The sequence below is a fragment of the Panthera onca genome, chromosome B4 (genome assembly GCF_046562875.1).
Source record: "Panthera onca isolate mPanOnc1 chromosome B4, mPanOnc1 haplotype 2, whole genome shotgun sequence".
Classification (NCBI taxonomy): domain Eukaryota; kingdom Metazoa; phylum Chordata; class Mammalia; order Carnivora; family Felidae; genus Panthera; species Panthera onca.
Genome location: NC_138345.1, coordinates 60,279,369 through 60,802,386, shown reverse-complemented (window position 1 = coordinate 60,802,386; position 523,018 = coordinate 60,279,369). Strand labels below are relative to the sequence as shown.

The following is a 523,018-nucleotide window of genomic DNA, read 5'->3' as shown; positions in this document are numbered from 1 at the left end:
ATTTTTTCATGTGTTGGTTGGCTATCTGGATGTCTTCTTTGGAGAAGTGTCTATTCATGTCTTTTGCCCATTTCTTCACTGGATTATTTGTTTTTTGGGTGTTGAGTTTGATAAGTTCTTTGTAGATTTTGGATACTAACCCTTTATCTGATATGTCGTTTGCAAATATTTTCTCTCATTCCATCAGTTGCCTTTTAGTTTTGCTGATTGTTTCCTTCGCTGTGTAGAAGATTTTTATTTTGATGAGGTCCCAATAGTTCATTTTTGCTTTGGTTTCCTTTGCCTCTAGAGACATGTTGAGCAAGAAGTTGCTGCGACTGAGGTCAAAGAGGTTTTTGCCTGCTTTCTCCCTCGAGGATCTTGATGGCTTCCTGTCTTAGGTATTTAGGTATTTCATCCACTTTGAGTTTATTTTGTGTATGGTGTAAGAAAGTGGTCCAGGTTCATCCTTCTGCATGTCACTGTCCAGTTTTCCCAGCACTACTTGGTGAAGAGACTTTCTTTATTCCATTGGATATTCTTTCCTGCTTTGTCAAAGATTAGTTGGCCACACTTTTGTGGGTCCATTTCTGGGTTCTCTATTCTGTTCCATCGATCTGAGTGTCTGTTTTTGTGCCAGTACCATACTGTCTTGTTGATTAGAGTTTGTAATACACCTTGAAATCCGGGATTGTGATGCCTCCTGCTTTGGTTTTTGTTTTCAAGACTGCTTTGGCTATTCAGGGTCTTTTCTGGTTCCATACAAATTTTAGGATTGTTTGTTCTAGCTCTGTGAAGAACGCAGGTGTTATTTTGATAGGGATTGCACTGAATATGTAGATTGCTTTGGGTAGTACCGACATTTTAATAATATTTGTTCTTCTAATCCAGGAGCATGGGATATTTTTCCATTTTTTTGTGTCTTCTTCAATTTCTTTTGTAAGCTTTCTACAGTTCTTAGTGTATATATTTTTCACCTCTTTGGTTAGATTTATTCCTAGGTATTTTATGCTTTTTGGTGCAATTGTAAATGGGATTGATTCCTTGATTTCTCTGTCACTTCATTGTTGGTATATAGGAATGCAACTGATTTCTGTGCATTGATTTTATATCCTGCAACTTTTTTGAATTCATGAACCAGTTCTAGCAGTTTTTTGGTGGAATCTTTTGGTTTTTCCATATAAAGTATCATGTCATCTGTGAAGAGTGAAAGTTTGACCTCCTCCTGGCCAATTTGGATGCCTTTTATTTCTTTGTGTTGTCTGATTGCAGAGGCTAAGACTTCCAATACTATGTTGAATAACAGTGGTGAGAGTGGACAGCTCTGTCTTGTTCCTGACCTTAGGGGGAAAGCTCTCAGTGTTTCCCCATTGAGGATGATATTAGTGTTGGGTCTTTCATATATGACTTTTATGATCTTGATGTATGGTTCTACTATCCCTACTTTCTTAAGGGTTTTTATCAAGAAAGGATGCTGTATTTTGTCAAATGCTTTCTCTGCGTCTATTGAGAGTATCATGTTGTTCTTGTCCTTTCTTTTATTGATGTGATGTATCTATCACATTGATTGTTTTGTGGATATTGAACCATCCCTGTATCCCAGGTAAAAATCCCACGTGGTCATGGTGAATAACTCTTTTAATGTATTGTTGGATCTGGTTGGCTAGTATCTTGTTGAGAATTTTTGCATCCATGTTCATCAGGGAAATTGGTCTGTAATTCTCCTTTTTAATGGGGTTTTTGTCTGGTTTTGGAATCAAGGTAATGCTGGCTTCATAGAATGCATTTGGAAGTTTTCCTTCCATTTCTATTTTTTGGAACAGCTTCAAAAGAATAGGTGTTAACTCTTCTTTAAATGTTTGGTAGAATTCCCCTGAAAAGCCATCCCTTTGCCCACTTTTTAATCAGATTGTTTCTCCATTGTTATTGTTGAGTTTATTGGAGTTCTTAGTATTTTCTAGATATTAATTCTTTATCAGATACATGATTTGCAAGTATTTTTTCCATTCCATAAGTTGCCTTTTCACTCTGTTGTGTACTTTGTGCACAGAATTATAATTTTTCTTTATAAAAGGAAGATACATGGTCTTCACAATTATCATTCTTTATGGCAGCCACATCATCCCAGTAAGTGGAATCATAATTTACTTAACCACTCTTCCATTATGGGACATTATTTCCTATTCTAAATAATGCCATAAAAATAGTATTAGTGATTATTTCCTTGGAATTTATGATTCCAGAAGTAACATTACTGGATCAATACGAACATTTTATTGTTTCTTATTGCTTATGGTCTTGTTACTTATTGCTAAATTTCTTTCTTATGTAACTTCGTTCTTTCTTAATTTATAAGACCAATATACTATTTACTGTTTATTGCACAGTTGCTACATGCCAAGCGCTCAGCTAGCTTATTTGCATATAATATTAGTACCTGTATCAATGCTACAAGGTAGGAATTATTTATCACCATTTCATAGATAATAATACAGATTCAAGAATGTGTTAGTTACCCACAATTGCACAGCTTATAAAGTGACAGAATTATCATTTGATGTTGATCTGCCTTACATTGATTGCCTATGCTTGAGAATATACCACTTTGATCTTTCCTTCACATCATCTTTAAGAATTATAATGTTTGCTGAGGCACCCAGGTGGCTCAGTCTGTTAAGCCTCTGACTTTGGCTCAGGTCATGATCTCACGGTTTGTGAATTCAAGCCCCTCATTGGGCTCTGTGCTGACAGCTCAGAGCCTGGAGCCTGCTTCAGATTGTGTGTCTCCCTCCCCCTCTCTCTCTCTCTCTCTCTCAAAAATAAATAAATATTAAAAGAAGTCAAAAAAAAGAATTATAATGTTTGCTAATAGATGGAGAAAGGGTAATTATTAAAATACACATCTTTGATTACATGCATGAGTGAGCATTTTTCCACGTTTCGTGTACACTGTCCCTTACTATTTCCCTCCCACAGACTGAATGGATACTTTTTCCTGCACAATAGCACGTAACCTTTTTATAACAAATGCTATTATACAACTTTTACCTTGCCTTGAATTGTATGATTTTCTCTTCAGTGAGTTAACTGTTTATATCCTCAGCTCCATTATTTATATCTTATCAAACTAAATTTTTCCACAATAAAGATATTAACTTTGTCATTCATATTTTTTCAACGTGTTCTTTGTCAATCTATTTTCCTTTTTATTAGTATTTTTTCTATTTATATCATATACTGCTTAATTTTTATATATTTGTTTTTTAAATGTTCATTTTTGGATTCTTCTATTGTTTCTAAGCATAGAAATTTATTCCATCTCCATATATAAATACCTGATATTTACTTCTACTTTGTTGTTTTGCTTTTTCCATGATTAAATTTTAATGTTTAAATCTTATTCCCTCTGAAATTTATTTTGAAGCACAGTGTAGATATAAATTCATTACATTCTCAAAATTGTAAAGTAGATAGTCCCAATACCATTTATTGAATAATCTTTCCTCACTGTTCTGTAATGTCTCAATTATATATTAAAATCATTTATATGAGCTAATTTTTAATTACAAGTTTATTGAAATATAATTCACACTAAAGTATACAACTCAGGTTCTGTATATTCAGAATTGCCCAACAAATGTCACAAATTAATTCCAGAACATTTTCATCACCCCAAAAAGAAACCACCCACTGTCAGCAGTCACTCCCCATTCTCCCTTCCCCTAGTCTCTGTCAACCAGTAATCTACTTTCTGTTTCCATGAATTTGCCTATTTTGTACATTTCATGTAAATGGAACCATACAAAACATGGCCTTTTATGACTGATTTATTTCACTTGCTTTCAATGTTCATCCATGTTGTTGCAATGTATCAAAACTTCATTCTATTTTATAGCCAAGTAATATTCTAAGATATGTATATACTACATTTTGTTTATCCATTTATTAGATGATGGACATTAGCTATTCCCACTTTCTGGCTATCATAAATAATACAACTACAAAATTTGTGTACAACTTTCTGTGTGTGTGTGTGTGTGTGTGTGTGTGTGTGTGTGTGTGTGTGTGTTTTCCCCTTGGGTATATACCTAGGAGTAGAATGCCTGAGTCATATGGTTTAACATTTCAAGGAACTGCCAAACTGTATACAAAGCAACTGTATCATTTTACATTCCCACCAGCAATGTATAAGAGTTCCAATTACTCCATATCCTCATCAATACTTGTTATTGTCTCTTTTTTATTACAGCCATGCAGGTGGTTGTATTTCATTGTAGTTTTGATTTATATTTCTATAATGGCTAATGATGTTGAACACTTTTTCATGTGTTTATTGGCCATTTGCCTATCTTCACTGGAGAAAGGACTCTGCAAACCTTCTACTCATTTTTTAAATAGACTTTGTCTTTTTGTATTTGAGTCAAAAAATTTATTTATATGTTCTGACTACAAGTACTTTATTTTCTCTCAATATGTGGGTTTTTTCACCTTCTTCATGATGTTCTTTGAAGCACAAAAGTATTTTGTTTTTTTTAATGAAGGCCAATTTATTTTTTTCTTTAGTTTCTTGTGCTTTTAGTGTCATTTCTAAAAAACTACTGTCTAATCCATGGTGACAAAGATTATGCCTATGTTTTCTTTTCAGAGTTCTATAGTTCTTTCATTTAGGTCTAAGTTCCACTTTTAGTTAATTTGTGTATATGATGTGAGGTATGGATCTAACTTTATTCCTTTGCATGTTGATACCCAGTTGTCTTAGCACCACTGGCTAAAAAGACTATTTGTTTCCTATTGAACTGCCTTTTATGAATTTCTGTGACAATTATTTGTTCCAGTTATTTCCATGTTCTTGAATATCCATCCACAATGTCTTAATTATATTTGCTTTAAAATCTGATTTTTTAAATGCGTATTTATTTTTGAGAAAGCTCAAGTGGGGAGGGGCAGAGAGTGAGGGAGAGACAAAATCTGAAGCAGGCTCCAGGCTCTGAGCTGTCAGCACAGAGCCCAACATCAGGATTGAACCCACCAACTGTGATATCATGACCTGAGTCGAAGTCGGGCACTTAACCAACTGAGGCACCCAGGTGCCCCTAAAATCTGTTTTACACCTGAAAGAGCTACCCTTCCCTTATTAGCCACCTGGCTAATCACCTGCCCTCCTTCCCACCCACACACTCAGAATATTCTTTTTGATTTTCATCCACTTATTATTCTAAATCAGTAGTTTACAAACTTGCTTTTCCAGACAACAAATTCAAAGTTTATTGGTCATTGCTTGCATTTCTACTTAGTGACAATTTCCTTCCTCTTTGAATTGCTGTTGTTAATGATTTATGTTTTTCTTAATCCATTGTTCTACTTGAACAGGTATTACCTCCATTTTAAAAAGTAAATATTTTAAAATACTTATACAACACAATTCAACCTACTAGACAGTGGCAAAGACATTTGAATATCTTAATTGCTGTAAAGTGTATTTCTGAGACTGTTTCCACTTAAGTCTTACTGCTTTTGATCTAGCAATCTGGACTTTTAAGAAAAAAATGAAATGTATGTCAGTCAATCTAACTGTATTTTTTTTCTCCATACTGGTTTATTGTTGTGTATCACTGCATAGATTTACAATGTGATACTCTGACCTGTCAAAGCAGCTATAACTTAGATAAAGCCACAGGCTATTAGCTTTGCCCAAGTATTGTTTCAGTTTTAACTTAGATGAAACATTCCCAAGGAATGGATAGGATGATACCCTAAAGTGATAGGAAGACATAAGTAGCTTAGGATAAATGGTATTTATATTGCCCTTCTAATACCACAATAAAGCTCAATAAAATCTTCAGGGCTTGGGGAGTACACCAAAGATTGAGAAACCATTGTAGTGGACATGTATTTACCTCTCTTTCAAAAAATAGAAGATAAGACACTATTTCTGAGAATAATATTGTATCTTTTTCCAGCTCCAGGTCTATATAAGCCAAAAATAAGTTATGTAAATCTATGAAATGTGCCAATTTTTGGGCAATACAACCTGTTGCCTCTCAAATATACAGATCATTCTCCTAGTACCAAAATAACTACCCACAGTCTAGTCTAGATCAGCACTTTATAATAGAAATAAAGTGTGAGCCACATATAGAAATTGGTAAGTTTTTAAATTGAATTTTTGAATTTTCTGGTAGCCACAAAACAGTAAACAGAAACAGGGAAAATTAATCTTAATATATATTATTTAACCTAATATATATAAAATATCACTTCAACACAACTATTATAAAAAGTTTTGGTGAGATATTCTCCATTCTTTATACTAAATCTTTGAAATGTAGCAGGCACTTCACACTCAAAGTTCATCTCAATTCAGACTAGCCATGTGTCCAGTGCTCCATAGCCACATGGGGCTGGTGGCTGCCATATTGCACAGAACAGGTCTAGACAGAAGACCTCAGGAGCCTCTCCAAGCCAGAACACCACCACCAGAGCACTCAGAGGTATGAGAAGAAAAGAGGAAATGATGAAAATTGGTGAAAGGAAGGAAAACAAAAGGAGAGGAGAAGTGAATGAGAAAACAAGAAAAAGATAAGTGAAAGGAGAGAAAGGGAGTGAACATTTTCTGAACATTTGTAGTGTGCCAGCAGTTATGTATTATAGGGTAAGTGCTCAGAAACTACTTGGAAACAATCTTTAGCATCCTCTGTGCCCTTAAGTAAGAAAGTCACATTTAAAGTGAACTATTATTACTGGTGATGACTCAGCAAGTTAGAAAAATACTTTAACACTCAGTCAAGGGACGATGTTATTCTGGTTCACATGCTCATAGTATGGAGACTAATCTGCCTCTGGCCTGAAACATAAACCACTGAGCAGGCTGCATTTGAGAGAAATTGTTTCTCACACTTTTTTTTCTTTCCAAGACACCAGGACACAATGCCAGATATCCCCTCATAGGAGATCCAGGCCAATGGAATTTGCAATGCAACGGGCATGGAAAGGGGAATGGAGGAGTAGAAAGAGAAGAAAACTCAAATGTGACTTTAGGGAGTAAGGATCCACCTTGTAGGTAAGGAACAGATGAAAATTGTATACTGGTACATAGGACTTTCATGTAGACTACCCGTTTTAAGCATTGTGTAACAGTGCAACTTCTTCCCCTATTTGAGTGGGAGAGACAGGTCAGGTTTCTGCTTTAGATTTGGGTCTAAGGAACTTTGTCTGATTTTGGGAGTAGGCAGAACTGACCTTCAATTGTGAGGCAAGAGCTAATGGTAACTGAAATGTATTCTCTAAGTGAAGATGGTCCAGAAAGCAAGAGAAAATATAAACCATCACACCAAGGTGGAGATCAAGACGAAAAAATCCAAAACAGAAGTGGGCAAAAGCAGAGAGGCAGGCAAGAAGGAGCAGGCTTCTTCTGCGGAGGCTGGAGGCCATTGTTATGCTTGTGGAGAGACCTCTGGCTGAGCCTGGGCGGGGAAAGAGCTTGTAAAGGGCAGAATACCATGTCTCCACTCCAGTGTAGTGGATAATATGTGAACTGCTGGCAAAAATATTAAGTATCAGTTTTTTAAAAATAGATTTTACACATTTACCAAATAACTTAATAATAGTCCCCAAACATCTGCCAGACATATACTCTAAATGTCCCCACACAGATGAGTTGCAGTGAACTGAGCAAACCAAAATTTTCCACACTGATTTAATTCAAGCCTGGCATCTGGGTAGCGGCTGTATGCAGGATTAGCGCATTGTAAATCCATGTTGTTTTTGCTCATTCCCTCAACTGGAGCCATGCTCTTTACACCCCCATCCAACTTTGAAACATGGAAGCCCTTCCCTTTCTTAGACCACCCCAATCCCAACGGAACAAGCTGAAGCAGTCCCAGTCAGTGGAACTACCGCTTTAAAAAACACTCAAGACACTATTCTTGGTAAGTATGGAGACTTTTCTTTGGGGTACTTTGTTTCTTTTTTCAGAGCCACTTATATTTGCTCTTTTGACTTTCGCAAAACCTTTCTGGAAGCATCACTCAATTCTTTGTTTCCTACTTCATTTAATCAAGTTTGAATATCTTTTTATATAAGTCTTCAGATATTTGCTGTCTTTCTTCTTGGGAGGCAACCGAGAGCCATGTCACTTTGGCTGCCATAGACCACCAATGGCCTCTAATCATCAAACAGTGCTGTTCTTGGCAAGACCAAAACCTTTAGCAAACAGCCTTTTAATAAAGTGTAAGTTCTCTTCTAGGCCTGAAATCTGCTTTGAGGATGTACAAGAAATGTTATCATTATTCAAAGCTACCCTAGTCTTAGTGCAGACTACCTGAGAGACCGGCTCTGCTCTCAGGCCATCATGAAACCAAAACATGTGTCTGCATACATAGAAGAGCAAGAAAAAATATTAATGGTCTATGTGTTTTAGATTTACTTTTTTAGATTGTTGTTTTTAGTTAGTATTACCATTTGGTTCTTTAATTATCTTTGGGAGGGAAGGGCTGCAGGTGGGGAGTGTGGTGGAAAGAAAGAAAGGAAGAAAAGTCATACAGTGCCAGGAAAGAGGCTAAAGAGAAAATTTAAGGCAAGGCAGAACAGCTGAGTGATTAACACCATGGCATTAAGTCATGGCTTCGAATCCTGGCTTTCACACTCTTCAGCTGGGTAGCTTGGACAAGCTATTCAATTCTTTAAGCTTGTTCCCTCAATTGTAAAATGGGGATAATACTCAAGTCTACCTTATGGGGTTGTTGAGTGAACTTGTAATTAAAATAAAGCATGTAAAGCAATTAACAAATGTCTGGCAAGCAGCAGTCATGAAGTGGTATGGATTATTATCACAATTAGTAATAGTAATACAGATGGGATCGAACAGAATGAAATAAAATCGATGCTATACTTCATTCTACTCATTCCATTCCTACAATTTTACACATTGATTTTCTCTCTTTGGTGTCCAGGAAGAGATGTGGTAGTGGAAATTGGATGGGTAAAAAAACACTTTCAGAGAGCAAACGTACAAGGTCATATAACAAGCACCATAGGGCTACCTTGCAACTTTCAGGAATAGAACACCACAATCACCTAAGATCTTTAACCAAACTTTCCTTCCTTCAAAATAAAAATAAAAATAACTTACAGACCTATTTTTCATTTGACAAATGTCCATCCCTGACACTATCATCTCTCCCATTCTCTGTATCATCTCTCCCAACAGCTGGGATGAGGTCCAGAGTGACTGTTCCAGGGGTTAATGAACCTCCATTGCCTCTGACCTTGGCTTCCTCCATCTTGTGGTAAACTATCTGAACAAAACTGGAATAGGAAGGGATGAGGGCAAGAAGGCTAAAAGAGAATCTTGATCCTTTTCCAGAAACCCTGCAGTTTCTGGCAAGAGCAAATCCTGAGTATATTTTATTCATGTATTAACAACTGTAGCAGTGATTTTCTCACCTTTGAGGAAGGCAATGTCCCAGCTAAACAAAAGCAGTTTAAAGAAAAAGCATCCCACTCAGTGAGTCTGAGAGCAATGAGCCTGTCTAGATATGAATGTTCTTTTGAAACTGACTGAAGCAGTTAGTATCTTGCAGTTGGGTGCCCTGCAAATGTTTCTGCTGCTCTTCCTAAGGTGTTTTTTTTTTTTTTCTGGCAGCACAGTTATATGTTGGGAAATGTAAATGAATACAAATAAGCTGGATGCAGCCAACTGTCATCACAGGTCAACCATCCACACATGCTGCTGAACTAAATTTATCATTCATATATGTATCCACAAATATGTACTATGTGATCCACAAGAAGATGCTCTTATTAACTTCTACCCCACTGAAGAGTAACACAGTAACCATCCTTACAGAATAAAGCAAAATGTTTCTGTATATTACCATACTGAATAGTGTGTATGTATGTGTGTATATACCTGTGTGTGTGTGTTTCACATATTGCAACATATACTGAAATCTATTTGGAATATACCTAGAATGTAAACTTCATGAGGCAGGAGTTTGTCCATTTTTTTTTATAGTAGATACCTGATAAATCTTACAGAATGAGAAAATATATAATGAATTATTTCATTTGGTCCTCAAGGCAACAGTAAGAATTAGGAATGAAATTTAATATTGCTGCCAACGTGTTGTGGGTGAAGGATTCCAAATGGCTTGTCCAAGGTCACCCAGCTGGAGAGCAGCAGAGTGGGACTGCAGCCCAAGTTACAGGTCTTCTCCCATAATTTACAGTCAATCAATCTAACTTCTATCACATGAAGAAACAAAAGTTGCTTGTTTTCTTCTTTTACCGAATAATGTTGCTAGGCTAAATCCCTTTCACCACCTGTACCTTATTTTCTTGGATCAGGTTTATCTGGAGCCTGGGGTTGAGAGAATTACCTGCCAGTTCTTTTTTTTTTTTTTTTTTTTTTTTAATTTTTTTTTTTAACATTTATTTATTTTTGAGACAGAGAGAGACAGAGCATGAACGGGGGAGGGTCAGAGAGAGAGGGAGACACAGAATCTGAAACGGGCTCCAGGCTCTGAGCAGTCAGCACAGAGCCCGATGCGGGGCTCGAACTCACATACCGCGAGATCGTGACCTGAGCCGAAGTCGGACGCTTAACCAACTGAGCCACCCAGGCGCCCCACCTGCCAGTTCTTTAGACAGTTTTCATTCTTCTCCACCTCTGAGCCAATCCAGAGCCTCCAGGACCCCCCAACCACGTTTCTTTTCATCCGTTCATCCTTCTACTCTCTTCTTCCTCCTTCACTTGTTTCTGTTTCTTTGTCTTCCTTTCTCCTCTGACTCAAGCAATTACCGAATGAAAGTAAACATCCTCTGTTTGTGGTAAAGAACCATGTCGAATCCTATCTGTTATTTCAAACTCTTGAGATATATTCCCCATAAGCCACAGTGGAAAAAAAAAGGAAAAAGAGACAGAGAAACTCCACTTACAGGAAAGGAGGGAATGCTTAGTTGAGACGCTAGTTGCTACACACAAACATATGTGCCCACACGTGCGCACGCATGCGTCCACAGCCCACACGCACACACGCTCATTAATCCTTGAAAAAAACCTTAATCTTGGAGAGACATGTTTGGATTTAGACCGAATCATTAGCCTCCCATTTCTTTCTTCTTTCCACCAAACACGAGGAACACTGGATAATGTGTCCAGTCAGTGGCTTTTTTATTAACCGCTGAATATTGAAAGAAAACAAAACAAAACCAAAAAAAAGCCCGTGAAGGTATATCCACATACCCACTCAGGAGATAAAGAGAGAATGGACAAGAATTAAGGATTTTCTTGAAAACATGTCTCATTTTAGGGGAATAGAATAAACGTCTCTGAAAATCCTAGTGTCCTTGGGTATGAATGCACACTTAGTATTTAGCGTGTTCAGTTTCTTGCTTCCAGACCCTCCTGGCCAAATTTATTGCCCATGGCCGAAGAAAGGATTTTTTTTTCCCCCATGAAACTTGTTTTGGCTTAAAGTAAAGTTCAAATAATATTTACCAAGATTATTAAAAAACTCTAAAACTTTTTTCTTCTTCAGCATTCAGGGATGGAATGTCAGAAAGTGTTGACATTAATTTTCAAATTAATATTTTTGGAAGAATTTTCTTTAATAAAAGATCAAATGATGACCACAATGCTGGAAATGAGCTGCTGATCAGTAACAATGCTTGTCAACAGCAAAGTTCAGAACTCTAATGCAAGTTCTCCCATGGGTTTGCACACAGTGGAAATACAAATTATCTTAAATGGAATGTTTTGCATTTTCGTTCTAGCTCATCTTTGGGGCTAAGGCTGAAATGCTGACCTCAAAAACATCTTTGCTTCCAGCAGGAGAAAGAGCATTTCTTAACTGAACCATATAGCCCACATTTGTCCCCCATTGCCATATGCTAAAGAATTCTGTCACTGCCCACCAGGCAATTAGAAAAGGCTTCTGAATAAGAAATTGTGTTGCACTTTCCAGTCTTCCTTTGTTTCAACCTGCAGCTATGGCTGGGAAGTATAAAGAAGAAAATGAGCAATAAAAAGCTAAATGTTTTAATCATTTATTTTACAGAATGATGGTGATAACAGATGGTAGGGGTTTTTTTAATGTCCTTTAAAATTAAAAGTTGGCACTTTAAAAATTAAAAAAAAAAAAAAAGAGCTTCTTTCAAATGGACCCGGTTTACAATTGAAGCTCCAATAGTCAGCTGTCTGGCCTCAAGAAATGAACTCCTCTCAGCCTCAGTTTCCTCACCCAAAAACTTAATATAGTAAGAGTACCTTTCTCTCAGGGTGATTGTATTGGCACCCCTGAGTCCCACTTTTTTTTTCCTGGAAGCCTGTACCTGTACCAATCCCTGTTTTTTAAGTTTACTTTTCTCGATGAAAGTTATCACTTATAAAATACTCTGTTATTAAGTTTGGTTAATTGTCTATGCATGCTTCCTCCCATGAGAATGTGAGACCCAGGAGGGCAGTGACTTTGATTACTCACTGCTGTATTTTATCCAGCATAGCAGTAGGTACTTGAAAGCCATTTACTGAGTGTTGAATAAATGAAAATAAAGTCCCAGCACAGGTCTGGGGTGTAACACCCCCTACGTCCAAGCATACCCACGAACCCACTCCTGTCATAGTGGGGGCCATAAAGGGAAATTAGGTGGAGACCTTCCAAGGGTACTTGTTTTTCTTCTGTCTTCCTCACCCTCCTACTTTTTGTCATGGAGCACCTGGTGAAGAACTCTGCTTTCTCTTCCTGCTTCCCCTAGCCATCATGTTGCAAACAAACATCTAGGGAAGCCCTAGAAGATTCTGAATCAGGATGGAACCATCCTGGGAATATAGTGAGCTAAAGTGGCAGCCTCCAGACCAAATGGCCCCATTTGACCTGAGTTTCTTTCTCTTTACCTTTTATTTATTTTGACTTTTTTTTCTAAAAAGCAATAGTCTCAGTTTCTCAAGATAAACTAGGAGGTTTTCTTTGCCATTCTTAAAGCTTGGTGCTGTGCCCAGATCTGGAGACCATCTGCCCTGAATGATTTGACATGTTTGCATGGTGCCCACAAACCAGGGACACTGATTCTCTAAATAACATCAGGAATGTCCACAGAGTTGAATCCCCCAGGGAGGAGACCAGCTCTTGTTTTTGCTAGAGTACATCTGGGGTGCCTGAGAATGGAAGCAAAACAAACCATCAGAGGAAGGTATGAAAAACTTGATTTCATGGTGGACAAAATCACTGCCTTAACTTCCCTTCCTCCTTTCAAGGTGAAAAGATCATTAGCTTTGGGAACAGCCAGATCTGGACTAGAATCCTGACTCTTTACATATAGGCATCGATAAATTTGCAATTTCCTCATGTAAAATGGGATAGTAACACCTGTCTTCTAGGATTATTATAATAATTCAATGAGTTAATGCTTATAATGCACCTAGTACAGTATGTGGTACTGAGTTCCATGAATGTTCATTTGCTTCTTTACTCACTTTCCATTGTCCAGTTTTCTCTTCTTAATTGTGTGAACCTGAGTAATCCATGTCATTTCCCTAAGGCTTAGGATCCTCAGTTCTAAAATGGGAGTAATTCTTACCCCGTAGGTGGCAGTAAACATTACTATACAGCTACAGTCTTGAGTATCATATGTGCTCAATACAGAGCAGCTATTCCTTTTATTACCTATCACTTAGTAAGCACCTATTTTGTGTCAAAACCACACAATTCTTCCTCTAGGCACATTATTCTTTTAATTTTTTTAAATGTTTTTATTTATCTTTGAGAGAGAGGGAAAGACAGAGTGCTAGCAGGGGAGGAGCAGAGAGAGAGGGAGACACAGAATCCAAAGCAGACTACAGGCTCTGAGCTGTCGGCCCAGAGCCTGATGCAGGGCTCGAACTTGTGAACCATGAGATCATGTCCTGAGCTGAAGTTGGACGTTTAACCGATGTTTGACCTAGGGAAGGGATCCCTTCCTCTAGGCACTTTAAATACATGGCCTTGTTAATTCAATCTTCAAAGCAACCCTCACTATGAGGTAGGTGTCCTTATTTTTATATCAGGGATGAAGAAATTAAGAGCCAAAAAGTTCAGTGAACTTGGTCAGGACGGCACATAACGTCACCACTGTTATTTGAACTTGTGTCTTCTTGACTTTAAAGTCTGTGTTCTCACCGATAACTGTGCTACAGTGACTCCCAAATTATCACCACCTTTGTTATCATCTATACCTTTATTCATCCTTTGCTAGATCAGACCTACTTGATCCAACCCATCTGTCCCCAGTGCCCAACCATGTCATCTAAGTAGTTTATGCCCTCATGGCTCACAGGGCCCGGAGAGCAGGGTACAGGCTACATTGTGACTTCTCACTTCTTGAACTTCCATCCTCCTTGTGAATGCCTTCTTGCTTTGGAATGTGTAACAGAAGAAAACATGCAGAAGGCCATCAACCATCTTGTAGATGCCTGCATAATGATTAGAAATGCAGATACCAGCAAAAACCTGCAGCAGGTAAGAGTAACATAAATGTATAGCAAATTCCAGTCAGAGAGCTAGGTGTCAGCCAAAGGGAAGCATATTGCAACAGCACAATACAAATGTCCAGCATTGTCCAGGTTAATGCTGGTAGGGAGCAGCATAGGTCTGGCATATGGTAAGTATTCAGTAAATACTAGTTGGTCGGATGGAAGAAGAAACCATGTTCATTACATCAACTGGTGAGCACAGATTCTTAAAAATCACAAATATAGAACTTAGGCCCTTTGTGTGATGGTCAGATCATTGGTGTATCCCACCCTGAACACCCCCCACTCAGAAATCACCAATCTTTCCTTGAGTCTTCAGACCGGACAGCCATGGCTTCCCTAGCCATAACCCCAATGGTGAAGGGGCCTCAGAGACTGTGCATCTTTTTTGGTTTCCTGGTATGTCTGTCTCAAAGTTTTTAAGTCAAGAGTGGGATTCAGAGAGAACAGGGTAACATGAGAGATGCCAGAGGAGGAGCCAACACAGGGCCATCTCCATTAGGGGATGGAATGCTTGAAATTAATGACTGTCCTAAAAATTCCCAACCAGTTGTCACAGTACATAAACTCTCATCTTCACATGCTGCAGAAGATCTAGAAAAAAAGAGAAAGGGAGATAATGCCTCCTCAGAGAGAGAGGCTGGATGCCAGAACCCTCCCTTGGCTATAGCCCTGTCCTGGCCATTGAGACATGTTAGCCTCTTCACCGTTCCAGGTACTGCATTTTGCCTTGGCAAGAGGTATACGTGAGGCTTCTTGGCAGAGGCAGTTGCCTTGGTTTCAAGACATCCCTGCTGCTGGTTCCTGCTGCCTTGTTCCTGACTTTCTCCCTACCCCATTTAGCCTTCACCTCATGAACCCGGAGTTTCCTGGCTTCTGCCTAATTCCTGGCTCCAAGATCTGTTGTGCTTGCCAGATTCCGGGCACTCCCAAACCCAGCCAACAGCCTTGCCTGGCCCTAAGCTTTCCTCCCAGGCTTCCCCTGGCTCTTCTGGTCTTGATTCTCAATCTCTGTGGCTCATCACCTGTCAGTCCTTTCTAGCTCTGGTTTAATAACCACTCATTCAGCAGCCAACACCTTGCATATACCCCACAGTGCTGTTTTTTAAGAAACCTAGTGCAGAAAGATCTAGTACTATGACCTTCCTCATTGTACCCAGAGTTAGGATATACCCAGAAGTGATGCTAAGAGTTTTCTTTGTGATAAACAAGGGGCCTGGGAGAATTGTTTTGCGATGCAGATTCCTATACTTTGATGTCTTTGTAAGGAAGATCTTCCATTATCCCCTTCCCCAACCCTCCCCCACCCCCACCCCACACCTCCTCTTCCCTCTTAAAGGAATTTCCACTTTAGAGCAACTAGGCATACAAATTTAGGACTAAATTCAGACCTGATTTTCTCACCACCACTCTCCACAACCACCACCAATAATTTTAACATTTTAAGTATTTCTCCCACTCAGGGTACCTGGGTGGCTCAGTCAGTTAAGCGTGTGACTCTTGATTTCCGCTCAGGCCATGATCTCACGGTTCATGAGTTTGAGCCCTGAATCGGGCTCTGCACTGACAGTGTGAAGCCTGCTTGGGATTCTCTTTCTTCCCACTTTCCCCCTCTCTCTACCCCTCCCCTCGTGCGCGCACTCTCTCTCTCTTCTTAAAATAAACTTTAATAAATATTTCTCCTACTCCTTTGTTATATATTAGTTCTTTTATTCATTCAACATATGTTATTTATGTTCTAAAATATGCAATTCACAGCATGAAATCACTTGTTTAAAAACAACACTTCAATGATCAACAACAGACATAGTTATTGAACTGATGCTTGATTGAGTTTGGAGAATACTGACCTGGAGATACAGAGGTGCTTCCAGGGAGGGACACAGGCACTCCACCTAATAGGGTGAAAGTGGACCATGTATCTGTTTTCACAAGGCAAGGCACAGCTTAGGCATTGCAGTGCTTACTGAACTTTTAAATGTCCTGGCCCACTTCAAACTGGCAATATTAGAAGGAACATTGAGGTAAATGGAGCAGACTACCTGCAATAAGATACAGCCGTCCAGGTCCTCTGCTGCCCCAGACCCTGGCCAGCTGCCTCAAGGGCTGACGGCATCACCATCTCGGCACATCCATAACCCATTGGTGGCCCAACAGAGCAATGTGACACACTGACTGGTAAGTTCTGACTTCTAGTAATGGCTACCCATTCACTCATTCAGATACTTTTGAGTTTCTACAAATATTTTCAGTGATAATGCTAGTTGACATGCATGGAACTTTACTGGCCATGCAATAAACAAAAAAGAGAAAGATCCCTACCCCCACAAACGTGGACTCTCATAGAAGGAGACATGGAAAACACGTATAAAGCACAATACATAAATAGGGGCCATAGCTGTGAGAAGGGATGAGTGCTATGGAATAAAGAAGCAGGGTGAGGAGATTGGGAATCAGGGCTGTTTGCTGAGTCAAATAGGGTGTTCTGGGGAGGCCTCACTGAGAAAGTGAGCAAAGACTTAAAGAGAGTGAGGATATTAGTGATACGGGTGGTTATCTGGGGCAATGGCACTCCAGGCAATGGGAGCAGCTAGAGCCAAGGCCCTGAGGTAGGAGAGTGCTTAGTGGGTTCTAGAAGCACCAAGAAGGCCAGCCTGGCTGGAGATAAGAAAGTGAGGGGAGGGGTGCCTGGGTGGCTCAGTTGGTTGAGCCTCAGACTTTGGCTCAGGTCATGATCTCACAGTTTGTGAGTTCGAGCCCCTCATTGGGCTCTGTGCTTCTGTGCTGACAGCTCAGAGCCTGGAGCCTGCTTCAGATTCTGTGTCTCCCTCTCTCTCTGCCCCAACCCACTTGCATTCTGTCTCTGTCTCTCTCAAAAATAAATAAACATTAAAAAATTTTTAAAAAAGAAAGTGAGGGGAGACACACAGGATCCAGGTCAGGGAGGCACGAAAGTTCTCTGCTTTTGTTTATTTATACACACACACACACACACACACACACACACACACACGTGTATGTGGGGGGGGGGGTGGGGGGAGGCAAATATCTTCCCCAGGCCATAGCTTATCTTCTCAATCAGTTTATGTATCTTTGCTTTCCCTTACAGAAATCTGAAGTTTGATATAGTCAAATTAATCAACTTTCCAATTTTGGTGTGTAGTTTTTTGTGTCCTTTTAAAAGTCTTCTGAACAGAACACTATATTTTATTTTAAAGCTTTAAAGTTTTGATTTTTCCCATTTAGGTCTTTAGTAAGCCTAGAATTGAGATTTTAATATGGTAGTAAGCAAAGATCTTACATTCTTTTTTCTACAAGGATAATCTACAGTCTTAGCCTCTTAGTCCATATCTTCCTCCATTGATTTTTAAAGCGACCCTGTCCTTTGTCTCTCCTTTTACATGAAAAGTTATTCTTGATCTTGCCCAGCATTCTTGCCCAAAAGGCAACAATACTGTTTGCCCTTGCTCTGCTGTCTTATAAGTTAGCACACTGAAATAAACTATGAAATGAGTGGGCTTTTTAATAATAAAGGGGCAGAATGAAAAGCACAAAGGGCTCAAAAACGCAACAGCTGATCCAACCAAATTCATATACTAAAGATGCTTTGTAATGGGGAGTTGCCTGACTCAAACAACAGGGAGGTGGCTAATACCCTTGCCCAGATCTGAAGGTTGACGTGTCTGCTAATGTCCCACTTAACCCCATGACTGACCTCCTCTGGGTCAAGTCCAATAGACAAGGAAGTCCTCGGACATGGCAGGAGCAGGTGACAGTTACCCTACAAATGGAAGTCAGCAGGAAGACTGAGGCACCCTGACACACTGGGAGGAAATCTCACCCAGCAAACTATGATTTCCAAGCTTCTGCTCCCCTTGCCTAAGTTCATCTTTTTTTATTTTTATTTTTTAACATTTATTTTTGACAAAGTGAGACAGTGCATGAGTGGGGGAGGGGCAGAGAGAGATGGGGGACACAGAATCTGAAGCAGGCTCCAGGTTCCAAGCTGTCAGCAAAGAGCCCAACACGGGGCTCTAACTCATGCACCACAAGATCATGACCTGAGCCAAAGTTGGCCATGCAACCAACTGAGCCACCCAGGTGCCCCTAAGCTTCTCATCTTTAAATAGAATACTGTAGACCTCAGGATTATGGCTGAGAGTCAACAGTTTAATTTAACTTTTTTTTTATTTGAGTATCATTGACACAATGTTATGTTGGTCTCAGGTGTACAATGTAGTGATCTACCATTTCTATATGTTTATGCTGTGCTCACCACAATGGTGACCACCATCTGTCACAATGCTATTGTAATGTCATTGACTATATTTAATTTCCTGAAGAGGACATGAAGTGAACTTCTGCTATCGCTCTGCTATCATTCACTCCAGTGTCCTGTCCTGAGACCCAGGGCAATTCCCTGGCTCAGTGTTCAGACTCCCCCGAGCTCGTGGTTCTCTCATCCCTCAGGAGAGTAAGGGAGTTAGAAAGGGCACAGAAGATTTTTCTCCCCAATGTGAAACCAAGTGGTAGGGTCATGAAATCTGGTCAGGTTTCTGTCACTCGCTTCAGAAAAGCCCAACAGCTCTGAGCAGAGTGATCATAAGAACGCAACGTTCATTTCTGCCCTAGGCCCGGTGTTTGCCTGTCTGCAGTGTCTGGGAAGGAAGCACGATGCTTACAACATTTATATTTTCCATGCTGTGGTGAATTTGGAGCCTTCACCCAGCTCAAGACAGAATAAATTTACTCCAGCACAAATCTCTTGATCATTTCTCCTTCAAATGTGGGAAAACAGCACTGAGAATGTGGAAAGTGTAGAGCACATCATAAATCCAGGGACACAGGAACTCAGAAAGCTGCATGAAGCACATAAAGGAAGCTCTGTGCTTTAATATTATTTTCTGTTTAAAATCGACATGTGTGGTTTCGGACAAAGGCCTTTTAGTGTGGAGGAGAGAAGGTTCAGTGTTTCTCTTTTTGAAAAGCAGAGGAGTGTCTGGGAGAGACAGTGAAGAGATGTGCTCTGGGGTATAATCTGAAGGAAACTAAAAATAAAATGACCATACTTTCGAATAACTGCCCTTAGGAAATAAAATCCTGAAGCTGGCTTCCTAGGATATGAGCATGTGTCTTGGCATGCCAGTGATTTCTGTCTTGTGTGTTACACTTCAATGGGAACAGGTGTGTATTGATAAAATCCCCAAGTTGGGTCCATATGGGAGGGATTATTAACTATCATTTAAAATGTCTGTTTCTGTTGCTCCCTCTTTCAAACATAGAAGAGATTATCAGAGCCCTACATTTTCTTCAAATATTTTGTTATAGAAGTATATTTTGTTATACAAAGATTCAGAGGTAGATAGCATGGTGGTTAAGAGCACAGCCTGAAGCACACTGCCTGGGTTTGAATCCTTACATTGTTACATATGGTACCAGTTGTGTAGTCCTGGGTAAGTTACTTAACTACTCTGGGCCTCAATTTCCTTCTCTGTAAAATGAGGAGGAATGATTGATAATGATTACCTCTTTGAGTTGTTTGGGGGATTGAATTAACATATGGAAAACACTTTGCATATACTGACTCATAGGGTTATATCATGTTTTAATCAGTGAATTCTCTTGACTGCCTGACCTTGAACACTAACCCTAGTGTCTTGGCTTTCTGCGCTTAAAAGGGTGGGGGAAGGGGCAGTACTCTCAACAAACAGAAACTGATTTTTAAGAATGAATGAATATACTTGTCCTCACTTGGGTCTAGTTATTTCTCAGCTCTGTTGGCCACTGTGGATTTTGCCCGGGGAATCGTCCAGCAGCTCTTCTTCTAATCACAGTGCTATGATCTTCATTTGGAGAACGCCCCTCTGCCTCTGGATACCTACTGCTTGGGCTTCCATTAAGAAGCCTAAACAGTTCTGTCAAGCAGCCTCACCTCCTACGGTTGAGAGAGTAGGCCTATGACCCAAGCTCATCTCATCACATTCTCTCACTTTGGCATTTGTATCTTGAGCAGAGTAAATCAGAGATGGGGGCAGGGGGTGGGGGGGATGGCGGCAGTATTTTATCAGGCTGTGGTGCCTCAAGGAGCCTGTGCCATAGTTCCTCCTGCCCAAACCTCCAGAACTCTCCTTATTCTTCACTGTTTCATGACTCAGTTGTTTAGCTTTTCCTTTTAGCTACTTCAGATCCTTTCAGTAAACTCCCTTCCCCTCTATGTTAGCCAGAACAGGTCCCTTTTTTCTTTCAACCAAAGATCCTAAGTCATGCATTTCTTGTTCCCTTTAGATCGCTGTGGCCTGTGAGTGCCTTTGCTCATGTAATTCTACTGCAAGCTCATTAGTTTGTGGTTGTTGATTTGGGGATTCTGAGTAGCTAGAAAAAAAAGTTACAAGGAAATAAATACTCCTATTCTTTCTACTGAGACAATTTTTTTTTAAAGCTGACCGGCATCAGGATGCCATGAAAGTCAACAATAGACACATTCGAGAGGTGCTGGGCTAGCCTGCAGTCTAGCACGGGGGAATTGCCAGCAGAGGAGTACTAGAAGCAAGCTGTGGGCAAAGGTGAGAAGGAAATAGTGTGGCAGGTACTTGGTAAGAAGAGTTGGGGAACCTGGTGATCCGAAAGCCATCGGAAGGGAAAAGGAAGAGAGAAAAAGTAAGAAGGATGGATAATGAAGAAGAGGGTGAAGAGTGAAAATGGGAGCAATTGGACAGTCATTGCAGTGCAGTTATCACAGAGAGAGAGCTCAGTCTTACCATTCATACCTCAGTGTTTCCCTGAGTGCCACAGCCTTCCTGTTGCCAGGAAGCTGTGACAGGGGGAAGGTAGGAAGGCACTTTTGACAGTTAGGAAGGTATGGAATAAAGGGGGAGAGAAAGGGGAACCAAGAGGAATCCTTTAACTTAACCCTCAGGCCTTGGGCAGCCTCATAGGTGAGTAAAGCATGGCGGGAAAAGAACGGTGGGACAGGAGAAAGTGAGTGAAGGAAGAACAGGGGAAACGGGGGAAATGGCAGAGAGAAGAGCAAAGAACTGAAGTAGGAAAAGATGTATCAGAGTGGCAGGATCACCACCAGGAACCAGACAATACCGCCAACTCAGTACCCCCTCCCCACTTCTGGGCGAGAAGCCTTCTTCAGGAGTATGGCATCTCTCATATCCATGCTGTGAGGAGAACAAACCTCCCATTAATGAATGACCAAGGTATTCACAATAATGGCAGTGAAATATTAGAAATGCTTGCTTCGGTGGAGATTTCTAGAGCATTAGCATTAATATTCTGCTTTTACTCTACTTAGCACTGTCTAAAACATTAATGTTTCAGAAAACCCATGAGACCTTTGGATTTTCTCCTGGCCTACCAATAGGTTCTCTCAACTTATCTTGGCATAACATCTGAGACAAGGACCCAAAGTGAAGGTTAGAAGAAAAGTAGCCATGCAAAGAGCAAGAAATACAGCAAGATTAATTAGAGGATGCAGGGCCCACATCCCATTTGGGGAGGAATCTGGTCCAAATAGAGAGGGCCAATTAGGCCCCAGGGAGGCCAAAGCTGCCAGGGAACAGATGTTCTTTTATCCTTTTAGTGTGAAGACAAGTCCCCCACATGGAATGGCATGAAGCATTGGGCAATGTGGCATATTTTCCAATTATTAATGATGTACATGGTATCCACAAATCTACCTTATCGTGCCATTGAAACAGTTATGTGGATTATAAACTTAATTTAAGTTTTCTCCCCAAATGTTTTGCAGTCTCTCTCTCTCGTCCTCGCTTTCTCTCTCTCTCTCTCTCTCTCTCTCTCTCTCTCTCTCTCTCACACACACACACACACACACACACGCACACACACAACCATCTTCCTGTTGAATCACAATATTGGAACAGAGCTCGAGGTAACATTATCTGCAGCCAGTATGACCCATTTCTCCTAACAATGAGAGCAGGAACTAAAACAGAAATTAGAAACAGCACAGTCAGGAAATAAGCTACGTGTAAGAATTTTCACTTAAAAAAAAACATTTGGACATTAATACTCTTTTATTTTTGACTTGGCTTTATTTGTCATGGGTTTTTAAACTGGATGTACAAATATTTCATTACCAAGAATAAAAATTATCTTTTGTTCATGGCACATATAAAAGCCACTTTTCCCTTTGAAGGGAAAAAATAATTACCCTGAGTTGAAAGGGTGGAGGGAACCAAAAAACAGCTACATTCTACAACATGAAAGACAATCAGAGGGCTAAAATTCCCCTGACTGACTTCCATCAGATTTCACTTGAGCCTTCTCAGAAGGATGCATGTCTGTTCCATTTTTAAGATGCCCACAATAGTCTTGTCTGATAAGCTGATATTTAATAACCTTTTATTTCTTAGGGCATTTGTCCCTCATTCAAACTTTAATTTATCCTTCTCCTATTACTTTTTCTTAACTTCTTTGTAAAATTAAAATATAATATGGACCTCTAATTATTAACATTTTATATAAAAAGGGATAATTAAATTAAGACAAGCATTATCTTTACAAATGTAAAGATACCCCATGCTTTTGAATTGAGAGAATCAATACTGTTAAAATGTCCATACTACCCAAAACAATCTACATATTTATTTATTTATTCATTTAGTTTTAGAGAGAGAGAGAGAGAGTGAGAGAGCGCACACAGAAGCAGGGAAGGGGCAGAGGGAGAGGGAGAGAATCTTAAGCAGGTTCCATACTCAGCACAGAGCCCAACAAAGGCCTCCATGCCACAACCCTGGGATTTGGGGATTTATGATCTGAGCCAAAATCAAGAGTCTAACACTCAACCAACTGACCCACCCAGGCACCCCACAATCTACAAGTTTAATGTAATCCCTGTCAAAATACCAACATTTTTCACAGAACTAGAATAAATAATCTTAAAATTTGTATGGAACCACAAAAGACCCCAAATAGCCAAAGCAGTCTTGAGAAAGAATAAAGTTAAAGATATCACAATCCCAGATTTTAAGATACACTGCAAAACTGTAATGAGCAAAACAGTATGGTACTGACACAAAAAGGGATATATAGATGAATGGAACAGAATAGTGAGCCCAGAAATAAACCCACACTTATATGAACTATTACTCTATACAAAGGAGGAAAGAATATACAATGGGGAAAAGACAGTCATTTCAATAAATGGTGCTGTAAAAACTGGATAGCTACATGGAAAATAAATGAAATGAATGAAGAAATAAATGAAACTGGACCTTTTTTTTTTGAGAGTATGTGTGTGTGTGTGTGTGTGTGTGTGCGCGCGCACGCGCGCGCGCGCGCGCTCAAGCGGGGGAGGGGCAGAGGGTGAGGGAGAGAAAGAATCTTAAGCAGCTCCACATCCAATGTGAGCCCAACACAGGGCTCCATCTCATAACCTGAGGTCATGACCTGAGCTGAAATCAAGAGTCAGATGCTTAACTGACTGAGCAACCCAGGCATTCCTGGACCACTTTTTTTTTTACATTATATACAAAAATAAACTCAAAATGTAGTATCTGAAACCATAAAACCCCTAGAAGAAAACAAAGGCAGTAATCTCTTGGGTATCAGCCTTAGCAACATTTTTCTGGATTATATCTCCCAAGGCATGGGAAAAAAAATCAGAAAGTAAACTCTTGGGAGTATACCAAAATTAAAAGCTTTTGCACTGTGAAGAAAACCATCAACAAAATGAAAAAGCAACCTACTGAGTGGGAGAAGATATTCACAAAGGATATATCCCAAAAGGGATTAATACCCAAAATATATAAAGAACTTATACAACTCAATACCAAAAAAACATTAATCCAATTAGAAAATGAGCAGAGAACCAGAATAGACATTTTCCAGAGAAAACACACAGATGGCAAACAGGCATATGAAAAGATGCTCTACATCACTAATCAGCAGGGAAATGCAAATCAAAACCACAATGAGATATCACCTTACATCTGTCAGAATGGCTAAAATCAAAAACACAAGAAACAACAAGTGTGGCAAGCATGTGGAGAAAAAAGAAACCCTGTGCATTATTGATGGGAATGCAAACTGGTACAGCCACTATGGAAAACACTATGTAGGTTCCTCAAAAAATTAAAAATAGAATTACCATACAATCCAGTAATTTCACTACTGGTTATTTACCCAGAGAAAACAAAAACTAATTTGAAAAGCTATATGCATCCCTATGTCTATGGCAGCAATTGCCAAGATATGGAAGCAACCCAAGTGCCCATTAATAGATGAACAGATAAAGATGATACACACATACACACACACACACACACACACACACACACACACACACACTAGAATGTTACTCAGCCACACACACACACAAAAGAATGAGATCTTGCCATTTGCAACAACATGGATAGATCTAGAGGGTATAGTGTGAAGTGAAATAAGTCAGAGAAGGACAAACACCCACAACTTGGCACTACTCTGAGGAGCTGTCCCAGCTCAGTGCTTCCTATGGGCTTGGCAGAGGCCTCACTGTAACTACATCTCAGCTCAGCTTCTCCCTCCATCACTTCCTGGGGATTTCCCTCCCCCTACTGATGTGATCCCAGGAGAACTCTCCAATGAATTCCCTGCGTGCTAACCTTTGTCTCAGTGTTTACTTCCCAGAAAATCAAAACCGGCATTCAAATTTCTGTCTCATAATGTCATAAAAGGCTTGTATAGTCATTTTGGTTTTAAGAGATTGTTCATTTGAGTTAGGATCTAAATAAGGTCCACAATGCAATTGTTTAGTGTGTCGTGTAGGTCTCTTTCAGTGTGTAGGTTTCTTCCTCTTTCTCTTTTCTCCCCTTGCAATTTATTTGTGGGAGAAATAGAGTCATTAATCCTACAGTTTCCCAAAGTCTGGATCTTGATGATTGCTCCTCATAGTGTAGCTTAACAAGTGTTACCTGTAATTTCTAGTTGGATCTAAAGCCTGATCAGATTCAGCTTCAATTTTGGGGGCAAGAATACTTTTTAAGTATTGTTAAGTTCTTCCATTAAGAATTGTATAATTTCTGAGTATCTCTCTTTTTGTGATGTTAGCCACCTGTGATGTGGAATGAATTAATGTGGATCCATTAATTCATTAGGAGTTATGTAGTAGGGATACTCTAATTCTATCATTACAATGCTCTATTTCATTACCTGGTAGTACAATTTACATAAGAAAGGATAAATGCTCCATTTTTTAAAACAGCTTTTAAAATAATGTGGTGGTTTTCTAGCATCCTCCAATGGTGAGGATTTTTTTTCTATGATGACTATGAGCTAAGAGTTCAGCATACTGGTGGTCATTATTCTTATTAATACTTAAATTACCACATCTAATGGCAATCTCTTCCATGTAGCCCCTAAGTCCTTTTGATATGACACTAAGGAATCTTTAATAGCTTCTCTTTGATTTTCCAAGCAACAATTCTCCAATTGTCTGACACCAACTGAGTGTCCTACAATTCTATTCAATCCTGACACTACCCACAGCTAGTGTAGACACCTCAGTTTGAGGGTTCAGTCCTAGAAGAGTGTCCACACTTCAGATGTCAGTAGCAAATGGGGTTCCCAGACTGTCAAAACTTCTGCCCAGCTGACTACATATTCAGGGGTTCCCATGACCTCCCCCTCCATACCATCAGGTTCAAAATTTTGCTAGAATGACTCAAAGAACCAGGAAATCACTGTATTTACAATGATAATTTATTATACAGGATACAAATGAAATGATTATAAAGACAGTAATAGGACACAGGGGGAGGGGCATAGAGCTTCCATGCCCTCCCCAGACATGCCATCCTCCCAACCCAAAAGCTCCCTTATCCTCATTCTTTCAGTTATCTGTGTTTCACTACATGAGCAAAATTGATTAAATCATTAGCCATTAGAGACCGAACACAATCTCCAGCCACCTTCCTCTCCCTGGAGGTCAACCACCATCCTAATTCTATCAAGGAGCCAAACAAAAGTCACCTCATTAGCATAAACTCTAGTATAGTTGAAAGAAACTTATTCTGAATAACAAAAGATACTTCCTATCAGGAAACTGCAAAGGTTTTAGATTTGTGCCAGGAACCAGCCACAATGCCATATCTTGTCTAATACGACAAGATATTCTAGGCTTGCTTTATATATTGCCTACCCCAGACCTGGATTCAGACATTTCCACAAGGGGCCAAGTTTCCTTTTAGTAGGAAATGGTATATAGAAACAACAATCCATATACCATTATATAGTAATCTGGACACTAAAGGTGTTCATTGCTAATAGGTTAGCTACTGTTTCTAGGTCTTGTAAGTGTACAAAACTGGAAAAATCCTTCAAGATAAAATTCCTCATTAATTCAACTGATACTTCTACTTTAAAACCAGAAGTATTTTTATTTAATCTCTCTTTTTTTAATTTTTTTGTAATGTTTATTTTTGAGAGAGAGAGGCAGGCTGCAAGTAGGGGAGGGGCAGAGAGACAGAGACAGAATCCAAAGCAGGCTCCAGGCTCCTGAGCTGTCAGCACAGAGCCCAACATGGGGCTTGAACCCAAGAACTGTGAGATCATGACCTGAGCCAAAGTTGGATGCTTAAGTGACTGAGCCATCCAGGCGTCCCTTATTTAATTTCTTCTATCTCTGAAGCTGAGAATCCTAGAATTTTATTTAGAATGTCACATAATTATTTACTTGCTTTGTCCCACAATACATTAACAACAGTCTCAGGTGAACAATGTAACTCTCGCAAACTATTTATTAAAAAATTTTGTTCTCTCCTGTGCTCAGGATATATCCCACTAGGGATGTATTGTCCAATTATCAGATTTAAATTCACTTATTTACTATTATAATTCAATATTATAATTCATTTTCACTATTATAATTCCTTAATTCACTATTATATTCACTATTATAATTCATTTCTGCCAACAACTGAATACACAGTAAGGTTAATTTTGTGTCATTTCCTCTTCACCATCTAGGAAGAGGAAAGAAGAAGAAGAAAACAAATGAGTAGATTCACTTAGGAAGTACAAATAGATAAACCAAACAATACCAAGCAAAGAAAATGCAAAAGGAATAAAAAATAAAATAAAACAAAACAAAAACCTCAGATAAAACTTATTTCCAGCTATAAATGACATGCTAAAAGGCTGGGATTCCATATGATTTTTAAACTTAATTTTGTTTTATAATTATATAAAGTATTTTCACAGTTTCAAAGTCAAATAAATAAAGCAAGGAATAAGAAGCCTGGTTCCAGGGGAGCCTGGGTGGCTCAGTCAGTTAGGTGTCCAACTCTGGATTTTGGCTCAGGTCATGATGTCACAGTTCATGGAATCGAGCCCCAAGTCAGGCTCTGCAGTGACAGCATGGAGGGGATTCTCTCTCTCTCCTTCTCTCTGCCCCTCCCCCACTTCCTCTCCCTCTCAAAATGAATAAATAAACCTAAAAACAACAACAACCATAACAAAAACAAAGCAGCCTGGTTTCTATCTCTTTCTTCTCCACTGTATTCTCTCCCATTCTGTATAGATAAAACATTTTAAAATCCTCCTGGTGCTTAAAATCATACATACATATATGTATATGTGTGTATACCCCTCTCTATAAAAAATTTTACTTGTCTTAATTATAAGAATTTCTAAGTTCTAGAATTTTTTGGTTTTGGACTGCTATAGCACCTTAGGAGGAAGAAGAGAGAAAGGCAGAATGGAAGGATACTGGTATTTATGGAACATTTGTCACATACCAGACACATTCCCAGTATATATAATCCTCACTGTAACTCTTAGACAGAAGCATTATAATTCCTATTTTATAAATGAAGAAACTTAGGTACAGAGAGCGTTGTCTAAGCTTACTCACCCACCCAGCTAATTACAGACAGAACTGATACTGGAACCCTAATCTTTCTCACTCTAAAGGTTTTGGCTGTCAAATACACTTTCTCTGATATTTCTGACCTAGATTTCTCCCCATAAAGCTAAAGAATATGCTTCAACATTCATTCTCTCTTCTCCTCCATTCTGAGTGTCCTATGAGATAGTGTATTTCATTTCTATTTCCATGCACATGGTTTATAGTTTCACATATTTCAAATATTTCTATTTATAAATAAAAAACAGAGATGTAATACCAAAAAGATTTGAAAAGCCCTGCTGGCAAGTATCAGGAGCACCATACACTTTAGTAGAAGCTTTCAGACTCAAGATGGAAAAGAAATTATAAGAAAAATTCTATTTTCAATTTCAACATGTGAAATCAGTATTCCACAAGATTTCACATTTTTCAGATTCCTGATAACAACATGATAATAATATCATCAGTGTCATTTTAATGTAAAAGAAAAAAGAAATGAGGATTCCTTCCTGAAGGAATTCTTGGCAGGAACAGGAGAGCATGTGCAGCAGATAGGGGTAGTCTGTTTATGAATTATATTTGCCCTACGCCAAAGAATACTGCTCCCAATTTTTCCAAATCTATCAGTTCTATGTGTTTGTCTTTGGAGATTATTAACAGGCCTTTTTAGATATATAAAGTTTGGCCCAGAACCAAGGAAGAAGGCCAGAGTTAAATATGTTCCTACTGCATGGTAATAGGGACTTAAAGTTTTCAGATGGCATTTTTTAGAGACTGGATGAGACCCAGGGACCTCAGAGCAGACAAGAAGGTTGGGGAAATTCTCTTGGTAGAGCAAGGATATCTGACTGAATGGAGGCAGTGGAGCCTAATGAAAAGCCACCCCACAGATGCCCTGTGATACCCCCTGGGTGTTCCCCAATTTTCAACAGCTTGCTGCACTGTGCTTTTGAAGTGAGAGGGGAGGGGCTGGAGGCAAAGCTGTATGGACAAAGAGAAGGAGAGTCAAAGCCAGGAGCGGGAGCTGAGTATTCACATGGTTCCAGGGACTGGGAACCACTCATTCCCTTGGATTTTGGAAACGTGCACCCCAACTCCCTCCCCGGGCATCCTCAGAAACCTTAGGAAAGGCACTGATCTTCCCACAGAACATTTTATATGGATATTATGTGAAAGTAGCTCCAGCAAAATCAGAGGGTAAAAACATTAAGATTATAATAAAAGTAGAAAGCCTCTGAAAAAGACTGTGTCATTTTTTTAAATTGAGGATTAAAGCTATAATTATCTTCAAGATTATAATACCTACGATGAAGAACATTTGTTACTTAAAAAAAAGAGAGGCCAATATTCATTTTCATAACTGGAAGGGTACAACTGAATTACCCTAAAATACTACTCTGACAAGCTGTGAACTCATTAGTCAAGAGAGACAGGGTCTGAGCACCATACAAAGTCTCAAGTGAAGTGGTGGAAAGAGGCAGAGACATGTAACAAGCAATTCAAGACAGTAAATTATATTAAGTTCAGCAACCAAACCTTTAAGTGCTGAATACCTAAAGTAAGATTGATCCATCCCTTTAGGATTTTTTTTTAATGAGGGTGACACCTCTGTCACCAAACCGGGCTCTATGTTGCCAGCGAAGAGCCCAATGCAGGACTCAAACTCCCAAACTGTGAGATCATGACCTACGCTGAAGTCCGTTGCTTAACCAACTGAGCCACCCAGGCACCTCAATCCATCCCTTTAAAAACAGAGTGGGCTGCAAAGAGCTCAAAAGAAGGTGACATTTATTAATATCCACATATACATGTCACTGGACTAGATGTTTTCTAGTTCCTGCAAGGAATAAAATAGGTACTTCTTGACCAACTAATGGAGCTATTAATATATATATCTGCAATTCTCAGAAATGTCCTATCAAGTCATATTGTTCTTTTTTTATTATTATTTTAGAGAGAGTGTGCACAAGTGGGGGAGAGGGGCTGAGGGAGAGAGAGAGAAAATCCCAAGCAGGCTCCACACTCACGACAGAGCCTGAGTGGGGCTCAGTCCTAACACTCCAGGATGATGACCTGAGCTGAAATCAAGTCCGATGCTCACCTGACTGAGCCACCCAGGCGCCTAAGACATATTATCCTAAAAATAGTTCCTCATGCCTTTAAGAAAAAAGTGGAGCTAATGGTTCATAGACAGATCCTTTCATAATTCTATGGTTTCCAACAGTGAATAAAATTTGTTGGTGGTGGCCATGGAGTAGTTGTTATGTTTTCTATTTTGTTTCATGACAGTTAAATTCATATAATACCGTGTATTTCTTATTATTAGGCCATTGCAAGTCATTGGAGCCCCCTTTTCAAAGAAACTAATGATCTATTTTTATAAACTATTCTCCTAATTTTTTTTTCTGAACATAACTTGAGGATCCTTTTTCTTTGTCTAAGTCAAATCCCATCTTTGTTTCCTAGAATTGAATAACTTATGAGTTGACACTCAAGGGCTAAAATAAATGGCACAGTCTCTTGGCACAAGAAGCCTTATTTGGTAAAAAGAAGTGATAAATAGTCTAAAAATGAATTTTCTCTCATGCAAAAAAATAGCCTAAAAGTTTGAAGGGACATTATAAATCATCTATTATTATTCCTATCTAATGAAAGAATCTTGCATATAATATGGCTGGCAATTAATAAATGCTCATTCATTTATTCAACCATTCACTTGTTAAACAAATGTTTTTTGATCACCTACCATGTACTAAGCATCATGCTAGTTGCTGGGGTAAGATAATAACAAGCAAAAATAGACATGGTCCTTCCCTCTCGAGAGAGGCAAAAGTTGCCTGTGAGAAGAGCTATAAAGGAAAAGTACTTGATGATATAAAAACCTAGAATGGGGAGATTTGACCCAATAAGAAGGCTGAAGAGGGCTTCTCTGCAAAAACAAAAAAAAAAGGTAAAGGTGAAATTTAAAAGAGCAGTTGTTTATGGTAAAGAGGGAAAGGGAAAGTGTTCCAAGTAGAGGAAATCAAATGTGCAAAGGTCCTGTGGCAAGTTTTTTTTTTTTTTAAAGACAAGTGTGGTTGGTGTGGAGAAAGCAAGGGGTTGAGTCATGACTGAGAGGCTATGCAGGACTCCCATGCTGGATTAAGGCAGTGAGAACCACTGAGAGAGTTTAGGAAAGGATATGGTGAGACCAAATTAGCATTTGAAAACTCACTTTGGCTACTGTGTGGACTATGAAAGGGAAAGAGACCAGATGATTAGAGTGAAACTAGTTAAGAGGCTAATAGAGGTCCAGGGAAAAGGTGACTATAGTTTGCACTAAGGTGGTAATAGTAAAGATGGAGAAAAGTGACCAAATTTAAGAAGTATGCAGGAGGCAAAACTCACAGGACCTACTGATGCACTGTATATAACAAGCAGTCACCTAGGTATGCTCCACAAACCTCCAAGCCCAGATCAACTGGCAATCTGCTCTCTCTAGCCATTGGCAACCACGTGTACTGGAGAAATCTGCAGAACCACATGACCATGTACTTGTGCAAAGAGATGTCTCTCTTATCTGTAAAGACTCCACCACCACTTGCTGAACCTTGTGCTGCCTAGATTTCAATTTCCTCCCTGCGCCCAATCTTCTTACTCTCTACAGGTAAACTTTCCTCTTGATTCAATAAGAAAATTAAAGTCGTCAGGTATGAATGCCCTCATTTACTCTCACCATCATCAAACTCCTCTACCATCACATCTACATCATCCTTAATTCTTCTCTTCCTTCTCCCAGAACAATGGGTTCTTCTTCTTGTTGGAAGAAAACCCTCTATGGGGCAGGGGTGGGGGGAGGGGGCAGTAAACAGGGTTACTCTGAATGCCTGAGTGAATCTTGATTCTCCCACACTAACTAGGAAACCTAAATGGATTGGTTAACATCTCTAAATCTTAATCGTCTCATGTGTAAGATGGAAACAATAAATACCACAGAGGGTTTTTGTGATGATTTAATAAATACTCCACTGGTTGGCATATAGTAAATGTTCAATAAGTGTTGACTATTATTATTAGTCTTATCTCCTCCAGGACTCTTTGCTGCTTCTGTTGTGTTAGTTATCCTTCCCTTTTTCTGTATTGGTAACTTCTCCCATTCTGAAATAAGACATATGATGGTGTTTGGAAAAAATATGGGCTTTGGATTCATTATTATTTTGATTTGCAAGTCATTTGGCTCAGGATTCAAATCTTGGGTCTAACACCTCTTCCCTGAGTGACCTCAGGACATTTTCCTTCTATTGAAAAAAGGAAATAGATATGCCCAACTCATAGCTGTGGTGAATCTTAGGGAAAGGCTTCTAGCACAAACTGTCCACAAGTGCTATAAAGACAATGTATCTTTACCTTTAGTAAGTGGAGGTGCTAACAGAGGTGGTGGTGATGGTAAGAGCAGTTTTGTTACTCCTTTTCTCTTCATTCTCTCCTAAAAAATTCTTCCCTTTATCCCTAGCCTCACTAGAAGAACCTACCCCACTTCTACTCCTATTCTCACCCCGGCCCAAAATATCAATATTAATATCAACGTATTAATACGCTCTTCTTCCCAACTCTCTGATCCTATTCACTCCTCTACCAAAAAACTAGAATGAAGTTGCTCTTGCCAAGGGAGTAGGACTCTTCTAATTTTCAATCCACTGGACAATTTACAGTTCTTACTCAGCTGCATTTGGCCCTATAGATGGTTCCTTCTTTTTTAAATTCAAGTTTAATAACCATATAGTGTTATATTGATTTCAGATGTACAATACAATGATTCAACAATTCTATACATTGCTCACTGCTCATCAAGATAAGTTAACACTTAATTACCTTTATCTATTTCACCCATACCCCATCTACCTCTCCTCTAGCAATCACTAGTTTGTTCTTTGTATTTAAGAGTCTGTTTTTTTTCTTTTTTTATTTGTTCATTTGTTTTGTTTCTTAAATTCCACATATAAGTGAAATCATATGGTATTTTTCTTTCTCTGACTGACTTCACTTGGCATTATACCCTCCAGATCCATCCATGTTGTTGCAAATGGCAAGATCTCATTCTTTTTTATGGCCAAGTATATTTCATTGTGTGTGTGTATGTATGTGTATGTGTGTGTGTGTGTATGTATATATATATATATACATATACATATACATAGACACACACCACCTTTTCTTTATCCATTCAACTGTGGATGGACTCTTAGGTTGATTCCATATCTTGGCTTCTGTAATAATACTGCAATAAACAGAGGGGTTTATTGATTTCTTCAAATTAGTGTTTTTGTTTCTTGGGATAAATACCAAGTAATGAAATTACTGGAACATATGGTAATTCTACTTTTAACATATTCAATTTTTAATATAAGCATGGGTTTATTTCTGGGCTCTCTATTCTGTTCCATTGATCAGTGTCTATTTTTTTGTGCCAGTACCTTACTCTTTTGATCACTACAGCTTGGTAGTATATCTTGAAATCTGGGACTATGATATGTCCAGCTTTTTTCTTTTTCAAGATTGCTTTGGCTATTAGGGGTCTTTTGTGATTCCAGGCAAATTTTAGGATTGCTTATTCTTGTTCTGTGAAATATGTTTTTTACGTTTTGATAAGGATTGCATTAAATATATAGATTGCTTTGGGTAATATGAATATTTTAACAATATTGATTCTTCCAGTCCATGAGCATAGAATAGATTTCCATTTGTTTGTGTCACCTTCAACTTCTTTTATCAATATTTTATAGTTTCCAGAGTATAGGTCTCTTGCCTCCATGATTAAGTTTATTCCTAGGTATTTAATTCCTTTTTTTAATTTTTTTTAAATGTTTATTTATTTTTGAGAGAGAGAGAGAGAGACAAAGTGAAAGTAGGGGAGGGGCAGAGAGAGAAGGAGACACAGAATCCGAAGCAGGCGCCAGGATGTGATCTGTCAGCACAGAGCCCAATGTGGGGCTCGAACTCATAGACTGCGAGATCATGACCCAAGCGACAGTTGGCCACCCAACCAACTGAGCCACCCAGATGCTCCACTAAGTTTTTAATTCATTTTGATGTAATTATTAATGGGATTGTTTTCTTGATTTTTCTGGAATTTCATTATTAGCATATAGAAATACAACAGATTTCTGTATATTGATTTGGCATCCTGAAATTTTATTCCATTTATCAGCTTTAGTAATTTTGGGTGGAGTTTTCTGGTTTCCTTTCTTTGTCTGATTGCTGTGGCTAGGACTTCAGTATTATGTTGAACAAAAGTGGCAAGAGTGGACAACCTTGTCTTGTTCCTGATCTTAGAGGAAATGCTCTTACTTTTTCACCAGTGAGAATGATATGGGCTGTGCATTCATCATATATGGCCTTTATTTTGTTGAGGTATGTTCTCTCTCAGTCTACTTTGTTGAGAGTTTTTATCATGAATGAATGTTGTACTTTGTCAGATGTTTTTCTGCATCTACTGAAATGATCATATAGTTTTTATCCTTTCTCTTGTTGATGTGATGTATCATGTTGATTGATTTGCAAATACTGAACCACCCATGAATCCCTGGAATAAATCCCACTTGATCATGGTGAATAATTTAAAACATATTGTTGAATTTGGTTTGCTAACATTTTGTTGAGTATTTTTACATCTGTGTTCATCAGGGATATTGGCCTATAGTTTTATTTTCTTGTAGTATCTTTATCTGGTTATGAGATCAAGGTAGTGCTGGCCTCATAGAATGACTTTAGAAGCTTTCCTTCCTTTTCTATTTTTTGGAATAATTTGAGAAGAAAAGGTATCAGCTCTTCTTTAAATGTTTGGTAGAATTCACCTGTGAAGCCATCTGATGCCAGACTTTCATTTGTTGGAATTTTTATTTTCTTATTCATTTCATTGCTAGTAATCAGTCTTTTCACATTTTCTATTTCTTCATGATTCAGTGTTGGAAGGTTAGGTTTCTAGAAATTTATCCATTTCTTCCAGGCTGTCCAATTTGTTGTCATGTAATTTTTCAGAATTCTTTTAAAATCTTTGTATTTCTGTGGTGATGGCTGTTATTCCTCCTCCATCATTTCTGATTTTATTTCATTATTTTATTAATTTTATTTATTTTATGAGTTCTTTTTTTAAATGAGTCTGGCTAAAGGTTTATCAATTTTTTTCATCTTTCCAAGGGGTTTTTAGTGTCTGTTTCATTTATTTCTGCTAAAATCTGTATTATTTTCTTCCTTCTACTAGCTTTGGGCTTTGTCCTTCTTTGTTAGGTTAAATTGTTTATTTGAGGTTTTTATTGCTTCTTGAGGTAGGCCTATATTGCTTTAATCTTCCCTCTTTGCTGCATCCCAAGGATTTTGGGCAGTTGTGGTTTTATTTTCATTTATCTCCATGTATTTTTTTTTATTTCCTCTTTGATTTCTTGATTGACCCATTCACTGATTAGTAGCATGTTTTCTAGCCTCCATGTATCTGTGTTCTCTCCAGATTTTTTCTTGTGATTAATTTCTAATTTCATACTGTTGTGGTCAGAAAAGATGCATGATATGATTTCAATCTTTTAAAAGTTATTGAGACTTGTTTTCTTATGTAACATGTGACCTACTCTGGATAATGTTCCATTACACTTGAAAAGAATGTGGGGGTGTGTGGGTGGCTCAGTCAGTTAAGCATCCAACTCTTGATTTCAGCTCAGGTCATGATCAATTCGTTAGCTGTTGCTACTTCCTGGAGTTCCTTTTGAGGAGAATTCTTCCATTTCATCATTTTGGATAGTCCCTGGGGTGGCGCAGAACTGCAGGGCACTTCCCCTGTGCTGTCTGGAGTAACTTGTGTTGGTGGGAGGGGCTGCAGTCAGACCTGATGTCTGTCCCCAGCCCACGGCTGGGGCCACAGTCAAACTGGTGTGTACCTTATCTTCCCCTCTCCCAGGGGCAGGACTCACTGTGGAGTGGTGTGGCCCCTGTCTGGGCTACTTGCACACTTCCAGGCTTGTGGTGTTGCTTTGACGGGATCTGGTGTATTAGCTGGGGTGGATCTGCAAGGTGTGCAGGGTTGGGAGGGGCAGGCTTAGCTCCCTTTGCTGTTGGTGGTCCCCTGCAGGAGGGGCCCTGCAGCACCAGGAGGGAGGCAGGCAGACCCATTGGAGGGATGGATTGATTAGTTTTGGGGTTTTTTTTTCATGTTTTCTCTTTCGCTGAGGTGCTCCACTCTTCTCAAGTCTATTACTTTGAATTCTTTATCAGGCATATTGTTTATCCATTTGGTTCTTTCACTGTGGTTTTGTCTTGTTCTTTCATTTGGGACATACTTCTCTGTCTCATTTTGTCTAACTCTCTGTGTCTGTTCCTATGTATTAGGAAAGTCAGCTATGTCTTCTGATCTTGAAATAGTGGCCTAATGAAGAGGAGGTCCTGTGGCGCAATATGCCCTACCAAAACCAGGTGATTCGGGGATATCTCTTCCACCCTATTCTTATGACTGACACATGTTTGCTTTCAGTCCAATTGGCTGCAATGGCCCACTTTTCCTGCTGTGGGCGCATGGGGCAGGGTATGGTCAATGTGCAGTAAAGACGCCAGTCTGGGGCTGCCATGGATTAATAGTTGGGCAATGCAAGCAGTCAGACCATATGCCTACCCTCAGCCCATCCTGGGGGTTATAGCCACACCCACCTGCAGAGCACTCTCCTACATTGTCCCCTAAGAGGCTTTCATTGGTAGGCAGGACTGGCAGATCAGATGCTTGCCCCTAGTCTGAACTGGGGCCGCTTGCAGGTTGTGCTGGCAACAGGAGTCACTTTGTAGGGATGCTTGCCAAGTGGGGTGATGTGTTGGATATGCAAGAGATCCAATGGGTGCAGGGCATGTGGTGTCAGCAAGATAGATGAAGAGTGTTCACACTGGTTCTCAAAGATGTCCAGCTATCTAGGCTGTGGTGGGGGTTGGGGGAACAAATGGCACCTGCCAGCTCTTTTGTTCTTGGTGACATCTTCTAAAGATCCCTGCCCCTCTAGCATACCTTTTGAGATTAGTAAATAAATTTCCTTCACATATATCCCATGCAATTTTGAAACTTTCTATGTTGTTCTATGTTGTATCTCTGTGAGGTTGTTTGTTATGCTGTCTCTTCAAGTCAGGGACTCCGTCCTATCACCCTCTGGCTCTTCCAGAGCTAGGCCTGCTGATTTTCAAAGTACCAGGAGTTAAGCACCACTGGTTATAAAAACTTGTGAAGTTAAGTCAAAGTTCTTTGCAAAGCCAGATGTTATAGTGACTTGTCTTCCCCAGTACGGGTCTCCAGTACCTGGGGTGCCTGGTGTAGGGTCCGCTCTTCTCCCTTCTCTGTGCCTGTGGTTAGTCTCACCAGGAGTTTGGTTCCCGAGAACATCTCTATCCCTCTAATCCTTTTCATTGTGATCTCCTCTCTATGATTAACTGTGGAAAGTCTGTTGTGCCAATCTTTGGTCATTTTCTGAGTTAGTCGGACTGATTTGGCTGTTATGTAGGTGTGTCCGTGGGAATGCAGTGAGCTCAGGATCTACCTACTCTGCAATCTACCTAGATTTCTCCTTCTTAAAATGTCTTTTCCTCTGGATTCTTTTCCTGTTTCCTCTATCTGTTGGTATTCCCAAACATTTATCCCCAGACCACTTTTCTTCTCACTCTACACACTAAGCCTGGACAATCTTACCCACTCTCATCTTCCTGTATGAGGACAACACCCAAATATGACATATATCTCCAGTTCTACTGGAAACACTTTAGAACATCACCTTTTCTGCCCCCAACTCCCACACACACACACACACACACACACACACACACACACACCCTCCTTGTTCCTTCCTTTATATACTCTTAGTGTGTGGAACCAATTGCAGTCATTTTGTCTGTATCTATTGAGTGTTAACAAGCACTTGCATTCATCTTACCAATAATCAAAGCTGGAAATTAGGCAGTCCAGCTCCTCTCTTCTCTCACTGCCCCATCCCAACTGTCCATCAGGCCCTGTACATTCTCCCCCAGGAACACATTTGTGACAATTGACCCCTTTCTCTCTACCCTCCTACTGCTACTGAGTTAGTTCAAAGTCTCATTGTATTGCAATCATCTCTTAAATTCCATCCTGGTTATCTGGCTCCTCCACCCCGGTCCATGTTCCACATGGCCATCAGAGTCAGTAGTGACAATAATTGGTGACAACGTAATTTAATCATGTTACTCCCTTATGGAAAAATCTCCACACACTCTCCATTGCTTACCAGAGCCTACAGTATTGCTTTAAAAGTGACTTGCAATTAGAAGCCAACCTCATTTTGTTTAATTCTCCAACTCTAGATGTCTGAGTTGCTCCTCCTCAACTCATTGAGCCTACAGTATTGCTTTAAAATTGCTTACCAGAGCCTACAGTATTGCTTTAAAAGTGACTTGCAATTAGAAGCCAACCTCATTTTGTTTAATTCTCCAACTCTAGATGTCTGAGTTGCTCCTCCTCATTTTCTAGAATGCTCCGTGTGCTCACACTACTCACATTATAAAACTTAGCTCCAGATTGCCCTCTCTGGGACACTTTCACCAAGCCTTCAGGCAAGCGGGTCCCTCTTTTCTTCCACTGTGCTAGGACCCTTTTCCAACTCACATTCTAGCACTTAATAGGATTCATTATAGTTCTTTATTTATATGTTGATCTCTCACACTAGACGACAAGCTCCTTGCATACAGGGGCCTTGTTTACTTATCTTTGTACTTCCAGTCCCTCACATAGGGCCTGGCATAGTATAGATCATTAATAAACATTTGGTGAATGAATGAACCAAAGAGTGAAAAATTGCAGGTAGAGACAGCAGCATGAACAAGGGCCAGAAAAAGCATGTCGTGCTCTGGGTATGTCTGGACGCTCAGTGTGACTGGTGCTTATGACAGTAGAGAAAGGATGTAAGAAAAGAGTTTAGAAAAGTAGGTTGGGACCAAATTGAAAAGGAACTTGTATATCAGACCAAGCTTGTACTTTATCCCATAGGTGACTGAGAGCCTGTGATGAATCAGCCTCCAATTTTTGGTTTGAAATTCCTACTGCATGATTTTTATTAGTTAGATTTTTGCAGCTGAAACAGAAACCACTCTAACTTAAGCAGAAAGGAATTTATGATACAATTTCAGGTGGCTCACAAAAGCACTGAAAGATTGGAGGAACAGACTAGACAGAGGATCTAGTTAAATACCCAGGCCCCAAATCATAAGACTTCTGCCACAGTAGGTAATTTTGCCTTCTCCTATGCAAACAATCACTGACTCAAGACGTTTCTACCATGATCAGTGCCAACAAAAATGGATGCCTTTCTCAACTCAGTTCTAAATTCAAGTTTCACACAACTTTACCGGATCGATGGAACCTAAATTATATATTTGAAACCTTAGCTGCAAGAGAATCTATAAAATGTAATTGACAGTTTTTCCAGACTCTATAATACCAAAATGAAGTTGCAATGGATGATGAGTAAGACAATCCAGTTTTTATGTTCCTAAGGATGTGTTTTACTTTGGTGTCAATGAGAGCTGTCACTCCCTATGTTAAGATAGCACATGAGTCATCCAATGCAACAGTGCTAGGTAATAAAAAACAAACATCTCAGTGGCCAATAACAAAAGACATCTCTTTTCTGATTCTCAGGTCTCCAGGTCAACTGGGTAGCTCTGAATCAGGCTATAGCTGGGGTTTGGTCTATTCCATGGGTCTTCATTTTGGGGTCTAGGCTGAAAGGGCAATAGTACAAGGAGCATGCATGTTCTTCCCATAACAGATCATAGGAGTGTGAGAAGGAAAGCCAAACCTCATGAAAAAAAATAAGAAGTTCCTGATCATAAAAGAAGCAAAAGATCTAGTAGATTCATTCCTGAATGTTACAGAAGCAAAACAGTGTTTCTCAAAAAGAAGTAAAAGAGGAACTAGAAAGCAAGCACAAACTGCGTTCAGATTCAGAAGAGCCCTTAGCGATGGAAGATGACAAACTAAGATGGGAGGCGGACTGAGTCAGAGCCTAGGACTCCGATGAGAAAAGAAGCTAGGACAGGATCCGAAACATGTCCTTTGGATAATGTTGGGCTTCTTGTATCATCTTTGTTTATTGTCCTACTGTTCTCTCCATTCTTTCATATAACAAACAATTATTAAGCACCCAGTATGTACTAGGCAGTGGGCTGAATACACAATAAGCAACACGGACGTGTTCTCTGGAGTGTGGAAACTGAGCAATTACAAGTGTGGTAAGCGCCAAGGTACAGAAAGTACCAGTTTATAGGAGGGACACTCCACCCAGACCAGATGAGTGAGAACCAGAAAAAGGGATGAGCATCCCAGGTGCAAGGAAAAGTGTGTGTGAATGCCTGGAGCCTGGGGAGAGAAGAGAGTATAATGCTTGAGACCCCACTATGAGTTCCACATAGCTAGAGAAGAGAACACAAGTGTGGAGCTTGAAAGGTAAGCCGGGGCAAGATTGCAAAAGGCCTACAAAGGGTTAATAAGTTTTAAATTTGCTTTATAGTACTTAGGAAGGTATTTTTGAAAAAGGAGATTTTTGTTTGGTGTGCTTAGAGCTTTGATGAGCCAAGTTAAGGGTCTCTCTCCTTCTGGTGCCTTAAAGCCATTGTTCCCAAAGGGAGTTGGGTGTGAGGTGTGTCCTCTCCCTCCCTCTCCATTAGAAGATATACAAAAATTACATTATGGGGATGGGGCCTCTGGGTGGCTCAGTCAGTTAAGCATCCGACTCTTGATTTTGGCTCAGGTCATGATCTCATGATTCATGAAATCGAGCCCCACGTCAGGCTCCACACTGAAAGCACATAGCCTGCTTGGGATTCTCTTTCCCTCTTTCTCTGCCCCTTCCCCACTCATTCATTTTCTTTCTCTCTAAATAAATAAATAAATAAATAAATAAATAAATAAATAAATACACATTTGTTAAAAATTACACTGTGGGTTTTTACACACCATGTCCTAGTTTTATCTCATGCTTTTCTCCCTTTTCCCCTTGCCCTTAGATCAGTACTGTGAGCATGACACTTTCCTCAAGTGTGTCTGGATAAAGAAACAGGTGAAGGAATACTTTCACAGAGGGTCTGTGCTTTATTAAAATATGGGAAGCAGGGGTGCTTGGGTAGCTCAGTCAGTTAAGCATCCAACTTCGACTCAGGTCATGATCTCATGGTTTGCGAGTTAAGCCCTGCATCAGGCTCTCTGCTGTCAGAGCAGAGCCCACTCCAGATTCTCTGTCTCCCTTTCTCTCTGCCCCCCTATTCTGTCATGCATGCTGTCTTTCTAAAATAAACAAACTTTAAAAATATATATATGGGAAGCAGTAGAAGAACTTTAAGATGTGTGTCTGTGCATACCAGCATGTGTGAAATTTTGGACAGAGTTGGATACATGGCCAGATCTGCATTTTAGAAAACATCTCTGCTCCTTGGGACAGAAAAAGGTAGGCTGATCAGCCAGGATGCAATAATTCACTCAAGTGAAAAAAAGAAGACACCTGCATTAATGGTAAAAGTAGGGATGGAAAAGGAAGCTACACTGCATAGTCATTTCAGACGTGACACTGAATCTGAGAGTAAGAGAAACAAAAAAACTAAAGGAAGATCCTGAGGCCTCTGGCTTGGGCTGGTAGAACCCAGTTCCATGTGTTCCCTTGCGTCTTCTCTGTGAATGCTGTTGCCTCACCTCTCTGAGCCCACAGAACCCCACTCCTCCTGTAACACCAGGGCCTGTAACACATGTGCAGAGAGTTAAGTAACCATCTTACAACATGAAAGAGAGATCTACTGTACAAGTTAGTGCCTAGAGTAGGTCAGTCAAGTTATTACTGGCTCTAATTATCACCCCCATAGCTGTCAAATTCTTTACCTGCAGCAGAGTAGAACTCCAGAGGTGAGAAATTCTTTGCTGCCTTTGAAAATGCCAAGGAAAAAACCCAAAGGAGTAACTTCCAATATGAACCTTAGAAATCAAACCCATGCTGTACACGGAGACAAAGCAGGCGCAGGGAAAAGCACCAGCAAACATGGAAAATAACTTACTGGAAAGTCAAAGGTCCAATGTTGATTTTATTTAGAAATTACCTCCTACTGTGACGTGGGTACACGTGTAAATGTGGAGGGTGTAGCCCTCAAAAGCAGCAAACAGTGAAAAAAAGAAAGGAAAAAAAGAGAAGAGTAAAAAGAAGTCAAGGATGGCCAGCCCCTCTAGTATTTTTCACTCATTCATGTCTAATTCAGATGTGAAGAGGGAAAGCTGAGCTATCCATCAGACACATGGAGAAACATAATGGATAGAAGTGAGAAGTAGCACATGGAGAAGATAAGGACATATGGAAGGTCTCGTAACCAGAGGGACAAAGCTGCTTTGATGATTCCCATTATCTTTGAGAGAAGAAAGATTAAGGTGGATGCTGTGAAGGGAGAAGGCTTTTCTCACCTTGTCCATGAAAGGCCCACCTTACCAAATACTTTGCCCTCTCCTACTGAACTCATTGTCTGAAATTTCCATTAGCATCAATCTCATAGGAGATACCAGTATTTCAACTACATTAAGAAAATATACAGGGTCAACAGATTCCCCAGCTAACCAGAGAGCATTCCTTTTCAATGAACATCACCCATAGTTCTATAGGTGAAATCAGTTTTTAGTGCCAGGGTTCTGACATCTTTATCCTTCTGCTTTCCAGGTCCACTTATGCCTGCGGTAGGGACTCAGAAGATGATGGGTGAATCACATTAAACATGAAGAGAACCATTTCAGAGATGTTGAAAGCCAAATCTCTGAGCTCACACTCCCAGATTCCTGAAATATGATGAAGAGATTTCCCAGGAGGATTCAGCCTGGAACTGAAGCATACACACACACACACACACACACACACACACACACAGAGAGAGAGAGAGAGAGAGAGAGAGAGAGAGAGAGAGAGAGAGGAAAAACCTTGATGGCACATTTACAAGGGTAAAAATTAGATGTGTATGTGGTTATGTGCGTCCAAACTATATTGAAGATCGGATTATTTTTTCACTGAATTTTCTAATAAGAGCCAACGCTTCACCAACATGTAGCAAATGATCCTTCTGTTCTTTCCTAGTGTACTTGTATTTCTATAAGGGGTTCATTTTTTCATCTGTCCTGTGAGTATTTACAATATCTGTCAAGAAACCAAATAGAGAATAATATTTGGTTATTATTCTGACACCCTGGATGATTCTCTACTGAGGAAAGTAACAAGGGCATATGCTATGATAGGGAACAGATTGTCCCTGGCTGCTATGCTTTCATAGTATCCCCATGCTGATCACCAAAGTCATCTGAGCCTGTGAAATGCAAGTCAGTATGTGCCAATTTACTATCTAGATTTAGTTTTAGGGTTATAGTTAGGTCATGTCTCCTAACTTTGCTGATTTTAGTACAGGGAAAAGCCCTTATGTCTATTCATTTTCCATGTAATTAGATTTATCCTAATGATCTAAGGTATGTCCTATAATTGTGTCCTAGTATTTAAAATCCAGAGGTTATAATACACAAAAGCAATTGTGTGTTCTTACTTCCGTATCTCAAGGCTGAATGGAATGTAACCGAGTTCCTGAAGCTGGGTATGAGATGTAACCAAGGATGATAAGCAGCTCTGCTCTGGCTGCATGCTAGTGATAGAACTGTAACACACGGAAAGAAGTACAAAAGAGATCTAGGACAGTTCACAGCATGAGTGTACAAGTCATAGGGCTCGATTCTGCATTTGACTCACTGCATATACTCGGGGAAATTACCAAATTTTTCCAAAGTTCAGTTTCTTTATTTGCCAATGTTAAGGTAATAACATTTACTTTATTTGGGTTTTAGAAATAATCCAATAATCTATAAGAAAGTTGTTGTTCCTGGGCCATGGTATGTGCTCAGGGAGAGTTATCATTACTATGTCAGTAATCATCATCATCATCATCAGACTCTTTCCAGGGATCTGGCAGGAAACAGAGGCACAGTTTGAGGAGAATCCAATAAAAGGACTTTTCATTAAGGTAATAGGGAAGGAGGGAGGAAAAGCATGGCAGACAGTGCGGTATCTCAGGGTTAGTAATGGCTGCATTGGTTACCCTGAAGGCAGCCCTAGTCCTGAAGGAATCCACAGAGGGAAGACTGTGTGGAAAGGGACTAACAGGAACTGTGATTTCCCCCAAGGAAGAAGCTGGGGAATAAACACTCAACCTCTCTCTCCCCTCCCTCCAATCTCCTGTTGGTTTATTTCATTGGCCAACACCACAGAAGGCCAGAGAATGAAAATACCCTTCCGTGTAGTCTACACAGTTCAGCCTCCCTGAGCTCAGACCAGGATAAAGTATCAGAACAAATACAGTATCCATGAGGCTACAATGTTAAACGACCAAACATGATCATTTACTAAGTGCCCCAGACAGTGTCTAGCACACGGCAGGCACTCAAGAAATATTTTTAGTTTAATAAATTATCCTGGGAATCATATTATGATATGTATGTATATATGTATGTGTGTGTGTATGTGTGTGTGTGTGTGTGTGTGTGTGTGTGTGTGTGTATATATATATATATATATATATATATATATATATATATATCCTTTTCCAAATGTGTGACAGGTAAATAATTTATCATTTATCTCATACTTTAAAATTAAGTATAAACTTTACTGTGAAAATAAGGTCTCTCCCAGATGGTACTGTAAGTCTGCAAGTAACGTACCTGGAATTAGAAAGCAAGGTATTTAGGGGCGCCTGGGTGGCTCAGTCGGTTAAGCATTAAACGTTGGACTTCAGCTCAGGTCATGATCTCGCGGTCTGTGAGTTTGAGTCAGGCTCTGTGCTGACAGTTCGGAGCCTGAAGCCTGCTTCGGATTCTGTGTCTCCCTCTCTCTGCCCCTCCCCCGCTCACACTCTGTCTCTCTCTCTCTCTCTGTCTCAAAAATAAACATTAAAAAAAAATAAAAAAATTTAAAAAAGCAAGGTGTTTGGATCCTGGCTGTTCAGAGAGGTGGATGATGAATCCTACACACACACATTTGGCCGACAATGTTGACAAAGCCTCGGCTGTGTTCTCAGCCTCTCAAGCCATAACATGTGTGCATGAAGAGTCATCATGGTTACAACATCTGAGCAAGCGACTGAAAATTCAAGCCTCCTCAGCTCACATTTTCCTTTGCTAGAACATGAAGGGAAAAGTTGCTGCTAACTTTGGAGTCAACGCTGACAGACAATTTCACATGAAAAACAACACCGATGTAATGCTATCGTTTGCTTCGGGGGATAAGGGAGTAAAAATATCACTCAAGAAGACAAACAAGCAGGGCTAGTTGTACGACTTGGCACAGACAGACTAGTCATACTACTTAGCAAAAACTAATACAGCCCTTCAGAAAGAAACCCATGCTTACTTTGAGATGTATTTGAATCCTACATGTATATTAATCCATGACTAAAGACGTTTTAAAAGTTGTTACACAGAAACTTTGGAAGGAGGGAGGGAGTGGAAATGAATATGAAGAACACAACAACTAATCTTATAAGTAGACTATGCTTCCTGACAACATTTGTAGCCTAAACCCCTGCAACTCAAGCAATGTCCCTGTCACTCTACTCACTTCCTCACATGGCCAGAGCCAACTGAAAGTCTCAAACTACACGAAGGATTCTTTCCAAATTTTAGAGTGAAAAAACAGGAAAGAAATATACCTTGGGATTTTGTCATCTATAAACCAAATCATAATCTATATCAGTGTACTCTCTATAAACAAATGACTGTCATAGGAGGAATCATATCTTTGAATATCCCCAACTTCTGTGCTTTAAAGATAAGAAATGATGTAATGGGGAAAAGACAGTCTCTTTTAAAAATGGTGATGGGAAAACTGGACAGCTACATGCAAAAGGATGAAACTGGATGGCTATCTGACACCATACACAAAAATTAACTCAAAATGAATTAAAGATTTGAACGTAATACCTGAAAGCATAGAACTCTGATAAGAAAACATAGGCAGTATCCTCCTTGACAGTGGTCTTGATGATATATTTTGGATTTGACACTAAAAAGAAAAAAATAAACAAGTGGGACTACATCAAACTAAAAAGCTTCTACAAAGCAAAGGAAACCATCAATAAGCTGAAAAGACAACCCAGCAAATGGGAGAAAATATCTGTAAATCATAGATCTGATAATGGTTTAACATCCAAAATCTGTTTAAAAAACTCATACAACTCAATAGCAAAACAAAACAAAGCAATTAAAAGACAGGCAGAGGATCTGAGTAGACATTCTTCCAAAGAAGACACATGGCCAATACATACATGAAGAGGTGCTCAACGTTACCAATCATCAGGGAAATGCAAATCAATACTACAATGAGATAGCACCTCACACTTGTTAGAATGACTATTATCAAAAAGAAAAGAGATAACAAATGCTAGTGAGGATGTGGAGAAAAGGGAACCCCTTGTACTGCTAGTGGAAATGTAAATTAGTGTCTCCACTATGGAAAATAATATGTAGGCTCCTTAAAAAATTAAAAATAGAAATATACGATCCAGTAATGCCAATTCTGAGTATTTATCCAAAGGAAAACACTAACTCAAAGAGACAAATGCACCGCCATGCTCACTGCAGTATTATTTACAATAGCCAAGACATGAAAGCATCCTAACTGTCCATCAATGGATACATATGGAAAATGTGATAGATAGATAGATAGATAGATAGATATAGATATCTACATAGATATCTATAGATAGTTATGTATACACACACACACACACACACACACACACACTGGAACATTATTCAGCTGTATATAAAGAAGGATAATTTGTGGGGCACCTGGGTGGCTCAGTCGGTTGAGTGTCCTACTTCAGCTCAGGTCATGATCCTATGGTTCACGGGTTCGGGCCCTGCATCAGGCTCTGTGCTGACAGCTCAGAGCCTGGAGCCTGCTTTGGATTCTGTGTCTCCCTCTCTCTCTGCCCCTCCCCCACTCACACTCAGTCTCTCTCTCTCTCTCAAAAATAAACACTAAAAAAATTTTTTTAAAGGATAATTGGCCATCTGTAACAACATAGACCTTCAGAGCACTAGGCTAAGTGAAATGAGTCAGAGAAAGACAAATACCACAAAATCTCATTTACATGTGTAATCTAAAACAAAAACTAAAACTAAACAAAACAAACACTTGAACTCCTAGATTCAGAGAAACAGATTGGTTGTAGCCAGAGGCAGCGGGTGGGGAGTGAGCAAAATGTGTGAAGAAGGTCAAAAGGTACAAACTTCTGATTAAAAAACAAATCCTAGGGATATAATGCATAGCATAATGACTATAGTTAGTAACACTGTATTATATATTTGGAAGTGGTTAATAAAATAAATTTTAAATGTTCTTATCACAAAAAAAATTATAACTGTGTGGTGGTAAATATGTACTAGATGTACCATGGTGATCATTTTGCAATATACAAATATTGTCATTATGTTGTACACCTGAAACTAGTATGTTATGTGTCAATTATGTCTCAATTTTTAAAACATAAAAAATTATCAGTGTTTTACTATCTATGGCCCAAAATTATTTGATTTAGATTTTATTTTTTTATTTTTATTTTTTAATGTTTATTTATTTTTGAGAGACAGAGACAGAGTGTGAGGGGAAGAGGGACTGAGAGAGGGAGACACAGAATCAGAAGCAGGCTCCAGGCTCCGAGCTGAGGCCGGGCTTGAACTCACAAACAGTGAGATCATGACCTGAGCTGAAGTCGGACGCTCAACCGACTGAGCCACCCAGGTGTCCCTGATTTAGATTTTAAAGGATCTCTCTTGCTCTAAAGTTTTTAAATAATTTCCAATGTTATTACCCAGATCTCTTTTCTTTTTTTTTTTTAACATTTATTCATTTTTGAGACAGAGGGTGACAGAGCATGAATGGGGGAAGGTGAGAGAGAGAGAGGGAGACACAGAATCTGAAACGGGCTCCAGGCTCTGAGCTGTCAGCACAGAGCCCGACACGGGGCTCGAACTCACGGACAGTGAGATCATGACCTGAGCCGGAGTCGGAAGCCCAACCACTGAGCCACCCAGGCGCCCCTACCCAGGTCTATTGTCACTGCATACCTTTTAAGAGGAAAATGGGGGAATGAACAGTTTCTTTTTTTTTTTTTTTTTAAGTAGGGCTTTTTTTAATGTAATTTTTAAAATGTTATTTATTTTTAAGAGAGAGAGAAAGAGAGACAGAGTTCAAGTAGGGGAGGGGCAGAGAGAGAGGGAGACACAGAATCCGAAGCAGGCACCAGACTCTGAACTGTCAGCACAGAGCCTAACGGACAGTGAGATTATGACCTAAACTGAGGCCAGGCACCGAACCGACTGGGCAACCCAGGCACCCTGGAAATGAACACTTTCAATATTTGCCTACGTAGCCTCTTTACTAGTCATCTTCACATTTATCTAAAGCACTTCCTTAGAAAACTCCTAAAGAAAAAGATTTTACACTAATATCTCAAAGTACCAAAAGGTTTTTTTTGAAATGAACTTAAAATTTTCAAATAGTTTTAAATTTACAGAAAAGTTGCAGAAAATACAGAGGGGGTTCCCTTAGATCCTATGATCAGTATCCCTGTTAAGATCTTACATATGATACATTTGTTACAACTAACAAACCAATGTTGACACATTATTTTTAACTAAAGACCATGCTTTGTTTGGATTTTAAGACTTATTTTTTAAAAGAACTTTTCCCATTGGATATATGGCATTATAATTCGGGGGGGGGGGGGATATTCCACATTTACATGAACAGATTTAGACTGCAACTGTTCATTTTTTTAAAAAAAAATTTTTAGAGATCTTATTTTTAAGTAATCTCTACACGCAAAGTGGGACTCAAATTTACAATCTCAAAATCAAGAGTTGCACCCTCCACTGACTGAGCCAGCCAGGCACCCAACTGTTCATTTTATCTGATGTATTTTTACTTCTGATTCAGAACTTCCCAGGGATGGTGGACCAGGCAACAGAAACCCCCATACAGAGAAATGTGTTCACAGACAAATGTGTTTCAGCCTTAACTTTGTTTTGCTGTAGGAAAACCACTCAAACTTTCTTTGAGCCTAAGTTCTATTTCTTACAAAATGAAGAAATTGAACTAGATGCTCTCTGAAACTCTGCAACTTGAAATTCCAGGATTCTGGAACACTTGAAAACATTTTAATGTTTTCATTAGCAAAGATTCAGCATTTATGGCTTGAGGATTGTAACTCTGGCTTTGTCATCAGCTTTTAAACCAGCTTTTATATTTCTCAATTTCCAGATTTGCCTAGAGACCAATAGTACCAAGAAGTGTATTAAGAAGCACTATGTGTATATTATAAAATTTCTCAGTGATAGCACCAAACAGCAGGGATTCTCATTCAGTACTGACTTGAGCATTGTCCCATTCTCTTAGGATGCTCTACAGAAGATTTTTCACGTTATTTCATTTATTTTCATAAAGAACCCAGAAAGAGATTTAATTTTCTATTTCTTTAAAAATTTTCTGTAGTTGTAAGTTCCAGGAAACAGGTTAGTTTAAATTATTCAATATTGATTAAATAGTGCTAAAATACAACACCAGAGTTATACTCACAATATAAAAGTTAACAATTTAATACCTGACTATGGAAAAAATATCATCTTACTGATTAAAGAGTCAAGTACTGTTATAAAGGCAAAGCACATTCAGGATGAATAAAAATTTTTTAAAAAGCCATCAGATTAAATCATCCCCAAACTAGAACACTCAAGGGCAAAAGAGGAGAAGTAACATTTCTACTAATGTGAAGAAAAGAAAGATTTTTATTTTAAAAATGAGCATATTTATGAAGTAGGATTATACAAGAAGAACGTAATTTCATTATCCAAAAAAAAGGAGTTTATGACAGTTGAAAGGGAAAATCCCTAGCTCTTTCAAGGCTTCTCCTATGCCCTTAAGGGAAATTATGCATTTGTAATTTTTTTAAGTGGTATTCACTGGCTGTGGAAATGAAAACACTTTTTCTTTGAGTGAGTTGCTGAAGCATCCCTCACGTCAAAAAAAAAAAAAAAAAAAAGGTGTGTGTATGTGTGTGTATATGTGTGTGTGTGTGTGTATGTGTGTGTGTATACACCTTGCTCATGAATACGCTCAAATGTATTCCTATTTCACAGCATAGCAGCACAGCCATATGAGGGTGCACTTCTTCATTCAGCCTCAACCACAGAAGCAAACTCAATAAACAAAATGCAGAGAACATTTTTAAGAGTCCAGTAATAACCATATAGTCTTATTTGTTCATATTTTTTTATTCAATTTTGCAGTCTTAGCCCAGCATTTGGTATCAATCCTGATACTAAAATCAGACAAAGACATTACAAAAGGAAAATGACAGGCCAATATCCCTGATGAACATTGATGCAAATTCCTCAACAAAATGTTAGCAAACTAAATTCAAAAATACATTAAAAGGATCATTTACCATGATCTAGTAGGATTGGTTCCAGGGATAGAAGGATGGTTTGATATTCACAAATTAATCAATCTGATACATCACATTAACAAGAGGAATGATGAAAGGGATATAATCATCTTAATAGATGCAGAAAAAGCATTTGACAAAATACAACACCCATTCATGATAAAAACTCTCAACAAAGTAGGCTGAGAGAGAACATACTCAACAAAACAGAGGCCATATATGAAGAACCCACAGCTCATATCATTCTCAATGGTGAAAAACTAAGAGCATTTCCTCTAAGATCAGGAACAAGACAAGGATGTCCACTCTCACCACTTTTATTCAGCATAGTACTGAAGTCCTAGCCACAAAAATCAGGCAGAAAAAGAAATTTTAAAAAAATAAACATCTAAATTGATAAGTAAAACTGACACTATTTGCAGATGATATATGATATATAGAAAACCCTAAAGACTCCACCAAAAACTTTTAAAACTAATAATTCAGTAAAGTCACAAGATATAAAATAAACATATAGAAATTGATAGTGTTTTCATATGCTAATATCAAGCTCCCAGAAAGAGAAAGTAGAAAAACAATCATTTATACAACTGCACCAAAAATAATACCTAGGAACAAATTTAACCAAGGAGGTGAGAAAAACACCTATACTGTGAAACTATAAAATATTAATGAAGAAAATTAAAAAAAACACAAATGGAAAAATACACCATACTCATGGATTGGAAAAATCTTATTAAAATGTTCACACTACTCAAAGCAATTTATAGATTCAATACAATCCCTATCAAAATACCAAGATAACTTTTCACAGAACCAGAACAAAATATCCTAAAATTTGTATGAAACTACAAAAGACCCTAAATAGCCAAAGCAATCTTGAGAAAGAAGAACAAAGATGAAGGTATCACATTCCCAGATTTTATCTATACTACAAAGCTGTAGTAATCGTAACAGCATGTTACTGACATAAATACAGGCATATAGATCAATGGGACAGAACAGAGAAACCTATACTAACCCACACTTACATGGTCAACAGATCTATGACAAAGGAGGCAATAACATACAAGAGGATAAGACAGTCTTTTCAATACATGGTGTTAGGAAAACTGGACAGCTACATACAAAAGAATGAAACTGAGCCACTTTCTTACACCATACACGAAAATAAACTCAAAATGGATTAAAGACCTAGATGTGAGACCTGAAACCATAAAGTTCCTAGAAAAGAATACAGGCAGCAATCTGACATCAGCCTAAGCAACATTTTTCTAGATCTGTTTCCTCAGGCAAGAGAAACAAAAGCAAAAAAGAAACTATTGGGACCATATACCAAAATAAAAAGCTTCTGCACAGCAAAGGAAACCATCAACAACACAAAAATATAACATACTGAATGGGAGAGGAAATTTGCAAACAATATATCCAATAAGGGATTAATACCTAAAATATATAAAGACCTCACATCACTCAGCAGCAGAAAAACAAATAATCCGATTTAAAAATGGGCACAGAACCTAAATAGACATTCTTCCTTTGAAGACATATGGATGACCAATAGACACATTAAAAGATGCTCAACATCACTGACCATCAGAGAAATGCAAATCAAAACCTCAGTGAGGTATCACCCCACTCCTGTCACAATGGCTAGTATCAACAAGACGAAATAGCACGTGTTGGTGAAGATGTGGAGAAAAAGGAACTCCTGTGCACTGTTGCTGGGAAGGCAAATTGGAGAAGCCACTGTGGAAAACAGTATGGAGGGTCTTCAAAAAATTAAAAAAAGAAATACCCAGTAATCCAGTAATCGCACTACTGGGTATTTACCCAAAGAAAATTAAAATGCTAATTTGAAAATATACGTGCAACCTCATGTTTATTGCAGCTTTATTTATAATCGCCAAGATATAAAAACAACCTAAGTGTTCACTGACAGATGAATGGATAAAGGAGAAGTGGTATTATATACAATAGAATACTACTCAGCTGAATAAAAAAATTGAAATCTTGCTATTTGTGACAACATGGATAGACCCAGAGAGTATTATGTTAAATGAAATAAATCAGAGAAAGACAAATACTATATGACTTAAAAACAAAACAAGAAAAACCGACTCTTAATACAGAGAACAAACTAGTGACTGTGAGAGGGGAGGTGGGTGGGGGAATGAGTGAAATAAATAAGGGGATAAATAAGGGGATTAAAAGGTATAAACTTCCAGTTATAAAATAAATAAATCTCAGAGATTAAAAGTACAGCATAAGGACTATAATCAATAACACTGTAATATATGGTAACAGATGGTGACTACATTTATCATGGTAAGCGTTCAGTAATGTATAAAACTGCCAAATCACTATGCTGTACACCTGAAACTAATATAATTGTATGCTAATTATACTTCAAAAATAGATGGATAGATGAATGAATGAATGAATGAATGAATGAATATTTTACAGCCTTAGCAACTGAGAGGGCCATATTTTGGAATCACATCTAGGCCATACTATTTACTAGATGTATGATATTGGATACTGGATTTCATCCAGAAAGTGGGGACAATAAATCCTTCAGAGATTTGTTGTTAAAGCTGAATACAATCATGTCAAATGCCTGGTAGCATGTCCAGCACAAAGATGGTCCTCTGTGTTTTCTTTACTTTTTTCTAGCTTTTATATTCATCATTTAATTTGTGATGCAAACGCTAGCAGAGATTGGGCTGAATATCTCTCAGGCATCATGGTATGCCTATTTACCCATCTTCACTGCTACTTATCTTCATATTTATCTATGAGGACTCCACAAAAAACTCGTAGAGGAAAAACAAAGAATTCACAACTATATGTCAATATAACACAAAGACTTATTTTTTAAAATATTCTTTCTCTACAAATATTTTATTTGTAATCATTAATCAGTATTTAGCTTGTTTAATAGAAGTGGCAAATAAACAATTGAAAAGTAGTGAGTTCCATGTGGAATTAAATTAGTTATAACTTTGAAACACTATGCCTTGGGTTTTAGAAAGAACTTTAAGAATAAGAATTCACTCCATAACCAATTTTCATAATAAAGGATGAGATAGCTTGGAAAATTGAATCTACAAGCATTTTAAAGCTTTTTCTTTTGTAAAACCTCCCCAAATAAACTTTTTAAATAAAGTAACAAAAACAGGGGTGCCTGGGTGGCTCAGTCAGCTCTGGTAGTAGTCCTGGGGTCAGGGGGTAGAACCATGCATCGATTCCATGCTTAGAGTGGAGCCTGCTTAAGATTCTCTCTCTTGCTCTCCCTCTGCCCCTCTCCCCCCATCTCACACACACACACACACACTCTCTCTCAAAAAAAAAAAATAGGAGCAAAAATAACTGATGAAAATACCACATATTTTTAAGTGATAAGGAGCTTCAAAATGGTCAAACAAAAAAGTAAACTACCTTACACAATAAATAAGAAAAGATTTTCATTTTTTTTTTTTTTTTGAGAGAGGGAGCATGAGTGAGGGAGGGGTGGGGGGGGGGCGAGAGAGAGAGAGAGAGAGAGAGAGAGAAAGAGAGAGAGAGAGAATCTTAAGCAGACTTCACGCCCAACACAGAGCCCTATGCAGGGCTCAATCTCTGAGATTGACAACCATGAGATCATAACCTGAGCTAAAACAAGTCAGACACTTAATCAACTGAGCCACCCAAGAACCTCTAAGGAAAGCTTTTTAAAAATGTTTCTCATTTAAAAACAAAATTAAACCATACAGAAAAATATGAAAAAGTATCAACAGATCTGAAATGTTAATACCCAGAGCTAACTGCTGTTAACATTTTGGTGAACATCCTTCTAGAGAAGTCTCTCTAAATATATAAATGGGATCATAGTATTTATATTATAACTTTCAATTTCCACTTAACATGTTTGGAACATTTTTCAAAGTAAATAATTATAGATTTTGAACAACTTTTTAATACTGCATAGTACTTCATTGTTAGCTATGTAGCATAATTTATATAACCAGTTCATTTTTATAGCAGAGTTTGTTTTCCATTTTTTTTGCTATTAAAATAATGCTGCAATTAACACCTTTGTGTGGACATCTTTTAGTATATCTTCCTAGAAGACAGGAGATTTTTACATTTTACATTTGCATTTTACATTTTGGTACATATTCCCAAAAGAGCCTGTTAGAAGAATTCAACCAACAGCCACATACAAGTCTTAGAAAAGAGTGCATTAGATTGTTGGGGTCTTAAGATAGAGAATGGAGTATAGGGTTTGATAGAGTAATACAAATAGTTTGACTTAGCTTTTTCTTGCTAACTTCCAAAATCAAGTTATATTAAATAGCATTAAATAGGTAATATATCAACAAAGAACCTTCAGTTTTATTCCCAGGACATACTGTGAGATACTGAATATAATGACTTGCATTTGACCACACTTGGCAATTACAAAATACTTTCACCTTTAATATGTCATCTAATATCTCAAAAATTCTGTAAGATAGGCCAGGCAGGAATCTTTATTTTGCAGGTAAAGAAACAGAGGCCAAGAGAAGTCACTTCTCAGTATCACACTGCCAGTAGGTGTTAGCTTTGGGACTGGCTGTGGTGCTCTGACTAATGGGCTGTCTTCCCATTGGGCCATGTATGCCTTTGTAACCCAACACTACTACTTCTACACTAACATGGCATGGGGGAGTAGGTCACCACCCATAGTGGAGCTGGGGCTCATATATCAGTGTCAACTTAAACTCTATATATAACCCTTGAAAGATTTGTATATTCCTTTTTCCCAGTATAGGTTGAAATTGGTGCTGTGTGTCACTGAAGCGATTGCTAGGACCTTCTTCATGATAATCCAGCTTCTCCTTTAGTCAGTGGACTTGGGGTTTGCATACTGAGTAGGTATAGAAATTGGGCAAAGAATCATGGCTTTCCATTGTAGAGGCAGACTTTAGCTTTCTGTTCATCTTTTCTTAATGTCTTTGGATTACATATATTGACCAATACCCTCCTTGGCTGTGACATAACAAATACCATATTGTAGTCCCTCTGAACACCCGATTTTATTAATCTTCTCCATAGATCAGTGAATCAGTCTTCCTGGCTCCCATTCCATCCTTGCTGCCCATTATAGTAATTGCTCCCATTTCCTTCTGAAAGCTAGGTGCAGCCCCCTGCCCTCTGTTATTTTGAGACCTATTATCCTCATTGTTACCAAGGAATGGCATCTCCTATCATCAGCCCAAGCCTATAGAGGACAGTGACCACTGAGTTTGTCAACAATGCTGGAGCCCCTTAGGTAGAGGCCAGCTTCAGCTTTGTCCCTTGGAGCATCAGTCCAAAGAGTACCACCTTTCTCCCTGCAGCCTTGAGGCAGGGGTCAAAAGCTTTATGAAACCCACTTAGGTCAGTCTTATTCTATTCAAGCTACTATAACAGAATACTACAGACTAGGTGGCTTATAAATAACAGAAATGTATTTCTCACAGTTATACAGGCTACGAAGTCCAAGATCAAGATGCCAGCATTGTCAGATTTTGATGAGAGCCCACACTCTGTGCTGTGTCCTCACATGACAGAAAGGAGTGAAGGAGCTCTCTGGAGTCTCTTTTGTAAGGGCACTAATCCCATATATGAGGACCCCACCCTCATGATCTAATCACCTCCCAAAGGCTCCATTTCCAAATCCTATCACATTGGGTTTTGGGATTTAACATGAATTTTGGGAGGATGAAAACATTTGGTCTATAACATGCATAGTCATTGTCTGATCGCTGCCTCTTATGTGGGAGGAGGATAATCTTCCAGGACAGGCAACTGTCATTTGCCTAAGAGTATTTCTCCAGAAAAAGATGTGTTCTGTTAGCACAACTCACAGCAGCTAGGACTGAGTGTGGTAGCTCAGGGAAGGGATCAACGAGACCCACTGCATTCTTATTAGTCCCCTTTGAAAAATGCTACGAAATCCACACTATAATTTTGAAAACTGGTAAATAAAGGCAAATAGCTAAGCATTTATTTTTCCTGTAAGAATTGTACCACTGGATAATCAAATCATTGATGAAAGTAAGATTCTCTTTAAAACAGTATTCTAGCTAATAAATGAAGAGAAATGAAAAAAATAGCATATCACTATTTTGTAACATCTAGTAAACTAATGTATCTAAGTATTCAGCATCAAACCTGAAAACTTCATTAAAAAGAGTGACAATCAAACATTATGTATCTCCCCATGACTGTAAGATATAATTACCTACGAAGTATTCTTGCCAATAACATTCATCCTCACTCTGATGAAGCTTCTAGATACAACTACCAACATAAAGGAAATATAGAAAACATAGGAACATGTCAAATAATATCTCCCCAGAATTCAGAATGTGGGAAAATATACTGGATCAATGAATTTTTTTTCAGAAAGTAAATTTCAAGAAAAAAAGATGGAGGGAAGATCTTTTTATTTAAAGAGACTTAAGATCATATCTACTAATTACTATGTGTGAGTCTTATTTCAATCTTGTCAATAAACTATAACAAAATTATAAAAAATTATAAACAATTATTGACAATGTTGTTTCATTTTGCTCCAACGACCCCAGGCTCTTTCTTATTCCTAAATAGGCCAAGCAGCCTCCTGATTCAGTGCCTTTACACTTAGTTGTCACCTGCCAGAAATCCTCTTGCCAGGGTACCTACATAGCTACCTCCCTCACTGCTTCAAGGACTCCTCTCAAAGTCACCATCTCAAGGAATCCTATCTTCCCACAGAAAAGTTAAACTCTCCTATTCTCAACATTTCATATCTTCTTTTTTATTTTTTCTCCTTATCATTTATCACTGTGTAATACTGTCTATACTTATTAATCTTCTTCATTGTCTATCTCTTCAACTAAAATGTAGGAAAGAAATTTTTGTCTGTTTTGATTACCTAGAAAATTCCTAGTTCATATTAGGTCTTCAATAAATACATGTTGAATATTGGATGAATATGGATGAATCATAGCAAAATAAATAAAAGCAAAGCCCAAAATATACCATTTTATAGAGTTAAAAACAACTAAAATATATGTATGTGATAAAAATATATATGCATCTGTGTGTGTGCACCTACACACACATAAAAGAAAATGAGAAAAACAAAACTCAAATGGTTACTAACGCAAGTAAAGGTAAGGCACAGGAGCAGGTAGGTTGTGACTTCATAGGAAGATGTAAATTATTCTTAATATTTTTTATTTCGTGTTGATAGCGGATTCAGATGTTTATTGTATTTTTTAAGTTTATTTGTTTTGAGAGAGAGAGAGAGCACAAGCAGATGAGAGGAAGAGAGAAGGAGATAAAGAATCCCAAGCAGGCTCCACACCATCAGAGCAGAGCCCATGTGAGGCTTGAACTCATGAACTGTGAGAACACGACCTGAACTGAGATCAAGAGTCAGATGCTTAACCAACTGAGCCAGCCACCCAGGAGCCCCTTATTGTATTTTTGATTACTTAAAAACTAAAATAAAACTAGTGTAAAATGATACTAAATCCTAACAAAATAATATTTATTCAAAATAATTTTAGGACGATATCACTTACACATATTTTTACAAATCCTAAAGTGCTATTAAAAAAGAATCTGATAGCGTTTTAGAATAATATGCTCAATCAAGAAAGCTTTACCCTAGAAATACAAAGATAGATGAGTATTAGGAAATCTACTTCTGTAATTCAACAGAGAAAAAAAAATTGTATGACACAAAGCATCTGATAAACTTCAACATTCATTACTGCTAAAAACATTTTTAACAAAATAACTTTCCCGTCAAACCTAATTTATATGCATATATATGTTTCAGAGGTTTAATTTTAAGATGGTATAATTAAATCAGCATATTTAATTTTGAGCCTTCCCAAAAGGTTTTTTGTTGTTGTTTTAGTTTTAGTTTTTTACACATAAACTACAAATAATGTGTCTGGGCCAGGGTTCCTTGGAAAAGAGAGTCCAAGGCAAAGATTACTAGCACATCACTGAAGGATTTAATCCCTAAGTCTCAAGAGTGAGAACAGGGAAGTGAGGCAGGGAAGGAGGGAAACAAATACAAGATGGTACATTGCCAAACTGGTCACAGCTTCACAAGAAAGCATAACCAACTGCTCCTCCAGAGAGGCCTTATGGCAACAGCATCCCTAGGAATACTTCCTTTATTCCATCTTACAGCTCTCACCGGGCCAAATCATCCACATAGAGATTAACACTCCCTCCTCCGCCACACATACTTTTAGGTTACATCACCCAGCCCCTCTGGAGTGGTAGCTAAGGAAGTGAGATCCTACACCCTACAGCACTGTTTCCTCTAAATCAGGAGAAGCAAAAACATCTATGGCTCAATGGCAGCAGGCACAATGGAGATTGTGCCAAAGCCTGATTTTCAACCAATGGTAGGCTTGGACAATCGGTAGTGTTAAGAGACAAAATGACAATGGCAGGCACTAGAGCTCTCCATTGAGTAAGTGGATGAGGCCCAGAGGGTAGGTACAGATGTACAATCTGGAGGGTGCATAAATTAGTACAAAGAGAGAGAATAAAAAGGAAGACCAAAATTAAATTAGAATCTGGAAACCAAATAGATTAATGGTATCTCACTTAGCAGACTAAAGATAGCCAAACTCTACGTGGGCAGTGTGGGAAGCTGAAAAAACAAACCAATAGGGCAAACTGATACCCTGGGGCACCTAAAAAAGATACCGACAGTGCCCACCTCTTTTCCAGTGTGATTTTTCTGGCCAACCCATCACCCTCCTTGCCACCATGTAGGGAGAAACCTCCTGAGAAGCAATTTTATTTATATTACAGATTTTTCAAAAATCTCATGAATTAATATCACCTGCCCCTACTGGAAGTGGGTTAAAGGTTAATGAGAAGTGGGGAAGAGCAAAAAGGATTGAGTAAAAATTTGAAAAGCAGAATTTATATTCCCTCTTCCACTCGAAGATGTTATGTGATTGTCTCATCCCCTTCTCAGAAGTTTTGAGATTTAATCTATGAAGAGGAAAAAATAAAGGTTTCTTGGCTGGGTAATACAGTTTAACAGTGGGCTACCATAGTGAAGATAGAGAACTAAATTAAGTATGTCAAATGCCAAGTGCTGAGACTGCTGCCCCCAAGGCAGCACCAGCATGGCTTCCAGAAGGCTTGCAGCCAGTCTTCTACCTCCTAAGGCAGGAGATTAAAAGATTCTTCCCTGGAAAACCTGACCAGCCCAAGACACTGACATTTAGAGTTTCTCAAAAATGGCCAGATAACCCTACAGTGAAACTCAAAGTCATAAACCCCACCTATATGTTCAGAGGTCCCAAACAACTTTTAAATCCCTTATTCATAAGTATAATCAGCTATTGAGATATCTGATTCCTATCACTGAAGATAAAAACTGAAAGAACAAGAAAATAGCAACTTGAAAAAGAGACAAAGTTTTTAAAAGAATCTTCAAAAACATCCATCATTATTATCTTCACAGAGACCAAAGACTTTGCATCCATAATGAAGAATAGGATAATCTTTTTAAAAAAATATTCTGAAGGGAAAGAAATAGAGAAGAGGCAAAGAGCAATAAAATAATTACAGAATATTTCCCCAATGAGAAGGACATGAGGTTGCAGATCAAATGGAGTCATCAAATTCCCAGCAGAGTGGGTAAAATAGATCCACACCAACGTACATCACTGAGGACAAAGAGAAGTCTCTAAGCAAGCCCAAAGACTTTAAAAAAAAAAAAAAAGACTTCCTACAGGAATCAAAATGTCTTTGAATTCTTAACAATAATACTGATACAATAAGACACTGGAGGAAGGCCTTCAAAATTCTAATAAAAAATATTTCAGCCCATACTTCTATACCCAAACAATCAAGTATAGAATAAAAAATATTTTCAAAGACAAGAACTCAAAAATTTTATATCTCATAATGTTTCTGAGGAAAATCTTAAAGTTGTATTCTACAGAAATTAAGAGAGAGGGAGGGAGGGAGAAAAGAAATACATGGGACACAGAAAACAACACCCAATACTGGAAAGGCAAGAGGAATATCTGGAATGATAGTGAAGGTAGATCCCAGAATGAGTGCTGTGTACCAGGGATAGCAAACAATCAGTACACATTACGGCAGGCTGAAAAATACGTGGCCAAGGAAAGGGCACACATGTGTGGTTGTGTTTCTGCCAAACTAAGAAAAAAAAAAAGTTTAGTGAATGTTGATGGTACTCACAATGACAACCACATGACTGAATGACTGAGACTAATTGATAAAATAAAGAAGTATGTCTTAAAAAATGGTTACAGGGAAACTTCATATCTTTCTTTTAATGCCTATGGTCTCTGTAGACTGTGATGTAGAAGAATGAACAGATATGAAAGAGTATAATTTTATTCTATTTATATACTACTTATAAATACCTAGTATGCCTTTGGGACAATGTGAAAAAGCCATCTGTCTCTAACAAGAAGACAACTAGGTAGATGAGGAAAAGAGGTAGGACAGTTACTTTTCATGATTTTCTCTTTTGTTTTTATATACCATAGGCATGTATTAAATTTTCAAAAAATGTTATAATGAACCACTTTATATATATGCTATATATATATATATATATATATATATATATATATATATATATATATATAACAAAACATAGGGGCACCTGGGTAGCTCAGTAGGTTAAGCATGTGACTTAATCTCAGCTCAGGTCTTGATCTCAAGGTCGTGAGTTCAAGCCTGTGTTGGGCTCTGCCCTGGGCATAAAGCCTACTTTAAAACAAAAGAAAACAAAACAAACATAAATAACCTAATAGAAAAAATGGGCAAAGAAAAGGCCACATAGTTCACTAAAGAAGAAATAAAAGGACCAATAAGTAAAACAAAAAAATGTCCAAACATAATGACAATTACAGGATACAAATCAAACTAAGGAAATACTATTTTTCATCCAACAGATCAGCAAAGATTACACATTTGATGACACCCTATGTTGGCAACATTTTGGAGAAACTGTCATTGTCATACTCTACTGTTTGGGTATAAATTGGAGTAATGTTTTGGAGGGTGGTTTGGCAATATAAATAAAAATTTTCTACGCATATATTCTATGACTCAGCAATCTTACTTCTAGGAATTTACCCAAAGACAGCTATCACACAAAGTCTTAAAAATATATGTGCAAAGATGTTCATAGAAAAACTGTAGGAAGAAAAACTCAAAACAATATGAATGTTACTAGTTAAATACAGTTTGCTATCTCCATTCAATGAAATATTTTATACCTTTTAAAATTGTAAGTATATCCATATATGTAGCTATGCAAAGATGTCCAAGTTACATATTAACTGAATAAAGCAAGTTATAGAACTTATGTAGGATTGTCCCCTGCACACACATGCACGCACGCGCGCGCGCACGCACACACACACACACACACACACACACACACAGTTGACCCTGAAACAACATGGTTTGAACTGAATGGGTTCATTTATACAGGGATTTCATTTTATAAATACAGTACAGAATTATAAATATATTTCCTTATAATTTTTGTAATAACATTTTCTTTTCTCTAGCTTACTTTATTGTAAGAATACAACATATAATACATATAACATAAAATATGTTAATCAACTATTATCGATAAGGCTTTTATCGATAACATTTTTTCTCTAGCTTGCTTTATTGTAAGAATACGATATATAATACACATAACGTATAAAATATGTGTTAATCAACTGTTATTGATAGGCTTCCAGTCAACAGTAGGCTATTAGTAGTTAAGTTTCAGGGGAGTTAAAAGTCGTACATGGGGGGGCACCTGGGTGGCTCAGTCGGTTAAGCGTCCAACTTCAGCTCAGGTCATGATCTCATGGTTAGTGGATTCGAACCCCACCTCAGGCTCTGTGCTGACAGCCTGGAGTCTGCTTCACATTCTGTCTCTCCCTCTCCCTCTGCCCTTACCCCACTTGCACTCTGTCTCTCTCTCAAAAATAAATAAACATTAAATTTAAAAAAAAAAAGTCGTACATGGATTTTTCAACTGCACAGAGGATCAGCATGCCTAACCCATGCTATTCAAGGGCCACCTATAGATATATTTAAAAATGTATTTATATATATATTTTTTTGTTTTGTTTTGTTTTAAATTTTTTTTTAACGTTTATTTGTTTTTGAGACAGAGAGAGACAGAGCATGAACCGGGGAGGGGCAGAGAGAGAGGGAGACACAGAATCAGAAGCAGGCTCCAGGCTCTGAGCTATCAGCCCAGAGCCCAATGCGGGGCTCGAACTCACATACTGTGAGATCGTGACCTGAGCTGAAGTCGGAGACTTAACCGATTGAACCACCCAGGCGCCCCTATATATATGTTTTAAATGCATAAAAATTTCTGGAAGGATACATCCCAAACTGTTAAGAACGGGGGCAGCTGGGTGGCTCAGTTGGTTAGACGACTGACTTTGGCTCAGGTCATGATCTCATGGTTTGTGAGTTCGAGTCCCGCATCAGGCTCTGAGCTGACCGCTCAGACCCTGGAGCCTGCTTCAGATTCTGTGTCTCCCCCTCTCTCTGCCCCTCCCCTCCTCATGCTCTGTGTCTCTCTGTCTCTCAATAATAAATAAACGTTAAAAAAAAAACCTGTTAAGAATGACTACTTCTGGAATATGAATTTGGGAATCAAAAGGGGGAGGCAAGAGATTTACTTTTCATTTTTTATCGCTCTGTACTGCTTGACTCTCTACCATTTGTCTTTTGTACATAATGTTAAATCTATGAAGAAGAAAAGGAAGGGAAGATTTTACATTTTTTTTTTCAGGATCTAGCTTTGCAACAAAAAGACAATTTCATATCGTCGGTGTCACAAATAATCATTGTTTCCAGATATATCTCAGCTACAGCTGAGAAATAAAAGATACATAATTTTTAAATTCCATTGAACAGAAAGCTTATTTAATGGTATATTTTGCCAGTAAACATCTTGGCAGATCCACTGAAACACAAAATTCCACATGAGCCATCTTATGTTAATTTATGGGAGAGGTAATGATAACTCCTATATTCACTATTTTACTGACCAACATCCAATTTTCATTGTTGTTGGCAACAGTCTGGCACTCTGAGATTTAATGTAGCACTTATCCAACTTTAGATGTATAAAATATTTCTTAATTTAAAAAACAAAAGCAACAACAAATACTTCCTTGGCCTCAAATACAAGTACTGTTTGCAAAGGTTGAGTGTTTCCAAACCTGGGCAAAAAAAATATTCTATATCTAATCAAAAATTTGATTTTTATACCTAATTGTAATTCCTTCACCTACATGCCTGATATCTAAGCATATGAGAAGCACCTTTGTATTCACAATGAGGAATATCTCCACTTTGGCACTGCACAACAAGTTCAATCTCTAATTTTTTTTGTTGTCCAGCCCCAGTCAAGAGTTTCTCTGAAAATGGTCTATATTCTAGAGGAGTAAAGGACATTTCTCTAAGCCATGTCGAATCATGTTATCTTACCTGGAAAATATGATCCCAGTACTCTAAGAGTGTGGTACAAACAGAAATGCACTACCGGATCCTCCTTCAAGAAAGATCTTGCTACCCAGTTGCTGGGAGTATCATCAGCAGATGGCCTCCAGCTGTCAACTGTTTCAGTGACTGCCTCAGTTCCAGACTGGCCCAATGTAATATCCTTTCAGGAGCAGCTGACAACCAATAACTGAGGCAGGGAGATAAAGTCCTGGGCATTCTTGACAAGCCATTTTAACTCTAAAACTTCCCAAAGGGGTGGTCTGAGGCTGAAGGGACTGTATCACAGTTTGACTTCTTCTACCCAATCCTGTTTCCAACTTCTCCTATCCACAGATGTTCATCCCAAGGACAAATTCAGTAAACATTCTTAACACTAGAGGCTGTCCTCAGCATCAGTTTCCTGGAGAACTCAAATTGTATCACCTAGAATCAATTTGGTATTATCCCCTTGGTTTTCATCAATGCCCAGTATATGAAAGGGTCAAGAATGCTCATCATTCTTAAATGCATTGATGAGCCATAGCAGTTTTCTCAAGGTAAGACAGAGAATAGACCCTGGTGAGAATGTTTCTATAAGGAGACCTGGTACCATCATGACTCAGACAAAGTTGGCATAAAGGACTAGGTATAGAAACATATCCAATAAATTATATGCCACATTGATGACAAATATGGAGCAGAAATCCATGGTGGGAGGGGGGGAGTCAACCCAACAGTAATGGTGTTAACAAAGAGCTGGAATTCTGGAACTGAGCTATGGCAAGAAAGAGCAAAAGTAAGGCAGGACCTGGTCTTAAGATAGATTTGGATTTGGAGGAATAGCTAGGGTGCCAAAAGAACACCTCAGAAAAGGGAGACAAGGCAGAAGGCCAACTATAATACTGATATATCAAATCAGGTACTGAGTGAGGCCAACACAAAGTGGATAAAAATCTGGGACTTAGAGGCCCTTTGCTTAGCACTGTGGCACCACATCCTCAGTTGGAAACATACCTAATAGGGATGCTGTTAGGAGTAAAGATCAATATGTGGGCCACGGTAAACACTGAAAAAATGTTACGTTTTAAAAAGTGATAATTAGGGGCGCCTGGGTTGCTCAGTCAGTTGAGCGTCCAACTTCAGCTCAGGTCACGATCTCACAGACTGTGAGTTCGAGCCCCACGTCGGGCTCTGGGCTGATGGCTCAGAGTCTGGAGCCTGCTTCCGGTTGTGTCTCCCTCTCTGTCTGCCCCTCCCCCGTTCATGCTCTGTCTCTCTCTGTCTCAAAAATAAACGTAAAAAAAAAAAATTTTTTTTAAGTGATAGTTATAATAGTATGGTCTGAAATTATTCAAGTGTTCCCATTCTGAAATCCTTATTGCTGTGTCAATCCTGCTGGCACTTTCTTGGCATTGATAAAAGACCCAGCCCACAGGTGAGGAGCTAAACAACCCTAGCCATCAGAGCTGGCACAGGCAGAGACAGAAGTGAAAGGCAGGCATTCACAATTTCTCTCTGATAAACAAGAGAAAGTATTTCTTATTCCAAACGGAGATGCTACATTTCCTTATGTTTTCTCTTTTGCTGAATTGCCAGGAAACTTAAAACCAAGCTCAACCAATGAACAAAATAGAGAGACTGTCCCTTCCTTCCATCTAACTTCTTATTCTCTCCTCTACCATATTTCTAATTGCTTCTATTTTATTTCTTTATCATTCATTCAGTTGTGACTTGTGTCAGATCCTTCTGAAAAAATACAAATAGGAAGACAAGTAAATTCAAACAAAATTTTACTTGTAGTGAAAAAATTATCTCTTTCATGGAGAAAGAGATTTCTCTTTAAAACATTGTTGGTATATCACCTCACACCCGTCAAAATGGTTAATATCAACAACACAAGACACCACAAGTGCTGGCAAGGATGTGGAGAAAAAGGAGTCTTCATGCACTGTTGGTGGGAAGGCAAACTGGTGCAGCCATTATGGAAAACAGTATGAAGGTTGATCAAAAAATTAAAAATAGAACTACTATATGATCCAGTAATTTCACTAGTGGATATTTACCCAAAGAATATGAAAATACTAATTCAAAAAGATATGTGCACTCCTCTATATTACAACATTATTTAAAATAGCCAAATTATGGGGATGCCTAGGTGGCACAGTCAGTTGAGTGTCTGACTTTGGCTCAGGTCACGATCTCCTGGTTCACAAGTTTGAGGCCCGAGTCGGGCTCTTTGCTGACAGCTCAGAGCCTGGAGCCTGCTTCAGATTCTGTGTCTCCCTCTCTCTCTGCCCCTCCCCTGCTCATGCTCTGTTCTCTCTCTCTCTCAAAACTAAATAAACATTTAAAAAAATTTAAATAAAGCCAAATTATGGAAGCAGCCCAAGTGTCCATTCATAGGTGAATGGATAAAGATGTCATACACATATACAGTGGAACATTACTCAGCCATAAAACTGAATGAAATCTTGCCATTTGCAACAGCATGGATGGAACTAGAGGGTATTATGCTAAGTGAAATAAGTCAGAGAAAGACAAATACCATATGATTTCACTCATATGTGAAATTTAAGAAACTAAACAAAGGAAAAAAAGACAAATCAAAAATCAGACTCAACTATAGAGAACAAACTGGTGGTTACCAGACTAGAGGTAGATGAAATAGGTAAAGGGGATTAAGAGTACCCCTACCTTGATGAACACTCAGTAATGTATAGAATTGCTGAATAACTACATTGTATACCTGAAATGAATATAACACTATATATTAGCCACAATGGAATTAAAAAAATTTTAATTGTTGCTAACATACTTTCCATAACTAGAGGCAAAAGCTAGCTTTAAAAATTCATTTATTCATTCACGTATACACTCAAAAACCATTGTTTACCCATCAAAATCTCGACATATTTTGAAGAAATGGAAAAATATATCCTAAAATTCATATGGAATCTCAAAGAACCTTGAATGCCCAAAATAATAAAGAAGAACAAAGCCAGAGTTCTATTTCCTAATTTCAAAACTTACCTCAAAGCTACAGTAATCAAAACACTGTAGTATTGGCATATAAACAAACAGAATAGAGAGCCCAAAAATAAGCTCTCACAGATATGGCTAAATTACTTTTGACAAGGGTTCAAAGACTGTTCAAAGGGGAAAGGATAGGCTTTTCAACAAATGCTGCTGGAAAAACTGGATATCCACATGCAAAAAAATGAAATTGGACCCTTACCTTATACCATACACCAAAAATTAAGTCAAAATACATACACCAAAAAATAAGTCAAAATGAATCAAAGACTTAAATGTACAACATAAAATTCTGAGAAGAAAACATAGGAGAGGGGCGCCTGGGTGGCTCAGTTGGTTGAGCATCCGACTGTGGCTCAGGCCATGATCTCACGGTCTGTGAGTTCAAGCCCCGTATGGGGCTCTGTGCTGACAGCTCAGAGCCTGGAGCCTGCTTCAGATTCTGTGTCTCCCTCTCTCTCTGCCCCTCCCCTGTTCATGCGCGCTCTCTCTCTCTCTCTCTCTCTCTCTCTCTGTCAAAAATAAATAAAAACATTAAAAATATTTAAAGAAAACATAGGAGAAAAGAATCAGGACATTGAATGATTTCTTGGATATGATACCAAATGCACAGGCAACATCAACAATAACAAAAATAGATAAATTGGACTATAACAAAATAAAAACTTTTGTGCATCAAAGGAGACTATCAACAGAATAAAAAGGCAACCTACGGAATGGGAGAATTCATTTGCAAAACACATATCTAATAAAGAGTTAATATCCAGAAAATATATATTTTTATATATAAATATAAATATAAATATAAATATATATATGTGTATATATATGTGTGTATATATATATATATATATATTCTAATCCTACATTTCAACAAAAAACAACTTGATTTAAAAAATGGGCAAAGAGGGGCGCCTGGGTGGCTCAGTCGGTTAAGCGGCCGACTTCGGCTCAGGTCATGATCTCGCGGTCCGTGAGTTCGAGCCCCGCATCAGGCTCTGTGCTGACAGCTCAGAGCCTGGAGCCTGTTTCAGATTCTGTGTCTCCCTCTCTCTGATCCTCCCCCATTCATGCTCTGTCTCTCTCTGTCTCAAAAATAAATAAATGTAAAAAAAAAAATTTATAAAAAATGGGCAAAGAATTTGAATAGACATGTCTCCAAAGAGGGAATATGAATGGCCAAGAAGCACATGAAAACATACTCAACATCGCTAATCAAAACCATAGTGAGATACCACCTCACATTCAATAGGATGGCTATTATCAAAACAAAAAAATGACAAATGTCGGCAAGGATATAGAAAAATCAGAACCTCTGTAGAAACAGAAAACTTCCAGTAGAAATGTAAAATGGTTAAGCTGCTATGGAAAACACTGTGGAGATTACCCCCAAAATTAAAATTCCCATATGACCCAGCAATTCAACTCTGAATATACACCCAAAAGCATTGAAAGAACAGACTCAAACAGATAATTATCCACTGGTTCATAGTAGCATATTCAGAATAGCCAAAAGGTGGAAGCAATCCACGTGTTCATTGACAGAAGAATGGATAAACAAAATGTGGTATATAAATACTAGGGAATACCATTCAGCCTTTAATAGGAAAGGATTTCTGATACATGCTGCAACATGGATGAATCTTGAGGACATTATGTCAAGGGACATAATGCTAGTCACATAAAAAAAGAATTACTCTATGAGTCCTCTTATAGGAAGTACCTAGAGTAGTCAAATTCATAGAGCTAGAAAGTAGAGTGGTGGTTGCCAGGGCTGGCGGAAGGAACAATGGGGAGTTGTTGTTTAGTGGGTATGAAGTTCTAGTTTTGCAGGTTGAAAAGTTCTGAGGATGGATGGTGGTGATGGTTGCAGAACAACGTAAATGCACTGAATGCCACCGAACTGTACACTGGAAAATGGTTACAATGGTCAATTTTATGCTATGCATATCTTACCATGATTTTTTTAAAATACATTTTCTTTTTTTTTAGTAATCAAACATTTCTGGCTCTGCACAAGACTCAGATAACTCACAGTATAGTAGGAAAGAAAGAGAAAAATAAACTATCTCAAAACAATAGGCACCATAATGGAGTTATTCACAAATACTTTGGTAGCCCAGGGAAGAGAAAGAGTCAAGTATGGAGTGCCATATGTTTTGTTTTACAAAACTAGCCATGGGGATGCCTGGCTGGCTCAGTCTGTTAAGTCATGGATACTATTGATTTCAGCTCAGGTCATGATCTCAGGGTCGTGAGATCGAGCCCCAAATCTGGGGCGATCTTTCTCTCAAAATAAAAAAAAAATTCTCTCTCTCCCTCTCTCTTCCTGCCTCTCTCCCACTCGCTTGCAGGAGGGATCTTTTTGAGAGATCAAAAAAGGAAAAAGAAAAATAAAACCCTAGCTATGAACTGAATATAATCAATGATTCATTCAAAAAAAACTTACTGGGGGCTCCCAGGTAGCTCAATGATTGAGCATCAGGCTCTTGATTTTGGCTCAGGTCATGATCTCACAGTTCATGAGTTTGAGCCCAAATTGGGCTCTGTGTTGATAGCATGGAGCCTGCTTGGGATTCTCTCTTTCCCTCTCTGCCCCTCCTCCACTCAAGCACGTGTGTGAATGCACTCTCAAAAATAAACATTAAAAAAAAAGACTTACTGAACAACTACTTTCAGTCAGACACTCTTGCATGGAAATTATATTTCCTGTGAGACAAATTAGAGCCACATCTGCCCTGTGGAGGAGAGATCTGAACTCCTTGTCCAATTTGGGAAACAATAAAAGATATTCCAGAATCTAACCCAAAGCCATTTCTCATGCGACCCCCTGGAGGTAGGAGCAAGCTTCGAAAAATTCTTTTGACAACATTCATTGCCTAGATTTTAAGATCCAAGAATTAAAACTGGCTGCTCTTTGACTTACAAACTTTTCCTCCCCTAGGAACAATCAACTTATTCAAAGTTCACCTTTCCACCACAAACCACTCAGCATTGTAAACCAGTGCATCTTAACATTAATGTGCATTTAAGGTATCTGGGGTTCTTAACTTGCAATTGCCGATTCAGTGGGGCTGGGGCAGGACTCTTCTGCCTTAATAAGCTCCCAGGTGAGGCAGATGCAGTTGGTCCCCTGACCACACTGTGAACAGCCAAGTCATGGGTAACAACTACAGATGACATGTACAATCACAATTCCACACGTCTGCTCTATGGTGCTGGTTAAAGTTGATGATGCTCTGCCTGACACTAAGTACAAAATCTTACAGCTTTTGTCAAAAAAATAAAGTTTCCAGGAAAAAAAAAACTTTTTAAGTTTGGATGAACCTCTATTTCTAATTACAGGGCTTTCATAAAGAAAGCCTGAAGGGTAAGATTACTTTTAAGTTCATCAACTGCTTTCACTCAAGGAAAATTAAGGGTTGCCTGAGTTTGACAGGTACTTAATTGCATCATAACAGAAAGAGGGTTTGATTCCCTCCTCGTCCACTATAATTAAATCCTTGCATATTCTCCAGCTTGTGAAAGGTCACATGAGGAAGCTGAATTTTTAAGTGTTGTAGCGTTTTTCTTCTTCTTTTGATTTAATAAAGAAAATGAATCAAACTGTTTTGTTTGCAAGCAAAGATTATAAGCCCTCCAAAGAGAAAAATCAGTGCATAAGTATAAAAGGGGACTGTTTAACTCTCATAATTTTTTATAATGAAAAGTGTGCATAATTTGCCCTTTTTTGTTTACCCAACTTGTTAAATGATCAAAAATTATTAAATCTTAACAGATTGACTTACCCTTGTCAAAACCCACATTATGCAGCACAAGACCTTCCCAGAAAGAGAGGACTCTTTCCTGGAAGGTTATTTAACAGTTTCAAGAAAATGTTATACACTCCAAGACCACATCAATACTTCTAGGAATCAAAGGCTATCTGTGATACCTACAGTTTTTATTGTTTCCTGATTATAACATTAAATCTTTGCATCAAGAATTGTAATAAGCAAAAATGTTTTCACAATTTTGCTCCCATGAGCTACAAAAAGATCATTAACTATTGTACTTAGCTTTTCCATTTTGAGGGGTGAACCAGAAATTCAGAGGCTAATTCTCCATCATTAAGTTGTACTTTTTCTTCCATTATTTCATAATATTTTGGTCAAGCTGTCATCAGAGGCACTGTCCAATCCAAGATAGGTTTAAACTCAGGCCTCTAGATGCAGCTGAGATCAAGGTATCAAGATTCCACAAATGGCATTAATTTGTCTCACATTTTGCCCTAAAACAAATCGAGTTCCAGAAAATCCCACAAGATATGTAGCAAATTCCTATGTGACCACAGATCTTCTCACTAACTCTTCTTGTTAATCCTTGAAAACTCTTTGAATGGCCAATCGAGAGAGAGAGAGAATATACTTGCCCAGCTGGCAGATAGATGACTTATAAGTGTGATAGCCTCTTATTTCTGTGACTTTAATTGAAATGGTACTTTATTGAAGTCTGCCATTTTTTTCTGACCAGCCATGCAAATAATTATACTGTCCAGGATATTAAAGGAAACAGGCCAACCCAAAAGGAAATCAGGCAGAGATTTGAAGGATTCTGACCAGGATTCTAAACACAATAACCTCTGCATCTCCCCCTGCTGTCTTTCTCTCAGGTTTCTGTGAGACTCTGTCTTCCAGGTTTATAATAACCCAAGAAATAAGCAAAACAGGCAGAATAAGTGACACTTTGAAAATAGGATGAAGCAAATTGTCTTTGGTGGCCCACAGATTGGATAGACTATGGTGTGTGACCCTGATTGGCCCTTGAGGGGACCAAAATTTTCCCATACGAAGTCCCTTAGGTCTATATCATCTTCCCACTGACTCTCTAAAGTGCCAGGAGACAGGCCAAAGGACAGTCTTCTAATTTACCTTTGTTCAGGAACACTCCAAGAACCTCTTTCCTCCTAAAGGAAAGGCAGCTGCTGACAGCCTCTTCTGCAATAGTCATGTAGCAAACTAGTACCCTACCTAAGAGCCTCAGGGTAGAACTTTATTGGAAGATCCCACTTCTTATAGATGTAGTCACTAAATCATTTCTCAAAAACAGTTGCTGCTTTCTTAATTTACTTATGAAAACTGGAAAGCATGGCCTCAATCATCACTTCCCCACCTTTCTTAATACCTTCACTTCTTTCTCTACATAGCTATAGAAATTTTCAGAAATATTTTCTTTCTGAAATTTTCAGAAATATTTTCCATCTCTCTCTTAACAGTCCAAATTTTTCAAATGATAGCCAGGATCTAGCTGTACACAGCCTCTCTCTTCCATCAATGTAATAAAAGTTATGATTCAGCAAAGGATCTCTTCCTAGTCTACCACTTAAAATTCCTTAGTTACATTAAAAAATACTACTAAATACAATAAACAGTTTTCATATTCACAAAGAAGAGCCTAAAAGATAGAGACAACCCTCCTGAGTACAAAGAGAGGGATTTTTCCATTTAAAGGTTATTTTCTTGAATAGTTTAACTAGGCATTAAACCCAGACCTTCCAGAGCCTTGGCCTCTGGAGGCTCCTTTCTTCACTCCTGCTGTCCAGAGCTTTGCGTCAGTCACTGTGGTCCTCCTGCTGGCACAGGAGACTCAGACCTTGGCTTTCTCCCAAGCCTGTCAACACTGCTCCCAATAACTGCCAGAGAAACCATATGGTCTCTCCACACCCTCCCCTTGGGGCCAAGCTTATTATCTTCCCAACCTACCCACAGCAGCATGGAGTAGGAAAGGAGAGGAAGAGCAAGCTTGGGGCCTGAACTTGGGTTGTTCCTATTTTTCTGTTATTGAATCACCATCAAGAGAGGTAGGGTGGGGCATGGGATGGAGAGAAAAAAAAAAGGAGAGAGAGAGAAAGGAAGAAAGGAAGGAAGGAAAGAAGGGAGGGAGGAAGGATGAGGGAGGGAGGAAGAGAGGGAAGAAGGATGGGAAGGGAGGAAGGAAACAGAAACATTTGAAGAACACTTGGCAAAAAAAGAGAAAAAAACACTTGTTATGAAAGAAGTTTAGCTCATTTGTAATTCAGTTATTGGTTTGGTTCTAGAAATGCCTAGGAAATGTCTTCTAATTCTAAGAGTGTTATCCTCAAAATAATTTATATACTTAGGTGTTAAACAGCCTTTTAAAGGCATTGTGTTTTCACCTCAGAGGAGAAAGACTGCATACGATCTGGAAGCATTTCTGGAAGCTGCTATTCAAAGGTAGCACAGTAAGGTAAGTTTCTAAGTTAAAGAGAAAAATGTTACCTGGACAAAATGTTGCCAGAGTTTGAAAAACCATTATGATTTTTATATTTCAAAAAAATAGTTCTGTATAATGTGTTTAACTGGATCATTAATTCCTTAAACATGACACTCAGCTGAGAATCAGAAAGTAGGTTTTCATAGGAACCAAACTCCATCTGAAAAAATACTACTATTGAATATCCAGCTACCCATCTAGTCACTTTTATTTTTATTATAATATATACTAAGCTGTGATCCCTAGCTATCAAATTTTAATTTTGAAAAGAGATATTTATACTCTGTACTAAAAAGACAAAATTGGAGATCCAAAATTATTTTATGAGAAAATAATCACATGAAAGTCTGGATGTCTGACCAGACCACTGCTTTGGGATTTGATCTGGACTAATATTTCCACCCCCTACTCCTCATCATGCATCCCACTCAACACCTCATACACTGAGAAATCCTATTTAACAAAAAAAATGCCATGTTGAAGGGACTTTTCTAAAATGCCGAGAGACCACAAACTGTATCTGGTTGGCCTGTCTGTTCCCCGTACTCGCCTGGCTTCATTATGAAAAGATGCCAGAAATAGCATTCCTACAGGATTTCCAGTACAGAAACCACAAGAATGCTCTTTCTCATGATATGGCAACTGTGCAACAATATGGCGTCATCTGGAAAATTACAGTCTTAGAGACAAATATTTTTTCCCCTCTCCAATGATTTAAAATAGACAGGGTGTCGCCCAAAATCCATGCTTTCCCTTCTCCAAGATGGAGGACTCTTCTTGCAATGTTCCTCCTGGGGACAACAACCTTTGCTGCCGGAGCCCCTGAAAGGCAAACTCTCACACACAACTCCTTGGATAGTCCTCAAAGGATTTTGGAAATGATTCAAAGTGCGTCCACTGAAAAAGAAGGCGTTCTAGAGTATATCACTAAATAAACATTTCTTTTGTGACTTAACATTTATAACAAATCACACTTACAATGAACTTTCCACAGAGCTTAAATTTGTATGAGAAGTATCAACATTATTATGGCAGTTGTTTTTGTGTGTGACATTTATTTGGATACACTCAGCATAAAAAAGAACAGTAATCTAAAAACTAGTAATCTAATTATGAGACATTATACATAGGGCACTTTTAAAAAATAAGAACATAAGAAAAAATTCCCAGAAGTGTAGATAATATGTTTCATAAAGGCATGTCTGCCTGACTCATAGCTGTATTCCCTGTATCTACTCAAGTTGAATTCACAATAGATACTCAATAAGCATTTGTGGAAATAAAGAGAAGGAGACAATGGGGCAGACGTAAGGGGGAAAAAAGAATACAGGGTGCAAGGTACCTAAGCTCAACATGGTGCAAATGAAACGTATTAATTAGAAAAACATCTCAGTCATTTGCCTTCACTTGAAGAAGGAGTTACACTCTCCTCACTGAAGTGGGAGTTGTTTTTCACCATATGGCAAATAAGCCTGTTGGCTCTCAGAACCCACCATCCAGACTCCCAGGCCATTTTCTATTTGTTTCTTCCTTCACAGCATCAAGTCACCTCACAATTATTTGCAGTTGCCTAAAGATGGCGTATGAATACGCTGGCTCTCAATTTCTGAGTTCTCACTAATTTTGATTGTGTTTACATGGGTTACAGAAAGTTGTTAATGTCATAAATAAGACATAAATAACCAAAAGTGTGTCAGTGTTGTTTTCTGTTTGGTTTTCAGGAAAGAGAGATTCTTCTCAAAAAATGAGAATTCATGAGAAAAGACTTATTTTTAGGCTCTAAGCTCCCAGTTGCTTCTATATTTCTTGAAACCCTCTAATCCCAAATCTCAATGGCTGAAAATTTATTGAGCTCATACAACAAAAGTACAGAAGCCAAAATTATTGCAACAAGTGCAATGCTAGCTTACTCAAAAGTAGAGACAAGTGATCATACAGTAAGTCATATCCCTCTGCAATGCCTCTCTCTCTCTCTCTCTCTCTCTCTCTCTCTCTCTCGCACACACACACACACTTCACAAAAGACACATGAGCTTCAGAGAGCTCCCTGTGTGGAAATAGCCTGAGATTTCAGCATTAGTACTTCCTTTTGGCAGTTTCCCCAAACACCATCTGAAGTCTCTGGGGGATGAGTAGATGGACAGCGCCAGAATGACACGATCTCAAGCTTTTACCTTGACATCGACTGAGGGGAAAAAGGAAGTCATTTAATGACTGAGAACCAAAAAAATCAAGTAACCTAAAACATATTTTCTGGCAAAATTTGCCTTCTACAAAGCAGCCGAAGGATGATAACAGGGTGTGGAGAGATGGAATCAGCAGTTAAGTGGATATCCGTCTGTCACTTAGCCTTCATTACATAGCATTAAAGACCAGCGTCTGGCCAGCTTGGCACTCTTTCTTCCCACATCATCCCATTGGCAAGATGCTTCCCCAAGGTCCATGGCCTCTGGCCACACCACTCTGGCCTGCGGTTCCATCACATCTTACAAACTGTAAAGGGGCCGGACAGTACTTGGATGAGATCAAGGGTCAATCTGGACTGGATTCAGGCCTGGTTCAACAAGGTTTTGCACGATTTGTTCCTCCATTTCCCTCTCCTCTTATTTCTTTACCTTCTGGGCTTCCTATTTCAAGTACCTCCCCCATATCCCCCCACTCTATCCAGATGATCTTCTGTTTTCCTAAATTCTTCTCACCCTTACCATATCCCAAAGTCTTCCTTCCTCTGTCTTTTCAATGTTTCCTCTTGCTGTACTTATATTTCTTTAAAACCAACATGAATTGGCTGGAAGCAAAATAAACAGATGCAACTAAAAGAATCATAAATCATGAAGTGGGACATTAAGATCCTTCCCAATACAGGAAACCACCTCTCAGTTTGTTTCAGAAAAGGAGATAAAGGAACAGAGCTTTAGTTTCACTGAAATGTCCTGTTCCCCTAACAAGTCCTCTGGGATTAAATAGGAAGTGTGCTAGACAGATCAAACATTCAGACTGAGCATATATACAGTGAATCAAAACCCTCTTCACTGTATGCACTTTACTTAACAAACATGGAAAATAAATACGGCTCTTGTACTTTCTGATGTTATAAAGAAATATTAAAAATGACCTCCATATATTTGGGTACATAACAATAGTCCCACGCCAGAGCTCACCAAAGCCATTTTACAGCATAAGTGCATTGTGACTTCTAACTTTCCTTATAAAGATGGAGGTGCCACATACACACAAACACGCACACACAGACTCACTGACACGTCACTCCAATTCCATAATATTAACCACAGAAAATGGCCTTCTCATCTACCCAGCTGTGCAACCACACCCTACCAGTCATCAGCTTCTATTGAGTATACCTGCAAAATAGTTCTCATTTCTTTAGTCTGTCTCCACCTGTCTGCCACCACCTTTGGTAGTCCAGAGGTTGTCAAACTTGTTCTGTAAAGAGCTAAATCATAAATATTTGAGGCTTCGTGGGCCAAACAGTTCTGTTGCAACTACTCAACTCCACTGTCTAGTGCAAAAGCAGCCATGGAAATATGAAAGCAAATGAACAGGCAGTGAGTGAGATCTGGCTGAAGTTTGCTGATAGCTGTTGTGGGCTATGAGCATCTCTCATCCAAATTTCTGCAACACTTCTAACTGGTCTCCTATGTCCAGGTTGACTCTTCTCTAACTCATTCTCTACTTTGCAGGCAAAGATCTTTCAAAAACACAAGTAACTCACTCCATTGATAAAAACCCTTCACTAGGATGAGCCCCTATCTACCTCTTCATACTCTATGATCCAGTAATACTATACTCTGTACTTGTTTCTATTCCTCATACATACATCAAGCTACCTGTTGCCTCTGGGCCTTCACACAGGCTATTTCCTCTCTGAGTAGAACACAGTCTTCAGTATCCCTTTCTCCATGCCCTTTATCATTTAGATTTTCTCTCACAAGTCATTTCCTTGTGGACATTCCCTGCCCACCGTACTAGACCTCCTAGATCAGACAGGGACTCCTGCTAAATGTTCTTAGCACCTTGAGCTTTTATCATATTTGAACACTGTGTTTGCTGCTAGACAATAAGCTTGGGAGGAAGGAAGCATGTCTGTCCTTTATGCCACTGTTTCTTCAGCATCTAGTAGAGTACCTGGTATGTAGTTCATGCAAAAGAATGTTTGTTGAATGAATGAACCAGAATCCAAAGTAGCATAGTAAAATGTTCCAAACTGTTTGTACTATTATACATAGTTGGTTACCTATAAGAACCATAAAAGCTTAACAGGCAACCCCCCCAAAAAAATGCTTTCCAGTAAAGATTAATAATTTAGTTTTTAAAGAGATTAGAGTTATTATATAACTCAATGAATTGCTTAAACATTCATAGTAGTTTATTAAAATTATTAAGCACTTCAATGTGTATACAGGTATAATCTTTATGAAAGTCTCTTCCTATAGGTAACACTCTTGTTGATCACTGCCCTCAAATGTAAACAGTAAGACATGGAAAACATTACAACCTCACTACAATAATGGTTACTATCTTTGACTCCTTCCCATTTGCAACGGCAAAACGATATCATTCCAAGTCTTTTTAACAGCCACAGATACAGGAGTTGCAAAACTTTTTAGGGTACTAAAACCACTCATATATGTAAAATTTGATGAGAAAAACTGAACATGTACTTAATGGTTCTTAGCACTCTAAAGCTGGATAATTTTTCATTGAAGTATAACTAAAATATAATATCTTATTAGTTTCAGGTATACATCATAATGATTTGGTATTTTAGACATTACAAAATGATTCCCATGATAAATCTAGTTACCACCTGTCACCATACAAAGTTATATTATTGACCATGTTACCTATGCTGTATGTCACATACCCATGACTTCCTTTTTAAATTTTTTAATGTTTATTTATTTTTGAGAGAGAGACAGAGTGTGAGCAGGAGAGGGGCAGAGAAAGAGGGAGACACAGAATCTGAAGCAGGCTCCAGGGTCCAAGCTGTCTGCACAGAGCCAGACATGGGGCTCAAACTCACAAACCATGAGATTATGACCTGAGCCGAAGCTGGATGCTTAACCAACTGATTAAGGCACCCCTCCCCATGACTTACTTTTTTAAAGTAGGCTTCATACCCAGTATGGAGCCCAACATGGGGCTTGAACTCATGACTCTGATATCAAGACCTGAGCTGAAATCCAGAGTCAGACGCTCAACCAACTGAGCCACACAGGCACCCCTTCATAACTTATTTTACAACTGGAAGTTTATACTTCCATGGCTTATACTTATATAAGTATACTTACTTATATACTTATATAAGTATACTTATACTAAGCCATCCACTCTACATCTCCCCTCTCTGGTAACCAACAGCTTATTTCCTATATCTATTAGTCTGTTTCTGTTTTGGTTGTTTGTTTGTTTTTTAGATTCCACATATAAGTGAAATCATACAGTTTTTGTTTCTCTGTCTGACTTATTTCACTTAGCATAACACCCTCTAGGTCCATCCATGTTGTCTCAAATGGCAAGATTTCATTCTTTTTTATGGCTCAGTAATATTCCATCTTAAGTAATTTATTAAATTACAAGAAAGTAATTTATTCTTTTTGGTGAAATTGCAAATGGGATGGAAGGAAGGATGGAAGGAAGGGAGGGAGGAGATAGATGATAGAAACAGATGACTGGTAGATACATAGATACATAGATAGATGCCACATCTTTATGCATTCATCTATCGATGGACACTTAGGTTCCTTCCATATCTCGGCTTCTGTAAATAATGCTGCAATGAGCATAGGGGTACACACATCTCTTCAAGTTGGTGTTTTTATTTTCTTCGGGTAAATTCCCAGCAATTCCATTGCTGGATTATACAGTGGTTCTATTTTTAACTTTTGAAGGAACCTCCATACTGTTTTCCACAGTACCAATTTGTATTCCTGCCAACAGTGCACAAGAGTTCTCTTTTCTCCACATCCTCACCAACACTTGTTATTTTGTGCCTTTTTGATAATAGCCAGTCTGACAAATGTGAGGTGATATCTCATCGTGGCTTTGATTTGCATTTCCCTGATGAATAGTGATGTTAAGCATCTTTTGATATGCCTGTTGGCCATCTGTATGTTTTCCTTGGAAAACATGTCTATTTAAGTCCTCTGCCCATTTTTTAATTGGGTTGTTTGGTTTTTTGAGAAGTTGTGCATGTTCCTTACATATTTTTTTTTTTCAGAGAGAGAGCATGAACATGAGCTGGAGAGAGGGGCATAGGGAGAGAGAGAAAGAGAGAAAGAAACTCAAGAAGTCTCCATGCTCAGTGTGAAGCCAATGCAGGGCTCAATCCCAAGACCCTGGGATCATGACGTGAGCAAAAGCAAGAGTTAGATGATCAACTGACTGAGCCACCCAGGTGCCTCAAAATATACATTTTGAATATTAATTCCTTATCAGATATATGAATTCCAAATATCCTCTCCCATTCAGTACGTTGGATTCGGTTTTGCTGATTTTTTTTAAATAATTTTTTTGCTGTGCAAAAGCTTTTTAGTATGATGCAATCCCATTTGCTTATTTTAGCTTTTGTTACCCTTGTCTGAGAAGACTAGTCCAAAAAAATACTGCTAAAACCAATGTCAAAGAGCTTCCTGCCTATATTTTCTTCTAGGAGTTTTATGGTTTCAAGTCTTACATTCAAGTCTAATCCATTTTGAATTTATTTTTGTATGTGGTACAAGAAAGTGTCCCAGTTTCATTCTTTTAGGTATAGCTATCCAATTTTACCAATACAATTTATTAAAGAGACTGTCTTTTCTCCACTGTAAATTCTTGCTTCCTTTGTCATAGAATAATTGACCATATATGCATGGGTTTATTTCTGGACTCTCCACTCAATCCATTGATCTATGTGCTTGTTTTTGTGCCGGCATCATACTGTTCTCATTTCTATAGCTTTGTAGTATAGTTTGAAATCAGGGAGCATAATATCTCCAGTTTTCTTCTTTCTCAAGATAAGTTTGGCTCTTTGGGGTCTTTTGTGGTTCTTATACAGATTTTAAGATCCATTGTTCTAGTTCCATGAAAAGTGCCATGGGTAATTTGATGGGGATTGAATCTGTAGATTCTTTGGGTAGTATAGACATTTTAATAATATTTATTCTTCCAATCCATGAACACAGTATGTCTTTCCATTTATTTGTGTCATCTTCATTTTCTCTCATCAATGTCTTATAGTTTTCAGAGTATAGGTCTTTTGCCTCCTTGATTAAATTAGTACTGGGTATTTTATTCTTTTTGGTGAAATTGCAAATGAGATTGTTTTGTTAACTTCACTCTCTGATAACTCAATATTAGTGTAGAGAAATACAACCAATTTCTGTGTGTTAATTTTGTATCCTGTGACTTTATTTAATGCATTTATTAATTCTAATAGTTTTTTGGTGGAGTCTTTAGGGTTTTCTCCATATAGTATCATGTCATCTGCAAATAGTGACAGGTTTTTTCTTCCTTTCCAATTTGTATGCCCTTTCTTTTTTCTTGCCTGATTACTGTGGCCAGGACTCCCAATAATATATTCTATATCTGATGTGTCCAATATCTTGAGTAAAGTTCCTACTATGTAACTTAGAGGGAAAAAAAGTGGAAAGGGTGGCATCCTTGTCATGTCCCTGCTCATGTGAAAAAGTTTTCAGTATCTCACTGTTGAGTATGATGTTAGCTATCAGTTGTCATAGATGGCCTTTCTTATGTTGAGATACATTCCTTCTATACCCACTTCATTGAGAGTTTTTATCTAAATGAATATTGGATTTTGTCAAGTGCTTTTTTTGCATCTGATATGATTACATAATTTTTATTCTTTGTGAATGTGGTGTATCATATTGATTTGCAGATATTGAGCCATTTTTCACCCCTGGAGTAAATCCCTCTTGATCATGGTATACAATCCTTTTAACATATTGTTGAATTTGGCTTGCCAATATTTTGTTGAGGATTTTTGCATCAGTGTTCATCAGACATATCAGCCAGTAATATTCCTTTTTTTTTTTTGTGGTATCTTACTCTGGTTTTGGCATCAGAGTAATTATGGCCTCATAAAATGAGTTTTGAAGTGCTCTTTCCTCTTCAATTTTTCAGAATAATTTGAGGATAGGTACTAACTTCTTTAAATGTTTGATAGAATTCACCCATGAAACCATCTAGTCCCAGACTTGTTTTTTGGGAGTTTTTAAATTACTGATTCAATTTTATTACTTGTAATTGATCTATTCAGACATTCTATCTCTTCATGATTCAGTCTTGGACAGTTGTGTGCTTCTAGGAGTTTATCTGTTTCCTCTAGGTTTGCCAATTGTTGGCATACAATTGTTTGTAGTCTCTTATGATTTTTTGTATTTCCATGGTATCAAGTATAACTTCCCTTCTTTCATTTGATTTTATTTGGGCCCTCTCTCTTCTTTTCCTGATGAGTCTGGCTAGAGGTTTATTGATTTTATCTTTTCAAAGAACCAGAGAGCTGGGTAATTTTTAACTTGGTGTGGTCATCAAGGATTGTTGTTTGTAGCTTTAGGGGGAGAACAAAACTATCTACATTTTAAAATGGACTCTAAATGACTCCAATATGAATCCTCAGTTGAAAACTTGTTCTAAATGGTGACTTACTGAGGGCAGCATCTCTTTCCTGTTGTTTTATCCCTAGACCTTGGCTGAGAGCCTAATACATAGTAGGTGCTCCATGGATATTTATTGACCTAAACCATAATAATTGTTGCCTGGGGTGATGGTAATTGGTGAAAACTTTTAAATTTGTATATCTTTGTATTATTTGGAGTTTTTAAAATGAGCATGTATATTTCTTTTCTAACCAAAAAAGAGATCTTTATTAAAATTTATATTAACACATATGGAAACAGATTAAGGTAAAAGATGTATTTTTAAGGCACAGAATTAGATTTATATTAAAAGTACTGGTGAATAGGATAATTTGAAATTAATAAACTGTTTCTATCTGAAAGAATAAAATTCTGTAACTATAACAATTTCTAATAGCAACCATGAAGGAACACATTTCTGGGCCCTGCCTTTCAAGGCATCATCACCGTAAGTTGTTAGATCAAGTGATCTTTAAGTCTATACCTGATGTGTCCAGTATCTTGAGTAGAGTTCCTACAATGTAGAGAAAAATCTCTATAAAAAATAAAAGTTGAAGTCCTTTCCCAACAGGGCAATTATTGAATAGCTTGCCTTTATGCTGCTAATAACCCATGATTATGTCTTACACTGGTCCACACTGATAGGAGAGTAGAAATTACTTACTCTAGAAACTTGATTGTACTCCTACAAAATCACTTGCATATTGTATTTTTATTCCAATGAGATGAGCCACCTTCTAACTATATACTCTTTTATTTCCCTTGCTCTTTTGATCCTTCTCATTGTTTTCATTTTCCCATAATTCTTATTTAATTGATTTTCCAATCCGTTTTTCCTAGAAACAAATTTAAGAAGCGTTCACACCAAGTTGGAGAATTAATGGCTTTCTTCCTGGGCCACACCCAAAACCACTACCACCCCATAAAAAATCCCTGCCATTACCTTCTCACTATTCAGGCTATTTCTCAACTTTGCCACTTATTCTCTGCTTTGGACTTTCATTATACTCTAATCTCCCTGGTTTTCATCTAATTAGCATGCACACAGATTTTTCCATAATCTCCCATCCCCTTCAGATGAACAACTCATTCGGAAAGTCGGCCTAAGTTCCATCTTCTACCTAAGATGCTGCATCTTGGATTAACCCCCTTGACTCCACACATACAACTTTTCCTCAAGAAATATGCTTGGCCTAGGCCAGAATCCCTAGTAGAAACCCATTCTGGGCTATAGGAAACTTGATTCCCTCTTGTCTAGGAGGAATGATGAGATCATTTGGAAAAATTAATCATCTAAAATGTCACTAGATTGTTCCATCTGGGTTCAAATTTATCACCATAAACTATATTTTCTCATTGAATTACCAGTCACTAAGGATTTTAATTTGATAAAAGAATACTTATACTTTAAAAAACTTTATTGGAACACAAAACAAGAAAGAGAATTCATTACTGTACTTCCACCCCCTAACCCCCCACAAACCCATCTTGTTCCAGGTCTACCTTGGAATTAGATTTTGATAAGGGTTAGGCCTGTGTGTCTGACCTTTGAAGGAATATTGAATGGCCCTGGGAAATAACATAAAGACTGGGTTTTTTTTTTCACTTGGGAAAACCCATTCATCATTCAAATTATTTTGTGATCCAGGATGTAAGTTGGTCAGTACTTACTAAGTGCCTGCTTTGTGTGTATTATAGTCCCAGGTTACTCCATTTACAATCCTAATGGACACAACCTATTATGATGATGATGTGCCAAGCTGTACCAAAACCATATTCTTCAGGGATGTATTCTATGAGGATGGGAGAAGACACACAAAGATAAAACTTTAGTACCCTGATAATAATGGCATGTGAGAAGAGCCTTGAGGGCAGCAGCCCAACTCCTCAAGAGATGTCACGGTCTAAATTACATGTCCCAGCTCCTCAGCCCTTTCCATCTGTCTGAGCTAGAGGTGGTCTTGGATTCTGCTCTACAAGGAGCTGTAGGGCAAATAAAATAGGGATGGTTAACAGCACTTGAATGTTCAACACATAACCCCTTTTTAAGAAATAGAAGTTCAAAATCCAAGGCCTTCCAGCTGGGCTGAGTACAGCTGTTGTACCCTGAGTCCATGCCATCCCTTTGAAACAAAAAACAAAGCAGCAGTAATAAAAATAAAATTCATACTTAAAAAAAAAATGTTGGTCCCTTCCCACTCATGTTTATGTATAAACCAAACACCAGCAAAACAAACTGGTGGTTAAACCGGCATTTTAGTTATGAGCCATTGCATTAACCAAACAAGCTATGGGACACCCACAGACATCTCTTATTTTTATGGTGCTGGATAACAAGAGGGTCCAGGTAGGTGTCCAGGTATCCTACTGCTCCCAGAGAGGCCTCCAGCCTTCACTGTTCCCACAGAAATTAATCTTTATAAAAGTTATAAGAAGGTTTGGAGTCTTCAGAAGGATAAACTTCTTCTAAGCTCAGACATCAAAACTAGGAGAGCAATAAAAACTCCAAAGCATGACTTTATGGCTGGGTTGGTGCTACTTTAAATGACTGCTTCCCACTCTGGTCCTGAACCCAATTTATTCTCATCTCCCCAAACCAACTCTTCTTACTTATGGGAGATTGAACAGGTCAATGCCTATCTGAAAATCAGTTCTTTCTAAAGCTGCACTTGTTTTTGCACAGCACTGGATAAGGGGATTTCCTAACAGACTTAGGAAAATGTAGCTCAAGCTGATGAAACCATGTTCTACTTATTATTGGGCCCAGAGGGCTGGAGAGAGAGTGTGACAACCTACAGCTGTCCACAGCTGGCCTTTGAAAAACAGCTTCTTGAAATTAAATACAGCGGCTGCAAATGCCTGGTCAGAGGCATTCTGGGAAAGCACCTGTGTCAAGGCAGAAACCAGGAAAGACGAAAAGGATGAGTGCTTGGGAGAAGTGAATCTGTGGTTTTGACTGGCGTAACAAGTCCCATTTGGGTTAAGAAGTCAATGGAAAAATGATCCTTCCTCAGTTACTTTTATTTTGTTTTTGTTAAAATTTCTTTTGGAAAAATTAAACATCTGGACCTCTTTATGGAAATAGTTGTTATGGTCGCTGGGAGAAAATTATATATTTTTTTTTCATCGAGTTTAGATCAATTTGGTCAGAGAAGGCCTAGGGGTATAGAAAACCCCAACATGGGGTGGCTGCTTCTCCAGCCTTTAAACATTTTGAAAATAAACTTTCTGCTTAGTACATTCTGGGGCATCCACAGTCTTCAGAGGAGGCAGCACTGAACAGCTGTCTGTAACAGGAAGACCTGACTATACCCAGCAAATAGGGAGCTCTTCTCCCCAAGGCAGGGAAATTCCTCTTAGGTTTGAAGTTGGTTGTTTGTGTTGCTAAGTTGCTGGCATAATATTTTTTTTCCCTGCAGTTGGTGTTTCGTATTTGGGAGAGGGAGAGGAAAACAATGGATCTGTGCTATTTTTCAATCAATATCTTTCTTTGGTGGAGCACATTTTAAGTGAGACATATTTGGGAAGAATTTTCTATCCTCTCACCACTATTATTTTTAAAATAGATTGTGGAAGGATGAGGCTTCTTTATGCTCTTTAAGCACTATACTCTTTGTTCCTGAGTGTAGGGTTAAAGGAAAAGGACATGCCTTTCTAAAACTCTTATTTGGGAATGTAGTATTTTCTTTAACTCAGGCAGACATTCTGAATGCCAGTGAGCTCTGAAGTCCCGATCTCTCTCCTGTGGGCCGATTTTGGAGCCCATTTTGATAGCTGCAGTCTTCCTTCTTCAATCTCGAGATAGAGAGAAGGTATCACAAATAAGGTCCAGTAGGACAGGGAATGTGGGCATCCTTTAGCATTCTGTCTGCCTCCCACAAGTGCCTTGCACACAGAAAATAGTCAATAAGGCTTAACCTAAAACATGCAATTTTAACTAGTTCTGGGTAATCAGATGTACAGAACTTTTTACATGGGATCTCCCCAGCATTTTTGGTTCCATTTTTGTTTTTTAAATTTGTCTCTGAAACAGAAGTTGCTGGAGCAACTTGAACCCAGGTTTTTCCTCTTGAAAGCTCCCCATCAATCAGTTTGAGATCATGTAGATTATAAGTGGCCTAATACTATTTTTGACCAAAAGTTCTTATCTGCCTATGATCCTGCTACTCAGTTTCATTTCTTTGGATTTTCAGTTTGTAAATGTGCTGTTAAAATGCAAAACCTCCTGGAGAAAATAATCCCATATTAATAATATTAATAATCATCCCTTAAACTGAGATTGGCCAAAAGATGGTTAAGAAAAGTCACTATAGGAAGGAATGGGGTAGGGCTGAAAACAGAAATGGGGCTGAAGGAAGGGTTCCAGGTCCCAGGGTGCAAGGAGCAGAGAGAAGGCCACTTGAAGGGGAAAGAGAATAGTTTCCAAAGCCCAATTTCATATAATTTGCACTTTACATAATTTACAGTTATGTTAAAAGCCAGTACTGTTCTTACCCACAGGGGATTCATAAGGAACACTTTGAACTCCTCGGAAGGAAAGATTTAGTAAATACAAAATATGATTATCATTACACCTGTTTCCTAGAATAGATGAGGGACTTTTTATCCAGGTGTATATTATCCCTTTGTGTCTTTTGGGTCAAGAAGGTTCATTTATAATTCCATGTCTGTTTTGAGAGATTATAGATGGGCAGCACTGAGAGAAAATGGCATAGGATAAGACAGAAAATATGGCAGCAGATGAGAAAGGACATAAGCAGTTTATATATTTCAAATGGTTCACCCTCTGATGACCAGGATTAATAGGAAGGCTGTCTTAGTTTGAATTCCCCCAGAAGCAGATCCTGAGAAAGAGATTTGAGTGCAAGTAGTTTATTTGGGAGATGATCCCAAGAAGTATTGGTAGGAAATGAGGAAAAGACAAGGAAGTGCCCAAAATCAATAGTGCATAATCAAGCAGTTTACCACTATGGGCAACTGAGGGTCACTCCTGCTGGGTAACTCTGGGACATCCCTCCAAGTCGTTCCATATGATGAGTGAGAAATCTGAGATATTTATCTTTTGATACTCATCCTTCATGGCTGAGGGCTGCTCCCTGCTGCTTCTGGCCTGCCTCAGTGTAGATGGAGAGGCAGAACCACAGGTGCCATGTCCTGGAATGGTGAGTGCCAGGAAGATGTGGTGGGGCAGCATGTGTATGGGCATTCAGGAGCAACTAGAGCCCGCAAAAGTCATGATAAGGCCCTGTAGGCACTTAGAGCATCATATACAAGGACATAACAAATAAGTGGTTTTATCAATTTAGGATCTTCAAATTCATAAAGAAAATTTATATTTTTTTCACTTTCCTTGAGAACCTCCTTTACTTGGCTCCAACTAACACTACAACAAACAGTGACTCCCAGCGACTCATCTCTGCTGAATCCTTGCTCTGTATTTCTAACTGCTTAAAGAGCATCTCCACCTAGAGAAGAGCCTCTCAAACTTAACACGCCTTAAATTCTCTTCTTCCAAAAATCCACTCGTTTTCCTACTATCTATCTAATTAAATCAAATTAGAAACTTTGAAATCATCTTCAATCTTCACTCTCTTTTACCCTACAAATCTAGTCAACTCCTGACAGTCCATCTCCTAAATATCTTTTAATCTACCCTACCTTCTCCTACGAAATTTTATTCATGCCCTGAGCCCATTGCTTGCTTGTTAATGCAGTGGTGAGCCAAAGTGAACATATCCTCCGAATGAGTCTCAGGTGTCACTCTTGTCAAACTCTGAACCCCAAGTTGGTTTTCTGGCTTAGGACATATTCTATAACATGGGAAATATCACCCAATCCCTGCCCAAACTGCTGTGGATCATAAAGTGAGATCCTTGGCCAAAAGCAATGTCATGTGGGATACTATGACAGTGTATAAGGCATTCAGTAAATTCAAGGATGGTACCAGAAATATAATGGGCAGTGCAAGTGAATCCAAATGCAGAAGAAAGGACCATTCCAGTGAGGACAAATCATTTGCCCTTTCTATGTTGGAATCAATCCAAGTTGAGCCAGATCAGTAGAGGTGGTCCAGGTTTGACAGTAGTAGGTAATTTGCTCTCAGTCGATGTTACTTTTGTTTTTTCTGCTAAGTCAGCAGATATTCTGCAGTGGACACAGACAATAAAGTAGGGGCTTACCCAAGTTCGGTGTATATTGGAAGTTCTCATTCAGTCCGCAAGGGCCTACCTTATTACCATGAGAGAATTTTCTTCTTGCACCACAGTGACAGAATTCTGAGTTTTTATTTCTTGCTACACCATTGGGTGTACTTGAGATTTTAGTGCAACAAGCATGGCCTTGGCCAACTGCAGAGCCCAGTGTAATTTACAGTTGGCTGCTCCTCTCAGTTTAGCAGCTCAGAGTTGGTTTTCTGCTGCAGGCAACTTCAGTGTTCAGAAGTGGCATAGCCTCATCTACCTTTAGAAAGGAAGACCATTTTATTGAACCCATGACTCACTCATAGCCTCCATCACTGTCTCTGTGACTACTTTGTTCATGAGCCCACTTAAAAAACATGGGGGAAGATGGAAAGAGAAGCCAACTGATATCCACAGCATTGATCACTTAGTTCACCTAGTTATTAAGAATTTTCTCTACAGTTGAGGTTTATTTGAAGAACATTTATATGGATCTCATCCTCTGGTCCTATTTCAAGATATCCATTCACTCAAGCTGCTACTCAACTAGTACATACTAGTAGGTCTAGATGAGTTATTAAAGTATTAAAATATTGGCATAGTGCTTCATAAATAGCAGCTGCATGAGCTACCAGCATGCTCACTCCTTGCAGCTTACCCTAATTTCTCCTGTCCTAGAGGCCCCAGATCAATACCAGGTGAGATGCTTTACCCTGACTCCTGCCAACCCACAGGCCAACTAGCCAGTTCATCATGGTTCCTCAGAGTGGCCCTCAGTTCTGCATAGAGCAGGGTCAGATCCCAGGAGCAGTGCTGCTGTTTGGGAACTACCATCTTAGCAGGTAAATACCATCTAGGCCTCCTGAGACTGTGGCTGCTTCTAGAAGTTCCCTGTGTGGCTGATCATAAGAGTGGAAGCCTCTGCCATATTCTTTATTGGTCACACATTTTTCATATCACGCCTATTTCTCAAACCTACTTATCATTAAATCTCCAATCCTGATGGATTCAAATCTCTAACTATCTGGTCAAATCAATAACCTATAATGGTAAGTCCTTCCTTCCTCCCTTACCATCAATTGGTATAGATACTTCCTTCAAGCCATCTGTCCTGACAGATAAATTGGACAATGGCATGCACTGTTCAATACTCTGCCCCCAAAGAAGATTTCAACATTTCCTTTGCCCATCATCCTTAAGAGCTATGCCTTAGTGGGATTGCAATACCTTAGCAGAATACTTCTGCCTGGTGCCAGCATATTCGGCAAAACTGTCTAAAAACTAGATGTACATTATTTCCTCTTCAGTCAACTGGTCCTAGGAGACTCCACAGAAAGTTGTTGGTGTAGATTGAGGGAGTGGTTGCCATGTGACAGAAGTAGGTACATAGCGTGAGCACCTGCAAATACTACTTACTTTTGTCTTCAGGGCTTGCCCATTCCTGCATGTATAACCTCCATTTGTAGGTGGAATTCTTCTAGATACACAAAACTGATGGTAATAGTTTATAAAGGGCAGCTCAGACTGCAAGGTAACCTACTGTCCCATGGTCAGTTACTCAGTCTCTATCAGGACCCCATAGCTACTAACCTAAAGCTATTTCTCAAAAGGAAAAAGTTACGTGAAGAAAGCATGATTTGTTCCAAGTCTCTTGGGTTCCAGCTGTAGTGACAGAGGCATCAAGTTTTCCCATTGGTTCCTTTCCAGAATCCTGGTGTTCATATGTCCACTGGAAGATGGGCCAAATGGCAGAACCACTCGTACTGAACCACAGACTAGCTGGAGAGCCTTCCTGTTCTGGGTTCCATTCAAAGTTATTAGCTTTTGGGGTCCCTTGCTAAACAGTTGTAAGCCACACATCCAAATGTGGTGCATGTTCTCTTCCAAATCCAAAGAGGCCCACCAAGTATTGGGCCTCTGATTTAATGTTTATCTACTTGGGCTTTGCTGGAAGAGCTAGTCTAACATGTCCACTGACTGTTGGACTTCAGAAATGACATTTAGTGTCAGTCTTTGTGTTTTCATGGGAGTTTCCCCTGCAATAAGAATGTATCTTGTTTCCTCCTTCCCTTCAGGACAGTCAGATAGTATAATTGATGTAGCAGACCAGTAGATGTTGAAGGATGGTGAGGCAACAAAGATCCCTGAGGACGAAATTGTGCCACAGATCCAGAGTTGTTATAATCTTGAGGCAACAAGAGGAAAGCCAGTGCTTTCTGATGTTGTCTTCTTGCTGGAATCCAGGAGTAAGCATCAGACAGCTTAATAACTGTGTAACAGATATTAAGGACTACATTACCCAGAAAAGAAGTATCAGCAGTAACAGTAACCATAGTTGAAGTCAACACCTTCATAAAGCTTAACCAACTGAGCCACTCAGGCACCCCTGATGTGTGTGTGTGTGTGAGTGATATATACATATATATATTTAATGTCTAATGAAGTCTTGATGTTTGACAAATGCCATTTGAAAAAACAATTAACTGTAAAGTTTGTGATCTTTCCAGAAGAACTAGAGATATATAATGTAAGTTAATATTTTAGAAATGTCTTACAGTCCATTCATTCATTCAATAACATCTGTTTAGTATCTCTTGTGAAGATATGAGCTAAGCACATGTATAGCACAGTGATATTCTAACTTGGTGAATTTAGTTTTTTTTTAATTGCCTACCTCTGACCTAGTAAAGAATGTCATTATAGAAGTCATCTTTACACTGCTACCTAACTTCCCTCTTTTCCTTTGTTGGCCTTTATTCTTCCCTCTGCTCCTCAAAGGTAAGCAAGCTTCTAGTTTCAGTGTGAGGTCCTCTGTTCCTCTCTCTTCTCTCTCCCTCTAATAACACAAGTATTCTTACAACTTCCACCATAACTTCTGCAAAGTCCTGTCTTCTGACCCACCTTCAGACCCATATACCTAACCGTCTCTCATTTCTACTTGGTTATCTGATTGTCATCTTAAATACAACATATTTAAAACAAATTCTTTGTCTTCTTTCCAATCAACTTCTTTGGGCAAGTTAATTTACTTTTCTGTGACTCAATTTCCTTATCTTTAAAGTGGGATAATAGGGGCACCTGGCTGGCTTAGTTGGTAGAGCATGGGACTCTTGATCTCGGGGTCATGAGTTTGAGTCCCACTTTGGGCGTAGAATTTATTTGGAAAAAAAAAAAGGTAAAATAAAGTGGGAATAATAACTACCCACCTATGGAGCCATTGTGAGCATTAAATGAGTGTATACACATAAGACACTTAGAACGGTACCTGGTATACAGGTAAGCCCTCCATGAAGGTCCACTGTTATTGTATCAGCTGTAAGAAGCTGTGATGAACTGAATGCTGAACTATACACTAAGTTAAATGACTCATTTATTATTTTTCCCCAATTAGATTATAAATTCTTTCACGACACAGGTATATTCAGCAACTTTTGCCATGTCCCTGGTACTGTCCCCAAATTCAATCTCTTGTTTCTTAACTTCAGTGTAGGTGACCTCAGAGGGAAGTCAGTTGTGTTCTGATACAAAAGGGAGGGATGTGTGTGTAGGGGAGTGTGTCCATGTGTCTGAGTGCAGAGATCTGTGTGTCCAGCTTCCTTAGTTTTCACTTCAGCTCAGCTTTCTGTTTTATTTTTTTCTTTTCTTTTTTTTACTTTTTAATCTTACTTTATTGGTATGTAACATGCTTCTCCCAAACATGAGTCTATATTTTGCCCTACTGGGATAAAGCTTTGTTCGTAGATCCAAAGAAAATAAGTGGTAAAATGAGGCAAACGTGAGAATAAATGGTTTCTCCTTGTAAATTAATCCCTTAGGTGAAAGAGTTGTGCGATTTAAGAAGGAACAGCCTTACCAGAAAATGGAGAAGGAACTTCTTTGGGTGGTATATTTTCTATTATCACTGTAACAAATTACTAAAATTTATTATCTCGCAGTTCTGTAGGATCGAAGTCCAACATGAGCTTCACGGAGCTTCAATCAAGGTGTCTGTCTCCTCTTCTGGTGGCTCTAGGGGAGAATCCATTTTCTTGCCTTTTCCAATTTCTAGAGGCTGCCCACACTTCTTAGCTTTCAGTCCCTGTCCCTGTATTCAAGTCAGCAGTGTTGCATCTTTCTCTGACACTTCTTCCATGGCCACATCTCCCTCTGGCCACAGCTGGGAAAGATTCTTGGCATTCAAGGACTAATGGGATTAGACTGGGCCTCTCTGGATAATTTCCCTATCTTAAGGTCCTTGACCTTAACCACATCTGCAAAATCCATTTTTCTAGGTAAAGTAACATATTCACAGGTCCCAGGATTATGACATGGCTGGGAGTAATTTTCTGTCTACCACAACTAGCAAATGGAACCTACTTGAGGTTGGATATTCGGTGCACCCTGAACTCTCTCTTCAATTCTCTGGATCCTATTCTTTCCCAATGTACATCCTCATTACTAAAGAAAAGATCTGGTAAGGTTGCAGATTCAAGTGATGCTGTAATTTAGCACCACCCAGATCAAATCTGTTTAGTCTTTAGTAATTTCAGCTCAGTAGCTGCAGGAGATAAGAAATTAGTTTAGCACAACCATAGAAATTCCCTAAATTTCAGGCTGCAGTTCTAAGCCAATAATTTAGGGACTTGAACTTCACGGTCTCTTTCCTGAAGCCATTTAGGTCCACTAGAAGTAATTTCTCTAACCCTTTGGCTGCTGAATTTCTCATGCCCTTCATCCTGGTCTGTGGTAGCGGCCTTCAACACACACTTTATTACACATCACTTAGTTCCTTCTTCCTTGTACTTCATGTGCTACAGTTTGCCATCCCTTAAATTTTGCTGAAATTTTCACTGCTTTCAGTCCAACAAGACTCCAATTCCCCTGCACTAATTTCCCTTACAGTTTGTGGCCATTCCTTGTATTAATAGCTGGGGTGCTTATTTGTAAGCCACAGAAAGCACCTCTTATTTAAGCCAAAAATAAAAAAGTATTGAGATAAGAAGTTGCTCCCAGAATTGTAGTCCTGAAAAACAACTCAGTAAAGTAGGATCAAAGAGTGCCAAAGCAGCCGGAATCACAGATAAAATTATCCCCATAGGACCAGTGAGGTAATGATGATATTGTACAGCAGTCGCCACCAGCTTGGCCAGCGGATGCTGCCACTGACATTCTTACCGCTGCCATGATTCTGCCTAAAATGAATGATTTCTCTCCTAGTTTCTTCACTTCCCTAAATCAAGATCTCAAGTCCTGAGGAGACATCCGACTGGCCAAACCTAGACACCACACACTGTTTTTTCTGGAAGAAAAAAAACAAGCAAGGATCTGGCCTCTTTGGATCAATACAGTGATGTATTCATACTTCTTGTTCATACTTCTAAATGGAGTTCTCATCATACGTTACTAGAATAACATATATGTTCATCTTCCCCACTATACTGACACTAAAAGACAAGTACCATGTCTTAACTTGGTGTCTCCAGAAGCTACCACAGTACCTGGAACACAATAGGTTTTCAACAAGTGAAATATTTTAAAAGGTAAATTAATTCCAGGATTTTCTTTTGACCTCTTTAAAAAAAAAAAAAAAAACGGGGGGCGCCTGGGTGGCTCAGTCGGTTAAGCAGCCGACTTCGGCTCAGGTCATGATCTCGCGGTCCATGAGTTCGAGCCCAACATCGGGCTCTGTGCTGACCACTCAGAGCCTGGAGCCTGTTTCAGATTCTGTGTCTCCCTCTCTCTGACCCTCCCCCATTCATGCTTTGTCTCTGTCTCAAAAATAAATAAACGTTAAAAAAAATTTTTTTAAATAAAAAATAAAAAAAAACTGGGGGCCCCTGGGTGGCTCAGTCGATTGAGTGTCCCACTTCGGCTCCGGTCATAATGTCACAGTTAATGGGTTCAAGCCCCGTGACTGGCTCTGTACTGACAGCGCAGAGTCTGGAGGCTGCTTCAGATTCTGTGTCTCCCTCTCTTTCTGCCCCTCACATGCTCATGATCTGTCTCTCTCCCTTTCAAAAATAAACTTTAAATTTTTTTTTTTAAAAAATAAAAGAACTGACCAAGGAAATAAGGAATCAAGAATGGAGGGTGTGGACGGTAATAAGGAAAAACAAGTCTGTTTGATGGGGGGTGGAGAGGAAAAGAAGGGGAGTGGGCTGTGTGTGTGTGTAGATATCAGATGGGTGAGTTAGAGATGGAGAGAGGCAGAGACAAATAAAGTAAGAGAAAGTAAGAAACAGAGGAGCAAATGAGCACTAGAACCAGCCAGCATACTGTGTATTAAGACAGCTCCAAAAGCCCAAGTGACCTGGAAAAAAAGTACCCCAAACCTAAAAAAAAAAAAAAAAAAAATTATTATGAAAAAAAAAAGTGACATGCTTAACTGAGCCACCCAGGTGCCATTATCTTCTCAATTTTTCTTTAAATCTGAAAGTGTTCTAAATAATAAGGCCTGTTTTGAAAAAATTACTTGAAAAAAAGTTATTATGTAGGCAATTAATACAGCCCATAGCACTAATACACTTTGGGAGACTAATGCCCAATATCCTCAGATGACTTTGCCTAAAACAATGGTTTCATCATGTAACTGCTCACTCAGAAACTTTCAACAGCTCCCCAGTGGCAGAGATTAAAATCCATATTCCTTAATGTGTACTCAAGACCCTACCTAATCAATCTTCCAAAATAGTCAAGCCTCTTCTCCAGAAATGCCTTCCTTGTGCCTACCTCTGTGATTTTTGTTAAGCTATTTTTCCATCAAAAAGAACATGTCCTCGTTTCTTCAACTATACAAATTCTAATCATCCTTTAAGACCCTAATTAAGACTTTCTTTGTCCTTCAACTCTTCCAACCCCTTCTCTTTTTAGAATTGTAGTAATAATCTCTAGTGCCGCCCGTTTTGCCCTTAATCCCATAGGCTCGCAGCACTGTAAAGTTATTCAGCTTTGGGGTTATACATGTCACCACTGCACTGAGACCAGAAAATCTACTTGCAAGACTGTGACTTCCTTTATATTCTCACCTTTTGATAATATGAAACATTATCTTTAATAATAAATGATGGTATTGACAGAATTTGTATACATGAAAAGGAGAGAAAGTAATTCCTTATGTGGGAAGATGATTTAAACCTATATGCAAAACTTCAGTAGGGATAGAGGACACTGTCTGAGAAATTATTTCTTCCAACCTAGGCTGAAATTCCAATTCTCCCAGAAACCCCAGCAAATGTCTCATCATATCATCTTTGTATCTGGACCTAGGGACGGGGTCAGTATGCAGGTGAGAGGATAAACGGACAAAATTAAGGTCTTATTAGGAAAGAGAAAGAGGACAACGGTGCAGGGGAAGTAACTAAGAATGTCTGCAGACCACCAACCCTCAACATGATTGATTCTTTGGAACACTTAAGTTTGAGTTCCCAAGGATTATATTATAAACCCTAAAGACAGACATTATTTCTAAGTACCATATGTCTTAAAATCTATTCTTGATGTTTAATATAATGTTTACTAATTTAAAAAGTCAAAATTTCAAATAAAATATCCACTCTTTGTTTTTAACCCAGTAATAAATTGTGACTCGGAGGCCACTGCCCAGCCCTGGAGTGCTCCTTTCTCTAATATGAGTGATACCCTTGAGCTTGGCATGATGTTTGACAACTTTACATCAGCAAATCTGATTCTCCCACAAGCACATTTTAGTGATAAAGACATTGATGCTCAACTATTGGGGGATTTGCCTAGCATCCCATGACTAATAACTACAGAGTCTGCCTGACCTGGGTTCAAATCCCAGTTTTGCTCTTAAATTGTACAATCTTTAGAAGTGACTCACCTCGCCAAGGCTTTTCTCCTTTGTAAAAAAGAATAAACAAGGTGTAATGGAATAAGGACAGAAAGAATATGTGAAACTGCTTGGTGCCCAGCGGGGTCTCATTAAAAGATTTTTTTTCTCCACAGCCTTGCATTTCTTACTGAAGTCACCTGCATCTCACTGCAGAAAGCTCATGTAGGTTGCTCACTTAGGCCTTTAGAATGACATTCACTCAGCCTGGTGGCTGGAAATGGCCAAAAAGCAAGACCCTTGGCCTCTCCACCTGTCCCTACTGGCATCCCTTCCAACAGCAACAAAATCAGAGGGAATTCTAGATTTTGGCTTCCTGGATGGTTTACTAGGGCTGTAGAAGGACTTCAAGATGATTCTCATAAAAGCTGTTTTCCTTGTGATTAAGTTGTATTTGCCTGTTAACTATGTGGTAAACAAACCCTCAGCTCCCACCTCATGGTTCTAGCATAGCCGCGTGTTAATTGGGACTTGGAGGGTAGCGGGTTGGCAAGGCTACCAGGGACAGGAAGCCAAGAAGTCCAATTTGGTTATCAGTTCTGTTGACATGAGCTGAGCTGTATGTGGTTGTGTGGCATGTCCAGCAGGCCTAGCAGGGGTTTTCCCGGCTATGAAAGGCCTGCTGTTTGAAATGCTTGGCCTGCAGTCAAACAAGGGCCTCGATCAGGATTCTCACTGCCTTCAGCCCCATCAGCTCCACTAGCCCCGTCTGCTACTTGGGCAGGGGGAAGGGCAGACCAAACATGTCTGGTCCTATACTTGGTTCAGAACTGAGCAGAGAAGGCAAGGAATGGAACAAGCTACACCTGGAGCTAATCTGCCCTTCTTAACACCCTACCACAACCCCAAGCCAGACAGAAAAATATCCCTCCCCCTGCAACAGGCATAAGCAGCACTGAAATCCTCTCCCTCTGTGTCACTTATCAGGACTGAACTCAGTCAGACATACTCAATCCCTGAAATAAGACTGCCAGGGGATCAAATGGGTGGGAGAGGCTTGCTGGGAAATTCCTCTCAGCCAGTGGATACATGACTTGAGAAGAAATTGGGGCAGTTCCCAATGTAACTTGCTACCCCTCCCCCAGGGGCAATCACTGTCAAAAATGATTTATTTTAAACTTTTTGTAATTATTTTAGCCAATGGTTGGGGGGGGAGGGTATATACAGAGAGAGAGAGAGAAGTGTATGTGTATTTAATCATTTGTGGTTAAGTCTGTGTTCACAAGAGTCTTTGAGTTTAGTGGAGTCCAACCGCCAAACCCACACCCAAATATTTCATAGATAACAGAGAACCATTGCTGGGTTATACTTGTATGTACACAGACGAGCATTGTGGCAGAGCACTGAGGACCCTGAAGTGGGACTTGGGATGTGAGGACTTTGCAGTAAGAGCTCCAGCAAGTCATTAAGCTGCATCACAGAGAAACAATATGTTTAGAAGTTTCCATGAAAACCATTCATTCTGCTTCTTAGTAAATGAATATAATTAAGCACCTAATGGGTACTGAGTTAAATGCTGTTGAGCAGGGTTAGCACTTATTATTAGGGTTATCATTGTTCTAATCTCCCATATTAAATACTTAGAAGACCAGAAGCAATTATGCCAAGATGTTAACTGGGCTTAACACTATGGGGTGGGACTTTGAATATTATTTTCTCCTTGTACATTCTACAGTTTAGACATTTCTATGAATAATTTTAAATGTTTACTGTATGAATGAATGAACAAACAAACCCAGGTAGGTCTACTTAAAAATGAGCCCAGTTTCTGCTTCCAAATGATTTTATTCCTTACAAACTGGTACAGCTACTCTGGAAAACAGTAGGGAAGTTCCTCAAGAAGTTAAAAATAGAATTATCCTATGATACAACAATTGCACTACTAGGTATTTACCCAAAGGATACAAAAATAGAGATTCAAACAGGTACATGCACCCCAATGTTTATGGCAGGATTATCAACAATAGCCAAACTATGGAAAGAGCCCAAATGTCCATCAACTGATGAACGGTTAAAGAAAATGTAATATGTATATATGTATGTGTGTGTACACACACACACACACACACACACACACACACACACTGGACTATTACTCAGCCATCAAAAAGAATGAAATCCTGCCATTTGCAATGATATGGATGGAGCTAAAGAGTATTATTAAGCAAAATAAGTCAGTTAGAGAAAGACAAATACCATATGATTTCACTCATATGTGAAATTTAAGAAACAAAAAAGATGACTATATGGGAGAGGGAGAAAAAAGAAAAGAGGGAAACAAACCATAAGAGATTCAACGATAGAGAGCATACTGAAGGTTGACGGAGGGAGTTGGGTGGGGGATGTGGTAGATGGGTGATGGGTGCTAAGGAGGGCACTTGTTATAATGAGCACTGGATGTTGCATGTAAGTGATGAAATCACTGAATTCTACTCCTGAAACCAATATTGCATTGTATGGTAACTAACTGGAATTTAAGTAAAAATTTAAAAACTAAACCAAAATGTTTCTATTCCTAAAGACAGAGGATGGATAGCAACATTCCCAAGCATCTTCTTCTATGGGCTTTTTGTGTTTGTTTGTCTTCTACTTTCCTTTTCCAAGGTATTTGAAGAATGAAAAATAATAGGCAATGTACACATTTGAGGTAGCTGAGGGTGGGGAAAAGAGGTTGACAAGTTGTGAAGAGAGGAGAAAGCTAGATGATAATCATTTAGTTTTAATAAGTGGCTTCCTTTGAGGAATTTAGAAGGTTGCAAATGGGCAACAGAGGCTTCTGGCTGGTCAAATTCACATAATTATACCACATAAGTGATATAATACATATAATATTTAATAATAATATATAACATGTATAATACATATTAACACATAAGTCAATATTCACCAGAATGTAAACTCTATCAGGGCAGGTACTCCATTTGTCCCCCACTTAATCTCTTCCCCCTAGAATAGTGTCTAGTGTATTAGCATACTCAGTAAATAATATTTAAGTTGTGAGTCAATGCATTTCCTTTGAAATCTAAAGAGAGGAGGAAATAGCTTTCAAACTGTAAGGTTTAGATAAGGTGAATAGAAAACATTTCTGACTATGAACACTTTGTAACATTATCAAGCGTATCAATGTAAGCTATGGGATTTCTAACCCCTAGAGTTTTATAAGAAAAGAAACTAAGATATTACTGTTAGTGATAGCAGCAGTAAAGTTAGAAAGCCCTATGTACAAATGAAAGAGACTTCTATATTCCTGTTCTTGCTCTTATTTTGGTTTAAAAGTGGTGCTAGGGCTGTCCTTGGCTATTGCCCAAATACTGGGGCAATGACTGGTTCACTGAAAATTGGTTCTTTTCTCAACCCATACTTTGCAAAAATGGTTTCCTAGACCATGGGACACATGAGGACATTCTGCAATGTCCCTCTTAAAAGATCTTGTCTGAGCCGTTCAGTTTGTGGGGATCATATACAGTGGGCATGAGCCCTGCTGTTATGTCTTTAATAAGCCCCCAGGACCTCACTTTGAAGTGATGACTCACAGAGAATATTTTGTCAGGCCAACTAGGCCATAAAAATATTAAGTGTGGTTTTAAGCGGTAAAGGTTTTTATTATCCTGTTCACTTCCTGTCATGAAACATTGCATTAAATTGTACTTTAAAGGGATTAATGACCCACCTGCTATGTTTCACAAGAAATTCATTATCATAAATATTCCAGAAGCATTGATATTAACACTAGGGTTAGTATGTGTGTGTGTGTGTGTGTGTGTGTGTGTGTGTGTACGTATAGGAGGTGCTCAAAAATATTCATTGAACTGAATTGGGACACATAACACATAAAAGCATGATAATGTTAAGGTGAAAATTCATTTAAATTTGCTTTTATCCAGAAATTGTCAACCATCACCCCGTCAACATGGAATTGTTGAGGCTAAATCAGAGAAGGACAAATTCCTTGCTTAGGACTTCTTTATAGCTCATTTGTTCCAGGTGGGTGCAACCCAAAATAATTATCCCTCCTCTTTCAGGCCACTTAGCTGACAAGAGTGACCAAACCCCATCTCAATGCCATTGTCTTTCAAAAATGCAGCAAGAAAAATCAATGATTTCCTACCTTTGGTATCATTGTGTAAGACTTCGGGATAATTGTGCTAACTTGGAAATCTCCCCAACCATTAATCTACCTTTGTTCTTTTTGAATTCAGTCTACTTCTTTCAGGTCACATTTTCTTAAGCAACTTCTGTCTTAAATGTAGGGCTCAGGGCCCACTTTCACCTGCAATAGGAACAACAAACTGAAGTCATTTGGGTACTTGCCTCATTCCTTCCTTAGATTCAATACTTGTCTCTCATATCCCCTTGCTTGTTCAGCTTCCTCTTCTAGAAAGTGGAGATTATACTGTGGATTGCTTGACCTATCTAAGATAAAGAATGTTTTACAGCAATTTGCCAATAGCCAAGTCTTTTGAAAACAGCTAAACTGGTCAGTGTGTATTACAATTCTCAAGGCCTAACTTGGGAAGCATCTCAAATGTGATATTTCTATTAGTATCACAAGTCCTAGTTGGCGGAAACATGTTCATTTGATTGGGGAGGTTTAGAAAAAATTGTACTGTATTGTATTATTATGCGTTTTTGCAGAAAAGATATTTAATAGTACTTCCAGAAGAGGGCAATATTCCTGAGGTTAACTTTGCTAATAAATTTTCCAAACACCAAAAATTCACACTAGCTCCAGATTATTTATTCAAAAGCACTTTCATGCTGAAGTCTGAGAACTGATGACTTTAGGAAAACACTGGATTTGTACAGATTCCCCTTATAAATATTACTGTAATTTTCCTTTTCTCAAGAAATCTGAAACTGTTCTATCTGTTTGACATAACTCTTCTCTGGGGCCTAAAGTTTCTGGGAAATGTCTATGGGCTATGCCAGACTTTTGGTTTAATTATGCTGACAATTCACAAACTTTTGAGACTGGGTTGCCCCTCGAGACTGAAATATTGATGTTATTTTAGATGGGTGCTTGGCTACAAAGATTACCATTTGATCTGCAAAGAGAAGGACTTAGGAAAACACACTTGATTGTTCTTTCCTCTCTCAAATGTTTGAGTCAACCTGACTCCTGAATCGATGGGTCATAAGTGGCTCCATTGACTGCCCTGCAAATTTGAAATGCATGTCCCTGAGTCCTTACGGGAACCTGGAGTAAAGAGCTAAACTCCCCGCCCCAACTGAAAACTGTACGATTACATCAGGGACTCTTCCAAGAAAGAAACTGTTCAAACCTGAGTGAAATAACTAATTAAAATGAATAAATGAATGAATGAATGAAACGCTCACTCTCTTCCTAGAAAGATTTCTTGATTCTGCTCCAAAGAATCCTAGCCCAAAACAACCAAGGGCAACCATTTCAAGAAGTCTTTCTAAGAGAATTCAGATGAGTTTTTGGTGGCAAGTGCACCGTGTCTCTCCTAAGTAGTTACAGCCTGTAACAGCCAGGCACATTGTAATAAAAGTGACCTGCCAGTAGCACCCGCACATGCCAAGGAGAATTTTGCCTGAAAGATCTCAGAAGAGCAAAGCCAGCTTCCATTAACCTTTCCAACCCTATAAAATTATCACCTGGGTGGACATCTATTTATTTATTTGCTTTGTTTTGCCTGCCAACATCCCTTCCCCTTTCTTTTGGCTAAGAATGTTCAAGAAATAGGCATGTGATCCCAGTTCGGACAATCAGATTTTTTTCTGCTGGGAATCTGACTCTTGAGTGAAGTGACAAAAGAACAGGAGTGGTTGGGTGCGATCCTCTCCAAACTACCCCATTAGTTTCTGCGACTTAGATGTTTGGAGCTTCCCTAGTCTCTGCATTTCTAATACTTGGCCGCTCAGCTTGTCCTTGGATTTTTTTAGCTTAAATTACCCGTTCTTTGCTACCAAAAAGCCCTAACCAGAACATCTCCTGAATATAAAGAAATCCTCTGGGTGAAAGACTGCTTGGACCATCACACCATAGGCTGCAGGCCAGAAAATAAAAACAAAGCCTTATAGGGAATACATAGTTGGGGCATGTGGGTGGCTCAGTCAGTTAAGACCCTGACTTTGGCTCAGGTCATGATCTCACGGTTCGTGGATTCAAGCCCCACATCAAGTTCTGTGCTGACAGGTCAGATTCTGTGTCTCCTTCTCTCTCTGCCCCTCCCCTGCTCATACTCTGTCTTCTCTCTCTCTCTCTCTCTCTCTCTCTCTCTCCCTCTCTCTCTCTCAAAAATAAACAGTAAACATTTTTAATAACAAATTTAAAAAAGAGAATATAGTCAATGGTATTAGTAACGGTATTAATGGTATTACATTACATTAATACATTAATGGTATTAAGGGTAATAGTGTTGTATGATGACAGATGAAAGCTACGCTTGTGGTGAGCCTAGCGTAGCATAAAGAAGGTGAATGACTATGCTGTGCACCTGAAACCAGTATAACATTGTGTGTCAACTATATTTAAAAAATCCTTTAAAAAAATCTATAAATAGCATCTAGTTCCAAGTTGGAAGAACAAAGCTTAATCTCTTCTCAAAAATTATCTCAAAACAAGGATTAAAAAAAAGCAAACAATACCAAATATTTTTGATGAAACTAAAATCACCTATAGCCCTGAATCAAAACAGTAATCATGAATAGGAGAACAGCAGGGGACTTAGCTGACAGGAAAAACGTCAAACTCAAAACCTGAAATGGTAAGGCAGGGCAAGTGGAGAGGAGATAGGCTTTAAGAAGTAAACCGCAGAAAACTCCAGAATTCAAGGCATCTGTTAGAGATGAGGCCAATGCGCTGAAATGAGAGGGCCTGTCTAAAAGTCTGCATAAGAAACACTTAGGCCTTGGTGTTCCTTTCCCACCCTAACGTGTCAGGCAATTCTTCCCCTTGGATCCCTGCTATTGAGGATGCGCGGGTTTCCTTTGGCAACGTTTTCCCCCCGAGAAACTGAAGTGGGCAGGCTCCAGAGACACTAGGTGCGCATGGAAAATGAGAAAGGATCCTGCAGCGTTGCTGTGCAAGAAAACTCAATGATAAGCTTCCTGTCAAACTATTGGGAGGTAGGAGGAGACTTCATTGCGCATTCTTAGAAAGCTACAGAGATGAAGAAACGACGTCACTATGATAACATCACCTCCAGGGAGAAGGAAAGGTTGTACAAACGGAAAATAACCAGAGCATGCTACTAGTCTTAGCGGATGAATACTAACACAGACATAACAATGGAAAGACTTACATTTGAGCCCAAATTGAGGAGGGTACCAAAGTCAAATAATATATGAAAGTTAATAAAACACTGAAATTCAAGATAATGCCAAAAAATACATAGAAAAGAGTACAAAATTATTGCCTCTGGGGATCAGGACAAGGGTAAGGATGGAAAAAACAAGCAACTGCTATTTTCCGTAATAAGCCATTAAATGTTATTTGATTTTCAGAACTAATTGAAGTTTTCAGAACTAATTGATTTTTCAGAACTAATGGGCGTAATAAGCCATTAAGTATTATTTGATTTTTCAGAACTAATACTTTGATTAAATTTAATTTTTTAACCCACTAGAATTAGTTGGAAGATTAATAGTATCATGAGCACTGATTTTTTATGAAATAGCAAATATAAATCGTTAAATTATACCAATGGCTACATAAACGTGACCATCAGTTTCATAGATGTATCTCACAACTCTCAGTTTACATTTTGGTAATATGGTGATAAAATTCCTTGAACAGATTGTGCTGACATACCTTTTTAAACTCTGAATGAAAATTATTTGAGTAGTGGCTTGGGCCTGAAATATTTCCGAAGTCAAAGCTCTTTTAAAAATGAAAATTAGCTTATTTCCGTGCCAACATTCATATTGATTATAAGAAGGGACAAAATGACAATACCATATTTGTACCTAAATTACCTCCTATAGAATGTCAGTAAAACTATAAAATACATTCAAATACAACAATTATAAACTAAAATCCCCTGTAAAAATTTATTTATATAAATGTAACCATTAAATACACATTATCATTTTAAAATAAAGTATAGCAAAATAATATTAATAAAAATAAATTCATGTTCAAAACAGTCACTATCATGAAAATGAAAACATGAGGAACCATAAAAAGTTAACAAGAAATTGATATTAGTTAATACTTCTAAATGCTATTTTTTAAATGCTATTTAATACTTCTATATTCTATCTTTCAATCACACATACATTTTCATGCAAATTTTTCCAGTTTCTGAAAGAAGCTTTTTCTGACCCTGATAGTCTGAGGATTAGAGAGGAGATAACTATGGACCAGCCTCAAATATTTTCCCTTGGTGTTTTACGACTTCAAATAATACTATCTCCTGTTTAATAATAATTCTACAATCTTTTTTTAACTTTTTTTAACGTTTATTTATTTTGAGAGAGAGAGAGAGTATGCACACTTGTGCAAGTGGGGAAGGGGAAGAGCGAGATGGAGAGAGAGAGAGAATCCCAAGCAGGCTCCATGCTGTGAGCATGAGCCAGACTCTGGGCTCAATCCCTCATGAACTGTGAGATCGTAACCTGAGCCAAAATCAAGAGTTGGAAGCTTAAACGACGGAGTCACCCAGGTGCTCCTTGAACTTTTCTTTTGTAAAAATTGTTTTATTGATACCAACCTATAGCCTTTGTTTCAAAGAGTGAATTTATGGCTTGTTTCATCTCCTTTGTTTCATCATGTCTAGAATTAATTACTGCTGTGTTCATATATATTTCACTGGTTTGAAAAAACTTTCAACAAGAATGAGAAATATTTTTGCAACAGAAGTTTTCAATACAACAATACAGTTGCTTATTGTATCTTGCACAAAACTTATGTGTAGACTTGTAGACTGTGCCTCAAATGGTCTTTTCATTTCAATTGAAAAACTGAGTCATTGTTCTTGATCTTGAGACAGCATTGATTCAGATTTCAGCTATTTTAAATAGCAACATAGTACACCAAGTAAAATGTGATAATTTGATACTTAGAAATAGTACAGTACAGGGGCGCATGGGTGGCTCAGTTGGTTAAGCGTCTGACTTCGGCTCAGGTCATGATCTCATGGTTTGTGAGTTCGAGCCCCGCATCGGGCTCTGTGCTGACAGCTCAGAGCCTGGAGCCTTCTTCGAATTCTGTGTCTCCTTCTCTCTCTGCCCCTCCCCCACTCATGCTCGCTCTCTCTCTCTCAAAAATAAATAAACATTTAAAAAAAATAGTACAGTACATCAGACTACTGAATACTGAAAACTGATAATATAACCCCTAGTAGAAAGAAGGTTCAAAGAATTGTATACATTGGTTTTCAGTTCATCAAAAAAAAAAACCAAAACATTTGAACCATTCACCTTCATTCATAATACAATAATTTTCAACAGCTAATTTATAAATGTGAGTTTGTATCAGATACAAATATCTGATATAGTCAGAAATTCTCAGAATATACAAATTAGAGAAAGAAATATATGTTCGCTTCCTGATTGTAATTAGAGAAAGCAGTAATTCAAAATTCTTGTAACCACAGTGGAAGTGTAGAGAGGAAATTTTTCCAGCAATCATCCAATACTAACTTCCAACACCTCACTAAAAGCCTCCATCTAAGAGAGTCTGAGGTCTAGTTCCTGGAAATTACCAACTATGTGTCGAGGTCACACAGCAGAAAGAAATCAGCTTAAAAACCAGTGATGGTGGCAGACACATGAAAAGATGCTAAACATCACTAATCATCAGGTAAGTTCAAATCAAAACCATAATGAGATATCACTTTACACCTGTCAGAATGGCTAAACTGAAAAATAACAAGTGTTGGCGAGGTTGTGTAGAAAAAGGAACACTCATGCGCTGTTGGCGGGAACACAAATTGGCGCAGCCACTGTGGAAAACAATATGGAGTTTCCTCAAAAAATTAAAATTAGAAATACCAGGTGATCCAGTAATTCCACTATGAGGTATTTACCCAAGAAAAATGAAAACACTAATTTAAAAAGATATAGGCACCCCTATGTTTATTGCAACATTATTTACAATAGCCAAGATATAGAAGCAACCCAAGTATTCATCTATAGATGAAGGGTATATATAGAAAATGGAATATAATTCTCATCCATAAAAAAGAATGAAATCTTGCCGTTTGCAGCAACATGGATAGACCTCTAGGGTATTATGCTAAATGAAATACATCACACCAAGGAAGACAAATACCATATGATTTCACATATATTTGGAATCTAAAATAGCAAATGAACAAACAAAAAGCAAAAACAGACCCATAAATACAGAGAACTGATGGTTTCCAGAGAGGATAGGGTAGGGGATGGGCAAAATGAATGAAAGAGAGTGGAGGGTACAGGCTTCCAGTTATGGAATGGATAAATCATGGGAATAAAAGGCACAGAATAAGGAATATAGTCAATGATACTGTAATATTATTGTATGGTGACCATGGTAGCTATACTTGTGATGAGCAAAGCATAATGTACAGACTTGTGGCATCACGATGTTGTACACCTGAAACTAATGTAACATTGTGTGCCAACTACACTTCAATTAAAAAAGAAAAAAAAAAGTGACGGTTTCCATCAGAAACTGGAAGAATCAAGGAAGGATCCTCCCCTAGAGCCTTCAGAAAGAACATGATCCTACCAACACCTGATTTTGGACTTCTAGTCTCCAAAACTGTGAAAGAATAAATTTCTCTTGTTTTAAACCTCTACCCTCAAAAACAAAGAAACAAACAAAAACAAAAACCAGTGATGGTTTCTAGTCTCTTCTCTTAGTCTCTAAACTCAATTCCCTCAATTTCCTATTTGTTAATTAGTGGGCAAGCTGCCAATTTATCGTCTACCTTTATGTCACACTGAGAAATAAAATATATGAAGCTCTTTAAGTAGGCTAGTATGCAAATGATCTAAGTGAATACTTTCTCTAGTGGATTTTAGAGCTCACTCTAAAATCTGCCCTTCAGACAACCTATGTTTATCAAATGCCACAAGAATCAAAGTCCATCATTAGACATTCACTGCTAGAGTTAAGCAGTGTCCTCCGCACTTGGTACCCTTTCTACATCTGAAGCCCCTGGGAAGGAAGACATATTCCATCACCATTACCTTAGTATGGACTTGTGTTTCAGATGATGGCAGGACAGAGACGGAGCACAGAACTGCACTCAATGTGAGAGGAACAGTGAAAGGTGGAGAAAGAAACCAAAGACCATCTCTCCTGGCTTTCAGGTTTTTTCCCTGGGCCCAGCTTTATCTCCAACTTTCTAGTTCTGTTCTCTACATTAAATCCAAGCCTTATTTATTTTAAGTTAATCTCCACTCTGGTTATATTTGGAAGGGTTGACTGCCCGCTTCTAACTTTGAACCAATGAAACCCTGAACAACAGGAAAGAGAAAGCAACTCTCAATACTAAAACTAACAGCTGAATACAAAAGGAAAGGACTACAAAATGAATGAATGTGCAGAGCAATGAGTTCAGGGCTTGAGACTACACACTTGAAGTTTGAGATGTTAAAAACACTTTTCATGGATGAGCCCAAGCTTCCAGTCTGTCTCAGTGCTTCCTGTTTTATACATTGAGGCTTTGGAACACAACAGCTGTACTTCTCCTTGAGGAGGTACAGAAAGTGGGAAATATTTCCTTTTAACCCTCTCCATATGAAACACCCAGTTCGGCCTGATGAGTTGTACTACTGCACAGAGTTCACTACTGTGAATTGGCCTGAAAGACAAAAGGGAGCCTCACAAACTGGTTCTAATTTCTGTAAGGTCAAAAGGGTGGCAAAATCTTGCAACGACATGGATGGATCTAGAGGATATAATGTTAAATGAAATAAGTCAGCCAAGGAAAAGACAAACACCATGTAATTTCACGCATATGTGGAATTTAAGAAAATGAACAACAACATAAAAGAGAATAAAAAACAGACTCGTACATATAGAGAACGTGTGGCTGCCAGAAGCAAGGGGGTGGGGGTAGGTAAAATAGGTGAGGAGGATTAAGGAGTACACATGTTATGATGAACACCAGGTGATGTATGGAATTGTTGAATCACTATATTGTACACCTGAAACTAAATAACATTGTGGGATACTTATGTTTGATTTTAAAAAAACCCTTAAGTTGCAAAAAAATATAATTAATTTTTGAAAAGGTAATTTTGCACAATAGACAAATCCATAAGAAACAACATTTCCATCCATGGTACATTCTGTGAAGTACCATACATAAATCTGTCTGGGTATCGTCAAGTTTGTACACAGTCACATAATCTGAGTTTGAAAGAAATACAGCTCAATGAGACATTTCATTCCATTTCATGGTGTGATTCCAATTCTAGAAATAACCATCAGAGAATCTTCCTAAGGGGCTATGTGAATAATAGGGGTGGGAGGGAGACCTCTTTTGGGGTATGGCAAGATGAAGTATCAAGGAAGACCTTTAACCAGAGGGTTGGTCAGAAAGTACTCAGAGGAACTGTAGACTCCTGATGCTGTAGAGTAATTTTATCTAAAGCTGGGTCAAGTTCAGAGTCAAAGAATTACCCTGATTTTAATTTTCTGGGAGGAAAAAGAATCCAAACACAAAGTACGAGGCAAGTGTTGAGATATCCAGTGGGTTCCAGTGGGTATATGTCACCATATACCAAAGATTTTTAGACCTCATGGATGATGGGAGGGTGGGACAATGCATTAACCAAACTCTCTTTCAGAGTAAAGACATCAGAGTTACAAGAAGACCACCTTGAGTTCCAAAGATCAAATGTGGGACATATACCCTATCCTAAATTATATTTGAACTTCTTGTCACCAGACCCAGCTACATGTGTAACTCACACAGCTGAGCGCCCTTAATGACAGAAAACCAGTCTCTACCAATTCTGGTTTTCTCTCTTTCTTTCTTTTCTTTCTTTTTTTTTTTTTTTTTTTGGTTGTTGCTAATCAGGCTTATTACTTCAAGAATAATCAAAGCCAAATGAAAACTGGGTGGTCATGAGACATTTGAACTACTTGGTCCTAGTTCTCAACTGGTGTCTTTTTGACAGCTTTCAAGGCTGTGCCCCAAATGTTGCATTTCATCAACATCACTCCTTCCAGACCAAAGCTCTGAATTTACAAACCGGGCAGAAGTGTTTCTTCGTCTGGGGATTCTCAGGATGCCAGCCTCAGCCAAATGGGAGTAGCTTTCCTTCTAGACCACAGTCTTGTGGCCCACCTTGGAGGCTGAAATAAAGTTACTGTACTCAGCCTCCCAACCTCACCCAATGCCCACTAATAACATCTGCTTTATAGCCGACGTTCCTGCAACCTGCTCTCTCCTTGGCTTTCTTGCCCTCTCAGAGAGGATGTGCTCTACTATGCGGCAGGTCTGGTGGAAAGTTGACCGTCTCCAAGCCAAAAGCAAAGCCAGCCAGCACTGGATAAATGACTTGAAGTGCTTTCTCAAGGGACCCTTTCCAGGTACAGGAGCCCTTCTTAACCAGATTTGGCCTGTGCTGGCAGACAGCCTTGTTCAGGAGCACATTAAAAATCAAAATACAGACACCGTTTGGAAAGCATAGAAAGCTTGACTCTAACATCTTATGTATTAAAACATTGTTACATAAAAATGACCGCAAAGCTCCAAATTCATACTTTCCTACCTTGTAAGACCAGTTGCCACCAGGAATATACCCGTGAAAGTGTGAGGTTGACTGCGGAGCCTCAAGAGGCCTGGGGACAAGGCTGGAGCCACATTCCAAGCCTTGGGGGCAAGATCAATGCCCTGGCCCTTGAAGGCAGCCCAGTCTGAAGCGAAGTGGGTGAGCTGGTGCCCTCATCCCACCACACGAGTCTGGGGGCAAACACCCAGCCCGAGCCAGGGTGGAACTGATAGTCTCTTCCGAGGCCCCCTTTCATCTACCTCATAAAGCCCCAGACAAATTGGCACAGCTCACAGTTTTTAATGAAGCGCAGGCTCCTGGCCGGAGCCAAAGGGGCATTACAAACTCAGAATGAGGTTCTTTCATACCCTCTGAGATGGTGATATAGAAGGCCAGACTTCTGGAATAACTTTCTGCTAAAGAACTCAATACTCATCATGTAATTCATTTCACTTTCCCTTGTCAAATCTCAGTGATGTCCAGAATGGATCATTTCCTCTTTGTCTTGATGCATATCTAAAGCAGGGCCTTGAATACTTGAGGTAACCAGCCAGTACTGGGGCTAGGATACAATTCTCCTGAGTACTGACTATATGAGGACATTTATAGAAAGCTTACAACAGGCTGAGCAATGCTAAGCTTTACATGCATTGCCTCATTCAATCATGACAATACCCTATGGGAAACCTACCATTTTCCCCTTTTTTAGAGATGAGGCACCCCAAGTACAAAGAATTTAAGGTCATATATTTAGTCTTATTTTGTCCCTCCTTAGAAAACATAATGCCTTTGACATTCATTCAAATGTGAATACATAAGGCGGGATGTGCTTGGCTGGACATTTGGAAGATGAATTATTTTGAAGTCAGTTGAACCTTGTTTAAATCCTGACTCCACTAATTCTTAGCTGTGTGATCTTGAGAAATCTGAGTTTCTTCATTCATAAAATGGGGCCATCTATAGACCGAGGGCCTCTGCACTGAACACCAAAAAACAATGGAATACAACTTAAATGGTGCTACCTAGAATTGTGTAACTTGATGTTCTTGTTGAGACTTCAGAAATTCCACCTTGGTTATGAATTATTTGCCATTTTTTGTTCCAGAGAGAGCATGGGATTATGAAAAGATGTACTTTGGAGCTGATTATTCTTAGGTTTGAGTCATGGTTCTTCCACAACCTGGCTGTGTGTGGCCTTGAACAAGGCATGACCCCTGAGCCTTCATTTCCCAATATGGAATGGGGAATAAGCATGTTCATCTGAATAACTGTTATAAAGATTTTGTTATGTGGAAGTGGAATACCAAAACAAAATCTAAAATGCGGGAATGACTTTGGGAGAGAGCAGTGGGCAGAAACTGGAAAAGCTATAAGGATTTTGAGGAAAGTGTCAGAAAAAATTAAAGTGCCTTGAATACACTGTTCATATCATTTTGTATTTTGAGGAAACAGTTCCTGAGAACTTAAAGGAAATTGAAGAAAATCTTATTAGAAACGAGATGACAGGAGATCTTTGTTAGGTAGTGGCAGGAAGTTTAGCAACACTGTCACCTGCAGCTATGGAAGGAGTAGAAATCATACACAATGAACTGGGTGGTCTAGCTGATGATAGTCCCAGCCAGAGTGTTAAAGTGATACCTGACTTCTTCTTGCTGCTTATAGAAGATAAGGCTGTCATATGAAAGACTATTAAATTCAACACACTGGGAAACCATAAAAACCATTAAAATAATGGATTTGAATATTCTCAGATCTTCCAGATGACAAAAAAATGATAAATTTGAAAAAAGGGCTTTAAAGCCAAAATCAAATACAGAATACTTCCAGGAAAACATTGTGCTTCAGAGTACTTTCCATTTAACCTAAAGGCCCCATAAAGATTTTAAGAGTTTTACTCACAGATTCATTCACACATCAGGACTTTTAAGATGCTCAGGGACACTGTCCCTCACGAGAAGCTTAAAGTGATGAAGGACTTCTCTCAAAGAGATTTATGGGGTTTTATTTAATGAAGTAAACCCGAATAGCATTCACAGGAGGCCCAGAAAATTTTTTAAAGGATGATTTCAGCTTTGACTGCAAGTCACAGAAAAGAGGAAAAACTGAGAAGAGGCTCTTGGACCCCAAAATATCTACTGACAAGAAGCATGTTGAGAAAAACACTCAGCTGCAAATACATGCTAATCTCTTGAAAGGAGGAGTATTGAGAGTACAAAACCAAGAGTCCAGAAGGCAGGGCCAAGAGTAATGTAGAGTAACTTCTAGTGAGGAGTATGACTGAATCCTAATCAAGGATCTTCCATATTCCAGTTGGATTTCGTAACTGCTAGGGACTCCTATGTGCTTCCCACTTGCCCATTTTTTGAGCAAAAATATCTAGGATGGTTATCCCACATCTATCTAAACATTGCATGTTGAGAGTGTGGGGCAGATGACTTGACTTTTAGTTCACGGGTCTTTAAAGAGAGAGTAACAGCACACTCAAGGAGCTATACAGAGGAAACTACACCTGACAAATTTCATCTGCATCCAACCTGATTTAGATGACAATATTCTAGACTTTGACCTAATGCTACAATGGGATGAGACTTTAGGAGGCCTTAAGAGCAGGATGAATATATTTTGCATGTGGAAAGGATGTGAACCTTTAGGACTCAGGATGGACTGTGATAGCCAGGCTCCAAGATGACACCGTGTCTTTCACACCCAAGCATAATCTCCTTCTACGTTGTACTGGAATTTGTTTGTGTAACCAACAGAATATAGAAGTAATGTTATATCACATCTGAGATCAGGTTATAAAAGACACTGTGGCCTCTGTCTTGTTCTCTCTCTCTTGGATCACTCACTCTGAGGAAAACCAACTGCCATGTTCTGAGCTGCCCTATGGAAAATCCCATATGGTAAAAAACTGAAGCCTCCAGCCAGCAGTCATGTGATTGAGCTTAGATGTGGATTTTTCAGCCCAGTCAAGCTTTTAGACAACTACAGCCCCAGCCGACATCATGACAAAAACCTCACAACAGGGTCTGAGTCAATATTATCTAGCTACGTTGCTCCTGGATTCCTGAACCTCACAAAGTGTATGAATAATAAATGTTTGTTGTATTCAGTTGCTAAGTTTTAAAGTAATTTGTTATGCAGCGATAACAAATACAGATAGCAAATACAGAAGAATTTTTTGAAGTGTTGAATTAATGTGGTTAAAAACAAATGTCTGTGTGGTCAAAAGGATTTATTATCTAAAGAGGCGTTTTACGAAAAGACATGGAACAGAAGTTTTAATGAAGACTCATTTGCTACATGTCACCCTATATTCATAAAGGACACGAATATACAGAGTCATGAATATCCGGAGTCAGGGCGTCACCTCTGGAGAAAGGAGCAGAGACCCATACCCCAGTAGTCTTCGGGTAGGTAAAAAATCTTTTGCTTTTACTTGTGTGGCAAAAATGTCTAATGAATAAACTCCCATTGATATACATTTGGTCCAGAACAGCTCTATAATTGGAAAACATGCTAGTGTTTATTATTTTGCATGCTCCCCACCTGGGGGTGAAGGGGAGCCTGGATTTTACTCCACTTCAAAGAGCTCAAGAAGATATAAGAGCTACTGAAAGCAGGAGGTGGGTGTTCTAATTGCCACAGCTCAAACTCTGGATCCCGGACCTCAGGAAAGGGTTTTCAAACCCAATGTGACAGACAGTCAGGGTGGAGCCTGGGAGAGGAGAGACAGGGGGCTGGAAGAGCCTAAAAAAGAGTAAATTCTGTGAGCCAAAGTTTCCATTCTGTTGAGGATAACTGAGGCATCTCCCTAGCGCCTGATGTGACAACACAAGCTGTAACCGACTGTAACTAAATAAAGCAACAGGAAAAGGAGGACATTCTTGTCAGAAATCCCCAGTTTCAGCGGGATGTTTTGGCTACAGGGCAAGCAGCACTCGTCACTGAGAATTGACAAGAACTAATCTTCTCAGTCAAAATAATTCTCCTTGCATTCTTTTATTTTAGAAAACTTCATCTCCTGCCTCATTCTGACCACACTAGAACCTGGGGTCGTGGGACCAAATTTGTTTGTGATCCTATCCATGGAACAGTTTAGAGGTCTTTCTTTTTCATGACTTTCTTTTTCTTTCTTTTTAATGTGAGTTTAGTGCCAGTGAGAGGAGCCAGATGGAAACTAAAGCTCTCTGTTTATGACTGAACAGGTACACCACAAACAGCAGTGTAAATGTTCCACCCCACTGCCTCCCACACACCCAGACTGCCCCAAACCCCACCTGGAAGGACCAGCTTCTAGCAGGGAGATGATGGTTCCATTTCTATGCTTATTGAGCCTGGTAATATTTGCTTAAGAACAACATTTAAATAGAGGCCCCTCAGAAAACTCACATTTCCATATTTACTGGGGGATTTGTTTATTACAAATGAGGTTAAGAAACCATTCTGTATACTTGCTAAGTGAAAATAAGCAGACTACAAAAGAGGATGCCATTAATCATAATATTAATAACCATTTGTTCACATTTGCTATACATCCGGACCTGTGCTGGGCATATAGGTCTATCTAGATGAGTATACAAGAGATGAGCTTATAATGCCCATTTTACAGATGAGAGACTCAAGTGCAAAAGGGTAAAGCAACCAGTCCGACTGAAGATGACTACCTCTGGGGAGTAAGGTAGAGGTGCAGTAAGAGGCATCTTGTACTCTTTCCCACTATTATAAATGACATACCATATTTTACTATTTTATGCATTTTAAGTGACAAGAAAATAATTGCATTTTTCTTAAATCTTTGCTTGGGTCGCCTGTCTGGCTCAGTTGATTGACTGACTGACTCTTGATTTCAGCTCAGGTCATGATCCCAGGGTCCTGGAATTGAGCCCTGCATTGGGATCTGCACTGAACGTGGAGCCTGCTTAAGATTCTCTCTCTCCCTCTGCCCCTCTCCCCTACTCATGCTCTCCCTCTCTAAAATTAAAAAATTTTTAAGTCTTTACTTAAACTCATAGAGCTATAAGTGGCCCAGGCAAACTCTAGAATTGCTTTATTGGGCTCCCCGGCACATGGACTGTTCATCACTCTGCTGGGACCTTTTGCTGGAAAAAGGAATCTATAGACATTGAGTGACATGTGTATGTAGTTACGGCCGGGAAGGAGGAGAGGGTAGCCACATAAGCTATTGCCCAAAAGGAACACTTTTGAGAATGAAGGAGGTGCTAAGTGGACTAGGACTGTCCTGGGCACAATACGATGTGTGCCCTAATTGTAGGCAACTGTTTTTATTATGCTATACATATATACCAAATGTTCTGCCTTGAGCATGTACAGTTTTAATAAGATGAGGGACAGCATTATGTACCATTTTTTAAAACAAAGACACTTTAGTTATAACTCTTGTGGATACGCATTCTTTTCATTCAAGTCATAAATCAAAATTCATAGAATTTAAATTATTCACCACCACAATCATAGAGTGCTGACAGCCATAAATGTGGCAATCGTTATTACTGAAATGCTAATATTTAATAAAAGTGCTTGGAAACCACTCTGTAAGTCGCCCCTCCCCAGAAGCAGGACAGCAACCCTGGAATCATGGCTTTCACTGTACAGGTGGCAAACCCAGAGGTTACAGAACGCCTCCCCAGAGGTTACTCTGCAAGTTAGTCATCTTCTACTCCACCTCTTACCAACTTCCGCCGTCCCTCCAGCTGAAAGACGGTTTCCAGTTCTCTGCGGCTATTCACAACTGTCTCCAAAAAATAAAAGCAGCTTCAGAAGAACATACGTGTTACCTTGGCCACATCATGCACCAGTACACAAACACCACTTACATCGAGGCAAGACTATCAGTAAATAATGTAACTTGACTCAAAACAGAACATGGACATTGCTCAGTAAGGGCAGGCTTGTCTGGACCAATTCAGATGACTAAGGAACCCCAGGAAGTGGAGCCATGAATCAGAAAGCGACCTCCTTTCCTCTGACTCAATGCTGAGCTCATGAACCTAGGTGGTGTCGGGGATAGTGTTCCTGTTCCTGGAGGTGTTGAACCCCTCGCAAATATACAAAAACTGATGAAAAACTTAGGACCTTTGCCACCACTCCCTAAACAAGGCTCTGTGATCACATTGTGCCAATTGTTTTACATGCTACTTAACCTCATAACTATGTGTTTTATATCATTATCCCATTTTAAAGATGGAGAAACTGAGGCCCAGGGAGCTCATCAGAGCCATCCAACCATGTTGATGCATTACTGGTGCTCTTTCTATTATATTACATACCTCCCAATAAGAAGCAATAAGGACGAATTTAAATAATATAAAACAGCCTGTGGGCCTCCTACTCCTAATTTTTACTATGATCTGTCACTGCAATTTAGATAAGCTCTATCAATAGTAATAGCTTTTAAATGCTTCTTTCATTTCTTCCATTCTATTCACAAACTTGGGAAAGTAATACATAATTTTGCGCACAGTCATGATTATTACAGTATTATCTATATTTCTCCCATACACAAAGAGGTCTAACATATATTAGGGAATTCTTAAGGGAATAAGCAGCGTACTTTTCCAGGAGGTGTATTAACTCCAGCCTCAAAGGCAGTGCGTGAGTAGCCCACATTTTTCGGGTCCACTGAACCCACGTAGGAATGACAGAACCTCAGTTGACCACACATGGCCCCTGTGGTTACATAGGCTGGGATTTGTCTGGCTAACCTGTCTAAAGCGGTTTGGAGCCTCTCAACATCAGCAGTAATGCTTGCAATCCAGATTTTTACCACTAGGTGGATGGTAGTGCTTTGTATACTAATGTTTTCGCTGAATAGCCAGTACGCTTTCCCTAGAACTGATAAACACTTAAGTTTATAAAGTCAGTTATACCAGCTTTAATTAAAGACTATGAGCTCCACTGAAAAACAAGACTTCATAATTTAAAAGGGGTGTGAGAACAATAAAACCATGTGGTATAAAAAAAAACTTCATTTATAACACCAAATCCCACTTAATTATGCTATCTTATACAAACAACCCCTTTCTTAAGTAAGCATAAGAACTAATCTGATTTTGGGCAAAGGGAAATCTTCAAATTTCTGCAGTGTGGCACCTTTATCACTAAAATTCAAAATTATTGCTGATTATTGCTGAATCTAATCTAGGCTTTACTTTTTCCGTTTTTAAGAGGGAAACTCTATCACCCCCCTCTTTTCCTTATGTGGAGTTTCATTTGTCTAGAGAGTCTCAGACTGCAACTATGACTGAGGTCAGAAGCTAGCAGAGCCTCTCAGGCTGTGGCTAATCCACATTCTGCAAACTCCTGAAAGATCCTACTTCCCAGTCCCTCCTCAGTCTTAGATGGTCACTGTGTGGCAGAAGACTGCTGTAAGGAAGACACAGGAGCTTTTTGATTTGTTCCATTTCTTGGTGACTATCCTCAGGACTGGCCTTGATCAATCATGAACAATTTCTTTCTCCAAGAAACTCTTTTCCATTCTAATTCCTAGAGCTGAATTCTGGGATCAGCATCAAACTATAATATGATAGTAGTAAACATAAGTAATGCTTACATTGGACTTAGAATAAGCCAGGCACTACACTAAGTGGTTTATAGATCTTAACGCATTTTAAGCTATGACACATCAAGTGTTAAAGGTTATCTATAAAGCATCCCTAAATAGCTTCATACCTCCTTTTCAGATGTTTTTGCAAAACACCTATTGAATGATGCCATTTTTTTAAAGTTTATTTATGTTTTGAGAAAGAGAGAGGAAGAGCAGGGGAGAGCAGGGGAGTGGGGAGGAAGCAGGAGAGCAGGAGAGTGGGGAGGGAGGAGGGGCAGAGAGAGAGGGAGACAGAATCTGAAGGTTCTAGGCTCTGAGATGTCAGCACAGAGCCTGATGCAGGGCTCAAACTCACAAACCATGAGATCATGACCTGAGCCAAAGTTAGACCCTCAACTGACTGAGCCACCCAGGCACCCCTGAATGATGCCATTTTTAAACAGAGATAGTTTACATATTCATATATATCTAATACATTCATATATATAAACACTTAATCACATATACACACCTCTTCTCACCTCTTCCTGATATCTTACTTTCCCAAGGTGGCTTGTGACTCTGAAAGGTAATCTTCCCTTTTAGCCCCATCTGTCATTCCTCCGCTATGCTTTTCCACTCAAGAGTATGGTTCTCTGACCTGCAGCGTCTGTATTAACTAGGATCTTTTGAGGAAAGTGGATTCCAAGTTCCATCTCAACATGCTAAATCAGAATCTGCATTTTAGCAACATGTTGAGGTGAATTATAGGCGCATGAAGGTTTGAGAAGGGCTACCCTTGATAACACATCTGATGAGGAAGATGATCACACAATTAAGGAGTTAGGTAACAGAAGTGACTATGGTTGCAAGGACAGAAAAAGTTGATAATTGACAATGCAGTGCCAATTTCACAGTCCAAATGGGGCCACTAATGAAATATTGCTAGTACATTAAGGGGAATCACACTTATCCATACTGGGAAGTAAGTAGCAGAGGTAGGACCAGTTTTCTGGTCTTAAGGGTAAAGCCAATCTCCTTGTCTTGATGCAAGGGCGAGCATAACACAAATAAAAGAAAACAAGAAGTATTTTCCTCAACTATCTGATTCTATGGACAAAACATTACACATCAGCAATTTACCTCTTTCCAAAGATACCTATTCACAGTGATTCAATCGTCTCTCTTTTCCATATTATACATAACTAAATGAAGCAGGAACAATTCATAAGTAGTCACCTATTATGCATGGCATTTGTTCCTGTGAACATCTCCTGTTTGTACTCGAATGCTTCAATTTGAAAACGTGAAATATAAGGGTGGCAGTTGCAGAGCTACTGAAGCATGTGGGCACTGGCGCATCAGCAGCCTCAGCAAAACTGCTTTAATATTTGAGATACTTAATTAAAACCAAGGAGCACTCAAATGCATTCTTTAGATGCCAAGAAGCAATGTGCATTCTCAGCGGCTGTGGAAGTATGTGTGTTTGTGAAATTAAGACTTAGAGAAGGAAGTGATCTGCAAGAGGTTATAGCTCTGCCACCCTAGCTCCTGCTCCCTTCTCTCCAGAGCTGCTGCTAAGTTGGGGCTGACCATTTACAACTTCAGGGGACAGAAGAGAATTCACTAATAACAAGGTGAGCAAGAAGGGGTGAAGCGAAAGGGACTCGTGCAGCTATTTCCAGTCCTTCTTTTACATTATGGATAGGAACCCAGGAGTCTCAAATCCTCATCAAGATAACATCTCTCTGGAACCCATTTGATAATCATCTTAAAAGTGAAGACAGGAGTTATAGTTGATATGTTTTTTGATGTTCTCAAATCTTGTTAAAGGAAGGAGAAGACGGGTACCTGGGTGGTACAGTTGGTTAAGCAGCCAACTCTTGGTTTCAGTTCAGGTCATGATCTCACAGTTTGTGAGTTTGAGCCCCATATCAAGCTCTGTGCTGACCGTGCGGAGCCTGCCTGGGATTTTCTCTCTCTCACTCCCTCTGCCCTTCCTCCACTCATGATCACTCTGTCTCGCTCTCACTCTCTCTCTCATAAATAAATAAACTTAAAAAAAAAAAAGGAAGGGAAAGAAACTAAGAGGATGAGAGATGTCTGCAGCAAATGCCTCTGTAAATGGTTCTGTGTGAAGGAGAAGAGGTGCATTTTAAACAGTAAGCTTGCATTGTTATTTTCTTTTTACGAATGTTTTTAAACTCGAGTCCTCAAGATCTCTACCTAAGGAATTTCACTTTTGAAGGAGCAAACTATCTTCCACCTAACGAGCCTTTGTCTATTCCTCTTGGCAGGCTGATTCTCAGACCCGCCTGCTCCCAGCTCTCCAGAGATGGGAAGTGTCTACCATGGTTAGTGCCACCTGATCTCTGCCTTTTTATCACTGAAACCACGGAGCAGGACTAGAGAACCTGGGGGGGGGGGGGCGGGGGGAGACAGCACTGCCCCACAGAGGGCATTTTGAAAACTGGCAGGGTGTTTTAGTTGTTCTATTTCCTACACTCAGTGCCCGGTAGTTCTAACATTAGATATTCTGCAGTAAACAGAATAGTCTTACACAATGAATTGTCCAGTATCCCATAACACTTTTGTGTGGTCCAAAGACATTCACAGGTGAAAAATTCTGTGTTCAATGTTCTTATTTAGAATCTAAGTTTTTCACATGTAGGCATCACTGTTTTTTGCATAGTAATTCAGTAGTACAATGAATTTTCCAGGAATAGATCCACCGTGTAAATCAAGGGAAGCTTGTCCTTTTTTCCCCCACTCAAAATTTTGTGAAGAGTTGTTTACTGTTGTGGAAATCCACGTTCCCAATTGCGGGGCCATCAAAGGTGTCTGAGTCTTTGGTACAACACACCTGTATCAAACTTCATTCGCAGCTATCACATGTGCAAGGATTATAGGTAGTTATAATTCTATTTCACTGTCTCTTTTAGTACATTTGTGCCCAAACATTTACATATTGATGAACATTAATTATAAATCACTTTCCTTTTCTCTTTCTCTTACCAATAGAGCATCATATTGATTTTTAATGAAGTGTATAGGGTGGCTATATTATTTATAAACTACATCTCAAAGTAGTAGAGGAAATATTACAAAATACAACACAAAAAAAGTGTTAAGTCTAACAGAGTTGAGACCACTGGTATAGGCAATTTCTCCAGAACCTAGAATCCAAAGGAGGGCAAACGACCAAGCAAATGTGCAGCAGAAATATTAGAATGAAGACTTGAAAAGGAGGATATGCCTCTGTTCTGCAGACACATGGCTCTTGACTTCTCAGCCTCCTTCGATGCCCTCTTCTCCTGCCTGCCCCTGAAGTGTAGGTGTTCTCTCATTCTAATCTTCATCTTTGGAAGATGTATTCATTCATAAATCTCCACCCACCACTTCTATGCAGCTGATTCCAAGTCCACACTTCAGTTCTGACAGATCTGAGCATCGAATACAGCCTTCAATTTCTTTTTTGGATGAGCCACATCTATGTTATGCTATAACCCCACATACATGCAGCAAATCACATTCATCATCTTTTTCCCCAAAACTTAGTCTCCTATTGATGTTCCCACTATTAGCTAACAACATCTTTATCCTCCTGGTAACCCAGAGTTACAACTCCAGATAAGAAATTCAGAATCATCTTTAACAACTTTTCAGCCCCACATGGACTCAACTCTCAACAGCCTGTTTTTGTGTCTCTCAGGTTAAATGCAAACAAGAATCAGATTGGTCCAGTTTTTGCCAAGAGTGCTTTCCTGGTTCAACCAGCTGTGACCAGAGCCAAGCTGGTCATTTGCATATGTCAAGATGCTCAGACAGTAAAGATCACAGGCTCAGTGGATATGCTCAAAATTGTCTACTTCGGTCAGACATATAGTTACTCAGGGCTAAAGGCAGAAAAATCATGGCCAATTGTATTAGTTAGGAATGCTTCTGGCTGCAAGTAACACAGAACATGCTAGAGTGGCTTAAACAAATGAAAATGAATTATTCTGACGTACCAAGAAGTCCAGCTATAGGTATTACCAGCGTGAGTTCAGCAGCTCATCAGTCCTAAGGCTGAAATCTCTATGATTCTCTTGGCCTCTCGCTCTTGGTCCTGTGCTGCTTTAGTTCCACTATCACATACACATTTGAGACTTAAAAAGGAGAAAAAGTGATGTCAACTGTGTCCCTTCCCATCTAGCAGGAGAACCCAAAAGATTTCCCAGAACCTCCAAAGAGACTTCCACTTAGTTGCCATTGCCAGACATGGTTCCTATGACCCCTTCTGAACAGCAAGAGAGATTGGGAAAGCAGGAAACAGTATCACAGTTAGCTGAGATCAGTCATGTTCTAGCGCTAGACACAAGAAGATCCCAAACAAACTTGAGGTCATCGAGTAGCAGACAGACTCTGAGGTAACCCCCAAAGATCTCCATCTTCTGGTTTCCACACTTTTGTGTAATTCCTTCTCCTTGAGTGTGAGTGGGATGTGTGACTTGCATCCAGCCAATAGGATATGGAAAAAGTGATGGAATGTTTGTTCTGTGATGGTGTTACATGATATACAATTCTGTCTTGCTAAGACTCATTCTAGAGTATCTCTCCCAAACTGACTTTGAAGAAATAAGTGGCCATGTTGGGCGGCCCACATGGCAAGGAGCTGAGGATGGTCTCTTGGGCTCAGCCAGCAACAAGCTGGGATTCTCAGTCCTACAATCATAGAAAATAAATTCTGCTAACAACCTGAATGACCTTAGAAGTGGATTCTTCCCCAGCCAAGTCTCCACATACGAATACAGCTCAGATAACACCTTGCCTCCAGCTCGGCGAGACCCTAAACAAAGGACCCAGCTAAGTCCTACCCAGACTTCTGATCTATAGAAACTGTGGGATAATAAATGTGGATTAAGTCACTAAGGTTTTGGCCGTTTGTCACACAGCAATAGATAATAAATCAAGGGAGAGTTGAGGAATATTTTTGATGGAGATAACCAACAGTTTCTACCATATCAGTCAAGTTATATTTGATTTCATTTCTTTTGTATATAGACCATTTTTCACCTTCTCCCATGTTTTATCTTCCTTAGGTCTAACCTCTAGGCCTGCAACTTAAATCCACAGATATCATGAATTCCATCTTGTTCAACACCATTCCCCTTGGAAATCCCTTCCCTGACTTTGAATTGCACAGTCCTTGTTTCTTTCAACCTCTCCTCTAACCATGGGTATCCCTGAGGGTCACCCCCTCAGCTCTTCTTTCTAGCTATACTCATCCAGCTCCCTGTTGATGGTCTGTTACTCTAAACTCAAAGTGGCCAAAAACCACTACTCCTTCTCTCCCTGTCCTATGAACCAGCTTCCATCCCAAACCTTCCTTCTCTGTTAGTAGCACTGCAATACTTTTTCATCTTTCTGAATCAGCATCTTGAAATAATCATTGATTCCCCTTACTGTCACCAGTCATCAAATGTTAGAGGTCATCCCTCATGATGTCTCCAAAAAGCATTAATTTCCTCTGCTACCATCCTGTTTCAGGACTTCAGAATCTCTTGTGGGTATTACCTCCATGCTTTCTTGTTGCTTTTCCTGCTTCCACTTCTCTACACTTCAATCAATTGCACACCACAGGCTCAGAGCTTGTAATTGTCCTCAGTGGCCTATAGCATTAAATCTCAATAACATGGCTTTGTTTCAAATTTTTTCTAAAATCCTACCTCCACCCATACTACTTTTATGGTCCTGTGTTTCTCTTGGACTGGAAGCTTTAGTAAGCTTCCCACCCTTGGCCCCTACAGCCTTGTTCACATCCTACACTCTCAAGGCCCGGGCCCTTTTAGCTTTGGAAAAAGCATGACCCACTGAGTAATGTGCATTTGTGGTTACCACCCACTATCTAGTTACCCCGTGTCTCTTCCCAGTGGCTCCTTCCTGCCCCAATCTCCCCCTCACTTCTCTCTCTCTCTCTCTCTCTCTCTCTCTCTCTCTCTCTCTCTCTCACACACACACACACACACACACACACACACACACACACACATTCTCTCATGTGCGGATCCAGGAAAGTTGCTTTCAGCTCTGTCCACAAGGGTAGGGCATACGACCTTTGCAAAGCAATCAGCCCATCCCACATCCCTCTACTCACCCCACATAATGTTAGCTTATTGTTACCTAAGCCAGTCCAATTAGAGAGAATCTCAGAACTTATACAGGAAATGCTATGACAAAGATGATCCATCTGGAAACCACAAAAAGTAGATGACTTCATGATGACACTGCAGAAACTTGATACCTGGTGATAGTGAAAAGCTGACCTTTACAATCTTAGACCTTTCATTTATCTTCTATCCAAGAATTCCCTTTATTGTTTATGCCAGTTAATTTTGAGTTTTCTCTTACAGTCAAAAATATCCTGGCAAATGCAGTCAGCATCTGACAATTAATATACTTTTGTAGGCTCTACTGCACTCATTTCTGGATCAGAACATAATGCAAATATACAATCTCTTTTCTCTAACTGCATTAAAGTCCATGTCTGCCCCGGAACTAGATGGCAAGCTTCTGTTAGCCATCTAGCTAACAGAAGATAAGTTTCTATTTAGTTTGTATTTCAATGGTAGCCATGATTATAATATACAGTTGACCCTTCACCAATGTGTGGGTTGGGGGCAATGACCCTCCTCCAACCTCATACGGTCAAAAATGCATGTATAACTTGATAACTTTTGATTCCTCCAAAACTCAACTACTAAGAGCCTACTGTTGACTGGAAGGCTTGCCAATAACATAAACAGTCAATTAACACATACTTTTATATGTTATATATATTATATAATGCGTTCTTTATTTTTTTTTTAAGTTTATGTATTGTTGAGAGACAGGGAGACACAGAGCGTGAGCAGGGGAGGGGTAAAGAGAGGGGGAGACACAGAATCTGAAGCAGGCCCCAGGCTCTGAGCTGTCAGCACAGAGCCAGACATGCAGACATGGGGCTCGAACTCACAAACTGCGAGATCATGACCTGAGCTGAAGTCGGTCGCCTAACCAACTGAGCCACCCAGGAGCCCCAATTATATAATGCATTCTTATGGTACAGTAAGCTAGAGGGGAAAATAAGGAAGAAAATACATTTACAGTGCTGAACTATAAAAAAAATCTATCTATAATTGGGCCCACACAGTTCAAACCCGTGTTGTTCAAGGGCCAACTGTAGCTGCCTAAAAACAAATTCCATTTGTTGATTAGGGATTTACCATATTTGAATTAGCACTAAATGTGCTGGAACTTAAGACACTGACAGCTTTGGAACAATGGAGTATCTAAGGGAAAAAAAAATCCAATTTCTTCATTACATGGTAAAATCTATTTCCTCACCAGTTGTTATAGGTTGAATTATGTCCCCCAAAAAGATATACTGAAGACTGACCCACCAGTACCTCAGGCTATGATCTTATTTAGAAATGGGGTCATTGCAGACATAATTAAAATAAGGTCATACAAGAGTAGTGCAGCCCCTTTGTCTGATATGCCTGTTGTCACGAGAGAGAGCGCCATACGAAGATGGACGCGGTTGGAGTATCGCAGCTGCAAGCTAAGGAGTGCCATGGATCTCAGACCACAGCCAGAAGCTCACAGAGGCAAAGAAGGATTCTACCCAGAGTTGCAGAGAGAGAGTATGGCCCAGCTGAGACCGTGATTTGAGACTTCTAGCCTACAGAACTAAGAAGTTTCTGTTGTTTTAAGCTATACGTTTTGTGGTACTTGGTTACAGCAGCCCCAGGAATAGGCAGATTTTTAAAAATCACACCTGAACATCAGTTTTAAAAAACTTACTCCAGCTCAGTGTGACTTAAAGCCCTGCATGTGCTGCCCGCCCCCCACACCAGCTAATTAAGCCAAGTATCCTTTGTCCTTTCCGCTCCCTTACTTCACCAAGGCCCTACCTTCCTCCAGGCCTTCAACATGCTGTTCCATCTGTCAGTAACAGAGTCTCTTTTCCTTGCTGGCTCCTTCTCAACCAGCTTCAGTGTCCCTTCATAAAAGGTTGACTTCCCTCCTGGTATTCACTTTCACAGCATGGTATCCTTTTACCTAATAGCACTTTCCACAATTTGTATCCCTATCCCACCCCACCTCCCAAGACATGCTGCTTCCTGAGGGCTGGTGCCATGTCTGTTTGGGGCACTACTGAACGACTGAAACCCAGCAGAGCACATACTAGGACACCACATGATTGAGTCTGAGATCCTGAGATATATGCCCGATGTCAGGTGCCCAGGTATCCACATACCTACACCCTGTGCACTAAGAGATGGCTGTAGCTTCCTCATGTGATGGGCACAAATATCTTGCAGTAAACCTTTCAAGGGAGTTCTTGGGCCTGGCCACTGGGTCACTTTAGTTCTGATGAGGGCAATGTGCAGAGTTATTGGAAACATTGGGGGAGGCACTAACTGAATCCTGTTAGTAAGAGTGTGGAGTTACCTGTTAAAGAAGAGGTAAGAAGGCAGGAAAGAGAAGAGAGGCTGGGAAGCAGGGAAATTAGAAGGGACAGGGAAGATCAGGACATAGGACTGCCATGTGGTACTCTGGCAGGGGCAATAATAAAGATGGCGGGCAAGGTTTCATAGTGTATTGTGTGGTATGCTCCTTCCTTTCTCACCCTGCCTCTAAGAAGATCTTTATTAAAGATTTTCATCATTATTCTTATTCATCAAGGATTTTGGTGTCCTATTTGTGATTCTTCTGGAAAGGCTACCACATACACAAGAAATGCCAGATTAAATCAAACTACTTTAAAAATCATCCTTTTTCTTGGGGTGCCTGGGTGGCTCAGTCAGTTAAGCATCTGTTCTTGATCTCGGCTCAGGTCATGATCTCACAGTTCATGGGTCGAGCTCCACAGTGGGCTTTGCACGGATAGCACAGAGCCTGCTTGGGATTCTCTCTCTCCCTCTCTCTTCATCCCTCACCTGCTTGCTCTCTCACTCTCAAAATAAATTTTTATAAATCATCTTTATTCCAATTACTACCCATATGCTCACACCTCTTTTTCTGCTGCCTGAGCATCAATCCTTTGTCATTATCAGGAAAATGCATCCCTGGCCCCTCCACTGTCTCAGATTGAGCAGTTCATCGAGAATCACAGAGTAGTTAAGACAATGGGCTTTGGAGCCAGTCAGGGATTCAAGTCCCAACTCTGTCAATTAGTAGTGGGTGGAACTGGGCAAGTTACTTGATAATATTTGGAGTATGTTTTGATAACACAGAGTGTTTAGCACTGTGCTTGGCACACAATTAGAACTCAGTGTATGACAGCTATTCTTGTGATGCTCCTTATGACTGATAAAGTGACTTGAAATATCTCAGCATCACCTTTACAATTTTCTCCAAAAAATTTCCAAAGAGCTGTAGGTCTTCAGAGCAATCATGGGATTTAGAGGGTGAGGGGAAAACACGGAAGGTAATAATCCCAGTTAAAGGAGATTTTTGTCACACAAAGAGGACCAAGGCCCCTGTGACTAAAGGAAACCCCAAATCCTGAGCTTTAAAAGATGGAAATAGAGTTCTCTTAACGATACTCTTGCTTTTCTTCACTCCAACAGGAAGGGGACACAGAGCAGACTCACTAAAGGCAGAACTCGTAGTGGGGGATCAAAAAAGTCAAATCTCCCTTCCCTACTCTGGACACACTCCATCCTCCTCTCTTGCACAACTGGATGAGGGGCTGGGTGGCTCCCCTCACACTAAAACAACCTGGACAAGCAGAAAGACAGCTTGAAGAGCTGCTCGACTACAGGCCTCCAGCTGATAGGACAAAAGCTTCCAGAGCAGGAAAGGAAGTGGGGGCTCAAGGCATATGGTCTGTCCAGAGACTCAATTGTGAGAGACACTGGTGTTCTCCATACTAAAGTTTTGTAAGAACCTAATCTTGGCCACAGATGCCTGCAGGGATCTAGGTCTTACCAGCCTCTGTTTCCATCACATTCAACACATTTTGGGGTTTTAGTGCATTGATGAGTCAAAGACTGCAAGTTGTAGACTCCCAAACCTGTTTTTTCTTTCTTCCTTAGTAATACAAATAGATCCTGTATTTGTTTTCATTTGTTGCATAACAATTTACCACAAACTTAGCAGCTTAAAACAGCCCCCATGAACCAACTCACAGCTCTTTAGGTCAAATTCCCAGCAGTGCCTGGGTTCGCTGCTCAGGAGGGTGTCACAGGGCTAAAATCAGGGTGTCAGCCACTCTGGGCAGGCTCGGGAGGCTCTGGAGAAAAACCCACTTCCAGGCTCAGCATTTTTGTTGTTGGCAGAATTCAGCACCTTGTGGTTAGAGGAAGAAGATCTCCATGTCCTTGCTGACTCTTAGTGGGGGGCCACTTCCAGGTCCCAGATTTACCTGCTTCCCTTGTCTCAGAGCCACCCCACCCCTTCTTCAAGCCAGCAATGACCCCATCTTCAAGCCAGCAAGCCAGTGAATCTTTCTCACGCTGCTAATCTCTGACTTCCTCCATGTCCGACCTCTAGACCCGATTTGAAGGTCAGGCCTACCCGGGTAATCTCCCTATCTTAAAGCTGATTAATTTGGAATATGACCCAATCACAGGAGTGGTATCATATGTGCAGGATCCACCCACACTCAAGGGGAGGAGATGATACAGGGTGAAGAGCACTGGGGTGTCTTAGAACTCGGTCTACCACAGATCCCTACCTTTATGCTTGACAGATGGACCCCCAAATAAAGACTACATCTCCCAGCCTCTCTTACAGCTAGGTACAGCCATGTGTCTAAGCACCGACCAAAGAAGTGTATAACAGCTTCCCAGAAACCTCTTTAAAAGACTGCTGTGGCCCAATATATGTTCTCTTGGGGTTTTTTTTTTTTTTGCCAGCTGGAATGTGTAATTGAATGTCTGGAACTTTTGCAGCAATTTTGGGCATGGAGGATCATAAGAACAGGAGCCACACGCAAGGACGGCGGAACAGTAGGATACAAAGAGCCGGGGTCCCTGACCCTCCACACAACTACACACAGTGATAATCTGTTAAATGTTAAACAACAAGCTCTCTGGAGAGAAAACCCCCGAGTTGTAGCATTTGCCAATTTCTGTAACATAAAGACTCCACCATGGCCAATTTGAAGTTGCCAGTGTGACATCACTGAACTTAGAGGTGGGAAGGGATGCTAACAACCGGTTCTCAGAAGCTGGAACAAGTCAGCCCCAGCACACCACTGGCTGTACCCGCTCTGGGATGCCTGCCTCCAGGCTTCTGTTTTGTCAGAGAAAAATAACGTCCATAATATTGCAGCTTCTGTTATTTTAGGGTTCCCGTTGCATGTGGACAAGCCCGGACCGAGGGTAATTGTCTCTGGCTTTGTCTGTCATCACTGAATTGTTCTTCCCGTGGGTTTTCCTAGGTGTTGGACGTGTCCGGATCTAAACAGAATCATGGGTTATGGAACCAGGGTTTACCTTGTAAAGAGTCCACAGCAGCTGCCATTTCATGCCAGCCACCCTTGGTGAGTTTACCCCAGCTTCTTGTACAGTAGAGCTTGAATACCTTTACAAACCTCAGAAGGAAACAGAAGAGGGATTGTGCCAGAGACACAATAATCACCATGTTTACAGAGACCTCTGGGAGGCACCATGATGGGAAAGCTTTGAAGCGACGCAACAAACCGAAGAGTATGTGACATTAAAACCCCACCTTACAAAGCTGCCTCTGCCAGTGAAGTTCGAGACCCACAACAGACCAGAAGAGGCTTCAGAACAAATAAACATCAGCACTACTAGAAAATACCTATTCACGCCTCTGAAAATGGAGCTGAGAAAACGCCACAGGCCAAGCCTTTCTCTTTAGATTTTAGTGGCACAGAATCACCGTGCATGAATCTGCCACAGCGAAGGGGCTGGGCATTTCCCCACCAGCCCGGACGGACCCTGGAGCTAGCCAGAAAACGACACCCCCTCTCCGTAACAGAAATGCGCACCAGCAGCACTGGCTACTCTGTTACAGGACAGCTTGATATCCCTACCTGAACCTGGAACCCAACAATGGCGCCGACAATCCTAGCAAACACGGGACAGTCTCACTGCGTCAGCTCTCTGCGTTCCGGCGTCTCTGAAATAAAACGTAGATAAAGTCCTACCTCTTTGGGGAGAGCTGTTTTTGAGTAATGGTACTACTACACGTGATCCACCTGGACTTCCTCGTCAAATCCCCTTCTGCAGGTGTATCAGGTCATGGAAGGGGTCAAGTCATTAAATAATCAACCAGATTTCCTCCAGGGGCAACTTCTGTGAGGTCATTATATTCATAGCCTAGAAACAGCAGTCACAAGAAATAAGTGTAGCTGGCATATATGGAGTATCTGCCATAGGTGAGATCCTGTGGGAAATGTTTACATTTTCTCAGGTGATCTTGATAAGAAATCACAGAGGTACCTGGTATTATCACCTGCACGCCACAAATGCAGAAACTGAGGACGGTGGAGTTGAGTCCAGGTCAGCGGCTAGTGAGAGTGGAGCTGCTGTCTGCATGCAGGCTGCCTGAGCACATATTTCTCAGAGAGGGGCCTTTGGGTGTGAGTTCTAGATCGTTCATAGAGCAGTGCTGAGGCATAGAGATGAGGTGGGCATGTGTCAAACTGAGCACAGGGCTGACTTTCCCATGAGGCACACTGGGCTCCGTGTCACAGGACTTTGAGGTGCCGGTAAAAATGTTTTACTTGGAATTTCTTTTAAAAACAGAAGAAAAACATAAATACATAATAATGACTCTATCCTGGATTCTACTTGTCTTTAGACCAGTATAATAAAAAAAATATAATTTGGGGGGGCGTCTGGGTGGTTCAGTTGGTTAAGCATCCAACTCTTGATTTTGGCTCAGGTCAAGATCTCACAGTGAGGGTGTGATAGCGCCCCATGTCGGGCTCTATGTTGATAGCGTGGAGCCTGCTTGGGATTCTCTCCATCTCTCCCTCCCTCTCTCTCTCTCTCTCTCTCTCTGCCCCTCCCCTGCTCGTTCTGTCTCTCTCTCTCTCAAAATAAATAAACATTAAAATATATAATTTTTAATATCTTTTATGGAAAAGGAGGTACATGAAGGCAAAAGTGCCAAGGACCTATGAAAGTCATAACGCAGCCCAGATTAAGGTAGTAGAAGTAGATGGCATTGCTGTGGGTACCACCAGATAACCAGATAGACCAAAGGTCTGAATGTTCTCTCACAATTGGGCACTTTTGGTTAAAGAGAGTGTGTTCCAAGTTAAAGTCTCAGAAGGATTATGGAGTTGTCATACTTTGGGCTATAGAATATTTCAGTGATGATCATAACAAACAGGGTAAATGAATGCTCCTTTTCTGTTCTTTATCCCCAGATTGGCTATTCAGATAAGAAAACTGATAAAGTCAACAGCGTTTGTTATGGTATCTAACGTGCTAAAACTCTAGCATTGGATCTGTTTTGTTTTGTTTTTTAATTTTCTTAAAGTAGTTATGGAACAGGTCTCTGGTGACTCCTCTCTACCACAAGTGCCTCCACAGAACTAGAGATTTATGATGTCTGGTACCCAGAAACCTAAAACAAACATGTCAGATGGCTCCGAGGATGGGAAGAGCATTGCCTTGACTCCATTGCTCTTGGTTTTGCTCCAGAGAATCCCCTTCCCTGCGCTGGGCACAGTCTCGGTGGGACTTTCCATCAAGGTGCCCTGCCCTGTCCCGGGGTGGGCACAGGGTTCCAGCTGGACAGTCAGGATGCTCACTCCTTGAATTTCCGTGTGGAGCTGATGACGTGGGGCCTAAGGTCAATCAGAGTTCCTTTATCTCATGGGTGGAGCCCTGAGGAGATTGTTCCTAATTGCCAGAGCTGCCACAGTTCCTGCTTCTTTGATTTTCTTTTAAATATTGAGCTGACCCATATCTTTCTAGTAATTTCTTCTTCTACTCCTCTTCCTCCTCCTTCTTCTCCTTCTTTTTCTTCTAATTAGCTAGAGTCAATATCTGGTGCTTTAAAAAGAATTCTTTTTTTTTTTTTTAATGTTTATTCATTTTTGAGAAAGAGAGAGAGAGAGTGAGCCAGGGAGGGACAGAGAGAGAGGGAGACACAGAATCTGAAGCAGGCTCCAGGCTCTGAACTGTCAGCACAGAGCCCGACGTGGGGCTCGAACCCACGAACTGTGAGATCATGACCTGAGGCTGAAGTCAGACGCCTAACCGACTGAGCCGCCCAGGCACCCCATGCTTTAAAAGGAATTCTGACTGGTGGGTACCTTCCAGGTATTCAAGGGTGGCAGAAATTAATTTGTGTGGAACAGTATACACTGAGAACACTAAATTCACAGACATAATTTATTGGCATGAAACCCTGCTAATTCATGTACTTTGCTAAGAAAGATACCTTGTTTTTAATTAAAAATAGAAATCAAAAATGAATTGAATAGACATCAAGGCATGATTAACAGTATGAGACTAATCTAGCCTATTCTTTTAGATTTATAATTACTAAAAGATACTCCCTTATGAAGAGGTGGGGTGCTGGGGGAAGTATGCAACTCAAAGCAGACCTCCTTCCATGCAGTGGGCCCCTTCTCCATGAATGGTATTATGTAGAAAAAATAGCAACATTTAAAAAGTTTTAGAAGAAGATTTAGTATTTGCTATTGGTTGAATTGTGTTCCCCTCAAAGAAAGGTATGTTGAAGTCCTACACCTAGTTCCGAGGAATTGACTTTCTTGGAAAAATAGAGTTGTTGCAGCTGTGACTAAGTTAAAATATTATCATACTCAAGGAGGGTGGGCTCCTAGTCTAACATGACCTTTTTAAGAAGATGGCCATGAAATACAAGGAGAGCATCACATGACAACGAAGGCAGAGATTGGATTAATGCAGCTACAAACCAAGGAACACCAAGTTGTCCGCAAACCACCACAAGCGTGGAAGAGGCAAGGAAGGAATCCACTACAGGTTTCAGAGGGAGCAAGGCCCTACTGAAACCTTAATTTTGGACTTCTAGCCTCAAACTGTCGGACAATAAGTTTCTGTTGTGTTAAATCACTTACCTTGTGATATTTTGCTATGGAAGCCCTAGGGAACTAATATAGTACCTGCCCCCCTCCCCTGCCCCATCCCAGACTTTCAAAAAGGCATTGCTTCAATTGCAGAAACTTTGGTAAAATAAGACCAGCCAGCAAACCTATACAAACACACCAGACTTTATGAGAAAAATCACCTCTAGGCACAAACCACTTGAATCACACTGCCTCTTATTAGATCTTTCACCTCTGTCCCTTAAGCCCAGCGTCACCTTGATATCCTCCAGGGCTGGAAGTGACGTGAGCAGTGCTTTCTCTGCTCCATGAACTTCCTCACCCTATAGGAAGCTCCTCCCAGGCTTAGGGTGGGATTAGACCACAGACAGGAAACAGGCCCTCTGTCACTGACTCAAAACACTTTTCAGCAAAAATACACATCTAGTTTTCTACTTCTCTTTCCATCTAGTATTCAAATCATGGAAACTGTATATTTGTGGCATTCAATTCAGATTATACAAAAAGACGTCACTTCTCTAAGTGACAGTACTGTCACTCAAGCCCTAATACTGATTCCATTCACAAGAAAATAACAAAGTGATGGGGCTTGATTCCCATTTTCCTGCAGTGCTTCTGAGTTCCTAAGCACTGGCATCACTACCATTTGTGGGCAAATTTCCTTTCCAGCGCCAACCAGAAGCTGAAATTTCTCCAACCTGTTTGATGGGTCATGCACACTGGTAGAAGAGAAAAGTACACTGCAGGGTTTTTCTGATAAAAGTTGCTGATCAAGAAAACACTATATTAATTCCTTTAAGGAAATTTTATGGCTGGATATACCAAAAGCTACATTTCTTTTTAGAAACCCAACAAGGCTTCAAGACCTTCCACATTCAACAAATATATTGAGAATCTGCTGTGCACAAGGCTTTGCTGTATTCCCTGACTTTGGGTGATAAAAAATAAGACACTGTATCATTAAGGAAACTGCAGTCTACAACAGGAATAAGAAACACACATAAGGACTATTACCTTGTTAACTTTCATAACACTATGAACCAACCACTTAGCTTACTTAACCAAGACTAAGAGCTTTCTCATCAAGGCTACTGCAAGATCTCACTGCAATGTGCCCACAAAGTGCTGCACCCAAAGCTTTAGCTCTCATATGATAACTCTGCCCAGTCTCAAGATATGTTTTAAGGTCATCCAGCCCAAGCCTGAAAATCTGAATTCCTCCTGCCGAGACATGGTTAAGACTTAAGGTGGTATCCCTCCCTGACTGCAGGAAGCATAACAAGCTTAGCTCTGTTCCATCAACAGGTGGCTCGGCTTGTCTTTTCAGGATACAGCAGTCGACACCCCTTTCTTCTGGCAAGAGGAACCCCTATTATCTGGTATTAATTCGTTTCCTGTGGTTGAGTCAGAGCTTCCCCTCCAACCCCCCAGCCACGGTGGTTTCCCCAGGGATGAACACATGACCTGAGCTGGTCCAATCAACGTCTTAATAAAGAGTTTGGTATTTGGGATGGGGTGTTCCAATTATCTAAGGCCAAAATATAGGACCAGCTAAAGAAAGATGAGGGGTGGAATAGGTAGGACTCCCTATCTGTGTCCTTATGTGAGAAACAAGGGAACCGATTACACTATTCTGTCTTGGGATTCAAACCCTTCAAGCCAGTTCTTTGGGAAAAATGACAGAAACACACCAGGATCTTGGAATTTGTTAGCTACCTCTTAATGGCTTCAGTAAAGTATTTTAAGAAGGGCATAAGCTGCTGGCCATGTTAGCACACTTGAAGGTGTAAGGAAAACAGCCAACATCTCTGGTAGCAGTAACAGGTCATATTCATGGCGGGCTACCTGCCAGGTACCATTCTGAGCACTTCACATGGATCTCCCCATTCAATTTTCACAATAGTTCCATAGAGTGGATACTGTTGTCACCCCTACTTTACAGTTAAAAAAACAACCCTGAGGCCCAGGGAGATATAGTAACCTGACCGAGGCTACACAGCTAGGAAGTGGCAGAACGGAGCAGCAGACTCAGCTAGTCTTGCTCTGGAACCCAAGCTTTTAGCCCTTCTGCCTGCAGCCAGGTAACTGGAAAGGGTCAGATGATGTGTGCCTTGCAGAAATGCAAGAGCCAGAGTCTGTGTTTCAATCAGAGGTGCATGAACAAACAGGAAAATAGAGCAGGACCAGGCCTTTGGAAGAAGCAGGGAAATAGAGTGGGAATTCATGCCCCAAACCCCTCCCAAACCCCTCTGGCCACAAAGAGGCAGTCATTTCTACTAAGGCAGCATATTCCTTGGGATGTACACTAGCAAGGGCAGACCCCTATTGTTTCAGGTTTTCCCAAAGCTGAAGAAGAGATTGAAGCCATTAAGCTGAGGGTAAAGAGTATGGGCAGGAATACAGATTATCACAAAGATGGGCTTCAAGTTTTAAAAACCAAGCTCTACTAGATCTGGGCCTTTAGCCCAGAGTCGCCAGAGATCAGATCTGCCAACATCTAACCGAGTTTTTAAGAGGTTTGATCTCCAAGGAGATGCTTATGGCCTGTGAAGAGTGGATCCCCCAGCCTCTACAGAAATTCTCAGGTCCCCTCCACACCCACCCCACCCCCGCCAAACCAAGAAGGGCTACCACGCGGGCAGAGTCACTTAGGCAGAGCCAGGGAACAACCTGCTGCAAAGCAAAACCAAGGGTTCCTGGGATGGCTGACCAGAAACCCATTCTGCCTGTGGGGCAAGGGGCCCTTGCTGGCCCTTACCTGCAGGAAAAAGTATACATTGTGGACCAGTGACTGCAGTGTGCTGTTTTCCCTTCTTCCTTTTCCTGAATGGTGATTTGTGACCTGCAGTGCCTCAGTTTCCCCAACTGTAATGTGGGGTAATATTTGTATTTACCACATGGGTTTGTTGTGAGGGTTAAATATGTGAAATTTTAAAAGTGCTTGGAGTTCCTCGCATAGAGTAGATGTTCCATCAGTGTTGGGTATGGCTGTTTTGGAGTGTCTTGAGTGTGTAGAAAATGACTGAATTATTTGTCATATACTGTCTGAACTGAGTGGTCACCTGTGGACGCAGAAGGGATGGGCATCCCCTGACAGCTCTGGACTTGGGGTGCAATAAGCTGCAATGTTACCTTTGGATGCACTGGCTGGATCTGATTTTTGACTGTTTCCCTTGGTGGATACATCTTAGTGTTGTTTTAAGTTGGGTCATTCTTAAAATTCTAGGTATGAGAAGGGCATGTATGTGCAGGTATGTTCCTACATGAGGGATAACCAAAGGATGGAAGGGAATGGACATCCGTGGGACATCATCTAGCAACTGAACCCCATTTTGTGATGTTGCTGCCCCAGCCCCCTCTCAGCCTCAAAAGCAAGGAGTTGTGTGGTTCTGTTTTCCTGGAGTGAGCGGTACTTAAAAGGAAACAGTGGTTGGGGTGCCTGGGTGGCTCAGTAGATTAAGTTTCTGCCTCTTGACTTCAGCTTGGGTCATGATCTCACAGCTTGTGAGTTCAAGTCCCGCATCGGGCTCTGCGCTGACAGTGCGGAGCCTGCTTGGGATTCTCTCTCCCCCTCTCTCTCTGCACCTCCCCAACTTGTGTGCTCTGTTTCTCTCTCTCAAAATAAATAAATACACTTTGAAGAAAAAAAAGGAAACCGTGGGAAACATTAGAAAACAGGGTGGGACAGGTGGGCTGTAACTGAACTGTGGGACTGAGACTTCAGAATTCTAAGGATTCAGAGTTCTTCCTCCCAGATCTCTCTTCTCCAAACACTAAAGACAAAGACTCTTGTAGCCTCTGCTGCCCCATTTGGCTCATCTTCCCATAGGACAACCACCTCTCTAGCTGGATCCTAAGTGTTAGTCTGGCTTTCCCTGCGAGTCAGGAACTCCACCTGACGGTCCTGTCTCAGGCTTCACCTGTTTCCTCTTGGCTCTGGCACAACCCTGACCACACAGCGGGTACACAGTACCTCACGGACAACAATGTGGGCCATTAAGATTTAGAACTATTTTATTTGAAGACATTTTCTTCTATAGTTCTAGTTCTAAACACAAAACGAATGCTATCTGAGTGAGTGCACCATAGGCATTGTTGTATTTAAATAAATCATATCATAATGTCTACATTTTAAGCCACACTTGTAAGACACAATACAACCTTTTTAACAAAGTATCAGTCATAACAAAACATAATTATTTATTCTACAGATTATCAATTTCCCTAAAATGACCACTAAATATGAAAACATTGTAGAGACTAGATCTAAAGAACCCCTATTAAGAATTTTTTTAGAAAAATGACACAATGCAAATTACATTTTCCTTTTCTTGACTAGTAATAAACTATGACATCCATTTGAGAAAGCCCCAGCCAACCCCACCAAAGTCATTTCAGTGCCCTTTTGCTCTGCAAAATTGACCATCTTTTACATTTAGTGTCTCCTGTAGGAATGGATAAAACTGGTTATGTCAAGTACAAAAGTCAGCATATGCCAACTGGTATGCATTTTAGATTGTGTTCCTAAATTAACACAATACAAAAAACAAATATTAAGTGAATGAAACACAAGGAGAGAAAGCCTTTGATGGTTATCACACAGGCAAAGACAACTGACTTACAGTCAGGACTAGCATCTTAATGACCATTTAGTAATACTTTTTATGGAGGCGTTTTAAAGGCATAGGTATAAACTCACACGTGAACAGCTTGCCTCTCTCCCCATACTTACTTCCCTGGCTTTGCTCCTCCTTCTCATGGGATCAAGCTGCTGAGCCCTTAGCCAGGCAGGCTGTGGTGCCTAGTAGTTACCTTTATAGCAGATCACATACAATTTTTTTTTGAAAAATGAAGTAGAGAGAAGACAATGAAATGTAGGGAGGAAAAAAAACATACCATTAAAACAAAAACATAGCTTGTGATCTTTAATTTTAGAGAAGAGCTGGTTCATTATAACTGTTAGAAGATCATGAAGCAGTGGGCAGACTGGGTCAGGACTGAAGAGGCAGCCAGGCCAAAGAGCCCCAGTGTGCCCACTGGCAAAAGTGGGCATCTTTGAGGGCACTAGTCACAATGATTACAGCAAACATTTTCACAAGAAGCTTTTCAAGGCCAGGGACGGTGGCTCATTTATGTCTGTATCCCTAATTCTTAGCATTACCTTGCACACAACAGACTTTCTGTAAATATTTCTGGGAGCCAGGGAACTGAGTTGAATCACCTGACTTCTCTCAAAGCCATTTTGGGTGGCATCTACTCACCTAATTCATTCATTCCTGTAAGGCGGGGATGACAGACTTCATTCACCTCACTCTGATGGATGGGCAACAGGTGCCTGGAAGCACTGATGACATGGATTATGAGACCAATTCCTGGCACAGAGGAAAGGAGTGCTACTCATTCATAATGCTGCCATCAGAGAATGGTGGCCCAGATGTCATATATTTCCCATCCCTGGCCTAGGAGAAAGGCATCCAACAACTCACCCATATTCCCTTTCTGTTGCTATGCTGCCTCACGAGTGCTCTGCATTAAGCCACTGCTCATTAAATGCTGGTTGACCAAGAAGGCCAAGGCCTTTCCACTTGATTTACCTGTGTGGCAAACAGGTAGGGTCATGACTTTACCTGGAAATCTAAAAACATGGCATCCAAAATTCTCATTAAGTAATTCTTTACTGAAAGAGAACAAGCATTTACTTTTAATTCCCTTTGTAGAGAAAAAGCTTTCTCCACTCTGTACAACTTTAATTGATATCTATTGGAATCACTTGGGATTTTGGTTCAAAAAACCACGGCCGAGTTAAATTCTCTTTGGTTTCCATGCTTAATCTTATTTGTTTCTTACTAGAATTCATAACCTTCTCAGTACTTCATTGTCATGACTTAACCAACACTGTTGAAATAATAAACTCATACATTTTCATCAGAAAAACTTTAAAGGATGCTAAGGGGAGAGGCCACTGAAACCAAGGGTGTGGAGAAGAAAGCCAGAAAGAATGACAGAAAGAACCAACCTCCCTCTACCAATCCACACTTAGGACTCACTCTGCCGCTCCGACCATTCTTAGTAAAACTGGTTGCTTCCAGAGGGATGGATACCACAGGGGTCCTCCCGGCAACTCCCTTCTCCACAGTGGGAGTCTGGCATCCCTCAGAAGCATTTCAGAAAAGAAGGATAAAGCATTCAGAGGAAGGAAGGAAATAGAGGGATATTAACAAAGAGCACTATATTGTACACCTGAAACTAATATAACACTGTATGTTAACTACACTGGAATTGAAATAAAAAACTTAATAAAAAAGCAATGTCCTGGGGGTGACAGGGAATTTTCAAAGCATCATTACCCTCATCACAGGTACAGTCTTCAATACAACATTGGCATCAACAAGAGAACAGAGCTAAACTAAAATTATCCTCAAAATGCCAACATAGCTGCTGTGCACAGCAGGAAGATGTCCCAAATGCACAAATGTGTTCCTACTGCACATTCTGCCTTGCCCAAGTACCCTCAGCAGCCCAGAGTAACAAAACTTTGTTAGAAGTCTGTGTATCTTAGAGCTATAATATGCCAGTGCACGTGCACACACACACACATACAGACAATATGCACATATGCACACATCAAACTTGGTTTATAAAAAGAGCTTTGTGGATCAGAGTATGCCTTCATTTGGTCCAAGAATCTAATTGTTGACATTAAGAAAACAGACCCAAAGAATGTAATCAGGAAGGGAACTGGTTGGCAGCAACAATATTACATTTTATAAGACGTGGTTATTTACAAGCTAAGGTCTAACTTGTTCAGAACTAATTCAACTGGCTAGGATCGTCTGAATATACAAGGTTAAGCTTTAAAAAATTTAAGATCTGTCACAACAAAAGTTAACACTATCTAAAATAAATTAGATTTTTAAATATATGCAATGAAATTATAGATCACTGGAAATTCAATTCTATAATGAATATAAATTAATAAAAATCTATTATTAAAGTACCATCCCCAAGATTTGAGTTTTTTTTTTAAAGGCTAAGTATTTGCGAATAAATGGATATGGCTTAGAAACCCTTAAATAGTATTAAGTAGAGTACTGATATGATTATTTGGTGACAAGATCAAAGATCTGTCTCCATGTCCACAATAAAGGCTTGCCTCATTTTACTTAATAGAAGTATTCCTGAAAAGTCGTGCAAATAAAATTTTTACAACCAGACCCTTATTTTAACTCTACTAGGAGGCCACGGTTGTAAAGAAACCCTGTAGTGACTCTTGATAAACTGAAGAACTCTGCTGAAGAAATCAAGTCCCCTGCACTATATCCTCACAGTGAATGCATACCGGAGGTGCTGGGAGTCTGGTGAACGCATGAATTTGCCATGATCATTTCTGCTTTTCTGTGGGACCTTCTTAAAAGTGAGGCACGCTGTACGGGAATGTCAGAACAGAAAGACGGAATCCAGCTCACGGTTTTCACTGATTCCATTACAAAAGACCAGAGAAATTCAGCAAGGGTTTTTCCACCAAAATCAAATTTCTAGAAGTATAAATGTTTAAAGGGATGCTGACCTATGATTGGCAGAGGCTTTTATTCATGGCAACTGACTTACTGAAAATGATTGCCTGAGCTGAGTTCCACCTGATTTAACAACCTAGGCAAGTAGAGCATGTCACCTACTTTCAGAAATACCACCAGAGGCCACTCCACTTCTGTAAGAGCTGCTTCCCCTCTCCAGCACAAACGTTTCACAGCTATCCTCACCTTACCTCATAAAAGCAAAGCATGAATTAAAAGGCTAAGATTAAATTAGAAAGATGCCTCACCTAAATATGATAAAGGCATCTGTTTTATCTTTAAAAAAAAGAACTAAGTCCAATACATTCATTACAAGCAACTCTTAAAGGCAAACTTTTTTCTTATTTGGTGTTCCCTTCCCTTCTAAGACTCGATTTCAAAAATATATATATTTATCTCCATCCTTTTAAACAATATATCTTCTCTTTTAAACAACGCAGAATGCTTAGCACTGCAACTTACCTGCCCACATAAATTCCCAATCTGCCACATACATGAAATAAGAGGTTATGTCTGCCTCTCTATTCAGTACACATAATTGCAAAAAGTTTGGAAAAATAGCTGAGAGTGTTTTTATGCAAGTTTGGGAGGACTGGATGCTTGCAAGGACTCACTGTAGGGTTCCATCATTGTAAGTTTCCTAGAAAGTAGTGTGCAAATAAAATATCTAAACCTAGAACCCTATTTTAAACCACTGGCAGTATATGTTGAGAATGAATGGGGGAGAAAACGGGTGAAGGATAGTGTTACTATGTTTGTCAAGTAAATGAATAACAGCAACAAAAACTTCTCACTTAAGGTATTAATGACATTTCAAGTGACCTAAACACCACAGATTTTAAAATGATCTTTACCATTCAATGTCAATTATTGACTTTGGCCCTTCACTAAAGCAGATACAATGAATCTTCTTTTTGATGAGCAGTTTCAGTCACTGGCCCAAGGGTATCATATTTGGATGAAAATACTATCATGGATTCGTTCCCATCATTTAACAATCAATAATTAAAAAAATAATAAAGTTGGTCTCTTTTCTCCACAAGTTTTCAAGTAATTAGTTCAAGTAAGCTTATTTACAGCTATTGTACATGTGACCAACTTTAACCCATGTTTTCCCTTTAGAAATCGTTCTCCCTTGAAATGGAACACTATGGGTTGTTTTCTTTCCTTTCTTTCTTTCTTCTTTTTTTTTTTTTTTTGTCTTGAACCAGGTTTCTTTTAAATTCTAAGTCAGTTCAGTCATGTTTCTGTTTTATTGGGCAGATAAAGAGAGGAAACCAGCAAATTATGTCCAAAGGCTGGGAAACGCCTGAATGCTTCCCAACTATCTGAAAAGATGTTGTACTTCAGGAAAACTCGATGCTCCAGGCTGGTTGACAGGGTAACGTCTCTGCTCATGATATAGATGCCATCGTTGTGAAGGGCGCAAGTCAAGTTAAGACCCGATTTGGACGTGTTCTCCTTGAGGTAGAGCCACTGCCGTGTGATCGTGTTGTAGGACTGCACGGTGAGCATGTCCTCGCTCTGGCTGCTCCTCCGGTTGGGCCCCAGTTCGTGCAGACAGCCCCCCACGATGTAGATGGTCTCCTCAACAGACACCATCTGCTGCTTGCGAATGTGGACGTCACACGTTTCAAAGAGTGTCCAGATGTCGGCAGAGGGGCAGTACTGCAAAATGTTCATGTTGCGGTCTGAAACGAAGAGAGAAGCCTCAAGATGACACAGCCACAGTAACGTCACTGCCTGCCTCGGCAGTAATAAACATCTACCCCCGCCGGAATAATTTGGCAGCACAGAGGCAAAACTATTTCAGAGAAGCAGAGGTCGGACAATGGTTTCTGAAGTGGCTGGCAGGAGATTGGTTTAGAATCATCTCCCTCACCTCTCATCAGGCATGTCCCCCTCCCTGGGAGGCTCTCTAAATCAACAGGGCCAGGACACAGATTTAGAACCTGGCACCCTTACACATTTAGAACCACCAGTCCAATGTAAACAGAATCAGGGCGTTGGAATTCTCAACTATCTACAGAATTACTGACTTCTACATCCAGATGACAGGCTGAGCCCCAAGGATCTACTCTTGACAACCGACTCTAATACACAAGACAAGTGAGCCAAGCAAGATCCTCAGGGGCTGTCGAAATGAAATAGCACATAATTGCCAAGTCAGGCGGAAGTCTCACCTGTGGCCATCAGCCACGGAATCACCTGGCAATTCTATTTCCTGGCTGCAACAGCAGAGACATACTACCAAAGGCCCTTCCCTCTCCCTGTGCCCGCTTCACAAGAGATGACCAGCTGTTGTGTGTATAAAATCAGAAAGCAGATGAAAGACTGCCCTAACATTATCTTGAATTCATGGCTACTTTAAGGAAAAATATTACCTACTCTCTTTTTGAAAAATGCTTGTGAAATTTAAAGTATCTAGTTTCGTTCTTTTTTTTAATTGTTCTTTTTTACCCACTTCTCCTCTAGGAAAGAATAAATGGAACATTTTAGCCTCAGCAGAAAAAAAAATGCTCTGAGTTATCAGAAAGAATGAACTTTCTGTTTGTTGTTGTTTAAACAAACAACAAAATCCATCCATGGAAGAGACAACTTCGCTTGGGAATGGACGTGTAACTACAGGGTAGGACACTTCCTCCTGAGACAGAAGGACCCACCCACAGTTGGCAATGATGAGAGAGCTCCATCACAGCCTCTGGTACCAAATGGAGGGGGGCGGGGGCTCATAAGAGGGCACAGAAAGAACTAAAAGGAGACCAAATCCTGTGTGTGCACATGTCTCCACGCCAGCAGAAATTTCAGAATTGTTACAGCTTTAGGGAACTTTCCTTCTGTTTTCCACCCATCCTAACACCTCCCTGTATTTCTTTTTTTTTTTTTTTTTTAATTTTTTTTCAACGTTTTTATTTTTGGGACAGAGAGAGACAGAGCATGAACGGGGGAGGGGCAGAGAGAGAGGGAGACACAGAATCAGAAACAGGCTCCAGGCTCCGAGCCATCAGCCCAGAGCCTGACGCGGGGCTCGAACTCACGGACCGCAAGATCGTGACCTGGCTGAAGCCGGACGCTTAACCGACTGCGCCACCCAGGCGCCCCTGTTTTTGTTATAGCTGTTGTGATAAAACTCATTCTAGGAGATAGTCCAAGGGAGTTTGGTTACCAGTCTATCAAAAAGTGCTCCTTACCAGTGAACCTGGCTTCTCACCACGCAAACAAAGGACTTATTCTAGTGAGGTTTCCATGCATTTCTCAGTCCCAGGTCTGAAGGTCTTCCCAGGTCTTCTGTAAATGTTTTCTCTCCTCACCCAACAAGAGCTCAGACCATATGAGGTGGTCTGAGTTGGTGGAATAATCTTTATGCTTTTATATTTAGAGGGGATTCTGAACTTTAACAAATCACCCTTCTTCCCTTGAGTGGTTACTATTGCTCTCTATTGAATTTCTTTTCATTTCCTCAATGCCTGACACAGAATTAATCTAATCATGAACTACTACAAGGGGCATCTGGGTGGCTCAGTCGGTTGGGTATATAACTGTGGCTCAGGTCATGATCTCGCGATGTGTGAGTTTGAGCCCCGCATTGGGCTCTGTGCTGACAGCTTGGAGTCTGGAGCCTGCTTTAGATTCTGTCTGTCTGTCTGTCTCTCTCTCTCTCTGCCCCTCCCCCACTCATACTGTCTCTCTCTCAAAAATAAACATTAAATAATTTTTTTAGAAAATCATGAACTATTACTTACTAAATTTTAAAAGTCTACCTAAGTCAGCAGACCAAGAATGCAACTTTGAGCCCTGCATTTTGTTTTATGACAATTATGATTTCTTATTTTAAATACAGGCAACCATTAGGGAGGCTTGGGAAGATCCCAAGCAGAAGAGGAGAGGTGTTTCAGAGTCCAAGGAACTGTCCTGCCCTCTCATCTCAGAAAACCCATTTTCAACCCTTACACAAACATCCATCCATCCACATCACCCAACCATCCCATCACAGGTATTTGGCTTGGGGAATCCAGGACAGGAACCACTGTGTGTGGCCCAAATGAAGAAAGTACATTAGTAGTGGCTTGAAAAACTAGAAAACACACAAGCAAGGGTTTTCCAGGTCAAATCTAAAGAACATTTGCTCAGCCAGGGTCATGGAAAAACTAGGAAATCTACCAGCAGAGTACTCTTTGGATTATAGGGCTGCCTGTCAATGCATCCCAGCTCTTGCTCAGAAGAGAAGCCAAGGGACATGCGTACATTATATCAGCCCACAGGGTGTATTCTGTGTCACAAAATCTATGGAGAATCAGAATTCTTAGAAATGTCCATAAGTAAATAACTGTATTTACTTTCCCAGGACAAAAGGCACACAGACACACAGAGAGGTGCATATGCACACACAGGAATTCTCTGGGGGCTTTTGACCACTATACCCTGAACACCAGTGTTGAAGATAAAGGAAATGACTGCTAGATCTCGCTCTTTTTTCTTTTTTCAATTATTTATAACAAAAAAGCTGGCGATTATCTTATCTTCAGTGGAAAGTCACTAGAGAGGGACATTGGGAATAGCTCCACAGTGATAAAAATTTGAGGGTGTTTAAAAAAAAAACCAAGAAACAAACAAAAAAACCCAACTCACTGCTTCCCATGCACTCCTCTTGGGTCACTGCCTCTCCTTAAATGTATAAACAGCACCTATAGTGAGTTCAACAGTGACCCCCAAAAAGATATGTCTACCTCCTAACCCCCAGAATCTCTGAATATAACCTTACTTGGGAAAAGGAGCTTTGCAGGTGTCATTAAGTTAAAGATCTCAAGATGAGATCAGCCTGGATTATCCAGGTGGGCCCTAAAATCCAATGAGCAGTGTGTCTTTCTTTACAAGAGACAGAAGAGGAAAAGACGTGGGTACACTCAGAAAAGAAGGTATGTGAAGATACAGGCAGAGGCTGGAGTGATGCAGTCACCAGCAAAGGAACATGTGGAGTCACCAAACCTAGAAGAGGCAAGGAAGGATTCTCCCCTAGTGCCTTCAGAGGGGACATGACCGCCCACACCTTGATTTCAGGCTTCAGGCTTCTAGAAATGTGAGAGAATGCATTTCGATTGGCTTAGGCCACTAAGTTGTAGTTGTTCGTTAAGTCGGCCACAGGACGCTAAAACACCGCTCACCATCCCCCCCACCAAATCAACCGTTTAGAGATACTCTAAGATGTGTTGTTACTCAGAATCTTTTGTGCACGTGCACACACACTCTAAACCATATGCTCATAAAACACTTTACATTTAACTTCTCCCTCTAACATAAATCCCTAAAACAAAACACATTTGGCTGTGGTAAAAATAATTTTTGGCACCTACACGACATTAGCATGTGGATTTCTGTCCTTTACAAAGTTACACATCACCATCATTTCTCCAGGCTTACTGTCAGCCAAGGCTGGAGAGCTCTGTCCTCTCATGTTGTATCATAAAAGAAAGACGGGTTATTTCACTATGTTAGATAAAATGGTAACTCTACTATTTCAATGTAGCTAAAAGTCCTAAGAGTCCAGTTATACCTTCTCTGTAAGTTCTGGGTGTTTTACAGGTAGACCAAATGAACAAATAAATTTCTTTGGCCAAGAGGTAACATTGACACAAGCGGGAGAGAGGGATAAAAGGAAAGGACACGCCTCTTCCTGGTGGCCCTGCCACTGCCTTGTCTGCCTTACCACAACCATGCTCTTTTCCATCTCTAGCATGTGAGAAGCTTCCTACCAAGAACAGTAGTATAAAACCTACTGGAGAAACTTATTTCCAAGTTCTTAACTATCAAATACCCAGCAAAAAAAGTGAAAAACACACATGTACAGTTTAATAAAGAGCATAACCACCTCTCACCTCTGGATCAGGAAAGAATTCTCTTACATTCGTGTCTCTTAAAACCCTCTTATGATATGTAAACAACAGCCTAGAGCTGAGTTTCTGGAAACTATCTGACAAATTTGTGCTCAAAAAGGGAGAAAGTGGAAACAAAGATCCTCAAGGATGTTCTGGCTCTAAATTCTGTGTTAGATGTATTCGGGAGAAGGATGGGAGTAACCCAGACAAGTCACAGGACTACTGGTCACAAGGCTGGGTTTTCAGAACAGAAAGAAAATACATATTCTCTTCATAGCTCCTTCTACCCCCATTCAATTCTCGTGCTCACACAAAGGCATCAAAGGTCCCTCCTGCCCAAACCACCCCTGTAATACACAACACTCTTCCTCCCAGATATGTAAATATGCAGTATTTAACATATAAAATCACAATGTGTACGCCAGAGTGTTTTCCTCTGGCACCCTCCTACCCTTCCCCATGCTGCAGAAGCTCACACAGAAAAGGACCACTTACTTAGCCCCTTCACTTACCTCTGGTAGTATATCCTCCAATGACATAAATTTTTCCCTTACACTCACATGCAGAGAACTCAGCCAGAGGATTTGGTAGGGGTGCCACAAAATTCCACGCATCCTGCTCAGGATTGTAACACTCAACATTAGAAACAGCCTGCCCACCAATGGCATAGAGTTTTGAATTGACGGCCACAAGTTTGAAGTTAGACCTGAAAGATAGATACAAAGGCCCAGAGAGTCAGTTCTTATTGATCATTAAGAGGTAAGACAATGGCATGAACTGCTAAAGCAGAGTGTGGAATATGCTCGATATCTGAAGAAAATTAGCTCTCCAAGTTGGGTGCCTGGGGACAGAGGAATGACCAAATGACATCTCAAATTTCACTCCTACCCCCAAAATTCACAAGAAGGATGCATTTTCCAAACTTCTGCAGTTGGAGATAAGCAATTCAATATAGCAGACTCTTGCTTAGCCTTATGCCAAGAAGCAAAGATATTCTGTATACAGTAAACTTAATACTTCTTTTAGCAGCGGGAGCAAGTACTGATGGAGAGATGCATAACCACCTCACTCCCTTGTCTCTTGACTCAGAATGTTTCCCATTCTTCCTACCTAGGGGTACAATCTCTCTTAGGTACATGCTAGCCCCTCCTACACAGCCAGGCATATGCTAAGGGTGCCCACTAAAGGGTGGACCCCTCTACCACAAGTGTACCCAGACAGATCACTTGCCTCGCCCCCCCCCCCATATGAGGGCATCCTATATATTGCTTCACAACAAATAACGTAGGGGTACATAAGCACTGAATTAATTAAACGAGTTTTGGTCCAGCACTCTTAAGAGTATTTACACATGTTAACTCAACAAATACGTAAATCAATAAATGTTCACCTATCGTAATAGAAAACACTTTAAAAAGAGAATACCCTGGTGTTAAACCCCATTATCAGTAATACAATTCAGCACTGCTCATCGGTTTCAGATGCTAGATAAAAGTCTCATGTCTTTTGTGTTGAAAAAACTAATTTGTTTCAATTTGGCACACAGAGATTAATGGACTCCTTGAAGGCCAGACAGGATAAACGCTTGGGTCAGTCTACATGACGTATACACCAGTCTCAAGTTTAGCAGAGCACGATGGAACCAAACGACCTAAAGCACAAATCCGGAGACCCTGGCCCAAACACCCCACTTCCTCATCTCCAGTATGGGGATAATACCCATCACAGGATGGGTATTACACAAACAGGGTATTACACATTACACAGGGTATTACAGTAAACAGTTTATCAGCAAGTACTACACAGATATAAGATGCTGTCATTATAATCTCTCAGTTTTCTAGTGTTTGAAATAAAAAAAGTAGACCAGGTAAATTTAGAGGTCACATCTATTGTCAACACAACAATATCTTCAAAAGTAACAATGTCCTAAGAAAGAACCAGGGTAGAGGCCACAAATAGTGAAAAACACACGTAAGAGGGTAGATGAAGAAGAAACAGTGAACAAGAAGTCCATGCCCAATCCCTGAACAGGTGTTTAATAAACACTGATGCACTATGACATAGAACATGCTAGAACGGGCCACCTACACTATGGTGTTTTCAAAGGTGCCTATAATGTGTACATGTAAGTGAGTTTGGGTTTTGTTTTGTTTTTCAAATCAGAGAGTGAACAGAGGACCCTTCAACAAGAACCTCATATTGCCCATTAAATCCAGCCAGCCATTCAGGATTTCATGCCAATAGACTTTGCTGGGGTGGCAGTTACTGGGGGGTCTCTGGTTCATGTTGCTTACTTTTCCTGCTGCCAATGGTCCTTAAAATCTGACCATTATGCCCTCTCTATGTGTGCAAATTTGGGGAACCAAAGGAAATAGAGCTTATAAATAAGCACTAAATTTTACCAGCCCAAAATTTGTTTTTGCTCACCAAAGGTACACAGATAGTAAATTTTGTAAGATCAAAACCGTTTTTAATATTCATCCAGCATAATCATTTGTCCTAAGCAAACATGTAAGGGTTGAGTGAATAGGCAGTTAAAAGTAAACAGTTTCATCTCTCCAGACCCCAGCATGCTCAAATACACTTGAAGAGAAGAAACTTTCCAAGACTGGGTTTAAGATGAAATTGCCACCCCAAAACAGGCCACTTAATGAAGAGACACTGCCGAGCATTATGAGCCCAGGCTTATACAGGGATATCTCAGCTCCATTACTCAACAGCTATGTGACCTTGGACAAGTCACTGAATCTCAGGTCATCTGAACCTCACTTTCCCCATCTGTGAAGTGGAGAAAAGCACATCATCACACACAGTAAGAGCTGGAAAGGGGAACACTTGCAGAAAGTCAGAAGAGGAAATGCTTTTCTGCTTGTCACAGTCTGTTTCTTAACTCCAAAAAGGTCTGCTTCTCATTTGTTAACTGCAACAGTCACTCCCCATCATGTACTCTGGAATTATGTACAAAGTGCTTTCTCATCCATAAATTCTCACCATGTAGCACTTCATTTGCAAGTTTCTGAACATAACTCTTCCACTCTTCACCTCCTGAATGGTAAAAGTATGAATCCAAGCTATCAATTTAAAAAATATATATATATTATCGCTACAGTATTTTCTTAATATTGATCCCTGACATACTACATGCAAGGGGTAAAAAGAAGAATTTTTAAACCAAATAACGATGTGTTGTAGCTATGTACTTGACTGACTTACAGTGAATAGAAATGAAAGTGAAAAAAATTTAGATGCTGATTTAATTTCTACTTGACTTCAAGGAAATAAAGAGCTCATTAAATCCTTAAGGACGAAGTGATATGAAGCACCCTGAACACGGGTGCACAGATTAACAGTAGCTATATACAACTGTAGGGAGGCAGGTGACACAGACGTCTGGGTGGCTTAGAGTCCTGGCCATGAAACTGTGCAAGCTAATTCAACTCACTGAGCCTCAGTTTCCCCTTTGGGGAAATGGAGCCAATAATAAGAGATGCTGTGAGCATGAAACAGGAAGTGACATCTAAAACCGACTATAACATGCAGCCCAGAGTAAGAGCTCAAGAAATGTAAACCATTGTCATGGTTTGCTACATAGAAAAGTTTGTTGCCATTAGAGTGAACATTAGAGTAAAACAGCAAGAACCTTTCTCCCATCTTTTCTCAACCACTCAGAAGAGGACTGTACAGTCTGCAGAGCACTTGGGTCCTTGTGTGTCCTCTTCCCCCTTCTGCTACTTCCCTACAGATTAACCTCCTCTGGGGACCAGGAAGGGGAGAGAGCAAAGGTTAGGAACAGAAGTGGTCGCAGTTGCTACCTACTACCCTGTCTGAGAAACTCCAGCACACAAAGCAACTTTAAATATTGGCCAAAATCGGGGGGGGGGGGGGGGGGGCAGGGAGAAATGAATAGACACATAGTTTTCTTTCCTTCACACTATTCTGGGGCTCCACTGCTATGTTAACCATAGAGCACAAAATCTCTCCAGGTTTCCATGACTCTAGAAATGTCCCCCAAATACTAAACTATGGCTCAGAGAAAAACGGGACAGCCAAAGCTGACAACTGTAATTCCACCTCTGCCAGGAGACTTCACTCTCTCCCAGCCTTTCTGTACTCACATGCAGAACTCCAATTTCAGAATAAAAGTGCAGGCAATTGAAGAGACTAGACACAATGTTAGAAATAGAGAAATTAATGAACTGATGACTGCAACAGTGGCCAGTTCCTGCAAGTTATCACCAATTAAAGTGAGGAGGGAAGGTGAGAAATTTGGGGGCACACAAGCTTTTACATTAGAAGTTATGTCCTGACAACTCCTGAGATCAAATCCATGTTTGGACCACTGGGCAATGTTGCATACCTGGACTTCAAAGCATCCTCTCAAAGACTGCTATGTACTCCTATTGCCATTTTCAAGTGTGTGGGCACAACATTAACATCCCTCCTGTCCTCCCTTCCATCCCTCCCTTCCTTCCTTCTTTCCTTCCCTCCCTCCCTTCCTTCTTCCATCTCTTCCTTCCTTCCTTCCTTCTTCCATCCCTTCCTTCCTTCCATCTCTTCCTTCCTTCCTCCCTTCCTTTTTTGGTGGGGGTGGGGGGAGGAGGTGGTCCACTACTGGTCATATAGCACCACTTTCTCCAGAGTGCAAAGGGCTTACAGAATCTCTCAGTGCTAGGGTTCCTGCCTGTCCTTTACCATTTAAGATTCTGAGACTACCACACTGTTTAGTCCCTGGGGAAAGTGGGCTGTTCAGCATTTGACCCCTTTGTCAAAGTAAAACTGTACAGATACATCACAAAGGCAGTGAATCAAGATAGATGTGAAGTGCTGTGTGACAGAGGCCAAAATATTTCACTCAAGGTTCTAGGTTTCCACCGGTGTTTCCAGAAACTGTGTTAGACACATCACACAGCAACAATTCCATTCTAGATTTCGTTTTTACTTGTCTCATCATCTAAACTCAGTTAGAAACTCCTTGAGGACAGGAGCCATGTCATCTTTGCTGTTCATCCAACAGTGACTAGAAAAATGAAGACATAAAGCTAATGAACTTTTGAAAAACAGCACAGTACCATAAAGTATCTGTGCCCCACTTCTTGGATAAAAATAATTTTTAAAAAGAAAAATTTTAAATCTGCATTAAAATGGTCACTGCCAGTCCATAAGCCAAATTGTAGATACTCTAAATGGCTATATCTCTCCAATGGATATTTACATTTGGTTACTCATTACACACCTTAGCAATTTACTTAACTTTCTATGCCTCAGTTTCTGACTCTGTAAAATGGGAACCTGCCTAATACAGCCTTTGTGAAAAATAAGTGAGATAATATGTGCAAAGCAGTAAGAACATTTCCTAGTACAGAGTAAATGTTCAATTAAATGTTACTTATTATTTTTCAGCTATGCTAAATAACTATAATGACTGCTACAAGATAAAAATACTATATAATGTTACATTTAAAAAATAAAATCATACATTCACTTTTATTTTAATAATATAACATATTCCATAGTTCAAAACAACTGTGCATTTTAAGCATCTATTATATATTGGACACCATGTTAGCAGTAGGACTATACATAAACATTGAACTGGCCCTGATTGGAAGGGAGAGAAACAAGCATAACCAGAAAATTTCATTAGGTGGAGAGTATTCTAGAGAAGCATACTTTGAATATTTAGACCAACTGAGAGTTCAGGAAGGGTTTTCCACTTGAGTTTATGTCAGGTCTGAGCCAAAGTATGAGAGAGATAAAGAAGGTTACAAATTCCAATATGGCATCCAATAAAAAAATTCGGCGGGAAAAAAATATCTGTGTAGAAAAAAACCAGAAACTAGAAAATACCGGAGAATAACTGTAATAGAAAAAATATACAGATGATACAAAGCTAATAAAAGAAACCTTTCCTGAAGGACCAAAAGACCTAAACAAATGCATGGAAAAATGAACCATTTTTCTAGCTGCAGAGTATTTTGAAACTGAATCCTCCTCCAACTTGATAAACACAAGGTAATCCCAAACAAAATTCTAACAGGACTTGACAAACTGATTCTAAAGTTTATCCGAAGGAGGGGCACCTGGGTGGCTCAGTCGGTTGAGCGTCTGACTTCAGCTCAGGTCACGAACTCACGTTCATGGGTTTAAACCCCACGTCAGGCTCTGTGCTGACAGCTAAGAGCCGGAGCCTGCTTCAGATGCTGCGTCTCCCTCTCTCTCTGCCCCTCCCCTGCTAACGCTCTATCTCTGTCTCTCAAAAAATAAAATAAAACGTTAAAAAAAATTAAAGCTTATTTGAAGAAGAAAATGTACAAAGAATAGCTAAGAGAATTAAAATAAAACAAAACAGAACAAATGGGTCTCAGTTCCATAAGACAATAAAATAGTTTACCAAGCTACAATAATTTAAAAGTGTGAAGAGGCACCTGGGTGACTCACTCAGTTAAGCATCTGACTTCTGCTCAGGTGACGATCTCATGGTTCATGAGTTCAAGCCCCACGTCAGGCTCTGTGCTGGCAGCTCAGAGCCTGGAGCCTGTTTCATATTCTGTGTCTCCCTCTCTCTCTACCCCTCCTCTCTGCCTCTCTCTCACTCTCTCAAAAATAAATAAACATTATTTTTTTTTAAGTGTGGTACTGGGGCACCAGGGTGACTCCGTCAGTTGACGGTCGGACTTGATTTCAGCTCAGGTCATGATCCCAGGGTTCTGGGATTGAGCCCTGGGTTGGGCTCCGCACTGAGTGTAGAGCCTGCTTAAGATTCTTTCTCTCTCTTTCTCTCTCTCTCTCTCTCTTTCTGCCCCTCTCTCTTGCTTGCACACACACACACTCTCTCTCTAAAAATAAAATAAACAAAATTTAAAAAAAAAAAAAAAAGGGGGGGGGCGCCTGGGTGGCTTGGTCGGTTAAGCGTCCGACTTCGGCTCAGGTCATGATCTCACGGTGCGTGAGTTCGAGCCCCGCGTTGGGCTCTGTGCTGACCGCTCAGAGCCTGGAGCCTGCTTCCGATTCTGTCTCCCTCTCTCTCTGCCCCTCCCCTGTTCACGCTCTGTCTCTCTCTATCTCAAAAATAAATAAACGTTAAAAAAAAAAAATTTTTTTTTAAATAAAAATAAAATAAACAAACAAACAAACATGTGCTATTTAAAAGGGAATGGCCAATCAGTCAATATGGAAACAGGAAATTAGCATCTGGTAACTGGCTGTGTAAATCAGTCAGTTTGAGGGACATTTAAAAAACATGTTATAGCCTTACATTATACCTTATTATATGAAATTAAGACCCAAACACATTCAGATATAAATGTAAAAAGACAAAACTATAAAAGATATATTACAAGACAATGAGTATTTGCATATTCTTAGCTTGTAGAAGGCTTTCCAATGCAAGATTAAAGGCTAATAGGATATATTTGACAAATTTGGCTACAAAAAAATTTAAAATGTCTTCATGTAAGAATACACTATGGGGGCACATGGATGGCTCAGCCTGTTAAGCAGCCAACTCTTGATTCCGGCTCAGGCCATGATCTTATGGTTCATGGGTTCAAGCCCCACATCGAGCTCTGTGCTGACAGTGCCCAGCCTGCTTGGGATTCTTCCTTTCTTCCTCTCTCTCTCTGTCCCTCCCCCACTCGCTCTCTCTCTTAAAATAAACAAACTTTATATACATATAAACAAAAATAAATACATACAAATATAAAATAAACTTATATATATATATATATATATATATATATATATATATATATATATATATATGAAATAAACCTGAAGTCCAAAACTAGAGGCTCACAAGGCCAGTGTTGGTCTGGCCTGCAAGGTTTTTGTTATTGTTGATGTTTGTTTTTTCAAAGAAGTAGCCAACACTTGAAAATCGGGGTGTCTGCCCATCTGGCAACACCGTTCCTTACTTCTAGGTGGCAGCAATGAGCTGTGGCTGAGAGGCGGAGTCCTCGTGGTGGGGTGGTAACTCTCTGGTCCCTTGTAATCCCAACCCACCCCTCTAGTCACTGACTTCACCTGCCCCGTCACTTGGAAGATTTCATTTTTGGGGCCTTACAATAAATTAAAGACAGGGGAAAACATGTGCTTCATTATCTAAGAGACAAGAGATTAATTCTACATACATACATAAACAGAACTTCTGAAATGAATATGAAAAAGATAAACCAATTTTCTTTTTAATTGGCAAAAACCATTTAAAAAATATATACACAAGGCCAATAAATATATGAAAGGAAAAATCTCTCTTCCAAGCAGAAACATTCACACCAGTGTTTTTGCCCATTGGATTGGAATAAAAAATGATGATAATATCTTGTCTTGGCAAGAGAATAGGAACTGGCAAGCTCAAACACTGTTTCAAGGAGAGGAAATATGAATTTTCTGATGGGCACTTTGGCAGGAACTACCAAAATTGAAAACATACATGCACTTTGGCCCACCTATCCAGGAATTTCAGGAATTTGCCATATAGGACTGACTGATATATGCCAGCTAAGACAGGCACACATATGCCAAAATGCTCAATATAGCATTGTTTATAATGGCAAATAGAAGCAACTTAAATGGAGCACCTGGTTGGCTCAGTTGGTAGAACATGTGGACTCTTAATCTCAGGGTCGTGAGTTCAAGCCCCAAGTTGGGCATGCAGCTCACTTTGAAAATAAACAAATAAATAAATAGAATAATCTTTTTTAAAAGGAAGCAACTTAAATGCTCGTGAAATAAGGGAAGGGCTGATTACATTATGGTACATCTACGGGCTGGAATATTACACAGCCATTAACAAGAGATGGCTCTACATTTGTTGATATAGAAAAAACTCTCAAAATGGAAATATCAGTGGCCATAATAATCAGCACAGCCTAATCAACTGTAGTGTAACAGTATGTATAAGATGCATACACACCCCTCCAGGTACATGCACATGCGTCCACATTTTTCCCTGTTAACAATCATCAATGTTCTTAATGTGTATGTGTGTGTGTGTGTGTGTGTGTGTGTGTGTGTATATATATATATATATATAAATATACATATATATAAATGTAACATAAATATATTTATAAATGCATAATATATAAAGGTATGTCAATAGATACCATTTTTTACTCTGGTTTTTCACGTCATTTGCAATTTTTCTAAGCACATATTCGTGCATTGCTTGAATACCTTTTTTTCCCCTCAGAGGATGGATATTCCTATAAAGAAAAAGACTACCAAGGACTTGTAAAGAAAGAATGCTGTGAGGTGTTGTGTTACAGTTACAGCTGGAGCTGGGTGGGGGCAGTGAGGATGCTGATCACCTCAGTTGATACAACTGGAGACAGTGTGTATAGTGGTGATGGCCAGTCCGCTGGGCCTTCCACCCCCTAATCTGAGTAATATCCACAACACTGAATGTTTCTTTGTTGCTTTAATTATAATATGCTTCAAAATAACCCATCTGATATCAAATTTTAAATATGGTATAAATAATGCACTAAAAAGGGGTTGGAAGAAAACATGCCAACCTGTAAAAGGTTATTGCCTCTGTGAAGGAGAGAATAGGAATAACGGTCTTTCTGTTTCTTGATTCTTTTCCATTTTTCCACTTTTCTAGAATAACTATATATTATTTTATCATCAGAAAAACAGAACACTTTCCAAGATGAATTTTATGTTATTGTAGAAATAAAGTCACTGATCCTCCTGGCCTGGTGTACCCTTAAGGTCAGTATGTGTAACGGTTACAACTTTCTTTGCCAGGTGGTGAGTCCCCCAATTCCTGGTTCCACACTTTAGAGTAGGGCCCATGTAGGGGTTGAGATGGGTACAAGTGGACCAGAGGAGAGGGTCCTTTCGTGGGTCACACTGATTCTTCTCCCAACTTGTGAATGGCTGTGGCTGTCTTGGATCCTACCACCTTTCCTTCCTACCACCTCTGCTCCATCCGCCCTGCTCTTTTCTTTTCCTGTTCGTTTCCTAGCTCCATTCCCTCCTCTTGCTCCTCTCCCTTCCTCCTTTTCCTATCTCCAAGTCACCCAAGTGCGTGCTGGGAGGGATTTGCAGGATGGGAAGGGAGAAGGCCAGGTGGACGGAAATGTTCTAATTCTGCAGGTGACCATTGCCAGGCTCAAGTTTTCGGTCAATGATGAATCTGTCTGGGAAAGAAGGAAGATGCAAAAGAGAGGATAAAAAATAAGAGGCACTTAAAACAATAAATCATATGTACAATTCTAATGTTTATCTCCTGAGCACAGATTGGTGCCCCAATGTAGGAAGCTTCAAAGTCAGTGACAACAACAAACTCTCCCAAAGACTGTGTTACAGGTTACTGCCCAGTGTGTCACTGTAATCAGGATTAGAGCCTAAAAAATAAAAAAAATAAAAAATTTAAAAAGGTAAAAATGAAAGCAAATTAAAGAAAGTTTTCTTTGAAAGTATCCTTCTAGGAAACAACAGATTCCTTTTTTCCACTGGGAAAGAGGCAAAAAAAAAAAAAAAAAAAGCAGTTTGCCTAAAAGTGCAATACCTGCAAGGAAACAACTCAGCTAGTTGACCTCGGGGGCGGGGCGCGGGGGGGGGGCACTTCTTCCTTGCAAGTCCTCAGTTCTTGGGGCGCTTTGCCAGAGTCAAGGCCAGCAACACTCCTGAAGATGTCATTCCCACCTCGGCGCAAGCTCCTGTGACTGCCCAGTAAACATTAGGGGAACGAGCTAACGAGCAAGTGAATGGATGGGAAAGAAGCCGCACTGCCGGGTGCTTACCTCTTCTGGTTCATGGAGGCCACCTGGAGCCACTCGTTGGTGCTGGGGTTGTAGGAGTGCGCAGCCGAGATCTCCTGGCTAGTGATCCTGTACCCGCCCACTATGAAGAGGTAGTTGTCCAGGATGGCGGACCCGTAACCCCTGACATTCACCAGGTCGGGAGGAAGGTTGTTGGCCAGCGGGAACCAACGTTCAGTCATCTCCTCATACCTCAGCATGGATGGGGGCTCCCCTTGGTAGGGGTGAGGAGCCAGGGGTCCTCCCAAGAAATCCCCCAGGGCCACGAGGACAGGAGTCCCCGTCATCCGGGCCTCTCTCAGCCTCTGCTTCAGGCTGACATCGCCGGGGGCTTGAGGGGGAGCCCCCAGAAGGTGGAACTGGGGCTTGCAAAGGACCTCGTGGAAGTGGACGACCATGAAACGCAGGCAGGCCTCCTGCAGGTCGGGCAGCCCGTACACCTGCGCCAGGCGGTACAGCTCCAGGCAGTTGGTGAGCCGCACCTGGGACAGCAGCAGCTGCAGCAGAGACGTGACCTGAAGGAAGGAGGCCGCTTCCACCAGCTCCGCCAGCAGGCTCACCTCGTCCATCTCCTCTTCCTCCTCCACCCCACCGCCCTTCTCCGCCCGCGGGCCCAGGAGCCAGCCTTCGCGGGCCCCGCCGGCGTTGATGAAGTCCAGCACCAGGCGCAGGCCCGGGGCGCTGAGGCCGCGCAGCTGCTGCACCTCGGGGCCGCCGGCCTCCTGGCTCAGGGCCTCGCGCATGCCGGAGCGGTAGAGGGCGCGGAAGTAGTCGCTCTGCTCGATGAGCTTCCTCTTGCTCACCGGGTAGCAGCGGTCCTCCAGGCGGATCTGCACCATCTCCTCGGCCGACATGGCTGGGGGCCCGGGGGCCGCGGGGGTGCCCGCCAGCTCTGCACGCTCGCCTCCCCGCCCCCACGCGCTCTCCGGGTTCCGGGTTGGGCGCGCCGAGGGATGGCGCCGCGGAGGAGGAAGGAGGCGACGGGCCGCCGCCCGCTCCCGCGCTCGCCCGGCCTATCTGGGTCGCGGCGGCGCCCCCCGAGGCAGCCCCTCCTCCTGGGCCCGGGGGCGGCGGCTCAGCCTCGCTCCCCCGAAGCGGCGGCCCTGCCGGTCTGCTCTCCCTCAGCGCCAAAAAAGGCCCGGCTGGCGCGCGCCGGGCGTCGGGAGGCGGCCGCAGTCCTCGCTCGGGTTCGCCGGACCGCGTCAGCCGCCGAGGGGATCCCAGCCCCCAGCCTGCAGCCTCCTCCCACGCCTCGCTTCTCACTTCCGCCCCGCAGGACCCCCGCCGCCCGCCGGACCTGCGGGTGGATCCGGGAGGGCTGGAGGGCTGCGGGCCCGGGCGCCGGGGCTGGGGCCGGGTCTCCGCAGCCTCCCCCGCACGCCGGGCGCAGCGGTGCGAGCCAGGCTCGGACCGGAGGCGAGATGAAGCCGGTCCGCTCTCTCTTCCGCGCTGCTTTACCAGCGGGAAGAGAGAGACAAGAAGGAGAAACAGGCGTGGAAGGAACGGGATGAAAGGAGTCTGGGGTCCCGGGCGTCAAAATGACATCACATCTGGGATCGCCCATCTAGCCCAATCCGGCATAGTGTCCCAGCGGGCTGAGGCCCATAGGCCGTTCCTGCACACGTAGGTGGCACCTAGAGCTGAGTCTTCGCAATGGTCATCGTGTAGGAGCCATCTTGCAGAAAGAAAGTCCAGGCAGATGGCAGCAGGTTCGGCAGAGCTCACTGGGGTGCACAGTGCAGCCGATGAAAAGGGTTGGCAAGCAGAGGAACTTGTATTTGCTGCTGGGGCCCGTTAATCCTCTTTATGCTATCAAAAGAAAGACAGGAGTGCAACTCAAAGGTAGAACACGTGACCTCTTAAAATATTTTCTAACAAACCTTGCTTTTCCTATTTCAGTTTGGTTGGGTCGGCCATGACAGAATGCGATCCTTTGGGCAGAAGGGGTGGCCGCTTTTGGTGGCATTGGCCTTCAGAGGTGGTTTTTCTTGCCACCCTCCTACCGTCCCCGTACCCATGCTCCTCACTGTCTGAGGACTGCTTAAGGAAGGGCCACTTCCTCCTTAAGAGAGACCTCTTCTCTCACTTAACATTGCAAAGAAATGAATAGACAGCTCACCCCAAATAATAAAGACCTCCAGTAACTCGTAAGATATGAATTAATCTTAGAAGGAGGTGAACAGGATACTGTTAGGTAAGCTTTGGGCAGATGGAGGGAAAAGGATTGGGAGGGAGCAGAGGGTGTGGCACTCTTATCCCACAAAGAAACCCTTTTTGAAAATTTTCCCAGACCAAGATTCTACTACAATAGTCCTCAACTTGGGAAGAAGATGTGTTTGGGCTTTGTTTTTATTATTGCAAGCTTCATCTGTCTTCTTGAATGACAAGTTGTTAAATAACACCTTCTTCATAAGAACATTTCTGCTTTATAAGACATAAGATATCTCCTACACCTCTCATATTGTATGTTAAGAAGGGGGAAGGGTTAAAAACCAGAAAAGAAAGTCATATTGGTAAGGCATGAAATCCTTTTGACACCTTTTGGTTACATTTTTGGTGCTTACTACCTAACTTAGCTGCCTGGGAGTGAGGTGTTTGTCCTCCATCATTCTCTTTATAAGGAACTAAAAATTTAAAAACAAAAAAGTTCTAGTACATTCTGGCTTCCCTGGGAAAAGTGAAGGAGACAAAGATGAATCTATGACTTGCCTCATTCATCTCTCTCTCTCTCGCTCTCTCTTTTTAAACTGGGAAAACCTCTAGCTTTTCACCTTGTTTCACCTGGCCTTTGAATCATTACTGATAAAACTCCATTCTCAACCAACTTCTCACACTTCTGTTTTCAATGACGGTGCAGTCAGGACATTCATTCTAAGGCTCTTAGTGGATGAATGACCATGAATTTAGCAACCTCTTTGGAAACATAAAGTGCCAACTCTGGTTTTAGGTCTTAAACTGGGGAATTTTGCTGGGAGGCACACCCTATATCAAAGAGGCTTGGACTTGGGATTTATTTGTGCCTCCATCCACGACAATGCCAGATTCATTGGGTCAGCCAAGAAGAACAGGCTCTTAGTCTCTTCTCTGTCCCTTTAGAATCTTTCACCAATGATGCTTTTGTTTCCAAACGTCATAGATATGCCTCCGACTGGTATTTTCTTGCCTTTTAAAAACAGACCAAAAAAATCACTATCAAAGAATGATGCGCATTAGAAAGGCAATTCATGCACAGTAATATTATCAGAGTAAGATCAGCTTGGACAGGGAATCTGGGGTGTGAGTCTGACAATACTGGGCACTGGACCTGTAAGCTTTTTTGGCCCTCATATGATAGTAACATCATTTAGAACTGGAAGTATCTTAAAAGATCAAATAATTTTTATAACTCACACAGTAAGCTTCCTGTTCAGCTAGAAATACCAAGTCAAAGCAATGTAAATTCACTTACAAAGTTTTAAATATTCTTTCTAAGCCTCATGAAAATATTGCTTATATATAACAGGTGGTGTAATTTTATAGATCTGTTATTGGCTGATCAATGAATAATAAAGACTGGCCTTTGTGCTACAATGACTCATTTCAAACACTTTATAACATGATCTGGTCAAATCAAGGATGGTCAAACACAGCTGTTCCTTTATGACCTAGAATGAAAAAAAGATCTAAGTGGAAGATGTTTATCAGAGTGTTGCTTTTAATAATAAAAATTGGAAAACATAATGTATAATAGTAATAGTAGCTAACATTTACTGAATGCTTATTATATGACAGACACTGTTGTCAGTACTTTTCACAGATTACAATACTATTTTTTATTCTATTATACAGCTGAGAAAGCTCAAGTGCAGAGTAAATTTCGGTACATAGGTAGAATGAAATATACCATAGAGCTGTTACAACTTTGGATGTACATGTAGAGCTTTCTTTAGAAACCCTGAAATACATAATTTTACAGTGGATTTTTTTTTTTTTTTTAAGGGGGGAAGGGGCAGACGGAGAGAGAGAATCCTAAGCAGGCTTCACACACAGCTCAGAGCCCAGCACGAGTCTTAGTCTTACAACTGTGAGATCATAACCTGAACGGAAACCAAGAGTCAGACACTTAACTGAGCCAATCAGGCACCCCTACACTGGATTTTTTTAAAAACAGTTTCTGGAACAGTTTGAATCCATTTATGTAAAATTGTATTCATGTGTCTATTTTTTTTTAATTTTTTTTTAACGTTTATTTATTATTGAGAGACAGAGAGAGACAGAGCATGAGCATGGGAGGGGCAGAGAGAGGAGGAGACACAGAATCCGAAGGAAGCTTCAGGCGCTGAGCTGTTAGCACAGAGCCCGACGTGGGGCTTGAACTCACAAACCCAGCGAGATCATGACCTGAGCTGAAGTCAGCCGCTCAACTGACTGAGCCACCCAGGCACCCCTCATGTGTCTATTTTTTATAGATGTGTCTAGAAGAATGTTAACCAAAATGTTAAGATTGTAAGACCTTGAATAGTGCTTATTTCTTTTTGTACTTTTATGTATGGTTTGGATTTTTAAAGTGAAATGTATATCAATTTAATGAAAAGTAAAATATTTTAAGAAAAATTGTGTTTTTTAACAAACAAAACTGAAATATTTTCCTTTCATTGAAGCATATGGGACAATGTAAATGAGTTTAAAGTAGCACAGGTCTTCAAAAATGTCTCTATTTAATTCAGATTGAGCATCTTTGTGTAGGCAAAACTTCCATTTTACATCAGTGTTCTCCAGACATCTTAGGAAATCACCTGGGACACTTATGAGACTTCTGGTTCTAGAGCACCTGAATCAGGCTCTTGGAAGAGATTAGTTTTCAGCGGAAGAATCCAATTTTTGAGCCCCTCAAGAGCACCGAGTTGGAAATAAGTACAGCATATCACTGCATTGCAGTAGTGTGATGGTTCTGAGTATTTCATAAAATTTGTACAAAGGCTATATAGCACTATTTTATTCAGAGTTGCAGTTGCTTTCTGGTTTCTGCAATTTCATCTCACGTGGACAAGTTTTGAGACTAGACATTTCTGGGCCATTATGGATTTCTCCCTCTGCCCTTGCAGGCCAGTTTCTAGCTCTCCATTTCAAAATACTTGGCTCCAAGAAGTTCTGGGCTTCCAGACTGAATGTTTATGCAATCACCAAAAAAATTATTTTAAAAATTCTAAAGCATGCTTCTATATTGGAACTTATAGATTCTTTCAAATACAACTTTGATCTTCACTTGAACATCATTGGACAGCAAAAGGATTAAACAATTGTGGATTGTTCTATTATCCCTGCAGGATACATGAGAACTTTAAGGAATTATATATCACACGAAGGAAGCATTTAATGTGACTGAAATCCATGGAGGTTAGAAGGTTAGAAAGCTGACTTTCTGGTTTATATCCCCAGGGCATCAACTAATTACAACAGCTATGGAATCTTGTGGGGAAATAGGGAGTGATCTTTTGCTCCTTTGCTGTCCTTTGCTTTGCCATTAAAAAATCTCTCTTCCCTCTCCCCTCGGAACAGATGGAACAGTCTGATCATCTGCATGTAAGCAATTGAAACTTGCTTTCTATGAGAAGTTCAATAGAATAAAGTATTTATCATTTTCAGTGTAGTTTATGTGGCTTATGAAAGATTAGGAGTTAATCCATGATATATAATGTTGGCTTGGGAGAAAGTGACACGTTTTGTTTTTAAAGTTATTCAGACTTATGAATATTTTCATCTTATTATTGATTCTTAAATTTTATGTTTCTAAAAATCAAAGGATATGTGAGCAGCTATAATTATGAAACAGGTGGAGAGATGGAATTCAAAGAATATTAACATTTTTTCTGTCAAGTAAGTGAATGAGTCATTGTGCAAAAGGTATGAAAGAAACCTAGACCACTGGATAGAAAAAGTTTCATCTTTTTCTTCCTCTCCTTCTCCTTCTCCTTCTCCTTCTCCTTCTCCTTCTCCTTCTCCTTCTCCTTCTCCTTCTTCTCCTCCTCCTCCTCCTTCTTCTTCTTCTTCTTCTTCTTCTTCTTCTTCTTCTTCTTCTTCAAAGAGCAGAACAGTACATTATGCCAAAAGCTGATTTTCACTTATACTTTGCATAAAAATGGATACACAAAAGCAAGAAGAGTTTTATGCTTTGAACTAATTTGTCATTTTGGACATCATCACAGGATATGGAACCCACAATCTTCACAAAAGTAAGAGGCCATTTTTGCTGCCTTTAGTATCTTTTTGAATGTTTTGGTCTTGCAATTGAAGTAATTTTATTAATATTTAGACCCGCGTTGGTCTCTGTGCTGACAGCTCAGAGCCTGGAGCCTGCTTCAGATTCTGTGTCTCCCTCTGTCTCTGCTCCTCCCCTGCTCATGCTCTGTCTCTCTCTCTCTCAAAAATAAACAGAAAGAAAGAAAGAAAGAAAGAAAGAAAGAAAGAAAGAAAGAAAGAAAGAAAGAAAAGAAAGAAAGAAAGAAAGAAAGAAAGAAAGAAAGAAAGAAAGAAAGAAAGAAAGAAATTTAAAACCATTTCATCATTTCCCGAATACACATTTCTTGGTAACTACTTCTGCTTCAAAGGTACTATGCCTTCATGTATATGCCTCACAAAAAAGTCTCCTTTATAACATGCAAACACGAATATCAGAAAACAGATTAAACAGTCTCCATTTTGAACTTCTTCACAATTTCCACTGTAATGCTTTTCATTTATGCTTTCTAAAAGAAAGCTTGTGGCTGGACTTTTTTGGTGGGGGTGGGGGGTCGGGAGGAAGCCTAGCTCCAAGAAATGACCAGGATCCACATTCAGTGTTTTCAAAATCACTGTGAAATTAAAATTGGGGTTTTTTTCTTTTTCAGTTTCATTTACTTTCACGTTTTGTTTTGTGCACAAACCAGTGCACAAACTGGTTTTCTAGTGAACCTGAATACTAGAATGTAAATTCAAAGGGAAAAAAAATGACTGAAAAAAAATCTGCAGTCACAGGTTCCTTTAAAGCAATACAGAAGTGCCCTTACAAAAACATGTCTTGTTTCTGGTGAAATGGATCCTTCTTTATCTGACGTCAAGTGACTAAATTATTGTTTTCCTGAGAAAGACTCTTGGCTAGGATTTCCATTTGTCTTTATATTTACTTAGTGAGAGGTGTCTGTGACTATTCACTTTCACAAAACGAAGAAAAGCAGAGGAGAGAATCCACGTCTTCAAGAGGCTAAAGGACAGAGTATCGAAATGGCCTGGAAAATGTTCAAAATTAACGTCAGAAAGTCGAATGTTCACCTAGGGCTCAGCCGGGGAGAAACGAAAGAAAAATCAATATGCAGCCAAAGAATGGCTTCATTTTTCTAGAAGGTGACCCTCCAAGAGAGTCCCTCAGCAACAGCCCCCGAGTTCCAGAAACTGTCCAGAAGCCTGATGGTCAGCTTCAGCATCTGTGTGGGACTCAGGCTTCTTGCCCAGTCTTTATACCAGCAAAATGCATGCGGCAGTGGTGGTAACCAGCGTGACACTGCTCCTGAGCGTGGTGCGGGCCTCTCACTCTCTCTGCTCACCCACCATTTTTTACAGAGACTGCTGGATCCGTCGCTTTCCGGGTCTTCTGATTGACCTGGAGGAGTCTCAGAAGCTGGGAGCTCAGTTCCTGAAGTATTACTCTGAAGGCACTGGCCAGAAATGCAGCAGGAGCTGCTGCCTTAGGAAGGATGGTAAGTATTAATGATACGCCTGTGCAAAAATCAGGAGAAAATTATAAAATGAAGACTAAGTAAGGGCCCCTAGGTAGAGGTTCCAGAGAAAAGATGAACAGGACTAGGGGAGATGAGGGAGAGACAGGGGATGGAAGAGTGCAGGAGAGACTCAGACTGTCTGGGTCAGTGCTGGCTCAGTTTACAAATCTGGTAATGACCCAGAATGCCATGGAAATATAGGCAACAGAGAATCTTCTTTTCCTCACGAAAGGGCTAAATGAAAATATTTCTTGAGGGTTAACTAACAATATTTCTTAGCCCCAAATATGGCATATTTGATTTCAAAAATATTTATAATTTCCCTTTCAAAGTTCTTTCAGTGATATAGGTATTTCAAGATTTCGAAATGTGCTTGCTGTGTTGACTAAATGTGGGCTGCACTGAATAGGAATTTAGATTGTGATCAATGTTTTGAAAGACATAGGCAGATATATGTCAAATAGCAAAAAGAAAGAAAAACGCATTTTCAAAATAATCTGATTTTTTTTTTCTTGGTCTGAAATCCAGAATCAGGGTTAAACATCATCCATGTAATACGATCAAGGTTTACAATTAGGAAAACATTTCATTATTACAGAATTTCAAGTTATAATTGTCTAAAGACTTCTTCCATTTGTTTTTCATTTTCCCAAGATTTTAAAGTTACTTGGAAAGAAACAGCAAAAGCAACACAACACTTGAAAATAATTCTCTTGGTTATTCCACAGTTTCTTTCCATGGTTTGACACTGACTTATTAATTGCCAATGCTTCCTATCCAAGTATGCATGTAAGATTTTTGGGATGCAGACTGAATCTACTAGAAGGGTATAAACCGACCACAGTGTGAGAAGCTGTCCCAGGCTAAGCCCTCAAAAGATAATCAGGCACAGAAGAGAACAATTAATTTATTAAAGGGAAATATTTCTGAGAAGGTTGCCATTTCAGATTTTCACCTTAGAGATGCTTCTGATCCCAAAAGGCTTGAGGGAAGGTAGGCGAGGGGGGATACGTTTCGGCATTTCCCCATGGCATCAGTTTACCTGACTGTCCACCACAGGGAAACTTTGTCTTCTGGACTTCCAGGGATACCATAAGCATCCAGTAGAATTCCATGATTTTAGAGCCTCTGTAGCTTCCAAGTTGTGGTTTTCTTCCTCCAGAAGAAAGGGCATGAACACACGTCTCTCTTTTTCGCCGGGAGCCAGAACTTTAAAAAGCCACAGTCGGGCAATAGCTAACCTGCTCGGAGATGAAACTCTGAGGTGTACACGAAGAGGAATAGAAAACATCTTTCAGAATTATTCTCTACGGCATCAGCTACTTGCTCATCAGAAATTTAGATGTCTAAATTTAAATGTATTTTAGTCCTTCCCCTTGAACTTGACAGCACAGTCTTTGGGGGATGTATTTGTCATCTGTAATGGATTAGCAAGGTATTATTAATTGAATTCTGTCCTATTCTTTTTCCTTCTGAAAAACGAAAGAGTGCAGAAACGTGAGATGTCCTGGAAGCAATGGGGGAGATACAACTGCCCACAGTTAACCTTACACAGAAGCAGCAATTCCACCACAGCCTTAGGCATAAACTGAGGTCTGATAATTGCATGCTACTCCTCTGTAATCTTCTTTTATTAAAAAAGTTGATACCGTTGGCCAATGGATGTTTCCCAGCACATGGTTCCTACTCACTGCAGCAGGAGGGAAATCTGTGTTGCCCTCTCAGGAGAACAGACTGAAGACTGGCACTCCACAAATCCAACTTAAGGTTTTCCAGAAATAGTATGATACGTTGTAAGGAGCAAACTTACTTAGTAAAGGGAAGACAGCATGAGTCAGTGATGTACCCCTACTCAGTAGAATTCCAAATCCTAACATCCCTGATGGTCGACTCTCATCCTCTTTAAATGACACTGAATAGGCTTTTCATTGGATGTGATTTGCAACATGGGATTAGTGCTCCCCTTTAATCAAGGTCAGGGTCGTGTTCACCTGACCTGCTGTCTTTCCACCATCGGGCCTCTCCCAGTAATGCTGTTTTTGCCTTCCCACTACTCCCTCTTTTGTTACAACATTTGTCACTTTATTTTCTTATTTCTTTCTCTGGTGAACTCCAGTACCTTAGCATTCTGAGACGGCAACACATCTAGAAATCTGATATGTATAAATCCCCAGAGGTTTCTGTAGCCAACTGATCTTTTCATGAACATAAAATACTGGGATTGGGAAATGATTCTGGGTGACCCTATGTGGAATGGAATGTGTGAAAGATGAGAGAAAATTAGTGTATAGTTTTTTTAAAAAGGCATTTTCTGTATTCATACAAACAGTTACTATAGTTCACAGTGTTCTATGAAATATCTGAACGTAGCCTTGCAATGTATTGCTTGCTGTTAATCCAATGTTCTTGAAAGAAATGTAAGTTACTCAGAGCTCATCAAGCTGGTAGAAACCAAGACCATCTGCAGACGCACTTGGCCTGTTTTCCTTTCAGTTTCCTGTAACGTGGCTGTCTTCTACCATGATCCTATTCACGACAATGTCAACTGCCTCCATATTCACTGCCCAACATTGGAGAGCTGTGTATTAGAGCCTGGAACCAGTGCCATTTTATACAACATAACAGAAGGTAATGATTTATGTATTTTTTTTTTTGTATTTTGAAGAATATTGACAATATTATAGTAGAGACATATAACCTAAAAGCTACTGTTAATAACAATGTGTGAATCCCTGAATTGTTATATCCCAGGGATTTCTATCTGAAAAGGCTTTGGGCATCCAGGGAAGAAAACTAGAAGGATATTCCCTTTAGTTTGGCATGTTCAGCAATGATGAGCTCATTCCAGATGATCACAAATCATACATGATTGAAGAAGAGCTTAAGCATTACATTTATTCCAGGGGCCCCTAGCAAGGGACAAAATGGGCATTTCAACTGCAGTGGCTAAGGATGATACTAGGAAATAAAGAAAATTGCTTAATGGCAATTTTGAGGTCCACTGACACCACATACAAGGATTCTACAGAAATGGATGTCAAGGACAGGGAAATGTACTTACTAACATATGTTAGCATACCAATGGTCCCAAGATAACCAGTATATTTTATTTTAGAAAAATACCCATTTAAGTGTCCCTTGCTCATGTATATAATCTCAGGGCACAAATTGGTGAAGATGAAAGGATCGATTTTTGTCATCAAAATACCAAGAAGATCAGTTTTGTCATCAATTTGTACTTAGTGAAAACCTAATGCTTCAGGCTGTGTGCAACATTGCAAAAGATTGCAGCCATATCTCTGCCCTCGAGTTCCTTACAATCTAGCTGATGTGACAAGTCTCACAATTAGTGTAAAAAGTGGAATTGCATTAAAAAACGTGTGATACTTCCCCAAGTACAAGCACCCAAAAGGAGACTAAAGGAAGCTAAATTCAGGGGCGCCTGGGTGGCTTGGTCGGTTGGGCGTCCGACTTCAGCTCAGGTCATGATCTCACAGTCTGTGAGTTCGAGCCCCGCGTCGGGTTCTGTGCTGACAGCTCAGAGCCTGGAGCCTGTTTCAGATTCTGTGTCTCCCTCTCTCTCTGCCCCTCCCCTGTTCATGCTCTGTCTCTCTCTGTCTCAAAAATAAATAAATGTTAAAAAAATTAAAAAAAAAAAAAAAAGCAAGCTAAATTCAGGGGCAACTTCATGGAAGAGGCCAGGCAGAGGCAAGATAAGGAGTTCAGCATCCCACCATGGAGAAAACAGGTCTAGCTACAAAAGGGGCACATTTGGAGTTGCAATAAAAATATGGGTAAGATAGGGTAGGCCAGGTAATAAAAAAAGGGCTTTGGACAGAGTAGAGTTTTGGTTTGACTTTGACAGCAATAGTGAACCAGCAAAGGTATTTAGTGAGCAAGTGCCATCATGAAAGTGACGAGTCTGGCTGTCTTTAGTCTCAGAAAATTACATGTAGGATGCAAGTTAGAAAATCTAGTCAGGGAGGCATGAGATCTGGAGAAGGCGATCATAACTGCGACAAAGAGGAGGGATGATTACTAGAACATTGGGAGGGAACTGGATAGGGTGTAGTTACTTTTTGGATGAAGGAAAAGAAGAGAGGAGTCAAAAATTGCTCTGCAGTACAAACAGATTCCAGCATGGGTGATGAAGATTCATGATGCCACTGAATGAGACAAAGAACCAGACGAAACGACTTTGGCTCTGGGAATGTTCAGTGATGACATGAGATGTCTAGGTGGAACCCTTCAGTAGAGCACAGGAGAAATGAGACCAGAGACCAAGAAAGAGGAAGTAACTGGTGATGTGGATTTCAGTGCCACCGATGTAGTGGTGACAGTTGATGAAGACGTGTGTGTGTGTGTGGTGAGATGAAGAGAAAATTCAAGAGAAGACAAAGGACTGAAGATTGTGGAAAGTACACAACAAGTTAGGACCAAGAAAAGAACCAGCAAAAGAAAGAAAAAATGAGAGGCGGGCAGCCTGAGGTAAAGTACCAAGAGAGTCTGTGCTCCAGGGAGTCACGGGAGGAGAATTTTAAGGAACAGATGGCCAGCAGCATCGAGGATAAGAGCCTGCCAAAGCAATGAGACTGATCAGGAAATATAGAAAGTACTGATTACCTCAGAAGCATAATTCTGACAGAATAGTGAGGAAGGAACAAGACGACAGAAGGCAAAAACCAAAGAAAGGAAATGGATGTTAGTATGTCCAGAGGGAGGGAGACAGAAACTGACTGACAGCAGGGACAACTGGAAGGCTGTTGAGAGGGGCTCCCCACCCCCCTACCCCCCGCCCCACCCCGCTTTACACATGGAGCAACGTTTGTGCATATTTGAAGTCAGAGGGAAAAGAGCTCCTTTACAAGGAGAAAATACTGAAGACAAAGTCAGGACCCTCAGGAACTGAGAAGGGATGAGACTGAGGGCTTTGCTCATGAATTCTGACACAGTTACACTTCTTAGGCCCTATTTTTTAAAACTTTATTTGGAATTTTTTTATGGTTTATTTTATATTTGAGAGAGAGAGTGAGAGAGAGCAGGGGAGGGCCAGAGAGATGGAGACAGAATCCGAAGCAGGCTCCAGGCTCTGAGCTGTCAGCACAGAGCCCAATGCGGGGCTCGAACTCACGAGCACTGAGCCAAAGTCAGATGCTTAACAGACTGAGCCACCCAGGTGCCCCTTAAAATTTTATTTTAAAATGCTATATATCTCCAATGGCTACTGTTTTTTGCCATTCTTGTACTAACACTGTCTATTGTTACCCAAATGCCCAGGCAGACGCGAAGAATCCTCCATGAGCTAACCAAACTTGTTCATAACAGAAAGTGTCCTAGAAAGTTAAGATAAATTCAGATGTGGCCAGTATGTTTCCGAGGCCTTCCGAAATATGCAAGAGTAGAACTTGAAGTTAAGCTCAGTTCACCAACTCAGTGGCAAATCCAAGACTTCTCTAAGTCTTCTTACTTATAATAAGACTTCTTATTTGTCTTTCAGGTATAGATCCAGATTTGCTGGTTTTTGAACAGTCACCTCCCGCATATCTAAATACCCGTTCTTCATCTAACACAGGGGACAGACTAAGGATTCTAAAAGCTGCAAATTTAGGTAAACAACAAAGCACCATGATAAACCCAAAGCTACCATCAGTAGAGGCACCATCATCAAGCACACATCGAGATTTGGTTGTAAACACAAACAAGACCAGGTCTTCCAGGGAATTAACCACAGATTCTTGGGCAAGCTTCATTTCCCTGAATGACTCCATTACCACAGAGGTAAATATGGTGTCACACAGTACTGATTTCATCAACAATCCAGATAACAAGACCGTTTCTCCTTTCTTTATGCCAGTAGACACAAAACTTTTTCATAGGCCTATTCCATCCAGACTCAACAGTAGCAAACAATTACTGAACAAAACCAAGGGGTACAACAGCAGAAACCACACATCTGAGAATGAAGACGTGACACCTGATGGGGCATCTGTGACTCCAAATATGTGGCTGGCTCCAGTGGCCCTCTGTACCTCTGTCATCTTTCTTTGCTGTTGTATAATCATCCTGGCATCTGGATGCTGTAGAAAGCAGAGCCAGTCTAAACCAGGACAGAGAAACGTCAGGATCCAGGCAAATTAAAAAATAATAATAATAATAACACTCTGAAGGAGAACTCTTAATAGTAAAAGTTACAGGGAGATTGTAAGCTTTCAAGAGTATCATTTTTATTTTCTGTAAGACAAGGGCAGTTTGGTTAAAAAAAAAAACAAAAAACAATTGCACAGGATGCCCACTCCTACCAATCTCTAAAAAAAGGCCAATGCTTGATAAACTTAACTGCTTTTTAAATTATTTCCATTTTTTGAAGTGTACCTTTTGCCAAAGTTCCAAAATTCTGACCCCTGCAGTTATTCAGCACTGCATGAGAGATATGGTTCTAAGTGCTATGCATGTATTCACTCATTGATTTCTTATAACTTTGTGAGTTAGGTATGCTTTTATTAACCATTATAGTATTATCGTCACATTTTACAGATGAGGAAAATGAGAAGAGAGGCTAACTATCCTGCCTAAAGTCACACACCTAGTAAGTAGTGAAGCCAGGACCTAAAAGACAATCTGATTCAAAAGTTCATGCTTGAAATCACTCTCAGACTAAAAGCCTCCATTTCCCCAAAGTGCATGGAAAAAAGATACAGAGAGGAGAATACCATATATGTCTACTGTCAGGGTCAAATTAGTGTCATCTATGTTAATAAAATCTTACAGTGGTTTGAAAAGAAGAGCATTATTATTAGTTACTAGCCCATGTGCAAATGCTTCCTATTTTTATATAGGAAGGATTTACTGTTCAATTGATTAATTCTTTTTAATCCTAATTCATCTTCATTTTCTGAAGCTGACATGCCTTTAAATAACCTTGGTACTGGAATCTTTGAGTTTTGTGTTGATCTCTGTTGAATAAAGCACGGGAGTTTTAGTTTACATCCCTCACTTGTTTCTTATACAGTGTTTCCCCAGGTACAAATATTAGCTGTAGATATTTCAGCTCTGTCCAAATTTTACACCTGATTTACCTCCCTAAATCTTACATTTAGACTCCTAAGTGCAGACACCTTTAATCCAAGTCTCCACTGATTTTAAACTTTAGGTCCTTAATCTCATTCCTGAAATTCTTCTTAAATGTGAGGACAGATATTAAGATAGCCAATAAGCATGAAGAATAGATAAGAGGAAATCCTATTATAGGATTAATAAAATAGTAGTTCTCTCTTCTGTTAAAACAAATTGTCCAGTGGCTTAAGAGGTGGTTCTGTTTCTTTTTCTTGTTGATACTGTGTGTGGTGTGGTGTGTGTGTGTGGGGGGGGGGGATGTCTATTTCTTTTTTAATGTAAAAAAAGAAATATACAAAATCTCTACCAGTGGCATATTAGCCACAAATAAAAGTCTGAAAAGAAAAAAAAAAAAACTCTGAAAAAAGTCTGGAAAAAAATTCACCAATTTATCCTTACTCGCTAGTCATGAAATTAAATATCATAACTTTCATCAATTTCATTCCTAATTCATTAGGAAAAAGTCCCATACTATGTAGGGAGGATATAAAGATTTAAATTATCCTTAAATTATATTTAAATAAATAATTCAAGATGCAGTCTTTAAATCTTATTTGTACATACAATCTTGTAAAAGGTTAGTTTTTTAAAAAATATATACAAGTTGTTTAAAGGTTTCCTGAAAAACTAGGGCTGCTAGAAAAAGTTTTTTCTTCCTAGAGATTTCTCAGAATTGGCTCATTCTCCAAAATTGATAGTTTTATAGAAATGACCATCATTTGAGAAAACATATTTACCTTTGTAAGAAAACAAACTCACACTCCTCTTCTTCAGCCACTACCTTTGACCATGAGATAAACTGAGTAAATTTAGACCACAGATGTTACCAGCACCAGAGTCAGCCAGGAAGCAAAAACTGGCAGGCCTAGAAACCATGTCCTTCCTGGAAGCCAAAAGGACCAAAGAGAACATGTGAATAGAATTTAAACCTTTCTTAAGAAACAAAGATTCTCAAGGTCCAGTTAACCACCAAGGCCAAGATTGTTACACTCAATTGCAAAGTAACCATGATACTGAAATCTTTCCAACATTGTAACGAGCCAGACCTCTTTTAAAAAAGTCTGTAATTGTCTAGGATCATGAAATACTTACCAATGTTAGGAGGAATGTATGCAAAGAAAGAACTAACACATGCTACAATTAAGAAAACAGATTTGTCCTATTTCTTAGTTGCCTATGTGTTTAAGCAACTTCTAAGTTATGTAACTTTTAAGTTTGAAGTCAGCCGTGACTATCAATGTAGCAAATATCCCCTAGACTCTTCATTATAAGGATAAATATGTTCATGTTCATTGTATATATTGGATCAATTAAAGGAACAAAGATCTGATTAATGACAAACAGTGCTGTTTAATTATTGCTAATATTACAATGACAACAACTAGTTTCCTTTTGAGGCAGCTTTGTGTTAATGTTACAGCTCCAAGATTTCGCCATTAGGCGTCAAGGCTACATTACAGCTTGTGTTCAGGTCAGTTGCCTTTAGATAGCCAAGCTGCAAAGGCTTAGAAGGTACAGTGCTCTACAAGATACCAACTTCTCTACAAGATAAGTTTGGAGGGGGGAGGTCTGTCTTAAAACCACACTCAGGTTTGATAATTCAATAGAATAATTCACAGAACTCAAGGAGAGTTGTTATACTCACGGTTATGGTTACAGGGAAAGGATATGGATTAAAATCAGCCAAGGGAAGCAACACATAGGATGAAGTCCTGGAGGGTTCCAAAGTCACAGCTTCTCTGTGTCCTCTCCCCCTAGAGGCAAGATGGCATTACTTTCCCTGTACCAGTGTGTGACACTATGCCTAGAGAGAGTATTGCCAGCCAGGGAAACCTGCGTAAGGTTCAGTGTTCAAATATTTTATAGAGGCACTATTACCGTGGGCATGACTGATTACCTGGGTGGTTGATCTCAGCTGCCAAGTGGCCTGATCCCAGGTGACTCAATGCCCCTCGCTCTAAATCGTGTGGTTTCTCTGGCATGGCTAAGACTGTCAGGTGTGGTCAGCCCCACCCTGAAATCCATTGTGACTAGCTCTCACCCAAAACAGAGATACTCCTATGAGGTGTGACCTAGATTACCTTTCAGAAGCTGTAGGCAAAGGCCAGACCTCTTAGGGCCAGGTCAAATTCTTTATTACACGTCATTACTTCCTCTCCTTTCATCTGCACCATATTATTACTACAGCACAGATGACCCTCATCTACCACCTTGTTACATGTTCCCAAATGATCATTTCTCCTCCACCTGTTTTCAAAATGTTTCCTTCTTCAATCCTGTTTCTGCATCTGAATTTTCCTAAGCTCTATGAATCTCTAAGAAAGAGAACATTTCAATACATTTAATGTATGCTTTAAACATGATCTAAAAGTTGTGTTATCTACCTTGCTTTTCATTTACTATTTCCATACAGTGGATTAGAACATCTCTCTCTTTTTTGCCCTCAATGTCACATTGTTGTCCTTAATAACCTACAGATTCTTGGCCTTCATAAGAAATCATACCTTCATTTCACAGAAATCTTTTGGGTAATTGTTTTGAAATTCTTTTTGGCTTTATTCTGTTAGGCAAAATAAGTCTTAGACAAATATCAAACCGAGTAATTCCTTTACTTTAACTTGATCACTTACTGACAACTTTGGAAGTGGTAAGAAATAATAGATATACTTAAAAATACTGAACTGACAGCCAAATTGAAAGGAATGTTTCTTAGAGCAGTTCTTATTTTGTCATTTACTCCAATTAATTTCAAGGTCCTTACACCTCATCTCTTTTCTGAGCTGTAGAAGTTCTTATTGGGGAATCTACAGAGAGATGGATACCAGTTAATCTCCATTTCTACTTTTCTGCAAGCTAGGGTGTGGAGAAATGAGCCCCAGAAAATAGAAAATTGGATGCTAAGCAGAGACGAATTAACATAAAGTGAGCCCAAAAGAGAGGAATGGAGCAAAATTTTTAGGCTAGGAAACATTTTGAAGGACGTTTCTAATCAGAATTGGCATCTGTGAAAAATGCATTGTGTAGACAGCAGTTACGTGTAAAAAAAAAAAAAAAAAAAAGCACTGCACTATATTCAAGGGACTGCGTTCTAGGCCCAGCTTCCCAAATAACCCAAATCATTACCGCTGACCCTGACTTATGACTCACCTTATGATTTCTCTACTTTACATACCATGGTGTGAAAGCAACAATGCATCCTGTAGAAACCATTCCTCAAATCTTGAATTTTCAGTTTTGTGATGCTGGGCAGTGGCGGCCACAGTGCCTCTTTAGCCACGTGACCACGAGGGAAACAACTGGTACACTGACAACCATTCTGTACCCGTACAACTAGTCTGCTTTTCACTTTCAACATACAGTATTCAATAAATTACACTAGACAGTCCACACTTCAGTATAAAATAGGCTTTGTGTTAGATGACTTTGCCCAACTGCAGGCTAATGTTAAGTGCTCTGGGCTATGATGTTTGGTAGACTGGGTATATTTACATGCATTTTCAACCTGGGGTGCTTGGGTGGCTCAGCTGGAAAAGGAAGGGTCCGACCCTTGGTTTCAGCTCAGGTCTTGATCTCGCAGTTTGTGAGGCTGAGCCCCGTGTTTGGCTCTGCGCTGACAACGTGGAGCCTGCTTAAGAGTCTCTCTCCCTCTCTCTCTGCCCCTCCCCTGCTCATGCTCTGTCTCTCTCAAAATAAAGAAATGTTTTTTAAAAATTAAAAACAATGCATTTTTAACCTCTAATATTTTCGTCTTAAAATGAACTTATTGGGACATAACCCCACTGTAAGTTGAGGAAGATCCGTATTCAAAAGCAACCAATAGGTGCTAATTTGTAGGGAAAGAAATACAGCAGGTGACAAAATAACAATATATGTATATATAGGAATATTAAAGTTGTTATGGTAGAAATAAAATGAAGACACTTCAGAAGCCAGAAGGAATCACCGAGATATTTTAATTAGTCCTTCTGCTGCACTGTACAAATAAGAACTTTTGAATAATCATTGCCATTACGGATTAGTATGAAAGGAATATTTTTAAATCTGATGTAAAACAATGGTTCTTTTTTTAACATTTTCAAATTTATGTGAAGTTAGATAATGATTACAGATAGATCATAAAATTAGCAAATCAAGCAGTTTTTTCTACATAAATCACATCAGTTTTAATAGCTTCTTCACGGATTCTTTGTACTGAGAAAGGGTCTCTTCATTGTCCCCCTCATTCTTAAGACTAACAACACACTTTTTGTAATCTTCGACTTCTTTTGTACCAAGGAGCTCTTCTTTATTTACTTCCAGATCTTTCTCAGCAGCTTTAATTTGGAAAAGTGTTTCCAGGATATTTTTTTCAGAGGGGCTATTTTTCCATATATACTCTTCCATATCTGCCTCAGTCTTCTCTTTCTCCCATTCTTCGGTTTTCTGAAAGGAAAAAATGAGTTCTGAAAACAGAAATACTATCCAAAAACTACGTTTTGTTTCGTTTTTAGGGAAAGAGAATCTGTAAAATACGGAGACTCCCTGTCAACGCTCTGTATGGAAACCCCGATTTGCCTCCCTTACGTAGCGTGGCTGTCCACCTGCACCAGCAGCTTCAGGACTGCTCACTCTGTTATGTGAATACTCCTTACCACTCACGAATTCTACCCACACAGTGCACACTTCACCTGCCTTGCAAATTTCACTTACAAAGCATGACTGTTACCCAAAAGATAGAGAAAACTCATTTTTTGCAACTTTCTAATCTCTAAACTCTAACACTTCAACATTTCACATTTCTGAGGTTAAAAATAGTTAAGAGTTGAGAAGAGACTGTATTTATCTTTGTAACATGCCTGTGGGGATGACAAGGAAGACCAATTGTTATGATAAAATAAAAAATATAAAATACACATGTAATACATGATTTTTAGTCATAATGACTTCATATAATCTGGAATTTTGTTACTAGCTTTATTTTCTGTTCCTATAAAGGAAACAATTGTTACTGCTTGTTTTTTTCTTACAAAAATTATTACCACACTATTCTAGGCAACAGTTAGGTTTTGTAGCAATATAATTCAGGTTTATGATTTAGATGAAGATGTAACATTCTGGGAAAAATCAAGAAACGCAGCTAATAAATAATATGCCTTGGTTCAAAGAAGTGCTGAAAGCCAGCCACATTCTTCCCAAATTAACACACAACATATTCTGGCTATATGCAATTATAGAATCATCCAATGTTCTTATAACTTCAGAAGGTGGTAAACCCCCCAAATTATAATATTTTTGAAGGATTAAAAGAAAGACAGATTTGTAAGGCTGTCAGAAATATTTTATCTTTGAAAACTTCTCTTGAAAAAGCCCCCAATTTGAGCAGGCAGAGCTCCAAGTCTCTCCAGAATTAAGTGGGTACCAAGGAGACTGTTTCCACTCACACCTGCCTCCCGTCCCAACCTCACTGTGAGCGTCCAGGAAAAGAGAGAAGAGCACTGGAAATTTGTCCCTCAAAGGTTGGTAAGGAGGAGCCCCGCCAAATGCAAACAGGCCACTGGGGACGCCATAGACTCAGCTAACCCCATTCGGGTCACTGAAGGCCAGGAAAAGAGTCTCCTCCGTCACAGAGAAACACAAGAAAAAGAAATACTCCTTTAATCCTTCAAAAGGGAGGGCCCTTTCGTTTAAGAGAAACCAGTCACCCTCAAATCCCTTAGCCGAAGTGGGGAATCTGTTCTGGCAGCTCCCTATACTGTTCCCCCCCCCCCCCTCCCCGCCATCCTGAATTTATGGCTGAGGGTAATGTGTCAATTGATGTTCTGATCTGGTTGAGAATCAACTCTTTATCCCTTTTTTATCTGATAGTGAGGCTGTCGGCTTGGCTGAGGGGGAGGGATGATGTGAAACAACTTCTTGTGGCCTGTGTGTACAAGCCTGTTGCAAGTAACTTCTTATAGTCAAACTCTGAATTTTACATTCATCAGAAAATTGACAAAATTATCCTACCCCACCTGATTTTTACTGTAATATTTGGGGAAGAAATATAAATGTCAGCCCCTTAAAAAAAAACAAAAACAAAAACAAATGCCCTAAATTAAATGTATCATTGGTCCTATCTACTCTTGGAAGTGCTTCAAATGCTAAGACAATGTTATAGTTTCTTCATAATTCTAGCTTACAAATGAAGTATATTTAAGATGCCAGCAAATACATTATATATAAGCATTAAATAAAAGTCAATCTACCTCATTCTTTTTTTAAATTCTCAATCTACTTCATTCTTGACTGAGAGAAGACAAGCAATTAAGAGATTAACTATTTTAGAAATTATAAATTTCACCTAGGTTTATGTGGATTTTCTTAACTGCTTTGAAATAGATGCTTAAACAGAAGAGGTACCCAATGCAAATCCACTAGTAATTTCCAACATTTCATTTCTCTTCCCCTTACATCTGGTCTATGCAATTCTACAGTGCTTTGCCAAGGAGTGTTACAGGTGTCCCAGGACGCAGATTCCTTCTGCTCTCAGGTGGCCAGGTGAGCCTGGAGTAGCAGGAGCAGTCCCAAGCGCCCTCCTCCCTCATATCTCAGGAAAGAATTTTCTAAGTGTGTAATGACACAAACGAGGTTAGGAAATCTGCACTAAGGGATAACGTACACTTACAGGAGGAAATTACTACTGTTTAAACTGGTAAGTGAAAGTAACTACATTCTGGAAAAGACATGGCTTCCTACTAATCCTGTACAGACACGATGCAGTGTCAGGCTTCAGCTGCAAGCTGAGCTCATGTTCTCGACAATTCTAACTTCAGGATCCAAACTCTGCAACAGCTGACAATAAATTCCAAGATAATGACAGTAACGATACCAATAAATTTAATTAATTTTTTTTAATGTTTATTTATTTTTGACAGAGAGAGAGAGACAGAGAGAGAGAGACAGAGCATGAACAGGGGAGGGGCAGAGAGAGAGAGGGAGACACAGAATCCGAAGCAGGTTCCAGGCTCTGAGCTACCAGCACAGAGCCCAACACAGGGCTGAAACTCACAGACTGCGAGATCATGACCTAAGCTGAAGTCGGACGCTCAACCGACTGAGCCACCCAGGTGCCCCACGATACCAATAAATTTAATACTTATTATATACCACTGAGCCTAAAGACTTACATAATTATTTCATATAATTCTTATTAAAACCTACTAGGTTAGGTGTTAACATCTCTACAGATAAGAAAACTAAATATTATGGACGTTAAATAGGGGGCCACAGCCACTTGAGAATGTTTCAGATTTCAGAATTGTTCCTACTTTAGAAAGTTAGTATGGTGCATATACCATATATTTTGTAACACTTCCAGAGAAGGTCTATGGCAACACTCCCTAAAGCAAATACATTACCATGTCTGAATATTCACAATAAATGGGATAAACAAAGGCTACAGATAGCTTTTCATCCACTGACGTCTCATTTTGCCACCAAGTAAGTTATAAAAAGATTAACAATTTCCAAAGCTTTTAGGGCTTCAGAATTAGGGGATGTATATCTGTGATTTGCTCAAGGTCACACAGGGAGGTGGTATTGATACTATATTTAATATGGGTTTTGGTGTTTTACCCAACTGAGTTTAAATCCCAGCTTCACTACTTACTATGCTGACAAGCTGGCATTTCTGTAAGAACTGACTCCAAGGGCTGTTCTGCTGATTAAAAGAGGTAAGGAATATCCATGCACTTAGAGCACCTGGCTCAGAGTAAACACTAAATAAATGCTTGCTACTAATAACACAGAAGAAGAGTGGGATTCAAACCTTATTAGACTACCTGCAAAATATGTTTCTATGTCAACAGCATCACTATTCCTATCAAACAGTAAATCGAAACTTTCAAGGTAAATATAAACACAGATGCAATTGTCCAAATGTTCTGCAGTTATCCCCACTAACAAAATCATTGATTTTTATGACATTTAGATAAAACAGTTAAACAAGAGGTCTTTACTTCTTATCACTGATATAAAGGTAATGTTCTTCCTGATGCTTGTTACTGTCTTTCTGACAAACATATCACTGATTAGATTTAAATTTCTCAGTTCACTGCCCGTTCTTAAAAATAACTGAGTTATCTCCAATTTTCCTGCAGTCTCCTTTGGGTATAGGCTTTTTATGTCTAACCAGATGTAGATTAGAAAGTATACATGCACACGTGCACAAAATAGCACTTGTGTCAAGAAAAGGACACCTAGTTCTTTGAAGTCCTACATTAAATGTAAGAAAAGATCTTTACATCTTTAGAATGTCTGTTTTTCAAGCAGGAAAAATAAAAGCTAATCATTATCAATATATTTACCTTATGAGGGAAGAAATCTTTTCTAGTCATTAATACAGAAGTTTTCACAGATGAGTGTCAACCAAATGGAGCTTGTTGGTGAAGAGAACAGAACTAACTGGAAGAGATGGTGGTCTATAAATGATATATTAAGAAGCTATTCCAGGGGCGCCTGAGTGGCTCAGTCGGTTAAGCAACTGAATTTGTCTCAGGTCATGATCTCGCGGTTTGTGGGTTCAAGCCCTGTGCTGGGTTCTGTGCTGACAGCTCAGAGCCTGGAGCCTGCTTCAGATTCTGTGTCTCCCTCTCTCTCTGTTCCTCCCCTGCTCATTCCCTGTCTCTCTGTCTCTCAAAAATAAATAAACATTAAAAAAAAAAAAAAAAAAGAACCTATTCCAATCTTCTTTTCTAATCTTGGTCAATGACATAAAAATAATAATGCTGCCCATAATGCTTATCACTTTAGAATATTTTTTCATTTCTAAGAGGCATAAACATAAAATCCTTGGGGGGGAACCCTTAAAATTATCTTTTAATCTTACATTATGATTTCCACTTTCAAACAGGATGTAAAAGATCACATAATGCTTCCAGTCTAGCTATAACTAGCTACAACTGTACTTGCCTTGAACAACATGGGTTTCAACTGCATGGGTCCACAGATTTTTTTTTTTTTTTTTTTTTTTGATACAGCACAGGACTATAAATGTATTTTCTTTTCCTTACAGTTTTCTTAACAACATTTTTTCTCCAGCTTACTTGATTATAAAAATACAGTATACAATACATATAACATACAAAATATGTGTTAATCAACCTTATTATCAGCCAGGCTTCTGACAGTAGGCTATTAGTAGTTAAGTTTTCGGTGGGTCAAACGTTACACACCTAGATTTTTAACAAATGGGGGGTTGGCATCTCTAACCCCTGCATTATTCAAGGGTCAACTGTAACTGACCACCCACCCTCCAATATCTTAAAGATATCAGAGAGTTACAGAATCAGTAATGACTAGATGAATGTGAATTCCAGGCTGCAAAGGTATGAGAAGGATCCTTCTGAAAATCCCCACTTTCTTTCCTGAAGGCATTTTCCAATTCTGTACAAGACTGGCACTTGGCTCATAGAGAAGGATTTTAGTTGGGAAATGAAACAAGTGAGGTTTGACCTGTTATCCAGGGCTCTTATAACAGACCAGAAACGAAGAGCCCCAAACATGACTGGTTTTAGTTCTGGGGCTACTTATGGGTGGGGAGTCAGAATCAGGCTTCTAAAAAGCAGTGTGAAATCCACCATTAATTTCCTAGTGTTTAAGACACAAAGTCCCACTAGAAGGAGGAAGTCCTGTTGTAAACACACAACCAATCTCCCTTTCAAAACATCTGCTAGATTTTGCTGCAAGATTAGAGGCTACCAAGCTAAGCTCAAAATTTCTGTACAGCACAAAGGACTCTTCAGTAGATTTTCAGAGATGTGGAAGCTGACTCACCAAGTTCCTAATCAAAAGCCTTGAAGGTTATGCCTAAGGAAAAGGAACAAATCAGAGCTGCACTAAATCTTACAAAACTCAAGCCCAGCCTTGGTCTACCTGAATCATGACTGGATTAAAATGATAAACCCCTGACCCTCTCTGCCTAAGAGAAAAAGGAGGGGGGCGCCTGGGTGGCTCAGTTGGTTAAGCATTCGACCTCGGCTCAGGTCATGATCTCACTGTTGGTGGGTTTGAGCCACATCGGGCTCTGTGCTGAAAGCTCAGAGCCTGGAGCCTGCTTCAGAATCTATGTCTCCCTCTGTCTCTCTGCCCCTTCCCCGCTCATGCGCACTCACTCTCTCTTTCAAAAATAAATTAAAAAAAAAAAAAAAAAAAGGAAGAAATTCTGATGGTTGACAGCAATTGGGAGCTTTTATGAGTCTTTCACACACAACATCTAGCATACAAGAAAGTTACTAGACATTTGAAACATCTGAAGAAAAAAGTAATTAATAACCAAGGGAAAACAAACAATAGCAGAAGAACTCCAGATGATCAAGATAATGAAATTAGCAGACAGGAACTTTACAATAACAAAGAATTAATGTGTTAAAGAAAAAAAGGGAGAAGATAACCAACATGAATTAAATAATGAAGAATTTTAGCATAGAATTGGTATCCATAAAAGATGAACAATTAAATGAACATTTAGAATTGAAAAACACAGTATCTAAAATTAATAAATCACTGGATGGAGTTAAAAGGAGTCTAAGATACAGCAGAAGTCAGAATTAGTGAATGCAGAAACAGAACAAAAGAAAACTATATTGTTATATATATCAGTTCTGTACTATGGAATTATAACTATGAGATTCTGAAATCTTTTTTATATTTTACTAATCAACTCCAAGATTCCCAGTGATTCTACTTAACAAGTTCCAACAAATCTAAACCTGGGAGGACAAGTCATATTTTTTTTTTTATAGACTTAATGCTTGTATCCCCGCCCCCCCAAATTCTTGTTGAAATAGTACTCCCAAAGTCCTGGTATTGGAGGTAGGGTCTTAGGGAGGTATTTAGGTCTTGAGGGTGGAGCCCTTATAAATGGGGTTTAATGTCCAGAGAAAGCCCTGCCCCTTCTGCCACAAGAGAACATAGCAAGAAAGTCGTTTAAACCTTCACTATACACCAAATCTGCCAATGCCTTGATCTTGGGCATCTCAGCCTTCACAACTGCAGAAAACACATTTCTGTTGTTTATAAGCAGACTAGTCTGTGGTATTGTTACAGGAGCCCAAATGGACTAAGACAATGTCTTATATGAATAAAATTTAAAACTTCTTTTTTTAAGTTTGTAGTAACAGACCTTGGGAAATTTAGTCTGGATCAGTGATCTGAAATAATTTATTTAAAAACCTATAGTTTTCACTATCAAAAACTTACAATTTTTCTATAAGTTTTAACTTAAAAAAGCTACATTGCTAAATTCAAAAAAAGAGAGACAATCAGATAACCATGCACTTCCTGGTGGAAGAACACAATACTAATTATACAGTAGTAAAAAAAAAAAAAAAATCAAAATAGAATTTGGTTAAGCCTCTAGATGCAACTATAAACTTAAAAAATTACACTATGGTGATACAATCAGCAGAATTCAAAGGATGGAAAAGGCTACAGAAAAAAACCACAACAAACAAACAAACACCACCCGCCCCCCCGCCCCCAAAGACTTCACCAAATAAACTGCAAGAAAAAAGCTCAACAGACAAAGCTCCCTTTTGGGTTGTGACTGCTTCTGGGCACTCTTTCAAAAAACATTTCCTAAGAACCTACTATGTGCTAGACAGTACTAGGCAGAGCTGGATGTCTCCAGGCATCTTAGCTAAAAACTAATGTTTTCATATCCAAATATTTTAGAAAAGGGGTACATATGCTTGTTCCTAATAGGCATCTACTGAAACACCCCTTCCGGTGAAATAAAAATAGGGCTGGCAAAGCCAAAAAATACCTCATTATTCAAATGCAATACTACTGATACTGAAACAAAATTCAACCTATAATCATTTTCTATGAGGCTAAATACACTTTGTTTTTGTGATTTAAAGGAGTCTATTACAGAAAATTTCTAATGCATATAAAAGTAGAGAGGACAGCACTATAAACTCTCATGTACCCATCACCCAGTTTCAACAATCAATGCATAGCAGTCCAGTTTCATATAAGCCTCTATCCACTGCCCCCTTACCACGCCCTCACTGAATTATTATGAAGGTCATTCCAGACTTTATATCATTTCATCCATAATATATTGGTATTGTTCTTTTTTTAATTTTTTTTTTAAGTTTATTTATTTTTGAGACAGAGAGAGACAGAGCATGAACAGGGGAGGGTCAGAGAGAGGGAGACACAGAATCTGAAGCAGGCTCCAGGCTCCGAGCTGTCAGCACAGAGCCTGATGCGGGGCTCGAACTCACGAACCGCGAGATCATGACCTGAGCCAAAGTCGGATGCCTAACCGACTGAGCCACCCAGGTGGCCCAAGTTCTTTTTTTTTTTTTTTTAAAAAAAGGGGTCATTTAAAAAATCATAACCACAATAACATTATTGTGGTGTTTTAATTCATGAGCACCTAATCTAGGTCAGTTCATTCATTCATTAAATTCATTCACTCTACCAAGGGGCAATTCCTTCTGTACAAATTACTGGCCCTAGACAGGTACGTTTCCCTGGTATCATCCTGCCTATCTGGCCAGTTACCGAGTAATACCTGACTGAAGCAGAGTCCCTTCTCTGCAGGATGAGTCCAAGGACATAATTTAATTTTAAGTTTAGTTGTATTAGTTTTGCTCGCTCTTCCCTTGTCTCCCCCTCTCCCCTGGGGGTGACTAGTCCTATAAATCCTGAAATAGTCAAGGTCATGTTTTCTGACATACAGACTGGAGGAGAAGAAATCAGTCTCGGGAGAGAAAAGAGTAAGGCAGTTGCCTATAAAGTAACAGAGTCCAAAGAATAAAAGCCCTCACACTCCTAGTTTCTGTTCTTGCCCATTCCTGAGATCTTGTAGCATCCTTGCCCTTCTATCTTCTGCTTAGGCTGGCCTGAGTGAGTTTCTATGACTTACAACAAGGAGGTGTCAAATAACACAGGATGCTCAGGAGAGAGGCTTGAGGATAGAGTTCAGAGTTGTCAGCATATACAAGATACTTTATAGCACCTGGGAGAATGTACAGAATGAGGTAAAAGGGGGTAAGGACAAAACTTAGGAAACAAATTTAATTGATTTGGACTGAAATATAAAGTAGACATTTCTAGAAACATGGCACATCACAGTCAGAAACTTTATACTTAAAGAGGCTCGGTATTCTTTGTAAATAAGCAGTATCTTTCCAAGATGTTATATCTAAAAATGGCAATTGTGAAATAAGGCTTTTACATTTATGTGACTTCAAATGGCCTTTTGGGAATAGTTTCCTTTAAAAAAAAAAAACACAAAACCACAAAAACAAAAGATTTTTTAACTTCACTGTCTTTATGCAAAAAGTCCAATGCTACATTAAGGTCCTCTAAAAATACAGGGTTAATCCTAGAGGGATAGTAACCAAGAAGTGAATTCTGGTGTAGTATTAAAAGGAAAAAAATCAGGGTACCTGCATGGCTCAGTCAGTAGAGCATCCAATTCTTGATTTAGGCTCAGGTCACAGGTCTTAATGGGCCTTGCATCAAGCTCTCCATCTACAGTGTGGACCCTGCATAGGATACTCTCTCCCCCTCTCTCTCCCTGAACCCCTGCCTCTCAAAATAAATAAATATTTAAAAAAATAAATAAAAGGATAAAAATCATTCATAATTCTACCACCTAAAGAAACTAATCAATACTGGTGACACTCAGTGCTTGTCCTATATCCATTTTTAAAAACACTGCTATGGTTCAATTTTATTTACAATTTTGTACCTTTGCTTATAATTCGCTGCCCAAGTTTTAGCTTCTAAAATCATACCCAAAATTGAAGTAGGCGGTTGTTTAAGAGGTTTTTTTTTTTGAGAGTTTCTTTTTTTGAAGTGTAGTTGAAGTGCATTAATTTTAAAGTAGAAACAACAGCATATTCAAGGGGCGCCTGGGTGGCTCAGTCGGTTAAGCGTTTGACTTCAGCTCAGGTCACGATCTCAAGGTTCGTGAGTTCAAGCCCCACATCGGTCTCTGTGCTGACAGCTCGGAGCCTGGAGTCTGCTTCAGAGTCTGTGTCTCCCTCTCTCTCTGTGCCTCCCCCGCTCACACTCTGTCTCTAAAATAAATAAACATTAAAAAAGAAAAGAAAAGAAAAGAAAAGAAAAGAAAAATAATAGCATATTCAAATTACTGGGCAGCAATGAAAAACACCACTAAGCTTGAACTGATCACCATTTAGGCAAAGAGTGTGATTAACCTGTAGACTCCTATTTTAATTCTTCAGCCATTAAACAGTTATAATTTTAGCAACTAATTTATAAGTGTGCATATAATACATACACATATATGTGGGCTCTCTCTTCTTCCCTTCCTACAGTGAGAGAACCCGTTCAGACTATCATCCTAGAGGAAGCAACCTTCCATTCCACACGATCTGTTCTCTTTTCCACAAGTGGCCCAATTATTCACTCACTCAATAAATATTTACTGCACAACTACTGTGCCAGGCACACACCGTGCTGTACTGGAACTGCCAGGGTAGCCAGAAGCCTGGAGTTGAGTAGGAGCCAGTCAGATAAAGACTGTCATCCCAGCAGAGAAAACAGTCTCCACAGAGGCCTGGAGGTACGAAAGAGCTCAGTGCATTCAGGGAACTGAATGAAGGCCAAGGTGAGGAAAGTAGCACGGGACGAGTCTGAATAGAACACTCAGTTTAGAATACTTACTATGTATGTCAGCACCTTCCATAGATGAATTCACTTAACTTCTACCCCAACTCTTTGTGAGGCAGTACTATTACTATCTGTTTTACAGACCAAAAACTGAAGTTCAGAGCAATTAAATAATTTGCCCAAATCTTGTTAGTGGTAGAACAACATGTTCCAAGGAACAGAGAGACATGGCAAAAAAAAATATAAAGAATAAAAGAATAATTTAATGGAACCTGTTACCTTTTCTCCCCCTTGTAAGCATAAGTTCAATACAAAGAAAAACACTGCATTCATGCAATGGTCAGTATATTCTGAGGTAATAGAAGGCAAAGAAATATCTGTTCCACTAAATACACAAATTTGTCACCTTCTACCATCTTATTTACAACTCCCTTTGCCTAGGACATGAATCATAGTAATATTCCACTTCTCATGATTACAAGTAAGGCATTGTGCAATATGAGGGAAAACAGTTTAACCATTAAAAAAAATCCAAGTTATTTGAAAATCATAAAAAATAAGAAGAGGCAAAATATCCATAATGGATAAAAAAAAAATACTGCCAATTCTTTCAGTTACCACAGCTAAATGTTTAAGTGATGAATATGTCAAGGAATTCAATTTAATTCAGATTGGTTTTTAAAAAATTTAACAAATGCTGTTTTGCCAGACATTGTACTAGAGGTTGGGAATATGAAGATGGATGAAATGTATAGTCCTTGCCCTCAGTGGTCTCACAGTCTAACGGGGTCAGCCAGACATGGATATGGACAATTACTGTAAAAGTAGTAAGAGTAATGCTAATGGGAGGAGGGAAAAAGGATGCACAGACAACTTCTAAGACAGGTTACATATGAAGTGTATTAAAAGATTCATATGGGGGCGCCTGGGTGGCTCAGTCGGTTAAGCATCCGACTTCAGCTCAGGTCACGATCTCACGGTCCGTGAGTTCGAGCCCCGCGTCGGGCTCTGGGCTGTTGGCTCAGAGCCTGGAGCCTGCTTCCGATTCTGTGTCTCCCTCTCTCTCTGCCCCTGCCCCGTTCATGCTCTGTCTCTCTCTGTCTCAAAAATAAATAAAAACGTTAAAAAAAAAATTAAAAAAAAAAAAAGATTCATATGAATTTGCAAGGTTGATCAATTTGAAAAAGGGATCATAAGCAGAGAGAACAGCATGTGCAAAGTTATAAAAGAATATATTATGTTCATTATGGCTGAGATATAGAATACATAACCTACATTTCCTGAGTAACTAGTAATGAGGTGGCCAACTGCTGTGGATAGACAGCCTAAGTAGTTTAGATTTTATCCTGGGTAATAGGGAACCACTGAAGGATTTTATTAAGGAATATGATACAACAGACTTGCTTTTTAGAGCAATTACTCGAACAGCAACCTGGAAGATGAATGAGATGGGAAAATCAATAAGGCTATTAGAGTGAAAGACCTATATAGGGTGGAAGCAGCAGGGATCAAGAGGAGAAAATAATTTTAATGGATATAATATGAAGTCTTACCTGAAGGCAAAGAGATCTGAGAAGTGTCCCCTTGATTGTATCATCATCCCACCCAAGAATCCAGAACAGCGGCCTACTGCCTACCACGTCAAGTGAAAAAAAAGGTCTGTGTTTATATCACAGACAAATCCCTCCATTTTCTTGCCCTTCTCATTCTAATTCTGATCCCCACCCTCAGCTCTGATACTCGATACATGTACAAAAATTGTCTTTAAAGAGATATGCCAGCCCTCCAATTAGTTTCTTTATTAGAAAGACTCAAAGATTGGGGAAATTATTCACAATCAGAACTTACATCAGAATCACATGTGGAGTCTTTAAAATGGAAGAAACCCTCCTGAGTCTCTGCACTAGAGATTTTAATTCCACAGAGTTCATACATCTCTAGTTTAAAAAAGCTTTGCAGGGGAGTCTCATACAACCCCCAGCTGAAAACAGGTTATGGAGATAAATTTTCAATGGTCAACTGTTCAGTTTGAGAAGACAGTAAACAAGCAGCTAAAGTTCAGGTTTGATTTCATCTCTTATTTCACAGTATTTTTAATGGAAGTCAAAGATGAACTACACTAAATAATATACCATGGGAAGAATATGAAACTTTGAAACTGCAGTTCAAATCTGAGTCCTTCAGCTAATAAACTCTGTAACCTTGAGCAAAGTACATAGCTCTCCTCTAAATCTTAATTTCTCAATTGATATAATGAAGAGGTTGTAATAGATAAATCTGGTTCCTGATCTTCAAAGTTAGTACTAATTTAAACTGGGTGGACACAGTAAACACTTTTGTGTTAAGAAAAATGACAGTATTTTAAAGCACTTTTTAAAAATGGAGCTCCTCTCCCACCGCTCACCCTCTTTTTGGTTTATTTTCATCCAAGGTGATCATGTGGAACAGCATGGAGGTAAAAAAGAAAGTCAGAGACAGAGACACAGATGACTCTCAGAGCAACACTAAAAATTTCTTTTAAAACAAAGGCCAGGGGGCACCTGGGTGGCTCAGTTGGTTAAGCGTCCAACTTCAGGTCAGGTCATGATCTTGTGGTTCATGAGTTCGAGTCCCACATCAGGCTCTGTGCTGACAGCTTGGAGCCTGGACCCTGCTTCAGATTCTGTGTCTCCCTCTCTCTCTGCCCCTACCCCACTCACATTTTGTCTCTCTGTCTCTCAAAAATAAACATTAAAAAAATAAAACAAATAAAACAAAAGCCAGATGTGCTATTTGTCTGGAATCAAGGAACAGGTAGCAAGTAAGTACTATTTATTATTACTGGTCTACGACAAGTGCTCAGACTGATCATGGGAATTCCATTAATGTGTTTATTTTTTCTTTAATAAACACTGTATTATTAGTTTATTCATAATTAGATTACATAGAAGCTTATGCATAAATACATTTCACACTAAAGAGATGCACCTTGTTAGGAGTTACCAATATTCTTCTAGAAAATGAATTATATTAACATTGTCAAATATAAATCAGCATCAGAAAATAAACTTCTGTAGAGAACAAAATTTGTAGAGAACTTCCAAAAACAGTGAAAAATAAAAACAAAATGTTTATTCATTTGAGAGAGAGATAGCGAGAGAGGGAGGGACAGAGAGGGACAGAGACAATCCCAAGCAGGCTCTGCACAGTCAGCCCAGAGTCCAACTTGGGGCTCGATCTCTTGGAGTGTGCAATCATAATCCAAGTCAAAATCAAGAGTTGGAGGCTTAACTGACTGAGCCACCCAGGTGCACCAAGAATACTTTTTAAATATCTGAATAAACATGATCAAATGGAAAACAAACTTGATCTACACATAACGCAAATCATACGACATCAAACTGTTGCAAAGATATTTCTTACAAACTGGGCACAATTATGATTGTTGATTATTAATAATTTTATTAATAGGTCATTATTAAGCTATTCCAGTAAGCTAATTATTCCTAATATCTACCAAGTATGCTACATTTTATATTACTAAAAAGGGAGTTTGCTACTTTGTCACCTCACTTTTCAAGTTGAAAACCTTCTACTTCAAAAATCTATAGAAATCCCAAATGGACAGCTGTTATTAAACATTTAGTGTTTTTATCTAGCACTGACCTAGATACTCTGAAAAACAAAATACAGTAAGATTATATATGCTAATGGGGACCTTATGATTAGTTAGAAAAACAAAACATACATGGAACAAAAACATACATGGAAAACTGTCCATGGAACAGGGACTAAGACACTGTCTATAGTCAAGGGCCTAGTAACCAATATAGAAAATAAGACAGTATAACATGCTATTTATGCAAAATAGGAGTTATACAAAGAGGCTCAAATATACCTGATGAGTTAATATCCAAAGTATATAAGGAACTCATAACTCACACAAACAAAAAAATCCCAAACAATACAATTTAAAAATGAGCAGAAGATCTGAATAGCCATTTTCCCAAAGACATACAGATGGCCAACATACACATGAAAAGACACTCCATATCAGTCATCATCAGGGAAATAGCAAATCAAAACCACAAGATATCACTTCACACCTGTTAAAATGGCTATTATCAAAAAGATAAGAAATAACATGTATTGGCAAGGATGTGGAGAAAAGGGAACCCTGGAGCACTGCTGGGAATGTAAAATGATACAGCCACTATGGAAAACAGTATGGAGGTTCCTCAAGAAATTAAAAACAGAAACACCATAAGATCCAGGAATTCCACTTCTGGGTATTTATCCAAAGAAAATGAGACATTAACCTGAAAAGATATCTGCACCCTCATGTTCACTGCAACATTATTTACAATAGCCGAGACATGGAAATAACCTAAGTGTTCACTGATGGTTAAATGGATAAAGAGGTGAGTGTGTGTGTGTGTGTGTGTGTGTGTGTGTGTGTGTGTGTGTGTGAATATACATACACACACATTATGGAATATTATTCAGTGATAAAAAAAAAGAAGGAAATCTTGGTATTTGTGACAACATGAATGGACCTTGAAGGCATTATGCTAAGTGAAGTAAGTTAGAGAAAGATAAATACCATATGATCTCACTTATATGTGGACTCTAAAACACCCGAACTCATAGAAACAGAACAGATTGGTGGTTGCCAGAGGTTGGGGTGGGCAAAATGAGTGAAGATGGTCAAAAGGTACAAACTTCCATTTATAAAGTAAATCATGGGGATGTTAACATACATCATGGTGACTACAGTCAATAATACTGTACTATTGCTAAGACAGTAAAATTCAAAAGTTCTCATCAGAAGAAAAAAATTTGTAACTATTGTGTGTAGTGATGAATGTTAACTAGACATATTGTGGTGATTGTTTCTCTCTCTCTTTCTATATATATATGTGTATGTATATATATATATATATATATATATATATATATATATGGCATATATGTGTGTGTGTGTATATACAGTATATGTATATATATACAGCATATATGTATGTAGTATATAGATGTACATACATACACATATACATGTATTAAAGCATTGTTATATACCTATTATATAACGTTTTATGTCAATAATATCTTAATTAAAAAAAAAAAAAACCAGGCTCAAAGCACATATCAATTAAAGCCTTGAAGGATATATAAGAAATAAAGAGAAACATTAATAATTAAATTGTAAACTATCCAACACTTTTGTAATATTTATTACTAAACCAACTTGTTTCTACTAATGTTCCTCAGTGGAAAAGACAGTTTCCCCCTTATATATTAACCTCCATATCCAAAAACACCGAGCAATAACAGGCAACCAGTAAACATTTGCCCATCAATCAATAACCAGTTCATTTTAATGAAAGCACACTTAACATTTGCTACATGGATGGTTTACTATTTCAAAAACAGTAAAAAAGTGAAACAGGTACTTTTTCAAACAACCAGTAAAATGCTCCATTTTGCCCTCTGGATACAAATCTATACTCTGTAAATAGACTATACAACCAGTCCACAATCTGGCTCTGACTTGGTTTTTTTCGCCTCATCCCCTACCTCTGCACTGTCAGTCTTACATCCTGGCCACACCAAACTTCTGCCTGCTCTCTACATCCACAAGGCAGTGTCCTTTGCCTACTTCTCTGCTGCACACTCCTACTCTTCTTCCAAAACCAGTCACGACTTCTTGGAAAGCTTCCAGGGAGAATTAATCCTTGTCAGTGCCTCTCACAGCACTGTGTTCCTACTTCCATTATCCAGTGAAACAGGTGACATTTCAGGCACTGGTTCTCTCCAGAAATAAAGGTACCTAGATTAGGCAGAGGCTCTTTCATTTTCATAGTCCTACCAATACCTGTCACTGTATCTTGTACACAAGAACAAGATCATTGTTGAATGCAAGAAAGAGTAAACAACATAATTAACATTCAAGCATTCTCTAATATAACCTGGAAATGTATATGTTTGTGGGCACAGGCAATCACAGTGAACTCATAAACCAAACAGACTGAATGGAGAATATGGAGTTACAAAAAGACTCTTCATTTTATCAGAAATATTTGCAGTAAGGTCCCCTTTAAACATGAACTCCTGAGGTGCCTGGGTGGCTCAGTTGCTTAAGCAACCGACTTTGGCTCAGGTCATGATCTAACCCAGTTCATGGGTTCAAGCCCCATGTTGGGCTCTGTGCTGACAGCTCAGAACCTGGAGCCTGCTTCAGATTCTCTCTCTCTGACACACCCCCCACCTCCGCTTGTGCTCTTTCTCTCTCTGTTTCAGATTCTGTGTCTCCTTCTCTCTCTGACCCTCCCCTGCTTGTGCTCTCTCTCTCTCGCTCTGAAAAATAAATAAACATTAAAAAATAATAAATACATAAAAATGAACTCTTATTGAGGCACCTGGGTGGCTCAGTCGGTTGAGTGTCTGACTTTATAACTCAGGTCATGACCTTGGCATCAGAGAGTTCAAGACCCATGTTGGGCTCTGTGCTGACAGCTCAGAGCCTGAAGCCTGCTTTGGATTCTGTCTCCCTCTCTCTCTGCTCCTCCCCCACTCATGCTCTGTTCTCTGTTTCTTAAAAATGAATAAACGTTAAAAAAAATTTTTAAAAATGAACTCTTATTGAGTGTAAAATTATCTGACTTGGAAGTTTTTGTTACACGACTTTTCAGAATCAATTTATTACAAACCTAGGTGTATTTTTGACTGGCAATAAGACTACCATGAAATCCAAGTAAGTCAAAAACTCAAAAAAAAAAAAAAAAAACCCTCTAATTTAAAAAAGGAACTATTAGTAATTAAATATCCAAACATTTAAAAACTCTTGGAATTTGATTTTAGATCTCTACATTTTCTAAAAGAAGTGCTTTTTTCTTCCCCCAATGTCTTGGTCTATCTTTTCTGCAAATCATTTTGCAAAATACTTTATTCAAGCACTTCCTAGTCAAATTACTTGCGGAAGGTTTAAAGAATATCATGCAACAAAGTTAAAATTTAGGAAGTTTTGTCATTATCAGCTACTATCAGAATGCTGAGTAGGACACTTGTTCAAAACATTCAAATACAACATGACACAGATCTGATTACCTATATGAAGTCTCTGTTAAGTTAAAGGTAAGCTATGTACAAAAATTGGGAATCAATGAATTCAAAATCCTAAGATAAGTATTTCTTCATTTTCGTATTAATATTAACAGCCACATAGCAGGTCTGCACAGTTCCAAAGGATAAAACTTAATTCACTCCTATGCCAACAATGTGTCATATGGAATTACTGAAACCAGTTTCTACAACTCTCTTTGCTTCTCTGAACTGCAGGACAGTCTCTTATCACCTCCCAGCAATGCAATAACCATCCTTTAACTCATTGCTAAGCCTCCATGCTTGAAGTCTATGGCATGGGAAGTCTACGTTTTTTGAAGTCTACTTTGATACTTCCACAGTTAAACTACTTTGAATAGCACACAACAGTAACTTCCTTATCCTGAAGTCTAGATGAACACCTTTTCAGAGAAGTTTCTGAATTGTGTGCTACATAAAACTACCAACCACTTTCCTCTCAACTCTTAGAGGTAACTTCCACACAAAAATTAAAAAGCCAGAAAGTTAAGAGAAGCTTACCTTTTTTAGGTATTAAATGCTCTGAAACTAGTTAAAAAAAACAAAGAAATGGATTAAAAGGGGGCTCTCTAAAGTATTTGATTAAACACCAGGTGGTAACATCAATTTCAAGTCTGAATTCCATGCTGGTGAAGGAAAGAAGAATTTCAATTCAGTAAAGATTCTGTTCCACCAGCTTTGCAAAATTTCACGGCTCATCTGCATTCTCTTAAAGCTTCTTCACTGATGGCACTTGTTTAGAAAGGACCAAGAGCCACGTTTAATATAGAAATTCTTTAATTCTGTCTGTTTAGGATAGATGTATGTGGCTACTTATTCTGGCATCAAAGTAATTAGCGTTAAAGATCAAAGGCTACTTGCATGAATCCAGAATACAAACTTGTTTGGATTCTATGTCATGGAACCACAGAAAGAATCCAGTAAGTCAACTTTCACTGAATTTATTTATGCCTGTCATTTCCTTTAGGGCAAATTCATTTTACAGGCTGCTGGCAAAATAAGAGATTCAAAATTGGGTGGTTTTTATTGATTAACTCTTGAAGGAGCAGCCATCGAGCTGCAGCTAATCCAACCCTGTTGCCAGTTCAAAAAAGAACTTAATTAGTTCAAGCCAAAGGCATTTATAAAATCAACTGGCAGGAAAGAGAGATTAACTGCTATTATGATGTTGTTCCTGAAGCCAGGAACTAGAAAATTCGGATGAATTATGATAATTAGAATACCTCAAAAGAAGACAAAAGCTACCAGCTTTTTGTTCTTTACTAACCTTGCAACAAAGTTTTATATTTTTTTAAATTTTCCACGTATCCTCTTGGGCTACAACTGTTTTATTGTTAATACGAAGGAAATGTTGTGGGTTTAGAGAATGGCTGCATGTGTTCACAGAATTACAATATCTCAAGGATGGCAGGAGATTCCAAAGGCCATCTAATGCAACTACCTATCCAAGGAAAGTGCTCCTTTTACCACCATATCCCTGCTAAGTAGCCAAAAGATGGAATATTTTCTACCTATTAAAGTAGCCCACTCCATCTTTCCATGACTCTCTTAGAAAGTTTGTACTCTGTGAACTAAAGTCTGTTTCACTATTACTTCTACCTTGTTGTATCTCTAAAAGTCATGAAAAACAAATCCAACTCTTCTTTCATAAGAAATCCTTTAAGTATCTAAAGAGAGTGATTCTTTCTCCAGCTATCTCCATTACTTCAAATGTTCCTAATAGAAAATGTTACTGATAGAAAAAAAAAAAAAAAAAAGAAAAGAAAGAAAATGCTATTGAGACCTATGTCTATGTTAGGCAAGCAAAAAAAAAAAAAAAAAAAAAATTACATGCATACTTAAAATTACTTTAATTTTAAAAAAATAGCATTAAGGGGCACCTGGGTGGCTCAGTCGGTTAAGCGTCCGACTTTGGCTCAGGTCACGATCTCCCGGTATGTGAGTTCAAGCCCCGCGTTGGGCTCTGTGCTGAGAGCTCAGAGCCTGGAGCCTGTTTCAGGTTCTGTGTCTCCCTCTCTCTCTGACCCTCCCCCGTTCGTGCTCTGTCTCTCTCTGTCTCAAAAATAAATAAACGTTAAAAAAAAATTAAAAAAAAAAAATAGCATTTAAAACTTAGAGTTATCTAAACATACTATATACCAACTTAAAATTAGTAAGTTGATGCTCTAGCAGAGCAAAACCTTCCTTATAAATATATGTGTATGCTTACATTAAAACTCAATAAATCCAGTCAGACACAAGACTGTTTTTACTACTATTTAAATAATTAATTGCCTCTAACTGCCCCTAATGTATGCCAGTGAAATGCATATATGAAAGGCTATGTGGTAACTAAAATTTGAAATAAATATTTAAAATACCTTTCTACAAAGTTTGGGGCTTTGTTTTGCAGTTTATGTGAAGAGCAGGATGCATTATCAATTCTTACATTATATAGATGATTACATTCCGTAACTTTGATAACTTTCAGCCAAAGTCAAACAAAAGAAAAAAAGTAAAACATTTTGAATCTTCCAACCAAAGTCCACAACTGAATTTTAAAGGTGTTTAGTCATCTGATTTCTGTAAGGTCCTGAGATGGACTGCATAATCTGCTTCAAGGTCTTCACTGTCAATGTCAGAAGTTATTTATAACATTTCATACCTCCTTAGTTTATCTAGTAGTTCATTAAACCTTCAATTGAGTACTTGCCACAGACTGTTTTGAAAGGTTAACACCATCTAAATTATAAAATAAATCACGCTGGCAAAATTATTAAACATTCACACACAATCACTTACCCAAGACTCGTGGTATAAAACTGTTAGCAGATATATTGCATAATCGTAATTCTGTCTCTTCAAAGGGCACCTTTAAGAGAAAGAGAGGGAGGAAGCAAAAGTTTTGAAAACTCAGTACATACAATAATTTGCAAGATATACAAATACTAAACACAAAGGATAACTTATATTCAGGTATTCCCTATCTTTAGGGAATATCCTACCTTTAGGAAAATTCCGTTCTTAGAACAAAAATAGTCCATGTTGGTGGTTACCTAAGGTTATTGAAAACTAGTGTTATTTTGATTTATTTTGTATGTATTTATTTTTATTTCTCTTTGCTTTCATCATTAATGGAGTTATTTGTATCTGGTAATAGTTTTACACTATTTTTACTATGATTGCGTCCAATCCAAGTGCCCTTCCTAACATCAGGGCTGAGTCTGCAGGATAGCGTGAGCACATCTACAGAGTTCATTTTAAAAACAGAGATAGATTGATGACAGATGCTAATCTAAATGTTCATCTCAATTTCTCCAGAGCCAACTTTTAAGAAAATGACCTACACTAACCGATGTCGTATTGCTAATGTTATATTTAAATTGGAATTAATAACCTAATATTAGGTAAATCTTCTACGTAAGTGTGAGAGGGCAAGTTTAGCTCTTAGATTAATAAAATAATATAGAACGGAAAATCATTACTTCTAATTTTTTTTAAATATAAAACAAAACCATCCTATGACAAGTGACTTTAATGGTATTCTCTTATTGTATACTTAAGTTTAATAATCCTCTAAACAGTTGTTACCATAAAACATATAGACACACTGACACACTTGTTAACTTAGGGGAAAAAAATTACCAGGTACTTATGGAATTTCAAAGAGTAACATTTTAAAGGTATTTTCAAGTTGCATAACCCCAAAACTCAACGTTATTTTACGTTTTCCAAAGATAGTGAAAAAAGAGTATCACTGACATTGAAATCTGTGCTTCCCCCATACAGTAACAATGTGGAACCAGGGCTCCCAAGGTCTGGCCAGCCCACACTGCTACCGTCACTTGTGCATGTCATGCTACTTCTTCCCACCACGAAGAAGCAGGATATAAAGCCTAACTGATATCGACACCTTAAAATGCTTTGAAACTGGAATAGGAAGTGAGAGAAGATATCTTTCCACTTGTTTTTCTCTAAAGGCAGGTCTTTAGATTTGGGCATACTTTAGAAACAGCCAAATATAAGACAGAAATTAAACAACCCTTTTGTGAAAACATACCAACAATCCTTTACCTCAGATGACCCTATGACCTAATTTATAAATTCATATGAGGTAAACTTAATACTGCCTTTATGAAAGCAATTCACTGAAATTCTGCTTATGTACAAGACTGCCTAGGCAAATTAAATTTCCATATTTAATAATTTAAATTTTGAACTGTAAAATCTGTGGCTTTGTAAAACCCGTTTAAGCCTAAATTAGCAAATCATACTTTTGTTTTCTTCGAACATCTCCACTGAGTCTTATACATATGGCTATATTAAAATCAAGATTGAAAAATAACAACGATAATTCAACGAGGCAGTTAGGCAAGCCGCTCCATGTACCGAAAGAGAATGGCAAGAGCAGGCTAGTGAAGACATTACACACATGAATTAGACAACTTCTCTGACCTAATACATTAATACAAGTTGACATAAAAGGCTACCTTGATTTGCAGTGTCATTTCTTAAGAAAAGGACTGCTGGGGAACTGGAAGACAATAAACCCATCTGACCAATGTGCTGAACTCTTCTTTCTGTACCTGTCTGTCCTGATGGTAAGCACATCTGTGGTCTTGCAGTACCGCTCTCCCACAAGTTTAATAAGTTTCTTCTTTGCGTGATCATCTAAATTCAGACTGGAAAGTTTAACCTTAAGAATACAAGAAAAAGTTATTTGAAAAAAGTTGTTTCATATACTTTGTTTAATGAAAAAAAAAAAAAAAACCAGCAGCAAGATTATTTATAGTAACATTAAACCAACCAAAAAGAAACATTCTCAACCCTGCACTCTTGTCTATACAGGTTAACAACTGCAGTATTAAGCATTATGCATTAAGAAGCCCAATCTTACTCATGGAAAAAAAAGAGAGGGGGAGTAAGCTGGAGTTCTTTGAAAGTTCTGGGCATTAGCACCTTTCCTGAAAGAACCCAATAACAAGACTCTTAAATAAATGAAATTACAGTTTATTACAGTTTATGATTAGCACTAACGGTATTAAACTCCATTAGTGTTAGTTAAGCTGGAATATAGGAATAAAGGGATAAAACAAAAGGGCTTTAAGATATTTCTACCATGTAATTATGAGACCTGTATCACTGCAACTAGTTTAGGGTCATCTATCTTAAAAGGTACAGACACCTCATGAAGGCTGGAATACAGCATTCAAGAGGATCAAGACATTTGAAATAATCCAGCTCAACATTTCTCAAAATGTTAATACTAGTCCCAGAAGCTGCTAAGAATTATTTCTTTAAAAAGGCTATTTCTGTTTAATACATTTGGGAAATGCTGAGTTAAATTGGGTTCTTTATAGAAGGATTTCTTAGAGGAGGTAACACACTAATGAGCATTTTGAAATTTCAAGATGAAAATTTCTCATGTAATGATTCCCAAATTTATTTGACCTCTTTTCTCATATCTCATATTCTGGTTTTCTTTTCTTTTCTTTTTTCCTTCATATTCTACTTTTCAAGGGAGGACAGACAGTTCATGGAATCAGTCTTCCTCAAAACACCTTTTGGGAAATGCTGGACTAAATGAACACACTTTTTAATTTGCAGAGAATTATGATATGGGCTGAAGATATCTAAGATATGAATAGTCTTGACACAGGAAAATAGGTTAGACACTAGAATACCGTTAAATGAGGTAAAACACAGACCGTTTTTCCATGGAGAGCATTAAGACTAAGAAAGAGCCATACTGTATGAAGAAGAAAAAAGCTAAATAAGATTTTAAAATCACACCCACTTCTCTCTGGCTTCAATAACCCTGCACTTCCCTCAAGGCATCATAGCATAAGAGCTTATTTATTTTTCCATTTTTCCCACTAGGCGACAGCCTGGCACTTAAAAAGCATATAACGTGTATTTGCTGAAACAACACATAAATGAAAAAAAGAACACTTCGAATTTTTATTTGAACTACAGAAAATATAGAAAATAAATTTAAAAAATACACTTTTAAGGAACATATGCAGGAAAAACACTGACTATTAAGTATCAACCCAAGAGAATGGTTCTCTGGGCCTAGGCTGCTCAAATTACCACAGTTCCTGGGAAACAACATGTATCAACAACCAACTTATCAGCTTGATGGATAAAATAAGAAATTTTATGATAATTCTGACTGTTAACAATAAGACTTACTTATAAGAAAATCATAAAATGAATCTACATTATAATTATGAAAATATTTGTACATACGCATGCATACAGATACAGTACAAGAAAGAAATGAATTGTCCTTGCATTAGGATAGTGAGAATGGAATCATTTTTTCCTTTTAAAAATCCCTTCAATGTTATCATGTTTACTAATAAATTTTAAAATGTACCATTTAAAAAATTTAAGTGTTCTAGCTTTTTATGTAAGAAGTAGTCAAAAACATGGCAACGCTGATTATTATAACTGCTTTAAAACGTATGTTCACATTAACATTTTAATGTTCAAAAATTATTTTAGAGTTTATGCCAGAAACTCATCAGGATTTCAGAAAGCTCTGTGGTACACTCGCGCCACCTGCTAGCACTTAAAGGGATTGCAAAACTGCAGTCTTTAACCTGGACTAATATTTTCCGACACTGCAGCTGAGTGGCACTGTCATTCTTTTCCAAAATTCAAAAGAATCCCTGGACTTTTCTTTTTCAAGTTGCTATATTTTAAACAATCAATACTGTACTATTAACATTATCCAAAAGCCATGTTGACATTTCAAATCATAGGAGATGATGGTTATATGTATTTTCAAATGCCCATATTTAAGAGCTACATAAATTGAGAAATATCTAATTGTGTAAAATACCTTCTCTATTTACATATTTACAAGTATAGTGCAGTTAAAGAACTCTGGTAATACACAGAGGACAAGAATTGGGTTTGATTTCTAGATTTGCTACTTACTTGCTAAGTGAACTTAAATCATTTGTTCTTACTATTTCTTCATTTACAAAATAGAAAGGACTCAGAATTTTGCCAGGAAATAAATGAGAATAAATAGAAAAAAAAAAGCACTTTTAAAGTTAAGTCCTACACAAATACTTTTTAAATTCTGAACTACTTTTATGACTATCAAGAAAAATGATACCATCTTTCTCTGAATTTAAAAATGTATCTCTCTCTATATAACACTTTGTGCTATTTGATCACCTTCACAATATTGCTTTACATCATGCTGGAATGCACATGCTTTAGTCCCACTGTTTTACCTGCTTTCACCCTAGACTACATGACACCGTTCAGGACATCACCACTGAGTTTCAACAGTCAGTGGGTAGACAGAAAAGAGTTCACAGGAGCAAACATTGAGTCAGGGGAAAGGAATACAAGGAAGTGACAAAGGTATCACATGGCAGCATAAGGACGAAAAGGAGACAAGAGGATGGTACCTGATATCATAAGTGGTATCCTGTGTATACTTCAAATAAAGTGATGAGAGTATGTTTATGTAAAATATATTATGCAAACTTAGAACCAGTAGGGAATTGGATGTTTATTCTGGTACGGAAGAGTAAGGCCCACAAAAGGTAAAGCAAAATATAGGTTTCCTGACAGAGTCCAACAACAGTTGGCTGTTACTGTTATCATTATTAATAAAAAGAGGCAACGTTTACTAAGTTATTAAAAATGTATCAGATATTATTACTCCCCAGGTACTTTTTTAAAAATTTTATTTTTAGGTAATCTCTACATCCAATGTGGGGCTCGAACACACAACCCCAAGATCAAGAGTCACATGCTCGACCATCTGGGCCAGCCTAGGTACTTTCTATTAACTAGCAGAATGATGTCAGCCGAGCAGAATTTTAAGTTTTTTTTTCTTCTCCCTTTTGTTTATATAGATTTTCTAAAATTTATACAGTAAACATGCTATTTTGCCCTTTGTGACTTTAAATATTTTCAATCTAAATATATAAATATATTGCTCTACATCTAAACTGTTCTATGGAATAAAAAAAGGCTGACAAGCTTCATGAATTTACTTTATAAAGATGGCACAATCCTGATACTAAAACCCAGCAAAGAAAGAAAATTATAAATCAAACACTGATGCATCCCTGAAAAATTTCTAGAAATTTGAGTTTGTCTATTTGTTACCCTATAGTGTCAAAATGGTTGCAGAGACTGTCAACATATTTTTGTAGTAAACTTGGAATATTATGATTTAAAATACAGATTACAAGGAATATAAAACTAATTTTTTGAGGTCCTGGAAGGCATCTTAAAAAAGTGGGCAGTCGTCCTCCAGAACAGATGATTCAAAAGTACGTTAGTCAGGGCTCCCCAGAAAAATAGCTGATTCAAGGACAAGGATAGGGAATACATAAGATAAGCCGGGAGCATTTTGTGGTGCCAAAAAATAAAAAGTATTCAAGAAATAAATGATGGGGCATGGCAAAGTAACAGAGCAGCCAACCGGAAGAGCTACCAATGGCCAAAGCTGGAACAATCTGAGCATCAAAATATATAATGTATTATTGGATCATAACCCAAATGCTAAAATAAGTAATCCTGATATAAATAAATGACTGAATAAATAAATAAATGAATGAGAACGGACAAATCTCCTACATAGAAGAATTACAAACAACTTATGTGCTATTTCTCCCTTGAGGTGAAGCATAAGTATCAATCCCAGAAGTGTGGGCTATGCGTAGCGACTTCCATCTGAAGAGTACAGTATGGAAAGGAGGGAAAAAGAGTACTTTTATAGTGAAGAAAACTTGCAAACAGTACCATAACCAGGTGATCAAGCCTTCATCATTAGTTAACATCATGTTGGGAGCCTCTACTCTTGCTATGATGTGATGAGAGTGGCACTTTACTTGTGAGGTTTTCTCCCCCAAATACAAACTAGTCTAAGCATAAGAAAAACACCAAACATATCTAAAGTGAAGGACATTCCACAAAAATACATAACTGGTACTTCTCAAAACTCTCAAGGTCACCAAAACAAGGAAATTCTGAGAAACCACCACAGGAAAGAGGTGCCTGAGGAAATCTGAATAAAGTATGAACTTTAATTAATAATGTATCAGTATTGACTCACTAGTTGTAATAAATGTATCACAGTAATATAAGATGTTGTAACAGGAGAAATTTGGTGTGAAATACAGGGGAATTCTGTGAACTATTTTGAAACATTTTCGTAAACCTAAAACTTTTCTAGTTCAAAACAAAACAAAACAAAACAAAACCATCAGCTAACCGCCCCATGAGAAAAAAATACCATGTGGATTAAGATTCTTTTAGCAGAGGAAACTAACAGTGGTTTCAAATACTAACTTAGAAGTTACTCCAGCAAGACACTGGAACTGCGATGGTAGGTAGAATGCTCCTGATGAGTAAGAGCAGGGATTTAAGGTTTCTCCAACATGAGATTAGGACAAAGGATCCTAAATAAAATGCTAAGAAAGCAAATCTGCAGTAAAGTAATAGAATGGTGTACTAAGCAATCATCAGGGTTCAGAAATGCTTCAGTAATTGAAAACCTAACAATTACCACGATTCAAAGATCATTCCAAAAATGCGATAGGAACAGGACACACCATTAACATAATAGAGGCTATTATCTCAAACAGAATTACAATTTATACTTAGAGGCTAAACACCAGAAGCACACCCATTGAAGTATAGAACAGGATACGGGACTACATGAACATTATTTTAGAAATTTTATCGAATGAAAAACACAAAAAGAAAAAACAAGCTATAGATATTTAGAAAGGGGAATTAAAACCACTATTGTTTATCATTTATTTCCTGAGAAATCTCTGAAAGAGTGAACTAAAAATTCATAGCATTCAGAATTTGGTCTCTTATTATATATCAATGACCACTAACAGGTATTAAGGCACCTTGGAGACACAGAGGCTGATTCCAGGTCTGGGATAAGGAAAACATAAAGTGAACCTGGGCCATCTTGCACCAGAATGCAAAGAAATTTTCTAATGCTAATAGGATTGTAACAAAAAGACATAGGAACGAATTTAAAAGAATTCCCACCAAAGTTAGGCTATACTTTGAACATCAAAAAGAACAATGATTTTACTTGATCAAAAGTTACTGAATGTACCCACCTACAGATTCCCTGTTCAAGGGAACAGCAAAACAACAACAATAAAAAAAAACTTCACAATGGGGACGGCTTGCTGGCTCAGTCAGTAGAGCATGTGACTCTCGACCTCGCGGTTGTGAGTTCAAGTCTCACATTGGATATAAAGATTACTAAAAAAAGAAAAAAGCCAAAACAAACAAACAAAAAAAGCCCCAAAAAATTTTGCAACGGAATGATCAGGTTGCTAGCCTTTAAAACAAGTGGTCAGTCTCAGCATACTGAGAATGAGGCAACCAGACTTTACATGCCTGCTCATGTAACACAGTATAAAATACATAACACCATCTATCAATTACTGTTAAAAATACTTCACTGTAATCAGTTCCTTAAATCTAACTTCCAGTTCATAAGAAATACAGAAGGTAAAGAAATAAGGTAAATGACATCAAGACACATTCAGACAAATTCAGAAAGTAGGAAAGGAAACACTATATGACAAAATATCTGTCTTTTAATTTTTTAAATAGTTGCCTTTAACTTTTTTTTTTTGTGTTTATTTTTTGAGAAAGTACAAGCAGGGGAGGGGCAGAGAGCAGGGGACAAAGGATCTGAAGCAGGTTTTGTGCTGACAACAGCGATGTGGGGCTTGAACCCACAAACTGCAAGATCATGACCAGAGCCAAAGTGGATGCTCAACTGACTAAGCCAACCAGGTGCCTTCAAAATATCTGTCTTTTTAATAAGTCATTGTCATGAGAGGGCAGGTGGGGATAGGAGTAGTGAGGTCCTAGGCTGTTCTAGATTTAAAAAGATTTAAGTGACATTATAAACAATCAAACAAGAAAAAGACAAATTACTCAATTAAAAAATGGGCAAAGGATTTGACCAGACATTTCTTCAAAAAGATATACTAACGGTCAATGTGTACATGAAAAGATGCTCCACATCATTAGTCATTAGGAAAATGTAAACCCAAACCACAATGAGCTACCGCTTCCTGCCCATTAGAAAGACCACCAATAGCAATCATTGATGAGGATGTGGAGAAACTGGAACCCTCAAACACTGCTGGTGAAACTGTAACATTGTGCAGCCACTTTGGAAAACAGCTTGGCAGTTCCTCAAAATGTTAAACATGTAATTACCATATGACCTAGCAATTCGTTCCTAGGTATATACCCAAAAGAACTGAAAACACAAGTCCATACAAAAACCTGTACATGAACATTCACAGCAGCATTATTCATAATGGCAAAAAAATGGAAACCCCAATGTTTACCAACTAATGGATGGGTAAATAAAATAGGTTATTGTCCGTAAAATATTTGACTATAAAAATGAATGAAGAACTGATACATGCTACAACAGATGAACACTGAAAAAATTATACTAAGGAAAAGAATACATGTTGTATGATTCATTCATATGAAATGTCAAAAATAGGCAAATCCAGACACAAAACACAGATTAGTAGTTCACAGGGGCTTGGGGATGGTTAAGAGAAGGAAGAAAGGGGAGTGACTGATAATGAATATGGAGTTTCTTTTTATGGTGATAAAAATTTCTGGAGTGAGGCAGTGGTGATGGCTGTATAACTCTGTGAAAATACTAAAAACCACTGAATTGTACATTTAAGAGGATGAATTTTATAGTATGTCAATTATATCTCAATAAAGCTGGTACTAAAAAGAAAAAATAAGTATACAAGTAATCAATACAACATCAAAATGGTCAAATGACCAAAAAAAAAAAAAGCAATTTGCAAAGTAATAAATTCTCACTCTCATTAGAATTCAAATACATACAAATTTTAAAAATGAGATATATATATTTACTATTAAATGGCTAGGTAATAATAATATCTAGGTTGGTGAAGGTCCAGGAAAATAGGCTTTCTCACAGTCTGCTTGTTTTTTGTGTTGTGTGTGTGTGTGTGTGTGTGTGTTTACATTTCCTGCAGGGATTTTACAATGTATAATTAAAAAAAAATTTTTACTATGTGTGTGTGTATGTGTGTGTGTGTGTGTGTGTATATATATATATATATATATATATATATATATATATAAAAACTTCAAAGGATCTACATCCTTTGACCTGACAGTTCTCCTTTCAGGAAGTTATCCCAGGAACATAGTTAGGAATATACACAAATACTAATCTCTAAGGATAGTCATTACATTGTTCTAATAAAGAATATTGTGAGAAAGTCTAAATATCCCATAATATGGATAACTTAAATATGGTAGATCTATGTTATTGAATAATTCGTTTGTACCTCCCACTTCAGTTTCAGGAAAAGGACTATGTCTGAATTGATCAACATTGTACCCCCAGCCTCAAACACTTTCTTGGCACAAAACAGATCTTGATTTACATGTTATCCTATGCAGCCATTAAAAATAAAGACAAGGGTACCTGGGTGGCTCAGTCTGTTAAGCATCACACACTCAGCTCAGATCATGAGCTGTGAGTTCAAGCCCCGTGTTGGGCTCTGTGCTGACAGCTCAGAGCCTGGAGCCTGCTTCAGATTACTGAAGCATATTATTATTATTATGATATTATGATATTAATATCATATTATTATGATAATACTTTTTATGGTGACAGATGGGAACTATACTTATCATAGTGAGTATTTTGTAATGTATATAATTGTCATTAGGCTGTATACCTAAAACTAATACAATAATGTAATGTCAAATATACTCCAATAAAAAAAATTTAAAAATGTTTAAAAACTCTGGAAAAATGTTAATCCATATTGCTAAATAAAAAAGAACAGAGGGGTGCCTGGGTGGCTCAGTTGGTTAAGCATCTGACTTCAGCTCAGGTCATGATCTCACGGTTCATGAGTTTGAGCTCCAGGTTGGGCTCTGGGCTGACAGCTGCTCAGAGCCTGGAGCATGCTTCAGATTCTGTGTCTCCCTTTCTCTCTGACCCTTCCCCACTCATGCTCTTTCTCTCAAAAATAAATAAACATTAAAAAAAAAACCAAACAGATAACTAATCAAAATAATATCATCCTATTAACACACATAAAGGTTGACTGTATATATACTAAAATGAATTCCAATAGTTAATGGTGGTTATCTGTAAGTGGTAGAATTATAGGCAATTTTATAACACTATAAAACACATGCATATTTTCCAAATCTTCTATGATAAATATGTACGAGTTTTCAATCACACATACAAAATGCTACTTTGCAATAATGTGTTATAATAATTCTTATTTTTAAAAAAATATTTCTTACCCTTAAAGTTACTACTCGTGCTTTGGGGTTTCTAACAGATGGTCCTGCCGAAACATAATCAGCTGTGTCAATTTCAATGGGAAAATGCTTCTCACATTTCTCATCACTGTCTAGTGCAGCTGGCCATTCAGTGCAGAAATCTGAGAATTAAAAAAATTATCTCAAGTAAAGTTTTGCAAGCAACTTCTCATTACAATGTATGCTACCAGACAAAATCAAATTATTGAGGGAGAGGACTCTCTGGTTACATAGAATGAAAGAACAGATTGTCTTCTGCACTGTACAAACACATCATCATTCCTCATCCCTTTTCTTCTTAGACGAACCCTAATTAGGGAATGTAATCAAAGGAATGATTTAGATAGTTCAGGTCTGGTAGGGAGCAGTAAGTTTGGTTAAAAAAGAACTATGACTTTATGTAAGTTTATTATAGCTTTGCCAATGCCTCCTATGGGACAGTTTAATTCCTCCTCACTAACTAAAAGCAAAGAGTTCATAGTGCTCAGAACATTATTGTTTTTGAGTGATTTGAGTGATTAGTAATTAGTAGTTACTAGTTAGTAATTCATTCCCAAATGAAAGTTACTAAGGGTCAACTGAAGGCAACTGAAAGAAGCTCTGAAAAAGCTCTTAGAAGAAACTGAGATATGGTCTATATTCTTTCAGAAACTGAGTTGAATAGGGCCTCAAACTGAAACAGGTACAAATGCCTAAGACATTCTTAGATAGATCCTTAACGGTAATTCATGCTTCTTCTATGTGCCTTCTGTGCCAATGGGGCTAAATGGAAAGAGGAAGAGACTTGTCCTCATATTCAGGCAAGATGGCTAGCCTAGAGGAGAGGTGGGACTGGCTCTAGAACGGGGCTACAAAATAAAGTTCCAAGCACTGTGAACAAGAACACCACACCATCTATCTCCATGGCACAGAGGCATACACTCAGGCCTCAAATGTAGGGATGGGGACTTAAAAGGAAAAGAGCTCACAGCCTCCTGCAGCTATCCGTATCAAGGGACTCTGTAAGTAGGTAGCTGATTTCATTTTGCCCTATTCCTATAAAGTTAGTGTGGTAGAGGGCTCTCAGCTTGAGATGAAAACTTCAGACACCATCAGGTTCCCTTCAATGGAAATTTCACTCATTTTTTTTTTTTTAAGTTTATTTATTCTAAGTGACAGAGTATGTAAGGGGGGAAGGGTAGAGAGAGGGAGAGAGAATCCCAAGCAGACTCTGTGCTGCCAAGCACTGAGCCCAACACGGGGCTCGATCCCACAAACTGTGAGATCATGAGCTGAGCCAAAATCAAGACTCAGATGCTTAACCAACTGAGCCACCCAGGAGCCCCAAACAACCTCATTCTAAGAATATCTCGAAGTAATCAGTTTCTGAGGTCAAACACATTAGACCTCATGGTCTGTGCTTTCTCCAAAAAGCACAACTGTAGGAAAGGCTGGTCACAATCACAGGGACACATGGGAACTCTTCCATATGATGATTTAAGGGACAGTAAAAAGTACTTTGTCAATAACATTTCCCAGAGTTAACAATTTTCTTATAGCAGGTACTATATTTAGCTCCCATTTAGGCTTTAATATCAGTCAGCAAAATGTCACTGTGGGTTACAGAGACTCTCCAAGCTCTGCAACTAAATATATGTTAGCAAATTAAGTATAGCTCACACCATTCCCTAAACACCCTACTTAAGAGAGCAATACTGAGACACTTTGAGGGGAAAGAAGTATCTCTGCAATTAAAAGCATTCTGACATTTAAATAACATGAAAAGAGCATGATTACTAAAGTTAAATTTCATTCCCATCATGGACTCCTTCCAACATTCTGCACTGTAAGATGCAACACTGCCAAGCACTTTATAAGAGACTAGTTTGGAGGATTTTATGAGTTCTTGGGTTTGTACTGAGTCCTTTATTTTTTATAACTTTGAATAAGACATTTCAATAACCAGATGATAATTACAACTTTTAAATTACCGGATTATATGTCTAAAAAACATAGCCAACTGGAAAGTACATAATAGACCCCTATTCATCTGATAGGTAGAGCAATAGACTAGACTTCGGAAGACCTTGGTTTTTACTTAGCTTCTGCCACTGATTATTAAAAGTTTTGGTAAATTACCTAAGTTTCCTGTGCTTCAGATTTTCCACTTGCAAGTTAGATATAAAATCTGAACTGACCTACTTTGAAAGAAAATTGAGAAGAAATACTTAAAAAGCCTTTGAGTTATTTGGAAGATACAATCTAAATCTAGAAGCTGGCAAAAATGTAAAGACAAAATTAAAGAAAGATTAAAGCACCTAAATACTTAAAATACAATGCTACTCTTCTGAATGTGCTTATGAAAGTCTTTAAGAATTATGAAGTATTTTAGAAATACTTCATTAAAAATCAGTTTCTAGATTAGAAATTCACATTTAAAAATGTTTAAAAAGGAGAAAAATGAGTTTTATCACAGTGTAATATATGCCTTAACTGGCCTTACAAAGGATCAAAAAGTGATATATGCCTTGTCCCAAACAGAGCACAAATTTGGAAAAGTAATCAGTATCACTCTATCACCAGGCACTAATGAAAATAGAAACATACAATCTAGGATAGAAATGTACCCTAACATCCCAAAAGAGAAGACCACATAAATGAAAGGGCACAGGAGAGATTTTTCTTCCCTCACTTCAAGAGTAAAGCCATTATTCCTACTTCTTAAGATTTCTTTATCTCTTCTTACTTTTTTGAATAAAAGGCCCTTCCAAAAGCTCCAATTTCATCATAACCATGATCATTATACTATTTCTCCTTCCAGCATTATCAGGCTGCCTGTGAGGAGTTTTTAGATTTCACTTTCGTTCCTGAAAGTCTTAACAAGTGTATTGAGTATTTATACATCTCCTTTTTAATGAACATGAATTTAAGATTCATCTGAAGGTACGAACACTTGAATTAAACTACACAACCAATCACTAACAGGTATAAACCTAAAACAATTCAAATGTGCTTATTCTGTATGTAGTCCAATGCAAACTACATCAGAAATTAAATCAGAATATGTATACATTATGAAAACATGCATAAAACTATGAAAAACAATTTTTTTTTGCCTTTACATCCATGCATGTGGGAAGGAGAGTAAGTGAAATCTATTTCAATCTAGGAATCAATAAATATCGTTCAAATTAATTGTTCAAATTATTGTTCAAATAAATTTAGAACTGGAGATATAACCATGTTCTAGTGATTACCTCTATCTTATGTATATATATACAAAATATGCATATGCTACTGTATTATATAACCATATATATGTAATAAAGAGAGAGAATATATAATGAACATTATGTAGAGAGAATATACAGAAAAATAAGTAAATACACTCTCAGCAAGTAATTACCAGATCTAAACAATGATTAAAAGAGAACACTTCTGAAATGAGGGCCCAGATGGGAAAGAAGAAATATAAGACTATTGCTCTTTATCATCAGCTTTTCTACTACTTGATGTTACCACATCTATATATCACTTACTAAGTTCTTACTCTGCAAAGTATCTGATTACTGACTCCACTGACCCAGCATCCTTCTACATTATCTTCAGTTTGGATTATACTGATTCGTATCCATTGGCAACACTGTAATATTTTCTTCAGTCTTTTCATGTATGCACTGCCTATAATGCAACAGTAAGTCCCTAACCTATTTGAGCAAGGACTATGATTTCTGGTTCTATTTATTATTTATAGACACTTGTAGAGTTGTTTAAGGAAAGGAAAGGAAAGGAGAGGAGAGGAGAGGAGAGGAGAGGAGAGGAGAGGAGAGGAGAGGAAGGAAAGGAAAGAAAAAAGAAAAGGAAGGAAGGAAGGAAGGAAATGGAAGAAGGAAGGAATTTGCAGATTTGATGTCTTCACTGAAAACAACTTGAAAATTTTTGTAAAAAAAGGAAAAATTAGCAATGACTCAGAATATGAGGCTATTTAGTATATTAAAAATGAGATTTTCTTCCATCTTTATTGAGATATAAGCGACATAAAACATTGTGTAAGATATATAATGTGATTAGATACACCTATATATATTGCAAAATAATTACAATCGTAACGCTAGCTAATACCTGTATCATGTAATTATCATTTTTGTGCTAAGAATATTTAAGATCTACTCTCCTAGCAACTTTTCATTATATAATACAGTATTAATAACTATAATCACTATTTTGTACATTAGATCCCCAGAACTTACCATAAAACCAGAAGTTTGTATTCTTTCACCAATGTCTCCCTTTTATCCCCCACCTCTCAGTCCCTACTATTTCTGAGTTCAGCTTTTTCAGATTTCACATGTAAGTAAAATCATACACTAACTGTCTTTGTCTTATTTCATTTAGCATAATGCCTTCAAGGTCCATCTATGTTGTCACAAACAGCAGAAGTCCTTCCTTCACAATTAAATACTATTACACACACACCACTTCTTTATCCAATCAACAACTTAGGGTGTTTCCATTTCTTGGCTGTTGTAAATAATGCTGCAGCAAACATGGGAGTGCGGATAGCTCTTCGACACCATGTTTTCATTTCTTTTGATATTTACCCAGAAGTGTGATTGCTGGATCACATGGTAGTTCTAATTTTAATTTTTAAAGCAAACTCCATACTGTACTCCATAGAGGCTGTACCAATTTACATTCCTAATCAACAGTACAAAAGGGTTTCCCTTTTCTCCACATCCTCACCAACACTTGTTATCTCTTGCCTTCTTGATGACAGCCATTTCTAGCAGGTGAAAGGTAGCTCCTAGTGGTTGTGATTTGCATTTCCGTGATTAGTGATGCTGAGCATCTTTTCCTGTGCCCACTGATGATGTGTAGGTCTTTCTTGGAAAGATGTCTATTCAAGTCCTCTGCCCATTTTTTAATCAAATTATTTGGGCTATTTTGGTGTTATGTAAGTTCTTCATATATTTTGGACATTAACCTTTCATCAGATATATCATTTGTAAACACCTTCTCCCATTCAGTAAGGCTGCCTTTTCAATTTGTTGATGTTTCCTTCATTGAGCAAAAGCTTTTTATTTTGGTGGTCTCAACAGTTTATTTTAACTTTATTTCCCTTCTTGAGGAGCCCTATTGAGAAACATATTGCTAAGGTCAATGTCCAAGACACAATTGCCTATGTTTTCTTTAAGGAATTTTATGGTTTCAGGTCTACATTTACATCTTTAACCCATTCTGAGTTAATTTTTGTGTATGGCATAAGAAAGTGGTCCAGTTTCATTCTTCTGCATGTAGTTGTCTAGTCTTCCCAGCACCATTTATTGAGGAGATTGTCTTTTCCCCATTGCATAATTCTTGCCTCCAGATGAACTGACCATATAATCATGGGCTTATTTCTGGGCTATCTTGTTCCATTGATCTAAGTGTCTATTTTTGTGCCAATAGCATACTGTATTGATTACTACAGCTTATAGTATATCTTGAAATCTTGAGACTGTGATACCTCCAGCTTTGGTCTTTCTCAAGATTGCTTTGGTTAGTCAGGGCCTTTTGTGGTTCCATACAAATTTTAGGATTCTTTGTTCTACCTCTTGAAAAATGTTGTTGGTATTTTGATAGGGATTATATTGAATCTGTAGTTTCTTTTGGGTAGTATGGACATTTTAACAATATTAGTTCTTCAAATCCACTGCTTACATTTTTAATTGGATTGTCTGGTTTATTTTGCTATTGAATTATAGAAGTTCTTTATTTTGGGGGGATATAAACCTCTGACCTGAGGTTTGCAAACATTTTCTCCCATTCTGTAGGTTGCCTTTATATTTTGTCAAAGGTTTTCTTCACTGTGCAGTAGCTTTTTAGTTTGATATAGTCCCACTTGTTTTTGTCTTTGCTATTGGTATCGAATCCAAAAAATTATTGAAGACCCATGTCAAGCAGCTTACTGCCTATGTTTCTTCCCATTTTGTTTTGTTAATGGGATACATATTACATTGCTTGATTTTTGAGTATGTTGAACCATCCTTGCATCCCTGAAATAAATCCCACTTGGTCAGACACAATCCTTTTAATGTACTGTTGAATTTGGTTTGGTAATATTTTGGTGAGGATTTTTCTATGTTAATCGAGGATGTTGGCCTATGATACTTTTCTTGTAGTATTCTTGTCTTCTTTTGGTTATCAGGGTAATGTTGGCCTCATAAAATGAATTTGGAAGTGTTCCCTCCTCTTCTTTTTTTTGGAAGAACTTGAGAAGTACTGGTATTACCTCTTTAAATGATTAGAATTACCAGTAAAGCCACCTAATCCTGGACTTTTTTTTGTTGATTTCTTTTTTTTTTTTTTCTCTAATGTTTTTATTTATTTGAGAGAGTGCATGAGTACAGGGAAAGGGCCACGAGAGAGGGAGAGACAGAATCCCAAGCAGGCTCCATACTGTCAGTACAGAGCCCGACGTGGGGCTCAACTTCACGAACTATGAGACCATGACCTGAGCCAAAATCAGAGTTGGACATTTAATAGACTGAGTCACCCAGGTGCCCCATGTTGGGAGGTTCTTGATCACCGATTCAATCTCCTTACTAGTAATTAGTCTGTTCACATTTCCTCTTTCTTCATGATTCAGTCTTGGTAGATTGTATGTTTCTAGAAATTTATCCATTTCTTCTAGGTTGTCAAATTAGTTGGCAAGTAATTGTTCACAGTAGTCCTTATGATCCTTTATGTTTCTGAGATATCAATTGTAATGTCTCCTTTCATTTGCAATTTATTTGAGTCCTCTTTTTTCTTGGTGTGTCTAGTTAAAGGTTTGTGTATGTTGTTTATCTCTTCAAAACACCAGCTCTTAGTTTCACTGATCTTTTTTCTTCCCTTTTTAGTCTGTACTTCGATTCTAATCTTTAGTCCCTTCTTTCTACTACCTTTGGGCTTAGATCTTTTTCTGGTTCCTTGAGGTATATATTAGGTGTGTATTTGGGATCTCTCTTTCTTTCTTAATGCATGCTATCAGCTTCTGTTTTAGAAATGCTTTTGTTACATCCCGACAGTTTGGGTATGTTCTGTTTCCATTTTCATTTGTCTCAAGATTTTTAAAATTTTTCTTTTGATTTCTTCTTTGAACCAATGGTTGTTTAGGGGCATGTTGTTCAATTTCCATATATTTGTGAATTTTCCAGTTTTCTTCTTGTTATAGATTTCCAGTTTTATTCCAGGGTAGTCAGAGAAGATGCCTAATGTGACTTCAATATTTTAAAATTTGTTACAACTTGTCTTGTGGCCTACCACGTGATCTATCCTGGAGAATGTTTCCTGTGTGCTTGAGAAGAATGTGTGTATTCTGCTTCTGTTGGATCAAATTCTGTAAACGTCTGTTAAACACATCTGGTCTAATATATAGTTTACATCCAGTGTTTCTTTACTGATTTTCTGTCTGGATGACCTATCTGTTGTTGAAATAGAGTCCTCTCTATTGGAGTCCTCTACTGTTGTACTGCTATCTGTTTCTCCCTTCAGTTCTGTTAATACTTGCTTTATATATTTAGGTGCTACTATTTTAGGTGCATAAACATTTACGGATGTTGTATTCTCTTGATAAACTGACTCTTTTATCATTAGAAATGAGATTATTTTATTCAAAGTCAGTATTAACTTCATACACTAAAACAATCACTTACCTTTAAGAGCTTCACAGTGCTTTTTAATTGCTACAGGTGTCAAATGCAAAAAATTGGGGATCTAAAAGTAGAGAAATTTAAAGGATAAATTAGCCTAATGTCTCAAAAACATAAAGACAATGTATTCCTAATACTAAATCCTAAGCCCAACAAACTTTGTAATAAATAAAACCTAGTTTTTATAATATTAATTCTATTTCACATGTGTTGTGAATTTAGGAAACAAATTCCTTGAAATATAGATTCATGATGTATCTTATGATGATGATAGTGGGAAAAAATAAATGCTGTTTTTATAGTACTCTTCCTGCCATAATCTATAGATCTACATATTTTCCTTATAAAATTGAAAGGATTTAAGGACACACATTATTGTTTAATCATCCAAATTCGCCTGGAATACACAGCATGGTGCTATATTTTCCACTTTGTACTTAACAGACATTTTATAAACTGAATAAATGAAGCTAGCAAGTCTTTACAGTAAATGAAATATGGTATACATTTATGATGATATATATATATTAGGAGCTCATTCACAGGGCCAATGTAAATTTAGGAAAGACCAAAGATATGAATCCTTCAAATAAATAATTAAGATTTCCTACCCTATTTCTTGAATAATGTTAAGCATCTGAAGAGAAAATTTAGTTTTAAAGAAACTCGTTTGGACAGAAAATTTGAACAAGTAGAAATTTACTCCAAATATTATGCTTGGAATCTTGAGCGCTGATCAGAAATGTTTATTTTAATTAAGAGAAAATAGACACTGAAAATGGAAATTATGGGGTAGGTGACTTTATTTTCTATACCTCTATTGTTTAAAAATGAAAATATAGTCTCTCAAAATCATAGAAGTATAAAAATAGCTAATATGTCCATAGAATTTATATTGGCACTGCTTCATGTACTCTGCATATATTAGCTTGGTTACTAAGCTTACCCAATAGCACCCCCTAGGAATACATCACATCACTGGACTAATAATATATATTGTTGATTCTTTTTTATAACTATAGTTCATTTATTTATTTTGAGAGAGCGCACACACATGCATGCATGCTAAAGAGACAGCAGGGGAGAGGCAGAGAGAGAGACAGAGAGACAATCTCAAGCAGGCTCTGTGGGGCTCAAATTCACATATCGTGAGGTTATGACCTGAGCAGAAATCAAGAGTCAGATACTTAACCAACTAAGCTACCCAGACATCCCTATATAGTTGATTCTTAAAAAGGATGGCATACATTAAATGTTTGGATTTTTATGTTTATTAAAATATCATTCACAACCATTAGCATTATTACAGATATATTCCTAGCCTCTCTCACCTAGTGGTATTTTCCAAAGGCCTTTTCTTTAAACTAAGTTCTTTTCTTTCACTTGAAGAAAAGACTAGTTTCCTCAATGTCTGTTTTTTTTACATGTCTTGTAACATTCACATTTCCAAGTTTCATTTACTCATCTCTACCAGGAGACAACTCCTCCATTGTACCATCTCATTTTTTTATCATCACCTTTCAGCAAATTTTTTTTTTCAAGATTCTCATATATATGCTAAGTGAAATATGCCAGAAAAAGACAAATACCATATGATTTCACTTATATGTGGAATCTAAAGAACAAAACAAAAAGCAGAAACAGACCCATAAGTACAGAGAACTGATGGTTGCCAGAGGGAAGGGGCATGGAAGGATAAGAGAAACAGGTGAAGGGGGGTGGGGGAGACAGGCTTCCACCATGGAATAAGTAAGTCATAGGGCTAAAAGAGCACAGAAATATACTCAACAGTATTTTAACAGTGTTGTATGGTAACAGATGGCAGCTACAGTTGTGGTGAGCACAGTGTAACACACAGATTGTGGAATCACTATGTTGTACACCTGAGACTAGTGTAACATGGCGTGTCAACTATACTTCACTTAAAAACAAAAAAAAAAGAAGAAAAAGACTCTCATATAGTGGAAAACACAGTTCACCAATGACTACTGTATATAACAGGAACCATCTAAGATATGCATTCTCAGGCTAAGCATATTCATATTTTCTTTAAAAAAGCTTACAGTTCATAAATCATTATAGATGCTACCAACTGAAGCATTTAATATGATGTATTTTGCTTCAAGAAATAAAGAAGTTTAAGGACTATAACAATATTAAATAATATTTTACCTTTCTGGATAGAAAAGTTTTAAAATCTCTCTCTTAAAAGATTTCAGGGGCGCCTGGGTGGCTCAGTCGGTTAAGTGTCCGACTTTGGCTCAGGTCATGATCTCATGGTCTGTGAGTTTGAGCCCTGCATCGGGCTCTGTGCTGACAGCTCAGAGCCTAGAGCCTGCTTCAGATTCTGTGTCTCCCTCTCTCTTTGCTCCTCCCCCACTTGCGCCCTGTCTCTCTCTCTCTCTCAAAATAATAAACATTAAAAAAAAAAAAAGTAGATTTCAGACCCCAATTCTCATTCTCAAATTAGGTTATTTCACTTTCTTTAGTTCCACTTGAAAGATACAAAACCAAAAAGATATAATAGAGAAGAAAAAGCCAAAAGGGAAGCCACTGGACCAATTAATTATATTCTTAAATGCCTAGGATTCTTTGAATCTTCTTTACCATGGATAATCAGAATATATCATCCATTATAAACTGAAAAAAAAATTCAACTAAAATACAATAAGCTGCTACATACTGAACCTTGAAGTACAAGGCAGGGTAGGCACGGGAAGAGGATCAGCATTTATTTACATATAAAAGTTAGCCAATAAAACAGTAACTTATCTTACCTTTAAAAGTTCTAGATTTCCCTCCTTTGCCATGGGCACCCCCCTTTTTACCGGATAACCCATTCGAACAGGAAGAGGTACAGCAGAGGGTTTAAATGGTGCTGCAACAGGATAAACACTAGGCCAGTCCAGGTCAACAGTCATTTTCTCTGTCCTAGGAGGTAATGCCTAAGGAATATAAAATAGTTACATATTTTAAATATGAACATGATCTTTATAAGCAGAATAGCAACCTTCATAAAATCTGACCTTGCACAAAGCTGCCACTATTCAAATGTAAAAACACCAAACCTATCTAATATTTTTGCTTTGTTTCTGCAAACCCTCTGGGAAAGATCCCCTTGAATAGCACACATGTCCTTTACTAAAAATTTATTTCTATGGATTTACTCAGACTTTTAGCAAACTTTTTACATTTTGTTTGTGAAAGAGTAACAATGTATTTTGAAATACAGATCTTCCTCAACTTACAATGGGTTAATGTCCTGATAAACCCATCCTAAGTTGAAAATACTGTAAGTCAAAAATGCATCAATACACCTGACATACTGAGCAAGCTTAGTGTAGCCTCCTTTAAATGTGCTCAGAACACTTAAGCCTACATTTGGGTAAAATCACCTAACGCAAAGCCTATTTGATAATAAAGTGTTGAATATGTCATATAACATATTGAATACTGTACCGCAAGTGAAAAAAAAGAATGGTTATATGGGTACAGAATAGTTGTTTAGGGTATTGGTTACTTATGCTCATGACTGTGTGGCTGACTGGGAGCTATGGCTCACTGTCACTGCTGTGAAACTAAAGTTTCGTACCATGTAATGCTAGTCCAGGAAAAGATCAAAATTCAAAATTCCAAGTACAGTTTCTACTGAATGCATACTGGTTTCCACCACCATAAAGTTGAAAAATCGTAAGCTGAACCACAGTAGGCTGGTGACTACCTACAGTTTTTAGAACTTCTTTGATGGAAGTCAGGACATGAAGGGATACTGAAAACTTGGAAATAAAGGAAATAAGAAATGAATAACAAGAGCTTGGAAATAAGTAAATTAGGGTGAAATTAGCTGAACAAATACATAATGAGAAATTATGACTCCGTCCCAGAGGATAGCTATATGATAGTTTAGTCAATCACATTAACATACACATATTTTTTTAAAAACTGTATTCATTGGGGCGCCTGGGTGGCTCAGTCGGTTAAGCATCCAACTTTAGCTCAGGTCATGATCTCGCGGTTCGTGAGTTCGAGCCCCGCATCGGGCTCTGTGCTGACAGCTCGGATCCTGGAGCCTGTTTCAGATTCTGTGTCTCCCTCTCTCTCTCTCTCTGACCCTCTCCTGTTCATGCTCTGTCTCTTTCTGTCTCAAAAATAAATAAACGTTAAAAAAAACTTTTTTTTAAATAAAAAAAAATAAAAACTGTATTTATTAGAAGGGCATGGCCAGCATACATAAGAAGGGTTGAAGAAAGCAAAACTTGGCAATGCCAAACAAAGCAGTATCAAAACCAGTGTAGTGTATGTCCTGGAAGCAGGGAATATTCCTGTGAAAATAACTACTCTAGATAATTATAATTCGGTGCAATTTAGCCATTTAACTTCCATCTAATAATATGCCTCTGTTCATACTCAACAAGAGACCTAATAATTTGGATTCTTCCATAGAGTTGCCGACAGGGTAAAGCCAAACTGGGTTAGATTAATACACACATCCCAGACTTCATGATTATTAAAGGCATCATCAAAAATAAGTCTATATTCTAGTTTATATACCTATTTCCTGGGAGTATATGAGTGAGCTCACCTCTCAAAGATGATCCATTCTTGGAGTACTGACAAAAACCAGTCCTGACTGCAGACAAGGCTCTGGCAGTCACCATGTAAACACCCCCTTTGAAAGCCTTGTTGGGCAGCACCCTTCTGCCTCATCATGAATATCTGTCTCATTTTAGAACTTCAGAAACCATTATGATAGTATATAGTAGACAACATTGTTTACCTTTCTTCTCAGTGGTCTTTCATATCTGGATGTTCTGCCTGCTGTACCTAGAAGACAACATAATAGTTACAGAGAACTGTATAATGCAGACTGTTCAACACTGATGATGATCCTGTAACTCTCAGATAATTTCAGGTATTCAGTAATACAAAAAGGAAACAATAATCCATTTTCTGTGAGTTTGGGACTAACTCATCTTAATGAAAATGAAAAGTAAGAAATAGTTAAGAAAATTCCCAAGTTATTTAAACATAAAGTATATTGTGACTGATGATATAGTGAATTTATCATCTAATGAAATATTTTCAATAAATTCTAAAGTCCATAGTCAAATTAACTCACTTTCCCAAGTTAAAACATCTAGTTAGAAATAACTATGTTGCATTTTTAAAGATAACTGATTTGAAATTTTTTTTTTTAACGTTTATTATTTTGAGAGAGAGAACATGAGCGGGGGAGGGACAGAGAGAGAAAGAGGGAGGCACAGAATACGAAGCAGGCTCCAGGCTCTGAGCTGTCAGCCACAGAGCTCGATGCAGGGCTGGAACTCATAGACCACGAGATCATGACCTGAGCCAAAGTGGGACGCTTAACCGACTGAGCCACCTAGGTTACCCCAGAACTGCCAATGTTACAATAAATGCCAATAATGGTAAAACTCATAGCCGTTCCTAATAAATCACATACCTATAGAAGAGGGCAAATTACTTACAGTATATACCTTTCATAATACTACCTTATGCCTCTCTAAATAAATGTTTTGCTACATTGCAGTAATAATGGCTATAATTATTTAGCACTTCCACATGCCACACACTATGCCACATACTTTTCACTCTTATCTCATTTAATCTTATTGTTCACAATAACTGTTAAGTACTATTATTATCCTTATTTAGAGGTCATTTACAGCCAAGAAAACTAAGGATCGAAGAGTCAGGGTGACAATAGCACAGCACACAAGACTCTTCACACTCTGAACCACTTCTATCTCTAACTTCATCTCCCTTCACAAGGTCCCACAGTTACACTGAACTTCTAGTACCAGACCCTTTGGACTTTCTCCAAACCTAATGTTTTCTCTACCTGGAATGTGCCTCCTTTCCCTCTGCCTGGTTTCTGTCTTCAGCTGACAAATCCTTTTTTTTTTTTTTTAATTTTTTAAAAAAAAATGTTTATTTTTTAGAGAGAGAGACAGAGTATGAGCAGGGGAGGGGTAGAGAGAGAGGGAGACACAGAATCTGAAGCAGGTTCCAGGCTCTGAGCTGTCAGCAGAGCCTGACATGGGACTCAAACCTGTGAACTGTGAGATCATGACCTGAACTGAAGTCGGATGCTTAGTTGAGCCACCCAGGCACCCCTTCATCGGACAAATTCTTATTCATTCTGTGATAGTAATTCATTTATTCATTCAAAAATCATTTCAGTGATATTGTGTACCAGAAACTGAGAAAACAGCAATGAGCAAGAGAAACACAGACCCTGCTCTCACCGAATGTAGAGGTTGTCAAATAAGATAACTATTTATCAAGTAATTTCAATAAAGTCATAAATATTAATGACAACAAATAGCAGGGGACCAAACTCAGTCAATTAGTTGGGGGAAATCTCCCTGAAGAACTGGACTTTAAGCTAAAACCTTAAGGATGAGCAGGAGGTAACCCTGGTAACAGGCAAGTGAGAGAAAGTATCCTATGAAGAAAGGGGAAATGGAAAATCAATATTAAAAAGTTCAGTATGGTTGAAATTTAAGAAGAGAACAGAAAATGCACTGAGAAAAGAGGCTGGAAATATTCAATAGGCACCTCAACTATAACACATCATTGACAGAGCTCTTGATTTCTTATTCCAGTCTTCCCAATCCCTGTAAATGATATCTCCATTCATCCAATTGCTCAGGACAAAAATCTAACAAGCTTCCTAAGACTTTTCCTCATGCCTCATAAAATACCAAATCCATCAGTAAGTCCTCTTAGCTATACCTTCAAAATATATCCCACATTCAACCACACCGCCTTCTCTGCTATCACCTCAATCTAACTCACCATCATTTCATTTGGACTACTGCAATAGCCTGGATTCCATTCTTTTCCCCCTAAAGTTGGGTCTCCATACCGCAGTCAGTGATCTTTTAAAAGATAAATTACATTGTATCACTTCTGTGTTCAAAACCTTCCAGTATAATACCAAACTTATAATAAAATCCAAGCCAAATGCCTAAAAGCCTTTGGGGGATCAGATCATTACTTACCAGTCTCCTGAGTTCACTCACCTCCAAGTTGACTTTCTTTCTGTTCCTTGATCACACCCCTAAGCTCCTTTTCACTCCTGGTCCCTTGCAGTTGCAGTTCCCTCCACACACACACAAACACATACACACCACCACGGGTTCTGCTCAAACGTCACTTCTCCGGGGAGGTCTTTCCTGACTACCCAATCTTTTCCTACTCTATAACCAGTACTCCTCCAATCCATCGTTCTCAATACCCTGCTTTATTTTCCTTCATAGCACTAATCACCACCTGACATTGTACTGACATTGTTTTGTTTATAGTTGGATTTCCTAAAAGAATGTAAACTTCATTAGGTGAGAGACCTTGCTATATCCCCGTATAACACTACCTAGCACACAGTACAGAAGGAATAAAAAAATCTAATAAAAGAGCCATGCATTAAGACTACGGAGCCACTCTGACAAGTTAAGGAATTTATCACATCTTAAGCAATGAGAAACCTTTTCCTGATTTTGAACAAGGGAGTGGCAAGCTAAGATTCTTTTTGAATGCTTCACTCTGATTGCTGTGAGAATTCAATGTAGGAGAGCAAGGGCAGAAACAGGGAGCAGTAAAGAAACTACTGTAAAAGTGAGAGATGGTGGCCTAGACTAAACTGTTGGTTATACGAAAAAGAGAGATGTTTTAGAAGGTATCATGGATAGTACAGGACATGCCTCCTTCCTAAGCTTTCCGTGACTCTTGTGAGCTCATCCTCAAAACCCCTCTGTTACTCTATTCATGCTTCCATTACAACACCTCATACTTTACAGTATGATTCCGTTAACAAATCTGTCTTTTCCACAGACTCCTCCAAGGCAAGAACGGTATCTTGAATGAAGGTTATCTCAATAATGCCTGTTGAATGAAGGTCATCCCATTTGGTGGCATAGCTAAGGCTGGAATTCAGAGCTGCAGTTTGTTCAGGGACAACTGTATGCTTCTCTTAACGTTCGGGAAAATCCGTGGTTCAACACTGCCCAACAAACATCACCGAGCACTAGTAACTGGAGTGACCCCGTGCCAAAGGCCGCGCAAGGGAGCACCAGGAAGCGCGCAGGTGACGGGGGAGGGAGGGAACAAGCTCGCCACGCCCAGAGCACCCAGAAGCAGAAATCGGCGACTAGGAACCCAGCGACACGGGCGCAGAGGTCAGACCCACACCTGCGGCTTTCCTACTGGGAGGACCAGCGGCAGGCTAGCAGAGGACGTACCGGCTTTCCCCCAGGCGGCAGGGCCTCTGCCACCGCGGTGGCCATCATGGATTCGGTATGCCGCCCTCTCTCCCCCAAAGCCCGGAGGCGACGCAACAGACACTCACGCGGGCTTGGTATCGCAGAGCGGGTGGCCGGAGACACGGCGGTGCAGAAGGCACGCAGGGTCCTGGCCGCTGGCTGCAGGGCCAGCCACGCGGGGAGTGTGGCGGCCGCCATGGCTGACACGACGGCAAGCCGGATGGGACAAGCGCAGCCTGGCGTTAAGGGGAGGGTGTGCGGCCGCTACCGCGCAGGTTCGCTTCGGCTTGCCCCGCCCCCAGGGGGAAGAAACAGAAAACACGTGGGCCTGCAAAGTCAGAGCTGGAGTTAAATGTGCAAGAAGGTAGCCCCCAAATAGGAAAAAGTAATGAAAACAACAAGGTTGAAAAAGGAATCGAAGCGGTCAGTCCAAAGAGGAGCGTAAGAGACGAGGGAAATGTGGCTTACAGAGGGCAAATGTGGTCTGGGTGGGATTTCAGATAGCCCAGGAGTCTGGCAGCTTATGTTAGGGCCCTGCTCCTTTGAAGTTGCTGCTTATCCACACTCTGTCTTGGTTTAAAGAAGCCTTGAGCTGGTGCAAATGATATACTCTAAGGGCGAGGCAGTATCTGATAGTAGTTAAATGGATAGGCTCTTGAGCCAGACTACTTGAGTTTAAAACTTGACTTCCTTTTTACGTGGCTGGGTTGATCCTAATCAAGTTAATACATCGAAAGCTCTGGGGCACCTGGGTGGTTCAGTCGGTTAAGCACCTTAAGCGCCTGACTTTGGCTCAGGTCATGATTTCACGGTTCGTGGGTTCCAGCCCCACATCCGGCTCTGTGCTGACAGCTCAGAGCTTGGAGCCTGCCTGGGACTCTGTGTCTTCCACTCTGTCTCCCCCTCACCTGCTCACATTGTGTCTCTCTCTCAAAAATAAGTATTTTTTAAAAATTTTAAAATAAGGTTTAACAGTTCCTTCTGGAGATTCTGAAAGAGAATATGTTTATGCCTCCCTCCTCGCTTCTGATGGTTCCCTGGCAGTCCTTGGCTTGTAGACACAGGACTCCAGTCTCTTTCTGTCTTCACTTGGTGTTCTACCCTCTCCTCTTTTTAAGATTCAAAGCATGGCCTTTTAGTCAGATAGATAACAGGCTGGAATCCAGGCTCTGTTTCATTGTGATCTGGGGAAAATCTACCTAACATGTCAGCTTCAGTTTCGTGGAAAATGGGAACAATAATATCTTCCTCAAGACTGTTGTGATTAAGTAGTTATGTTTCAAAAGGCAGAATATAAATAGTGGCCACTGGAATTAATCTCAGGGTCAATACAGCAGCCATTTTTGCTCTCTCCAGTATGTATGTTTCAGTAGGATGAAGTGCAAGACCTATCCCATACAAATTTAGGGACAAAAGAAGTATGAACCCGTATGGAATTAGTTTATATTCAGAGATTTCTCAATTTCTGAGCAAGAAGTTGAGTCTTAGGTCCTCACTCTGCCTTCCTGTGTTTCCTTTTTGTTGTACTGTCTCTGTAAGACATTAGTGGACAGACATGACCAGAGTTAGAGGAGCTAGAGAAATAGTGATTGTTTTCCTAAGCATCAAGGACAATAAGGTTCATTCTATATTAAGAGTTGTCTCATTTGTAATGCTGTCAACAGGCAATAATAATGTTTCAATGCAGTGTAAAGAATAAAGCATGTAGGGGTGCCTGGGTGGCTCAGTGGGTAAAGCATCTGACTCTTGACTGGCTCAGGTCATGATCTCTCCAGTTTGTGTTTGAGCCCCCCGTCTGGTTCCACACTGACAGTGCAGAACCTGCTTGGGATTCTCTTCCTCTCTTTCTCTCTCTCAAAATAAATAAATAAACTTAAAAAAAAAAAAAGAATAAAGCATGTACATAGGAGTCACTAAGAATTACATAATTTTTCAGTTGGAAAAATTCTTAAAAGTGCACTCACTTATGATAAAAATCTTCGGCTTTCATGACCAAATAATTCAACATATTGCAGAAGACAAATGGAGTCATGGGCATGCAACTCACACTTAGAGGAACCCCGTGTTTGGCTTAGAGTTCTGCTATCCCTGTCTTGAAGTTATTGACAATTTAAATTTTTTAAATTATTTTTGAGTGAGCAGGGAAGGGGTAGAGGGGGGTGGGGGAGAAGATTTGAAGCAGGGTCTGTGCTGATGGCAGAGATCCCTATATGGGGCTGAAACTCACGAATCTCATGTGAGATCATGACCTGGGCCGAAGCCGGATGCTTAACAGACTGAGCCACCCACGTGCCCTGAAATTATTGACAATTTTAAAACAAAGGGCCACACATTTTCAGTTCATACGGGGCTCCACAAATTATGCAGCCAGTCCCATGTAGAATAATTTTAAATATTAAGGTTTTTGATAATGGGTTATTATATTTAAACCATACATTAATCCGATGACTTTCTGTCAGAGAGCTTTTGGTCAAAACCATCATCTTTCTAAAAAGTGAGTGAACAGAGATGTTTACTTACAAGCATGTTTAATAGACAATATCCAGGTATGTGAATGGACCTTGAAATCTAAGTATCCATCAAAATAATATTGCTTAAATATTTTAAGGTATATACATACAACACAGAGTGCTACTTGCACACGTGGAAACCTAATCCTGACTGCACATTATAATTAACTCAAGACATTTAAGAAAACTTGTCTAGGCCCTCACTCTGAAATGCATTGGGTTTTTGGTTTTGCTTTTAAGTTTCCCAAGTGAATCTAATATATAGGCAGGATTGAAAATCACTGATGTCAGCCTTAAAGAGGACTGACTGGGTATAAATTGATTAGCATGGAGTATTGTCCAAAGTATATAGTTGTTTTAAAAAATGCAGGTTATGGATCATATAATTCCATTTGTGTAAAATATTTTTAATATGCAGTACATGTTCTGTAAAGTAACAGCAAACTGGAGGGAATAGATGTGGAAAGAGGAGGTGAGATTCCTGAAGCCTTAACTTTGTATACTTCTGTCCCTTTTTACAGCAAAATACACATTTTTAAAAAAATGTACTATCTTAAATCAGGGAAAGTTTCACTTATGATCTCACGGTTCATGGGTTCGAGCCCCATGTCAGGCTCTGCATTAACAGTGCAGAGCCTGCTTGGAATTCTCTCTGTCCCCTCTCTCTCGGCCCCTCCCCCACTATCTCTGTCTTAAAGTAAATAAACTTAAAAGTAAATAAGTAAAAATTTTAAAAAAGACATGGTAAGCCTTTGACTTATATCTTCCAGCTGTTCAGAACATGAATACTTATAATTTGTATTATTAGAGTCTTCGACATTTTCATCAGCTTACAATTTAGTATAGAAAATGTCGTCACAAGCATTGTCTCCTTTGTATTAGTTGAACTAAGTCCCATTTACAAATAAGAAAACAAAGAGTTAAGTCACCAGACTCTGCTCTTTAGATAATTCAACTCAAACCTACATCTGATTTCAAGCTGAAGGTTGTTTTTACAATACTACTTTCTTGATAGCTTACTCTACACAGCATTGCTACAGATAGGGGTCACTATATGCCAAGGAAACATTAATTGGATATTCTAACCTTCCAGGCACAAAGTGCATGGCTTTATTTCTTCCTTTGCATACATCCGTAATATTTAAGAAATTTGGAAAGACAGCATTCTAATTGTGATGCATTTCATATTCTTCATCCAATCATCAGCAAACGCTGTAAGCTTTACCTTCAACTATTCCCAGATCTGACCTTTTCACCCCTCCTCCTGTACCACTTTGATCCTTTTCCCTCTTATTATAATAGCTTCCTAGCTGCTCCCTGGGCTCTGCTTTCACTCTTTCCTCCCCACAATCTAGTCTCCAGCCAGCAATCAAGTGAGGGTTTTGAATTGTAAAGCAGATCGAGGCATTTCTCTCCCTTTATCACTCAGAATAAAATCAAGTCCTTACAAGTATGTGCTTCAATCACATCAACTCCACTCCTGTTTCAGCCCTTTACCTTTACAGCTCTCTAAGCCTAGAACATTCTTTCCCCGATTTATCTGCTCTGATGCTCTCCCTCTTCATTGAGACCTCTGGTCAATTACCCCCTTCTCAGAGGTCTCCCTTACCCACCCTATATAAAGTAGCACGTCCTCACCCTCGATCCCTTTATCCACGCTTTATTTTCACATAACACCTGATATACTTTTTTAAGCTGCATTTTAAGTATATACACATATATTTGTTTATGGATAGTCTTCCACCATTAAAAGAGAGACTGCCGAAGAGTAGGGACTTTGTTCTTTTTACTACTGGATTGGAAAGGTGCAGGACAGGGCCTAACATATAATCATTTACCAGTCATGTGAGTGAATCTTTCATTTTCACTTTTAAGCATTTTTTTTGCTTCTGTTAGTTTTCCTCCCTTAAAGTACTGGAATTCTACCCAGGCTTTTAAGCAAAGATGGTTTTTATAAGTGAATACACTTTACTTACTGCAAATACTAAACAAATGTTAATCATCATTACAAGGGATTGCTATAGGGGTCACTGTGTTTAAATCCTAGAAAAATCTGACACTCAAGTGAGTCCTAAAGTGAATCCCACCAAGATCCTCTGTGCACAGAGAGAGCAGCTGGGGATGAGCTGGGAGCAAAGGCAGAGCTTAGGGGAAGAAAGGGGAATGAGGTTTTGCCTAGAAGTCCTGGAATGAAACTGGTATTGTAAATGTAATTAAACCTGTTCTGTAGTCCATGAGACTGCATGGCACCACCTCACCCCAGCCACCTTCCACCCGCAGCAGTAAAAATATATTTTACACTTTCAAGTTCTAGACTTATTATAATAAACAAAGACGCATTTTTTAAGCAAATCAAACTTTAAGGGTGACTTTATTATCCCCTCCTCCCATTTTTATAATTGAATAAAGGAAATTGTAACTTTTCCCTGCAATGCAGGCAGGGTTTTTCCCTCTCCGTAGTCATGACATTATATTTTTTGACCCAGGTGATCATTTTCATTCAATGGAGGGTGGGTGTAAAAAAAAAAAAAAAAAACAACAAAAAAAACATATCCCATGCTGGGATGATGCAAGTGTGTGAGCTTGCCTATTAGAATATTTTTTCTTTTTGCCTTACAGGCCAGTCTGATTGTGCACATCCAGTTCAGAGGATGCTAATATAAACCTTGCCTACCTCTCTCAGCCCATCTTTCTTACTCAGACAGTTTCCAAGCAGCTCTCTGATGGAGACACAGTCTTCAGTTTCCCGGACAAATTGCGCCACGGCCTTTGCTCCTGGCAGATGGCCCCTCACTGTCTCACTTTTGACACTGTCCAGGACAACTCCTCTGATGTCTTTGGGCTTTCCTGGCACACCAAAGATGATAAACAGGCCCAGGCAATCCTCTCCTATCAAGTTACAGAAATCTTCCAGCTTATCGAATCTACTTCTCTTCCTGGAAGGCTCCTCTGGCCCGGATTCTGGATGTGAGAAGTCGCAAGGCTTAGAAACCACAGGAGGAAGAGTAGACATCTGCAGGGTCTGCACTGCCAGCTGCAGCCTTATTTGCTTATCGGATCCCCAGAAGGTCCAAATCCAGTCTGCCCCAAACAGTACGGCTTGGTGCTCGGACATCTTGGTGGTGGTGAGCCACTCATTAACTCCCTTTTCTTGGCAGAAGGTGACAAAGTGGATTAAGAAGATCTCATTCAGAGTGTTTGAAGCTGGGCACAGGTTGCTCAGAGGATCTTCAAATCCAAGATAGTCCTTCAGTTTCTCAGCCGCATGGACTATCGCCTCGCTGACAACCTCACCGACGCTGAAAACCTCTGTGCCGTCTTTCAGAGCCAACTGTTGTGATGGTTTTTGCCCCATGTTCTCTGCAACCCATCAAGACTGCTTCCGAAGGTCACACGTGTGATCCTCATTCAGAGTGACTTTTCCAGATTCAAAATCTTACAACGAAGTCACATCTGTTAACGTGGGCCCAATTTTCCAACTCCACATTTATGTGGGGTAGCTAAGCGTATCTACACACAACTAAGCAAACACGTTAGGTCTCCCTGTTTGCCAATGAGGCGTGTTGTATTCATACAGATTCCTGCTGGCTTATTAAGTGAGAGATAACCAACCTTCACCAAAAACATCTGTTCCTCTCTAGTTCTAGTCACTCAACTTTTAATATTTGGCAATCTCTTCCAAGACAGGTTTCCACTTTTCAGATTTTACTTAAATTAAAAATGGCATTCAGTTTTTTAAAGAACCATACACCTCCTTCCATACAACTAATGTCTTCAACTTTGCTGGTGAGTCCTTTCCCTTTGCTTTTCCGATAACCCCTCTGCCGTGATTCCTCACCACACCCCCAGCCCAGCAGCCTGTTTCCTTTCATACAGAAATTCCTCTGAGTCCTCAAATTTCTACCTGTTGATACATGCTATAAGCCTCACCTCAATAAATGTATGGGAGTTTGTGAATTATAAAGCATTTGTGTCACTGTTCTCTATACCAGAAATAAAGCCCCGTGGGTATTCTGAACAAAGGAAAATAAAGTCACAGACAACAAAAATGAGGCAATCATCAATTGACTTTATTTCTTTTCATATGGTAATACCAGCAGTGTACAACATTTCGTAAATAAAATATATATCGTCAAAAAAATCTGAACTTTATCACATATCATCAGTTATGTTACACTGTCCTGAATAAAGAATATTTGGCATCTATAACAGTCTCCTGGTATTGTGTTAACCAGGTTTGGATAAGAAACTGTTTTTCAAATGGTGACAGATGTTTGCATTAAAATAAAACACTAATATGTAAGGAGTCCAATACAGTTACCAAACGACTAGTGGGGAGCAAAAGATTATTATTAGCATCAAATCATTTTAGTAATGAATAAACAGCAATTTAGTTTGACAGGCCCTTGTTGAAAAGCGTGATAACCTGCTAATAGCTTGCGAGATCACACCACCGACATTCAAACAGAATTTATAAGCACGTCCACTGGCGTATATGGAACTGCTCCCCCTGTGCCAGTTTGTGAAAACCTGTCTTTCCCAGGTTGGCTATTAGGAGAAGTGATGTAGTAGTGAATAAAACATAGAATAATTTTTCTAATACCCCTTAAAAAGTGATAAACACAGCTATTTCTTGATAAATGATATTTGGGCCCTGTGCGATCAACAATCATGAACTACATTTTCATATCGCAATACAGCCATTATAAAACTCATGTTGTAGCCTCAGAATTATGGAACCCTGGGACAAAATGTCCAAATATTCAGCTTCTTAAAAAAAAATCTCATTCATTGATAGCCTGAGAAATACACGTTTAATAACATAAGGTAGACTGTTAGTGTTTTGATGTAATGAACTATTTAGCAAAGAGGAAAATAAGAAGCTTTAATACTGTAAAGGTTTTTGTTTTGTTTTGGTTTCTTCAGAAATCATTTCTATGTCTACATTTTGGGGGAACTCCTGAATGCATTCAAGTTAAGAGTATTTAAATGTCTCTTGAGTTCTTCCTTTGGAGGTAAAAGGATCCAAGATTAAGGTTGAACTTCTTAACTCTTTTTGTGATGTATCATCAAGGGAGGGGTATTTCAGATATACTAATTTGGTTGGAATGATCAACAGCATTACAAGTCAGTTGTGGAGAAGGAAAGATCATCCCAACCTTTCCATGAAACCAGCTGGTCCATGAAAATTCTGATCGCTGTGTTAGCTTTTCACCATCTGCCTTATGTCACAAGATAAAAGTTCTATTTTCTATGTACTAAATATGTACACATATTTTAAAAAATATATAAAAAAGGACCACGGGAGGCAAGTGGAGGTGTGGCTGGCACTTAGTGGGCACACTGAATGCTTAAAGAAATTCCACCTATTGATTTTGAAAGCAGACGATGCTCTGCTTTGATGGCTGTGGTGCTGTCACACAGACGGACGCAGACGTGACAGAGTCATTCACAGACTGCTTCCTGCTTCCCACATCCTGCATACCGTGAAGGGGAATGGCAACACGACGGTAAAACACTCATATTAAATGCAATACTTTAAATATAATATATCACAGATTTGTACATTAAATAGAAGAAAAACGATTATCGTCTCATTCACCAGTGTCTCCTTTTTCATGGCGTCTTCAGAACGGGCACATACCCCCTGCTTTCGGTTTCCACTTCCACATGAGAAGCTGGAATAATAGACAGTAAACAATCTGCTGCTTGTAATGTGTTCTGTGAGTGTTCGAGAAGGAAGGTGGAGAAAAGGCAAGGGGATCCTGATGCTCATTTGAGGGCCGTGGTTTAAACGTTGGAGTCCTCGTCGGTGATGCTGGCACTGGGGGAACGGGCGGCGAAGTCTCTGAACATGTCGTCCTCCTTTAACATGTGCTGGGAAACAAGGAGATGAGGGTCACACACACTGGGAGCCATGAGCTCAAAACTACACATCCTCCATGAAACATGTAGTCCTTTGGGGTTATTTTTTTTTTTAATTTTTTTTTTTTTAACATTTATTTAATTTTTGAGACAGAGAGAGACAGAACATGAATGGGGGAGGGTCAGAGAGAGAGGGAGACACAGAATCCAAAACAGACTCCAGGCTCTGAGCTGTCAGCACAGAGCCCGACGCGGGGCTCGAACTCACGTACCGCGAGATCATGACCTGAGCCGAAGTCGGCCGCTTAACGGACTGAGCCACCCAGGCGCCCCCTTTGGGGTTATTTTTAAACATATCTTGGAGAATTAACATTTTAAACTCGTTTTATAGACTTACCGTTAGATTGTTGATGCCTTCAGAGAACGCACCTATCTGTCTCACTGTCCCTTCTGAATCTTCCATCTGCAAAGAACATACCATAACATGACCTCCTCATTTGCACAATTTCAAAGAAAGCACAGCAAAGTGAGCAAAAGTCTAAGAATAACGTGAGTGACACTGAATGGGATGGGTGCAACAGAACACTTCTCTTTTTTTAAAATGTTTATTTATTTTGAGAGAAGAGAGAGGGAGGGAGGACAAGGGGGACAGAGAGAAGGAGGGAGGGAGAAGGGGGAGGGGCAGAGAAAGAAAGAGAGAGAGAGAGAGAGAGAGAGAGAGAGAGAGAGAGAGAATTCTAATCAGGCCCCATGCCCCCAGCGCAAAGCCCGATGTGGGGCTCAATCCTACCAACTGTGAGATCATGACCCGAGCAGAAATCAAGAGTCAGGGGCACCTGGGTGCCTCAGTCAGTTGAGTGTCTGACCTCAGCTCAGGTCATGATCTTGCGGTTCGTGAGTTCGAGCCCCATATTGGGCCGCTGCTGTCAGCTTGTCAGCTCAGAGCCCACTTCAGATCCTCTGTCCCCCTCCCTCTCTCTGCCCCTCCCCTGCTTGTGCTCTCCTAAAAATAAATAAATACTAAAAAACAAAGGAAGAAAGAAAGAAATCAAGAGTCAGATGCTTCACCGACCGAGCCACCCAGGTGCCCCACAACAGAACACTTCTGATGAAACCTCCTTTCGTTACTGTAACCAGACATTAAATACTAGATGAAACAAGACTACCACATATAGCGCAATGCTCTGATGTTGACAATGACACCAAAGGATTGGTGTTGAAAGGGTAGTATTCAAATCCATGACTTCATACTGAAAAGGCTAACAGCTGTGTATTTCTGACTTGATTTAACACACAGATTTCCTTAATACAGAGACGATATAACATAGGTGAATAGCTCAGGCTTTGGAGCTGGCCTGGCAAGTTGGAATCCCAGTTCTTCTAGCAGCTCTTCTATCTTGGGTAAGTTACTGTATCTGTGCCTCGGTTTCCTTCTCTCTAGAATGAGGATAACCATGCTGTGTAGGTTTTAGGGTCACCATGAAAGTTAATATATGTTATGTGCTCAGGAGAGTGCCTGAAACATAGTAAGCAATCTGGAAGTTGTTGACTATTACCTTATCATTATCTTTATTTTATGGTGTTTGAGGAAAAACTGATTAGTAGACATAGTGCACGAAATTTCCATTTAGTGTTTCAATGCTGGAGGAATCGTATACAGTGTTGCATTTACCTGCTCTAACCGGTCTAACTCATCTTCATCATACAGGCGCATGTCCAAACCAGGTTTGAATCCTTTCTTGCATGTACTTCCTGATGCCTGTCCCAATTCCATTGGACAAACATATTCTTCCCCATCTTCCTGTTTCTTCTTTCTCAGATTCCCAAAATTGCTGAAGGTCAGTTTCTTTGGCTTTAAAAGAAGAGCAAACATACAGGGATTTCATAAAATTCATGTGGCAAAAGATCAATAACATGCGTAATTATGCATTCCAACTACAGAGAAAATCAGTCGGATGATTCCATTGGTGTAACAAACATAAAAGCATCCTGGGTGTATGATTGACGCACCCAAGTATGATAACTAATCCTTATTATGAAGCTCAGAAGACTAAGCTTGTTCTCCTCATTCATACCAATTAGCTGGGTAGTCACTGTGAAAAGTCAAAAATGCCAAGAGCCTTGGTTTTGATTAAACAGGACTTCATGCAATGAGATGTCTCAGAGATGAATCCAATTTTGCAAGGTTTTCTAAAATGAGCACAAGAAAATGGTCCTGACTTGTATTTTCTTTTCGGGGAAGCTATGATTATCGTAGATGCCTGTTATGCTTCCGTAACAGGATTGGTGGCTGTTAGAAGAATCCTCGCTCATTTGGAGACAGAACTTCCAGTGATACTTGGAAGAGAAATTCCATAAGCAGATGGTGATCAGGCTGATGCTGAGAATTTTCTTTTCATAATGTTTATTTTATTTATTTTGAGAGAGAGAGAGAGAGAGAGAGAGAGAGAGAGAGAGACGGAGAGAGGGAGTGCATGCAGGGGAGGGGCAGCGAAAGAGAGAGGGAGAGAAAGAACTCCAAGCAGGCGCCATGCTGTCAACGCAGAGCCCAAAGCAGGGCTCGATCTCACAGTTTGTGAGATCATGACCTGAGCAGAGATCAAGAGTCAGATGCCTAACCGACTGAGCCACCCAGGTGCCCCATGATACTGAGAATTTAGGTACCACAGAATCTCTTAGACGTTTCACATCCAGTACATCTTTTAAGGGAGAAAAGGAGCTGAAGAGAAAGCGTCAGGAAGGTAGAGGAGGTAATAAAAACAACAACAACAACAACAACAACAAAACATTATATGCATGTACATAAAGAACTTGGTACATATTTGTGGAGAAGCTGATAAACCCTATCTCCACATTAAGTTGGTTGAGATAACAGACACAGTAGAGTGCACAGAGAAATGATTTTTTTTTAATTTTTTAAAAAATCTTTATTTTTTGAGAGAGAGAGGCAAAGTGCAAGCGGGGGAGAGAGAGAGAGAGAGAGAGAGAGAGAGAGAGAGACAGAATCTTAAGCAGGCTGAGCTGTCAGCACAGAGCCTGACATGGGGCTTGAACCCACAGACCATGAGATCATGACCTGAGCAGAAGTTGGACACTCAACCGACTAAGCCACCCAGGTGCCGCCCAGTGAGAAATGATTTAAAAGAAGATAAAGTAATCTGAATTTGGTATGACCCATGAATCTGGGTCAATCTGGAAAGAGTCATTCTCTGCTGGTCTACCTTGAATCATTTCTTAAGTATCTTTTTCTAACTTTCAAGGTTGGCTAACTGTAAGCCAGATAAGCTGAATCTGTGAGAAGAAATCCTCCTCTTAGAATGGATTTATCCACAGAACTGCAATCGATAGTTGAGCCCAAGTTGCAAACTCTGTGTTCGCAATGTACTGACTGTATGCCAACATCATACTCTTCATTACTGTTAATGCTAATAAAATAAATGATTTGAGTAAAGAAGCCCCCAAAAAGAAACTTTCAAAAATGCATTTTCTTACTTACTCTTAAAAATGGATGCACTATCAGGGGCACCTGGGTGGTGCAGTCAGTTAAGCATCTGACTCATGATCTCAGCTCAGGTCGTAGTCTCACAGTTCGTGAGTTCAAGTCCTGCATCAGGCTCTGCACTGATGTTGGAGAGCCTGCTTGGGGTTCGGTCTCTACTTCTCTCTGACCCTCCCCCACTTGTGCTCTTTCTCTCTTTCTCAAAAGAAATAAACTTTAAAATAAAAATTAAAAAAAAAAAATGACGGACTATCAATTCATCCACAAAACCTTACAAACCCCACAAAAATGCCTGACCCAGTTGGGTAAAAACTGAGCCCCCGCTTTAGTTTTTGCTTTAAGCAATTATTAGAAGGCACAAGCTCGGACCAACCTTCACTTTGGCAGTGGCTGTTAGAAGTACATAATCTGGTAACTCCATGGCATCACGCTTTTGGTGCTGGGCCTCAGCACCGATCAGAAGGTTGAAATGAGTGGCCAAATGTCTTCGCAAGAGGGTCTTACTTGGTGGGATATTCAATAACTGAGCCATTGTTTCTACATTAAAACGAGGTTCTAGAACCTAGAAGAAACATTAAGATTGTTTAAGGCACCACAAACCATGTACGTCTGCCCTGTGCTTTATAATTTGCAAAGCTCTTTCATTTAGTTATCACCAATGACCCCTCAACTACCCAGTGAGACAGACCGAGTATGAACCTTGATCTTCAAGCCACACACCTTTTCTTTATCTTGCCTAAGCTAGTGAGAAGTAGAGCTGGTCCTGACATCCAGGCAGTACCAAAATTAGGGCTTCTAGCTCTCTGAAGTGGTCTCTGGGATGCCTTTGGAAGCCAGCTCCTTGCACAACACCAACGTGCAGAAATACAATCTGTATGTTTGTAGGTGTTTCAAAACATGATCATATGAGGACCAGTGGCCAGATGTTACCCAACATAAGAGACAATAAATGAGAAACAGGTTTAAATCTGGTCTAGAGTTATATGACATAAACAAAAACCATGGGAAAAAATGCTCAGAAAGTAAAGACTCACTAGAAATGGTACCAGAGGGTTCGGTTAGGTGACTCTAGGGTATGACAAGCAAACTGATAATATCCTACTCATGAGACTAATGGAAACTAAACGCTAAGAAGTCAATTTTTAAATTAGAAGAGAGTTTTACCATGAGCCCACCATGAACACCACTGCCTCTGAGATTGGGGGCATATTCTGCCAAGTCCACGGAGCGCAGCCACTCCATCACACGATGGTTGGTCCACTGCTGAACCTCTGACGGGGTGATGCTATTCTATGAGAACAAACACCAAGAGCTTCAGTCATTGACGATGGGATTCCAAACATTAAAACTTCAAATTTTTTCTAAAAAGTCTGCTGCAAAGAGCAGTTACTTGATGTCCCACTCAGTGTTTACAGAAAGAGTGAAAAGTTATTTACTGGTCTGAATTTTAAGGCATCCATGTCATGGTTTCAAGCTTTTTTACAAACTAATAAAGCAGTGCTTTAGGGAAAGCGAGTCTTTTTTTTTTTTTTTTTTTTTTTTTTTTTTAGTTTATTTATTTATTTTGGGGGGAGCAAGGGCAGAGAGAGAGGGAGACAGAGAGGGAGAGAGAGTACCAGGGAGGCTCCATGCTATCAGCACACAGCCCAACATGGGCCTCGAACTCCTGACCTGTGACATGATGACCTGAGCCGAAATCAAGAGTTGAAGAGTTGGACACCCAACCAACTGGGCCACTCAGGCGCCTCAAGAAAACCAAGTCTTTGTAGTGATATTTAACTCTGTGGCTTAAGGAAGCAGAAAAATACACCCAAGAAAAAGGAGGAAGGGTAATTAAACAATCTTTGTGTTTTAGTTACACAGGTGGAGCTGTCATGGGGGGAATGAAAGGAAGGTAGGAAAACAAGGCCCCAGAAGGTAATGAGGTTGGCTTGGAAGCTCTGTGGAAACCAAAAGCTTCTTCTGCAGACTCCACAAAGAAATGGGTGTTTGCTCTGCACACACACACACACACACACACACACACACACACACACACACACACACACAGTCTCATGCATGGAAAGTGCAGGCTGTATAATAAATCTGAACCCCAGGTGCTACCTCATCAGATGGCCGCCTCCGCAGACAGTTTGGTTCAAAGTTATTGATCCTCAGGACCTGGATAGCCCTTTTGATACTGAGATGGTGCAGCACACTCACAACCTTCAAAGACAGTAAGTCATCCTGCAAAAAAGAACAAAAAGAGGAACTCGCTGAGCTCTAAGGGTCTTCTCAGGGAAATCTCAGAAAACCTGAGCAAAAGTAGAAAAGCCCCCTAACCAAAATGCCTCCAGGGCTTGTCAGTGTTTTCAAACCTTTTATTTAGTAACAAAACCTTTTTTCCTGTTCCAAACAAAATCCTCTCCAGGACCCCATTAAAAAGAAAACAAAAAAAATTAATGTTCCAACAGAAGCCAACTTCTACCTGTTTCTCTCTCTTCCAGACATTCTGAGATAGGACCATGGGACCCCACAGCTCTGAAGAACATTTTTGAAAAGCACCTGCTGGGTCACTGCAACAAGTGATCCTCTTTGAAGTGATGTGTTAAGAGCACATGATGTTCACTGACGATCACAGCTTGGTTTTCTGAGCTAAGGCACATCACCGTTTTAGGGAAAACCAGAGGAATGTCTCTGCTATACTATTCCCCCAGCCTCAAAAAATCTCTAGTTCTGGATTATTATGCTTTAACTAGCAGACGCTGTGAATAATTTTGGAAACTTTATGCTGATCAATGCAAAGGTTTTGGTGAGAGTTAAAAAGAAGTTGTAAGTAGCCACATATAGCACCACCAGTTCCTTGAAAGGGTACCTTTTGCCAGTCTGTGGTTACTGGGAATGTTTCAAACATACCAATCACACCAAAACAAATTACTTCAGAAGGTGATGTGGAGGGCAGTGTCAAGATAAGCACCAGTCTACTTCCAAACACACCCAGAAAATAAAACAAGAATAACATCCATTTTAGGCACACCTTACTGATAGCATGCTTCTTGGGGGGGGGGGGGGGGGGGTTGGAAGGGGAGGCAGATCTATTACAGAAATAGTTTTTAAATAAAAATATTAGACAATCAGCTAAAATTCTTAAGGCTACTAACTGAGCAAACATTTTTTCCCTGAAAATTTTCTGGATAAATTTCTTAAAGGCAATGCCTTATGGTAAGTTAGAAAGGGCATTTCACATATTTTAATCTAAGAGTGAGACACCCATTCAAAACATCCCCAGGTGGGCTATTTTCAACTAATTAAAGTACCAGATTAAAAAAAATTTAAATGCATAATGATTGAAATGTAAATACAAGGCTAATTATTTTAGCTTAAGGGATTTTATTTTATTTTTTTTTAATGTTTATTTATTTTTGAGACAGAGAGAGACACAGCATGAACGGGGGAGGGTCAGAGAGAGGGAGACACAGAATCTGAAACAGGCTCCAGGCTCTGAGCTGTCAGCACAGAGCCCGACGCGGGGCCCGAACTCACGGACCGCGAGATCATGACCTGAGCCGAAGTCGGCCGCTCAACCAACTGAGCCACCCAGGCGCCCCAGCTTAAGGGATTTTAAAAGTAGGGGCTATTTTCTTTTAAATCAAACCAGACTTTTTTTAGATTTAAAAAGAGCTTTCATTTTTAAGTAATTTTAGATTTACCGAAGAGTTATCAAAGCAGAGCAAAGTCCCATATACCCTTCGTTCAGCTTCCCCTTACGTTAACAACTTATATAACCATGACATAGTCATCAAAACGAAGGAGTTAACATAGATTATAAAAAATGGTAACTAAACTGCAGACTTCATTCAGATTTCACCAGTTTTTCCACTACGTCCTTTCTCCGTTCCAGGATCCAACCCAGGGTACCACATTAAAAACAGATTTTTTGTAACTTAGAACTCCTGGGGTCAAATTTTCTAAGATAATATATTCTTTTATAGCCACAAAAGTTATATACACTTCCTTTGTGATTTTAAGCCTGAATCTGCTCGCATTCCTGCAGGAATAAACCTATACCTAGACGGGCAGGCAAGAATTTACTAAATTTGTTTTAGGCTGAGCATTAAGAGCAGGAATCTGGAAAAAGCTTAGGTTCAAATGCTCTGTGACTTTCTACCACTTTCTAGCTGTGGAAAGCTCGCTAAGTTACTCAATTTCTCAGTTCTTTCACTCCCTCGTCTAAAAACTGGGGACAAGAAGAGTGCTAACTCAAGTTCTGCTGAGACTTGAGTATTAATATGAGTATAGTGCTTGCAAGAGAGTGCCTGGAACACAGTAAATGTTCAATGTACCACATGTTGGGTGTTATTTCAAGCAGGTATACGTTACGTGCCCACCAAGGTACGGACTTGGGTTCAATGACACAGAAGAAAACAAAGCCCATCAGATGAACCTCAAATTTGATCCTGAAAAAATTGGTGTTTGAAAATTTCAACTTATTTAAAGAAGATACTATGGTAGATGGTTCCAGAGCCCAGCTGACAAAAGGCCCTTTAAATAAAAGCATCTAACGTAATAGTACACTAATAGTCCTATGGAATCTAGAATAGGTTCTCCTGGAATCTGTCTCTCCCCACTGTTGTAAAGTAGGGACAAGTCCTTCCACCTCTTGGATGGAAGGCTAAAAATAAGAAACAATAATGAAGGAATCAGAGGTGGTCTACCTCACCCTACTTCTTCTTTATCCTGTAACTCCTGCCCTAGTCAAATGGAGCTGAAGTGGGAAAGGAAGCAAGTTTCAGGTAATAGTCTCAAAAGTGGAAGGGAGGAGAGAAGACAAGCCTCTGTAGATGTCAGGTCAGAAGGACGGTCTCTTCTGAGTGGATACTGCATATAGGAATGTGTAACTCAGAAATTGCCAGGGCTTCAAAACTCTACATTCTAGTTTTTAAACATCTTTATTACATATAATTCACATACTAGAACATTTATGCAAAGTGTGCACCTCAATTGTACATTGTTGAATATATATAAAATCAACTTTCTGGACAGCTTAGTTATTTTTTTAAAGTTTATTTATTTATTTTGAGAGAGAGAGAGAGAGAGAGAGAGAGAGAGAGAGAGGATATAGAGAATACCAAGCAGGCTCTGTGTTGTCAGCACAGAGCCCAACATGGTGCTTGATCTCACAAACCGTGAGATCATGACCTGAGCAGAAATCCAGAGTTGGACACTTAACTGACTGAGCCACCCAGGTTCCCCATGGACAGCTTAGTTTAGATTAGGTTTCACATAGCTTAAATCAGAGTTTCAAATTTCCCAGTGGTGTTGCAATCATCAAATCCTACAACTTCAACTTAACAGAAAATATTACTGCTCTTCTTAAGTTAAGGCAACACCTTCAAATCCTGGTGGAATCATTTTGAAAACAATGTATTTTACTCACTCTATTTCTGTGTTTCTCAGAGAAAAACAATTTTACCTCTCCCCACCTCCAAAAAAAACCTGGGAGTAAATCACTTACAACAGTCATGTAATGGAGCATTCGACCATCTACTCGTCCTTCGTCAAACTGCGTCTTGTACTGGGGGAGACCAATATCATCCAACCATCCTAAAGGAGAGAAATCAGTGTTGTTAGTGAGGCACAGAACACCTGTACTTATGATTAAAAAGAAAAAGCAGCTTTACTTTTTCATTCATTCGTTTGTTCATTCATTCATTCATTCATTCATTCATTCATAAATGAAAGAACCCTCTTACGAGTGACCCAGTTGAAATCCAGCTTTCCGTGATTGGTTTCTTCTTCGGATCCCAGGGCTTGCAGTGCCAGCTGGAGTTTCTTTCGATGAAGTGAATGCTTAATTCCAAGTTCCTGAAATAATAAACAGAAACACCAGCTTTACAATTCTGTCAATATGGGCTGGATACCACTGGCAAAAAATGCAAATTCTCCCCAAGGGAAGCTAGTGTTAAAGAGTCAACAATCACATTAAATCAGTGTACTAACTCAGGCTAGTGAGATGTTGCTGAACAAAAGCCCTCTGGAAAGCCAAGACCACTGCAATTAGTTTAGTGGCAGGCTATACTCTCTACTAGGCTCCTTCCTTCGTAAGACTGGGATTATAGCACACAAAAGAAAAATTCTACTGTTTTTGTACTAAATGTTAAATAATCAGGAAGAAATGTTAAATAATTAGACATAAGATGTAAGGCTCCTTTTCTTTCCCCCTTAATGTAAAGCTGAATTGCATACGTTACATTGAGAAGTGGGGCCCATGCTAAGCCACAGAATGATTTTGAGAAATATGAGCTTAAGGTTTATTATTATGTCTATACAACTATTTCTCGTTAAAATGCCCAGTGGCTTACATTAAAACAGTGGCTTACATGTTTCATAAGGAACCATTAAGACCAGGTACTTCTTGTTAAGTCCATGAAATAAAGAAAAAAAAAAGAGTGTGAAGCAGAAAACATAAATGTTTTCAAGAGTACTGACTGGCTCCACCCACTCCCCTTTCTAGAAATCCTACATTCATAGTCTCTTTCTCAGTATCCATTGTCTAAACAAACAGAGAAGTAGTCACCTTCTCTAGATCTTGTTGAGAAGCCTGCAAAAGTGTTTGGCCAGATGCAATCCAATGCTTTCCAGAATTCAGGTAGGACCCCAAGCCTTGTTCCACAAGCCAATTGCAAACTTGTTCCTTGGTCCATTTGGCAAATGGCATGTCCAAGTCACTGTAGGAAAAGGAACAACTGCATGAAAAACAATTCAGAGGCCAACCTGTGACTTATCATCAAGACTGAACAACTATATATCAAATTGACATGGGAATTCCCTGGTGGTACCCATTTGACCATGGAAAGTTTCAGGACATATTTGGAGGAGGAAATGGCACTGGAGTTAAAAGTTACCTCATAAGACCATGGTTTTTATTTCAAATGTAACTACAAAAGATTCAATATGATTGTGTAAGAACACGTCATATGGAAGAAAACCAAGTTGAAAGAACAAGTCAAGTCACTGTGCTAGTTTCAATCAATGTTGCTTGAAGACTGAATTCCAAAACAGAAAACACTAGGTTAGACTGAAAGAAATCAAGTCTAACTTGAATTAACTTTAGCTGAATTATGGTTTCTCTCCAGGTGGTAACCAATGGGAAGAGAGCAATATGCCATCACTGAGTATAGAAAAATGTAAACAACGACAAAAGAAAAATGTAATCAAAGCAAAGTTCTGGGTTTTTTGGTTTTTTACTTTGACACATAGTGTGTTCCTCTTTGAAAAAAAAATGTGTAAATAAACAAGGCTTTTTTTTTTCTTTTAAAGCACAAGGAAGTCCTCTACTGTGTACAAAGAGAACATATGGCAAACGAGACTCCAGTGTTTGAAGAAAGCCAGAGTTTCCTCCTTGATGAAACTTGTGTCCAGTCTTCTGCGTGAGTGGGAGGGACCATGTTTAAAGGGTTTCTAGCCCATTATCACATTCAAAAGATTTAGTATCAATGATTTGTACTAGATGTTTGCCAACCCCACCCTCTTTATTCTTAGTAGGTCAGTGTAGTAATCTCAAACCGGCCCTAAATTGGGATAAGAGTGAAGGAAAAGTTCACAGAGTCTTAACAGAGAAAACATCACAAGGTCCTGATAAATTTAGTAATTCTGATAGAATTTACATCTTTAGGTGCTTTCACAGAATCCACTAGTCATTAATGTTGCTTGAACAGTTACCATTTGCCGGATACTTAATGCATATAAACTCAATTGCCTTTTGGGGAATGTACTAATTAACACCATGGAAACAAGGGCACAGAGCATGGAAGTAGTTGCTCAAGGTGACCCAGGAAGTGGTAAGGAAGTGGTATAGTGGTATAGGAAGTGGTAAGGCCAGAAACCAGATCCAAACAGTCTGTGTTTGGATGTTATCCCACTATGCTATCCCATCTGTCCAGAGTTGTGCTTTAGAGTACTTACAGTAATTATTTTCTCTGTCAAATTTAAGTCCAAAAATCATTCCAACCGAGACGTTGCTGACACTTTAGCTCTGGTCCCTCCCCTAGTTCACAGAGCCCCCCATCTTCTGCATGATTTTCACCAACCAATGCCAAATGGCACTGCCCTATAAAGATGATGGACCCTTTCGCTAGGCACAACAGTAAGCAATGGATTCCACCATCCAACCCAGGGATAATACTAACATCGCAGGTGTTCACGGCCATGACACTTACATAAACATGTAAAAAGTTCATTCATTCGGCTGTTCTCACCTGTTAGACTGTCCCAAATCTCGAGACCAACCCAGTCGCGGCCCTGCGGTTGCCCTTGTTCCTCCTCTTTTGAATTCAGGCTCAGACATGTCATCTGGATTGAATGTAGTTGACTGACTTCTCCTAAGTCTGAACAGAAGACACAATACCACGTTGCCTTGTATGAGACCTGAAGAGACCTTAGACTTTAATCAGAACATTGCTTATGTATGGTCGGAACAGATACTTGGATTTCAACGTTAACTGAGACGCAATGAGTTAATGAATTCCAGATCACAATCTTCCTTCCATAAAGGGAACACAAAAGACTTAAAGTTTCACACTTCTTTCCCGCCAATTTTCCATTTACTCCTACATTTGAGCAACATATAATACAAAGCCCACTCCACTTGTGTGCTCTGTTACTTACTTTCCAAAGAGTTTCATGATACCTCTGGATTTCTTTTTGGAATCTGGCGACGGCGGAGATATCTGGAAGGGACTACTTCCCGGCGCATCTTTTGGCCGGGAAGATACACCAGCAAGATCTAGGTGCTCAGCTGTCTCCTTCTCTGTTTCAGCTATTCCAAGAACAGAATACAAACTCAATGAGCTTTAAGTATGGAATGAATGTGACTAAATGTTATTAACCTTTTTTGGTTTTAGCAATTGCTATACATTCTTCTTCTGTTGTTCTTTCATCGGTGATTTACAAATAGCACCCTACAAATACTAAAAATGGAACACAGATGTATGTTTTGCTCTGTTGGCTGTTCTGCATAAATTAACAGTATGTAGAATATTTTGTATGATATTGTGTATAGATTAACTTACAACTGATAGCCTCTTTGAGATTCAAAGGTATGAGAGGATAGTAATAATCTTTCCTCGAGTGATTGAATTAATAATGAAATCATTCTCCATCTTCGCAAAGCACTTGGTACTGTGGACTCCCTCCTACATTCTTCAACATCACCATCTCCTTCACCTTCTTGTTACGACACTCTCCCAAATCTGCCATCTGATAGTTTCTTCTTTGCTGTAGCACCTGTTTTCTCTACCTCTTTCACCCCAAGATTCTGCTCTACGTCCCCTCAGTAGGATCTCTAGACAAGCTCACCCACTCCACGCTCAGCACTAAATGATGGCTTCCCTCATATATAAGCTGCTGGTATCAAAACCTGTGGACCTAATCTCTCTCCCCAGGCTCAGTATATGAACATCTATGGATACTCCCAATTTGGTGTGCCAGGGACATCTTGAACTCAACAAACCACGCAATTTTCCTGAGTTTTCTCTTAAATTTGCTTTTTAAATATTTCCTTAATACTAATTAATATTCTCCCTCTTACTCCAGTTCAAACTCTTTGTCATAGTGTTTTCACTCCCTCCTCTCCTTTGCCATTTACATTAAATCTGTTACCAATTTCCATCAATTCTTTTTGCAAGAGATGTATTCCTATTTATCTCTTGTTATGTGCTGAGAAAAGAATGAACTGGTAGGCATAAATTTTTCTTTAGATATAAAATCAGTGCCTGTTGATTCTGCCTTGAAAGAATAACATCCAAATTTGCTACTCCTCAGTTTCTGAGCATTAACTAGCTTAATTCATTCAGCTGTCCCTTCATGCATGATTCCACACTAGCAAACACAAGGGGTACTGTTTCCTCAATGTGAGACTGTATGCTTTTTCAAGAAAGTAAAAATTGTACACAAATCACAGGAACGATGTTTCAGCAAGATAAAAAGTTGCAGAGATTGACTTTTCTATGAAGCACAGCTGTGATTATAGGTTATAATAAGCAGTACTCGGCTCTTAGCATTGACAATTTATTTCTTCTGAGAAAGATGCAAAAAAATTTGAAAATAGTTGTCTGGATTTTATCCCATGTTTATCCTAGAAATGTAAGACTACAAAGAGAGAGGTTACCTTTACTGACCCACATGAAGAGGCATGTGGGTACCTACGCAAGATAATAAAACCAAAATCCAAAGGAGCCTTTGAAACCCTAAAGCCATCATGGGTACTGGCATGCCTGAAAATGTTGCCTAACTCACCCTCATTTAAGAAGCATCCTATTCTTATTTTTTGTCTTGAGGATGCTTTTTCCCTACTGAGCCTCCCCTCTCCTTAAATCACTTTGGGGGTGACTCCTCGGATATCACATAGAGCTCCTTTGGGTGTCACTAAACGTCACCTCCATCTTCAAAGCAATCAATGTCGGAATGATGTCCCCCGAATGAAGTAAGTCTGAGATGACCATTTTCAACATCTTCTACAGACTTCTCTATTTGGTTGAAAACATTTCTCTCTGGGGATAACGTAAACATGGAGAAGAAGGTACTGCTGGGACCTGGGAGTTAGTGTGAGACAGTGTGCACTCGAAGGGTGAAAAGGCTGGAATTTATGATGCAGGATAGTCCTGCCCTGGTCTCCGAGGGGTGCTGTGTGCACTTCCAGGTCCCCCCAGAGCCCCTCGCGAGGTGTCATTAGCATGGGTTAAAACAGCATTTAGGCTTGGAAGCATAGGCTCTACAGAGAGTCCTAATTTTCAGCAGGAGGTGGAAGGAACTCTCTGGAGTAAAGGACTACATTTCCTGATTGCTGCCAGCTCACTTTCTAGAGATCACAGATGCCCAGGGCAAGGATTAGCTCAGTTTGGAGGACAGCACTGGCAAAGGCTGGCATGCAGGGGTACGATACCTAAGGTGGGTGCACTGGCACTTCGTTTACGATCTTCAGATATCCCAACAACGCACACAATCACACGCAGCCCAATGGAGAGAACACAGGAGAATGGCAAAATGAAACACGGATCAAACTCCTACTCACAAAATACACACAGTGGGAGGAAAGGCAAGCACCACACTGTGCTTCCAACGTTGCAGACTCCATTAGCAGTTTCAATATGGGGTTAATCTACCCACTTTCAAAACAGATGAGAAGCTGTTTACAATGAAGTCAGAGGGCATCAGGGTTTTTGGTCTTTCCTCTACGTTTATGCTCCAACAAGGAGAGCAGGGTGAGAGCCTACCCAGAACTATCTTTACCACTGAATTCAACCGATGGAAGCCTTTTTTTTTTTTTTCCCTAACTTTTCCCCCAAGTCATTCACCTTCATTTCTGAGAAAGAGAAAAACACACAAATAGATGAACAAGGGAAGAGATCGATCTTTTCCTCATTCTGAAAGAATTAAAGCAAAGGCATTTTGGCCACACATACCCAAGTTGGGGGCACTTGCTGTCCTCTTGTTACTTTTTATTTTAAAAAAGCCACGCCCAAAGGAAGATCTGGCTTTTCGAGTGCCAAAGGGGTTGTCATCCATGGAGGCCTCATGTCCTGGAGCTTTTGGAGGGAGGCTTCCAAACGGGCTGCTTTCTGCTGGAGTTTTATCCTGAGAGAGAAGCAATAATAAATGTAACACAGCACTAACTTGCATAATTATTAGCACATGCCGGGTGCAACACCTGATATGTTACATATTTGACTTTATTTTGAAAAATGATGGAACTAACAGATTGATTACAAATATTATAAGTTTAAAAGGTCAATGCTGAAAGCTACTTAAGAAAACAACAGCTATGGCAGCAACAAAAACATGGTCATCACTCACGTGCTTAGGACTTGAAATATTTAAGGTATAGAAATCCTAAAATTTGGGGGCGCCTAAGTGGCTCAGTCAGTTGAGTGTCTGACTTTGGCTTAGATCATGACCTCACAGTTCGTGAGTTCAAGCCTCTGTGCTAACCGCATGGAGCCTGGAGCCTGCTTCGAGTTCTGTGTCTCCCTCTCTCTCTGCCCTTTCCTGCTCGCGCATGCATGCTCTCTCTCCCTCTCTCCCAAAAATGAATAAACATTTTAAAAAATTTAAAAAAAAGCCAACACTGTAAAAAAAATTCTCAATTTTTATTTGCCTCATTCCCCTCAAGGACATGGAAATAAGATATTACATAACCAGAACACCAGTAGGTTTCTTATTTTTCTAACAATTATGACACATATTTGGCTATAACACAGTTCAGTCTTTGTAATATAACTGCATCAGTAGAAGCCCAATATAATATAATCACTCTACAAAGCAGGCATTAACCCCACTTCTACACCAGCAGTATAAAGAGATTCTACTCTAGTTATTTTAAATATTCTTCTCAAAGAATTAATAATAAAATGAAGACACAGTGACTGTTAAATATTAAAAAAAACTTTTTTTAATGTTTATTTCTGAGAGAGAGAGAGAGAGAGAGAGAGAGAGAGAGAGAGAGAGTGGGGGAGGGGCAGAGAGAGAGGGAGACACAGAATCTGAAACAGCCTCCAGGCTCTGAGCTGTCAGCAGAGCCTCATGCGGGGCTCGAACTCACAAACCGTGAGATCATGACCTGAGCTGAAGTCGGTCGCTCAACCGACTGAGCCACCCAGGTGCCCCTCTTCTCAAAGAATTAATAATAAAATGAAGACACCATCAGTGACTGTTAAATATTTTTTTTAAGTGGTGTTCTGGAATATATTCATATCTTGCCTGCAAGTTACCAAACACAGATGACTAATTTTCAAAGACTATGCAGATATACTTAACATCAAAACTAAACTTGCTATAATTAAATTTTTCTTCCTTGATTTAGAAGCCACTTGGGCTGTCCACAATATTTCAAGGTATTTATGAAGAAGTGTAATTAAGTTATACTTGTATTATTTTTTTAATTTATTTTGAGAGAGAGTTCATGTGAATGGGGCAGACGGAGAGAGAGAAACAGAGACAGTGTGAGTGGGGGAGGGGCAGAGAGAGAATCTCAAGCAGGTTCCATGTTGTCAGTGCAGAGCCTGACATGGGGCTTGATCCCAGGAACTGTGAGATCATGACCTGAGCTGAAACTAAGAGTCAGATACTTAACCAACTGAGCCTGCTTAGTAATTTAACTATTTAAAAAAAAAAAAAAAATTTTTTTCCCATTTATTTTTGAGAGAGAGAGAGACAGAACACGAGTGGGGGAGGGGCATAGAGAGAAGGAGACACAGAATCCGAAGGAGGCTCCAGGCTCCGAGCTGACAGAACAGAGACCGACACGGGGCTCAAACTCACAAACTGTGAGATCATGACCTGAGCCAAAGTCGGACGCTTAACTGACTGAGCCACCCAAGCGCCCTATAATCTAACTATTAAGTTATACTTTAAGTACTGTTTATTTTTGGGGCACCTGGGTGGCTCAGTCAGTCAAGCATCTGACTCTCAGTTTTGGCTCACATCATGATCTCACGGTTTTGTGAGTTTAAGCCCCACATTTGGCTCTGTGCTGACAGTGCGGAGCCTGCTTGGGATCCCCTCTCTCCCTCTCCCTCCCTTCCTCTCTCGCTCTCGCTCTCGCTCTCTCTCCCTCCCTCCCTCCCTCCTCCCTCCCTCCCCTACTCACGCTGTCTTTCAAAATAAATAAACTTAAAAATTTTTAAATAAAAAAATTACTGTTTATTTTTGAGCTTTCTGGTTATTTGAATTTGCAGTTACAGAAATATGATCTATTATATTGTTGTAGTATTATCCAAACAAGGATGCTTTTGTTTGCATGTTTCCATTTCTCTAAAATCTCTTGCCCTCTGTTTCTTTTATTGCAGAGGTGGAGAAAGGGGAGAGGGGACACAGGCTTTAAGGTGGTGATTTTATTCTACATATCTACTGCTCATCGTAACTACAAGTTTGTAGGTGCTACAATTCAGTGATTCTGTTATCTGTGTCATTACTGATGTCAAAATCACTTAATAATTTATTGAACTGGAAAGACAAAAAGGACAGAGAATGACTGTAATCACAGCTGTAGAGACTGTCTGTGCCTCATCAATGATACCTACAGTATGGCTCAAGGCATTAAGAGCCAACAGTCAAGAGAGTGCACTTGGAAGTAGCCTCTCTACCCTTTACAAAGTTGATGATTAAAAATCAGAGGAAAGAAGAACCAGAGCCTCTGTTGATAATGTCTTTAAAAAACAAAAAACAAAAACCAAACCAACAAAAAAAACCCCACCAAAATGTTTGCTGTAAACAGACAGTGGCTATAGTAAATGAATGGCTGGTCTAAGACTGGTGATCTAAGAAGGACTTTTTGTGAGGTCTAAGGAAGTCAAAGTATGACCATTAAGAACATCAACAGCCTGATTTGAGTGTTTGGGGTTTTTTGGTTTGTTTTTTTACAACAGTTTATTGAGGTGAAATATAAAAAGTAACTACTCTGAATCGAACAGTTCGATGGCATTTAGTACAATCACAGTGTTGTGTAACCATTATCCACCTAGTTCCACAGCATTTCCATCATTCTCAATAAAACCCCTTACCCATTAAGCAGCTTCCCTTCCTCTCTCTCCATCTCTGGCAACCACCAATCTGTGCTCTGTCTCTATGGGTTTATCTATTCTGGATATTTCACATAAGTGGAATCATTTCATGTGTGATCTTTTGTGTCTGGCTTCTTTCATTTAACATGTTTTAGAGATTCTAAGTTTTGGTTTTTTGGAGGCATTTAAGCAATCACAGGTATTAGAAGTCTCAAACATATTTGTATTATAATCTAGACATAAAAATTACCTCTGAAGGCTTCTGGACAGACTCTGTATCCTGTTCAAAACAACAACAGTATTTTAAGGTTGTTACAGTCCCTTATATGTTGAGAATGTGTCACATACAATTCCATAAATTAAATTTACATCTACTTCAAAGCTATACAATTTCAGTTTCATTTATTTTCAGTAATGGTTTATTAAAGTCTTCATTTTTTTGTTTTATATACTACTTTCAATCCTTCATATTCATATTTCTTAATATTCACCATTAATAGTGATATCTAATAATTTTTCATTAGAGAAACTACAAGCTCTTCTTAAAAGAGTTTTATCTGCAAAATGGAAAATATGAAGAACCCTGAAGATTTTCTTCTCAGGGTAACCAAGAGAAAAAAAACAACAACAACAAACAAACAGAACCAACCCCATCTGATGACTCTTTCTTCAGATTGCCCAGGCTGCTGGACTTTTGCAGACTCGAAGTTCTAAAAATAACAATAATAGTAATAAGGATTGATAATAAGTGCCTCTGGTGCCACTGTTTCTAAGTAGAATATCTTGGAAAGAAACTAAAATTGTGTGTGGGTTGAATCCTGGTAATAAAAGAAACTCTGGATTCAGGCAGTCACTTATGTGCTTAACTAAATTATAACATTTCGTTCTTTTAAAAGCGAGGTGGTTAACTGTCCTGCCAATAACTCTAAATGTCCTGCACATGGTAGGATAGCTGGAAAAACATGTAGGACTATCCCTGTGATGTCAATATTTGAAAGTGAAACAGTGTTTTCCATGGACTAGTGGTACATCCTTTACCTGTATACATTTACACCAGAAACTTTTAAAATACTCACATACTATTTATATATAATCCTTGTAATTAAAACAAAGGACCAAAGCATTACAATTCAGTTCACAAAGGAATCAATTTTCTGAATCTGACAAAGCACTTCATTTTATAGTTATGATCAAGGCATAATAGAAAAATCCCCATTGCTGCCCACAGTAATTTATTTGCTATCCTAGTAAAGGCAAAGTGACCCTGTAAACATCCAGAGACTTTCACATAAGTAGCATTCAATTATATTGAGCTGGTCTTGCTCAGATTTTGAAGGCAGGAATATGTGACCAGCTTAAAAAAGAGATAGAAAAAAGCAACATCTTTCCTCTAAGAGGCAAAATAATATAAACATACAAAGAACCTTTTAAAAGGCAATTCTCAGGGCACCTGGATGGCTCAGTCGGTTAAGCATCCGACTTCGGCTCAGGTCACGATCCTGTGGTTCATGGGTTCAAGCCCTGCGTCAGGCTTTGTGCTGACAGCTCAGAGCCTGGAGCCTGCTTCGGATTCTGTGTCTCCCTCTTTGTCTCTCTGCCCTCCCCTGCTCGTGCTCTCTCTCTCAAAAATAAAGACAAAAAAAAAAAATAAAAAAAATTGGGAGCACCTGGGTGGCTCAGTTGGTTAAGCATCTGACTTCAGCGCAGGTCATGATTTTGCGGTTCGTGGGTTTGAACCCCGCATCAGTCTCTGTGCTGACAGCTCAGAGCCTGGATCCTGCTTCAAATTCTGTGTCTCCCTCTCTCTCTGCCCCTCCCCCACTTGCACTCTGTCTCTCTCTCTCTCTCAAAAATAAATAAACATAAAAAAAATTAAAAGGCAATTCTCATATATTTACATGTAAGTAAGTTGCTAGAAGTGCTGACTACCATGGGAATGCAAGCTGGTGCAGCCACTCTGGAAAACAGTATGGAGGTTCTTCAAAAAACTAAAAATAGAACTACCCTATGATCCAGCAATTGCACTACTAGACATTTATCCAAGGGATACAGGTGTGCTGTTTCGAAGGGACACATGCACCCCCATGTTTATAGCAGCACTATCAACAATAGCCAAGGTATGGAAAGAGCCCAAATGTCCATCGATGGATGAATGGATAAAGATGTGGTATATATATACAATGGAGTATTACTCAGCAATCAAAAAGAATGAAATCTTGCCATTTGCAGCTACGTGGATGGAACTGGAGGGTATTATGCTAAGTGAAATTAGTCAGAGAAAGACAAAAATCATATGACTTCACTCATATGAGGATGTTAAGAGACAAAACAGATTCACATAAGGGAAGGGAAACAAAAATAATATAAAAACAGGGAGGGGGACAAAACAGAAGAGACTCATAAATATGGAGAACAAACTGAGGGTTACAGGAGGCACTGTCAGAGGGGGGATGGGCTAAGTGGGTAAGGGGCACTAAGGAATTTTCTCCTGAAATCATTGTTGCACTATATGCTAACTAATTTGGATGTAAATTAAAAAAAATTAAAAAGAAAATTAAAAAAAAAAAAAGAAAGAAAAAGAAGTGTTGACTACCAAATAAACAAAAGAACAAAATAAACAAAAGAAAAGATCTCATCTTTGAGTACTGCTCTGAACATATATTTTCCTAATTTAATCCAGACTTTTACTTGGATAAACACAGATGTTGGGTTGGTTTACTACACTGAAAGTGCGAAAAACCATTGTAGCCTTTCCAGCCATCACACCATCCTCTGTGACTCTTTTCTGCTAGAGTCAAACTGCAAGTCAGTGCAAACCTCAAATTCAAAGCACTGAACTTCACGTGAAAGCTGATGAAGGAAGGTTAAAGATGGGCAAAAACCTGGCATGAGATAATGGTCAACGAGCAAGTATTTCTTTGTTAACTTACAAACCTCACCTGCACCCTCATCCAACCACTACACCTGCATTAATGTATTCAGGCCTCAGAGTCATTTGCTTTTAATTTTGGTTATTGTTAGTGTAATAGAAGCTTCCTCTCTGCCAGGTCTCAAGTGACGTTTTTTTACATTCAATAATATGACTTACGAAAAACTATCAGAAGGCTGGGTTTCAACAGCAGCACCAAGGATTATTTTTCCATCACTAAAATGTAAAAAAAAAAAAAAAGGAAGTAAAAAAAAAGAATTTATGCACTGTAAGAGTAAAAGAGCATACATATTCTAAGTGAACACAATTGTCAAAAACAAAAAACTGTGCGAGGGAATATATTTCACTCTCTTTACAAATACTCCATTATATTTTCTTTTATTTGGTCTAATTGTAAGACTAAGTAATTGAGAATATGCTCCCTCAAAATTCTACTTGCTGATGGAGAAACTAGGGTATCCCTGTCCTGAATCCTTCCCAGCCATCCTACAGGCAGCCTCAGGCACATGACTGTCACTATGGACCTGGCAACACTTGTTGACGGCCACCTATGACCTAGACATAAAGCCCAAAGGCCCTAAAATCCCTCTCTAACCTGACCACCATACCTCCCCTGACTCCTCTCTTGTGACTCCTTGCTTCCACACCTTTTATTTCAATAATACAGAACTGATTTCAAGTCCCTTGGCCCATGCCTTCCTGTTTCTTGCCCCTGTGAAAAATTATGTTTGTAAATGAATGCAGCGCATCCTTGTCTTTGCTTGACCTATTCTGTTGAACATTTATATTGCAATGTCAGAACATAAATGACGTACTTCTCTTCAAACGAAGTCTCTGGTTGAGGCAATTTTGCTTTTTCGGAAATTTCCAAGCCCTTAGATGCTGGCAATAATGAAGGGACCGAAACTTGCAAGATACCGGTGTGGAACTGTAATGTAATTACAAAAAGGCCAAAAATCAATCCATCAAACAAAACATAAGTCACAAAAAAAAAAAGAAGTAAGACAATTACACGGTCTATCGATAAAATTTCATACACCTGGGTTCAGCACGTATTCTTATATTTATAAAACAGTCTCAGTATATAAACATCAATAAGTGTTCGTCAGAGAAAACCTTCTGGAGGAAGATCATCCGTGAACTTGGTTCTGAATAAAACATAATAAATACCATCAAGTAAGTTAATAGCCGATCCTGACAACTTGAAGTCCCAGTTAAAATCCTGGCTCTGGCACACTTGCCTAAGTGACCTTAGGTAAGTCACTTAACTAGGTGTCAGTTTTCTCCCCTGCAAAATGAGAATGGCAATGTCTACTGTACAGGGTTGTCATGATTTAAGATGAGATTTGGGTAAAGCACTTTGTAAACACACCTCTGTTCTCTCTCTCTCTCTCTCTGTCTCTCTCTCTCTCTCTCTCTTTTTTTTAATTTTAGAGAGGTTGGGGGAGAGGGCAGAGGGAGAGAGAGAACCTTAAGCAGGCTCCATGCTCAGTACCTGGAGCCTGACAAGGGGCTCCATCCCACGACCCTGGGATCGTGACCTAAGCCAAAATCAAGAGTCAGACGCTCAACTGCCTGAGTCACTCAGGCACCCCTGTTTTCACTTTAATTTCTACCACCAGTCTAACACAGAATGTTGTTCAAACTGGTTAATTTGTGGATACAATTAAAATGCTTTGCTTAATAACAATATTAGAGCCACAACAAAAATGCATGGCACATTTTCCCCAACAAATGCCTTATGTATCCTAGGGATGGAATCTACGAAAGAAATTTTATACTCTGGCTTTAAATAGTTTCTGACAACTGTAGAGTACTTAGGTTGTGAGCACGTCATAAACTAATAAACCAAACACTTAAAAACAACTCTGGTAAAGAAAAATAAACAAAATTCACCTCAGTGAATTCACTTTGCCAGTCAACCAATTAGTGACAGCGCTTCACTTCTGAAGTCAACCAGGCAGGTAGGGATTCACACCAGTGAACACACGTCTAGAGGCCAATCAGTCAACAGTCTCACCTTTGTAACCACACATTCACAGCTGATGTCAACTCACTCCAGCCTCTGCAAGGCCACCAGTCCCCGAGCTCCAAGCATCCCCCGAAACCCCACATACGATCAGCTGAAGAGATTGTCTTTGACCAACAAAGTTCCCTTTGTTAAATAAATAGGCAATAAATTTAGCTTTGTGGATTTTTGTTTCAGTTACTGAGTGGTGGTCTCCTCCCTTGACATTATAAACGGTTATAACATGTGAAGTCTGTTAAAATAACCCGATTGGGCCCAAACGGAGTGGCCTGTATTAAGCTCCATGTCAGCAAACCCAAACTTAGCTAAATTTCTATGCTCGGTGCAGAGAAGTCTCGGTGCCCAGAAAAGGCAGGCTTAGGTCAACCAATTAGCGCTTGCCTTCTCTACACAAGTTACCTGACCCTGCTCCAAGACTCCCCTTCGCTGCACATAAGGAAAGTAACCCTACTCGAACCAACCAGCAAATGCCTAGCATGACCCCCTGTTCCTCCTTCCTTCTGCCTAAAAAAGCCTTTCATTTTGTACAGATCCTTAGAGTTCCATTCCACTTGCTAAGGTGGATGTCGCTCGATTCATAAATTGATGAATAGAGCCAGTAAGAACTTTAAAATCCATTCGGTTGAATTTTGTTAACAGCAAGTCATATTTATTGTAAAATAGGAAATTATTTCACTATCTTTTTTTTTTTTTTTTAAGTTTGAATCTTTATGATTAGTTCCGGGCCACTTATTGAGCCATTACCCCTGTGGTACGAAGTTCACAGTAGCTCCTTGGGTTCCTAATCATGGGGATGTGGGTGGGAGGGATGGTTCCACTAACCAAGTGACCCATTTTCTTGATTTCATTTCAAACTTTAGGGCTTTAACTACAACCTCAAACTCTCCCTCCCAGCTTTCCTTTAACCAAGTCGCTAAACATGCTCAATCATCATCAAATCACTGTTTCCAAACTAAAAGTCTCATTAAAGTAGAATTCACGTAGCAAAGCGCGAACTCACTGGCAGCGAGATCATGACCTGAGCCGAAGTCGGATGTTCAACCAACTGAGCCACTCAGGCGCCCCTACAAGTTCCTTCTTATGGAAATGGAAAGATGCCTCAGAAGGAATAACCAAGAGCCCAGGGGACTGGGCTCTGTCAAAGAGCTGGCAATGTAGGCCTGGCTCAATTTTGGAATTGCTATGGACTAATGACACCTGTGTGTCTTCCACTTTCCCTCTTTTTTAAATGGGAATGCCTAGCAGTTGTTATGCCTATCCCACCACAGTATGACAAGTGTAGAGGGGACACATAGCTTGACCTTTAAGTTCCTGGTTCTTTAAATGGAATGAAGTGCTCCTCGAGAAGTTGTGCCCAAGAAGATGTGAGGAGCTTCACTTACATCTTGACCTCGTGTGGATGATGAGATTCTGGATGTTGATGCCTAACTGGAATGAGACCAAGAGGTCTCTGAAGAGAGGGTGAGTCTATTTTGCATGGGAGAGGGGTGTAAATTATCATAGTCAGAGAGTGGAGAGGCGGATTGTACTATTCAGATGTGGCTGCACCAGTATATGCCGCCCCACGTGTTCTTCTTATAATGTGCTGTCGTTACTTGTCCGTCAAGAGATAGGGTCTATGCTTCCCCTCTGTGAATGTGTGTGGACCTGTGACTACAGGAGAAGAGCTGCTACATGACTTCAGAGTTCTATCATAAAAAGTGACAGAAATTTGCCCGGTTCTCTTGGGATGCTCATCCTTAGGACCTAAACGCTACGCTATGAGAAAGCCAAGCAGTCACATGTCCAAGCAGGGCCTCAGCTGATGTCCCAGCCAAAAGGAGCCCCACCCATAAAGACATACAAATGGGCAGCCTTTGTGCCTTTCGAGCCGATGCCCAGTGGAGCGAAAATGAAATGTTCCTGCTGAGCCCTGCCCAAATCACAGATCCATCAGCAAAATAAGTGTTGTCATTCAGGCCACAATGTTTTGGGGTGGTTTGCAACAGATAATGGAAACAGGTTTTGGCACCAGTTGGATGTGAAAGAAAAGTAAATGAGTTCAAGACTGAGTATTCCTGTCCAGTTGCTTTTTCCAAGCCTAAAGAAGTCAAGGAAATTTTAGTCCATCATTTTTCAGAGGCACAATCAGAAGTGGCTAAAATCAACTTCTTTATATAATCAAACTTTAACCCCACTTCATTTATTCCTTACTTATTCTTTAATAAATAGATTGTCCTCTCCTATTTAGGATGACCTCATTCTCCCATGTTTTCCCTGAATTATTTAAATAATTTTGACATCACCCAAGGCATTTATTTATTAAAGAGAGAGGGGAAAAAACACACATTTCAAATGAAGTCCTATGAGACACAAAAATTGCCAAAACTCAGTCAGGAGTCAAACTGAGAAAAGATCCCATGTCTTTCATGTTGTCAACAGCATCTTAACCTTCGATGACACAATCTCTTCAATATGAAGAAAAAACTGAGACTCTGTAAATACCTCTTCTGGAACACTTGTGTTAAATGGGTCACGGCTGGGAGATTCCATTACTGGTGTAGGCGACAGACTTTTCTCCAGGTCACTAAAACCTTGTGCATCCAGCAAAGTGGAGATGGAACTGGATGTGAGCAGATCTTCAAAGTCGCTATCCTGGCCTAGAAAAAGACAAAACAAAAGGAGGACAACAGCAGCTTTTCATTTACATTTCACTTTTGGTGGAAGAATACCAACTGAATATAATTATTTTTTTCCTCATCTTCAAAAACCAAAGACTCGCCTTCTCCTGAAATCATTAGAAAAATAACATGGCATCTAGGAAACATCCCAAACTATGAGCACCTGCGGCTTGGGGGTGGTGTTAACAAAGGTATTAATTCATGGTAGTTTTAATAGATATAATCATGGACTCACCGCATTGAAATCAAAAGTTAATTTAGTCCAAAAATCCTCCCATAATTTTGTTTCAGATTTTAGGACTGTACAAATTTCAGTTCAGAAATAACCAAGCTGGAGAATACCAGTGGTATAACAAACTAATTCAGAATAGTAATACAGCCACCCAGTAAACAACTCAATCTTCATCACTACTGTGTTCTTGGAAAACAAGAAAACAAAAAACAACAACAACAACAAAAAATAGAAAGAAAAAAGGAAAAGAAAAAAAGATAGGCAATCTTTTGATTCCTTAAGAGGATCCCTGTATTTCATTTATTTTAAGGCAGAAAGAATAGCCTTAGGGACAAATTCAATCATATATCCAGGAAAGCAGCAACTTTAAGAATTTCTTTTACGTCTCCAGCGATGAAAAGGATTAAGTGCTGGGCAATAGTGCCAGATATTCTTTTCTAAAACCAAAGAATGTTGCTTAACACACTATTCTCTGAGTAATACAAAATGGCAAATCATATGCTCGTTTAAAGCTATTAACTAGACTCAGTTTCTTAATTTAGGTTTTATTAGATATTTATTCTAATTTTATTAAAATTTAGGTATTAATATTAGCATTTTCTAAGGGTTATCTAAATAAATATAATTCCTAGTGAGAAATCACTATTTATAAACTCTTCATTAGAACAGGACATAATTTTCAATGGTGGTTAAAAACTACCTCTTTTAGCTACATTTATATGCATTTACAAAGATGGAAAAAAAATACATGAAATTGACAAAAGTGATCATGCCAGTGCAATTACAAACAATTTTACCCCTTTTCCCTATTTTCTACATGTTTTATAAAATAATCTGTTTACATAAATTAATGTTTTCCCTTGATTTTTAAATATAGGAATTACAATGTTGAGATTCTATAAAATCAGACAGTTTTAAATGCTACAACTATGTAAAAATTAATCACTTGTGAATCTGCAATAGTGTCTAAAAAGAGACACTCTCTTGAAGGCACAGAAAATGCTGACTGACGAGAATCGCATGTAAGAACACTGATGAAGGTTCATTTGCTTGCTCGTTGGGATATTTACAAAGTCTTAACTCGTGCTAAGCCCTGTGAACAAAAAGATGAAAATCTTTTCTTCCACCCCCCCCCCCAACCAGAAATTTTGGTCTGATGTACGATTTTCTTTCCTTTTGACTCATCACAATTGAAATTCCAAAATCTGAGTGTTTCACGAGTACCCTCCAAAAGATTTATTACCGGTGCTTACTTTTAGAGCAAATAACCCCCACCTACATATTGTTAATGAACAAGAAAACTTTCAAAGTTCTTGACGTTTTTGTTTTAAATGACCCCCAGAGATTTTCCACATTGGAGGATGGCCAACTGGACCACGTGCAGATAAAATAACAATACATCAAAAGGGAGCACTATTTTTTTCAGTTTTTATTTTTGTTCTAGTTAACATACAGTGTTAACATTAGTTTCTGGTGTACAATATTGTAATGCAACACTTCCATACATGATCCTGTGCTCATCTCAACAAGTATACACCTTAATCACCATCAAAGCATGACTATTTTTACTTAGATGTCTCACGGGTTGTTTTTGTTTTTTAACTTAACACATTCAATGTTGAACACATTTCAGTGTTCCTCCACTAGGCTTCTCTATACTGGTAAATGGAATCATCATCCGCACAGTTGCTTTAGTCAGAAAGGTAAATCTTTGATTCTTTCCTCTTCTTCACTCTCAGCTGGTCCATCAAACCAATGTTGATTCTAACACCAAAATGTATTTCCTATCAGTACCTATCATAGCATTCCACTTGAATGCTGCAGGGGTCTTTTGATTGGCTTCTCTTCCCTCCCACACTGCTCCCTCCTCCCACTATGGTCCATTTGTTATGCAGATGCCACTGACGTGTTAAAAACCATCAGTGAATCCAATCCCTCTGGGCTCAAAGAGCTGAATGCCTCTCACTGCCTGGGCGACACTCAACTTCTATCAGCTCAGCTCATCTCATTCTCTCCCTGCTCAGTACCTTCCAGGCATACTCATCTTCTTTTACTTCTTAAACACACCAAGCTCTTTTCCCCCCTAACCTCCTGAACACACTGTTGTCCTCCCTCTCTCTGGAATGCTGTCCCCCTGACCAACCAAACAATCTACAGTATTCTCATTGGCCTACACACTCTTGCTGAGAACAGATGCCTAATAATAATGTTGAATGAACAAAGGAACTAATTTGGAATAATGGATAAGCTCCCCGAAAGAAAACAAGGCCAAATGTCAAAGTTCACAGCCACTTAAGATCAAGTAAAGTAGAAAAACCTAGAAAGCTACGCTACCTTTTTTACCTTGGGCCAGTACCACCGTATCTTGCATTTTCTTGTACCTGCTCAGGCACTGGCGAAGATCTTCTATTTTCCGATCCTATTAATAGAATCAATTATCATCTTTAATACTATTGATTTGAAACAGTAAAACTGACACAAAGAATAAGTAGACATGAATTATTTACATTATCCAAAGAAGACTTCTAGACTTTAGTAAAACTGGTAATATCTAGAATAGTTTTCCTACGTACATCAGAGATAGAGAAGAAGTACCTCTAAATTTAGAGATCCTATCCTTCAGCTGCCATCTTTAAAAAACAAAAACAAAACAAGGTAATAAGATACAAAACAAAAACAAACAAAAAAAAAAAAACAAGAATAAAATCAACTTTAATTATTCTCCTCTCCAACTTCTAGGTCAGATCTTGAAAGAAAGGTCTACACCTGCTGTCTTTATCAGCTGTCATCAGTCACCATCTGACTTTTTCCTTCACAAAACACTCAGCCAAAGTTGCTTCAATTAGTCATTAGGGACTTTCTATTTACTGAAATAATGAACACTTTTCATCCTTTGTCTAATTTGACCTCTGTTTGGTACTTGACTGACCCCACTCTTTCCTTCTTTGTTCCCTTTTCTTTCCACTCTTTCTTTTCTTCTATTTTGATTTCTTAATCCGTTGACCAGATAAGATATTCTACTTCTACAACCCCCACTATCTGGCCAACCCAGATCATGAAATGTTAGCACTTCCAGGTTTTGTCCTTTACCCTCATTCTGGTGGATTATAAAGATGGGCTCCCTAGCTTCTCCCTCACTGATTTTGGGCTTGTCCATGTGACTTACTTTGGCCAAAAAGATATAAACAAATGTGGTGCATGGAAAGGGTTGAAAGGTATTTATCTGCACATTAGGGCTTGCCCTCTTTTTTCTGCTCTAGGGAACCTTGTAAGCACCATGTGAAGAAGCATAGGCTAGTCTACTGGAGGATGAGAGATCATTTGGAGAAGAGACATCCCAGATGGGACCAACCTATACAAGTCTGTTAATCACCACACAGGTGAATCACATCATTCTAGACCATCCAGCCCCATCCTAACCACTGGCTAACTGCAGAGAGCTGCAAAGCCAGCCCAGACCATAACAACTACCTAGCCAACCCTCAGAAGTATGAGAAATAATGTACGTGATTGGTCTTGGAGCAAAAGCTAACTATACATCAATTACAGTTTAGTCCCCAACAATCTATAATTCTGTACTTCTCCTAAAATTGATGGGGTCCATTCCCTACCAATCTGTAATTCTGCATTAATCCTAAAAATTAGACTCACTTTCTATGAGAAATGAGAAATCTCCTTTTAGATGTCCCATGAGCACATCAAATTGAATGTACCTAAAATTAAACTCATTATTTGCCCTCAGTACTTGAGCCTCTTGCTTGGATTCCCTTAACTCTTTGAGGGCACTATCATTCACTTTGCTACTCAAACTAGAAACTTATTCTCAAATTCAGATTAAAAAGAATCTTGTCAATCTGTAAATTTCTGGAAAACCTCACCACTTCACTTCTACTGCTGTATTTCAACCCCTCTTCATTTCTCACCTAGACTATTTAACAGCCTCTTAATTTTTCTGTCCTAACTCTGCCTCCCTTACTCTTGCCTCCATTTTGCCACTAGAGTTCGCTTTCTAAAATGACAATTTAAATCATGTCACTGCCCAAGTTCTACAGTTAATACCCCAAATGATTAGCTTAGCACTCCAGCTTGCCTAACACCTCATAGCAGCTCCCCTGTCAGCCTCATCTACCCCTCCACCTGTTATATCATTCTGAACTTTCCCAGGATGCACTGGTTGTCTCAAGCCTTGCTTTTGAGACATGTTCTAGGTAACAGATACTTTCCCTAGAAGCTTTCATTTTCCTAATGAACAACTCTTGCTTTTCCTCAGGTTTTGCTCAAATATGGCCTCTTTGAAGCTCTCTGGAACTACTAAAAACTTGTCACCCTTGGTACTCCTAAAGCAGACTGAGGATCTAATAAGCCCTCAGTCAACATTGGGAGTTTTGTTTGTTATTGTTGCTCTTTGGGCAGAGGGAAATTAAAACCAAATGAATTTCAATGATTATTTTTAAAAAGTAAAAGCTATGGGGGCACCTTGCTAATGACTTTCCTTTGTATTCAATAGTAGGAAAGACTAGTAAAAAAGAAACCACATGGGTGACAGGACAGTGAGTTTATTTCCATATAATAAAGAGCAAATAAAGAAAATGAAAGGCAAAAATATAGAGAGAAGTAAGAGAAAGACACAAGATGAGAGAAAAAGATCAAGATAAAGTTCTTTGGCATTTGCTTGTTTTTTACTTCCTTGAAATTAATCTTTTCTCAGGAAAATGCCTCCTTGTTCCATTCATTAAGGAACATGAGGTAAAAGTAGTTCTGATGACAGGAGCTGAAATCAAGTGTTGCTGCCAGTTGGATATATGGCTGATCATGCAGGCCACCAAGAAACACCTTGTTTTAGTAGGTAATTGTGTCCCTGCTCTAAGCAGGATGAAGTGAGAGAAGCAACTGGGAGAAAAGAACTCCCAGAGACCTTGGCCATTTGGCCGGAGTAGCTAAAACAGGGCCTGGGGCCATACTTGATTTCATAGTGCCTGTGCCTGTTTTCTCGTATGTCATCTCTCAGGAGAATAGAGGCAATCCCTGATGTGAAAGAATCCAGGAACGAGAAGGAAATAACACGAATAAAATCAACACCATCACGAAGCTACAGCTGTCATGGGCCACTTCCTTCAGGGTTCACGTTAGCCTAGGATTTCCAGTGACCACACAAAGGGTGCACCATGGACCATATCCTTTCTCTCGTTTCCTACCCGCATATAAAGAAATGATCTGAGAGCTTGAACATTTTCTAAATTCATGGAGAGGAGGGGAGGGAATTCTTAGTGGAGCCGGCGCTGCTGGCTGCCATTCTTCTGTACATAATCCCAGTTACATCTGCCAACACTGAGCAGGGGCACACTTGTGTAGAAAGGGAGAACGGCTGTCCCTCAACTTCAGCAGTGTTTAGCCTATGTTCTTTCAAGGTGACATATCTCAAGAAAGGGCAGGGAATGATCACAATGGTGTTACACATCCATATAAATAATTTCATCTAGATACCTTTTCTTCATTTGCTGCCATCAAAGACTCCACAGCCTTTTTCATTTTTTGTACTTCAATATCTGAAAATATCACAACATCACAAAAGAGTTCATGTTAGTTAATAGGTGTGACAATAACAAGAGGCTGCCTCTTCAGACTGTAATGTTTTAGTGAAACTTTTACCATCCATATCCTCCTTTTAGGGAAAATCTGAAAAATGAACACCTGCTATGTCACCTGAACGGTCATCGCTAACAATAAGGGTAAGTGAGAGCTAACTACCCTCTCTAGAAGCAAAACAAAATCTTCATGAGAACACTGAACATGAAATTTCAGTGTTATAACAATGAAAACATGGAGTTTTCCAAAAAAGAAACCTAGAAAGCAGTGGGTGAAAGCAATGAACAGTGTACATGATGACAGAAGCAGAGAAAATGATACTCCATTTTAACCAATATGGAGACATGAATGGTAAGAGCCTGATGGAATGTGGCATTTATATGAGTAGTCATGCTAAGCAGCTGGTTGTAGGTTCCACACAGAAGGATAATAAGCACTTTGCTTCATCTATAAACATCATTTCCAATACTATTTTAAAACATAAAAGCCAAAGTGAGGTAAATGTGATTTTCCTTAGAATTTGATGGCCTAATAGAAAAGCATGTTACTTTAATAATAAAAGAACAAATATTGGAGCTCCTGGGTGGCCCTGTCAGTTAAGTGTCTGACTCTTGATTTCAGCTCAGGTAATGAATAACCTCGTGGTTGTGAGATGAAGCCTGTGTGGGGCTCCCCACTGGGCTTGGAGCCTGCTTTGGATTCTCTCTCCCCACCTTCCTCTGCCCCTCCCCCACTCATGTGTGTGCCCATGCCCATCCATGTGCACTCTCATAAATAAATAAATAGATAGATAGATAGATAGATAAATTTTATGATGGAAAAGTCAACCTAAAATGAAATCACAAATTAAAAAAATTCAATAGAGAAAAAAATTCACCTAAGTTACCTGCTTCTGAGGGAAAAAAAAATATTACTTAAGATAACTTTTAAAACAGTGGTGCATCATAAACACTGACATAACATTTTCTTTTTTGTTGTTGTTAAAGTTTATTTATTTTTGAGCAAGAGAGAGAGACAGAGTGTGAGCGGGGGAGGAGCTTTGAGACAGAGGGAGACACAGAATCCAAAGCAGGCTCCAGGCTCTGAGCTGTCAGCACAGAGCCTGACGTGGGGCTCAAACTCACAGACCACGAGATCATGACCTGAGCTGAAGTCAGACGTTCAACCGACTGAGCCACCCAGGTGCCCCTAACATTTTCAATTAAGGTATATTCTGTAGAAATTGCTTTTTTCTTTTTCTTTTCTTTTTTTCTTTTGTGATGCCAAATTCCTTTGACTTAAGAATTCAGTATCTAAAAGCAAAGAGCCCATTAAGGATTTGTCTTTATGCTGCACTGTATGATCTGGGTTCTGTTAGTCAGCCTAGGTACAATCTCATTTCGAACATCAAGAGGGTATGTTTAATTCCTAATGCAGATCTCAGTGAAAAAGCGAGCTACAAAACATTGACAAGTCATTTTAATTTTCTCCTCTGACCCTATATCTCCTGGACTACAAAGAAAACGCTCTCTCACCTCCACTACTACTCTGAGTGCTCTGTTGTATCCTGTGGAGCAAAAGGACTAAATCAGAAAAAATGCAAAATGACCTTTTTACTCCTTGTTTTTATTGTTTGTTTATTTACCCTCTATTTCCTGCACTCTGAAGAAATGGAGAGCTTATTGATGAAGCAACTTTACATCTTTGGTGAGAGAAATGTTTTAAAACACATGCAAAGAACAGTCCAAGTAGTACTTTTGGTGAATGTAAAGGCTGATGGAAATACACCAAAAACCTTACTTTTGTCTTTGAGCTTCTTTTTAAAATTTTCATCTGTGCAGGAAAACCCATCGAATTGGAAGTTAGTATACATTACAACAATGAATATTTTAAAAGCACTATCATTTAGTTTCCTTTTACCTAAAATAAAGAAATGCTAACCCTATAAAAATTGAATATTAAGCACTATTTTGTGATTTTACAAATGGCACTACAATATATAATGCTCTGTGTAAGGTTAGAAAGAGAATCGAATATAATTAATCAAAAGAACTAAATTTGAGTTCTTACCTCTGTCAATTTTCTTGTATAAAATGGAGTACATACGCACTCCTTACACTATACATGGTGAAAACCCACTAGTGATGCTTTGGTTGTTTTTACATTTCTATTACAGTTCAATATATGGCCCTCCTGAATGTGCCTAGTACAATGCTTATGTCACATGAAACTCACCACTCAAATTCAACAATACTGAAATAAATGGTCTGTGTCCTCACTAAGGAGGAGTCCACTGACCATGCAATTAGATGTTATGCCAACATCAGACTGCCATGAAGTTTTTAAACCCTGCTCTCAACCCTCATATTTACCTGGTTGTACATTGGTAACAAGCAGTTCACAGACCAGTATCAGTCTTTGGGTACCACTACTCTAGCCCACAAGTCCTATGATTCCATTTTATTCTTTTTTTTGTTTTTTAAGACTTTATTTTTTTTGAAGTTATCTCTACACCCAATGTGGATCTTGAGCTCACAACCCCAAGATCAAGAGTCACATGCTCCATTGACTGAGCCAGCCAGGCACCCCTCCATTTTATTCTTAAAACCCTACAAGCATGACCTGCCTATGAATGTCCTTTAAGGACACACAATTCTGGGGGCACCTGGCTGGCTCAGTTGGTACATCATGTGGCTTTTCATCTCGGAGTCATGAGCGCAAGCCCCATGTTGGGCGTAGAGCTTACTTAACACACAAACACACACACACAAATTCTATATATGCCAAAATACACAAGGGAAAAAAATCCATTTTCCTCAATATTTGATGAATTGAGTTCTCTGATCCATAGTGGAATGCAATAACTACAGGTATATAAAGCCAGGATATTCTAGAGCCAAGAAAGACATTAAAGGTAACCTAATTCAACGCCTTCATTGCACAATGATGTTACCAACTTTCATATAATACAGATAAATATACTAAAGCTACACTAAATGCAATTTTTTTTTTTGTTTCAAGAGTCACAAGTTGCTTTGGTTTTCTGCAGTGCCACAATAATCTTTAACAGCAAAGAAAGGTTAAATGGAACCTAGTGTTGTCAGGTGTTATGTGCATTTATATTTGCAAATATAATATAAAAACCACATTTCATTCAAGTTATTTTCTTTCAAGTATAATGTACATTAAAATTTACGGTCCATACAATTTTCAAAACAAACCTCCTCAATTATGAGAACAATTTTGATAAATTCATATACTTTTTCAGAACGAGAATTCCCCTGTTTTTGCTTTCTAGCAGGTGGAGGGCTCAATCCACAGTCAATTTTCACTGATTTTCCAAAGATGCAGAGTCTTTTCCTCTCTTCTCTCAAAAGGGCAGGCAAGGTTTCTAAATCTCCTACTTTGTGCTGTTTCAAGTTCAGTTCAGAGGAAAATAATCTTGGGGCATAATGATGGTTCCTTTTAATGCTCTCGGACACTCCCTTATACTGCAATTTGAACAAGAACTCTTTCGTGAGAATTTACAACTTGGTAATCTAAAATAAATATCCAATGAAGTACAGAGCTACCCTTCTCCAGCTGCTGAAGAGGAAGTTAACAGATCCCCAGGCACAGGCAAGAGTCTCAGGATTCCCTGCTGTCCTGGGCTTATATTGTTTCTACTCCTCTGCCCTTTCTCTGGAATTAAATATCCACTAAAACTGAGTTCTTGTACAGAGAAAGGGAGCATAGGGAGGGCTGAGTAGGGAGGGTTTCAACAAAGATAACAAATGTCAAATGTATATAGCTACCTCGATCAAGAATTTCCATCCCTTCTCCTTTCATCTTGCACACCAATTTTTCTTGTAGCCTTTTTACTTCAGATTCCTTCTCTTCTAGCTGTTCTTTTAAAGATGCCAGTTCGTCCTACAAATGACAAATTTGTTTTAAAACAGATTATGGCCAAAAGAGAATATTCAGGGAGTGTGTCAACTCTTAAATCAATAATTAGTTTTTGTGAATGAAACAAACAATTAAAAAAAAAAAAAAAAACGACAGGGATCTAGATGCAGACTTCAGAAATCAGACAGTGGCAATGGGAAGCAGGAAGCAAGACAGTTAATGAAAGTCAATGTACAATAATTCTGGTATAAGTATTTCAGGCTTCTGTGTGACCAAATTAAAACAAAACCTTTTAAAGTATAATTAGGACCGAGGTGGCCCTAATGTTTAAATCTTATGTTAAATAAATAAAAAAAAAAAAATCTCCCCAAGTTAATCAAGGATGATAATCAAATTAGACGCTTAGTGTCATAAAAGCAAAATAAAATGCAAATTGGAAAATATATATTAAGACTTGACTGAGATTTATTTAGTATTCCTAGATGGTACTTATGTTCACTGGACAAGGTAGAGCTTAATTAATGGTAGCAAGTGATGAACAATGTTAGCCAAATCATGGGACTAAATAATTCATCCCCAACCCCAAACTAAAGGAAGAGAATCTCTAACAACACTGGAAAAAAAGACTGAGCAAACAGATTTTAAATCCCCCTCTTCTTTTTTTTACTACACAGCTATTAAAGATTCCAAGTCTGATGTTCTATTTGCTAATGGTTTAATTTTCAGTTTAACTTTGGTGAAGAACTTAGCATTAGCAAATTTAAATTTTGCTGGTTGTATTGAACACAGAAAATAAAGCTATGCAGTGCTAATAAATGTTCTTTGATATTCAATAAACATTTTATTTTCAGTCTCTAAGTGTATTATGTTTAGTATTATGAGAAGATCTCTAATAAAGCCAGAAACTTGGCTCCATACTTTTTACTTATGATAGGAGTGGAGACCGAGTATAAGGAATTTTCAGTAGCACTGGCTAGAAGCTTCTTTTAAGCAGTAATTTCAATTCACTGCAATGATACAATTAACTGCTATATACATTTACCTTCAAGAAAGCCCCAAAGGAAAAAGCAATCTTTACTACTGCTACAAAACAGAATTTTTTCATAGGTGCATTTTTGCAATTATTTTACCATGCTTGGATCTCAGACACGCTAAGAGGGTTGAGATTTAATTTATAAATGAATACGGTTTATTATTTTCACACTAATTACGTCATACGTTTCTGAAAACAGTATTAGGGATCTCATTGTCCCTTTCATCAGCTTTAGATGTATTTTTAAAAGGCAGATGACACACACAAAATGAATGCACATGCTACTAAAAACACTATCACAGCAAAACAGCACAAGCCAGAAAGCAACAGGCCCAGGACCCCATAACCCAAAGTCTACTACACCTTCAGTGACTCCCATTTTCGCTCCATCCGCTGCTTTTCATACTGCATCTGACCCACCTTGATTTTCATGCTAGAAAGTTTGGCCATTAAAGACTGGTAGAGAGACAGAGGTGTGAAAGAAAACTATAGATAGAAAAAGACAACCCTAAATAACCAAGAAAATAGTATCAGTTTATAAAGGAGGTTAGGTAATTAAGAGAAATAACAGGTTATGTTTTACTAGATTAGTTAAGCCCGATTTTTATTCAGAATAGTAGTGCTTCAATTCAAGAAGGTCTCCAGCTTGGGGAAAACTGCTCATTCACTTGTAAAATAACCTTCTTTATCATACACTAGGTTGAAAACTTATTTATATTATTGATCACAGGTAAGTAGTGAGTCAAGTGTTCAAACATTTTTGTCATTGAGAAAACTTACTTTGGTTGATTTCAGCTTTTTTTCATACTGAAGTCTTTCATTGTCCATTTCACTGACTCTTAACCTCAAATCATTGATCTCTTGCATTAGCCCCTGTCAAAAAAAGGAAGCAATGAAATATATCAGGAAAGCAGCAACACGCTAATCTATACCAAGATAGATAGATAGGGCCCCGTCATTTACAAATATGTTGTCATAATACAATGTTATGTTTGGAATAGGAAAAAGAAAATAATCCAAAAGTTTTCACAATACAGATACTTCTTCTACTGCCGCTTTCTAAAAAAACTAATTTGCTTGTAAAATTTGTCTAAGTGTTCTGAGAAACAGTGACATATTTTTGTCTAGAGCCCAGAAAAGGAAATTAGAATGCTAAATAATACCAACTTCAAGTATTGTGAAGGAGATGGATTTTTTTTTTTTTTTTTTTTTACTATAAGCCATGAAGACCCCACCAACAGTTAATATGTTTTTGTTCCTCATCTTACAGGTCCCTATTCCTGAGCCACAAATTAACATGACAGAACAGAATTACACCAAAATGCCATAAAAAAGAATAGAACAATGCTAAAAGAGATAAAACTTTCTTAACGAGGGGTTATTCTAAACTTCTATGTGTAATGATTCACACATAAGGAAAGGGATGCCACAAGGAAATACACTTTCCAGAAAACCCACAGGCTTTTAAATTGGACGTGGTTTCTTGTAAAATGGGGGAGAGTATTACTTAGCATTATTACACAATAACTACTCATTAGTTATTATTTCAATTATTAATACAATATTTCAATAAGAGGATGTCTATTTTCTCCTTTTATCAATGAGGTTGTGAACTGTGTGACATCATTTAATAACATTTTACTTGTGATTCTTTATCTACACATTCAAGAGTCATGTTTAAGGAAAATGTCAGTTTCTCCCATTTGTTAATCATCCTTGCATAATACAAATTCTTAGTGATTTTCCTTCATCTTTTTTATGTATATCTTTCCACTTTCTCATAGTTAAAGAGCTTTGAATTCCTATTTGGTATTGTTTTATTTTACCTCTAGAAATAGTGACAATTTGCAAAGAAAAAGAAATAACTGAAGTAAACAATTATAAATCGAGGTCATTTTTCTATTCAAAAAAAACCCTACCCAAGTATACTTTGAGGCAACATTGTTGGTATGAATGTAAATCTCCAACATGAACTATAATAACCCAAGCTGGAAAATCTGGAAATAGTTCCTTAATATAAAACTTTAAAAACTGGAATACAAATTATTTCCAACTAATTTCTTATCAGAATTTCGGTTCTTTTTAAAAAGAAAATCTCCCTTTTTCCCTTTCAGAGAAACTATTTAGGCTCCACAGAAGTTCAGTTTCTGACATCTGCACTCTTACCAGAAGGGGGCACTGTTGAATAATGCTAAGCATCTCCTATCAGCCATTCCTGGGACAGGCAAGTCCTCAATATTCCAAGGTTTCAAGACTTTTACCCCTAATCTTTTGGAAGTGCCTATACTTCTTCCCCACTCCAATATTTTCTTAGAAATTAATCTCCAAATAATCTAAAATTCTAAAACAAAGTTTAAGAATTTTGGATTCATGAGACAGCCATGGAAATTTGTTTTTATTTTAAGGAGGCTCCTCCCCACCCAATGTGGGGCGTGAACTCATGACCCTAAGATCAAGAGTAGCATGCTCTACCAACTGAACCACCCCAAAACATTTTATTTTTATTAAGGGAACAATACTATGAAAATTAACATATTCAATTCAGCTTTAATTCTGCGGGCTATTTTAATTAATATGTTACAAAGTTTATCACACTTCTTATAATCTCTGGGTATATATGAGCTATATATTTTGCCAATAGTGTTGAATATTTATTAGAAAGTTATCAGGGATGGAGTTTACTGAAAGTGTGATGACAAAATCACTTTGCTTATGATTGAAAGTGCATGAGAGGCTCCCGGATGGCTCAGTCTGTTGGAGGTCTGTCTTCAGCTTAGGTCATGATCTCACGGTTCACGGGTTCGAGCCCCACATCGGGCTCTGTGCTGACAGCTCAGAGCCTGGAGCTGCTTCGGGTTCTGTGTCTCCCTCTCTCTCTGCCCCTTCTGCACTCATGCTCTCTCTCTCTCAAAAATAAACAAACATTAAAAAAAGAAAAAAAAAGTGCATGAGTGAAGCAGGGAGGTGCCAGGAAAAAAAATTTTATTAAAAATAAAAAAAAGTAGATAAACTCAGATGTAAATAATGCTCTAGAGTCTTAAAAAAAATCGTGACATGTCCGCTTCTATTTAAGTCCTAGTGTTCAGTTAACATCTCAGATCCAATTAACCAGTCGTGAAAGTTAAGACTCCCCCTAAACTCTAAGAATACAATGGAAAACACCAACTCTTGATCCCTAAACACTCTAACTTCTTTCCCTGTACCGGAGTTAGCTCCTCTGTATGTAGTCTACCTGCCGACTGGATTCTATCATGTTATGTAGCAGCTGGGGTCAGGGAATGACAGAAAGGAAAAAGAGGAAAATATCCAAACAGATTTTTTTTTAATATTTATTTTATTTTTTTTTTTTTTTGAGAGAGAGAGAGAGAGAGCAAACTGGGGAGGGGCAGAGAGAGAGGGAGACAGAAGACCCAAAGCAGGCTCTGGGCTGACAGCAGAAAGCCCGATCAGGACTCGAAATCATGAACCGTGAGATCATGACTTGAGCCGAAGTTGAACCACTCAACTGACTGAGCCATCCAGGTGCTCCTCATGCACTTTCAATCGTAAGCAAAGTGATTTTGTCATCACACGTCAGGTGCCTCTCCAAATAGATTTTCAAAGAAAGCACAAAAGTGACAACTTTGGAGAAATCTGTTTTAAGAGCCCCAGTCTCAATCAAGTGAGAAACATGCTCATATAGGTGACCGACCAGGAACTTCAGAAGATTAAAACGTGAACCAGCTTAGGGATTTCCTTTTGCTGCTGAGGAAGTAACACACACGTCAAGACTTTTCATTATAGTTCCACCTTTCACAGAAAATTTAATTTTGAAAACAGCAATGGAGTAAATCTCATTACATCAAATCTATGTAGGGCTTTCATACAGTGGCTAATATACATAATGTACTTCATATTATGATGGTAAGTAGTTGGCTGGAAATAAATGTTTGAAATGAAAATAGAGGGGGAAAAGAACTTAAATGATTTCTTCTCCTCTCTCCTTCTTGGTACCCACTTTCTAATCCAGTATGACAACTCTCCATACTCCAACCAAGGAAAAAAAATTTTGTGAAAAAAGAGATGGCCCTAGGAGAGAAGGAAGTCCTGCAGCTCTTCATATTTCTTTTCTTTTTTTTTTTTTTTTTAATGTTTACTTTTGAGAGACAGAGACAGAGCCTGAGCGGGTAGGGGCAGAGAGAGGGAGACACAGAATCCAAAGGAGGCTCCAGGCTCTGAGCTGTCAGCACAGAGCCCAACGCAGGGCTCGAACTCAGCAACTGCGAGATCATGACCTGAGCTGAAGTCAGACACTTAACCCACTGAGCCACCCAGGAGCTCCCTTTTGTCAAATAAATAAATTTCAAATGGATATGCTCTTTCCCCAACAACAAATAAGCAAATAAAAGACCCAGATTAATAAAATAGTACAAAAAACAAAGCAGGTTTAACCACAAAAATGAGTACTTCAAGCTGTAGAATCTATCCCAAGTTTCACTAAAGTTTAGTGAGCTTTATTTAATTGGAATGCTTTATGTGTGGAATAGACCCAAAGTAGAAGGCCAAACTAAATAAACTCTAAAAATCTGGTTTTTTTTTTATGATTATATAATGAAAGCATGTTTTCTATACATATTTAAAGACTTACTTATTATATAGTAAACAATCAGTGTAACTTAATAATAGCTTTTAAGGGCACCTGGGTGGCTCAGTCGGTTAAACATCTGACTTCGGCTCATGTCATGATCTCATGGTTCGTGAGTTCGTGGCCCGCATCAGGCTCTGTGCTGACAGCTCAGGGCCTGGAGCCCGCTTCAGATTCTGTGTCTCCCTCTCTCTCTACCCATCCCCCACTTGTGTTCATTTTCCCTCCCTCCCTCCCTCTCTCTCTCCCTCCCTTCCTTCCTCTCTCAGAAATAATAAATGAATAAACTTAATAGCTTTTAGTAAAATGGTACACTTAAACCCATTATTTCCACAACAAAGAAAACCACTATGGATGGACAGAAGGATGGACAGACAGATGAATAGACAGAAGCTCCAAATATCATGAAGGCAAAAGTATTCCTAAAGACTAGTGAAAGGATTAATATTTAATATCAAAACTCTCACTACAAATATTGCCATTTAGCATTTAGTGATAAAAAGTCAATGTACTTAAAGTTAATTCTTAAAAAGAAGTATGGATGAGTGAGAGCATATAGTAATTAACTGTCTTGCCTCACACCTACAAGGAATTTCCACTTGCTCTAGAGATATGTGTATGAGATACACACACACATACACACACACACACACACACACACACACGCGCACACACACGTACCTATCTGTATATAAAGAGAGGGGGTGTCACTTACCTCTGTGTCTCTGAACCTGTCTTCATAGTCCAATCTGTCCTTCTCTACAGCCGTCAGTTTTAGCTTCAAGTTAGAGATTTCAGCCATCAGATCCAACTTCTGAGTCTCTAAGGATGTCCTACTCAGAAGCTCCTATTAGAATTTAAGAGATACATTCAAAAGTTGTTTTATTATCAGTAGTCACATATGGATGTGTCTCACAACTGCGAAGTGGTTAACTATCCAGTTGGGAAAGATTAATTACTAAATAGATAAAATTTGAAAAAATTATTTGCTTTAACTTTCATTGAGCAGAACTAAACACACGCCGGCTTATTGGGGAGACATACATTATACAGATACATACATACATATATATCATAAGCCTTAAATGCTGCCAAGCCTGATTATAACACCGATGACAACATGTTTGCTAAGCAACAGGCACCGTTCTGACATGTTTTAAGTGGTTCGATCCTCAAAACAACCTTATGAAGTAAAAGCTCCTAAAGGTAACTCATGAATTATCCTCATTCAACAAATAAGGAGGGTGAGGAACAGAGAGATTAAGAACTCTCCTCAAGGAAATGGCAGAGATAAGACTCAAACCAAAACAGTCTCCTTCCAGGGTGTCAGAGTGTACCCTATACATATTATAGGTCCTCTCAAATATGAGCACTGTGTGTGTGTGTGTGTGTGTGTGTGTGTGTGTGTGTGTACATAAATTACAAGTTGGTTTTTTTGGGTGTTTTGTTTTTTTGTTTTTTTTTTTCAGTTAAAGGTACTTACCTTTTTTCCTAATCATGCACTATATGCTCATGGATGGGCGTTAGGAAACCATATGAAAGCATAAAGAAGAACATTAAAATTATCTACAATCCTATCAATATTTTATTCCAGACTGTAATTACGTGAAGTTTTAAGACCCCGCTACTCTAGGTTTTTGCTTAAACTATGCCGGTCTAAGTGAGTCATGAGATTTACTGCTGCATCAGAGTGAACACTACACGTAAATGTAGCATTTCAAATAGTTGAGCAAGAAAATCGCACCTTGGTGCCAGCTTCTGTACATTACCTGCTGCAGCATTTCTTCTGTGGCGTTCAGCTTCTCCCTGTGCTCTTCAAGACAAAACTCCAAATCTCGAATCTTCTCTCCCTGAGCCTCTACCTGGTCTGTTAACACACTTACCTGTATTGAGAGCAAAATACTGCAATGGATTAGGAAGAATGTGGGTCCCACTGCAAACTTTATTTCTCTAAATAGAAAAAAAACTGGAATGATGTCACTACTCATTTGGTTGTAAAGGAAAAACCTGTCAATTTGTAAGACAGCAGTCCTTTACACCCCTACTTCAGATGCTTGTTGATCTGAGGACTCCAATTTTTAAGGAGGTTGGGGTGATTGGGAATGTGCGATACCTTATATTTATAGGTTAAAATCATTTCATTTTATGCGAGAGGGCATGTTAACAAATCATCTTTTTCGGGGGGTGGGGTGGAAGAGGGAAATAATACTAGAAATTAAGATAGACAATGGAGTTAATGTCTGAAAGAGAAGGACTATTCAGGTTTGGTACTTCACGAAGAATAAAGAAAAGGATCCACGGAACTCAAATTCCATGAGATCTTTCATGATCACATTGTCTACATATGTGTTCCAATCTAGGATGTAACTCAAAGATCCATAAGGAGATACTGGATTAGTCTTTTATCTTCAGTCGTTATTGAAAATCTGAGTCTTTCCCCAGCAATCACCAGCCTAGTAAATACACTGCAAATCATTTAGCTCAATACCAAAATACACACACACACACACACACACACACACACACACGTATGTATACATGTATGTGTGTGTGTGTGTGTGTGTGTGTGTGTGTGTGTATATTTGTCAAGCATTTAAAACACTACAAAGAAAAGAACTCAAATTTGGCTAATAAACCAGACTCCACTACTCACTTTATGTTTTGTTTGTCTCATGGTATCATTTTTAAAATTGAAAAATTAAACATATTCCAAATGAGAAATATGCATATTTATGAATATATATAGTATATATGAAATTATAATATTTGCTGTATATTTAAAAAGTCAGATCAAATAAGATGACAGATCAGATCAGAAAATCAGTTTAGATGACACCGTGCCTGCCGTCAGAGGAGCCAAGGCGGATTCTAGCTCATTCTAGACTAGATAAGCAAACCCTGTTCTCCCACAGTACCCACCTCTCCCTGTTGTCTTCAGATGGCCTATGCACTTACTTCTGGTAGAAGTCTGGCTCCTGTAAGCATCTGAATACACCATCCCAATTTAAAATGGTCTTTGTAAATACATCATGAAGAAAGAAGAACATTTTAAAATCACTTGCCTGAAGAACGAGAGATTCTTTATCATTTTCTAAACGGGCTAGCCTTTCTTGATACACCTCTCCATTCCCAGGCAGGTGTCCATTTGTCTGAAAAAAAAAAAAAAAAAAACAAAATAAAATAATGTATGTAAGGCTCGACTCTCTTTAAAACTAAACCGCTGTGGGCAAACAAAATTGCATATGTTTTTAATCCAAGGAACCTGAATGGACTTGGGCACAGCTGTTGCTGTCATTAACAGAAAATATGAGATTGCAACTTGGTTCATTTAGCTTAAAATAGGTAAAACAGGCATGTCAGGCATTTAGGCATATTATCACCAAACTAGACAATTTCTCATCAAGCAGAAAATCATGACCTAAGAGGGGTGGTGGCTACTAATATTTACTGGCAGGTGGATACACACCCAAATCATGCAAAGCTTCAAGTGTGTGTGATCAGGCACAAAACCCCTATTTCCCCACAAATGCTCAGTGCCACTAATTCTGGGTGGAGACAGTGGGAATGTCCTGGGACACCCTTCTGTTCTTCCCCTCTCCTCCCCCCAAATTCCAAATCCAGGACTGTAAACGCCTGTTTTACACGGGAGGCAGCGGGGACAGCTCACACAAGCTTCTTCCCTGCTACTCATGTCCAAATCACAGGGCTAGTCTTCCCTCTGTCTTTGAAACCTTTCTTTCTTCCCCTGCAAGCTTTGCAGTCAGTCCACCGTGACTTTCCCAGGCGGCACTGACTAGCCATCCTCATCAGCAACTTACCAATTTCCATCCTGACTTCATTAACTTCTTGTGAGATTGCTTGGTCCTACAATGATACCCAGCTCCTGCCAGAGCCTGTAAATGGGCATCATCCTACAAACAGAGCACTTGGCCCAGGGCTCTGCTTAGATTAGTGCTCACTGTCTTCCCCTCCCTCTGGCACCCATGTCTTTTCTTATCAGATTCAGATATGTTTATGCGTGGCATAAATGCCAAAGGAAGTATAGATTGGGGAAGCAAGTCTCATTTTTTTTCTCACCAGTCTCATATATGAAAGTCATTAAAGAGGCACATGAAAAGGCTTGCAGACAACAGACAACATAAAAACGTCATTTTGAAATACAGTATATGTGGTATGTCCCTTGTTATCTCATTTAAATACCTCATAACCATATAATATGTAATCCCAATAGAATTTCTTGATTCCTCATTGAAGTACAACAGAAAGAAAAGCCACTGGAGCTCAAATTGGTTAGATGGGGCCATCCAGAGTTCAATCAAAAAAGCAAATAACTTCAGATTTAGAATCAGAGAAAATACAAACTACAGCCTAACCACCCAGGACCCGGCTAATGTGACATCCATTATTTTCCAGAATTAATTGGTACTATTATTCTACCTTCCCAAATAATGTAGTTTCCAGTACAAATTGTGGGAATAACAAAAGCCATCTGTTGAGGAGAACACACACACACACACACACACACACACACACACACACACGGGAGCTTTCATAAAAAACGAAATTTCAAGATGTTGCTTCTAAAAACTTAGATGCACTGGATATATTTCCCATGAGGCAACTAAAGAATCAGAAGCTAATTTAATAAGCCTACAATGTGTATTTAGAATGGATAAAATTTTTAATATCAGCTGCTGGACCACATACCTGCACAATTACCACAGCATAATTTTGTTCATATTGTAAACTGAAGGACCCAGAATTAAATTACAAGTACTATGAGGAGTCAGATGGAATAGCCTGGAAGACTTTCAACCCTGGGGACCACCGTGAAAATGAAATTTATGTAACTTTTTTTTTTCTTAGCGTTTACTTATTTTGAGAGAGAGAGCACATGCGTGTGTGCATGCACGTGAGCAGGGGAGGGGCAGAGGGGGTAGAGAGAGAGAATCCCCGGTGGGCTCCATACTGTCAGTGAGGAGCCCAACACAGGGCTCAATCTCACGAACCGTAAGATCATGACCTGAGACGAAATCAAGAGTCAGATGCTTAAGTGACTGAGCCACTCAGGCGCCCCAAAATTTATGTAATTTCTTGAGGACATTTTTTGGAAAAGAGCCAGGATGTATATAATACATGTCCTCAATCTAAGGAAGTACTCAGACTGGCCCTGTATAGCTTTAAATTCCTCGTTCTGATTATGAACACTAGCAGGCAACTGCTTTTAAAGCCCCATGCAAGCAAATCTTTATAAACTGATACATTTCATTAGATAGACAAAAAAAAAAAAAAAAGGTTTCTGTTCAATGAGGACAAAAAGTAAAAGTCATTATTCCTTCTGACTGAAGGAAATTACAGAAAGATTAGAAGTGTTTCTATAGCAAGTCCTACAAATGTTTTGTGAAGCTACTACATATGATATGGAAAGGAGAAGTTCCAAAATCAGTATCACAAAATTATCTTAAAATCACAATACTAGGGGCACCTGGGTGGCTCAGTTGGTTAAGCGACTCTTAATTTCGGCTCAGGTCATGATCTCCCAGTTTGTGGGACTGAGCCCTGCATCAGGCTCTGCACTGGCAGTGGAGACTGCTTGGGATTCTCTTTCCCTCTCTGCCCCTCTCCCACTCCTCCCTCTCTCCCCCTCCCTCTCTCTCAAAATAAATAAACTTAAAAAAATTAAATTACTAAAAATTGACTCACAATGAACATACTCACATTTCTCAAGACTACTGATATTTATGAGTGTTCATAATGCTTGAGTAATCAAAAAAAAAAAAAAAACATTAAAAGTCACTATAGCAAAATGAAGCAAAAGTTAAGAGCCACCAATGGAGTAGTTGCATAATTTTAAAGTCCTGTGTTGATCTATTCAAGTAGGTAAAGGTCTATTTTGTTCACACATTTATTTATATTTCTGCCAATTTTGTTACCTTTGCCTTATAAATGTTAGAGGTAAATTCCATCAGGCAAATATCCTACCACCTCTTTTTTCCCTCCGACTCTCATGCTCTGCCTACCAGACCACTCAAAAGCCAAACATGGCATGCTCTCTCACACACTAATTCTGTTCCTTCTGCATGGACAGTATTTCCCACCCTTTCCTCATTCTTTAAAGTCCAGTTCAATTAGAGCTTTGTCTGTCAAGTCTTCCTTGAATTACCTGTTCACTCACATGCCAGTTACAACATCCGGATGAACCCTCACCACAGCAGGCATCATACTGAATGGACTAGGTTATACTTGGCTACACATACGTCCCTCTCTTCCAACAAACTGCATTCTTTGTGAGTACGTCTGTCTTTGCATCTGACATACAATGAGTACGAACCAAATGAGCTGAATGAACAATGAGGGGTGTTCGATAAACATCCGATGAATGAAAGATGAATGAACGCTTGGTTTTAACTTGGCTTTCTTACATCTCAGCAAGTCTTTCATTCATGTTTCCCTACAACCTGGTATGTCCTCCATGGTCAACTTCAAGTCTGTATTGTCTCTTCCTACCATGTTTAGGAGGTGTTCCCAGAGCCTTTTTACTGGACTTTAGTAATTGAGACTATCTTGCATGAACCCCCTTATGTAATGTGTTCTCCAAAGGATAATGTATATACTGCCTCCAACATCTTTCCTTTCTTTCCCCCTGCCAATCTTGGGGGAATTGAGTCTTAACTCCTTCTAAAAGCTCATCATTGGGGCACTTAGGTGGCTCAGTTGGTTAAACATCTGACTTCAGCTCAGGTCATGATCTCACGGTTTGTGGGTTTGAGCCCCATGTCAGGTTCTGTGGTAAGAGCTCAGAGCCTGGAGCCTGCTTCATATTCTGTTTCTCCCTCTCTCTGCCCCTCCCCCACTCGTGCACGTGTTCACTCTCTCTCTCTCTCAAAAATAAACATTTTTAAAAATTTTTTTTAAAAAAGCTCATTATTCCACGTATACTTTGGAACCTTAATTTCCTGCTTCTCCGAGACTCACAATGATCACCTCTATCCTTACCATTCTCAGTTTCTTCCTCTTAATGAACTATCTTCCATTCTCCTTCTCCAACATCTACCCCAAGGCTTTGTGTCCACCACTGTACTCACCCCCCCCATTCCTTTTTGCCTCTACAAATCCATCTTTCAAAGTTCCTACCAATCCAATTCCTACCCCCTCCTCCTTATGTTGTGCCATATTCTCTTCTCCCCCTCCACAGGCTTCCCTTCTGTGTCTGGTCTTGTCCTTCACAATTTAGCTTTTCATCATATTCTGCCATGGATAATTTATTAGTGATTTTATGACAGCTGGTCACTTATTCTTCCTAACGGTCCCTCAGTGCAAAAATGTCGTACATTTCTTTTGATTCTTCCGAGATTCTTATAAAATCATGAGCACATGGGTCACCTGGGTAGCTCAGTCAGTTAAGCATCTGACTTTGGCTCAGGTCATGATCTCATGGTTCATGAGTTTGAGCCCCACATTGGGCTCTGTGCTGACAGCTCAGAGCCTGGAGCCTGCTTTGGATTCGGTGTCTCCCTCTCTCTCTGCCCCTCCCCTGCTCATGCTCTGTCTCTCTCTCTCAAAAAGTAAATAATAAAACATTTCTTTAAATTTTTTTTATTTTTTTAAATTTACATCCAAATTAGTTAGCATATAATAAAACATTTTTTAAAAATTAAAAATCGTAGCATATAATTAAAAACGTATTTAGTATAAACTCCTGTTGAGTCAATTGGGCATCCAGAGCATTGAACACCAGCCCAAATTACCTTACTCAAAATCCCAGAGATGCCTTCAGAATAACTCTTTCTACTTTAACTCATGATGCAACCCTTTACTGACTACATTTAGTCCACCTGAAAGTTTAAGTCAAACTTGGAATCAACTTGGGTGTTTCAATACCATATCCAGCTAGCAGTGCATGTGGAGGTGGGTGTGGGACACTCGGGAGGGAAGGGCAGGGGATCCAGCGGGACTGTAATAAGCATACTTTAATCAAGGAACTCATGGTGTTTGCCAGATTTTCCTGGCATGATGAGGGGAAAATGTCTGAAAAGTTCTATTTCTTACAGAATTATGAGATCTTAGAGTTAGTCAGGAACCACACCTGGGAATATGAATTGCCTGAATTCACATGGCAGGTGCTACAAATAACATTAGAGTCACAATATACCTCACCCATCACCACCTAAATAGAAGTTCTTTTTAGTGTTAATTTCCTTTCTTAAAAAAGTTTATTTATTTTGAGTGAGTGAGAAAGAGAGCACAAGCAGGGGAGGGGCAGAGAGAGAATCCCAAGCAGGCCTGTGCTGTAGGCTCAGAGTCCAATGTGGGGCTCAAACTCACGGACCTGAGATCATGAGATCATGATCTGAGCTGAAATCAAGAGTCGGACACTGAACTGACTGAGCCACCCAGGCACCCCTAATTTCCTTTTAATTATCAAATATACACACAATCAAGTATAAAGATATAATAAATGTTAGCATCTTGTCTCATGTGCCTCCCTTTCAAAAAATGTTTTATTATACAAAATTTTCAATATATATATATAAAAATAGAGACTAGCATGATGAAACTTTATATGCTCATCACACAGTACCAACAGGTATTATTTCAAAGTAGACAAGAACATTTTGCCCATTATTTTTCTGAAAGCATCATACTGTGTTTTCCTTTGATTTTCTTAGTTCTGTTGGTTTGCATTAGTCTACAGTTGTCTCCCTTTTCTCCCCAAACTTCATTTTGCTTTGTTCTTTCCTAAGCTCTGTTGTCCTGTCTAAATCCAAAATCAACACACAAGTAGTGATTTGCCACAATTATAGTTACTTACGTTGTAGCACAGAATTCATTTTGAATAGAACATTCCCAAAACACAACGGGGAGTAGCTAAATTAAAATGGGGAAAAGAACATCGGCTCAATTTTATAAGGACAACAAATGTTAAGAAATAGACTAGTACTATAACATACACACACGCAGCAGCACCCCTCCAACATCTACATACTATCCATCGAGGTCAACATACTTACTTTGAAAATTAGTTTTAAAAACTGCCATACAGTTTTTGATTTCATGATTACATTTTTAAAAATTCAGTATCAAAGAGTACCTAGGTGGCTCATTCAGTCGAGCGTCGACTTCAGCTCAGGTCATCATCTCACAGTTCGTGGGTTCGAGCCCCGTATCAGGCTCTCTGCTGTCAGTACAGAGCCTGGAACCTACTTCGGATCCTCTGTCCCCCTCTTTCTGCCCCTCCCTCCCTCTCTCTCTCTCTCTCACTCAAAAATAAACATTTAAAAAAAAATTCAGGATCAAGAAAGAAAAAGGAAGGCACAGCCCACTAAAGCTCTTCTAATTAAATGTTATCTCCAGCTACCAAAGGAAACATCTCACACAAGGTCCTCATGCCTCCTAATCAGTTGCATGCAGACATTCTCTACTGCTGCATGCATACATTCATTGCCTGCTCTCTACTAGACACTCTCGTAGAATAGACTGAGAAAGACCTGAAAGCCATGAACATCACAGTCAACGTTTTACCGGGGTTCAACAGCACAAGAAAGCATCTCCCACACTACCGACCATAGAATCAAAGAATATGGTATCAACAACGTTAGAAATCATGCCACCAGGCTGCAGGACTCTGCTCCCTTTCCTCTCACCAAGTATGATGGAATGAGGGTGGTGAGGCTTCATCCTTGTGCTGTAATTATCTCGGGGCAACACCACTGCCATTCGGGGCCACTGGAGCATCCCGTCTGGTTGGCTGGTGCCCCTTTTACTATCTACTGTACCTCTGACTTGGTCAGTCTTGAAACATTCCATCTATTTTTCCCTCTGAAGATTCTGTTGTGGCTCTAAAAAGGAAATACGATGCCAAGGCAACAAGGACAACCTCTTTGGAAAGCCCTCTATTCCAAAATCTCATCTCTGCTCAAAAAGGAAACCAAAGGGAGAAATCAATCTCATATACACTTCATCACACCCAAAAAGCCCAATCATGACCCTCTTCCAGGAAAGACATCAGTTTATTCAGTGTTGTCAGGAAGTTCATCAAAGACAGAAGCTCAGAATAAGCCTGAATACACTCTGTTCTTTCCAAGACTGCAGATGTGGTCAAAAATCAGACTACGGCTTTTACTTCTACGTTTTAATTTTCTCAGTACTTGTCTTCCAGAGACAAAACATCTTCTTAACTCGACAGCCAACTGGAGCAAAATCCAGTGCTCTGGGGTGAGACGAACCACAGCGGTAGGCCAGCTTCTAAGATCCACGACTCCAAAAACAGAGCTACATCTCAAATACTTGCAAGAACAGCAGATGCCAAGCGCTTTCATCTGCTGTTCTCATTAGAAACATCTGGAGGGAGCCTCCCTTGAAGTATCTGGGTGTCTCTGTTGCCAAAATATCAAGTGCCAAGATACACTGGCTGGCCCATGATGCAGCTAATGCATGCACAGCTCCTTATTTGTGCAGCCACGGCCAGCACAGGGTGAGTGAGATGGATTATTTTAGTGTCTTCCGAAAGATTCTTTTAGACACCTCACTTGAGTAGGGAAGATGGGCACTGGCCCTTCCTCACTTTGTTTTCATGTGCACCACTATGCTCAAAGTAGGGAGAGGGGTTTATGTGGAGACTACATTATCCCGGTACCAAGAATATGCCAAAGCCCTCTGAGTTACAGAAGGATGAAGAATAGAAGATGAAGGCCTAGGAGCTAAGGCCCAGCTCCTATTCTAGTAGGAGAATTATTCATTCATTCATTCAACATCATTCATTCATTTATTCAACATTTGCTGAAAGCCAGCTATGTGACCAGATGCAGATACAGCAAGAGAATCTTCTACTTTGAGAAGGGCTAACATGAGATGAAGAAAAAATACTGTCCCTATTTTCCTTGCCACTTCCTCTTTCTTTGCTCACTTTCATGAAATAACAGACAAGTCTCTTTCCATTCAATCCTAACCAACATTGGTGGCCAGGGTTTTCATTCAAAGTGCATCTCTCACTTATCACACTGCACTGGCTTCCTTCAAGAATTCTGCTGACTCGGTCCACTTGCTTTCCTGTGCCTGTGGACACTTTTCATGGGAGTTTATCAGAAGCCTGGTACCAGAGGGGAAGAGCAGCTTTAACTTTAGCTAGGATGTCTCAGCGAGATGCTGCATAACTCAGAGAATTGTGACCACGTACCGAATACAATCTGAATGTACCTTGTTTACCAAGGCTTGAAAAAACATCCCCCAGAGGCACACATGAGAAGAGAAGCTGGCCAGAGAGCAGCGGGGGATCCAAGGATGGCAGTGTTGCAATGGGTCACGGAGCTGAGCATCAGGGACCTGGGGAGAATAGCCAGCAGCCCTGGACAGAACATGCCCCACATCTGAACTCTTTAAATAATGTGTGTTTTTATTTACTTCTTTTATTTTTTTTTAATTCATTTTGAGACAGAAACAGTGTGAGTGGGGGAAGGGCAGAGAGAGAGAGAGAGAGAGAGAGAGAGAGAGAGAGAGAGAAAGAGGGAGAAAATCCCAAGCAGGCTCCATACCACCTCCAGCACAGAGACCAACGTGGGGCTCGAAACTCACGAAACTAGGAGATCATGACCTGAGCTGAAACCAAGAGTCAGAGCCTTAAACGACTGAGCCACCCAGATACCCCCACGAGTGTTTCTATTTTTCTGAAACCAGTTACACAAATTTTCTTAAAAGGTACACTCAGAATTAATACTGCCTTTTTTAAAATGTAGGATTAAGACAGAAACGTACTGTGGTGATTTCTCAGGTCAGAAGCAGTGCACTTCTCCTTACTTATCTCATGGGCCATGACGCCTGACTTGGAGTTCTGCCAGCCACATTTTCACTAGCTTTGTTGAAAACTACATTTTTGTAATTTCTGCTGATTTTGAGAATGCCTCCTATTAAAACTGTCAAATAACCGGACACTTTTGGGACTGCATGACCTGATCAAGGTCACGATCCTCAACTGTGTCTACTGGAGAAAGCACTATAAGAATTCTCTCGGCAACTCACTGAGTTAGACCTAAAGTAAACAGAAACTAATTGCTTGGCTCAAACAGTTCGACATATTTTTTCTGTCTGCCCTCTTAAACTTGGAGCTTGATAAAGCATGTAATTCTCCATCAATATTTGTATTAACATGATAGTATTTCACAATCAAAACAGAGAATTCTACCTCAGTAATTGAACAAACATGGCATATTCAATAGATTTGTTTTTTACCACAGAGAGGAACTTCTGAGTCTTAAAAGAAAATTATTCATGTTTAGAAGGCTACAGCTATAGCTATCTTCTTGAAGCAAATTCATTCTTATGGATTTAATATCCCTTCATCAGTAACAAACTACTAGTGTTACTATTTTCTCTTTTTTCTTATCCAGCTTCTGATCATATGAAACAATTAAATAGGTGGTAGAAATTAGCAGAGAAGGAATAACCAGCATCCTACAGGAAACCAGGGGATCTCCCTGGCCCAGACAAAGTAATAATTAGAAATGCCAATGCCCAGTTGCACTAAGAAGATAAGTATTACTCTTCAGTATGTGGACTCCCAAGTTGGCTATCACTAAACCTAAATGAAATCTTAATTACGTAACCAGTAATAAGTGCTTCTAAAATATTGTGGAAGCTTCTCCACAGTCTGTACTTCTGTCAGAGAGATGTCTGTACTTCTGTCAAAAAAGTGAACCACAGGAGTGCCTGGGTGGCTCAGTCGGTTAAGCATCCAACTTTGGCTCAGGTCAGGATCTTACCATTCATGAGATCGAGCCCCACATCAGGCTCTGTGCTGACAGCTCAGAGCCTTGAGCCTGCTGCAGCTTCTGCCTGCTTCTCTCTGCCCCTCCCCCTCTCACTCACTCACTCACTCTCTCTATCCCTCTCCCCGCCCCCCCCCCCCAAAAAGTGAATTATGTATGAGTAATGTGTAACCTAACTCCCCTAGTAATTGGAGCCAACCCTCTCTTGGCCTCTTTGCAAAGGGACCCTGTGGTTTTCCCTCTACTCCCTACAATCCACTCTGCGGTATTACCGTTTTTGACTAATCATCCACCAGGTTCACTGACAAGCACTCATAAATTAATTCAAGGGACTCACAACCCTATGTGGCAGAAACTATCATTCCCTCATTTTACAAATGAGGAAACTGACACAAACAGCTTAAAAAAAATTGCCCCAAATCATACAAGCTTCTAAGGGTCAGAGCCAAAATAAAAATTCAGATATGTGGTCTCCAGCACCAGCATCTGTAAATGCCAAAATACCATCCAACCCCCAATTTTATCACCCTATTAATGTTTTTATTTTTGGTTGTAGTACAATACACACATAAAATGTATCATTTTTACCACTTTTAAGTGTATAACCTACAAAATGAACACATTTCCTGTCTTCTCCTTTGAGTATTTTTAGCGACATTCTTTAGGTTGTATTTGTTCAACACATATTAACACCATGGTATTTACCATTGTGTTCAGGGAAAGGGCACGTTGGCCACACCACCAGCTTTTGAGACGGATGTCTAGAAAGAGGCCTCATTGTTCAAATGAATAAGAGCATCATTTAAAGTCCAATTCTACAGTTTAACTCGAGCACAGGCACTGAAATGACCACCACACACCACTAGATGGCACTTCATATCAAATACTGCTACAGAGCTCCGCTGCTTTTGGAGGCGTCTATGCACCCTACTTCCTATTTAGAACTGCTACTGGGTCCTTTAACAGTGAACTTCCCATTATTACTGAGAAAGCATCTATCACGCGCAAGGTTCTTTCCCTTATAGGACTCTTTGTTTTAGGCCACAGCACGTCATCCAAGCAAAATTTGAAAGCTAGCCCACATTTATGGGCAAAATCAGGAGGTGAACTCCTGGGACCCGTGAAATGTACACTAACAGTACTTTTTAAAAAATTACCCTTAAAGAGAATTAGGATCCATTAAGGGATAAAATCACAGCAAACCTGCTGCCCTATACTTTTTTTTTTTCGTGTTCGAATCCACTATTTTATGTTCTAAATTTTGAAATAAGCAACAAAAGACTCACAGCATGGGATTTGTAATGTGCAGACACCTACCATTTGACTCTGAAGCCATTCGACGAGTGTTTCTGCTGTTGAATCTGGGATCTGGCACCTCAAACCTTCCTTCTCATCTGTGTCCATCATCTCTAACAACCCACGCAGGTCTTCTACAAGGTGCAGAGCTCGCAGGCTTCCCATGAACGGGGAGGTGGGAGACTGGCAATCAAAAATTCCATTGGAATATTCCAAGGCCTTAGAACCTAGGTTAAAAAAAAAAAAAAAAAAATCACAGAGAGCAACAGGATTTATCTAAACAGGATTTAGATAATAGACCAAAGCAAGTCAGGCCACAGTGAGGAATAATCAAAACAAGCAACAAGAAAAAGAAAATAATTCAGTCATGAAAATCTTTCCAAGTCATAGATTCTTGGTACAAAAATAAAACCATATAATTGATGGTAAATATCAATCATCAAATACCTAATAGAGAGGCCAATCGGGTAGTATGGTAAGAATGTGATGGGCTTTGGTGAAGGATGTGCTGACCTCATGGAAATAAGGTACCTTCTGCTAAGAAGGTAGCAGATCAGCTGAAAATACAAATTTTAAGTTTCCCAAAGTCTTGAAATTCCCTGCAGAGAAGTTGCACATTGAGGTGGAAATTGCATAGCATAATGTCAAATGTAACAGGGCCAGCTCCCAGTTAATTTACCAGAATTTAAACTTTGGGGGAGTTCAATGAATTACATATATACATTTGTGTATAAATGCATGAGCCTGTGTGTATAAACATTTTCTCCCATGATTTTGTTTGCAGCCTAACATCAAATACTCTTGCTAATATCAGCTTAAAAAAGTTTTACAGCCATTTTTGTTTCCTATTACTTACAAGGGAAAGCACTCTACTACTTAAAAACCACATAATGAACCCACAGCCCATTCTGAAAGCATGCATATATATCCTCTTCATCTCTTTGATTTTTATTTCCTGGTCTATCAACTATACATACTAGCTTTATACTTAAGTATCAATAATTACTATATTTAGGCTATCACCATATTAATCTAAAGGTCTTCTAATTGGAAGAAAACTGTGAACCAATGTGTAAATTCTCTCTCCAGTGGCTATACAGCTTGATCAATTCTAACGGTAGGGAGAGGAATTCTCTTTCAGTTAGTCCATCCCACCAACATTGCTTAATACTGGACCAAATGATTTGGACCCAAACCTGCGTTGAACCACAATAATGGTAACCATTGATATCCTAGGCCCACTGCTAAATGCTTCACATAACCCTCTGAATCAATCTCCTCCAGAACCATGTAAGGCTGAGGAGAGAATCCAGAAAAATATAAATTGAGGAGAGTCTGTCAGGGAAATGGAGGAACAGGAAAGCATTAAAAAGTCCTATTCCAGCAGTTTTAAGCATTAGGATCACCTGATTAATATTATTAAAAACAGATGTACCCACACTGACCCTCCATTCTGTTAAGTCTCCATCACAAAACAGGTGGGGATGGGGGAGAGATGCATATTTAGAAAAACTCCTCAAATATTTGTAGTCTTATCTCCCCCCTCCCTCCTACCTGAGGAGGAGAACTACCGATGTTAATTTGAGAACATAAACCAGGTTCTACCCACAAAGCTACTTGACGGACTCACTGTGAGGTAGGACCTGGGAAATTTGATTTTCTTAAGAACGCTAATGTTGGCCCTCAAGCCCTGCCAGGGCTAAGGTACAAACACATTCATCTAGTGGAGTATGTAAAATATAAAGCCTCAACTACTGTCCTAGAAATACCACTTCTCTTGACTTGAGTTCTACTAAGAGTATAAGGTTATAACCTCTGGTAACAGTTTACAAATGGTTCTGGTTATATTTTTTGAAATTGTGACAGAGAAAGACATCTAGCAGTCCTTCAACTGTTTGACAGTATATATCATGCCCTGAGCAAGAATATACTTTTCTAGGTTAAACTTAACCAGTTCCTTCCTTGCCAGATGTGACTGTCAAACTCTTTACCTTTGTGGTCACCTCCTCCTCTAGGTAAGGTTTACCAATAACCTCTTTGAAACTGATATTCCAAGCACTGAATACAGTATTCAAGATGTAGTCTAATCTACAAAGGAGGTCAACATGAAATCTGGTCTCCGGGATATACAAAGGAGGCCAAAGTGTGACCTGCCACTTCCCTCAAGAGAAGACCCTCTGACAAGAAAACACCTTTGGTTTCTCTGAACCACTAAAACAGAGCAGGGTCAAATTTATGTCCAGAAAAGTAAGCAACGGGGGCCAAGACAGCTCGAACTAAGAAGCGGTAGAAGCCAAATTCCACCTTGATCCTGACCTACCTAACCACTTGCCCATTCAACCTTCTCTTCATTACACTAAGTTCCTAAATACATAAATGTATTTCTCCTGTGACAAAATACAAAATATGACATGAGACCTTAGGTAGCCACTACCCCTGGAAGACCACAAGGGACTGAAAGGGTTCACCTGCTAGTCAGTCTCCTTGGTCATGAAGAGAAAACAAGGAGGCAATGGTCTACACTGTTTTTGCTCCATCTCCATAATAGAGAATTGCTGAAGGTTCTTAACAAGGGAGTAATACAACCAGATGTGTGTTTCATAAAGGACATTCTGGTGGTCCAGAGAATGACGGACCAGAGCGAGAAAGCAAGAGCCTCAAGAACATCAAGCGTGAGGGTTACTTGGATAAAGCCAGACAGTGGTAAGCACAGACAAGACAGGTTTTAGAGAGGATAAAAGGGAATGGCAGAAAAGAGGTAGAATGGATAGAACTTGACTTAAATAGGGACAATGAGGGACAAAGGTCTAGAATGACTTAAATTTCTATTTAGGAAACTGTGTGGATGGAAGGTTATGAAATTAGACAAGACAAAGACTACTAGAGGGGCTTCTGAGGAAAGATAATGAGCTCAAAGTTGTACATGATGACACGGATATGCATATAGGCTATTTCAAAGGAGTACCTGATTGGCAGTTAGAGACCTGAAGCTTAGCAGAGAACTGAGAAAGCAAATACAAAGTGAGAGTCATTGGTGGGAAAGTGATCAGGGAACAGATCAGAACATCCGTGGATACAGGGTAGAGCATTATCCCCCAAAGTGTGGTCCACAGACTACCTGCACAGAAATCACATGAGATGCTGTTTCTTTATCCTTGAGTCAGAAACCTAGGATGGAATGGAATTTGGCATTTTAAAATCAAATGTGTAAAATGGAGAAGAGGGACCAAGATGCAACTATGTGGAATCTAAAGGCAGCCAATACATGAAAATAAGCAAGTGGAAAGGGAATAAAAGTGTTGTAATGAAAAAGCCAAGAGCGCAGAGTCAATGTGGTGACGCCACCTTTCAGAGGACGCAGATTACCTGCTATAATCCCGTCCATCTGCTCCAGCGCCGCAGCCAGCATGTCACTTGCATCACTCATCATGTTGTTATCTGTCAAGGGCAAATTCCAACCTAGAGCTGAAAAAGCAATGATGTCGCCATTACATCCTTTACGTGACACGTGCTTCCTGGAGGGTATGGTAACTCAACTTCAAATTGCAACCCCACCTAGATGTCAAACACGGAGAGACAGCTTCTGAAATGGCAGAGCTGAATGACCTGGCTCACTTAACATGCTGTGGCCCACCGTCTACCGTCCTGCAAGAGCACATGCTCCATTAGGTAATAAAATAAGGAAGTTTCAGTTCTTGCACTCAAGGTGTTTAACAGCCAGTAGAATGGTTTCCATGCTATACTCTACAGAGCTCTAAGTCTCAATGAAAAGCATTGAAGATACTGATGGAAACTTCCTGAGGGGCCATCAGCAATGCTCAGTGGACAGATTTTTTTCTCCCTGCACCAGCGCCACCCAATTTCTGCTATTCCAATTTTGGCTCCCCGCCCCCCACCCTCCCCACTCCCCGTCTCGTAAGACGTGCCTACAAGAAGAGTTTATTAGCATATACGCTAAACACACTTGCACACACCTACTGGGATTTTGTAATATAACAACAGCTACCATGTACTGAGTGCCTACAGTGGTCCCTATACATTTACATAAATTACTCATAATCCTTAATCATGACAACAACTCTATGAAATGAATAAACCTGTCTCCATTAGATAGATAATATCAAAGATGTCTGTTGATTTTTGCAACAGAAACACAGCCAATATAGAGCAAACACCAGGTTTTAATCTAGGTCTTATATAATACATATTAAATTTCTGTTTATCTGAGTCTATCTGAAAAATAGGTTTATGCTGAAATTATGCCACAATCTACTCATTCTTCTACCTGTGAAAAAATATAATTGAAATTATCTTGGCAAAAAATTTGATTATTAACAAGAAAAAGTCAAGACTATGTGATTTCCAATATTAATTAATGCACTTCAGATACTAGACTAAGCACCCATGTAAATTCTCCCAAAAGGCCTAAATAAAGCAATAATTATTTGTTTATCTGCAATAAATATTTATAAATGCTTATTCTCAACCTCTATACTTAACATGTAGTAGCAGCCTACTACTACATGTAAAATAGCTAATAAAAATGTATACAACATTGCAAATGTAGTATGTGATAAAAGGGAAAAATGGAGCAGGAAAAATGGAAAGGTTTGCAAATTAAATAGGGTAGTCTGAGAGAATGATGGATGCAAATGCCAAACACGTCTTTAACAAATTAAAAGTAGTCATGTATAGGGGCTCCTAGGTGGTTCAGTCGGTTAAGCGTCCAACTTCAGCTCAGGTCGTAATCTCACAGTTCATGGGTTTCAAGCCCCGCATTGGGCTCTGGGCTGCCAGCTCAGAGCCTGGAGCCTGCTTCGGATTCTGTGTCTCCCTCTGTCTCTGCCCCTCCCCCGTTCTCATTCTGTCTCTGTCTCTCAAAAATATATAAATGAAAAAAAAATTAAAAAGAAAAGTAGTCATGAATAGATGGTCTAGTTCAATGGTATTTAAAGTATAGAATTTCTACAAATCAATTAAAAAAAGGAAGCAGGGTTGACACGAACAGACGTATAACAGAAAACACCTTCAGCTAATAAACATAGGAAGAGGCTTAATGTCATTAGTACAAGGAATTTTAGACAATGTGATACCGTTTTATACCCAGTCAACTGGTTAAAAAAAACAACAACAAACTGACACTGCCAAGTATTACAGAAAATGTAGCCTCACAGAGTCTCTTACGGAATGGGGGTGGGAATGTGAAATGGCTTAACAACTTTATGAATAACAGTTTGGCATTATCATCTACAATTAAATGCATTAATTTTCAATCTAACAATATTTACTCCGAAGTACATAATCATGAACATACAAAAATGTTCATAGGACTGAAAATGTGGACACAAACCGAATGTCCAACACAAGAGGAGATGAATAAACTAGTATATTTACACAATGGAATTACATACAGCTGTCAAAACAAACCAAAGTAATATATGTGTAGTATGATCAAATCTATATAGTATAATAGCAAATTATAAGTCTCCAATAAATTCAGCAAAATTTTTGTAAGTTAAAACAATACAAATATAAATAGATTTTAGAAATACATACAGATTCAACATAACTATACAAAAAGAAAAGAAGAAATGGCAACATGAAATTCAGGATGGTGGATGACTCAAGTCAGGGATATCGGGCGATAGAGGGGATAGACTGAGAAGAAGAGTTATATAGATGAATAAAGGTTACTGTCAAGTTTTTGAGTTAGGTAATAGCTTCAGAAGAGTGCTTGGTACATCATTAAAAGTGACAAAATGGCAATTTCACTTCTGATAATGTGGAATAGACTTTATTGGACAAACCTTCCCACAAATAGCAATACAAAACACTGGATAAAGTATAAAAACAGTTTTGAAGAAACTGGAGAGCAAACACAAGCTGGTAGAAACTGGAGGGAATTCAGCTCTTGAGTAAAGGGAACCATAATACATGAGATAGACATTTATATATCTTTTTGGGATACAGAGTAGATCCTAGCTATCAAAATCTTATTGGCTCAAAGGAAAGAAGGGGGTAAACTTCTTAATACTAATTCATGGTAGGCTATGCTAAGCATATATGATATAATCCATTAAAATTACAAACTACAGAGATGTAAGTAAAAAGCCAACTGGGTTAGTGAAATGGAATACTAAGAAAATCGTCAATCCAAAAGTAGGGCAGTAATGGTGGGACAATAAACAGATGGGAGAAATAGAAATCAAATGGTAAGATGGTAGCTTTAAATTCAATCATATAAATAATTACATTAAATATAAACAGAATGAACACTATTGAAAGCCAGAGATTATCAGACTGGCTAAAAAGAAAAAAGAAAAGAAAAAAAAAAAAAAAGACAAACCTAACTATATGCGGTTAATAGAGATGTACTTTAAATATAAAGAAATATAAAGTAAAAGGATGAAAAATGAAGTATCATATATACATAGTAAGCCTAATAAAGCAGGAGTGACTATATTAATATAAGAAAAATAGCTTTCAACAAAGAAGTATCACTAGAAAGAGATATTTATAACGATGAGTCAATTCATCAGGAAGTCGTAACAATCACAAATATTTTTGCAACTAATAACAGAACTTCCAAACACATACGGCAGAACCCAACAAAATTAAAGAAGAATTACATAAATTAAGTCATTTGTATTTGATGTAATTGTTGATATGGTTAGATGTAAGTGTACAGTCCTGTCCTTTTTGTTTGTCCCACCTGTCATTTGTTCTTCCTTTTCACCCCTCTTTTGGAATGGCAAAGGTAGGGGGGAAAAAATCCAGTAATAACATAGAAAACTTGAACAATATAATCAACCATCCTTACCTAAATCAATTTATACTAAAAAAAAAAATCAAAATGCAGAATATACATTCTTTTCAAATCCACTATATTCATCAGGATGGGCCATATATGCAAGGCCACAAAGTAAGTCTCAAAAAATTCCAGTTGGACTTCAAAGGACTACACCGAAGAGTTAAGAACAGCAAACTGAAGTGGGACTAATATTAAAATAGAATTTCCATATTTATTAAAATTCTGACTTGCCCATGGCTTGAGTTATTTTAGAGGCAGCCCAATTTAATGAGCATCTGTGTTGATAAAACTATGTCAACTTTCATGGCTGGGTAAAAGTATTTTTAAAAACAGTAAGGCTAAATAAAAAGGCTTCAGAAAATCCCTTGTTCTAAAAAGATCCTTACACACTTAATACAATATTACTCCCAATACAGTGGAAAATTACTCCACAATAAAGAAGACTGAACTACTGACACATGCAACATTATGCTGAGCAAAAGCCAGAGATGAACAACTATGTACTACAAGATTTCTTTTATATGAATCAAGAACAAGCAGCAATCTACAGTGATAGAAAGTAAGACGACAGTTACTTGCAGGAAGTGGCAAATGATCGGGGGGGGGGGGGGGGGGCGGGGGGCATGGCCAGGGGGAGTTCCTGTTCAATATACTGATTGAGTGGTTGGTTACACAAGCTTATACATTTGTCAAAACTCATCAAACTATACACTTTAAGATGTGTGCATTTCACCGTATGTAAATTTCATCTCAAATTTTAAAATTTGGTAAAGACTGTTATCAATTAAAAATGAAATTGTAGAGGGGCGGCTGGTTGCCTCAGTCAGTTAAGCACCTGACTCTTGGTTTCGGCTCAAGTCATGATCTCACGGTTTCTGAAATCAAGCCCCAAATCCAGCTCTGTACTGACAGTGTGGAGCCTGCTTGGGATTCTCTCTCTCCCTCTCTCTACCCCTCCCCCACTTTCTCTCTCAAAATAAACATTAAAAAAATTTTTTTAACTAAAAAAATGAGACTGTAGTTTTAAAATGAACTAAATAAAAGGGTTAATGTAAAAAGCAAATGCATGGACTTATAATGATGTCATAAATCAAAGATAATGAATAATCCAATTATACACTTGAGGTCCAAAGTAAAAGACTCCAAATATCCAAGTCCCTTTGTTCTAATTCATTGCCTACCCAGAAACCTGCTGATTATAATTTGGTCTTGTGGGTCCACAAATCATTTAGATTAAAACTTCAACATCCAATAATTTTCATATGATAGCAAATTCACTTCTGAACTCTAAAGAGCTAATAATGTACTTCTTTGAATGACTTGCTGAAGGGAAAAAAATACCAGAAAATATAACTACCACAACAAAGGAGAGGGGTTTGGGTTCAATGTCATGGCTCAAACTTGGGAAAGCCCTATTTGTTGGGTGATTTAAACAGCCATCTTGGGGTGGGGTGGCTCAGCTGGTTAAGGGTCTGACTCTTGATTTTGGCTCAGGCCATGATCTCATTGTATGGAGCCCTGAGTCAGGCTCTGCGTTGACAGAACAGATTCTCTCCCCCCTCTCTGCCTCTTCCCTCCACCTCTCTCTCAAAATAAACATTAAAAAAAACTAAAGTAAACAAACAGATCAGCGCTATTTGCAGAAGTCCTTAGTCTAGTGGTTTCCTATTCCAATGGCTCAATAAAAATAAATTTAGAGAAGTCTTGGAAAAGCAATCTTCTGGGGATAACATTCATATATTAAAGGACACACACACAAAAAAGACTCAATAGAAAAGCAGGTTCTGGGTATATTTCAAGCTTGGTCAGGACCCATTTAGAGTAGATTTGAATGGGATAAAATATTAAGGAAAGTTCCAGCAATGGGCGTGGTAGCTAAAGAGTTGGCAGAAAACCACATTTTGCTGGGTTGCTGACTGACTGATGTTTTAGGTCAGGCTCACTTCCCAGTCTCTCTGTGAAGAAGGAAAAAAAGACTAAGAAAATTAGTAAGTTTGTTCTAAACTTGGGTAAGAATGCCATTTATCCTAGCTTTCTCTGCTTTCCTTAGCTCAAATATTTAGGTTTGAAGAGAACTTCTAATTCATGCCCAGAGACAGATACAATTCACAGAGATCAAGACACTTAGAAGAAGAAATCCTTTTGTTAAGAGAATGTTTACAAACATTCCACTAGGCTGGTGGAGTGCCATATTATTATATAGTCATTATGAAAACAATATATATTTTCATATAAATTACTCATAGATTCCTCATCAATTTCTCCTCCCAAGATGCTCACTAGGGATCTTAATCAATTATACAATATTCCCAGGGTATGCAGCAATACAGTCTCAGCAAAGATAAAATGTCTTAAAAATGGAAAGACCGAGTAGTTCGGACTATCAGTGATTCCCAAGGTGTAGTTCCTGGACCAGCAGCAGCCTCACCTGCTCCTAGTTAGAATGCAAATCCTTGAGTCCACCCAAAACCTACTGAATGAGAAATTCTAGGAGGTTTTCACAGGCTGTGCAGGTGATTCTGATTCACACTCAATCACTGTGCTAGAGCATAAGAACCCGTCTTTCCTTTTGGGACAACAAGCTCCACCCAAGATGAGGTTGAACTGGTGACCAAGGTAAACAAGGGAAGAGCTCCTCTCCCCAGTCACTGCTTCTTTTGATCCAAAAATAACAGCTCTGAATAAACAATTCAGGTTTCAACCCGATAACTCTCCTTTTAAACTTCAACTATTAAGCCCTTATGCCTGTAACATTTTATGATTCTTATGCAATCCTCCTTGTTTTCTGGTTCTCTGCTATGCATCTGTCATCACATACTTTCTCCTCCCCACTCTATTAGCCCAAATCCTTTTCACCTCCAATCTGCTCTAACATCCCTGTAAAATTAATTCAGAATCACTTGAAAAGGCAACAATGGTAAGAAGTGGAGGTCAAGGTGCCCAAGAAGTGCCAAAAACAGAAAGACTGGGGATGTTGGCAGTAGGGGTGATATCTAATGTTCAACATAATTTTTAAAATCTGTCAGGGGCGCCTGGGTGGCTCAGTTGGTTAAGCATCCAATTTCGACTCAGGTCATGATTTCATGGTTTCTGAGATCAAGCCCGCACTGGGCTCTGTGCTGACAGCTCAGAGCCTGGAGCCTGCTTTGGATTCTGTGTCTACCTCTTTCTCTGCCCCTGCCCCCACTCACACTCACTCTCTCTCTCCCTCTCTCCCTCTCAATAATAAATAAACGTTAAAAAAATGTTAATTTGTCAAACTCTAAAGTATAATATTGATGATATCATTGAAAATGTGAACACTGTATATTTGATGATATAAGGGGATTATTTTAGTTTTTAAGTTATAATAATTATTTTTAAGAGTTCTTACTTTTTTAGAAGTTATTAGCAAAATATTCACTGATAAAATATGACATCTGGAATTTGCTTTAAAATAATAAACAGGAAGGGAAGAAGGGTAAAGATATAAATGACACAAGATTAGTCAAGATTGTTGAAAGTGACTGATAAGTACATGCGATAACATCACACTATTCTCTCTACACTTTCATATACTTGAGATTTTCCATAATAAGATATTTACAATTTTTTCATCCATATCTGTAGACGATAGGATTTTCAAACACCCTTGACCATATGTTGTCTTAAATACTTTATTTTTCTGTCATGACCTCAAGCACACCAAGGTCACACCAAATATTTACAAACCAAATAAGAAAATACTTATTTTAACCACCTGCATAAACAAAAACACGCACTCAGAAAATGGGATGGCCTCTCACAGAGAGTTTGTGAGGCACAGCATAAAAGTGCAAGTATTAATGACTGTGCCTTAGTCAAAGTTACTTCTCTTGCTCACTAATATGAAGAGCCAAAAGATGATGGGGCCACATTGGTAAGTAAATAAATGAAACACCAAGGGAAAACAGGACAAGATAAAAGGAAACGAGCTTCTCAGCTCTATGATATTAATATTTAGTAATAACTACAAGGGAATTGATAAAAAGGTGAACACAATAAGCCAAGATCCTTTACTTCTTGAATAAAAGCATGTTGCTACTATTTGAAAAACTGATTGTACTAAATATCAGTAAATCTGAAGATCTTGTGAGAAGGTGGAAGACTGTCCCATTTCTCCTGATCTACTATCGTTAGCTATAATGACTGCAAGAAGAAGTTGTGAATTTGTCTAGGGTCACTCAAGAAGGTTTGAGCCCAAAACCCATGTTGTTCCCCATAGGTATTCACGAAAAGGCTAGTCAGCCCTGACTCAGACCACCAACCTTGACCCTTCTCACGGGCTTCCAAACCAGATTACATACCTACCTCCAGCGTGTGCAGCCCTGACTGCCTAGCATGCTGCACAACATACCCGTCCCTGAACCTCCGTGCAGTCACCAGAGCTGCTCCTTCCCTACTCGGACCGCCCTGTATGCCCTGGGACACTTAGTCTCAAGATTCAGCTTGGGGATCCTTGCTGCCAAGGCCTTGTTGCCTCTCTCAGAGCACCCCGGGCATGAATCCACAGAGCCCTAATTTTATAATATTTGCCTCCTCGACTAAGCTGTGTATCCGCAGTATCTCGTGTGGCAGACAGCAGGCTTCCAGTGTGGTGCCGTGCTCAAACAGGTACGCTTCTGTCAAAATGACTCTAGCTCCTATATCCTGTTTGCAGCAAATAGTGTGACCTTCCTCGTAGCTGCATATGTCAAAAACCTATTTCCTCACCCTGACTCTTAAGAGAAATTTGGATAAATCTGATGGCTGCTATCACCTACAATCTTACAAAGTGAATTTTCACACTCTTCAAAACGTAGGTGAACCAAAGCCATTGTGCAACTTTGGGATGATGTTATTTCTAAGAGTTTGCAAACTGAGTTCCCAACAGGATGGAGGAGTATTAGGGGGCCTGAACAGGTTTTAACTTCTGACTTTTCTAGTACTCTAACCCTAACCCTCACGCATCTCTTCTTTTTAGCTTTTACAAACCCGGAGACTCATCTGTCTCCTAGTTTTCTGCCAGGTCTACCAACCTAGCCTTAGCTGGCAAGAAGTAAGCAATTCTGGGATATCGGAAATCCAGACTGATACCCTGCGGAGGGCAGGAGAGGGTTAATAGCTACTCAAAGCTCTAAAAGGGAGGGAAAGGACAAGCATGTTTTATACACTGTGGGTCATGACCTCTATAATCAGAAGGCGGTGAAATAAATTTAGCACATTGCAATCAACATTTGAATAAAATAGAAAACATCAAGAGTGTCCCACAAGAAGAAAAGGTTAAGTATTGTTTTGTGAAACTTTTGATTCAGTTATATATACACACATCTGTATGCAATAAATATTAACTGAAGGCCTACCATGTGCCAGGTACGAGCAAAAAAAGAAAAATACCTCTGCCTTTAGGTAGCTGACATTCCCATGGTTTCAGCATAATGGGGAAGGAGCTTGGGGGGCATGCATGCATATGTATTGCATCATGATAGAAGAAAGTATATCTTACACTAGGTCAAAAACACTTGAGAAAGACTGCTCTATAGTGCGACTTAAAATGTGGTCTGTGAACTGGTTCATTAACTGTCACCGGTCAACTATGAGTTAAGTTCAGAAACTATTTAGAAAATCTTATAGCAACTGGACCTTGCTATGATATCCAATTATGTGATCATTTTGCTGGCCCACCCAATTTTTTAAAATTGAATTTTACAAAATCAATCCATGATGAATTGGAAATAAGAAAAAAAAAAACAAAAACAAACACTCGTCCTTTACCAGAGATGGCTGGAGAAGCAGTGCTTTGGAGGACACACCAGGCAAGTGTCTTGGGAGAAAGTGTGTACCCAGTACTCAGATTGGAAACTGCAACTGTGGATCACAGAGAGAGAGAGAACAGGCAGCATGGGGAGCAAGAGAAACCCAACAACTGGGGAGCACCGTTCAGGTTCTCTCTGCACACATGTCACATGATTAAAATAATTAAATGACAAACAGAAAACTGTTAGCATTGATGATGACATGTGCTTAAATTCGAAGTGAAACAGAAGAAGTGAAACAAAAACCAGTTGGGTTGTGTAAAATTATTATCAGTGGCAGTCATATACTTGAACTTCTTTGTCTAATTACAATGCATCACAGCAGGGGCGCCTGGGTGGCTTAGTTGGTTAAGCATTCGACTCTAGATTTCAGCTCAGGTCATGATCTCACGGTTCATGGGTTTGAGCCCCGCATCGGGTTCTGTGCTGACAGTATGGACCCTGCTTGGGATTGTCTCTCTTCCTCCCTCTCTGCCTTTCCCATGCTCACTCTCTCTCTCTCTGTCTCTCAAAAATAAACATTAAAAAAAATACAGAATATTCTTATGATGCATCACAGCAGCAAAACACATTTAATTTCTGATCCAGTTGGTTTTAATTATAGCAATAAAGGCTACATAGTTCATGCTAAAACTTCATAGTCTGTCACTAATACTACATGGCCAAAAATGTACTGTATTTAAAAATGAAAGAATCCCGCCAGCATACCAAATGGATTGGGGAGAATGGTAAAAATTGTGGGCTAGGGAACAGTTTTGTGGAGGAATAAGACTCTATAATAATTTAAAAAACTAAACTGTCTAGTGGATAATTTCTGTTGGTTTTGTTTCAATGAGGAGTTAGTTACACTCTTGGCTGTATAGTAAGCGGAAGGTCATCTTTTTCTTTAATAGCATATATGTCTCTGGCCATAACAGACAAGTCTTCAGCTCCTGGAGGAAAAAAATCCAAGCCAGAGCCATTTCTGAAACCAATACTTTACTGTGTATTAAATAACTAAAATCAAAAAAAGTATCGTAAAAGAAGAAAAACAGAGCCCTGAAATGATATAGCTGGAAGTACAAAATACATTCTTAACACTGTTGTTCACTATTAAAATATTAAAAAGACATGAAAATTTTGTACAATTAATGAGTCCCCAATCAAGTATTAATTGATGGATGATACAATGTTTTGCAAACTATTTCTATTTCAGTTGTGAATGACTAGCACTAACTGCTGCAGTGGGAGATGTCTTGGGGAGGGGTAAAGAGAATCAGGAAAGCGAGGCCAAAAATTATTTCCCAACACAAGAGCTGACAAACTATAGCCCATAAGCCAACTCAGGCCCACTACCTGTTTCTGTAAATAAAGTTTCATTGGAACAAAGTCACACTCATTCATTCACATATCATCTGTGGCTACTTGCACGTTCAGCGGCAGAATGAGTAGTTGTAACTCACAAAGCCTAAAGTATTTACTATCCGGCCAAATGCAGGAAATGTCGGTGAACCCCTGCCCCAACCCATCCCATAGCCTCCTGACAGTCCACAGAATCCTCTCCTATATGCACATTCACCCACTGACTAAACAATATATATATTTTTTTCTTTTGTGTGAGAGAGCAGGGGAAGGGGAGAGGGAGAGAAAGAATCTTAGGAAGGCTCCATGTTCAGCGTGGAGCTGGACGCTGGGCTCGATCACATGACCCTGAGATCATGACCTGAGCCGAAATCGAGTCGGACGTTCAACTGACTGAGCCACCAAGATACCCTGAACAATATTTACTGAGTACCTATTATGTAAGTGATGAGGGTATAACAGTAAAGAAAAAGAAAAAAAGAAAATGGAGAAGAAAAAAGTAAAAGCTATTATTCTAATGGCAAGAAACTATAAGCAAATAGTTTAAATATACAGTAGATGATATGGTGATAAGTGATATGGGAAAACAAAGCAAAGGAGAATTAAGTTAACATTAACTTACTATGTATCGGTCACTGTTTTACATGCTCTTCATGTATTAATTCATTGAATCTTCTCAATAATCCTATTGACAAATATTTAGCCCTATTTTATAGGTTATAAAACTGAGCCACAGAAAGACACTCAAGTCATACAGCTAGAAGAAGGATGTGAGGCCAGACAGACCCAACTCTAGAGCCCATGCTCTTAATTATACATTGTGATGGCTCTTTGTGCAGAAAGGGAATGACAGGGAGTCACAATTTTAATATGCTAATCAGGAAAGACCCCAATGATAAAATGATGCCAGGCAAAGCTTGGTAAGAGGTGAGGGGGAGGGGCCCTCGGTGGCTCAGTGGGTTGAGCATCTGAGTCTTGATTTGGGCTTAGGTCATGACCTCACAATTCATGAGATCGAGCCCCATGTCTGGCTCCCGTGCAACCTGCTTGGGATTCTCTGCCCCTCCCCAACTTGTTCTCTCTCTCCCTCTCTCTCTCTTTCACAAGATAAATAAATAAACTTTAAAAAAAAAAAAAAAAAAAAAAAAAAAGAGGTGAGGGGGAAAGTCACATGACTATATAGGAAGAGCTTCCATGTAAAAACAACCAACCAGTACAATGGCCAGAAGGGAGAACTTGATGTAGCTTCATGTAGTCTGTATAAGGGGAGAAGAGAAGTCACACAGTGAAATGCACAGGTCTTAACTGTACGGTTTGATGAGTTCTGATGAATGCACACACCTACATAACACACCCCCAATAAGATATCAACACTTTTATCACCTTGTGTGTGTTTTGATGGAAAAGCTAACACAATTTGATACACTGCTTGGGAAAAAGAAAGGACTCAAGGGCTGTGGCCTACTCCATAGAAGGATGGGGTGGCCATTTACCGAGGTGACTAACCTGCCTGCTCCCAACTCTGAGCATGACAAGTACTTCCTCTACCTATCAAAGGAAGGAAGCAAGAACTACTAAATCATCATCCATGGAGTCATCACCTGCTATCTTTTGCACTAAAGCCAAACGAAACACCAGCATCTTGTACGTGAAAGCTATATGTCATGGCAGAACACCCAAGCAAAATTCGTGACTATGGCATCAAACACTCCCATAGCACTCCTTTTGCATATATATATACTTCTATTGCCAGGTACCATATGGAACCATTAGTTGTCTCTGCTAGATGCTATACTTGGCAGGTAGGCTCACTTAACTAGGTCTATGGAATAGAGTCTCTATTTGAATGAGCTTTTTAAGAACTAAGGTCCTACTCTTAATAATTTCTACCAAGCTTAGCTCAGGATATAGTGCTCAGTAAAGATTCAATAAATAAATGAATAATCATTTATATCCACCAACACAAAACTATTCATTAATCACCATAAAGCATGCTATACTCTCCCTCACTCGCACTCTCTCTCTCTCTCTCTCCCTCCTATAGAGTGCTGCACAGGAAAGAATGGTACATTAATGGACTTATTTGGCAATTCTGTGTTTTAGATCATCAACCCAATTTTTTTTTTCATTTTAATAAAAGTTCTGGTAACCCACACCTTTCAAGAGAGAATGTGCTATCTGTTGAATAACTAGGGCAAGGCTACCAAATGGCAAATATTAATCAGGATTTTTCATATTTTACTGTATACAGAACTAGTGCTTCAAAATGACATGAAAAAATGTATACATTCATTGATACACATACATGTTCATTCAAAGAGTATTTATCACATCCCCACCACATGCCAGAAACTACTGTTCCAAGCACTGAGGAGTTTTCATTCACATGAACACCCCCAATTTCTGCATTCACCATCCAATCAAGTCCATTGCACAGACCGGTTAAGTGAGCCCACCCACCAGAGACATACCTTTTTTCCCTAGCCAAGTACGGCATCTGAATTATTTTCTAGTGCCAACCCCAAACTTGGGACATTCTAAATGACTGGGGTAACATGGTGCTTGCTTAAGCTTTAAAAACAAGGCAAAGAAACAAGATACTTGGTTTTTATATTTTTGCTATTTTTATTCTGCGTATGGAAAGTCTTTCTTTAAATTATCTTAATCTCAGGATGCCTCAAATTTTGCCTTGTGGTAAAAAGTAATATAGTATTGAGGCGCCTGGCTGGCTCAGTCGGTTAAGCAGCTACTTCGGCTGAGGTCATGATCCCACCACCGTTCGTGGGTTCAAGCCCCGTGTCAGGCTCTGTGCTGAGAGCTCAGCTTCAGAGTCTGTGTCTCCCTCTCTCTCTGCTCCTCCCCCACTTGCACTCTGTCTCTCAAAAATAAATAAAACGTTAAGATAATTTTTTTAAAAAGGTAATATAGTATCAAAAATGTATTTTTCCCCAAGAAACTCCTGGCTATGTCTCGAGTCAGCTGTAACCAGTGTTGCTAGAGAAAGCCCAGCGGGTTCCACTTCCAATGCCTGCTATCTAACCGTGACTGGACACTTGGTGCTACTCATCAATCCCCGCATGCATCGTTAGTTCCCTCCCTATCACATTCTTCATGATGGCTGTCTCCAAGAATCCCTACAAAATTCTCCCCTAGTCTATTCCTATTCCTGCCCACGCTTAAACTCAGTAGATTACTTCATACCCTACTGGACAGAGAATCCTAGGGAGCTCTCCTCTAAGTGTATACTTACTTGTCTTCTCCCATCTTCTGTCCTAAGAAAACTTGCCACCCTTATTCTTGATCTCATCCCAGCCTTTTTTTTGAACTGCTCCCTCTTTCTCTTTCATCTTCAATTATTCCCTTCTGCTCAACCAATAAAATGTCAAAAATCTTCTGGACCTAAAAATCCTAGCCAAAACAAACCAGCAGAAAGCTCCCAAATCCTTCCCTTTGCCCTTCATAAGTTACAGATCTAGCTCTGACTCTTCACAATTACAACCCTGAAATGAGTGGTCCCCACATACTGCTTTCCCCTCTCCCCACTCCAGTCTGGCTGCCATCTACTCATCTCATAATTAAAAAAAAAAAAAAAAAATCCCCCAGGCAACAAAAGCAGAACTAAACCAGTGGGACTACATCAAGTGAAAAAGCTTTTGCACAGCAAAGGAACTCATCAGTAATATTAAAAGGTAACCTACAGAATGGGAGAAAATATTTGTAAATCATATATCTGATAAGAGGTTAATACCCAAAATATATAAAGTTGAATAGCAAAAAAATAAAAATTTAAAAAATCAGATTTTAAAAATGGGCATTTATTCCAAAGAAGATATACAGATGGACAACAGGTGCATGAAAAGAAGCTCAAAATCACCAATCTTCAGGGAAATGAAAATCAAAACCACAATGAGATATCACTTCACATTTGTCAGAATGGCTAGAGTCAAAAAGACAAGAAATAACAAATGCTGGTGAGGATATGGAGAGAAAGAAAACCCTTATGTACCTTTGGTGTGAATGTAAATTAGTGTGGCCACTATGGAAAACTGTGGAGGTTGTCAAAAAATGAAAAACAAAGCTACCATATGATCCAGCAATCCCACTTCTGTGTATTTATCCAAAGAAACTGAAAACATTGACTCAGAAAGACACATGCACCCTCATTCATGGTCACTGCAGCATTATTTGCAATAGCCAAGATAGGGAAACAACCTGAGTGTCCACTCACAGACAAATAGATAAAGCATGGGGAGCACCTAGATGGGTCGGTCAGTTAAGCATCCAACTCTTAATTTCAGCTCAAGTCATGATCTCATGGTTGTGAAACTGAGTGCTCTTCCTCTCCCTCTGCCCCCACCCCTGCTCACACATTCCCCCCACTTTCTAAAACACACACACACACACACACACACAAAAAAGCATGGTGCATACATACCTTGAGGACATCATGCTAAGTGAATGAAGTAAGTCAGACAAAGACAAATATCATATGATCTGACTTCTATGTGAAATTCCAAAAAAAAACCCACCAAAAAACAAATAACAAAGCAAAACAAAAAACCAAACCCAACCTCATAGATACACAGAACAGATTGGAGACTGTCAGAGGTAAAGGGTTGAGGGGTGGACAAAATGGGGCCAAAGATACAAACTTCCAGTTACCAAATAAAGAAGTCATGGAAATGTAATGGACAGCATGGTGACTAGAATTAATACTACTGTACCTCATATTGGAAAGTTGCTAAGAGGTGATCATTTCACGATATATACAAATACTGAATTATGTTGCACACCTGAAACAAATATAATGTCGTGTGTCAATTATACCTCAATTAAAAAAAAAAAAAAAAAAGGCTGAAAAATAAACAAATGGTCCTAAAAACAAAGATGGGAAAACAGCCTTTCATCAGAGTAGGAGAGAAATCCCATAGAATATTGGCACAATGCAATTAAACTGGGGGGGGGGGGGGGGACCCAACCCCGGTGGTCTAATAGTACTGTATTCCATGAAATAAAATAATCCAGGGCACCTGGGTGGCTCAGTTGGTTAAACGTCCAACTCTGGATTTAGGCCCACGTCATGATCTCACCGTTCCTGAGTTCAAGCCCTGCATCGGGTTCTGCACTGACAGCACAGAGCCTGCTGTCAGCAGCAGTTTGCACAGTTTGGAAAATGATTTGAGAAAATGTGTGTGATGTGCCTTGTGTCCCATAGGCCTGGTCCATTTTAAGGATTCAATAAATAGGGCATATATAACTACAATTTCTGCCCCTGCCACATATCAGCTGAGAACATCCTGTGCTGACTTTACAGACCCAGAGTTTAGCACACTTCTTCATTGGTTCCATAAATATGTTCTCATGACAGACCCCCACCTGCACAAGAAAAATCCCCTGTGGTACACATTATGTTTAGAAACAATGGATATAGGGGTATAAAAAGTAAAGGAAGAATGAAAAGGAGAAAGAAGAAGGGAAACAGGGAAGAAAAAAGAGAATGGAAAGCAGACAGTAACTTTCATTAAATGCTTGTCCAACTGTGACAATGGAACATTAGCAGCCGAGGACTCTGACAGTAAGAAGAGATGGAAGCTTGCTAAAAGCTAAGCAGAGCCATTAACATGCCCCAGGATTCTCATTTGTACATGGCTGTCACCATTGAGGAGCTTGTTCTTAACTTGCTGTAGGCTCCAGTGTGTAGGCAAAAAAGCCAAAGGAGGTTAGGAAGTCCTCCTACAGTGACAAGGGGGAAACAGTTCCCAGAGACAAATCTCTGTGAAAACATCTTACTAGGGAATAGGAAGAGAAATTAAACCTCATGTAACCTCTTGAAATGTTTTAGACCTGTGGAGTGAGGTCCCAGTAAGAGAGCTATAGTCAAGCTTGCAAAGTTGGTGTAGTTCTTTACCCAAAGGAAGGAACTGGGAGTTGGTGTCATTGCCCTGTATCCTAAGGAGAGAGGAAATCAGAGGAAGGTCTAACTACTCAAGGACAGTCCATAAGCCAAAGTTGAAAACTAGCCCAGAAGACTGATGTCAAGGGCCAAAGAACCACTGCCCAATACTTCAGATCTCTAGCTGATTTAAAACATCCTCATAACTAAGCTCTGAAAGAAGCTGGAGACAGTATTTTAGTCAATTGGGAAACTGGAATTCATGTGGGATCCCCTAGGTTTGTCTTCTTTGAAGAGATCAAGTGCCAGAACCATCAGGTTACCAGGTGGATGCTGGAAAGTTTGGGCTCCTCTCTGCAGCTTCTTGGGGCAGGGGGACGGGGTGGGGCTGGGGGTGGGGGTTCTGCTGTCCTCTGGGATTTCCTCCAACAGGGCAATCAGGGCAATCAGGAAGCCTCCAACTGTAGCCTTGAAGAGGTTCTGGTTCTTAGTAATGGAATGATCCAAATCTAGGATTGACTCTCAAGCTACATGGTTGCCTCTGGAGAGATGGGGTCCTAGGCCTCTGCTTAGGTATGACATCAGCTCCAGGCTCCATGAAGAAAAACAAACCAGTGAGAGACAAAACGTCTAGAACAAAAATCAACGTTTTCAGGCTAGCTAAGATGGTTGATATATTTACTGCTTCTTGTTTAGTTAAAAATGTGGCCCACCACATGGGGGTTGGCTAGCAAGTGGCAGAAAAAGTGATCTATCCCTTATGAGGGTGGCAGAAAGAATGGCTCTCATTCATTAATTTTTTTTTAATGTTTATTTATTTTTGAGAGAGAGAGAGAGTACCAGCAGGGGAGGGGCAGAGAGAGATGAAGACAGAATCTGAAGCAGGCTCCAGGCTCTAAGATGTCAGCAGAGCCCAACATGGGGACTGAACTCACAAGCAGTGAGATGAGCCAAGTGGGACACTTAACCAACTGAACCACCCAGGCGCCCCTAAATCTTTTTTTTTTTTTTTTTAACATCAAGAGGTTAGGGGAAAAGATGCACACGTTTGTTCCAATTCTACATGAGAATTCCCCTAAGAGGTGCCTTTCCTCAAGAGACTTGGCCAAAGAAGAGGGGCAATCCCTAAGTTGACCGAGAACTTTCACTTGTGAGAAACTCCTAGTTTAGAAGTTATTCACTCTGAGGGGAGCACAGGAGGGAGAAAGGGAGCATTGGCCATGTAAAGAAGGAACAGAGAAGTGACCTTTTATCTTAGGGAAATATATGTATTAGTATTTAGAAAAAAATTTGTAGTTTTCTACTTCATCTTAATAGGAAAGATTACTAGGGCCTTTTGCATAGAGTCAGAAAGGACCTTTGACTTTGGTTGCTTCCACCTTGCTCCAGGCTTACAGAGCAATGAATAAGGATGATGCCACACAGTATCTAACCAGCCCTGAATTCGATGTGTGGTTTTACTGACAGATTGCTGTTATTTTAGAATATACTTGCAGGGAGACAAAATCTATCTCGTTTGGAAGAAAGGAGAGAAAAGCTCCCATTTGTCCTGGTCTTTTAGGCTAGGAGAAATGAAATATGGATTATGAGTCAATGTTCAGAAGTCTAAGAAAGTACATTAACAGTCACATTAACAGGACACGCTTGGGAACAGGGAATGGGGAAAGCTTAAAAATACAATCATGACAGGTGCTAGGTATCTGCAGAGACAGAGGCCTGGCAGGTGCCCCGATCTTCCAGAAACTAGGAAAAGCCCAGAGGAGAAAAGATATCCTTTGGCTCAAAAACCTACATCTCTGAAGGAATCACTGGATAGTATCACAATGACTTGCCAGAAAATTCAGCTGCAAGCTCTTGGAATAAACAGTCCAAAGCATTGGAGGGCTATGAGTGTCAAAACCACTCAGCCAAATCAGGCTTGTGTGCAAAATAAAGGATATGCAAGGATGGTGTAATTAAAATAGATGTCAAGTAAAAACACACTACACATCAACATGTTCTATCTTAGATCCTCAGAACTTGGAAAGGGTTGGACATTTTATAGGTCATGGACTTGGGTGGAAAGGGAGTGGCCAAAGCCCCCTTACTTAAAGGTGCCACTCTCATATTTGTTTTCCTTTACCTAACACTTTCTGGTCTAATGACTCATGAAATGAACATAAGGGAGAGTACTGTAAACTGCAGAATCAACACCATCAACACTAAGGCACTCTGCTGGGTTGAAAAGAGAGGACTTAAAATTCAGCTAATTTACAGATTTCTTTTGGTGATTTACAGAAGATTCCACAATAAGTATAGCTAGATTTCTGAGGCTAATTTATTATCAAGGTTCAGATATGGGTGGTATGATGGGCTGAACTGTGTCTCCCCCAAAATTCATATGTTCAAGTCCTAACCCCCAGGATCACAGGATGTGACCTTATTTGGAGATAGGGTCTTTGCTGAAACAATCAAGTTAAAATGGGATCATTGGGATGGGTCCTCTTCCAATATGAGTTGTATCCCAATAAAAAAGGGGAACTTCGACACACAGCCATGTATGGACAGACATGAAAACTTACGATGGCGGCCATCTACCAGCCAAGCCAAGAGAGAAGACTGAAACAGCTCCTTCCCTTCACAGCCCTCAGGAGGCTCCAGCCTGGCGGACACTTTGATTTTGGATTTTCAGCCTCCGAACTGTGAGAGAATAGATTTCTGTTGTTTAAGCCACGGGTGAAAGGACCCAGGATCACAAAGGCACAGGACACAGTGCAAGAAGGCAGAGTTCAGAGCGTAAGCTGGCCTGAAAAATCCGGCTGTAGCTCAACAGAGAAGGATGAATCTTCTAGGCAACAATGTGCTGGCCTTTTCAGTGTCCACAGTCAACAACTGCCTTTACCCAGTAATGAACATGACAAACTAATTCAATTAGATATAGTGTATTTGCAATTTCAATATCATAAGCATTTACAGAGCAATTATTTGCTCCCAGATTCAAATTCTATTCCTACTGAAAGACCTCTTGCAGAGACCTCTTTCAGAAAATGTCCATCAGTGTTTGAAATGACAAGGTACCACACACATGTGGTTGTTTTCCATACTTTCCTTTACTGCCCCTCCTACCCCGATACTTAGGCACTTTCATAAATCCGAAAAAAGACAAAAAATAAATAAATATCCATCACAGAGCTTTAAAAAAAGAAACAAAAGTGCCCTCAAATCAAAGGTAAAATTATCATAATATTTATTCAGTGCTTGTTCAGAGAGAGATTTATGCTCGAGTCCTGGCAGAGGACATGTGGAGATATAACAGGTACATCAAAGCAATCTAGGATTGATGAATAGTTTTGTACCAACAATGAAAGTGCTTAATAAAATGTTCAATAAATTTTTATAAGATGACTCATGACTAGCAAGAATCAGGTCCCCTCCCATTTCTTCTCCTGCCAGGTCCCAAATACTTCAAGTCATTTTCACAAGAGCAAACATGTCACACGAAAGAATGTTGTGCCTCACTGGCTAACAGAGAAAGACATTCTAGATTGTAAATCACTCCTGATCTTCAACGATGAGACACAGCTAGGAGCAATCAGCACAGATGTAACCATGCTGGCTTGGGAAGACACATACGTGTTATTCTCACCATGCAAAGAACAATTTCTATAGCTTCACGGTAAAAGCCTTTTCGTATTTACAATCATTACTAAATCACTAGGCTTTCAGGAATCTCCAGAAGTTGCCCAGTATTCCACTTCTAAATAAGACAAACAGACCCATTTTAATTTGGAGGCAAACCAACTGACATCTTGAGTCAGGGTCACCATTCTGGCTATGCAGGTTGGGTCCTGCACAGGGTGCCCTGCCCTAGCGAGTGGAGGCTGAAATCCAGTCTGTTCCAGCTCAGGGGCTGTATCTGCCTGCAGGGCCACCATTTTCTAATTGCACAAAAGCTTTCTCAGGACTAGGGCCACATACACCTTCTTCTCCGTAGATACTCTCCAGATATACGTCCAGAATCACCTCAGCAAAGGGCAATGCTTTTAAACATGTTTAGTTCAGGAAGTGAAAAAGACAGTAGGGCTGGAATTTGAAGAACAAAGAGGGCGTGGCTCAAAATAAGCTGGAGATGTTGACAGGGACCATTCTGAGAATTTAAAGATTAACCTAGGGGTGCCTAGGTGGCTCAGTCGGTTGAGCAGTTGTGCGTTCGACTCTTGATTTTGGCTCAGGTCATGATCTCAGGGCTCGTGGGATCGAGTCCTGTACTGATGGTACGGAGCCTACTTGGGATTCTCTCTTCCACTCTCTCTGCCCCTCCTCCACTCACGCTCTCTCTCAAAATAAACATTAAAAAATAATAAAGATTATACTAAATACAGAGGGTTGTCATTGAAGGGTCTTAAGGGACCTGATGTGGTTTGTGTTTCTAAAAAGTTCTCTCTGGCTCCCATGCAGACTATGAATCAGAAGAGAAAGAGAGAAGATGCAGAATGCAGGTGAGAGTTGGTGGACAAAGTGATGGCAATGGAGTGGAAAAGATGCACTAGGAAATGGAATCACCAGGACTTTGTGAATGATTAGATGCAGGGCTGAAAGTGTGAGAAAGAAGGAATGATGTCCAGGAGGATTCCCAAACTGTGCCACAAAAAAACCGGGCAGACAATGCTGCTGTTCATAAAGAACACTGGAAGAGGAGGAAGTTTAAGTGATCAAGCTCATGAGTTCAATGTTAGAGTCAAGACTTCCACCAAACAGTGAGTTACTATGCCTTCTAGTAAATGTTGATACTAAAATAGGATATACCATACTTACTTTTTTTTTTTTTTAAATAAAATCTGAGAAACACAATTTTAATCAGTTTTAGAAGCACTCTGGCCATACTCGGACTATGATTACAGTTCTCAAATTATTCTCCATGACCACATTCCTGTCCCCACCTCTGGACCAGTTGCTCTGAGAGTAAATAAATCTCAGAAGAAAAGGGAGGAAAGACAGCCCATCTAGTAGGACACTCTGACTCAAAACACTCTGACCACCATCCCATCCTCCATCTTGCCCCCAAAATGTGTTCCAAGCCTCATCTAGGGGTTCCTGATAGATTAAGTTACCAAATTCATTAAGAGCAGTCAATCTCAGAGCATGGTCCCCAGAGGAAGCAGCATGAGCAGAACCTGGGAGCTTGTTAGCAATTGAAATTCTCAGGCCCCACCCCAGACTGATTCAGAAATTCTGAGGGTGGGACTCAGCACTCAGTGCTTTGACAAGTCCTCAGGGTGCTTCTAATGCATACCCAAGTTTAAGAACCAGTGACAACAATCAATTACATTTCCTTCACAACTGCTTCCTAATGTCCATAATCCTTTTTTCCCTTTAAAATTTCCTTAGAACTCCAAAAGTACAGTCTACGTCTAAGTAAAGCTCCTTCCCCAGGTGATGCTATCCTTCACCTGACTCCCACGCTATCTCCTTCAAGGTACACAAACACCCAGTTTCATCTCCACTAATCTAAATCTTGGCCTTATCACTGAGTCAATGGTTAGTGGCACTGCCCTCCTGCTCAGAGTTCCTTCTCTTCACACTGGCTGCACCACCCGGAATTCTGCCTCATATTGCAAGCTATAGCACGTTCCCAATAGGTATCTGCCTTTCATTTGGCAGATGTCATACATGTCTAATATACAGAGGAAACCTAGTAAAAGTCTGAGTGGTTATTCTAGACCAGTGTTTCTCAAGGTGGAGCCTACTGGAAGTACATGTTAAGAATGCAGATAATAAGCCCCATCTCTAGTCTCTTAAACTAGAAATTTCTGGGGTCAGGGCTATGCATTTTTGATGCACACTGAAGTTTGATCTCTCCTGCTTGTAGATGAACTGCTATCTTGATAACCACAGACTTAAATTAACTGCTTCTTGAGCACAGGACACTGAACAAAGATGAATCGAAATGAGGAGAGCTTATTTGGTTACTGACCTGTGGTCCACTTTGTAAATGTATTCTTCAGATTGTAAAGTTTCGGAACAACAATATCACACTCTGTGCTCTATGTATGCTGCGGAGTAATTTCCTATCGGTATGTCCTCCCCAGCCTACACTTACAGAATTTGCTTTCCAGACCTAATGAATTTTCTCTTTATCTTTTTGGCCCAGATACCTGAGCTTTACTGCCATTTAGAAGCTATTTCTCTTAGACTTACTCATTTGTAAATTGTGAAATGTTTACATTAGCTCCAACAAAATTTAAACAGTAAATTTTAGGTGCAAAAAGAAAACAGCAAAATAGCTGCCAAGCAGCAAATGAAATTATTTATAACTACTGACACACTGTCACACAGCCAAAAATATTTTCTGGCTTTAGTTATGAAAGTTAAACGTACTCCTCCACAACACATTGCCCCACAACCTCCTCCTATCAGAAGGGTACATGAGCTCCACCCCAACCCCCACACACACCCTACAAAGGCCTGCACACAGATCCACAGTCAAAAAATAGTTACTACAAAGCATGTTATATAATGGAAGCAAAAGGGAGTCCAGAGACAAGTAGTTTTTAAAACCACCAAGCAGCTATGAAACAGAAGGGAAACCAACAAGCTCTTTCCTAGAATTAGCATTGGGTCTTTCTCAAAACAATTTGTGCTCATCTTTATTTTGTCAAACACATGCAAATCTGTTTTTAAAAATTGCAGCACTAATTAAATTTTCACCACTCTTTCTAAACTTTGCAATGGAAAAACAAGCACACACACACACACACACACACACACATCTGAAATCTATGAGAAGAGTACATGCCTTGGGGGGTTCTAGTGTATGTGTGTGACTTTTATTTTTTAAAAATTGCCAAATTCTAGGGGCGCCTGGGTGGCTCAGTCGGTTAAGCCTCCAACCCTTGATTTCAGCTGAGGTCATGATCTCACGGTTGGTGAATTCAAGCCCCATGTCAAGCTCCACAATGCGTGGGACCTGCTTGAGATTCTCCTTCTCGCCCTCTCTCTCTGCCCCACTTGCCCCCTCTCTCAAAATAAATAAATAAACTTTTAAAAAAATTGCCCAATTCTATTTCTGAGATTCATTTTAAAAGAATAATTTTAATAGATGTTCATAAAAGGAACCTGTATTAGCTCATTCTGGCTGACAGGAAAAAAATTTTTTTTAGTTAAGGTATAATTCATATACAGTAAAAGTCACCCTTTTTTAAATATACAATCTGATGATTTTTGACAGATGTACACACTTGCCTAACCACCACCAAAACAATGCTCAACTGTGTTGCCCATTAGAGCTGCCACATGTGGGTCCTGAGCCCTTGAAATGTGGCTAATCCAACATCAGAGGTAGCGTAAGTGTAAAATACACACCAGATTTCAAAGACTTGGGGAAAAAAATGCAAAAGATCTTATTAATATATGGTGAAATTATAATGCTTTGCATATAGTGAGTTACGTATTAATATAATAAAATCAATTTTACCTGTTTCATTTTTCCTTTAACGTGTGTATTGGAAAATTAAAAGTTACTGGCTTGCCGTAGCAATCCCTTACTCAACACATCCCCAAAGGCAAGGGAATTAAAAGCAAAAATGAATTACTGGGACCTTATGAAGATAAAAACCTTCTGCACAGCAAAGGAAACAACCAACAAAACTAAAAGGCAACCAAAGGAATGGGAAAAGATATTTGCAAATGACATATCGGACAAAGGGCTAGTATCCAAAATCTATAAAGAGCTCACCAAACTCCACACCCGAAAAACAAATAACCCAGTGAAGAAATGGGCAGAAAACATGAATAGACACTTCTCTAAAGAAGACATCCGGATGGCCAACAGGCACATGAAAAGATGCTCAACGTCACTCCTTATCAGGGAAATACAAATCAAAACCACACTCAGATATCACCTCACGCCAGTCAGAGTGGCCAAAATGAACAAATCAGGAGACTACAGATGCTGGCGAGGATGTGGAGAAACGGGAACCCTCTTGCACTGTTGGTGGGAATGCAAATTGGTGCGGCCGCTCTGGAAAGCAGTGTGGAGGTTCCTCAGAAAATTAAAAATAGACCTACCCTATGACCCAGCAATAGCACCGCTAGGAATTTACCCAAGGGATACAGGAGTACTGATGCATAGGGGCACTTGTACCCCAATGTTTATAGCAGCACTCTCAACAATAGCCAAATTATGGAAAGAGCCTAAATGTCCATCAACTGATGAATGGATAAAGAAATTGTGGTTTATATACACAATGGAATACTACGTGGCAATGAGAAAGAATGAAATATGGCCTTTTGTAGCAACGTGGATGGAACTGGAGAGTGTGATGCTAAGTGAAATATGCCATACAGAGAAAGACAGATACCATATGGTTTCACTCTTATGTGGATCCTGAGAAACTTAACAGAAACCCATGGGGAAGGGGAAGGAAAAAAAAAAAAAAAGAGGTTAGAGTGGGAGAGAGCCAAAGCATAAGAGACTGTTAAAAACTGAGAACAAACTGAGGGTTGATGGGGGGTGGGAGGGAGGGGAGGGTGGGGGATGGGTATTGAGGAGGGCACCTTTTGGGATGAGCACTGGGTGTTGTATGGAAACCAATTTGACAATAAATTTCATATATTGGAAAAAAAATAAAAAAAATAAATGACTTATTGGAGTGTAAAAAAAAAAAAAAAAGTCACTGGCTTGCATTTGTAGCTTAAAGTACATTTTTATTGCCCAGTGCTTTAAAGATCATTTCTACCCCCAAAGAGCTCCCTCTTATCCCTTTGCAGCAAACATTATTCCTCCACCCCCAGCTCCTGGCAACTGCTGATCTAATCTCTAACCCTAAAATTTTTCTTTTGGTAGTCTTTAAAAAATATTTCCTCTTTTTTGTCTTCTAATTTTCCACTATCATCTTGTGTTGTTTTAAAAATAGTTATTTTGGGGGCACCTGGGTGGCTCAGTCGGTTAAGGTTCTGACTTCGGCTCAGGTCATGATCTCACGGTCCGTGAATTCGAGCCCTGCATCGGGCTCTGTGCTGACAGCTCAGAGCCTGGAGCCTGCTTCCAATTCTGTCTCCCTCTCTCTCACCCTCCCCCATTCATGCTCTGTCTCTGTCTCAAAAATAAAATAAACATTAAAAAAAATAGTTATTTTTAACTTTAAAAGATCTGGAAGTGCCTTGCCTGATCATTTCCTATAGTTATCACTAACTGATGTCATTTTCATTAACCAGTTCTAATGCTGGTAGGCCACCACAACAAGTGCATTCTGGGTAACTCTCTTCCAAAGGAGCCGTGCACAAGTGGCTGATAATTGAATAGAGACCATTGTGCAAACACACAACAGCTCTATTCAAAGATGCTGTAGGAGACCTGAGCCAGAGGTGAAGAACCTCCTGTAGCTTAATTTTATTTAGCTTTAGGGAAGTGGAGAGAAAGCTTCATCTGTGCTAAGAAAAGGTTGGACAAAAATGTAAAAAGCACTTACAGGTGGGAGGGGGAGCAAGGAGAGGAAGCTTTGGCCCCCTGGCAGTGTCTGCTGATGGGAACTCTGTGATGGCTGATGATAATTGCCAGAGAGATGCAGAGACAGCCAACCCGCATCTCTCCCTAGCCCCCACCCTAGGCTCACCTATAACAGGTATTCAGATTTTCAGCTTCTATTCACATTTACTCTTTATTCATTCCCCAGATACTGCATACCATCTTTCTGATCTTCCAGAATCTGAGAATAGTATTGGCCACCTCCTGTCCATATTTTCTCCCATTGGGTTAGTTTGGGACCTGCATGCTAATCTTTCCACCTCTGGACTCTTGGGTTCCTTATGGATAACCAACTTTGAACACATCTCCTGAGATTTCTATACCTCATTCACACCTCCACCTCCTTCCTTTGCAATGCCCTAGAGAACTAGAACAAAAGCTTTGCATTTTGAGCATTTTACTGCTAGTTTTTTAAGTTAAGGTAGTAAAATGCCAACTAGGCTCTGGGGTTTCTTGTTTCCTCTGAGATAACTAAAAGCACCTCAGGAGTCTACATTCCCGCCCCCCAATCCTCCACCCCAAAGATTTCTTGTGGAAAATTCTCTCCACCAAAAGGACCCAAGTGAGAATCATAGCAAAGGAAGAACCGCTGGCCTCAGTTTGTATCCATGCCATCTAAATATACAGCATGGATGGCATTCATTTCACCTGACCTCCGCTTAGTCCCAAAAAGAGCTCTTCCAAGCATTTCCACCCCAACTGGAGAACGTACTAGAAATGGAAAAGTCTCCAGTATGGTTCCCAAGTGAGGCACTGAGAAAGGATGATAACTCTGGTGGTTCCTTATGACCGCCACATCCTGGAGGTGCTCACAGAACAGGCACCAAGCTGGTGCACATGGATACTACCTGAGAACCACATAGATTTGCCTTTCTCTTGTGGAAGCTCCAGCGCAGGGGCAGGAGGTGGTCAGATAACCACACAAATACAAGTATAATTATTAAGTGCACATGGTTTTGATACACAAACAGGGTTGGACACGAGTCTATGTTTGAAACCTTAAAATAAAATAAAAACATTTTCTCCAGAGGGGAGCAGTACCAACGAAAGAGGAACAAGTTTCAGTTTTCTTTAATTCTGGAATGAAAATAAACCATTTACCATACACATTCCACATATATAATCTCTAATAAATACCAAAACTCTGCAAGAAAAGCATCATTATCTCTATTTTGTAGAGGAAGCAGAGCCAAGTTAAAAATGGACTTGCTATTGCTAGAAGTGGCCTGGAATTTGACAGGCACTCAATTGGTAGGCACACAACTGTTAAATTAAAAAACAAACAAATTTTTTGAACAGTACAGCAAGTATTTTAACAGCTAGGAGAGGACTATAGTTTCCCCATATTTGGTGTTGCATGAGGCATTACCAATCTCGGCCTCAAGTAGGTATAAGCCTTGACATTAGGAAATAAGACAAAAGCTATCTGCCTATATGTTTGGCAACTGGATAATTTGCATTTAGTTCTCACTTAAGAGATAAAGAAGCAACCATCTCCATCATGCAACAGTCTGGCCATAGGCCCTTGGGGAATTAAAGCCAGTCCAAAATAAGGTTAACATCAGCAATATCTACAGGAAGGGCTGTTATGAGGACTGAATGACACAGTCTATACACAGGCTGTTACAGTGCCTGCCATTTTTCAAAATACTTCAACACAGGCAGTTGTGATACAAAGGGGATTACTTTTTTTTTTTTTTTTTTTTACCTATACTCTGGGGCAGTTAGCTCTCAAATGACTAATCAAAAGCTCACGTAAACAGAAAATCAAGTCAATTATCTGCTCCACCAGAGGGTCGTTGTTTAGTATAATGGCTGCCACAAATGATTTTTCATAGATCAAACAGTATTCATGATGGACTGTAAGTATTGTACAGATATATTCTGTTTACACTAAGTGGGAATGAGAATCTATCCAACCCAGTTGTCTACACCTTTTTAAAATGGTGCCCTTCGCTGAAGACTGTCACTAGTCCTGTTTCTAGACATTTTGGAAGAAATACGGTCACCTGATCCTGACAAGAAAGCCAAATCCTGATGCTAGAATATTGTCCCATCTGCCTCTAGTGAAACTTTTTGTTCAGAGTGCTACCCAAATGCACAAAAAGCCACAGCATAGGGACCTTCTAGAGCAGCTCTGTCCCACAGAATTTCTCTGCGATGACGGGAATGTTTAGTTTGTCCGGTGATAAGCTAGCCACTAGTTATGGGCAGTCACTAGGCACTTGAAATTTGGCTAGTATGACTGAAGAACCAAACTACTAATTCAATTTTAATTGCCACATGTGGCTAGTAGCTACTCTTTCGGATGGCACAGTTCTGGAGCTTACAAAAGAAGGCTGTGTGATGTTTTTGTGCCTGTGTATTAAAAATGCTTTATATGGGGGTGCCTGGGTAGCTCAGCTGGTTAAACTCTGACTTTGCTCAGGTCAGGATCTCACAGTTTGGGAGTCTGAATCCCACATCGGGCTCTGTGCTGACAGCTTGGAGCCTGGAGCCTGCTTGAGTTGTGTCTCCCTCTCTCTGCCCCTCCCCCATTCTCTCGCCGTCAAAAATAAACATTAAGTAAAAAATTTTTTAAATGCTTATATGTGGAAGACCTACAGCGCTCATCTACTGCCACTGTCCACTAGGCATATCAACCCACAATATATAATCAGCTGAGGCTAAGTTCCCAGCAGCCTAGCTCGATAGGGCCTCTGGGCTCTGAAGGCAGATCTGGGTGGTCTGAACTGCACAAGAAGTTAAGATGGGGACAAAAATACACAACTCAGAAAACAGTCATGAAAATTCAGTGAACGAGCATGTGAAAGCACCCAGCAGAGTGTGCGGCATCTACAGAGGCTTGAGAACATTTAACTTTGCTTTACACGGAAACACCATTCTCCTTTAGTAAGGTGCGTGAGTGTTGGTAAGGTTTTGTCTGTTTGCGAATAAACATACAAGTAGAGCATAGGAAACTGTATGTACCCGTCCTCTCCTCATCCCCCAAAATAAACACTAAATATTTCAGCTAAGAATTTGGTTTGGAAGAAGGATGCCCCTGTCACAAGAATTCCTATAAAACAAGCTATGGGAATAAGGAGACTTCCTGGTTTCTAAAGAACATCTCTTGTAATCTACTTACACTGGGTTTTTTTCTCCCCCCTCCCAACTTTTGTGTGTGTGTGTGTGTGTGGTAAAATACACATAACATAAAATTTACCATCTCACCCATTTTTTAGTGTACAGTTCTGTGGTATTAAGTAAATTCAAATTTACCTTGGTTTTTGTCTCCAAAAATAAAACACAGTAAATATGTAAAAAGATGGTATTAAAACATGCATAAGGTAAATAAACATCAAATTCAAGAGAGTGATCAGGGGAGAAATGGGGTAGAAGGGAAAAGGGAGAACTAGAAAGGGGTTTAAGTTTTATCTAGAATGTTTTATTTATCTTCAAAAAAAACCCAAATATGGCAAAATGTTAAGACTTGACTGAACTGATAAGTATATAGGTGTTTCTTATGATTTACTAGACTTTTACATATTCTTTCAAAACTTTTTATTTTGACCATATAATAGGCTTACAGAGACGTTGCAAACACAGTATCCATACATCACCCCAACCCACTCCCTCGAATATCAACATCTTGTGCAACCAGCACAATGATCAGACCAGGAGATTAACCTTGATATAATACAATACTATTTAACTAAACTAAAGAAGATATTGAAATCACTTTACTTTTTCCATTAATGTCCTTTTTCTATTCTACAATAGCATGTGCACTAGTAGTTATTTCTCCTTAGTGTTCTGTAGTCTTTGACAGTTTTTCAGTCTTTCCTGGTCTTTTATGGCCTTCACACTTGTCAGCTATTTTGATGAATGTCTCACAATTGGGGTTTGTCTGATACTGTCTCATTAGTAGGCTGAGACCATGCATTATGGGCAAGACTATCACAGAAGTGATGCGATGCTGTGTCCCTGTGTATTATATTAGTCTGTGATAACTTTTCATATTGTTAAAAAATTTCATAATTTCAAAAGATAAAAAATATGCAGCTATATTAGTTTCTCCAGAGAAACAGGACCACTAATAAATGTGTGTGTGTGTGTATGTGTGCACACGAACACACACACACACACACACACACACACACACAGGTTTATTATAAGGAACGGGCTCATGCATTTATGGAGACTGAGAAGTTCCAAGATGTGCCATCTGAAAGCCAGAGAGCCAGTGGTTTAGTTCCAGTCCAAGGTCAGAGGCCTGAGAACCAGGGAAGATGACAGTATAAGTTCTAGTCTGAGTCCAAAGGCAGGGGAAGACCAAAGTTCTAGTTCAAAGACAGGCAGAGAGAGCAAATTCTCCCTTACTTAGTTTTTTGTTCTCTTCAGGCCTTTAAAAGATTTGTTGGGGCACCTGGGTGGCTTAGTCGGTTAAGTATTCTGACTCCTGATTTCAGCTCAGGTCATGATCTTATGGTATGTGGGTTCGAGCCCCACGTCAGGCTCTATGCTGACAGCACAGAGCCTGCTTGAGATTCTCTTTTTCTCTCTGCCCCTCCCCCATGTGTGTATGTGTGCACTCTCTCTCAAAATAAATAAACTGTAAATAGATAGGTAGGCAGATAGGTAGATAGGTAGATAAATAAAAGACTGGTTGATGGCTACCCACACTGGAGAGGGTAATTTGCCAAATATTAATCTCCTCTAGAAATGTTGGGAAAATAAGTGAAGTTATGCACCATAAGATGGCCTACGGGACTAATATAAACTCTAGTTTCTAGCTTAGAGACCCCTCTTCCAGGTTCTTCTTTCCACCCTGCTTGCTGTGTACACAAAATTACTACTAATGCAGAATGCGGAAGTAACAGACTATAAATTGTCCCCCACACTTGTGCTCAGGGCTCAGATATTTGGAGAAACGGTCTCCTCTGAGCCCGCCGGTGTTAAATAAATCTCCGATCCACCAAGATCTCTGAGTGCCGCTTGGTTTTTCGGCCAGCGTTCCAGCCTGGTTCCTGTGTTCCTTCACAAACACACCCAGAAAAATACTTAATCAAATATCAGCATACCTACTGTGGTTCAGTCTAGATAACACACAAAATTAACCCTACTAGTAGCTTAACTTCTAAATTAGAAACTTCCTACTGGGTATATCTAGGTTCCAAATCCTATCAAGCCAAATGGATTTTAGGAAGTGCTCCAATTTTTAAAGTTACCGTTATCACTAGCTTCAGGCCTTAAGCATTGTAAATTCATGACATACTATCATTTTTAAAAATCTCAGGGGGTTTTATCATGGATGATTTTACTTAGGAGAAAAGGCAACGATTAGCCAGCTTACACTACCTAGATTAACTGTGATCCAACAGAAGCAAGACCAGCAAGTCAAATTAAGGCCTTAAAGAAATTAACACAAGTTAATGAGAACCAATAATCTACTGATCTCTTACTAGAGGTGAAAGCTAGGTTATCATTTAGAATTGACTACACTGCCCATCATAACATCCTAAACATGTTATGATATGCCATTGCTTCTATGTATCATGCTTTAAAAAATGTATCTGGAAGAATTATATATATCAAGCTATTAACAGTGACTGCCCTTTTTTCTGGCGCAAGAGAGAAGGTGAGTTTCAGAGACTTTCACTATCTGAGTTGTATATTAAAATGAAATACATATATATGTATATGCACACATGGTTGACCCTTGAACAACATGGGTTTGAACCTCACAGGTCTACTTACACATGGATTATTTTTTTTTTTCAATACAATACAATCTCTATTAGGGCTATTAGTATTTGAGCTTTGAGGAATCAAAAGTTATACTGAGGGGTACCTGGGTGGCTAAGTCGGTTAAGCGTCTGACTTCGGCTCAGGTTATGATCTTGCAGTTTGTGTGTTCGAGCCCCGCGTCGGGCTCTGTGCTGACAGCTCAGAGCCTGGAACCTGCTTCAGATTCTGTGTCTCCTCCTCTCTTTTCCCTTCCCATGCTCATGCTCTGTCTCTCAATAATAAACAAACATTAAAAAAATTGTTTTTTAAAGTTATACTGAGATTTCCAACTGTGTTCCGGGAACGGGGGGGGCGGGGTTGGCAACCTAACTCCTGTATTGCTCAAGTGTCAATGGTACATATGTACATACGTACGTACGTGTGTGTGTGTGTGTGTGTGTGTGTATCAAGAGAGAAAAATGGTACAAATAAATTTTCAAGTTTTCTCTGAGGCTTCCCGCATTTGAAACTCTTTTACTTTCAGGATCACTGTAAATTTTGGTGGTTTAGGCAGGGAAATACTTTTTTCCACCTAAATGTTTATATATATTTCAAAGTGTTCCATTTCCATGGGTAACGGTACCATGCTCAGCTATTCCCTTACCTTCACTCCAACTTCACGTAAAGAAAGCTCCTCACAAATTTTTTCCTAGGTTCCCAGTGCTCCGAGAGGCAATCACAAGTTTTTATAAAAAGCTAGAGCACAGGGATCCAGGTCTCATTATGCCAAAGAGGAAGTGAATACTTAATTTAAATCTTCTAGCCCACCCCAAATGTGGATGCCATTGTTGGGTCAGTCCCACGTACCACACACACCTCTTGCATATCTTTTAGAACACACTGCCCCACTCAGAATAGTTTCTTTCAAAGAAATAGGACATGGGTTTGCTTTGGGGCTGGATCAACTCTCCTAAGAATCTTCCAGGGAGGAGAGAGGCGGTCATCCCCCTGAGAGACAAGAGTATGTAGAGGGTAAGAGTATTGGCTTTAGAGCCAGGCTGTGTACGTTTAAATTTGGGTTCTAGGGTTTACGATCTTGGAACGTGTAGCAAGTTATGTAATTGCTGATGCCTTGGTTCCTTCATCTGTAAAATGGAGCAAATAATGGCACTTAACTGATTGGGTTGCTGTGAGAGTTAAATACTTGTAAAGTGCTTAGAACAGGACCTACCATGTAGTAGAAACTCATTAAATGCTAGAGAGTCTGCAGGTTCTGATTCCACCCCACTCCCCAGGGTTTAATCTAGGTCCTCAACCACTCATCAGAATTGCGGCCATTTGCCAGCTGTTGGGGAAGAATATACAGTTTCTCCCCAACTCCGACTCCTGAAACAGAGTTGCCTAAAACAATCTTTTTTAACAGAACCTAAAATTTAAGCCAGTACAACAGTGAAAAACTTGAGTCACAGCAAGCTTTAAATGTAATCTTGTTAAACGGAAACAAAGACAGAAAAATATTTGGAAAAGATCCTAAGCAACTGATAGATTCCAATGAGTTGAGGTTCTTTTAAGTCAACCTGTGTTTCTTGGCTTTTTTCCTGTGCGTGCACGTGTGTGTGTTTAAATCCATGACTCTTTTTTGACAAGTATAAAAACCTTATGGTTTCTTAAAATGCTATTTAAAACTTGAAATTTTTAAAAAAATGGACCAAAAGCGAATCTAATCAGTGTTAACTTAAGAATATACTTGTTCAGGGGCGCCTGGGTGGCTCAGTCCGTTGAGCGTCTGACTTTGGCTCAGGTCATGATCTCACAGTTCAAGGGTTTGAGCCCTGCACTGGGCTTTGTACTGACAGCTCGGAGCCTGGAGCCTGCTCGGATTCTGTGTGTCTCCCTCTCCTTGCCCTTTCCCCCACTCGCGCGCTGTTTCTCTCTCCCTCTCTCTCAAAAATAAACAAACATTAAAAAAATTAAAAAAAAAAAAAAAGAACATACTTGTTCAGTGGTGCTTGGGTGGCTCAGTCAGTTAAGTGTCCAACTTCAGCTCACATCATGATCTCACAGCTCGTGGGTTCGAGCCCTGCATCAGGCTCAACTCAGAGCCTGGCGCCTGCTTCACATTCTGTGTCTCCCTCTTTCTCTGCCCCTCCCACACTTGTGCTCTCTTTCAAAAATAAACAAACTTGAAAAAAAAAAAAAAAGAGCATACTTGTTCAAAGTACACATGTGCTTTACCTCTAAGAAACTCTGAGTAGGTACCCTATTCCCTTCCTGAAAATCACTGAATGGACCTGAAAGCAGTATCGTATGGCCTCCTAGTTTAGATCAGACTGGGGTTGCTATAACTCATTTGCCAAGATGATTTTGCTCATAGAAAATTTTTTTTTGGTTTAGTCCATGCAACCAAGAGCCTTTAATCCTACATGATGCACATCTGTCCTCCAAATTGCACATTTGGTAACAATGAAAGATTTACTACTTCTAACTATGAATTACCCACTGAGAACACTATAGCAGTGAGAGCAAAGTGACCAGACTCGATCACTGTGGAGCTATGATCTGATCAATTCTCAAACAACTTCATGACGCCATTGGAAAGGGAAGAGTTCACAATAGTGGTTAAGGGAAGAGCAGCCTGGGAGATGAGAGGGCTTGGTCAACAGAAAGGATGCTGCTTCCAATTCCAGAAGGACCAGGATACCCATGTAACTGGAGGCAGTTAACAGAACTGGACAAAGATCCAGCTAACAGACTGGCATTAAAAAATATAGACTTAATCTTACAATAAGGCAAACACCTAGCTGGGAAACTCAAAGAAGAAAATGGAGGTCTTCAGCATTGCATTCCTACAAACTTCTTTAAATGTACTTTCACTTTCCTCCTTGTAATCTCATGGGATAACAATGAGGGTGTAACAACCTACCCCTGTGCCCAAGCCATGAATCCCATCTTTACTCTCTCCAAAAGTAGCAGCCAATCTCTTTTATTTTAAAAGTCTCCCCCTGTATTTATTCCTTATCCCTTTTTTATTTGGGAAGTGGGGGCAGAAACTAACCTGACTCTGCTTCCTCCTTTCTACTTTCTCAGACTTAAAAAAAAAAAAAAATTTTTTTTTAATGTTTATTTTTGAGAGAGAGAGAGAAAGAGATCGCATGAGCAGGGGAGGGGCAGAGAGAGAGGGAGACACAGAATCTGAAGCAGGGTCCAGGCCCTGAGCTGTCAGCACAGAGCCCGAAGTAGGGCTCAAACTCACAAACCCTGAGATGCTTAACTGACTGACCCAGGTGCCCCTCAGACATTTCTAAAATATAGTCTGTATTCACTGTTCTCACTTCCTTTCTGCTCATTCGTTCCTCAACCCAGTACAAACCTACTGATCCCATTCTCATGAAAGCCAACCAATAACATCTACCCTGCCAAGTCCACTGGAAGTTTTGTTTTAATCATGCCAAGTATTTCAATATATTTTGAATTACCTGGAAGAATGCCTGATAATTGAATACCACCACCCTAAGTACAGCCTTACAGGAAAAAAAATCCCAGTTCCCTAACAGGGGTTGAAGGCCTTCCATGATCTCACTGACTCCCCTTTACCTCATCATACTTGATCTCCCCACACAGTCGGCTGTTTGTCAGCCAGGTGTCATTGCTCAAGCTGTCCCCTTTCTCTGGAAGGCCCTCTCGCTGGACCCCTACCCCTTTTAACCCCACTAACTTCTACTCCCCCATAAATGCTCAGATCAGAAGTAATCTCCTCCTGGAGTCCTTTCCTGATACCCCTACCCAATCTCACCCTGGCTGCATGAGGCACCTCCTCTTATTCTCCCACATTATTTTTAAGTCCTGTTGCTACACTTACCATTCTGTCCTATAACAGGTGGTTTATGTCCGTCTCACCAAATAGGCTCTCAACTCCCTTAAGACAGGAACCATCTTACACACCCACATGGCAAGAAGGAAGGAACCGCCATCACTTTTGTCCTTCTGCCCTCAAGAGGGATCCTCTTCAGATTAGGATGGTATGAGCACAGAATAGTTTGGAAGCAAGGAGACAGCCCTTGTGGATTTCTATCCCTTTTTTTTTCTCTTTCCACATTTCTGACTATAACTTAGGTCCTTGTGTTGCCATAGTAACCAACAGTCTCAGAACACAGACTTTTGGCAGTTGGACCTGTAGCCTCTGACAGTTGGGATCTGAGGATTTTTAACATCCCCAGTTTATGGCTCAGGAATTGGCAGCGCCTTTTTCATGTGGGCAGCCACGAGAGGAGGGCATGACAGAGCGTGTGTACGTGTGTGTGTGTATGCGCGCACGTGTGTGCGACCACGTAATTCTTCCACCCCCCACTTACCTACCAGGGGCATCACAAAAAAAACTGGGCTAAAAAGTGCCAACAGATGGTGGGAGGATGGGCATCTCAATGGCTATAACCTTTCTGGAAAGCAATTTGATATCAACTATCAGGAAGCTTTAATATGTGTGTGATCTTTGGTCCAATAAATCCACACAAATATATAGACAGAGAGACACAAAGATTTATTGACAAAAGGGTTTACTGAAGATCTATTTATTAAAACAACAATCACCTAATGATCAATAAGAAAGTGGTTAAAAATGACAGAATAGCCATATATATGTTTACTCTAGGGTATGCTATAAAACAATCTCACTTTCAACAGCTGATGTGGCATCCATTTAGATATGTGTATGTGTGTATGCATATGTACAAATACACATGTACACATACATGTACAGATAAAGAAAAGGAAGTCCACCAAAATGTTTTCAGTGATGGTTATCAATATCTCTAGACAGTAGGATCATAAGCATATTTAATTTCACCTTTATGCTTTTCTGTGTTTTTCAAATTTTATACAATGATCATTTTTTCTTTTATAATTCAAGTTCTTTCAACTGTAGCAAGACAGAAGATGAGCGGTATCAGGTGGAAAGGCTTAGTAAAAAGTGTTGTGACACAAAGAAAGAAATTTTTTAAGGGAAGGGGCGGCCTTTTTTTGCCCTTCATTAAAGAAGACCAAAAAAAGGATGAACTTCTACCAGAATGGGATAGTCACAAGTAGAAAAAGGAATGAATAATGCTATTGCTCAACCATCAGAACTTCCCTCTTCTTCTCCCCTAATCCCACCTATTTTTTTTTTCCTTTCTTTAGAAGATTCCTGAGGTGACACCTGAGATTTGAGCCCTTGAACTCCATGGCACACTCATCCTCTAGCAATGATGGAACTGACTCTACAGACTGCAGCTCTGAATCAAACCTGAGCCTCTCTGTGGGCTATTTCCCCTGTGAAGACACCTCCTACAAGAAAACCATCTCCCGTGAAAACGTGTCTTCCAAGGGTCCTTCAATCTTTGTCCCTCCTATCCAAGGGACATGGAGAACTGAAAGTACAGGCAGACTCCTGAGGAGACAAGACCAAATTCAGGACGACCCAAAGCAGTTTTGCAAACTAAGCATCACCCTGGCCTGGGACATTGATGTGGGTTCTAACAATTCAGATTCCATAGTTAATTGGGACATAAATGGAGTCAATTGGTGGGTAGACAAGTACCCTGAAGAGAACACACAACTGACTCTCAGCAAACTGGACGGTTTTGTGCAAAAGCTTGAGAAACTTCTGGAAAATCAGAAAGATGATGATGATGGCTCTGCATTCCCTGAATCTGCTCAGGAGGAAGATTTCCAATTGTTCAGCAGCTCCCCTCCAGATAGAGCTCAGGTCAGTCATCAAGAACATGATACTTGCCAAGACTTGCCCAACCCCTGCCAACACAGAGGTACCATGCAGTTTCCACAGATTCCTCTAAGACTTCAGGAACACGAACTTACTGAGGTGAGCACAGAGATGCCCCATAGGCAAGAAGGGAACAGACCTGGTTGGGGTTGGGGGTACCAGTTTGGAACACATGGAGTATTACTACCTGCTTTGAAGCAGGCTCACACCCCCTTGGTGTCTGACAGGCCAGGAGAGGGAGGGAGAAGGCTAACAGCAAGGAAAGGGGTCAGGGTGGAGCTGAAGGGGAAATACCGAGGAGCACTGAAGGACAAAAGAGGGTAGGAAAGTTAAAAAAAAAAAAAAAAAAAAACTAACAAAGATGACCACCCAAAATATATGTGTGTGTTTAATTATTAATGAGGATTTAAACTTTGCATTTACATGGGGGGGCCTGGGTGGCTCAGTCAGTTAAGCGTCTGACTTTGGTTCAGGTCATGATCTCATAATTCCTGGGTTCAAGCCCTGAGTTGGGCTCCTGCTGACAGCTCAGAGCCTGCTAAGCCTCAGAGGCTGCTTCAGATTCTGTGTCTCCCTCTCTCTCTGCCCCTCCCCTGTGAGGGCTGTCTCTCAAAAATGAATAAATGTTAAAAACAAAAACAAAAACAAAACACTTTGCCTTTACAGTTGGATTATTTTCGATAGAAGGATTTCAATTCCATGAATGGGTACATATCGGCCCCACTGTTGTCCAGATTATATGTCTTTAACTCATTCATTGTCTTGGCAGATGACAAACCAGGCAACTCACAACCAAAGGACAAGCACTCTAGACACCTCCTCAGTCTCATCGGGTCAGCCAGAGAAGCCAGAGAAGGAGGGTGCTCATGCCAGCACACAGGCCATCTCCTGTGTGAACCTGAGGTGGGTTTTCCACTGGCTGAGGGAACAAATCCTCTCCTCACTTCTCGGGAGACAACACCCGGAGGAGGCCACTGAGCACCCCCATCAGCGGGCACGAAAGAAAAGACTCTCTCACAGAGGCAAGAGAATCCAACCCCAAGATTCCCTCGAATTAGGACACCCTCTATCGCCAGATAACCTCTATTCTACAATCTCCAAGAGTTAATTGTTTTCCAGTAAACACATGTTCTTATTAGTCACGTCTTCCTCTTCCAGCTCACCATGTTGACTCAGGCTGATGTTGTCTAGAAGACTGAGATATATTCTCTGTGAATTTTAAGTAGTATTACCCTTCCTAACTTGAAGGCATTCTTTTTCTCTCCTCTGCCCCCCATCCTTACTCTATTTTTACCCTCTTTTATTTTTATATATTTTAACCTTTTTTAATACTAAGCCAAATGCCCATTTTCAGGAGGCAACACTATAACCCATCAGATTCCCAAGATGGTAGTGTGGTTTGGGTTGAACTTCAAGGGCTTGAGCAAATGGCAGAGGATACTGAGTGACTCAGGAAACAGGTTTCAATTGGAAGTGTTTCAGGATTTCTGATGGCAGCTGTGATGTTCCCCGGGGACCTGACTGGTTCTAGACTGTGCTGTGTTGGCTAGAGTAAGTGGCCCACTCAGGAGGAATCAGAGAATTGGGAGTGCTACTTAGCCAGTCTAGGTCTACCCTGCTTCACTCATAAGATGAGAAAGATAGTAATATGTACCTCACAGGGTTGTTGTGAGAACTGAGGAGATAAGGCAAGCACTTAATACATAATTTTGCTGTAGCTGCTGATATTCATTCTCCAGAGGATCTCCCCAGAAACCTCAATCCAAGGGACATCCAAGAATGAGAGCTTAAGAGTAATTCTCATTGAAATATTTCCCACACAGAAGCAATACTTACCAAAAGGTATGGGTTTTAGCAGATCTTGATTCAACCAAGTCCTCTCCCAGCCCATTCCCCACCATACCTTCTGCAATGGCTTTGCAATTGTCATTCAACTTTCCTCTGAATTTCAACTTCTTTAAGGAAAGCTGTGCTCACCTCTCACACTTTTGTCCTGACCTCTCCCTGTTACTGTTATCAATTTGCTTCCCCAGGACCACTACCTCCTCCTTATTCACTCACAGATTTACCCAAGAACCCTCAAATTCCTCCCTTCCCTCAATTGCAATTCCCTTTTTGCCTTCCTTCTTCTCCTTCTCCCTTCCTTCCACAAATATTTAGCACGTAGAAGGTCCAAGTACTTTTCTAACTTATAAAAACAATCCTTGGGCTCAGTGAGCTTATTATTTAGGAGATAAAGCCATGCAAACATGACTATAAAAAGATTACGGGTGATACGTTTTGTCTGTATGAAGTACCCATTGAATACTAAAAAATAATTAAATGTGAAGAGGTGGATTTTAAACGGTTTCATATATAAGGTTGTTTCAGTTACAAATGTGGTTAGTTTAAGGTGGAGGACATTTTTTTTTTTTAATGTTTATTTACTTGTTTTGAGAGATAGAGAGCAAGCAGGGAAGGGGCAGAGAGAGAGGGAGAGAAAGAATCCCAAGCAAGCTCCAAGCTGTCAGCACAGAGACCGACGCAGGGCTTGAACCCACGAACTGTGAGATCATGACCTGAGCCAAAACCAAGAGTCGGACAGTTAATAAGGTGGAGGACTTTACACTGCTGCATAAACTGGTGTAGTGTTAAAGTGTGCAGTTGAGGCTGGTCATGTGTGAGAGACACTGGGGATGATATTGCCTAAGGAATGACAGCACAACGGGAGGGAAGAAATCAAACAACAGCAATATATGCTCAGCAATATATGTTCACAGTCACATCCTGAGTTTCTTCACAGGCAGACTCCTCACTTTATCCACTTCTCTGTTCTCTGAGAACATCTTCCCATCTGAGTAGCTCACTCAAACACGCTGCTCCACCTCCACTCGCTCTTTGACTTCACCATGACTTTGGGTACCATTACTGCACCCGTCCATGATTTTCATTCTCTTCCTTCCAGATCCCCCTGTGTACCTCCTTCCCAAACTGCAGCATACACACCACATCTAGTAGCATTCACAATGTGTTGCCCTTTCCAGATCTTCTTTTAATCTATTCTCACCACATTCCCCAAAGGAACACCTGTACTTTTCATCGGGGCCAACACACAAAACCCTGGGGTTACCTTCGTCATTCCCTGGAGAATGTCCCCCATTGCCTTTTCAAGTTCCCCCACTATCTGGGGAATTTGCCCTTAAAGATGCTGCTCTCAGGTTACTATAGCCAAGAACGACCCTGGCAGGTGCAGTTGACCGTGCCCGTCCTTAAGCTGGGCCCCAGTCCCCATCCTGCCACCCTCACACCATGACTTGTACTTTTCAGCTCTCTTCATCCAACTAGTTTACCTACAGACCAACTTCTTGGTTCCTTTTTACTATACAGTGTCTGGTACACAGTGGTCTGTCTCAATAACATTTTTTAAATGATTTGAATATAACTTATTTCTTTAAACTTGTTCCTATACAATTTTTTTGAAAAGTGAAATATAACAGGTTAGAGTTGCTATTCTTTAAGTTAAAAGTTAGGGCAAGCTGGGGCGCCTGGGTGGCTCTGTCGGTTAAGCATCTGACTTCAGCTCAGGTCATGATCTTGCGGTTCGTTGAGTTCGAGCCCCGCGTCAGGCTCTGTGCTGACAGCTCGGAGCCTGGAGCCTGCTTCCGATTCTGTGTCTCTATCTCTCTCAGTCCCTCCCCCACTTATCTCTGTCTGTGTGCATGTGTGTCTCTCTCTCAAAAAAATAAACATTAAAAAAAAAAAGAAAACATTTTTTAAAAAAAGTTACGGCAAGCAGGGTTAAGAGCAGGAATGAGAGTAGAAAGCGGGAGACAGGAAGAAAATGGCAATCCATGAAAGGCCAAGAGAAGTGGTGACCTACAGACTGAGAAATCTAAGACCAGAGGGATTCAGTAATTAATCTGAAATGTTAATTCAACAAATACACATGGAGCCCTAATGTTGCTTTAGACTAGATGTATGATACGCCTAAAAGATGACCTCTCCTACCATCGTGGCATTCGTAATCAGGGCTCTGTTATTTTAACTTTCTCTAGTAATTAAGTCAAGCTCCAAGAAAAGCTCAAACAACATGAGCTACCTCAAAAGACTGCCCACAGTGAATAAGAAGCCCTGTTCATTAGCAAGACATCTTACATATTTGTGCTTAATTCTTGGTGTTCTATAAACCTGCTTGACAGGTATGAACCTATCTCTAAAATTCAAACAATGTATTTTATAAGCTTTTGTAACAAATATTCTTTGTAAAGAATTCGAGTTCTAAATATTCTTTGGCGTTATCATACAACATCTCAGAGACCAAGTCCAAGTGTTTAAAAACAGGAAATATTTCAACACCTCCTCATTCATCATCGTGTCAAATATGCTGTGAAGCTATTGGCTACATGCCAAACTGTGATCAGGTTATTGGCTTTATGTCACATACGTGGAGCTGGGGCTTTAGGAGGCCCACTTATACATCAAAAGGACCTAGAGCAAAATGGAAGTGGTCATACAAAGATACAATCTTTGCTATAACCTCAAGCTAGAATGATTGCACTTATCAGACACATGCTAATCTACTTAACCAATACGTTTTGGGATCCCATTATCTCAAAATGAAAACAATTCTTTCAAGTGAACTACTCAACCTTGAAACCCATAAAGCTCAGTTTAACTTAAATATTCATATTCTACAATCTATAACATCATAATGAGCCAGAATACAGGGAAAGCTTATCAAGCAAACGTCGATGGTATTCCGCTCCCTCCACACACAGAATCAGATAGACTAATGTAAAATTGTATACATCATCCCATGTCAATTTCTTACTTAGCAGGATCCCCTTGAGAGAAAAGTGTGTGTACCATACCAGCAAAACAAGGGCAAAACCATTTTATCCAGATTTAAAGAACAGAATATTAAAGTTCATGGCTCCAGAGGACACACAGGTCTACATCTACCTGGTTACAAAAACAGTGGCCCAAATCCTCTTAACAAAAAAAAGGAAAAATGGAACAAATTCTACATGAATTCACAAGACTGTCTGGTAAGGTCTGTACCCCAATAGTTAAGAACGATTTTGTTTAGGCAGGAGGCTTAAACAAACTGCTTCAAAAATAAGTCTTTTCATTATGAGTAACAAGTAGAAGAAATTCTATTCCATGCAGTGGGCTCTCTAATTTCAAGATGGATGGGGAGGCTTTACGTTGCACTTCATGGAGTCTGTCTTTTCCTGCTACCCCGTCAGACCCCAACAAAGAGAACAACACCCTGCTTTCAAAAATGAAATAAGATCCTCATCAGATAACACCAAACCACTGAGTGAGCCAGTCATGAGTCGTGTGGGTACAAAAGCCTTAGGGTAAATTCCCAAAAGGATTATAAACCTAGATCAAGAAATCCCCTTACTAAACAATTTGTTTACTATTCCGCCTTTCCAAGGAATTTTATGGTTTTGATGCCCTTTGGATATCAATCTAATATGCTTGAAGTATTTCATCAGGAAATACTTGTGAGGCATTTTCAAATGGGAGGGCAGACATCAAATATCTATTCAGGTTGTGGCTGTTGAATGAAAATTCATCTCATTATTACTGAATTCTCTTAGTCTAGAAGGAAATCAGAATGACAATTTAACTTCATTCTTCCTTACCTGCATCAATAAAGATTATTTTAAGTGCGAATCTCCAAAACTAAAGAGATCCCTCCTTCCTCATAGAACTTTCCCATGCACTCATCACAAAGGAAAACACTGGACACATTCATTGTTAATACAGGTTTGGAGAGTCGTTTTTATGCTCCCCTCTCATCAACTCCACTACCATCTGTCTTTGGGGCCTAGATTCTCCCCCAAACAGGGATGGGGATGAAAAGGAGAATTTTTCTCCAGTAAAGTAATCAACAATTCAGTTAGTACTCTACTGAAACCACCATGGTAATAATTGATTCACATAAGAATCAAAAATGAATGCTAGCACTGGTTGGGACGAGCACCGGGTGTTGCATGCAAGTGCCAAATCACTAAACTGTACACCTAAAACTAATGTTACACTGTACGTTAACTAGAATTTAAATAAGAACTTTAAAAAAATGCTAAAACCATTGGGTGAACGACCACTGGGGAACAAAACGTGCACACGCTCTCTGAGAACCACCCAGCAGAGTACTAGTTGTCAAGGGAATTAGGTACCCTTCCAATGGAGAGAACCAGTGCACACCAGCTTAACCAAGTGATTAAATTTAGCCTAACCAACATCATGGGCCTTCTGAGGAGAAGCACTGGACTGCTGCTAGCAATGTGTGTTTATCCTGAATCTAATCTGAGGACATCAACAGTCAGATGAATCCAGGACATAAGGCGTTCTTCTAGGCTGCCATCTAGACTATTCAAACATATTAACATCGTGAAATACAAAAGAAGAAGAAACAAAACAGGGAGACAAGACAGTTCAAAAAGGAGACCAAAGAGACATGATGACTGACTGCTATTCATAACCCTTCACTGAATCCTTGACCAAATTCTCAAATCTATGATAAAAGACATTTTTTAATAGTTGGAAAAATCTGAATATGGACTATGTATCATTTTATCAGGGGTAATAAGAATATCGTGGCTGTGTAGAAGAATGTCCTTGATTCTTAGGAAATTAAAAGTAAAGTATTATGGTATCTGCAGCTTATTTTCAAATGGACCAGGAAAAAAAAATAGAAATAGAAGATGAGAAAGCAAAGATGGGAAAAATATTACAAAAAATTCAAGTAGGGAATCCAGATCTCTTAAAGTATTACATGTGCTATACTTGTGTGATAAGAGTATCTTAAAGATGTACATAATTAAAGCATTAAAATCTTTAAGCAAAACTTAGGTATTGATTTCTCAAATAATATCAGCTAGGCAATTCTTGAATCTGGATTCATTCATTCCTACTGGCACCTGCCTTTGGATTCACCATGGGCTGCAAGGAATTTTCAGTCTCATGGGTGAGTAAATATTCATCCCATAAGTCCTTCTAACTGTAAAAAATTGATCTAGTTGAAAACAGACTAATATCTAGGCATTTTTCAAAAACATTTCAGATTTCCAGAGTTTATTTAGCTTTTGTTGGAATTTAAATTTGTTTTAATGTTTAGTTTAGAGAGAGAGAGAGAGAGAGAGAGAGCGAGCGAGCGAGCAAGCAGGGGAGGGGCAGAGAGAGAGGAGACACAGAATCCAAAGCAGGCTCCAGGCTCCAAGCTGTCAGCATAGAGCCTGATGCAATGTGGGGCTCGAACTCACAAGCTCACGACCTGAGCTGAAATCGGACACTTAACTGACACAGCCACCCTTAGCTGTGCCCTTAGCTTTTGTTGAAATTTAAAAGAATGATTTTTGCCCAATGGACAGCTAGCTCTCTTCTCTTTCATGTTATCCCAAGTTCCAGGGCCTGGAGAGCTCATGTTTACCTTCAAAAAAACAAAAAACAAAACTTGTTGGACATTTTCTGTTTTTCACAAACCAAGGAACAGCCTGACACTTTATAGTACTAATAATTCTTACAAATGGTTTCTGACAGTTCCTTTTATTTTGAGCAGTGCGAGAGTGTTCTTTTTCCAATCTAAGAAGCAGCATAAGCACACCATCACCATATGATGCATGGTACATACTGGGGATTCGTGAGGGCAAAATGGGGCGCTGCTCCAGTCTTTATTCACATCATTTGGTGTGCTCCAACTTACAGGATTAAAGCTAGAGATGTTTGTCATAAACAAAGGTATACATTCATAGATATTAACACTCTGCAAATAATTGAGAAAAGTTCAGAGACTCCTTGAGTCCTACTCTTCAATCCCAGGTTCAAAACCCACATTCACAAATAAGATTTTCTGGCTTCAAATCTCAGGTCCACCTCTTATGTGCTATGGATCCTGGGAAGTTACTTAACCTCTCTGGGCTTTCCGTTTTATCTATCAAAAGTGATCCTATCAGTACTAGCCTCAAAGTGTTGTGGTGAGGATTTAGAAAAAGCGCCTGGCACATGAGATCTGCTTACAAATTTTAGCTGTTGCTGGCTGCTGTCACATATTTCCTTTTTAAAATCTTCCTGTTAAAATTCTGCCACAGCTCCTTGTGCCTACAGAACAGAGTCCAAGCAAACTGTCATTAAATCCCTCTAAAATAAGATCCTGATGTACTTTTCCAGTCTTATCTTACAATGCTCTGCACTCACCCATCCCGCTCCTTGCAGTACTTATCCCCTGTACTTTCTTGCCTCGGCATCTTTGCTTATACTGTCCTCTCTCTTTGGAACCACCCTAATCGTGGTGCTACCTACCTACTCCCAAGTGCACCCTTTCCAGGTTCACGTTAAATTCAAGCTCTTCTATAGAAGTGAGCAGGCTAGAAATAACCTCACCCTTTTTTGTGCTACCACAGCACTACCTGTAATAAGTGTACGTTTTATCCTGTTTTACAGAAATGTGCTTTCATGTCCTTCCCTCCCACTAGACAAAAGCCCCTGTGTTCTGCTTATCTTTTCTTTTCATGCTCCAAAGCCCCTGGCCCTGTTTCTTGGACATAGTAGCTCCGTGATAAATATTTGGTGAAATGAATGGTTAATCTGCAGGAAATAACAGCAACAGATAATATCTGAAATTGCACGTTGTTTCCTCTCATATAAAATTTAACTAGCTTCTACTTTAATTAAATCTAGTTCCTGGATATTTATATTGGGGGCCAGGGAGCATGGTGTAGTGTAGATGTTTCCTGAGTGGAAAAGCTCAGTTTTACCCATCAGACAAAGCTAGTTAACAAGAGAACTGTCACATCTTTCTATTTGTCTGAGTACAAACTGATATTCTATCCTCTCTTTTTTACTTAAAACGATTTTTTTTAAGTCTTCGTATTTCCGAATCCTCCAGATAATGTCTAAATTCATTCACCCACTCAACTACATTTACGGAACATAACATGCTACAGGCTGAGAGGCTATACACAAAGATGATTAGATAGACCTTTCCCTTAAAGAGCTCATACTTGTAGGGGGGATGGACATCTTGCCAGACACAGCACAGGGGAAGATCTGGGAGGAGCAGACAACATTGGCAACAACACTGTGCAAAAGCCAAAAGTCCTAAAGGGCATGTGTGGGAGACAGTGAAAAGTCTAGTTCCGCCGCCAAGCACAGGATGATGTCCTTCAGAGCAAGGGTAAGAGACAGAAGCTGGAAATGCAGGGATGGAGCCAGATCACTAAGGAGTTTTGAATTGTGTCTTACGAGGAGAATGAAATTCTGAAGCAAGACACTGAGATGATTAAATCATGTTCTAGAAAGGCTTCTAATAACAGCAGTGTGGAAGGAGGACTGAAGAGGAGAGAAGTTGGTAGCAGGAATATGAGCAAAAAAGCCAAGAAAGAAACTGCCAGTCAGGCTTCGTGGTGAAATGGAAGAAGGAATCAAATGCTGATTTAGCCCTTAAGTAGTCTTCTCAGTATGGTTGGCGGTACTCCTATTCCGCTCTCAGCCCAGCTGCAATATCCCCCATGCTACCCCAGCTCCTAGACTCTACTTCCTCTGACATTTAGTAAGCATTTACATGAGTTAATTTAATAAATGCAGGAGGCAGGAAGTCAGCTAAGCTGAAAAGCTGCATCAGATTCCAAAGGTGCCCTGAAGTAGACTGTCAGATAATACCAAGCAGATTTCTCCTCGCTCTTTCCTTCGTTCATTTTAGTACTCATTCACCCACTGGGGTTCCACTATGCGCTGGCCGTTATTACCTTTCATGTCAAGGACACGGGGATACACAAGCCATTGCTCCTTTTCTCTACATGTTCAAAGCCTGGCTATAGTGTTGTCACTTGTTCAACAATAGGAATCACCAATTGGGCAAGTTGTCCTTAACAGTCTTCATATTAGCAGACGCTATTTAAAAATGTGTTCTGGATAGTGGTCACAGTACCAACTTGAAACTCATTTTTACTTTAAATGATTGGTTTGGTACACACTCTGTAGAGCTGGACTGAAAAGGGTTCCCGCCACAATAATTGGGATTACTTTTCTCATGTCACACAGTAGATATTGTGGATTTGCCCACTAACAAAAATGTATTTGTAAACCCCAAATCAGTACTCACGGTGTTTTCATGGGCATTCCTGGACAAGCACAGAGCAGTAAAAAATTTGAGTTGCCTGTGAACACAGTCCCAGCTGAAGGTGAATAAGGCAATGCTCTCCCTTCTTATTTCAGATCAGCATTCATACTACAAACAAGTGTTTATAGGGCTGAGGTGCTGTCTAGTGTTCCCAAGTGAAAGAGGCTGTGACGTGCCTTGCAGAGAAAAACGGACGTGTTAGATAAGCTTTGTTTAGGCATATGTTATAGCACTGTTGATTGCGAGTTCATTGTTAATGAATCAACAATATTAAATAGGTGCCTTAAAGAGATGAAGACTATACATTCATCAACTGAGAAAATGTGACAGAAGCTCACAGGAACCTAAACTTATATACCCACCAGGGCCAATGGCTCAGTATTTGCTAATTCAGTATTTGCGGTGACCTTATAGAATGTAACTACCACAAATAACGAGAATCGACTGTATCGTATTAAAGAGTGCAAAGAACCAAGCACACATAACACGTTGATTTTTTTCAGCTCTACCTTCTGAGGACCCAGGAGGACCCCCAAGTGAGGAAGCAGAAATCGCTTTCTGAATCCTACAACATTCCATTAGAATTACTCAGTATTTTCTATTCCTCTAAAATCACTCCACACAGACTCACAGAGAAGTGTTGCTGCTTGTGCTGGCTAACAAGGGGAGGAAAGAGAAAGGGTCAACAGGCCAGGAGGCACTGTGGGTCAACGCAAACAGGTGTTTTGACTGTCGCTCTGCTCTTCTTGGGACAAGTCTTATGTCTGAAGGCCCACTACTCCTTGAAGGCCACTTATTTCCTGCTTGATACTTCTTTTTTTCACTCTCCCAACAACACAGAAGGCTCCGTCTCTGGGTGCCAGGCTTCTGAAAAGGGGTGTTCTGTGCCAGACCTCAGTCAAGACCAATTCAGACTATGAAGAACCAAAAGGCCCACCTCTCTAAGCAAATAATCCATTCTTTAATTTCTAAAAATTTACAGACAGTAAGACCATTTAAATCTTACAAATCAGGAGCACCTGGGTGGCTCAGTCGGTTGAGGTTCCGACTTCAGCTCAGGTCATGATCTCACAACTCATGAGTTCGAGCCCCTCATCACACTCCGTGCAGACAGCTCAGAGCCTAGAGCCTGCTTCAGATTCTGTCTGAAGATTCTGTCTCCCTCTCTCTCTCTGCCCCTTGCCTGCTCACACTCTGTCTCTGCCTCTCAAAAATAAATAAACATTGAAAAAAATAAAATCTCACAAATCATCCAAAACTTTTGCAAATGCCCAGGATTCACGTTTCCCATTGTAAAGACTAATCTCCTCAAGCAGGAAACAACTTCTGGAAATTGGTGTACTGGAAACTAGCTTCCCTGCTCCAGGAATTCCTTGCATTAGAACCAGAAGCATTAATGGACAGAGTTCCATCCTGTGTCTCTCTCTACCCCCCAAGGTTGACATCAAGTTTATTTGTTAAACAAAACAGTCATCCAAGTTCAGACCTATTGAAAAGCTTCCAAGCAAGATGAGAGGCCACGGCCAGGAGGAGGAACAGCTAATCAGAAATCAAGGGCAGGAAAAGCTGGACCCAAAATAAATATAGTACAAAATGCCCAGAATAGCCCAGAAAGACAGCTGATGACCTTTTCTTCTAAAATCTCTTAATATCCCAGTATCAAATAGCCACGTACCTAAAACCAAGCACATAATGACTACCATGAAGGTAAGGAATAAAGTGAAAACAAATATAAAAATAAGAAAAGCTGATGGTACAGTGACAACTCATGTTTTGAAAGACAAACTAAAACACAGACGACAAATATAATTATTGCATGGTACTGAGGAGTCCGTCATTGGTGAGGGATTATACCGGAGTTTGAGGTAATAGCAAGTTGTTGAAGCTATCTCAAGCTCTGAGAGCTACCATAATTTCTTAAGAGACAGCATGTATTATTTTTTGCCTAAAGACTAAATGGGTCCTGCTACAGTGGCTGTAAATTACCACACCCCTAATTTAACTCTCCTCTAGGTTGAACAAGCTCTGGGCTGTGATTCGTCAGGGGGAAGGCAGCATTTGGGTATTCCAGGAACACAGAACACACCCTGGGGACGCAACCTCATTTCTTTGATTATGATGCACAAAGCCTCCAGCTACTGCTAAATAACAGATTTAGGAACGACTGAAATCCCTTCTCCCACTTCCTTGCCCCCTAAGCCATGGAGAGCCTTGGCTAATTGAAACTCTGATGCCAGAACCATCCATTTCAAAAAATGCCATAATATTAAACCATAGATCCACTAAATGAGAGTCAAAATTCCCTCGGACCTTCTTCCTTCTTAAAAAACTGCTGAAACTATATGCCCAAAGTGCCGTCCGAAGTGCTAAGTTCTTCTAATTAAACAAACACATAGCACTTAAAAGCACCACCTGTCCAGTTATAGAGCCAATGCATGTGCACACACACACACACACACACACCCTCCACATGATTTGATTATTTATTTGCAAAATGTGTAAACATTTCCTTTCTCTCCAAGTTACACCCTTGCATATCTGTATTAAGGAGGGGAAAAAAAAATCAGTCACTGACTGCCAATTTCCTAACAGGGTAGGGAAAAAACAAAGCAACTGAGAATAAAGACTGCTAAGGCTTAGCAAATAGCTTCAAGCTACCCTCAAACTCCATTGCACCTCACACACAAAGGAAGCCTCTGCTTAAAGGAATAGTTCTAAAACCCCAACCACATCCCCCTTGGATTGTAAAGGAGATCCTAGATACTTGGTAAAAGAGGGAGAGATCACTAGAGGGGGAAAAAATGGAAATAAAAATCTTTTAATGGAAAGAAATTCATTTACATATTGTCTCAAGTTATAACGAACCAATAAAACACAAAACACATATGTGACACATGATTCCAAATAAGATTGCCAATCCCAAGCAGTATTTTGAGAATTACCCAGGAGGTAGAAAACATCAACCCCATATGATAAAGTGAACAAGACTACCAGGGTATGGAGAAAGAGAGCCCAAAGGGCCAGAGCTACGAGGGCTGCTTTTCTTTAGGGCCAACATCATCTCAGAGGCTACAAAATGCCTGTTCAGAAACCACTACATGACAAGGTGCAGCGATTATATAAGCAGCCTGAGTAATAAAGTGCACAGTCCCACAGCCTTCCTCAGCCTGAAGAAGACAGGGCAGTAACAAAGCCAGATGAGAGGCCCCACCTCATTCCTGTGCCTGGGTCCATCCAGCTTCCAAAGTGGCATAACCAGACAGCTTTCACCACCACCATCCCGTGACCTCAAGAACCATGAGCACAATGTAGAGAGAAGGGTGTTGCCTGGGCTCTGAGACAATGATACTTCTTGTTTGCCAGTTGCCAGAACATCTAAATGCCGGAAAGTACAAACATCCCAAAGTTTTTGGTTTAATTCTTTCCTATATGCCCTCCTGCATCAGCTGCATGTAGATACCCCTGGGTATAAGAGGATCGAGGTGGGAACTTAAAAGTAATAATTAAGTAGGGGCACCTGGGTGGCTCAGTCGGATGAGTGTCCGACTCTTGATTTCAGCTCAGGTGTCAAGATCTCACAGTTCATGGGATCGACCCCCACATCGGGCTTGGCTCCAACAATGTGGAGCCTGCTTGGAATTCTCTCTCTCTCTCTCTCTCTCTCTCTCTCTCTCTCTCTCTCTCTCTCTCTCTCTCTTCCTCCCCCACTCACACTCTTGTCTCTCTCAAAATAAATAAATAAACTTAAAAAAATAAGTAATAACACTATTTGGTACTTATTTTATTAATTTAATTAATCCAATATTTAATTTCTATGACAATTATTCAATGTTTTTTAGTAAATATTTGCTTTGACATCAGGAACAACAAAACAAACCCAAATTTGGGGGCAGGGTGACACTCCCAAAGATGTAATGTGGGAAGTGGGAATTTAAATAGAGATATGAGAGAAAGCCAAATACAGCTTTCATAACCTAGCTATGCCATATATTTAAATACATGTCTTATATATTTGTGTAGTTGATATATATATACACCCTTTCATGAATAGAGCATGTGTATTAGAGCTTGTTAAAGCAAATGCTGCTGTGAAAATAAATGTAGATATACTCTTACAACCTTAAATCAGTTACCTCACTTTAGTCATTTAATGTTTTATCTGCTATGGATAGTAACTATTTGGTGAACTTAGGTCATATCTTAAAACTGCTCCTTCATCTACTATCATAAGTACCAACATCTGCTGTCAAAGGATCCTCTGACATGGAATGAACCTGTCAAAGAATCTAGCATTTAGAAAAATATAAATATTGGGGCGCTGGGGTGGCTCAGTAGGTTGAGCAACCGACTCTTGATTTTGGCTCAGGTCAATGATCTCACACTGAGCGTGAAGTCTGCTTAAGATTCTCTCTCTCCCTCTGCCCCTCTCCCCTGCTCGCATACTCTCCCTAAAAAAAAAAACAAAAAAAAAACACCCCAAAACTAGGTATGACATTTAGAGGATTCACAGAACTCCCCTCTGCCTCAAAGTACCAATCTAAACTATTCCTGATTTTATAGATGAGGAAACAGAGGCCCATGGCAAAGGATATACCAGAAGTGCCAAAGCTAGTATTAGAAAAGTCAGAAGTAGAATTTCAGAGTTTTCGGTAAATTGTTCTCCTTGCTCAAATCACTCTAAAAGTTTTTTCAGAACACTAGATTATTCATTTGTTTGATCATAATCTCACCGAGGTCAGGGGCATCTGACTGGCTCAGCTGGCTGAGCGTCCGACTCTTGATTTTGGCTCAGGTCATGATCTTGTGGCTTGTGAGTTCAAGCCCCACATCGGGCTCCACATTGACAGCAAGAGGCCTGCTTGGGTTTCTGTCTCTCTCCCTCTCTTTCTGTCCCTCCCCTGCTCAAGCTATTTCTCCCTCTCTCAAAATAAATAAACTTAAAACAAATTTTTTTTAATAAAAATAATCTCACCGAGGGCAAAATCAAGCTTAATCGATACCATATGTCTTAATAGCTAGAACAGAATCACTAATGGGTGAAAAGACGTGGCCAACCACAACCAGTTGGGAAGCATACCCTACGCTGGGTGTGGTGCTATGTAGTAAGTCACCCACAGAGCCTCTCACCACAGTCCCCCGGTAAATAAGGACACCTTATTTACATTTGCAAAATGCCTGCCAAGAATTGAGAGTCCAACAAAAATTGTGATTTTCCTTTGTCCGAAATGACCCAACTTCCCCATGAATCTCAGCTCCACTGGCTTCTTCTTGAATTAACCGAGTAAAGGAGTTCCAACAACCAACAGTGTCTTCACTGACTCATCCTGGGGAGGGCCTGGCCAACAACACATGGACAAATGTTTCCTTTCATCTTTCCTCTGATTTCAGTTTAAGGTGAGGCAAGTCGGAAAATACTTATTAGTGTTCACCATACTTAAAAAAGAAACTAGCTAGTCTTATGTTTTTAAAAAAAATCACCTGAAAACTCTTATGAAGTCTCAGCTACTGAGTCAAACAGGCAACATCCATAAGAAGATTCAGAAAAATAGTAAGAATAATGGCTGTCATTTTTCGTACAAGTACAACACACCCAAATGCATTGCAGACATTACGGCAGTAAACTGTCACAGCAAACCTATTAGGTAAGCACATTAATATCCCTACTTTACAGAGGAAAGAGCTAACCTGGGGAGATGGTCGGAAGAGGCAGGAGCTGTGACCTGAACACAGAATGGTCGCACGGCAAGACCCTCACGCCCACACCCCACATTTGTTGGAAAATACATTTGTTTCCTAGTTTGGTAATTCTATTGATTAAGTCCGGGTCGGCTCAAGATTCATACAGTAGGAACTGGTTTTTCAAAGCTTCCTCAAAACAAAATTAGACTTAAAAAGAAATTTGACCAACATTAGAATAAATTCGTTCAGAAAATGCTTTGAGAGCTCCTTCTGAGATTCAGCCTGCCTGCCTGCAACAATGGTTCTTTTTTTTTTTTAAGTTTATTTATTTTTGAGAAGAGGAGAGGGAAGTGGGTGGGGGAGGGGCAGAGCGACATAATCCCAAGCAGCTTTCCCCCTGATGTGGAGCTCGATCCCATGAACCATGAGATCGTGACCTGAGCCAAGACCAAGAGTCAGAAGCTTAAGTGACTGAGCCACCCAGGCGCCCCTCATTATTTATTTCTTTATTCCTCTCCCCAAACTCTTCAGTCTCACAATACAGATTCTTCCCCTGGGTTGTCAGTTTTTAAGGTACTTGATCAGGTTGATGAGATCTCCTAATCATTTCTAGGGTAGCCCAGACATCTCTCTTTTCTGGATTTACTGCCTCTTCCCCTCTGTAACCATTTCCTGGACCCAACCAAAGCCCTTCTCTGCCAGGAGAGCAAGCCTTACCACACCACACACGTATCAAGGAAGCCTTCCACCTGGCCACACTCTCAATCTACAAGAGCAATATACAAAAGCATCTTTATCTGTTTCTGACTAGCATGTTTAGACCATCAGGCTGAGCCAGACAAATCACCTGGCTAGCTAAAATCAACTTGTCTGCTTCCAAAGACATTTATTTAGTTCAACATCACTCCCGAGATCTGCAGAATCTAAATCACTGAGTAGTCTCTGAACAAAATACAAACACCAGAAGATATGTGCAAAAATATTCATCAAAGCACTATTCGTTGTTCATCCAAACTGGATAGCACCTAAATGTCCAGCAACTTTAAAAGAGATATATAATTGAATACCATTAAGAGCAAGGAGAATGAAATAAAACAAACTTATGCAATACTGTAGAAGAATTTCACAAATACAGTAAGAAAAATAAGCCAGACACAAAAGAATATATAGTACATGATTCTATTCACAAGAATTTTTTCAACAAGCAAACTTATCAACGGCATTAGAAATCATGGAATCAGTTATCCCCAGGAACATTAGAAGAGGAGGGTCCTGGGGTGCCGGCAATTTTCTGTTAATCTGGGTGCTGTTGCAAAGGTGTGTCCATTTTGTGACAATTATTCCCTCAAGCCATCCACTTATGATTTGTGCACTTTCCTTCATAATTTATTTCCATAAAGAGCTGACTGAAAGAGACCACAGAGAACATCTGGTCTGCTCTCCTCAGTTGGCATAAATAAAAGTAACTGTTTCCCATGTATGTTAACTATCTCAAGGACACACAGGAAATCCATGGAAGGTCTGGGACTGGACATTTTATCTCTTAACTCCCCATCTAGGTACCAAAGCTACCTCTCAAAAGTGGGAGGATGTTTCTCTAATTTCCTTCCTTGTGACTATGGCCAAACTTTAGAAGGATTAGGATCATATTCCTGTTAAGAATACAACCCGGAAGGTTCTAGTCTCCTACCAAAAGCAGTGCCAAGAAGAGCATTTTAAACACCACTTACACAGGATATGGCCAATCAAAAAATGTCAGCACCAAATTCACACACTGGGTTTTGCCACTTAGCAGTTGTGTGCCGGTCAGCAAACTCCCTACCCTTCTCTGAACCTTAGTATCCTCATGCAGATCACTGAAATATTAACTCCAACCTTACAAGATTGCCATGACAGTATAAGGTCATAGCATCAGAACAGTGACTGGCACGTTGCAAACACTTGAAAAAGTATTTGTTAAATGAATACTGACTGAATTGAATGAATCAAGTACCTATCACTTGGAAGATGCTCAACAAATAGCTAAGTATTATTATTACTGAACAAGAATAACGAGGAGGAAGAGAGTAAATAAGCTTATGTGAAAGCACCTCATGTTTCTAAACGTACAGGGTCATTAAGGGGTTGACCCAATTCTCACTGGCTTCAATACAGCACTGAGATGGTCTGTGGGACAAAGAGCCATCAAGGATTGAGAAGAGGGTGGTACTTTTTCTGTGCTAGCAGGTCTGTGTTTTTCTTCTCACTGCCAACCAGATTTGCTCACTGACTGCCATAACACATCTAAATTCTACAGTCACCTATGTTAGTCATAGCACTTTTAGAATTGAAAAACTTTTCCAGAGGCGGGTGGGTCAACAATTGTCACAGACTTAATGAATAGACAGACACAGTCGAGTAACTTTACTACTGGGAAAAAATTTACACACTCAATATACAGAAAGGTAATTACAGGCTTTACAAGTGTTGGAAATAAATAATGCAGAGGAGAAAGTTTACTCACATTTTTAAAAGCAAGTTTAATAGTGATTTTCTTCAGCTCTTCAAATTTTCCATGTGCTTCTTAGCAAACTGATCCATAAAATTCTTCTATACTGAAAAGAAACAAATATAAAAAAGATAAAATTAATTTCAAATTATAGCACACCAGAAAAAAATATAGCCTATAGATGGTCAAGTATTGTATAAGCAAAGAGCATCAAACTAGATAACACATGTGTAATTAAAAACATGAAAATGTGTTAAGGACCAACAGATTTAACTAACTTCCTTCCAGTTCTTTCTTTGCTTCCTCCCCCTTTTTTCCTCCCCTTGCCCCCAGCATTCCCTTCTCCTTCTTCCTTACTTCCCCAGTTGCTGGACAACCTCAAATATTCCTTGAAGCCCGAGTTTCAGCAGAAAACCACCATCATTCATTTTTATAGCACGAAGTACCTGGCACACGTTAGGTACTCTATGAATGTTTGTTGAGTAAATGAACGAATCATAACTTGACAATATTTGGTGGCTAAGGTTAAAAAAAAAAAAAGGAAATTATTTTCTTGTCCAACAAGACCAATCAATATGCAGACAATATGGCAGAAACATATATACCGTTTTATAGGCTTGCAATTAGACTTGACTGATTTCCTTACCTCCTGTAAATAACAAATATAGAAAAAAAATTCCCAGTACTATATGTATGGGCATGTATATCCTCACCATTACAGTAATAACATATTTTGGTCGTTAAGGAATATTTAGGAATAGAAGTTCCTTTAGAGGTGCTCACTACTCAAATGAGAAAGCAAAAGTATCTCCAAGTTAAATACCAGATATGTTACCTTACATGTGTTTCTCAAATCTATATATAGTCAGAGCCAGTCCTGGATAAAATTATGAAGGAGCAGTGTGGTTCCTTCCTTCTTTACTCTGTCCTTTTGAGAAGCCAGTGACCCCAGATGTTTAAGGAAGGAAGGAAAGAATAGGATCAGATCTGCGGCTCAAACAGCTTAACGCATATCCTTCCTAAGGACATTTGCTTTTGAAAAAGACCTTCAAAAGAGGCAGGTGCCTAACACGGAAATAAAATGCATTACTGACAACAGAATTTCAGGTATGAATGGGGGATAGTGGCTGTCTTAAAAAAATCTCTCCACTCAGGTAAGCATCTGCCCTTTCTGTCTCCCCTAAAGCTGGCTTCATGTATGACCCACACAGACACACCAATCCAGGTGAATTTTAAGCGATTAATGATGCATGCATAAGCCAGCCTAATTTTAAGACTAGTCTGTGCTCCAAAAGTAAACAGTTGTATTAGTCAACAGCTTTCCACATGAGTGTTTAGGAACCCTACTCCACAGGTGCTTCTGAGAAAGGCAGGAGTGAGTGACGTGTGGCAGCAAGTACAGCAGCTTCTCTCTTGTCTGTTGTAGACTTAGATCCAAGATTGAGGTTAGGGAAGGGGTTTCCTTGAGCACTCATGAAAGGGCTGAAATTGATGATTACATTAGCAACTAGCACAGAAAATCCCAATGAGTTCATAACCGAACAGATATAAAATCATCATCACACCAAAATCCTGTTAGAAAACACCATTTCTAACAGGGCCTTTGTGGGGGAATATGAGTTCTAGGCGGGGTCCCAGAGCCCAGGTCAACCCGGGTCTGAGCAGGCAAGAGCCTCGCCTGTGCTTTCAAGTCCCGCCCTGCAACCAACAGCAGAAGGAAGGGATCAACAGTGAGGGACAAGACTACAGTGGGGACAACCTGAGGATGTTCCAGAGGTGGGGAAAGAGAGGCCTCCAGCAGGGAGGAAGACACAGAGGGTTTTTGTGAGTCAGCTACGTCCCCAGGCCCCTTCCCAATCCCCATCAGCCTCGTTGCTAGAAATTACACGTGCAAGGTTTAGACTTCACCATAGGTCAGGGCCTATCAGGTACAAATGAGGACAGAAAAATCAGTGGAATGGGTTTAAAGAAAAGAAAAAAATACATACCTATATTCTGTAAGACCCAATTCAAAACATATAAAATAAAAAAATTTTAAAGAGAATTGTAAGAAAGTGTTCCCTGAACTTGCTCCAGACGATTCTATTCAATTGAGAAGCACTGAGTATTTTCAATCCCTCCCTCTGCACAGAGCTCTGATTATTTGGCCCAACCAAGACTGAATACATAAAAACATTTATAAACATGAACCATTGGGTTTTTTGAGTTTCCATCATGAGCCTTGTTTTTAAGTAAGTCAAAGATGTCCTTTGTTACACAGTTTTGATCGAATGCAAGAGAATGTAGTCATTTCCTCAGAAACAGACGTAAGTTATAAATATGAACTAACCAACAAAGCCACTCACAAAAAAGGTTCACTGACAAGTTTAATTTAAAAAGAACACTTTATTAAACTGAAAAGTAAGCCAGAAAAACATCCAAACCCATGCAAACAACATTCCTAGCACAAAAACCTGTTGTGTAATGACAAGGATAATTACAAATAGCATGTTATCTGACTCACATATTTTTCCTATACAGAAATTACAAAAAAAAAAAAGACAAAAAACCAAACAACAGTCTGTATTTGTGTTCTTTTAATAAAACAACCCTTATCATCCTGCCCAAATCACAGATTTCAAATTCTAAGAAAAATCCTCCAGGCCATTACATCAGCAACTTCTATACATCTCTTTGAGATGGGAAAACACATTTATTACTATTGGTGACTTTCTAAATCCTTTAGATCTTCTCAAGCATGACCATCACAACTGAGAATAACACATTAAACATAATCATTTGGAGGCGAAGTTATTGCTTATTATAATAAAACCTGGGTTGTAGTTTGAGGTGTTAGGGTTCAGAGCCTACAGCCAAGAAAGAATTCTTGAGATTCGGTGCAAAAAGGTGCTTTTATTAAAGCACAGGGACAGAACCCATGGGCAGAAAGAGCTGCACTGGAATTGGGTCAGATGACTGGTTATATAGCTTCAAGTTGGGAGGGGGTAAGCCTCCTCCAAAGAATTTGGAAACAAGGTTTCCAGGACCTTGAGGGGGCTAGCTATTGCTTGGAAAAGGTCATTTACTACTGTTTGGTAAAAACTCGGTCCCTTTGATTACTCAAAAGGTCTCATCTGAGGGCCTTCAGATGTGTATCAGGGGGCCATAAGCTTGCAGTAAGACTGCCAACATATGTGGGGAGGGGGAGGGGAAGGCGGGCAGACATAAAGGAGGTTTCCAAAGGATTTTTTTATATGTTCAAGTAGACAGACTTACAGGATGCTGAGGGTCAGGATAATGTTAAGTTCAGATTCCCTTTTGCCCCTAGCAAAGTGTCATCAAGGCACCTGAGCTTGCAGAGGAATGTCACTCTGCCTGTCTCAAGAACTTGTCAATGGGCTGTAGGGAAATTTGTTTTTTCTTCTGCCTTCCTTTCCCACAGCAATACCTATTTCATAGATTAAAACTAAATGGAATGCAAAGTCTCTATTCAGGTATAACTTAAGCATCTGAAGCATAGGTCTGCACAAACAGTCTGCAACCTGTTTTTATAAATAAAGTTTTACTGGAACACAGCCATACCTTATCAATTACAGCTTCTGCAAGACACAATGACAGAGCTGAGTAGTTGTAGAAGAGACTGTAAGTCCTGCAAAGTATAAAATACTTATTAACTGATCTGTCCCTTTAAGAAAAAATTTCCTGACCTCTGGTCTCTATATCAGTATAGTACAGTCGACCAGTTAAATACACTCAGTTGACTAAATCTTGAAATAAGAAACACTAATCCTGGTTTAACCATCTTGCTAGATAACTACCTAAGTCACTTGACCTTTAGCTGCTTTAATTTTCTCATTTACAATAATAGATAATATTTATTGGGAATTTATGTACTAGGGACCATTCTAAGGGCTTTACTTTTAGTAAATGAACAATGAATTCATTCATTTAATTCTGGCAAAAATGCTCAAAGTAAATGATTATCTCCATATTACAGATGAGGAAACTGAGGTAGGGGAGTTAAATAATTTGCCCAAAGTCACATTGCTATTGAGTGAAAAAATCAGGATCAGAACTTGGGCAATTTGGGTACAGAGCTGGTATTATTAATCTCTGTGCTATACTGATAATAATTTTAAAAGTTACAGATAATAAAAAGAAATCTCAACAGGTTTGTAGGTTAGAAATGTTAGGAAAAGGCAGTAAAGTATACCTCTGCACAGTTTAGGATAAGGTACCTAAAATAAGGTACTTATTTACATACATCATATATATATATATATATATATATATATATATCATATATATATATCAGATATATATCAGATATATCTGATATATCAGGTATATATCTGATATATATCACATATATATCATAAATATATATATCATATATACATATATCATAAATATATATATTTATATAATGGACTTCCACAGACTTGCAAGAATCTTCTGATTCTAAGATTAGGCTTACTGTGGGGGTATGGGGAATATAAAAATCCAAAATACTCTTTTTTTTTTACCAAGGTAATCAAAGAACCAAACTGACCAATGTCTATCTTCCCCTTGGTAAGCTAAGGCCTGTCTAGACACTTTAGGACTTTCAAAAAGCCTTCTGCATAAAGACTTACCAGGGACCCTAAATCTTCCAAATTTGTTCCCATCTAGTCTCATCCTGTGCTTGGTTTCCCAAGTCTTGGGAAAAGGCAGAGCAAACATCCACAGAAATTATGGAAAGACTTCTTCGCAGCCTGGCAAGAACAACTGTGTCCAGATACCAATCGCTGCATAGATCAGGAAGATGTCCCCTAGTGAATCATCCCCACCACTTCCTGAAGTTCACCAGGATGTCTGGAGGAAATGTGTCACCTAGATGTAACCCAGTGCTCTTTTGTACTGAAAGACAGGTTTACACAATCCAAATAAAACAAAGGGAAAATATATGTACTGCCAAGTTACTCATCACCAAATTCACATTTAGATAGAGATGGTCATAGCCATCTTTTCAGTCAGGCTAGTCTTTCATTGGCTCACAGTGTCTACAGAGTCAACACCAAATCCTTGACTTTGACATTCAAGACCTTTCTCATCTTATCCCTTAGCTACTTTTCAAATCTTACCCCCTTTTATTTTCAGTCTTTCATGTAACAAGGATAGCCTGTTTCTCCCTCTCACATCACCTCTATTCCTGCTTCTGAGCCATACTCACTCTGTGCTCCATTTTCTCTTCTATTATCAACACCACATCCACGGCAAAGGCCAAATCTCTGTGCTCAATATTGTGGGATATAATTTGTACTTCATGTGAGTACTGGATCCCCAGAATCCCAGGGGAAAGAGGTACTCAAAAGACTAAAGTAAAGCTGTATATTAAAGGTGTGAAAGTGCTACAGGACATAGATTACAGGATCCAAAATGACTTTACAGAGAGCCTAAAGTTGCAGGGGTACCCAAATGGGATAAAGGTTTACACCACGCACTTCAGAGCTGTTTAGGCCTATGTCCAAAATCCTGGCTCCCTGTGACTGGAAACAGAGTGCAGGCGTTACAATCAAACAAGTTAGTTTGATGCCTAACCATGCTCAAAACCGTATTTGTAGCAAATTCTCCTGTCTTGCTCAATCAAATCTCTCGTATTCTCCTTTTCTCACTGCCAACGGGATTGAGTGTTTCGACCTATTCATTCATTTGGGCATTTAATCACATATTGATTTTCACTGTTTAAATATTCCAGAAGTGCATTTTGCCTCCTCAAGAAGACTTTGTTATCAAAGAATGGATTCTTTCAAATAGACCCTTGGCATTTTCAAATTTTAGGTTCAAGGTCCCTGACAAGTAGTACTAGCTTAGCTGAGAAGCAATTTAAATCATAAGGGTGGGCTGTCTGGGTAGTTACATAGGGCCAGTCAACCATAAACATCTGTATTCCAGCACGGCTTTGTGTATAAAGTAACTCATATGAACAGACTAAAAACTTATTTCTTTCTGGGATGCTCAGAAAAAAAAGCTCAAGGCTAGGGGTAATGATAGAAGTAAAGATCAAGTTAAGCGGTACAAGAAAGGGAAGGCTCTTAGCCAAAAAAAATAGACACTAAAGAGTTGAAGAAATTACATGTTGTAGTATATTTGCAAATCTGAAGTTGGACAAATGGCTTGGAATCCATCCTTATGCTCTAAAAGGGTTCAGTGTACATCATACAGTGTTCTCACAATACCGAGCACCATGCGGTAAATACTAGCTGAGTGGATAATCTGATAATCTCTGATGTGCCAAAATCTTCAGTGAACCCATTTTCTAAGCCAACATCAAATTCAATGTAGTCAGATTTCCAGTAGGGTTCCAAGATCTCAGTATTTGCAGTGTGTACTGACTTATTACATCAAATAAAGCCCACATGGTTTTAAATTAACATGTTGCTTCACAATCATATTTGTAGCGTTTAGTAATGGCTTGCCTTTTTTTTTTTTTTTTTTTTTTTAACATTTTCATGCACAGCTTTCTTGGCCAACACTGGCAAATTATTTTTTTTGCTTCCCACAGAAAGATTCTAACTCAAAGATTCTAAGCAATTTTGGAATTCAAAAGTTGTTATTCTTTGAAAGTTTTGACTGAATTGATTGAAATGACTAAGGCCTGCCATGAAGTTTTATATAAAAATAAACATGCACAGTTGCTTGCGACATGAGACAGCAGGGCGAGGGTGAAGGAATGAACATGGCTCAGTTTCCTAACACACCAACTGTCCTTTGTTGCAAACGCTTTTTCATACAAAAACTATCATGGGCTGAAGTTAAATTTTACATAACAATATATTCCAACTTTACATAACAAATATTATGGGCTATAATGTGAATTTCACCCAACAATATATTTTAAACAGTTGACTTCAATTAAATTTTGGGCAGGAAGTTTAGAGTAGACATTCCCATTACTTACACATTTCTTGGAGCATAAGCATAGTTTTATAGAAATCAGAGATTGCTGATTATAGTCAGTCATGTCCTCAGTGGGAAAAATATTCTATAAATGTTCTGAAATATGTTCTATCCCTATTGAAGGTGTAGGAGAAACAACTGCACGGCCCTAAAATCTTGGCCCCCATACCCAAGAAATGTTATAGAACCAAGTACTTCTACCTATATCATTAACTAACATGTTACCGCAAATATCACTCAAAAAATCACTCTGATCCCACAAGCATTCTTAAAGAGCATTCTGAACTAATGTGAATTTGTATAGTAATTGTTTGAATACAAACAATGACTTCAGTCCATTGGTATATAACACGTTATCATGGCAGTAGAACTCTGTGAACCAACATACCCCAGGGCGCTCATCATAGCTCTGGAAAGTAGGCTGGCCTCCTAATGAACTCTGTCACTGCTGACCCAGCAAAACAGTAAGGACTCTTTCCCTTAAATTGCCCCACATAGAATCAATCTATTTTCATTGTCAGACTAGGGCCATGATCTCTGCATCACGTGTATTTTAGAAATACATGGGGGTTGACTGACATGTCCTAAGAATTAAGCTAGTGAATTATAAGAAATTATTCAAAGAAAAAAACCTCTCTCTCTCTTTCTTGGCCTGCTTTCTTATTGTAACAGAGCCACATTGGAAGACGCTTTTTTCCAGGGTAGAATGGCACTGGCAATGGTTTACAAAAGCCCGAAAAGTCTTTTAGCCTTTGACCTAGCATGTCATATTATTTAAGCTAAAGTAAATAAATTGGGCAAATGAGCAAATAATTTATATATATACTATTCACAATATTATTTATAAGAAAAAAATGGCAACCATTTAAATGTCTAACAATAGTGCCACTAAGGTACATCCATCAAACAGACTATTAAGCAGGCCAAAGTTGTAGAGGTGATTACCAATGGTTAATGACACAGGACATTCATGATGTATTAGTTGATCCATTTTTTGTAAGCATATACATTAAACGTCAGGAAGGATGCTGTCTATGGTTTTCAACACCTTCTCCTTTATCACTGAGCCTACAGTAGTCTACCAGTCCATATCTTTAGACAGGGGTGAGGTGTGTGGGATGAAGAGAGAGGTACACACGTTTTTTCAAAACTTCCCCCACGCCCAGGGTCCCTGCTGGGTCTTCTGCCTTTCTCTGAGATACACGATCATACTCCAACCTGCTCACAGTGGTATTCTCTGCATGGCAGAATTTCAGATGAATGTGATTTTATTTTCCTGTTTTGCTTATCTATATTTTATAATTTTCTTTTTAATTTTTTTAACGTTTTATTTATTTTTGAGAGAGACAGAGTGCGAGTGGGGGAGGGGCAGAGAAAGAGGGAGTCACAGAATCTGAAGCAGGCTCCAGGCTCCAAGCTGTCAGCACAGAGCCCGATGCGGGGCTCGAACTCACGAAACATGAGATCATGACCTGAGCTGAAGTCGGACGCTTAACCGATGGAGCCCCCCAGGCGCCCCTATATTTTATAATTTTACAATAAAGAGTATTTCTGCCAAAGGGAACATGATGACTAACAGTGTAGAATATGGGACAGATCAGCCTGGGTTTAAATTTTTGGCTACATGATCAAATTACTTAACCTAAGTTTCCCATTCGACAAATGGGCAAAATAATATTACAGCAGTCTTTTTATTAGAGAAGTTAATAGACACTCCATATTGGATAAAGGAAATGAGTATTATGTACTATATAATACAAATTTAAGTGTTTACACCTTAAAGAAAAAAATAAATCCAAACCCCAGTCTCACGGGAAAAAAAAATATCAACAAAAACATGGGAAAAATTTTATTTGCAATGGTAACAAAAATGCCTATTTAGCAGCCCCAAGTTACCATTTTACATATACCAAACAAAAATGCCCAATGCTCAGTTTCAATGCTGTAGTGAAATTGCTGGTCATTCATTGTTAGCGGCACTATATTTAACATGAATCTTTTAGGAAAGCATTTAGGCTCTATTGTAGTAAGAGTTAGTAATTCCTCCAACGAATTTATCTTCAGGAAATATGTGCCTAAAGCAAAAAGTAATATGCAAAAAGATGTTCATAACAGAATCCTACATAACAGTAAGTAACTGGAAATATTTGTATATCCACTGTTAAAGGGACAGTCAACGTCAGACTGAAGACCATGGAGAAACAAAATACACCTTCAAGTGAAAACAACAGAATTCAAAATATCTATACTCTACCCCTATATAAAACATTTAGACCTGAGCACAAGAATAACTGAGGTGATGGAGGTGCGTGGGGAATAGGGAGGAGAGGCTTCTAGACTGAGGGGCAGTGAGTACAAAAGCGGAGTTATAGCTCAACATGGCGTCCTCAACAGTTGGATTAGAAGACATGGTCAGTGGGCCATGCCAACTATGTCCATTGCATGGTAGATAATACCAGACTTCCTATTTCTCAGGAAGGAAGACCAGATTTTACTAGTAATTTCATGAATGGATTGAAGCCAGCTAGTCACACAAAACAAAAGAGGTCTCTGAAAGGAAGCCTGGGAGCTCCACTGCCATGAGGCATCCTCCATTCCTGGTGTCCTGCCAACGACTGCAAAGTATTACAGTTTACATATACCCAGGCATGTGGATGGACGGATTATGTTATTATAATTTAACCAAAACAACCTCCATGAAATGGACAAGCGGTTTTATAGGACCCACAGATGGATGATAATATCAATAAGGTAATAAGCACAAGTGAACATAAACTCGTGAATCTGATACCTCTACTTGTTCAAACCACACAACCATACAGTAGTCCTTGTCCCTCTAAAGATGACATTGTCACAGTGAGAAAGTTTTCACAAAGAAACATGTGCATTTGGAAAACAGAAGTTTGAAACTATTTCCATCATTATGACATTTTCCTCGCAAATAATGTCACATCCATAAACTGCTCCTATCTGTACTCTCTAAAAATGTAGACACAGAATTTTCTAATCTGCCTTACAACTTACAAAATTAGGACTTTTAGTTTTTAAAGTCCTATTAGAAATAGGAAAACGCAGCATGTTCCCATTCTTTCATAAAGAAATGATTGAAGTTCTTTCTTAAAAGGGCAAATAATAGTTGCCATGTATTGAGGGCTTACTGTTTATTGGGTCAGGCTCTGTTCTCAGGGCTCGATGTGTGTTAATCGCTCAGTCTTTAACACTATCCCTGATGCAGAGACTATAATTATTATAATAATCTTATTTCAGAGATACAAAGACTGAGACACAGATTATACAAATTCCAATCTGGTAAATAAACAAGACAGGATTCTAATCTACATAACTGAACCCTAGAAGGTCTGTTCTTAACCACTCTGAATACTGCACTAGGTTACAATTTACTGGCTGATTTCAACCAAACCTTTGTGCAGCTGATGGATAAAAATGAACAAGCAGTGAACAATGCATGTCTCCCATTTGGATACGCATGTACTTAAGATAAACTAACTTTTTCAATGATGACAACTGAAAAAATAAGTATATGAATAAACTGAACTTAGAAACAGCGTAATTAGTGTATCACAAAGTGGAAATAGATTTTTAAAACTAAGGCAGCAAATGCAATCATATTATTCTCACTAAAATTATCACTCAGAAAAAAAATGCCAAAAATTAGAACACTGAACATTAATGAAGATAAACCTATTTTTCAAACATAGTTTTATGTCCTTTGAATTCCTACTTTTGTGTTTACAATATCTAATATGTTAGTGCGATAATGTATATGTTAATTATAATAAGTACATGTACTGGAGGAGAGGCTCACAAATTTAATGACAGCAGTACCCTGGCTCAAAAGTTTAGAGATACTGCAGAAGGTTTTAAAGCAGGAAAAAACAATCAAATTTGCACTTCAAAAAGCTCTTTCTGAAGGCAACATCAGAGGATGAATTTGCAGCAGGGGTGCAGCTACCGGTTCCTGAAGGCCTGAGCTTGGCAGTGACAGGGAGAGGAAAGCTGAGAAAAGCATTTAGGACACTCATCAGTCATGAAGCAACAGAAGTCAATGATGACTCTATGGTTTCTGACTTGTGGTGACAGGGAATTCAGAAGAGAATATAAAATCAAGTGTATGTGTTGGGATGCGGGGGGAGGGGAGCAATGATAATTAAACTCTGATCGCATTGAGATCACAATGCCCTGGAACCATGGGGTGAATGCATCTGAGGTAATTGGAAAAACGGGGCTGGAAAGTTCAGGAAAGAGCCTGGGCTCATTCATGGGGGAGCTTCATCTGTTTATAAGTGGTCACTGACAAGGTAAGTTTCCAGAAGCTCTGGAACACTTAACACATTTAAGAGGTTGAAAGAGATGAGCTTGGTAAAGAAACACATAGTATTGGCAGCCTTACATTCTACAGGAATAAGCGAATAAACATGATCAAGTTACGATTAAGCTGTCATACACAACATACCATGTCATTATAAGAAAAAGTACATTTTCCCTATAAACCTTGATTTTAAATAGTCAACAAGTAAAAAGAATATAAAAGTGCCTAATGGGATTAAGAATAAAACCTCCCTAGGACCCAGAAAACACGAAAAAATAACTTCTGATGCTACTCTTGCTACATTTGATTAACTGCCTGGCCAACACTGATGATTCCTCTTTCCCATCAGGACCCTACCAGCCCTCCTTTGTCGTGATATAAAGATCGACTTTGCCTTTTTGAGGCAACTGTGGATACATTCAATGTCTTCTCGTAAGGGGAAATAAAATCTCAACTGAAAGCAAACTTTACTACATTTCCGTTGCCCTTCAAATTTTTTATAATGTAGACTTTCTCCATAATGATAAAAGGATATAAACTTTATCTTAGGTCTTAGTGTCCTGATGAGGATAAAACCTCAGGGAGGCTAATCAACCCTCTCTGACTTAAAAATAGTACCACACATTGAATTTACCAGCTCTTTTTTTCCACAAGTTTTTATTATGGACAATTTTAAAGATCTACAAATATAAGTGGATGAATACAATGAATGCCATGCACCCATTACCAGCTTCAACAATCGCTCCTCATGGTCAATACTGTTTCATCTATGTTCTCTCCCACCCAAACCTCCTATATTACCTCGAGGCAAGTCCCAGAACCTCTATCATTTCTTCCACAAATATTTAAGTATATGTCTCTAAAAGATAACATAAGTTTAAGACTATTATCCTAAAATTAGTAATAATTCTTAATGTTAGGAAAAGGAATTTCTATTTTAATACCATCACATTTCCAGTCAATGATCACATTTCCAATGGCCCTTTATAAGTCATGTTTTATTTATTTTTTTAATTTATTTGGAGAGACAGAGATAGTGTGCACGTGTGCATATGTGAGCGGGGGAGGGGCAGAGAGAGAGAAAGAGAGAATCCCAAGCAGGCTCCATGCTGCCAGCACAGAGCCGAACATGGGGCTCAAACTCATGAAGCATGAGATCGTGACCTGAGCTGAGATCAAGAGTCGGACACTTAACCAACTGAGCCACCCTGTCACCCCTAATAGTCATATTTTAAAAAACCACTTGTTTGTTTGCATTAGGATCTCATCAGGGTTTACCACTATGGTTGACTGATAGGTCTGTTAAGAATTTTTTAATCTACAGGTTTCCCCCTTCATCTCTTTTCTTTCTCCTTGAAGATTGCTAGGTTGAAGAAACTGGATTTGTCCTGCAGAGTATCCCACAGTCTGGCTGCACTGGCAGTACAATTTAACAATTTTAGTTCACCTTTAAAATTCAGGTGGTGAAATTTTTTCCTGCCTCTTGTTGATATAGATACCCCACGGTGCAGTGAACAAAACCAGCATGCTTTTCTATTCTACTGACATTAAGTAATATGGAAAACAACCTGAGAGACACTATTTAAGGATGCTATAAAATTATCTTTGGGGCAGAAACAGAAGTTGGGCCCTGGACTTCTAAAGTCATATTTAGGTCATAGGAACAGGCACAGGTAACAAATGTTCCAGACCTTCCCCTTCCAACTCCCCCTAATAGTACAAAGAGGTCAGGGTGGGCTCTAGAACAAGCAGGTTAGGGTGATTCCCAGCCCCACCACTCTCCAGCTGTGTGGTCTAAAACACACTTCCTTAACTTCTCTGTGCTTCAGGGCCCTTATCCATAAAATGCACATAACATACTTCACACCTACTGTGTGAAAATACAGCAAGCTAATTCAGAGAAGGAGCTTGGCACTCCGCAAGCTCCCCCCAAAAAGCTGTCATCGTGATTGTTTTTAAGTTACTGTCCCTGATTAAAAGTGAAAATCTCCCTCTCAAAACTAAAGCTCAACTTTGAGGTACCACCTCTTTTCTTCCCCCACTAAGGGATGACTCTAAATTGAGTGTTATCCTAAAGACTTTTTGCCTCACATGAGTTCCTGCCAATTTCTGTCTATAATGGTACTTCAGAAGAAAAACTACCCCTGCTGTGGGATAATACATCATCCATATTTTGCAAACAGCAGGAGAATCAGCTGTCTTTGAACAGTCACAGAACTAATCTTCTTGGCTATTTAAAACGCATTCAAGTGAGAGACAGATTTTTTTTCCTTAGACTACCATGTGCCAAGCATGGCATTTAGCACAAGCAACTTCATGAATCCTAATCTGTTGGGTTTTAAAAGGGGAAAATCCAATGGTTTCATGTTTTAATTATTAAGAACCTGAAAGTTTTCATTTAAAGTATGTATTCAGCGCCTACTACTGGGTCACATGCTATGGGGGGTTAAAAATTAATAACAGGGCACAGTCTCTGGGAAAAAAAGTCCAGTAGGAGAGAGGAGGGGTTTACTAGTGATCTATAATGTAAAAGAACATAATACAATGATAAGTGTCACATGAGACAGTCAAATGAAATGCTAGGAGAAAAATCAGGTGGGAAAAATAAATGAGGGTAAATAAGGGGAGCCTTTTAAGGAGGTAATAGGTAAGATGAAAGACCGGACAATGTGTAGGACTTCAATATGCCAGAGGAAGGATTGGGAGAAGCAAAAAGAGAATTTCAGACAAAGGAAACAGGAGCAGGGGGGCTGAAGGGTGGGGGCATTCAGGGAACAGCAGTAGCTCTGGCTGGAGTGTAGGATGTGTGAAAGGCAATGAGAAAGGAGGCTAAGAGGACTCAATGGGACTGGATCCTAAAAGCTCTCAATGAGCAGTGGTGAGGAAGCTGGACGGGTAAGTAATCAAGAGGTTTTGAGGTTTTTTGAACCAGTGACTGGCACAGTTAGAGCTGTGTTTCATATAAATTAATACAGATGCACAGAGGTGAAGGGAGACGGCCATCTGTATCCTAATTCAGAAGTCAGGCACCTCCGAGTCAAGTCAAGAAGAAAGCAAGCTACAAATACCAGCTATACTTTGGACAGAGAAAATAGGACTTGGTGACTCAAATGACAGACCTGAAAAAGAACTCAAAGTCAGCTCCAAAGCTTTGAACCTAAATGTCCGAAAAAATAGTGGCACCGTTAATGAAATTGTAAGTTCAAAGAGCTGGGATTGGAAAGCAGTGACACAATGAATCCCATTGGAATATGCTGACTTTGATGTCCCAGCAGAACACACACAGTGGGTCACCATAACCAACAGCAAAAGTGTGTAGAGAGGGCCAGTGAGAGAGTCTTGGAGAAGTAATACGCATAGGATACCTCTCCTCACTTCATGTCACCACACAGGCATTTTATCATCTCACATCCTCACAAGAAGGGGGGTACAGCACGGGAAGAATTTTGAGACCACATTCACTTAACTTATTACAACATATTGTCATAATTGTCCTATTTTATTATCAGTGGTTATAATTAATCTCTCACCGTGCCTAATTTATAAGTTAAACTTTAACCATAAGTATGTACATATAGGGGAAAAAATAGCATATACAGGGTTCAGTACTATCTGTGGTTTCAGGCATCCACTTGAGGTCTTGGAATACATACCCTGTGGATACGAAGCACCTACTGTGTTAGGTTTTTTAGGAAAGGACATTCTGAATATTTTAATGCAAATAAAAGGGAGTGGAGAGGAAACAACTGAACACCTGCTTGGGATTCTCTCTCCCCCTCTCTCTGCCCCTCCCCCTGAGGCAAGAAAGAAAATGAATGGCCCTGGAGACAATAAATGGTGGCCAGTGAAAATACTGAAATACGAAATACATTGGGGGGGGCAGGGAGGGAAGGAAAGCGGAGCTTGAAAACCACGATGACTAGCTGTCATATTTGTTTTGTCGGCCTATAGAGAGTTTCAAACACTGTGACTGAGACTTGCACAGTTTTCACCTAGAAAATCAGAGATCTGATTCTTCTAGAGAACACAGAACATGGGCCAACTGGGCCCCAGCTTCCATAGGCCAACAATTGCTGCTACCCACACCTGAGGCGTGGCTGGCACCCTGCGGTTCACCACAGTCCCAGCCTGCCACCACATCCATTTTAGTCATTTCAAAGGCTCCTCTAGGCAACGGCTTTGTGACCCCTGACCCACATCTTTTCAACAAAAGAAGGCGATGATGTCATCCTTACAAAGTCAGTCGGGGAGTATAGACTGAGACTTGAAAACTGTGAAAAAATATTGTAATAGTCATGGAAGGAAATGGGTTAGGAAGTCCACGGGAGATGAATTGTTATCTATTAGTCTGATGAAAGGGAGCAGTGATTCGTCACTTTGCCTGGCAGTGCCCTACAGCCTGGAAGCAGAGGTCACGGGGCAGTCCTGGTATTAGGCAGGAAGACTAAGTCTGGGGTGCCGGGGAGACCTTGGTGAGGAGACTGGTTAGGACCTGCCCTTGGGTGGGGGAAAGGGAGGTCCGATGGTGCTGGTGGCCTAGGAGAACAAAGACACATCATGGGAGCAAAGAGGGACCTGGAAGGTAAGGTAAGGGTTTTCCCAGAATTTTTCTGGCAGGAACTTGGAAGTATCATCTGTATAAAAACATTAGAGGACAGACATACATCAGAGGCTAAGTGGAAGAACTGAGAGACTTGGGAAGGAAAGTAAAAGCAAGTATAAATAGTGCAAAAGGGAAAAGTTAGCCTTGCAAAAATTTACCTTTAGTGGATCTTCACCTCCCTGCTGTTCAACTCCTAGAAATTACATGGAGTAGATTTCCACTTTATGGAAAGGAAAAAAACAAAAACAAAACCAGTAAAACATGACCAGACTTCATAAATCAAAATGAAGTAAGTTCAGAGAATTATATTTTTGTGAAATGAGCCATATCAATGTTAAAGACAACAATTTTTAAACTACACACTTGACTTCCCTTCAAATATCCGCAGGTACGATTTTGAAGATAAAAAGTACACTCATTCTGGGGTGCCTGAGTGGCTTAGTCGGTTAAACATCTGACTCTTGATTTGGGCTCAGGTCATGATCTCACTGTTTGTGACATGGAGCCCCATGTCGGGCTCTGCACTGACAGTGTGGAGCCTGCTTGGAATTCTCTCTCCCCCTCTCTCTCTCTGCCCCTCCCTCGCTTTTGCTCAAAATAAACATTTAAAAGTAATACAGTCATTCTTTGTCCTTAAATACAGAGGATTGTATACATTATCTTGAGTTTTAAAGAAGGAAGGCGATCAGAAGTTCAACATTTAACAAATTCACAATGTCTCACACAGCAAATGCATGTAAAAAGAGAAGAAACCCAGTGTTCATGACCTGCCCAGTGCCTGAACCTTTAGGGTCCGTATATTCCTTAAGTCCCTTTATGTTTAAAAGAAACACACACACACACCCCAAAATGTTAAATGCAGAGAATAATTCTAGAAGGTTACACCCAGACCAGTAGTCTGGCAGCTCTGGGCAGAGAACAGTAATGGGTGGAGGTGCCATGACAGAGCACAGTGGGGGACCTTAAGCCTCCACCTTCAATGCGAGTTACTTATTTTTACAGTGAGAATGTATTTCCAAATTTAAAAAAAAAATTTAAACTTTAATAAAATGAAGCTAAAGCAACCTTTCTAATAATCAAAGAAATGGAAATCAAAACAAGACCCTTTCTGGGGCACCTGGGTGGCTCAGTGGGTTAAGCACCCTACTTCGGCTCAGGTCATGATCTCGCAGTTCATGGGTTCGACCCCCACATCAGGCTCTGTGCTGACAGCTCAGAGCCTGGAGCCTGCTTCAGATTCTGTGTCTCCTTCTCTCTCTGCCCCTCCTCCACTCACACTCTCTCTCCCTCTCAAAAAATAAACATTAAAAAATTAAAACAAAACAAAACAAAAAAAACAACACGACCCTTTCACGGGCTTGAAAGCCTACCGCACAATATTTGCAAAGGTGTGGGAAAACAGAAAGTCTAAAGTGTTGCTGCAGCTGTTCTTCTCTGACAGATAATGCAAGCCCATGGCACAAAATCTAGAAGGTACAAAGGACCTCTTCTCAAAATTGAGTCTCCTTCCCTCCCCTATGCACCAGACACCCAGTTCCCCTCCTTGGAACCAACTACTGGTAAGAGTTTCCTGGGTGTCCTTCAGAGGACCCACTAAATCACGGGAGGGAGTGTAAAACAATACCCTTTATTGAATGACAGTTTAGCAGCATCTATCAACATTTAAAATACACACATACCTGTTGCCTAGCAACTCCATCTATGTGCCTACATGCTCACTGCAACATTTTAGAGGTAATGAGTAACTAGACACCATTTAAATGTAAATAAACAGAGTACACCCACCCAATGGAACACTATGTAGTCATTACAAAAATGAGAGAGGGAAAAGAGGACGCTGCTAAACAAAATACCAATATGAAAGCATTTTTATAAACCAACCAAAATTTCTGGATATACGTATGCGTGTTTGGCCACTGTCATGTCTGGGAGGATATTCAAACCATTTCTGTTAATTACAGACCATTAGAAATGAGAAAGGAGTGACAGAAAAGAGAAGGCTTTCATTTTTTAATACTATATTACTATGTGAATTTCACAATGAAGACAGACTGCTTTGGTGACTTAAGAGTTTTAAGAATTGGGGTGCCTGGGTGGCTCAGTCAGTTAAGTGCCCAACTCTCAGTTTCAGCTCAGGTCATGATGTCACTCTTTGTTATTAAGTTCGAGCCCCAAGTCCGGCTGCGTGGTGATGGTGTGGAGCCTGCTTCGGATGTCCTCCCCCTCTCTCTCTGCCCTACCCCACTTGTGCTCTCTCCTTCTCTCTCTCAAAATAAACAACCTTAAAAAAGAAAATTTTAAGTGCTCAACATCACTCATCATCAGGGAAATACAAATCAAAACCACAATGAGATACCACCTTACACTCGTCACAATGGCTAACATTAATAACTCGGGCAACAACAGATGTTGGCGAGGACACAGAGAAAGAGGATCTCTTTTGCATTTTTGGTGGCAGTGCAAGCTGGTGCAGCCACTCTGGAAAACAGTATGGAGGTTCCTCAAAAACTAAAAATAGAACTACCCTACGACCCAGCAATGCACTACTAGGCATTTATTCAAGGGATACAGGTGTGCTGTTTCGAAGGGACACATGCACCCCCATGTTTATAGCAGCACTATCAACAATAGCCAAAGTATGGAAAGAGCCCAAATGTCCATCGAGGGATGAATGGATAAAGATGTGGTAGATATATACAATGGAGTATTACTCAGCAATCAAAAAGAATGAAATCTTGCCATTTGCAGCTACGTGGATGGAACTGGAGGGTATTAAGCGCAATTAGTCACAGAAAGACAAATACCATGTGACTTCATTCATATGAAGACTTTAAGATACAAAACAGATGAGCATAAGGGAAGGGAAGCAAAAATAATATATAAACAGGAAGGGGGACAAAACATAAGAGACTCTTAAATATGGAGAACAAACAGAGGGTTGCTGGAGGAGTTGAGGGAGGGGGGATGGTTAAATGGGCAAGGGACATTAAGGAATCTACTCCTGAAATCACTGTTGCACTATATGCTAACTTGGATGTAAATTTAAAAAAGAACAATTTATTAAAAAAAAAAAGAATTTTAAGAATTAAAATAAAGCTAACAGAAATCCATATTACATAGATGAAGCTGGCATCTGTAACAACATCCTGCGTGTATGTTATTAAAAAGACAAAGATACGGTAGGTGCACACTTGAATATCCAAGGACTGGCCCAGTGAACGAATGCACGATTATACAAAGGATGAATGGGAATCCTGTGTGCAGAGGAGTGCAAGAGTCCCAGAGCTGGTGAGGGAGGCAAGAATGGCCTAGCCACCCATAACATGCAAGTTTCTTTCTCTTCTTATAGACCCAAATTCAACTTCCATGACGTGACTGAAAATATTGGGGGTGGACAAAGAAAGGTGATAGGCATGGCAAGAAAGACATCTAATAAAAGTATTCTTTGGGGCACCTAGTTGGCTCAGACTGTAGGGTGAGTATACACAACTCTTGACCTCAAGGTTGTAAGTTCGACCCCCATGCAGATATCACTCAAAAATAAAATCTTAAAAGAAAAAAAAAGGGGGCGTGGTATTCTTGAACACAGGAATTCCAAAAGATCTCCAGGAATCTTCCTAAGTCCACTTTCTAAATTTTAGCCAGAAGCCAAACTTCCTTCCTGAAAAGGTGGGCATCAAGTGTAGAAGATAAACTTTAATCCAAGAACATGCAGGATATTTGTCACGAGGATGTGCAGCAGAGATGAAAAGGCTGACAAGGCAGAGCTAGACTATTAGAATGTATCAGTGTCCCTCTATCTCCAGTGCTGATCAAGGGAAAGGATGCATTCACTGATTCCATGGAAGTTTCCCAGTCTTGCCGGCAGATAAGCCCCTGAAAAGCAGAATGCCCTACAAGGCAACATTCATTCAGAATCGGATGAAGGTTGGTAAATGTCCTTTCCAGCAGCTATGCCCCAACGCTCTTCAGATGTTGGTCTTCTCTCTCACACTCCCTGGATTAGTTTTCTGTCGCTGCCACAACAAATGACCACAGATTTAGCTGCCTAAATACCATTTATTTGTTATCTCACAGTTTCTGTGGGTCAGCAGTCTATGGCCCAGCTGGGTCCCCGCTCAAAGCTTCACAGGCAGAAATCAATGTGGTGGCAGGGCTGTGTTCCTTTCTGGAATCTCTGGAGATGAGCTCATTCATATTGTTGGCAGCATTAATCCCATGTGGCTGTAAGACTGAGATCCCCTTTTCCTTGTTGGCTGTGGTCTGTGGGCTGGGGGTTGGCCACTTGGCTTGCAGCCTCCTTCAAAGTCGGAAATGGCAAGTGAGCCCCCTTCATGTTCCTCCCCGTGGGTCCCCCTCCCTCCACTGCCTCCCTCCACTGCCTCCCTCTCTGCCCCATCTCTCTGACTGAATCTTCAGCTTTTCAAGGCTTATTAATTACTTACCTTGGGCTCGCCTGGATAATCAAGGCTACCCTCCCTATCTTAAGGTCAGCTGACTACTGATCTTCACTCCATCTGCAAAGCTCCTACACAGCAATACCCAGATTAGTGTTTGCTTGAACAACCAGGAGACAGGCAGGGCATCCTAGCAGGGCGTCTTTAGAATGACGCCTACCACGTTCGTTTATACTCTGAAGTGGAAAAAATAATGACCCAAGGATTCCAATCTACCTGGATTTTTCAGAGTATGATAATGAACTGGCACTGGTTTTACATGAATTATTTTGATCAAACCTACAAATAACTCTGAATAAATATTATTATAAACACCTTTATAATCAACAAAACTATGGCTTAGAAGTTAAGTGAGAACACAAGAGCTGGAAGTAGAATCAGAATGAAATCTGGTTTCAGCTATCTAAAAAAGCTCATTTCCTTTGATATTTCAGAAAGCATGGCACAATTGTGACTTTAAAAAAGGAGTGGCTGCAGGGCGCATGGATGGCTCAGTTGGCTAAACGTCTGACTTCGGTTCAGGTCACGATCTCACGGTCCGGAGTTCGAGCCCCACATGGGGGTTCTTTGCTGACCGCTCAGAGCCTGGAGCCTGCTTCAGATTCTGTGTCTCTGTCTCTCTCTGCCCCTCCCCCATTCACACTCTGTCTTGCTCTCAAAAAAATGAATAAACATTAAAAATAAACAAAAATAAAAAAGGAGTGGCTTAGTAAGGATACTGATAAGGATACTGATACTTAACAGGACTTAGTAACTAAGTGGCTCTATAAGTTAAAGATGGAGGACAAAACAAAATCAAGCCCAGCTACCACTTAAAGGACAAACTGAGGATTAAGAATTAATTTAGGGGGGCCACCTGGGTGGCTCAGTCGGGTAAGCATCTGACTTCAGCTCAGGTCATGATCTCGCAGTCCGTGGGTTCGAGCCCTGCATCGGGCTCTGTGCTGACAGCTCGGAGCCTGAAGCCTGCTTTAGATTCTGTGTCTCCCTCTCTCTCTGATCCTCCCCTCCTTGCTGTTTCTCAAGAATAAATGTTTTTAAAAAAAATTTTTTTTAAAGAAATTAATTTAGGGGCCCCTGGTTGGCTCAGTCGGTTAAGCGTCTGACTCTTGATTTGGGCTCAGGTCATGATCTTTCTGTTCGTGAGATCGAGCCCCACATCAGGCTCTGTGCTGATGGAGTGGAGCCTGCTTGAGATTCTCTCTCTCCCACTCTCTCTGCCCCTTTCCCACTCATGCTCTCTCTCTCCCTCCCTCCCTCTCTCTCTCTCAGAAATAAACATTAAAAAATTAATTTAAAACTTATTCAAAATTTAAAAAATTACAAAATAGCCATATAATGGGATACCAGTCCTAACGCTAAGCAGGCCGCAAAATACCGTGTATATGACTGTGCATGTGTCTGTGCACAGGCATGTACATATGTTCACACACACACACACTCACTTCCACTTACTTTTTATTCAACAAATAGTTATGCAGCATCTCCTAAGTATCAGACAGTTGTTAGTTGCTAGGCATAAAGCAATAAACAAAGCCAAGTCCCTGCCTAGAAACAGCAAATAAATAAACAAGTGAAAATATAAGAGAGTAATAATTCCATGCAGAGAAGAAAGCAGAGTGAGGGAAGAGGGAACTCAGAAAGGAGGGATGTTATTTTATATAAGCTGGTCAAGGAATGATGCATTGATGTAGTGCCATCAGAACACAGTCCTGAAGAAAACGAGTGAGCCATTCAATTCTACAGGCAGAAGGAACAGAAATTGCAAATGCCCTGGGGCAGGAGTAGCTAGCAGAATTAGAGGAAAAGAAAGGAGGCCATTGTGGCTGCAACAAAATAAAGGAGGAGGGGAGGAACTGGAGGAGAGGTCAGGAAGTTAGGGAAGGTGGGGGTGGGAGAAGATGCAGGAATTTTGTGTCACTGTGAAGACTTTGGATGGGATTTCCTACCTAGGAAAATGAAACCTCATCAGAGTTCTGCACAAAAGAAAAATGGCACCATTTTTCCACAAATAAAGAACTGAAGTTAAAAACACCAAATCTAGTAATAATTACCTCCCTACGATGAGATGATTATTTACAGACTTCCGTTTTCCAGTTGTACTTATTATTTTCAAAGAAAAGTTTTGGTGCATAGGATCTCAAGTTAGTTTTTAAGGGCTCCAAAGTGAACCTCACAGTGGCTCTCGTGGGACAGAATGTTTAGGTTCTCCAGCTCTGGACCAGGAGGGCTGGATTTGGTTACTGATTCCGTGCCCATTCAAGTTGCCTGACTATCCACCTCACTACACTTAGCTTCACACTGAGGTACTAATGCCCGCCTCATCTGACTGTCTACAGGTAAGTCAAACCCTCACACAGTACTCAGCTCATAAGAGCACCCCCCCCCCCACCGCCTCCCGCAGAGGTATCTGTCAGTATTACCTCCAACCATGTTCCAACCAGATCTGCTTTAAGGAACAGCTAATATGTTAGGAGTAATTGAGAGCATGCATTGGGCACAGACCATGTGTTAACCTGGACTGTTTCCTTTCATCTACCCTCTGCAAGCTGCTCTCAAGGATGATGCCAGGCTAATCTAACTTAATACCAAAAACCCAGACTGACAGAATCCATTTGGCAACAAACACCAAATCCAAACCAGCAAGACAAACAGACTCACTTTGAGTTCAATTCATCCTTAAGGTTTTGTGAACTCATCTCTGAGGCAAATCTTTCCATTCCTCTCAAGTTTTTCAGACAAGATTTAAAAAACAGCCAATAGTTTGAACTGAAAATGCAGGATAACGGACAGCTACTTGAAAACCGAGGGGAAAACCTCGGATTTTCCAAGACTAAAAAAAAACAATAACATCATTTTACACAAGAACAAACTTCTGACTACAAAATTTGAAAACACTCAAATACACAGAAATTTCCACATATAATACATACCTATCATGTCAACACAGATTCTCTTGGCAGATAAAGAATATTACACAGACTTTATTCTATCACTACAGAAAGCCTCAGTCACTGTCATCCGACATTCTAGTTTAAATGGCGATTTTAGTGCTTTGTTTTCCGAGGAGGAGGAATAAACAACTTTACCATCTCCTGGTCTATGTGTCTGCTCTAGAGAATGTCAACTTGGCCCAATTACATTTCTTTCTCATGTAGGGAAATAGCAGGGTTTGTACCACACTGGTGCTGTATGTGTGCAGAGAAATTTCACCATTTAATTTTCATGTCTGGAAGGAAAGGAGCTTATAATCATGCTGCGAGGTATAACTATAATTAGGTTTCAAATACCACAGGTATCCCTATGATCCAATTTAAAAATAACAGAGAGTTCTGGTACTGTATTATTGGGTTGGCTTTTTTTTTCCCCCTTGAACCATCACATTCCTCAAACCTCAGGAATCATGAGAAAACCTTATCGCTGAAAAAGTGTTTTTAATTAAAAAAAAAAAACTAACACAAACTGTTATTAATATTTAACACCAATAATAATTTCATACATACTTGTAGATGCTTAAAAATCATCATTATGGCTGAGTTATACCCAGCAAAATAGGTTAATGGCAAGTTGAAATTAATAACCTTAACTTTATTACCTCTGGTGATGCTAATAAGATTTTACAATAACACAGCTTCCTAACTGTGAGGCCACACGATTATACATGCTCCTTTACACTTATATTTTGCAGAAGATGAAACACATATACAATTTATAGGTCTTACTCAAGTCTAAGCAGCAGTTTTGTGTTTGTGTGTTTTTTGTGGGAGGAAGGGGAGGAGTATATACTCAAATGTTTTCCCCAACCACATTCAAAAATTGAGTAAGATAGTTCTTGCCCTATATAAGATAGTATGTTTGATACATAACATGTGATATTCTATATAATTACACATATGCCCACTTTTCTATACTGCTCCCATTCTGGGAAGGAGACAGAAAATGAAAACAAGCACTCCCAATTCTTGGTTGTATGATCTGATTACTAGAAGTAGCCCTGTTCATTTAAAATCAGTTAGTGTGGGGCACCCACGTGGCTCAGTCATTAAGCTGCCAACCTTGGCTCAGGTCATGATCTCCCTGTTCGTGGGTTGGAGCCTTACATCAGGCTCTGCTAACAGCTCAGAGCCTGGAGACTGCTTCGGATTCTGTGTCTCCTTCTCTCAACCCCTCCCCTACTCACACTGGCTCACGTGAGCTCTCTCTCTCAAAAATGAATAAACTTAAAAAAAAATTTTTTTTAATAAATAAAATCAGTTAGTGGTTCTAAACACCAAATAATACTGAAAACACCAGGAAAGCGTCTAGAGAAAAGACAAATCTACCAGACACAGAGTATGTAAGCATGCTAATCAAGCATTTGTAAAATATAAAATGCCTAATAATCTTATTCCAAAATATTTCAAGAGCCAACTTCCACTCAAACATACCCACTGCATTACAAAAATCCCATGAATGTATAAATTGTACACGAATACCCAAAGTCATACAGAGCATGGTAAGGCCTTGCTGACTCAAAAAACTGACTCCAAGAAATAAATAGAGCTTCAAATAAAATGGGATCCCTTAAATAACTGAGTAATTCCCGCTCACAAGATTATAAGAAAACAAACAAAATTTGAGAATCTATTTGGAAATCTGTAGGGGAGAGAGAACTTTCCTGAGCACTTAGAAATTTAAGAAGGCAGTTCACATTCCAGTAATTCCAGGTTTGTCCCCAATAAATCTGTACCACTCATTGTTCATAAAAAAAAAAATAAAAAATAACTATGGGGGGGGTGGCATTTAACACTTAGATAAAATGTAATATGTCTACAGTGTTGGAAATCTTTTGTGAACTGACCTAACAGTAAAAAGTAACATGAGTATAGAAGCTAATATTCAAAAGAAAGAGCTCTTTTACGTAACAAATATACCCATGTAAAAATCTCTATCAAGTATCATTCTACAGATGTTTTTAAGTACTTGGTAACCACCTTCACATTTTAATTTTTCAGATTATTCCTGTTCCTTGTACAAAAGTATTAATACCATGATGTTACTCCTCAAAACTTTAGTTTGACACAAAAAAAGCTCAGCAAGAGAAGAAAACATTTTCCTTCATTAATTCAAAGATAACTCAAGCTATGAGATTTCTAAAGCAGACTCCTTTTTCTTTTTCCTAAAACACATATGAAGCCAGTCATGGAGGATTATCAAATAACATGACTTGATGCAATTTCAGATTCTGAGATTAAACAAAATCCAAGCTACTTGGCCAAGTCAGTAAACAACTGGACAAAGCTGAGTTTTGGGGGAGGGGAGAAGTTGCCTAAAAGGGACCTTGGCGATTTTAAGACTCTTAACTCCTCTTTCACCCGTGACCTTCCCTCCAAATACATATGCCAGAGCAAATGTAAAATAATCGCTTTGCTTAGAAATGCAGGCCTACACAGATTAATTTATTAGCCTCCAACAATCCAACAATTCCAAGAAGTAACCAGTTTGAAATCTGAAGCAGAGAGGTTAGATGATTTATTAGTAATTCTGTAAGTCATTCTTCCAACTTGCTCTCTTCTGGTCAACGTTGGATGTTAGGGCTGTGTTTGTCTAAAAGTATCATAAAGAAAATTGTTCCAAAGCAAGACAAATCTAGACAGAATGAAAGTTTCCTGTTCCTTCAGTAAATGATAATTCTAATGTGGACAATATTCAAGTCTTGGGAGAAAGAAATAATCAACAGGAGATTCCATTTTGAATTCCTAACTCCTTTAAACCTAACCTCATACAAATCTTTCACAAAATCTGTGTAACTTATAATGCAAGCTAAGCCCACAACAGCTAGTCTTAAACCAATGTTCTGGGTATCATCAGGATAGCTTCTGTTTGGTGATATCTCAAAACTGGTTTTTCAGTCTGTAATAATAAATGTTACCATTGACAGAGAATGGAAATACTGTTAACGATTAAAGTCTCCTATTTCTTTCAGTACTTATGTGTTTTATTAAAACACAAATATGCTCTTTGTCACTCCCAGATGGCCATGGGAATGTCCATATTAGCCATCTGTAGGTCAAAAAACCTTATAGTTAGCCATGTAGGAAATAAAAAAAACCTACACTGGGCCTTTGGTTTCTCCAGCAGAAACCAAAATGTGAACCACAACAAGATGAGCAAAAAATGAGCAAAAAATACTTTACTCTAAAAGCAATACATGTACTCAAGGAACAGTTTCAGTCAATGGGTTAATAGTTAATATCAAACTATTCTGTATTCACTATTCATAATTCAACGTAAGTTTTCACAATTTAAGTTCTAAACACTAAATGTAAGTTTAACATTGACAGTTTTTTTTTCAATGCACAGCCTATTTCAACCCTAAGGCTATTTTTTAAGTTATTCATAATTTTATGTAAAATGGTGTTCAAAAAGCTTAAAAGAATAAATACACTTGGGTCAGGAGATAGAGATCAAGACAATTAACATAAAATAGGGGCTTCCTCCTTCCCAAATAATATTTCTGAAAAAGATCTGAGTCAATGAAAATACAAGCTTGCCAACAGGTAAAAAGTTTTAATTCGGTCTTTGCAGTGCTGCATCATAGCCAAGTGACCGTTACTCTTTAGAGAAAGGGGAAAGAGTTAGGTTAAAATATCTTTTGCCTTCAATCCTGATTTATGATCTCCTCCACAGAAAAGCACAATTTCTGCCAAGCAGAGAAACACAGGGCTTAACTTTCCATTTGGGGGGGGGCGGGAGGGGAGGGTGAACCCGGTAGCAATCTTTTTTTGCATAAAATAATCACTTTTAGGTAGCTCACTCATGCAAAACACAAAACCAAACAAAGGCATCAGGGATCTATAGTCCTGGCAGGAGCTGCAAAAACAAGAAACAAGAAAAGCCATGTTAAGACACATTTCCAGAGCTTTTTCAGCTTTCATCAGAAACCAGCAGTTCTACTTCCCATGGCCTGTGCCACAGACAAGGGATGCCTTTCTTCTACCACCCTATCTCTCTGAATAAAACAATTTTTTAAAAGAACCAGAAGGAACCAGCTGTTTTACAAAAGCACAGAACCTTATCAAAGTCTAAATGTTTTCTGACGCATCTCAACGAACCCCCACCACCTCCTTGAAATGACTATACTCACTCGGGTGCTGGAAGGGCCTGTCTTCCCTGAGTCATTTTGCCCACCTCACCCCAGCCTCATCTCCCTGGAGGACTGTCCTCAGGGATCAAACAATACAAGCTCTTCTGCTTGGCAAGCTGACAGAAGTTTTATAGTAGCAGTCCTGTCTCCTTTAACTTCCTAGGACATCAAATTCCAGTTCTTCAAAACACTCCTAATAGGTCACAATTTCCAGATCTCTGGTCATATTATCTCCCCACCCCAAAACTGGCAACATTCCAATGTGGCACCATCCCTTAAAATGGAGCGGATGGGGTCTAGCACAAGAATCTCCAACACAGAGCACAAAGGGAATGTTCTCTCCAGGAAACTGGACACTAATTACATTAAATCTGCTAAATGTGGTAAGGTCAACTTTCCTTAACTCTCCATTGCCACAGCATCACATTTGTGCTCAGTGACAACCCCCAAGATGCCTTCATCAAACCAACTCATCTTCATTTTTACCTTTTTTTTTCTGAAGTTTCTTTCTTTCTGAGAGAGAGAGAACGCGCACATGAACAGGGGAGTGGCAGACAGAGAGAAAGAGAGAGAGAGAGAGAGAGAGAGAGAGAGAAAATCCCAAGCAGGCTCTGATAGCACAGAGCCTGATGAAGGGCTTGAACTCATGAACCATGAGATGATGACCTGAGCTGAAATCAAGAGTCGAACGCTGAACTGAGTCACCCTGACGCCCCTTTAGTTGCTTTTTTAAATATAAATTCACAACATAACATATAGCCCTGTCAATTAAAATAGTACCAGCTTCACTTCACCATACCATCTCATAAGGATTATTTTCTGAATTCTGTCACCAGTGGTCTCTTCCAGCTTTGTTTCAACCATCACTCCCAATTACTGATAAAAAATGCTGAGTAAAAACTCTGTGGTGAGCACTTCGAAGTACCAAATCATCTCCTCCTAATGCACATCTTTCTTTACCGAAGAAAATACCAGTTTTCCTAAAGCAAGTATTTTAAATAGAATGAACAGCTTCACCAGGCTGAGAAATCTGGTGAATGGCAATATGTAAGGAAGGAATAATCAATTTAAAATCGTTTTTGTGAAACAGAGCATGACAGCTACCTCTACCAGCACAGACGTCTCTGCTACAGTTGTCTTGATTACACCGGGCTGTGTGTTAGCTCCAGAATGGAACAGAAGTCTTAACAGGAGTGCCAGCTAATGTCTACAAGTTAACCAGATGGGAACTGTTAAATACTCTCCGCATCAAATTTGTTGAAACACTGGTATTCCCAAAAGTCACCTTCTTGTGCCCTGTTAAGTTCTATGAACAGCAGGTTTATTCGAGGCACAAGCAAGAGCTGCTTATCAATTGCCTCTTTAATTAGTTTAAGTAACACACATACTTCATGGGACGCCCGGGTGGCTCAGTCATTCGAGCACCCGACTCTTGATTTCAGCTCAGGTCTTTCATGATCTCGGTTGGTGAGTTCGGGCCCCGAGTCAGGTTCTGCACTGACAGTGTGAAGCCTGCTTGGGATTCTCTCTCTGCCCCTCCCCCCTCAAAATAAATAAATACACATTTAAATAAATAAATAACACATATAATTCAGAAAACGAGACTCTCTAGTTGTTCAATTTGAAGGACTGGAGAAGGGAAGCGAGGTAGGAACTATTATTTGATTTTTGGCCACAGCCAGCTCCATCTCAGCCCTATTCCAACAGAGGATCTCTCCGAAAATGTTCTCAAAGGTATGGAGAATTACTAAGGGAATCAAATGAGGGCCAGCAATGTCAAAGATGTGAATAGCACTCTCTGGAGTCATGCACGCTGAGTCCCTGAGCATAAGGCCCAAAGTGACCAATGTACTTTTGAAGGGACCTTTTCCTTACCACAGATCAACTGTGTAGACAAGAATTGTTTTTTATTCAGCTCACAAATCGCCAATTCATAGGAAACCCATTACCCATAGGAAAGAGTTAGCCACACACCACGAAGGCTCCTTGTGGCGAACTCATCAAGCACCAGGGACTTTTCCAACACATCTCCAGCATTTTGGTGACATCCACAGAGAGAAAACTTTACTGAGCACTCTTGGGTTTCTGCAGGCTGATCCATCAAGTCAGCTCATATAAGCAGATGGGTTATCCAGCAGGAAAGCCAACGGCCTTCATCCTCTGGACAGCTAAGAGAGAAGGAAGCCAGAAAAGGCTGGAGAAGAACACTACACAACAGGTTACGAAACAGCATTCACACAGAGCCCTGAGGAGCACATTCCCCAACCCAGCTGGACTGAGTGATGATAGAGGCAGTATTGAGGGAGAGATCAGACTTGTCAGTCACCCACTCAAAGTTCTGCTCTCTTCCTATCACTGTAAGTCCAAGTTCATCTTTATTTTCAATGTCCCCCAGCCCCCCACCTAGGGCAGTGACCAGGGCCATGCCATAGCATATTAAGTTCAGTGTTACCAGACAGCCCTCAGCCAGAGGAAAGAAGAGCCTTTTACCCCTGTGAGACAGGGACTTGGAGTCACAACTAGAATCCCACCTTGGTACTGTGGGCTGAGTATGAATGCATTTTTCCTCCCCCGTCCTCAGCCCCATCTGAGGGCTCAGTCCCAACCTCAATGTTCCATCCCACAGCTGGGCATCTCTCAAAGCAATCCCAACAGTCATTCTCTGCTCCGGACATCCCTCCAATCAACCTATACACGGGGTCAGTGTTCCTGACCGCAGTTCAGAACCGCTCGGCTAGACACTCACTCTGGGAATGACCGTCAAGGATTATCGCAGCAAAAGGGCATCTTGACCCAAAATCAACTCCAGTTCAATTCTCTCATTGACAATAGGTCTATTCAAAAGATGTGGAAGGAAAATGTTGCTGCCTTTGAAATGCAATCTGCAGGTGATCTGAATTTAAAATATACCAGCCAGGGGCATGCCTGGGTGGCCCAGTTGGTTAAGCGTCATTGAACTTCAGCTCAGGTCATGATCTCACGGTTCATGGGTTCAAGCCCCACATCAGGCTCTCTGCTGTCAGCACGGGAGCCTGCTTTGAGTCCTCTGCACCCTCCTCTGCCCCTCCCCCACTGGTTCTCTCTCTCTCTCTCTCTCTCTCTCTCTCTCTCTCTCCTTCTCCCTCTCTCTCCCTATCCCTCCCTCCCTCTCTCTCCCTCCCTCTCAAAATAAATAAATAAACTTTGAAAAAGAGTACCCATCTCAGTTGTCTTATTGGTGAAGAAGACAATATAACAGTATCCACCTCAGAATAATTGTGAAGAGTCCAATGCTCTTATGAAAGCACTGCCACATCATAAGTAGTCCATAAACACCAACTATTATTACTGCTGCCCTTTCAAGTCCTAACACATTAGCTGTTCTCCTTTCTGTGCCTGTTTTATTTCCACCAACCAGATCGACAGCAAGTTCTTGTGTGTGATGGGACAAAAAAAAATAAAATAAAATAATAACATAAGCTTTGAAATTAGGCAAGAATGAGCATCTAGGTTCTTCTATTTACTTTATTACTTAAAAAGATTTTTTTTCACATTCCAACACTGCTGAAATTGGAATGGGCCTTACATTCAGTGAAATTGGGGATTATCTCTGATCTTGAGCAAGTTATTTCATCTCTGTGAAACTGGTAATATCACCTTCCTCTCTCAGTGTTGTAGGAAGGCACGATAACATCATGCAAACCCCAAACACACAGCAGGCAGCCCTGGTATACCGCTTCTGGGTCCACTGTCTTGTATACAAAAGATGCTTAGGAGGTGAATAAATATTTACATGTATTTAACTGAGCACCCATTATCCATGGAGATTTAAAAATAGTGCCCAGACCCATTCCAAGTCAATGTGTGTGGATGTCCCTGCTGAAGCAGTCTCTAGAAAACATCAAGGGGTTTAAATACAGGAACTTTCCAGAGGGTCCGTGTATGGACGTCCAGAGCCCTTGGCAAGGACCTGCAGCTGTTTTTAATAACCCACCAGAGCCCTGGTCGTGTCTAATTCTCCACAGAGACCAAGCTCAGGTTCAAAGTGTGACAGTGGGCCAGCGAGTGTCAGCATTTTACAAATCCCGTAACAACTCCTGGCACGTAACAACAGTTTTAAGCTCTTACTTCATTGTGCTCTGCTAAACCCTTCACAATAACCCCATGAAATACAACCAATTTCATCCACATTCCTGTTTTCTGAGGCCCCAAGATCAAGTCACACCTTAGTAAGTAGCAGATATCTGTGTGGTTCCAAGGCCTGTGTCCTTAACCACTATGTTCTCTCTCTCAGAGAGGTTATGCAACATCAGCTGGAGAAGGAAGCAAGACGCCCCACACTTTCAGGTCTTGCCTTCAAAACAGCCAAATAGCACCCTCCCCAGACTGGTGTCAGACCCTCCTGCTCCAGGTGAATGGAGGCAGAAGCAGGTGGATGGGTGGGGCAGTTCCCTGTAGAGTGGGTTTCCAAGCCCCTTGGTGCTGCCTCGGTCCTCAGACTCCAGTCAGCCCTAACAGGCAATGTTTTCTGTTTGACCTGTCTCCATTTCTCTTCTTCCTGACTTATTTCCCACAGCTCCAGGCAACACCCTCCAGATCACCTCTGGTTTTCCATTTTCTTGATAGAGGCTTCCTCCATCTTGTTCCTTGTTTAAATTCTGGTTCTTCAAAGTTTCTCTTCCAACATCAGTTATTTCTCCCTACACAATACCACACTACTTGGCAAAGAAACTCTTCTTGATTCATCCTTTGCAGAAGTGAGTCATAACAAAAAGTCGTAGTTGGGAGATTCCCCGTCTGAACTTTCCAGAATGCCAGTGCACATGTGTAGGCATGTCATAAAGATGGAAAAGCCAGAGGAAGACACAGACTACATTATAACTTGCCTTGCCTGCTCCTTGCACTGTGCGATCACGGGAGGCTCTAGGGACCACACTGAGAAAGACCATCCAAGTGGAGAGTTCAAGACGACACAGCGCACGTGTTCGACGGACTCACCTCAGCCCTTCCGGTGCGGCAGAGTCACTATGCTACATTAATTTCCTTCTCATCTGAGGAAACCTTGCAAGTTTGTTTTATGCCATCTCCCATTTCCAGGCAATACGATAAACTGGCTGGCAGCTCATCGACTTGACATGCAATCACCAAATCGCCACATCCCTCCAAGAGGTGAGATGTGTGTCTAACACAGAACCTATCACCATGGCAGCTGCAGTTGTTCAGTTTCTGAATAAGGAACAGTGACCTATTTCTCTCTCCACTACACCTGTAACAGAAACAAACAGGTTAGTAACATCTCGTGTGACTCGCATTACGGAGCTCCCGAGCAAAAAGACAAAGGATACAAGGGTTACATAGGAGCTGACAGGGACTCACTGGGAAGTGAAACCCAGTGGTCAGAACACACACCTTGGCTCTGTGCCAGCCCCAAATCATCAGCCTTCCTTACCTCCGGGCCCCACAACACACTCAAACTACAGAGATGATGGGCCAGCAGAACCCACCGCCTCCTTCACTCACGAGAAGATAGAAATGATGAAGAACCGTGTTCACTTTTGCAGATATGACTTAATCTGAGGTTGGAAAAGACGCAGGACTTTACCCTTGCTTACCCATCCCACTTACACCCATGCCAGACAGTTTCAGATATTTGCGGAATACAACTGGCTTTTGGAAATGCCAGAAAACTCATTCATTTTTTTCAAAGCCCATTAACTTATCCTTTGGCAACAGAACTCCTAAATTATTAACCTCAACCACACTAAAATGCCCTGTCAGGTGATCGGAACTTCGACAGAAGCTATACTCTCCCATATTTCCCCTCCGTCCATAGGGTCCCCTAGAAAGTTCCAGGTTTGATGGTTTGTGTGCCTTAACCTGCTTGCCTGACATTTATGGTGATGAACCACCAATTCTATAAAATCAACTTGAGTTAGATATCCCAGAGACAAATTCATTTATGCACACATACAATTACTATTCTAAACATGAAGTAATTCATATTTGGGAAAAATTACTCAAGTACAGGTCAGCCATTTCACATATACAGAAGCTGGCCCCAGCTACACCATCATCAGGTGCAAATATTACCCAAGCATCTCAAGAATTTCTGAAAGGCTAGAGATCTGTTGATTTATCATTAACAAAAGGGTATGACCTCTTCCTTCAGTTTTGCTATGGGATCCAAGTTTCTAACTTTGCAGATAAAGAGACTTACCATATATGCTGAGATTTTGGGTGTTCTCTATTACTGTTTATTTTTTTAAGGGGTTAGATTCTTTGGGACAGGGGAGTGGACACTGGTGTGCTCCACTCAAATCCCAGTTTTAAAACTTTTATTTATTTATTTTGAGAGAGGCAGAGACAGAGCAAGTAGGGGAGAAGGCACAGAGAAGGGAAGAGAGAATCCCAAGCAGGCTCCATGCTGCCAGCATAGAACCCAACACGAAGCTTGAACTCACGAAACTGTGAGACCATGACCTGAGCCAAAACCAAGAAGCAGACGCTTAACCGGCTGAGCCACCCAGGCACCCCCGAACCCCATTTTTAGATCCAGTTGCACTCCTCCCCAGCTGCTGACGGCTCACAGGGAAAGCCCCCAGCCAGCCGCAGGACACTGCTTCACTCAAGGTTAAGCCACCAGAAGGGGTGCCCAGTTGCCAGCAATGGGCTGATTCAGAGATACACGCGTCCAGCTCCTTGCCTCCACAGGGCCATCCCAACTCGAGAGTTCCCCTTAAGCGCAGCTGGGGCCTCCATTACTGCTGATCAGCTGTATTGCTGCATTGCTGATCAGCTTCTCCTCCACCAAATCCCACTGCCTTTTCCTCACCCCTAAAATCCCTCAGCACCCACCTCCTGGGCTGAGCATGCTTCCAGTGTACCTCAAAGACAGGCTGTTTCTAAGCGCAGCAAGTTATTTTTAAAATTGTACTGAGGGAGTTACAGGTCCTAGACATGTTCCATCAAGACATGCTATCAGAGGTCCAATGAAGGCTGAAAACAATCTTTGAAAAATATGTGACTTGATTTAATAATTACAGACATTCTGATCATCAATCCCGATCACTTTTTGAACACCAAGCCGATACAGTCAACAGGGACAGGAGTTAAATAATGCCCAGGAGTATCCCAGGTTCACAAGTAAAGAAGGTGAGACACTGCCAGGCTAGTGACTTGCACGTCACAGCATCATGTGGCACTGAAAACTGACACGAGAGCACGGATGCCAGGTCGGATGTTTGCAACCTTAGCCAATGGAGTATGCCCCTCCCCACATAAGGCACACTTGCTTCATAACCTCAAATCCTAGGAAATCATTCTAAAGCTACTTAAAAAGAACAGTTCTACATGTAAGTATGACATTAAGTCCTAAACACCTTATCCCCAGTATTTCAAACTTTTAATAACAGAGAACTCTTAGAGCTGACAGATTATTGATGACTTTGTAGTATTTGCTGCATCCCCAAGAAAGCAGACGGCAGACAGGCCTGAGCAAGAATCAAGAGCTACTGCTACAGCGTCGAACAGGAGACAGTACCACTTCCCAGAAAACCCTGAGGAACCATCTACCAGTCACTCAGGCCCCCTAGCCCAGTATAGGGCCCAGGATGGCATTAGGGATGTCACAAAAGTAGAAGTCAGAGCAAAAGCAGGTACCTGCACAGTGTCTGTTATCTTATCACCAAAGGTTTGGGTTCAGAAGGTTAAAAATGAAGATAATATTCTCCATGTGAAAATCTCAACTTAAAATCACACTCCTGCTTAATGTTTTATAGCTTTTTACACATTGTCTCCTTTGACCCTCACAGCTCTCCGTCTAAGGGCAGGGCTGGTATGATTACCTCACTTTCATGACTTACCCAGGATCACACACCTGATCAATGTCGGGATTAGATTGCCAGATTCTTGGTTCAAGATCCTTTCCCATAAAATCTACCCATTTGCAATTTTTCTGTGTTATTTCTCCAGGATTGTGTGCAAAGCCCCCAAGACTCTGTCTCCCTCCTCCATCGGCCTTTCTGGCTTCCACCTTCATAACTACAGATCTGTTTCATAGGAACATGGATTATCAACAGCAGGTGGTCCTGAACAGGGCCACAAACCACCCTCCAAGGTCTCTCTTTCTCAAGGACTTGAAACAACGCAGATACTCTGTTGGTACACAACTTCTAAAGTCTAGCTGACAAGAGGCTAAGGAGATCAAGTTATATGACCACAAGGGTTCAGTATCTCTGACTAACCTGGTTCTTATCAGTCGAATACACAAGAGGGCAGTGGGGCGGGGAGAGCGAAGAAAAGGCTTTATATTAAAAGGCTCACCACTTTCTTAGACACAGTCATTGTTCTTAGGAAAGCCTTCCACCCTGGTCAGCAGGCTTTGCTACCGTCATTTGAGACACTTGGTGGGTTTTATTCTTGCCAACTTGGCATTCTGTTTCTGCAACGCAAAAATGCTTGTACTGAAGAGATCAGATGGGGATTTTCAACGTTTTCAGGAACATCAGGAACAGAAGCAAGCGTCTCTCTGCCTCAGGTGGATGCATTACAGCTTGTGGGAGTGCTAATGAGAGCTAATTACTCTATTTACTCCATAAGCCAGCCAGCCAGCCAGCCAGCCAGCCAGCCAGCCAGCCAGCCAGCCAGCAACAAGAAATGCCTGGTAAAACTCGCTGGGTTCTCAGGCTTTGTTTCAAAGGGCTGGTGCCAAAACGATCTGGCTGATCCGCAGTGGGCTCAGGGCTGCCCAACTGGATTGTTATCTTGTGATCACAAAGCACAATCTTTAGTCCTTTGTATCCTGTTAATTAATACTCACATCAGCACCAATTTTATTCTTCCAGATTTAATCTACTCTCTCCACCATTATCAACACTCCCACCTCTGCCCCCAAATGTCCACTCTGGCTACAAATTAAGAAATCAAACATTAGGCCCAGAATTTTAGGAAAACAACTGCCTACTGACCATTAAAATGGAGCATAGCATTTTACAATGTCCTACACTCACTTTGCAATAGTCACGAGATTTGGCCAACAGTGCACTCACTTTGATCCTTGAACTCCAGATATAAGAGGGAACTCAGAAATCACGTAAATTTCACTTAATCATTGATACTTAACTGTATCCATGTGTTATGTAAAGCATATACATATGGCATGAATTATATAAAAATGCAACTAATTTATGACTCTAATTTATGTAACTTATATAAATTACATTAAAAAGAAGCTTTCCCATCCTTGTCTCTCCATTCCTACCATTGGGGGGGGGGGAGGGCGGGAATGGAAAAAACATAGGACAACACATTTAAATTTCCCAGAATAAGAACAAGAAGGTTAGTTATTAACCCACTAAGGCCCCATCCACATTAACCTTTCCCCTTTCCAATACTAAGAGGGTGTATTGTTGAAAATGCAACTGTGGCTTCAGGAACAAAAAATAAGTAAGATCCAAGAAACACTTTAAAGAAGATTGCCGAAAGGCATTATCTTTAACTCCATAGAAACAAGGCTGCATTGGATTATAATACAACTCTAAGCTAACATATATAATTACTTGGCTCAATTTATTAAAATGAAAAAGTCTGAATAAACATACAATAGAAGTTAACTGGCAAGACAATCCTCATGTTGAAACTCTTTAGGCAGAAAGAGGCTTTCTGCCTCTTTAGTGGAGGCTTTTTAGGTGGATGACCAAATCTAGCATAAGGACCAATCAAATCCAACTCACTTTGTACATGGTCTGAAAAATGAGATTTAATTAACAACTGGTCTCCAGAGTTATTTAGCAACTTTCTCTTTTCTCATGATTTTCTACGACTTTCTTTTTAAGACTACTTTGTTACCTGAATGTTTATATTAACAGGGGACAAGTAACAACTCCATGAAAGATGCCAAAAATCTCAACTATGTGTAAAGGAATGACTGGGTTATGGCCCTTCCAAAAAACGGTCCGTGCTTTTACATAAACATGTAGACAAAACATGTTTTGTTTTGGCTGTGAGTACAGGACTAAGCTGGAGATTCATCACAAAGTTCTCCAAGCAGAAGGATTTCAGAGAAGCAGGTGATATCCACAACAGGGAAGAACATCGACTCAACAGGAAAATAAGCAGGCCAGATAAACAAATGTTTCTTGCACTGAAATATAAATAATATTTACTGAAATTTCACAAGTCTGAGAAGGTTTGCCAGTTATTCTGAAATGCTGGTAACAAAAAAGAACAGTAGCATTTTGAGCCTTGAGACTAGGAAGCATCATTACCAAGCACCCACAATTAGTGAGCCAGGTACTGTTCTAGGAGTCTTGTATAGATTATCTCAACTTAAACTTTCCAACATCCCTGCAAGGTAGACATTGTTGTTTCCATTTACAGACAAGGAAACCAAGGCTCAGGCTGGTCAAGTAGCAAAGTCACAATATTAAGACATGACTCTCTTGGAATCCCATCCAAGCTATGCCTGATTCCAAAACCTAAAGTTGCTGCTACCTTCTGCCCAATAGCACCACCGAGAAATCACAACCAGAAATCATAATGACAGAACTGTTTCAGAAGCACAGAGGATCAGCTCTGGAGTCAGAAGCTCTAGATTTTAACTATGCTTCTATGGAGTGGTGGTTTCCTCCAAATTAATGGAGATGAAAATAGTATTTAACCTCATAAGGTTGAGGTGAGAAGCATATAAAAAAGCCGTAGTGAAAGCGCTTTGCAAAAGAAGTAAACACTATTTGTTATGATTACCTTCCTCTTCAAGCTTCAGCTGGTGAACTGCACCTAGGGAGCCCCTCACAGGCTAGGGAGTGACCTTGATGAGGCTGAGCAACACAGAGCCTGGAGCCAAAGAGAATCAAACTTCAGGGGTAAGGAGTGGGGGGGGGTGGGGGTGGGGGACTTTGGCCAGCCTCTGCTCAGTATACCTTCTCAGGCACTAGACAAAATAATTGTTGTGGGCCAACTCTGTGCCAGGCACAGCCACTGTTTGCTCAGCAAGCTGCTGGCCCCGGTGACTCAGCCAGGTGAGAACTGTGGAAGCCCCTGCCTTCAGGAAAGCTCACTTCCACCCTGTGGGAAAGGAAATTAAAACAAAACCAAACAAGCCACGGCCCAACATGAGCCTCAACCTTTCTCATCAACTTTCCCTACTCACACATACCCAACCCACTCACACAGAGACGTGGAGTGTTTTCCATGGTACACAATGGGTGCCCATATTAGACCAAGTTCTTGAAGCCCATTTATCCTCACTCATTAAGAAACTCTATAGCGGTCTACAGTGGGGAGAGAATTTTAAAACACTGACAAGTCAGTATAATCACATCCAAAATACAAAGGGTTCATTTCAATATAGACAAAAGAAGGTGAAAGACGGTGGAAAAAAACATCAAGATTTGACTACATAAAAATTTTCTATTTCTATATGACCAAAAACAAAATTGAAAGGCAAACCAAATAGAAAATTGAAGGGAAAAAAAACGAAGTCAAAATATTTATAATAACAATGAGAAAAGGTAAATAAGGGTTAAGTGAAACACATAGTTTACGGCAAACAAGAAAGATACTAATTCCCAATAATAAATAATAAGCAGGTAAAGTTCATGAAGTTTTAACAGGAAATACAGTCAACAGTCATATAAACATGTTTGATCTCATTAATATCAAATAAAAAAGAAAAGAAAAACCAAAGTCTTTTCTCCTAGAAAATTGCCAAATATTATTAAAATGAGAAATCATTCTGTTAATGGCAGCAAAACTTAGTACAAACTTTATTGGCAACCAACAGCAATATCAACCAAGATACTCATATGCATGCACATCCTTTGGTTCTACTTCTGGTCATCTATGACAAAGATAAAAAGGATCTGGGGGCACTAGGGTGGCTCAGTCAGTTAAACATCCGACTTCGGCTCAGGTCTTAATTTCACAGTTCATGAGTTCCAGCCCCTCATCAGGCTCGGCACTGAGCGCTTGCTTTGGATCCTCTGTCTGCCTCCCTTCCTATCTCTCTCTTGCACTCTCGCTGCTCTCTCAAAAATAAACATTAAAAAAAGATAAAAATGATCTATACAGAAAATGCTGACTGCATAAAGACGCTCATCAAATATTGAAAACAGCCTCCTCAATGGGATTAAATAAATCAAGAAACGTCCCTACATAGGATACTTTACAGTCTTTAGAGATAGTATTTACAGGGGTGCCTGGGTGGCTCAGTTGGTTAAGCGTCCGACTTCGGCTCAGGTCATGATCTCATGGTTCGTGAATTCAAGCCCTGCATCGGGCTCTGTGCTGACAGCTCAGAGCCTGGAACCTGCTTCAGATTCTGTGTCTCCCTCTCTCTCTCTCTGCCCCTCCCCTGCTCCCATTCTGTCTCTCAAAAATAAACAAACATAAAAAAATGTTTTAAAAAAAGAAATAATATTTACAGTTATTTTTGTAGGGTGGGGAAGGGCAAATAAAACAATGTTAAATAAAATAAAGGGGGGACACAAATCACATACTCAAAATATTTCAAATATGGGGAAAAATACAAATAAAAAAATGTAAAGAAACACAGCAACTATAGTTGTACCTTTGTGTGGTAGGATTACTGAAGACTTTTTTTTTTTTTTAACTGTGTCTTTATGGTTGTTCTATGCTACTAAAATCGTCCATAAGGTGCATTACTACTTTTGAAGTTACAAAAGATTTAAATAACCATCTCTCCTGCAAATCCACAACAAACAATTGATGGAAATCCAACGACCCTCCAAACCACTCCCACCAATACCCAAACACTGTGCAGTGGGCAGGTAAGACAGTCAACAGGGGGAAGGGTGGCCTTGTTTTAAATCTAGGACTAGAAAAACATGAGGCTTGTTGATGTGAAAACAAGGACTTTTCACATCCCACTTGCCAAAACATATTTTGGAAATTCATTAACCAGAATATTTTCCATCAGAGAGAGGACTTAAACCCACACACCAAAATTATCATAGAACAAACTAGTTAAGCAAGCAGGAAGTTTACCAGGAACACCCTAAAAATTAACAATTGTTTTCACAGCTCCGATACGTGCAGCCAGCTCATGTTAGCACACAGCGTAACACAAACATTCTCCAGTTGAGTCTTCTAAACAGGAGAGCATGAAATCCTTAGAACAAGGGTTTTCCTTGGCAAGGATCACAGATGCCGCTGACACGGAGCCTTTTGGGATTCACCCTCCTCAAGGCTTGATTTTACAATCTTTGAGATGGCATGCATGGTCTGGCTTCACCCTCACAAACCCACAAGGCAGGGTTTCTCACCTTCAGCACCAGCTGTCAGTTCGAGCCGGTAATTTCTGGTTACGTCCCTTGCATTGAAGGGTGTTCAGTGGCATCCCTGGACACTAGTCACTGGACATCAGTCCTCCCTCCATCCCCAGCTGTAACATGAGAAATGTTTCCTGACTCCTACGGGGTGAAATCACCGCAGCTGAAAACCAGTGGAACAAATGATAAGCTATTTGTTCCTTTATTATTGCCCCCATTTTACAAATGAGGAAACAGACACAGCTAGGCCCATCTAACTTCAAAGCCCAAGATCCAAAACTCTATACTTGTATTTGTGCACAGGTCGGAGGCATACCTTCTAGTATAACTGCTGCCCACCCATCTTTCCTACTTGATATCCTTTGCATCACCCCCATGGAGCCTTGTCTATGCCTTGGTGCATACTGGCTGAGTAAACCATTTCTCTTGTCATGGAAACATGTATTGACAGTAACAGACACAGCCTGGCAACAAAGGCCCAGTCACAGCCTTCGACAAGTATACAACCTATCTGAAGAAATAAGACATAAGGCAAGGATAAGCTCTTTAGAGTGTCGGTTTTGGAGAAAACCGTTTCCTCATCTGTCAAAGGGAGATGTGCTGTCCTCCTAATTCACTGAGACAGTGCGAATAAAGCTCCTTCCCCAAAGCACAATTTCAAAAACCAACTAGATACTGGCAATAAATAGGCACAGGCACTGGACGAATTAGAGCGTTTCAAAATCATCGGGCCGGAATGGACCCTCAAAAATAATCTGAATGTACTACCCACGTGGTGCTCGAGCATTTAAAAATCCAAAATTTTAATTACCTGCTTCCAGCAGAGTTTGAGGGCTGAGTTTTCACGCAGGCTCTCGGCAACAAGACTTTCCTGAACTGCCTCAGTTGGGCCTAGAGGAAAGACAAGGAAAGGTTCAAGCAAAGAGCAGAGCAACAAGCGAAGCAGAAAAGGTGGGGCTGGGCTTAAAGCTCTCCAGAGGGGCAGGCCGGGTCTCAGCACAGCAGGACAGGGGAAGACAAGCTTGGAGAAAGAGGTCAAGACCAGACGAGGTCACAAGGTGACCAGTGGGAACGCTGACCAGGTGATACCGAAGAAACATTTCTCCTAAAAAAGTAACCAAGGGCTGCTGCAAAGCATACATTCAACTTCCATTATGAAGGTGGAGAACTTAATTTCTCACACTAAAAGATCAGCTTTCCCTGAGAACAACAGACAGATGCTTGTTTTAAATCTGCATTAAGGGAAAGTGATGATTTTGCCAGAATAATGAGTCAATCTGCCCTAAAAGTAAATCCAAACATCTTCCTTCCCAAATCCACAGGTCCTCCTGTTCTCTAAGGGCATCAGCCCAACATAAGAAACAAGAGCCCAGAGCAGCCAGATTGCCTGCTTTTAAAATCTGCATTTCAATTAGGTGAAATCTCCCAAACTTGAAGTACTGGCTTCAATTTCTTTAAATACTGTGTAGGTCAAACGAAACCTGTCTCCGTTCAGTCTCAACTGAAGGACCACCAGTCTTGCCATTAAAAACTCTTGCCAAGCCCATGGGAGGTCAAGTAAAGCTTTGGGGCTGGCAGGGTGGCCTCAAACCAAAGGTTTATTTTGAAGATCTGTCTGGCAAGGAGATGTACAATACAGGGTTTTGTTGTACATCTACAAACGAGCTGCAGGGTTTGTAGAGGCCACTTTTAGGCAAACAGGCTTCAGCAATGGAATGTAGGAAGGGCCCCCAGCGACCACCTGGATGAATACAGACAGGCCCATCAGACAAGCTGCTTTTGTTCTGCCTCAGGTGAATTCTTTCACTGCCCACACCACCAGCTTCCACACAATCCCTCATCCAACAGGGAGAGATATCCCATTTAGACACCCAGGGTCTACTTCAGAGCTGATAGGGATATAAACCAAGGCAATGGCAGAAGCAATGGAGAGTGATTCAAAAATGTATGAAAGGCAAAAATACCAGTGATGATGGCAAGGCGAGGGTCCCTAGGATACCAGACACAAACCTGACCCATTGCAACTTTGATAATGAAGGTGAGTGAATCTTTAAGACCAGAGGCATACAGGCTTAAGAGTGTGCTCTTTGACTTCTGAGAACAGAGCCATCCTCATGAACTTGTGACCTGTGTAATTACACAGGACCCTATGCTCAGAAAGGGTCCACACTTGGTTTAATGCTCTGCTGTCGTCATCTTGAGATTCTTTTTTTTTTTCTTTAACACTTATTCATTTTTTTTTAATTTTTTTTTTTTAACATTTATTTTTTATTTTTGAGACAGAGAGAGACAGAGCATGAACGGGGGAGGGGCAGAGAGAGAGAGAGGCAGACACAGAATCGGAAGCAGGCTCCAGGCTCTGAGCCATCAGCCCAGAGCCCGACCCGGGGCTCGAACTCACAGACCGCGAGATCGTGACCTGAGCTGAAGTCGGACGCTTAACCGACTGAGCCACCCAGGCGCCCCTAACACTTATTCATTTTTGAGAGATGGAGAGACCAAGTGCAAGTGGGGGTGGGGCAGAGAGAGAGGGAGACGCAGAATCTGAAGCAGGCTCCAGGCTCTGAGCTGTCAGCACAGAGCCCGATGTAGGGCTCAAACTCACCAACTATGAGATCATGACCCGAGCCAAAGTCAGAAGCTTAACTGTCTAAGCCACCCAGGCGCCCGTCGAGATTCTTAGTTTAACTCTGAACTTGTGTTTTATAAGGGAGGTCTGAAGGGGCAATGTGTGAGCAGAGGAGATCCCATGTAATATGTGTGGCTGCCATTTTTACACTGTGTTTGCAATACCTCAAGAGCACAGAATTTCTGTAGATTCATGATGCATGGGATATTAGCAAGACTAGGTCAAGGTAGCTGTGTTACCAGTGTAACCAAATGAGCAGGCAGGTGAATGCTGACAGCTCCCAGAAGCTGTGCTTTCCATTCAAAGAAACCACAACTTGCTCTGCACACAGAAACAAAGCAATGTCTTTCTAAGAAATACAAACAACCAAAGAATCCTATCATATCCTCTTACTCTTATTACTTCCCACTATTAGCCAACCATGTACACCGAAAATAATAGCACAGAAGGAAAAGGAAAGATAGGGCAACCCATGGTTCTTCTTCCTTTCAGTCCTTCCTTCAAGCCAGCCCCTTCCTTCTGTGAGACAAAGCCTGACAGAATGCATGTATCAAGAAGTGAAATAAAAAAGTAGTGAGATAAGGGGCGCCTGGGTTAAGCATCCAACTCTTGGTTTCCTCTCAGGTCATGATCACATAATTTATTAGATCGAGATCCAGTTCAAGCCTCACGTCCGGCTCCGTGCTGAGAGCACAGAGGTTGTTTGTGATTTTCTCTCTCTCAAAATAAATAAATAAACTTAAAAGAAAAAAAGAAGCAGTGAGTTAGTTTTGAACAGTGTTTCCACGTTCTGGGAAGAACAATACACATGTGCATGTACAAATTACAAAATATGAAGTGTGTGATTTCAGTAATTCTGCAGATGTGTCAAATGCTTTTAAATTCTTTTTGTTAATGTTTATTTGTTTCTGAGAGACAGACAGACAAAGTGCAAGCAGGGGAGGGGCAGAGACAGAGACACAGAATTCAAAGCAGACTCCAGGCTCTGAGCTATCAGCACAGAGCCCGACACAGGGCTCCAACTCACAAGCCATGAAATCTGAGCCGAAGTCAGATGCTTAACGAACTGAGCTACCCAGGCGCCCTTCAAATACTCTTATATTTACACTTAACACTGGCTGCACCATATAAGAAGTAAAAATCATGCTAATAATTTAAATTTTTAATTTTCCTTCACTTAGAATGCTATTAAATAGCAAGCACGAGAACACGTCAAGAAGGTATAGAAGAAAAGGAAAAGCTTTTCATGTTAGTACCTTTAACATGGATTTTTCCCCCTGCTTTTTGAACGAGGGGCCACACATTTTCATTTTATACAGGGCTCCAAAAATTATGTGGCCAGCCCCACTGAGAACCATTGAACTCAGGAACACCATGCCTATCTAAAATGCTACACACACCTGGGTAAGTTCCTCCTGATATCCTTCAGAGCAAACCCAGAAATACCCATGGCTGGACTGATGGGCGTGCTCCATTAGTTCCACGCTCCTAACTACCGAATCCCTTTAGTCCTTTCCCCCCCACCCCCTCAGGTCATTACAACAAATCTGCTGAGATACTACAACTCAGCATTGTTTCCGACTAAAGATCACTCTAAAATCCATCCGTAAACCAAAGACTACAGAAGACCTTAACCACGAGCAGCATCCAACGCAGACACCTTCTACAGGGTATTTTGCCATGCTTTGGCGGGTCAGTTTTGACCAAACTCAGGCTGTTTCTCACCACTCGGAGCACTTGGGTTTCCCCAGGGAAGCGGTTCTGTGAACGATGAAGTCTGGTGGTCTAAAAATTCCTCCTTCAAATACAGTCAAGTTTTCCTTTGTCTCATTTCATTCTCCTCTTCTTTTTGTAGCCACCACTTTCCACTTCAATAAATTACTTTCCTGCCTGGAGACACATCCCAAAAATGTGTCAGCTTGTATTGTTTAGATGAGAGACTTCGGTCATTCTTTCAAATTTTTCCTCTGCACCAATAATCCCCAAGAGCCAGCCTCTCAGGAGCCTAAATCGCCTGTCTATGAATTTCCTTTCACTGATTCCTATTACACTGAAAAAATGCAGACTGCCTGCGGTGAACTTACTCAACTCTTATCGCTTCCAATCACATTTTTTTCTGTTTCCCCCATCCTTTCTTCCATCCTATCTGAAGAAAGTTCTTATGGAGTTCAAGGCTAACCAGGCATTCGCCCCCCTGATTTTTAATCCATCTGTGGCCCCCTCCCCTAGACTTTGTACTCATTCCCCGCCTTGCTTTTGCTGCTTTCACACTACCCCCTGTACCTGTGCCTGCCTCAAACCAAGCTGTCGCAGCATGCTTCTCCTTGTCCGATTCCTTGAAAGGCTGGGCTAATGGGCCACCTGCAGCTCATCTCCTCCCTTGTAATAGCCAGGTTTTTGCACTCTGGATTCCATCTCTACTGCGCTAATGAAAATATAGTAAAACCTTGGTTCACAGCATAAATCGTTCTGGAAACATGCTTGTAATCCAAAGCACTAGTATATAAGAGTGAATTTCAAGAACCATTGGCTCAGCTGTGATCATGTGACACTTGGCATCACATACGACTCATAGGGCAAGACACTGCTCGATTACCAAATTAACATGTATTAGAGGTGTGCCTGGGTGGCCCAGTCGGTTGAGCATCTGACTTCGCTTCAGGTCATGGTCTCACAGTTCATGAGTTCGAGCCCCATATCGGGCTCTGTGCTGACAGCTCAGAACCTGGAGCCTGCTTCCGATTCTGTGTCTCCCTCTCTCTCTGCCCCTCCCCTGCTTGTGCTCGGTCTCTCTCTCAAAAATAAGTAAACGTTAAAAAAATGTAAAAACAAATTATTAGAAATGTTTGCTCATCTTGCAGAACACTTGCAGAACAAGTTACTCGCAATCTAAGGTTTTACTGTACACTCTCCAAGTTCACAAATGACCTGGTAGCTGGACCAGTGGCAGTTGACCCGTCCTTGTAATGGGTCTGTTGTGCCAGATGGCAAGGACAGTCCCCCTGTGTAGGGTGTGCTTCTTCCCTTTGCTGTCACCATCTTCCCCTTCTCTGGTGGTTGGTGCTCTACCTCCTTTAATAAATTTTCTTTAGCCTCATCATGCCTCAATGCCAAGAGTTCCTTGACGGTTTGTACTTTGCTTCTCTTTTTATTCTGCATCTTCTTTAAAATAGGTGAAGGGGGGTAGGGGATAAGAGGTACAAACTTCCAGTTACAAAACGGGGCGCCTGGGTGGCTCAGTCGGTTGGGCGTCCGACTTCAGCTCAGGTCACGATCTCGCGGTCCGTGAGTTCGAGCCCCGCGTCGGGCTCTGGGCTGATGGCTCAGAGCCTGGAGCCTGTTTCCGATTCTGTGTCTCCCTCTCTCTCTGCCCCTCCCCCATTCATGCTCTGTCTCTCTCTGTCCCCAAAATAAATAAACGTTAAAAAAAAAAAATTTTTAAAAACAAAATAAATAAGTCACAGAGATTAGAAGTGTAGCAGAGGGAACATGGTCAATAACGTTGCAATAACACTGTATGGTGACAGGTGGTATCTACATCTAGTGTGGTGAGCACTGCAGAATGTACAGAATTGTCGAATCATTATGTCATGCACCTGAAAATGATAGAACGCTGTATGTCATCTTTCATTTAAAAATTTAAATAAAAAATAAAATAAAATTGGGAACATTTGACATATTGTACACAGCCTAACAAATAGCAAATAACTAAATTTTTAATTTTGCCTTTTTATTTCTTTCTGAAGTATTTTATGGTTTGTTGTGCTTCAGCAGATTATTGGCATCCCTCTAGGATTTCCAAAAATAAATCAAATGCAAGATGAACTGTACTCATTATTTATCCATTAACAGAGGACATCTTTTCTTGATATTAAAAACTTCCATGGCCTAGAAATAATTTATCAACACTAGACTCAAATAAACTTCAGCATACCATATCCTGTCATGGTTCCTTGTCCCATATTTTCTAGTCATTTAAAAATATTGGACTATAAAAAAGAATTAAATATACATAAAGTGTAAAAAAGAAGAGTTCCCTGAAGGTTCTGTACTTGCTTCCCTTTTTATTCTACATCATCTTCTGTAGTGAGTTCATCTACCTTTAATTGTTGTGTAACAGCTCCATGGAAACGATTCATCAATCTAGGATTCTGCCTAAACTCCAAACCTAAATTTCAAATTCTTAACACCTTTGTGTAGATACATCAACAGTTCTTAATGGCTTCTGACAATGCCAAGTCCAGAAATAAGCCAGAGGCAATAACATGAAGTGGTTGAAGATTCTGACCCTAGAGACTGTACCTACCTGCATTTAACACAGAGTCCAACACAAACAATCTAGGGAAATTCATCTAGCCTCTCTGTGCCTCAGGCTCCTCATCTGTAATGTAGGAATAACAGTGTCTGTTCTTAGGGCTGATGTAGGGATTAAATCGAAGTTAAAATATTTAAGGTACTTAGAACAGTGCTTGCCCTGTGTAAGTAGGAGCTATTATTACTCTTGCTGCTGTCATTCCAAAAACCTAATGAGACAGGTACTGTTACTTTACCCATTTATATAATGAGAAGACAGAGATAGGTTATTGTGGGTCATGATGGAATCTCAAATTCCAGGTGTCCAATTCTTAATTCATCCTATTTTCCATTAAAATTCAACTTTCACTTGTATGCCTTTCTTGACTGAAGGTGTTCTGCCCTTCTCCCCACCCCTCACCACTTATATTCTAGTCACATTCAACATACTATTTCCAAAGTCACCTTTATAACATAATTCTCATAATTCTCCCCACCTGTAAAAGAATCTCATTTTAAAGCATAACCTTGTCACTCTCTTAAAAACCCTCTAAGGGCTGACTCCATTATATCTTACCTCTCTTAATATTGATCTCTGGATCTTACCTTTCTCTAAAATTCATCTCACTACATTCTACCTTTGCTCCAAACCCCAGTGGGCTCATCTCCCCCTTCTACCGCCTCAAAATCTCCTACTCCTCCTTCAGGGACCATTCAAATCCCACCTCCTCTAGCAGGACCCCACCAAACCCAACCTTTCATTTGAGTGACTCATGCAACTCATAGACAGCACACTCTTCCCATACCTACCTCCAAAAGGCCTAATGAATCAATTTTTTAAACTTTAATACTTCCTATATCTCAAGAGTAATGTGTGTTGTAAAATAAACAGTATGCTTTAAAAAAAAATTAAAACCCCTTTCATCTTCCCTGCCATGCTAATCGACATCCCATAAATTACCTCCTAATTTAACAATTTTTCATGCATTGACAAATATAAACTATACATGTGTGCTTGGTTGTTTTTCTTAATATACAATAGACATCTAGTCAACATATTTTTTTTCAACCATTTTAACAGCTAAATAGTATTCTAAATCGGTTTTGTATTATGGTTATGTGTAAGGAGGGCCTTCTCCTTTCTGCCCCCATCTCCTATACGTGAATATTCCCAAGGATAAAGGCCATGTTTTGTCCTTACATCTTCAAGAGGACCTCACACCAAGGCCAAGAATTGCTTACACACACGTAATACCCTATTTCATCCTCACAACCACCCAGTTATTCCCATTTCACAGGAGACAAAAATCACACAGCCAGTAAGGACATGGGCTTTTCAACGTTTTTTGTTTTGTTTTGTTTTGTTTTAATTTATTTTTGGGACAGAGAGAGACAGAGCATGAACGGGGGAGGGGCAGAGAGAGAGGGAGACACAGAATCGGAAACAGGCTCCAGGCTCCGAGCCATCAGCCCAGAGCCTGACGCGGGGCTCGAACTCACCGACCGCGAGATCGTGACCTGGCTGAAGTCAGACGCTTAACCGACTGCGCCACCCAGGCACCCCAAGGACATGGGCTTTTAATCTACATCTGTCTGACTCTGGAGCCAAACACCTTTCATTGATGACCTAGGCTATAACTAATAAATTTCTCATAAGGACATCCTCTGCCTTTTCACCCCACGTTGGGACACAGAAAAGCTCCAAATAGTCTGGTGTAGGCAGGTGGCACTGAGGATAAGAGATGGGCGCTGGAACGAACGGTGAGCACGAAGAGTTCAGTGGCTGCAGGTGTAAAGCTAACGGCCCATTCAGTACTTCGATCTGTGTTTACTGAGAACCTACTCGAAGTTGAATTTCTTGCCTCTTCAGGCTCCCCATTACACTCTCCCTCAGCAGCGGCTGCCACCATTTGTTAAAAATGTATATGCCAAATGTGCCACTATTAATTCTATTAATAATTTCTCATTATTTCTCAATTATTTCTAAAAATTCTGTGAGACAAATATCAGTACCACCATGCTAAAGATGGAAGAACTGAGACTCAGGGAAGTTACTTGCCAATATTAGAATGTAATAAATAGTAGGGCACCTGGGTGGCTCAGTCAGTAAGCGTCTGACTTCAGCTCAGGTCATGATCTCACAGTTTGTGAGTTCGAGCCTCGCATCGGGCTCAATGCTGACAGCTGGAATGCTGACAGGTTCCAGTGCCTGGAACCTGCTTCAGATTCTCTGTCTCCCTCTCTCTCTGCCCCTCGCCCGTTCACACTCTTTCTGTCTCTCTCTCTCTCAAAAATAAACATTAAGAAAAAATTTTAAAATAATTGTAATAAATAGCAAAGCCAGGATTGAAGCTGAGGGTCAATTTGCTCCAGTCTGACCCCTCTTTGGTCATACAGAATGCTGCCTTTCAATTCGTAGAGAAAAGACGAACTATGACTTTTTAAAATTTAGACTCAGGATTACATTTGGCTACAAGTAAGAGAACCAATTTCTGTGGTCTAACCAAATAGAGATTTTATTCTTCTCACAAAAAGTCAAGAAATGGGCAGACACAGTCTGGTACAGCAGTTCCAAAATGCCATCAGCTTCTCAGCCTACTTAACCCTTAAGCTACTAGTCTGTGGTCACAAGATGGTTTCTCCACTTAGAAAATAGCCTTTGTGTTCCAGGGAGAAAAACGTACAAAGAGCAAAAGGCAAACTCACAGAGGCCATCCCCTTGTAAGAGCTTTGAATGTGGTGGGGAGCCCTACCCACCTACTTCCGTCTCATTGGCCACGACTACTAGCACTTAGACATCCTACAAGGGAAAAATTAAGTTTTTGTTTTTTGGGTTTTTTTTTTATGGTGGTAAATTAAACAAAATGAGTTTAGCTGTAGGTTAGAGGCGGGTAGGAAGGATTCTGGTTGGCATCTAGCTGTGTCTGCCCCAGAGGGTGATGTAGATAGAGCACAAGTCACGCTAGAGAATCAGGTATTCTGGAGAGAAAAAAGCAATGAAAGAACCTTAACTCCGTGCTGAGAAGCTGCCTGAGAAGCTGACTTTGTGCAAAGTCACAAACTGCCGGGAGTGGGGGCTGGAAGAACGCGAAAGCATCCAAAGCAGCTGATCCAGAGGAAAAACACAGAGACCCAGGTGACTTCACACAAATCATCCTGACCAACTCACAGGTTCAACCAGAGTCTCTCCTGAGTCCTCGCCGCTTCCCTTGCTTCCACTCACTCACTTCCCAGAGTCAATACAGATGGGAACCTACAGGCTCAGACTTTTCTATCATTCATAAGAAGAAATAGAGCGTGTGCAAATTCCAATTCAAACAAAATAAAACTCTCTACGATGTGTTGTTATAAGCAGCAGCATCTTTAGAGAAAGATAATGGTTGCAGAAACATCATTTATGCAACTGTGGCCACAACAAGTTATATTAAGAAAGCGGGCCATAGACTTTTCGCCTCAGTTTCACTTTCTCGTAAAGAAAGCAAACTCAATAAACTTTCCTCACAAAAACCTGATAAAACCCGGTAGTAGCAAGATGACATTTGTGCAAAACGCTATAGTGAGAAAGGTGATAAAGGGCCAGCAAAAAAGGGACTAGATCCTGTGAGCTAGATCCTACATACAGAGAGACAAAATAATGTAAGCATATTTAGTGATACAGTAGAGTTTTACATTCATAGCACGAAAGAATTAATGCACTTCCCAATGGCCCTACCTACTTCTTCCCAAGAACCACCTTGCTTGCCTAAAGAACTGAGCCACATGTGAATGGGCTTGGCAATGAAAACAGCATCTTTACTCTCTCTTACCAGGTAAAATTAAGTTTGCCCTTGTTAACAAACACACACAAGGGATCAGCACACCTGCTCTCTCAAACTTGCGTCTGTTTTTTTATGTCAAATGCTTGATTTCCCTAAATTAAAGTAGAGGTGAAAACAACTAGACTTACTCTGGAGTTCAGAGGGTGTCCATAAAACCCACAGCCAGCCCCGGACATGACAGGATTTGATCTTCCTCCTCCAGGATTCATATTTGAGACATGAGCCTTTGCCAGAATGAGTGATACTGAATGCAATTCGAGTTTGTACAATTTCTTCAGTCATGGACATTTTTAGGTACACCACTGTACAGAAACCACCAAATGATCTTTCTATTCTGAACGCATTACATTTGCCAAAAAAAACTAGGATTTGCATGTGGGCCAGTCAAAATGTGAGTCACAGCAAGTTCTAGGGAGACACATAACCAAAGTCCAGTCACAAACTGTGACAACACACCTATCGGGACCACTCGGAGTCCAAACCCACATCTCAGAACTAGAAGCTCTTCAACGGGTCCAGACTGGTACACATTTCACCCAGATCCTCCTCTCCCCTACAAAAGTGCCTAACAAGTGTGCAAACTTAAAACTTCCAGACGGGCCCGTTTTTTAATCTAAAATCCAGTTGTTTGGTGTTTTAGATCCTTCAAAATGGAAAAAAGTACTGAAGCAAAAGTAATCCTCACCACTTGGCCTTTTGAAACATTATCAACTTACACCAAACTGACATCAATGACTACATTTAAAATAAACAGTGCAAAATAGAAGAGTCTTTGTTTTTTTTGTAGGGTGGGTAGGTTCAGTTAAGTTGTTTTAGGCCATTACCTCCAATTACTAAAGCATCAGTCTTTGTGGTTGTAATATACATGGCTGAAGCTGTAGGCTTTTGGACTAGGAAGAAGGTTCTGACGTGCACTGTGACGAGTTTAAGAAACAAATGCAACCACACAAGCCCAGAGCAGTTTTTGGATAGTGTCCATTTTTGGACAATTTGATGACTGATTTAACAGTGAAATTATCAACCTTTCGTTGAAGGGAATTGCTGGCCAGAAGACACTTTGTTCCATTTATCCCCAAACAACACCCAGTGTCACTGATCTTAACAGCTTTGCCTCTCATACTTACACCCATCTGTTCAACCATGGTTAAAAAATAATAATAAATCCTAGCTCCCTGAAATATTTCACAATTGGCTGCTCAACTGTGACTATTTTTCTTCTTAATTTCAGAACTAATAGGGCTTTCTAGGGAAATCTCTGGGAATAAAAAGGGCATCATTATGCAATATCTCTTGCCTACGGCTCCACCTCGAAGCAGTATTTAAAAAAGAATCGAGATACACGCCCTAATGTGAATGAATAGTCATTAATTTGCTCATTCACTCAATGTTTTGAAAAGGTAATTCAAATCAGGTCAGAAACATGTAATAATATCTTTGAAAAGACAGAATCAGATGAATGAGGTCTCTTTCAGGTTAACAGTTTGAATAATGTGCTATTTGGGAATTAGGAACATTTTTAAATGGGAGATGAAAAACTGAAAAAGTTAATTTTAATGTAACAAATTACCAAAGGAATCTAAATTGACTATAAAAATACAAATATTTCCTATTTTTGGAAATTATGTTTTAAAAAGGAGTCAGCTAGGGGGGCCTGGGTGGCTCAGTCAGTTGAGCGGCTAGCTTCAGCTCAGGTCATGATCTCACGGTTCATGAGTTCGAGCCCCGCTTCGAGCTATGTTCTGACAGCTCAGAGCCTGGAGCCTGCTTCGGATGGTGTCTCCTTCTCTCTCTGCTCCTCCCCTGCTCACACTGTCTCTCAAAAATAAATAAAACATTAAAAAAATTTTTTTTTTTTTTTTTTTTTTTTTTTTTTTAAAAAAAGGAGTCAGCTAGTCAGTAACAGTGAAAAAGTGACCTTGTTCTGATTTATCTCATGCTGGGACAGTGAGTGACAAAAAGACTACATACATAAGCAGTTAAACTCTCCCTCACTGAACTTGTTTCCAAAAAAACTTGTTTCAATGATGCCCTTGAAATTAGGCACTATTGATCTGGAACTACATTGCGCCCTGCATTTCAAGTTAACATTTGTCCACAAAGGCCAGATTATCCTTTTTTTTTTTTTTAAGCAGCTATCGGAATTATGATAGATGCTGGTTGAAAGAGAATTTAACCAAAACCTGATCCTACCCTTCTCAGTAACTCAAATATCTTTCAAATTTTGTCCTGTGAAAGTACTGTATTTTACTATACTACATACACCTTATAAACACAGAGAAAGAGAAACAAATATTGGTTAAAACTAAGTACACAAAATTAGTGTTATTACTCAAACTGTGAATGAAATTTAAAGTGCTGGCATATTCAAGTCCCGAAGCCAGGACCTGCTTCTTGGAAAGAAAACATAAATCTGAATTTGGCACATCAGGACAACATCGTAAAGATACTCCTTACTGGACTGGTTATTACAAACACTATCAACCAAGGCTCCAGTGAGCTCACATTAGTCCACAGGAATTCTGCATTACCTCCTCCTTCCTGCTGAAAAAGTACAGTGGAAAATACAGTATGTTTTATGTACTTCCTATAGAACATATATAGAAAAGACTTATTCACCACTATCTCAGAGCCACTAAGCAATTGCTATTTCTTAGCCCCAAAACACAAACCAAAATTAAAATGTTCTGACCTTTTCAGTAAAACACGCCTTCCCTTTGCAAAAAGCCTGCTCCTGACCCACCCTGTACTAATTTTTTCAAGAACTAAGAATAACACAGATCCAGGTGTTTTAGAAACAAAAGCAAAACAAACCACTTCTTTCTAGCTCTGAAACCTGACTGTCATCTGGCTAGAAAGATGGAGAACCCCATCTATGAAGTCCTGTGTTCCCTATTTCTCTACTTGGATTTACTAAATTAATTCAGCTTCTTTCTTTCCTCGCCTCCTGGAAATGCCCTTTCATTCAAGGCACCTGGGATGCAGTTTTTCACTCACAATGAAGTTCACACCTGACCTGGCAACAGAAGGATCCTCGCTGCTGAGGAACAGTGGTGAATGAAAAGGGAAACTGGACTCAGAGGTCTCAGCCCATATGGTTGTTGTGGGGGTTTTTTTCCCCCCCCAAAAGAAAGAGACTTAAGCACTGATAAGTGAGGTTCTCAAACAGTTTATGGAATTCTCTTCCCAGAAAGCCAATCACAGCCAATTAGCTACCTGGGCACAGACAAGATCTCCAAGCAGGAAAAAGGGTTTCAAACAGGAAATAAACAAAAATTAGAATTCTCTATTGCCACTTCTCAAAATACCTTTTCCTCCCAACGGCCAATTGCTTTTCCTAAATTGGGACACTAAATTGAGTTCTTCCTCTATTGCTCTCTGCACTTCTTACTGAAAGGATTTGTTTTGGTCCCACATGTTGAAAAATCCACGCTCCTATAATTAAGAGTTTGTCACGCCTTCCACACTATTTCCCTGTTCAAACTCTTCTGTAAAAATGATCCTTGAAAACGCAACTACCAGCCCTCATCCTTTTCTCAAGCAGCCACAAAAAACACATCTCAAGATCCTCAGCAGCCTTCCTAACCCCTCCAGATCAGAAAGTTGGCAATGAAAGGGATTCTCGGTTAATATGTCAGAGTGAAAGGAGATGGGAATTTTAGAAGTGTGCCCCCAAGAGACGAGTTTTCCCACAGCTCATAATTAATACACCCCAAGTGAATTTCTCACATCCTGTCCTGACTGGACTCAATAAAGGGATTTTTTATGTTGATACTAAGAATATTAAGAATAACAATGATATTCTTTCATTTAGGTCAACATGTAACAGGCCACAAGGAAACTAAAAAATACACAAAACTTTCGTTCTCTCTCAAAAAGCACAATTTTGGGGTCGAAATGTCATAAACTTTTTGTCACACATTTAAATACAACCCCCCATACGCACACACTTCTCTAACTGGGGTTCTCAAGTATTACTGGGAGACTAGGGTGTGGGGGGTCTAAGGACACAGACAATACCTTACATGTCCATCCTGTAGGTATTTTTCACATTTAAGCTAGTTGGGAGCCCTAGGAGTTAAGCCCCCCACCCCACCCCCAGAAAAGTTCCCGTTCCCCCTGGGAAACAGGAGTGAGTTGGAAAGGAAATCGACCCGGGGAAGAGGAGGAGCGGCTGCAACACCCAGCTGCAACCGCACAACGGTGCCACTTCCCTCCGGTCTGTGAGAGGAGCCAAACGCCCTTACCTGGGGGGTGGAGAGCCGCCGGCGCCAGTTCCAAAAGTTCTGGTTCACCTTCCGTCCGAGTTCAAAGCCCCAGCACGGTGGCCCCGCCGCAGGCTCCCAGCCCGAACCCTTTCCCGTCCCGCTCCCGCCTTCCCCACCCTCTCGGCCCTACACCATGTCAGGAATCCGGGCAGGCACAGAGCTAGGAGCTGACATCACTCCCAGTTCCAGGTACCTCCCCCTCCCACCTCCCACTCGCCTTCTCTCCTCCCTCCCTGCGGGAATTAGCCAAAGAGAGTTCGCAAGGGGGTGGGGTCGGCCGCGCCCGGGCGCCCGTTCATTGGGCCCGGAGACCGTCACTCAGAGGAGTCAACTAATTTTATACATTCCTCGCTGAGCTAGACCACGGCTGGGAGTGGGTGGTGGTGGGGAAAAAAAAAAAAAAAAAAAAAAAATGCTGCCTTTGCTGCTATCTCTAAGAAAAGGGGGTAAATGGTATGGGCTAGAACCTTGCGGATCATGTTTTAAACTTCTCCTGGGGTATTTACCACGTCCCAGATCGGAAACGAAACTAACCCACCCCAGCCCCCTTTTTAAGGAAAAACAATTGCCTCTGTGTCACGGGCAAGTACGAGTCCCGCAGCGCGTGGAGCAGAAAATGGCTAGCTTTAAGTCATGCAAATAAAGGAAAACGGCAGCTCACTGTTCTTCCCTTTCATCTTGGGACTGCTGGGTGTTCCCTTAGATGGGGAATTTAGAACTTCAAAAGCTCCGGAAAGGTTTGGACGAGAAAACCGCGCGACCCAGCTCTGAATTGTTATCCGGTGGCGTTATCAGCCATGTGCTGCTGCTTTTGCTTTTAGCGGTGAAAATCACACCACACGAGCTTCGGACACACACAAAAAAATGAATCTCTGAAGTAAGAAAAATTACTATTTACCTTTTTAAGTACCTTAAGGCTGTTGCTTTCATGCACTACTGAAAAGGGAGGGGAGGAGGGGAATCTCACAATTGAGTTCAACAAGCCGCATGAGAATAATTACTATTGAATGGAGCCAATTGCAGTGGCTGAGCTATCAATTAAGAATTAACTAACATTTACCCTTGACGGATATCGTGCTGTATAATCCCCTTGGCTACCAGAACAGAATGATTCTCGGGAGATGGTTCTTTCAGTTTGCCTAATATCTGATCCAAGACAGAACTGAATGGTGAACTATGGCTCTATTTGTATGAGATATAGATAGCATAGTATCCATTATCTTCTGGAAGTACAATGAATTAAGTATTGGCTTTCTGTTGGTTTGTATTGTTTGCTTTTTGATTGATGACAACATCTCCTACATTTCATTATTCTGCCAAAAATTGTAGATAGATGCACAGAGTCAAACACTGTGCCTCATTTAATCCTCACAACCAATCTGCAAAGTGTCATTAGCCCCACCTTAACATAAGGAATCAAAGGCTCAGCAAGATTATATACAAGTAAATTACTCCAGAACATCCGGAACTGGGCTTGAAACCAAGAACCATTTGACTCCCAAACCATTTTCTCCCTTTATAGTAGTGATTGCCCACAACAGACACTCATTCAGACACTATAATGCTGAAAAAATCCACAGACCCAGACTTCTGTCACAGATCCACTTTCCATTATACCATTGTGCTGTTTGTCAGACCTATAGTATTCCAACCTCATAGCGTATTTCTGACTTCATTTTTCCCCAGCTCTAAGTCTTTCTATGCATCCATCACCACCAAATGAGTTTTCTAAAACACTGTTTTGCTTTTGCCATTAACATCTTCTCCTCTAAATCAGACCCCCTTTCCCTACAATTCTTAGCTAGCCATTCAAAACTCTCCCTAACCTGGCCTCTATTTACCTTTCCCACCTTATCTCCCATTTCACTCCTGGGAAACCCTCTGCTATATTCCAGCTGGTCTACTCACAGATCGCTGCTTGATTCTTACCTTCTGGCCTACCTGGAATACCAGCTCTTCTTTGTGTTAACTTTTGCCCTTTCCTCAAAGCCTAACTAAAGTCCTAGTCCTCATTGTGTGCTACAGTGAATGGAAAAAGGGCTGGGGGTCCGTTGCACAGTTCTGGCATTTACTGTGTAACTGGGCAAGGCACTGAAACATCCATCAGAAACCTTGGTCACCACCTTTATACAATGGGGCTGATAATACATCAAAGGTTATTGTAAGGGTTATTGAGATTGTACAGAGATATAAACATATGGGTAATTACGTCCAGTTTTATGTATTTCCTTATCTTCCCACAGGATTAAGCAAGCTCCATGCTTAATCCTCTTTGTATTCCTTACACGTTATTCAAAGACTCAAAAATATGGGACTACAGAAAAATGGATCATCATATCACTCCTAACCCCCATCCATTCCTTAATGCACCCAAACCACCAATAATCTCACAGCCGGAAATCATAACTATCCCTGCCCGCTCAGTCAGGGACACACTTGTCAGTGGTGCCTGTTGCCTGCTTTGTTCCCCAAATGCTTTCCAACAGTGGCTGGGTGGCTACCAGTCATTCTTCCAGCCCCAGTCCTAGGATGGGTGCATCCCGGCTCACATGCTACAACCAGCAGCAGATGGGGGAGGGAATGTCCCACCCCCATAGGGATGGCTGGATGGAATAACAGGAAGTCGCCTCCCATCCCCTCTGCAGCTGGAGTGATAACAGCTGCCATCAGAGTCCAGAAAACAAAACAGTCAAGAGGAAAGCTGAAAACAGGCCCAGGCTGGAACAGTAGTGTTCAAACCAAGGGTTCCAGAGTGGGTAAAGAAGGAACCAATGGGCAAGTTCAGCCTCCTTCTCCCTGCATCCCTCCTCTCTCTGTTCTATCTACATTTAGGCTTCACCATAATGCTTCATTTACCAAAAAAAAAAAAAAAAAAGACATATGTATAGCACTGGCCTCTGGGTATCTTGGAGAAGCCCCAAAGGATAACAGCAATGTAGCAAGTGAAAGAGGATGCATGAGGAACAGATACCCAGACTTTACCCATTATCCTGGATTCTAGCTGGCTTCATGGAAAAGTCCATCTACAACTCCTGTGGTTTCAACACTAATGAGCTCTGCAGGTCTAGATATCTATTTCCTGCCTAGTTATTCCTATGGTTAGCCTTACCTTTAATACCTATAAATTGTGCCAGATGCTAACACTATGGGGTACGGGTAGGGAGATGAATACTTTGAAAGTGGGAGAAACCTGCAGGGAGTAACAAAAATAGAACTTGAAATGGACTGTAAAGGTCATTTAATGCACCAATTGGCTGGAAGAACCCCTTCTACAGCATTCCTCACAAGTAGCCTTGAAAGGCCCTGCTTGGATTTACCTGGCAACGAGGAACATACAAACTAGGAGAGAGGCCCACTCAAGATCTTTCTTCTAGCAAGCAGATCCTCCTTTTTTGACTTTCCCCTCCAAAGACCTTGGTCCTGTGTCTCATTTAACCCTCATAACTGCTCATTAAGGTGCATGTTATTAGCCCCCTTTCGCATAAGGAATCAAAGGCTCAGTAAGGTTATATAAATGAATTGTTCCCGAATACCCAGAACTGGGACTGAAAGCAAGGTCTCTGACTGCAAGTCCTATTTTCTTTATACATCTAAAGCATTGCTTGTCCACAATCTACCCTTTTTCAGTTCTGCCCTCCAGAATAACAGGGAACGGGTGGAATCTTTGTTCCCCCTTCCCCAAGCCCGTGCAGGCACAAGGACACATCCCCCACTTTGTTTGGATGCAGAGACCGGGAGTTCACCTGACTCATCCAGGACACGTCATGTGCCTGTTCTGGTCTGTACGGGCTTCCAGCTGCTGCTTCTCTAAAGCACGGTCCTGATCATTCTTGACTCCTTTCAAAACACTTGAATGTCTCCCTTTACCAGGGTACAAAGCCCAAACTCTCTTTGGGCATCCAAAGGCCCTTACATCCTGGCCTCCAACTTACCTTTCTGCGCTCAATCATCCACTCTTCTTCATACTCATATTCGCTGTGCAAACCGAATGGCTTTGCACCCATATTCCCGAAAAATATTTCTTTCTCAGTTAAGGATGGTTTTTGTCCCTTTCTAGTAAATGCTACTGCACAGCGTTAGTGTGGGCATTTGATAAGATGTCATGTGCAAGGTGACAGAGGACATTGCCTGACACATAATAAGACACCGTAAACATATTTTCCTCTTTCTTATGCCACAAAACAATTGTACTGTTATTTTTATACATGGCTTATGTCCCTCACTGACTATAAATTCCTGAGGGCCGGATGCCAGTTTGTTTTATTTTTATGTTCGTTACGGAATATAAAGTCATGCTTCATCCTATAGATATTCAATAGAAAGTCACTGAATGAACAAATGAATGAATGCTGACTTTTGCTCAAAACTCCTAACCTCCTGAGCTAGGTCTTTAGAAGTTCAGAAAGAACTCTGCTAGCGTTGTCTTAAAAGATGTGGGTGCCTCAGACTGTTCTTGTCCCAGTCCCACTGCTAACCACAGAGTGAGTAGGACACATGGTATAAATCATGGACCCAAATTCAAATGAAACACGCTTAGATTTAGAATTCCTTCTAAAGGAAATTGTGGCTTATTCTGTCTGATTCTAAGCATGGCATTGGTGATAACCCAGACACCATTTTAATATCCTTTAGCTGGACACTAAGCCACTATTCAGCTATCACCATATCATCGTTTATGAATCCAACCCTCCTCGCTATTCCCTTCCTGCCCATGGAGACAGGTTAGAAATAGGACCAGTATCTCGCTTCAAGCAGGGTCTGATTTTAATCACTCTTTCCTTGCAACCCAGAACACACACGTTATTCTCTGGTTACCTGCCAGACAACTCCAAAAGCACAGTTACATTCAATTATCCATTTTATTATTCTATATTTAAATGGAAAACAATCTTAATTAAAAATAGAGACTATTGCTTTTCATGATCTTTGATTAATGTTCAATTAATGGTTAAACTAAACAAATTAAATTCCCTTAAACAGTTAATCCCATTTACACACATACTTAATTGAGTTTCCTAAAACGCATGTCTGGTTCCTACACTCTGTGAGAGGCCAGCAAGATGGCAAGTCAGCCCTTTCAGTACACAGCAGCAATTCTTATTTTCCATTCCATGCAGATGGTCAGCATAACATTCTTCCCAAGCAGGCCAGACCCTCCCCGGGGCTGCCAGGCCTTTCCAGGGGTGACAAGTCCTTGCCATTCCTTCCTACCAACATGCACTGTGCACAAACCTTTGCAGAGGTCCCGGGAACATTTTCACTTAACAACAGAGCATTATACATAACCAGTAACTCCCCCCCTTTGATAATCACCTCCCACAATATTTAGTGAGGCTCATTTTTTAAATAATATATCATGGCTCACTACTAATCACAATTTACCCAGTTTGACATTGTAGTGTACCCTCTTCTCTGGATGAGCGCCATGCAGGATTCCCAGCCCTCAGACTAATCCATTAATTTCTACCCCATTCACCTTTTTACCTGGACAATCATTAATTTACTGTTGCCTTATTTTGTCTCTCCTAATCTTTAACTAGAATTCTTCTACTTCAGGAGAATTTACATTTTAAATGGCATGTTAGATTTCAATCCAGAAACCTCTAAGAGGATTAAGAGGAATGAGTTTTAGTCAAAATAGATGTAAAATGAGGATGTGTCAGCTGGTTTAAATAAATGCTCTCATTAAAGGGACGTGGCAAGTTGAAACAAGTTGCTGATTAGCAAATCTTTAGGTTAGAGCATCTTATCTCCCAAATCCTATAAAAATGAGTTTCTCTCCTGCTCTCTCTGTCTCCTCCAGTTTCTATCTCCAGAAAGGCCTTTTCACTTGAAGGAAGCTGACTGGGTAGCCTGTGAATTACAAGATAATTAGTACTGTGGTTTGTTAAACTAGCCAGGGTATTAAGGGAACAAGGAGAAAGTGTCTCAACCATCACTTTAGTATATGTCTTTTAAGTGCTTTGAACCTTGTTTCTCTTATCTCTCCGTATATAATTTCCATGTGACCCTATATTGCTTGACTTCTCAATTAATTATAGTGTAATAGCCATAGAACTACCTTCCACATTGCAAGATGCTGTTTCTGAAAAAGATCATCACCCATTCCTGAATAAAAAGAAGTGTAAGAAATAGCACCTCTTCTTTGGTACAATTAAATAAAGCACGTAGGATCACTTGACATTTTTGACACTTGACATAAGACGTAAATGACCTCATCATCTATAAATGGAATGACATCTATAAATCTCATCTATAAATGGAATGACAATAATGCTAAAGAAAGAGCACTGAAATGGAGCCACAAACCCCTGGATGCTGCCACCCCCACAGCTTCCTTCTGACACAGTTCCACAGTGGTTCTTTACACACACAATTCTCAGTCAACCTCCTGAAACCCTTGAACAGTGCTGATTGGACCACAGATTCCCACCTGAATCAAAGACAGTCAAGTGTAAACTTGCCAATAGCCTGGAGCAGACACAAGCATGGGAACTCATCAGAGTTCCCTACTAACTAGTCACTAAGTGGCCCCATCAGATTCTGTCTCCAGACATTGAATGTGTGTGCCTGGGTGGCTCAGTTGGTTAAGCATCTGACTCTTGATTTCAGCTCAGGTCATGATCTTGTGCTTCATGAGATAGAGCCCTGCGTTGGGCTCTGCGCTGACAGCATGGAGCCTGCTTGGGATTCTCTCTCTCCCTTTCTCTCTGCCCCTGCCCCTCTTGTGCCCTCTCTCTCTCTCTTTCTCTCTCTCTCTCAAAATAAATAAACATTTAAAAAAAGACATTGAATGTGAGGCACATAAAAAAAACAGAGAATAGGGGCGCCTGGGTGGCTCAGTCAGCTGAGTGTCCGACTTCAGCTCAGGTCATGATCTCACAGTCTGTGAGTTCAAGCCCTTCATCAGGCTCTGTGCTGACAGCTCAGAGCCTGGAGCCTGCTTCGGATTCTGTGTCTCCCTCTTTCTCTGCCCCTCCCCGCTCAATGCTCTGTCTCTCTCTCTGTGTCAAAAATAAATAAACATTAAAAAAAATTAAAGGAAAAAAACAGAGAATAGAAAAAGCAAAGAGAAGCAGAGAGGCACGTCGAAAAAAGGCAATAAGCAGAAGCATAAGTAAGTAGAAGCATGAAGTGTAGAAAGAGATCAGAAGAAAGTCAGCAACTCAAAGCAAAAAGATGTAGATGCTGAAAGTCACACACAGAAAAGGCAGCAATCAGAACCATGAGATAGTAGACACTGTAAGAGTAGGGGGAAATAGCTGTAGAAGTAATAGAAAATATAACAATGATAATAAAAAATTATAATTGGGAATCAAACTGGTGCAGCCACTCTGGAAAACAGTATGGAGGTTCCTCAAAAAATTAAAAATAGAACTACCCTACGACCCAGCAACTGCACTACTAGGTATTTATCCAAGGGATACAGGTATGTTGTTTCGAAGGGGCACATTCACCCTAATGTTTATAACAGCACTATTGACAGTAGCTAAAGTATGGAAAGAGCCCAAATGTCTATCAAGGGATGAATGGATAAAGAAGATGTGGTATAGAAATACAATGGAGTATTACTCGGCAATCAAAAAGAATGAAATCTTGGGGCGCCTGGGTGGCTCAGTCAGTTAAGCGTCCGACTTTGGCTCAGGTCATGATCTCACGGTCCGTGGGTTCGAGCCCCGCGTGGGGCTTTGTGCTGACAGCTCAGAGCCTGGAGCCTGTTTCAGATTCTGTGTCTCCCTCTCTCTCTGACCCTCCCCCGTTCATGCTCTGTCTCTTTCTCTATCAAAAATAAATAAACATTAAAAAAAATTAAAAAAAAAAAGAATGAAATCTTGCCATTTGCAACTACATGGATGGAACTGGAGGGTATTATGCTAAGTAAAATTAGTCAGAGAAAGACAGAAATCATATGACTTCACTCATATGAGGACTTTAAGACACAGAACAGATGAACACAAGGGAAGGGAAGCAAAAATAATATAGAAACAGGGAGGGGGCAAAACATAAAGGACTCTTCAATATAGAGAACAAACAGAGGGTTGCTGGAGGGGTTGTGGGGGGGGGGGTGGGCTAAATGGGTAAGGGGCATTAAGGAATCTACTCCTGAAATCATTGTTGCACTATATGCTAACTTGGATGTAAATTTTTAAAAAATGGTAATGATCATAGGAAACACCAATTTCTGTGTCTCTGGTACTATTTTAAATGCTTGAAATATATTAACTTCAACCTGGCGAGGTCTGTTTCCATTTCAGAGATGAGGAAACTATGCCACCAAAAGCTTGACTTGCCCGAAGTCACATGCTAGCACGATTGAACCCAATTTAGGACTAGAGTGTGTGCTCAGAGAAAAGCTGAGTTAACAAGAACGACAGACACAGAGTTACTGTTGGATATTTAACCAGGCTCCAGTTCTTATGAGGCTTGATGGTTCAGTGGTTTCTTGCATTTCCTTCATTCCCCAGATAGTCTCGTTCTGAATCTCCATCACCTGAGATAGTATGAACACTTGAAGTAATCTAATACTGTGTTTTCAAATGAGATCATAAATGTGAGACCATTTTACCTTCCCTGAAAGAAATGGCACGAAGTGAAGTGTTTTTATTCCGAAATAAGGTGGAATTCCCGAAGATGTGGTCTGGTGATCAAGATGGAGTTTGTCTCTTAATCACGTTTCTTTGCGACTTCACTTTGAGTCAGGCTCAGTCTGTCTTGGTGGTATATTTTTCCACGCTCTGTGGGAATTTTAGAATGTGTTAGTTTTCAACATGCAATTATCATTACATATTAATTAAATATAATTATATTAATTACATGACCCTGTTCTACCTCATTCCTTCCCTAAGCAACTAGAACGAAGAGGCTATGATTATAGGGGCAATGAACAAAGACCAAAAGAAAAGAAGCTTGAATATTGTTTTATCTTTCTACCACCTCTCACAAAGCAGCCAGATCACTTAAGATATTGGAGGAATTTAGATTTATTCTAATTGTAATGAAAAAAAAAATCAGGGCATATGCTACTACTCTCTTTTTGTTCATTAAAAAACAAACTTTTCTCAATCAACCCCATTTTGCTTTTATTTGTGAGAGTGACCACAGATACGAGGACAGGTGATACCTTTTTTTTTCTTTCTTTTTTTTTTTTTAATTGAGTTCTGAATTTTCTTATGGTTGAAATTTTTTTTTTAATTTTTTTTTTTAACGTTTATTTATTTTTGAGACAGAGAGAGACAGAGCATGAACGGGGGAGGTGCAGAGAGAGAGGGAGACACAGAATCGAGCAGGCTCCAGGCTCCGGGCCATCAGCCCAGAGCCCGATGCGGGGACCGTGAGATCGTGACCTGAGCCGAAGTCGGACACTCAACCAACTGAGCCACCCAGGCAGGCGCCCCACTTTTTTTTTTTTTTAATGTTTATTTTTGAGAGAGACAGCGACAGAGGGCGAGTAGGGGAGGGGCAGAGAGAGAGAGAGAGAGAGACAGAGAGACAGAATCTGAAGCAGGCTCCAGACTCCGAGCTGTCAGCACAGAGTCTGATGCGGGGCTCAAACCCACAAACTGCGAGATCATGACCGGATGTTCAACCTACTGAGCCACCCAGGCGCCCCAGTGATGCTTTCTCATGGGGCTCATTAGCAAGCCTCTGAGCTTTGCTTTCTAAAGGGCCGTCAGTGGATATTGTGAATCAGTGCTTCCATCATCATGTTAAGAAAGGAAAGAGTTGGAGCCTAGATTCAAACCTGCCTTTGTAGAGGTGGAGTTGCAAAAAATTGAAATCTGCTGAGATACCAGCAGAAGATTTAGAACTTTATGTGTTGACTAAAAATTATTTCTTTATGCTATAATTGTTTGAAAAGTTGTTAGTGCTGGGCGTTTTATTCTAATTCGTTCAACACACTGGCTTCTAAATGCTCTTACAAGGGAATAAATATGTCAAAGAAAATAATCACCCCTTCCAAAATGCCACTCAGAATCCCCTGACTTTCCCTCCTAATGAGGATTAATCTTATAAGGATCAGCTTTATTTGTCCTGTCCTATTTTAGACATGAGAGTTGTGTTCAGTTGCCTTCTAAAGCTTTATTTATTTATAGAATAAGAGAGTCATATGTGTGGAAATAATAACACTTTTGTCAGAAAGTCAGACAGCAACTCAGAAGCTCCAGGCTCCAAATACCACTTCCAGTGGAGCAGGAGGGAGTGAGGAGAAAGAAATCATATGCCCTGCACCAGGGGCCCTAAGACTATAAAATAAGCAAATTACCAAATAATCTGCACTGTTCACTCCAACAGAATCTCTCAGCTCTGAAATGTCCCTGCCCCCCCCTCCATGCACACTCTCCCCTCCCACCAACTAATGTCTCACTGACCATAGAGAAAAAAACCAAGCTATTCTTTCTTGTGATCCTGTGACTCAACCTCAGCAAGACATTTAATGCTAAACTTTGAATACCTTTCTTGGTTACCCTTTCAGGTTTTCTGAGAACGTAGTCCTAGAATCTGATTTAATCTTCTCAACAAACCTAAAGTAGGTGCAGTTATTATCACCACATTCCAGATAAGGAAACTGAAGTCTAGAAGCAGAACTGACTTCATGGGTGGAAGATGTGTGGAGTCACCCAGGGCCCACACTTAGAGGGGCTTCATACTTGGTTTAATTCTCTACTGTCACCATCTTGAAATTCTTAATTTTTTAAGAGGCCCCTTTACACTGGGTCCCACAGATTACATAGTTTATCCTTTCTAGAAGGAGTATATTTCCCAAGATACCCGCATTGATTTGCTAAAGTGATGAAATGAAATACCATAGACTGGGTGCCTTAGGCAACAGAAATTGATTTTCTCACAATTCTGGAGGCTGGAAGTCCAACCACAGTGTCAGCAGGCTTGGTTACCTCTGAAGCCTCTCTCCTTGGCTAGTAGATGGCTGCCCTCTTTCTTTGTCTTCACATGGTCTTCAGAATTATGGCCTACCCTACTGACCTCATTTTAACTTAATTACCTCTTTAAAGAGCCTATCTCCAAATATAGTCACATTCTGAGGTAGTAGGCATTAGGTCTTTGATATATGAATGGGGGTGAGGGGCAGGAGGTAGGGAAACACAATTCAGTTCCTAACAGTCCCATAACAACCAGTTAGTGGAAGAGCCTCTAAGATTTGTTCCATTCATTATTCTCTATTTGCCTTCACAAATACCCATATAAGTATGTGAGAGTGTCTGTCTCTTCTTATCACCAATAGGAGAAGCAGAGGCACAGAAAGGTCAGTACTTGCTATCATGAAATAAGATGGCAATACAGGAAATTTATTAGTAAAATGATAGCACAGGGTTGAAACCTCAGCTCTCCTGGCACTGGGTCTACTTCTGGGCCAGTACTGCCTTTCACAACCTACACACACAGACACGGCTGCCAGGAAAGATGGCCCCTCTCTACCATTATAGGTTGTTGGACTGTCTGCCTTTGGTAGATTTCAAAATAGCACAGTTGACTGTTTCTAGCCAGAAAAAAAAAATCACTACTCTTCCCCTCACAAGTTACACAAAGACACCTCTGTGGAATACATCCAACACACCATTGTGTAGCTGCTTTATCTCATTCTTTTGCTGGCTCCAAGCTGTGAGCATGAGCAGTGAGAAGTGAATTTGTGGAGATAACTGGGGAGTAAGGTAACTCATTTAAATGATAAAACAGGAAACCCATTTCCAGTTTGGACATGGATAGTGTTTGCATATGAGCAGATCTGGAGTCTGGACTAAGGACTTGGGAGTATCATAATATGGAATGGCAAGGAGGTGGGTGAGGGGGAGCACCAGCTTTCTTCTTTTAAAGAAAAGAGTTCTTGGTGACAGCTGGACACGGAAAGCATTTGCTGTGCTTTGGCTCACAGCTACAGCGGGGTGGGAAGGGTGGCAGATCAGGGACTGTACTGTGGTCCTAGTCCTGGCTCTGATACTAATGTTGGGCAGGTTACTTCATCTCTCCAGACCCTAACCTTCTTTTCTGAAACGTGATGCTTTAAAGTCCCATTCCTGTCTCTCAAATTCAGTATTATTGATGGGGTGTAGCAGTTTTTCCTTGCATGATCAAGAGAGCATAGCATAGAGTTTTTCATTTAAACTCAGTTCCCAGTTGTTGTAATGTGATCGTTTATAATGTATTAGTTTTTAAGAAGACATTCCTTTATGATTAGAAATATCATGCGGGGCGCCTGGGTGGCGCAGTCGGTTAAGCGTCCGACTTCAGCCAGGTCACGATCTCACGGTCCATGAGTTCGAGCCCCGCGTCAGGCTCTGGGCTGATGGCTCAGAGCCTGGAGCCTGTTTCCGATTCTGTGTCTCCCTCTCTCTCTGCCCCTCCCCCTTTCATGCTCTGTCTCTCTCTGTCCCAAAAATAAATAAAAAAACGTTGAAAAAAAAAATTAAAAAAAAAAAAAAAAAAAAGAAATATCATGCATCAGTGGGGAAACCAGATGTAACCAGGTGATCAAAGTTAACATTATTAATAAGGGGCAGATGGACTTTGTATGCTTCCAGATATGATGCCCTGAGCAGGACACAACACCATTTAGGTGATATTCTGGCTCAAGATGCATAATCTGAATCTAATCATGAGGAAACATCAAACAAACCCAAATTGAGGACATTGTATAAAATGATTGGCCTACTCTTAAAAAACAACAACAAAACAAATGTCACTGGCATGGAAAGAGAAGGAAACGTTGAAAGCAAATTAAAAAGACAAATAACCCACACATATATGGCTAATTAACTTATGACAATAGAGCCGGGAACATACAATGGGGGAAAGGACAGTCTCTTCAATAAATGCTGTTGGGAAAACTGAACGGTCATATACAAAATAATGAAACTGGACCACTATCTGACCCCATACACAAAAATCAACTCAAAATGGATTAAAGACTTGAATGTAAGACTTAAAACCATAAAGCTCCTAGAAGAAAGGCAGTACCCTCCTTGACATTGGTCTTGGCAAAGATTTTGGGGGATTTGACACCAAAACAAAGGCAACACAAAAGTAAGAAAATGGGACTGCATCAAACTAAAACACTTATGCATAGCAAAGGGGACCATCAACACAATGAAAAAAACAACCTATCGAATGGGAAATAATATTTGAGTATAATATCTAAAATATATGTTTAAAAAACTCATACAATTCAATAGCATAAAACAAATCTGACTAAAAAATGGGCAGAGGATCTGAATAGATATTTTTCCCATGATGACATCTAGACTGCCAACAGGTACATGAAAAGATGCTCAACATCACTAAATATGGGGAAATGCATATCAAAACCACAATGAGATTCCACCTCACACCTGGTAGAATGGCTGTTATGAAAAAACAAGAGAGAACAAATGCTGGCTGTGATGTGGAGAAAAGAGAACCTTTGTGCATCTCTGGTGGGAATGTAAATTGTAGCCACTGTGGAAGACACTATGGAGGTTCCTCAAAAAATTAAATATAGAATTACCATATGATTCAGTAATTCCATTTCTGGGCATTTATCCAAAGAAAATAAAAACATTAATTCAAAAAAATATCTGCACCTCCATGTTCACTACAGCATTATTTACAACAGCCAAGGTACGGGAAACAACCTAAGTGTCCAAACTCGATGAATGGATTAAAAAAAAAAAAAAGTGGTATATATACAATGGAATATTATTCAGCCATAAAAAAGACTAAAATCTTGCCATTTGTGACATCATGGATGGAACTTAAAGGCATTATGCTAAGTAAAAATAAGACAGAGAAAGGCAAATACCTTATGATTTCACTTATATGTGGAATCTTAAGACAAAAAACAGACAACAACAACAACAACAAAACCCAAGAAGCTCATAAAAACAAAGAACAGATTGGTGGTTGCCAGAGGCAGGAGATGGGGGTGGGCAAAATGAGAAGAAGGAGTCAAAAGGTACAACCTTCCAGTTATAAAATAAATCATGGGAATATAATGGATAGCATGGTGCCTATAGTTAATAACACTGTATTGCATATTTGAAAGTTAAGAGAGTAGATCTTAAAAGTTCTCATCATAAGAATAAGAATTCTGTAACTATGTATATTAACTAGGCTTATTGTGATGATCATTTCACAGTATATACCAATATTGAATCATTTTGTTGTACACCTGAAACTAATAATGCCAGATGTCAACTATGCTTCAATTAAAAAAAAAAAAAGACAAATAATACATGATCTTGGACTAGATCTTGTATAGGAAAAAAATTCTATAAAGGACAGTATTGGGATAATTGACAAAATTAAAATATGGGTAGTTGATTAAAGGAATGTATCAATGTTAAACTCCTTAAATTTTATAACTATACTATTGGTCTGTGAAAGAATATCCTTGTTCTTAGGATATACACATTCAAATATTATAAAGTAAAGGGAATGATATATGCAGATTTTCAAATGGTTCCAACAAAAATAGAGTAGTTAGTAAAACAAATGTGGCAAAATGTTAAATATTGATGAATCTGGGCAAAGGATATATGGAAGTTCCTCATTTTTTTCTTACAAATATTCTATAAGTTTGAAATTATTTTGAAATAAAGTATTTTTTAAAGTAGTACATGTACATTGTATAACATTTTCTAAAAAGTCTCACCCCCCAGAGATAACCGTTAACCTTTTGTATATACCTGATTTCTTTCTATTATGTCATGACACCTTGACAGGAGAAGGGTTCATTGTGCTTAAACTCACAGTACAGGGGAGTGGGAAGGGTGGCAGATCAGGGCCAGTAATTGGTTTGGGTGGCCTATAATCTACCGTACCCAATGGTTCCCAAGAAGTCTGCTGGGAGCTTCTAGGAAAGATTTGTCCCTGTTCTTTTCTTTTGTTGCATGTTGTATCACACGAAGACATTGGTGCAGCAGTAGCCACTTGCTATCTCCTAAGTAATGTTCTAGATGCTAAATACACAGGGCTTAACATGGCATTGTTCCTGCTGTCATAGGATTTACAACCCAGTTTTGGGAGGCTGTGTGTCACATAAAAAGGCTACTGCATCCAGACAGATCTAGATTCAAACCCTGACTCTACTATTCACAGTGGGACTATGGACAAGCCACTTACCCTCTATGTACCTCATGCATAAGAATGGGTATAACAACAATACCTGGCTTATCAAGCTTCTTCACAGTGAAGGTCCATCTTGGGACATGAAGGGAAAGCCAAGAGAATGGAAGATAAGGTGGTTCAGAGCACTGGCATCACTGAGGTGCTTAATTAACTGACCCTGGAACCAACCTGGCTACAGACATTTGTCGTGTGATGTAATAAATGTCCTTATTCTTTTTTTTTTAATGTTTATTTGTTTATTTTGAGAGGCAAGGGGAGAGCCCAAGCAGGGGAGGGGCAGAGAAAGAGAGAGAGGGAGAGAGAGGGAGAATCCCAAGCAGGCTCCATGCTGCCAGCACAGAGCCTGGCGGGGGGCTCAAACTCATGAACTGTGAGCTCATGACCTGAGCAGAAATCAAGAGTCAGATGCTTCACCGACTGAGCCACCCAGGCGCCTCATGTCCTTATTCTTTAAGTCAATATTACTTAGGTATTCTGTTATAGACAAAAGCATTCCAACTGTTAAGCCTCTATTTTTAAACAAGATAATGTGACCATTTGCTGTGCTCACTCATCAGTCACATGTAGCAAAAGCTCTTCCAAAGGAAAAACAAGTCATGGGACCAAATCTGGGTTTTGAGCATGTGGTAAGGTCACTATCCAGAAACTAAAGGAAATACAAGTGTCTAGATTGGGACAGGCCGTGTGGGCTTCATGCCCAGAAATTGGGAAAGGTCGAGGGGACAACCTTAATCTCTGGTGTACCTCTGAGTACTAGAATAAGTAATGGGATTTAGACTTACTTTGACTTCCAGAGGGGGATTCAGTTTGGAGAGTAGACAAAGAGGAAGCAGAAAAGGTTGTAGCTCAATCTGGGTGAAAAGTGGGCCATTGGCCATTCCAATCCTATGTCAATGACCTTTGCATCAATGTGACTTCTGGGAGTAGTGCTCAGTGGCAGAGATGATGCCAGAGAAGGGCAATGTGGCAGGTGGTATCTGAAAGCAACTGCACTGTGGAGGCTGAACTTGACACTTAACACGTTAGTTCATTGATTCATTGATAAATATTTATCAAACAGTTGCTGTATTCTTTTAAAAATTTTTTAAAGTTTATTTTGAGAGACAGAGAGAGTAGAGGCAGGGCAGAGAGAGGGAGAGAGAGAATCCCAGGCAGGTTCCATGCTGTCAACATGGAGCCCAATGAGGTGCTTGAACTCACGAACCATGAGGTCATGACCTGAGCTGAAACCAAGAATTGGACGCTTAACCAACTTAGCCACTCAGGCATCCCAACACTTGCTGTCTTCTAAGTAATGTTCTAGATGCTAAATACACAGGGTTTAACATGGCATTGTTTCTGCTGTCACAGAATTTACAACCCGGTTTGGGGAGGCTACTGCATCCAGACAGATTTAGATTCAAATATTGACTCTACCATTCACAGTGGGACTATTGACAAGTGACTTCTACTCTCTGTGCCTCGATTACCTCATGCATAAGAATGGGCATAACAACAATACATGGCTTATCAATGAACATGTGAGGATCAAATAATAAAATGCATATGAAAGATTTAACATGATGCATGAAACACAGTAATCACTTGATAAACAATATAATTATTTTTTATTATTGTATGTGTATTATTAAATTATTAGTTAATAACAATCATTGTTACACTTATTATTTACATTTGTGTTCTTCTTGTGCTAGAGAATAGAATTTTGCTGAAGATCATCTGCCCTAAAGTTGATTGTAGCCTTATCTGCAAAGCCACTGAAGGAAGTTATGTTGATGTGTTCGTAGTCTTGCAGTCAAAAAGCACTCATTACTTCATCAATATAAAAAGCTTCTGCACAGTGAATGAGACAATCAGAAAAACTCAAAGGAATAGGAGAAGATATTTGCAAATGACATTTCAGATCAAGATTTAGTATCCAAAATCTATAAAGAACTTATCAAACTCAACACCCAAAAATCAAATAATCAAGTGAAGAAATGGGCAGAAGACATGAATAGACACTTTTCCAAAGACATCCAGATAGCTAACAGACACATGAAAACATGCGCAGTATCACTCATCATCAGGAAATACAAATCAAAACCACAATGAGATACCATTTCACACCTATCAGAATGGCCAAATTAACAACACAGGCAACAGATGTTGGCAAGGATGCTGAGAAAGTAGAACACTTTTGCTCTGTTGATAGGAATGCAAACTGGTGCAGCCACTTTGGAAAACAGTATGGAGGTTCCTCAAAAAAATTAAAAATAGAACTACCCTATGACCCAGCAATTACACTACTAGGTATTTATCCAAAGGATACAAAAATGCTGATTCAAAGGGGTACATGCACCCAAATGTTTATAGCAGCACTATCAACAATAGCCAAATTATGGAAAGAGCCCAAATGTTCATCGACTGATGAATGGATAAAGAAGATGCAGTGTGTGTGTGTGTGTGTGTATGTGTGTGTGTGTGTGTGTGTGTGTGTGTGTATATATATATATATATATATATATATATATATATATATATAATGGAATATTACTTGGCAATCAAAAAGAAAGAATGAAATCTTGTCATTTGCAACAACATGGATGGAACTACAGTGTATTATGCCAAGCGAAATATGTCAGTCAGAGAAAGACAAATATCATACGATTTCACTCGTATGGAATTTAAGAAATTTAATTCCACTCATGGAATTTAAGAAACAAAACAGATGAACATAGGTAAAGGGAAGGAAAAAATAATATAAAAACAGGGAGAGAGACAAACCATAAGAGAGTCTTAAATACAGAGGACAAACTGAGGGTTGCTGGAGGGGTGTTGGGTGGGGGGATGAACTAAATGGGTGATGGGCATTAAGGCAGGCACTTGGGATGAGCACTGGGTGTTTAGTGATGAATCACTAAGTTCTATTTCTGAAATCATTATTATACCATATGTTAATTAACGTGGGTTTAAATTTTTTAAAACAGCACTCATTGCTCTCTTTTCCTCAACACTTTTCACAGAGGCACAAGACAGTTTGAGTGTGAGAGGCTGTGAAGGTCTCAGGAGCTCCAGGACTTTTCTCCCCTCAAATCAGCCATATTCTTCCCTGGAGAGATTACCTTGATCTGAGAGGTAAGAATTCACTTTGCCAAATGCAGAGAAAACACCATTCGCTTTTGGAAGGAATTTGTGCCACTAAAAATTCCAAAACCCAGGGCATTTTAGTCACTTGATCTGCTCTGAAAGATTTTTCTTTTTCTCCCTAATGCTTCACTGACCAAATTTCAAAGAAGAAAAATAAGAAAACAAGAAACAAATTATTCCTGCATCCACACATAAGAACATTAGCTGTGTAGTGCAGACAGAATATCACATGTGGTATCATTTTGAAAAGGCCTGGATCTCATCAAGTACAAGTACAGGAGGACATTTGGCCATGTCTGAGACTGCTTATTAGTCAAGTACTCTTCATTTGGTAAACGCCAATGTCACAACAGACATTACTGCTTGTTCTTATTCAGGAAAGGAAAATAACCACATAAACAACACAGGAATTTGATAAAACACCAAAAGAACTGAATTCAAACATGAGTAGGCTCATCTTCTACCTCACCCAAATATCACTCAAATGCATTTAATTATGTACTTGATGATACAATTATTAAAACTTTTCTTTGTTATCATTTAATTCCAAGATAGCAGCTAACCATAAATTAAAATTCGTCTGGATCCTCTTACTGAAGAAAATAAAAACCCCCATCATATATACATATACATGTATGTATATATATATATTTAAATCAAACTGGACTTTGAAAAGTAATTATCTCATCCACCTCTGCCTCCACCTCCTCAGTTCTTCTTAGATCTAAATCTAAGAGTCTGGAACAGTAGGAAGACATATACAATAGGACTGTAGACTAGGTTGTTAGTGGTTCACTGATGCCATTGAGCATCCAGGCTATTTTTATCTCTTGTATCTATCAGCTTTGCCCTAATAATGGTTTCAACCCCAAACTAGACTGTACATTCCCCTCATGGCTACAAAATGACCTAAGGAATTTCAAGCATCAAATCTGCACACAGTGACATCCAAAAGTAAATAAGAGATTTTTCTTTCTACTGTCTCCTTTTAGGATAAAGGAAACAGCGCAGAAACTTCCCCTCCCCCAGTAGTTATACCTTCAAGTATCATTGGTCAGAATTTAATCACATGCTTACTTCTAAACCAATCATTAACAAAGGGATCAGGGCCACTATGATTGGCTTAGGCCAATCAGGATCTGATCCAGAGTCCTACAGGACAAGGGTACTGTATCTCTACAGTAAGAAGGGGAAGTGAGGAATGGCAGCTGGAAAAAATATTGCTACATTCTTCTGAACTTAGCTTTATTTGTTAGGCTGTATCACTTGGAGATCATAGCAGCAAAATCAGTTAATTTTAAATTGAGGAGAAAGAGAGAAAAAGCCATCGGCCTACGCAGTCAAACAGAAATGATATGTCACTTGGTCAGTAACTATTCTACGATAGTGAATATTAATGAGCCTCCTCAAATACCCATAGAAAAAGAGATTCAAAAACTGAAATTAAAAATAATTACAAATTAAGATGGTTTCAGACTTCATGAAGTTATGCCAAAATTGAAAATAACCTCTGAGGTGACTAACAGACCCTTTAATGACAAAGGGGCTATCCTCTCTCACCCTCATACGCATCATCCCTCATTGCAAACGAAATGTCCTGTGAAAATCTCTATCTTTACCCAGTTCCGCTTGGCCACAGGCATGGGAACCCCTAACTTGAAGATACCATCTTATCTACTTCTAATCCAAAGTGAGCAGTGTAACCTTCAGCTCAATTCCACCTGCCAGTGAATTTTTTTTTAAGTGAAAGTATTTTTTTAATGTTATTTATTTATTTTTAGAGAGAGAGCAAGAGAGAATGAGCAGGGGAGGACAGAGAGAGAGAGAGAATCCAAAACAGGCTTCATGCTGTTAGTACAGAGCCCACCATGGGGCTTGAGCTCACAAGCCGTAAGATCACGACCTGAACTGAAATCAAGAGTCAGCTTCTCAAGTGACTGAGCCACCTAGGTGGCCCCTGCTAGTGAATTTTTTTTTGCTTCCTTGGGATCCAATAAGTCCTGGACCCCTTATCACATTTGTTCCTACCAATTTGCTCTCTCTAGCCTAGGTGATTCCATAGTCTATGTGAATGAATTTAGTCATCATAACTGGGAAACTCATTTGCCATATGTGGAGCATGTTTTTCTCTTTTTCCTCTAAACTTTTATTCAGGTGCAAACCTCAAAGATTTTTCTCCTTTGTGATTACCTGACCTTTTTAGACTTTGACTCCTTCACCCTAGATATAACTCATTCCTCTTCAGCCTTTTAGCTTTCAGAGCAAAATAATCTTTCTTAGTAATTATGATGCTAGCATTCCCCCCTTTCAAATGGATGTATTTTCTTGTATTATGTATATAGATAATGTAGTGTCTCTATAGTCCTAGTCTAGTCTCTGCGCTTATGGAGCTTAAATTTCAACAGGAAGAGACAGGTGAACAATAGACCTAATAAATGAATAAATTATATATATATATATATATATATATATATATATATACACACACACACACACACACACACACACACATATATACACACATATGTATATATACATATATGTGCATATATATATATGTATGTATATATATATATGTTAAAAGTCACAGAAAATAAATAGAGCAGAGAAGAGCAATTGAGAAGGATGGAGAGGGGATGAAGATTACAATATGAAACATGATGACCATATAAGTCTCATGAAGATGATATTTTTAAAAATTGAGATACAATTCACATATCATAAAATTCACTAGTTTATAATATACAAATTCCATAATCTTTAGTATATTCACAAGGTTGTACAACCATCACCACTATCGAATTCCAGAGTATTTAATCACTCTAGAAAGAAATGCTGTTCTCATTATTAGTCACTCCCTCCCCACCCACCCCCATCCATAAATCTATCTTGTCTCTATGAATTTTCCCATTCTGAACATTTCATGTAAATGGAATCATATAATATGTAGCCTTTGCGTCTGGCTTCCTTCACTTAGCATAATGTTTTCAAGGGTAATCCATGTTGAGGCATGATTCAGTACTTCATCCTTTTTTTGCAGTTGAATAAATACTCCATTGTATGGACATATCATATTTTGTTCACTCATTAGTTGATGGATATTTGGATTGTTTCTAGTTTTTAGCTATTATGAAATGCTGCTAGGAGCATTCATGTACAAGTCTGTGTATGGACTTATGTTTTTATTTCTTTTGGCTATACACCAGGAGTGAAATTACTGAGTCATAGGGTAACTGTACATTCGCTTTTTGAGGAGCCGTTTTTCTAAGAGGCTATTTAATTTTACATCGCCATTAGCATTATATCAGGTTTTCAATTTCTCCACGCCCTCACCAATCCTTATTACTATCTGCCTTTTTTATGATAGCCAAGAAGATGACATTGGAGCTAAGATTTGAAGGCAATGTGGAAGTGAGCCATGTGAATATTCTCAGTCTCAGAGAAGAGACTGACAGGCAAGGGGACCAGCCAGGGCAGAGCCCTTGAGGTGAGAGTGTGGCCGATGTGCTCCAGCGATAGCCGGATGGACAGTGAAACTGGAGTGGTATGACCAAGGGGGCAAGTAGAACAGGGTGATGTGAGGGCCAAGAGAGGGCCAAGTACAGGTCGTTGAAGGTCATTGTAAAGATTTTGGTTTTACTCTAAAAGAAATGGGAGGCCATTGAAGGATTTTGAAGCTGAGGGGTGATTTGATTTGACGTACATTAAAACGGTATCACTCTGACTGCTGAGCAAGGGTGGAATTAGGAAGAATCAGAGAGACAATTGGAAAATTTTTGCAATAATGGTGATACTCAAGGCAGTTGGTATCAGGGAGGTAGTGGGAGTGCTTAAATTCTGCATGTGTTTTAAGGTAGAACCAAAAGATTTCCTATTAGACCTCAAGTAGAACGTGAGAAAGAAAGGAGTCAAAACTTGTGGTTCAGTCACTTTCATTTCAAGAAATAGTACCTCAGGAAGTATATTCAAATTCATTTCTTCCCTATTAGGTCAGACCCAAAGTTCTTAATTCGGTAATCTCACATATTTAAAAATATTGTCCACAGTAATAATAAAAACAACACCCTACAACCTGTTAAGCATCAAGTCCTTTAATTCAACTACCTCATGAGGCAGGTATTATTTTCCACTATTTTTACATGTGTAAACAGAGATGTGATTAATAACCAACAGCTTATGACCAACCGGAAACAGCCAAATATGCACCCCTAACCATTATGTAGGATGCCCTGCTTCTAGTTAGCCCAGCTACATCTTCCTCATGCCAATAGCCACATACCTGAAGTCTTCCTCTTTTTTCACTGTAAAGCTTTCCCACTCCTCTATCTTTCTTGAGTCTCTGTTAAGACACAAGTGAAGGTGGCTGACTTCCTTGCAAGTTTGAAATAACTAGCCTTTGCTTATTCTCATTTAATTGGTCTTCATTTATTTTTATTGGGGTCTTAGGTCAGGTTCCCTGGGAAATGGACTTTGAGATCCCGATCTGAGGGTAGGTTTATTGAGGAACACTTTCTAGATCATCCCCTCTGAAGGGGATGATGGGAACAGCACGGGGCAGAGAGAGAAGCTGAACTATGACACAATAGTTGCACTACAGCTTTAATGGATCTCATGGGGAGCTCTGAGTTGGGATGGCGCTTCAGAAATGTACCCTGGCCTGGATCAGTTGTTGGATGTAGCCTACCCTTGGGAAAGGAGAGGAGCCTTAGGTGAAGGAGATCTCTTTGACCAAAGACAAGTCCAAAGGGAGATCCTAGCTGTGAACTCTCAGCATCCAATACGCTGAGCAGCTGAGGAACAAGTGCTTAGATCCCCTTCAGAGCAGGGGGAGGGTGGAGATTAGGTGACCCTACCAAACACACGGCTGGCAGCAGATCATGACTCTAATGTAACTTCAAATCCAAATTTAAAGCTTCCTTCACTACAGCATAGCTGCCTTCACTAAAAAATAAAACGACGTATGGAGATTCTGTGACCATTTATTTTCTGTCCTCCTAATCCAAAACCAAGATCGTATTTGTAAAGTGATTCTGATGTTTTTGGTAAGTGATTGTGAGCATAGTGGTTGACTCAACTGAAGGTGGTGTCTAAAAGATCTGAAATAAAACCCAACCACACAAAGCAGTTAACTGAATTGCCACATATAGCCATTTATATCATCTTAATACTATGGTACTTTACTAAATGTTTTTCTCTCTCAGTGGAGTAGAACATTGTGACACCCAGCTTTCCAGCTTGAGATGTTGATAAATTGAAAATAAATTGATATGAAAATAGTATCATTCCCACTTTAAGGCTATTCATCCCCTAGTGAAAATTATTCCACCTTAGTTTAAATATTAATAAAGTATATCTGAGAAGTCAGTACAATATGAATTTATTCCTTAAAAGAATCTAGTTCCCTACATTATTCTCATCACTAGTGTTACATGGTCATTGCAGCACTTTTGGCTTTACTTGAGATAGTTAAACTCAATGCTTCTTTTTTTGGTTTTACAAACAAATCAGCAGATACTGTATCCAGCAATGGGAATTTTCCTGAAGATTATCAAAAAACATACACCCAGTTCTGTCTACCAATTGGTCTGAGTAGTCCCTTTATTTGAAAATAAATCTGTGACTTCTAAAAAAAGATCTGTCAGCATATTCTCTCACTATCACAAGACCTTTTGAATATATTACTCATTGTTCCCAGAGCTTTTGGATTTTTCCCTTTACTGTTTGTCCTGGAAATTTCCTCATCCATACCCTTGCCTTCTCCCTCCCCTAAAAAGGAGTCCCCTCTTGATTAACATTGTATGGGATCTCAGCCAAATTGGAATCCCAGGTACCTTTTGCTCATAGCATAGTATGGTGGTTCTTAAACTTTGAGTCCTAAGACTTGTTAGGGGAATCTATTAAAATGGAAGATATTAGAGATTCATCCTAGATCTAAAGATTTAGAATTTCTGGAGGTGACGCTCAGACAACTGAATGTTTCTTTGTAGAATTCCGTTCAGTATCACGGCCTGAAAAACACTCAGAAGTACATTTCACATTTCTAGACACTGATACGGTTTTCTGGTTGTAGAATATCAGGATGAAATTGGCATTTGGAGTCTATTCTTTTCTAACATTGTGCGTATATATGATAGTCTATAGAAGAGGAAATAACAGGCTGGCTTTCGCTAGCAGTAATCCACTTGTATAATAAGGGCTATCAGAATAGAAACATTATAAATATAAAGAATGGGGGCTGTTTGAGAAAAATTGCTGTAGAAGAATTGGAAGGACCTGGTGATTTCTAGAATGTTAAAGCAAAAAGATAGCAAAGGAGTTGAAGGTATCATTGGGAAAATGGCTATGATGGAAATTATTGAACAAATATTAAATGTAGCACTTGATGAGGTGATAGGGAGACCACAAAGAGAAAAACATATAACTTAGATTATTTCAGTAGGTGTTTCTTGAGTATCTATTATGTGCACAGCATTGTCCTAAAGGGTACCAAGCCATGGTTCCCAAATTTGGCTTTGTATTATATTCAGCTGGGGAGATTTAAAAAAATAAAGTGCCTGGACTTCACATTAGCTCTACTGAATGTAAATATCTGGAGGTGGGATTGCAAATCTTCAATGTGTAAGGCTCCCCAAGTGATTCTGATGCATTCAGTTAATGGACCAGTTATTTGGGAATCACTGTTCCAGAGACCACAAAAATGAGTGAGGCTGTGCTTTTTGAAAGGACTATATAAACTGGTATGTTGAGTAATATACTCTAGCAAGTTTCCTTACTCTGCCTTATACTCATGGCTTCTAAGTTTTACTCAGATGTTTCTCTTCTCTGAAATGCCTTTTCCTCATCTCTGGCATGAAAATATTATCCATCCTTCAAGATCCATTCAAGTGTGAGAATTGGGACCACATTCCTTATCACCACCCTTCCAACCCCACATCCATTGCACAACCCAGTGTCGTAGAACCCATCCTTACAATGTCTGCTTCACCCCTCATCTCCTTCCATCCTTGTCTCCCCATCCTTCACTCACCTGAACCACTGAATGGCCTTTTAACGCATCCCTCACATCCCTTCTGTTCTCCTAAAGCCAATGTATTCTTTATGGTTCTATTAATCTTAAACAGTTCAATTATAACTGTTTTTCATATTGCAGATAAAGTTTACAATTTCCCCATTACCTACACAATTAGGGATAAAAACGCTCCAGTCGAGCATTCAAAACTTCTGTATCAATTAAAATTTCTTTTATCATAAGCAACAGAACCAACTCTGACAAACTTCAGCGGAAAAGGTATAGAGTAGTTCAAATAGTTAAAATAGAAGTTTCAAATCATTTGTCTTTTTTATATGATTCTTCTCAAAATTCTCATTCTCATTCTTATTTATTTTATTTTATTTTATTTTTTATAATTTTTTTTAATGTTTATTTATTTTTGAGACAGAGAGAGACAGAGCATGAACGGGGGAGGGTCACAGAGAGAGGGAGACACAGAATCTGAAACGGGCTCCAGGCTCTGAGCTGTCAGCTCAGAGCCCGACGCGGGGCTCGAACCCACAGACTGTGAGATCATGACCTGAGCCGAAGTCGGATGCCCAACTGACCGAGCCACCCAGGCGCCCCTTTTATTTTATTTTTTAAGTAGGCTTCACACCCAGTGTGGAGCCCAATTCAGGACTTGAATTCATGACCCTGAGATCAAGACCAGAGCTGAGATCGAGAGTCAGACACTTAACCAACTGAGCCATCCAGGCACCCCACAAAATTCTCATTCTTAGAGAATGTCTGATTCAATATATTCCCAACTGTTGTTAATAGAAAGAAAGGGGACACTGACTGGAAGACCACTATAATTATGCTCACTGGGTAAAGATAGTTCTTTCAAAGCAAAATTAGGGTCCTGTTACTAAAAGGAAAAATGAATGTTAGGAGCAAAACCAAGAAATATCCACTACTACCAAAATATGGCCCCAATCCAATTGAAGTAAAACTGATATTGATGAAGAAGAATTCTGTGTTTTCCTTTTTGAGGAATCAAAGGTCAAAATGGGGCAAATACTGAGGAAGCTAATACCGGATAGTCTCAGGTTCCCAGGGTTGGAGAGGCTAGTGGTTTGAAGTAAATGTTTAAACAACCTCTGGAATGATTCAAGAAGTAATTGTGAGTCATAAGGGTAAAGATAAACTGTTTTCATTTTTTCTGTCTGTGAGCAACCAATTTCCTTTGAACTATAATGTCCTTTGCTGAACATCCAATAGTATTTTTTGAAAAATATGTCAACCACCATAATACAAGAACAGCCAGAATTTTATTAAGGAGAAAGTCAGTAGGGTAACAGTAACTTCTATATCTTTAGGAGGGTAACAAGTCTTCCACTTGCAAGTTCAAGAGAGGCCTGATGATCTCCCGTAGTTCCCACATTCTGCGGTGCCCAAGCATTGTGGGGAGCAGGCTTTCAAAGATAAACGTAGCATCAAAAAATAGTATGTAACATGAAAGTCCAGTGAAGGTGAGGACATAAAACATGATGAAAATCCTCAGTGCACGTTTCCTACAAGAAAAGAAGACATCTGTGTTAAGAACATTGTGCAGAAAACCACACTGATGTGATTCCTGGTTCCTCCACCCAGGTAGTCCTATTAACTGCAAGGAAATAACTGAACTTCTCTTGACCCCAGTTAACATCCGCAAAAGAAGGAGCTTAGAATAAATAAGCACGTAAGTCCATCCTAGGACTAGAGCTGGAATTCTAAGGTTCTATAGCCACGAAACAATGAAACCCTGGATATTATGAGGTTCTCTCCTTCGAAATGGACTTCTCACACACTAGCAGATTATTGAGGTAAAGACCTCACTTGTGAGGTAAATGATGCCGATTTGGAGGGAAATAAAAGAACAGGCAGTTAAATTTTCCTGGTGATATAAAATACAAAGTGACAAATGGAATCCGGCTCTATCACTAGTTTTGTCCTGGCACCTGACTTACCCTTTTTAAAGCAATAGAAGCTTTCTCAAGTCTTTAAGGACTCCTTCTTCTAGGCTGTACCTACGATGTATTTTGTTTGCCTTTAAATCCTTGCGTTATTATTTTTTAATTATACATGCAATACTTGATTAAGGCAGAAGATCTGGCAGATCCAGAAAAACACAAAGAAAGAAAGAAACGTCCCAGATAATCCAGTCACCTGTAGATAATTACCATCAACAATATATTTCAGAAGAGAAAATCTAAAGCGCAGTTAAAGCCAGCTATGGATCTAGTTTGTGATCCAACTCAGAGGATTCTGTAAACCTGAGCCAAAGTGCTTGGCATTATTGCCACTGGCTGCCTCTTGGTAGTTACACAAATGATTGCTTCTATTTCATACATTTATTAAAGAGCCAATGCTTTTATAATATACTCTAGTCAGAAGAGGCTGCTAAGATGAAGCAAAGATGCCCTTCCCTCAAGAAGCGCTAAGTATAGATTTGTTCTTTCTTATGAAAAGAAAAACAACTCACTACAAAAACATAGCTAGTAAATGAACACCATTCTTCCTAAATTCCAAAACCAATAACCTTTGGAAGTACCAAACTGGTACATTTTCAAAGGAACACAATTTAACATTATTTTTTTTTAATGTTTATTTTTGAGAGAGAGAGAGAGAGAGAGTGCACGAGCAAGTGGGGGAAGAGCAGAGGGAGAGGGGGACAGTTTCCCAAGCAGGCTCTGCACTGACAGCAGAGAGCCTGAGGCAGGGCTTGAACTCACAAATCGTGAGATCATGACCTGAGCTGAAGTTGGAGGCTGAACCAATTGAGCCTCCCAGGCACCCCTAACATTATTTTTTTTTTTTAAGAGAAAAACTGTTTTCCTGAATCACAGATAATTTGGAAAACAGAGAAATGAAAAAGTTATAATCTCATCACCCTAATATAAACAGCTAAGTTTTTTTTTAGGGAGAGAGCATGAGTGGTAGAGGGGGGAGAAAGAGAATCTTAAGCAGGCTTCATGCACAGCATGGAGCTCGATGCGGGGCTCAATCTCACGACCCTGAAGTCATGACCTGAGTCAAAATCAAGAGCTGGATGTTCAACTGACTGAGCCATGTAGGTGCCCCTATAATCAGCTAAGTTTTTTTCTGTTTTTTTCTTTTCTTTTTCTTTCTTTTTCTTTCTTAGTTTTTGTTTGTTTTGTTTTTTATTTGTTTTTCTTTTGGTTTAGAGTGTGTTCTTCCAGTTTTTTCTTTCCTTAAGTGAACACTCCAGGTGGGGTTAGGTTCAAATTTATTTCTTGACACTACTGAATGGTTTGATTTTTATTTGCAAGTCAATGTAACAAAATATTTTTCAGATTTTCCACCAGTAAACAACTAAAAGAACATGTGTAATGTTTGTTTTTTAAAAGTTCAGACACTTTTCTGAACTAATCATAGCTACTAATTCAAAATCATTTTTTTTTCGTATCATCGGTACGGAACCAAATATTAGTGTCATTAAATATTTTATTCACTTTGAATTTATGTTCTTTAAAGAATAAAAACATTCCTTTGACTTTTTAATACTGTTTATTTATTCATTTATATATATTTTTCAAGACTTGCCATGCATAAAACCTTTATTCTTTTAAAAAATGCTCGTATTGTTAGTGGAAGGTCTATAAGAGAACTGAGGATACCAGGAAGAGGTCCCCCCGAGCCTAAAAATAGCAAAATTGATAATAAACCTTCTCAAAAATATGATGTATAAATATGCTTCAATGGAACCAGTATGTTTCCAGTTCATAGACAAGAAATTGGTCAAAGTCTTAAGCAATCTTAACTAGAATGTAATGACGTGATGAAAGATGGGCAACTCAACTGAACTGTAATCTGCCCATTTAATGCAAGCAAGTGATGATAAAAAGACATTTACTTATTTGTTTGTTTTTTTGAGATATAATTTGCATGCCATAAAATTTACCCTTGAAAGTGTATACTTCAGTGGCTTTTAGTTTATTCACAGGGTTGTACAACCATCACCACTATCTAATTCCAGGAAATTTTCATCACCCCAAAAAGAATGTACCCATGAACAGCCACTCCCTATTTTCCACTCCTTTAAAGCCTGGCAACTATTCATTTACTTCCTGCCTACATGGATTTTCCTATGTTGAACATTTCGCAGGAATGAAATCATATAATATGTGGCCTTTTGTGTCTGACTTCTTTCACTTAGCATAATGTTTTCAAGGGTCATCAATGTTGTAGCATGTGTTAGTACTTTGTTCCTTTTTTGTATATGAACAATACTCCATTGTATGGATATGCCAAATTTTGTTTACCTACTCATCAGTTAATGGATATTTGTATTGTTTCTACTTTTTAGCTATTATGAATAATGTTGCTGTGAACATTTGTGTACAGGTTTTTGTGTGGACATACAGTTCTTCTGGGTGCATACCTAGGAGTGGGTCAGATGATAGCTCTATATTTAATATTTTCAGAAACAGCCGAATTGTTTTCCAAAGTGACTGCACCATTTTACGATCCCATTAGCAATGTCTGAGGGTTCTAATTTCTCCACATCCTCTCCAATGCTGTTCTTTTAATTATAGTTATCTTAGAGATGTAAAGTGGTATCACGTGATTTTGATTTGCCTTTCTCTAATAACCGATGGTGTTGAATATCTTCTCTCGTGCTTTTTGGCCATTTGTGTATCTTATTTGAAGAAATGTCTATTCAAGTCCTTTGCTCATTTAAAATATTGGCTTGTTTCTCTTTTTGTTGTTGAGTTATAAGAGTTCTTTATATATTCTGGATACTAAATCCTTAATTTCCAAGGTTCTGAAAAAGTTGATTCTATTTTTTTTTTTTTCAAGCTCTGTCATTGATTTTATGGAGGAGGAAATTTTCTGGGGTCTTTACTCCACTATTTTCATTGACATCACTCCTCACTTACTTAGTAGTTTAATATCTGTTAAGCCTGGTGGAGATGTTTTATATTCCATGTCTCAAAATGACTAAAATCTCTAACTTCAGCTCATGAATTACTAGGAGGAGACAGATTTAAAATAATGTAATTGCGTGGGACACCTGGGTGGCACAGTCGGTTGAGCGTCTGACTCTTGATTTGGCTCAGGTCATGATCTCAAAGTTCGCGAGATTGAGCCCTGCATCGGGCTCTACACTGACAGCATGGAACCTGTTTGGGATTCTCTCTCCCCCTCTCTCTCTGCCCCTCTCCCACTTATGCTCTCTTGCTCTCTCTCAAAACAAAAAAATAAGCATTTAAAAATAATAAAGTAAGTAAAAAAAAAAAATAATAATAAAGTAATGTAATTGCAATGATATACTGTGGGTTCTGTGTCAGGATTATGTGCAAGGTACAGTGTATGCGCAAGACAGGTTGCTGAACATCTACTTGGATTGGTAGTTGGGGATAAAGAATCAGACAAGTTTTCTTACAGGAGGGTACTGCTCCAGGTATATATGATGTTGTGGCATCTTCAGAAAGGGATCCAAAGAGTCAGATTTGCTAGTATGTATATCTTTAATACCATACAAGGGAGAAGCCTCTTGTGTGATGAACAAAGGTTTTCAAGTCTGCCTGGCAGGTATGTTCCTTTGGTGGGGGAGGCTGCATCATACCTTGCTGACAACGTCCTAAGATGTATGTATACATATTTACCTAAAGCAATAATAAAGAAATATATACTTGTATTTTTAGATCTAATGCAATAGATTATCTAAAAATGATACAAAAAACTCCAATAAACACTACAACTCCAATAAACAAATAGACAAGTAGAACAAGAATAGATAATTTATAAATGAAGATAAAACAAATTTTTAGTCAACCCTTGCAACAACTCATCATACTATGGTTCATACATTTGGGGGCCTTTGTCCAGCCCCAAAGGCCCCTTTCTCTGACTTACCACATTGTAATGCCAGAAGGAGCATTCTCCCCTAAAGGGGGGGATGGAGCCTGAGGATGCAGAGGTTCTCCTTCTTCCACTCCCATTTCTTCAGGACTCTGAGAGTCTGTTTTCCCTTCTTGCTTTTGGTACATCCCCAGCTTTGTATTCAACAGAGTCATGTCTTTGTAAAAGTTCTGGAAAAAAATAGCAATCAACTCTCATTTAAAACAATGATCTTAGAGGTCTGCTAGTCTTATTGTAGATGCAGCATGCTTTTCCTCCAGAATACCTCAGGAGCCCAACTGCCAATCCCATATGAGTCACGTGAGGAAATCGTTGGCAGGTGCACACCCACCTAATGGAAAGAGACTTACACATTCACAAAATAAGGTAGCAGCACCACAGTAGAAAATTAAACGAAACCCACATGCTAATCTTTAACTACTGGATTATTCATGTAGGAAGATAATTATTCTTGTATTGAATCCATCTGTTCAATTTGTTCATCTATGCAAAACATATTAAGTGACTCCTACTAGGCACCATTCTAGGATTCTGTGGTTAACAAAATAGATAAGGAATATGCATTCTATTACATGTGCATTTTTAAACCAAATGGATAACGAATTGCATGCATGTTAATAGGGGCTGGGAGACAAGCAATAAACAACAAAACATAATATCTAATATATATACACACACACACACACACACACACACACACACATACATTAGATTAGACATTATAGACTCTGATACATGCTAAAAAGAAAATAAATAAGGTGGTGAGACAGAGTAGCCGAGGTTTGTTGGTGGGACATCTACTCTAGAGGTGGGACGATTAGGCATCTCTGAACAAGTGACAGGTTGACTCAGTCATTCATTGCTTCTTTTACGCATTCCTGTTTATCTCAAGGTCTTGTGGGAGAGGTTCAGATATGGAAGCATTTTTCTGGCTAGGGGAGTTTAGGGGAGGTCTGGAGGAGGAGATGACATTTGAGCTGAGCCTTGAAAAATGCATAATTTGTCGACCTGGAGGATAAGCTCCAAATGGAGGAGATGTAGAAGCAGCACAGGGCTGTGAGGTCTGGGGAGTACACCAGACCTGTGAGGTGTCCCATTGGCCCAAAGAAGAAGCCCAGGAAAGGGAGGAAAAAGTGATCAGGAAAGAGAAAGAGTATGTGGCACAATCTCAACTTCTAGAGAAAGAATCATCCCTATAGTTAGATTTTATCATTATTTGAACTTGCATAACTGTGAAATCTTACCTTTATTCTTGCAATGAGTTTCTCCTTTAATGCATGAGCTTCATTACAAGCATCTTCCTGAAAAGACATGCACAATTCTGGGTGAAATGGAAATTAGATTTTTCTGGTTTATACCATAAGACGTCACTCATTTTGACACCACTTAGTCGTAAAGCGGCTTCTTTGAAACTTGCTTTTACTCAATAAAATCCTTCCTCTTACAGCAAATTCATAGTATAATCATGATAAATTGCAGGAGGAATAACCAAAAGATTAGCATAGTTATTTTTAATATTTTATAAGTATAAATTTATACAATAGCAGCTTATTATAAATCTTTTTCTCTATTCATTATTCTTTCTTTGTGCCTTAAAATACTTCCGAGGCACTAATTAGAGAAACGTAGTATGTTTCAGAGAAAAAAAAGAAAATTGCATTTCCTTTAAATATCTTAAAATTTATAACATATGAGTACATGTTCTCACTATATTAATTTGCATATTTGGACTTTATAGTTTAGCAAAAGAGCTGTCCACAAATAATGTCTGATTCTTCTTTTCATCCTGTCTCCTACAGGTCGTTAGAGACAACATATGGTTTTGGTTGGTTCCTATCAGTAAGTTCAAGAGACAGGCTGAAAGCAAACCTTCTAAGACATGAATCCCAATCATACATATGTCAGGAGTAAATAACTCTTCAATGGGTTTTTAATTAATCATTCTATAATAGACTTGCAGGAGATTTTGAAAGGCAGAGCTATAGTAGGAAGAACAGTGTTCTGGGATTCAAGGAAGATGGGTGCTAGAGGTGCCATTTCCAGAAATTTTGCTTAAGTACTTGTACAAGCAAGCAAAGATACAGATTTTCTGAGGCAAAGTTTATAATAGCCAACATTTATTATAAGGCCCCAAATATCCAATAAAATAAATTTTATAAATCCCAAAATCAAATTGCGCATTATATAGACAGTGAAAAGGTAAAAATGACATCTAGTGCCATAGAAAGTTGCTGAAGAAAAATGGTAAGTGAAAAACAGCCAAGTTGCAAAACTATATATAATATAATCTGATTACAATTGCAACAACATGTAGATACAGGTATACAAAAATTTGGAAGAACATAAATATGCTAAAATGTTCACTGTGTTTATCTTTGAGGGAGTGGGATTATTTTTCATTTTTAAAAAATGTTTATTTACTTTTGGGAGAGAGAGAGAGAGAGTAGAGGAGGGGCAGAGAGAGAAAGAAGGAGATACAGAATCTGAAACGGGCTCCAGGCTCTGAGCTGTCAGCACAGAGCCCGATGTGGGGCTCACGAGCTGTGAGATCATGACCTGAGCCGAAGTCGGACACTTAACTGACTGAGCCACCTAGGCTCCCCTATTTTTCATTTTTTATATGAAATAGTTCTAAATTTTAATTATTAAAATAAGCATGCCCTACTTTTGTTAGAAAAAATACACTTTTTTTTTTTTTTTTTTAATGGGAGAGCAAGAACAAGACTGGTCTTTTCATCTGGGAATGTGGGCAGATCACGTCATGTTTTTGAGTTATGCTGTTCTCTTCTGAACAGGAGAGTAAAGGCTACAAGACAGTTCCATGCTAGGTCTAAAATGCTGAGTCTATCTTTCATCGAAATTTGGATTCCATTCACCAAAATTCTCTAAATCTGAGATTGTCTTTGAAGAACTGTTTTTCTTCCTTAATTGTAATGCCATTTTATCATTACCTGGACACATTTGTTATCCATTTCTTCTAATTGCTTCTTAATTTCCATGATCTTCTCCTTTAAAACAAAAGGGCATAAATCAAAAGTTGTAATGAATGATATGTGGAACTGAAACAAAATGAAGACGATTTTTGGAAGAAAGCTCATTCATGGTCAAAAATTTTGAGACTTAAGAACAACTGTTTTTTCAGTACTTTTCTGAGTTCTGATCTCCAAAATCAACATTAAGTCAAATCAACAAGATTGAGTTGGCCACATCCTACGTAAGTGGCCCTTGGGCTAGGCATTGTGTTGATTACATACATGGAATGAGTATTTACCTTCAAACAGCTTCTCGAGAATGTATAGTCTATACCCTTTTTTTTTTTTTTACCAAGCTCATTCATTACCAACCCCTGAATTGTATGACTTAATTATTTAGAAAGGAGCTGTGATACTACAATCGCGTTTTACTTGGTATCCTGGTTTATTTATATAATGAATATCTTTTGCACAGTACTTATCTGAGATAATTGTATCAAAGAGAAAAGATAGGAGTCAATCTCCGAATGAAAGTTTAGATGTTCACCTGGAGATTTCAGAAAGCTTCGTGGATTTAGGGGTTAAATATCAGGCAACACCCAAAGGCTACCCCAAAGTCCTTTCTTCACCGTAAAGGTCTTTAAATTTGTTTCTGCTGTGTGTTTGTGTGTGTGTGTGTGTGTGTGTGTGTGTGTGAGTTTTAAGTGTGTTTTAAGTGATTTTACCAATCTTTCCCTCCTGCCTTCATGCCTTTCTGACCCATTCCATTTCTTCATGAGATATAAATGAGCCAATACATGTGATATTATTTTAACTTTATTAACGCATTTCTCCTTTAATTTTTCCACACTTTGCTTGACTGCTCTTTCTATATTTCTAACAATCTTCACTTTCTCTTCACCAGAGTAAACCTATAGCCATTCCTACTGATTTTGCTTCTGTGGCAATTATATTTAAAGTTTCTTATTCATTACACAGCCTTTCCCATCACTGTTTAGACTTATTGAGGACAGACTTTGTGCCCATTTTTATTTTTATTTTTATTTATTTTTAATTTTTTTAATGTTTATTCATTTTTGAGACAATGTGAGAGACAGAGTGCAAGAGGTGGAGGGGCAGACAGAGGGAGACACAGAATCTGAAGCAGGCTCCAGGCTCTGAGCTGTCAGCACAGAGCCTGATGCGGGGCTCGAACCCACGAACTGCAAGATCATGACCTGAGCCGAAGTTGGACACTTAACCGACTGAGCCACTCAGGCACCCCCCATTTTTATTTTTATTTATTTATTTTAAACAGTTATTTTTTTAAGTTTATTTATTTATTTTTGAGAGAAAGAAAGTGCAAGTGGGGAAGAGGCAGAGAGAGAGGGAGAGAATCCCAAGCAGGCTCCACACCACCAGCACAGAACTTGATGCTCAAGTTGGGGCTCAAACCCATGAACTGTGAGATCATGACCCAAGCCCAAGTCTGTCACTTAATGACTGAGCCCTTCAGGCACCCCCCTGGCATCCATTTTTAAAAGCCATGTGCATTGGGGTGTAATTTACATGCAGCAAAACTCACTTTTTAAAAGTGTACAGGGATGCCTGGGTTAGTCAGTTAAGCGACCTATCGACTCTCAGTTTTGGCTTAGGACATGATCTCACCATTCGTGGGTTCGAGCCCCACATGAGACTCTATGTTAACAGCATGGGGACTGCTTGGATTTTCTCTCTCTCTCCCTTTCTCTCTGCTCCCACCCTGCTTGTGCTCTCTCTCTCTCAAAATAAATAAATACACTTTAAAATAAAAAAATAAAAGTGTATAGTTCATGGGGGCACCTGAGTCGCTCAGTCAGTTAAGCATATGACTCTTGATTTCCACTCAGGTCATGATCTCATGGTTTGTGAGATCAAGCCCCGCATCAGGCTCCACACTAATAGTGTGGAGTCTGCTTGGGATTCTCTCTCCCTCACTCTCTGCCCTCCTCCACTCATGCTTACTGTCTCTTGCGTTCTCTCTCTGTCTCTCTCAAAATAAATAAATAAAATAAAAAATGAAAAATACATATGTAAAATAAAATGAAAATAAAAGTCTACAGTTCTATGAATTTTGACATAATCATCAGCACAAGATACAGAATATTTCCATCACACCTCAAATTTCCTTGTGCCCCTTTATCAATTCCCTTCTCCCTTTCCCCACCCAACCTCAGCAACCACAAGTCTCTTTTCTGTTCCTATAGTTTTGCCTTTTTCAGAATGTGATGCAGGTGGAATCGTGAACTATGTAGTCCTCTGGATCTGGCTTCTTTCACTCAGCAGAATGCATTTGAGATTCATTCATGTTGTTGAATGAGTAAGAAGTCCAGCCCTTTTTATTGCTGAGTAGTAGTCTATCATAACACATGTGCCACAGTTTATCCACATACCAGTTGGTGGTTAGTGGAGGTGATTACAGTTTTTAAGTCATGCCTGTTTTTTTTTTTTAAGTGTGTACAAAGCTGTGCATCTCCTGTATAGAAAATCTCCCTATCTATTTGTCATGCCTTCCCTTTTCATATTATTCCAAGCCTCTGTTGGTTTGTTTTCAAATCTCCCTTTCATTTATTTTTGTTCTCTTCTATCTTTCTCATCATTCTTTTAATATCTACCCCACCCTATCCCTACCTCCTGCTGAAATTCACATCCCTGTAACACAGCTGACTTTGGAGCAAATTTCCCAAGGCAGAATATTTCTTGGCCCTTGTCCCCTTCCTTTTTTTCATAGTTTGCGATTTCCAAAGCCCAAGGATAGTGGAAAAAAACCTTAACTTTTCAACTAGCTCAAAATGAGATTGCTACTTCAAAGTAGTGGACTAAATCATGGTTGAAAGTAGTTTTTTCCCCTGGCATTAATCTATGCTATCTATAGATGGCTTTTAATATGTGAGGGGTCTAAATAAACATTACCTTCCTACAATAAGAGAGCTATTTCATCTTTATTTTCTCCAAAATCCACTTAATGTAAGCTTTTTGGCTTAAGCTAAAGCAGAGGCTGGCGATTTCAATAAAAGGAAGTAGCTAGACACAGATTTTTTTCCTTTCTTAGAGAATTTTTTTCAAAGGCACGAAGTTTAGAAATACTATCGGCCAGGGCTCTGAGCTCTAATTCTTATCCAAACTTGGTTACTACCTTTCTAACATTCTGACTCTTTAAAAAGGGGAAATTAAACCTTTCTCAGAAAAGAGTCTCTAAGAAATGCAAGGCAGGAAAACAATAGAAAAGCTGGAGATCATGAAAACCAACACAAGAACTCTTCATAAAAGCATCAGAGGTGAACACGAATATATCTCTTTCATTTTAAGGATGCAGTTACTCACAAATACTTAATTCCTGGGTGTCTTCTCTAAACTGTGCTGGGATGCAAAGATTAAGGAAGAGAAGTCTTCCCTTAAGGCACTCATCATGTCTTCACATGGCATCCAGATATAAGCCTATCTAACTGAATTTCCAGAGAGTATTAAAAAGTCTAGCCTTTTTGGGGCCACCTGGGTAGCTCAGTCAGTGGAGCATCCAACTTCCGCTCAGGTCATGATCTCGAGTCTGTGGGTTCAAGCCCTGCGTTCAGCTCTGTGCTGACGGCTCAGAGCCTAGAGCCCGCTTTGGATTCTGTGTGTCCTTCTGTCTCTCTCTCTGCCCTTTCCCTGCTCGTGTTCTGTCTCTCAAAAAAACAAAATAAAATAACTTAAAAAATAAGTCTAGCCTTTTTGTGTCTTCAGAGGATAAAACTGGCGGTACCCACACGAACTGACCACCAGAGAGCATTGCTCCTTGTGACAAGACAGGTTTTAATTCTTCTTACGACCTGTTAAACAATAGGAGGGGTGGGAAGAGGTGACAGAGTCCCCAGAGCCTCCCAGATCGTCTCTTCCAAGCCTCCCACTTACCTCAATGTTTGCCCCCTTATCAGGGTCAAAGTCCTTTTGTGACTCCAGCTTTTCAATGTGGCCCTCCAGGGACACCACCTCATTTAATAAGCTGCAGACAGACCAAGAGATGGACTAAGTCACATGGGCTAAGAAAAATCACCCAAGAGACAATCTTTTTTGATCTTTCAAGAATGAAATCCTCTTCTTACCTCAGAGGACTCTTGGGTCGTGGCTGTGTTGGAATGAATGTCACAAATGCAATGCAAGAAAGTAAAAAACACGAAATAATCAAGAGAGCAGTACAAAAATGTAAGGACTAATTGGATACAGGAGCAGAAAATTTAAATGATTAAAATGGAAGCTTACCTAATCTCTAGAAAAAACAAACACAAAAAAATCCTTGGGAGGTAGGACTAGGCAAAGATTTCTTCCACTTGACATCTATAAAAGGGAACACTGATAAACTGGGCCTCATCAAAATTTAAAGCTTTTGTTTGGCCAAAGACTCTGTAAGTGGATTTGCTTGTCCCATACCCTAGATCTTACATGTAGAAAATATGAAAACTTCTCAACACTCAGCTTTAAAGAAGCAAACTATCCAATGAAGAAATGAACAAAACACATGCACAGACATTTCCCTAAGGAGATACACAGATGGCAAATAAACACATGAAAGGATGCGCAGCACCTTTAGCCGTGAGAGAAATTCAAATCAAGGCTACAATGACATAGTACTACAAACTTATCAGAATGGCTAAGATGTAATATAGTGATAATGCCAAATGCTAGTGAGCTTCTGGAGAAATTGGGTCACCCGTACATTGGTGGCGGGAATGTAAAATGGACAGTCATTCCAGAAAATAGCTTGGCGGTGCCTGTCAAAACTGAAAACAGACTTACCATATGACCCAGCAATTTCATTCTTGGGCAATTATCCCAGAAAAATAAACTTGCTTTCACACAGGAAGTTGTACATGGATGTCCAAAGTAGCTTTATTCATAATAGCCCAAAACTAGGAATTACACACTTGTCCTCTGATGGGTGAATGGTTAACCAAACTCTCTCTCTGTCTCTGTCTCTGTCTCTGTGTCTGTCTCTGTGTCTGTCTCTGTCTCTGTCTCTCTCTCTCTCCATACCATGGAATACTGAGCAACAAAAGGAGAGGAACTATTCATACAGGCAGCAACTTGGATGATCCTCAAAAAAATTATGCTGAGTGAAAAAAATTTATAATGCATGATTTGATGTATATAATGTTGATGAAATAGCATAATTATAGACATGTAGAAATGATCTGTCATAGCTGGGTATTAGCGGTGGGTGGGAAGGAATCGCTGTGGCTATAAAGGAGTCTTGTGCAATGGTACAGCTGAGAATCTTGATGTGGTGGTGGCTATGGAAGGCTGCCCATATGATAAAATTGCACAGAACTATACACACACTCACACACACAAATGAGAATACATATAACTGGTGAAATCTGTATAGGCTCTGTTTATAGTCCCAAGGTCAGTTTCTTGGTTTTGATGGTATACTAAAGTTGGACAAAATGTTACCATTTGGAAAGGCTGAGGGGAAATGAAATGGGCAAATTCCTTGAAAGATACAACCTACCGCTAATATATACTGGAGAGCTCAGTAGCCGGAGGAGTCCTGTATATCATTAAATAAATTAAATTTGTAGTTAAAAATCTTACTGTAATGAAATACCCAGGCAATATGGCTTCACTGGTAAATTCAATCAAACATGTAAGGAAGAAATTGTGCCAGTTCTACACAAATTCATCCAGAAAATATCCCAGTTTTTTTCTGGGATGTTTCTTTCATTATAAGAAAGAAAAACCGAGGCCAATACCTCTCATTAATATGCATTCAAAAGTTCTATTTTAGTAAGCAGAATCCAACAACATATAAAAAGAATAATATATTATGACCAGGTGGGGTTTATTCTGGCAATCCAAGGCTGGCTCAGCATTCAAACATCATTCATTATAATTTGCCATATCGGGAGACTATAAACAAAAAAAAAAACAAATAACATGATCATTCATAGACGCAGCAAAAGCTATTGGAAAAATTTAGTACCGTTCCTGATTTTAAAAACATCTCAGTAAACTAAGAATAGAAAACACCTTCCCAATCTCAAAAACAAAACAAAGCAAAACAAAACCATCAAGACAGCTAACATCACACCTCATGCTTTTTCTGTGGGATAGAGAACAAGATAAGTATGTCCAGTGTCTCCTGTCATTCCTCCTATTCAACATCATACTAGAAGTTCTAGCCAATACAATAAAGTAGCAAAAGGAAGTAAAAGGTATGCAGATTGGAAAGGAAGATATAAAGCTCTATTTGCGGATGACATGATTATCTATGTGGAAAATCCCAAATAATCTACAAAACTACTGGAGTTAACAAATGAGTTTAGCCAGGTCACAAGACACAAGACCAATATACAAAAACCAATTGTATTTCTATATCTTCACAATTAATAATTAGAAATTGAAAAATTTCAAGTAACTTATAATGGACCAAAAGCATGAAATACTTAGGCCTAAATCTAACAAAATATGATCTCTGTACCCTGAACACTATACAACACTGATGGAAGGAATACCTTTGACTCCAAAGCCCAATCTCTTTATACCAGTGACTAGATAAATAACAATTAGTCTCATCACTTCTGTTCCAGCTTAAAACTTTCCAGTTAAATTCAGATATACGTTAACAACTATACTTTTTAATATATTTTTTTTCATGTTATGCTAGTTGGATCCCGTTGGACAACACTGGCTAAAGCTGGTTATTGGGGACTTGAAGACCTCCCTTTGGTGACTATTAACACAGCTCCAAAAAAAGAGCTTATGAAGGAAGTTCTTTCCTTGAGAGAAGAGAGAGCAAAGACGCAGATAACTGTGATTTAGGCTTTGAGATTTTTGTGGCATTGACCTCTAAACATAAGACTTGGCACTTCCTATTCTGAAGACTTTGTAAAAGATCTTACTACCTTAAAGCCAGAGTTTCTGAAGCTATGAAAATTTTCACTATTTTCTGGCCAAACCCAACACCCTAAGATTACCTCTTCACTGTGAGGGGTGCCTGGGTGGTTCAGTCGGTTAAGCATCCAACTTCAGTTCAGGTCATGATCTGATGTTCGTGGATTCGAGCCCCACATCTGCTTCTGTGCTGACAGCTCAAAGCCTGGAGCCTGCTTTGGATTCTGTGTCTCCCTCTCTCTCTGCCCCTCCCCTACTCATGTTCTGTCTTTCAAAAATAAATAAACATTAAAAAGAAAATTTTAAATTACCTCTTCACTGTGTTTTCTGTTAGGTTTATTTTTTGCATAATATTGTTCATTTTCTCCATCCAGTCTATGTGATCAGCTCCAAGTTCTCTCACTTGTAAACCCATCTGTATATTCCAGTGGTTTAGCTGGAAGAGCGTGTTCTCCTGACTCCTGCAGAAATATTATTATGGTCAGTTTTAAGGCAGAAAAATTCTTCCCTTGAATGGCAAGTTAGAATGCCGTTTCTTTTTCTGTCACCAGAATGGGCCAGGTAGGCAGTTAGGCCTCAAGAAAGCATTTATATGATAGCCATTTAGATCGCCATAAGGCTGGAGGAAATAAAATGCATTTTACATTTAGTAAAAAAAAAAAAAAAAAAAATGATGTATTTTTTAAATTTCCCTGTATGGAATGAATGTTAAGTATTACACTACCCTGATGAATGTTAGGGTAGTGATTGCATCTTGTTGGAAGAAGAGAGCTATGCAACAGGGAAAGGTTCTACAAGGCCTTAACGGTACATTTCTATTGATAATTATGATGCTTTTCATATCTAGAGAATTATCTGAGAGTGACAAGATATGTATTAATTCCAGGCTCCAAAGAAGAGGTTGCAAAGAGAACCCCATGGCTCTGCCTACATCTCTAGAAATGTCCTTACTGTGCATTCTTACTGGAATGTGTAGGTAGTTCCTGGGGCACGTGAGTGTTTAAGGTTTAAGACATGTATGGATTTTAAATCTTCCAGTCTTTCCCTTAGTTGTCTGCTAAATTTCATTTTATTTGCCACAAAATACTATTTTTTTTCTTTTTTAAATCGAAGTATGATTAACACACAGTGTTAGATTAGTTTCAAGTGTACAATATAACGAAACAAGGATTTTATATATTCCTCAGTGCTCATCACAGTAAGTGTACACTTTAATCTCCTTTGTCTATTTTACCCATCCCTCCCCCACCCTCCTCTGCCCCTCACCCCCCGCCCACTTCTCTTCTGGCAACCACCAGTTTATTCTCTGTACTTAAGAGTCTGGATTTTTATTTGTCTTTTTAAAAAATATTTTATTTTTGAGAGAGAGAGTACCATTGGGGAGGGGCAGAGAGAGAGGGGGACAGAGGATCCGAAGCAGGCTGCACGCCCGACAGCAGAGAGGCTTACGCAGGGCTTGAACTCATGAACTGGGGGATCCTGACCTGAGCCTGAGTCAGAAGCTCGGCCGACTGAGCCACCCAAGCTCCCCTGTTTGTCTTGTTTGTTTATTTGCTTGTTTCTTAAAGTTTACATATGAGTGAAACCATATGATACTTGTCTTTCTCTGACTGACATACTCACATAGCATTATACCCACAAAGTATTATCAAGAATCCCTCTTTCTTGTTTCAAGGCTTACAGTTCAGGGATGCTCTCCTCTGAAAACTGCAAAGATGTGGGCACTTGAGGATCCTCATGTTGAACCTGATTTGTTTCTTGCTCATCTTGCTCGTTCTGCAGGTCCTGGTGATGCTCAGCACCCAGCTCCGGCATATTCTGATAAAGATTATGAAAGAAGCAAAGCAGGAAAAAAAAAAAAAAAGGGTGTTATCACAAGAGGTGATGGCCTTCTTAGCCTACTCATGACCCTTTCTCTGGGGACAAGCCCTCTGTGAGCCTGGAGCCTTCTAATGCATTTATAAAATAAGCAGACATGCCCTCTTGCTCCATTGACAGAGGAAGGCTGCAGCAGGGACGCAGAGAACATTAGGGCCCAGATGCAGGACTCTTTTCAGTGCCGACAGGTAACAGAATTCCACATGATCATGGACTCTAGCACTCCACTCAACATACTGGTTTCCAAAAAAAGTCAGTATCAGGGAAAAATAAAAGGGGGTGGGACTGTTTTATGTTAAGAGAGTCTAAAGAGATAAAACAACTGAATGCATTGCATAGCTCTTGTTTAGATGCTGATTTTAAAAGTGTAGGCATTTTCTGGGTTTTGGCACCAAATATGAATGGATGACTGACTGACTGACTGAATGAATGAATGAATAAATAAATAAATAAATAAGCAAATAAACAAACAAATAAATAAAAGTACGGGCATTCGAGGGCCAATTGAAAAAATTACAATGTTCAGAGAATTGAGGATATTAGGTTATATCATGTAATTATTGCTGTTTTCCTGATGTGATGATGGAATCTTGGTTATGCAGAAGACAGTCTTTATTTTTAGAGATGTTGACTGAAATAAACAAGGGTAAAGTCTTATGCTGTCTTTGACCTACTTTTAAAAAGGATCAAAAAATTCCATCTATTTACATATATAAAGATAAAACAGGGGTGCCTGGGTGGCTCAGTAGTTGAGCATCTGACCCTTGATTTTGGCTCAGGTCATGATCCCAGGGTTGTGGGATTGAGCCCCTGCTTTTAGCTCTGTACTGAGAATGGAGCCTGCTTGGGATTCTCCCTCTCTCTCTCTCTCTCTCTCTCCCTCCTCCCTTTCTCCTGCTCGCGTTCTTTCTCTCTCTAAAATAAAATAAAATAAAATAAAAAGATAAAGCAAATGTGACAAATGCTAACAATTTCAAAATCTAAGTGGGAGTATATGATTGATCCTTGTATATCTTTAAGTTTTCATTTTATTTAAAATTTTTCATAATAAGGAGTTATAAGGGGGGAAAAGCCTACTCTATCAGTCTGACCCAAGAATTTTATTTCTTTGTTTCCTTATTCTTTGCCTTGTTCTACAAAAACATTTCAACCATTTTCTGATACTTCACTTCTGTTCATGCACACAATTAATCATTTATCTTTGAACATTTCTCTTCTTTAGTGACTACATTGTGAAATATTTCTCTGTTCTTTAAGGAAGTCTGAAATTTTGGTCTGAAATTTTTGTGTTTCAGCAAAACTATTTTTAAACTGAAAGGAGAAAAATTTGGAGTGCAGATCAGTCTCTTACTGAAATGTCTGTATAAATTACTGGCCATGTCAACAGGAATAACCGACATTCACATAACTCTTTACAAACCTCTTTCATGTGCATTCTTTCTTTTAATTCCCATGATGGACTTCAGTGGATAAAGTCAGGTATTGAAATCTCCTAGGGAATTCATATCAGTGATTAGTCCAAGGCTATATGATATAGTGGATTAAGTGGTCTCTCCAAAAAGATATGTCCATGTCCTAATACTAAGACCCCGAGACTGTGACCTTATTTGGAAAAGAGTCTTTACGGATATAATTAAGTTAAGGGTCTTAAGATGAGATTATCTTGAATTACCTAGACCCTAAATCCAATGACAGGTGTCCTAATGAGAGACAGAAAACACCCACAGAGAGGAAGAAGTCATGAGAAGACAGAGCTGCCACAAGCCAAGGAATGCCTGGAGGCTCCAAAAGCTGGAAGAGGCACGGCAGGATTCTCCTGTAGAGTGTCCAGAGAAAGCATGACCCTGCTGATCCCTTTTTTCAAACTTCTGGCCTCTAGAACTATGAAAGAATACCTTTTGTGTTGTTTTAAGTCACCAAATTTGTGGTAATTTGCTACAGCAGCCTTGGGAAACCAATCCATATGGCCAATAAGTATGTGGACTAGAACTTGAAGTAGGTTTTCTGATTCCAAGGCTATGACTATTTTCATCATATCTAGTCCTTGGATTCACATTAAGAAATATCTCATCCCTATCACTTCCATGGCCCAGTGGCCCCTTGCCAGTGAGGTAAGGATTATTATCACACTTACGGATGAAGAAACAGGCTAGATTTTCCGAGTGCTATATAACTCTGCTTAGCTACTTCTTTGCGAATAAAAACATTCATAACTTCAATTTCTTCCCACCTAATCTTTTGCCACGCTATTCAAAGGCAGCAGCAACACTGTGATGTTGAGGAAGAACACTTCACTGGGTATGGGGGACCTGAGTTCTAAGCCTTGTTCTACTCCTGTGGCTGTGGAACCACCTAACCACTCTAAAGCTCAGTTTCCTGTTCTGGAAGAACAAAATTGGATCAGATCATCTCCAGGGTTCTGTCTATGTCCAAAAAAATCTACAACATTTCTCATTTTCATCAATTGGTTTACTGTAATGGTTAATACACTGCAAAAGAGTCAAAGCCAGGAAGTAGAAATGAAATATTTTTTAAAAGCTTCAGGATTGAACAAATAAAGAGGTGTGTGTGTGTGTGTGTGTGTGTGTGTGTGTGTGTTTTAATAATAAACTAAAAGTGTGCTTGCATGAAATACAAAGCCTGAGGGCATTACTTTCCATTTATGTGCAGCTCTTTGAAAAGCTCATATGCCTCTATTTGGGTGTTCCATAGGCACCTCAAACTCATCAAGCAAAAAATTGAACTTATTGTATTTCCCCTCTACCTTGTCCAGGTTCCCATCCTTGCATATGTTCTCCCTATTCATCTCGATGCCTCTGCAGAAACCCTGAAAGATGTCCTTGAGTTTTCATGGGAGATATTCTTTTCCCTCTTCATTACTCATGTCACACCACTTGGTGTCCAAGCCCAATAGCACCTATCTTTTAAACCTGTGTCCTTTTCTCTCCATCTCCATGGCTGCTAGTCAGTGCCTTGCTTTGGTCCTCATCACTTCCTGAATCCTATTGGCGCCCTGGCTACAGCCTGCGTCCTGCGCTATATCCCCCCATAGTGTCCTGCCTGCCTGCTTGCTCATCGCTCCTTTTCTTCCACCCTTCCTCTCAGAACACAAGTTCTCTTTAGCCCCTTTGTCTTTGCATGTACTGTCCCTTCTTTCTGAAATGCTTTTCTTTCATCCAGTTCACCCTGCAAAACTCAGTTTTCATTTTCCTGGTCATCTGCCTGTACAGCACCTGCCATGTACTTTGTACCACATCTGCTACTTCCGGCGTGGATTTATCATGCAGAGCCATTTTCTTGTCTGAGTCCCAACTAGTGTGTGAGGGGAAAGGATTTTAGATAGGTAGAGATAGTCTCAACACTTTACAGTGCCTACAACACAGTGGATGTTCAGTACATGGTTTTAAAATAAATAGACTTCCTGTGTTCACTGCAGCATTATTTACAATGGCCAAGATATGGAAGAAACTTAAGCGTCTATCAACAGATGAATGGATAAAAAAGATGTGGTACAGACCAGAGAAGATGGCAGCGTAGGAGGACGCTGGGCTCACTGTGTCCTGCTGATCACTTAGATTCCACCCACATCTGCCTACGTAACCCAGAAAACTGCCAGAAGGCTGGCAGAACGGACTCTCCGGAGCCAAGCGTAGACAAGAGGCCCACGGAAGAGGGTAGGAAGGGCGGAGAGGCGGTGCGCACTACACGGACTGGAAGGAGGGAGCCGGGGTGGTGGAGGGGCAGCCCTCCTGGCAAGGCAGAGCCCTGAGTCTGACTTGCAAAAGCGGAGGGGCCGGACGGAGTGAGTTCTGACAGCCAGCGGGATGTAACATCTGGAATGTTATAGATCAACAGCTCCGCTTGGAGAGCGGGAGGGCGAGAGGACACCGGGAGGGAGAGGTGTTAAGCCCCGGAAGACAGAGCTCAGTTTGGAGGGGGAACAAAGGCGCTGGCCAATGCCATCTCCCTCTCCCACCCCCCAGCCGAAAACCCGAAGGGAACCAATTCCCATCACCGAACTTGCTTGCACCGGACAAACACCCAACGCTGTACTTCTGTGGATCCATCCCTCCAATGGGCCTGCCTCCCTCCCAGTGCTACAGGGCCCTCCTGCAGGGGACCACCATCGACAAAGCGAGCTGAGCCTGCCCCTCCCGCCCCTGTGCACCTTGCAGATCCACCCCGGCTGATACACCAGATCCCATCCAGGCTGCACCACAAGCCTGGCAGTGTGCAAGTAGCCCAGACAGGGACCACACCACTCCACAGTGAGTCCTGCTCCTGGGAGAGGGGAAGATAAGGTACACACCAGTCTGACTGTGGCCCCAGTGGTGGGCTGGGGACAACATCTGGTTTGACTGCAACCCCTCCCACCAACACAAGTTACTCTGGACCCCACAGGGGAAGTGCCCTGCAGTTTGGAGCCACCACAGGACTACCCAAGATGATGAAACAGAAGAATTCTCTGCAAAAGAAACTCCAGGAAGTAGCGACAGCTAACGAATTGATCAAAAACGATTTAAGCAATATAACGGAACAAGAATTTAGAATAATAGTCATAAAATTAATCGCTGGGCTTGAAAAAAGCATAGAGGACAGCAGAGAATCTATTGCTACAGAGATCAAGGGACTAAGAAATAGTCATGAGGAGCTAAAAATGCTATAAATGAGGTGCAAAATAAAATGGAGGCAACCACAGCTCGGATTGAAGAGGCAGAGGAGAGAATAGGTGAATTAGAAGATAAAATTATGGAAAAAGAGGAAGCTGAGAAAAAGAGAGATAAAAAAATCCAGGAGTATGAGGGGAGAATTAGAGAACTAAGTGTTGCAATGAAACGCAACAATATGCATATCATAGGAATTCCAGAAGAGGAAGAGAGAGAGAAAGGGGCTGAAGGTGTACTTAAATCATAGCTGAGAACTTCCCTGATCTGGGGAAGGAAAAAGGCATTGAAATCCAAGAGGCACAGAGAACTCCCTTCAGACGTAACTTGAATCGATCTTTTGCACAACATAACATTGTGAAACTGGCAAAATACAAGGATAAAGAGAAAATTCTGAAAGCAGCTAGGGATAAACACACTCTAACATATAAAGGGAGACGATAAGACTAGTGGCAGATCTATCTACTGAAACTTGGCAGGCCAGAAAGGAATGGCAGGAAATCTTCAACGTGATGAGCAGGAAAAATATGAGCAGCCCATAATCCTTTATTCAGCAAGTCTGTCATTCAGAATAGAAGGAGAGATAAAGGTCTTCCCAAACAAACAAAAACTGAAGGAATTCATCACCACTAAACCAGCCCTACAAGAGATCCTAAGGGGGAGTCTGTGAGTGAAATGTTGCAAGGACCACAAAGTACCAGAAACATCACTACAAGCATGAAACCTACAGACATCACCAATGACTCTAAACCCATATCTTTCTATAATAACACTGAATGTAAATGGACTAAATGCTCCAACCAAAAGACATAGGGTATCAGAATGGATAAAAAAACAAGACCTATCTATTTGCCGTCTATAAGAGACTCATTTTAGACCTGAGGACACCTTCAGATTGAGAGTGAGGGGATGGAGAACTATCTATCATGCTACTGGAAGTGGAAAGAAAGCTGGAGTAGCCATACTTATATCAGAAAAACTAGACTTTAAATTAAAGGCTGTAACAAGAGGTGAAGAAGGGCATTATATAATAATTACAGGGCCTATCCATCAGGAAGAGCTAACAATTATAAATGTCTATGTGCCGAATACAGGAGCCCCCAAATATATAAAACAATTACTCACAAACATAAGCAACCTTATTGATAAGAATGTGGTAATTGCAGGGGACTTTAATACTCCACTTACAACAATGGATACATCAACTAGACACAGGATCAATAAAGAAACAAGGGCCCTGAATGATACACTGGATCAGATGGAGTTGACAGATCTATTTAGAACTCTGCATCCCAAAGCAACAGAATATACTTTCTTCTCGAGTGCACATGGAACATTCTCCAAGATAGATCACATACTGGGTCACAAAACAGCCCTTCATAAGTATACAAGAATTGAGATCATACCATGCATACTTTCAGACCACAATGCTATGAAGCTTGAAATCAACCACAGGAAAAAGCCTGGAAAACCTCCAAAAGCATGGAGGTTAAAGAACACCCTACTAAAGAATGAATGGGTCAACCAGGTAATTAGAGAAGAAATTAAAAAACATATGGAAACAAATGAAAATGAAAATACAACAATCCAAACGCTTTGGGATACAGTGAAGGCAGTCCTAAGAGGAAAATACATTGCAATCCAGGCCTATGTCAAGAAACAAGAAAAATCCCAAATACAAAATCTAACAGCACACCTAAAGGAAATAGAAGCAGAACAGCAAAGGCAGCCTAAACCCAGCAGAAGAAGAGAAATAATAAAGATCAGAGCAGAAATAAACAATATAGAATCTAAAAAACTATAGAGCAGATCAACGAAACCAAGAGTTGGTTTTTTGAAAAAATAAACAAAATTGATAAACCTCTAGCCAGGCCTCTCAAAAAGAAAAGGGAGATGACCCAAATAGATAAAATCATGAATGAAAATGGAATTATTACAACCAATCCCTCAGAAATACAAGCAATTATCAGGGAATACTATGAAAAATTATATGCCAACAAACTGGACAACCTGGAAGAAATGGACAAATTCCTAAGCACCCACTCACTTCCAAAACTCAAACGGGAATAAATACAAAACTTGAACAGACCTATAACCAGCAAATAAATTGAATCAGTTATCAAAAATCTCCCAACAAATAAGAGTCCAGGACCAGATGGCTTCCCTGGGGAATTCTACCAGACATTTAAAGCAGAGATAATACCTATCCTTCTCAAGCTGTTCCAAAAAATAGAAAGGGAAGGAAAACTTCCAGACTCATTCTATGAAGCCAGCATTACTTTGACTCCTAAACCAGACAGAGACCCAGCAAAAAAAGAGAACTACAGGCCAATATCCCTGATGAATATAGGTGCAAAAATTCTCAATAAGATACTAGCAAATCGAATTCAACAGCATATAAAAAGAATTATACACCATGATCAAGTGGGATTCATTCCTGGGCTACAGGGCTGGTTCAACATTCGCAAATCAATCAACGTGATACATCACATTAATAAAAGAAAAGATAAGAACCATATGATCCTGTCAATCGATGCAGAAAAAGCATTTGACAAAATTCAGCATCCTTTCTTAATAAAAACACTCGAGACAGTCAGGATAGAAGGAACATACTTAAATATCAGAAAAGCCATTTATGAAAAGCCCACAGCTAACATCATCCTCAATGGGGAAAAACTGAGAGCTTTCTCCCTGAGATCAGGAACACGACAGGGAGGTCCACTCTCACTGCTGTTGTTTAACATAGTGTTGGAAGTGCTAACATCAGCAATCAGACAACAAAAGGAAATCAAAGGCATCAAAATTGGCAAAGATGAAGTCAAGCTTTCACTTTTTGCAGATGACATGATATTATATATGGAAAACCCAATAGATTCCACCAAAACTCTGCTAGAACTGGTACATGAATTCAGCAAAGTCGCAAAATACAAAATCAATGTATAGAAATCAGTAGCATTCTTATACACTAATAATGAAGCAATAGAAATACAAATAAAGAAACTGATTTATTTATTTGTTTATTTACATATTTATTATATGTATGTATACATACACACATACACACACACAAGGGAATATTATTCCACCAAAGAAAAGACGAGATTTTACCATTTGTGACAACGTGGATGGACCTAGAGGGCATTATGTTAAGTGAGGTAAGTCAGACAAAGACAAATACCATATGATTTCACTTATGTGTGGAGTCTAAAAAACAAAACAATTAAATAAACAAAACAAACAGAAACGGATTTATAAATACAGAGAAAAAGCTGTTGGTTGCCAGAGGGGAGGAGCAAAGTAGGTAAAGGGGTGGAGAGGTACAAACTTCCAGTTACAGAAAATAAATAAATAGACTTCAGTAGTAGGCAAATGCATTCTGCCTGTGAGAGATGCAGACGAAAGCAGGAAACAGGAAAGTGTGCTCACTCACCTGGCATCCGAAATCAACACTATACATAGCAGTGCCAGAGATTGGAAAATGTGAAACCAGACAAAATACTCGTTTCTAAATATTTTGGGGGTTTTGATGGCTAGATACGGCAATTTTGGCAGTCTGGTTAAAGTCTATTTTGTTAATTAAGCCAACTGATTTTTTAAAAAACTTCTGTTAACTCTGTCCTTTTTCTGAACCTTTAAATCTCACGGTCTCATAAAAAAATGTGAAGTTATGCAAATTAAAGACCTTCTGGTTTGCTTTCAGGGAATAAGACAAAACTGCTTTTTCCTAAAGAAGTCATATATTTGTCCTTTTATTGGCAAAGATCTTAATTTATTAACACATTAATTGTGTAACTGCATGTGATTTATTCTTATATGATTGTAGAATTTTCCCTATAAATAAATTGACATAAAGAAATATAGCCAAAAAAATTTTAAAGCCTTTGTGAAACAGATACTCTGACTTGAAGTTTGTAAGAAATAGTCTTTTTGCCTTATACCCTGAGAATGTGGACTGTTTGGTAAACTCTTACAGAGTGAATAATTTTATTCTCTAATTACACTTATTCTATACTGAGTCCACAAGGGATGTTCACTGACTGACAGGATTCGGTGGGTCTAATGGTAACAGCCCTTGGAGTCCAGGGACAAGACCCCTCCAAAAAAAAAAAATCAGATGATACTATTTATAGAGTAATACCTTCAATTCATGTTCCCTAAGACCATAGAGCCTCACACCTTAATTTCCCGATTTCCTTTTCTCATCCTCAGCCTTGCTAAAAAACCCCATCATAAGTCTCCCCTTCTAATTCAGTACCTATTATTCTTTTTTTCCATAAAAGGTGTTTGGCTGGCTGGCTGTCTTTCTGTCTTTCCTTTCACTTCTTGTCTGTCTCATTATATCTATTCTCCAACTTCTAACTCCATCCCCTCATGCCTTGTATCCCCTTCTACTTCTTTGTTTCTATGTTTACTTACTGAAGAGTCCTCAAAGGTAAAGTCCAGCTTACAATATTCTTTTGGGACTTTTCCTTCTATGGATTTACAGAATTAGCCAGCCCTGAATCCAAAATATATTCAAAGGAAAAGTAGACAAAGAGATGAATCCTGAGCTTCCTGTGGGGGCTGCATAAGCCTGGGTGTGGACATTCTCACTCTAGCCTTCTTTTATGTTTTTCTGACTGGTTGAAACCAAAGGCCAATGGCCTGGGGGATCTATGGAGAGATTTGCTCATCGATAATAAACTGGGTCTGTCTCAGCCATGCCTCCGCTTTGATCTAGATGGTAGTGAAAACATAAACCCTTCCCGGGACAATCTCTGGCGTTTGTTGGAATTTCCTCCATTCCATGTCAGCTGAGTGACTGAATTTCAAAGACTGGGAGATGGTCAGCCTGAATTAAGAGTAAATAGATCTCTCTGGTGCTTCCTGTTGGAAGACAGCCTGTGAGCAGAGGGCGATTTTACACACGGCAATTTACTCTAGGGTGAAAAATGTCACAGTTATTTCACAAATCCCAAGGACAAAAGTAACATAGAATGCACAAATGTTTTTGTGCTTTTGTGTGGAAAGGTTAGCAAATCCCTCACGTGATAACAGCAGCCCTCAGAGGAGACGCTCCCTCCCTCCTGGTCTCAAGCTCTGAACACCCCGCACCTACTTTGGGGGAAACCCTCAGATCTTTCCTTGCCACCTTGAGATTTGAGATACAAAGTTCCTCTCTTCACCCACTGTGATGCTTACATCTTCCCTTACCCATTTTGTAGTCTCTGTCACATGATGGAAGTCACTTTGAGGCTTTTCAGAGAAAATGTTGCTCTCATCATCTGATCTGTCCAATATGCGGTCCATTTTGGTAAATTCCCTCTGCAAACTGCAAGCCACACAATCAAAACAGATGCTGTTATTATGCCTTAGGTCTATAGTTTAGGCTCGACCTAAACATCTCTAGAGGGAGAACACGGGAATCTTTCCCGGCTCCAAGGAGTACTGATTTCACCCTGTGTGAATAATGTCTACCATGGTATAATGCACAAAACAGGAATAGAGAGGCGGGATAAGTATTTGCTGACTGAATCAATAAGTGATTGAACAGTGAGATTGCAAATTCCAAAGCCATTACAGCTGTGTGCCTGCGTGCGTGCAGGTGTGTGTGTAAAATAAACAAATAATAAATACTCTTTTTAAAAAAGTAGAGTTGAAAAGTGTTGTGTGGTTCAAAAGACCATGCAGAATGGAGAAAGTCTGTGTTACCATCTTGATCTCTAGTTGCCTAATGTCTGCCCCACATATACTAGTTCCTTTTTTCTCCTTCCACAGAGATTCCATGCATAAACAAGCTATGTTTATGTAGATATATAAGCCTTTTTAAATATACATGAGAGGATATTATACACATTATTCTGCACCTTATATTTCTTTTTTAACAACCTCTTGGAGTCCATTTCATATTAGTACATATAGAGCTGTCTCATTTTATTTTTATTTTTAATTTTTTAAATGTTTATTAATTTTTGAGAGAGAGAGAGAGAGAGACAGAGTGCAAGCGGCGAAGGGGCGGAGAGAGGGAGACACAGAGTCCGAGGCAGGCTCTAGGCTCTGAGCTGTCAGGGCAGAGCCCTACACGGGGCTTGTATTCACGAACCGTGAGATCATGCCCTGAGCCAAAGTTGGCCACTTACCCGACTGAGCCACCCAGGCTCCCCGGGAGCTGCCTCATTTTCAAATGGTTATGTGGTACTTCATTGTGGGGCCATATACCAATTTGCTAATCAGTTCTTCATTAATGCATATGTAGATTATTTCCAGTTAATTGTTAACTACGAACAGTGTTGCAGTGAATATCCCTATACATCTATGGGTCGATGTGTATGTATGTGTACAAATATATCTATTGGATAACCTAAAAATAGAATTGCTGGGTCAGTAGATACATATATTTTAAATTGTGACAGATTTTATCAAAGATTTTATCATAGATTTTAAGTTATGCCTTAAAGAGGTTGAATCCATTTACACTTCCAACAAAAATGATGAGAGTGCCTGTTTTCCACTCCTTTTCTACAATCATGTATTATTAAAGTTTTTTCACCTTTGTCAATCCCATATGCTTCAACTGGTATCTCTGTTTAGTTTTAATCTTTTTTCTATTAGCGAGGTTGAGCATTTTTGCGTATATGTATAAAATCCATTTGCATTTCCTGTTCTATGGTAATGTATTGAAATTCTTTGCCCATTTCCTATTGGATTACTGTTATTATCTGGAGCGCATGTGTGTGGATATGTACACACACACTCACATATACATCTGAGTGAATCGCAATACATTGTGATGGAGGTCTATGGCAGGAGTTTCCAGTCTGTGGGTTTTGAACCCTGAGGTGGGGTACACTTTACACCTACCCTGTATAGAAAGGGGTTCTGGAATCTATACAGGGAATCTAAACATTTCTATAGACTGAACAAATATTGCTTCCAGAAATACTGCTTAAAGTTTCCAAAGGTATATACTACTGGTATTAATAAATTGTAAATGCATTTAAAAACATCGTTGAGGGGCGCCTGGGTGGCTCAGTCGGTTGGGCGGCCGACTTCAGCTCAGGTCATGATCTCGCGGTCCGTGGGTTCTAGCCCCGCGTCGGGCTCTGTGCTGACAGCTCAGAGCCTGGAGCCTGTTTCAGATTCTGTGTCTCCCTCTCGCTGACCCTCCCCTGTTCATGCTCTGTCTCTCTCTGTCTCAAAAATAAATAAAACGTTAAAAAAAAAATTAAAAAAAAATAAAAACATCGTTGATGTCATAATAGGTTTTTTGACACATGAGGATTCTGGGAAGTCTTTTACTTTAACACATTTCTTCCTATTGAAAAAGGTTGTTAACTGTTGGTATATATTAGAACACATTTTTATCATGTATTAACCAATGCGTATGTTTATTTGTCTGAATATTTTGTGCTTTTTCTACTCTAGAAAGTATTGTAAATGGTTTATATATTTTCCACATGAAGATAATAAAAGCACAAAACAAAGTATTTTTGTAAATTGAGATTAGAACCTTAACCATTTCTATTCAACTGATGTCCACCTGGTTTATGACCATAGGCCCCTTTAGTGTCTTCCAATAAATATTCATGAGGTCAAAATTAAAAGAATTGTAGAGAAGAATGTCAACCCCACCCCTGAACTTGAAAATCTCATTGTTTGCATCCTACTGTCCCAACTAAGTCTCCAGACAGAGACTGTTCCTGAGAGCTCAGCCCTCACTTACTTCTGCATTGCACCTTCAGCCACATCCGTATTTTGGAGAAAGCCATTGTTTTTCTCAGTAAACTGTTGTTCCTTTCCAACTGTCTTCATCTGCAGAGACATCCTGTCACTTAGCTTCATAAGAGCCATTTCTTCAGCACTGCAGGGACAATGATGGCAACAAGAGGGCTTTCTTAGCAGGATGGCAACTACATTCCCTGCACTGATACACTGATAACAGGCCTATTTCAGGAAGTTTGGTCTCAACCCCTCTCCTTCCAAAACTGGCCATCAGTTATAAGGGACCCCAAAGTAAGCTCTTAGGTTTCTCTGTTCAGATATATACAGGAAAGTCTGTGTGTGTGGCTGTTCTTAGGACTTCTCTGGTTAACATGAGGGTTGTCTGAGCCTACAAACGTGTATTTTAAATCCTTGAATGGGAATATTATAGAGCAATGTATAAGAGCCAGGCTAGGGAAATGGGTTGGTTTTTATAATCTCTTTCTGATCATGTATATGCACAAAAAATGGAAAAGGAGAAAGAAGGAAATAGAAATCACTGGTACTCTGGAGATGACCAGAGATACCCGAGATATCCAGACAAAACCACTCCTAATATTTTGTTGTATTTATTTTTATTTCTAAATTTGATATTTGTTTTATTCTTTTTCTGTTGTTGACAACTAGGTCATTTCTAATTTTTTAATATCAATAATATAGTAATGAATATCCTTGCTTAGTAATTTTCAGCACATCTCTATTATTTACTTATAATACTTCCTTAGAGGTGAAGCAACTGGGTCGAGGTGTATATGCATCTTTAAGGACTTAGAAAAATATTTCCAAATTGCTTTCCTAAAGGTTGAAACAATGTACACCACCACCAGCTGTGTATAAGGGGCATTTCCTTCCAGCCAGATAGGCAAGTGTTAGCAGAGGGCAGAGGAGTTAAGTGTTAGAGTAGTGAGGTAGTGCGGAAAAGAAAGGGGAGAGGAAATAGAAAGGAGGCAGAGAGATGTGAGGAAGCTTCTAGAAAGCTCATGTGAAAAGCTATAAGAAAGGATCCCTATGAAACATAACTCCCACTTATTGGCAGAAATCAAAGGGATTATACCCATCACCAAAAGGATATACCTTCTTCTCTGGAGGGTATCCTGGCCCCCCAGAACCCTGAGAGACAGAAACCCTGAGGGACCGAGGGGGAATATAGGCTAATGGAAGGCAAAGGATGGCAGGGATTTTCCTAGAAGGGTGAACTATGGCTGGGATTAAGAATGGTAGGAGGAGAGGTGCCTGGGTGGCTTAGTTGGTTGAGCATCCCACCCTTGGTTTCAGCTCAGGTCATGATCTTGCTGTTCTTGAGATCAAGCACCTGTTGGGCTCTGTGCTGACAGTGTGGAGACTGCTTTGGATTCTCTCTCCCTCGCCCTCTGCCCCTCCCCCACAAGCTCCCTCTCTCTCTCTCTCTCTCTCTCAAAAATGAATAAATATTAAAGAGGGGTGCCTGGGTGGCTCAGTCAATTAAGTGTCTGACTTCGGCTCACGTCATGATCTCATGGTTTGTCGGTTCGAGCCCCACGTCAGGCTCTGTGCTGAACGCTTGCTCAAAGCCTGGAGACTGCTTCCGATTCTGTGTCTCCTCTCTCTGCTCCCCCTACCCCGCCCCACTTGCGCTCTGTCTCACTCTGTCTCTCAAAAATAAATAAATGTAATAAAAAAATTAAAGAGAAAAGAAAAAGGAATGGTAGGAGGAAAGAGGCGCTGGGAACCACAGATATTTTGGAACCATCTGGGCAGCCAACACCCTGGCCATCACTCTGTGGCAAAACTGAGCTTTGTCCTTGACCAGTGGGGGGGATCCACAGTGGATGTGGTACAGAGGGGACCCTTGTGAGGGAGAAGCAAAGGGAAAGACTAGAACCTTTGATGTGAGATAGCTCCATCCTTCTTAACTTTGAGAGTGACAAAAAAGACTGAAACTTTGATCTCTTTCAGGAGGGACACTGTGACCTGCCCAATTTCATCACAGATCCTATCTGGACAGTTTCATCTGTTTCCTGAAGGTGCTGAGCATTACTAAGGCAGTTCCTAGCTTTGAAAGATGAATGGCCATGAAATCTGCCTGGTTTCATGTCTCTTTCCTGTCCAAGAACTAGAATACTGTGCAAATAATATTTCCTGACTTTGACAATTCTTTGACATCCTAATAGTTTCCATTGGGTGATTCAAAAGAAAACCTGTTTCTCTCAATTCAAGTACCTACACCAATTCTGCATCCATACATTTTCTCTTATTTCAAATAACAGAATCCTAATGATGGCTTATGTTTGTGCAGCACCTAACAAGATTACAATGCTTTTCACATATTATCTTATTCAGTTCCCACAACAACACAGTGAGGAAGGTATTATTCCTGTTTTATGTGTCCTAAGCTCTGGGAGATGGTGTGATTTACTTAGAGTCATACTGGTTAACTAGCCAAACTAAGACTCAGAATTTCCACGTCCTCACAGCTACTTATAAGGGATTTCTTCCCCACCCCAAAAGATGATCTAGCTCAGGGCTTCCGAATAAAATTTTCTGTGATGTTGGAAATCTTCTCTACACTGTTCAATACAGTGGGTCCCAGCCATCTATGTCTACTGAGCCCTTGAGATGTGCTAATGCAACCGAGGAATTGAAACTTTTTAACCTAAATAAATTTAAATTCAATTAGCCATATGTGGCCTGTGGCTACCATATTGAACAACACAGATTTTCTAGCCCAGGAATCAGCAAACTATAGCCTGCAGGCCAAATCCATCCTGCCCCCTGTTTCTGTAAATAACATTTTATTGGAACACAGCCACACCCATTCCTTTACATATTGTCTATGACTGTTTTGTGCTGCAATGACCGAGTTGAATGGTTGCAAGAGCGATGTAAATTTGGCATGCAAAGCCTAAGATATTTACTACCTGGCCTGCAAAACCTAAAATATTTGCGATCCTGCTCTTTACAGAAAAAGTTTGCCAACACTTGTTCTAGACCATCACCTTCTTCTGTGATGATGGGTGTTTGCCAGAGTGAATCAACTAGATACAGTGAATAAGAGTAGAAATGGGAGCTATTAGTCAGGTTTTTTTAGCTTCAAAATAATAATAATAATAATAATAATAATAATAATAGTGCTTCACATGTGCAGCACCTTCAGTTTCTTAAGAACTTTCACTAAGTTGTTTCATTTGATCCTCACATCCACCCTGTATGGTCAGGCAACCCAGGCAGATCTTATTGCCTCTATTTAAAAAAAATTTTTTTTTTAATGTTTATTTATTTGGACAGAGAGAGAGACAGAGCATGATCAGGGGAGGGGCAGAGAGAGAGGGAGACACAGAATCGAAAGCAGGCTCCAGGCTCTGAGCTGCCAGCACAGAGCCCGATGTGGGGCTCGAACTCACAGACCGCCAGATCATGACCTGAGCCGAAGTCGGACGCTCAACTGACTGAGCCACCCAGGTGCCCCTTGCCTCTATTTTTTAGATGCAGAAACTGAGACTCAGAGATGGTCCATGATTTGCCCAAATTTTATTGCTAGAAAATGGTAGAATCAAGATTTAAACCTGCAAGTTCTGGCTATGAAGGTGGCAATTATCCTACTGTTATATGTACATTTGATGCCCAATATGTTTTGATGGGTTACTTAATAACCTTCTCATCTCAAAAACAAGCTATCTTTTGAGGCTAACTTTTTTTTAGTAATCTCTACACCTAGTGTGGGTCTTGGACTCAAGACCTCCAGATCAAGAGTCACATTGTGCTACTGATCAAGCCAGCCAGGCGCCCCTGAAACTAACTCTTGACGAGTTATGTAGTGTAGGTCCTCATTACTCACGGTGTGGTTTGCACACCTGCAGTATCAGCACCACCTGGGAGCTTGCTAAACATGCAGAATCTCAGGTCCTACCCTGTCTCACTGAATCAGCGTCTGCATTTTCACAAGATCCCAGGTGATTCATATATGTATGAAAGTTTGAAAATATTACGCTCTAGACCATTGAAACGAGAATCCCTCTTCTCCTCCCTACACCCTATCTCTTCGTTGCTATGTGTTTATACCTTTGGTCTCTAGGGCTGTTTGGTGCAACTGGAATGAACCCCTCCTCCTTCCCCCAGCCTCACCAAAACCTTTAACATTATAAATTTGGAGAACCATTAATCAAAAGAAACAGATCAACTATTTTAAAGGACAGCTGATGAGATCTCTAACTTACATTTTGTGGGGGATTTTCTCCAGGCCTGACCACTCAGATTGCCCTCTTCAGTTTCTGCTAACCGGACAATTTGGGGTTCCAGGAATTTTAAAGCATGGTTCCAATAATCAAGGATTTGATGTCAAGTCTCCTGGCAAGGTTGTGACGAGACGGTACAGCTGTGAAATAGTATATACCTGCTAATATCCTTGTTCTTCTCAATCTGGTAATCACAAAATGTTCTCAATTCAGTGGGGTAGACTGGGGACAGTTAAGTTTCCCTGAAAAGTTCTGGTGAGGCCAGATCCACCTTTCCCCTAGAAGAGGCCATTTGTGAGAGCTACACACCTAGGCAGGCGAGTTTGCAGTTGGACTTGTCCTCTCTGACATTCCGCATGGAATGCAGCATGTGCAACCCTTCAACCCCCTCTCACAAAGTTCCAGGTGTACAGAGCTCGCCTGCTTTCTTTTAACTTACATCTCCAGCTAATCTCCCAGCTTCCTTGCTTTTGCTAACTATTGGAAACTAAATTCAGCCCTCTGTCCATCTGCCTACGGACACGATGCTCTGGGATGCCTTTCCAGCCTCAGATGCTTCTGCCATGCCTGTCCTTTCACCTCCTTGTCTGAATAAGACACTTAAGTAAAATCTTCTACAACAGAGGACATGACTTCTCCCGTTTTCCTCCCACTTAGCAGGAACGAGGAAGCAGTTGATCTTGCGAACCAGGGCTACTCCTATTTGATGGCTCCGTCACCTCTTTGCCTTTGAAATCCATACTTCCTCTTACCATTCTTTACAACCCACTTTCACTTCTTCTATGACTTCAGTGCCAAATGTACATTTCCCTTGGTACCTCATCTTCTCCCATCATTCTTGAGGAACTCAGCACCCACTGGAAGGGCCTAACGTGGTGACTTCAGGGATCCGAAGCCCCAACTCTTAAAACTTTCCTCTACAACCACCAAAATTATTCAGCAGCATGGAGATACAAATTTTTATAGGCATGAACTTTAAAATTAGATCAGTGTTTCAAACCTGGCTTTGCCATTCTTTAGCTAATTGGTTTGTGGCAGAATTTAATTTCTTTGTCTGAAAAAATGTTTTGGATAATACCTGCCTAATTGGTTTGTCAAGAAGATTAAGGCAATCATTTGATGAGGGAGTTTAGGGTATTGTGGGTGGCTGTTAGTCCTCTGGCCAGAATGTAGGCTCCATGAAGACGGGGATGTTTGTGTGCTTTGTGGACAACTGTACCCCAGCACTAGGAGTGGCTGGCATTAGGCACTCAAAAAATGTTTGTCAAAGCAATGGAATAAATGTATATATGGTAGCCATGTTTTCTATGTCAATATTTTAGGTCTCGTCATCACCCTGAGTATTTCCTCAGCTAAAAGCTCAAGGTACATGTCCCAACTTTCTCCTAGACTTTCCTATGCTCTCTACCTAATTAGAAACCCAGACTCCAGGAGTGCCTGGATGGTTCAGTCAGGTCAGCATCCAACTTCAGCTCAGGTCATGATCTCATGGTTTATGGGTTCAAGCCCCATGTCGAGCTCTGTGCTGACAGCTCAGAGTCTGGAACCTGGTTTAGATTCTGTGTCTCCCTCTCTCTCTGCCCCTCCCCCGCTCATGCTCTGTCTCTCTCTGTCTCTCAAAAAATGAATAAACATTAAAAAAAATTGTTTTTAAAAAGAAGAAACCCAGACTCCTCCATCTTGTGACTTCCCTTAGTACCCGCTGGGCCAATCTTCAGCCTTGGGTTCTTGCCTCATTTCATGACTATGTTCATATCTATGGTTGTTCCAAGAAACCCTATGCTTCTTTAAGAAACAAATCACAAGAAAAAAAAAAAGAGGGAGAAAATCACAAGATTCTTATAAGTGGTTCCTTCACAATTTAATAACAACAACAATAACATCTAATACTTAATGAGTGCTTACTAATGTGCCAGGCAACTCTTCTAAGCATTTTACATATATTACCTAGTTTAATTCTTACCACCTTTCAAAAAGGGAGGGATCTGGGATTCAAACCCAAACCTGGTTAGTCTGGCTCCAGAGACCATGCCCTTCAAGACCACTGTATATGACTCTTTTTCACGTTGGTTCTCACAGTTACTCAGCAAAACTTTATACATTTCCTGTTGCCTCCCCAAAATATGAGGCTAACAGCTGTTTTCTGTCTTGCTCAGTTCCTTTCCCTCTCTGCCCTGTTCCCAAAATGCAGCCGGCTCCCTCTGTGAGCAGTGACCCAGCCTCCGGCACTATTGCAATGAAGGAAGCCACCTGATGGGAGTTCTCTTCACTGCCAGACAGCTCCTTTGTGTAGCCTCCTCTCCAGAATATCCGTATGTTTTCTGCATCCTTTCCCACTCCCTTTCTACCTCAGAGCAAGTGCTTTTCTACTCTTCTTCCTCAGGCTGCCTTGACTCCCACCCTTGTTCCTTCTTGGGGATGGTAGCCATTAATGATCAATTCTCTAGCAATTTCTCAAACTCTTTTTGAGTTCCACCTCTGGCATTCCCCTAAGGAGCTCGCAATTTCTCTGAGGAAACAGACATAAATCTGAGGCAGCAAGCTCTGCCTTGTGCACTATTGCTTTGCCTCCGTGTGAAAACCTTGTCATGTTTCCGCTCTTGTAGGAAAAAAGCCTTTCACTCTGTGTGTTTGAACTACCATCTTAACTCTCTTCTTTTAACAAAAATTTCTTAGAATTTCAATTACTAGAGTTGCCATTTCTATTGTTCGTAACATATTCATGTCCTAAGTGTTTTCAATATGGCTTCTTGATTACAAGGGTTTTTTTGTTTATTTTTCATATTTTTAGAGGCTTTAATCATCTAATTTCGTTGGTGGAGTGGGAATAATACACTTTGTTTCTCACGCTTGTTTGATCCCAGAGGTTTTTCTATATTCAAAGCACTGTGTTTTATGGGCCACACTTTGGGAAATCCTTTTTAAAGATTTTGGGTAATGTAAGTGAACTTGCAGGCACACATGAAGATCTTGTAAGCTTTAGCAACCACAGTCATAGGGCATCCCTACTGTTGCATCTTGGGTATCATGACTGGGCAGCTTTCTTGAACTACTTCTCATCCAGTGTCATAATCTCTAGATGCTCAGAAAGACTGCTCCTGAGGCCTGAATCTGGGTCTAGCCCCCCAGCATCTGTCCCAACTGGTCCCTGTTTATCCTCCCTGCCCCTCACCAGGCCACCTCCAGCCCAGCAAGTCTTGAGATGTGACACTTACATCAAGAAGGGCATTGGATCCCTGTGAAAAACCTATGTCTTGAATGTATTGGCAAAAGGCTTCATTGAGGACCCAGAGGTTTCAGGAATTAATCTTATAAAGGAGTAAATATGTGTTTATTTATGTTCTCAAAGGAATCAGAACCTTTTAATGAGCACCTTTCCATGGAAGGTTTTGCATATTTTATTAATTCACTCTCTAACATTGTTATGAAGCCAGGAGTTAGGTCAAATAATCTGCTTTGAAAGTGCTCCTTTTTAACCTTTGCCGGGACAGAGAGATATCTGTAAGTCACTCAGTGTCTCTGAGCTTCCCTTTTCTCATGAACAAAATAGGGGAATGTCTACCTCGCAGGCTCATTGTGAGTAGGAAGCAGAATAATTGTGTAAAGCATTCAGTACAGCCCCTGGAAAACAGTAGGCACTAAAAAAGAGAAGTGACAGCTTGGGGGAATAAAATATGCCAAACCTCAGGTGGTGAATATCTTGACCACCAAAATAAGGAGAACATTATTCATTCTACATCTGGGAAGCCCCTGGCTTCCAGCCCTTTAATAAAATGATTGTCACTGTTTTCAAGAAAGAAACAGTTGAAAGAGAGAAAAGGACAGAGAGAGATGGGGAGGAAGATTGTACTCTGTCCCATGATAGGAAGGAAAGGTCTTAGAAGCCAAAACTCTCTTATTAGACCCTAAACAAGAGTGATGTCAGATTTGCAGCTAAAGGAAGCGATAGAGAACACATATAATGAGAAAGATTAGGGAAAGTAGTGCCTACAAGCTTCCCAGATATTTAGGAATAAAACATCAGTGTCAAGTCCCCTTATGTGGTGGTAACAGTATCCTTATCTCTATTATCAACTATTTATCAGCTGCTTACTGAATCTAGGGCCCTATGCTAAATAAGGCAAAGGATGAAAGGATGTTCAAGACAGTCTTTACCTTCAGCTTAGAAAAAGATAAGTAACAGTAACAGTCAGTCTGTGATGCATGGCAGGACTCGAGTGACGTTTATAGGATTGCTGCAGCATTGCAGAGCAAAGGGATTATTGGAAGGATGCCTACCTAGGGGCATTTCTAATACTTTTAAAGAGGACTACGTAATAAGTGTGACTGAATCGAATGTTGTTCAGATAAATGAAGAAGAGGGAAGAAAATCTGCTGCGGAGTTGGGACCCGTCTTAAATGCCAATGTAAGGAGTTCGAACTTGGAATTTGATGAAGAGATAGTTTATGCAAATGTCATTTAATTGATGTTTTAACCAATTAAATGGAAGAGAAGGCAATGAGGAAAGACCCATGCATGTCAATACATATTTATAGCCATAATTGGTATTTTATCTTTTCATAGAGAAATAATTTGCAGGATGTTCACCTACAGGTTAAAAGGGGCTATTTTGGAGTGGCAGGAATTTTTGTGATTTTCTGTACAGCGCAGATTTCAGAAAGGAGGAAAGAAAGGAAGGAAGGCAGACAAGCCTGCCGGCAATGGGGACTTAGTAAGGATTCCCGTCAAAGGACATGACATGACTCAAGTCATGCTGTAGGAACACAGCAATTTCAGGCAGCTTATTAGAAAGGAATACATGGTTTCTGAGCAAGCTGTTAGAAAATGAATCAGAGGTTTCTAAGCACTGGTGTGGGTTTTCCGAGACAAGCCCTGTGAGACTCATTTCATTTCCTTTTGCATGACAGAAATACAATTAATCTTTTCTGCCCACAAAATCTCCTTTCACTTGATTCCATTGACATAGAAGGAGAAAAATGAAATCATTTTCGAAGCCCAAGAAAGTAAGCCCTAAGAAGGAAATTTAATTTTTCTGCCAATGGAAAAAAAAATACCATAGGATGCAGATTTTCTCATCGTCTCCCTGTACCTGAAACATCAGTCATCTTATCGCCTCCAAGATAACATGATAACAAGATAACATGAAAAGATTACATTTTGATTTTAACCAAGGGTTAAAAAGTTTTCACTTTTATATCATTTGCAGATTTGGGCTTTACCAGTAATCATAGGGAATTTCCACAGAAATCAGGAAGGCATTTGGAAAGAAACGTTGTGAGGGGCGCCTGGGTGGCTCAGTCGGTTGAGCGGCCGACTTCGGCTCAGGTCATGATCTCGCGGTCCGTGAGTTCAAGCCCCGCGTCGGGCTCTGTGCTGACAGCTCAGAGCCTGGAGCCTGTTTCAGATTCTGTGTCTCCCTCTCTCTGATCCTCCCCCGTTCATGCTCTGTCTCTCTCTGTCTCAAAAATAAATAAACATTGGGGTGCCTGGGTGGCTCAGTCGGTTAAGCGGCCAACTTCGGCTCAGGTCATGATTTCGGGTCCGTGAGTTCGAGCCCTGCATCGGGCTCTGTGCTGACAGCTCAGAGCCTGGAGCCTGTTTCAGATTCTGTGTCTCCTTCTCTTTGACCCTCCCCCATTCATGCTTTGTCTCTCTCTGTCTCAAAAATAAATAAACGTTAAAAAAAAATTAAAAAATAAATAAATAAATAAACATTAAAAAAAATTAAAAAAAAAAAAAGAAAGAAACGTTGTGCATTGGAAGAGTTACAGATGCGTCTGGCACTGGCATGTCTTTGACTGCAAAGACTCGAGCCCATATATTTCAATCTCGGTCGTTTGAAGCTCTGACTTCAGGACCTGGATGTGCAGAGTTTCTTAGAACACTCTTAGGAGGCTGACTTCCATGGCTCTAATCCCCAGGTGGCTACTCAGTGCAGTACTACTCAGTGGTTCTGACACTTTGAAAACTCACAAAACACTCTTGGAACGTGGAGAGTTTTAATCTATGGTTATGACTGGCTACGTCATTTATGGGGCCCGATATAAAGTGAAACAATGGGGCCCCTTATTAAAAATTAATAAGAATTTCACAACAGTGACAGCAAGGTATGATATCAAGTGTGGGGGGCTTATATGATGCAGAGACCTCAGGCCCTTGAGGCTGGTTTGTAATTAGACCAGCATTGATTTTAGGTATCATACATGTTGGAATTTTACTTCAAGGTTTGGGGAGGAAAGGATCCTTCTGCTAGGAGAAAAAAAAGAAAACAAAATACAAAAGTAAAACAACCAAGTTCAATCTCTTTATTTCATATTTTAAAGGCTATTGTTAAAAATCATACAATAGGAAAAGTTTATCATTATAAGAATTAAAACATGATAAAAACACACAGACTAAAAAATGAGAAAACCTTTTACCCACCTTATAATCCTACTTTGTTCCTCAGAAACCCCAATATTTCCATGTGTGTTCTTCCCAGATACTGACATACTCATATATAGTTTCATTATACATATATACATTTATACATTGTTACATATTCAAATGCTTTTTATATACTATTACTGTACTCATACTGCATATTATGTCCCACACGTGCTTTCTTTTTCATTATGTCTCAGGACCTTCTAAGTCAGTCTTGTACATCTTCCTCATTCTTTTTAATCATTGTGTAATGTTTCACACCATCAATTTCCATAAAGTATTTTAACCATCCATTCTCCCTCTTGTTCAAGAGAACATTAAGAAAAATTATATGCCGGGGTGCCTGGGTGGCTCAGTGGGTTAGGCGGCCGACTTTGGCTCAGGTCATGATTTCGCGGTCCGTGAGTTGGAGCCCCGCGTCGGGCTCTGTGCTAACAGCTCGGAGCCTGGAGCCTGTTTCAGATTCTGTGTCTCCCTCTCTCTGACCCTCCCCCGTTCATGCTCTGTCTCTCTCTGTCTCAAAAATAAATAAACGTTAAAATTTTTTTTTTTTTTTTAAAAAGAAAGATTATATGCCAACAAATTGGACAAACTAGAAGAAATGGATAAATTCCTAGAAACATAAAACCTTCCAAAACTGAATCAGGAAGAAATAGAACATTTGAACAGACATATTATTAGTAATGAAATTGAATCGGAATCAGAAAACTCCCAAGAAACAAAAGTTCAAGACCAGATGGCTCCACAGGTGAATTCTACCAAACATTTAATGAAGAGATAATACTAATTTTTCTCAAACTATTCCAAACATAGAAAAGGCAGGAAAGCTTCCAAATTCAGTCTATGAGGCCAGCATTATCCTGACAACAAAAACAGATAAAAACATTGCAAAAAGAGAGAGAGAACTATAGATCAATTTCTCTGATGAACATAGATGCAAAAATTCTCAACAAAATGTTAGAGAACTGAATTCAGCAATATGGTTTTTTTTTAATTTTTTTCAATGTTTATTTTTGAGAGACAGAAGACAGAGCACCAGAGGGGGAGGGGCAGAGAGAGAGGGAGATACAGAATCTGAAGCAGGCTCCAGGCTCTGAGCTGTCAGCACAGAGCCTGATGCGGGGCTCGAGCTCACAAAGGGTGAGATCATGACCTGAGCCTAACTTGGACACTTAACCGACTGAGCCACCCAGGTGCCCCAACAATATGTTTTTAAAAATCATTCATCATGATCAAGTGGAATTCATTCCAGGAATGCAAATGTGGTTCAACATTTGCAAATCAATCAATGTGATATATCATATCAACAAGAGAAAGGATAAAAAAAAAAAAAAAAAAAACAATGGGGCATGTGGGTGGCTCAGTCATTAAGCTTCCAACTCTTGGTTTTGACTCAGGTCATGATCTCACAATTCCTGAGATTGAGCCCCACATTGGGCTGCATGCTGACAGCACAGAGCTTGCTTGGGATTCTCTCTCTCTCCCTCTCTCTCTGCCCCTCCCCTGCTCTCTCTCTCTCTCTCTCTCTCAAAATAAATAAATAAACTTTAAAAAAAAACTGAAAAGCAAAAAAAACCATACAATCATTTCAATATATGCAGAAAAACCATTCAACAAAGTACAACATCCATTCATGATAAAAACTCTAACAAAGTAGGTTAGAGGGAAAATACCTCAACATAATAAAGGCCTTCTATGAAAACTCCACAGCTAACATCATACTCAATGATGAAAAACTTGGAGCTTTTCCCCTAAGATCAGGAACAATAAGAAATGTCCACTCTCACCACTTTTATTCAACATAGGACTACAATTCTAGCCACAGCAATCAGACAAGAAGGAATAAAAGGCATCCAAATCAGTAAAGAAGAAGTAAAACTTTTACTATTTGTAGATGACGTGATACTATAGAAAACCCTAGACTCCACCAAAAAACTACTAGAACCGAAAAATAAGTTCAGTAAAGTCACAGCATACAAAATTAATGTACAGAAATCTATTGTATTTCTTTACAGCAATAATGAAGTAGCAGAAAGAGAAATTAAGGAAATAGCCCCATTTGCAATTGCACCAAAAATAATAAAATACTTAGGAATAAGCTTAACCTAGGAGGTAAAAGACCTGTATTCTGAAAATTATAAAACATTGATGAATGAAACTGAACGTGGCAGAAACAAATGGAAAAATATTCCATGATCATGAATTGGGAGAACAAATATGGTTAGGATGTCCATATTACCCAAAGCAATCTGCACATCTAATGCAATCTCTATTAAAATAACAACTAGAAAAAGTAATACTAAAATTTGTATGAAACCACAAAAGACCTCAAGTAGCCAAAGCAATCTTGGGAAAGAACAAAGTTGGGTTGTTGTTCATACTATGAACATCACACTACAATAAATGTCCCTGTATATGCCTCTTTTTGCACATACAAGACTATTTTTCTTGGATGCATATCTAAGAGTGGACATACTGGGTTGAAAGGAACAAAGAGGCAAAACAAAACAAAACAAAACAAAAAACAAAACACCAACCCCACAAGGTTTAATGGTTAAGTTAGATTTTTTTCTTTTTAAAAAACGTATTAAGCTTGGTAAAAGTGTAAATTGTGTTAACTTTTGAAAAACAATTTAGGAATATCCTAAAGGGCCTAAGAATGTATCAAATGTTTTGACTCAGTACATGTTCCATCTAGGAGTAATCAGAGATCTGTGCAAAGATATATCTGTGCAAAGATGTTCATAGCTGTTCTATTTGTAATTTTAATTAATATTCTGATATTGAGAAAATTAGCATCTATAAAACAATATAGACTCTTAAAATATTGAAAATCTTTTGCTGGCACTGGTTAAATAGATGCTACTTGAAGCCCTCCCTGCAAGAACTGCCTGCCTTCTAAGTCCTGCTCTAGAACATCCTTCCATTTAAACACTAAACTTAAGTTCACGCGTGGTACAGTCTGGGGTCTCCAGAACCCAGGTGTGGTCTGATGGGCTGGTCATTCTGATTGGTTGATCCATACCTGCTGGCTTTTACATGTTTTCTATGTGTTTTGAATATAATCCCTGGAAATAATGTGAACATTCAACAGTAGGACTTGATTAAGAGAATGAGAATACTAGAAGGCCATGCAGCTTGGTGGTCTGGAAGATATTGATAATGAGGGAGTCTATGCATATGTGGGGCAAGGGGCATTTGATAAATCTCTGCCCCTTCCACTCAAGTTTGCTCTGAACCTAGAAACTGCTCTAAAATACAAAGTTTATTTAAAAATATGATGGTCTGGGGCGCCTGGGTGGCTCAGTCGGTTGAGCGCCAACTTCGGCTCAGGTCACGATCTCGTGGTCCGTGAGTTCGAGCCCCGCATCGGGCCCCTGTGCTGACAGCTCAGAGCCCGGAGCCTGTTTCAGATTCTGTGTCTCCCTCTCTCTGACCCTCCCCCATTCATGCTCTGTCTCTCTCTGTCTCAAAAATAAATAAACGTTAAAAAAAAATTAAAAAAAAAAATAAAAATATGATGGTCTGAAGATATGTGATATCATGACAAAATATTTAGAATGTATTGAGGCACTTGGGTGGCTCAGTCAGTTGAGTGTCTGACTTCAGCTCAGGTCATGATCTCATAGTTTGTGAGTTCAAGTCCCACGTCGAGCTCTGTGCTGACAGCTCAGAGCCTGGAGCCTGCTTTGGATTCTGTGTCTCTCTCTGTCTGCCCCTTCCCCACTTGTGTTCTCTCTCTCACTCTCAAAAATGAACATTAAAAAAATATTTAGAATGTATTGCCAAGTGAGGGAAAAGGTAGTTTATAAAACATTATACCCAATATAATCCCTTTGGAAACATATTTATTCATACTGATTCATATAGAAAGGCTAAAAGAAAACAATAAAAGTGTCAATGATGATTAAATTTGGATGGTGGGATCATACTTGATTTTTGTTATTTGTTTTGTTGCTTATCTGCAGTTTTCAATACTTTTTCACAATGGGCCTGACAGCTTCCGTAATTAGGAAAAAAACAGTGTTGTTTAAAAAGTAAACTAAAGCTAAAATGACTTAGCTAGGAAAAGGCAATCTTTCTTCTTGATTCATGCAACACTTGCCATGCTTGCTTGGATACAGTTCCCTGGGGAAAGAGCCAAAGAGTAAGCCAAGAAGGCTTGACAGAAGTTCAGCAAAAACATCTGTAGGGAAGGAGGCTGGGGGCGGAAGGAAGGAGAGGCCAAGAAATCAGTCAGCATCCACTCTCCTCTCATTCTTTCCACCTCCTTTTGTTCAGATAGTTCATTCTGGTGAGGCCACAGGCAGTTTTGAAATTCTGCAAGGTGGGGAGCTGCCAGGGGCACCCTTGCCATTCTTTTATGTTTGAGCATACGTGACTGTTTTTCAGGGAATACATGCAAGGGGATGTTTCATTCTCTAGCTGGGCTTTAGTCCAAGATATAGATTTACAGAGCTGTGTACATAGCCACTGAAATAACACTTATATTTCCCAGCATGGGATGGGGTGGCAGCTTTTATCTCAGCAGGCTCTGTTAGAAGTGACTTTTTGCAATGATAAACCTTCAAACAATAAATGGAAGACCCAAACCATGCTGAAGAATCTTGACCACATCTGAAAGCCTGTCATGGAACACTTTCCTGTCCAGCCAGCTCCTGGAAGATATACCCTCAGGCCAGGGATCTCCTATTGTGTCATAGATGTGCTCAGCTCCAGTCTGGTTGAAAACTTGGGGCCAATATCCTTTAACATTGGGATGGAAGCTTGAAATATTTGTGGAGACTCCAGAAAGAATGGGCAGTAGACTCTCACGTTCTGAGATTTCTGACACCAGGCAGAAATCCAGACTCATAGACTTTGTCGGACATGTTTTATAACCATGGGCCTAGGAAAGAAACTTCAGTTCCTAGAGTACGTGATTCCTTATATGATATGGTATCAGAAATGTGCCTTCCCTATCTTCATTTCCTCTAATATCTACTCGGCACTCTGCAAGCCTTCTATTAAAGTTTCATTCTATATGATCAAGGAACAAATAGATTTTACAAAATGATTGTCATCTCTGGAACAGGTATTATATTAGCTATGACTGCCTAAATGTGACTGCATTTATTGCATCTAACTCATGCTAGCTGACAAGTGTTCCCTGCAGAGAGTGACAGTTACCAGGTGACTATCTGTAGAGAGGAAAAAGCTCTAGTTAAGGACTTTGCTTCAGAAAAGCAGGCCCAGTAGTGTTCCAGAAGAGAAGACCAAGAACAAAGATACTTAGGGGAGAGGTGGCCGGGGACCAAGAATATATAGTCTGTCTTCATTATTGACAATTTCTATATTTGTGAATTGACTTACTCACTAAAATTTATTTGTAAACCCCCAAATCAATACTCTTGGTGTTTTTGTGGTCATTAGTGGATTTTCACAGAACAGTGAAAACTTTGAGTCACCTGACATATTCAAAGCTGAGGATGGACAGGGTGGTGCCCTGCCTTCTTGTTTTAACTCTCATGCTATAAACGAGTGTTCTATTTGTGGACTTGAGTAGACTTTATTGTGTCATTTTTTTGCATTTTTGTGCTTTTTATTGGTGATCTCATGGTTTAAATTGGCCCTCAAGTGTAGTGCTAAAGTGTGGTCTGGTGTTCCTTTGCACAAGGAGGCTGTGATGTGCTTTACAGAGAAAAAACATGGAAGTTTCATTCAAGCATGAGTTATAGTGCCTTTGGCTGGTGGTTCAATATTAATGAATGAACAAAATACATTAAACATGGTATCTTTAAATAGAAACACATAACACAAAACACATAACACATAAAACAAAGTTATGTATCGAGTGGTTGATGAAAATGTTGTGACCCGAGGCTCACAGGAACCTAACCCTATTATTCCCCTAGGAAAACCGTTCAGTAATTGCTAATTTGCAGTGTTCTCAAAGACTTTATGGAACATAGCTACCACAAATAATGGGAATCAAATGTGATCTTAAATACTGGAAGAAGGAGAAAGAGCAGATGGTAAATAGCTATCTTTAGTAATAAATGACATGTATTTGTATCTTCCAATTATTCACATGAGAAGAGATTATTGAGAGCCTCAATTTGGCAATTCATAAAGCTTATAAAAATCTAGAATTCCTTGGAAAATACCAGTGTCTCACAACAGTTCTAAAATTTCTCTTTTAATTCCCCCAAGGAATCATTCAAGACAGCACTTCCTTCTCTGTGAAGATAACCTCCTTCACTGATACACCACTGGGGTACTCACTCTCTAAAGCCAGCATAACAAAAACACCAAGAAACCTCTACCTAGAAAGATTTAGCCCATTTAACCTTAATACTTGCTTATAATTTTCATTATTTTATTTTATAAAGCAGTCTAATTTGCCTGAAATGCCATTTTTAAACAACTACAGAAATCATCCTTCACCAATAAACATTATTTCTGATATCTCCTCAGGAACTAAGGAATTCTCTGTTCCAGTCTTAGATAAAGATTCGGTGCTGTTCTCTCTGTGACGGCTCTGGATAAGAGCCTGAGTATGCTGATTTATAAGCATGGATAAATATGGATTCCCAAGGGGTTGGGGGTGATGTGGGGAGTATAGATTAATGTGAATTGACACACATATCCATCAGGCAATTTCTGTTGAAGTACCAGTGCTAGACTGTGTAGTGTTAGATTCTAACAAACTTATTTAGGTAAGAAGTATCAGCTAATTGACAACATCCATTTATGATGAGTATACAAGCACTTCAGTGAAAACTGGGCTTCGGAGGAAACAGAAGTCAGGTCCAGTGGTGCTAGTCAGACAAGCCAGCCCAGTCTGCAGGAGCAGGGATGTCGGGTGGAGTGGGTCAGCCCACACTGAAGATATAGAGTACTTCTCATACTCGAGGAAGTGATAAGGCCTGAATCAGGTCTAGAGAGAGGTTCATGAGCCTTAAGTGACCCTCGGGATAGCACCTGCTGAGGCTGCCAGGGGGAATTGACCTCCACAGACTTCTCCGCCAAAAGGAACAGAACTGAACCTTGGATGAACACTATGTTTCTGCACGAGGTCCACAGAAATCATTCCTCACTGCCTTTGATAAGATTGCCTCAAGAGACTGTTTTAGTTGGTCTATAGGGGCTAGGAGCCAAAACTGGCAGATGAAGGGAAAGACAGAGGTGAGAGAGAGAAGTGGGCAGCAAAGCATGAAGCCAGATGTGCTGGTCTGAAAAACCCTGTAGAAGTGGCTTACCTGGAGATGTGAGATCCAGGTAGTCAGACATGTAAGCCAACTGCATCATTCCTTTCTTTTAGTTTAGGGAAAAGACTGATTTTTAAGAGCCTGTGGTTCTACTATAGGAGTAATAGAGGTACTTAGCCAGAGAAATGGAGTTTACAATGTGCACAGAGGAGAGTGAGACAGATTTGTGTTACTAGTGGATTACTTGATGGATTTATATCAGGGATTTTAACTCCCCTCCTTCCCCTGCCTTTGAGGTACCAGATGAGAACAAAGTCTGCATAAATCCTCTCTAGAGTTATGCTTAACTCAATCAAGGCACAATACATTTTAAATCAAGTTTCTTCAATGCGGAAAAAGTTTCCAGAAAGGCAGAGCAGAGAGAGGAGCCTCATTATTCCCTTCTGTCACTCTTTTAATCCAGTCTTGACAAGAAGTTTCCTGTTGTATAAGTCAGGGTTCTTCAGAACGACAGAAGCCATAAGATATATATACCTTATCCTACGTAAACTGAGTTACACCACTGGCTTCCTTGGGTCTCCAGCTTGTACATTGCAGACATGGGTCTTCTCATCCTCCATAATCACATGAGCCAATTCCTCATAATAAATCTTGGGATGTGAAGATCCTAGATCTGCCATCTGCTGGAGACCCAGAAAAGCCTGTCTGAGTGCAAAAACCTGAGCACCAGAAGGAACTAATGGTGTAAATCCAAGTCCATGGGTGGAAGATGAGATGAAATGTCTAGCTCAAACAGTGATGCAGAAAAAAGGGGCAAGTTCCTCCTTCTTCCGTTTTTTGTTCTTTTCAGGTCTTCAATGGATTGGTTCATGCCCACATGCATTGGAGAGGGCAATCTATTGAGTCCATGAATCCAAATCCTAATTTTGTCCAGAAATGCTTCATAGAGACACTCAGAAATGTTTAGCTAAGGGCACCCCATAGCTAGCCAAGACGACACCTAAAATTAACCATTACGCTGTATTATTTACAATTAATTTCAATAATTTACTTTTTGCAGAGAAGCTTTTCCAGTTAAGAAAGCTTGTCAAGTTGTGTCTACCCATTAATTTTTCAAAAGTATGCAGCAGATGATGGATTACTTTGACCCTCACACACATAAAGATAACTAAAGCATAAAAAATGTTTGTGTATCCAAATGTTTATGCAAAGACCAGAGCAAAATATTTGGTTCGCATATAGTAGTTGAAAGAAACATCTTTCAGACATTTGTGGTACATGCAGTCACTCTAGCTTTTATATTCTGCTCTTGTGGGAGTGGAGGATGATCTGTAACAAAACCATCCTCAGGTTAGCCAGTCTAGCCTAACACTTCAGGAGAATGTGACTTCAGGTCAAGAAATAGTTTTCTGACCCAAATAAAACCCGTAGAATAGCCGAGATCTGGGGTGACTTTACGGCCAACATATTGTCAAATCTCCAGTCAACAGAAAGGTCCCCCTCCTTCCCTTCCCTTTCTCCTCTTTCAAACTCCCTCTGTTCTTTTAACCCTTTGATTCTGGTGTTGATAATTTCACTCCTCTGTCCTTGTTAGTTCAACTATTAGAAGAAGCTTGGGAGCCAGAAGCTGAAGGGATTGGAGTCATGTGGCTGGTTGGAGAATGAGGACGGAGGATGTGAGAGTGGCCTCAGGGTGAATCATCAAAAAGACTATAACACTTGGGGCACCTGGGTGGCTCAGTGGTTAAATGCTTGACTCTTAGTTTCAGCTCAGGTCATGATCTCACGGTTCATGGCTTCTAGTCCCACGTAGGGCTCCATGCTGATGGTGCAGAGCCTGCAGACAGAGCCTCTCTGTCTCTCCCCTGCTTGCTCTCTCTTAAAATAAATTTTAAAAAAGACTACAAGACTTTTCTCAGTGCAAATTTTAGTTAGTATATCGAAAGCAGATCATTCTGCTAAAGGTCATTTGTTTGCTGCCCCACCTCTAATCACATTATAAAAAGTTTCTTTATTTACTTTTCTTTAGGATATTGGGGGATAGAGATGGGGAGAGAGGGCTAAACAATTAATCCCAGGGTCCCATAGCCTGGCTGGGATCCCTTGTGTCGGTCCTTAATGACCAGCATGTCTGGTGGCCCAGATTTGAGTTTTGTCTTCCTGACACAAAGCAGAGAAAAACATTGATTCCAGGTCAATTCTCACTTTTATTGATTTGTTTTTGCTTTTTTGCAGTGGGGGGAAAAACAGGAAGAAAAATGGCATTACATTCAAGTACAGCCAGTTTTTCCATGCCAACAATTAGGATTCTACTAAACTCAGTAAAGTCTAGCCACTTGGGAGAACTAAGGGAGAAAAGCACTCCTACATCTTGTGCAATTCTGACGTGGCAGGCATTGTTTCTGGGTTTACATCCACTATACTGTTAATCCTGACAAAACTTTGTGGGACAGTCTGTGTTACTCTCATTTAACCAGGGGCTAACAAGTTCTGAGAGGTGAGTCACTTGTCCAAATTCTATACCTAGTGAACGGCAAAGCAGGAATTTAAGTCCTAATCTCTTTAAACTCGAAAGCTGATATATTCACTACTTGTTTACAAAAGCATTTAATCAGCAACTATTTTTGAGCATCTGTTATGTGCCAGGTCTTGTGCTAGCGTAGAGAATACAAAGATAAATAAACATCCAGTCCTGCCCCCACAGAGTTCAAGGGCCAGTGGAAGGTGGTGCACACAGGTGCAGTGTGTTAGGCACTAGTGAAGGCTACTGTGCAAGCGCAGAGAGAGGCACCTGCCTGAGTCATTGGGGATCAGAAACATCAGTCCAGAGAAAATAGGACTGGAGGAGCTTAAAAAACAGGGCTTCTCAAATTTTAAGGTAAATATGAATCACTCTGGGATCTTGTTAAAACGTAGGTTCTGATTCAGTAGGTCTGGAGTGAGGCCCGTGGTTCTGCGTTTCTAACAAGTGCCCAGGAGAGGCTGATGCTGCTGGTCCATGGATGACACTTCTTAATTGCAAAGCCCTAAAGAGAAAGTAAAGATTAATTAGCCAGGTGCAGAGGTGTGGTGGTGAGAACTTCCCCAGAACGTGCAAAGACCCAGGGAGGAAAAGAATAAGATCAACTTAGGGAACTGTTATCAGTCCAGTAAACCTGGATTGTAGAGCATGAAATGGTGAGCTAGCACGACATGGGACTAGAGGCAACAGCAAACAAGCTAGCTGGAAGCACATTATGCAGGCTCTGTGAGACTTGGTGAGGAGCTATGTCTAATCCTGAGGGCAAGTGAGATGCCATTCAAAGTTTTCAGCTGATGAGTTCCTTTTTCAGATTTGGGCTTTCCAAAAAGCATACTGGCTGTAGTCTGGAAAATGCGTTAGAACAGTGTTCTCAGTCAATCCTGTTGCTTGTTAGAATCACCTGAGAGCTTTGAAAAATACCAATGCTCAGTCCCCACATCAGGTAATTAAAGAGGATCTCTAAGGCAGAGCTTTTCAAAGTGTGGTCCTTGGTATCACCTGGGACCTTGTTAGAAACGCAAATTCCCCAGCTCTGTCCCACATTTACTGAATCAGGAACTATGAGGATGGGCACAGCAGTTTGGGTTTTAACAAGCCCTCCTAGGTGACTCTGATGGATCACCTTTGAGTGGTAATGTTTGAGATCAGTTAGATTAGAGGGAGAAAAGTAGGAAAAGGGATAGAGGCTACCATTAGGAAGCAGAGAGGTGATGGTGTGGTTTTAGCTCCACATCAGATTTTATTAACCTTGTTGAGCAAAGGAGTATACCATCTTAATGGAATCCAAGTAGTGTCTCAAAGCAGGCAGGTGAGCATGCTGGTTAGCCATAGGGTAGTTTCTGGATGAAAGTTGGTAAGTGACATTGGGTCAGGGATAGGCCAATTTATAAACTAGGTAAGCTCTGCCTTGTGAGCTGAATTGGGTCCCCCTAAATTCATACGTTGGAGCCCTAAGCCTCATTGCGATGGTATTTGGAGGGAGGGCCTTTAGGAGGTAATTAGGTTCAGATGAGGTCATGAAGGTGGGGCCTTGTGATGAAATTAGTGCCCTTATAAGAAGAGTCACCAGAGGGCTTGCAAGATTTCTTTTCTCACTACATGTGAGGACTTAGGGAGAAGGCAGACTTCTATAAGTCAGAAGAGAGCTCTCACTGGAAACCAAAAATGCCAGCACCTTCATCTTGGACTTTCCGACCTCTAGGATGGTGAGTAAATAAGTTCCTATTGTTTAAGCTACCTGGTCTATGGTATTTTGTTATGGAAGCCTTTGCAAGACACTTTTGGAATAGCAGGCAGTCTTATTGTGACACATGGGTCCCTGCGGAGTTACTGTTAAAATACTTATCTTGGAACTTGTGTGTGTGAACTAGTTTTTTTTTTTTTTTTTAATATGTGAAATTTATTGTCAAATTGGCTTCCATACAACACCCAGTGCTCATCCCAGTGCCCTCTTCAATGCACATCACCTACCCTCCCCTCCCTCCCTCCCACCCTCATCAACCCTCAGTTTGTTCTCAGTTTTTAAGAGTCTCTTATGCTTTGGCTCTCTCCCACTCTAACCTCTTTTTTTTTTTTCCTTCCCCTCCCCCATGGGTTTCTGTTAAGTTTCTCAGGATGCTAAGTGAAATAAGCCATACAGAGAAAGACAGATACCATATGTTTTCACTCTTATGTGGATCCTGAGGAACTAGTTTTAATTATAATAAATTGAGCCTAGATAGCTTGTGTCGCAACTTACCAGTTTTGCAATTATGGCTTTTGATTTTTTTTTTTTTTTTTTTTTTTTGGTATCCTAAACCAATGCATAACTGGAATTGAAAACCTATAATAACATTGCTAGGTAAAATGTAGGATGCCCAGTTACATTTGAATTTCATATTAACAGGAAATAATTTTTTAGTAACAGTATGTCAAAAATAGTGTATGGATTATAATTACTCTACAAAATTATTCATTGTTTGTCTGAAATTAAAATTTTATTAGATGTCCTGTATTTTTATTTACTAAATAGGAAATTCCAAACTCTAACAAATTAATACACATCAAGGAATATTTATCAAGTGAATGATGTGGTTGATTGGATGTATAGAGTAAGGGGAGTGATGAATCAGTGATGTCTTATAGGTTTCTGGCTTGGACACTGGGTAAATCTTGATACTCTACAGGAAAGTAGGGACACTGGAGGGAGAGCTGGTTGGGGAGGAAGGGCAAAATGATGAATCACATTTTGGAAATGTAGAGACCAAGGTCTCTCTGGAATATATAGGTATATTTTGATTATTAGGCTGTTGAACATAAAGTTCTGGATATAAGGAGAAAGATCAGGATTGGGACACCTGGGTGGCTCAGTCAGTTAAGCTGCGAACTTCGTCTCACGTCATGATCTTGCAGTTTGTGAGTTCTAGTTCCGCATCCAGCCCTGTACTGATAGCTCAGAGCCTGGAGCCTGCTATGGATTCTGTGTCTCCCTCTCTCTCTCTCTCCCTCTCTCTCTGTCTCTGTCCCTCCCCAGCTTGCTCTCTCTCTCTCTCTCAAAAATAAATAAACGTTAAAAAAAAAAAAAAAAGAAAGATCAGGATGGAATCACGGGTTTAAGAATCATTCGCAATTAAGTGGTAAGGAAGCTCTAGGAGTGGATGAGATCCCAGAAAATAGGTAGAAGAGAAGGAGATGTTGAAAATAGGGTATAGGCAGAAGTACCTGAGGTGTTGGGAGAACAGATGCAGGACCCAGGAGAAGGACTATGTTCAAGGAGAGGAGTCCCCTTCCGTTCTGACAGGAAGGAGGGTGGAAGGGATGGCTATGCATGCAGGAGAGCTGGTAGGCTTGATGGAAGGAAATGGTGTTGTGGCAAGAACCCCGCGTAGATTCTCTTGCCTATGGAACACTTTTTTCCCCCTTTTGTGACCTGTTCATTCTGGTTGTACTCATTGTATTGAGTAATGTAAAATGATGGAATTAGAGTTTAAAATAAAGTGTTTTTATGAAAACTAAGCTTTGGAAAAAATCTTAAAATGGTGAATTGCACTTTTTTAAAAAGTTTATTTAGTTTGGAGAGAGACTGAGACAACAGAAGGGGACAGGCAGAGAGAGCATCCGAAGCAGGCTCCGAGCCCATTAGCACAGAGCCCGATGCAAGACTCAAACTCATTAAGCCATGAAATCATGACCTGAGCTGAAACCAAGAGTTGGACATGCAACTGACTGAGCCACCCAGGCACTTTGCACTTTTTATTGTTAAAGTAGGTGTGGGTAATACAACTGTAAACATTTGGATTAAAAAAGCCTAATAGGATTTTGCACTCCTATTGCTTCACCTGCAGAAATTCAAATTGGACAACACAAATGATAAATTGTTGGTGTGGTTTCTGCAGAACTCCAATTAATGGACCCCCTCAAAAATGCTGTGGTCCTAACTCCGAGCACTAAGAAGTGGAGGCATACTTTTTAGGTTAAAATAAAATGTAAATTACACATGTTATCATTGCTCAACTGATTCAGTGTTTGGTTTGTTTTTGTTTTTAGTATATTCACATTTATTTTATTTCTAGTTTAGTTGATTGACAAAATTTCATATATTTAAGGTGTATAGTGTTTTGATATATGTATACATTGTGAAGTGATTATCATAACCAGGCTAAATAATAGATCAATCATCTGCATTGTTACCGTTGTGTGTGTGTGTGTGTGTGTGTGTGTGTGTGTGTGTGTGTGTGATGAGAACTTGAGATCTACTATCTCAGCAAATTTCAAGCATACAGTACATTATGAACTATAATTACCAAATTGTACATTGGTTCTCCAGAACTTACTCTTAATGGACAGTTTATACCTTGTGAAGAACATCTCCCTTTTACCCCAACCGCTCAGCCCCTAGTAATGACCATTCTACTCTGTTATTATGGGTTTCACTTTTGAAAAAAATTTAAATCCAAGTTAGTTAACATATAGCATAATAATGATTTCAGGAATAGAATTTAGTGATTCATCACTCACATGTAACACCCAGTGCTCATCCCAACGAGCGCCCTCCTTAATGTCTATCACCCATTTAGCCCATCTCCCCACCTAACACCCCTCCATCAACCCTCAGTGTGTTCTCTGTATTGAAAAATCTTTTCTGGTTTGCCTGCCTCTCTGTTTCTATCATATTATTGCTTCCCATCCCCTGTGTTCATCTGGCTTGTTTCTTAAATTTCACATGAGTGAAATCATATGATATTTGTCTTTCTCTGGCTGACTTATTTCACCTAGCATAATACATTCTAGTTCCATCCACGTTATTGCAAATGGCAAGATTTCCTTCTTTTTGATTGCTGAGTAAAATTCCATTGTATCTATATACCACGTCTTCTTTATCCATTCACCAGTGGATGAACACTGGGCTCTTTCCATAATTTGGCTATTGTTGAAAGCACTGCTATAAACATTGGGGTACATATGCCCCTTCAAATCAGCATTTTTGTATCCTTTGGGTAAATACCTAGTAGTGCAGTTGCTGGGTCATAGGGTAGTTCTATTTTTAATTTTTTGAGGAAACTCCATACTGTTTTCCAGAGTGACTGCACCAGTTTGCATTCCCACCAGCAGTGCAAAGGGTTCCCCTTTCTCCGTGTCCTCGCTATCATCTATTGTTTCCTGAGTTGTTCATGTTAGCCATTTGACAGGTGTGAGATGGTATCTCATTGTGGTTTTCTGTTTCCCTAATGATGAGTGATGTTGAGCATTTTTTCATGTGTCTTTTTGCCATCTGGAGGTCTCTTTTGGAAAAGCATCTACTTATGTCTTCTGCCCATTTCTTCACTGGATTACTTGTTTTTTGGGTGTTGAGTTTAATAAGTTCTTTATAGATTTTGGATACTAACCCTTTATCTGATAGGTCATTGCAAATATCTTCTCCCATTTTGTCAGTTGCCCATCAGTTTTGTTGATTGTTTCCTTCACTGTGCAAAATCTATTAATCTTGATGAAGTCCCAATAGTTCATTTTTGCTTGTTTCCCTTGCCTCCGGAGACCTGTCTAGTAAGACGTTGCTCCAGCCAAGGTCAAAGAGGTTGCTGCCTGTTTTCTCCTGTAGGACTTTGATGGTTTCCTGTCTCACATTGAGGTCTTTCATCCATTTTGAATTTATTTTTATGTATGGTATAAGAAAGTGGTCCAAGTTCGTTCTTCTGTATGTGACCATCCAGTTTTCCCAACACCAATGTTGAAGAGACTTTTTTCCATTGGATATTTTTCCTGCTTTGTCAAACATTGGTTGGCCATACATTTGTGGGTCCATTTCTGGGTTCTCAATTCTGTTCCATTGGTCTATGTGTCTGTTTTTGTGCAGACAATATGTCTTGATGATTACAGCTTTGTAATACAGCTTAAAGTCCAGAATTGTGATGCCTCCAGCTTTGGTTTTCTTTTTCAACATTACTTTGGCTGTTTGGGGTCTTTTCTGATTCCAAACAAATTTTAGAATTGTCTGTTCCAGTGCTGTGAAGAACTGGTGGTTTTTGTTTGTTTGTTTGTTTGTTTTTTATAGGAATTGCATTGAATGTGTAGAGTGCTTTGGGTAGTATCGACATTTTAACAATACTTGTTTTTCCAATCCATGAGCATGAAATGTTTTTCTATTTCTTTGTGTCCTCTTCAATTTCTTGCATAAGCATTTCATAGTTTTCAGTGCACAGATCTTTTGCCTCTTGGGTTAGGTTTATTCCTATGTATCTTATGGGTTTTTGTGCAATTGCAAATGGGATAGATTCCTTGATTTCTCTTTCTGCTACTTCATTATTGGTGTATAGAAATGCAACCAATTTCTGTACATTGATTTTATGTCCTACAACTTTGATGAATTCAGGTATCGGTTCTAGCAGTTTTTTTGTGGAGTTTTCTTTGGAGGGGTTTTCTACATAGAGTATCATGTGTCTGTGAAGAGTGAAAGTTTGACTTCTTCCTTGCCAATTTGGAGGCCTTTTATTTCTTTTGTTGTCTATTGCTGAGGCAGGACTTCCAGTACTATGTTGAACAACAATGGTAACAGTGGACATCCTGATCCTGTTCCTGACCTTAGGGAAAAGCTTAGTTTTTCCCCTGTTGAGGATGACATTTGTGAGTCATTCATATATGACCTTTATGATGTTAAGGTATTTTCCTTCTAGCCATACTTTCTTGAGGATTTTTATCAAAAAAGGATGCTGTATTATGTCAAATGCTTTTTCTGCATCTATTGACAGAATCATGTGGTTCTTATCCTTTTGTTAATGTGGTGTGTCATGTTGATTGATTTGTGGATATTGAACCAGCCCTGAAGTGCAGTAATAAACCCCACTTGACCATGGTGAATATTTCTTTTAATGTATTGTTGGATTTCATTTACTAGTATCTTCTTGAGAATTCTTGCATCCATATTCATCGGGGAAATTGTTCTATAATTCTCCTTTTTAGTGGGGTCTTTGTCTGGCTTTGAAATTAGGGTAATGCTGGCTTCATAGAATGAGCTTGGAAATTTTCCTTCAAATTCTATGTTTTGAAATGGTTAGAGAAGAATAGGTATTAACTCTTCCTTAAATGACTGGTAGAATTCCCCTGGCAAGCTATCTGGCACAGGACTCTTGTTTGTTGGGAGATTTTTTTACTTACTCAATCTCTTTACTGGTTATGGGTCTGCTCAAATTTTGTATTTCTTCCTGTTTCAGTTTTGGTAGTTTATATATTTCTAGGAATTTATCCATTTCTTCCAGATTGCCCAATTTGTTGGCATATAATTGCTCATAATATTCTCTTCTAATTGTATTTCTGCGGTGTTGGTTGTGATCACTCCTCTTTCTTATGTGATTTTATTTATTTGGGTCCTCTCCTTTGTCTTTTTGATAAGTCTGGCTAGAAGTTTATCAATTTTTATAATTCTTTCAAAGAACCAGCTCCATTTTGTTGATCTGTTCTACTTTTTTCAAATTTCAATATCATCGATTTCTGCTATTGTTGAGATAATCTTTATTATTTCCTATTTCCCTTCTGTTTTTGCTCTTTATTTGCTGTTATTTTTCCAGCTTTTTAGGTATAAGGGTAGGTTGTGTATTTAAGATCTTTCTTCCTTCTTTTGGAGGGCCTGGATTGTTATATACTTCCCTCTTATGACTGTCTTTGCTGTCTTTTCTTTTTTAAATTTACTTCCAAGTTAGCTAGCATATAGTGCAACAATGATTTCAGGAGTAGATTCCTTAATGCCCATTACCCATTTAGCCCATCTCCTCTCCCACAACCCCTCCAGTAACCCTCTGTTTGTTCTCCATATTGAAGAGTCTTATGTTTTTGTCCATCTCCTGTTTTTATATTATTTTTGCTTCCCTTCCCTGTGTTCATCTCTTCTGTGTCTTAAAGTCCTCATATGAGTGAAGTCATATGATATTTCTTTCTCTGACTAATTTCACTTAGCATAATACCCTCTAGTTCCATCCATGTAGTTGCAAATGGCAAGATTTCATTGTTTTTGACTGCCAAGTAATACTCCATTGTGTGTGTGTGTGTGTATACACACATACCACATCTCCTTTATCCATTCACTCATCAATGGACATTTGGGCTCTTTCCATTCTTTGGCTATTGTCGATAGTGCTGCTATAAACATAGGGGTGTATGTGTCCCTTTGAAGCAACATACCTGTATCCCTTGGATAAATACCTAGTAGTGCAATTGCTGGGTCATAGGGTAGTTCTATTTTTAACTTTTTGAGGAACCTCCATACTGTGGAGTGACTGCACCAGTTTCCATTCCCACCAGCAATGCAAAAGAGATCCTCTTTCTCTGCATCCTTGCCTCCATATCTGTTGTTGCCTGAGTTGTTCATGTTAGCCATTCTGACAGGTGTGAGGTGGTATCTCATTGTGGGTTTGACTTGTATTTTCCTGATGATGAGTGATGTTGAGCATTTTTTCATGTGTCAGTTGGCCATCTGGATGTCTTCTTTGGAGAAGTGTCTATTCATGTCTTTTGCCCATTTCTTCACTGTATTATTTGTTTTTTGGGTGTTGAGTTTGATAAGTTCTTTATAGATTTTGGATACTAACCCTTTATCTGATAGGTCGTTTGCAAGTATCTTCTCCCATTCCATTGGTTGCCTTTTAGTTTTTCTGATTGTTTCCTTCACTGTGCAGAAGCTTTTTATTTTGATGAGGTCCCAATAGTTCACTTTTGCTTTTGTTTTCCTTGCCTCCAGAGACGTGTTGAGTAAGAAGTTGCTGTGGTCAAGGTCAAAGAGGTTTTTTCCTGCTTTCTCCTCTAGGATTTTGATGGTTTTCTGTCTTACATTGAGGTCTTTCATCCATTTTGAGTTTATTTTTGTGTATGGTGTAAGAAAGTGGTCCAGGTTCATTCTTCTGCATGTTGCTGTCCAGTTTTCCCAGCACCACTTGCTGAAGAGACCGTCCCTATTCCATTGGCTATTTTTTCCTGCTTTGTTGAACATTGGTTGGCCATACATTTGTGGGTCCATTTCTGGGTTCTCAATTCTGTTCCATTGATCCATGTGTCTGTTTTTGTGAAGACAATATGTCTTGATGATTACAGCTTTGTAATACAGTTTGAAGTCTGCCATGTATTTTTTAATTTCCTTTTTAATTTCTTGGTTAACCCATTTCATCTTTAATAGGATGTTCTTTAACCTCCATGTATTGCGGTCTTTCCAAACTTTTTCTTTTGGTTGATTTCAAGTTCCATAGCGTTGTGGTCTGAAAATATGCATGGTATCATCTCAATCTTTTTGTATTTGTTGAGAGATGATTTGTGACCCAGTATGTGATCTACTCTGCAGAATGTTCCCTGTGCACTTGAGAAGAATGTGTATTCTGCTGCTTTATAATGAAATGTTCTGAATATATCTGTTAAGTCCATCTGGTCCAGTATGTCATTCAAATCCATTGTTTTCTTGTTGATTTTCTGCTTAGAGTATCTGTCCATTGCTGTGAGTGGGGTGTTAAAGTCCCCTACTATTGTATCATTATCAATGAGTTTCTTTATGTTTGTTATTAATTGGTTTATATGTTTGGGTACTCCCAAGTTGGCATAAATATTTATAATTGTTAGATTTTCTTGGTGGACAGACCTGTTAATGAAGATATCTTCTTCATCTCTATTTACAGTCTTAGTTTTAAAATCTAGTTTGTTATAAGTATGGCTACTCTGGTTTTCTTTTGACATCCATTAGCATAACAGATAGTTCTCCAAAGGGATTGTTTTCTTAATTTTTTTCTCCACTTCTTTATTATTGGCATATAGAAATGCAACAGAGTTATGTATATTGATTTTGTATCATGCAATTTTACTAAATTTGTTAATCATTTCTAGAATTGTTTTATTGGAGTCTTTCAGGTTTTCTATACATAGTACAATGTCATCTACAAACAATGAAAGTTTTACCTCTTCCTTACCAATTTGGGTGCCTCTCTTTCCTTCTCTTCTCTGATTTCTGTGGCCAGTACTATGTCAAATAAAATGGTGAGAGTGGACATCCTTGTCTTGTTTCTGACCTTAGAGAGAAAGTTGAGTTTTTCCACATTAAAGATGATATTAGCTGTGGACTCAAAAGCAACCGATGGAATGGGAGAAGATATTTGCAAATGACCTATCAGATAAAGGGTTAGTATTCAAAATCTACAAAGAACATAGCAAACTCAACACCCAAACAACAAATAATCCAGTGAAGAAATGGGCAGAAGACATAAATAGATGCTTTTCCAAAAGAGACCTCCAGATGGCAAAAAGACACATGAAAAGATGCTCAACATCACTCATCATTGGGGGAACACAAATCAAAACCACAATGAGATACCACCTCACACCTGTCAGAATGGCTAACATGAACAACTCAGGCAACAACAGATGTGGAGGCAAGGATGCAGAGAAAGAGGATCTCTTTTGCATTGTTGGTAGCAATGCAAGGTGGCGCAGCCACTCTGGAAAACAGTATGGAGGTTCCTCAAAAAATTAAAAATAGAACTACCCTATGACCCAGCAACTGCACTACTAGGTATTTACCCAAAGGATACAAAAATGCTGATTTGAATGGGCACATGTACCCCAACATTTCAGCACTATCAACAAATTATGGAAAGAGCCCAAATGTTCATCAACTGAGGAATGGATAAAGAAGGTGTGCTGTGTGTGTGTGCGTGTGTGTAGAATATCTATATATTATAGATATATAGATATAGATATTATAGACATATATGTGTGTATATATATATTCTATACACACAATGAAATATTCCTCAGGAATCAAAAAGAATGAAATCTTACAATTTGCAGCAATGTGTATGGAACTGAAGTGTATTATGGTAATGAAATAAGTCAGAGAAAGACAAATTTCTGTTTTCTATCTCTTTTGTGAGGGTCTCCTTAAGATGCTCCATTTCTTCTCCAGTCTGGTGAATATCTTTATGAACATTACTTTAAATCCTCTATGAGGCATATTACTTACCTACATTTTGTTTCATTCTCTTGCTGTGATTTTTGCCCTCTTCTATTTGAGACACAATCCTCTGTCTCTTTATTTTGCCTAACTTTGTGTCTGTTTCTGTGTGTTAGGAAAGTCAGCTGTGTCTCCTGTTATTGAAAGTAGTGGCTTTATGAAGAAGAGGTCTGGTAGTGCCGTGCCATGCATCGTGCCCAGTTTACCAAAATCTGGCCTTTCAGGGGTGTCTCCTATGTGTCTTATGTGTGCCCTACTATTGTAGCTGAACCATATTTGCCTTATGGTCAGTTGTCTACAATGGCTCTGTTTGTCTGTTGCAGGCAGGGTTTGATCCCTGTGTTGTTAGTGGGCCAGTCTGAGGCCCCCGTGAGCTTGAGTTGAGTCAGACCAGGTGTTGGCTAGAGATGCAGCAGCACCAAACTACAGGGCATTTTCCCTGTGTTGTCCCTTGAGAATCTTTTATTGATGGGCAGGGCCTGCTGACACTTGATGTTTGCCCCCAGCTCACTGCTGGAGTCACATTGAGACTGGTGTGTGTGGTTATCTTTCCCTGTCCCTGGGTCAGGAATCTCTTTGGAGTGGTACTGGCTCCTGATGGGGCTGCTTGAATGCTGTTAGGCTTGTGGTACCACTTTGGATGGATTCCTGCCAAGTGTGTATTGGAAGGGGCAGATCTGCAGGAGAACATAGGGGTGAGGCTCACAGTGCCAGCGAGGTCTCTGAAGGTCTGATGCAAGAAGGGAATTAGAGCCACCTGGGAGAACTCCTGCCCAGGCTAGGATGGATGGGATGAGTCCACAGAAAGGCGTGGAGGCAGGGCATGCTGTCAACAAGTTAGGTGAAGAGTGTTTGTGATGCACTGGTTCCTGCAGGTATCTGTGTATCTAATCTGGGGAGTGAGGAGGGAATGGTGCTGGCTGGCTTTTGGAGAAGTCTCCTAATATCCCTGGCCCTCCAGCATACTTCTGAGATTAGTAAACAAATCTTCTTCCCATATCCCTCAGGCATTTTTTTTAAATTGCTGTTTTTATGCTGTATCTCAGCAGGGCTCTTTATTGTGCTGGCCCTTTGAGGGTGGGACTCTGTTTCCTATGGCTCCCCTGCTTCCCAGACCTAGTTCCACTGATTTTTCAAGTTGTCAGTCTCTCTTGTCTTCAAAGCCAAATATTATGGAGATTGGTCTTCCCAGTGTGAGTCCCCATACCTAAGGGTCTGGGGAGGGGTGTCCTCTCTTCTCTTTTCCATGCTTTCTTGGTGCCCCTCCCTCCGGGGGACAGTCTCATGTGTTTATTTAGTTTCCTATTGTGTCCCTACAGTCTTAACCATTTTCAATGTGGCCTCTTCTCTACTATTAGCTGTGGAGACTCTGTTCTGCCAATCTTTGGGTCATTTTCTGAATTCGTGACAGTGATGTGGGTGTTTTCTAGGTGTATCCATGGGAGGAGGTGATCAGCCTACTCTGTTATCTTCTGTGTTTATTTCAAAGTGTACTTTGTCTGATATAACTATTGCTACTCCACCTTTCTGATGTTTTGTTTGTGTCTTTGCTTCCATTGGCATCATCCATTCCAAGGCATTTCCATCCTTTCGCTTTGAATCTGTTTGTCTTTAAGTCTGAAGGGAGTCAGTCTCTTTGAGCAGCGTATAGATGGGTTTTGTTTTTTATACATTCAGTCAGCCTATGTCTTTTGGAGCATTTTGTACACTTATTAAAGTGATTATTTAAAGATATTTTTAATGTTTATTATTTTGAGAGAGAGACAGAGAGAGACAGAAAGAGAGAGAGAGAGAGAGAGAGAGAGGGAAGGTGAGTGGGGGAGGGGCAGAGAAAGAGGGAGAGAAAGAGAATCCCAAGCAGGTCTGCACTGTCAACACTGAGCCCAATGCAGGGCTCGAACCCATGAACTGTGAGATCATGACCTGAGCCAAAATCAAGAGTTGGACACAAACAACTGAGCCACCCAGGTGTCCCTAAAGTGATTATTGATAGGTTTTTGCTTATTTCTGTTTTGTTAATTGTCTTCTGGTTATTTTTGTAGTTCCTCTCTGTTCCTTCTTCCCTTCATCTCTTCCCTTGTGGTTTGATGGCTTTCTTCAGTGTTATGCTTGGATTTCTTTCTCCTAATTTTGTGTATTATAGGTTTTTGACTTGTGGTGACCATTGGGTTCATATATAACATTCTATGTGTATTCTATGGCAGTCTATATTATAAAGTTGATGGTCACTTAAGTTCAAACACCTTCTAAATCACTACATTTTTTACTGCCCACCCCCAGGTTTTAGGTGTAGGAGGTCATATTTTACATCTTTTTAATTTTTAAAAAAATTTTTCAAAAATGTTTTTAAAGTTTATTTATTTAGAGAGAGAGACATAGTGAGAAAGTGAGAGGAGCACTTAGGAGAGACATAGGAAACAGGAGAAAGTGAAAGGAGAAAGGGGAGGAGCAGGGAGAGGGAGAGACAGAATCCCAAGCAGGCTCTGCACTGATAGTGCAGAGCCTGATATGGGGATTTGAACCCACAAACCGTGAGATCATGACCTGAGCAAAGATCAAGAGTTAGATGCTGAAACGATTGAGCCACCCAGATGCCCCATTTTCCATCTTTTTGTGTAAAAAAGTTTATTTTGAGAGACAGAGAATGCATGGGACAGAGAGAATCCCAAGCCGGCTCTGCACAGTCCTGATGCAGGGCTCACGTTCACAAATCATGAGATCATGACCTGAACTGAAGAGTCAGACACTTAACCAACTGAGCCACCCAGATGCCCCATATTTTAATCTTACTATTTTGTGTATCCCTGGACTAATTTTTGTGGATATAGTTGGTTTTTACTACTCTTAAGTTTTAACCTCCATACTGGCTTTATAAGTGGTTAATTTTCCACTTTGACTATGTTTGCTTTTACTTGTAAAATGTTTTCCTTTAGTAATTTCTTCTAGTTATGACCTTTTTTAATTTAGAGAATTCTCTAATTTTTCTTGTAAGGCTGATTTAATGGTGATGAACTCCTTTAACTTTTGTCCAAGAAATTTCTTATCTCTCCTTCAATTCTGAATGATAACCTTCCCAGATAGTGTTCTTGGTTGTAGGCTTTTTTTTTTTTTTCCTTTAAACACTTTGAATACATCATGCCACTTCCTTCTATTTTGCAAACTTTCTTTTGAGAAATCAGCAGATAGATTTATGGGGTTTCTCTTGTATGTAACTGTTGCCTTTTACCTTGCCTCTTTAAAGAGTTTCTCTTTACCACTACTTTTTGCCATTTTAATTATGTGTCATGGGGTGGACCTCCTTGGGTTCATCTTGTTTGGGGCTCTCTGTGATTCCTGGACCTGTATGTCTGTTTCCTTCCTCAGATAAAGAAACTTTTCAGCTATTTCTTCAAATGAGTTTTATCCCCTCTTTTTTTTTTTTTTTTTTTTTTTTTTGCCTCCTTTTGGGATGCCTATAATGCAATGCTATTAGGCTTGATGATGTTGCAGAGTTTCTTTAACCTATTCTCATTTATAATAATAATTATTTATTATTATTATTATTATTATTATTATTATTATTATTACTGTTTTGCTTGGTTGCTTTCCATTACCCTGTCTCCCTGATCACTGATCTATTCTTCTGCATCCTCTAATCTGCTGTTGATTCCCTCTAGTGTATTATTCTTTACAGTTATTGAATTCATTAGTTCAGTGTTTTAAACGTTTTCTTTGTTTTAGCTCCGAATTCACTCTTAAGTCCAGTGAGTATATTTATAGCCATTACTTTGAATTCTTAATCAGCTATATTGCCTATTTCCATTTAATTTAGCTCTTTTACTGTGATTTTTGTCTTGTTCCTTCATTTGGGATATATTTCTGTCTCATTTTGTCTAACTCTCTGTGTTCATTTGTATATATTAGGTGGGTCAGTTATATCACCTGGTCTTGAATGTAATGGTTTTGTGTTTAAGACGTCTTGTGGTACCCTATACAATAATATCCCCTGGTCAGCAGAATCGGGTGCACAGGGGTCTCCCCTATGTGAGATTTATGTGCCCTTCTATTGTGGCTGAATTGTGAATGCCTTTAGCCCAGGTGGCCTCAGTGAGTGACCTGACTTACCTGCTGTGAATACACTGGGTAGAGTTTGCTCCCTGTGCTGTTGAGAGATCTGGCTGTGGCTGCCATTAGCTCATTGTTGGGTTGTGTGGGCAGTCAACTTATCTGTCTGCAGTTAGCCTCTCTGACACAGCTGCCGGCACACCAAAATGAGAGCAGGCAGACCTCTTAGCTACAGGAATTGGAAGCATGCTGCTGTCGGGGGTTATCTCCCACCCCCACCCCCTCACCCAGGGCAGCAGTCACTTTGGAGTGGCACTTGTCCAGGCCATGACTGCCTTCCAGATGTGGTGGGACAGGAGCCACTCTGAAGGGATGTTTGCAGAGGTGGGCAGTTCTGCACGGGAATATCAGGGTGTTGCATGTGGTGCTAGCACAGTAGATGGAGAGTGTTAGCACTGGTTCCCCAAAACATCCAGCCTCTAGTCTAGAGGAGGGGAAAGAAATGGTGCCCTCCATCACTTTTATTCCTGGAGAAATCTGCAGATCCCTGTCCCTTCAGCACACATACTAAGATCAGCCAATAAATCTGCTTCACATATACCTCAGATGCTATTCAAACTGCTGCTTTATGCTATCTCCTGGGCTGAGTTATTTAGTATGTTGGCTCTTTAAGGGCACGAACTGGGTTTCTTATTGTCCTCTGGCTCTCCTAGAGTTGAGCCCCTAATTTTCAAAGCCCTCCGAATTAAGCCTCATTGATTTTCAAGGCCAGGTATTATGGGGACTCATCTTCCCTGAGTGTATCCTCAGTGCCAAGGGTACCGATGTGGGTTCTGATCCTTTTTTCTCTGCTTGTGATGTCCATTCTGTTTGTGGTTGGTTGTGCTGAAGGATTGGTTCCCAACTGTGACTCTACCCGTCCTCACCTTTTCCATCTGGCCTTCTCTCTACAAGTAGCTGTGAAAGATCTGTCTGCCAGGGTTCATATCCATCTTTTGATTAGTTGTATAGATGCAGTTATCAATCTCAGTGTGTCTGTGGAAGAAAGTGAGCTCAGGATCCTCTTACTCTACCATCTTCCTGACATCTATTATGTTTTAAATTTTTCAATAGAGAGTGAACTCACAAAACCCTAGGGAGCTTATCCTTGACATCATCATCATTTTTGTTTCTTGTCTACCCATCTCCTCTCCTGAAAAATCTATCCTCGATGTGCCCCTCATGGTCAGGGCTTGGGAAGGAGCTCATCACAGCAGGGTAAACATAGATCTGCTTGGTCACTCCTTACAGTTCTCCATAAAAACTCCCCCTCCACTCACACATTTTCCCATTCTTCAAAGTGCAGTATTAATAAAAGAAACCCTGAATCAAATCAAATAAAAGCTTTTTGTTAACATTGAGCCCCTTTCCAAATGTGTATTAAGAGTCCCCACTCAAAGTGGGAATGGAAAAGTTTGAAGTACGTGAAGAGAAACAAGAACCTTGTGTTGCCTCACTGAGGCTCATTGGTGGAAGACTATGAATTTATACAGACCTACAGTTTTCTCAAGCAATATTTGGTAGCCCTGGTGTAGGACTAGTGTGGTAGAGTGCCTCCCTAAGAAATGTGGTGGAGACCTCCTCAGAACAAAGGAAGGCAGCGTGACCCAATCGACCCTGACACACGTATGTGTAACTCTGACACGACTCTATAACTTGAACTGTGTCCAGTCAGACTATATGTCACCATATGTGGGAGACAAAGAAGTAGAAGTTGCATAAAAGGCTACACCCCACTGTGCTTGGGGCTCAGTTTTTTGGGAATGAACCCACTGAGTCTGTGCTGGCACGATGAATAAAGTTGCTTCTTAGACAGAAAAGCCTTGGTGTCCCATCTCTCTGTGCGAGAATCCTCTTATCCTAGGGTTGTCAGAGAACTGAACTAATCCAGAACTGGGATTTTCTGAAATTAAGTGAGATCAAAAGGCAGTAGGGCCAAGGAGTTGAGAACATTGGCAAAGTGTAAGTGAAGGATAGCCTTAAAAGACCGGACTATGTATGGAAGGGAGTAAAGATTCTGTGTGTGGGAAGGAAAGGGTAAAGGAAGCATTAGGAGAGGGGATAAACAGGGAAAAACTGGGTGGGGGAGATCAGAGGAGTGGTCATCTTAATGAAGGTTAAAGAATAGAATAAAGGTGCTTGGGTGGCTCAGTCAGTTAAGCATCCAACTTCGGCTCAGGTCATGATCTCCTGGTTTGTGCGTTTGAGCCTCACACTGGACTCTGTGCTGACAGCTCAGAGCCTGGAGACTGCTTCAGATTCTGTCTCACTCTATCTGCTCTCTCTCTCTCTCTCTCTCTCTCTCTCTCTCTCTCTCTCACACACACACACACACACTCTCTCTCTCTCTCTCTCTCTCTCTCTCTCTCTCAAAAATAAACATTAAATGTTTTTTAAATTTAATTTTAAAAAGGGAGGATTTTTTTTTCTACCCCCTTTAACAAAAAGAATATAGCTTTCAGCAGAAGCGGTTCTCAACTTGGGATGTGGAAGAGATTATGCATCCTCCCCCTCAGGACATTTGGCAATGTCTGGAGACATTTTTGCCAAAATAGAATCGCTACTGACAGCTAGTGGGTATGGGCCAGGGATTCTGCTAAACATCCCACAGTGTATGTGATAGACTCCCACATAAAAAAATTACCCGGCACAAAATGTCAATACTGACAAGGTAGAGAAACCCTGCTCTAGAGAATGTCGTTGTAATCTGGGAACTGTGAAATGTCCCTCAAAGTGGAAACATTTCCAAAGATTTTAAAGACCTGACTGGCTAGGGAACCCACTTTTTTTAGCACAGTCATACTGCTATGAAGGTGAATGTGAAGGTCTATAAAAGGGTGGGTAGATTTCAGGAACCACTTGGAATGTGGTGGTTGTGACTACAGACTTCAAGCCACCAGATCCCCGGTACCAGGTGACACTACCACATAGCAGAGAGCCTCCTACAGAAGCTCAGCCACTGAGTCTTGCCCGTGGTGTGGGATGTCCCTCTAATCCCCAGAGCAAAGATGCCCTTTTATCAGGGAGGCAGCCCCACTGCCTAAAATGTCCTCTTTCTATTTATATGAGTTGGGATTGTTTTCATAGCTTGGGAATGGCTCCATTATTTTCTCAAAGTGCCACAGATATTAGTCAACTTCATAGTTACACTGTTATCCTGTTATTTTTTAATTTGTTATTTATAGACCAATCATCTAGATCTAGTGACAAAGAATAATGAATCTTTTGTAGTTGGTTTGTTTTCCTGAAAATGCTAGCAAATTCTTTTGGGGTTCTAAAAATACATAGACAACTTCTGTACTCTATTTTGCTACAGAGGGAGGGTCATTTCTGATTGCTCATTAGAGGTTATATTTGGAAAATGGTCTCTGTGTTCTCCTCAAATGTGGGGAAATTCCATTATTACCAAGATCACACAGAATGAGAAGCCTCAACGAGTCTAGGTAAGAGACCAAACTCCTAGCAGACAAAAATGAGAGCAACAGGGGCGCCTGGGTGGCTCAGTCGGTTAAGCGGCCGACTTCAGCTCAAGTCATGATCTCGCGGTCCATGAGTTCGAGCCCCACGTCGGGCTCTGTGCTGACAGCTCAGAGCCTGGAGCTTGTTTCAGAGTCTGTGTCTCCCTCTCTCTGACCCTCCCCTGTTCATGCTCTGTCTCTCTCTGTCTCAAAAATAAAATAAAAAATGTTTAAAAAAAAATGAGAGCAACAGTTCTCAAACCTGTGTGTAGCAGAATCACCTGGAGGATTTGTTAAGACACAGCTTACAGGGATCCATTCCCAGAGTTTCTGAATCAGACCTAGGGTGAGGTCCAAAATTTGCATTTCTTTTTTTAACGTTTGTTTACTTATTTTGAGAGACAGAGAGCAGAAGGGGGGTAGAGAGAGGGAGACAGAGAATCCCAAGCAGGCTCCACACTGTCAGTGCTGAGTTCGACAGCAGGGCCAGAACTCACAAACCATGAGATCATGAAGTGAGCAAAATCAAGAGTGGGACACTTAACCGACTGAACCAGCCAGCTGCCCCCAAGAAGATGCATTTCTGACGAGTTTCCAGGTGATGCTGCTGTTACTTATCTGGGACCACATTTGAAGAACCACCGTGGATGTATTCATTAATTTGCATAAATTCTTCTGTCTCAAAGTTAGGTCATATTTAAGAAACAATCTCTTAGGTTTCAGTCCCATGTAGTATGTTACTGTTTGAAAAAAGCTACACTAAATTACTTTGTCGGGTAGTCCTGTGAACACACATATCTGAGAATGAAAAACATTAAACCTTAAGATGTTTTTCAAACTTGCATGTTCACGGCAACCGTGGCTATGATTTTTAATGACTTACTTCCTATAATCTTTTGAAAAGGGCCAATTTAATAAAGGCTCACCAAAGCTGTATCTATGTAAACACCTAAGTATCTAAGCTAAACACCTAATTATCTAAGCTAAAATGAGAGCTAGGTTCCAGGTAGTAGGCCTGAGTGGCCATGTTCCTCATTTGTATAAAATTCTAGGTAGATATCCTATTAATAATTACATTTGTTTAATTATTCCAGTTCTCTCATCTTTTGGTTTAAAATAATCACTCAAAATTGAATAGTGTCTTAGAATTTAATTTCTCATGCTATGGAAAATTTCACTCTGAGTTTGAAGATAAGGTAGTATTCTTGTATTTTTTTTTAAAAATGTTTTTAACCTTTAAAAACTAAACCTTTCTTTGGGAACCAAATTCCACAAGATAAGAGGCAAGATAAGCTAAAGTTAACATTTTTCAGAGAACTGACAGCAATATTATAAATGGTCATTGTATGGGAAATATCGGAGACCTGTTTCAGTATTTCAAATAGCCATTTCATAAAAATGTCATGGTATTATAGTAGGAATAATAGGAGGAAAAGGCCTGTGGTCATATCAGTTTAGGAAATGCTAGATTAATCAGATAAGTAACTTCTTTCTGGGAGGATTTCTCCATGAGTTTAAGACGCTTGTAATCATTACGAATCAGCAGCTATGACTTTCTCAGTGTGGCATATCTGAGGAATTTTGCTTTACCTGATGTGTTTTTGTAAATATTTTCAAGGACAGGATAACAAATAGATGTCATCTAATATGTTGTCAGTTGTAAGTGGTTGCTTGGAGCTCTGTGTTGAGAAGGGCTGTAACACCCAGTTGAGTTCAGCAAAAAAAGGTGGGATATTTCTTTCTTTCTTTAAAAATTTTTTAACGTTTATTTATTTTTGAGACAGAGAGAGACAGAGCATGAACGGGGGAGGGTCAGAGAGAGGGAGACACAGAATCTGAAACAGGCTCTGGGCTCTGAGCTGTCAGCACAGAGCCCGACGCGGGGCTCGAACTCACGGGCCATGAGATCATGACCTGAGCTGAAGTCGGCGGCTTAACCGACTGAGCCACCCAGGCGCCCCATAAGGTAGGATATTTCTTAAGCCATGTCTGGCAGGCATGTAAAGAAAGTGGTGGCACAAATGCTATGTACTTGTTACATTTCCTTTAGATATTTAGAGGGATGGTTTTTCTTACAATTCTTATGCAACGGTATAAATTCAGTAAAGTAATGATTTGTAAATTAAATTTCCTTACTTGTTTCAAGAAATTCTCTAAGGTTTACAGAATTCAGTTCAATAGGAGTCCTAGAAACAGCAATCAGATAAGAAAAAAAAATAAAAGCAGCCAAATTTGTAAGAAAGAGGTGAAACTGTCACAATTTAAAAAAAGAAAAGTCGCTATTTGCAGATGACATGATACTACACATAGAAATCCCTAAGTACTGCACCCCCCCAAAAAAACTATTGGAAGTAATAAATACAGTAAACTTGCAAGGTAAAAAATCAATACACAGAAATCCATTGTGTTTGTACACACTACTATCAAAGTTAGCAGAAAGAGAAATCAAGAAAGCAATCCCATTTATAACTGTACCAAGAAGAATGAAATACCTAGGAATAAATTTAACCAAGAGGGTAAAAGACCTTTACTCAAGAAGACTATAAAACAGTGGTAATAGAAATTAAAGTTGACCCAAACAATGGAATGGTATTCCATGCTTATGGATTGGAATAATTACTATTATTAAAATATGCATACTACCAAAGTGATCTATAGGTTAAATGCAATCCCTATCAAAATACAAACAACATTTTTCACAGATTTTGAACAAATAATCCTAAAATGTGTATGGAACAACAAAAGACACTGAAGAGTCAAAGCCATCTTGAGAAAGAAGAACAAAACTGTGGAGGCATCACAAACCCCAGATTAAAAGATCTATTACAAAGCTGCAGTAATCAAAACAGTATGGTACTTGCACAAAAATAGACACATAGATCAATAGAATAGAACTAGAGAGCCCAGAAATAAACCCATGATTATATGGTCATTAATCTATAATAAAGGAGGTCGGAGGGAAGATGGCGGCGTAGGAGGACGCTGGGCTCACCGCGCGTCCTGCTGATCACTTAGATTCCACCTACACCTGCCTAAATAACCCAGAAAACCGCCAGAGGATTAGCAGAATGGAGTCTCCGGAGCCAAGCGCAGACGAGAGGCCCACGGAAGAGGGTAGGAAGGGCGGCGAGGCGGTGCGCGCTCCACGGACTGGCGGGAGGGAGCAGGGGCAGAGGGGCGGCTCGCCGGCCAAGCAGAGCCCCCGAGTCTGGCTGGCAAAAGCGGAGGGGCCTGACAGACTGTGTTCCAACAGCAAGCGCGACTTAGCGTCTGGGAGGTCATAAGTTAACAGCTCTGCTCAGAAAGCGGGAAGGCTGGAGGACAAAGGGAGGGAGAGCTGCTGAGCCCCCAGACAGAGCTCAGTTTGGTGGGGAACAAAGGCGCTCGCCAGCGCCATCTCCCCCGCCCATCCCCCAGCCAAAATCCCAAAGGGAACCAGTTCCTGCCAGGGAACTTCCTCGCTCCGCGCAAACACCCAACTCTGTGCTTCTGCGGAGCCAAACCTCCGGCAGCGGATCTGACTCCCTCCCGCTGCCACAGGGCCCCTCCTGAAGTGGATCACCTAAGGAGAAGCGAGCTAAGCCTGCCCCTCCTGCCCCCGTGCACCTTGCCTACCCACCCCAGCTAATAGGCCAGATCCCCAGCACCACAAGCCTGTCAGTGTGCAAGTAGCCCAGACGGGCCACATCACCCCACAGTGAATCCCACCCCTAGGAGAGGGGAAGAGAAGGCACACACCAGTCTGACTGTGGCCCCAGCGGTGGGCTGGGGGCAGACATCAGGGCGGACTGCGGCCCCGCCCACCAACTCCAGTTATACACCACAGCACAGGGGAAGTGCCCTGCAGGTCCCCACCACTCCAGGGACTATCCAAAATGACCAAACAGAAGAATTCCCCTCAGAAGAATCTCCAGGAAATAACAACAGCTAATGAACTGATCAAAAAGGATTTAAATAATATAACAGAAAGTGAATTTAGAATAATAGTCATAAAATTAATCGCTGGGCTTGAAAACAGTATAGAGGACAGCAGAGAATCTCTTTCTACAGAGATCAAGTGACTAAGGAACAGTCACGAAGAGCTGAAAAGCGCTTTAAACGAAATGCAAAACAAAATGGAACGATAACGGCTCAGATTGAAGAGGCAGAGGAGAGAATAGGTGAACTAGAAGATAAAGTTATGGAAAAAGAGGAAGCTGAGAGAAAGAGAGATAAAAAAATCCAGGAGTATGAGGGGAAAATTAGAGAACTAAGTGATACACTAAAAAGAAATAATATACGCATAATTGGTATCCCAGAGGAGGAAGAGAGGGAAAGGTGCTGAAGGGGTACTTGAAGAAATAATAGCTGAGAACTTCCCTGAACTGGGGAAGGAAAAAGGCATTGAAATCCAAGAGGCACAGAGAACTCCCTTCAGACGTAACTTGAATCGATCTTCTGCATGACATATCATAGTGAAACTGGCAAAATACAAGGATAAAGAGAAAATTCTGAAAGCAACAAGGGATAAACGTGCCCTCACATATAAAGGGAGACCTATAAGACTCGTGACTGATCTCTCTTTTGAAACTTGGCAGGCCAGAAAGGCTTGGCACGATATCTTCAGTGTGCTAAACAGAAAAAATATGCAGCCGAGAATCCTTTATCCAGCAAGTCTGTCATTTAGAATAGAAGGAGAGATAAAGGTCTTCCCAAACAAACAAAAACTGAAGGAATTTGTCACCACGAAACCAGCCCTACAAGAGATCCTAAGGGGGATCCTGTGAGACAAAGTACCAGAGACATCGCTACAAGCATAAAACATACAGACATCACAATGACTCTAAACCCGTATCTTTCTATAATAACACTGAATGTAAATGGATTAAATGCGCCAACCAAAAGACATAGGGTATCGGAATGGATAAAAAAACAAGACCCATCTATTTGTTGTCTACAAGAGACTCATTTTAGATCTGAGGACACCTTTAGACTGAGAGTGAGGGGATGGAGAACTATTTATCATGCTACTGGAAGCCAAAAGAAAGCTGGAGTAGCCATACTTACATCAGACAAACTAGACTTTAAATTAAAGGCTGTAACAAGAGATGAAGAAGGGCATTATATAATAATTACAGGGTCTATCCATCAGGAAGAGCTAACAATTATAAATGTCGATGCACCGAATACTGGAGCCCCCAGATATATAAAACAATTACTCATAAACATAAGCAACCTTATTGATAAGAATGTGGTAATTGCAGGGGACTTTAACACCCCACTTACAGAAATGGATAGATCATCTAGACACACGGTCAATAAAGAAACAAGGGCCCTGAATGATACATTGGATCAGATGGACTTGACAGATCTATTTAGAACTCTGCATCCCAAAGCAACAGAATATACTTTCTTCTCGAGTGCACATGGAACATTCTCCAAGATAGATCATATACTGGGTCACAAAACAGCCCTTCATAAGTATACAAGAATTGAAATTATACCATGCATACTTTCAGACCACAATGCTATGAAGCTTGAAATCAACCACAGGAAAAAGTCTGGAAAACCTCCAAAAGCATGGAGGTTAAAGAACACCCTACTAACGAATGAGTGGGTCAACCAGGCAATTAGAGAAGAAATTTAAAAATATATGGAAACAAACGAAAATGAAAATACAACAATCCAAACGCTTTGGGACGCAGCGAAGGCAGTCCTGAGAGGAAAATACATTGCAATCCAGGCCTATCTCAAGAAACAAGAAAAATCCCAAATACAAAATCTAACAGCACACCTAAAGGAAATAGAAGCAGAACAGCAAGGGCAGCCTAAACCCAGCAGAAGAAGAGAAATAATAAAGATCAGAGCAGAAATAAACAATATAGAATCTAAAAAAACTGTAGAGCAGATCAACGAAACCAAGAGTTGGTTTTTTGAAAAAATAAACAAAATTGATAAACCTCTAGCCAGGCTTCTCAAAAAGAAAAGGGAGATGACCCAAATAGATAAAATCATGAATGAAAATGGAATTATTACAACCAATCCCTCAGAGATACAAACAATTATCAGGGAATACTATGAAAAATTATATGCCAACAAATTGGACAACCTGGAAGAAATGGACAAATTCCTAAACACCCACACTCTTCCAAAACTCAATCAGGAGGAAATAGAAAGCTTGAACAGACCCATAACCAGCAGAGAGATTGAATCGGTTATCAAAAATCTCCCAACAAATAAGAGTCCAGGACCAGATGGCTTCCCAGGGGAGTTCTACCAGACGTTTAAAGCAGAGATAATACCTATCCTTCTCAAGCTATTCCAAGAAATAGAAAGGGAAGGAAAACTTCCAGACTCATTCTATGAAGCCAGTATTACTTTGATTCCTAAACCAGACAGAGACCCAGGAAAAGAGAACTACAGGCCAATAACCCTGATGAATATGGATGCAAAAATTCTCAATAAGATACTAGCAAATCGAATTCAATGGCATATAAAAAGAATTATTCACCATGATCAAGTGGGATTCATTCCTGGGCTGCAGGGCTGGTTCAACATTCGCAAATCGATCAACGTGATACATCACATTAACAAAAAAAAAGAGAAGAACCATATGATCCTGTCAATCGATGCAGAAAAGGCCTTTGACAAAATTCAGCACCCTTTCTTAATAAAAACCCTTGAGAAAGTCGGGATAGAAGGAACATACTTAAACATCATAAAAGCCATTTATGAAAAGCCCACAGCTAACATCATCCTCAACAGGGAAAAACTGAGAGCTTTTTCCCGGAGATCAGGAACACGACAGGGATGCCCACTCTCACCGCTGTTGTTTAACATAGTGCTGGAAGTTCTAGCATCAGCAATCAGACAACAAAAGGAAATCAAAGGCATCAAAACTGGCAAAGATGAAGTCAAGCTTTCACTTTTTGCAGATGACATGATATTATACATGGAAAATCTGATAGACTCCACCAAAAGTCTGCTAGAACTGATACATGAATTCAGCAAAGTTGCAGGATACAAAATCAATGTACAGAAATCAGTTGCATTCTTATACACTAACAATGAAGCAACAGAAAGACAAATAAAGAAACTGATCCCATTCACAATTGCACCAAGAAGCATAAAACACCTAGGAATAAATCTAACCAAAGATGTAAAAGATCTGTATGCTGAAAAGTATAGAAAGCTTATGAAGGTAATTGAAGAAGATATAAAGAAATGGAAAGACATTCCCTGCTCATGGATTGGAAGAATAAATATTGTCAAAATGTCAATACTACCCAAAGCTATCTACACATTCAATACAATCCCAATCAAAATTGCACCAGCATTCTTCTCGAAACTAGAACAAGCAATCCTAAAATTCATATGGAACCACAAAAGGCCCCGAATAGCCAAAGTAATTTTGAAGAAGAAGACCAAAGCAGGAGGCATCACAATCCCAGACTTTAGCCTCTACTACAAAGCTGTCATCATCAAGACAGCATGGTATTGGCATAAAAACAGACACATAGACCAATGGAATAGAATAGAAACCCCAGAACTAGACCCACAAACGTATGGCCAGCTCATCTTTGACAAAGCAGGAAAGAACATCCAATGGAAAAAAGACAGTCTCTTTAACAAATGGTGCTGGGAGAACTGGACAGCAACATGCAGAAGGTTGAAACTAGACCACTTTCTCACACCATTCACAAAAATAAACTCAAAGTGGATAAAGGACCTGAATGTGAGACAGGAAACCATCAAAACCTTAGAGGAGAAAGCAGGAAAAGACCTCTCTGACCTCAGCCGTAGCAATCTCCTACTCGGCACATCCCCAAAGGCAAGGGAATTAAAAGCAAAAGTGAATTACTGGGACCTTATGAAGATAAAAAGCTTCTGTACAGCAAAGGAAACAACCAACAAAACTAAAAGGCAACCAACGGAATGGGAAAAGATATTTGCAAATGACATATCGGACAAAGGGCTAGTATCCAAAATCTATAAAGAGCTCACCAAACTCCACACCCAAAAAACAAATAACCCAGTGAAGAAATGGGCAGAAAACATGAATAGACACTTCTCTAAAGAAGACATCCAGATGGCCAACAGGCACATGAAAAGATGTTCAACGTCGCTCCTCATCAGGGAAATACAAATCAAAACCACACTCAGATATCACCTCACGCCAGTCAGAGTGGCCAAAATGAAGAAATCAGGACACTATAGATGCTGGCGAGGATGTGGAGAAACGGGAACCCTCTTGCACTGTTGGTGGGAATGCAAATTGGTGCGGCCGCTCTGGAAAGCAGTGTGGAGGTTCCTCAGAAAATTAAAAATAGACCTACCCTATGACCCAGCAATAGCACTGCTAGGAATTTATCCAAGGGATACAGGAGTACTGATGCATAGGGGCACTTGTACCCCAATGTTTATAGCAGCACTCTCAACAATAGCCAAATTATGGAAAGAGCCTAAATGTCCATCAACTGATGAATGGATAAAGAAATTGTGGTTTATATACACAATGGAATACTACGTGGCAATGAGAAAAAATGAAATATGGCCCTTTGTAGCAACGTGGATGGAACTGGAGAGTGTGATGCTAAGTGAAATAAGCCATACAGAGAAAGACAGATACCATATGGTTTCACTCTTATGTGGATCCTGAGAAACTTAACAGAAACCCATGGGGGAGGGGAAGGAAGAAAAAAAAAAAAAGAGGTTAGAGTGGGAGAGAGCCAAAGCATAAGAGACTGTTAAAAACTGAGAATAAACTGAGGGTTGATGGGGGGTGGGAGGGAGGGTAGGGTGGGTGATGGGTATTGAGGAGGGCACCTTTTGGGATGAGCACTGGGTGTTGTATGGAAACCAATTTGACAGTAAATTTCATATATTAAAAAAATAAAAAAAAAAAGAAAGTCTAGGTGCCTCACATGGGATGTTCCCAGCATGTTAACATATTGACATTTTCACAATAAAAGGGGAAAGGGCCTTTTCACAATATAAGGAAAAGCTCTAGGAATTCGCGAAGAAGTTAAGAAAAAATGAAAAAATAGACACATCTTCCTTTATTGCGAAAGTGGCTGGTTTTGTGTCATCTAGAACCCATTATGTTAAAAAAAATAAATCTACAATAAAGGAAGCAAGAATATGTGATGGGAAAAAATCTCTTCAACCAATTGTATTGGGAAAATTAGGTATCTACATGCAAAAGAATGAAATTGGACCACTTTCTTACAACATACACCCCCCAAAACCTCGGATTGGATTAAATACCTCAGTGTTAGACCTGAAACAATAAAAATCCTAGAAGAATGCATAGTCATTTCTATGACCTTGGCTGTAGCAACGTTTTTCTACATGTGTCTCCTGAGGCAAAGGAAACAAAAGCAAAAACTATTGAGTCTACATCAAAATAAAAAGTTTGCTCAGTGAAGGAAGCAATCAACAAAACCAAAAGACTGCCTACTGAGTGGGAGAAGATACTTGTAAATGATATATCCAATAAAGTTAATATCCAAAATATATAAAGAACATATGTAACTCAACACCAAAACAAGCCAATCAAAAAATGGGCAGAAGACGTGTCCACTTTTCCAAAGAAGACATACAGATGGCCAACAGACACATGAAAAGATGTTCAACATCATTCATCGGGGAAATGCAAATTAAAAGCACAATGAGATATCACCTCACATTTGTCAGAGTGGCTAGAATCAAAAACAAAAGAAACAACTAGTATGGTGAGGATGTGAAGAAAAAAGGAATTCTTGTGCACTGTAGGGAAAGCAAATGAGGGCAGCGACTATGGAAAACAATATGGAGTTTCCTAAAAAAAAAAAATTAAAAATAGAATTATTATATGAGCCAGTAATTTCACTACTGGGTATTTACCCAGAGAATGTGAAAACACTAATTTGAAAAAAAATATGTGCACTCCTATGTTTATTGCAGCATTATTTACAATAGTCAAATTATTGAAGCAACCCGAGTGTCTATCCACAGACAAATAGACCAGTAAGATATGGTGTATATATACAGTGGAATATTACTCAGCCATAAAAAGAATGAAATCTTGCCATTTACAACACAGAAGGACCTAGAGAGTATAATGCTAAATGAAATAAGTCAGAGAAAGACAAATGCCCTATGATTTCACTCCTATGGAATTTAGGAAATAAAACAAATGAACAAAGAAAAAGACAAGCTAAAAACAGACAAATACAGAGAACAAACTGGTGGTTATCAGAGGGGAAGTGGCAGGGTGGGGGGATGGGTGAAATAGGTGATGAAGATTAAGAGTATACTTATCATGATGAGCACTGAGTAATAATAGAGTTGTTGAATCACTATATTGTACACCTGAAACTAACACTGTATATTAATTATACTGGAATGCATAAATGGCAACAAACTTGAATAGACATTTCTCCAAAAAAGATACACAAGTGGCCAACAAGCATATGAAAATATGTTTAACATCACTAATCAGAAATACAAATCAAAACCACAAGATGGCACCTCACACCCGTTAGGATGTCCACTATTAAAAACAACAACAACAACAACAACAACAAAACCCAGGAAATAACAAGTGTTGATAAGAAGGTGGAGAAATCAGAATCTTTCTGTGTTGTTGATAGCAGCGTAAAACGGTGCAGCCACTATGGAAAATAGTATGATGTTTTTCTAAGAATTAAAAACAGAGGGGCACCTGGGTAGCCCAGTTGGTTGAGTGTTTGTCTCTTGATTCTGGCTCAGGTCATGATCCAAGGGTGGTGGAATTGAGCCCTGTGTTGGGCCTGCCCAAGATTCTCTTTCTCTCTCTCCTTCTGCCCCTCCTTCTTGCTGTGTCTCTCTCTCTCTCAAAAAAAAAAAAAAAAAAAAAAAAAAAAAAAAAAAAAAAAAATTTAAAAATAGAATTACCATATGATCCAATAGTCTTACTTCTGGGTATATATCAAAAAGAATTGAAAGCAGGATCTTAAGTTAGAGATGGAGGGAAGCAAACCATAAGAAACTCTTAAAAACTGAGAATAAACTGAGGGTTGGTGGGGGTAGAGGGAGGGGAAAGTGGGTGATGGGCATTGAGGAGGCCCCTGTTGGGATGAGCATTGGGTGTTGTATGGAAACCAACTTGACAATAAATTTCATATTTTAAAAAAAGAAAGAAAGCAAGCAAGCAGGATCTTGATGATATATTTGCATACCCATGTTCACAGCAGCATTATTTTCAATAGCCAAGAATGAATAAAGATGAGGTATATATATTAAACAGAATATTATTTAGCTTTAAAGGGAAGGAAATCCTGTCGTATGGTACAACATGGATGAAACTTGAGGACATTTTGCTAAGTGAAATAAGCCACTCACAAAAAAAGTGTATGATTCCACTTAGATGAGATATCATCTAAAGCTGTCAAACTTATAGAAATAAAGTAGACTTTTGGTTGCCAGGGGCTAGGAAGAAAGGAAACAGGGAATTGTGGTTCAGTGGGTACAGAGTTCAATTTTGCAAAATCAAAAAGTTCTAGAGATCTGTTACGCAACAATGAGAATGCAGTTAACATGACTATTACATTAGTATAACATTGTATACTATAACATAGATACTATAACATGTAACCTATATACATGTATATAACAATACTAATGTATTACATGTGGTATAACATTACTACACACCTAACAAAAAATGGTTAAGACAGTGATTTTGTTATAACAATTAAGAAATACTTCAACAGGGGTGCCTGGGTGGCTCAGTCAGTTGAGAGTCTGACTCTTGTTTTCAGCTCAGGTCATGATCTCTTGAGTTCATGAATTCAAACCCTACATCCGGCTCTGTGCTAACAGTGTGGAGCCTGCTTGGGATATTCTCTCTCTCTCTCTCTCTCTCTCTCTGTCTCTCTCTCTCTCTCTGCCACTTGCCCAGTTGTTTTCTCTCTCTTTCTTCCTCTCTCTTAAAAATAAATAAATAAATTTAAGAAGAGAGAAATACTTAGAGATTTTTGTACATTGAATTAAGGAGGGTGGGGGAAAAGCAGACCCTGAAAATGCCACAATAAATCAAAGGGTTTATCATAACACAGGATTAAGAGCACCAGGCAGGGCTGTAGTGGGTCTGGATCCTGACTCCACCATGCATAAACTGGGTAACGTTGTCAAATTACGTAACTCTCCGAGACTCAGTTTCCTCATGTATAAAATGGGATAATACCAACATTATCTTCACAGTTGTTAGGCAGCTTAAATTAATACACATTAATACAGGTTTAGGAACTTGCCTGCCATAGTAAGTATTTAATAAAGGTTAGATGATATTCTTAGAACATCAACAGCTCAAGAGAGTACAGACTGTAGTATTAGATAGGCCATTCCAAGAATAAATGTATTCTATATATAATGAAAGTATAGAAAAATGCTAAATCCATCAACATCATTTCTGAAATGTAACTCATTGACTTTCAGTGATCCAAATGCAGCCTGATAAATTAAAAATTTAGAGGAAATGTTAAAGTGAGAAGAAACCACTATTTTCAGTATCTTATAAATATAAGTATATAGATATTTTCTATTTCAAAAGTTTTCAGGAAAAAAAAAAGTGTAGGGAAGGTAAAACTATCTTTTACCCTTGTAAGTTCTGTGACTGGGCCTAAGAATTGAATGGACATAAGACAGATTAGCAGGAGAAAGTCATACAAATGTAATATTTTAATGTGTACATGGGAATCTTCAGAAGGAAAATGAAGACCCAAGGAAGGCTTTAGGCCCCAAACTTACATACCTTTTTACACAAAGAACAATACATTGTGGGGGTGTGACAAGATATGATAAATTGAGCTAGGGGCAATAAATTTGGGGACGGGGCGCCTGGATGGCTCAGTTGCTTACGCATCCGACTGGTTCAGGTCATGACCTCACGGTTCTGAGTTCGAGCCGGGCGTGGGGCTCTGTGCTGGCAGCTTCGAACCTGGAGCCTGCATCAGATTCTGTGTCTTCCTCTCTCTCTGCTCTGCCCCTCCCCCACTAGCACTCTGCCTCTCTCTGTCTCTCAAAAATAAATGAATGTTAAAAAAAAAATGTTGGGACAGAGACTAGTAAATATATGGGGAAACTAATGGAAAATTAAGGTTATTTTAGTAGGGTTTTTTTGTTGTTGTTTGTTTTGTTTTGTGCAAGTCCATTTCACCGGCAACTCCCAGTCTCTGCTAAGAATGTTGTTTTCTTTCTTACGCAGGGAGGGCACCTTTCTCATGGGAAAACCTTGTGTCCCACTTTCAGGTAGAAAGCGGGAGGGCAGAGACCTTTCCACATGTGCTGTTTCTCAAGTGCTTTCAGCTCAAAAGAATCCATGTGCCAAAGTGGCAAATTTTTGGAGTGGCCTCAAAATGGTCTGAAACCCTTCAGAAGAAACAGTGATACACTTGCAAATAACAGAAAGATCATTATCGAGCTCTGTTATTTAATTAATTTAAGCAGTTTGTTACAGATGAAACGATAGCCAGATTAATAGAAGCTCCTCCTCACCCAAACAGCATCCCTACCACTTCCATCCCCTTTCCAAACAGGAACTAGAATATGCAAGAACTTAACGGTCTGTAAAAGTAACAATTCAAATCAGTAGGGAAAGGAAGGACAAGTCCCTGAATGTTTGTGGGGCAAGAGGCTCATATTTAAGAAAGAAAAACTAGACTTCTGTATCTCCTTACAGACTAAAACTTCACCTAGATCAAAGACTTTAGTGTAGAAGTATGAAACCACAGGACACCTAGAAGGAAATGTAGGTATGTTTTCATCTGATTTTGGGGTGAAGTTTTTCTTTCTGAGTATAAAAGCAGAAATATAGACTGACCTATTTGACCACATAAAAGTGACTCTGGAAAGAACACTAGATACAAAATTTCTGTATTGTAGTTGGACAATTTGGATTTGTAGTTACGCTTCCAAGAAATCCATCCTAATAAAATAGCAAACGTTTGTGTCAAAGGATGTTAACTGACATGTTACCCATAATAGTAAAACTTTCCAAATACCCTAAATATTCTATCATTAGGGGAATATTTAAATTGTGGACTCCCTGTTCTACACCCATTCTGGGCAAATCAAGAAGCGGTAATCAAAGCATATTTAGAAATATAACTATCAGTATTAAAATAGGTTAAAAGAGGGGCGCCTGGGTGGCTCAGTCGGTTGAGCGTCCGACTTCGGCTCAGGTCACGATCTCGCAGTCCGTGAGTTCGAGCCCCGCGTCAGGCTCTGGGCTGATGGCGCAGAGCCTGGAGCCTGCTTCCGGTTCTGTGTCTCCCTCTCTCTCTGCCCCTCCCCCGTTCATGCTCTGTCTCTGTCTCAAAAATAAATAAATGTTAAAATAAAATAAAATAGGTTAAAAGAAAGTCATAAATGGTTGCTCTAGACAAGAATTGCAAGTTAGATAACAAGAATTAATGTAAATTAAAGACTTTTTTTTATAATATGCTTTTAAATACTAAATGACTTTTAACCAATATACATGTGTTAATTTCATACAAAAATATAGGAATAATAGAATCCTATTATTTATAAAATTTTAATTTAAAAATAATCAGAATTTATAGATTACCAAAGTGTTCATTGTGGTTTTTCACTGGTGAAAATTATGGTGAAATTATAAGTGATTTTATTTTATTCTTAGCACTTTCCTGTATCCCTGAATTTTCAACAGAGAATATAAAATTCTTTTGTCATCTGAAAAAAATAATTAAAATAAGCTAATATTACTACAAAGAAATAGAACAGTGTTTTACTGTGAATAATATGAATTTGATTATTTTACATGTAACCTGGTATGTTTCCATTTCCCCTTATCCAAGAATGACTATTTCAGGCACTATAACTTTTTTCTTGACTTTTGTTTACTCAAATAGAATATGGTGGGCTTCCAAATAATGTTAACAATCAGCTAATTATGTGCTATTAGTCTAGATGTCCATTCTGGTAGATGGAAAACCTTTTGGGTTATTGCTCTCTCAACCAAGTATAAAATAATTTTTTTCATTGAGACAATGGACTTCACATTACGTTAGTTTCAGGTGTAAAATATGATTTGCTATATTCATATATTGTGAAACGATCACATCAGTCTATTCAGCATTCATTACAATACAGTTATAATTTTTTTTCTTATGAAAACTTTCAAAGTCTACCCTTAGGAACTTTCAAATATACAATACAGTAATACTAACTATAATCACCATGCAGCACATTACATCCCTCAGGACATTTTTATTCCATAGCTGGAAGTTTGTACCTTTTAACCACCTTTACCATTTTACCTACTCCCCAACCCTGCCTCTGGCAAACACCAATCTCTTCTCTGAGCTTGATTTTGTTGTGTTTTGTTTGATTTCACATATTGATGAGATCATACGGTATTTGTCTTTCTCTGATTTATTTCACTTACCATAATGCCCTCAAGACACATCTAAGTTGTCACAAATGGCAAGATTTTCTTCTTTTGTGACTGAATAATGATTGGTATGTATGTATACAAATATAACACATTTTCTCTATCCGCTTATCCATTGATGAACCCTTGGGTTATTTCCATGTCTTGGCTATTGTAAATAATGCTGCAGTGAGCATGGGGGTGCAGATACCTTATCCAGTTAGTATTTTCATTTTCTTATGCTAATACTTGGAAGTGGAATTGTTGAATCATATGTTCTATATTTAATTTTAAATTTTATTGAAATATACTTGACATACAATATTAGTGTCAGGTGTACAAAATAGTGATTTGACAGTTGTACACATTATGCAATGCTCAGCATGATAAGTGTAGTTGTGATTTGTCATCATACAAAGTTACCACACTATTATTGATATTTCCCATGCTGTACTTTTTATCCTTGTGATGTATTTTTTCTTCCTTGTGACTTTTATTTAAATTTTAGTTAGTTAATATATAGTGCAATATTTTTTCAGGAGTGAAATTCAGTGATTCATCCCTTACATACAACACCCAGTGCTCATCAGAACAAGTGCTCTCCTTGGGGCACCTGGGTGGCTCAGTCAGTTAAGCATCTAGTTCTTTTTAAAAAAAATTTTTTTTAACGTTTATTTATTTTTGAGACAGAGAGAGACAGAGCATGAACGGGGGAGGGTCAGAGAGAGGGAGACACAGAATCCGAAACAGGCTCCAGGCTGTCAGCACAGAGCCCGACGTGAGGCTCGAACTCACGGACCGCAAGATCGTTACCTGAGCCGAAGTCGGCTGCTCAACCGACTGAGCCACCCAGGTGCCCCAAGCATCTAGTTCTTGGCATCAGCTCAGGTTGTGATCTCTCAGTTGTGAGATCGAGCCCTACATTGGGTTCTGTGTTGAGCATGAAGCCTGCTTAGGATTCTCTCTCTCTCTCTCTCTCTCTGCCCCTCCCCCACTTGTGCTCTCTCTCAAAATAAATATTAAAAAAAAAAGAACAAGTGCCCTCCTTAGTACCTATCACCCATCTAGCCCATCTCCCACCCACCTCCCTCCATCAACCCTCAGTTTGTTCACTATCCTTAAGAGTCTTTTGTGGTTTCTTTCCCTCTGTTCTTTTTCCTCCCCTATCCATATGCTTATCTGTTTTGTTTATTAAATTCCACATATGAGGGGCGTCTGGGTAGCTCAGTTGGTTAAGTGTCCAACTTCATTTAGCTCAGCTCATGATCTCTCAGTTCATGAGTTCGAGCCCCTTGTGGAGTTCTGCATGGACAGTGTGGAACCTGCTTGAGAGTCTCTGCTCCTCCCCCACCTGCACGCTCTCTCAAAATAAATAAACTTAAAAAAAATCCACATATGAGTGAAATCATATGGTATTTGTCTTTCTATGATTGACTTATTTTGCTTAGCAGAATACATTCTAGCTTCATCCATATCATGGTAAATGCAAGATTTCATGTTTTCAATGGATGAGTAATATTCCATTGTGTATGTATACCACATCTTCTTTATCCATTCATCATTTGATGAGCATTTGGGCTCTCCATATTTTGGCTATTGTTGATAATGCTGCTATAAACATTGGGATACACGTACTCCTTTGAATCTGTATTTTTGCATCCTTTGGATAAATACCTTATAGTGCAATTGCTGGATGGTAAGGTAGTTCTATTTTTAGGTACTTGAGGAACCTCTGTACTGTTCTCCAGAGTGGCTGCACCCAGTTTTCATTCCCACCAACAGTGCAAGAGGGTTTCTCTTTCTCCACATCCTTACCAACACCTGCTGTTTCTTGTGTTGTTAATGTTAGCTGTTTTGACAGGTGTGAGGTGGTGTCTCATTGTGGTTTTGATGATGAGTGATATTGAGCATCTTTTCATGTGTCTGTTAGCGAACTGAATTTCTTCTTTGGACAATTTTCTATTTATGTCTTCTGCCCATTTCTTCACTGGGTTATTTGTTTTTTGGGTGTTGAGTTTGATAAATTCTTCCTAGATTTTGGATACTACCCCCTTATCGAATATGTTGTTTGCAAACATCTCCCATTCCATAGGCTGACTTTTAATTTTGTTGATTGTTTCCTTCACTGTGCAGGAGCTTTTTATCTTGATGAAATTTCAATAGGTCGTGTTTGCTTTTGTTTCCATTCCCTTCAGCAACGTATCTGGTAAGAAGTTGCTCCGGCCAAGGTCAAAGAGGTTGCTGCCTGTGTTCTCCTCTAGGATTTTGGTGGTTTCCTGTCTCCCATTTAGGTGAGAAGTCTTTGATCTTCTCATTTGAATTTATTTTTGTGTATGAAAGTGGTCCAGTTTCATTCTTCTGCCTGTTGCTGTCCAGTTCTCTCAACACCATTTGTTGAGGAGACTGTCTTTTTTTTTTTTTTTCCATTGGATATTCTTTCTTGCTTTGTTGAAGATTAGCTGGCCATATAGTTGTGGGTCCATTTCTGGGTTCTCTATTCTGTTCCATTGATCTATGTGTCTGTTTTTGTGCCAGTAGCATACTGTCTTGCTGATTATAGCTTTGTAATACAGCTTGAAGTCCAGAATTGTGATGCTTCCAGTTTTGTTTTTCTTTTTCAGGATAGTTTTGGCTATTTGGGGTCTTTTGTGCTTCCATAAAAATTTTAGGTTTGTTTGTTCTAGCTCTGTAAAAATTGCTGGCGGTGTTTTGTTAGGGATTGCATTAAATGTGTAGATTGCTTTGAGTAGAATAGACACTTTAACAATGTTTGCTCTTCCAATCTGTGAACACGGAATGCTTTTCTATTTCTTTGTGTCCTCTTCAATTTCTTGCATAAGCATTTCATAGTTTTCAGAGTACAGATCTTTTACCTCTTTGTTTATGTTTATTCCTAGGTAACTTATTGTTTTTGATGCAATGGCAAATGGGATCGATTCCTTGATTTCTTTTTCTCCTGCTTTTTTATTGGTGTATAGAAATGCAACAGATTTCTGCATGTTAATTTTATATCTTACAACTTTACTGAATTCATGTATTAGTTCTAGCAGTTTGTGGAGACTTTTGGGTTTTCTATAGAGTATCATGTGTCTGTGAAGAGTGAAAGTTTGCCTTCTTCCTTGCCAATTTGGAGGCCTTTTATTTCTTTTGTTGTCTATTGCTGAGGCAGGACTTCCAGTACTGTGTTGAACAACAGTGGTAAGAGTGGACATCCTGGTCCTGTTCCTGACCTTAGGGAGGAAGCTCTCAGTTTTTCCCCGTTGAGGATGATATTAGTTGTGGGTCATTAATATATGGCCTTTATGGTATTAAGGTATTTTCCTTCTACACATATTTTCTTGAGGGTTCTTTTTTTTTTTTTTTATCAAAAAAGAATGTTGTATTTTGTCAAATGTTTTTTCTGCATCTATTGGCAGGATCATGTGGTTCTTACCCTTTTATTAATGTGATGTATCACGTTGATTGATTTGCGAATGTTGAACCAGCCCTGCAGCCCAGGAATAAACTCCACTTGATCATGGTGAATAATTCTTTTAACATATTGTTGGATTTCATTTACTAGTATCTTGTCGAGAATTCCGCATGCACGTTCATCAGGGAATTTGGTCTGCTATTCTCCTTTTTAGTGTGGGGTCTTTGTCTGGTTTCAGAATCAAGGTAATCCAGGCCTCAGAATGAGCTTGCAAGTTTTCCTTCCATTTCTAGTTTTTGGAACAGTTTGTGAAGAATAGGTATTAACTCTTCCTTAAATGTCTGGTAGAATTCCCCTAGGAAGCCATCTGGCCCAGGTCTCTTGTTTGTTGGAAGATTTTTGATTTCTGATTTAATTTCTTTGCTGGCTATACATCTGTTGAGATTTTCTATTTCTTCCTATTTCAGTTTTGTTAGTTTGTCCATTTCTTCCAAATTGCCCTGTTGGTTGGCATATAATTTTTCATAGTATTCTCTTGTAATTGTTTGTATTTCTGCAGTGTTAGTTGTGATCTCTCCTCTTTAACTCATGATTTTATCAATTTTGGTCCTTTCTCTTTTCTTTTTGATAAGTCTGGCTAGGGGCCTATCAATTTTGTTAATTCATGCAAATAATCAGCTCTTCGTTTTATCGATTTATTCTACTGGATTTGTTGTTTTGTTTTTATGTCATTTATTTCTGCTTTAATCTTATTTCTCTTTTTCTGCTGGCTTTGGGCTTTTTTTTCTGCTCCTTTTCTAGCTCCATTTGGTGTAAGGTTAGGTTGTGTATTGGGAACCTTTCTTGCATCTTTAAATAGGCCTGAATTGCAATATACTTCCCTCTTAAGACTGCCTTTGCTGCAAATGGTTTGGATTGTCATGTTTTCATTTTCATTGGCTTCCATGTATTTTTTAATTTCTTCTTTAATTTACTGGGTAACCTTTCATTCTTTAGTAGGATGATCTTTAACTTCCATGCATTTGAGGGCTTTCCAAATTTTTTCTTGTGGTTGATTTCAAGTTTCATAGCATTGTGGTCTGAAAATATGCATGGTATGATCTTGATCTTTTTATACTTGTTGAGGGCTGACTTGTAACCCAGTATGTATGTGATCTATTCTGGAGAAAGTTCCATGTGTACTTGAGAAGAATGTGTATTCTGTTGCTTTAGGCTTTAGGATGAAATTTTCTGAATATAAATGTTAAGTCCATTTGGTCCAGTGTGTCATTCAAAGCCATTGTTTTCTTGTTGGTTTTCTGCTTAGAGGATCTGTCCATTGTTGTAAGTGGGGTGCTAAAGTTCCCAACGATTATTGCATTTTTATCATTCAATTTCTTTATATTTGCTATTAATTGATTTATATATTTTGGTGTTCAAGTTGGGGGTATAAATACTTACAATTGTTGGATCTTGATGGATACACCCCTTAATTATGATATAATGCCCTTCTTTATCTCTTGTTACGGTCTTTGTTTTAAAATCGACTTGTCTGGTTTATGTATGGCTACTCTGGCTTTCATTTGACATCTATTAACATAATAGAGGGTTTTCCATCCCCTCATTTTCAATCTGCAGGTGTCTTTAGGTCTAAAATGTAGGTAGCATATAGATGGATCTTGTTTTGTGGGTTTTTTAAAATACATTCTGATACCCTATGTCTTTTGATTGGAGTATTTAGTCCATTTACATGCATAGTGATTATCGAAACGATATGAATTTAGTGCCATTGTGTTACCTGTAGAGTTGGTGTTTCTGATGATGTTCTTTGCTCCTCTCAAGTCTCTTCTTGCTTTGTTGCTTTGGTCTTTTTTTCCTCCTCCACTCAGAATCCCCCTTAAAATTTCTTGCAGGGCTGGTTTAGTCGTCATGAACTCCTTTTTGTTTGTCTGGAAAACTTTTTATCTTTCCTTCTATTAGAATGATAGCCTTGATGGATAAAGAATTCTTGGCTGCATATTTTTCCCATTCAGCACGTTGAATATTTCCTGCCACTCCCTTCTGGCCTGCCAAGTTTCCATGGACAGGTCTGCTGCTAACCTTATATGCCTACCTTTGTAGGTTAAGCATATTTTGTCCCTAGCTGCTTTCAGAATTCTCTCTTTATCTTTGTATTTTGCAAGTTTCACTTTGATATGTCACGGTGTTGACCTGTTTTTGCTGATTTTGAGGGAAGTTTTCTGTGCCTCTTGGACTTGAATGCCTGTTCCCTACCCATATTATAGTAGTTCTCAGCTATAAGTAGTTCTCAGCTATAATTAGTTCTTAGCTATAATATAACTTCTGCCCCCTTTTCCTGCTCTTCTTCTGAGACTCCTATGACACCAATATTGCTTCACTTTATGGAATCACTAATTTCCCTTGCTCTACCCTTGTAATCTAATAGTTTTCTTTCTTTCTTCTTTTCAACTTTATTACTTTCTATAATTTTATCCTCTACATCACCTCTTTTTTCCTCTGCTGCTTTAGTCCTTGTTTTGACTATATCCACTCAGTTTTGCATCTCAGTTACAGGCTAACTAGTTTTTATTTCAGCCTGACTAGTTTTTGGGCCTTTTATCTCTGCAGCAAGTGTGTCTCTTGTGTCTGCTATGCTTTTTTCAAGCCCAGCTAGTAGCCTTAGGACCGTTATTCTAAATTCTTGTTTGGATATATTGCATATATCTGTTTTGAGCAAATCCTTGGCTGTGATTTCTTCTTGACCTTCCTTATGGGAAGAATTCCTCCATCTTGTCATTTTGGCTAAGTTTCTGTCTTTTGCATGTTTTGAAATCTTGTTGTGTTTCCTGCAACTGAGAGTACTACTATATTAAAAAGGGATCATACACTGCCAAGGGCCCAGCACTTCAGGAAGTGTCTCTGGTGTGTGCTGTGTGCACTCTGCTGTTGTGTTTTGGCTGCTCTTTCTCACTGGTCAGTCCTCTGCAGAGCTCCTCCTTGCTTGCAGTGGGGAGTTTTTGGAACTTTAACTAGGTATGCTTTGATTTGTTTGTTGAAAGAAGCCTAGAAAAAAAAAAGGAAAAAAACCTGACCAGAAAAAAAGAAAAAGAAAACAACAACAACAAAACAAGAAGGCAATCAAAAAACTCTAAGTCTGATTCCAAGGAAAAAGAAGAAAAAAGAAAGAAAAAGAAGCTGATTCCCCCCTTCCACCCCCCAGTCCAAAAGAGAGAGAGAGAGAGAGAAGAAAATGAAAACAAACAAACAAAAGCTATAGGCCTGGTTTCCAAAGGAAAAGGAAGAAGAAACTAAGTCTGGTCCTATTTCCACCAGAACTGCAGGTGACATTTTGAAGCACTCTATGATCAGCACATTTTGTCCATGTGGGGTGCTGTGCTCATCTTCTGGAGGAGGGGCCCACTGGGCTGGCCCAGAGTCAGTTCTGCCTCAGTAAATGAGCAGTTGCCAGGCACAGGGTGGAAGAGTTTGGTGTAAGTGCGTCCCACCTCCTCTGGGGGCCACTGTGTTGCTCTCTCAAGTCCCACCGTGTTGATGTTAAGGGAGAAATAGTGCCACCTCACTGTCTCATCCCTGGACAGGGGATCTCACAACCCTGCTGTTCAGTAAGCTCTCACAGAATGACGGGGACAGTCAGCATGCCCTGCAGCACAGCTCTCGTGCATTTTATCTTTAGTGCGTGGCTGGGTTTCAAAACTCGAAATCTTAAAGCACCCAGCACCACAGTCCTACCCCCTCCTCCAAAGTAGAGACTCTCCATGCTGTGTCTGGTGTCCTTTGTCCCAGAAAAACAGTCCTACACCTGTGCAGCGCATGGAATCTATAATGTGGTACCACAAAAAGTAGCAACCAGGTTATCTGCCCTCTGTGCACCATTCTTTCCCCTGCTGATGAAAGGTATCTTGCTGGTGCCTGCAGGGTCTTTTGTCCTTGGAGAGGACAAATGTACTGCAGGAAGGGGAATATTCTCTCTCAGTGTGACCCTGAGATTTCTACACCATGCTATGCACTCTGTGGCCAGTGCCCTCCTTCTCTCCAAGGGCGTGTACCATAGCTTCTCTCCAGAGAAAGTCACGCACTTCCAAAACCTCAGAGTTTGAGCTCCACACACTGTTTGCAAAACACCTGTGGCACTCAATACCTCTTGCTTCCCAGTTAGTGGTCCAGAGAGGTTTTTCTCTCATGTGAACTTGGTGCCACACTCTCTCAACCCCACTCTCTTTCTCTCCCTTTTTTCTCTCTATTGAAAGAGTTCCTTCCCCCCTTCATGACACCACCTTTTTTTCTTTCCCCCAATTCACTTCCATGCAACTCACCACACTGTCTTCCTCCAACAGTGGAGATCCTTCTGTCAGTCTTCAGACCAATTTCCTGGGTGTTCCAAGTGATCTGACCTCAATACTAGCTGTGTTTGAGGGACAAGGGAAGCCCAGGGTCCCCTTACTTCTGCACCATCTTAACTCCTGCCCCCAATTTGTGACTTCTTTGAAACTGGAAATTTGTGCCTCCTTATCCCTTTCATCTATTTCACCCATCCTCAATCCCTGTCCCCTTTGACAGCCACCAATTTGTTCCCTGTATATGTGAGTCTATTTCTGTTTGTTTGGTTCTGTTTTTTTTTTTTTTTTAATTCCACATATAAGTTAAATCATATGGTATATGTCTTTCTCTGACTTATTTCACTTAGCATCTTGCCCTCTATGTCCATCCATGTTGCATGAATGGCAAGACTTCATTCTTTCTCATAGCTGAATAATATTCTATCGTGTTTATATACCACACCATCTTTATCCATTCATCTATGGATGGACACCATGGTTGCTTCCACATCTTGTCTATTGTAAATAATGCTGCAATAAACATAGAGGTGCCTATATCTTTTTGAATTAGTGTTTTCATTTCTGTTGGGTTAACACCTAGCAGTGGAATTACTGTATCTTTTTTGTTAATAAATGGACTCATATCACATTTATTATTCTTGCTTTTTATTTTTATTTTTTAAAAATGTTTTATTTATTTTTAAGAGAGAGAGAGCAGAAGCAGGGGAGGGGCAGAGAAAGAAGGCTGAAGAGAGAGAAGGCAGAGAGAGATATCTGAAGCAGGCTCCAGACTCTGAGCTGTCAGCACAGAGCCCAATGTGGGGCTTAAACCCATGAACCTTGAGATCATGACCTGAGCCAAAGTTAGATGCTTAACTGACTGAGCCACTCATGTGCCCCTACTGTATCTGTTTTTAATTGTCTAAGGAACCTCCATGCTGTTTTCCATAGAGGCTGTATCAATTTACATTCTGACCAACAGTTACACAAGGGTTCCCTTTTCTCCACACCCTTGCTATTTGTCATTCTGAGTAGTGTGAGGTGGTATCTTATTGTGGTTTTGATTTATATTTCCTGATGATTAGTGACGTTGAGTACCTTTTCATGTAGGTGTTGGCCACCTGTATGTCTTTGGAAAAATGTCTATTCAGATACTCTGCCCTTTTTTTTTTTTATTGGATTGTTTGTGATTTTGTTGTTTGCTATTAAGTTGTCTGTGCTGTTCATATACTTTGGATATTAATCCCTTATCAGATATGTAATTTGCAAATATTTTCTCCCATTTAATAGTTTTTGTTGGTGGTTTCCTTGCTGTGCACAAGCTTTTCAGAGTGAGGTTTATTAGATTCAAATTTGTAATCTATTTCAAATTGAGTTTTGTGAGTAGTGTAAGATGGGCTCCAATGTCATTCTTTTGCATGTGGCTATCCAGTTTTTCTAATACCATATATTGAAGAGACTGCCCTTTCTTCATTGTATATTTTTGGCTCCTTTGTTGTGATTAAATTGACCATATATCCATGGGTTTATGGCTGGGTTTTCTGTTCTGTTGATCTATGTGTCTCTTGTTATGCCAATACCTTAATATTTGATTATGTAGTTTTATAATACAATTTGAAATTGGGAAGCATGGTGCCCCTAGCTTTGCTCTTCTTACCCAAGATTGCTCTGGCTATTAATTTCTTTTGTGGTTCCATATAAATTTTAGTATTGCTTCCTCTATTTCTGTGAAAAATGCCATTGGAATTCTGTTAAGGATTGCATTTTTTTTAAGGTTTTTAAATGTTTATTTATTTTCAGAAAGAGAGAGAAGGCATGAGAGGGGGTTGGGCAGAGAGAGAGGGAGAGAGAGAGAATCTCAAGCAGGCCCCATGCTGTCAGCTCAGAGCCTAATGTGGGTCTCATATTCACAAACCATGAGATCATGACCTGAGCTGAAATCAAGTCGGATGCTCAACTGACTGAGCCACCCAGGCACCCCCAAAGATCGCATTAAATATGCACATTACTTGTGGTAGTATAAACATTTTAAAAATATTTGTTCTCCCAACCTATGAGCATGGAATATCTTTCCGTTTGTTTGTGTCATCTTTAACTTCATTCATCAGTGTTTTATAGTTTTCAGAGTACAGGTGTTTCTCCTCCTTGGTTAGGTTTCTTCCTGGGTATTCTTTTTTTGGTGCAATTGTAATTGAGATTGTTTCCTTAATTTCTCTTTCTGCTACTTTATTATTAGTGTACAGAAATGCAACAGATTTCTGTATGTTGATTTTGTGTCCTGTGACTTGACTGAATTCATTTATCTGTTCTACTAGTTTCTTAATGGAATCTTTAGGATTCTTTCTATACAGTATCATATTACCTGCAAATAGTGACAGTTGTACTTTTTCCTTATCAATTTGGATGACTTTTATTCCTTTATCTTGTGTGATTGCTGTGACTAGGACTTCCAATACTATGTTGAATAAAAATGGTGAGAAGTGGACATTCTTGTCTTGTTCTCATTCTTAAGGGAAAAATTCTCAGTTTTTCACTATTATGATGTTAGCTATAGGTTTTTCACATATGGCTTTTATCATGTTGAGATACGTTCCCTCTAAACCTTTGTCTGAGGGTTTTATCATAAATGGATGTTGCACTTTGTCAAATGCTTTTTTTGCATCTATTAAAATGATATGGTTTTTATTCTTTCTCTTATTGATGTGATGTATCACGTTGTTTGATTTGCGAATATTGAATCACATTTTCATTCCAGGAATAAATCCTACACTATCATGGTAAATGATTTTTTAAAATGTATTATTGGATTTGTTTTGCTAACATTTTGTTGAAGATTTTTTTTAAGTTTTGTATTTATTTTGAGAGAGAGAGCGAGAGAAAGCAGACATGTGAGCATGACTGGGGGAAGAGAGAATTCCAAGCAGGCTCTATGTGCTGAAAGCCTGATGTGCAACTCACACCCATGAACTGCGAGATCATGACCCTAGCCAAAATCAAGAATCAGTCACTTAACCAACTGAGCCCCACCCAGGCATCGCTTTGTTGAAGATTTTTACATTTGTTTATCAGAGACATTGGCCTGGAGTCCATGCTTGCTTGCTTGCTTGCTTGCTTTCTTTCTTCCTTTATTGCAGTATCTTTATCTGGCTTTTAATGCTGGCCTCATAGAATGAATTTGGAGACTTTCCTTCCTCTTCTATGTTTTGGAATAGTTGGAGAAGAATAGGTATTAACTCTTCTTTAAATGTTTGGTAGAATTCACTTGTGAAGCCATCCGGTTCTGAACTTTTGTTTAATGGGAGTTTTTTGATTACTGGTTAAATTTCTTTGCTGGTAATTGGTCTGTTCAAATTTTCTGTTTCTTCCTGATTTGGTTTCTTGAGCTATGTTTCTAGGAATTTACCTATTTCTTAGGTTATCCATTTTTTTGGCATGCAATTTTTATAATATTCTCTTATAATCCTTTGTATCTCTGTGGTATATTTTTTTCATTTCTGATTTTGTTTATTAGAGTCTCTCTCTCTCTCTCTCTCTGTCTCTCTCTTTCTCTCTCTCTCTCTTTGATGAGTCTGGCTAATTTTGTTGATCTTTTCAAATAACCAGCTCCTGGTATCATTGATCTGTTCTATTTGTTTCTATTTTATTTCTGCTCTACCCTTTATTTCCTTTCTTCTACTGGTTTGGGGTTTTGTTTGGTCATTTTCTAGCTCCATTAGGTGTAAGGTTAGGTTAAGATTTTTCTTGCATCTTGAGGCAGGCCTGTATTGCTATAAAATCTTCTCTTAGAACAACGGTTGTTGCATTCCAAAGATTCTGGATCATTATGTTTTCATTTTCAGTTGTCTCCATGTATTTTTTTATTTCCACTTTGATTTCTTGGTTGACCCACTTATTGTTTAGTAACAAGTTATTTAACTCCATACATTTGGGTTCTTTCCAGATATTTTCTGTGGTTAATTTCTAGTTTCATAGCATTGTGGCTGCTATGAAAAAATGCATAGTATGATTTCTATCTTTTTGAATTTGTTGTGACTTGTTTTGTGGCCTACTATGTGACCTCCCAGGAGAAATTTCCATGTTCGCTTGAAAAGAATGTGTATTTTGGATGTTCTGGATATATTTGTTAGATGCATCTGGCCTGATAGGTCATTCAAAGCCACTGTTTCCTTGTTGATTTCTGTTTGGTTGATTTATCCATTGATGTAAATGGGGTGCCTAAGTCCTCTACTATTATTGTATTAGTATCAGTTACTTCCCTTAGGCTTATGTATTTATGTATGTAAATACATAATGTATATATTTGTGTATATATATATTGCTTTATGTATTTTGGTACTTTCATGTTGGGTGCATAAAAACTTACAATTATTATATCTTCTTGTTGGACTGTTTCCTTTATTGTTAGGTAGTGTCCTTCTTTGCCACTAGTCTTTGCTTTAAAGTCTATTTTGTTCAGTATAAATATTGTTACCCCACCTTTGTTTTCACTTCTATATGCATGATAAACATGTCCTTATTCCTCTCCTTTATTCTGTATGTGTCTTTAGGTCTGAAATGAGTCTCTTGCAGGCATCAGGTAGATGGGTTTTGCTCTTTTTTTTTTTTTTTAACCATTCTGTAATCCACTGTTTTTTGATTAGTGTATTCAGTCCATTTACATTCAAAGTAATTATTATAGGTATGTACTTCTTGCCATTTGGTACTTGTTTTATGGTTATTTTTGTAGTTCTTTATTCTTCTCTTGCTCTCTGTTGTGGTTTGTTGGTTTTC

General features: G+C 39.6%; 7 protein-coding genes and 2 long non-coding RNA genes across 28 annotated transcripts in view; 3 read left to right on the top strand and 6 right to left on the bottom strand.

The window, feature by feature from the left end:
• Window positions 1-7,905, top strand: part of LOC132660355 (uncharacterized) — a 12,916-nt gene extending 5,011 nt beyond the window's left edge. Inside the window, exons 3-4 of the long non-coding RNA XR_009601733.2 lie at window positions 6,894-7,039; window positions 7,823-7,905. This is a non-coding gene — a long non-coding RNA (uncharacterized LOC132660355). The remainder of the gene's footprint in view (window positions 1-6,893; window positions 7,040-7,822) is intronic.
• A 133,481-nt stretch (window positions 7,906-141,386) lies between these two features.
• On the bottom strand, window positions 141,387-157,856 carry KLHL42 (kelch like family member 42). Its single transcript, XM_060658066.3, has 3 exons — window positions 156,862-157,856; window positions 146,617-146,810; window positions 141,387-141,922 (listed from the first exon to the last, which is right to left on the bottom strand). The coding sequence occupies exons 1-3, from the start codon at window positions 157,731-157,733 to the stop codon at window positions 141,471-141,473; spliced, it is 1,518 nt and encodes a 505-aa protein (XP_060514049.1). The 5' UTR covers window positions 157,734-157,856; the 3' UTR covers window positions 141,387-141,470.
• Window positions 157,857-158,295: 439 nt separating this feature from the next.
• On the bottom strand, window positions 158,296-173,729 carry LOC144616926 (uncharacterized). Its single transcript, XR_013556807.2, has 4 exons — window positions 173,623-173,729; window positions 173,371-173,479; window positions 172,463-172,608; window positions 158,296-158,688 (listed from the first exon to the last, which is right to left on the bottom strand). It is a non-coding gene; the product is annotated as an uncharacterized LOC144616926 (long non-coding RNA).
• Window positions 162,946-171,596, top strand: MANSC4 (MANSC domain containing 4). Its single transcript, XM_060658067.2, has 3 exons — window positions 162,946-164,591; window positions 167,106-167,240; window positions 170,110-171,596. Exons 1-3 carry the CDS (start codon window positions 164,363-164,365, stop codon window positions 170,748-170,750), a joined length of 1,005 nt encoding a protein of 334 aa, XP_060514050.1. The 5' UTR covers window positions 162,946-164,362; the 3' UTR covers window positions 170,751-171,596.
• A 1,932-nt stretch (window positions 173,730-175,661) lies between the features above and the next one.
• On the bottom strand, window positions 175,662-222,995 carry MRPS35 (mitochondrial ribosomal protein S35). Of its 3 annotated transcripts, XM_081796136.1 has the most exons (9): window positions 222,837-222,995; window positions 219,243-219,289; window positions 217,243-217,410; window positions 214,469-214,529; window positions 206,796-206,935; window positions 198,023-198,132; window positions 196,239-196,308; window positions 187,892-187,971; window positions 175,893-176,147 (listed from the first exon to the last, which is right to left on the bottom strand). In XM_081796136.1, the coding sequence occupies exons 1-9, from the start codon at window positions 222,946-222,948 to the stop codon at window positions 176,015-176,017; spliced, it is 921 nt and encodes a 306-aa protein (XP_081652262.1). In that variant the 5' UTR covers window positions 222,949-222,995; the 3' UTR covers window positions 175,893-176,014. The 3 variants fall into 3 exon arrangements, with proteins under 3 accessions (XP_060514051.1, XP_078306106.1, XP_081652262.1); XM_060658068.2 differs by lacking the exon at window positions 187,892-187,971 and having other exon boundaries at window positions 175,662-176,147; window positions 222,837-222,992; XM_078449980.2 differs by lacking the exons at window positions 187,892-187,971; window positions 222,837-222,995 and adding an exon at window positions 221,288-221,332 and having other exon boundaries at window positions 175,662-176,147.
• A 3,903-nt stretch (window positions 222,996-226,898) lies between these two features.
• Window positions 226,899-228,615, bottom strand: REP15 (RAB15 effector protein). The gene has a single exon (XM_060658076.2). It carries the CDS (start codon window positions 228,613-228,615, stop codon window positions 227,905-227,907), a length of 711 nt encoding a protein of 236 aa, XP_060514059.1. The 3' UTR covers window positions 226,899-227,904.
• A 694-nt stretch (window positions 228,616-229,309) lies between these two features.
• PPFIBP1 (PPFIB scaffold protein 1) lies at window positions 229,310-401,104 on the bottom strand. Of its 15 annotated transcripts, none has more exons than XM_078449970.1 (32): window positions 400,967-401,104; window positions 386,794-386,873; window positions 345,296-345,386; window positions 289,542-289,640; window positions 286,197-286,402; window positions 275,181-275,267; window positions 273,888-274,001; window positions 272,834-272,965; window positions 268,275-268,367; window positions 267,858-267,950; window positions 266,371-266,485; window positions 264,377-264,409; window positions 262,496-262,557; window positions 259,346-259,430; window positions 256,604-256,758; window positions 252,906-253,018; window positions 252,250-252,306; window positions 249,811-249,871; window positions 249,412-249,441; window positions 246,066-246,237; window positions 245,546-245,578; window positions 243,271-243,421; window positions 242,862-242,990; window positions 241,181-241,331; window positions 240,357-240,468; window positions 240,119-240,207; window positions 236,728-236,850; window positions 235,789-235,914; window positions 234,998-235,186; window positions 232,798-232,977; window positions 231,523-231,588; window positions 229,310-231,137 (listed from the first exon to the last, which is right to left on the bottom strand). In XM_078449970.1, the coding sequence occupies exons 4-32, from the start codon at window positions 289,603-289,605 to the stop codon at window positions 231,051-231,053; spliced, it is 3,108 nt and encodes a 1,035-aa protein (XP_078306096.1). In that variant the 5' UTR covers window positions 289,606-289,640; window positions 345,296-345,386; window positions 386,794-386,873; window positions 400,967-401,104; the 3' UTR covers window positions 229,310-231,050. The 15 variants fall into 15 exon arrangements, with proteins under 15 accessions (XP_078306096.1, XP_078306099.1, XP_078306097.1 ...); XM_078449973.2 differs by having other exon boundaries at window positions 259,355-259,430; XM_078449971.1 differs by having other exon boundaries at window positions 345,296-345,381.
• CB4H12orf71 (chromosome B4 C12orf71 homolog) lies at window positions 325,427-352,939 on the top strand. 3 transcript variants are annotated; one of them, XM_060658081.2, is made up of 3 exons: window positions 325,427-325,535; window positions 326,420-327,101; window positions 349,931-352,939. In XM_060658081.2, exons 2-3 carry the CDS (start codon window positions 326,463-326,465, stop codon window positions 350,072-350,074), a joined length of 783 nt encoding a protein of 260 aa, XP_060514064.2. In that variant the 5' UTR covers window positions 325,427-325,535; window positions 326,420-326,462; the 3' UTR covers window positions 350,075-352,939. The 3 variants fall into 3 exon arrangements, with proteins under 3 accessions (XP_060514064.2, XP_060514060.2, XP_060514063.2); XM_060658077.2 differs by lacking the exon at window positions 349,931-352,939 and adding an exon at window positions 327,772-328,144; XM_060658080.3 differs by lacking the exon at window positions 349,931-352,939 and adding an exon at window positions 327,772-328,144 and having other exon boundaries at window positions 325,429-325,531.
• A 26,417-nt stretch (window positions 401,105-427,521) lies between the features above and the next one.
• SMCO2 (single-pass membrane protein with coiled-coil domains 2) lies at window positions 427,522-460,851 on the bottom strand. 2 transcript variants are annotated; one of them, XM_060658082.3, is made up of 10 exons: window positions 460,473-460,851; window positions 456,242-456,379; window positions 453,733-453,850; window positions 443,679-443,815; window positions 442,309-442,458; window positions 439,019-439,109; window positions 435,089-435,145; window positions 433,382-433,438; window positions 432,132-432,307; window positions 427,522-427,783 (listed from the first exon to the last, which is right to left on the bottom strand). In XM_060658082.3, exons 2-10 carry the CDS (start codon window positions 456,367-456,369, stop codon window positions 427,585-427,587), a joined length of 1,113 nt encoding a protein of 370 aa, XP_060514065.2. In that variant the 5' UTR covers window positions 456,370-456,379; window positions 460,473-460,851; the 3' UTR covers window positions 427,522-427,584. The 2 variants fall into 2 exon arrangements, with proteins under 2 accessions (XP_060514065.2, XP_060514066.2); XM_060658083.3 differs by having other exon boundaries at window positions 460,649-460,851.
• Between the last annotated feature and the right edge of the window lie 62,167 nt (window positions 460,852-523,018).

What these genes read in the sequence shown, in the direction of transcription:
- PPFIBP1 (XM_078449970.1), bottom strand. Translation starts at nt 289,605, where the DNA reads ATGATGAGTGATGCAAGTGACATGCTGGCTGCGGCGCTGGAGCAGATG. An exon ending in CTCAACAAGATCTAGAGAAG is followed by an intron (nt 240,469 to 241,180) that starts GTGACTACTTCT and finishes TTATTATTTCAG; the next exon opens with GAACTTGGAATTAAGCATTC. An exon ending in AAGGCATCAACAATCTAACG is followed by an intron (nt 231,138 to 231,522) that starts GTAAGTCTATAA and finishes CTTGTTTCCCAG; the next exon opens with CACATGTTAAAGGAGGACGA.
- CB4H12orf71 (XM_060658077.2), top strand. Translation starts at nt 326,463, where the DNA reads ATGGCACACTCATCCTCTAGCAATGATGGAACTGACTCTACAGACTGC. An exon ending in AGGAACACGAACTTACTGAG is followed by an intron (nt 327,102 to 327,771) that starts GTGAGCACAGAG and finishes TTGTCTTGGCAG; the next exon opens with ATGACAAACCAGGCAACTCA.
- REP15 (XM_060658076.2), bottom strand. Translation starts at nt 228,615, where the DNA reads ATGGGGCAAAAACCATCACAACAGTTGGCTCTGAAAGACGGCACAGAG.
- MRPS35 (XM_060658068.2), bottom strand. Translation starts at nt 222,948, where the DNA reads ATGGCGGCCGCCACACTCCCCGCGTGGCTGGCCCTGCAGCCAGCGGCC. An exon ending in GAAATCTAGAACTTTTAAAG is followed by an intron (nt 214,530 to 217,242) that starts GTAAGATAAGTT and finishes CTCTACTTTTAG; the next exon opens with ATCCCCAATTTTTTGCATTT. An exon ending in GCACTGTGAAGCTCTTAAAG is followed by an intron (nt 206,936 to 214,468) that starts GTAAGTGATTGT and finishes TTTAATTCTCAG; the next exon opens with ATTTCTGCACTGAATGGCCA.
- MANSC4 (XM_060658067.2), top strand. Translation starts at nt 164,363, where the DNA reads ATGCATGCGGCAGTGGTGGTAACCAGCGTGACACTGCTCCTGAGCGTG. An exon ending in CTGCTGCCTTAGGAAGGATG is followed by an intron (nt 164,592 to 167,105) that starts GTAAGTATTAAT and finishes TTTTCCTTTCAG; the next exon opens with TTTCCTGTAACGTGGCTGTC. An exon ending in TTTATACAACATAACAGAAG is followed by an intron (nt 167,241 to 170,109) that starts GTAATGATTTAT and finishes TTTGTCTTTCAG; the next exon opens with GTATAGATCCAGATTTGCTG.
- SMCO2 (XM_060658082.3), bottom strand. Translation starts at nt 456,369, where the DNA reads ATGGCTCTTATGAAGCTAAGTGACAGGATGTCTCTGCAGATGAAGACA. An exon ending in GAGGAGAGCATCCCTGAACT is followed by an intron (nt 442,459 to 443,678) that starts GTAAGCCTTGAA and finishes ATATTTCTGCAG; the next exon opens with GAGTCAGGAGAACACGCTCT. An exon ending in ACAGAAAACACAGTGAAGAG is followed by an intron (nt 439,110 to 442,308) that starts GTAATTTAAAAT and finishes GTCTGTCTGCAG; the next exon opens with CTTATTAAATGAGGTGGTGT.
- KLHL42 (XM_060658066.3), bottom strand. Translation starts at nt 157,733, where the DNA reads ATGTCGGCCGAGGAGATGGTGCAGATCCGCCTGGAGGACCGCTGCTAC. An exon ending in GCCTCCATGAACCAGAAGAG is followed by an intron (nt 146,811 to 156,861) that starts GTAAGCACCCGG and finishes TCTATCTTTCAG; the next exon opens with GTCTAACTTCAAACTTGTGG. An exon ending in TGGAGGATATACTACCAGAG is followed by an intron (nt 141,923 to 146,616) that starts GTAAGTGAAGGG and finishes TCTTCGTTTCAG; the next exon opens with ACCGCAACATGAACATTTTG.